Source organism: Ceratotherium simum, chromosome 9 (genome assembly GCF_057802395.1).
Source record: "Ceratotherium simum simum isolate JZ-2026a chromosome 9, ASM5780239v1, whole genome shotgun sequence".
Lineage (NCBI taxonomy): Eukaryota > Metazoa > Chordata > Mammalia > Perissodactyla > Rhinocerotidae > Ceratotherium > Ceratotherium simum.
This window is the reverse complement of record NC_141908.1, coordinates 40,173,428-40,637,617: the sequence shown is the minus strand read 5'-3', so window position 1 is coordinate 40,637,617 and position 464,190 is coordinate 40,173,428. Positions and strand designations below refer to the sequence as shown.

The 464,190-nt window shown below is 35.2% G+C and overlaps 2 protein-coding genes and 1 non-coding gene across 22 annotated transcripts; 1 reads left to right on the top strand and 2 right to left on the bottom strand.

Annotated features, from left to right (window-relative positions):
- Positions 1–2,556: 2,556 nt before the first annotated feature.
- Positions 2,557–57,540, bottom strand: MARCHF7 (membrane associated ring-CH-type finger 7). 7 transcript variants are annotated; one of them, XR_015553203.1, is made up of 10 exons: positions 57,398–57,540; positions 40,411–40,575; positions 25,709–25,904; positions 23,538–23,690; positions 20,598–21,699; positions 17,747–17,916; positions 11,513–11,645; positions 8,066–8,179; positions 6,428–6,476; positions 2,557–3,905 (listed from the first exon to the last, which is right to left on the bottom strand). XR_015553203.1 is itself a non-coding variant. In XM_087435278.1 (10 exons), the coding sequence occupies exons 2-10, from the start codon at positions 40,561–40,563 to the stop codon at positions 3,847–3,849; spliced, it is 2,106 nt and encodes a 701-aa protein (XP_087291404.1). In that variant the 5' UTR covers positions 40,564–40,575; positions 57,398–57,539; the 3' UTR covers positions 2,557–3,846. The 7 variants fall into 7 exon arrangements, 5 of the variants coding, with proteins under 5 accessions (XP_087291404.1, XP_004428338.1, XP_087291405.1 ...); XM_087435278.1 differs by having other exon boundaries at positions 11,536–11,645; positions 57,398–57,539; XM_004428281.3 differs by having other exon boundaries at positions 11,536–11,645; positions 57,401–57,539.
- A 136-nt stretch (positions 57,541–57,676) lies between these two features.
- On the top strand, positions 57,677–442,452 carry BAZ2B (bromodomain adjacent to zinc finger domain 2B). Of its 14 annotated transcripts, XM_087435263.1 has the most exons (42): positions 57,677–57,750; positions 59,127–59,331; positions 151,363–151,724; positions 189,955–190,024; positions 194,477–194,601; positions 230,690–230,732; positions 307,371–307,517; positions 325,768–325,956; positions 331,102–331,269; positions 332,210–332,403; positions 338,638–338,835; positions 339,409–339,804; positions 344,567–345,173; positions 346,841–347,134; positions 348,303–348,363; positions 349,150–349,258; positions 349,527–349,628; positions 360,351–360,561; positions 365,825–365,917; positions 366,033–366,094; positions 370,082–370,147; positions 372,107–372,172; positions 373,594–373,638; positions 373,881–373,907; positions 375,159–375,224; positions 386,879–387,019; positions 389,636–389,890; positions 390,846–391,060; positions 391,929–392,003; positions 392,825–393,068; positions 399,762–399,824; positions 400,796–400,940; positions 421,195–421,850; positions 422,305–422,578; positions 422,754–422,909; positions 423,291–423,451; positions 427,744–428,054; positions 428,439–428,574; positions 432,071–432,217; positions 437,756–438,021; positions 438,287–438,430; positions 441,000–442,452. In XM_087435263.1, exons 7-42 carry the CDS (start codon positions 307,373–307,375, stop codon positions 441,151–441,153), a joined length of 6,642 nt encoding a protein of 2,213 aa, XP_087291389.1. In that variant the 5' UTR covers positions 57,677–57,750; positions 59,127–59,331; positions 151,363–151,724; positions 189,955–190,024; positions 194,477–194,601; positions 230,690–230,732; positions 307,371–307,372; the 3' UTR covers positions 441,154–442,452. The 14 variants fall into 14 exon arrangements, with proteins under 14 accessions (XP_087291389.1, XP_087291390.1, XP_087291400.1 ...); XM_087435264.1 differs by lacking the exon at positions 194,477–194,601 and having other exon boundaries at positions 331,108–331,269; XM_087435274.1 differs by lacking the exon at positions 194,477–194,601 and having other exon boundaries at positions 421,732–421,850.
- Positions 67,312–67,418, bottom strand: LOC147916277 (U6 spliceosomal RNA). The gene has a single exon (XR_015553280.1). It is a non-coding gene; the product is annotated as a U6 spliceosomal RNA (small nuclear RNA).
- Positions 442,453–464,190: the final 21,738 nt, after the last annotated feature.

The following is a 464,190-nucleotide window of genomic DNA, read 5'->3' as shown; positions in this document are numbered from 1 at the left end:
CCTGCTTTATCTTCCCTCCCACAGATGAACCACCGTGGTTTATAGCTGAGTTAAAAAAAAAAAAAAAAAGATTCTACCACTATAGTTTTAGCCATCACTACTAGGTCTTGAGCAATTTCTAGGTCTTGCTCCTTTGTCAATAGGGGGAATACACCCGACTTTTAAATTGATCCTATACATTTAGATAGCACTCATGCTGGTTACTCTGGCAGAGCAATATTATTTTTAATATTAATTAAATTAGAGGTAACATTTAATATTACCTCTAATATGATCTTCCTTTATGATTTAAATGTAGAAAATTTTACAGATATTAACACTCCATATTCCACATAATTTTACAATTTCATTATTTTTAGAACACCATTTTGGACCACAAACAGTATTTAGCACTGATCACAAATGGTTAGAATTTTAGTAAGGTTTTATAAAATTTCTGAAACAAAAAAAAATTACAGTTGTACAAGGAAGGCTGGCAATGAGGGAAGAAACACTTGTTATCACAGTGCCCCTGTAAGGACTTTTCTCCTACCACCACACCTGTTCCGTATCTCATGTTCCCCAAGCATTGATGAATTTTATCATTCAATGACATGAAAACTGTAAGCAAAAACTGCAGAAAAACACTATGTACTACTGTAGTGATGATGCTCAAAGTTTTCAGTACATGTATTGTACATTTTAAGACAAAGGTGAAAATAATCATTTTGGGGGTAAAAAATGAAAACGGAAGAAAGCTCAAACAAGTGTGATTTTCTTTAGCATCCTTTACAGCTTAAAGACAATATTAGAAAAGATAAAGAACATACAGGCTTCATATAAAATTGTATTTACTACATTTAGAAACTTGAAAGCTCAAGGAAAGTAATCTCTCTCCCTAACCCACATCCCATCAATTATCTTGCGGGGAATAATTTACTTATGAGGAGATACACTATCTCTCAAGTTGGACCAATGGCAATAAAGTCCTAGCTTGTACCATCTGTTTCCATTGGCCACTATAAATCAAAAACATCCTCATCACAATTAATAGCACTATTGTTAATGGGACATGAGTAACTACAAAGCGATGACAGAAGACTCTACAGTGTGGCTAATGTGGTACTAAAAGAGCAAATGTTACACTAGATGTATTACACAAAACAATTATGCTCTGTAAGAGCTTTAAATTTCTGAGATTTTGTGTTGTGACTGACATGTCTTTACTGATAGGCTATTAATAGTGATAATAGTGAACGTTAAACTGCAATTCCTTCCTGCTTTTTCTATTCAAATTCTACCAGGCCTTTAAGAACTAAGACTAATCTTATCTCTTCATTAAAACTTTCTCTAATTGTCAGAAATCTCTACAATGTCCAATACAGTAGCCACTAGCCACAGGTGACTATTTAAATAAGTTAAAATTAAATATAATTTCAAGTTCAGTTCTTCAATTGCACTAGCTGTATTTCAAATGCTCAAATCACATGTGGTGAGTATCTACCATATTGGGCAACACAAATTATAGAACATTTTCATTATCATAGAAAGTTTTATTGGACAGTGCTGCTCAACAATTTCTCCTTCAACTCAACTCCCATGCAACTAATTTTCTTCTGTTCATTTTGATAACTTCTACCTAATGACACCTCTTCCAAAACAGCCATTTTAAACTGATTTAATTTCATTTTTCAAACAAGTCCTTAGAGGCCTCTGGTAATGAAGTGTTAAATTTAATATTTTTTATATATCCAAACATCGATAACAGGCCTTGTATCTATTCGGTGGTCAACAAATAACTGGATTATTCAAGTCTGTATTTATTTTTAGTATTAATAATAACGTAAGCATGCTTGTTTACATTCAGAATGTATAAATTGCTTTTTTCAACATCTCGGGTCTAGCTAATAATGACAATATAATTCTTATGTTTGGCAGATATCTAGAGAGAATAACATTACTTTTAACTACTTTTCTTGGGAATTTTTTGTAGTGAGTGGTGTATGGTCTCTTTATTTTTGTTCAGAGTTTAAAAGTGATAACCAATGAAACATTTTTCTTATTCCCTCTGATTCCTCTAATTCACATTTATAGGAGATCAGAAGCTAATACAATACCGAAATACTAAGTGGTAGTAAGGAACTACAAGAATACATAAAGCTCAAGCCATTGTCTGTGTATCTCTGTCATAGCATTAAATATAACAAAACTATAAATAAATTGTATGCACGTCAATGGAATGTTTTCTACCAATTACATTTTTTACATAAAAAACTTTGTGGGTTAAGCAGAAGACACAATTTTCATACTGAGTTCTATTAAAAGTATAAATGGTTGAAATTCAAAGCATCCTTAAGGGCCCACAGAATTACTGATACTAGCATCCTTAAATTTTTTATTTTTGCTTTAAGTAAGGCAATTCAAAGATAACAGGCAAAAGTTGAGCAAATGTTTCAGAAACATTTATATTTTTGTATGAAATGGGATATGAAATTTTAATAAAATTCTTGGCTATAGCCAAACCTTATAAGGTTTGAAATCTTTGAGCACCAGTTTAAAAGGAAACATTTCAAACTATAAAGGTAAATCAATCAGTATGCACTTTATTTCAAGCCAAGGTTTTACATTAAGACCAACAAACTAAGTGTGGGCAAACTGCTGATTTCACATTTGAGCAATTACACGGTTTCTATTTAGGTTCTGAAAAAATAGTTTGTTGCCATTACATAAAACTTTTTTAACCTGAAACCACCTGGAGGTATTTTAAAGTGTATCCTAAGGGTGTTGACAGAGGAAATGTACAGTGCTATGGAAATATACACAACTCATGACCACAGTGTAGATCTATTCATGGTGAATAGGTAATGTTCATCTGTTCTCCAAAGGTAGTGAAAAATATTAAGTCATCAAATAAATGCTCAGAATTACCAACAAACAGTTAAAAACGACCAGGATCCAAACAGGTTATTTATATCATATTTATCTATAAAGAAGTGACAAGACTAAAAAACACATTGAAAACCAGTGTTTTAAACTTTGAATGTGGGATTTAAAAATATTCCGTTAACTTGAGATTGCAATAATTTTTTTTTAACCAAATAGCTATTGACTAGCAATTCTGATATAATTTATAGCCGCAATATTCCTAAAAGGAATATCTACATACTATGGCCTATCAAATATAATCTGCATTTTGCAAATCAATATAAAACTTCATCCATCATTTATACATTTTATACTTATATACTTTTTTTAAAATTAGATTTTTATTGCTAAGTGAATTTAGAATTCAAATTAAATTTGGAAACCTAATATAATGCTCTTCATAACTTTCTCTCCATCCTTTTTATTTTTTTAAACACTGGAAGCAAATGATTATGAAAATGAGACTGCAACTTAAGGCATTTTAAAAGGAAAAATAATTAGGTGCCATTTGGCATTTTATTTCAAAAGCATATTTTGTCCCACTTTTTTCACTAGCAAGAGACTAAAACACAAACTTTTCCCATAAAAGTAGTCCATATGACTACAGTAATCAGAACACAAAAAAGGGTTTGTCGGCATTGCTTAGATATTTAAAACAAGGGTAACACTTTCCCATTCACCTAAAAGAAAAATACTTTTGATTACCAGTTTATAAACATCAGATTCACTGGCCATGTTAAAAGGTCCAGCAGTAGGATGTTAATTCAGCAACACTTGAGAATGAATATATATATATATACCTGAATACATGTGTATATATATATTCATTTTATACATGTATAGTCAATGTATTCAATAGGCATTCCCTCAAAATTAATTCATACTTAATTGCCAGTTTTAATAAACACTTGTTCACAGATCATCCATTTGTCTTATACGAAGTTAGGCAATATCAAATGTTCTGTTATGGTCTCCATCTTCTTCGGAATCATCCTCTGAAGCTGTTGGAAAAAAACAGGATGATCAAGAATGATTTTAAGGGGGAGGAGAATGGAAGTGTAAATATGAAGCCAGAACAGCAATGACTTGTAAAATAAAAATCCCAATTTAGTATACTGTTTGGTCAAAATGGTAAGTTATCATGACAGGGTTAGGGTGGTTTGACTGTGGGTGATGCCCATCCACAACGTCCCCACCCTCACATCTTTTTGTTGTTAGTTTTTATAAAAATGAAAATGCTTAAAAATGTGTTCAACAACGTCTTCTAAGAAGTTTCTGAGATCAATTTGTGTTTATAGTAGCTAATGATATATATACACTAGCTACTACAGAAAAAGTGAACTTAAGTGCTCTCACGCACCCGAGTAGAATCTGGCTTATTACTGCTGCATATGTTTGATGCATCCAATGAGAATGAAAAAAAATGTACATAGAATAATAGGTTATGGGTGTTCTTGCAATTTACATCAAAGCTATGTCTATACAATGCCAAGAAAAAGCTCTATTTAGTCAAAAAAGCTTTATACAGACACAGCCTAAGTTAAAATAATTGGGCTTAGTAAAAACACTTTTTTTATTCCTATGCCTCCACATTGTCAAAAATTTACCACTTTTGCAATATTTCTGACCTCAATTCATTTTAGAGTCATTAGTGGCTCACGAGTTTAATATAAAATATCCTGGAATGTCTTTAGAAAGGACATAATAAATAAAACTATGTATTCTGTTAACTGTTCTGCATGTGAAGGAAAATGGAAGTTCATTAAAATAAACATCTATCCAGCATCTCCCCTATTATCAAGGGCAGAAAGGTTAAATGTATATTCTTCTTGTATTAATATTGGAAAACTGAAGAGCATCAAGCAAACAGAATCAATGAGAAAATTATTCTACACATTATAGATGAAACTTGAGTCTCCATATTTCAGTATGTTTATCTTGCAGAAATCTTAAATCCATTTTAAATAAATGATATCAAGCATATACTTAGCTCATGAATGGGTAAATCCTACAGTTAAGTTTTATGCTATATCATGGAGAAATATCAAACTAAAAATAAAATAGCTTTTCAGAGAATTCATCATGTTTTTCTATTTGATTAACTCCACGAGAAGAAAATTCTGTCAGAACCAATTTTCGGAATATATTAATACTCTGGTACTTAGGAGTTAACTTGTAGCACCCACAACATCTTTCACTCGCAGTTGAGTTTGGGTATATTTGTCCTCCGTCTTTTTCCATCTCTCTCACGTGTTGCAAGTTTAGAAAACTTAAATTCTACATAAGAACGTTAGTTTTTAAAAAACAAGCAATCTGGGGAAAATGTACACTGAAACAAATTATCATCATCACATCTGACAAAGCATAAATTATAATTTACAAAAAAAAAGGAGGTCTTTGTAGACCACTGAGTCCTTTATATACCATTTTCACACATACTAAAATTGTGAAAATGCATTATGTGGTTGTACCTCTAATCCTTTTAAAACTTAAAAATAGTACAGGCTTAATGACAAAAATCCATGTCTTAGAATATTCAAGGAATTAAAAGGTTCTTATGAGGACTAAGTCCTTCTCAAACCTTACTTCAAAGGATGCTGAGCTATCGCTACAGGCACAAATGTTATGCACACTACAGATAACACTCCGAGTATTTTGAAGATGAGTATAAAGGTAATCAATTGGAGAATACATATTTAAAAACACTTTAAAGAGTGTACTGGAATCTGATCATGGGGAGCCAGTTGCTTTGGGAGAAAAAGTACAATAGGTAGGGTAATCTTGGATTCCTAAGAACTCTTTCAGAGCCACCAATATCTGAGCCCACCTGGTATGAAACAACCCGGAGGTTGGAGGACTTTGAGACGAGGCTAAGCTGTGCAGATGCCTGTAAAGATTTGCGCATTAAGTGCCTTCACATAAGAGCCCAGGCAGAAGTCCTAATGATGGAACGCAATCTTAAGAGACTGGAGCTGCTGGCAGAGCTGGCTGCCTATTAAAGGTCCATGAGGACCCGAACAAGGAGCAAAAAAACACCAAAAAACAAAAAAACTATGGCTTCTGTTATGGACTCAGAATTAGGACTCTCATCCCTATTTTCCTAGCCCTATATATAAACTAAGGGAAAACCTTTTATGATCCAACAAAGCTGAATAACAAGCAAAATTTCATACACACAAAAAATTTAACATATTAAGAAGTGTGGTTTGATTAGTAGTTAAATGTCTTCTTTTTGATTGAGTGTTAAAATTAAAGTGATCAAAAATAAATTTTTATTTAAAATAAAAATACTGGTGATTAAAATTACATCCTTAGGTATCTTAATATAATTTTTAAAAAATATGCTTTCAAAAAACTAATGTCAGTTGTCCAACTCGTTTTTCCCAAATCGATTATTTTGGTATTATTAAACCTATAAATGAAGCTCTAATTTGGTAGAAAAAGTATATACTTAGGTTTTGCTCTGTGGGTTTAATTTGCAAAAGTAAATTTAACAAGTCTGGGGAGGGGAAATGCCACCTACTTTCGAGATCTTCCATATGTGCCTGAAGAGTTCTTGCAAGGTTAATAAACTAGAAACAATGCAGAAAGAAATACAGTAGTTTAAATGTTGCAAATGGATCTAAAGAGAGAATCAGTATAGGAGAGTCATTTCTACTTAAAAAGTCAAACACCATTTTAAGCCTTTAAATAGGGGTCTTTCTCCCCCACATCAAAAATTACAAGCTTAAGGATATTATCTTTTAAATGTCTTACATAATCATTACTAGTCATATAGAATTCATGTACAATCAGGTAGAAAATGAGAGCAGATACAATAAAATAATTTTATCCAATGGTATTCTGTCTTCTTGCATAAATATAACACTTGAAAAAATTATGGAGAAAAAAAATAAACATCTTTGCAACTTGGACCCAAATGAATTCAATTCTAGTGGTCAATTTAAAAAATAAAATAAAAACAAGAATCAATATTTTCCTGCCTAAATTTGGTATCTGTAGAAGTATTACATTTAATTCTGTACTTTTACAAAAAAATCATAAAAATGACTTCCACTTTAATATTAACTTGTCTATACCTTTTACAAAGGCAGGAATTCAAAACATATTATTATATGCTTTATATGGTTTATTCATGCTGGAGAGATACATCACCTTTTTAGAAATCATTTTATAGCATTAACTAAATTTAGGTACTACGATTTCTAAAGTATTTAGAAGTCAAGAGACCTTTGCTCAAATTCTGAATGCTCTTGATAGTTCGTTCTCTTTTCTCTCAATGATATAATCGGTCAATTGGCTCCAAGGAATAATAGCCACATGATTACAGAAAAATGTTTTACCAATTTAGAAGTAGTATTACATACACTGAATTGGTGATCTGATAATTTTCAAAATAAAAGAGAAACATTACACCTCACCATAAACGCCACTAAATTTTTATCACCGAAGTGAACATTTACATAAAAAATAGTTTGAAAGGATATGTTTATGAACACATTTCAAGATATGAAGTGTTCAGAATGCCACAGTAATGAAATGTAGACCGTAGCCCCTGCTACACAAAATAGGCAAGGCAGCAAAGTATAAATTTCCTCTGGTACACTGAGGCAAACAGTATCATTTACTTATAAATACAACAAACAGCTAGCCTAAGTGTTAAGATAATCGTGTACAGAGTATACACCAAATAGCCCATATCTTAAGTAGTTTATACTATGAACACTTAAAAATTATTACCTGGTAATCATTTTACAGGACAGTAACAAATAAACTGAAGTTAATTTCCTAAACTCTTTTGGTTTTTGGAGTTCAATTTCAGGTTTGTAAGTTATAATACGGAGTAGTTTTTTTAATTAAGGAAAGCATTTTATCTTTGTGTTTCTAGTTCTGTCCCTGTTTTTCAATGAAATATATTCCAATTACCTTCAAGAGCTAGAAAATTACTTCTTTAAAATAGCTTTATGAGAAAATTAGGCTGCTTGATATAGAAGTAAGGAAGACAGTAATTTCTATTAAATCTATAATACCTTTATTTTTAAGAAACATTGTAATATAAGAACTCCCCAAAGGAAATAGAATGTGAAGATATAATCTGCTTTCCAAAGCAAACATTTGCTGCATCACACCCTCCCTTCTCCCCCACTCCAACATTACTTACTCGGACACGTGTGCTTGGTTCATTTGTATTTCCCATCATATCAGAAAAGCTTTGTTCGCACAAGTGCAATAACACAACTAGGTAGAGACCAGAGCTGATAAACTCATACTCAGCCTTCAATAGAGAAGGAAACAAGAGAAAAAGAAGAATATGGAGAATGAAAAATTAGTAGACTTGAGATTGATATTATACTGATAAACTAGAGGAAATGTATCCATATCCAGTTCCTAGGAAGAGATATGGTGCCATCTACTAAAACAAGATATAAAAGGCCGCCCTTCATATTTCATAAAATTTTACTAATGCCATATATAATGAGTCCAATCAGGTGTGTGAATATCCTCTTATTCTCATTTAGTCTTCCTTTACGTAACAATTTATATAAAAGTGGGACTTTCAAATCATTTGATGGTAGAATGAATGCTCTGGTTCTCTATAAAGCTCATTTTATTACACAAATGGCTATAAATGTTTACTTAAAAAATTACCACTTCATCTACAGCTAAGTAAATATACTATGTAAAATCTATTGTGGTAGGTTGTTTCTTATGTAATCTTATGCAATAAAATTAACTTAAAGGCAACAGTAAATATAAAAATGAACAAATAAAGGTAATAAGAGTAAGTGATCCTCATATCATTCACACAGAAATTTGTAGTGGATAAAAACAGTTCTTTGGGGAGCCAGCCCTGGTGGCCTAGTGGTTAACTTGGGTGCGCTCTGCTTTGGTTCCCGGGCACAGACCTACACCACTTGTGGCCAAGCTGTGGCAGTGACCCACATATAAAACAGAGGAAGACTGGCAACAGATGTTAGCTCAGGGCGAACCTTCCTCAACAAAAACAAAAAACTAAAAACAGTTCTTTGGTTCAAAACCGTTCTGTTGTTTTGAAGCTAAGGATACAAATCATGAATGTAGTGTTATTAAAAATCTAATCTGTCCTGTAATTTTTATACAGCAAACTATCTGTAAGTTGTAACAATTTCAGTAATTAACTCATCTGGAGTTAAGAACTGTACATTCTTAGTACCAACTTCAGCAAGTAACTGATTATCAAATTCTAGAGTATTTAAGAAATTTAAAACTGATTTATTAAAAGTTTCTTTAAATGCTCCACTTAATTACTTTGCTTATTTATAACTTAAAAGGAAATAATATTGGGGCTGGCCTGGTGGTGCAGGCGATTAAGTGCGCGCACTCCACCGTGGCAACCCAGGGTTCGCCAGTTCGGATCCCAGGCGTGCACCAATGCACCGCTTGGCAAGCCATGCTGTGGCGGCGTCCCATATGAAGTGGAGGAAGATGGGCATAGATGTTAGCCCAGGGCCAGTCTTCCTCAGCAAAAAAAGAGGAGGATTGGCAGATGTTAGCACAGGGCTGATCTTCCACACAAAAATAAAAAAATAAAAGGAAATAATACATCTAGAAGATTAAAAAAATTTTTAATGGTTATCACCTTGAAAAAGATGAAGCCACTGGATGAGAAAATGAACTGTATTAAACTAATCATTTAACATGAGGACAGCTGTCAGGCCACTAGAATCCATGATTCACACAAGACAAAGAAGTTAAAGCCAGGAAGCTTAATCAACATTGTCATTGTTTTTACATTGACTCCACCTAATATTTCCTAACACTTCTAAATTATTTAAGATTGTGGGTCATTAAAATTCTTGGAGAATAATAAAAACATTCCTGGTTGAATTGAAAAGCCAAAGAACCTCCTTTAAGAAACATGATGGAACACCTAGAGAAGGAAGAATGGCAGGAGAAAAATCATCCTTTGAAACCTATTCTGATTTTGAGAAGACAAAAAAAAAAAAAACACGACTGCACTATTCTACCTTTCCATACTCTTTCCCCCGTTCTTTAAAAGACCACTGCTCAGCTCTCTAGACAGACACCTTGGGGATTTAAGACAATTCCTTGTTGAAAGTGGCATTCTTTTTGGACAAGTGGCTCATTAGAGAATAAATCAATAATTAGTATTAGAGCAGCATCTGGGCTACATCAACTGCCTCATGTTTCATTCATTAGATCAGTGATTCTTAACCTGGATCTAAATAATTAGCTTCAAGGGATCTCGGAATCCCTTAAATCATATACAGATTTTGTGTCTATGTATATTTTGTAAGGAGTGTCCATAGTTTTAACCAGATTTTCAAAGGGTATCTATTATTCTCACATTTTAAAAGCAAAGAGTGTCCACAAAAGATCATATACTGCATGATTCCATTTATATGAAATATCCAGAAGAGAGAAATTCACTGAGAGAGAACACAGACTAGTGGTTGTCAGGGAATGGAGGAAGGGGGCACTGGGGAACAACTGCTTAATGGGTACAGGATTTTCTTATGGAGAGATGAAAATGTCTTGAAACTAGATAGAGGTGGTGGTTGCATAACACTGCAAATGTACTAATACTGCTAAATTGTTCACTTTAAAATGGGTTTTGTTATGTGAACTTCATCTCAATTAAAAAAAAGGTATATCCATTACCCCTTCATTAAAAAAGTGTTTTTCAAGCATTCATGCATTCTCTCACCATCATATCTCTTTTCATAAGAAATATGCTAAACATACTTAGATAGTACGGCTCTAAAATCATCCTTGTAATCTCCTTTAACATCTTTTTTCCCCCCCAAAATTTTCCTTTAGTAGGGAAAAAAGGGAAAAATATTGAGCTCTTCATTCTAATTACGTATCTCAAAATTTTTTTTTAAATTGAAAGCTTCAAGAAACAATTAGTGATCAAATCAATTATGGGGGGGTAGTTATCAATACACACCAAAAAATCTGAGAAATGAAAATCTTTGGAAAAAAATTACTATGATCAGAGAAATCTTGATGTTATTCACTATATAAATAACCGCTAGACTGTAACGATACAAATATAAAGAAAAGAGAAACAACGTGAACTTGGAGCAAAAGATTTCATAACTTGTTCAACATAAAGTTGGAGGCAGGAATGGGGAGGGTGGAAGGAACTAGGACAGTAGGAAGAACATGGGGTCACACAGGCACATAAAAATGATTCCTAACATAAAAAATACAGAAATAGGATGTAGATTCAGGGCTTAGTGTTTCAAATATGTTCTAGCACTCAGAGGTATTCACAACTGAGACAGCTCTGGGGAGATCAGGTTGGAATGGCTACTCTGGGACTATTTTCCTAAGTCTTTATTATTTTCAGGTTTATTTAGGAAGCATATAACGAATTTTATCTTTCTAAATTTAAAACCTGAGACTTATTTGTTTTTCACTTACAACAAGTTATGGGGAAAATAAAGAAAAAATATAAAATTTTAATAGCTAATGCAATAACAGAATTATTTTAAAACATTATTACCATTATTATTATTATTATTATTTTAATGCAGGTTTTCTGACCATGATTTAATCTTTTCTTCAAGAGTTGTCCTTTAAGCATAGAACAGACACTTACCAAATTAGGCAAAATATACTAACTTGTTCATTTGCATGAGCTCTATGTAGTTCATGAATATCAAAATCCTCCAGGTTAAGCTGCAACTTTTCTTTACAGAGTTCACAGGTGGTTACAGCCTCTAATGAAGAACCTGGTAAAAATGAAATTACAAGTCAAGCTTAGTTTTGCTATGTCTCCACAAAATACTTTTTCGTGTAAGTTTTAAGCTTAGAATATAGAAAATCAAAAGGAAGGAAGGAAGAGATGGAGGGAGTGAGGGAGGAAGGAAGAAGGAAGGGAGATTGCATTACCGCCATTAACCAGTAATGTCTCCTAAAATAGCAATCACTAACACCTAAAAAGTGCCTGTCAGGCCCTACTCTATGGTATTTAAGCCTCCTCCCATTATTTAGGTATCTGCTGTTTTTTACTCCCAGATACTCATACATCCCAGATCATGGGAATGGAATGTCATCTGTATTTCCTACTTCCTCCTTAAGTACCTTGGCAAGATGCCATGAAAACAATTTAATAATATAGTATGTCAAACAACTTGTTACACATACCCAGGCCAGAGAGTATCTTTGCTCTGACAACATACACCTAAGACCTTTTATGGTCTAAGGAACGTGCCTTCCATATAGATGAGGAGGGAAAAAAAGATCCACCTCTGTCCAGATCAAAACAGCTTTTAGCCATAAAATGAATGAACTCCTGATACATGCTACAACATGGATGAACCTTGAAAACATTATGCTAAGTAAAATAAGGCAGATACACAAAGGACAAATATTGTATGATTCCACTTATACGAAATATATAGAACAGGCAGATTCAGAGAGAAAGTAGATCAGAAGTTACTACGGATTGGGGGGAGAACGGAGGGGGTTATGCTTAATGGGTACAGAGTTTCTGTTTGGGGTAATGAAAAAGTTTTGGAAATAGTGGTGATGGTCGCACAACATTCTGAATCTATTTAATGCCACTGAATTGTACACTTAATAATGGTCAAAAGGACAAATTTTACATTCTATATATTTTACTACAATTGACACATAAAACTCCTTCCATGCCATATGCATTCAACATGTGGTTACTCCTAAGCTTCTGGCTCCAATTAAGTAGGTAGTAGTCTCGTCTAATTAAACATATAGCCATTTTTCCCCGTGTTTATTTTTAGATAGGACTTTAAATTGAAAAAATGTCCTAAAAATTAGAGCAAGTCATGTGAGTAACAGGGTAGAGGTTTAGATCTAATTCAACTAATATTTGTTGAGTATCCTCCGCCAAGCAATTATTAGAGGTTCTGGAGATTCAAAAAGAAAAGAGTAAATAGTAAAATAGTAAAAGAGTAATAGTTTTATGAGTCTTTAAGCTCAGAAAACTCTGAGATTTAGTGTTATTTAATAACAACAATTCTTTAAAAAGTAAAATTTAAAGCATTGACTTCAAGACAGCAGTAGTAACTTATATACATTTTCTAGAAAATAGCTTAAAGGAAAGGGAGTGCTATTCTGAGGTTGTACGTTGTCTCAAAATGTGCTGTAGTCAAATTACATAAGATATTCACTATATTTCAAGTATATGAATAAAACCGAGTTGTTTTTTTAGGAGTCTAGCATACACAAAGATGTTGAAATTACAATGTATCTGGAACAGTTTCTTAATTTTAAAACAGTAATATCATACCAATGAACTAAACACAGAATAAGTCTGTATTATGACCTGATGGAAAATATAAAGAAGGTGAAAGAAATCTGGAAGGCTTTCTCTGATTCAGAAGCAGGCAAAGTATGATGATCATGAAAGAAGAAGCTTGGAAATCATTTGGTACAAATTCTTTTACATCTTAGAGCTTCATTTTTCTCTTCTATGGAATAAGTGACTTACACAAGTTGTTCAAAAAGGCCATACACAGCTAGGAGAAACCATTCTTTAATTCAGGGCTCTTTCCATCACACCCCACCCTCAATTCAGTAGGCCCTGATTGTATTTGCCTAAACTTGGACTAGACTTGTTTTATTCATCTTTGTACATCCTGTAGAGTCTAACGGTCCATACAGAGCAGCTGCTTAATAAATGTTTAAATGAATCTCTACCAGAACGAACCTTCTACCAGAATGGGATCTTTATGTAAGTATGAGAAAGGCTTGTGAAAATTTATCAGGAAGGTACAGTTCTTGAGATCTTTATATTCATTTGACCCTATCTTAAAAAGTACTTACTATAACTGTATAAAACCCATTCAATTGAGTACTTACCATATACTCAGTACTGTGAGAAACTATTTATAAATATCATCTCATCTGACCTTCACAACAACCCTATGAGGTAAGTATTACTCAATTTTACTCATGATGGAACTGAGGCCCAAACCCAGACCTACTTAAGAATGCTCAGGAGTGGATATGAGGCATCCATATTTTAAAAACTCCAATGGGTAATTCTGATTAGCAGCCAGGGTTGAGAGCCAATGTTAAGAAACTTACTCAAGATCCTGTAAGCTAGTTAAGTGTTGGAGCCATTATTCCATTCTAGGCTTGTCTAACTCCAAAGAGCCAATGTTCTTAAACAATACATTGTATTATTTGCTTTTCTGCCTCCACGACACTAACAATCCAATCCAATCGCAAATATATCAGAAGGTGAGTCAAGTTGTTTTTCATTTTGGTAACAGCTAACATTTCTGGGCCCTTACTAAGTGTCAAGAACCATGCCGAGTTCATTTAACCTTAATAGCACCCCAGGGCAGAGACTAATAAAAACTATAGGGCTGTCACAATACTATATAGCCAAGAAGAGACTGCTACAGGCGAGACGGCCCATCCCACAGCTTTGGGATCAGGCTAGCCTAGAAGAGATAACTCCCTACCTCCAGGAGGCCTTTGCTCCTAGCTGCAGAAAAAGTTTCCCAGTAGCCTCATAATCTCCAGCTTGAACAGGTTACGAATTCCTTCAACAGATTATTAAAATTAAAATTAATGCCATCATATCTCACAACCTTTTTGCCAATGTCACCAAGCTATCATTATTAGACCTTCAATCTCACACAATTATGTACACTTATTAATCTGACCTAATTTCCCGTCTTTCTCACCCTACTAGTCATTTCACTTTGTCCTCTGGTACTCATGGTCTAACGTAAGTAAAGTCCTCTCCTTACCAATCTCTTTTCTCAAAGATCTCTCCAACTTTATGCCTGAACCACAGTGCCCTCCAGACTGATATGTACTCTTCTCCAGCTATTTTTTCCCATAACCCCTTGTACCTCAGGACAAAGAAGTGGGAATAGATGCCCCCTCATACCTACTGCTGTTTTGAAACTCCAAGTCCCTCCTTGTTCATTAATGACTTTAGCACCTGGCTCTCTATCATCGTTACCAACTTATTTCTTAGCTATTTCAACATTCACATAGACTACTCACTTCTGATTCTGACTTCCTCAACATCCTTGCTTTCAACATTACCCTTCCCCACCTCAGCCACCCACTCTATGGTCATACCCTTGACTTTGTCATCACAGTTTACTGCACTACCCCTAAATCTATACTTTAAGCATCCCTCCTCCTGTGTACCTACCATTTCCCATCATTCTAGCTCATCTACTCTGGGAAAACACTGACCGTACCACTTCCTGCTGTCCTTACTCCCCTCCTGATTTTGTTTAATTTCCATGATCATCAAAATTATATCCTTACAAATATACCCTTAACTCCCTTCATCATATTAGCCTGGCAAAGGTTCCAACTCCACTGAACTCAAATCCATGTCTGTATTCAAGCACGTGAAAACTGCTTCCAAAATGTACACGTATCTCACTTTTAAATCACAGATTTAAAGCCACAGATTTTTATGGATACTAATAATGCCTGAAAACATCTTAGAATGTTTATTTTCCCCACACATCAAAATCTCTTAACCTGTCCCCTAATCAGCTAAACACCTATGCTCCCTTCACTAACCAAACAGAAGCAATTATATAGGAATTCAAGGATCTTCTCACCAAAGCAACAACTATCAACATCCATATCTATACTAGCCTTCTAGAGATGAAGTACCCTTTTTCCTATTAAAGGCTAACTATTCAACTTGTGCTCTGGCTCCCAGTCTTTCCCTGTCCGGACTTTGCATAATTTTTTTTCTTTCCATCGTACCTTCTGCTAAAATAAAAACATGCCCTCAAATCTCCTACCTCAAAATAAAACAAAACAAAAAGGCATTCCATGACCCCATATAACTCTCTAATGCGTACCCTGTATCTCCAATCTCCTTGAGAGTAAAGCTTATTGAAACAGGGTTTCCCCTGTCTTACTTCATTTCTCTCCTCAGTCCAATCTTTTTTTCTTTGAGCAAGATTGCCCCTGTGCTAACATCTGTTGCCAATCTTCCTCTTTTTCTTTTTTCTCCTCAAAACCCCAGTACATAGTTGTACATCATAAGTGTAGAGTTGCAGCTCTTCTATGTGGGACGCCGCCTCAGCATGGCTTGATGAGCAGTGAGTAGGTCCGCGCCCAGGATCTGAACCAGCGAACTCTGGGCTGTCAAAGCAGAACACTCGAACTTAACCGCTACACCACCAGGCCGGCCCCTCCTCAGTCCAATGTAATCATGCTTATGACCCCACCACTCCACAGAGACTGAAGTCACCAAAGACACCCATGCTACCAAATCCAACTGTCATTTCTTTGTTCTTATCTCTTTGTTCTGACCTCTCTGCAGTACTTGACAGGGTTCATCACACCTCCTTAAAACATTTCCTCCTTCTAGCTTGCACAACACTACATTTTCTGAGTTTTCTTCCTACCAGACTGAGGCTGTTCTTCAAATCTTCTTCTCTGCTCCCACTAAACATTTTGGTGCCCCAGCGCTGCACCCTGGGCTCATTTCTTTGACATCTACTGTTGCTCTAGTGACTTTATTTACTCCCAAAGCTTAAAATATTATTTATGTGTTCATGATTCCCCAAACTGTAACTTTTCAGTGCTAATAACTCCTGAAACACCAGGCTTGTCTAGCTAACTGCCTACCTGATATTTGCATATGGTTACCTAATAAGCAATTCATATATACTATTTCCAAAACAGAACTCTTGATTTCCCATCCCAAACTTATTCCATTCCCAGGCTTCTTTATTTCAGTAAATGGCCCCACCATTTACTTAGTCGCTCAAGGCAAAAATACAAGCTTCCGTACTTGTTCTTTTTCCTTCACTCTACCACACCCAATCCATTGGCAAGTCTTATAGAACCTACCTCCAAAACATACCAGAATCTATCCATTTCTACCGCCACCATCACCACCTCTTGTAAGATATATTCCTGGCTGGTCACCACAATAGATTCCTGGTGGAATCCCTATACTACTATTGTTCCCCTAAAATCTATTCTCCACAGAGCAGCCAAAATACAAATAAGATCCTTCACTCCCCTGCCCTTCACTGGCTTCCCATCACACTTAGATAAAAATCTAAGCTTCAGACATTAGCTTTAAAAGTCTTGAATGAGCTAGCCTGGACTAATCTCCCTTAACTCAACTGTATTACCCTTTTCCTTGCCCACTAATTATATACTCCAGCCACACTGGGCTTCACTCAGTTCTTCAAACACACCTAAGTCATTCCCACCTTAAAGTCTTTGCACTAGTTGTTCCCTCTGCTGCAACGTTCTTGCCCTCATTCTGGAATTCGTGCAGTTTAAATGTCCTCACTTCAACAAGGCATTCGTTTAACACCCAATACCACCACCACAAGAGCAAGTGCCTTGTCTGTCTTGTTTACCACTCTATATCCCACATCTAGAACTGTGCCTGGCTCCAAAACAGGCACTCAATAAACAATGAGTCCCTAAAGTAATTACTGTATAACAGCATTAGACCCACAACAGTATTAGAGACAATAAATCTTCTTCAAGGACACATAGCTGGTAAATGGTACCTATATTTCTTTGACTCAAAAGGAACTTACATGAAATGAGGGTCACCAACAATAACAAATTACAGTTGGATTATTTACATGTATGAAGAAGTAAACAGTTTGTTGGGTAAATAAAACATAAGGAACACTACTATAAATTAAATTTATAAAGCAAGACTAATGCTCTTTAATGCTTTTGCCTCAAAAAATGATTAAGACACTTTCGATAAGAGGATAAACTTGGCAGTCAATTATAATCACATTTGTTAACTACAATGCATACATAAATGCCTCTCTTGGAAAAATTGTGAAAACAAAATACACAAAAGGGTAAACCTTACCAGAGTTAATTTTGGCCTGTAACCACTTTTTCATACACTCTTGGTGGACATACTGCAAACTTCCTGTGCACTTGCATGGCTCTATCAGCAAGTTAGATGATGATGCAGCTGCCATCTGACAAATTCTACATAAGTCACCTTCTTCTTCTTCAGAGTCCTCTAAAAGGAGGCTGGAAAAAAGGCACATTTCCTAAACATAGCTATCATAACTCATCTTGGTTAATTATTTCCAGTCACATATAATCCCAATCAATATCTTTTGTTATTTCTACTTACACTCTCTCTGGGTAGAAAAAAAGCAAATAACAATAATAAACAGTGACCACCATGAAAAACCATTTCAATGAGAATGAAAATGATGATAAGTATTTTAAAAGTAAATGAAATAGGCTTTCCTATTACTTATCTTCAAATGATTTAAGTAATTCTGTCTTTGGTATCACAGTTTAAGTTCCATATTTTTCACAATCACTTTACAAGTATCCCCAAGAGATTTTAATTTCTGTAGGATCACAGAGTACTTCAATTTCAGCAGTACAAAGATAATGTACTTATATACTCATTGCTTTTGTCCTCCACCTCCCCAAAAACTTTTAAGACAACTTCAATGAATTGAACATTGACTTGTGATTTTTCATTTACATGTTATCAGAACCATGTTTAAATCGACAAACTTTTTGTATTAAATCACAGTAAAAAACAAAAAAATAGATTTTTAAATTCTCCATTTCCCCTACCCCCAGCAATGTCAATTTTTTAAATGACATAACTGTATGACATAATTTAAATGACATAATTTCTAAAATTAAACCATCCAGATTTCTACAAGGGTAGCTTTTTGAAGTGTGGAGCAGTTTCCATTAACCTATATCTTCTATTTAACAGGCTAACATGTACTGCTTAATTTAAGTGCAGAATCATAGCTATATAATAAGCAAAGTAATTTTTTTGTTAAAATCCCTATTGCCTTAGTCCACTGCTGCCAGAAAAGAGCTACTCAGTAAACTGATGATACTGAATGCTAATCTGTTACTGAAATACAATCTGGATTATAATGGGTTCCTAAATGAACGTAGGAAAACATATGTGGAAAGAAGAAACTTTCATGCCCTGGCTTAACCAGAGATATGACCTCACGCATAAACATTTATATTTTACCTTCAGATTTAACTTTCATTGGTTCATAGTTTCAATTATTTTTTACTTGGAAGATTCAATTTTTTTACACCCATTAATTTAATTGTAGAGTGTCTTAAAATCCTCATGTATAAGCAAAAGACACAATAAAGGAATACACACACACACATAAACTCTATGGCAAAACAATCAACAAATGCTGCTTTTTAAACTATCTAACCAGAGAGGGTGGTGCTGCCTTAATTTGTTTCTCTATGGAAATCACTAAACTAATGCTTTACCCTCTACTTAAAGTACTGCACTCAAATTAACCTAACTTTGAGCACAAGAAATATAATAGTTACTACATTCCTCAGCAGACAGCTTGCAATCAGAGGGAGTGGCTATAATAACATTCAAGCTAACACTACCAGGGCAGAGTAAATCTTTCTCCAAGGAAGGAAAAATAGCAAATTTTAAAAGCAGGAAGAGAAAAATCACATGGTACAATTTGTCCCATATAAGGAAAAATGAGAATATAGTAGCCCAATGCCCAACATCTCAGAAAGTGTGTGAAGCTCCCTTAATCCCCAAAGAGTTAGATTTGAATGTATTTCTTCTTAAAGTAAAAGAAAAAAAAATCTAAAATGATAGTAATAACTATGCTTCCCAACAATCCCATTACACTAGGCCTTCATACTAGGCCTTCATGAACAAGAAAAAACAAAAAAACCAAAACACCTCACAACCTTAGCTTCACATAAATCTTTTCTTCCTACAAGTACATTTTATATGTACTAGCCTATCCAATTTTATCATAAAAGTTATTTTAACAGATGAAAAAACTAAGCAACTACAGCAAGATGACAAAATTAATAATCAAGCTGGGACTAAAATCTCTGATCTTTCATCTTTTCATTCTTACCAGAGATTTTTAAGCAATCTTCAACTCTACAAAAGAATTTATTTGTTTAAAAAGATTCTAAGCCCTTAATTTAAACTGGTATTTCTATCAAATATTCACAATATATAAAGAATATTCAGTATACACTTGGATTTCAAAAACAAACTAAAAACATTTGTGCAAACGATTTTACTTCAATTCAAAAAAGATTTGAGGGCTGGCCCCGTGGCTTAGCAGTTAAGTGCGCGCACTCCGCTGATGGCGGCCCGGGTTCGGATCCCGGGTGTGCACCAACGCATCGCTTCTCCGGCTATGCTGAGGCCACATCTCACATACAGCAACTAGAAGGATGTGAAACTATGATGTACAACTACCTACTGGGGCTTTGGGGGAAAATAAATAAAAATTATAATTAAAAAAAAAAAAAAAGATTTGAAGTGAGAAATACAAATAAATGATCTTAGTAAAGGCTAAAACAGATTATCTTGATAATCCATGACCACTTGGGCCCTCTTACCAAGCCCATCTAGCACTAGTCTACCAAGGAATAGGATAAGAGATTAAGATTTTTGTCTTTGTGTGTATCTGAATCCAAAGGTGGTTAAAAATAATCTTAGATTATTTCTTATTGTAATCTACACCCCCCAGTGCCTACCTCCATTATTAATTCTCATCCATTTTACCTGGGTGAGATACTAACATCTTACTGGATGTAAATTTTAAGGGAAGAAATTTCAGATATCAATGTTATGAGAAGCCATTTTAGAAATAAAGAGTTCTTTCTCTAATCTGCTCTTGTTTTATGGGCTTAAGACAAGTATTCAAATTTACCTCTCTTTTATTTTCTGCAGTCTTTCTGGGTCTCTTGAAGGTGCACTTTTAGTTTTATCACTTTTTCCATTAGATGAACTCCAACCTGAAGGAATAATATCTACAGTGATCATGACATTGTCGGTCAAATTATTTCCAAGCGCTGGGGGGACTGCAAATCGGAATAAGGAACCAGGAAGAATCCCCGTTATTCCTGTATTTCTTCCACTGTGAGTCGAATCTGATATGGAGCCACCTGTAGCAGCACTGCTAGATGCTGCAGATGCTTGTGGTCTGTTGGCAGCAGCCCCAACTGGATCACTCTGTGCTTCAAGGTGAACCACTTCATTTGATTCTCTTCTAAAAATATGAGATCTAGATGGTATATCAGAGGTAGGTATCCTTGAAGATTCATCTCGTCCCTCTCGCCTCCTTCTAGAGAACAAGGGTGTGCATCTATTTCTAAGTGAAGAAGATAACCATGGTCCTGTATTTCTACCTTCAGATTCTTGATTAAAATTTTCTGAATCTGGCTCAGAGCTATGATTTTGGCTAAGAGATGACAAACCCCATCTTCGCCTAAGAAATCGAAATCCCTGAGAAGCTTCAGATGCCCTATTATCAGAAACGTTAGAAGTTGAGGCTGCATTACTACGAGACTGTGAAGCTGTCAAGATTCTTGGAGAAATGTAAGGATTTTCAGAACTTGATCTTGTATTCAAGGAATCCTGGCTAGATCTTCGTGAAAAAAAAGTAGATGACATACTAGAAGCTATACGCGACAGCAATCTTCTAGTTGTACGTCTACCTTCATTGTCAGAAGATTCTTGAAATGATCTTTGAGATGAACCAGCCCTATCTGAACTGCTTATGGTTGAGGTTTCATCTCTATTTGGAATATAAGAAAATCCAGGCTGCATCCTGCTTTGGGGAGATTCCAATTCTCGTGGAGAAAAATTTGATCTTAAACAATTTCTACTAGAGTCCCTAGAACATGGCATAGTCTGATGTTCAGAAGGCATTTGGTGGTTTGTGGATGATGTATTCAATTGTAAAGTGCTCACTGAGTTTTCTTTTGGTCTTGCTCCCTGCGAATATGAAGAAGGAACTCTGTCTTGAACATCTGTTTTTTGAAAGAAAGGAAAGATAAGCAATTACATGAAATAATTTTAGTATTATTAAAACTAATTACTGCCAAAATGAAACACTGGATTCAAAGTGAATACTGCTATATTATAACTACACAGCTTAACTATTATTACAGAAAAAACAGAGATGTATTTCTCCTTCTATACCTTTGGTAAAATCCAGCACTGCCGTACAAAGTCAACATTACAAATTCAAAAGAAAGAAATGTATCATTGCTTATGAGAGGCAAACATCAATCTACCAACTTACTGAAGGTAAAACAGTTGAATTTATTTACCAGAAATTGATATGACAGAAGAATATCCAATATCTAAACAAATACGGAATTTTAAATGGGCCAAATAATTCAATGTAAATGACTCTTATAAATAAAAGCAAAATAATCCTAGAGAGTCAGTGTTTTGGAAACTTTTCCTACTCTGCAATAAGTACAAAAGTTATTTCATATAAATATTATCACCCTTTTAATTTTATGGCAAACTTTGCTAACAGCTAAAAATTTCTTCAATCTTTTACTTATTTATTTATTTTTGGTGAGGAAGATTGGCCCTGAGCTAACATCCATTACCAACCCTCCTCTTTTTTGCAGAGGAAGATTAGCCCTGAGCCAAGATCTGTGCCCATCTTCCTCTATTTTGTATATGGGACGCCACCACAGCATGGCTTGATGAGTAGTGCGTAGGCCCGCACCCCGGATCCGAACCTGTGAACCCTGGGCTGCCGAGGCAAAGTGTGTGAACTTAACCACTACACCACCGGGCCAGACCTGCTTTTATCTTTTCTTTCAAGTTAACAGCAGTGATTCTTATCCCTGGTTATTCATCAAATATACCTTTGCTTTTTAATACTGGCTGAGAGCTATGAGTCAGAATAGAACCCTGGCATTTGCCATTTTAAAAGTACACCACTGGTAGTTCTAATCTTCAAATGGGATGAGAAATACTATAGCATTCCTTTATAAAGAATACTCATCCATACGACTAATTTAAGAGCTAGATTACTACTGTGATAATACATGGCTTCATGAAAGGATAAACTTTTAGGGACCAAATTTATTCTATTCTGTACTTTTATACCTCCAAAATGAGAAGCTATTGATACTGTCCTCTGCCCAAAGCCAAGCAAATAAACACATATTTTCATTTGTCTTAAATAAAGCAAAGGCTTGCCCCAATAAGATTATTTAAAATAACCTAAACCTTTAAAAATAAATGTATTTTCTTCTATGTAAATGAAACTCCACTTTTGTCTGCTATATTTGTCAACTTCAATTAGCACTTTTTGTCTTCAGCTACTTAGTATTATTATTTTATGGTATTTATTTTTGAAAAGCTTAAGCTTATGTACCCTGACAGAAACAGTGTGGGTCTTTATTTCAAGTGAATGAAAATAAAGGCACATTCATGCTAAAATAAAGTAATTCTAAATTATGTCTTAAAATGGTGACTTCAAGCTTTAGCTAGTTCAGAATTTAACTGTAAGTAGTTACTTATTATACTATACAAGGCAAATTATACTGGAGTATACAAGAATCATTCAGTATACTTGATGACATATACATTCTTAAAAGGAAAAATCCAAGTAAAAAAATTATAGGCAGACAGAATCTGGATACTCGTGTATATCTATTTAAAACTGTTTACATTCTTTAAAGCAAAACAACTAATAAGGTACCAGGAAACATATTAAACTATTCTGAAATCTTCATAAGATGCACTTTATTCCTTTGTACTTTGATTTTAATGATATACATAAAGAGGAAAAGGTAACATTATTACATAAGTTACACATAACAATATAGTTTATACATACATGATGAAGTTGTGAAATCACCACTTCCGTGACTATAGTCCATAAGATTACTAATGGAGGAATCTGTTCTCCTCTCTCTCATTAAGTCAGTTCCAAATGATCCAAGTACCACTGATGAAGATCTGGGAACCTGACTATGCCTCCAAGAAGAATCTTAAAATAATTGAAGAAGTATTACTTTAGAGAAAGCTTTCAAGGTTTCTGATGATAATAAATCTTCAGTATTACACAGAGAAGTTACTGTTACATAGTAAAATCAGAAGCAAAACACAGCAAAACAAAATTATTCACTCATCACTTATAAAATTATTTCCTACTTAAACACATTCTTCTCTAACACTAAAATCTACCCCCATCCATGATGTCAATGGCTCAGTCGCTTTCTAGAACATCTGACCATACAATGTAAACATGATGTAAAATGATTACAGAACAAAAATGCAAAGCTTGCCAAAGATGCAGAATTTCATGAAAAGTTGATGAAAGTGATATTGGAGCAGAGTCAAAATGAAAACTAAAGCCACCTTGAAATGGAAGATGTATTGTAGGTTATAATCCTATTTTATGAAATATTATCATTGCTACCACACTTGTGTCATTCTTATTCTAAAATTAATGTATTGCTGCAATTATAACCTAAATCATGATTTCATTTAAGTCTCAAAACTTCTTCCCCCTCACTGTTTTTACCTTGAAATTTTGGCTCTTCCTCTCCTACTCCCAATAGCTTTAATAATTTCTCTTCACTAAAGGAAATGTGCCAGGGAATTTAATGCTATGCCTTCACACAGCAGAAGAGAACAAAAATATTTCTGCACAATGGTGTCTGTCTACAAAGTTAAGGTCAGTCTGCTCTTATCCATCACATTACTCTTAATATCCTTCACATGGGCAGTCTTTCCCATGGCAGTCCTGCTTATCAAAATAGAAAAGAATCGCTGACACTAATTCAACTACTAATACATATGCATTTCAAGAATTTTATCTCCAACTGTGTCATCACAAGTTCTGTCACACCTTAAAACTATTTCAGGCACCTGCTAGTGTTTCATCTGAAGAGGAGTATAAGTGAGAAGGGAGCCTCCTCCCTCTCAATAAAAGATCTTTTCAATTTGTCCAACGACTGTGTCTCTGAGTACAAAATCCTAAGCATGGAGCTTTATGTATAAAGCCATCTAAACCTGAGAGTGGTTAAGTGACTTGGTCCAATGTCCCATAGCTAGTTAGAGGGCTAGAATCATGTCTTTCTAATTCCTTGTATAGAACTTTTACTAGAATACCACCAACGACTTTTTGTTTAACTAAAGAATTGACATTTTCTGAAAATAAATATCATATACCACAATATTTATCATTTACAAAAAATACGTTTAGAAAATATTTTTAACATATCAGTAAATTTGGCTTTCGTAGTAACAATTAAAAAATTTACCTCCCTGCAGCATTATTCACCATAGCCAAGAAGTGGAAGCAACCTAAGTGTCCCTCGATTGACGACTGGATCAAGAAAATGTGGGATATATATACAATGGAATACTACTCAGCCATAAAAAAAGGACAAAATCGTCCCATTTGCAACAACATGGATGGGCCTGGAGGGTATTATGTTAAGTGAAGTAAGCCAGAAGGAGAAAGACAAACACCGTATGATCTCACTCATATGTGGAATATAAACCAACACATGGACAGAGAAAACTGTACTGTGGTCACCAGGGGCAATGGGGGTGGGGGTGGGCACAAGGGGTGAAGGGAGTCATATGTATGGTGATGGACAAACAAAAATGTACAACCCAAAATTTCACAATGTTAAAAACTATCAAAACATCAATAAAAAATAAATAAATAAATAAAAATTAAAAAAAATTTACCTCCCATAATAACTAGCAGAATACATGTCACTTTTACCAATTTGATTACCTTACTTATCAGCTATTCCAATTAATTAAAATCTGCTAATACACTGTGTAGGACACGTGTACCAAATTTAGAACAAAAGTCCAAAATGAAGAGTTAATTCAGTTCTAGCTAACTTAAGGTAAGATTTTGGGAACTCTACTGCATTCCTGACTCACTGTCTTACATGCGCTCTACTTGCTTAATACACTATGTCTTGGGAAAAGGGCTTTAGTCCAATACATATATAACGACTCTCATACAAATTTAACTCTTACCTGATACTGCATTTAAACCATGTCCAACATTTCTCCCAGCTGAGGTAGGTGTACAGTTTGTACAGGAAAGTTTAGGCCTTTTTGAATCATGATCCCGTTGCTGGTTTTGCGACCTTGAGTGTGCTCCCTGAGTTATCTCAGATTCACTATACCATGTTGACTGAAATGGTGATGCAGATGCTGATGCTGATGTACACTGTAAGTTAAAAAAAATTTTTTAAAGGAACAAAAAAATGCTTGCATTCAGTATTAAATTTAATCTACAACGCTCTAATAAATTCCCAAGGACCATTCATTCCTCACAAGCACAAATTTTTCTACCATGGAGGTTTTTCGTAGTCTTCGTTCCCTTCTACCCACTTGTCCTTTTATACTGTAATTGCACGTTCCTGGGTACTCAATCTGATTTAGATTAAGTCTTCTATATAACTGTGTATAAAGACGAGGTTAGGAAATACTGAAGATCAAAAACTTTACAATCATTTTGTTTTCCTGGTATAATATTTCACCCTTCTGAGGAATCTGTTTCCCCTTTTTAGAGATGGACAGAATACCAACAAAGGCACAAATATATAAACTGATTGTAAATACTCTTCTATGAAAATGAGATTTTTAAAGTAATAAAAAATTTATCCTGGATGCTAGCCCATTCTCAGGAATACAGTCATATAATATTATAAATGATATGTTTTAAAAAATTCTAGTTTCTGGAATCTCCTCATCAGTGAAGAAACAGCTAAAACAAGCACATATTTTAAAACTGTTAGCTCAAGGTTTTCTTTTGGGGGGGGGAGATTTGCCCTTAGCTAACATCTGTTGCCAATCTTCTTCCTTTTTTCCTTTTTTCTCCCCAAAGCCCCAGTGGATAGCTGTACGTCATAGTTGTGCATCCTTCTAGCTGCTCTATGTGGGACACTGCCTTAGCATGGCTTGATAAGCCGTGCGTAGGTCTGCGCCCACGATCTGAACTGGTGAACCCCAGTTCAGAAGCCACAGAAGCAGGGCGTGTGAACTTAACCGCCAGAACACCAGGCAGACTCCATGATTTTCTGTTTTAACATATAAATGTATATACACAAAAGTCACTCACAATGTACAAGCTACTTTACTTCTCCCTAACTCTAATTGGTTAGGCAGTTTATTCAATATAATGCATAAAAATAAAACTCTCTTTAAAAATACAGGTTTAAATAATAAGTACATAATATTTCAACCACAATTATTGAAATTGTCCTTTTATTTTACAATAATTTTTCGTTCACTGCAAAATTCTTACCTGGAGACAGACAGACAGACACACAGACACAGAAACAGACTAATAAGACAGATTTGGCATATAATCTCTGAATTGCTTAGAGACACTTAAGACTAAAATAAAAGTTAATTTCTAGGGAATAAAAGAAAAAACCATTTTAAAACCATTTTAACATGTAAACATGTGGTAAATAGTTCATTTTGTTAAAGAATATTAAAATGGAACAAAGTTCTTTTAAGTGTTATATTTGACAAAAGAATGTTAAAAATGGAATATATCATGGGCCATAAATTCAGTCTACATTAATCTAATATTCACATGATAAACATAAAGCCCAAATAATGTGCTCCATCAAAGACTTCTAAAGTATAGATAACAAACAAGATAAATAAATAATTAAAATAAACATAAGTTACTATAACAGGAAGTTATGTTGCAAGTTTTACAGAAAAGGAAAAGCCTAACTACATCTAAAGAAAGCAGGGGAGGATTCATAGAAGGTGACAGAGTTCATTGGGCAGGCAAATGAGAAAGCAGATTACAGATAGACAACACTCTACCATGGGAATTCTTCTAAGGCATTACTTACTAGATCTTCTAGTATGCTTTTATTATGAGAAGCATACAGCATCATTCAGGGATCCATATTAGTTCATGGTAGTTCTACAGAATAAACTTTGCACATAATGGAAAAGACGACGCAAAGCTGAAAAGTAGGAATGGGCTAGATCAAGATTTCATACATCCCTTGCCCAGAAAGTATTTTGCTAACAGAACGTGGCACTCTTCAGCTTAGCATAAACTTGGTCTCACAAGCCTTCTGCACCAAGTACTCCACAGAGCCCCAATCAATGAACCGGAATAGTACAAGAAATGAAATTCATTAGATATTTCCATACCAAATCATTTTGTGTGTCATTATCAGGGTACTAGGAACTTTATCCTACAGGTCAGTGGCTCTACGACCTTTGGACTTCAGAGACCAAAATAAAAAATGTTTTAATTGAAAACTTAGAAAGAATTGCCCCTTTTGACAAGTAAGGAAATCTAAAATAGTAAATACCATCTAATCTTGTCCCCAACTTTTTAAAAAGGGCATTTTTATATGCTCCCAAAATACGAAGAAAGCAAGAGAATAAAACAGAATTTTTAATTGAATAAATTTTACTTATACAAAATCCAAAACTTCTCCTTATTTTGCTCATTTTGACTAGACGAACGGTAACTGAACAGCACTTCTGCGACTGTGACTTTGGGAACTCCTGAAGGAGGAAATACCATCAGATCAACAACTACTTAGAAAGATCCTTAAGAGCATTGTGGAAGATGAAAAGGATGAAATGGAGAGAAAGCAGAAAAATCAACTAGGAAGTCATTGGGATAGCAAGAAATAAGTCCTTGCGATAAAAGTAATGGGAACAGAGAGCAATTATCAAGAATAAAAATTCATCAAATTTAGAGATAATGTGAGAAATGAACATAAAAAGTCTACAGTCACTCCACAGTTTTCAGGTATTGGCTATTCATGTAAAGACACACTCACTGTTCAAGAAATAATTTTTATAACTTACAACTCTAAGAAGTAGCCTATGCAGCCTATATGTCATCCTAGAGACAAAAGTGTTTGTTAATATCAGCATATGGAAAGGAGAAATAAAGTTCTGACCAGTTGTTGGCTGGCTTAAATTCAAAATCAAACCTTTATTTGGTTCCTATCAACGCAATTTTGTCCATTGTTCAAATATCCTCCTCAGTCTGAAGCAACTATGTTTTCCCCCTCTGAATTCTTTTAACAGTTAAATAAAGTATGGGATTCATTTACCAATAAACTATCTTATCTCTTCTGCTGTCTAGAACTACTGGTGGGCCAAGTGAGGTAATGAGTCTGTCTCCAAAGTACACTGCATTGTGGATAATGGATGCTTAAAAAATAAGTTTTGGGGTTGTTTCCATTTTTGGCTATTATGAAAAATGCTGCTATGAACATTCGTGTTCAAGCTTTGTGTAGACATATGCTTCTAATTTTCTTGGATGTAACTGATGGGTCATATAGTAAAACTAGAAGTTTAACTTTTGGAAGAATTACTCAACTGTTTTCCAAAGTGGCTGTACCACTTTACAATTCCACGAGCAATGTATGAGGGTTCCAATTTCTCCACAACCTGGCCAACTCTTGTTTTGTCTGTTTTTTTTTTATTTTAGCCATTCCAGTGGGTATGAAGCGGTATCTCATTGTAGTGCAGATTTGCATTTCCATAATGGCTGACGACGTTGAGCATCTTTTCATGTGTTTATTGGCCATTTGTGTATCTTTGGACAAAGGTCTATTAAGGTCCTTTGCCCATTTTAAATTGGGTTGTCTTTTTATCGTTAAGATATAAGAGTTCTTTATATAGTCTGGATACAAGTCCCTTGCCAGATATACGATTTACAAATATTTTCTTCCATTCTGTAACTTGTCTGTTCACTCTCTTCATGGTGTTCTTTGACACATTAAAGCATTTAAATTTGATAAGTCCAATTAATCTTTTTGCATCTGGCACCTCCAGGCTATAAACATTCATATGAAACTAAGAAGCGGATAGAGTGTTATTAAATTTCCATTCGAGTTTCATGGAGTTCTCTTTCATTTTTACTAAATTTCCAGTCTCTACACAGAATAGGTAATAGATTTGGCTCCTGAAGTAAACATTTTTTATAAGTTACTTTCAACTCAAAAGGCCATCTATGATAAAAAAACAGTAAATTGTATGGTATGTAAAATATAACTCAATAAAAGGGGGGAGCTATCTAGCCCAAACAAAGTAGCAGAAATACTACACTGTATATCTGAGAAATCATATATGAAACAGAAAACTTAATGGTTACAGATGTTATATGCACAATGGAGGGAAAGAAATTTTCCAACTTTCTATAATTAGCAGGCATCCAATTTTTTATTTATTTATGTATTTATTTATTTCTATCTATCTGTCTGTCTTCATAATACTTATTTAAGTTGCCCTTCCAACAAGAGGTTTACTGGAAAGATGGTCAATGAAGTCATTATTCATTTACTATTAGTATTATATAAATCAATATTTGCATTCAGATAATTATTTCTTAAAAATTTTTTAAAAATTCCAACATAAATGCCCTTAAAACTGTACAGTAAAAAAGAATCTTAATGAGAAAATATTTGCAAATCATATATCTAATTAGGAACTTGTATCTAGAATATATAAAAACCTCTTACAATCATAAATTGAATAAACAATTAATAAAACAGAAAACACCAGGCCGGCCCACGTGGGTTCACTGGTGAATGGTACCAAACATTAAAGAAAGAAACTACACCAATTCTCTACAATCTCTTTCAGAAGACAGAAGCAGAGGAAATACTTCCTAACTCATTCCATGAGGCCAGCATTACCCTAATACCAAAACCAGACAAACATATAACAAGAAAATTACAGACAATATCTCTCATGAACATAGATGATGCAAAAATCCTCAACAAAATATTACCAAATTGAAGCCAAGAAAGTATAAAAAAAATTACACACCACGACTAAGGGGAATTTATCATAGATATGTAAGAATGGTTCAACATTCGAAAAATCAACTAATGTAACTAAGCACATCAACAGGCTAAAGAAACAAAATCACATGTTCATATCAATAGATGAAGAAAAAGCAATTGATAAAATTCAACACCCCTTTATTATAAAAACTCTCAGCAAACTAGAAATAAGGGTAACTTCTTCAACTTGATAAAGAATAGCTACAAAAAACATACAGCTAACATTATACTCATAAGAGAAACTCAAAGCTTTTGTACTAAGATCAGGTACAAGGCAAGGATGTCCCAACTATCTTTCATTTTCTTTTTTTTCCTTCATCTCATTCTTCGTTTTCTTTTTTTTCTCCTTTCTTTTTTATAAATTGAGATATAATTGACATATAACATTATATTAGCTTCAGGTGTAGAACACAATGATTCGACATAGGTATGTACTGTGAAATGAACACCACAGTAATTCTAGTTAACATCCACAACCACACAGTTAGATAATTTTTTTTGCACGTGATGAGAACTTTTAAGATCTACTCTTAGCAACTTTCAAATATACAATACAGTATTATTAACTATAGCAACCATGCTGTACATCTCCATGACTTATTTATTTTATAACTAGAAGTTTGTACCTTTTGAACAACTTCACTCATTTTGCTTCACCCCCTTCCCTGCCTCTGGCAACCGCCAATCTCTTTTCTGTATTTACGAATTCTGTTTTGTTTTTTTTTAATTTCACATATAAGTGAGATTACACAGTATTTGTTTTTCTCCTTAGCATGATGTCCTCAAGGTCCATCCATGTTGTTGCACAAGTTATGTTGTTGCACAAGTTAGGATTTCTTTCTTTTTTGTGATCAAATTATATTCCATTGTGTATATATCTTTTCAAAGTAAGTGTTTTCGCTGCCTTTGAATAAACAATCAGAAGCGAAACTGCTAGATCACATGGTAGTTATATTTTTGATATTTTGAGGAGCAGCCATACTGTTTTCCATAGTGGTTGCACCAATTCACATTTTCACCAACAGCGCACAAGGGTTCTCTTTTCTCCACATCCTCACCAACACTTGTTATTTCTTATCTTTTTGATAAAAGCCATTCTAAAAGGTGTGAAGTGGTATCTTCCTGTTTTGATTTCCATTTTCCTGATGATTGGTGACACTGAACACCTTTTCACATGCCTGTTGGCCATCTGTATGTCTACTTTGGAAAAATGCCTACTCAGATCCTCTGCCCATTTTTTAATCAGATTGTTTAGTTTTTTGCTATTGAGTTGTATGAGTTCTTTATATTTGGATATTAACCCCTATCAGATAATGATTTGCAAATAGTTTCTCCCACTCAAAAGGCTGCCTTTTCATTTTGTTGATGGTTTCCTTTGCTGTGCAGAAGCTTTTTAGTTTGATGTAGTCCCATTTGTTTATTTTTGTTGTTGCCTTTGTTTTTGGTGTCAAATCCAAAAAATCATCACCAAGACCAAGGAGTTTTATGGTTTCAGGTCTTCTGTTCAAATCTCTAATCCATTTTTAGTTAATTTTTGTGTATGGTGTACGTTAGTAATCCAGTTTCATTCTTTTGCACATAGCTGTTCACTTTTCCCAACACCATTTATTGAAGCAACTGTCCTTTCCTCATTGTACGCTCTTGGCTCCTTTGTCATAAATTAATTGACCATATATAGTTTGGGTTTGTTTCTTGACTTTCTATTCTGTTTCACTGATCTATGTGTCTGTTTTATGCCAATACAATAATGTTTTGAATACTACAGCTTTGTAATATAGTTTGAAACCAGAAAGTGTGTCCAGCTTTGTTGTTCTTGCTTAAGATTGCTTTGTCTATTCTGGGTCTTTTGTGGTTTCATACAAATCTTAAGACTGCTTGTTCTATTTCTGTGAAAAACGCCACTGGCATTTTGATAGGGATTATACTGAATCTGTAGATTGACTTGGGTACTATGGACATTTTAACAAAAGTAGTTCTTCCAACCCATGATCATGGAATATCTTTCCATTTATTTGTGGCTTCTTCAATTTCTTTCATGAATGTCTTATAGTTTTTGTGTACTGATCATTCATTTCCTTAGTTAAATTTATTCCTAGGTATTTTATTCTTTTTGATGCAACTGTAAATGGGATTTTCTTAATTTCTCTGATAGTTCATTATTAGTGTATAGAAACACAACTAAATTTGTATCCTGGAAGTATACTGAATTCATTTATTAGTTCTAATAGTTTTCTGGTGGAATCTTTAGGGTTTTTTTATATATAATATCATGTCATCTACAAATAGACACAGTTTTACTTCTTCCTTTCTGATTTGGATAACTTCTACTTCTCTTTCTTGCCTAACTCCTCTGGGTAGAGCTTCCAATACTATGTTGAATAAAAGTAGTGAGAGTGGGCATCTTTGTCTCTTGTCTTGTTCCTGATCTTAGAGGAAAAGCTTTCAGCTTTTCACCGTTGAGTATGTTAGCTGTGAGGCTTGTCATATATGGCCTTTATTATGTTGAGGTACATTCCCTTTATACCCATTTTGTTGAGAGTATTAATCATAAATAGATGTTTTGAATTTTGTCAAATGCTTTTTCTGCATCTATTGAGCTGATCATATGATTTTTATCCTTCATTTTGTTAATGTGATGTATCACACTGATTGATGTGTGGATGGTGAAGCATCCTTGCATTCCAAGGATAAATCCCACTTGACCACGGTGCATGATCCTTACGATAAACTGTTGAATTTGGTTTGCTAACATTATGTTGAAGATTTCTGCATCTATCTTCATCAGGCATACTCGTCTGTAATTTTCTTTTCCTGTAGTGTCCTTGTCTAGTATTGGTATCAAGGTAATGTGGGCCTTGTAAAATGAGTTTGGGAGTGTTACTCCCTCTTTTATTTTTTGGAAGAGTTTGAGAAGGACTGGTATTAATTCTTCCTTAAATGTTTGGTAGAATTTATGAGTGAAGTGATCTGGTCCTGGACTGTTTTTTGTTGGGAGGTTTCTGATTACTGATTCAATCTCTTTACTTGTTATTGGTCTGTTCAGATTTTCTATTCATGATTCAGTCTTGGTAAGCTGTCTGTTTCTAGCAATTTATCCATTTCTTATAGGCTGTCCAGTTTTCTGGTATATAACTGTTCATAGTAGTCCCTTATGATCCTTTGTACTTCTGTGGTATCATTTATAGTATCTTCTCTTTCATTTCTAATTTTTTTTATTTGAGGGAGGGAGAAGGCCAAAGGGATAAAAGAGCACATATGGACAGTTTCAGATGGCAATTAGACTTTGGGTGGTGAACATGATGTAGTCTTCACAGAAATCAAAATATGACATACACCTGAAATTTATATAATGTTACAAACCAAGATTACCTCGATAAAAACAAAATAAAAAAATAAGTATGAACATAAAAAAAATCAGCTCTTAGTTTCACTTATCTTTTCTATTGTCTTTTCAGTCTCATTTATTTATGTTCTGATCTTTGTTATTTCTTTCCTTCTACTAACTCTGCGCTTACTTTGTTCTTGTTTTCACCACTCCTTTCCAACACTGTACTGGAAGTTCTAGCTAATGCGGTAAGACAAAAAAAGAAAAAGCATACAGATTGGGAAGAAGGACATATAACTGTATTCACAAATGATATAATCGTCCATGTAGAAAATCTGAAAAGAACTGACAAAAAAAGTTCCTGGAACTAACAAATGATTATAGTAAGGTTGCAGGATACAAGGTTAGTATAGCAAAGTCAATTGCTTTCCTATATACCAGCAACAAAAAAGTGGAATTTGAAATTAAGAACTCAAACTCAATAATAAAATGACAACTCAATTTAAAAATGAGCAAAGGACCTGAAGAGACATTTCTCCAAAGATATAAAAATAGCCAATTAGCACAAGAAAAGATGCTTATTACCATGAGTCATTAAAGAAATCCAAATCAAAAGTACAATGAGATACTACTTAACACCCACAATAGGATGGCTAGAATCAAAATGCAAGATAAGTGTAGGCAAGGATGTGGAAAGATCAGAACCTTCACACATAACTGCTGGTGGGAATATAAAATAGTTCAGCCAGTTTGGAAAACAGTCTGGCAGCTCTTCAAATAACTAAACATAAAGTTACTATATGACTCAGTAATTCTACTCTTAGGTGTATACCTAAGACAACTGAAAACATAAGTCCACACAGGAACTTGCACATGAATGTTTATAGCAGCATTATTCATAATAGCCAAAAGGTGGAAACAACCCAAATGTCCATCAGTGGATAAATGGATAAACAAATGTGGCATATCCATACAATGGAATATTATTCATCCATAAAAAGGAATGAAGCACTGATACATGCACAGCATAGATGAACCTTAAAAACACGCTAAGTGAAAGAAGCTAGTCACAAAAGACCACACAGTATGTTTCCACTCATGTATATAAAAGTCCAAAATAGGGAACTTTATAAAGACAGAAAGTAAATTAGTGCTTGCTTAGTACTGGGGGAGAGGCAGGGAAGGTAGTGTAGTGACAGCTAAAGGATCTGGGGTTTTTTCCTGAGGAGATGAAAAGATTCTAAAATTGACTGTGGTGATGGTTTGCACAACTCTGAATATACAAAAACCACTGTGCACTTTAAATGGGTGAGTCACATGGTACATGACTTACATTTCAATAAAGCTATTCTTAAAAAAAGAACCTTAATGACTGCTGCAAACACAAGCAATGTTATCCACCAGACAATGCTTAATCATGGGAAATCACATAATGCACTGTAATGCAAACAAGTCCACAATGAAACGCTCTTCCTTGGCTCATTTCCATGAATCACTGCCTTGACTATGGTACTGATAATTCCTGCTCTGAAAATTTTCCAGACCAAAATTACCTTAGCCATAAGCAACAACTTAGAACTCTAACCTCTTCTTTTTTAAAATTATTCATGTGCTGTAGAGTATCCATCTCCACACTAATGTGAAGTCTTACAATTTTAGTTTCTATTCAGAATGAGTAGTCTTCTCAATTTTCATAAAAAAGACATTAGCTGATCTTAAGAATTTATGGATTTATTCATGCCCAATTTTATGACAAATCCAGGTTAAGAAACCTTATATTTATACAAGATGAAAGGAGTTAGAGTTCATTTATCCCTCAAAACACCCTGGGTTTACTACCTTGATCAAGACAGACTACCAAAAACTTAACATTTAGATCACTCTATTGGCCTTCCACAGAACTGTTTTGACAGACCTGTACATTGGCATCGTGTCCACTGAGGTTTACCAAAGAACGGTTTCCCAAAACTAGGTATATACTCATGGTATGACTACACCACTGAAGACAGTGTCCACTATACCATTCTGTGCTCCCTTTCAGACCAAACTGCCAAGCATTGCAACCTTTTCCTTATGAACAAAACAACTTATAGAGCTGGATGTGTTTCTCTGTGATCTTCCTGACACCCAAAACAAGAGTCCAAGTTTAACTTTAAAACACTGCAGGGCTGGGGCCGGCCCCGTGGCTTAGCGGTTAAGTGCGCACGCTCCGCTACTCGCGGCCCAGGTTCGGATCCCGGACGTGCACCTACACACCGCTTCTCCAGCCATGCTGAGGCTGCATCCCACATACAGCAACTAGAAGGATGTGCAACTATGACATACAACTATCTACTGGGGCTTTGTGGGGCAAAAAAAAGAGGAGAATTGGCAATAGATGTTAGCTCAGAGCCGGTCTTCCTCAGCAAAAAGAGGAGGATTAGCATGGATGTTAGTTCAGGGCTGATCTTCCTCACAAAAAAAACAAAAACACAAACAAAAAAAAAACACTGCAGGGCTGGGGCCGGCCCAGTGGTGCAAGCGGTTAAGTGCGCGCACTCTGCTGCAGTGGCCCAGGGTTCACCGGTTTGGATCCCAGGCGCGCACCAACGCACCGCTTGGCAAGCCATGCTGTGGCGGTGTCCCATATAAAGTGGAGGAAGATAGACATGGATGTTAGACCAGGGCCAGTCTTCCTCAGCAAAAAGAAGAGGTTGGCAGATGTTAGCTCAGGGCCGATCTTCCTCACAAAATAAATAAATAAATAAATAAAACACTGTAGGGCTTATAAATGCCTATCAATGTTACAACCTTGACCCACTCTCAGTATTTTATCTGTACTTTTCCTGATTCCTTTTTAAAACTATTTTCCTTTACTTGTCCTATTGTGTATATATGTATGTATGTATGTACTTCCTTGGAAGCTACTCTTGCAGTAGATAAGCAAAAAAATAAAGTTAATGACCACTGGTTCTTTTAATTCTTGAGAACACATACTATACAAAATATGCAGTGGTACTGAGCTCTGTAAGAGGTGATCTACAAACTAGAGAAAGATGTAAATAACTGTAAAAAGCACCTAGAACCTCATAAAACACCTATTTTATTATTTCATATTAAAAGTAATCAATCTCTCAACAAAGCAAAAGGAGAAAGTACAGTGGGATTAGTGGTTGCTTAAATTATATTACAGAAAAATACAGAAAAGTGACATAAACTACACAGTCACATAATATTACCCAAGTTTTACTTTTAACAATATGAATTACAAGAATTAAATTTTCTTTTAAAAAATATCTGAAATTCTACTTACTGTTATCAAAGAGATAAAATGACCATAGTTTTCAACCATGCAAATTGTAAAAATTTAAAGGCGTAACAGAAACATCAGTAAGGTTAAGAACAGAGACAGCCCAGCTTACAAATGGCTGAGAACCAAAAGATATTTAGAAAATCAATTGTTCAAAACTTAGAACCTACATTTTCCCAAAGAAACAATGCTATCCAGAAGTCTTAAGATACTTAAGCTTGGGTACATTAAACACTAATCATGTGACTGCGGGGAACCACTTATCTTTCCAGATTTCAGATCCTTATCTATGAAATGACACAAGTATTTGTCCTATTTAACTAACATTAAAAGTGAAAAATGTTTTATAAAATATCAAGCACTGTATAAAAATAAGGCATTTCTATCTTATTTAATCCATAACATAACTGAAATTGATCTACTATGCCCCAGACCTGACCCTCTTTTCTGAAGCTTCAGCTTCACTAAGTGTCTGAGGTAAGAAGGGAAGTGATCTGTTGTAGATAATTGGGAGTGAGAAAGCATCAGCAATCTAAAAAAATGTTCTCTTTGATATTTAAAGGTCTCTTTCACTCATTAACTGTATATTTTGCTGAGTAATCTTAAGAATATTAAATAAAACTAAATACGCAATATGTAATTTAAATATTCTGATAACCTGTTATACTATACCATAAGGATATTACCTACTTAAACCAATGTAAAGCCAGGAAATGATGACAACAGTAGCAATAACATCATAATTATAAGTGGTAACATTTGAACTCTCCAGGCATTGTTGTTCTAAGTGCTTTACATGTATTATTTCTTTCCATTAATCTCAACAATAACTGTATGAGAAAACTACTATCACCATTTTACAAAAAAGGAAACAGAAGAGTAAAATACCTAGTTCAAGAACACAGGAATTTCAGTTTCTTTCTTTTTTTTTTCATAATATTTATTTATTTATTTATGCCCCCCCTCCCCCCCGCCCGCCCAAAGCCCCAGCAGATAGCTGTACGCCATAGCTGCACATCCTTCTAGTTGCTGGACGTGAGACGCGGCCTCAGCATGGCCAGAGAAGCGGTGCGTCGGTGCGCGCCCGGGATCCGAACCTGGGCCGCCAGTAGCGGAGTGCGTGCACTCAACCGCCAAGCCACGGGGCCGGCCCGGAATTTCAGTTTCTAAATCAAAACTAAAAAGCAAAGCAGGCTAGGAATAGTTGGTTTAAGATTGGAAATATTTCTATAATTGATTTTAAAAAAAGACTGGAAGCCATTTAAAGCAACTCAAAAACATTAAGGAAAATCCCCAAATTTACAAAACTGATTAATCTTATTAAGAATCAATAAAAGACTTAAGTGGTTTTTTATGCTTGCATTTGTTCTTCCACGATAAAAAATTAGAGTTTTGGAATAATCTATGACATTAAGAACAAGCTGGAAGGAATAGTCTGAAAATAGTTATATTTTAAAGTGAATGCCAATAAATTTTCTAAATATAGTCAAGACTTTAGCACCAAAAATATTATTATAATGATTACTATAACAATTATAATAAAAATAAATGCAGCAGCTAACATTTATGTAGTGTTTATCATGTGGCAGCACTATTCTCATTCAATGTATTAATTGATTTAACTCTAACAACCCAATCAACTAATGATATGGAAAATAAGAAAGATGTTCAAGTAACGTTCCCAGGTTCACATAGCTGGCAAGTAGTGGAACAGGGCTCCAACCCAGGCAGTATATGTATCTGGTTTTAGAGTCTGTGTTCCTCACTAATAAGCTATATGAAAAATTAGGCAAAACCAGTAGGCAAAATTTTGTAAAGATAATATAGGAAAAAAACCAATTAGGTGCTTTTAATAAGTCACAATCATTTAACCCACAACATTTCTAGAGAATGCAAAATACGCGATTCTGTACCTTTGGTAAGCATACTCTTGTCTAGCAACAGAATAAAAAAGTACATTATCAATCAACATTTAAAATGAGACCAAGTAAACAGTTCATATAAAGCCAAGAAGTGGGCAGCAGATATGGGTATTTTAGATAAATTATTTTTTTAATTTCAGTCTTGGAATATTTTATAAAATGTTTATTACTGTACATAAATATTTTTAAATGAGACTTTGTCATATAGTATATCACATGATATATAAATATGTAAATACATAAGACTTAAACAGAAATTTTCACTCAAGGACTGAAGTTACCTAAACATCAGACTTCAGCAAATCCCACGTGCTTTAATTAGCTGTTCAGCCAAGAATACAATAAACTTAAGCAAGATAAATTGCATTAAACCTACAAATCATGCCGTCTGAGATTTATACTGTTTTATACTACAACTACTATGTTATAACACTAACAATCCATTTTACAAACCAAAGCACTGTCAGTTCTAAGGAAAATTAGCTACATAAGAGTAGCTCATGTACTCCAAAATTCATTCACCAAAATAAAACCCCAGAATTCATCTAAAAGATTGTTAGTGATGTATCTTCACAAAATGACAGCCTGTCAATTTAATAATCACCAACCATTAAAAGCAAAATATTTGGGGGGGGGGGGGGCGGTGGCCCCGTTGCCTAGCGGTTAAGTTCGGCATGCTCTGCTTTGGCAGCCTGGGTTTGGTTCCTGGGCGCAGACTTAGACCACTCATCGGCCGCCATGTTGTGGCAGCAACCCACATACAAAACAGAGGAAGACTGGCACAGATTTGAGCTCAGGGAGAAATCTTCCTCAAGCAAAAAGAGGAAGATTGGCAACAGCTGTCAGCTTCGGCAAAATCTTCCTCAGGAGGAAGAAAAAAAAGAGAAAAATATTAGGAAGTCATATTCTCAAAGAAAAACACTTAATCATTATTCTAGCACTGCTTTGTGTACATGGAGAGAAAACTCAGATGAACAAGCATAATGTTCAAGAAAAAGGGTGCAGTTTTCGTTCTTTTGATGGTCATTCACATTGACTATTTAGTCAAATTCATACTTAAATCAATACTTAAAATTTTAAATAAAAAGGTTTCCAAGTCTTTGGAAAGTCTAATGATTTTATATATCAGCACAATCCCTTATTCATAATTCTAAGATCCAAAAGGTTCAAAAAACATTAAGTTTTTGCTACTTGGTGTGAACATCAATTCATTTTGCTGCAGATAATGTGTTTTGATTGCAGGATGCCTCAGATCCAGCTGAGGGTGTTATAAACACACTCTATTACCTTTCTAAAATCCATAAAACATGTGGGCCCAAGGATTTTGAAAAAAGACATTAAGATGTTACCTGATATTCAGAATCCAGTCTAAACGAAGAGTCTCTTGAGTGATAGGTATCATTTAAACTACCTCCTCTGCTTCCAGACATCATCCTAGCACTTAAAGAGCTAGAGGGCTGAACAGAAATTCTTCTTGGAATCCTTGAAGGTTTAGATTCCATTCTTAAGGTTTCCTGTGAAATACAAATTTTGATTAATTGCCTTTGGGAAAACATGTAAACTTTCAACTCTTAATCCCCCTTAATCATCAGCTCGAATAAATAATTAAACATGCAAATTAACTATATCTGGTATGGTAAAATGTGAGACTATCACCAGCCTCTTCTACAAGGCAGAGGTCTGAGGTTCATCAAAGGTTCCCTACTGTCCACAGCATGAAGCAAATATGATAAAAGTGGGATGAGGAACTGAGATTTGTTGTTTCCAAAGCCTGGGCTCTTTTCCTTACTCAATTTTGTCTCTATATAAAATCCCACATGAATTTGTCCTTGATGCTCTTGCTATTCTTATCTATTATTAGATAGATATTCAATACTCATACCATGTGCATTAGCTATACTGTACTATTTGCACACCCCTTAAAACAGTATGTTTTCACGGCCCTTCTATGTGGGCCAAGCATTTTTCTTTGTGTGCTTCCACTTTGTACATACTTTTAAGACATCATATGATATGCTGTAATTTGTTTTCCTATCTAGCCTTCTCAAAAGTGAGAATAATTTCTAAGTTTTTTTCCACTAAACATTCCTCAACCCACACCAAGAGTCACCATTAGCTACACCCTATTTTTAACTATAAATATAAATGGAATCATAAAATACTCTTTTATGTCTAGTTTCATTTGCTCAACATTATACTTGTGAGATTCATTCATGCTGTTGCATACAGTTGTAGTTAAGTTCCCTCTAAATGGTTTATATAGTATTCCATTGTATCAATACACACAGTTTATTTGCCCATTCTCTTATGGATGGTCACTAGATTGTTTCCAGTTTTAGGCTATTAAAACAGTACTGCTATAAAGACATTACTTTTATAAATTGGAAAAAAAAAAAAACTTAAAATTTTCTGAGGAAAGAATTTACAATGAGGCCTCTAGATAACTGAGATGCTACCAGTCTTGAGAGCAGAAAGAAGAGAAGGGCAAAACAAAGTAGCAAATAAAAAGAAATCAAAATAATCTCTTCAACTTCTCCCAGTAACCCACTTTCAAGGTCTAAAATTATTCCCTTATTGTGCTGGTAGTAGACTGAAATTAAGGTAAGTACTAACAAATGCACTTTGCTGATCTCATATGCAGCTTGGATAAGGTATATCTGGCTTTATGAACACTTTCAAATTTAAGCATTTAAGTTAAAAATATCTAATTCATTTTCAGCATGTAACCTCATTTACTTCTCAACTAAATTTTGGATCAATCACATCTTTCTACCTTAAAAGTTACTACAAAAGAATATTTGTCTTAAAAACACGGTATCAGGCAATGACAGAAAAGAGGATGAAGAGAACAAAAAACATCAACAAAACATATGGTCTATATTGCAGTAGGAGATCTATAACAAACATACAAAAGATATAACACCAGCCCAACAGCAATTAAAATTATTCAACTAAGAATATGTAGCTAATGAGAAACCATAGTAAAAGTCATACAGAGATATGATTAAATCAAAGAAAGCTTATCAAAAAAGGCCATGAAATAACAGTTCTGAACTTCCAGTTAAACAAGACAGGTTATTCTTATGCATCTATTTTGGCCCATCTTTCCAAAACCCCTATAAAATGACAGTAAATGAATCCAAAACCTTTAACCATGCAAAGAACAGGAAAGGGAACCATAGAAGGAAAGAGATTTCAATTTATATTTGGAAAATCCAAAGGAGGAGGAGAGGTAGAGTAATTTAGCAGAGAGGATGAAGCTACACACCAAGTACTCTGAAAGAGGTAGAAGTGGAAGCAAGTATTTGGCCTTAGCACCCTAGAAAGAATCAAGACCCAGAGATGCAAGGTACCATAAAAAGGGATGATGACTGAGATTGAAAAGCAAGTTGCTGAATTAAAATCTGTAGTTTTAGTAGTAAAACCCCAAATTCTTCCTCTAGCTCCACTCTTCCAAAAATAAGAAATTTATTCTCCAGAGAATAAGGTTCTCACAGGCAACTTTCCCCCTGTCTTTGCAGGGTAAACATCAGGAATAACAGAGAAATCTATGTACTCAATGTTGAGACCCAAGGACTCTTTCCTGATCCTGTTTCTACAAAACTGTCAGGAGATGAAGGGATTTTACTCTTGGATCACCAAACAAAATACCAGAGATAAGATTTCTGGATACAGACATTTGGAATGCTCCCAATTACAAAGCTAGCTTGCCACCTGACCATCCTACCCCATAGCAAAGTCCACTAGTCACCAAGAATTTCTAATTAGCATTTTTTTTCTTTGCTGAGGAAGATTTGCCCTGAGCCAAAATCTGTTGCCAATATTCCTCTATTTTCTATGTGAGCCACCATCAGGGCACGGCCACTGACAGATGAGTGGTTGTAGGTCCATGCCCAGGAACCGAACCTGGGCCACGAAGTGGAGTGCGCCGAACTTAACCAGTGGGCAACCAGGGCTGGGCCAAGAGATTCTAATTAGCTTTTTTTGCACTTCTTTATGATAGACAAACATCAAGGATCACTTGGAAACCAAGGAAGGGCTCCAATATGAAAGAAAGACCAAAGTAAACAACAAAAAAAGGAACGTGGAGAAAATTTGGGGAAAGGAGCTAATTACTATCCTCTAAGGGATCAAAAGACATTCATTCAGAAACTAAGAACAGGATGCTTGAGAAAGCAATCAGAGTACAATAAAGAGCTTGTGGAAATTCAAAATGTGATACACTTTAAAAATGTGATACATTGAAATAAATTCAACATAAGGACTGGGAGTAAACTGAGGAAACCTCCCAGAAGTAGAAAATGTAACTGGAAAATAGGAGAACTGTCCATGGGAGTTATCACTTGACTATAACTATGGTTACAGAAAGAGAGAAGGAAGAAAATAGAGGAGAGAAAATTACCAAAGAAATAAAAGAAACTTTCTAGAATTGAAAGACATAAATCTCCACATTGAAAGGGTTTAAGAGTATTTAGCAGGATCAAAGAAAAAAGATGAACACTAATCACAATTTATCATCTTGAAATTTCAGAACGCCAGAAATAAAGGGAAGATCCTATGAGTTACAAGAGTGGAAAAGTGAGTCACATACAAAAGAAAAGTAATCAGAATGGCTTCTTAATTACAACTTTAAAAATTCTTAAGACGATGAAGCAATGCCTATAGTTCTGAGAAAACTGGTTAGCCTTGAATTCCAATCTAACAACTGAGGTAGAGAATAGGACACATTTTTAGACATGCAAGATCTTAAAAAAACAAGCAAAAACCCCCACAAAAACCAGAGGAAGCCAAACAAAGAGCATGTCCTAGGAAAACAGGAGTGTAAAGAATGAAAGAACCAGACACAGAATCCAGGAAAGAATTACAAAGGTATGTAGAAAGCACGGGGAGCAAATGATCCAGACCAGAGAAGGATCACAGATGATGGAAGCAAAGTTCTAAGAAAAAAAATAGAATCATATGGAAACTATTTTGGCACGTGGCAGAGATGATGATACAATTGAGAAAAAATGTTGAGTACACAGAACAAATAGCAATTTAATAAATTAATTTTCTAATTTGGGAAAATAGAGCTGTTCAAGGACATATTGCTATGCTTGGGTGACCTTTAATATTTACATAGTTATAATAACATAAACACTACTGAATCAATAATTTTGTTGCAAACATGCTGGGGGATAGAGGTGGGTAGGGGAAGTAAGGACAATGGTGAATAAGGAAAACACATATATAATATTGAAAAATCACAAAGTAACAGTATAAACACATCACTTAGAAATATGAAGGTAAATCCTAGAACAGCTAAAAAGTTGAGGGTCACCGCCTTTAGAAAGTGGGACTGGGAATGAGGTAAAGGGTGGGGCAAATGACTTCTGTTTTCCTTTTAAGTAGGATGACCATATTTCCTGGTTTGCCTAGAACAGTCCCAGTTTATGGCCAGAGAAGTCCTAATTTGTACTCATTATCCCAGCACAATTATTAATAGTGCTTGCGTTGTCTCTTAAAAGTGGCCTGGTTTGAATGATAAAAGCATACCGTTACCTAACATAAATCTTTTCTACTTTCAGCTTTTTATAAACTATATACATACGTCCATACAAAATTTATTAAAAAGAGATGAATTACGAATGGGACATTTAAAGAAGGCATATATTAGTAGAAAGAATATTAATGTTTAAACACTGACATGCAAAAGCCCATAAATGATTTAACAAGTAGCATATTTGCTATTTTATCAAGAAGGCTATGAAAATACTAAACAGGGACTGTATTTATGATCTGAGGGTTTTAAACAGGAAGACTTGTTAAGAGATACAAGCCAATGGATGGTTCTTTAACAACAATAATGCTTCTTAATCATACCTCTCGTAGTTTACTTTGACTATATTTAAACCCAATTGTTACTTGCAGACTTAACTGCAGAATGAAACTAACCCAGTAGGAAACCTGCTCAAAATAAACCTCTTGGGAAAAGGCAAAGAGGTGGAGTCCTCTGAGAGAGATAATTTATACTGTATGAAACTATTTTTGGCAACTCCTCTACATAAACTGATTGAATTTTGACAATGTAGGTGTTACCAGAAAACTTATATAATTTGGTTGCATAAGTTGTAGGTCAAAAGCACAAAAAAGAGGAAAAAAATAAAATAAAATGTGCAGTCCTTGAAAAAGTTCTACTAGACCACTTACAAGGTACTATAAGGCATCTTTTCAAGTTCATTCATTCATTTAACAAATAATTTTTTAGATGCTTAGTATGTGCTAGGCCAATTAATATTAAACAAGGGGATGAGGTGACCGGACAACATTGAACGTACTAAGATAGTGACTACAAAGAAGTTGTAGTCTAGTAGAAAACAAACTACACAAATAACCATATAAGTTAAAGTTAAAATTGCTATAAAGGAAAAGGTATAAGCAAGAATAAGACTAGCAGAAAAAAGGTATTTGAAGCCTAATGGTCTTAACCAAGACTTAAAAGAGTACAGCACAAAAAAAGTTCGTATGCACAGTCTTTCCTCAATGGTCAATATAACAGTCTCCTGGTTTCCTTCTGTCACTATATAGTGTTTCTTTAAGTCTAAATTTCTTCAGATTTGATTCCAGAGTTGGACAGTCGAGCTCTCTTTCTGTTTGGTGATAAGATAAAAACCTATCACCAGGGCTGGTTTCATAGGTGTGTGACCTATGCAGACGCACAGGGCCTTGCATTTGATTAAAAGCTCTGCTGCTGACGTCTCGAAACTATTCATAATTTCATCTTTGAACGTGCATTTTATAAGTGAAGTCAGATAGGACAGCGGAGCTTGAGCAGAAGAGATATGTGCCTGTCTGCCATGCCTTACCACTCAATCTGCATACAGTACTCATCATTGCTATGAAGCTTCCATAACACTTAATTTGTACTCTCTTTGAGCCCCACTCAAGTTCTAGGCATCATGGGTCCACTGGAATTGCGTGCTCATGTTCCTTATCAACACATCTATGACTGAGTAAACTGACGCACTGACAGCTGCAAGAAGCCACATTTTCCATTCTCCAGAACCTGTTTCAAATTCAGAAAGAAGGTAATGAGCCACAAAACCACAAAAATCTTAGGATCAATATTTGAGGAACTTTCCAACTTCTGAAATAAGGTCTCTTGGGTAAAGATTCTCTGGAGCTGATATTGAACTGCTAGTTTACCTAATTAGTCATACTTTTACTATGTTAAATGTGCCCTCACCTTGAGGCATTTTAATAGTGACTGACATAAGCAACAGGAGTGGAAAACCAACTCCACAATTTATGTAGTCTGTCCACCTCATAAACCTGTGGTTTGTTAGCTACTAAAAAAATTGACTATTTTTTTTGTAGGTAATTTCATTCCACCGGGCTTCCCAGGAAACAGAGCTCATTAAGGCAAGTTCATGTTTTTGGTGGCCTGTTGAACACTATAAAGGATCTGTAGACCAAAAAAGTTTTTCCTACATATAAACAACACAATTCAAGTCTATTCTGTAGAAATAATCTTACCTTAAACTTTAAGTATAAGTAAAAAGCCAAAGGAATTCTAAGTCATTACCTGACATGCAAAATTCTGTAATTAATTCTGTGCCTCATGTTATCTGCAAGTTACCAAGATCTCAGTCATATGTTAAATGCAACTGAAAAACTACCTCGCAACTTATACTAGAATACAGACAAATTTAAATTGAATTTTACAATGTTTTCCAGCAAGACTTTACTTGGATATAAGGCCTACTCTGGGTAAACCAACAAAGTTTGTCTCTAATAATACCATGCTGAGCTCTGTCTAAAGGGAACTCATCATTAATTCACACATTTCTTCTTTTATTTTTCATTCTACTAGTGATGGCACTATTTCCCAATCAAACTTTCAATTATTTCCTACTACCTTAAAAAGGAAGTCTAAATTCTTTGGCCTAGCATCCAGAACTCTAACCTACCTTTTTCACTTAATTTCTAACTATGTACCACTTTAAAAAAAAAAAATCCCAGTTCCAATTCAACTTTTAGAAGTTAGTTACTCTTTCCCCACCCCCGTCAAAATAAAATAAAATAAAATAAAATAAAATAAAATAAAATAAAATAAAATAAAATAAAATAAAATAAAATGTTAGTTACTGAGTACCTTCAATATACCAGTTAGGGTGCTAAACTCTAGCAATATAATAATAAAACCTATTTCCTGAACCCATGTTTTGGGGTGGGAGAGGGAATGAAATAATAAATATAATACTATATAATAGCAGATATTATTACACAAAATGCTGTGGGAGAGAATATTCAGTTCTTGATGGCACATTATTCAGACCAATCCTTCCCCCAAAACAATGAAAAATGTTAGATAAAATACAGAGAACACCCTCTTAATGAAGAGTTGATAGGGTAATAAGGAATTACTAGGTCAATAATGAAGGGAAAATGGGAATCCAAGAGATATGAAAGTACAAAAGTCACTTGTGCCCTGAAGGCATCTGTAAATTACAGAAAAATTTCAATTTTGATTTTGCCAGTCTCACTGAAGGAAATCAAAGCCCGGAACATGCACAACGTGAGGAATCTAACAGGCCACCTCATCACAATCAGCTGGACTCCAAAGGGCCACAAGGACAAGATAAGAGTTAAAACAGAAGTAAACCAGTTCTTGTGCATATTTGCAGCTAAGGTTGATGTTGCCTGGCTGATAATTATAAGCTCAAATACTGAATTTGGTTTAAGATGGTCCCAATCTAGTCAGCCACCAAGAACCTGGCAGAAGCAAAGACAAATCTTGCTGAAGGAATGTGCCTTCATGCTAGGCTTCAGATAACTTCTACAAACAATATTTCAAGTATAATAAGCAGGCGATAGCTAAGCATACAACGAAACAAGGCACCACAAACAAGGTCCTTGAGACACAAAAGATGAGAAAAAATAGACTAGCAAAAATGTCAAATCAAGTATTTCACGTAGATTATATAAAATAACTATGTTTAAAATGTTCAAATAAAGAGAAGCTTGAAAAATATGTGCAGGGAAGAGGATACTGCAAAAAGTAAAGCCCTTGAAAAAAGGACGAAACAGAAAAATACAATATAATTAAATGTAAATGACAGCATGAGAATGACACATCCAAAATGCAGGACATTCTGTAAGATAATTGGCCTGGACACTTCAAAAAGTCAATGTTACAAAGAAAAAAACATGGAAGTACTATTCTAGTTCTAGTTTGAGACTAAACAAACAAAATCAAATGCAATCCATGAAACTTGGTTGAATCCTGATTAAAAAAAACAGAAAGTTTGACTATGAACTGAATTTGAGTAGTGTCACGATGTCTAGAACTTAGTTTTAAATTGCTCTGAAATAAGAATACATATTTAAAAAACAAATATATGTAAGGACACATACAACCTATATAGATATAAAGCAAATAGGGCAAATTATTAACCATTGAATATACGTGAGGTTTTATGGATATTAATCTTACTGTTCTTCCAACTTTTCTCTGCTTCAATATTTTCAAGCAAAATAAATCAAACAAAATTGGGAGCAATTGTTCCATCTCTGCTTAGTATATAGAAAGCCACAAGAGAACATCATTCCTACTCTAACATAACAAGAGTAAGCCAGATAATCTAAAAATCACTTTTCTTGAGTCCATCAGAGCTCAGGTTGCAAGGTAACCAGATGAACTGAACTGCAAAGAATGGCAAGCCCCCTTCACAAGGACAGATGGGACAAAGGTGGCCACCATAAAACCTGATAAGAAGAAACAGCCAAAATGCATCAAATTCATAAAGGCCAAATATTTGCTAGTGTGACAGTTGAGAAACTTTGGGAGCCCCAACACAGGGTGAGTCTTTTCCATAGGCCCCCACTGAGTGCTCATAAGAAAAAATGGGGGCAGATAGGAGATTTGAAAGAATCTCTCTCTCTGTAGTACGAACATGCAAGGCCTAACTATGTTTAAGAGAAGAGGAAAACCTGAAGCAGCTCATCCATGCTCCAGACCCTGCATGAGTATAAGGTGGGATCAGCTGTTCATAGGAAATCCACTTTCGGCAAGGACTCTCCACTAATACAAGGCAGAGGACTGCAGCCTTTGGAGAAGGGCTATGAAACTTGCCTGCCCAAGATCCTCCACCAATACAAGTCAGAGATCAGCTGCCAGCGGGGGGTGGCGGGGGGGGGTGTCTGCCTGCACTCTAGACTCTAGGAAACTGGGAGAAGGGCAGAAATCTTGGGACAGCCCCACCTCTGATGATTAGGCACACAGAGCCTGCCTAAGACTGGAGAAGGATGCATAGAACTAAGAACACCTTCCCCCCACGTCTACTACTGAGGGGGCTACAACAGGCTGAGAGAGACCCCTCTGTGGTGAAGATGTGCAGGGCCTTGAGGATTTGAGGCTGGTGAAAGAATACCAAAAGAAATCCTCTGGCACTCCAGGCCTCACGCTAAGCACCACGTAGTGGCAGTCCACTATTGGAATACTTTGAAGGTAAATAAAGCAACAATAAAGCTCAAACCCAGCTCAAATACAGACTAAACCAACTCAACCCACCATACTAAGAGTCTGACAGAAGTGGAGTATGTCCATATCCAGGTATAAACATTATTTATCTCAGTCTCTACTGTTATTTTATTTACAATCTTTGGTGTTCAATCAAAAATTACAAGATAAAAATACAAGGGAAAAAAAAAAATCAACCCATTGCCAAGAGATAAAAGAGTCAACAGAACCAGATGAAGAGATGGCCCCAACGTCAGCAAACTGGAAAACTGATGCATTTAACAGTATACTAGGCAAAATTGAAAAACTAGGGAACTGGGAAACAGGCCAGATGAAAATCACCCAGAATGAAGCACAGAAAACCAGACGATGGTCAATACAGAAGAGAGGATTTAAGAGAGACCGAGGGAAGAGTAAGAAAACTTAACTGGAGTTGTAGAAGGAAAGAACTAGGACAGAGAAAAGATTTGAAGAGATAATTGGCTGAAAATTTTTCAAAATACATGAAGTATCAGAGTCAAGAAGCCCAAAAATTTCCAACTAAAATAACTGGCAATTATACTAATTGCTAGATTAGATACTCATACCAGACTGATGAAAATCATTATACTTAAAAAAAAAAAAATCTGAAAATGCTATGGGAACATCAAATTGGGAGCCAAAAGTTCCAACAAAATGAGAAACACTTCGGAGGAGGTAACATTTGACTTGACCTTTGAAGAATAAAAATAGGAAAAGAGGAAGGCATAAAGATGCTAGAGCATGTTGAAGAAGAACTGGAAAATAGGAAATAATGTGAGTGTGAAGGGTGAAATGGAAGGCGTGGAAGGGTCAAGAGGAAAAGAAAGGACTCTGAAGGAAATAAATACGTAAAGCAGATTATACCCAGATTGTAAAGGCAATCTTGTGTCCTCCACTTAGGAGTCTGTACTTTATTTAATAAGGCAACAGTTTTTAAGCTTTATACTACCAATAATTTGTACATTATTTTTCTCCCTCAAGACCCCAGAAATTATGTTCCTGAAAACAGTTGGAGGGCCAGCCCCGTGGCTTAGCAGTTAAGTGCGTGTGCTCCGCTGCTGGCGGCCCGGGGTTCGGATCCCGGGCGAGCACCCATGCGCCACTTGTCCGGCCGTGCTGGGGCCGCGTCCCACATGCAGCAACTGGAGGGATATGCAGCTATGACATGCGACTGTCTACTGGGGCTTTGGGGGAAAAAAATAAAAATAAATTTGAAAACAGTTGGAGCTTTCAAAGATGAAACACTTAGCAGTCCAACAAAACTTTATCTAAGGGGCCGGCCCCGTGGCGTAGCGGTTAAGTGCACGCGCTTCGCTGCTGGCGGCCCAGGTTCGGATCCCAGGTGCACACTGAGGCACCGCTTGTCAGGCCATGCTGTGGCGGCATCCCATATAAAGTGGAGGAAGATAGGCACAGATGTTACCCCAGGGCCAGTCTTCCTCAGCAAAGAGAGGAGGATTGGCATGGATGTTAGCTCAGGGCTGATCTTCCTCACAAAAAACAAAAGAACAAAAAAAAACCTTTATCTAGTTTTACCTCGCCTTAATAATAGATTCATATACAGCTTCCTCCATTTCCTACAATACTCCAAGTCAATAATTAATTTTACTACCTTCGTGGAACCACAGGGAACAAACTACTGCTATAGACTCAGGCTTAGGAGCTACTAGAGATTTTGAAACAGCATCAGCTAAAAACAAACAAAAAAACCCTCAAACTAAATCAGTATTAAGGACAAGTTATTAGGAAGCAACATCCTGGTTCCAAGACAAATTAGTGAGAGCCCAAAGTAAATGAATAGAAGGTAGATTCAATACATCTCAAGTAGAAAAGAACTTACCTACTATTTGAAGAGTGGTGACGAGGGAGGGATTATTCAAAGGATTAAGTTCTGACGAAGAACAAACATTTTTCTTTTTTTGCAGCGAGTCGGGAATGGAAGACAAAGAAGCACACCAAGATGAGTTGGTTTTAAAGAATGAGTAGTCTGAGTGCCCAGAAGAGATCTAGAAGCTTGCTGGAAACAGTTTTGAAAACACAGAACTCTCTGGGCTGATAGATTGTCAATCACTCACACTGATCTACTTAACTTTTTCCCATACAAATGCTACCTCTTTGCCTTCTGCTTGTACTGTACCTTCTATCTGGTCAGCCTTAGTGCCCCCCTTCCACTGTTGATGTCTAATTAGTAGAATTTGGGGCACTATGAAAAAGTAAACTGAAAAACTTCAGGCAATATAAGAAAATGCTTGGAGCAAAGGAGTTCTACCTAGTACCTTCTTTAAGAGTAAAGCTTTCTCTGAGCACTACCACAAGTTGCCTGCCAAGTAGGGCTTGGATTTTTGGTTTACCAAATTTTGAAAGCTGTTTATTCTTAAGATCAGAGAAATAGTAGTGTAATGCTCAAAAGTTTTTCACTGATTCTGCTTATGAAGGTCTCTCAAATAACATGTATCCTCTCCCATCACTCTGAAGGTCACTGTGTCCCATTATAACAGTCTTGTTCACGATCTGTCAAGAGTCACATAGTAGTCATAAACCAAATCACCAAACAAAAAGGCTTCATCCGTATTAACAAATAGTACAGCCCACACCTAAGACTTTTTGTTTACCTGAAATATATTCATTAATAAAGGTAATTCTTCCAAAACAGGAAACTAAGGTTAGGCAAGATAAATTAAGCATTGCCCAGTTTTTAGCATGAGCCAATTTCTAACTATCTGTAAAAATATGATAGTTAAGAGTGCAAGCTTTGAAGCCTGTCCCTTACTTGGTGTGACTAGGCTTAATCTCCCTAATGCTTAATTTCTTCACTTATAAAATGGGGATAATAATAGTACCAAGTATACCGTGAGCACTGCTGGCGCATAGTATGTATTCAGCAAATACTAGCTATTATTAAGCAATACCATCAGTCTTAAAAAATTTTGATACGAACAGCTTAGTAGACATTCTTTTAGCTTTTTCATTATTTGAAATTTGTCTTTAACATATAGTAAAAAGACTTTTTAAAGTCATTCATATTTACGTAAGGAGAAGAACTGCTGCAGGGTAAAGAAACTTATATACCTTACTTATATAACTCTGTACATAAAAAATTGGAAAAAATAGCCATTATTAACATTTTACTATATCTCTAGGTGAGTTTTGTTCTCTTTATACTTAACTTTCCAAAATTTCTTTAATGTACTTGGTCTTTGATAATTAAGGGAAACACTTATTTGCAAATAAAAAGACAAGTTTTTTATAACTCATATTACGATAAAATTTATAAATAACTCCTAAGAATAATTCCCTTTCTAAATTGCAGTACTGCTGGTTTACACTCCTTAGTATCTACATACCACACAGGAAGTAGTAAATATTAAACAATTACTGCTATTCTAGTAAATACTAAGTGGAAAATAAGGTTAAAATCACTTCACAGAATAGAGTTTAGATTACCTGAGTATGCCTTAAAAAATTTTTTTACAATGAAAAATTTCAAAGGTACTCAAAAGTAGAGACAATAATGAACCCCTATGTACCAAGCAATAGTCTCCAACAATTATCAACGTTTGACCTATCTTGCTGTCTATTTTACCACCCTCTATCTGAAAGCAAATCCCAATCATGACATCTTTAAGGATGCCTCTTCTGATAATGTTCTAAGCAACCTGTGGTAAATGACCAAATATGGCTACGAATCCTTCCCATTCAAGTATGCACACCCCTCTGCATTGTGATGTTGCTGGTCTGCACAAAAGAGGTGGAATCTTATTTTCCTGTCCCTTCACTGTGGGCTAGCCTTCTGAGACTTACTCTGACTAAGAGAATGCAGTGTAACTGACATTATATGATTTGCAAGGCTGTAAGAAGTCTTACTGCTTCCACTTTCACTTTCTTGGAATGCTGTCTTGAGACCCCCATGTCATAAAGACCACATGGAGCAAAGCCTCAACGTTAACCAACACCAACTGCCAGACATGTGAGTGTTGTCACCTTGGACCTTTCAGCCTGAGAAACCCTCCAGCTGAAGGCTGGTACATGAGTGAACCCAGGCAAAACCAGCAGACTGTCCAACAGGCACACAGAACTGTAAAAAATTAGTAAACAGTTTTAATCCACTAGGTTTTGAGGTGGTTTGCAATGCAGCCATAGAGTAGAGCTTCATAACCTATCCTTTTACTTTCCTACAATTATTATGTACCCAGTTTCTATGAAAAATCTGATTCTATTTGAGAGTCTGACTTAGAATTTGTCTTATATATTCAGGGTAGCTGCAGTTACTGAATTAACAAAAGCACATTACCATCCAATAAATTCATGGCATGAAGGCCAGAGATATCACACAAAATACCAATGTATTTCGATAGCCAAGAGTTTTCCAGAAATACAAACATAGGTACAATTCCATTATTTACCTCTACTTGGTTTATCTTTTTGTTTAAAAAATCTGCTTCTGGGGGAAAATTTTTTTTTTTCTTAATGGGAAATCCTAGTGTTTTAATGATCCTAGTGAATATGGAGACATAGAAACTAAAGGTAGTCACATGAGAAAAGTACTGTAAAAGCACAGAACTTTTTGGGTCTTTTAAAAAGAAAAAGTCTCTTGATTTTTAGCTGACAAATATTTAAGAAACAAAGATATACTCAAGTCTTAAAAAATAATAACTAGAAAAAAGTTTAACATCTCCATGAGAAAATAGGGCTATGATACTAAGTCTACACTAGAGTACTTTATAAAATAATCTTCTCCTTTGAAGTTTATCTAATCTGTGTCAAGTTTCAATCTTCATTAAGTGGAAATCATTTTCAAGTTTTCTTCCGGAAAGTGAGAAACACGTTACAGTAAGTGCAAGGATCATAATGGAAAGACAAGAACTAGCATTTAAGGTTCAAAATTTGCCCTCTTTTAAAGCTGCTGACAAAAGCGGGTGTAGAGCGGTAGGTGCTTTTAAAACCAGGTGTTCAACTTATCTAGTCTAACCAGTAGAGCCACAGAGAAACAGATTTGAGAGCAAGAAAAACCAGCTTTGACCACGAGTTCAGACCAGAGCAGAAAAGTTAAAAATTAAGATCAATGAAAATTAAACCCCAGCCAACTCTCAAATTATGTCATCCCCCTCTTTTGGGTTCATGTTATGATTAGCAACTTCATCAAAGATAGAATTTTTGTAAAATAATGGTTTGTGAGAAGATACATTGTTTTGCTGTAATAGAATTTTGCCTTAATGAATTCAAGTAGATCTCAGTAGGAATTCAAAATCTTACTTTAAATAGTAATCATCCTAATATGCTAAGTTGTTCATTCAGTTATTTAACAGCTGAAAGGTTCATTAGTTCTTAAGTTTAACTTGTTGGTTAAAAATGAGGTTTGATGCAAGCCTGTACATTTCACTAATGCATTTCCCACTGTTCTTTACTGGCATTTAACTATCCATAGTAACATAAGGATGTATCAGCAAAGATAATCTAAAAATCATTTTTATTTGACGGAACACAATAACTATCCATTCCCGACAGCACAGAGCACTAACTTTCTAAAAAAACAGTACAAAAGGTCTTTCATGTCATGCTGTAACCTTCCATTCAATTGTTTCAGCTATGGGGAACAAACTGTCCATTCCTAAAACCAACCATGATACCGTGACTTTGCAGTTTCCTTATGAAACTCCTAGTCATCCTTCACTTCTCAGTTCAAGCAATACTTCCTATAAAAACTTCCCTCAAGATTAAACAGCCCTCCTCTGTGCTTCCACAGTACTACTATACATTTACACTAAAGTAACAGCTGTAGTTATTTACATTAGTCTTATAGCTAAATTGTGAGTTGTAGAGGGCAGGTGCTGTGTCAAGCATTCTTGTAATGTGAAACCCTAATCTAGTAGCCAGAATACAACAAATAAAAATTATCAAATAATGTAAAATATTTTTGTAATGTAAAATGCTTTACATTATTTGATGATTTTGCACTATTAAAATTATTTTCCTAAAATACTAAAATGCGGGCAACTCTTGAACATATACCAGATGAAGAGTCGTGTGAAGTAGATATATGGAGCTGATTAAAAATTGGAGAGCCAAGGACGACTTTTAATGTCCAAGCTGATTATCTGACATCTTCACATAGAATATATGTGCTTGTTTGTATACAGGCATCTTTGTGCTTTATCTGGGGAAAATAAGCTCTCTTGCCAATATGGTAGAAAGAGAAATCACTTATACTTAAATAAGTAGGAATTTTTAATCATTCTTATTCAAGACATCTGACCCAGCATGCAACTTTGGAAAAAACCCAAGACTATGCATACTGACCATACTGACATCTGTGGTATAATTTTGGACAAAAAAAGAGTTGTAAAAAGTTCTTATCTAAAAACATTTGTAGCTTAGAACTTATATTAACATTATTATGCATGAGAAGCAGCACTGTGGGGGATATATTACAGGCTGATTAAATTTTAAGGTTATTCTGATCACAATGCCTAAATATAAATAACTGGATTTTATGTATCAATTCCAATTGTTTAATATCCATTAAAAATTCACTCTGCAAGTATTATGTCCCCCAGCGTGTTACTGCTACACACTACCTCACCTAATTTAATCCTCACCTCAACTCTAGGAATTAACTACTACATTTCTAAGGAAATCTAAAGAGGTTAAATAATTACGGCAAAATCAAGACTTAAACCCAGATCTTCTGACTTTAATCCTCATACACCACTGCTGTTTCATAAAATGCTGTAGAGCTGTAAACAAAATACTGACCCCATCCCTGTAACAAAATTTTTACCCACGAAAGAAATCTAGTTATACTACACGCCTGCCTTAACAGTATATCGTTCGATTTTTAAATCGAAATTTCATCTTTAACCTTACCTCTTAGTTCTAGACAGAAACGGAGAGATATGAGTAATAAAAAGAGAAGATTTAAAACAATGAAAATAGAAAAACCCCTAAAAAGTCCTAAAAATCGAAAAGAAAATCTTACTAAATTCAATTTCAGTTGGCACATTTACTCTTAATAGTGCCAAACAACACCAGTCGTGAAGAATTTATGACCAAGACAGAGATTTTCCCCATATACTAATATTTACATCTGTACGTAAGAAAAAAGTATTAATCGCAGGATTTTTCTGTGTACTTGTACACGTTCATCTTCACTACGCAGTTTCATCAAAATGAGGGAATATGCTACTACTGGTGCCTTCCATATTTTTACTTCTTATGCCAACACGTCCGTTTTTTTACACATATCACCACCGATTTCAATTTGAAGAACACATAATTTACTTCAATTCAAGAGGACTCCGAAGTATCACGATATTCAAGAACTGGAACGATCAACAAGCCAATCTTCGCCCCATCGAAGAGGCTGCCAAAGCCCCTTCGAGTCGAGGCTGGGTTGGCGGAGCCCTAGCCCTCCCTGCCTTCAACACCGCGCTCTCTAAATACCACGCTCGTGACACTCGAGGCCCGCAGGGCTCCGGAGGAACCTCCTTAACCCCGGTCGAAGAGGAGGAGGACAGAGACCAAATCAGGGCTCAAGCCCCTTGCCCTCGCCCACCACACGTCCATAAGGACACGCAATCTGCCCCCTCCACCCATCACAAACTCCACCACGGGACGAAAGGCCACCGGCAGAGCGGGCCTGCGCCCAGCTCCCCTTCGAAACCGTGGTCCCGGATCAAGTTCCTCCACCCCACCTTGAGAGGAAGGAGGCGGCCTCCGCGTCCCCAGGCCGGCACTTCGTCTCCTCCCCTCCCCCACCCGCGGCCTTCACTAGAACCACCTCCCCGAGAGGCAGAAACCCGATCTCCGCAGCTTACTACCGCCGCTCCCGAGATGGCATCGAACAGGGCGCGTCCCGCTCGCAGCGACCACACCGCCGGGCACCTCCTCGGAGTTCTAGGCCTCTAACTGAGGCAGAGCAGGCGGCAGGAAAGCACAATGGCGCCCGGCCCTCTCCCGTATCCGGCGCAGAACAAGCCGCCAACGTTAAATGCCCCTCCCTTCTCCTCCTCCCCCTACTTCGCGGACTCCGCCGGCTTCTCGCGAGAGTGGCGGCGCTGCGGGGATCCCGAGAGCTGCGGGCGGGCTCGACGTACCCCACCGCCTGGTGGTGCTCTGACTGCGGCAACCGTTGAAGGGCTGCCCCCGGGGAGGCAGCGAGGCGCCACCGGTAAGCGGCTGCGGCTGGTCGGCCGGCGGGCTGGCGGCTGGGCCGGCGAGTGTGCGGGCGCCGGGAACGGGGCGCTGGAGGCCCGGCCCTGGTTGGCCGCCGTCGCCTGACTGGCGAGGGGCTCTGAGCCAGCCCTGCCGCTCCCCGGCACCCGAGTCCCCGCCACCTGCTCTTGCCCCCTCCGGCAAGCCTGCAGGGCCCACTGCCCGAAATACTGCCCGGCTCTTTTTTTCTGTTCTTTTTTTGCCCTTGGTAAGTGGCGCAGTGAATGTTTATTGACTTGAATCAAGCACTGCCTGCCCGCCCTATTTGATGTCTGCAGAGCCCTCCCCTTGAAGGCTAGGAGCCAATTTGTCCGGGACCATTCGTTGCTTGTGGTAATTCAGTCATGGTGGTGGTGTACTTTTACAGTCATGTCTTTTATAATCTTGATACTAATCTTTGACAGTGTAGCTACAGATTTTGCAGTAAAAATTCATCCATTTAGAAAGAGGGACGAAAATGGTCTGGTGAAAATTAGACGAAACTTCCAAAAAAGTGTAAATGTGATAGACTAAGATGTAAATGAGTACTAATAAATAAAAGGCAGTAGGTTAGAGAAAAACGCCACAATTTATGTGGATTTAGGTGATATGTGGATTTTGAGTAATATATCAGACATAAAAGTTCTTTACCGGTGAAGATAAGTTATTGAAACTTGGAGGCATACTGATGGCACTTGATTTTTAAAGTGACCTATTTTATTAGGTTGTTTCAAGCAATTTATTGGCTCCAAATAATTCTAATAAATGAAGTATAAGGTTTATATGTATTTCTTTGTCATTTCATTTGAAGGGAATGTACTTTCACTATCATCCTCATTTCGCTCTGTCTTGGATACTAACAGACTGTCCGTGCTTCATTATTGTAAATTGTAAAACATTATAGGTTTTTAAGGATTTAAAGTTTGATTATTATTATTTAAAGTTTAACTTTTTAGGATATGAGTTGAAGATTAAGCATCTAGTATGGGATAAAGTGAACACAGATTACTTTTGAGGAAATTAATTTGTCCTTTTTATAAAAATAATTTTTTTCCAGCCTGTTTGAGTATACCTGTAGCATTATCGTTATGGATATACACATTCTGAAGCACCAGACTACATGAGTTCAAATCCCAGCCCTGCTTCTTACTACATTTCTGGTCTTGAGCAATTCCTTAATCTTGTTAAACCTAGGTTTCCTGTAAAATGGGGTTAATAACAATACCTATACCCCATAGTGTTGTGGAAGGGATTAAAGGAGATAATACATTAGTTCCTGAAATGTAGTAAGCATTCCATAATTGTTAGCTATTACATTCTATGTCTAAACCACCACTAATATTGCCTTTCTAGGACTTCATATTACATAGATCCCCTAAACATCTTCTTCTGAAGTATATTCTATGCTAAGAGGAATGACTACACCATTTTCCTGAGCTATGGCAGTCAGACCTGGTAGTGATAACTTCTCTACAGAACCCCCAAACCTGGCAAGGGTGGTTGGGATTTTGGCAGATTACGACTTCATCCTCACCCAGCACTGATCACATCATCAGAGGTGAGTGTGGCACCAATTTCCTATACTAAACAAACCTTCCAGACTCTAGTTTCTTATTGATGCTAGTGAAAATGTAAAGACCACTGATAAGTATGTTTTTCTTTTTTAAGAATGGTTAGTTGTTGTTTTTTAATGTACTTTCTCTGATTTGAGTTTCCAGGTAATTAACTATCAATAAATAATTATTGAGATTTTCCTATGTTAAAGACTATTTGTTAGGAATTGTAGGTACAAATAGGTACAATAGCAACTGTATTTTCTGAACTAAAAATCAGGACAAAATCATTTGACAGGCAAAGTATTTGAAATTGGAACTGTTCTGACCAATCTAGGTTCCATGATTGCCTTTTTTGCAGAGTTCCCTCACTTGACCTTCCTTTGCTGAACTTTTTATCTTTATGACCAACTGTGACACACCTTTGGTATCTAAATATCTTAGTTCACCACTTGCCCACACCACTCACATTAGTTTCCATTTTTGAACTTGACTTCTTCTGTAAATTAGGGTCTTACTTACTATTATTATAATTTGTCTGTCATTTAACCCTGGTCATAACAGCCCTTTACTCTTATGCTTAAGTATTTCTCCAACTACTTGATAGCTTAGAATTCTCTGTCAGATATTGAATTTTAAAGTTTCTGTTTTCCCCGCTTTTTATCATCCCACAACCTAACCTTCTAAGAAGCTTCTTGATGGCAAGGGCAATCTTACAGATATTCTGCACTTTGCATAAATGGTGTGATCTTGAAAAAGTGTGGTTATGTTTGCTTTTTCTAAATCAAATCATTTTCAAAAGTAGGTTATTTCTTAAACTTTTGAGGAACAGGTGGTAATACCTGGGATGAAATAAGAGTGCTTATAGGGAGGTCCCTGAGTTGAAAACAAAGGATACCAATTTCTTCTCAAGTGGGACTCTTTCCTGAGAAAAAAGAACAAAGCTGGAGGCATCAGTATCCCTGATTTCAAAATATACTACAAAGCTATAGTAATCAAAACAGCATGGTACTGGGACAAAAACAGACACATGGATCAATGGAACAGAATTGAGAGCCTAGCAATAAACCCACACATCTTTGGACAGCTAATTTTCAACAAGGGATCCAAGAATAGGATCCAAGGGGATCCAAAGGGATCCAAGAAAGGACAGTCTCTTCAATAAATGATGTGGGCAAAACTGGACAGCCACATGCAAAAGAATGAAAGTAGACCATTATCTTACACCATACACAAAAGTTAACTCAAAATGGATTAAAGACTTGAAGGTAAGACCTGAAACCATAAAACTCTTAGAAGAAAACATAGGCAATACGCTCTTTGACATCAGTCTTAGCAGCATATTTTCAAATACCGTGTCTGACCAGGCAAGGGAAACAATCGAAAAAATAAACAAGTGGGACTCATCAAACTAAAAAGCTTCTGCACAGCAAAGGAAACCATCAACAAAACGAAAAGACAACCTAACAATTTGGAGAAGATATTTGCCAACCATATTTCTGATAAGGGATTAATATCCAAAATATATAAAGAACTCATACATCTCAACAACAAACAGACAACCCAATTAAAAAATGGGCAAAAGATCTGAACAGACATTTTTCCAAAGAAGATATACAGTTGGCCGATAGGCACATGAAAAGATGTTCAACATCACTAACTATTAGGGAGATGCAAATCAAAACTACAGTGAAGTATCCCCTCATGCCTGTCAGAATGGCTATAATTAACAAGACAAGAAATAACAAGTGTTGAAGAAGATGTGGAGCAAAGGCAACCCTTATACACTGCTGGTGGGAATGCAAACTGGTGCTGCCACTGTGGAAAACCATATGGAGATTTCTCAAAAAATTAAAAATAGAAATGCCACATGACCCAGCTATACCAATACTGGGTATTTATCCAAAGAGCTTGAAATTGATAATTCAAAAAGATATATGCACCCCTATGTTCATTGGGGCATTATTCACAATAGCCAAGACTTGGAAACAACCTAAGTGCCCATCAAGGGATGAATGGATAAAGAAGATGTGGTGTATATACACAACGGAATACTACTCAGCCATAAGAAAAGATGAAATAAATCTTGCCATTTGAGACAACATGGATGGACCTTGAGGGTATTATGCTAAGCGAAATAAGGCAGAGGGAGAAAGTCAAATACCGTATGATCTCACTCATAAATAGAATAGAAAAACTACAACAAGAACAACCAACAAACACATAGATACAGAGATTAGATTGGTGGTTACCAGAGGGGAAAGGGGGAGGGAGGACAAAAGGGATGACTAGGCACATGTGTATGGTGATGGATGTTAATTAGTCTTTGAGTGTAATCTACACAGAAATCAAAATATAATGTTGTACACCTGAAATTTATATAAACCAATGTTACCTCAATTTAAAAAAAGGGAATCTTATTAATCCCTGAGCAGGGAACCTCGTGGCATCAACCAACTTGAGGATCTACTATTTAAAGTTATAGGTAACTTTAAATATATAATATTTATTATTATTTAATTATAGTCTATAGATTGAGGACTCTTCTTTCTAAGGAATATACTCCTTAGAGGTCCTTTGCTTTAAATCTTTGATATAAAGAATTCTTTTCATGCTAAAAATAATAAACCCTGATTTTGTGAATTTCAGTTTTCCTCTCATCAAGTTTCATTGGAAGGTGCCACATTTAATAAATGAATATCCAAGACATTCTGTTGGTTAACTTCTGCTGGATTAGCAGCAATAATTTTCAGTCCTCAAAGCCAGTAGTTAAAAGGATATGAAAACAAAAAGAATACCATCTTGAAACCCTCCCTGAGAAACCCTTTCTTACACTTAAGCTTATGGTCTAGATATCACTGGTTCTAGGAAGATCATTGCCCCTCATATAGCTGCTCCAGAATATCTGGCCTGGTTAGGAACAATTCCCAATTTGGGCGACCATTGGAATCCATATGTGAAGCACCTTTCACACTGCCTGCAACATAGAGAGTTTTTAATAAAAGCACTTATCTTTTATTCTTGGTAATGCTAGGGGTTGGAAAACTATGGTACACAAGCCTAATCTGGCCCACTACCTGTTACTATAAATGGTTTTTTTGGAACACAGCCAGGCCTATTAATTTATGTATTGTCTATGTATTGGTCAGGGTTCTCCAGAGAAACAGAAGCAATAGTATACAATACTTATCTATCTGTCTGTCTATTTGTCTATCCATCTCTCTATCTGTCAAGAGAAATTGGCTCATGCAGTTGTGGGGGCTGTCAAGTTTGAAATTTGTAGGGCAGGCTGGAAGGCTGGAAACTCAGCCAGGTGTTGATGCTGCAGTCTTGAGACAGAATTTCTTCTTCTTCAGAAAAGCTGTTTTTGGGGCCAGCCCCGCAGCTTAGCGGTTAAGTGCACACACTCCGCTACTGGCGGCCCGGGTTGGGATCCCAGTCGTGCACCGACGCACCACTTCTCCGGCCATGCTGAGGCCGTGTCCCACATACAGCAACTAGAAGGATGTACAACTATGACATACAACTATCTACTGGGGCTTTGGGGAGAAAAAGGGAAAAAAAAGGAGGAGGATTGGCAATAGATGTTAGCTCAGGGCCAGTCTTCCTCAGCAAAAAGAAGAGGATTAGCATGGATGTTAGCTCAGGGCTGATCTTCCTCACACACAAAAACATAATAATAAATAATAAGCTGTTTTTGCTCTCGATGCTGATTGGATGAGGCCCATCACATTATCAAGAATAATCTCCTTTACTTAAAGTTAACACATTGTATATGTTAACCACATTTACAAAATATCTTCACTGCAATGCCTAAATTAGTGTTTGATTAAATAACTGTATACTCTAGCCTCGCCAAGTTAACACATAAAATTAACCATCACAGTCTGTGACTGTTCTCACCCTACAACAGCAGAGTTGAGTAGTTGCGACAGAGACAATATAGCTAATAAAGCCTAGAATATTTACTATTTGGTTCTTTACAGAAAGTTTGCTGACTCCTGGAGTAAACTGTAAAACCAGTTTGAACTGACCCGTGTTCCCTTAGTATAGTCATGCTAAACAAGCACACACAGTTTCAGAATGGAAGTAATAGAGGTCTGTGCTCTGCCTCCATGGCCACTTCAGACTACATTTTATGAGACTGCAAGCAGGAGAGCATCCAAGTACTGATATAAATTCCTTGGGTATTCCTTCAGGAAGTTTGGTTGCAACCCTCTTTTTATCTTAATTTTTTTTTCATGTCCACATATGCATACAATTTTATAACAATGTCTGTATGTGATTATATCATACATATTAGCAATTTTAGTGTAGGCCTTTTCTTTTGCTTTTCTCCCTTTTCTTTTGCTTTTTTCCCCTTTTTCTTTTCTTTTTTCTCCCTTTTCCTTTTTAATTTTGCTTTCCTACTTCTATCTACTACTCCACAAATATCCTTGCAAAATTAGCAAGTATCCTGCATTTTTTCCTGCATGGTCGTACAGTGTTAAAAGAATAGTTATATGTAACACACACACACAGAAATACTCATATACAGAGTTTTTTTTACCATTTATTTGATAAAACAGTATCAAATTTCAACATGCATTTTCATCATACTTTTTTCAATCAAAAGTACCTCTTCTCTAAATCACAATTTATTTTGATTGTTTATCCTTTCTTGTCAATTTGAAATAGATATTACCACTCTATCCTGTCTTCAGTGTTTTTCAACTCTGTCGTCTGTCTGTTCACTTGCCATTTAGTGTCTTCTGCAATAGATACATTCATATAGTAAAATATATCTGTGATTTCTTTTATAATTTTTGGGTTTCTAGCTTAGCTTAAAAAGTTTTACCTATCCCTGGATTGTATCATGTCATAGCCTAGATTTTCTAGATTATGTTTAATTAAACTCAAATTAATTTTTGTATATGGAGTAAGATACTAGGATCCAATTTCATTTTCTGCTCAATGGATGGCCAGTTGTGCCAGTAGCATTTCTTAAATAATCTGTTTTTTGTGATTAGAAAGTCTACCTTTGTCATACATTGAATTTTCAGATTTATACTGGATTTATTTCTGGACTTTCTATTTCGAAAACTAAGCTATTCAGAACTGTAAACTATTCAGGAAACTAAATATTGTTTAGCTCCCTTTTGAATCTTTTTCATGTATTAATACTGTTCTGCATTTCTGTCACCTACCTATTCAATTTTAAGGAATGGTAACTCTATTTCCTCCAGAATCACCCAATACACTTAACTGGCTTTGCATTATACAGTGCATATTTTTGTTTTTGTTTTGTTTTGTTTACATTTTTGTTTGTTTATTGTGGTAACATTGATTTATAACATTGTGTAAATTTCAGGTGTACATCATTATACTTCTATTTCTGCATGGATTACATCATGTTCTCATGTTCACCACCCAAATACTAATTACAATCCATCACCACACATATGTGCCTAATTATCCCTTTCGCCCTCCTCCCTCCCCCCTTCCCCTTTACAGTGCATGTTACACTACCAGACTGCCTAGGAATTATCTTAATTTCTTTTTTCCATTATTCTTGTTTTCTTTTTTCAGAAGTTTGCTAAAGCTATCGAATATACTTCAGTTATGTAAAAACACTTCATCAATACTTTTCTACATCATAAGAATTAAAAAAAAAAACTATACACGCATAATACTTAGTTTCTTTCTTTCTTTTTTATTGAGGTAATAACATTGGTTTATAACATTATATAAATTTCAGGTGTACATCATTATATTTAAGTTTCTGTGTAAACTACATAATGTTCACTACTTAGTTTGTTAAGTAACCCTGTCACTGTCTCAGAGTCCAGTCTAAGTTTTTCACCATTAGCCACTCTTGACAGCCAGTCAGCCATTTGTACTATGGACAATATAGAGGAAATCCTACATTTTTCTCTATTTTGTCATCAGAAATGGTATGAGAATGGTGCCATGCTTTAAATATTTAACTTATATTTAATGTTTGTAATTCTTAGCTTTAGCACAGCATATAAATATGTTCGTGGTGGTTGTTGATTTTGTAGTCATGGTTTGAGTATTGTCCTCTTTAAACCTAAGAACTCTGTACTTTTAAAAATTGTATTTTAATTTACTTTTTAGAAGATATTAATTTAGTACTTTTTTAATTTGTTTGCATACGGTTAATTTTGCCTAAATTTGTGGGAAGGCTTTTCTCAGGAAAGTCATTATTTTGTTGTTTTCAAGTCCATTTATTGAGTTTTTTTTTTTTTTTTTAGGGCTCAGATTTCTTTTTTTCAATTATTTTATTGAAATCAAATTGGCTTACAACATTGTGTAAATTTCAGGTATACATCACTATATTTCAGTTTCTGTGTAGACTGCGTGTTCATCACCAACAGTCCAGTTTTTATCCGTTATCATACATATGTGCCCCTTTGCCCCTTTCACCCTCCTCCCATTCCCTTCTCCTTTGGTAACCACCAATCTGATCTCCTCATCTACGTGTTTGTTTGTTTATCTTCTACATATGTGTGAAGTCATATGGAATTTGTCTTTCTCTGTCTGACTTATTTCACTTAGCATAATACCCTCAAGGTCCACTCATGTTGTTGCAAATGGGACGATTTTGACTTTTGTATGGCAGAGTAGTATTCCATTGTATATATATACCACATTTTCTTTATCCATTCAGGGGTTGATGGGCGCTTGAGTTGCTTCCACGTCTTGGCTATTGTGAATAATGCTGCGATGAACATAGGGGTGCATATATCTTTTTGAATTATCAATTTCAAGCTCTTTGGATAAATACCCAGTAGTGGTATAGCTGGGTCATGTGGCATTTCTATTTTTAATTTTTTGAGAAATCTCCATATAGTTTGCCATAGTGGCAGCACCTGTTTGCATTCCCACCAGCAGTGTATGAAGGTTCCCTTTGCTCCACATCTTCTTCAACACTTGTTATTTCTTGTCTTGTTAATTATAGCCATTCTGACAGGCATGAGGTGATATCTTCATTGTAGTTTTGATTTGCATTTCCCTAATAAGTTAGTGATGTTGATCACCTTTTGATGTGCCTATTGGCCATCTGTATATCTTCTTTGGAAAAACGTCTGTTCAGATCCTCTGCCCATTTGTCGATCAAGTTGTTCCTTTTTTTGTTGTTGAGTTGTACTAGTTATTTATATATTTTGGAAATTAACCCCTTGTCGGATGTATGATTTGCAAATATCTTCTCCCGGTTGGTGGGTTGTCTTTTTGTTTTGTTGATAGTTTCCTTTGCCATGCAGAAGCTTTTTAGTCTGATGTTGTCCCATTTGTTTATTTTTTCTATTGTTTCCCTTGCCTGAGTAGACATGGTATTCTAGAAGATACTGCTAAGACCAATATCAAAGAGTGTACTGCCTTCTTTTTCTTCTAAGAGTTTTATGGTTTCAGGTCTACATTCAAGTCTTTAACCCATTTTGAGTTAATTTTTGTGTACGGTGTAAGATAATGGTCTACTTTCATTCTTTTGTATGTGGCTGTCCAGTTTTCCCAGCACCATTTATTGAAGAGACTTTCCTTTCTCCATTGTGTGTTCTTGGCTCCTTTGTCAAAGATTAGCTGTCCATAGATGTGTAGTTTTATTTCTGGGCTTTCAATTCTGTTGCATTGATCTGTGTGTCTTTTTGTGCCAGTACTATGCTGTTTTGATTTAGCTTTGTAATATATTTTGAATTCAGGGAGTGTAATACCTCCAACTTTGTTCTTTTTTCTCAGGATTGTTTTGGCTATTCAGGGTCTTTTGTTGTTCCTTGTACATTTTAGGATTCTTTGTTCTATTTCCTAAGAGTGTCATTGGGATTCCGATTGGGATTGCATTGAATCTGTAAATTGCTTTCGGTAATATGGACATTTTAACTATGTTTACTCTTCCAGTCCATGAGCATGGACTATCTTTCCATTCGTTTATGTCTTCTTCGATTTCTTTTAATAATGTCTTATAGTTTTTGGTATATAGGTCTTTTAAAAATATGGAACACTTCACGAATTTGCATGTCATCCTTGTGCAGGGGCCATGCTAATCTTCTCTGTATTGTTGCAATTTTAGTATATGTCCTGCCGAAGCAAGCACTATTAAGTATTTTTTAATCTTATGAACTTTATCTCAAATGGTTACTTGAATTGAAAGTTTTGAACATCTGTTTGCATATTAGGATCCTAGCATGTGAATGAAATATGAAATATAGTTTTAATGAATATTTGGTTTTCTTTTATGTCTTTTAGCAGTTTTATAAGTATATTGATATGACTGTTTTATGTTAGACTTTACTTCTTTAGGTTAATAACCAAATGTTTTCCCGATACATCAATTTTGCTACTAGTCATTGTAATACAAGTTGCTAGAGTACTTCTGTAATACAATTATTTTTGTGAAGTTATATATCAGGATTTTGTTAAGTTGTATATAAGGATTTTAATAGGCCTTATTAATAATTTTTAATCTGAATAAAAATACATTAAATTATAGCATTGAAAATTAATTGGGTAGATGAAAATTTTTATCTAAAAAGTTTGGGTAAAGACTTTAAAGTTATATGTTAATAATTCTTCTTGATAATGTCCAGAAATAAAAACTGTTTGTATTTAGTCTTACCTATGCATGGAAGAAAGCCACATAGAAACTATTAGTGTTTATTCTCTTTGTTGAAAAAAAAATGTATAGAAAAACTAAAAACAACTACAACACTTTGCCTCTAAACAACTGAAATGAGAGAAAGGCAGTTCCTAGACATTGAACAGAAGTTTTTATGCCCTCTTTAGAAGACTGCTCCTTTTTTGCTAACAGAACAAATGTAGAATTTAAGCTTTGTTTACAGCAAAATTGGCGATAGACTATCTTTGCAATATGCCTAACTTATTTTATGCAGGAAAAGAATGGAATAGAAAAGAAATGAATGGAAAAGAAGCGAACAAAAATTACTGTTATTTATTTTTTTTTTTTGCTGAGGAAGATTCGCCCTGAGCTAGTGTCTATTGCCAATCTCCCTCCTTTTTTTTGCTTGAGGAAGATTCGCCCTGAGCTAACATCTGTGCCAGTCTTCCTCTATTTTGAGTGTGGGTCACCACCTCAGCATGGCTGATGAGTGTGTAGCTCCGCACCCAGGATCCAAACCTGCAAACCCCGGGTTGCCAAAGCAAAGCGCACTGAACTTAACCACTGTGCCACGGGGTCGGCCCCAGCAAAAATTATTAATATAAGGTAGATGAAAAAAAGAAAAATGCTTTTAAGAAGAATAGAATGTAAAGTAGATTTTTAAAATACGGATACAACTATGAAAAATAACATTGTAATTTTTAAAGTAGTAGTTAAAAGAACATTTCCATTTTATCCTGAAGTTTTATTTTTATTTTTTTATTTTTTTTTAATTATTTATTTATGTTTTCGCCCAAAGCCCGAGTAGATAGTTGTATGTCATAGCTGCACATCCTTCTAGTTGCTGTATGTGGGACGCAGCCTCAGCATGGCCAGAGAAGCGGTGCGTCGGTGCGCGCCTGGGATCCAAACCCGGGCCGCCAGCAGCGGAGCACGCGCACTTAACCACTAAGCCATGGGGCAGGCCCTATCCTGAATTTTTAAAAAAATATTTTGAATTTAGCATCCTGTCAGTTTATACAGATGAATGAGTAAATTACCTTTATTTATGAAAAAACAAATGATACACGTCCTCAGTCCTTAAGAATGGGACCATACATTCCTGTTAAAAATCAAGTAATAGTGGTTCCAGTTTCTGGTTCCACATGTAAGGACCTTGGGTGTCCCAGCTTTATCCTAACAACAAGTAAAAAGCTGAATAGCCTGAAAAATCAACAACTCTTCCTGGATCCATAAGAGGTGGGATTGCACAAGTCAAACCACTACCCCCAAGATTGGAGAGACAGATGGGCAAATACAGTCAGTTGCGGCTTACAGGAGCAGAGACTCAGGAGTAGAAACTGCCACAGGAACTAGTGCATGGGTAGGAAAACCTGAACTTTAATTGATGAATGTCTGGAGGCTCAATGTGGACAACTCTGAGAGTTAAAAACTCTAGGGAGACCTAGTCATAGAGAGGCCCCCACAATATTGTGAGATTCACCTCCAGGAACTTGAGCAGATTTCCACAGTAAATATCAGAGAAAAATCCCCTCAGACTTCTGGCAAGAGATCGGGGGTGGGGGAGAACCATTTTGAAATATACCAGAGTACTTGTTCTTAGCAAAGCCTGCCCTTGGGAGAAACTAGTTAACTAGAGCCTAACTGACTTGAGGAAGAGACCCAACTCCAGCCAGCGCTAGCCATCCTGTCCCACCTAAGGGGGTATAAAAAAACTGAGAAACTCTTGTGAAGTTCACAATCCAGAGGCATCAGCTCACTAAAAGACTGAGACCTAATCATAGGACTGTAGAATGCTTCCATTTCCCCCACACCTCACTGCTACACTACTAAAGGCCTATTTATAGCACTTGCTTTTACTCAGTATATTGTTCTGGCTATCAAGAAAAAAGTACAAGCCTACCAAAATGCAAAAAGCACAATTTGAAGAGATAGAGCAAGCATCAGAACTAGACATGGCAGATGTTGGAATTATCTGAACAGGAATTTAAAACAACAATAATTAATATACCAAGAGCTCTAATGGATAAAGTAGACAGCATGCAAAAACAGCTGGGCAACATAAGCATGGAGATGGAAATCCTAAGCAAGAACCAAAAAGAAATGCTACAGATAAAAAATACTGTAACAGAGGGCCGGCCCCCTGGCTTAGCGGTTAAGTGCGTGAGATCTGCTACTGGCGGCCTGGGTTTGGATCCCAGGCGCGCACCAATGCACCACTTCTCTGGCCATGCTGAGGCCGCATCCCACATACAGCAACTAGAAGGATGTGCAACTATGACATACAACTATCCGCTGGGGCTTCGGGGGGAAAAAAAAAGGAGGAGGATTGGCAATAGATGTTAGCTCAGGGCTGATCTTCCTCACCAAAAAAAAAAAATACTGTAACAGAAATGAAGAATGACTTTGATGGGCTTATTAGTAGACTGGTCATGGCTGAGGAGAGAATCTCTAAGCTATAGGATATATCAATAGAACTCTTGAAAACCAAAACTCAAAGAGAACAAAGACTAAAAAACAAAAACAGAACCAAATTTCCAAGGACTTTGGGACAACTAGAAAAGGAGAAGAAAGAAAGGAACAGAAGAAATATTTGAAACAATAATGACTGAGAATTTCCCCCGAATTAATTTCAGACACCAATCCACAGATCCAGGAACCTCAGAGAACACCAAGCAGGTTAAAAGCCCGAAAAACTACACCTTGGCTTATCACTTCCAAATTACAAAAAAATCAAAGATAAAGAAAAAATCCTGAAAGAAGCCAGAGTTAAAAAACACTTTACATATAGAGGAACAAAGATAAGAATTACATCCAACTTCTCCTCAGAAACCATGGAAGCAAGAAGAAAGTGGACTGAAATATTTAAAGTGTTGAGAGAAAAAACTCACCAACTTAAAATTCTGTATCATATGAAATGATAAACTAAAGGGGAAATTAATATAAAAAAATTGAGGGAATTTGTTGCCAATAGACCTGCCTTGCAAAAAATGTTAAAAGAAGTTCTTTATAGAGAAGGAAAATTGTAGACTTCAGAAACTCAGATCTGTAGGAAAAAAAGCATCAAACAAGGAAAAAGTGAAGGTAAAATAAGAATGATTACTTATTCTTAATTGGTCTAACACATAGCAGCTTGTTCAAAATAATAGTACCAACAATATATTCAATTATGTATACTTACGTATGTCTTATGTATGTGTGTATATATATATGCTTATCTATGCTTATATGTAACTAAAAGGAATAAAATCAATGACACAAGGGACGGGAGGAAGGAATTACGATTATTTTGTTATTATGAGATATACTGCCTGTGAAGTAGTGTGGTGTTATTTGAAAGTGGATTTGGATTAGTTGTAAATGTATATTGAAAACTCCAGGGCAACCAGTGAAAAAAGCAAAAAAGAACTTAAATGATATACTAAGAAACGGGAGAAAATAGAATCACATGAAATGCTTAATTAAAACCACAAGAATGTAGAAAAAGAGCGGAAGACCAAAATAGGAACAATGAACAACATCAACAAATAGAAAACAGTAATGAATGTGGTAGATATTAATACAGCTATATCAATAACCACTTTGAATGTCAGTGGTCTAAATGCACCAATTAAAAGATGGAGATCGTCAGGTGGATGAAAAAACAAGACCAAACTATCTGTTGTCTATAAAAACCTGCTTTAAATATAAAGAAACATACAGATTAAAAGTAAATGGATGGAGAAAAATATACCATGCTAACACTAATCAAAAGAAAGCAGGAGTTAGCTATTTTAATTTCAGACAAAGCAGACTTCAAAGTAAGGAAATTTATCAGGGTTAAAGAAGAGGATTACATAATGATAAAGGGGTCAATTCTCCAAGAAGATATAACATTCTTAATGTGTATGCATCTAACAACAAAGCATCAAACTACATGTGGCAAAAACTGTTAGAACTGCAAGGAGAAATAGATGAATTTACTATCAAAGTTGAAGACTTCCACACTCCTCTCTCAAAAATGAACAGATCAGATCCAGCAGGCAGAAAATCAGTAAGGATATATTTGAACTCAACAATTCCTTCAATCAACTGGGTATAATTGATATACATGTATAGACTGCTTCATCCAAAATAGCAGAATTCACATTTTTCTCAAGCTCACATGGAACATTCACCAAGATAAACCACATTCTGGAACATATAACACACCTTACCAAATTTAAAAGAATACAAATCATACAGTGTCTGCTCTCAGACTATAATGGAATTAAACTAGGAATCAATCACAGAACAATAGTTAGAAAATCCCAAAATCCATGGAGATTAAACAACGCACTTCTACATAACATGGGTCGAAGAAGAAATCTCGAGAAATTTAAAAATATTTTGAACTTAATGAAAAAGAAGACACAGCTTAATCAAAATTTGTGAGATGCAGTGAAAGCTGTGCTTAGAGGGAAATTTATAGCATTGAATGCATATATTAGAAAAGAAGAAAGATCCGAAATCAATAAATTTCTACCTTAGGAAACTAGAAAAAGAAGAACAAATGAAATCTAAAGTAAGCTAAAGAAAGGAAATAAGAAGAATTAAAACAGAAATCAATGAAATTGAAACCAGGAAATCAATAGAGAAAATCAATGAAACCAAAAGCTGGTCCTTTGAAAAGTTGAATAAAATTGATGTCTCTAGCCAGGATAACTAAGAAAAAAGAGAGGCCACAAATTACTAACATTAGAAATCAAAGAGAGGACATCACTACAGAGTCCATTAAAATTGAGAGGATAGTAAAGGAATTCTGTGAATAACTCTATGCCCATAAATTTGATTACCTAGATGAAATGGACCAATTCCTTTAAAGACACTCAGTCTTTCAAAACTCACAAAGAAATAGATCATCTGAATAGGCCTATATCTATTAAAGAAATTGAATCGATAATTCATAACCTTCCAGAAAGCACCAGGCAGACATGGGTTCACTGGTGAATTCTACATTTAAGGAAGAAATTATACCAATTCTCTACAATCTCTTTCAGAGGATAGAAGCAGAGGCAATACTTCTTAACTCACTCTCACCACTATACACCTATAAGAATGGGCAAAATCTGGAACACTGACAAACCAAATCCTGGCGAGGATGTGGAGCCACAGGAACTCTCATACAATGCTGGTGGGAATACAAAGTAGTAAAGCCACATCGGAAGACAGTTTCTTACAAAACAAAAATGATTTCTTAGAAAATGAAACGTACTCTCACCATACAACCCAGCAATCTCATTATTTGGTATTTACCTAGAGGAGTTCATAACTTATGTCCATACAGATACCTGCACATGAATCTTTATAGCAGCCTTATTCATAATTGCCAAATCTTGGAAGCAACCAAGATGTCCTTTAGTAGGTGAATGGATAAGTATGCTGTGGTACATCCAGGCAATGGAATATTATTCAGTCCTAAAAAGAAATGAGCTATCAAGCCTTGAAAAGACATGGAAGAAACTTAAATGCATATTGCTAAGTGAAAGAAGCCAATCTGAAAGGCTACATATTTTATTATTCTAGGTATATGATGTTCTAGAAAAGGCCAAACTATGGAGACAATAAAAGATTAGTTGTTGCCAGGGTAGGAGTTGGGAGAGATGAATAGGCATAGCACAGAGGATTTTTAGGGCAGTGGAAATATTCTGTATGATATTATGATGAATATATGTCATATACTTTTGTCCAAACCCATAGAGTGTACAACACCAAGAGTGAACCCTACAGTAAACAGTAGACTTTAGGTGATAATAATTTGTCAATATAGGTTCATCTGTGGTAAAAAAATATATATATATACCAGTCTGGTGAATGATGTTGATAATGGGGGAAGCTATACATGTGTGGTGGCGGGGGGAAATGTTTGTACTGTCCTCTCAATTTCAATTCTAATACCTCTTAAAATTTAAAAAATCAAGAAGTATATTAGAATAACCATCATTATTACTAACAAAAAATTATTACTTAGAGAAAGAAAAACTAGCAGATTCTATGTTTGTATCTATAACTGAATGTACTCTGTTTTAATATATGCACTGTAAAATGTATATATAAATTTTGTTTTGTAATACATGTGTTTTTTGCTTGGTGGCGGGTTATTCTAACATTGTTCACATTTAGGTTTGATTTATAGAAAACTTTATAATATTCTTCTTTATTGCCATTGATTAGAAGTATTTTTTATTTTGTAGTTTCTATTAAAAACCAAGCATTCTTCTGTTTAGCACATCAAAACGAAGTTTTTTGGGGTTTTTTTTGTTGCTGAGGAAGATTTGCCCTGAGCTAATGTCTACAATCTTCCTGTATTTTGTATGTGGCTCGCCACCACAGCATGGCCGCTGCCGAGTGGTGTAGGTCCGTGCCCAGGAACCGAACGTGGGCCGCCAAAGCAAAGTGCACCGAACTTAACCACTAGGCCCTGGAGCTAGCCCCAACGTTTTGTATTTTAATCAAAGTTTGTTTGCCAGTTAAATTTGCTCTAACATTATTCATGATTAGTAGATCACATGTTTAATTTAACCATGATATCTACATAACACCTATATACCTATATATAGGTAATATAAATTCTGCTTGAACATCTTTTTCTAGACTACACTTCTTTACAAGACTGAGAAATTTTTCATCCTGTCCATTAGTGTTATAGACTGAATGTTTGTGTCCCTCCCACCAAAATTCATATGTTGAAACCCTAATTCCCAATGTGATGATACTAGGAGATGAGACTTTGGGAGATAGTTAGGTTTAGATAATGTCATGATAGTGGGACTTTCATAATGGGAGAGTGCACTTATAAGAAGAGGAAGAGGGAAAGAGCCATGTGAGCATACAGTCGAAGGCAGCAGTCTACAAACCAGGAAGTGGAACCTCACCAGACACCAAATTTGTGGGCACCTTGATCTTGGCCTTCTCAGCCTCCACAACCGTGAGAAATATCTGTTGTTTAAGCCATCCAGTCTGTGGTATTTTTGTTATAGCAGGTTGAGCTAACTAAATAAAATAGTATAAAATAAATAGTAATGAATAATAGTAATAGTAAATAATATAAAAAGATTCTGTTAAATGGAATTTACAATTCGTAGAATTGACTCTCTTGTAATTATTTTGTAAATTGCAAGTCTGATACTAGGAAAGCAAGTACAGGTAATATCTTTGATTTGCCAGACTTTATTACTTAAATAATTAGTGTTTGGGGTAGAAATTGCCATCTACAAGTAAATTTTTGGGTTTAATAGCAAGTAAAATAAAAAATGATTCAAATATTTATTATATATTCTAAATATTTGAATAGCAACTCATTAAGTTATGGCATCTTCCTATAATTTAAAAGGAAGAAGATGACATTCAAAATTTTGATAGGGGCCAGCCCCGTGGCTTGGCGGTTAAGTGCGCGTGCTCCGCTACTGGCGGCTTGGGTTCGGATCCCGGGCACGTACTGACACACTGCTTCCCGGCCAAGCTGGGGCCACGTCCCACATACAGCAACTAGAGGGATGTGCAACTATAACATAGAATTGTCTACTGGGGCTTTGGGGAAAAAAAGGAGGAGAATTGGCAATAGATGTTAGCTCAGAGCCGGTCTTCCTCAGCAAAAAGAGGAGGATTAGCACAGATGTTAGCTCAGGGCTGATCTCCCTCACCAAAAAAAAAGAAAAGAAAAGAAAATTTTGATAGATACCTGTTTTGAAAAAGGCATTTAAATGGTTAAGTTGAAAATATAGTTCATAGTCTAAGTTTCTTAAAAATAGCCATTATGATAAATTAATTTTTTTGACATGAGCTCTTGCTTCTTTTCCTTTCTTCTTGAGAAAGCTGTACAGTATATTTTACATCTCATATTTAAATATAAAACATAGAATTTTCAGAATATATGCATAAAACTTTCTATAGATCATACACATTATCCTAGGTGTTAAAGATATGAGATAGAAATATAGTATTACTGCCAAATTCTCAAAGCTTTTTAAAAGAACATTTATTGAAAAGGAGAACAGTTGGCTGTCTAGGATTACTTATGTTTGTGATTTACTTAAAATAAATTTACAGATACATAAAGTATAATAAATTTAATAGAAATTTATTATTTTAAGGCAGTTGGTAACACACAAAGTTTGAAAACTTTATGCCCCTATCCTTTGTTGTATTATGTGGTTTCATAATTTAACACACATATTCAGTATGTTTTTGTTGACATTTTAAAAATATCTTAAAATATTTTCCTGCTTTAAAAACTTAAAAAATTTTATTAGGATAACTTTATTAAGTGATTTATACTAGTAATGGGAGATAGTATTGCTAACTCATGTGTTTCAGACTCAAGAGAAAATTTGAAGGTGGTCACATTTTCATTACTTGACCTCTTTAATTTTTAAACAATTTCTAAGGATCCTTACATGTTTGACTTTTTCTACCAGTAAAGAGTTTGCATTGGAATGCCATATGAGTAAAAGTTCCAGGACTGCTGACTCCTATAGTTGAGATGAGTAGCTAAAATCAATACATAGGGTTCTAGGAATTCCAGGTTGATAGAATGCATTGTAACATAGGATGAATAAAATCCACTGTAGGCTTTATGGGTGTGGCATTACCACTGGACCCAGAAGTAGGGGTGAGAGTCAAAAAGGTAGAAAGAAATGAGAAGCAGCATTCAGGCTGACTAATTAGTTAAAGGATGGAAGTAAAATATTATAGGACATTTTTCCACTGAAATTTATTGTAAGCTCCATGAAGAATAGAATTTGAAAATTTAGAGTTTGTTTCTAACTGTGCTTCTTGCTTTTTGGGGTTTTTTTTTTGCTGAGGAAGATTCACCCTGAGTTAGGATCTGTTGCCAATCTTCCTCATTTTATTTACTTGTTTTTTTTTTTTTGCTTAAGGAAGATTAGCCCTTGCTAACATCAGTGCTGATCTTCCTCTGTTTTCTATGTGGGTCGCTGCCTCAGCATGATTGATGAGTGGTGTAGGTCTGTGCCCAGGATCTGAACCCGTGAACTTGGGCCACTGAAGTGGAGCGCACTGAACTTAACCACTATGCCATGCGGCTGGCCCCTTGTGACTTTTTAATAATAGTGCTTGGGCCAACTTAAATATTGATTTAATCTATACAACCCAAAAATCTCTAGTGAAAGGGCATGCACAGTTTTACAAGGGATACTTGAGACTGTTCCTCAGTTGTATGTCATCATCCCCTCTAAGGGTACAGAGTATGTCTAACTCCATCCTATATTCCTTGCTCTGTCACCACATGCTACTTCTAATATCTGGGATAACCAGAGGACAGCCCTTGCAAGCTATAGGCACTCAGTAAATATTAAACAAATGAGCAAACAAGGAGGTTTTTGGGTTTTGTTTTTTGCAAGTTGCTTAATGTAGTTAAATGGTAATTATCTGGTAGTAGTGCATATGCGCTAAACATGTTTTGGACAGATAGAGTAAATGTTGTCTTATTGCTGAGAAATCTTAAGTTCAAGATATTATTTAATTATGTAAGAAGTGTTTATAGTCTTTAGAAATTTTTAAATTATCATCAGTGCTTTTGGATACAATTGTAAAATGAATAGACAGATTTTAGCTCCCAAAAACTGTTAAGAAAGCAAGCGTTGATTCAGGGTAGTATTAAAAGTCAACTTACCATTATATAGAAATATGATAGGAACGACTAAACGTTTTTATTACATGAAGTAGTAGTAGCTCCTGTTAAAGTATTTTTATATTAAGGAGAAAAAGTAGACTTTTTGCAATACTATATAATATATAGAATTTGATAGAAAGGGCTAATCATTCTTATGTATATGATATAGCAGTACCTTTTAGTAAAATATTTTTATATTGAGAAGATTAGGGGCCGGCCCCATGGCTTAGCGGTTGGGTGCGCACGCTCCGCTGCTGGCGGCCCGGGTTTGGATCCCAGGCATGCACCGACGCACCGCTTCTCCGGCTATGCTGAGGCCACGTCCCACATACGGCAACTAGAAGGATGTGCAGCTATGACATACAACTATCTACTGGGGCTTTGGGGGAAAAATAAATAAATAAATAAAAATTAAAAAAAAAAAAAAAAAGATTAGATTTTTGGAGATACTCTTAGCTTTATAAGATACCACCGTGAGTGCTCTGGCATTGGTGGTTAGCATAGTAATATGTACTAGGCAAAATTACAATTATTGGTAATTTGCATTGAGTATTTTCATTCTAATATTTTAAAGTATTTTACAAACACTAATTAAACCCTTCAAGACCTCTCTTATAATAGGTATTATCAAATTAATTACATATTTCATATAAAAAACAAAAGCTGAGAGACACAAAGTTATTGACTTAAGATCACACTGTATTTAACTGATGGAAACTGAGTAGTTCCAAATTCTCAGTAATCAATTCTAACTCCTATATAAAATAAAATTAGTGCAATAACATGTTATTGCTGTTATTATAGCTCCAAGAATAAAAATACTTTCACAAAAATTTAAAGATATATCTTTAGTAAAATGAATATTCCAAGTTAATCTATGCTAAGTATAAACATATTTTATAAGATATTTGTATTTAAGGAGATAATTTCATTTGATATTTTATTTTATTTTATTTTTTTATTTATTTTTTTTTATTGATGTTTTAATGGTTTCTAACATTGTGAAATTTTGGGTTGTACATTTTTGTTTGTCCATCACCATATATATGAATCCCTTCACCCCTTGTGCCCACCCCCCCACCCCCACTGCCCCTGGTAACCACAGTCCAGTTTTCTCTGTCCATGTGTTGGTTTATATTCCACATATGAGTGAGATCATACAGTGTTTGTCTTTCTCTTTCTGGCTTATTTCACTTAACATAATACGCTCCAGGCCCATCCATGTCGTTGCAAATGGGATGATTTTGTCTTTTTTTATGGCTGAGTAGTATTCCATTGTATATATATACCACATTTTCTTAATCCAATCGTCAGTCGAGGGACACTTAGGTTGCTTCCACTTCTTGGCTATGGTGAATAATGCTGCAATGAACATAGGGGTGCATAAGCCTCTTTGGATTGTTGATTTCAGGTGCGTTGGATAGATTCCCAGTAGTGGGATGCTGGATCATAGGGCATCTCTATTTTTAATTCTTTGAGGAATCTCCATACCGTTTTCCATAGAGGCTGCACCAATTTGCATTCCCACCAGCTGTGTATGAGGGTTCCTGTTTCTCAACATCCTCTCCAACATCTGTTGTTTTTTGTCTTGGTGATTATAGCCATTCTAACAGGCGTGAGGTGGTATCTTAGTGTTGTTTTGATTTGCATTTCCCTGATGATTAGTGATGTTGAGCATCTTTTCATGTGCCTATTGGCCATCTGTATATCTTCCTTGGAGAAGTGTCTGTTCATTTCCTCTGCCCATTTTTTGATCGGGTTGTTTGTTTTTTTGCTGTTCAATTGTGTGAGTTCTTTATATATTATGGAGATCAACCCCTTGTCAGATGTATGTTTTGCAAATATTCTCTCCCAGCTGGTTGGTTGTCTGTTCATCTTGATTCTGGTTTCATTTGTCTTATAAAAGCTCTTTAATCTGGTAAAGTCCCACTTGTTTATTTTTACTTTAGTTTCCCTAGTCTGGGTAGGCATGTCATCGAAAAGATTCCTTTAAAACCAATGTCAAATAGTGTGTTGCCTATATTTTCTTCTATGAGTTTTATAGTTTCAGGTCTCACCTTCAGGTTTTTGATCCATTTTGAGTTAATTTTTGTGAATGGGGATAGCACATGGTCCACTTTCATTCTTTTGCATGTGGCTGTCCAGTTTTCCCAACACCGTTTATTGAAGAGACTTTCCTTTCTCCATTGCATGTTCTTAGCACCTTTGTCGAAAATTAGCTGTCCGTATATGTGTGGTTTTATTTCTGGACTTTCAGTTCTGTTCCATTGATCTGTGTGTCTGTTTTTGTACCAGTACCATGCTGTTTTGATTACTATTGCTTTGTAGTATGTTTTGAAGTCAGGGATTGTGATGCCTCCTGCTTTGTTCTTTTTCTTTAGGATTTCTTTAGCTATTCGGGGTCTTTTGTTGCCCCATATAAATTTTAGTATTCTTTTTTCTATTTCTGTGAAGAATGTCATTGGGATTCTGATTGGGATTGCATTGAATCTGTAGATTGCTTTAGGTAATATAGACATTTTAACTATGTTTATTCTTCCAATCCACGTGCATGGGATATCTTTCCATTTCTTTATGTCATCATGGATTTCTTTCAATAATGTCTTGTAGTTCTCATTGTATAGGTCCTTCACCTCCTTGGTAAGATTTATTCCTACGTATTTTATTCTTTTTGTTGCAATTGTAAATGGTATTATCTTTTTGAGCTCTCTTTCTGTTAGTTCATTATTAGCATATAGAAATGCAACTGATTTTTGTAGATTGCAACTTTGTACCCTGCAACTTTGCTGTAGTTGTTGATTGTTTCTAATAGTTTTCCAACAGATTCTTTAGGGTTTTCTATATGTACAATCATGTCATCTGCAAATAGTGAGAGTTTCACTTCTTCGTTCCCTATTTGGATTCCTTTTATTCCTTTTTCTTGCCTAATTGCTCTGGCCAAAACCTCCAGTACTATGTTGAACAGGAGTGGTGAGAGTGGGCAGCCCTGCCTCGTTCCTGTTCTTAGAGGAATGGCTTTCAGTCTTTCCCCGTTGAGTATGATGTTGGCTGTGGGTTTGTCATATATGGCCTTTAAGTTTTTCATGGTCATTAAGTTTTTCATGGTCATTAAGTTTTTCAAATGGGCTCTGTTTTGGTAAGCAAAACTCAAGAAAACCCAAATACTCTGTCATATAGACAGTATGATAAATTTTGCATATAAGATTTGTATTTGGTATTTTAGTTAATTTTTTTCTTCTATTATTGTCATCACTGATTAGATACCACATGATCTATGAATTGTTTGAATGTCATGGTAGGAGTACAGTATCTTTAATAAGAATTCACCTTGCATTATAATGACCACTGAGTCAGTGAAAATTGGCTAGTTGCAATATTGTCCTCAAGCAGTATTACCATTGCAATACTGGAGTAGAGATACCTCAGATCATTAAGAATTCAACACTTCTTCGTCTAGAAAAGACAAACAAAATATTTACCAAAACATTAAAAGATTGACTGGGTAACTGAAGTATTGGCAAATGCATGAATCTGAACCTCCTCACATATCCTCCAAAAAACAATAAAGAAGAACAAATAAAACTACACATAACCCATGTCTTAACATAACTAGAATACAAAGAAAGTTCAAACTTCAGATTATCTGTAAGTAGAAAAATGAATACCAAATCCTCACAAGCCATCATTCACACCCCTGTGCAAACGTTGGTGGAGAGCAAGGGTGGTCTGGGAAAAATTGCACAGGACAAGAGGGGAACTCGTGATAGGCTTAAGATCAATCTAAAATCACTTCCAGGAAAAGAAATTCCTCCCTAAATACTGAAAAAGTGTACTGATAGATCAGAACAAACTACAGGAAAAGGACTTACAGAGAGGCAGTTTTGGAAAGGCAACTCTTTTGGAGAGAAGAGGGCCAAAAGGAAGGGACAAATGCCCTTTGGAAACCAAACAGTTAAAAAAAAAAAAAATCAAGAGAGCAAAACTTAGGATCCTGCAAGACAGAAAAATATTAAAAAATAGAAGGGCAAATCCCTCACACTGTCCTGTCCCCAAATCCAATCAGTAAAGAAACTATACTTTACTAAAAGCAGAAGACACAGGGCTGGGCCCGTGGCTTAGCGGTTAAGTGTGCACGCTCCGCTGCTGGCGGCCCGGGTTAGTGATCCTGTACGCGCACTGACGCACTGCTTCTCTGGCCATGCTGAGGCTGCGTCCCACATACAGCAACTAGAAGGATGTGCAACTATGACATACAACTATCTACTGGGGCTTTGGGGGAAAAAAATAAATAAATAAAATTATGAAAAAAAAGCAGAAGACGTTCTTGAACTAGAAATCTTGTCAACTGCCCCAGAGAGCTAGTCCTATTCACAGAAATGCAGAAGTGACAGAAACTTGATCTATCAAAAATAATTTAAAAAGAAAATAGAAAATGAGGACAAAAAGAGTTTAGTTGATGAAAATGTCTGTTCCCTCCTTGCCCCCCAAAAACAGGCATAAAGATAGACATATAGATGCATGGAATGCAATCGAAAGTCCAGAAATAAACACTTTCCTTTATGGTCAGTTTTTTTCCACCAAGGGTGCCAAGACAATTCAATGGGGAAAGAAGTCTATCTTCAACAAATGGTGTTGGGACAAATGGATATCAACATATAGAGAATGAAGTTGGACCCCTGTCTCATACCATGCATGAAAAATAACTCAAGATACATCAAAGATCTAAATACAAAAACTAAAGCTATGAAATTCTCAGAAGGAAACAGGTATAAATCTTCCTGACCTTGGATTTAGCAGTGGGTTTTTTAGATATGACACCTTCAAGCATAAGCAACTAAAGAAAAAGTAGATAAATTGGACATCATCAAAATTAAAAATTTTTGTGCTTCAAATGACACTATCAATATAGTGAAAAAATAACCTACAGGAGAAAAAGCCTGTAAATCATATACTGACAAGGGATTTGTTTCCAGAATATATAAAAAACTTTTATGACTCAAGAATAAAAAGATAACCTAATTTTAAAATGGGCAAGTGATTTAAATAGACATTTCTCCAAAGAGGACATAAAAATTACCAATAAACACATTAAAAGATGCTCAATGTCATGGTCATTAGGGAAATGCAAATCAAAATCACAATGAGATACTACTTCACCCACAATAGGATGGGTAGATCAAAAGACAGACAATAATAGGTGTTGGTGAGGATGTTGAAAATTAGAACCCTCATACATTACTGGTGGGAATCTAAAATGGTATAGCTGCTTTGGAAAACAGTTTGACAGTTCCTCAAAAAGTTAAATATAGTTACCATATGACTCAGTAATTTCATTTCTAGGTATATACCAAAAAGAATTGTAAACACATGTCACACAAAAACCTACACATGAATGTTCATAGCCACATTATTCATGATAGCCAAAATACGGAAACAACCTAAATGTCTATCAATGGATGAATGATTAAATAAAATGTACCATATCCATACAATGGAATATTACTCAGCCATAAAAAGTAATGAAATTCAAGAGTGACGTCCACATCATGGAAGAGTGTGTTGTTCCCTTTGTCTCCCCTAAGTTACAACTAAATGGACATTCATTAACCAGAAGAGGATTCCCTGCACAGCACAACAGGATATCTGAGAGATCCACACAGCTATGCATCTGAAGGTGGGTTGACTGGATCTCCAGGAGGCAGTGGAACTAGGTGAGTGCACCCGTCCCCCTCCCTGGCAGCAGCAGTCAGATAGCAGCTGGCATGACTATAACAGGAGGTGGGGGCAGCCTGGCACATGCGAATGCTTTCAGAGTTGTAGCCCGGCCCACAGGAGCACCCACTGTGCCATGCAGCCCCGCCGTGGGAACACCCCCCACCAAGTGGCATGGCTCAGCCCCTGTGAAGGAGCCCCCATCAAGCACAGCAGTTCAGCTGTGCTGCTCACGAGCACAGAGAAGAAAGAAAGCGCCCCTCCCCTTACTCCTAGGCACAGCAACTCAGCAGTCCCCTGCCAAGTGCAGTGGTCCTGCACCCAGAGCAACACACTGGTAGAGCACAGAGGCTCCGCTTGCAGGTGCCTGCGTGACCTGCCAAGCAGCTGCTGCAGCCTGCACACAAACACAGAGCAGCTCTACCAGCACAACTTACAGTAGATGGAGTGGGATCAGAAAACACAGCTCCTGCCCCACCCCACCCCCAGCAGTGGCAGGTGGAATCTGTATCCTGATTCTACCACAAAGGATCACTTCATCATACACTAGGAAGAGCAACATTAACACTTCAGGGCAGAAGGAAAATGAAAAGTCTCCAAAAACCAATCCTGAACTCACAGAAATTTACAATCTAAATGACAGAGAATTCAAAATAGTTTTTATAAAGAAACTCAGCGAGTTAGAAGGAAACTCAGAAAGACAGTTCAGTGAGCTCAGGAATAAAATTAATCAGCAGAAGGAATACTTCACCAAAGAGATTGAAACTCAAAAAAACAAAAACCAGAAATTATGGATATAAAGAACACAATTAAGGTGATAAAAAATGATCTAGAATCCATAAAAAATAGAGCTGATATTGTAGAGGACAGAATTAGGGATTTAAAGAGAGACATATAGAAATGCTTCAGGCGGAGGAGGAGAGAGAAGTAAGATTTTTAAAGAATGAAGGAATTCTTCAAGAGATATCTGACTCAATTAGGAAAAGCAACATAAGGATTGTAGTTATTCCAGAGAGAGAAGAGAGGGAGAAAGGAGCAGAGAGCTGCTTCAAAGAAATAATAGCTGAGAACTTCCCAAACCTGGGGAAGACACTGGACATACAAGTACATGAAGCCAATAAAACTCCTAATTACATCATTGCAAAAAGACCTTCTCAAAGGCATATAATGTTGAACTGGCAAAAGTCAATGACAAAGAAAAAGTACTAAGGGCAGCAAAGCAGAAGAAATAACCTATAAAGAATCACTATCACACTTTCAGTGGATTTCTCAGCAGAAACCTTACAGGCTAGGAGAGAACGGAATGACATATTCAAAATACTGAAAAACAAAAACTTTCAGCCAAGAATACTCTATGCAGCCAAAGTATCCTTCAGATACAATGGAGAAATTAAAGCTTTCCTGGATAAACAAAAGCTGAGAGAGTTCATTGCCACTAGGCCTGCCTTGCAAGAAACGTTGAAAGGAGCCCTCCCATCTGATAATAAAAAGCAAAGATTTACAAAACCTTGAACAAAGAGATAAATAGACAGATAGAATCAGAAAATTGCAGCTCTATATCAGAGTAGGTTAGTAAACAGTTATAACATAAAAGAAAAAGGGAAGGAAAGCATCAAAAAGAACTATAAACTTCTATCTGCCCACAAACTCACAACACAGAAGAAAAGAATTTGTGACAGCAGTAACTCGGAAGGGGAGGGGGTTGGAACCTGCTTAGGCTAATGGAGATAAGATGCTATCAGAAAATGGACTATCTCATCTATGAGGTCTTTATACAAACCTCGTGGTAATCACTAAACAAAAAGTCAGAACAGAGCCACAAATCAAAAATAAAGAGAAAACCATCGCAGTAAACTACCAAACTGAAATGGCAGTCAGAAATAAGAGGGAAACGAAACAATGGAAATATAGCACAACCAGAAAACAAGAGATAAAATGGCAGTATGAAGCCCTCGTATATCAATAATCACTCTAAATGTAAATGGATTGAATTCTCCAATCAAAATACACAGAATGGCTGGATGGATTACAACACAACACCCAATAATATACTGCCTCCAGGAAACACATCTTGGCTCTAATGACAAACATAGGCTCAGAGTGAAGGAATGGAAGATGATACTCCAAGCAAATGGCGAGAAAAAGAAAGCAGGTGTTGCCATACTTCTATCAAACAAAGCAGCCTTCAAGATAAAAAAAGACAATGAGAGACAAAGAGGGGCAGTATATAATGCTAAAAGGGACATTCTACTAAGAGGACATAACACTTATGAATATATATGCTCCTAACACAGGTGCATCAAAGTATATAAAGCAACTATTAACAGACCTAAAGGGAGAAATTGACAGCAACACAATAATAGTAGGGGACCTCAACACCCCACATACATCAATGGATAGATCATCCAAACAGAAAATCAACAAGGAAATAATGGCCTTAAATGAAATACTAGACCAGATGGACTTAATAGATACATAGAGAACATTCCAACCAGAAACAGCAGAATACACATTCTTCTCAAGTGCACATGGAACATTCTCAAAGATAGACCATATGTTGGGAAACAAAGCACGCCTCAGTAGATTTAAGAAAATTGAAGTCATATCAAGCTGCTTTTCCAACCACGATGCTATGAAACTAGAAATCAACTACAAAAAAAAAGGCTGGGAAAGTCACAAATATATGGACACTAAACATCATGCTACTAAATAACCATTGGATCAATGAAGAAATCAAAGGAGAAATCAAAAAATATATGGAGACAAATGAAAATGAAAACACAACATACTAACTCTTATGGGATGAAGCAAAAGCAGTGCTAAGAGGGAAATTTATAGCAATACAGGCCTACCTCAACAAAGAAGAAAAAACTCAAATAAGTAATCTTAAACTACACCTAACAGAACTAGAAAAAGAAGAACAAACAAAGCCCAAAGTCAGCGGAGGGAGGGAAATAAAATTAGAGCAGAAGTAAATGAAATAGAGGCTAAAAAACAATAGAAAGGATCAATGGAACTAAAAGCTGGTTCTTTGAGAAGATAAAATTGGCAAACCCTTAGCCAGACTCACTAAGAAGAAAAGAGAGAAGGCTCAAATGAATAAAATTAGAAATGAAAGAGGAGAAATTACAACAGATACCACAGAAATACAGAGGATTATGAGAATACTATGAAAAACTATATGCCAACAAATTGGATAATGTAGAAGTAATGGATAAATTCTTAGACTCATACAACCTCCCAAAACTGAATCAAGAAGAAATAGAGAATCTGAATAGACCCGTCACAAAGAGATTGAAACAGGAATAAAAAACCTTCCAAAAAACAAATGTCCAGGACCAGATGGCTTCTCTGGAGAATTCTACCAAACATTCAAAGAAGACTTAATACCTGTCCTCCTCAAACTATTCCCCAAAATTGAAGAAGATGGAGTGCTTCCTAACTCATTCTATGAGGCCAGCATTGGCCTGATACTAAAGCCAGACAAGGACAACACAAAGAAGGAAAATTACAGGCCAATATCAGTGATGAAAATCCTCAACAAAATATTGGTGAATTGAATACAGAAATACATTAATAGGATCATACACCATGATCAAGTGGGATTTATACCAGGGAGGCAGGGATGGTTCACCATCTGCAGATCAATTGATGTGATACACCATATTAACAAAATGAGAAATAAAAATCACCTGGTCATCTCTATAGATGCAGAGAAAGCATTTGACAAGATCCAACAGCCATTTATGATAACAACTTGCAATAAAATGAGTATAGAAGGAAAGTACTCAATACAATAAAGGCCATATATGACAAACCCACATCCAACATCAGACTTAACAGTGAAAAACTGAAAGCCATTCCTCTGAGAACAGGAACAAGACAAGGGTGCCCACTCTCGCCAATCCTATTCAACAGAGTAGTGGAAGTTTTGGCCAGAGCAATTAGGCAAGACAAAGAAATAACTGTATCCAAATTGGAAAGGAAGAAGTATAGCTCTCGCTGTTTGCAGATGACATGATTCTATATATATAAAATCCTAAAGAATCCACCAGAAAGCTATTAGAAATAATCAACAACTACAGCAAAAGTTGCAAGGTACAAAATCAACTTACAAAAGTCAGTTGCGTTTCTATACACTAATAACGAACTAGCAGAAAGAGGACTTAAGAATACAGTCCCATTTACAATTGCAACAAAAAGAATAAAATATTTGGGAATAAATTTAACCAAGGAGGTGGAAGACCTATGCTCTGAAAACTGTAAGACATTATTGGAAACAATAGAAGAAGACGCAAAGAAATGGAAAGATATTCCATGCTCATGGATTGGAAGAATAAACATAGTTAAAATGTCTGTATTACCAAAAGCAATCTACAGATTCAATGCAATCCCAGTCAGAATCCCAATGACATTCTTCATGGAAATAGAACAAAGAATCCTAAAATTTATATGGAACAACAAGACATCTTGCATCCTAACAGGATACACTGAGAAGAACAACATCACTTTTGTGTTATTCCTGCAAAATTTTATTCCATTTTTCTATTTTATTCTATATTGTTATAAAGGACGTTAGTAGGACAATTGGCAAAACGTGAAGGTCTATAGATTGGATAATACTGTATTAATGGTAATTTCTTTATTTTTATTAATGTACTTTTTAAGGAAAAACACTGACATATTTAGGAGTGAAGGGGAATGATATCTGTAGCTTGTTATCAAATTCAGAAAAAAATCTGTAGAGGGAGGAAAAAAGAGACTGATAAAGCAAATGTGGTAAAATGTTGTTTGGGGAATCTGAATGAAGTGTATATGGAAATTTTTTCTACTTTCAAAAAAAATAAACTTTTATTTTGGAATAATTTAAGATTTACAGAAAAGTTGAAAGGATAGTATACCCCTCTTTCAATTTCACTTTCCTCTGATGTCATTTTAAATTATTGTGGTACAGTTTTCAAAACTAAGAAACCAATATGGTATATTACTGTTAACTAAACCCCAGACTTTATTCAGATTTCATCCATCTTCCATGAATGTTCTTCTAAATTCCAGATTTTAATCACATTTCACTCATTTTTCCTTTAATGTCCTTTTTCTGCTCCAAGATCCAGTCCAGGGTACCACATTGCTTTTATTTGTCATATCTCTCCAATCTCCTCTGGGCTGTGAGAGTTCCTCAGTCTTTCCTTATTTTTCATGACTTTGACAGTTTTGAGGAGTAGGGTGAGATATTTCTAGGATGTCTCTCAATTTTGGTTTGTCTTATGTATTTCTCATGATCAGATTGGGGCTATACGTTTTTAGAAAGAATACTACAGAGGTGAAGTACCCTTCTCATCACATCATATCGGAGTTGATGTTATCATCAGGGTATCTCTGGTGATGTAAACCTTCATGTCTTGGTTAAGGTAGTATCTGCCAGGATTCTCCTCTGTAAAGTTCCAATTTTTCCCACTCTATTTGGAAGGGAGTCACTAAATCTGCCCACACTCAAAGACGGTGCAGGGGGACAGGTTAAAATTTACCTCCTTGGGGCTGGCCCTGTGCCTAGTGGTTAAGTTCGGTGTGCTCCGCTTTGGTGGCCTGGGTTCGGGTCCTGGGTGCAAACCTATATCACTCGTTGGCAGCCATGCTGTGGTGGCTACCCACATGAAAAATAGAGGAAGACTGGCACAGATGTTAGCTCAGGGCAAATCTTCCTCAGCAAAAAAAATATATATATGTATTACCTCCTGGACAGGATAGTTTCTCCACATATTATTTGGATTTCTCTGTAAGGAATATTTGACTCTTCTGCCCTATTAATTTATTTATCATTTAGTTATATTTGTATGGACTTATGTATATTTATTCTAGTCTTTGGGTTATAATCCAATACATTATTTTGTCACTCAGAGTTCCAGCTTTGACCATTGGGAGTTCTGGTAGACTCCTATGGCCCTTTGACATGTCCCCATCCTTTTGGTTTGTGAGCATTTTCTTGCTTTCTGGTACTACAAAATGCTTCTCCCCTGTCTTGTATTTTCCCTGTCCCACCCCTACAGTCAGCTATTTCTCCAGAGCCTTTGTTCCTTTTATTAGAGAACCATATTTAGAAACCAAGATCTTGGCACTGCATGGTTTGTAGTACTTTGCAACTTTTCTGTAAGACTGAAATCATTTCAAAACAAAAAGTAAAAAAAAAATTAAATGCTAGCAGTTGTAAGATGTGTATCCTATTTGTTTGTCTTAAATGTTCTATGTTGTTAAACTATTATGTCGGTTACCAATGTTACATTTTAAAATTCATAGATGCATATACTTTCTAAATAAAAATTTTATTTATATTTTACTTAGTATCTGGAAATTATTGATAAATTATATTACAACCTCAGTGGAATGTTTTTGTATATTTTATTTGCACTTTTATTTTTTTTTAAAGATTTTATTTATTTATTTTCTTTCCCCCCAAAGCCCCAGTAGATAGTTGTATGTCATAGCTGCACATCCTTCTAGTTGCTGTATGTGGGATGCGGCCTCAGCATGGCCGGAGAAGCGGTGCGTCGGTGCGTGCCCGGGATCCGAACCCGGGCTGCCAGCAGCGGGGTGCGCACACTTAACTGCTAAGCCATGGGGCTGGCCCTGCACTTTTAAATAGAATGGAAACACTTTGTCATATTTCCCTCTTCTTGTGAAAAGCATAGAAGTCTATGATTAAATTCATAAAACTTTATATGACAAAACTAATAAGTAAGCAGTCTGCTTCAACATGCATACATAAAAGGGCATAGTGGGGGCATAAAGGAAGGAGATCCTTTGAAGCTATGATATCTCCACCCTCAAATTCCACTTTAGTGAATAAGCATGATGTGGACAGCTTGGCCTGTTTGACAGGAAATTCTGTACGTGAAAATCTAGCATTTTTTAGGGAAGGTTTTAAAAATACCTCTTTGTTCTATGACATATAAGAAGGTTACTACTATACCAGGTGATTCTATTCTATATCTTAGAAATTCATTTAAGAAAATAAATTGTTTCTTTCAGAATATGAGTAAAGAAACTACAAATGAGGATATAGCTATGTTTTAACTCTTAGTGACACTAAGAGTATATTAAATAATGTAAAAAGGAATATGAATAAAGACAGTTACAATGTAACAAAGATACAATTTGTATGGTCTAATCCCATTTTTTTATAAAAAGGATGTATATACGTGTTTATACATGCATAGAAATTTTCTAGATCATTGTCAGTCTGCAGGTTGATACCAATTGGTGTGTCATAAAATCAGTTTAGTAAGTCACAACCAGCATTTTTTCAAGTTATATAAAACAGAACAGAAAATATCAGTGTTTAGCACATAATAAGTATAATTACTAGTACTAAAACATTTATTTCAGGTGTTTATGTGTGTGAGCAAGTGATTTCTGAGTTGCGATGTAAAATACTTTTCGTATTTTGAGTCTGGGTTCAAAAAAGTATTTGAAAAATATGGTTCTAGAATTGTAGACAAAAGACAATAGTGGACTTCTGGGGAGTAGGAGAGGGATTTTTGCAGGAGACGGGTTTTGTGAGAAAAGGTTTGGAAACTTTAACTTCTTTATACTCTTTTTGCACAAACAGTACAGAGAAATAAGGTAACAAAAGCGTGCCAAAAGGTGATCATAAGTTGATCATCTTCCAAACGGTGTTAGTATAGTTCTTTCAGATCTTCTCTACCATGATGTCTCTGTCTCTTCATATCTCTGTGGAAGCCTCTGGAGCCTAACATCAACTCCCTTCCTTTCACCTTGCTACTTAAACCTTATTCCTCAGAGCTGGCTTAATGTGGTACTAGGGGTCCTATGTAATATGGCCTATGGTGCTGTGTAATATGTAATGTAATATTAATATGTATTAATTTTCTAGCATCCTCTTTCCTACCATAAAATCTGACTTCTGAAATATTTCTGGTCCCAATTTTTTTTTTTTTTGTGTGAGGGAGATCAGCCCTGAGCTAACATCCACGCCAATCCTCCTCTTTTTGCTGAGGAAGACTGGCCCTGGGCTAACATCCGTGCCCATCTTCCTCCACTTTATATGGGATGCCGCCACAGCATGGCTTGACAAGTGGTGCCTCAGTGCGCGCCCAGGATTCAAACCCAGGCTGCCAGGAGCGGAGCACACGCACTTAACCACTATGCCACAGGGCCGGCCCCCTCTGGTCCCAATATTTTATATAACAAGTTGTAGATATTTTGCTATTGTTGGTGAAATATCTGCTATCAGTCTTAATTTTCTTTCTTTTAGGTAATCTGTTTATTCTTTCTGATAGATTTAAGATTTTCTCTTTATCCTTAATATCCCACATTGTCATCATAATGTGTCTGGGTGTGACTCTATTTATTCTGCTTGTGCATTATCAATCTGTGGGTTTAAATATCTCCTCAGGGCCGGCCCTGTGGCTTGGTGGTTAAGTGCGCGCGCTGCGATGCTGGCGGCCCGGGTTCGGATCCCGGGTGCGCATCAAGGCACCACTTCTCCGTTCATCCTGAGGCCGAGTCCCACATACAGCAACTAGAAGGATGTGCAGCTACGACACACAACTATCCACTGGGGCTTTGGGGGGAAAAAATAAAATAAATAAAAAAAAAATTAAAAAATAAAATAAATAAATAAATAAATAAATAAATAAATAAATAAATATCTCCTCAATTCTGGAAAATTTTCAGCTATTTATTCAGTATTCCTCCATTATTCTCTATGTAATTTCTAGAATTATTATTAGATATACGTTGGAGCCTTTAGAACTATCTATTCTGTCTTTTAAATGCATTTTCCTATTTTTATTTCTATATCTTTCTCTATTGATAATTCATTCTATCATTGTAGTCAACAGTGTTGTCCAACCAAAAACTGTTTCCTCCACTTTTTCTTTACCAACACTTTTTCTTTGTTTAAGTAGTGGGTAACTGTGTGCTTCAGAAAAGACATAAGAGGTACAAACACATTGGAACATGGTTTGGCAGTTTCTTAGAACATTGAACATGTGATTACCATGCAACCCAGCAATCCTATTTCTAGGTATTTACCCAAGAGAAATAAAAACTATGTTCACACAAAAAACTGCACATCAGTGTTCATAGCAGCTTTATTCATGCTTGTCAAAAACTGGAAACAGCACAAATATCCTTCATCTTGTGAATGAAAAGACGAAGTGTGGTACATCCACGCAGTGGAATACTTCTCAGCAATACAAAGGAATGAGCTACTGATAAATGCAGTAACATGCATGAATCTCATATGCATTATGCTAAGTGAAAGAAGGCAGACTCCAAAGGCTACATACTGTAATAATTGCATTTATATGACGTTCTGGCAAAGGTAAAACTATAGGGACAGAACTAACAGAGCAGTGGTTGCCAGCAGCTTGGTGACAGAGGAGTTGACTTCTGTGGTAGGCTGAATAATGGCCCCCCAGAGATATCCACATCCTAATTTCTAGAACTTAAAAATGTTACCTTATATGGCAAAAGGGACTTGCAGATGTAATTAAGTTAAAGATCTTGAGATGGGGCAATTATCCTGGATTATCTGGGTGATACCTGAGATCAGGAGTTCTTACAAGAAGCAGGCAAGCGGGTTAATAGGAGAGAGAGTGGTAATGGGAAAACAAAGCAGAGATTGGAGTAATTTGGCCAGGAACCAAGGAGTACTGGCAGCCTCTAGAAGCTGGAAGAAGCAAGAAACAGATTCTTCCTCAAAGCGGATTCTTCAGAAGGAACTAGGCCTGTCAACAGCTTGATTTTAGCCCTATATGACTAATTTCAAGCTTCTGACCTGTAGAACTGTAAATTTGTGTTTTTAAGGCACCGAGTTACCATATCTTGGCTATCGTGAATAATGCTGCAGTGAACATGGGGTGCAGATATCTCTTCGAGATCCTGAGATCATTTCCTTTGGATACATACCCAGAAATGGGATCGCTGGATCATATGGTAGTTCTATTTTTAATTTTTTGGAGGAACTTCCATACTGATTTTTTATGGTAGCTGTACCAATTTATATTCCCACCAACAGTGCACAAAGGTTCCCTTTTCTCTGCACAATGAGTTAGTCTAGCTAAAGGTTTGTCAATTTTATTTCTCTTTTCAAAGAATCACCTCTTCGTTTCATTGATCTTTTCCATTTTTTTTTTTTTTTGGTCTCTATTTCATTAATTTTTGCTCTGATCTTTGTTATTTTCTTCCTTCTGCTAACTTTTGGTTCAGTTTGTTCTTTTTCTAGTTCCTTGAGTTATAACGTGAAGTTGTTTTTTTGAGATCTTTCTTGTTTCTTAATGTAGGCATTTATCGCTGTAAACTTCCCTCTTACAACTGCTTTTGCAGCATCCCATAGGTTTTGATATGTTGTGCTTCCATTTCATTTGTGTCAGGATATTTCTTGATTGCTCTTTTGATTTGTTCTTTGACTCATTGGTTGTTCAGGAGGATGTTGTTTAATCTCCACATATTTATGAATTTTGCAGCTTTCCTCCTGTTATTTATTTCTAGTTTCATACCATTGTAGTCAGAAAAGATATTTAGTATGATTTCAATTTTAAATTTGCTAAGACTTTTTTGTGACTCATCATATAATGTATCCTGGAAAATGTTCCTTGTGCACTTGAAAAAATATGTATTCTGCTGCTATTGGATGGAATTTTCTGTATGTCTTTTAGTTCCATTTGGTCTGAAATATAGTTCAAGTCTAGCATTTCCTTGTTGGTTTTCTGTCTGGATCATCTATCTATTGTTGAAAATGGGGTATTGAAGTCCCCTACTATTATTGTATTATCTATTTCTCCCTCCAAATCTGTTAGTATTTGCTTAATATATTTAGGTGCTCCAATGTCGAGTACGTATATATTTATGATAATTATATCTTCTTGATGAATAGACCCCTTCATCATTATTAGAATGACCATCTTTGTCTCCTGTTACCATTTTCAGCTTAAAGTCTATTTTGTCTGATATAAGTATAGCTACCTTTGCTCTCTTTTGATTTCCACTTGCATGGAATATCTTTGGCAATCCCTTCACTTTGAGCCTATGTGTGTCCTTAAAGCTGAAGTGAGTCTCTTGTAGGCAGCATATAGTTGGCTCTTGTTTATTTTATCCATCCATCCACTCTATGCCTTTTGATCAAGAGGATCTATTTACATTTACATCAATCTGTTTACATTTAGAGTAATTATTGATAGGTGAGAACTTACTAATGCCATCTTATTAATTGTTTACTGGCTGTTTTGTAGTTTCATTGTTCCTTTTTTCCTTTCTTGCTCCCTCTTATGTGGATTGATGATTTTCTGTATTGGTTTGCTTTGACTTCCTTCTCTTTATCTTTTTTTTGATGAAGAAGATTAGCCCTGAGCTAACATCTGTTGCTAATCCTCCTCTTTTTGCTGAGGAAGCTTGGTCCTGGGCTAACATCTGTGCCCATCTTCCTCTGCTTTTTATATGTGGGACGCCTGCCACAGCATGGCTTGATAAGCAGTGCATAGGTCCACGCCTGGGATCCGAACCAGCGAACCCTGGGCCGCTAAAGTGGAGCATGTGAACTTAACCACTATGCCACTGGGCCAACCCCTCTTTATCTTTTTATGTGGCAACTGTAGGTCTTTGCTTTGTGGTTACCATGAGGCTAACATAAGACATCTTATATAATAGAATATTTTACACTGATAATTTAACTACAATCACATACAAAAACTCTATTCTTTTACTCTCTTTTATGTTTTGATGTCACTATTTACATCTGTTTGCATTGTATATTCCTTAAATTATTGAGGCTATAGCTGCTTTTAATACTTTTGTCTTTTAACCTTTATGCTAGAGTTAAGTAGTTAACACATCCCCATATTACAGTATTAGGATATTCTGAGTCTGGCTATATGCTTACCTTTACCAGTGTGTTATATATGTTCATATGTTTTCATATTACTAAATTAGCATCCTTTTGTTTCAGGTTGAAGAACTCCTTTCAGCATTTCTTGTAAGGCAGGTTTAGTGGTAATGAATTCCCTCAACTTTTGTTTACTAGGGAAAGTCTTTATTTCACCTTCAATTCTGAAGGACAGGTTTACTGGGTAAAGTATTCTTGGTTGGCAGTTTCTTTCTTTTAGCACTTTGAATATATCATCCCATTTTCTTCTGGCTTGCAAAGTCTCTGCTGAGAAATCCATTGATAGCTTTATGGTGGTTCCCTTGTATGAGAGCATTTTTTTTTCTCTTACTGCTTTTAAAATTCTCTCTTTGTCTTTAGCTTTAGACAGTTTTATTATCATGTGTCTTGGAGAAGATCATTTTGGATTGAAATTTTGAGGTTAGCATCATGAACTTTGATATCTAAATCTCTCTCCAGATTTGGGAAGTTCTCATCCAATATTTCTTTAAATAAGCTTTCAACTCCTTTCTCCCTGTCTTCCTCTTCTAGAACTGCAGTGATTGTACATTATTTCACTTGATGGTGTCCCAGAAGTACCATAGGCTTTCTTTATTCATTTTCGTTTTTTTTCTTTTTGTTCCTTTCATTAGATAATCTCAATTAATCTGTCTTCTAGCTCACTGGTTCTCTCTTCTGCTTGTTCAAATCTACTCTTGAATCTCTCCAATTCTTCAGTTCATTGTATTTTTCGGTTCCAAATTTTCTCTTTGGTTCTTTTTATGTTTTCTATCTGTTTGTTGAACTTCTCATTTTGTTTTTGTATTGTTTTCCTGATATTGTGAAGTTGTTTATCTGTGTTCTCTTACAGCTCTCTGAGCGTCCGTAGAACAATTGTTTTGACTTCCTTGTTGGGCAATTCCTGGATCTCCATTTCTTTAGGTCCAGTTACTGAAGGTTTGCTGTATGCCTTTGGTGTAGACATGTTTCCTTGATTCTTCATGATCCCTGTAGCCTTGCATAGGTACCTGTACATTTGAAGAAGCAGTCACTTCTTCCAGACTTTATGGACTTACTTCATTCGGTAAGGGAAGCCTTTCCCCTATGGATGGAGGGCATGCTGGATTATATTGTGACCTTGGGTCTAGTGGTGTAGGCCACAAAGTGTGGGGGCACATGGCAGAACTGGGTCCAGGGAAGGCATGATGTCTCTGGCTCAGCCCGCTCAGTCTATAGCATCGACAACTATGTGGTCCTTGTTGAGTACTGCAGGGCGTCTGCTATGGCTGCAAGGGCTTTTGGCATCCTCAGCGCCACTTCCAGGCCCAGCAGCTAGGGACCAGGGCAGGCAGCAGTGGGGGCTAGAGCCAGTTGTGTGCGTATACTTGGCTGCAAGGGTCAGCTGCAGGTGCATATGTGGTGGCAGGGCCCAGTTGCAGACAGACGTATAGTAATGAGAGCCAGGGCACGTGGCAGGAGTTGGGGCCATTTATGGGCTTACTGGCAGCTGCAGAGGCCCTGACCGTTAGTGTGCTCTCTTGTGGCTGCCCACTCTTTCCCTGGGCATGCATACTGCAGTAGAGGCCAGTGATGGGGGTCAGGCTGGGGACTTGCAAGTACACAGCGAGATAGGTTAGCTATAGGTGAGTACCATGGTGCCAGCTAGTGACAGGAGGCAGGACCTCATCTGGGCCTGCAAATAGCTACAGGGCCCAGGCTGTCTGCCTGCTCACTTGTGGATGCACACGCTCCCCATGGGTGTGTGTGCTGCAGTAGAAGCTGATGACTGGTATCAGGCCAGTGGCGTGCAGGTGCACAGCTGAAGGGGCTAGCCCTGAGCAAGGCAGTGAGGGTCAGCCAGATGGCTCTAGGATGATGTCTTGCACTTACAGCTGCAGAGGTCCAAGCTGATTACCAGGCTCTGGCGATGACATGCAGGGACTCAGGCAGCTAGTGTCTTACACTTGTGCAGCTAAAGTGGGCTGCTGTTAGCAAATGCTAATTCCTATGGGGCAAAATTTGCCAGGGGGTCCTCAGAGGCTGTGCTGGCCATTGGCTTTGTCAGTGGCAAAATCTGCTGAGTTTGTCTGCAGAGCAAGTCTCTGTGAACCTAGATCACTCCTACTGTGTGTCTGCTAGTAATAATAGCCTCTGCTTTTCTTTCTCGCACCTAGCTGCCTCCATATGTCTCAGCTTTGCTGGTCTGGGTGGGCTGAAACTGAGACCAGTACCTTCACACAGTGCCCCAGGAGGCTGGAAAAGCTAGTCACACACCCTCCTCTTCTTTTCCTAGTGAGAGGAACTCTTTCTATCTGGGAAGTTGCTTCTTGGTGCTGAACCATGGCAACTTGGGGGATGGAATGATGCAGGCAAAACGAAGTTGTCTTCCTTCTCTTCTTGTGCAATTAGTTTGTTCTGCTGTGTTGCTAAAACTTCCTAAGTGGACTCTAGAGGTCTCCCAGAGCTGTTTTTGTTCATGGATAGCTGTCCAATCCTTGGTCTTTCTTGGGGCATAGGGAAGCTGGGTTCTCCTACATTGCCATTTTTTCTACAACCTCTCCTTAAAATTTTATCTGCCATTTTCACGTGTTTGAAATACAGAGAGGGAGTCCAAGTATGTAGTTATACTATTAGAATCTAACACTGATGTCTACTAAATACCTAAAAGCACAGAGTTATTATGAAATAAGTGCCAGACACAAAACTGGAAGAATTAGCCTAGTACAATGGGTGACAAATAAGATTTTAACAATTTCTCAACAGACTGTAACCTCTCCTGCTTTCTTCTTCCTCTAATTCCTCTTTTTCCTCTTCTTCCTTCTCCTCCATTTTCCAAGATTAGGCTTTTTTCCCCTGTATACTTTGGATTTTGTTCTGATAGTAATGGCTGCCCAGAACTACCCCATCAGTCTTTCTTTTGCTCGGTCTTGTGAAAAATCACACGTTTGTAAGGTAATAGGCCTAGGATTAAGAATGCTCTTGTTGTTGTCAGTGCTGTGTAGTCCATTCTCACTCCTAGCAACCCTTTGTACTTCAGAGCAGAACCCTGCCCGGTCTTTTTGTGCCGTCCTCTCGCCTTCCAGCGCTAGATCAGACAATGCTCCAATGCTATTCATGGAGTTTTCATAGGCAATATTTTCGGAAAGGGGTAGCCAGATCCTTCTTCCTAGCCTGTCTTAGTCTGGAAGCTCCACTGAAATCTGTTCACCATGGATGACCCTGGAAACACTGGTGGCATAGCTTTCAGCATCACAGCAACACGCAGCCACCACAGTATAACAACCAACAGATGAGTTGTGTGATTCCCTGACCAGGAAATGAACCTGGGCCATGGCGGTAAGAGCGCTGAATCTTAACCACTAGACCACCAAGGCTGGCTTAAGAATGCTACAGAACATTATTTTTTTCTTAAAGCTAAAATAATTTTATAGAGATTGCAGTTTGTTGAGAATAATTTCCCCTAAACAAGTGATGGAAAATTTGTTGCAACTGGAGTCCCAACTCTGATATGTAGTAGTGGCAGCCTAGAGCTGTGCATTGAGCATTCTGAGGCCACATCAAGGCTCTGTAGGAAAGTGTGCTTTGATTGATTATTGATGTATGCCATAAGCAGAGGAAGAGGGAATTGTGGCCCAGTTGTTTGCCATTCCCTTTCTAGGTTTTTCAATAAATTATGATATATGCCCATCTTTAAAGGAAGTTTGATTATTTAATCTTTCTATTTCACTTTTCCCATATGTAAGTAGAAATAATTGTCTTCTTAATGCTAATTCCTGAATAGTGATGAAGTAATTTAGGCATTGAAAGTATTTATTTAAATTCTTACCCTGATGGAAGTCACATTTTTGTGTCACATTCTGCATAAATATCAGACTTAAGAAAGTCTGCTAATAGTAAATCACCTACATTTAAAAATTAGAAGAGAGCCCAGACATAAATGTTTATGAACTTTCTATTCACAACCACCTCAAACTGGAAACAATGCAAATGTTCTTCAATGGCTGAATGTGTAAACAAACTGTGGTACTACCCTTTGTACTATACTATAGTATACTATACTATACACTATCCCATGTAATCAGTATAATATACTACAGAATACTATTCAACAATAAAAAAGAATGAAGTATTGATACATGAAGCAACTTGAATGAATCTCGAATGCAACATGCTGAAATTAAGAAGCCATTTTCAAGAGGTTACATTCTGTATGATTCCATTTATAAACTATTCTTGAAAAGGCAAACCTATATTATAGAAAATGGATCAGTGGTTGCCAGGGGCTAGGGATTTGGGAATGTGTGACTACTGAGGTATAGAACATGGGACTGGCGGGGGCGAGGGGGGGCTGCTGGTAGGTGGTGATTGTAGTGTTCTGTATTCAGATCGTGGTGGTAGTAACATGAATCTGTTCATGTGTTAAAATTCATAGAACTATCTACTCCCTGAAAGAGTCAACTTTATATTATAATTTAAACAAATTTTGGAAAAGAATGTAGAATAGGACTTTGAGTTAGCTTCAGGTTGTTAAGTGTGCTATGATGTGAAGTAAAAGGAAAATTCTGAGGTTTAAAATAAAAGATCTAAGAAATTACATATACAAAAAAAACCCAGTATGCAGTAATTTGGCAGTTGGGGTTAATATTTAGTGTCTCATGGACTTGATATGTATTTTGTAATAGAAAGGGTATAAAACATCTGAATTATTGACACCACTCTATCACCATCTGGTTGAATAAATTTGAGCTTTAATTGCTCAGATTATCAGGTTCTTTTTCTTTAAAATGAATAATTTGGATGCTATGCTTTTCAAACTGAAATACTCTTTTTTTTTTTTTTTTTTTTTAAGGTTTTATTTATTCAGTTTTTTCCCCCCAAAGCCCCAGTAGATAGTTGTATGTCATAGGTTCACATCCTTCTAGTTGCTGTACGTGGGACTCGGCGTCACGTTGGACGGAGAAGTGGTGCCTCGGGGCGCTCCCGGGATCCGAACCCGGGCCGCCAGCATCAGAGCGCGCGCACTTAACCGCTAAGCCACGGAGCCGGCCCTCAAACTGAAATACTCTTATTAAGCATTTATTCCAGAATATGTGTTTGCCTTAATATATAGCATTGAGTAAAACAGATGTTCTGGGGAGGAGGGTGAAAGGGATAATTCGGCACATGTGTGTGGTGATGGGTTGTAATTAGTATTTTGGTGGTGAACATGATGTAGTCCATGCAGAAATAGAAGTACAATGATGTACACCTGAAATTTTTACAATGTTATAAACCAATGTTACTGCAATAAACAAAAAATTAAAAAAAAAAAAACAGATGTTCTGGGAAAGTGCTTCATGTTTTTTTCTGGCAGCTTCACATAGTTCCTGACATAACATTACATCCCCTAGTTGGAATAGCATGAGACTAGATAATCTAATCTCTCTCCTAGCTGTAAAGTTTTGGTTTGTTTTAATTTTTGTCAGATAACTTTTTTGAGTTTAATTTTTTAAGTATTAATCTTTTAATACTATGGACAACAAGAATTTAAGACCACTAGGTGGAGATGTAAACAATACAGCATTTGTTGTTTCTCTTGTGATCAGAAGTAACTTGATACAGCCTTAAGCATAATTCCCTGAAAAGAGGGGAGAAAACAAAGAACAAATCCATGAAAGTACTTATTTTTATCTTTGTAACTGTTGTGGTAATTGGATTTGGGAAAAATTAAGTTCCTGAATTAAAAATAAAGTCATCTGTGCTCAAATAGCATATTGTGAAACCACAATTTCTTTGAATGACTCTCCATCGTCACAATATGTGATATTCGTTGTTTTATAGGTTTATTTTGTCCTGCTACCTGTTTAATGATAGATATCAAATCAGAAATAAAATTTAACAATTCAGATACATTGCAATTTCTTCTTCTGGGTTTTTCCATCCTCTTTTTTTTTTTTTTTTTTTTTTGGGTGAGGAAGAGTGGCCTTGAGCTAACATCTGTTGCCAGTCTTCCTCTTTTTGCTTGAGGAAGATTGTATCTGAGCTAACATCTGTGCCAGTTGTCCATTATTTTGTATGTGGGATGCCACCACAGCATGGCTTGATGAGCGGTGTGTAGGTCTGCACCCAGGATCCAAACCCGCAAACCCCGGGGCACTGAAACAGAGCTCATGAACTTAACTGCTACGCCACCGGGCTGGCCCCTCCATCCTCTTTTTGATACTAAAAAAAGAGTGAATGATCATTTGTCTCTTTTTAAAGTTATGTTTAAAAATTATGTTAATTTCATGGCTTATTAGTAATTTTTAGCATATAATTAGCAAAAACATAGCTACACAAAACAGTAAGAATATCTGTAAAGAATTGCTTTATAAAAAAATATCATTGTGCCGTGTTACCAACAGTCTTTTAAAGAGTACTTAGAAAAAAATATCATGGAAGGACAAGGGTTTTTTTTTTTCTTATCTCTAAAATGAGGGGAGCTGTATATACTCAGGAGTTAAATTTTTTTTATTTCTTGAGAGTTTCCTATCTCATACTGTATGTTTTTATAACTTTTCAGGCAAATGCACATCGTTATTGATTATATGAGCTTCAGTATCTATCTATCATATGACTATTAAAGATTCCCTTTCAGCACAGTACAAGACTTCTATTCAATAAGGGCTGACACCTTTTTTCTTTCAGGAATCTGCCTTAGGTTTTTATTTGTTCAGTGCTTCGTCCTCATTATTTGACTCAGCTAAAATTTAAAGGTTTTAGCATATTTATTATAATTAAAATGATTTATCCAATAGGAAAAAACCATGCCAATTTATCAATACTTGTGATGAATTACAGATTATTACATATTCTTAGGTAAAATCTAGCTCAGAAATGGAGGTCTGAGACTATGATATATTTAATATTTAGATCTTAGTTAAGTAAATGTAACAATTTTCAAGGGAGTAACCCTTGTCAGTGAATGACCACTTTTTAAGACTGTGGTTAAAATATATATAACATAAAATTCACCATTTAAAAAAATTGTGGTAACATACACATAAATTTTACCATTTTTACCACTTTTAAGTGTACAGTTCAGTGGTATTAATTATGTTGTACAACCTTCCGCTGTTTCTGAAACTTTTTCATCACCACAAGCACAAACTCTGTAACCGTCAAGCAATAACTCCCCATTCCCCTCAGCCACTGGAAACCTCTAATCTGCTTTCTGTCTCTTTGAATTTGCCTTTAATGCTTGATTTGAATATGATTGTATATTTAAAATTTTTCCATCTGAATGAAAAATATTTAATACGGTAAAGGTCTGCTATTGTCATTTAGAAGAAATAAAATATAACACTGAACAGTACTGTGTACATATGAACAGACACACAAATAGCTATGAAGCATCACAAAGAAATAGAACACTAGAATCAGTAAGTTTACTAAATATCTTATTCATTCTTAGGGTTTCCGAGTATTATCAGGAAGAAGAGAGCTTACAATTCTTTTATATTATAACATGCTTTATCTTACAACAAAAATTAGGGAACATATATATCTACCTACCTGTGTACATACATAATTAAGGTCCCCATTTTATTCGTACCAACATAACAAATGTAATAAAATAGTATAACATAGAAAAACATAAATAGAGGTATATGAATTAGAAGGAAAAAGGATTTTAAATGTCTTTCATTTTAAAGGTTGTTCTGTTTGTTTAACTGTTTCAGTCATATACAAGACACATTAGTGAAGAAATATCAACAGAAGCACAAAACAAATGGTATAAAAAATATTTTACTGATCTTAAGAAACTGCCTCTCGGATAAAACTATTTTTAAAGAAAGGGCTTGCACTGTAAGCCAAACAAAGCCACTGGAGTCTTTCTGAGCAAGAGTAAGTAGAGAATTTTAAAGGCTGATGTCAACTATTAACTGTCCACACCTAGAATTTTCTGAAGAGGAAATTTTGACATGATTCATAATTTAATAAAAGGCTTCAGATTTTGGTGTTGCTAAATAGGAAGATACATAGTAAATCTACAAGTGAACAGAATCCTTGTAGAATTTTCTGTACTAAAATTAATAGTTTGATTCATATCATAAGTGGGTATGTTGAACAACACTGGTAGATAAGAAATAATTGAAGCCTTTCACTTAGAAAAGCTAAGATTTTGTTATATTCTCTAGTAAGTTGATATACTGGAAATAAAAAATTGCAGTGGATTATAATCAAATCAGTTGGGGAAATCTGGAGAAATCGATTTTCTGTACAGTATTTTAGATAAAATTATACCTTAATTGCCCCAGGAAAATAATTCCTTGAGTTGTTTTTACTGTCTCTTGTGATGGCCTTTCTTGGGTTTCATAATTCTATAACTGGAAAGATTTTTCCTTCATAATGTTTTACTTATGTTGCGATCACATTCTTTACCTTGAACTTACTGTCTCATATCCTATCTTGAGTAGAAATGGAGAATAGTTCACTAATGCATGCTAATATTTCCTGTCTCTGATTGAGGAATCAGAGGGATTTTAGAGTTGTTTGGCTCATTCAACATCCATTAAATTACATTCTATTGTGCCTTCTTGAACTTGAAGAGACTTCAGAGAAAATTGCATTTCTCCGAATCCCTTGCTGCTAGGGTACTGGATACACATTACGTCCCTCCAGTAAGATGTATTCCTGCAAAATTTGGAAGGAAGACATGAAGTGAAGGCTACCTTTCTGCTCCTCTTGGCTGTTCCTGCTAGACAGCAGGTTCAAGAAAATGTTCAGTGATTTTATTCTGGGAGTCATTTTTAAAGAGTCTTATTAGAACCTGTTCCTTTAGCCCTTCCTCCAATTTTGTATTCATCTAATTCTCTGTGTTCAATGTCTTTGTTAATAGGGAAACAATAGCTTTGCCACTAAATCCAGAAAAGATAAGGATGCCTGATATTGCCATGGAAGTTTTAAATAAGACAAAGAATTTACAGGCATAAAAATTGGAAAGGAAGAGATAAACCATTTCTGTTTGCAAGATGTATAATTTGATCCAAATATCCCCAAAAGATTTAATGGAAAAACTAGTAAAACAATAAGAGAATTTAAATAGCAGCTTATAAACTCAACGTAAAGATGTTGTCACCTTCACATAGACACAGAAATAAGCAGTTAGAAGATGTAATAAAAGACTGAATTTTCAATAGCAAAACAAAAATAATGCAAAACGAAAAAGGATCTTAATAAGGCATAAACTTAATACCAAATGCCTAAACCATATGAGAAAAAATATAACCTCCTCAGAAAGATCCCAAAGAAGACATGAACCAATAGAAAGGCATATTATGTTTTTGGATATAAAACTCAACATCATCAAAAGGTCAATTCTTCTTATGTTAATTTATAAATTGAAATTTAAACCTCAATACAAATAACATTTGGGTTTTTTGTTTGTTAGCTAGAAAAGTAGATTATAAAATTTATTAGGAAGAACAAAAAAGCAAGAATAACCATGAAAATCCTGAAAAAGAAGAGCAATAAGGGGAGGCTAGCTTTACTAGATATTAAAACATATACTACAGCTACTATAATTGAAACAGTGGTGCCAGCCCACTGAAATACAATAGAAAATCCATAATTATACCCAAACATATTTGTAAAAACAAGATTTAAAATCAGTGAGGAAAAGAAGGACTTTTAAACAAGAACTGTTGGGATAAACTAGATAGACATAGGAAAAGCGAAATGTTTCTTATACCGTATACCAGAGTAAATTCCAAATTGAGGGCCGGCTCCGTGGCTTGGCGGTTAAGTGCGCGCGCTCTGATGCTGGCGGCCCGGGTTCGGATCCCGGGAGCGCCCCGGGGCACCACTTCTCCGTCCAACGTGAGGCCGAGTCCCACGTACAGCAACTAGAAGGATGTGAACCTATGACATACAACTATCTACTGGGGCTTTGGAGGGAAAAAACTGAATAAATAAAATCTTTAAAAAAAAAAAAAAAAATTCCAAATTGAACTGTGAAAAATAGAAATGTACAAAATGAAACCATATAGGTACTAGAAGAAAATATGGATGAATTCCTTTATTACCTAGGAGTGGGTAAAACTTTTCTAACCTGATAATAAAATAAACTATTTATAAAACTGACTATAAAAAAACAAAAACAATTAACTTTATTTTTCAAAAAATAAATTTTTATTTATTTTTTGTATGTAAGGAAGATTAGACCTGAGCTAACATCTGTGCCCATCTTCCTCTGTTTTGTACGTGGGTCACCGCCACAGCATGGCTTGATGAGCAGCGTGTAGGTCTGCGCCCAGGATGTGAACCCGCAAAGAACCTAGGCTGGCAAAGCGAAGTGCGTGCACTTAACCACTATGCCACCAGGCTGGCCCCCAAAAATAAATTTTTTAAAAAATAAGTTCAACTTTCAAACTTACAGAAGAATTTTCTCTTCTATATCTTTCACCTTAATTCATAACTGTTAGAATTTTCCACATTTGTTTTCTCTCTCTTTCTATACATATAACACATTAATATTATTACTGTTATTGTTATTATTGATTTTGCTGAACTGTTCAAGAATAGTTGCAGGCATCATGACCCCTTACCTTTACTTCAATGTGTATCTGGTAAAAACAAGGATATTCTCTTATATTACTACAGTGTAATTATGAATGTCAGGAAATTCACCATTGACATAATACTGCTATCTAATAATATGCAGTCCTCTTTCAATATTTGTCACTTTTGTCTGAATTGTTCTTTATAACAGTTATTTTTCTCCTGTATCATTACACATTCCATTAATTGTCATATCTTGTTAGCCTTTTAAAATCTGGAGTACTTCCTTAGACTTTCTTTGTCTTTTATGAGAGTGACCTTTTTTACGTGTATAGTCCAATTGTTTTAAATTTCTTTAAAATTGGATGTCTTGTCTTCTCATTAAATTCAGATTGTGCATTTTTTCGTAGCTTAATTGAAATAAATATATTTCACATACCATAAAATTGACCCACTTATCATGTACAGTTTAGTTGTTTTTAGAGTTGTACAACTGTAACTACTGTCTACTTTTAGAACATTTTCAAACTCACAAATAATGTTAGCTGTCATTCCCAATTCCTACTCGTCTCCCCATCCCCACCATCCCACCACTAGGCCACCACTAATTTATTTCTATCTCTATGAATTTGCATATTCTTGTTATTGCATATAAATGGAATCATAAATATGTGGGGTTTTTTAAATTTGTTTCTTTCACTTAATATTTTCAAGATTCATCTTTGTTAAAGCATGTATTGGTATGTCGTTCTTTTTTGTTACCAAATAATATCCCATTGTACAGATATACCACATTTTTTATTTATCAGTTCATCAGTTGATGGGCATTTAGGTTGTTTCCACTTCTTGGCTATTGTGCATAGTGTTTCTGAGAACATTGATGCACAAGATTTTGTGTGAGCATATGTTTTTAATCCTCCTGGGTATATACTCAGGAGTGGAATTTCTGGGTCACTTGGTAACTATGTTTAGCATTTTGGCGAATTGCCAAACTGTTTTCCAAAGCAGCTGAACCATTTTGCCTTCCCACTGGCAATATATGAGGCTTCCAATTTCTGTACATATTCACTACCACTTGTTGTTGTCTGTTGTTTTTATTTAGCCATTTTAGTGGGTGTGAAGTGTTTTCTTATTGGTTCTGATTTGCATTTCCCTAATAATGAATGATACTGAGCATCTTTTCATGTGCTTATTGGCCATTTGCATATCTTCTTTGGAAAAATGTCTACTAGATCCTTTTCCCATTTTTAATTTTCTTTTTTGGAGTGGTAAGTTCTTTATATATTCTGGATAAAAGTCTATTGTTAGATGGATAATTTGCAAATGTTTTATCCCATTCTGTCAGTTGTTTTTTCACTTTCTTATTTGTATCCTTTGAAGCATAAATGTTTTTAATTTTAATGAAGTCTGATTCATCTATTATTTTCTTTAGTTGCTTGTGCTTTTTTGATGTTATATCTAAGAAATCATTGCTTAACCCAAGGTCATGAATATTTACTCCTATGTTTTCTTCTAGGAGTTTTATAGTTTTAGCTATTATATTCAGGTCAGTGATCCATTTTGAGTTTATTTTTGTATATGGTGTGAGGTACAGTCCAACTAATTCATTTGCGTGTAGATATCTAGTTTTCTCAGCACCATTTATTAAAAAATGCTCTTTTTTCCCCACTGAATTCTCTTCATACTCTTGTCGAAAATCAATTTACCATAGATCTAAGGGTTTATTTTTGCACTCTCATTTCTATTCCATTGATCTATACGTCTGTCCTTGTGGCAGTATCACATTGTCTTGATTACTCTTGCTTTGTAGTAAGTTTTGAAACTGGGAAATGTGAGTCCTCCAACCTGTTCTTTCTTTACTAGATTGTTTTGGTTTCCTGGGTCCCTTGTATTTCCATATGACTACTAGGATCAGCTTGTCAATTTCTGGGGAAAAAGCAGCTTGGATTTGGATGGGGATTGTGTAAAATCTCTTCTTCAATTAGGGAATTAAACCATTTTAACAAGGTTAAGTATGTCAATCCATAAACATGGGATGTCTTTCCATTTATTTACATCTTCTTTAATTTTTTTAAGCAATGTTTTGTAGTTTCAAGTGAATGTCTTGCACTTTTGTTAAATTTTTTTCTAGATGTCTCATTTTTTGAGCACTTCTTTCCTTTCTGTTACAAGATATTCTATGCCTGTCTTGTACATTTCCTGCCCCAGCCTTAGAATGAGCCATTTCTCCAAGGAGCCCTGGTTCTTTTTAATGGGTAATGGTATTTAGAAAACATTATCTGGGTGCTCAGTGTGTTCTAAAATACTCATTTTAGAGAGGAAACTAAGGCCCTCTGAGTTTAAATATCTTGTTTGTTGGCCTTCTACAAATAGTATTGACCACTAAAATGAGCCAGAATTCTCTAGAGAATACTGTTTTCATGTTTGCAGAAAATAAGACTGGTCTGTAATGTATTATGTTTGTGAGAAAGCAAGAATAGTTTCCAAGATGTCTGGAAGTACTGACAAAGATGCCAGCTTCAAAGACCTTTTATTGGCTGAGCCAGCCTGGTGGCATAGGGGTTAAATTTGGCATGCTCCACTTCGGCAGCCCAGGTTTGCAGGTTCCGATCCCGGGCACAGACCTACACCACTCATCAAGCCATGCTGTGGTGGTGACCCACGTACAAAATAGAGGAAGATTGGCACAGATGTTAGCTGAAGGCCAATCTTCCTCACCGGAAAAAAAGACCTTTTATTGGCTAAATTTTGATAATTCAAACTTGAAAAAGAAGACCATGATTATAACAACTGGAACCAGTCAAATCTGTAAAAAGCCTTAAGTCTATGATGATGCTCAAAAGGAATAAATTGTGCTTAGTAAAATCATACTTCTGTCAATATACGGGGATCCACGATCCCCAATTACAAAAAATACAAAAGTATATACCTCATGGTTACTGCCAAATGATAACTCATCAAGGATCAAGGAGTGGACTGTGGAGAAATGGGTTTGTGATTGTTGTCCTCATACTGCGTTTAATGTAAGAACTTCCATAATAGAAGTATGGTTGCAGGTATATTGAGGGGAATATCAAGAAAGTCTGGGGCCTAGTTCTGGACTAATGGTCAGGGAAGCTTAGGATTTGACCTATAACTCACCTGCCTCCCAGTAAACTCCCAAAAATATTCTAGGTGTATGTTGTGTACATATACCAGGTTACCTAGTAAACATTACCCAGAATCTCAAGCAATGGGAGGAGTCAGAAAGCTGTAACACTCCCATTCCTCCTAAAGAATAAAGTAGGTGCTGTTATCCCTGGAAAGATCTTCATTCTGTTTGGTTAGTATCACTGGCAACTGTGTATTTCCACAAGGATTCCAGCAACCCAGGATGCTGTACAAGATATAGTGTTGTCCAATTTATATCTTTCCTATTTTAATGAAAACCATATATTTCTATATTTTTGTATTTATCTTTCCCAATTGAGAGATTTACAGGAAAGAAAAAGAAGACAGTATTTGACAGTTGTTCAAGATTGTTTATATAGAGTATATATAGTTTGGAACTAGTGATTAGAAAGTTACAATTTATTTATCTGGTAGGATAGTATAAATTAGTTAAATTGTAATCCTTAAGTATATTAACAGTTGCTATAGCATTTCTTCTTCAACATTTTTGAAGTGTGTACCATAAATCCTGATTTTTCAATTGATTATGAGCAGTCATATTTTTAATCAAAATTACTATTACTATTTTCTTCCCTCTAGAAAACTATTCTTATATACAAAAGTTTAGAATGTTTATTTGTATGGAAAATGAAATAGTAATTAATGTTGACTATAACATGATAACAATATATTGAAAAAAGAAAAAAAAGAGGTAAAGGTTCCTGGGATAAAAATGAGGTGAATAATTTTTAGGTCACTGTGAAGTCTGACAGCATGGGTATTCCTTGGGCAGCTCCCAAGAGTACCATTCTAAGAGCAGTTGAATAATATTATATACTATTAGAATTAGTAGTTTCGTAAAGGAATTTATTGGTATGATTACAAACTATATATCCATTAGAAGTGACCATTAGCAGGGAAAATACATGCTGAAAGGCAATTAGTATAAGCATCTGCAGGCTTTGATGTTGGTGACATAAATATATCAGATTATTTACTAAAAATATGTGAACACTTTGTTTCTACTCGTTTGACCAATACCCTGATTATCTGTAAGCAGAAAGAACTCATGTTCACTGATTGAGCAGGCCTCTGATGACTTAAGCAGAACTGAAAAATTTGCTCTTTTGTCCAGTTGGTGAAATCACTCCTTAAATTATAACTATCTTATCTGATCTGTTCTCTCCTTTTTAAAATTAGAACTTTTATGTCTTAATATAAAGGATGTTGTATTATTCACTTTAAAAAGGATTTGACGTAGCACCTTTTAGGAGTTAAGTTTTTGATGGCTTGTGTAGTAACTAAGTATTTTCTGTCTTAATGTGTATCTCTTCTTCATGCATTTTTTATTTGGAATTCCTTTGGGAGAATTAAAGTAATTACCAAAGGCCTCTGATGGCTCAGTTGAATTAGAAAACATCAACTTGTAAATAAGCAGTTCTGAAGATTCCAATATTGACAGTTTATGACTGAAGAAAGTAGATAGTAAGGGAGGGCCAGATTTAGAGGACCAATATATTGGGTATAACAGAAAATCAAGGGATGAGGCATGTTGAGGTGCAGTTTACAACCATGAGGGCTATTCTAGGAAAACTATGTCTCGACACATTACAATATGAAATCCTAAGATAAAGAGCAATTCTTGAAAGCAAACAGAGAAAAGTGATGTTTTACATACAAAAAAACAGTGATTCAAGCGCCAACAAATTTTTCATCAGAAATCATAGCAACCAGAAGACTTTAAAGCTGAAATAATAAATCAGTCAGCCCAAAATTCTGTATCCAGTGAAAATATTCTTCATGAATGATGGCAAAATTAAGACAATTTTTTTTTTTCAGTGAGCAATATTGTCCCTGAGCTAACATCTGCCAATCCTCCTCTTTTTTTTGCTGAGGAAGACTGGCCCTGGGCTAACCTCCATGCCCATCTTCCTCCACTTTATATGGGATGCCGCCACAGCACAGCTTGCCAAGCAGTGCATTGGTGTGCGCCCAGGATCCAAACCGGCGAACCCCAGGCCGCCACAGCAGAGCGTGCGCACTTAACTGCTTGCGCCACCAGGCCAGCCCCAAAATTAAGACAATTCTATAAATGGAAAACTAAGAGAAATTTGTCTCCAGGAGACCTGTACTACAAGAAATGGTAATTGAAGTTCTTCAAAGGGAAAAGGAATGATATTAACAGAAAACTTGGATCTTCAGGAGCAAATGAAGAGCATCAGAAATGGTAAATAACTGGCTAAAAATAAAACTATTTTTATCCTAAGTTCATCAAAAGAACTTATGGATGTTTAAAGAAAAATTATTACATTGTCTTTTCGGATTTTCAATGTATGCAGATGTAATATATAAATGTATAATAAAATAAATATATAAAGCTACTAGAAAATATATAAAACTAACAAATTATAGTGTGTGTGTGGGAGGTCATTAAAGAGACCTATATGGTTGCGAGGTGTCTATATTTTACATGAAAAGGTATAGTATTCTGGTTGAATTCTGAAAGACTAGAGATGTATATTGTGTTTCTTACATAAATCACTAAAAAAAATACAAAGAGTTATAGCTGAAGAGCCAATAGAAATGTTTAAATGGAATGCGAAAATGTATTTAAATTATATTTTAAAAAGATAAGAAAGAAGGAACAGCAGCAACACTACAGCAAAGGGGACAAAAACAAAAATAATTAAATGGTTGGATGAAATCTGATGATAATAAGAATTACATTAAATATTAAAGGTCTAAACACTGCAATGAAAAGGGAGAGACTGTCCGTGTGGATAAAAAAGGAAGACCAAATTTTATTCTGCCTACAAGAGATACACTTTAGGTATAAAGACACACAGATATGTTGAAAGTAAATGAATGGACAAAACTATACCAGGCAAACAATAAGCATAAAAAGCAAGGAATAGCTATATTAATATCAGATAAAATAGCTTTCAAGATAGAGGGTATTATCAGAGATAAAGAAGGATATTTCATAATGATGAAAGGACATTTCAGGAAGACATAATTATAAACGTCTATGTAGTTAATGGAATCTTAAAAATACATGAAGCAAAAATTGAGAGAATTCAAGGAAGAAATAGATATTTCTACAATGATAGTAGGAAATTTTAACATTCCCTCCTCAGTAATTAGTAGAACTAGAAAAAAATCAGAAAGATATAGAAGATTTGAACAACACTGTGAATTGCCTTGATCTAATGAATATTTTTAGAACACTAGACCCCAAACTGCCAAACACATTCTTTTCATGTACACATGGTGTGCTCCCAAGTATAGATCATGTATACTTGGAAAATAAAACAAATTAACAAATTTAAAAGGAATGAAATTATACAGAATATGTTCTCTTAATCCAACAGAATTAAAAGTCAATAACAATAAGATAGGAAAATACCAAATATTTTGAAATTTAACAACACACTCTTAAATAAATCAAAGAGCAAAAAAGAAATTGCGAGGGAAATTAGAAAATGCTTTGAAGCGAATGACAGTGAAAATACAGCATATCAAAATTTGGGGGAAGCAGATAAAGCAATATATATAGGGCAACATGGATTTAATCACTTTAAGAAGAAAGTAAGAGGGGCTGGCCCCGTGGCTTGGCGGTTAAGTGCGCACGCTCCACTGCTGGCGGGCCGGGTTTGGATCCCGAGCGCGCACCGACGCACCGCTTCTCCAGCCATGCTGAGGCCGCATCCCACATACAGCAACTAGAAGGATGTGCAGCTGTGACATGCAGCTATCTACTGGGGCTTTGGGGGGAAAGAAAGAAAGACATAAAATTATAAAAAAAAAAAAAGAAAGAAAGCTCTAAAATCAGTGACCTAGGGTTCCACATTAAGAAGCTAGAAAAAGAAAAATAAACCCTAATTAATTAGGGTTAGGAAAGAATAAAGGTAAAAACAGAAATCAACAACACAAACACATCACAAAAAAGAAAAAAAAACACAAAGAAAATTCACAAAAACAAAAGATGGGTGAATTCCTTTAGAAAACAACTTAGCAAAATTGACACAAGAAAAATAGAAAATCTCAGAAATCTTAATGCCAAAGATTTGCAACCTTTTCAGAAAATAAAGGAAGCGCGAACACTACACAACACAATTTATGAGTTGAGCATAGCCATAATACCAAAACCTCACAAATCCATTATAAAAAAAGACAGTTACACTCTGGTATGCTTCATGAACATAAATATAAAAATACTTTATTAGCATATTGAATTAAACAGTATATAAAAGAATAATATATCATAAGCAAAGAGGATTTAGTCCAGGAATACAAGGCTGGATCAACATTCAAAACTGTATCAATTTTTATTTATTATATTAACAAAATAATGGAAAAAAACCATGATCATTTCAAAATGTGAAGAAAAAGCAATTAACAAAATTCAACACACATTCGTGATAAAGACTCAGCAAACTAGGAATAATAGGGAACTTCTCAATTTGATAAAGAGTTTCTACTGGAAACTCTCTATTAACATCATACTTAGTGGTGAAAGACTTAATATTTTACCTCAAAGTTTAGAAACCTAGAAAGAATGCCCACTTTTACCACTTATATTTAACATTCTACTAAATGCCCTAGGCATTGCATTAAGGCAAAATAAGAATAATAGCAGTAATGTGCATAAATTTCATTAAGAAAGAAATAAAACTGTCCCTTTTTTCAGTAATAAGATTCTTTATCTAGAAAATCTAAGGAGTCTGCAAAACAGCTACTAGAACAAATGAGTGAATTGAACAATGTTACAGGATACAGAGTTAAGGTACAAAATCCAGTTGTAGTTTTATATACTAGCAACAACAATTAGAAAATTTTTTTTTAATTCCATTTACAATCACACCAAACAAAACTTAGGACTAAATATAACAAAAAACATCCGCAACTTCTACCCTGAAAACTATAAAACATTGATGACAAAATTTAAAGATCAACTAAATTGATAGAGATACCATGTTTATGGATTAGAAATTTCAAGATTATTCAGCTGTTACTTCTAAACAAATTGATCAATATATCCAACACAATTGAAATCAAAACTCCAATCAACTATTTTGTCAAACATGACAAGCTGATTTGTAAAATTTATATGGAAATGCAAAAGAAACAAGAGTAGGCAAAGCAATTTTTTAAAATTTATTTTATTTTCATTTAAAAATTTTTTTTATTTATATTTTTTATTGAGGTAACATTGGCTTATAACATTATGTAAATTTCAGGTGTACAGGTATATTTTGATTTCTGTGTAGGCTACATCATGTTCACTACCCAAAGTCTCATTACCATCCATCACTGTACACATATGCCCTTGTACTCCTTTTGCCCTTCCCCCTCCCCCTTTCCTCTTTGGTAACCACCAATCTATTCTCTATATCTATGTAATTGTTTGTTGTTGTTGTTGATTTATCTTCCAGATATGAATGAAATCATGTGGTATTTCGCTTTCTCCATCTGACTTATTTCACTAGCATAATACCCTTAAGGTCCATTTATGTTGTCGAAAATGCCACGATTTCATCTTTTTTTCTGGCTGAGAAGTATTCCATTGTGTGTATATATATATTTGTGTGTGTGTGTGTGTGAGGAAGATCAGCCCTGAGCTAACATCCCTGCTAATCCTCCTCTTTTTGCTGAGGAAGACCGGCTCTGAGCTAACATCTATTGCCAATCCTCCTCCTTTTTTTCCCTTTTTCTCCCAAAGCCCCAGTAGATAGTTGTATGTCATAGTTGCACATGCTTCTAGTTGCTGTATGTGGGACGCGGCCTCAGCATGGCCAGAGAAGCGGTGCATCAGTGCGTGCCCAGGATCCAAACCCGGGCCGCCAGCAGCGGAACACGCGCACTTAACCACTAAGCCAGGGGGCCGGCCCTCCATTGTATATATATAAAGCACGTCTTCTTTGTCTACTCACCCCTTGATGGGCACTTAGGTTGCTTCCAAGTCTTTGCTATTGTGAATAATGCTGCATTGAACACAGGGGTGCTATATCTTTTTGAATTAGTGTTTTTGTGTTCTTGAATAAATACCCAGAAGTAGAATAGCTGGATCATATGGTAGTTCTATTTTTAGCCTTTTGAGGAATCTTCATACTGTTTTCTGTAGTGGCTGCAGCAATTTACATTCCCCCCAGCAGTGTATGAGGATTCGGTTTTCTCCACATCCTCTCCAACACTTGTTATTTCTTGTTTTTTTAATAATAGCCATTCTGATGGATGGGAGGTGATATCTCATTGTAGTTTTGATTGATTTGCATTTCCCTAAATAATTAGTGATGTTGAATATCTTTTCATGTGCCTGTTGGCCATCTATATATCTTCTTTGGAAAAATGTCTGTTCAGATCCTCTGCCCATTTTTTAATTGGGTTGTTTGTTTTTTTGTTGTTGAGTTGTGTGAGTTCTTTATATATTTTGGATATTATCCTCTTATCAGATATGTGATTTGCAGGTATCTTCTTCCAATTGTTGGGTTGTCTTTTCATTTTGTTGATGGTTTCCTTTCCCCGTGTAGAAGCTTATTAGTTGGATAAGTCTCATTTGTTTATTTTTTCTTTTGTTTTCCTTGCCTGGGGAGACATGATATTCAAAAAGATGCTGCTAAGATCAATGTCAAAGAGCGTACTGCCTATGTTTTATTCTAGGAGTTTTATGGCTTCAGGTCTTACATTCAAATCTTTAATCCATTTTGAGTTGATTTTTGTGTATGGTGTAAGATAATGGTCTACTGTCATTTTTTTGCATGTGGCTGTCCAATTTTCCCAGCACCATTTATTGAAGAGAGTTACCTTTCTCCATTGTATGTTCTTGGCTCCTTTGTTGAAAATAGCTGTCCATAGATGTATGGGTGCAATTTTTAAAATGATAAACAAGGTAGGAGGACCTACCCTAAATGATTTCAAGACTTAGAATAAAGTTACTGTAATCAAGACCCCTCGTTATTGGTGAAATGAAAGGCCTAAGGATCAGCGGAACTGAACTGAATCTTAAACTCACAGAAACATAATCAGCTAATTTTCATTGAGTACCAGGGTAATTCAGTGAGGGAATGGAGAAACTTTTCCATAAATGATGTTGATATAACTGGCTTTCCATTTGGAACAAAATTATTATGTCCAACTTCACATCATGAAGAAAAGTTAACTCAAAATGAACCATAAACTTAAATGTAAACCTAACACTTTAAATTTGGGGAGACAAACGTAGGAGAAAAATCTTGGCTTTCTTGGGGTCGGAAAATGATTCTTAGTTAGGACTCAAAAAGCATGAACTATAAGAGAAAATATAATGAATTGTTTTTTTTTAAATCAAAATTTAAGATTTTGCTCTTTGAAAACACCCTTAGGAAAATGAAAAGGTAGTGTATGTATGGGGGAAAAATATTTGCAAACTTCTTTCAAAGGACTTGTTTCCAGGTTATTAAAAAAAACTCTTACAGCTCATTAAGAAGAACACAAATGACCGAATTTAAAAATGGGCAAAAGTTTTGCACAGGCACATCAGAAAAAAGATATAGGAATAGGTAAATAAGCACATGGAAATATGCTCAACATCACTAGGCGACAGGGAAATGCAAATTAAAATCAAAATATGACCTCTTTCATACTCATTAATATTGTTTTTTTTTTTTTAATTTTTATTTATTTATTTTTCCCCCAAAGCCCCAGTAGATAGTTGTATGTCATAGCTGCACATCCTTCTAGTTGCTGTATGTGGGATGCGGCCTCAGCATGGCCAGAGAAGCGGTGCGTCGGTGCGCACCCGGGATCCGAACCCGGGCTGCCAGCATCGGAGCGCACGCACTTAACCGCTAAGCCACAGGGCCGGCCCACATTAATATTGTTAAAATTAAAGATGTCAATACTAAATGTTAGGATTTGCAGCAACTAGAACTGTCAAATACTGCTGGTGGATATGTAACATGCTACAGCCACTTTGGAAAATGGTTTGACAGTTTCGGAAAGCAACAAAAGAAAAAAAAGATAAATTGGACTTCATCAGTACTAAAAACTTTTATAATTCAAGGGACGCTATCAAGAAGGTGAAAAGACAACCAATAGAATGGGAGAAAATATTTTCAGATCAAATATCTGATAAGGGACTTGAATCTCGAATATATAATCCCCTCTTTACAAGTCAATAATAAGACAAAAAAAAAACCAATTGAAAAATGGGCACCACACACAAAAATCAAGTCAAAATGGATTAAAGATTTGAATGTAAGACCTGAAACCATAAAACTCCTAGAAGTAAACATAGATAGTACACTCTTTGACATTGTATCTTTTTTAATATTATCTCTCCCCAGGCCAGGGAAACAAAAGAAAAAATAAACAAATGGGACTACATCAAACTAAAATGCTTCTGCACAGCAAAGGAAACAATCAACAAAATGAAAAGACAACCCACCAACTGGAATGAAGTATTTTCAAATCATGTATCTGATAAGGGGTTAATATCCAAAATATATAAAGAACTCATACAACTCAACAACAAAAAAACAAACAACCCAATTAAAAAATGGGCAGAGGGTCTGAACAGACATTTTTCCAAAGAAGATATATAGATGGCCAACTGGCACATGAAAAGATGTTCAGCATCACTAATTATTAGGGAAATGCAAATCAAAACTATAATGAGATATCACCTCACACCCATCAGAATGGCTATTATTAAAAAGTCAAGAAATGTGTTGGAGAGGATGTGGAGAAAAGGGAACCCTCATACACTGCTGGTGGCAATGCAGACTGGTGCAGCCACTATGGAAAACAGTATGAAGATTTCTCAAAAAGTTAAAAATAGAAATATTATTATCCAGCTATTTTACTTTTGGGTATTTATCCAAGAACATGAAAACACTAATTCAAAGAAATCTATGCACCCCTGTGTTCATTGCAGCGTTATTCACAATAGCCAAGACTTGGAAGCAACGTTAAGTGCCCATCAATAGATGAATGGATAAAGAAGATGTGGTGTGTGTGTTTATATACACACACACACACGCACATATATATATGTATGTGTACACACACAATGGAATACTACTCAGCCTGCGCACTGATGCACTGCTTCTCTGGCCATGCTGAGGCAGCGTCCCACCTACAGCAACTAGAAGGATGTGCAACTATGACATACAACTATCTACTGGGGCTTTGGGAGAAAAAGGGAAAAAAAGGAGGAGGATTGGCAATAGATATTAGCTCAGGGCCGGTCTTCCTCAGCAAAAAGAGGAGGATTGGCATGGATGTTAGCTCAGGGCTGATCTTCATCACGCAAAAAAAATTTTTAAAAAAGTAAGAAACAAGCCCTGCTAACAATGTGGAGAAATTGGACCCTGTCATATGTACTTTGCTGTTGGACATATGAAATGGTTCAACAACTATGGAAAACAGTTTGGTAGTTCCTGAAAAAGTTAAACATAAAATTACTATATGACCCAACAATTCCACTCCTAGGTATATACCCTAAAAAACTGAAAACAGATACTCAAACAAATACTTGTACATGAATGTTTATAGCAGCACTATTAACAATAGCCAAAATGTGGAAACAACCTAAATGTATATTAACAGATGAATGGATATACAAATCGGGGTATATCCATTAAATGGAATATTATTCAGCCAATAAAAGAGGAATGAAGTAGGGATACATGCTACAATGCAGATGAGCCTCAGTAACATTATGCTAAGTGAAAGATGCCAAACACAAATGGCCTTATAGTATATGATTCCGTTTATATGGAATATCCAGAATGTGTAAATCCAGAGACAGAAAGCAGATTGGTGGTTGCCGCTGGTTGGGAGAAGGAGGGAATAAGGAATAGTTAGTATGGGGTTTTATTTTGGAGTGATGAAAATATTTTCAATTAGATAATGTGGTGATTGCACAATATTCTAAATGTATTATGTGCCACTGAATTATTTCCTTTAAATTAGTTAATTTGGGCCGGCCCTGTGGCTTGGTGGTTAAGTGTGCGTGCTGCGATACTGGTGGCCCGGGTTCGGATCCCGGGTGCGCATCGAGGCACCACTTCTCCGTTCATCCTGAGGCTGAGTCCCGCATACAGCAACTAGAAGGATGTGCAGCTACGACACGCAACTATCCACTGGGGCTTTGGGGGGAAAAATAAAATAAATAAAATCTTTAAAAAAATAAAAAATAAAAAATAAATTAGTTAATTTTATGTTCCGTGAATTCCTACAATAACACACACACATTGAGATACCTCCAGATACCAATTAGAATGGATAACATTAAAAAGCCTGAGCATACCAAGCTTTGACATGGTGGTGGAGGATTTTAAATACTCATTCACTGCTGGTACACATGTAAAATTGTAAAACCACTTAGGAAATCAGTTTGACCATTGATTAAAAAGTTAAACATACAACTACCATGTGATTTAGCCACTCCATTTGCCCAAGAAAAAAGAGCATATGTCCACATAAACTCTTGTACTGGAGTGTTCATAGCAGCTTTATTTGTAATACCTCCAAATTGGAAGCATCTGAAATGTCCACCAACACATTAGTGGATAAAAAATTGTGATATATCCATAAAATTAAATACTCTTCAGCAATATAGAAGGTTGAACTATCAACACACACATGACAATATGAATGAAGCTCAAAATAATTTTGTCGATTGAAGGAAGCCAGGCCAAAAAAAACAAAAAAATGAATACATACCACATGATTTCCTCTATATGCAACTCTAAGAAATAAAAAAAAAAAAATCTATAGTGACAGTAGATCATTGGTTGGGGACATAAGGAGGGAGAAAGAATTACCAAGGAGGTGAGGAAACTTTATGAGGTGATGTATATATTCACTAACTTGATTGTGGTGATGGTTTCACAAGTGTATTCATATGTCAAAACCTATCAAATGGTACACTTTAGATATGAAGTTTATTAGATGTCAATTATATCTCAGTAATGCTGTTTAAAAAATATCAAATATTGGCAAGGATATAGAGAAATTGGAATCCTTCTACACTGCTGGTGGGAATGAAAAATGGTGCAACCACTTTGGAAAATGGTTTGGCACTTCCTCAAAAGGTTAAACATAGGTCAGTCAATTCTACACCCAAGTGTATGCTCATGAGAAATGAAAACATATACGCACAGAAGATATTTCAAATAAATGTTCATAGCAGCATTATTTGTAATAGCCAAAAGGTGGAAACAAACCAAATTCTATCACCTAACTAATGGATAAACAAAGTGGTAAATCCACACAACGGATATTGTTCAGTTGCAAAAAGGAATGAAGTACTCATACGTGCTTTAACATGGTTGACCCTTGAAAACATTATGCTAAGTAAAATAAGTCCAAACACAAAAGAACAAATATTGTATGATTCCACTTATATGTGGTACCTAGAATATGCAAATTCCCAGAGACAGAAAGCAAATAGAGGTTATGTGGGGTGGGTGGGGAGGAGAGAATGGGGAGTTTTTTTTTTTTAATATATATAATATATATATATATTTTTTTTTTTGAGGAAGATTGGCCCTGAGCTAACATCTGTTGCCAGTCTTCCTTTTTTTCTTTTTTCTCACCAAAGCCTCAGTACATAGTTTTATATTCTAGATGTAGGTCCTTCTGGTTCTTCTATGTGGGACACTGCCTCAGCATGACTTGATGAGTGGTGTGTAGGTCTGCACCCAGGATCTGAACCAGCGAACCCCAGGCCTCCGAAGCGGAACAGGAGAACTTAACTGCTATACCACCACGCTGGCCCAAGGAGTTATTTTTTAATGGCTACAGAGTTTCTGTTTGGGATAATGAAAAAGTTATGGAAAAAAGTGGTGATGATTGCGCAGTATTGTGAATGTGCTTACTGCCAGTGAATTGTATACTTAAAAATGATTAAACTGGAGCCGGCCAAGTGGTGTAGTGGTTGAGTTCACGTGCTCTGCTTTGGCGGCCCGGGGTTCACAGTTTCGGATCCTGGGTGCAGACCTACGCACTGCTTATCAAACCATGCTGAGGTAGGTGTCCCACATATAAAATAGAGGAAGGTGGGCACAGATGTTAGCTCAGGGCCAATCTTCCTCAGGAAAAAGATTAGGATTGGCAATGGATGTCAGCTCAAGGCTAATCTTCCTCACCAAAAAAAAAAAAAAAAAGATTGATGAATTTATGTTATATTTATTTTACCACAATAAAAAAAGTTATGTTTATTTTACCACATGAAACTATTATAGCCTAATGAATAGGGGACTTTCAGTTATAGCAATTAAAAGTAATTGGTGATTCTTCACAAAAGAATAAGTATAAAAGTGGAACAATTATAGATGTTCTCACCACAATCAATCAATATATGTCAATTATACCTCAATAAAGCTGATTTTTTTTTTTAAAGTGGAAAAATCAGTCAAAAATTTATTTCAGAGCACTGGAAATCAACTAAAAGCAGACAACACATTGAGAAATGTTCATTCCTGAAAATCTAATGCAGTTTCTGGTGATAATAGTGGGAGGCTGTGCCTTCTTATCTGGAGCTGTTTCTACATTCCCCAACATGGTAGACAAAAATGGTAGTTTTGCCAGCTTTTGATTGACCATGGAAACTACCACGGTTGATGTCAGCGTAGTACTCAATTAGAGATGAAGAGTGAAAACCCATGTCTTTGCCAGCTGAAATTGCCAAATAAGGTTGGAAATGATGATGGAACACCTCTATTTTGCTATCCAGAAGTTGCAGTTCTCGTTGGAGTGAGAGGAGGTGGACCAGCCAGAAATTTGATGGACTCTCCTGGAAATGAGAAAGGTATATAGGGGCTCAGGTAAGCTCCCTACATATCTCTGGCTAACTAGGAAACTATACAAATGCAAGGCATCCCAAGGAGCACCTAGTGGAAAATGAAAATGAAAAGATAAAGGAAACTAGAGAGCTGGCTCAAACTTTGAAATCAGTGTTCTGCAACCCACATGCAGATTAATTGGCAAAGGGTAAAAGCCTTATCTGGTCAAGTTATTTGGGCACAACCTCTGGCCAAAACTTTGGCTGACCACTAGGTTATGCTGAAACAGAGGCAACTTCTAGGAAGCCAGATTACAAAATAATAATAGGAATTTAAAAACTGAGCAGAGACATTCAAGAAAGAAATTACACTCATTCTCTACCATCTCTTCCAGAAAATAGAAGCAGAGGTAATACTTCCTGACTCATTCTGTGAGGCCAGCATTGCCCTAATACCAAAACCAAACAAACTACAAGCAAGGAAAACTGCAGATTACTGTCTCACAGGAACATACGTGCAAAAATCCTCAACAATGTATTTGCAAATTGAATCCAACAATGTATAAAAAGAATTATACACCATGACCAAGTGGGATTTATTCCAGGTATGTAAGGTTAGATCAACATTTGAAAATCAGCTAATGTAGTCCAGTACATCAACAGACTGTACAAGAAAGGTCATGTGATCATATCAATAGACTCAGAAGAGGAATTTGAGACAATGTCACACCCATTCATGATAAAGACTCATCAAACTGAGATTAGAAGGGAACTTTCTCAACATCTGTTAAAAAAAACCTACAGCTAACATCATACTCTATAGTGAGAAACTAGCAGTATTCTCACTAAAATCAAGAACAAGGTAAGTACGTCCACTCTCACCACACTCATTCGTCATCATAGTGGAGGTCCTAGCTGATATACTAAGACAAGAAAAGGAAATTAAATGTATACAAACTAGGAAGGAACAAATAAAATTGTTTTTGGTCTCAGATCCAAAAAATCTACCAAAAAACTCCTGGAACTAATAACCAAGTTATAACAGGGTTGCAGGATATAAGCTTAATATACAAAAGCCAATTACCTTCTTTTACTAACAATGAATACCTGGAATTTGAAATTAAAAACACAATACCTCTTACATTACCACCAAAAAAAATGAAATACTTAGATACAACTATAGCAAAATATGTGCAAGATCTGTATGAGGAAAATGATAAAACTCTTATAAAAAAATCAAAGATCTAAGTAAATTGAGAGATAGTCCATGTACATGGATATGAAGACTCAATATTGTCAAGATATTAGTTCTTCCTAACTTGATCTATAGATTCAGCACTGTCCCAATCAAAAATCCTAGCCAGTTATTTTGTAGATATTGAGAAACTGATTCTGAAGTTGATGTGGAAAGGCAAATGACTCAGAATAGCCAATAGAATATTGAAAAACAAAAAAGTCAGACGACTGACACTCCCCCACTTCAAGATTTACTATAAAGCTACAAATCAAAACAGTGTAGTATTGGTGAGAGAATAGCCAAATTGATAAAAATTTGAATAGAGGACCCAGAAATAGTCCTACACAAATGTAGTTAACTGATCTTTGAAAAAGGAGCAAAGCCAATACAATGGAGAAAGGATAGTCTTTTCAACAAATGGTGCTGGAACAACCGGACATTCACATGTAAAAAATGGAATCTAGATACAGACCTTCCAACTTGCACAAAAATGAACTAAAAATAGATCATAAACCTATGTATAAAATTCAAAACTGTAAAACTATAAGAAGATAATGTAGGAGAAATTCTGGGTCAAAGTGGGTTTGTGGTGAAGTTTTAGATACAATACCAAACGCATGATCCAGGAAAGAAAAAGTGGATGATGGACATCATTAAAATTAAAATCTTCTCTGAAAAAGACACTATTAAGAGAATGAAAAGACAAGCCACAGATTGGGAGAAGATACTTATAAAACATATCTGGTATTCAAAGTTACAAAGAACTCTTTAAAACAACAATAAGAAAACTAACAACCCTATTAAAAAATGGGCAAAAGATCTGAACAGAAACCTCACCAAAGAAGATACATAGATGTCAAATAAGCATATGAAAATATGCTCAACATCATATGTCATTAGGAAATTGCAAATTAAAACAATGAAATACCACAACACACCTGTTATAGAATGGCCAAAATCCAAAACTGACAACATAAGATGCTGACAAAGATGTGGAGCAAGAGAAACTCTCGTTCATTGCTGTTTGGGAGTACAAAATGGTACAGCCACTTTGGAAGACAGTGTGGCAGTTTCTTACAAAACTAAACATACTCTTACTGTATAAATCAGCATTCCCACTCCTTGATATTTACTCAAATTAGTGAAAAACTTATGTCCACATCAAAACCTGTGATCAAACATTTATAGCAGCTTTATTCATAATTGCCAAATTCATAATTGCCAAAACTTGGAACCAACCAAGATGTCTTTCAGTAGGTGAATGGAGAAACAAAATGTGGTACATTCATACAATGGAATATTACTCAATACTAAAAACAAGTGAGTTATCAAGCCATTAAAATGAGTTATCAAGCCACAAAAACAGCAAATATCGAATCATTATGTTGTACCCCTGAAACTGATATAATGTTGTATGTCAATTATACCTCAATAAAAACAAACAAAAAAGATATGGATGAAACTGAAACACATTGCTAAGTGAAAGAAACCAATCTGAAAATGCTACATACTGTAAAATTCCATCTATATGACATTCTGGAAAAGGCAAAACTATGGAGATAGTAAAAAATCAGTTTCTGCCAGGGGTTTGGGATGAGAAGGGAGGGATGAATAGGTGGAGCACAGGGACTTTTAGGGAAGTGAAATTATTCTATATGATACTTAATAGTGGATACATGTCATTATACATTTGTCAAAACCCATAGAATGAACAAGAGAACTGTGAAACTTAATGTAATCTGTGACCTTAGTTAATAATAATGTATCAATATGACTCATGAATTTTAACAAATGTATCATAGTGATTCAAGACATTAATAATAGGGGACATTACGGGCCGGACCCGTGGCTTAGCGGTTTAAGTGCGTGCGCTCCGCTACTGGCAGCCCGGGTTCGGATTTGGCGCGTACCGACGCATCGCTTCTCCCGCCATGCTGAGGCCGAGTCCCACATACAGCAACTAGAAGGATGTGCAACTATGACATACAACTATCTACTGGGGCTTTGGGGAAGAAAAAAAAAGGAGGAGGATTGGCAATAGATGTTAGCTCAGAGCCGGTCTTCCTCAGCAAAAAGAGGAGGATTAGCACGGATGTTAGCTCAGGGCTGATCTCCCTCACAAAAAGAAAAGAAGAAGAAGAAGAAGAAAAAAATAATAATAATAGGGGAAATTAGAGAGGGTGTTTGAGGAAGTATTCGGGAACTCTCTACTTTCCTTATTTTTCTTTAAAACTGCTCCAAAAAACGTATATTAATTTTTTAATATTTTGAGCAGAGACATCAGTGGTACACACTGCTGCATAGACAGATTCTGCAGTTTAAGTGCAGGCAAGTTACTAAAACAAAACTTTCAGGAAAATAAAGCAGAATCCAGAGTTGGTATATGCTCTCTAAAATGTTTTCAAAACTACTAGACTTGTAAAGAAACAAGCAAGAGTTACACATACCAGGAAATAATGCAATCAATAGAAACTGACTCGGAATGGGCCAAAATGTTAGATTTAGCAGACAGAAGATCTCAAAGCAACTGTTAGAAATATGTTTTTAATTTTTTAAAAACTTATATTTCAAAAACGAATGGAAAACCTAATAGTAATAACTCAACAAAATGGGAATCTAAATAAAGAAATACAATCTTTAGAAAAAGAACCAAATACAAATTCTAAAGCTTAAAAGTACCATAACTGAAATGAAAAACTTATTAGATGGGCTCAGCAGCTAATAGAAAGAATCAGTGACCTTGAAGATCATTAGAAATTACCCAGTGCAAGGAATAGAGAGACAAAGATTGAAGAAAAATGAACAGAATCTCAGAGAACTGTAGAACAGTGTGAAGTATCCCAACATACATGTAATGGAGATCCTAGAATGAGAGGGGAGGCAGGAAAAATAATTGAAGAAATAATTAATAAAGACCTCTCAATTTTGGTAAGTACTTTAACCTACAGATTGAAGAAGCTCAACAAACCCCAAGTGTGAAAAAGACAAGGGAGCACATACCTGGATACACTATAGCAAAACTGTTGAAGGCCAAAAACAAAAAGACACTCTTTCTTTTTTTTTTGCTGAGGAAGATTTGCCCTGAGCTAACATCTGTTGCCAATCTTCTTCTTTTTTGCCTAGGAAGATTTGTGCTGAGATAACATCCATTGCCAATCTTCCTCTATTTTGTATGTAAGCCACCACCACAGCATGGCCACTGACGAGTGGTGTAGGTCTGTGCCTGGGAACTGAACCCAGGCTGTGGAAGCAGGGCACGCTGAACTTAACCACTAGGCCACCCCAAAAAGAAACTCTTGAAAGAAGCAAGAGAAAAACAACTCACCATGAATAAGAGAGCGACAACAGTGGAAGGCCCAATGGCGTAGCGGTTAAGTGCATGCACTCTGCTGCGGCAGCCCGGGGTTCAGATCCTGGGCACGCACCGATGCACAGCTTGTCAAGCCATGCTGTGGCTGCATCCCATATAAAGTGGAGGAAGATGGGCATGGATGTTAGTCCAGGGCCAGTCTTCCTCAGCAAAAAGAGGAGGATTGGCAGATGTTAGCTCAGGGCTGATCTTCCTCACAAAAAAAAAAAAAAAAAAAGTGAGCAGCAATATTAATAGCTAACTTCTCTCGTCAGAAACAATGATATCAAGAAGACAATGTAATGACATATTCAAAGTCCTGGGGGTGAGATTGGGGAGAAACTGACAACTATACAATTTTATATGCAGTAAAATTATCCTTTAGAAGTGAAAGGGAAATAAAGGCATTCCTAAGAAAACAAAAAACTAAGATTTTGTTGCTAGTGAACCTGCACTGTGAGCATTACTTAATGAAGTTCTTCAGGCTGAAGGAAATGGTAGTTAACAGTAACTCAGATCCAAGTGTATGAATGAAGAGTGCTAGAAATGGCATGTACGTGGGTAAATATAAAAGACTGTATAATTTTTTTTTGTTTTCTTAATTTCATTAAAAAACATAAAACTGTTCAAAGCAATCATTATAGTATTTTATTGTTGAATGTATAACATATATTAAGTACAGTCATCTGTCACTTAACGACAGGGATACATTCTGAGAAGTGCATCATTAGGTGATTTCATCGTGTGAACATCGTAGAGTGTACCAAGGAGAACAAAATTTGCCATCCGAAGATGTGTCTCTTTAACATGAGGATTATTTTAGGCTGATTTTTTTGTGTGAGTGTGAGGAAGATTAGCCCTGAGCTAACATCTGTTGCCAATCATCCTCTTTTTGCTGAGGAAGATTGGCTGTGGGCTAATATCCGTGCCCATCTTCCTCTACTTTATATGTGGGATGCCTGCCACAGCATGGCTTGATAAGCGATGCCAAACCTGGGAACCCCGGGCCAGCGAAGTGGAGCACGCAAACTTAACCACTACACCACCAGGCCAGCCCTCGGCTGATTATTTTTAAGAAACAAAAGACTCAGTTTTTCTTATCTCCCCTTTAACTGCCTAAATGAATTCAGATTAAAAAAATCTGTCTCAGGAAGCGAGCTATCACCTTAGCATAACATGGACTAGGTGGTAGACAGGGAGGGACCTAAAAAAGCGTGTTTGTCGGGCTCCCCTCTGTGTTCTTCTGTTTCCGTGTGGCCAAACACTTGTTTTCCAAATGTTTGCTCCTTTTCACCTACCTTTGAATTGCCTTCCTTCCCCTTGAAGTCCTCGACTCTCCCCATCCCCAACATCTTCTTTTGTCTTTAGCTGAGGATGGTATTTAAGGCGAGGGCTTCAGCCATTTCGGCAACTTACTTGGTTTTCCTGGGTTTCTCCCATGTATACATGTTATTAAATTTTTTTTGTTTTTCTCCTGTTAATCTGTCTCATGTCAGTTTAATTCTTAGACCAGCCAGAAGAACCTAGAAGGGTAGAAGAAAATTTCTTCCTCCTCTACAGTACTTACACAAACCTAGATGGTATAGCCTAGTACACACCTGGGCTATATGGTATTAATCTTATGGGACCACCGTCATATAGCGGTCTGTCATTGACCAAAATGTCATTATGTACTACGTGACTGTAATATAATTGACATTAATAGTACTAGTAGGGTGGTGGAAATGGAACATATAAGAGCCAGTTTGCTGTAATAGAATTGTCAGTATTTATCTGAAATAGATTGTTGTAAAATTTTCTAACCTCTAAAGCAATGACGAAAAAGAAACTTAAAGAAAAACTCATATTTAGTCAAAAAAGGAATTAAAAGCTTATATTAAAAACATACTTATTTAACATAAAAGACCATAAAGGAGTAACAGAAGACCAAGAAGTACATATAGAAAACAAATATCAAGATTGAAAATAAAATCCAACCATATCAATAATTACAAAAATTGTGAATGGACTTCAATCAAATGGCAGAGATTCAAACTTCTTTTCTTTTTTTTCTATAGAACAGTATTCTGATTGTCTTCCATTTGTTCTTCCAAGTCCACTCTTCTCCTTAGTCTACTTTGCTTTTTACCCTAGGAAGCTGATTTGTATGGATTATATGGGTCTACATACCCTCTGGCACCTGGTCAGTTTCTACCAATGAGGAGCCCTTCAAGAATATCAGAGGAAGGAAGGAGTATGTGGACAAGGTGTTTATTTGGCTGGGTCCCTCCCTATGAGGGCACTTCAGGCTGTCTATGTTTCTACACTGAAGATGGCCTTTTCTATACTATGCCCTCCTTCTAATTATAATAACTAACCCCTCTACTCAAACCTATGGGTATAGGGACAGTAAAAGTTCTACTGCTGTTAGCCCTGGGTTATTGCACTGTTTCTTGTGGTTCCCCTTCACCCTTACTTTTCTAAATAATACCTTTGTACGTTAACCTTTCTTGAATTATTCCAACTTGAGTGTGCCAGCTGTGTCCTGAGGGAACCCTGGCTGATCTATATAGCTATGATTTTTTAGGTAGGACATTTGTTCTCTTTCGTCCATATCAGTCATCTTCTCCTTTAAGGATTTTTCAATATTCTTTATGTTTTTCCTCATTCTGAAAAATATTCAAAACTCTATCTTTCACATCTTTATTCAGTTTTAGTCTGCCTATAATGCATATTTTAATTATTTTATTTGTTATTTTGCATTAGGTAATTCCTTATATTGACTAATTTCTTTTGAATCCATGTTGTCTTTTTATTTTAATTTCTTTGTGTCTCTTGTTGCATCTTCTTTGAGGTAACCAAGTAGATGAAAACTAAATATTTATATTTTGTTTGGAGGAAACAATTTACAGAATGTATGCTATTTTACATGTCTTTTACTTTTGTTGCAGTGTCTTTTCAAATCAATACCCCCTTTCTTTTTTCTTTCTTTCTTTTTGCCTACATACTCATTTAAGTCCATCTGGCATTTTTTTCAATAGACAGCATTGAAGAAGGACCCCTTGGCATCCTCACTTTAAAACAACTGTTGGCAAGTTGCTGTCTAAGAATTAACTTTTTTTTTTTTTTTTCATGAGGAAGATCAGCCCTGAGCTAACATCCATGCTAATCCTCCTCTTTTTGCTGAGGAAGACTGGCTCTGAGCTAACATCTATTGCCAATCATCCTCCTTTTTTTTCCCCAAAGCCCCAGTAGATAGTTGTATGTCATAGTTGCACATCCTTCTAGTTGCTGTATGTGGGACGCGGCCTCAGTATGGCCGGAGAAGCGGTGCCTCGGTGCGTGCCCGGGATCCTAACCCAGGCCGCCAGTAGCAGACCGCGCACACTTAACCGCTAAGCCACGGGGCCGGCCCTAAGAATTAACTTTGAAAACAAGTTTCTACCTCAGAATGCAATACCTACTGACATTTATTTTTTATGGATCTGTTGACCTGTCTTATCTTTTTTTGTCTTGGGTTTTCTGTCTAAATTAGTGTCAGATCTCAGTTTACAATGCTTTGAATGTATGTGCCATATTCAAGTCTATGTTTCTATCTTTTTTCCACTCCCAGTATGCATAATTTTGCATGTTACCACCCTTTGCCCTTGCTTCTTTATGTATTTCATGCTGGTAATTATAGACTCTAAAGATATTATGGAGAAAAGAAGCTAAGGTGGAACCTTTGGTGGGCTTCTGATTCTGGCTGCCTCTGTATATTATTCTGTGCAATTGGGAAATGCCTATGTTTTTATTAATCAATACATTACATGTAGTGGGAGTTGAGTTCTTCTACCTACGTTAGTCTGTGCTATTCTTATTCATGTAATGTACTTCTGATTTCATTCTCATTGTTATAACAGTGAAAATTCCACTAAAGTTTTGGCTTTTATTGCATAAATTTCTTGTACTGTTTTTTAGGTTAACTCCCAAGTCTAGCTTTTTTTGTATTCCACTGACTCTGAAACAATTTTAGATGTGAAAGAATTTATTAAAGATTATCTAGTAGAATTTCCTATTTGATGATGATATGGTCCAGAGGTTAAATTAGGATTCCCCTAGGAACAAACATATTTAAAAGATACAGGCAGGTTTTCTGATTACCAGTCCATTGCCCTTGCCATTATTTCATGCTACTTCTTTTATTCTTTGAGCTTATTTGTAAATGAACTCCATCAGGAGGAACACTAGTGTAGTGGTCAACATATCTAGATTTTAGTAACAGATGTGTCACTAATTAGCTGAATGATTTTGGAAGTCATTGAACTTTATTTGTAATTACAGCATAGATCATATAAGCCAGCTGATCCAGGTTTTCTTTAAGATCTCCTTCAGTTTTAAAATTCAATTCCATTCCAAGTAGTTTTGATTTATAAGATGCCAAGCCAAGACTACCATAAGTTTTAGTGAAAGGTACTAGGTGACACAAGCTTGTAAGCTAAGATTCTTTCCAACTCTTTTATATGTTCTTTTAAAGGAATTATAGAGGGCCGGCCCCGTGGCTTATTGGTTAAGCGCTAGCACTCTGATGCTGGCAGCCCGGGTTTGGATCACGGGCGTGCACCGATGCACTGCTTCTCCAGCCATGCTGAGGCCGTGTCCCACATACAGGAACTAGAAGGATGTGCAGCTATGACATACAACTATCTACTGGGGCTTTGGGGGAAAAATAAATAAGTAAATAAAATTAAAGGAATTACAGAATATCTGGCTCAACTCTGCACAGATGAGGTTATGTACACATTTGAATAAATTAAAAAATTGTCTAATAGGAGAAATCTTACATAAATGACATTTTTTAGAAAAACACTCATGTCAAGTGCTTACTGGGTATTTGTCAGTTAAAATTCTTGTGGAATGTTTCATAAAGAGGTAGTATGAAAGGTTAGCCACAAATGACATCTTGCATGCCCAACATCGTTAATCATGGGAAAATGCAAATCAAAACCACAATGAGATACCACTTTACACCCTTTACATCCACTAGGAATGGCTACAATCAGGAAGAAAAAGAACAGCAAGTGATGGTGAGGATGTGGAGAAATTGTAACTGTCATACAGTGCTGGTGAGAAAGTAAAATTGTACAGCCACTTTGGATAACAGTTTGGCAGTTCCTCAAAAATTTAAACATAGCATATGACTCAGCAATTTCAATCCTAGGTATATACTCAAGAGAACTGAAAATATATATTCAAACAAAAACCTGTACACGAATGTTCATAGCAGTGTTATTTATAATAGCCAAAAGGTATAGCCACCCAAATGTCCATTAACAGACAAATGGAAAAATAAAATGTGGTATATCCATACAATGAAATATTATTTGGCAATAAAACAGAATGAATGAAGTATTGATACATGCTACAATATGGATGAACCTTAAAAACATTATGCTATGTGAAAAAAGTCATACACGGAAGACCACATATTGTGTGGTTCCACTTATTTTATGTAATGTCCAAAATAAGCAAATTCAAAGAGAAAGAAAGTTTATTAGGGGTTTCCAGGAACTGGGGAAGAGAGGAATTGGTAGTGACTCCTGATGGGTATGGGGCATCTTTTTAGGGTGATGAAAATGTGGAATTAGACAGTAGTGATCATTTCAAAAACTTGTGAATATACTAAAAAACACTGAATTGCACACTTTAAAAGGGTGAATTTTATGGTAAGTGAATTATATTTCAATAGTAAAAAACATCTAAAAAATGACATCTTCCTAGCAACCCTGTCATACCTGATCCCACAAGTGTAATTGTAAAAACAACAATAAATGAAAACCTACACTACTGCCAAAAATTAAGATTCTCAATAGAGTGATTATGAGAATGTACAAGGTGTGTTCACCAACTCTAAAGGGAGAGCTTAAATGGGAAAAAAAAGACTCACATGCTTCTCTTAATAAAATAAAAACAGTTCTAGTCACTGGAAAAAAAAGTAGAACTGTTTTTCTCTGCTATTAGTTCCCCTGATTGAAATGAGATTTGTATTAATCAGAAGGCTATCCAACCATTCCTTTTTAAGATAGCCATACTACTGCGCTAGCACTTTCCCATTTTTTTCTATATTCACAGTGTAGGTGAATAAGTGCATTGCATTCTTGGATATGTAGTTCTCCACAGAGATGAGGAGAGGAAGTACCTTCATAGCATTATGTGCTGGGGATTATAATGACTATGATTTTTAACAGGAATGTTTTAACAATTACATTCAAAATAAATTAATTTGGACTTCTGTTGCTGAACAAGATGGAGTAACTGGACAAGATTTATCCTCCTACCTGAAATAAATGGAAAAAAAAAAAGAATAATGAAACAAATGGTTTTCAAGACATTGGACAGCAGGTAACAAAAGACATTGTTCCCTAAGAGACAGGAATCAAACAAGGTAACCTACTATTGTCTCAGCTTACTGCATTGAGAGACTTTCCAGGTCTTGTCACAGGACAGGAAAATGGATGTAGAGCTCAGAGACTCCTTAAGTTGAGGAGACATTGCTGAGAGTCTGTGATGACAAAGGTCACTAGAATTTATAGAGTAAAGTACTGGAGTGGAAAGAGCTACTACAAAAACTCTGCAGAGGATCCCCTCAAGTTTTCGGCAGAGTACTGATCAGTATATTCATATGAAGAAACTACCTGAGGCTGGAGAAAGAACCATTGAAAAGTGTTAGAAGAGGAAAGAGTGTACAGAGTTCTCACAGGGATAGGAATAGTGCCTATTTCCACCTGCCAAACTAGAAAATAGAAAACCTCACAATTCATAGGGCAGTGGGTACAGTACTTGAAAACAACTTGTTTTAGGAGTGTGAAATACTTAGCCTTAGATTTAAATGCTGCTGTGTTCTTGCCTAACAAATTTTAAAAGCAAGACCTGAAAGGATCAAATTGTTTCCAAGTAACTTAACTACATGTCAGAAAAAAAGCTGAAGAATGGGCCGGCCCCGTGGCTTAGCGGTTAAGTGCGCGCGCTCCGCTACTGGCGGCCCGGGTTCGGATCCCGGGCGGGCACCGACACGCTGCTTGTCCGGCCATGTTGAGGCCGCGTCCCACATACAGCAACTAGAAGGATGTGCAGCTATGACATACAACTATCTACTGGGGCTTTGGGGTAAAAATAAATAAATAAAAATTAAAAAAAATAAAAGAAAAAATTTATTAAAAAAAAAAAAAGAAAAAAAAAGCTGACGAATATTTATGGGAATACAAACATGTCCAGCACCTAACAAAGTAAAATTCACAATTTCTTTTTTTTTTTTTTTTGTGAGGAAGATCAGCCCTGAGCTAACATCTGCCAGTCCTCCTCTTTTTTTGCTGAGGAAGACCAGCCCTGAGCTAACATCCGTGCCCATCTTCCTCCACTTTGTATGGGACGCTGCCACAGCATGGCTTGACAAGCGGTGTGTCGGTGCGCACTCAGGATCCGAACTGCAAACCCCGGGCCACTGCAGCGGAGCACGTGCACTTAACCGCTTGCGCCACAGGGCAGGCCCCAGTAAAATTCACAATTTCTGATACCGAATAGAAAATTACTAGGCATGCAAAGAAGCAAGAAAATATGACTAATAATGAGGAAATATATCAGTTAATTACAACTAATTCATAATTAAATGGTAGAATTAGATAAGGATATCAAAAGTTATTATAAATGTATTGCATTTGTAAAACAAAGCTAGAGGAAATATTGAACATGAAAATGAAAAATCTTCCATAAAAAAATGGAAGATATAGAAAAGACCCAAAATGAACTTCTAGTGCTGATACCTATCATATCTGAGATGAAAACACACTAGATGGGATTAATACCAGATTATATGTTGCAGAAGAAAAGATTAATGAACATAAAGACTCAACATTAGAAACTATTAAAAATAAATTACAAAGGGGAAAGTGAATTTTTAAAAAATGCGTAGAACATCATTGAGCTGTGGGACAATTTCAGGTAGCCTAATGTATTTGTAACTGGACTTCTCTAAAGAGAAAGATGGCAGAAAAAAATATTTGAAGAAATAATGGCTCAAATTTTTCTGAATTTGATGAAAGCTATAATCTCAAAGATTCCAGAAGCTCAAAGAAACCCAAAACCAAGAAACGTGAAGAAAACTACATCAAGATAGGTCATCATGAAATTGTTCAAAACCAGTGATAAAGAGAAAATCTTGAAACTAGTTTGAGGAAAAGAGACACATGATCTACAGAGCAACAAATATACGAATTTTAGCAGATTTATCATCAGAAACAATGTAAGCAAGAAGATGGTAGACCAACATCATTAAAATACTTAAATAGGGGCCAGCCTGGTGGCCTAGTGGTTAAGTTCACATGCTCTGCTTTGGCGGCCCTGGGTTCGCAGGTTCGGATCCAGGGCATGGACCTGCGCACTGCTTATCAAGCCATGCTGTGGCAGGTGTCCCATGTATAAAGTAGAAGAAGATGGGCACAGATGTTAGCCCAGGGCCAATCTTCCTCAGCAAAAAAAAAAAAAAAAAGAAAAAAGGATTGGCAACAGATGTTAGCTCAGGGCTAATCTTCCTCACCAAAAAAAAAAAAAAAACCTTAAATAAAACAGGTATTAAAATTCTATACCTAGCCAGAATCTTTCAAACATGAAAGTGATGTGATGTCTTTTCTTGACAAACCAAAACAAAGAAAAGTGATTATTTGATAAAGGTACAAAGTCAATTTAATGGAGAAAGGATAGTCTTTTCAATAGATAGAGCTGGAAAAATTGGATATCTATATGCCAAAAATGGATTTTCATCCCTACTTTGCATGATACATAAAAACTAACTCAAGATGGATCATAGACCTAAATGTAAAACCTCAAACTATAAAACTTCTAGAAGAAAATATAAGAGGAGAAAATCTTCGTGATTTTATACAAAGATTTCTAAAAGCTGGATCTATAAAAGTAAAAATTAATACATCACTTTTCATCAAGATGAAAAATAAACTCTGCTCTTCAAAATATACTCTTAAGGAAATGAAAAGACATGGGGGGTCGGCCCCGTGGCTTAGCGGTTAAGTGCACGCACTCCGCTGCTGGCGGCCCGGGTTCGGATCCTGGGCGCACACCGACGCACCACTTCTCCGGCCATGCTGAGGCCGCGTCCCACATATAGCAACTAGAAGGTTGTGCAGCTATGACATACAACTATCTGCTGGGGCTTTGGGGGGGAAAAATAAATAAATAAAATCTTTAAAAAAAAAAAAAAATGAAAAGACAAACCACAGTTTGGGATATATGGGGATATATTGGGATAAAATATTTGCAAGTTATATCTCTGATAAAAGACTTGTATCCACAATGTATAAAGAACTCTCCCAAACTCAGGAACGAGAAAACTTACAACCCAATAAAAAAAATGGGCAAACGATTTGAATAGATACTTCACCAAAGATAACATAAGGATGGCATATAAGCATATGAAAAAATACTCAACACTATTAGTCATTAGGGAAATGCAAATTAACACACAAGCAGATACACTGCTGTTAGAATGACTAAAATTAAAAAGACCACCCCAAGTTTTGGCTAGAATGTAGAATATCTGGAGTGCTCATTCACTGCTGGTGGGAATGTAAAATGGTATAGCCACTTTAGAAAACAGTTTAGCAGTTTCTTAAAAAGTTAACTACATACCTACCATATGATCCAGCCATTCCACTCCTTGGTGAACTCAAAAAGAGTGGTAACACATCTGCATAAAATGTTGTACATGAATGTTCATAGCAGCATTATTTGTAATAGCCAAAAGGTGGCTATTACAATTCAAACATCAATCAACTGATGAATAGATAAATACAACCTGGTATCCATATGATGGAATACAACTTAGCAATAAAAGTGAATGAATAATTGATACATGTAACAAAATGGATGAATCTCAAAGTAAGTATACTAAATGCAAGAAGCTGGACAAAAAAAAATACATACCATATGATTCCCTTTATATAAAATTCTAGAAAATGCAAACTAATCCATTGTGATTGAAAGCAAATCACTGGTTGCCTGGGATCAGAGATTTCTGTAACGTGGAAGAGTGTGAGGGAGGTATGATAAAGGAGCATGAGGAAATTTTGGGGGGTAATGGATATATTCATAATCTTGATTATATTGATAATTTCACAGGTATATACATATGACAAAAATGATCTAATTGTAAACTTTAAATATATACAATTTATTGTATGCAGATTATAAGAATTCCTCACTTTGCGCAGTTGCAATATGCACAAATTTCAGTCAGCATGTTCAATTAAATCGCACCTATCTGCTAAAAACATGGTTCAAATTTAATTTGCCACAGAATATTCATTGTAAATAATTGCATGAATTACAAACTTTGCTGGTAGTCCTTCAGTCCACAAATCTCTTAAATAAATAACGGATGCACATTTTGATCAGTGACTAGTCACGTTACTTTTTCAAAGTCTGTTGATGATTTTTCACTGCACATCTGATTTTCAGTTCCTATACAGACAGCAAAGTATGTAGTTGTGTTGCCTTTTTGCCTCCAAGTGATCAATCCACACCACATTTTACCAAAATGGATAGTCAAAAGAGGGAATTGGCTGTTAAGGTTAATTGTATGTGTCAACTTGACAGGAACATGGTATGCCCAGATATTTGGTCAAACATTATTCCAGATTTATCTGTGAGAGTGTTTTTGGAAGAGATTAACATCTGAATCAGTAGACTGAATAAAGCAGATTGTCTCCCTAATGTTTGTGGTCCTCATCCAACCAATGAAGGCCTGAATGGAACAAAAAGGCTCACCATCCATTGAGTAAGAGGGAATTCCTCCTGCCTAACTGATGAGCTAGGACATAAATCTTTTCTGCCTTTGGCTCTTCTTGAGTCTCTATCTTGCCAGCTTTTGGACTGAAACTTACACCATTGACTCTCCTGGTTCTTAGGCCTTGGGACTCAGTCTGGAACTACACCATCAGCTCTTCTGGGTCTCGGGCTTGCTGACTGCAGATCATGGGACTGGACTTCTCAGCCTCCGTAATCATATAAATCAATTCCTTATAATACATCTCTTTATATATATATATACATATACATACATATATAATGTCCTGTTCTATTTCTCTGGAGATCCCTGGCTAATATAGATTTTGGTACTAAGAAGTGGAGTGCTGCTGTATCAAACACCTAAAAATGTGGAATTGGCTTTAGAACTGAGTAATGTGTAGAGGCTAGAAAAGTTTTGAGGTACATGCTAGAAATATGGACGTTAAAGGCAATTCTGGTGAGAGCTCAGGAAGAAAAAAGAAGAGCTGAGGAAAAAGCTTCCATCTTCTTAGAGAATACATAAATAATCATGTACAGAATGTTGGTAGAAATATGGGCATTAAAGGCCATTCTGGTGAGCTGTCTGATGGAAATGAGGAACAGGTTATTGGAAACTGGAGGAAAGGTAATCTTTGTTAAAAACTGTCAGACAACTTGGCTGAATTGTGTTCTTGGTTTTGTGGAAGATAGAACTGGTGAGTGATGAAATTTGATATTTAGCAGAGGAGATTTCTAAGCAAAATGTTAAAGGTGTGGCTTCAGTCCTCCTTATTGCTCATAGTAAAATGTGAGAGGAGAGAGAAGAATTGAAGACGTAATTATTAAGCAAAAAGTAACCAGAATATGGAGATCTGGAAAATTTTCAGCCTACTTATATTGCAAAAACTGTAAAGCTTATTCTGAAGAGAACACTAAGGATGTGGCTGAACAACCATTTGATAAAGAGGTCATGGGTGCAACTCATGGATTTAATCAGCCATTTCAGCAGAAGCCAGGAATAGAGATGGGATTATACCGGCAGAGACCCTGTCAGTTTGAACTAAAGGGGACAGAGAAAGCAGGACAGAATGAAGGATGGCTGTAGGACTTTTTGGATTCTATAGGACAGGACCAAGGACCTATTCAGCTACAGACATGCACTATTCTTAAAGAAAAGTGAGAGGGCCACAAGGGCAGCACTGCCCTGTGGAGCTATACGAAATACACTGCCATCCCAGTGGGCCTGAAAGGTGGGATATTGAGCCAAAGAGAATTATTCTCAAGCCTTAAGATCTAATGGAATTTGCCTTGCTATGTTTTGGCCTTGCTTGGAACTCATCACCTCTTCTCTCTTTCCTTTTTCTCCCTTGTGGAATGGGAATGTCTGTCTTATGCCTGTCCCACCATTGTATTTTGAAAGCACATAACTTGTCTGGTTTCACAGGTTTACAGCTGGAGAGGAATTTTCTCTTATCTCAAATCTCACCCATATCTGATTTAGATGATATTTAGATGAGACTTTGGACTTTAGACTTTTAGTTGATGCTGGAATGAGTTAAGACTTTTGGGGCTGTTGGGATGGAATGAATGTATTTTGCATGTGAGAAGGACATGAATACTGGGGTGCCAGGGGTAGTACCTTATGGACTGAATGTTTGTGTCCCCCAAGATTCATACATTGAAACCCTAACCCCCAAAATGACTGTATTTGGAGATGGAGCCTCTAAGTAATTAAGCTTGAATGAGGTCATAAGGGTGGGCCATGATCCAATAGGATGTGTCCTTATAAGAAGAGACACCAGAGAGCTCATGCTCTCTCTCTCCACCATGTGAAGACACAGCAAGATGGCAGCCACCTACAAGCCAAGAGAAGAGAACTCAGAATAAAGCGACCTTGTCAGCATCTTGATCTTGGGGTTTCCAGCCTCCAGAATTGTGAGAAGTAAATTTCTGTTGTTTAAGCCACCAAGTCTAGGGTGTTTTTTATTGCTGAGCAGACTAACACTGACAAAGATGAAAGTGCAGCAAAAAACTAAAACGGGATAATACTGTTAGTGAAATTCAAATCTATCTGAAATGGAGTTGTAGATGAGGTACTTGACCATAGGAATGTTGACACTGCTGTCATTCAAAAGACGGTAGATATTGTCAGAGGAATTTAGTGAAGAAAGTGGTTGTGACGAAAAGGATTAAGATGTCCCAGAGGAAGTCATTCAGTAAAACAATTCCCAAAATAACTCTTGGCAATATTTCATGATATTGAAAGAGCCAAGGATAAAATGTTGGATCCAATATCATCTTATCAGTGAGGCCCTTTTTCACTATTCCTAGAACTTCTTGTACACCTTGCCTTCACGATTTTTCTCCATAATACTTATGACAATCATATATAACAGAAATCTTCAAACTATGGCCAGTGGGCTAAATCTTACCTACCACCTGTTTTTGTACATAAAGTTTTCTTGGAACACAGCTATGCCCACTTTTTCACATGTTGCCTATGGCTATTTCTTCACTACAATGGCAGAGTTGAGTAATTGCAACAAAAACCCACAAAGCCTAAAACGTTTACTATTTGGCCCTTTACAGAAAAGGTTTGCTGACCCTGATATACACTATGTATTTGCTTGTGTGTTTATTGCCTGTCTTTCCCCACAAGAAATAAGCCCTTTGAGGGCAGGTTGTTTTTTTCATTGCTGCTTCCCTAGCAGGTAGAATAGTACCTGGCACATAATAGGTGTTCAGTAAGTATTTCTGGAACAAATGACTGAATGAAAGAAAATACATGATACGGTAAAGTAATTAAAGGATATATTAAAGGATTTTAGGCTTTAGAGACAAAAATTCTTCTAGATTTATAAGCTTTGTTATTATGTGTCATTATTATCAAAAAAATAATATGCTTTCAATTAAGCATATTTTCAATTAAGAAAAAAAATTCCTGTTTAAAGATGGTAAAAAGAAGCTATAGGAATTTCCCTCCTCTGATACCTAACAATATGAGCTACAATTTTAAAAAAGTGGTAAGAACAGCAGAACCAGAAGAAACAAAAGAAGACATTCACAGTAGTAACCAGAAATGAGAAACAGGATACAGACTCATGTCATACATTTCAAAAGATGATAGCCAAGGAAAGAAACAGCAGATTTGCTGAAGCATAATATGGCATCCAGCCCCACATCTACTCCCCAAAAGCTTATCTTAATCTCAAGATTAATAATGATCTTGAGATTCATCATTAATACACCTAAAATAGTAGAGGAATAGATGTATAGTGTCTCCTTACATTTTTCTTTTTCCTGCTGTGTGAAAGTAGAAACAGCTGCTGGGAAGAGATGACTGAAAGGTGAAAATGAAGGATTAGGAATGATTTCCTGGCAGAAGCAGAGGCATCAGGACTCCTGAATTGAGGTGATGATCTAAATCTCAAGGGCCATCTCCCTATGGGAATAAAATATGTGCCCTCCCCCAAGCAGTTAGGGTGAACCTCCAAGAAAATCTCAAAGAACTGAACCCAGTTCCTCCAACAAAAGCCATACATCAAAGCTGCCACAAAAGCTCCAGCTGAATTGTCTCCCTCTCTTCTTATACTTGAGCCATACTAAGTAGCTCACAGTTCATAAATTTCTTCTTTGCCATTTTTAAAGATCTAGCTTATATTACCTTGTTTCCAGGTGATTTCTGCCATTTGTTTTGCTTCTCAGAAGGTAATTTCTCTTTCTTTTCGATTGCCTCTCTTCAGTGAAGAAAGAGAGAGAGAGAGAGAGAAAGGTTATAAAAAGTAATTCGAGTTAATATGGGCTAGGGATATTTTAAAGTCATTGACCCTCTTTTAAACAAAACCTGATGACATTTTTGGTACTTAAAAGGCAGCCCTGGTGGTCTAGTGGTTAAGATTCATGCCCTCATCACTGTGGCCCAGGTTTGTTTCCTGTTGGGGAACCGCACTACCCGTCTGTTTGTTGTCATACTGTGGTGGCTGCATGTTGCTGTGATGCTGAAAGCTATGCCACCAGTATTGCAAATACCAGCAGGGTCACCCATGGTAGACAGGTTTCAGCGGAGCTTCCAGACTAAGACAGACTAGGAAGAAGACGCTGGCCACCCACTTCGAAAAAATTGGCCATGAAAACTCTATGAATAGCAGCGGAACATTGTCTGATACAGCGCTGGAAGGTGAGAGGATGGAGCAAAAAGACAGGGCAGGGTTCTGTTCTGCTGTACACAGGGTCACTAGGAGTTGGAATCTACCTGACGGCACTAACAACAAATTCTGGTAAAACAGTAAAAGCTTCCCAGAATAAGCACAAAGTAATGCTTTCCAGTAGTTTTTGTCTCTAAAGGTGGATAAGACACTAACACAGGAAGTATTAATTCAGTGTTGCACTCAGAGCAAAAAGACACAGTTGCCAAACTTATTAAACCAATAGCAAAATAATAAATATTATGTCTGGCTAGAAGTCAAAATCAACAATTGGCATAATTTCTTTAATGTGATGCTTTTGGACATTATAATATCAATGATATACAATATGAAAGCACAGTTACTCTAACATGTGCATGCTAATAGATACCTTGGCTTTACAGTTGGATGAAACCTTCCATGTGAAGAGTATGAATGAACTTTTTACCTATGTGCAGTTCATTTATGAGAGAGATGCTTGACAACTTCTTGGTTTTTTTTTTTGAGTCACTGAAAATCAATGCTAAAGGGGAAAACATTTGAAAAATTTGGTTTGTGATTATTTTGTAAGCCAAAAAATATTCTGGAAAAGGTGTGTTGGAATCAATATTAACACAGAACAAGCTATAGGACAAGGAACAACATCACTACGTGAGTTAAAGAGTTGACACTCGAATATTATTTCTCACACTGCATTATTCCCAGAGCACAATTGTGTGTAAACAATATGAACTCTGATCTTGATTCAGTTTTTAAAGTAAGTATCAAAAATTGTGCTTATGATTGAATTTTGGTCCTTAAGTGTGTATATTTCAGACTGCTGTGAAAATAAATGAGTAGTGAATATAAATCTCTGGTTTTCCAATTTGAAACATGCAGGCTGTCAAGAGGGAAGGTAGTCATATGAATTTTTGAAATCAGATATGAGATAAAAATATTTCTTCATGAACCTATAAAAGACCATTTCTGTGATTTCAGAGGACTTGCCCAAATGGCATGTGTCAGCACCTTGAATAGCTTGAAACTATCCTTCAGGGCTAAATTATTACAAAGTTTAATGCTGAAGATAATAAATCAGGACAAACTATAATGCAAAGACGACTTAATCGCTATGAGATGGACTTTGGATTAGGATAGGCATCCTCCTTCCCCCATCTCCACTCAGAAAAAGTAATCATTGCTTCTGATGAGCACTCATTTTGCTTTGAATACCTCTGTTAGAGTACTTATCACATTGTATAAGATATTTTGGGGTGTTAACACTTCTCAGTTGGACTGTGCACTCCTCAAGGGCTAGCAATTGTACTCCTCCCCAACAAAGGTATGCTGGTAAATCTTTAAAAATGACTTTCTAGGAATAAAAATGTGTGTGTGTGTGTATACACACACACACACATATACAGACATGCAATGTATATATATATACAGTATTTTTTATTATTTGTAAATTGTATATATATACACAATTATGTTTTATTGTTTCTAAATTGTATATATACTATATGTAGTATATAAATTGTGTATATGTATATGTATATACATACATGTGTATATACATGTATATATGTATGTAAATTATATATAAATTATATATATACTGATAAAATATATAATTCTGTATTGTAAAATCCATATAGCCAATTGATTCTCACAGAATGCTTTAGTTGATTTTTACCAAACTCTTGTGTCTGTAGCCCTGTCTGTAGCCAACCTATAGTTGCAATTGTTGAAGAATGTAGTTCTGACATAAATAATGGTCATTGATATTTTTGTTTAAGTAAATGAGTAAGATGAAAATGAAACGACTTCACCTTTTCATCAATGATTCAAGCAACTTCTTGCTAACTTGTTAGTAGTTTTCAAATATTGGAAGATTATTATTTCCCCATTTTTCATGCTATTTCAATGTAACACGTTGTTTAATTTGCATTAACATTTTTTGCATCACTTTCTTAAGCCTTTTAAAGTATCAACAAAACTTTAAGTTATGCCCGGATTTGTAGTGTTTGCCAATTTCCATGGTGTAAACATCCTCACCATGGTCAATTTCAAGCCACCAACATGACATCACTGAACACAAAGTTGGGAAGAGATGGGCAGTAGCAGACCACTGTATAGTTTATTTGGCCATACTACAATGGACATAAATAACCAGAGGCACATAGATGACAGTAAAGCATAGTAAAATACGAATTGATCAGTTTTGAGTGTTTGTTTGTTTTTAATATAATTTAAGTTTGAAAACATTTTTGGTAATAACTGAGTTTAACAAACAACTTGCAAAATTCCTGAAAATTTAACATTTGACTGTCATGAGCTGGTATGAGTTGGATTCAGCACATTGCTGCCCCTGGAGTGGTGTTGTGCATACTCTACACATCCTAATATGATGTAATTCAATCAACTTAATTATATTCATCATTATGCCCTTGGCTTTCATGGAGGACTGCTATGGGAAAGACCATACAAATGATGTCTATACATTTGCTATAAAATTACTTCAAAAACTTTGATATGTTACTCCAATGTTTTAAGTTTGTCTTGATGAATTGGTAAATTTCTTATTTACCAGATAAAGAGAATGGTATTATATTCCCTCTTTGTTTTTGTCTGCCTTGAATATATATACACACACACACACATATATGTATACACATAAACACACATACATATATATAAACACAATTTCAAATTAAGTTCCCTAAGGTATATTTGATAGGAAATGTTGAATAAATTCTTAATTTGTTTCCTTTATTTACCTTGTCCTTTATTAGTTTTCAAAATAATGAGTTGGTTCCCTAGCATCCTTCAAAGGTGAACAATGAGGTTTTTTAAAGTATCATTATGAACTCATATATTAAAATATATTTGTCATGTCTCAATCCATTGTAGTTACTCTTAACAAAATTCAGATTGTCTCATTTTGGGCCAGTGGGGGCCACCTCAAGTTTCCCTCTTCAAACTGGCTCTCAAATCCTTTTGACATGACCCCAATAAGCTTTGATAGTTTTCATGCTTAATGGTATGATAGGGTATGCTAGGCTTATCTTGGACATTTCCTATCCCAAACCTGGAATCAGTCTTTGCTTCAAGGAATTCTTTTTAAGGACAAATGGTGTTTAGACACTATAATCTGTGTACATGGGTGTGTGCTTGTTGCTACTGCAACAGCCCCTGTTTTTAGGCATTTATAGTGGGCAAACTAAGAAATGTGTATTTTTAAATATAAAATATGTAATGAGTTCATTCTAATACATCCAGTTCAAATTTAGGATCGGATATATTTTTTGTGTGTGACGAAGATTGGCCCTGAGCTAACATCTGTTGCCAATCTTCCTCTTTTTTCTTTTTTCTCCCCAAAGCCTCAGTACATAGTTGTGTATCATAGTTGTAGATTTGTAGCTCTTCTGTGTGGGATGCCGCCTCAGCATGGCTTGATGAGCGATGAGTAGGTCCATGCCCAGGATCTGAATCCGCGAACCACGGGCCCCTGAAGCAGAGCGTGTGAATTTAACCCCAACACTACCAGGCTGGCCCCAGGATCAGAGTTTTTATGTAAATCATTGATTTTACATCTGCTTCTTTTTTGTCTCACATGAAAAATTAATTTCAAAAAATACCAACTTAATTACCCATTTGCTTTTTCTCAGGCTATACATGCAACAATATTACAATAACACCACTAATAATACCCCCAAAATATGTTTAGAGATAACAATTTAAGTTCCTGTTTTGTCATTTCTGCTTTAAAGTTCTTTTTTTTAGTTTATATCCTATAATGGATATATTGTGAAATTATTGTGTTTGCATGTGGTTTTTTAAAAATTATTTAAATTATTTAAAAATTTTTGTGTTTAAAGTCACTTGGAATATTCTTCTCTGTATGGTTATGCCAGCAACTCTATATACAATTTATTCATTTATTTCATTTAGCTGTCATTTTGATGGGACTGCTTTTTAGTTATGAAAATTATTTTATATGGTTCCAAAATCACATCTACAAAAAAGTTTTATGAGAAACCTTCCTACTATTCTATCTTTACTACCCTCCTCCCTTCCTCCTTGTAGCTAATCATGTTTTTTAAGGTTTCAACTTTTCCTTTCATTTAAAAAATTAAGTAAATATATAGATGAATGGTAGCTTACTATACATTTTTTTTCCACTTTACTTTTTTTACTTAACAATATATACTGGAGTTGACTGTGAAATACTTCATACTGCATATATTCTTCATTCCTTTTTAATAATTGCATAGTACTCCACTGTGTGCATATACCATAATAATTTAGCCATTTCCCTATGATGGACATTTGGGTCACTTCCAGACTTTGCTGTAACAGACAGTGCTTTAGTGAATAACTTCTGATACACCTATTTTATATTTTTGTCAGTGTTGGTCAGATTCTTGGAAGTGGGATTTGCTAGTCAAAAAATAAATGCATAAACAACTTTGCTAGATACTGTCAAATTCTCTCTTGTTGAGGTTTTTCCAGTTTTCACTCCAACAAGCAATATTTAAGAGTGTCCCTTTTCTCCACAAGAGCCTCACTAACAGGCTGTGTTGTGAAACTTTTGGATTTGTGTCAATTTGTTGTGAGGGAAATAGTATCTCAGTGATTCTTAATTTGCATTTCTCTTATGAGCAAGGTTGAGAATGTTTTCTATTTAAGGGGCATTTGCATTTCTTTTTCTGTAAAATGTCTGTTCATATCTTTCGCCATTTTTCTATCATGGTTTTGGTCTTTTATTTTTAGATATTCTTTATATATAGGGTTATTAAACTCTCATATAAGTTACAAATATTTTTTCACGGTTTCTCATTTGTCTGTATCCTTTGCTTGTGATATTTTTTCTTTTCTTTTTTTGCCATACAAAAAAGCTTTTTATTTTTATGTATTGAGATTTAGCAATATTTCACTTTATAGCATCTAGTTTTGACTCTTGCTAGGAACATTTTCCCTACTATTCAGTTATAGAGGAATTGACCCATAATTTCTCCTAGTACTTGTGTAGTTCAAATTTTTATATTTAAATGTGATATTTTTGAAATTTATTCTTTGAACAGATCCAAATTCATCTTTTTCCTTATGACTACCCAGTTATCTAAACACCACTTATTAAAAAGTCCATCTCTTCCTCACTGCTTTGAAATACAGCTTTTATGTATGTTCAATTTCCATATGCAGTTGGGTCAATTGCTCAATTTTCTACTGTGTTCTATTGGCCTTTTTTTCATGTGCCAATGCCAACTGTTAAATTGTAAAGGCTTTATAGCATGTTTTAATATCTGATATGACAACCTCCCCCCATTACCAATGCTCTTCTTTTTCAGAGTTTCCTGGGCTTGTTTTTTTTCTTTTTTAATTCCAAATGAATTTTATAATCAACTTGTGCTTATAACAGTGTTCTTAATCAGGAGTGTTTATCAGAAACACCTTCAGAGTTTTAAAAAAAAGAAAAGAAATACTTGGCCCCTTCCTAGTACGGGCCCCTACCCTGACCTAGTGAATCTCTGGATATTGGGCCTGGGTATGTGGATTTTGAAAAAGTTCTGCAGTTGATTCTGATAATCCCATTAAAAAGAAATGACCTATAAAGCATAAATTCAAGTTCTAATTCCAGACTACCTTATGATTTGTTTTCCCTTATGTATTCTGGACTTGACTTAGTGACTTCAGCATTTACTCAGTTCCCTAAGCTAGAAATCTTTCTAGTCTTTCTTAAGTGCTTCCTCTTTCTTAACTCTCCCTGTCTTCAGTTAGTCAACAATTTCACATTTTACCTCAAAAATATCTGGCTTTAAACCTCCAATGCCACTGTCTTTTACCATCTTTCTCATGGACTGTTAAGCAATCTTTTCACCCTATAATCTATCATCTGTACTGCCTACACAGTTATTGTTCCCTAAACACAAGGTCGATATGTCACTCCTTTGCTAACCTTTGTTGGCTCTCAGGATAAATTCAGCCACCTTACCATGGTACATTAGGCCTTTCACTCTCAGGTGCCAGCCTTCTGTATCCCTGTTATTCCACACCTCACATCGAATATTCTTGTTAAATTGAATTTCTCACTAGTGGAAGGACACTAGACCTCGTAGCTCTTTGTATTAAAACTTCTGGTTTCTTTCCCTTAGAATCCACCCTCCCTTCTTTGCCTGGTAAGCTCTCAGTATTTGTGATGCGGTTCAAATGGCATTTCTTCGATAAAGCTTTTTTTAGACTCCCAGTCAGAATTAGTTGCCTCAGCCTCTTTATTCTTGCAAAACTTTATTATTTGTATCTTTATATTATGATTTATGTGAGTCTCTAATCTCCCAGGAATTTCACACTTTCAACATCAACGAGAATGTAAGCTTTTCATGTTTTGCAGCCTCTAGCAGAGTGCATACATAGCATATAGCAAGCACTCAAATGTTTGTTCAATGAATGAAAACAAATAAAGCTTCATTAGTCTGTACCGACTGAAACAGAAACAAGATATGACAGTGGGCAGCTTGTTCTACTATTGAGATCTCTCGTTCGTTTGGGTTTTTGTAGTGAGCCTTCATAGACTTTATTCTCTGTATATGGCAATTCCTTACTCTTTGAAGATCCATGTACAGTACCTATATGTAGTAGTAAATTAGATATCTATCCATCTGTATATCTACCTATTTAAGAAGTTCTATCTTGGTCCTAAAAATAGATGCTGCTTTACAGAAGAAAGTGCAACAATTTAGTCTACAGTGGTGGCATAATTAGTCTATGGGATAGGTATATATCATATATAGAATTTCAGAAATATTTATCAGTAATATTGGAAAAGATCTGTTTGATCATTAAATTCTTTTACAGTTATGTACACGATTAGGTACTAATTTAGATGATAATCTTAGGTATAAGACTAAGTGCAATGGGAGCCAAATTATTTTCTAACTATAGTAATTATTTTCTTTTTTCCCCCCTCATCTCTATGACTATGTTGTAATCTCTGAAATGATCAAATGTGATAACATGAAAAAAAGAAAAGAATAATATTAAATAATTTAAGCACAGCTGCTTAGTAAGAGGGTATCAAATACTGGAGTAATGCAGTTTTAAATTTCTAGTGTTACCGTTATTTTTAAAAATCAGTTTTAAAAGTATAGATTAAATTGGATAATTAATATATTTGAATTACCAAATAACACCAAATTATTTTAAAAACATTAATGTAAAAATTGAGGCTTTTATGTTTCATTGAAATATAGAAATTCATCTTATGAATTTTAGATATCAATGTGAGTTTTTCATTAATCTTTTAATTATTGATTTCCATTTAACTGCATTTCATCTTTGAGAATGTTGCAAAAATATTTTCCAAACTTTATAAAGAGCTCTTGATGATAATAAAAATATAGTTTTTAAATACTATAAAGACACTAAAATCAAGCTCTTTTAACCACTTTCATCCTTTATTCCAACTGTTTGATGACACTGTCTTATTATTTCAACATTCAACCAAGGAAAAGACAACTTTGTATTGTATGCGGCTTCAACTTGAAATTATATATAAATACTCTTTAAAAAATGTTTGAACTTTGGCTCTAAAATCACCCAGGGGAATGATAGGAATTTTTAATATGAGTTTTTATATAAGTTAATCACTTTCATTACATATGTACCATTTTTTCTGTTGATTAGGCATATATCCAAAATTTAAATTAAGTGAACTTTATTATGTCAAAGATTTTTCCCACAAGTTTCTTCTCTAAAAACTAGGCAATGCAAATTACATATCCTTATGAAACCTATTGTTTGGAAAACCAATGTGCCATCCTCAAACCCAATATTATTTCAAAATATTATTGGAACGAAAAATTGAACCATGCTTTGCAGTGTATTGTTTAAAGTAGTTAAGTAAGAGATGTATTCTTAGTTATCTAAGTTATTTAAGTGTGCCATTTAACTTTATTTCAAGAGAAATGTTTTAAGAGAATTCTTTATGAAAATTGAGACTTGAATCTAGCCCTTTTTTTACCTTTTCAAAATTGAATATTTTCAACAGTAATGCTAGTGACTACACAAAGTGTCAGAAATGGATTGTTGAAATATTAATAATACTTTATTTATATGTAGAAATAGTGAATTGCCTTTACTTCCAAATGTTTTAAAATATTGTTTATTTGAATAATGAACACTATTATATAAAATGCATGAATTTTTTTGCATTTTGCAACTTTGTTACTTTGGATGGAATATCTAAAGGCTAGCATTTACACTTATATTTTAATCTATATTTTTCTTCTGGAACATTATTAGTAAATTTTGAGATTGTGGAACTGTTGACCCAGTCATACATGTACAGAGCTTGGCCTCTGAGTTAATTAAATATGAGTTAATAATATATTATAAGGAAATTATTGTCCTTATTACAGTTATTAGGTAGTTACTCAAATTATAGCTTCAAAGGAATGCAGAGCATGGAAAACTCAGGATTAAATTATGCATTTGAACCTTAGGCCAGCTTTTACTGTAGAGACAGTTTTCTGCTGAGAGAAATTGTATGTCATTGAAATTAAATGCTTTTCTGGGGATGGAAGGTTCCAGTTTTTAATGAAATTACTGAGTGTGGTGTAGTGAAATGATTAAAATCTGTATTCCGGGAATGTGGCAGGGAAAAAAAATCAATAAGTGCTAGCACAGCTTTGCTGCTCAACGTGAATCCTGAGAATGAAATAAACTACTACAAAAATAATAATTAAAAACATATCAGCACATTAATTTATTTAGCATCAGTCTTCTGAGACATCATCTTCACTAATTTTTAGCATACATTTTACTATGTAATGAGCAGCCTTCTTTTCAGATATCCCTATTAGACAGGCAGTATTTCTGCCCTTCCCCCAGTGCTCCTGCATTGCAATCATTGTACTTGCACTTATTATGTTACAAATGACCGAGGTAAGGCTGACATTCTCAGTGCATGCAAAAAGACCTAGTCTGCCAAGCTTTTTTTTTTCCCTAATGAAGCAGCTTTGTGAAATCTCCCCATGTGTTAATACTAATGAAGATCCTCCAGCACAATTAAAATCACAGCCAGTGGCTGAAGAGGAAACATAAAACAATAGCATCTTTTAAGATACATTTATCCACATATGTATGTACAAAATACACATATATGGTCAAATGATTCTTCTATAGCTTGCTTTTCACTTGCTCTTCATCCTGAAAATTAAATTATGCAATTTTTAATTATATGAACTTTGAGACTTTAATATGTTCTGGGGGAAAAACACTACCTGAATGAAAAATTTCTTTGAATTATATGTTTTGGCGTAATCAAGTGTTACTAAGCTAAGGCTTTTTTCTTTTTTAATCATTTTTAGGAAGCTATGGGGTGGTGTGTGGGAGGAGGTAATAGGGTGTACTTTACCTCTAGTTTAACTTTGTTTCAGGATCTTGGAATTGGGGGTGAAATGGGTAAAAAACAGAAAGTTGGAAGAGATTCTAGAGGTAGACAGCATACCTCGTGTGTAGTTTAAAGATGGAGCAATGGGCTACCACTCTTAACGTGATTTTTTTTAAAAAAGTGTTCGATTCCACACTTAGCTATCCTCCCTTTTTCTCTGACCTTTCAGAAACGGGGGGGAAAAAGCTATTGATATTAGCTTTTACAATTTTAACTTATAACTTTAAAACGATTTACTATTTAAACGTGTTTTATTTAAATTTTAACTCAGTGCATAAACATTACGGCCAGCTTAACATGTCCGTGTTAGGGCAGTAGCTTTTTATCCCGGGACCATCTTGCGTCCTGCTTTTTATTTTATTTTGAGTTCCAAACATCCACGAATTCTTGGCTTATTAATTTAGTTGGCTTGCCGACTTCAAATGAGTTCTAAATTTACGGACAAAAAAGTTTAGGTGGAAATGGTTAATCTATGCTCCCTATTCTCCAGTTTGTTTTTTAAAAATTACGTTTTCAATCCTATTTTTTGTCCTTTCTACTTTTACAAGCAAAACAAAACATTTAAGTTTCTTAACTTTTTCCTGGGACAAGGAACGGTGCAAACTCAAAGCTACGGTCTTCTTGGAAGGAAGAAGCAACCCCCTCCCTCCCTTGGCTCCTTTAGGAGCTGATAGGTCATTTATTATTGGAACTGAAATGGTATAAACAATTCTCTCTCTTTTTCCCCTTGTTAACAGCAACTTTCATTGTTAGAGAGAGGAGAGAGAGAGAAGCCTTGTTGGTTGACGTCACTTGGTTCATGAAGCCTTCGCCTAGAAGTGAAGCTGCTGAACAAACCTTGAGAAGAATCATCTCCTGCTTCAATCTGCTGCTGGATAGGAACTAATCAGAGAGCGAGAGGCGGAAGACGGAGACGGAGGGAGGCAAGGGCTTTCCCGATCACAAATCTCACCTCCGCTCCAACTCTCTTTATACTTTTCTTGCAAAAATAATAATAGAAATAAGGAGGTGGTGGGGTTTCCAAAAACAAAAATCGTAACCTTCAACCATCTGGGGAAGGCAAAAATCCCATCCACCGCAACTCAGTTCGAAAGTAAAGGTGAGTTTAAAAATCCTCGGGTGTGAGGGGTGCGGGTGAAGATAAAAATCCAAATGTTATAAAGCCGGTCGAAACAGAAAAGAAGAGACTACGCTCCTGCGAGCGGGTAGGATTCCGGAGTTGCTTATCTCGAGGCGCTCGCCCTGCCCGCCCTGCTCGCCCTGCCGCGGCTGTTTACTCTCGCCGGTCGGTGTGTCTCTTTGTTGTGCTGGCTGGAAGGCTGGGGTGGTGGTCGGGGTCCCGAGTGGAGTTTGGGGAAGGAGGACGCGGAGATGCGCGGTCCTGGGTGGGAGTTGGGGGGTGCGGTCTCAGGAGAATGTAAACTTTATTCCTAGCTGCTAGTGCGGGACTTCGGTCCAGCAGGGCCGGGGGCCGTGGTCCCCGGCGCGGGCGGACGCTGCCGCCGCGAGTCCGCCTCCTTTTGTGACGGCCGCCCTGCTCGGCCGCCCAGGCTTCGCGTCTCCTTCTTCCTCCCTTCGGCTTCCAGCGCTTAGGTCGCCGCCAACAGTTTTGCTTCATAAAAAACAACCTCTGGCACTGTTGCGATCGCCGTTTCTACCCGGGAATATCCGCTGCTGCCCCCCTCCCCGCCCGGGTAGTTTCAAGATAACCCCCCCACCCCCCGTCCTCCTCCGGCTGCCCTTTTTTGCCTCCGCCCCCTCTTCCCTCTAGGACTGATTAGCTGCGCCTGCCACCCCCACCCCCCAATTCAGGCCTCTTTTGCTCTCTCCCGGTGTAGTTTGGATCTCTAGAGTTTACAGAAAATGAACGGGGGGTGGGGGGTGAGGGTGCGTGGGAGTGGGGGCAGGTGGGACTGGGAAAAGATCTGGATACCTGGGAAGATCTATGTCTGTGCACAGAAGGTTAGAGGAGCATAGCTTTTTCGACAGTAATGTCTGTCTCCTAGCAGTTCTTCCCCGGGAACAACCGCCAGCTCTCAACTCTTCTTTGCTCTTTTAATCTTGTCGCTCCCCCTCCCCCCTTTCCCTTTCGCCGCTCCCTTCCCCTCAAAGTAGTTCCACGAACCCCAGAATTGGGACTTGGAAAAGGAAGGAAGTGTTTGGAGTCAGAGCTGGCCCTGCTGTTTGGGAGATTTTCTCTTCTTTTCTCTCCCTCTGTATTTATCTTTTGTGTGTTGCTTCCTTATAAAGAGAGAAGCAGCTGCAGTCCTTGGCCGAGTTGTTGAAATTTATCCCTTTGTGTATATTACAATATCCTCCATTTTTTTCCCCTGCCCTCTAAACAACAAGCGTTTCGCCATCTTGGGCAAATTTTATTCCCAAGTCTCTCTTTTTTATTTTTGAGGAAGGGAAAGAAGCCTTAGAAAGGTAAAAAGTGTGTCTGGATAAGACTCAAAGTTTAGGGAATGTTCAGGGGGCCCAGTGACATCATGTAAACTTTATCGAGAAATTTTCCTGAAAGTAAATTTTTCGCTTAATTTTTTGTGTTTTAAAGCACCGTGTAATTTACAGATTAATGATAAATTGTGCTGCTTATTTTTGTGTTCTGCTGTCAAAATGAACCCTCAGCGTCTCCACATTTTATGTTTTGGTAACAGGTGGAAAATTGTGTGCAAAAAATGGTATAAACTTTTATAGTGTCATTTGGTATTCACTTATCTTTTGTCTACGTGTTTTTTATTATTTAAAGGTTTCAGATGTTATTTTTAATCGGCATATTCCCTTTTTGATTTACTCCACTGTCTGCTGTGGCTTGTTATTTAATCAGTGTGGTTAATATTTACGTATACTTATCTTAGATTACATAGGTCCCCCTTTGTAATTAAATGTTCTATTTTTTATCTATTTCTTTAAATTTTGAGAAGATATAATTATTGAAAATTCCTGGAGATACTGGATACTTTCAAAATTTAGTAGCAGATATTAAGTCAAATGATTGGCAAAAATGTAGTTAGTATTTAAAAGGCAGAATTGATTTTAAAATATATTTTATAACCTCTAGCTGTAAGCTCTTTGTCAGCCATTATGAAAAGATAAACAATAAAAACTAGTGGTGTTGTAATTTGCTTGTCTAAAATAGTTTTTCACTTCACAAAAGTTCAGTTGGTCACATGACCAAACTTAATGATACACTGACTAGTATATAAATAAGAGGCACTGTAAATTGAATGGGAAAGTGGAATTCTGTCTCCTGTAGTAATTTTCAGTCAGCATATTTACCTCTCTTCTAACAAGGACATAAAACTGTCTGTATTTAATTTGCATTCTCTTTGTCTTCTGGGTTGGGGAAAAACACTCACTACTGTTAACTCGAAAAAAACTAACAGAAACAATTCTGAATACACTGAAAAGGTTTGTGTAACATAAAAACTTAGGTTGTTATGTGGTATGTTTTTATCTCTGTAGCAGTCTTCTTGGGTGTTATCTGCTATGCTATTTAGGTTTTGCTTTATGTAAACGCTATATAGAAAGCTTGACTGAATTGAATGTCTGCCATTTATGTGAATTGTAGGTAGGTGAAAAATGTTTAAATAGTTAAAAGCACATAGAACAGATGGTTCTAAATTATACATGCAACAAAGGACTAGAAGATTTGGCATATTATAAATGGCAAGCAACAGAGGATAAGCAGTTTAAGAGAATGGTAAAGTACATGTGATGTCTCACACCTATTGTAAACACTGTACATATTGTTACTGTACTGCATAATCAATAATGTAGACAACATTGAGGCCCTTGTAAGTTTCAGATAGAAAAAAGTAAGATTTTACAAATGTTTGAAATGATGATTGAATGTAAAATTATTTTAAGCCTATGATGACCAATAAGAGTCTTTTTTTTTTTTTTAGGATTTTTTTAGGAAATCAAAATGTATGCTTTAAAAATAGGATATTATTTATGAGAACTTAAAATTGTTGTATTCATATACTGGTTTGGAGACAAGTAGGAGTAGGTACATATTTTAAAATCCAGAGAATAGTACCTTTACTGTTCTCATGTGTTAAACTAGTACTGATCTGTAGCAGCATTACTTTTTCAAACACTACTAAAAATATTTTTAGACTATTCAGTCTTGGAAATGCATTTATTAGAATACTGTTGGCATAGTTTACTACATACTTATTAAATGAAGGAAGGGTATATTTTAGCGTTAATTTTTGAGTTTTGTACACAATGTTCCAATAATGGTTTTCCTTGGTGAATATAGTTTACTCTCTGTTTTAAAAATGTAAAGATTTTATGTAGTTTTAACCTTTCTAGAAGAATCTGAGTAATTATATTTAGCATTTTCAAAAGATTGGGAATAACTTAAAGTATTCAACTTGGCAGAAATTTGTTTTTATTTTTATAAACCATTTATTTAAAATGCATTGTAACACTGTAATGGAAACCTTGGAATTTTAATTCTGTTGCCCTTTCTCCCATTTCTTTGTTTGCATGTTTATTATAGAACTGCAGTGTAAAGGAGCAGATGTTTTGCCAAACATCCTGATGTGTTGCTTTTTCTTATGGGAGTGCATAACTGTTCCTTCTGATGCATCAACTTGACAGCTGGTTGATTTCATGGAGCTGCTAAGAAGCCATTAGTGGTGTCATTGAATTGAAACAGAACAGTCACTCCCAGCTTGAACTGCAATTGTTAATGTCTTTGTTGCTACTTTTGTGTTACTATACAAGATGTAGGATATCACAGTTGCATGCAAGTTCATGTTTTCTGTCTTATCTCCTTGAATTAGTGAGAGTATGTGTTAGAACTTGATTACTTTTAGGGTTAAAGATTTCTTAAAGAGATTTTAAGTTGTAGTTTCTGAGTTTTTGACCTAGTCCTACCAAAAGTACCGAAGGAAGAAATGATTTAACAAACAAAGTAATGTGGTGGTTCTGACCCCTAGATGAAATTATATCATCAAGGTTTAATGGTTTTTAATACGTATACTTGATATCCTGAAGGATTAATTAAATTACCTAGCTAGGTATTTTAAGAGGTTTCTGATTATATAAAATTAAATATTTCTTACCTTGGGGCTTAAAAATATTGTGCTTTATTTAATAAATGTTGACTCATTTGATTAAATATTTCTTTAAATTTTTGTTGCAGAAGATAATCAGAAGAGAAAAGAATTATTGAGGAAATGGGCAGTTTTGTGTTTAATTTTTTTAATAAAGAGGTGAAGATATTATTAATTGATTAGTAGTCATTTAATGATTTTAAAAATTGAAATTATATTTTTATTGTACTAATAACTTTTATTGATAGTTCCTACTATCAAACTGTAGTACTAAAGTGGTGTCAGATCATTCCATTGGTGCCTAAGTGCTTTGTATTTAATTTGCTTTTTTTTTTTTTTTTGGTGGGAGAGGAGATAGGAAGGAGGAAAGAGGAAGAATAAAGAGTGATAATCCCAACAGAGAAAAACACATTGAAAAAAACTTGTGTAAAAAACTTTAGGATAAGTTTAAGGGTATAATGTAGCTTATCACCATGTTAAGAGATCTTTTCCAGTCCCAATATTTATTGATTTTTGATTTTTAAATCTTTAAGTACATTAAGCATTTAAACAATTTTTCAGAGCATAAAATTTATAATATTTAAAATAAAATAGTTTGCCTTTAAAAAATACTCAAAATGTGAAGTTGATGATTAGAATATATAATTTGCTGAGTTAAATCCCACAAAAAGGGCTTCTTATACAACATAAACAAATTTTAAACACTTATAATACACTGCTGAGTGATTTCAGAATAATGATTTCCTAAGTTATAAGTTTATAGAGATGCTTTCTTTTTAAGTAGATCACACATTATTACTGAGATTAAAGCTAAGATTTATATCCAGGTAATATCCTTTCTCAACCCTTTTTATAAAATAGCCATACAGTTCCTTAAAAAGAAAGTCATTCTTTTACCTTAGCCTATGATTCAATTTTTAAGAAATATATTTACTCGTAACATATTTGTGTCAAGGCAGATACTCCTATAAACTAAATTTTGGTAAATTGAGTTGTATATCAAATGTAAACGGTTTTTTTCTTAAAAGAGTCTCAATGCTTTGCTCATTTTTAGAGATAATATAGTCTTAATTGTAGTGCAAATAAGCATCCCATAATTTAAGTAAAAATCATTCCACATTGGGTTTCTTAAAGGAAGGCGATTCAAAACAGAAGAGGCATAAAAAGTTTAAACTTTCATTCATAAAGTTTTCTGTTGACCATATTAATTTTGAAATTATGGGCAATAAATATAATTTAATTAATTTATAATTACATATGGAGTTATAAAATATTGGCAACATCTTTGCTGAAAGAAAAATAAAATGAATTCACATTACTTTAAAATCTATTTTAGATGCTGTGTGATTTGTGGTAAGTCATAATGCAGTTTGAGATGTAAAATATTTAGTAGTTCTGATATTTGTAAGTAAAACATTGAATTTTTTGAGTGAATAGGCTTTTATAAGAATATAAGGTGAAAATAGTTTTTATCTCACATATTTAAAAATTTTCTGTATAAGATAGGATGTTTTCAATTTGTTTTTAAAGATAAAATTAATACTTTTGAAAGAGTTGTTTTTATAATTTAAAATTTGGCTTGTACTTTGGTTTTTTAGTGCCTTTCATTCAAATAAAAAGTGTTAGAATAATAATGACTGTAATATATAGATAAGAATCTTTACTAATTTTGTGGGTGCATGTGTATGTAAGGAAAGAGGAGCATTTGGTTTGAAGATAATTATTGCATTGGTACTTCAGCTATGTGTAGACATAATTGTGTGTTTTTCCTGTTTTTTCATCTTAACACTTTTCCACAAGCATGCACTCATTAATCAAAGACGGTGCACTCCTGCTGAGGGCAGAGAGGTTCATCAAATTGGCAGTCAGTTTGGTGTAAAGAACAGTGTACTGAAGCTCTTAACTCGCTGGGACATAAATAAATCTAAGGTCTTTGTATGCAAACCCTGGAGGTTAATACTGTATAATTCAATGTCCTGTCTTTGTTTTTATGATTGATGTTTTTAAATGTTTCAGGCTTGATGCAAGTCTTCTAGTAGGTCAGGTCTGACAATCTGATTGGCTGAAGTAAGAAAGCATTAGGTTGTCAGAAGGACTTTGAGTATGCTGCAGAGATTTTGATTTTTTTTTCTTACGAGATCATTGTCATATTGCCTGAGCTGTTATAGAATGTACCGATGATTGACATCCCTCGCTGTGATAATGGACCCAGTGCATGAAATGCCAATAGTTTGGTCCTATTTGTTCAGAAGCTTACTGCTATTTGTATCCTTAACAGAGCTAACATGTAGAACAAGCAAAACTACTGGGATTTCTCTGTAGAAATAGTGCTGGGATTTGGCTTTAACATGAATTGGTTGCATATTCATAATTTAAGAACAGCTGGTTACAGCAAGCACATAGTCATTTGCAAGCTATTATAAAACATTCCACTCACACATGGAGCCTGTGCTTGGTGGATTTTTTTTTTTTTTTTTATTGATCTACCTGCATTTAAAATCTGGTCACTGGCTGCTACAGAGGCTCTTCGTTTTAGCTGTGTTTGCAACATGGAACAGCTTCAATTTTAAATATTTAATTTAAACTAAATGCTGAATAAAATGAAGAAGCTTTGAAGGAACAAAGTGTAAAAGGTCAATAATGTATTGCCTATCATATATCTCATCTTGGCCCACAACAAATGAGCCTAAATTATGTAACCATTATAATTTTGGGAAAATATATTTTATGATTTTGTTCATGGATAAATAACTGAATTATCTTTGATTTGAAAATACTGTTAATTATATTTTGCTAGTTATGTATAGTTTTAAGAAACAGCATAAGCAATAGGTTGTGATTAATTAGCCTGTAAAATAGTTTCATCTGATAGAAAAGTGACAGTACTTTTAGCTTGTGAGTAGTGTAAGGCAAGGTAGAAAGGAAAATCAATAAGATATTATAATTGGATTAGAATAACGCTAATCCTAAAACTATAAAGCTACTCTGATTTTTTAGAAGGAATCTAATGAGGAGTCTCTTCTGGTTTTGGGGTCACTTCTGGCATATTAATCACAGTGGTGCTCTTACAGTATTTAACTGATATGTGTAGGCTAGTCCAGCTATTAATAGTTTCCTGCATGTTGTGCTGCATAGTAGTGACTGAAAGGAGAGGAGAAAACCTCTATATCCCAAGCTTTCATTGAGAAGAGTGGGAGGAGAAAATGTTAAATGTGATTTCAGATATCCCTGTGGGAATCGCAGGGAGCTCTGCCTTGATTTGTGTATGCTAAAATAAGTGGATACCTGAGTGATTTACAATGATGGTGATTATACTGAGCTTTCCACACAACATAGTGTTAGGTTCACATGTGCATGCATGTGTTTGTCCCCACAGTAGATGATGAAATAGCTTTCAGCACTTCAAGGTTGAGTAACAGTCTTAAGAGTGCATTTGACTCTTTCTTGGCTTCACAAATGGCTGGATATGTTGGTAATATAACAGAATATATGGCCAAATTTAATCTAGCTGATAGTAGGCTGTACTTTTTTCTAAATAATAAATTCAAAGGTTATTAAAGGACAATGTGTTACATTTTAGTTTTGAGTTGCATAGGATAATAACTTTATATATACAGTTAACTTGCCATTATTTGAGGTTACATCAGTCATTTTGTGAATAATTCTGTGCCCTTTTTTTTCTCTCCTTTTCGACTATTGTCCTTTCAGTTACTTCCCTGCTCTTTAGCGTCTTCTCACAGAATAAGCTGAGGAAATAAAAGGAAGTAAAATTCAGATAAATCTAACTTCTCTTCTTCCCTTGTTTCTTGATAGATCAGGTAGAGGGAAGTCCTTAGATTTTCACCAAAATGAAGATTTGGGATTTTGTTTGTCTACCTTTTCTGGTTCTCATTATAACAGATAATTATATTTAGATAAAAAGAAAAATGAGATAATGGACTCAATTTTTAAAATGTTAGTAAACCAACAAAACAGTAGAAAATTTAGCCATTCCTTGAAAAATGAATTGACTCAATAATGACAACCACAGGAGAATCACAGGTATTTGATACACTTTTCTTGTTCTAGTGCTAATAATAAGAGGGAAAGGGGGCAGCTACCTTCACTCATTAAGTTTATATTGAATGCTATCTTCAAGCATATTCTTGGAGAGCTATGGATAAGAGTTTGTGAAAGCTCAGAATAGGCGAGAGATGACTTCTGGTTGGAATCATTAGAAAAGGCTCTTTGGGCCGGCCCTGTGGCTTGGTGGTTAAGTGTGCGCGCTGCGATGCTGGTGGCCCGGGTTCGGATCCCGGGTGCGCATCGAGGCACCACTTCTCCGTTCATCCTGAGGCCGAGTCCCACATACAGCAACTACAAGGATGTGCAGCTACGACATACAACTATCCGCTGGGGCTTTGGGGGGAAAAAATAAAATAAATAAAATCTTTAAAAAAAAAAAAAAGAAAAGGCTCTTTGGTTTAGTTAGCATTGAAGTAGACCAAGCAGAAGGAGTAAACCGAATATTCGGAAATCAGGAAGAAAGGATCCAACAAAAGGAGGACAGCATGAGCCCCATATAGAACAAATAAAGCTATTGGGCATCTGGAGTGGTTCTGCAACCTTTTTGAGGTCACCCCAACCCACACCTCTTCTCCCAGAAGGAAAAGAAAATGTTACAGTATCCTTCTTTTCCTCCACTACTTTTGAAATTGACTGCTTGGCTTTCTCTGGAGAAGGTGGGTTAATCAGTTTCAAATCATCCATTTGAATGATAGGCTTTTTGTTTGTGGAGGCCAGGTTAAAACGGACAAAACTGCTCTTTCTTTTTTTTTTTGTGAGATCAGCCCTGTGCTAACATCTGCCCATCATCCTCTTTTTTTTTTTTTCCTTGCTGAGGAAGACTGGCCCTGGGCTAACATCCGTGCCCATCTTTCTCCACTTTATATGGGATGCCGCCACAGCATGGCCTGCCAAGCAGTGCCTCGGTGCGCACCCGGGATCCAAACCGCTGAACCCCGGGCCACCGCAGCAGAGCACGCGCACTTAACCGCTTGCGCCACCTGGCTGGCCCCATAAAAACTGCTCTTTCTGGTCAGAGTTATTCAAATATTGTGTTTCGTGTGACATTACCCAGAACCACTCCCCTCTCCTTCATTCTTTTCCTATGCTTTTATAAGTAGTTTTTCTTAAAACCTAATGCATGGTCATGCCTGCTAAGAACATTGAGCAGAGAGGACATCACCTCTGTTTCCCTTTTCTTGATTTGGTGGTGAAGAACTAGCTTTCCAAGGGGATTTGATGACTGTGACTCAAAAAACATTTACTTCTTTTAGTTCCTTTCGATGAATGAAGAAGACAGACAGACTGAGTGGACTGCTGATAATAGGAATATCCATAAGGACAAAAAGGAACAAAATTCATGCCCCCTACTTTTAATTGCGTCAGTACTGAATTTCACTAATAATAGAAATCCCATTAAAAACAGTATGAAAAGGAAAGATTCAAAACAATTCAAACACAAATGTATAGGAAGGTCTTAATTTTCAGTGGTTCGACTTTTCCTAACTTCATTATTGCTGCACTAAAATAATGAAATTTATTTCATTTTCCTTATTTGCAATATTGTGATGAACATTTACTTGCAGGCGACGTGTCAAAAGAAAACCTTAAAACTTTTACGTAATCATTTATCTTATACAATGATGAGTTTTGAGGTAAATGAAAGATGGAAATAGAAAGCTAGCTAGTGTTTCAGTTTAGAGATGAGGCACACTTGTTATCTTTTCTGGTTTCTATGATGCCATGGTTATTGAAACATACTTCTGCACTTCCTTGGGAAAAGGATTATTGTTAACATAAACCATTATGGTGACATAAGAAGCAGCAAAGCCCATCTTGAACGTCTGAAGAAATCAAGGAGCAGCCTGTAAGTCACAGGATGATGTTTTTCTCCATTTATGGGTTGTTACTATAGCATACTGAAAGAAATAGGGTCTGCAAGGCAACAGTGACTGACAGAGGTTGTGGGTCAAATCTCTTTATTTTAAAAGATCGGTTACTGCAGAGCTAAAGGAAGTGTTAGGGAGTGGGCAGTAACAAGAACAAAAAGGAGACAAATAGTTTTAAAGAAGGCTTTTAGAATGGGGTTAAGAGGAGTAGACCATTGTTATGTAATTGAGTCCTCTTGGAAAGTATCAAGATTTTCTCCATCGTAGTCTAAGTATCTTAGCATTAAATTCTTGTGCATTGCTGTTAATATTTTCAGCAGCTTGTTGAGAAAATAACTCTTATCTATATTCATACTTTGGGGATTTGAAGTAGGAAATCAAAGGGTTAGGGAAGGGCTGTGTAAACAGTAAATAGTTGGTCCAGGAAGAGAACATGAGATAACTCTGGCCAGTTAGGTAAAAGCTCTCTTTCCCCTTCCCTCTCCAGAAAGTCTTCATAGGTGTACTTGCCAAAACCCATAAAAGAGAAGATTTGGTTTAAAGAATGTGTAAATGCTTTTGTACTATGTGTGAAATGGGAAGGTAGGAAAGAGGCATGCTCAGGGAAAGAAAAAAAAGCTAAATAGAATGTAGAATGTGACCAGAATTTCCCTGTTTTTGTTTTTGTTGTTTGTTTTTTAATGAAGTGTTCTATGACATAGCACCTTGAATTTGACCTTTTTCATTTTAATGTGAGACTTCTTTTATGAAATAGATCATTTTTTGCAATTTTTTGCAAATATTTTATTCTTAGTAGGTAGCTTTTGATGTTGCAGCTAAAGTCCAGAGGTGCCAACTAAGTTAATTACATGTACCTGGGTAAAAATGCATGTTTGTTTTGTATTTGTAATCTCGGTATTTCACAAGTGAGCTAAAAATAATCCTGTAGTTACCCATGGAAACAAATAAAAATCACTGATTAGTTTCTCATGTTTGGTACTATTGTGATGTGCTAATAGCCCCATATTAGGCAGTAGTGATTAGTTAAATAAATTGATCATTAAATTGAGAACAAGAATCAGGTCAGCGTCTATTTCTTAATAACTAGAAACAATTCAAGGTGCCCAGAAATAAAATGCATGGCTCATAATATGCTCAAGTAGTTAATAATTTACTTAGAGAGAAATGATGTGCATAGAATGAAGTTTCATATTCTGTGATTTTAACTTATGGAAATCCAGTTATTTATGTTAGGAAAACAATTGGGGGTGGGAAAGGAAAAACAATTTCAATAGCCATCATTCGCCCGGTAAACTTACGCTCTAGGCAGGATACAGGAGTCAGGTGCTCTCTGTTCCTGGGTAGTTCTCACAGTGTGAGTGTCTTATACTAATTGTGGCTCTTATGTCTTAATATAAATATTTTCTGTCTATCATAGCTCCTAAATGCAGGCCAGCTATGGTATCTGGAGCTCAACTACATAAATGACATCTGTTTTAATACTGGCCGTGAAACTGGCTGTGTTGGACTTACTGTATATCCGTATATATCCGTCTCCAGTGTGATCCATGTTAAAGATAATATTTACCGTATTTTAATACAGGCTACTTACTAGAACCTACCCACACTTCCCCCATCTCCCAATAAAATGAATCTCTACTGTGTATGAAGGTAGCGTAGTTCAGGATAGTTTACATGCTTACGTACTGCTATTGATATCCCCAAGTGTAAAAAAAAAAAAAAATGGTTTGGAATTAAAAGGGTTCAAGGAGATGGTAAAACTTTTATTGGGCTTTGAAGGAAGTAGTAGATATTTTAGCTTAGAACAGCAACCTGAACAAAGGAGAGGATGGAGGAAACCTAGCTAACTACAATTTGTTTGAAAAGAGTAGGAGATACATTTACAAAAGGGAATTTGGGTTAGCTGATAGATTTTTAAGCAGAGGTGTGACATGATTAAAAAGTTGTTTTAGAAAGATAGATTTGGAAGCAATCTGTTAAATGTTTAGAAAAAAAGAGGCTATTAAAAGAAAGACTAGTGATTTATTGCAGAAATTCCAGTGTCAGTGGGTAATGACTAGACTAATAGCAATGTGAATGGGCAGAAGGATAAATATGAGATACATAATAATTTAAAGGAATGGGGTTGAGCTAGTTTGGGGAGGTAGGAGATTGTACTACTTTACATTCAAATCTGTTTCATGTGACTGTAACAATCATTTGATGTAGTTGAATACATTCCCTCCTTTTCAGATGATGAAAAGGAGAACTAGAGAGATTGGCTGTGGCTTACCACTTGCTGGTGATTAGATATTCTTTCTAATACATCACACAGTCTCCTGATGAGTTTAGCTTAAGACAAACTCCCAGTTTAGCTTAAGACAAACTTCTTTAAAAAGAAAGTCTTTTTAAAACTGTTTATGTACTTTCTTTCTGGTATATCACATTATATATAGATGAATAATCACATCCAGTTAGCATAATATTTTTCATTTGTGTTTGTGTTTATTGCTCCATATGTGTTTATATCACCGCCAAATATCAGTTTCTGAAAACCATTGGGGGATAGGAGGCAACATGTTCGAAACATGTTAGACATGCCATACTCATTACAGATCCCTGAGTATAGACTTACGTGACTCCATAATTTTGCATATGATGTTCCCTGTATGCAATTCTTATTTCCTCTCTTTTTGCTTATTAAAATCTGCTTATTTTCTAATACCCTTCCGAAGAGTTACTTTTGTGAAAACTTTCCAACCCTCTACCCCCCACAGGGTTATCTGATTCTTCTCTTGTGCTCCGATAGAGTGCTAATGATGGAGTGCATGGTTGTGCATATAGATAGATTGATTGATGCCTTCCTTCCTACCTTTATAAATAGTGCTCCAATGAACATTTTTATGCATAATGCTTTCATTTGTTGTTGATTAACATGATTTCATAGGATAAATTCCCAGAAATGCAATTAGTGGGTCAAGGGCTAGGAACACTTTAAGGCTCTTAATAAATTTATTGTGAACTTGGCTTTTGAAAGGATTGTATGAGTTTATATCTCACTAGCAGTATGTTACTGTACCTGTTTTGCCACACTTTCATTAGGTTGGGTATATTGATCACTTTTAGCCCCTATGAATTCCATTGCAAAAAATTATACCTTATTTAATCTGCATTTCTGTGACTAATTAGAGTGAGCGTTTTTCAGTATCTTAACCTGTTGTATTTCTCTTTTGTGAGTTGTCTTTGATATTTGCTTGTTATTGCACTGAGCTCTTAGTATATTTATTATCAGCTATTTATAAATTCTAAGTATTAATGATATTGTGCTTTTTTATATTTACTATAATTATTTAGCTTTTTCATATTGTTTATAGAAATGTTTGTCAATTTTTTAGGTTTTTAAAATATTTTCTTTCCATTTTTTAGCTTAAAAAATGCCCTCCACCAGAGTTTTTATAGTCACTTCTCATATTTTAATTTTATTTTTTGACATATAATTCTTCTGCATTCCTTTTTTGCTAGTAAAACTGTCCTTTAATGCCCATGTTAAGGTTCAGCTTTCCATCAACACTTGTCATCTATACCACATTTCACTGTATACTCTAAAATCTCTATATAAGGAATGTTCAACTAGATAACTAAAGGTTAAGTTTTTAAAGCGTTGTCAATTTTTGTTGTTGTTTTGTTTCTACCTCTTGTAATAGGACTCTGTAAAAAATATTAATTTTATTGGATAATACTGAGCATACTAAAACTAAATTTTCCTTAATAAGGTAGGGTTATCATCCTGGTAAATAATTCTGTTACTTATTAGATGCCTGAATTAAGACTATTTGAGAATAACTTGGATCTTTAAAAAATAAATTCTCATCTTATATTCATGCCATTTGCTTGTTAATAATAAAAGTAAATTGTATATGCAGTTCTACAACTTGCCAGTTATTCCTTCTTAAAGTAGATCATTGTCATTTGATTTTTCTTAATATTCATTTTGTTATTTTCTAACATTTTTTAAATTGAGGTATAAGTGACATATAACATTATATTAGTTTAGAAAAGTATTAAGATAAAATTTTCAAATGTCCAAAATTCTATTATTTGCATTTTTAGTTTATTTTATGTTGAAGTTTATTTAATGAAATGAAAGTGTTCATAGATGAAACAGCAAGCTAGTCTCATGAACCTACCCTCCAAAAAGTGAAAATGAGGGGAGTGGGCATGGAGTGAAATACTTTCATGATATCAAGTAAGAAAGAACCAAAAAACCCATTGTATTCAGCGACAAGGACATTGGTAACCTTGGCAGTAAAAGTTTGTGGTTTGGACTACTGCTAAAGAAATGGAAACATGGAGTTTACAACAAAAGACCCCGAATAAGTAAAGGAATCCTGAGAAAAAAGAACAAAGCTGGAGGTATCACACTCCCTGATTTCAAAATATACTACAAAGCTATAGTAACCAAAACAGCATGGTACTGGCACAAAAATAGACACACAGATCAATGGAATAGAATCGAAAGCCCACAAATAAACCCACACATCTATGGACAGCTAATCTTTGACAAAGGAGCCAAGAACATACAATGGAGAAAAGAAAGTCTCTTCAGCAAATGGTGTTGGGAAAACTGGACAGCCACATGCAAAAAAATGAAAGTAGACCCTTACCTTACACCATACACAAAAATTAACTCCAAGTGGATTAAAGACTTGAATGTAAGACCTGAAACTATGAAACTTCTAGAAGAAAACATAGGCAGTACGCTCTTCGACATCGGTCTTAGCAACATATTTTTAAGCACCATGTCTGACCGGGCAAGAGAAACAATAGAAAAAATAAACAAATGGGACTACATCAAACTAAAAAGCTTCTGCACAGCAAAGGAAACCATCAACACAACGAAAAGACAACCTAACAATTGGGAGAAGATATTTGCAAACCATACATCTGATAAGGGCTTAATCTCCAAAATATACAAAGAACTGATGCATCTCAACAACAAAAAACTAACAACTCAATTAAAAAATGGGCAAAGGACCTGAACAGACATTTCTCCAAAGAAGATATACAGATGGCCAACAGACACATGAAAAGATGTTCAAAATCATTAACTATCAGGGAAATGCAAATCAAAACTACAATGAGATATCACCTCACGCCCGTCAGAATGGCTATAATTAACGAGACAGGAAACAACATGTGTTGGAGAGGATGTGGAGAGAAGGGAAATCTCATACACTGCTGGTGGGAGTGCAAACTGGTGCAGCCACTATGGAAAACAGTATGGAGATTCCTCAAAAAATCAAGGATAGAGCTACCATATAATCCAGCTATTCCACTGCTGGGTATTTATCCAAAGAACTTGAAAACACCAATGCATAAAGATACGTGCACCCCTGTGTTCATTGCAGCGTTATTCACAGTAGCCAAGACTTGGAAGCAACCTAAGTGCCCATCAAGGGACGAATGGATAAAGAAGCTGTGGTATATATACACAATGGAATACTACTCAGCCATAAGAAACGATGAAATCCGGCCATTTGTGACAACATGGATGGACATTGAGGGTATTATGCAAAGTGAAATAAGTCAGAGGCAGAAGGTCAAATACCGTATGATTTCCTTCATTAAGTAGTAGAAGACAATAAACAAACACATAGAGGAAAAAAAAAAAGAAAGAAACATGGAGTTTAGATATTTTTTTTTCCCCTAGGGGAAAGGAAAAGAAATTGAGAAGTTTCTAGGAAAGAAATGTGGACCTGAAGATGACTTTCTTAATGATGAGAATGAAGATAAAGTGGCAGAGGATATAATTCAGAATTTCTTTGAGAAATGACAAGAAACAGGTTCTAGACCCATGTTAGACTGATTGACTAACCAAAAGAAGGGTTAGCTCTGTAATTAGAGGGAATGAAAAAATGTGGGTGTGCATAGCAGTGAGATTGGAGCTTTGGTGGAAAGAAATTTCAGAGAGTTCAAGTTCCAAATATCAGATATTCTTCAACCAGAAATGCCTCTTTCTTGTTTTTTTTTTTTTTTTGGTGTGGAATATTAGCCCTGAGCTAACATCCATCGCCAATCCTCCTCCTTTTGCTGGGGAAGATTGGCCCTGGGCTAACACTCATGTCCATCTTCCTCTAGTTTATATGTGGGATGCCTGCCACAGCATGTCTTGATAAGCAGTGCATAGATCCACGTCAGGAATCCAAACCTGTGAACCCTGGGCCGCCGAAGCAGAGCACTCAAACTTAACCACTAAGCCACTGGGCTGGCCCCTCTTTGCTGTTTTTTAATAAAATAAAGTTTTAATTTGCAATCTTTTTTCTATGTAAGTATGTGTATGTATATTTTCTACAAAATAGCGATTATATATGTAGTTTTGCATTCTGCTTTTTTCACTTTATTAGTTCATTTTTGGATTATATCATGAGCATTTTCTCATGTCATTAAATATTTTAAAACAGCATATCATAATTTATTCAACTACCCAAGTTCAGGACGTTTAAATTGTTTTTGATGAACATATATTATATAATGGTGTAGGGGAGAAAGAACTATTCCTCTACCCTCTAGGTTCTTCTGGCTGGTCTAAGAATTAAATTGACATGAGACAGAATAATAGGAGAAAAAACAAAGTTTAATAACATGTATACATGGGAGAAACCCAGGAAAACAGAGTAACTCAAACAGACTAACTCACCAAAATGGATGAAAACTTCACCTGAAATACCATCTTCACATAAAGACAAAGGAGGATGTTGGTTGTAGTGGTTTAGGACTTCAAAAGGGAGGAAGGCAATTCACATGGAGATGGAAAAGCAAATGTTTGGTAAACAGATGGTTATCGTGCCTTGCAAAGACAATGATAGGCAGAGAGGACTTTGATCAAATGGACCTTGCTAGGTTCCTCCATGTCTATCACACCTTGTTTATAGTATACTATAGTTATCTTGTGGTATTAGCTCCTGAATTCTCTTACTGTTTCTAATAATTTTTCAGTTGGTTCTCTATGCTTTTCCAGATATATAATCATCTTACGCAAATACAGATAATTTTGCTGCCTTGCTTCTAATATTTGTAACTTTATTCTTCTGTGTAAAGAATAAAAGAAAGTTGCTTAGTACCTGCAGAGCAACGTTAACATTGAGCATCTTTATATTTTTCCTGACTTTGGTAATGCTTCATCATTGTCTATGATATTGGCTTTTGGTTTGTTATATGTATTTTTTAAAATCATGTTCAGCAAGCAGTCATCTATTTCTATTTTATTAAGACTTTTAAAATATTCAGAAGGGAAGTTGAATTTCATTTAAATGCATAGGCAACTTGGTATTTCTTGATGGCCTTCTCCATTTACCTTGTTTAAGTTTGCTTTTTTTTTTATAATTTGTACTAGAGGTTTAGATGTCTATGGTTTTTAATGTTTGGGGTAAACAACAAGGTAAGCTGATCAACAGGATATATAGTTCAGATATGTTTTCTCTTAGAACTTTTTTTCTGAATCTCGTGAGATCTGTGCTGTGGATGCACCTGTGATCCTACATTTGAGGGTCAGCCTTTGATTTTAGCGGTTCCCTTGCTTCAGGGAGAGCCTGGCACACCTGCTGATGGGAGGTATGAGAGAACGACCACTCTGTAATACTGTGGATTATGAGTTTTGTATGGTGAGTCAGCACTTAACTTATGTCTGCTTAGTCATGTTTGATCATCACCTGCAAAGCTGGTTCTTTTTCAGCCCTAATGACAGGTTAAGGAGAATTAAAATGATGAGGCAAAAACGTAGCCTTTGATGTCTTTCTGCTATATGAACATGGATCCCAAGCTCTGTGATCCCCACTTCTCTTATAGGCCTTCCGTGTCCCTAACTTCAATATGGGTTGGGACATTTCAGAATATTCTCACGTATTTCCTAAAATCTGTACCTTGTACTTTTGGGGAATTTGTGTATAGAATCAGAGTCTTGTTATAATATTGATATTTTCCCTGGCTTCTTTGATGATGGCATTTCCCTCACTAGTTTTGGTCCTTTTTGTTAGATTTTGGAGAGGCATTATGTGAATGGATGCTATCTTATTCAGATTTTTAATGCTCTTTTCATATATTCGAAGAATGCTCCTCAGAAGAAGTTGTATCATTTTATACTCCTACCCCTAGGCTTTGAGAATATTTGTTTTTTTTCATTGTATTCTTTATGGGAATAATTTCATTTTAATTTGTATATTCTGATATTTATTTATTTATTTTCCCCCCAAAGCCCCAGTAGATAGTTGTATGTCATAGCTGCATATCCTTCTAGTTGCTGTATGTGGGACGCGGCCTCAGCATGGCCGGAGAAGTGGTGCGTTGGTGCACGCCCGGGATCCGAACCCGGGCCGCCAGCAGCGGAGCGCGCGCACCCAACCACTAAGCCACGGGGCCGGCCCTGTATATTCTTAATTGTTACAGATAATCATACGTTTCTAAGTTTATTGAAGAATTGTATTTGTGTTTCAGTTGTTTAGAAGGAATGATGTTGGTAAGATTTTTGGAGGGATGTGATCATAATAATCTTAAAGATTTTTTTTGAGCCCCTCAAAAAAGGCTCATTATGAGGTATGGCTGATTATTTTCATAGGTGCAGTAAGAGTGTTAACCATATAGGCCTCCTTGAGTTTGCTTTTGTATATCTAGAGCCTATACGCTATGGTACAACTATAAGGCTACAAAATTAACTTTGACTGTAACTTCATAAGGAGTCCTAGCTGGGGCATTTAAAAGCCATTGTTGGGGGCCGGCCCCGTGGCGTAGCGGTTAAGTGCGCGTGCTCCGCTGCTGGCGGCCCAGGTTGGGATCCCAGGCGCGCACAGACGTACCACCTGTCAGGCCATGCTGTGGTGGCGTCCCATATAAAGTGGAGGAAGGTGGGCACGGATGTTAGCCCAGGGCCAGTCTTCCTCAGCAAAAAAAGAGGATAGGCATGGATGTTAGCTCAGGGCTGATATTCCTCACAAAATTAAAGTAAAAGCCACTCTTATTTGCTTTCCTCAGGCTAGAACACTGCCAGATTTCACCTACAGTAGTACACTTAAATATCCCTCAAATTTCTTAAGGTTTCTGGCCTGTCAAGAATTGACCTTCCTTATCACCTGTAAGGCTGAGCCCTTGTAAGCCAGGGACCAGGCTAGTTTTCCTAGAGAGGGCTGTGTAGGCATTGGATCCATAAGTGAAGTCAACCTTAGTTCCTTACAAGTAGCTTGTCATACCTGTTTGAATGAGCACTGCTCTCAAATAGACACTCCAGGTAAAACTCTGGTTGCTTAATAGGTTTGTCCAATTATATCCTGATAAAAAGGAAGACAGATTCGTATTGAATCTGTGCAGATATCTCTGTTGCCATGAAAAGGAGTCTGAATAGTTTCTGAATTCTGAGGGTTAGTGAGAATCAGATAGTAATTTTAAATGTTTCATTTTGGTTTACAAAAGCAGAGTTTACTAAATTGTTGTGGTTATAGATAACCTAAGAAGAAAGAAAATGGAACGTTAAGACAATATCAACAAAATTCCAATCAGATAAACTTTGTATTGTCAGTTCATTTAGTACTCAGGAATTTTTGTTGTTTCTCTAGAGCTTGGGTTAGCCGTCTCCTGTTATGCAGGTATCTGCTTCTAGACTAAAAAGTGTCCTGGAAATCTTGACTCAGTCCAAAGATGGCCTGAAAGTTGTTTGAGAGATGTCACCATAGAAGCCCATACCAATATTCTATTCTTTGAAGTGTTAATAGTTTGAAGTACCTGGTATAATCCTTTCCACAGGCTCTTAAACTCTTTTGTTGAGGACAGGAACTCTGGCCTATAGCTTGTGGCAGAACTTTCAAAAAAACATCAGAGTAAAACAAAAGCTATCTGTGGAAAACAGAAACTTGATGGCTGTGTTAATTTGTTACTCTAATTTATAATATCAGGATGGAGGAGTATAAAATTCTCTATTACAGTAGTGCATAACTATTTCATAAAAGGTTTTTTTTTTGTTTTGTGAGGAAGATTGTCTGTGAGCTAACATCCTTGCCAATCTTCCTCTATTTTTTTTTGTCTGTGGGACACTGGCATAGCATGGCTTGATGAGTGGTGTGTAGGTCTGCATCCAGGATCCAGACCTGCAAACTCTGGGCTGCCAAAGTGGAGTGCATGAACCTAACCACTAGGCCACCAGGCCTGCCCCTTCATAAAAGTTCCCCTGAGGATGAAAATATAATGGACAGTGAGAGCATTGACGCATCTCCAGGGACTTCTCACAAAACTAAATTTCTAAAATAATTTATATTAATAACATTTTACCTGTACAGACTTAACCTAGGAAAGGATAAGTGTCTTTCTTGATTTGACTTTTCCCATACAACTCTTAAAATAGTAACGTATCAAACCTAATTCTTTCTAGCAGCTCTTTTTTTATAAGGTGAAGTAACAAATCTTTTTGGGTTTTTTGAGGCACACTAGGAAATCTCAAAGATAGTTTTACTGTAAAATATTGTAAAATGTTTTATATTTTCTCTACTTAGGAAATGATTAGAAGAATGCAAAATCAAAAGTTGTTAGATTTAGGGCTTGATTAAAATAGAATCATGAGTGCCTGAGAAGCAATACTTGGTTGCCTATTTAATCAAAGTAACAATAAAAATAAACATAGAAGACAATACTTTTACTAATTCATAAGTGAGGAGGAACTTTTATTCTTTTTTTGTTTTTTTTGAGGAAGGTTAGCCCTGAGCTAACATCTGTTGCCAATCCTCCTCTTTTTGCTGAGAAAGATGGGCCCTGGGCTAGCATCCATGCCCATCCTCCTGTACTTTATATTGGTGCCACTACAGCGTGGCTCAACAAGCGGTACGTCGGTCCGTGCCAGGGATCCAAACCCGCGAACCCTGGGCTGCTGAAGCAGAGCGTGTGAATTTAACCGCTATGCCACTGGGCCAGCCCCAGGAACTTTTATTCTTTGTCTCTTTTCTTTTCTTTAGATAATCAAGGACATAAAGCACATAAATTTATTCTGGTAGGACACAGCATTTCTGCTATTTAGGTGCATTACACAGAAGGTATAGAATAGTCTTTCATACTGAAGATGAAGGTATTAATCAGTACCCCAAGGAAGCAAGCCCATCAACATTGAATGAAATTTACTAAAATTTAAAACATTTCATAGCTTCTTTTCAGAATGACTATTATAAATCAAGACAAATAAAATTCATTTTCAAAGTTAGGTCCTTTTTTATCATCTTTAATCTTCTGGAACAAATGGACACTTTACTTGAAGTCAGTGGTTCTCTCTAAGGGGATCTGTGAGGTCAAAACTGTCTTTTTTGGTGGTTGTTGTTGTTGTGTGGAAGATCATCCCTGAGCTAACATCCAATGCCAATCCTCCCCTTTTTGCCGAGGAAGATTGGCCCTGGGCTAACATCCGTCCCCATCTTCCTCTGCTTTATATGGGACACCACCACAGCATGGCCTGATGAATGTTGTGCTGGTGCGCGCCCAGGATCCGAACCCGGGAACCGTGGCCCACAGAAGCAGAGCGTTCGTACTTAACCACTGCGCCACTGGGCAGGACCCAGATCAAAAGTATCTACGTAACAGTACTGAGATGTTATTTGTGTTAATATGCAATGCATTCATCATTACTGTCTTCAAATGCATCAATAAATAATTATTTAAAATAATTTCTCAGTTGTAATTTTCAATATGGTAAACATCAATAGCTATAATCCACATAAAGTAAAAGCTCTTTCGAGTCCTAAATAGGTTCTAAGAGTAGAAAGGGGTCAAGAGACCAAAAGACCTGAGAATCCCTCCTTTAGGACCAAACTCTTTTTTTTTTAAAAAAATAAATGCAGGGGCCGGCCGGGTGGCGCAAGATGTTAAGTGCGTGCGCTCTGCTGCGGCAGCCCGGCATTCACTGGTGCGGATGCCGGTTCGGATCCCGGGCACGCCCTGTCGCACCACTTGTCAAGCCATGCTGTGGCGGTGTCCCATATAAAGTGGAGGAAGATAGGCACGGCTGTTAGCCCAGGGCCAGTCTTCCTCAGCAAAAAAAAAGGAGGATTGGCAGATGTTAGCTCAGGGCTGATCTTTCTCACATAAATAAATAAATAAATAAATAATAAATATGCTTATACCCACTTGCACTTCTCTGTCACTATTGCTCCTAGTTTAGTCTCAACTACTCATATTTATTGTAACTTTTAGCCAAACTAATTTCTGTTTCACAGGGAAAAGTTAGGGGTGGATAATTGAGAACTATCTGCCGTACAACAGCATTTTAGCAGACTGGCAGAGCACACATAATACAACTTTTTACAGCCACACATATCCCTTTTACACCTTAAAGTGGCAAAAATAAACACTTTCATTAACATGACCCAGAACTATATCTTGTCAATATTAAAATAAGAAGCAAAAATATATAAGCTTAAAACTATGCTTAGTAATCAATATTTCAGTACTTTATCTTACTTGGAAATTATCTAGGTACCTAATAATCATCATTTAATTAACTTAATATCAGTCCAAGGTTTTAGGTTACCTAAAGATCTTGAATCTTATCTCCAAGCACTCGTGCTACAAAGAACATAGTTACTGTTGAAGTAAAAATTTGCCAGAATAATGATTCAATTTTGTTGAACAGAGGAATTTATAGTTTTCATAATTGTAAACATTGTATGAGATTAATGTTAGCTTGTTGATTAAAGCCACAACTTTTTCTATTCAAATTTATTAAATTAGTCTAATTTACCAAAGATTTGCCTTAATTATGCAACTTTGGGTTCTTAAAAGGTGCTGACTTCGTTTTTGTAAGTATTTTTTTTCTAATGCACATTTAAAATATTACAAGTACAATGTCTTTATTCTCTGGGAATTTTAGTTTAAAGACAGTGAAAGTCTTGGAAATAGATAGTGGTGATGGTTGCACAACATTGTGAATATACTTAATACCATTGAAATGTACATTTAAAAATAGTTAAAATGATAAATGTTATATATATGTGTTACCACACAAAAAAAAAGACAGTGAAAGGTACAGATAACTTGGTAAGATGTCTTAGATAGGACATCAGTAATCTTTTTTTGGCTGTGTTAAAGTCTTCCACAGTTTTTCTTAGGAACATTCATTTAAAAGAGTAACATTTGGATGCATAGAACTAAATAGGAGTACATTTCCGATTTTCTGTAGATACAGATAAGAGGCAAAATTTGGTCCAAGTTTACGTTTGGTGTGGAAAATAGTGGTATATAGGGTCAAAATGTAGATTTTGGACATACTCTTTGTTTTCTGATGTTTACAAATTTTGGACATAGTCTTTGTTTTCTGATGTTTACAATTTAGCATATCATATATTTTATAAATGAACATTTATTTTCTCTTTGTTATTTCAGTTGTCACATGGAGATGGGGTTTTAAATTTTTCTATTTCCTTTAGCAGTAGAGCAAGCCCATTTGGTATGAGTTTTGGCCAAACTGCATTGCATCTTAATGTCTTACTTTGTCATTTACTTATTAAGTATTTGCTCTAGACAAGGAACTTGTAGAGTTGAGGTGAGAGGAAATAAAAAGCTCAGTAAGATACTTTATTGATTATATTATCTAATTCTGTTTAGCAAAAAACTATTAAAACAAAAAATATTATTTCTGTTTCTGTGATGGGAACCTGGGGTTGACTTGAGTGGTTTTAGCTCAGGGTCTCTCATGAGGTGGCTATCAAGCTTCCAGTTGGGACAGCAGTCATCTCAATGCTCAACTGGGGCTGTAGGATCTGCTGCCAAGTTCACATGGTTATTGGTAGGCATCAGTTCCTTGTTGGCTGTTGGCAGGAGGCCTCAGTTCTTTGTCTCATGGTCATTTCTTTAGTGCTGCTTCTGACATGGCAGCTTGCTTCCCCCGGAGTGAGTGATGAGAGAGAGAGGGAGAGAGAGGCAGAGACATAGACTCTTTGGAGTGACAGTGTTGTGGGAGAGGAAGAAGAAAATTTTGAACATAAAGCAACTTGGAAAAGAATAAACAGTTTAAAGGATCTAATAAAGTCATGATTTTGGATATTCACAAACTTAAGATGACCCCAGAAATACTTAGAAAATCTACTGAAGAAATTTCCACTCTGACACGTTAATGTATTTCATTGGTATAAGATGTAAATATATGTGAAAAGTTCATATCAGTATTAAGAGAAGGTTTATTTTCATTCTTAAAGGTAGCTGCTTTGCTTGAATTAAAAGGTCATATTAGAATCAGCTCTTTCAAAGAAAATCAAAGTCTAAAATGAAGTCCCAATTAGGATCACAAAATATGCTATCGTATTTAAAAGACTTAATTCTAGTACTGTGAATTGTACACTAGAAAGTAAATCTGGACACTTGGTGATTTTAGGTTTTTGTTTTGTTTTTTGGCCACTCAGTAGAAGTAGAATCAAATTTTTAGAAAAGTTATAAGTAAAATGTAATTACTTTTCCATGAAAAACATCAAGGAAGAAATACTGGGATGGCAGGCTCCTGCCTTTTGAGTGTCTTTAAGATTGTATGAACTATGATTCTCTTTTTCTTTTTTTCATTTTACATTATTTTCTTAAAGTTAAATTACTGTATATGCCATTCAATACTTGACTCTCCCCACTTAACTGTTAGCTTAAAGTATTTGCTTCTGCTTCCTGATTCTACCTTTGTTACCATAGAAACAGAAGTGGACTAGGGAACTGGCAAGACAGCCAGCAACTGAAATTAATGAGCATTCTTACTCTTCACCTGTAGTTGTTGTGTCCCATTACAACTTCTGTTTTAATAGAAATAAGCAAGCAGTGTAAGGGCTGTTGACTAGGAGGGAAAAAAAATGCCTGGACCTTAACTCTCATTTGCTTCAAACTTGTTCATTTGCCCAGAAAGCTACTAGGAAAGAGCTTTTCTAATAGCTTGGAAAAGAGCTTTTCATTCTTGTGAATGGTTAGACTACTATCCCTTCCATACTGTTATACTTTTAAATGTTTATAATCTGCTATTCATTTGCAGGTATTATAGAATAATACATGTTTTCTAGGGAATAAGATTTTGTGTGTGTGTGTGAGGAAGATCGGCCCTGAGCTAACATCTGCCAATCCTCCTCTTTTTGCTGAGGAAGACTGGCCCTGGGCTAACATCCATGCCCATCTTCCTCTACTTTATGTGGAACACTGCCATAGCATGGCTTGCTAAGCGGTGCGTTGGTGCGTGCCCGGGATCCAAACCTGTGAACCCCGCCGCAGCGGAGCGTGTGCACTTAACTGCTTGCACTACTGGGCCAGCCCCTGGAATAAGATTTTATATTATTTGATGTAAGCCTACTGTTGTCAAAATGTTTTTGTATATGTTAAGTAAAGCCTGAAAAATAGATATAGATCTTAAACTCTGAGAAGGCGTTAAAAATACTATTAAATGTTATCAGACTCTTGTTTATCATGTCAAGAAATAAATGTTTTAAAATAATTACATTTTAAAATGTAAAATGTTATTTTTTAAGGCTAGTTAGAAGCTTTTTTAGAGTGCTTCTTTGCATTTTTTATTTTCCTCTTGAAATGTAGATAAATCGGATCAAGTCCACATCATGAATAAATGAACTATTAGAGATTGCTAGAAGTTTGCTCCCTTCAATCTTTTTCCCCTTTTTTGCGATTAAGAAATAGCACACTTTTTGGAGTTTTTTGCTTTAGAAACCTAAATTAAAGCTTCTTTCCTCTGGTTGTTGCCTGTAAAATCTTTAAGTCCTAAATTGTATTCCCTAAGAAGCAGTGTTTTTGAAGAACTTTTACTGGGTTTTCCTTTGAGTACGTGATTAATAATAGTTGCTTCTTGCTGGATGTCTTTCTTTTAGTATTGTCTTTAAATTTGGTTCACTCTAAGGTTTGGGAAATTCTTATTAGACTACATCATTTTTTAGGCTCCAGTCTTATATAATAATGGTTTTTGAACCATTTTGATTGTGCTTCCCTATCAGTAAAAATATTTTGGAGCATAGATCACCAACATATATTAGTTTATGAATTATATAAATTTATTAATATTCTAATATATAGAATATACTAATAAATATAAATGAAAATAAGAATAGCTAAAGATAACATAAATAGGAGGGGGCTGGTCCCATGGCCTAGTGGTTAAGTTTGGCGCACTCCACATCAGTGACCCGGGTTCAGTTCCCGGGCACGGACGTATACCATTTGTCGGTGGCCATGCTGTGGCGGTGACCCATGTACAAAATAGAGGAAGATTGGCATAGATGTTAGCTCAGGGCGAATCTTCCTCAGCAAAAAAGAAAAAGAAGATAATATAAATAGTATCTTAAAATATTCTGTTAATGTTGAAGGCTTTATATTATTAGCTAATTTCTCAAAGTGCATTGGACACTTAGGGTGTTGGTTGTTAACAAGAGTAGATATCCATATTTCAAATAATTTATTGGTAAATTCATAAATTATTTTTGGCTGAGATTATCCTTGTTTTTTCCTCGTGAGGTGGCTGATAACTAGGAGCAGAAGCATTAGCTTTGGCATTTTCATGTTGTTTCTTGGGATTATTCTATTACTAGTATTATGTTCTGTCACAGTCTGTTCAGGCTGCTATAACAATACCATAGACTGGGGTAGCTTATAAACAATAGAAATTTATTTGTCACTGTTCTGGAGGATGGGAAGTCCAAGATGAAAGTGCTGGCTGTTTCCAAGTCTGGTGAGAGCCTACTTCCTGGTTCATAGACCATAGCCATCTTTTTGCTGTGTCCTCACATGGTGGAGGGAGCAAGGTAGCTCCCTGGGGGCCTCTGTTTTTTGTTGTTGTTTGTTGTAGTTGTTGAGGAAGATTGGCCCTGAGCTAACATCTGTTGCCAATCTTCCTCTTTTTGCTTGAGGAAGATTCACCCTGAGCTAACATCTGTGCCATTCTTCCTCTATGTTGTACATGGATCGCCATCACAGCATGGCTGACCAGTGGTGTAGGTCTCTGCCTGGGATCCAAACCTGAGAACCTGGGCCGTAGAAGCGGAGCATGCTGAACTTAACCTCTACATCATGGGGCCAGCTCTGGGGCCTCTTTTATATGGGCATTAATCTCATTCATAAGGGCTCTGCCTTCATGACCTAATCACCTCCCAAAGGCCCTCCCTCCTAATGCTATAACATCGGGGGTTAGGATTTCAACGTAAATTTTGGGGAGACACAAACATTCAGACCATAGCATATTCAATTCATGATTTTTTTTGAAGGACTCTTTGTAAGCCCCTTTTATTTTGTCAAAGTTGGTTTAAAATAGTTCATATAATTTGTAAATCCAGTTTACCATAGACATATATATTGTGATTCTGGACTATACGCTCACCAAATGAGTAAGGATACCACTGTGAGCTCTTCTACAGTGTGGAATTCACGCTCTTCCTGCAGGATAGCTTGGGTACCATATGTGATGCGTAATTTCCTAACGTTCAACCCCATGGGTGGCATCAGTCTCAACCCACATAGTAAATATTAGTGTTAGTAGTTAGCAAAATTTTTTTTCCCCAATAAAAATTGGACTCTATGATTTCTTCCTACATTTAAATAGATTATTTAGTGTTTTTTGCTTATGTATATCTCCTTAACGTAGACTGGCTAAATATATTAAATCTATACCTCATATTTGAAGAAATAATTTCATATTAATTTTTAATTTTATGTATATTTTCATTTTTGGTTTTAAAGATGCATAGCAACTATTCTCTTTGGAGTAGATGATTTATTTGCAAATAAAGTTGAACCAAGTCCCAAAACTAAGCAAGAGCTCTCATCTCAGGGGAGAATTATTCACCTAGGGGGCATTTTCAAATATGTAGCATGTTGTGATTTATCACAGTGACTGAAGGGAACTAAGGACACTGAGAGAGTAGAGCCAGCAATGCTAACCATCTATAAGATTTGAAGTAGCCTCACCCCAGTGAAGAATTATCCTGTCCAAGATATTAGTAGCACCTGTGAAACACTGGGCTAAAATCATATTTTGGAGTTATTGTTTGTTAACATGACTCACAATTAATTCATAGATATAGGTAGTATTTTTATACTGTGGATTTAAATTAAAGTTCATTTAAATATGTTTATATAATGGCAAGATATGGCTGTAAAAGATATTTTCCTTTCATTGGCAAATTTTTTGCCCATGCTATACTGAATATAATTCATTGCAGCATTGAGCAACTACTACTGGTAATTCATTTGGCTAGGTGCTAAGACTATAAAGATGAATAACAATTATTTTTCTCCTTGTTCACAGGTTAGTAGGGGGAAACAGTCATGTAAATAGTTACAATTGAGTATGATAAGTACATCAGAAGAAATCAATTTAATGTAAAGAGGTAGCTGTGAGGAAGGTAACTCTGAGAGGGGTAAGGTTTTAGCGAGCAAGTCACCATATTGTTCAACTCTTTGAGGGTAAGGAGTGCATCTTTTTATCTAAAAGTATATATTTATAACACATAGCCCTAGACCTTAAACTTGGTAATAGAGTCATAGTAAATAAATATTAGTGTTTAAACAAGTTGATATCTTAGCAAATTTTTGAAGAATGAATTAAAGTATTTCCAGGTGGGCGAAGCGGGAAAGGACAGGCAGGCTTAAAGTGCTCAGGTATTATAGGAAGTGCTAGCAAATATTGTTGGAAGATGAAGCTTAAACAAGCAGTGAAGAAACTTGCAGGTGATGGGACATCATTAAACTTGTGGGGTTTTTTCATTAAGTTTTTAGAAAGGGAGGAGAGACATAACATTTAGTCAGATTTGGATTTTAGAAAGGAATCTCTGTTAGCTTTATAGAAGATGTAGTTGAGGGAGAAGAGAGAGATGTTATCATTTCTTAGTAGTGAACTTCACACATTTAAGATTTTGTAGGATCAAAATGTTAACCAAAAATCTAAATTCAAGCTTTTATACATTAATTTATATTATTTAGTTTTAGAGTTTATATTATGCCAGTCTAAGTATATTTTATATTGAATAATTTTAATTTTTCAATACATTTTTGTTATTCTTTATGGTATCTGATTAAGTTTTTTAATATTCAGAATGACTAATTCATTCATACCGGCGGTGCTTGGATATAGAACAGAGAGAATGATTAGTGATCTTGGTTAATTTTTTTTTTTAGGTAAGAAGTTTATAAGCCTAAAGTTAATAAACTGGTTTAACTGAAAATTAGTTAACACTCTTAGGGTAGATTGATAACAAGCTTAGTAGTAAATGGCAAGAAAAATTCTGAGTTGTGTGTAGTATTAGGTGATTCAGTTACTTCAACTCAGCACATTTGTGTATAGCCTAGCACCTTCCACACAAAAAAACAAAATAAAACTATTTGGGTCACAAAATGAAAGCAGATATTTTCAAGGGTTAAGTAATAGCTTCTAGTCTTGAGATCCTCTCAGATCCTTTTTTGCTGTGCCAGATGTAAACTTTTTTTTTTCTTTTTTTGTGAGGAAGATCAGCCCTGAGGTAACATCCATGCCAATCCTCCTCTTTTTGCTGAGGAAGACTGGCCCTGGGCTAACATCTGTGCCCATCTTTCTCCACTTTATGTGGGATGCCACCACAGCATGGCCTGACAAGCAGTGCATCGGTGCGCACCCGGGATCCGAACCTGGGCTGCCCACAGCAGAGCCTGGGCTGCCAACAGCAGAGCGCATGCACTTAATCGCTATGCCTCGGGGCGGCCCCTAAACTTCTAATCATAATACAATTACCACAAACTCTAGATCATCAAAAAATTAACAATTAAATGGTAGTGGGTTTTTAGGTTTAATGTGATATTTTAATGGTAAGGCTGGAATTGTGAAAAAAATAATTATATTATTGTAAAAACAATAATCTGCCTGTTTACCACATATAAAATGGACTTATTAATACATTTAAATTCTAAGTGTTAAATCTGCCTTACTCATATTTAAAAAGTTTCTGGGGCCGGTCCAGTGGCACAAGTGGTTAAGCGTGTGCGCTCTGCTCTGGCGGTCCAGGGTTCACCAGTTCGGATCCCAGGCATGCACCGACGCACCGCTAGGCAAACCATGCTGTGGAGATGTCCCATATAAAGTAGAGGAAGATGGGCATGGATGTTAGCCCAGGGCCAGTCTTCCTCAGCAAAAAGAGGAGGATTGGCAGATGTTAGCTCAGGGCCGATCTTCCTCAATCAATCAATCAGTATTTCTGAGTGAGTAATGTAAAGGTGACTTTTACTAAAAATATGGAATAAGTAGACATGTAAAGGAAAAAGCAATTTATTTAGGCCAATAATGTTGAAGAGATTGGTAAGCATTCAGGTAGCAAGCAGGTCACAGCTGACAAACATTATCATGAGAGAGAGAACTGGAAAACGTGCGAGTAGTCTGGTGCTGCCATTTAGCATAGGGGCAAAGTCCTAATCATTTAATGAGGGAATCACTGTATTAGAGCTATAAAACTAATACATAGCAAATATCTAGTTGATTTTGTTAGATGATTCTGAGTATCGGAAAAAAGACTCTTATTTAAGGAGGAAGGGAAAGTGTGTTAACCATTTTGTTTAGAATATTTCTAGTATGGATACTTAAAATTTTAAAAATGGCTTCTAACTGTTACTTGCAGAATTTACAGGAACAAAAACTTAATATCCAATGCAACTGGAGCTGATAGCTATTCATTTAATCAAAAAGATCAAAATGGGAAATCACAAATCAAGATACGTATACATATAAAGGTAAACATTTAATAACTTAAAACTTTCACACTCATTTGTGATATTTTTTTTTGATCTGTTTGTGGGGGGCCAGTCAGTACTTTTTCTTTGAGGATGGATTCCCTAATTGGAAATCATTGTCTTTCTTGAAGACACACCTCCAAACTAGAAGTTTCATATCAGATTCTTTAAAGTGGAACAAGAACTTAGACACTTAGAAACCTTTCTGGGTGCAGAGTCCCTGTACATTTTTATGACGTTTTCTGCCAATATTTTATACTTGTCTTATCTACATCTAATTTAACAGTAACTTAAAAAACACACCCACTTTTATCAAGTTTTTCAGAAACATTTAATTTTCGGGGAAATAACCTTTCCTTTGGTACTCATTTCATTGTTTTGTGTTATAATTAACTAAATTTTATAAATAACAATATCAAATATTACTAGCCTTAATAGGTTTGAGAACAAACAAGACTTCTTAGACATGCAAATCACATAGTGGGAACAAAAGTATGACGGCCAACTGGAAAGAGAAAGAAATAATTAAGATTTTTGCCTTTGCAAAACTTCTTTGTTCCATGTATCTGGTATTGCCGACACCCATCATCAAGTCAAATCATCTTTGAAAGGTATCTCAAAGCAATTGGCCCTGAAGTAGCTCTGAGAGGTCAGCTCTGGTACGCTTACCTTCCCACTTTCCCATACACCAGCTTGGAATTTTATTTGATGGATATGATCCCTTCTCTTTTCCTGTAGTTCCTTTATATTACTAACATATGCTCCTCCTGCATCATCATTTTTCCCTTTCTTGGATTTTTACCATCAACATACTAGGGAAACAAAACTCCTCTATTGACCTTTTCATTCCCCTCACTACTGCCTTAATTCTCTGCTTTTCACTCAGGAGAATTGTATTTGCTACTTGTAATGTTCTCCTACTATTCTTTCTTGATCTGACTTCAGTAATGCTTTTGCTTCAACTCCACTGAAACTGTTCTTGTCAGTGTTCCTGGTGACCTTTGTGACCTCAATCAGTTCTCAGTTCTCATGTTTCTTGACAATACTTGCAGCATTTGACACAGTTTATCACTCAATCTTCCTTGAAACATTCTTTTTCCTTTGGCTTCCAGAATTTCATATTTTGTTTTTCCTACTAGTTTTCTCTTTTCACCTTCTTTGCTGGTTTTTCTTCATGTCTCCACCCTTGCCCCAGGCCTCGGTCCTTGTACAACTTCTGTTCTTCCGTGGTGAAATAATTCAGTCCCCTGGATTTAGATAGCATCTAAATGCTAATGACTCCCAAATTTACTTATTCTTTTTTTTAAGGGGATTTTTTTTGGGGGGGGATAGGAGGAGGAAGATTGGCCCTGAGCTAACATCTGTTGCCCATCTTCCTCTTTTTTTGTTTTGCTTGAGGAAGATTGTCCCTGAGCCAGCATCTGTGCCAGTCTTCCTCTACTTTGTATGTGGGTCACCACCACAGCATCGCTTGATGAGTGGTGTAGGTCCGCACCCGGGATCTGAACCCGTGAACCCTGAGCTGCAGAAGTGGAGTGCACGAACTTAACCACTGTGCCACTGGGCCAGCCCCTTCAGGGGATTTTTTAAATTAAGATATAATTGACATATAACATTATATTAGTTTGAGATGTACGACATAATGATTCAATATTTTTATATATTGTGAAATGATCACAATAAATCTAGTTAATGTCCATTAGCACACACAGTTGCAAATTTTTTTTTCTTGTGATGAGAACTTTTAAGATTTACTCCTTTACCAACTTTCAAATACAAAATACAGTATTATTAACTGTAGCCACCATGTTGTACGTTACATCTCATGACTTTTTTATTTTATAACTGGAAGTTTGTACCTTTTGATCCCCTTCACCCTCTTCACCTAATCCCCATCCCCAGCCTCTGTCAACCACCAATCTCTTCTTTGTGTGTAGGAACTCTTTTTTTTTTTTTTAAGAGTTCACATATAAGTGAGATCCTATGGTATTTGTCTTTTTCTGACTTATTTTAGTTAGCATAATGCCCTCGAAGTTCGTCCATGTTGTTGCAAATGGCAAAATTTCCTTCATTTTTATGGCTGAGTAATATTCCATTTTATATTTTTATATATATATATATATAAACACCACAATTTCTTTATCCATTCATCCATTGATGGACACTTAGGTTCCTTCCAGGTCTTGGCTATTGTAAATAATGCTGCAGTGAACATGGGGGTGCATGTATCTTTTTGAGTTAGTGTTTTTGGTTTTTTTTTTGGATAAATACCCAGAAGTAGAATTGCTGGATCATGTGGTAGTTCTGGTTTTAATTTTTTGAGGAACATCCATACTGTTTTCCATAGTGGCCGCACCAATTTGCATTGCCACCAGCAGTGCACATGGGTTCCCCCTTCCCCACTTCCTTGTCAACACTTGGTATTCTTTGTCTTTTTGATGATAGCCATTCTAACACATGTGAGGTGATATCTCATTGTGGTTTTGATTTGCATTTCCCTAATGATTAGTGATGTTGAGCACCTATTCATGTACCTGTTGGTCATCTGTATGTCTTCTTGGAAAAAATGTCTATTCACATCCTCTGCCCATTTTTTATTCAGATTGTTTGTTTTTTTGCTATTGAGTTATATGAGTTTTATGTGTTTTGGATATTAACCTCTTATCAGATACAAGATTTGAAAATATTTTTTCCCATTCAGTAGGTTGCCTTTCCATTTTTTTTGATGGTTTCCTTTGCTATGTGGAAGCTTTTTAGTTTGATATGGTCTCACTTGTTTCTTTTTGCTTCTGTTGCCTTTACTTTTGGTGTCAAATCCAAAAAATCATTGCTAAGACTGATGTTAAGGAGATTACTGGCTATGTTTTCTTCTAGGAGTTTTATGGTTTTAGTTCTTACATTCAAGTCTTTAATCCATTTTGAGTTAATTTTTTATTTATGGTGTAAGATAGTGGTCCAGTTCACTCTTTTGGGTGTGACTGTCCAGTTTTCCCAATACCGTTTATTGAAGAAACTGTCATTTCCCAATTGTAGATTCTTGGCTCCTTCATTGTAAATTAATTGAACATAATACATGGGTTTATTTCTTGGCTCTCTATTCTGTTCCACTGATCTATGTGTCTATTTTTATGCCAATACTATATTGTTTTGATTACTATAGCTTTTAATATAGTTTGAAATCAGGAAGCATGATGCCTCCAGCTTTGTTCTTCTTTCTCAAGATTGCTTTGATTATTCTGTGTTTTTTGTAGTTCCATAAAAATTTTAGGATTGTTTGTTCTATTTCTCTAAGAATTTTGATAGGGATTCCAGTGATAAATTGGACTTTATTAAAATTTAAAACTCCTGCTCTGGGAAAGGCAATGTCAAGAGAATGAGAAGACAGCAACAGGTTGGGAGAAAATATTGGCAAAAGACACATCTGATAAAGGACTGTTATCCAAAATAAACAAAGAACTCTTAGATAAGAAAAAAACAATAACCTAATTAAACAGTGGCCAAAGATCTTAACAGACAGCTTACCAAAGAAATCCTGATGGCAAATAAACATATGAAAAGATGCTCCTCATCATATGTCATCAGAGAAATGCAAATTAAAATGACAGTGAGATACCGCTATACACCTATTGGACTGTCCAAAATGTGGAACACTGACAACACCAAATGCTGGTAAGGATGTGGACCAACAGGAACTCTCATTCATTGCTGATTGGAATGCAAAATGGTACAGCCACTTTGGAAGAGTTTTGCAGTTTCTTACAAAACTAACCATATTCTTACCATATGATCCAGCAATGCACTCCTTGGTATTTACTCAAATTAGTTGAAAACTTATGTCCTCTTGAAAACCTGCAGTTTCATTCTTGATTGCCAAAACCTGGAAGCAGCCAAGATGTCCTTTAGTAGGTGAATGGATAAATAAACTATGATACATCCAAACAATGCAATATTATTCAGTGCTGCAAAGAAATGAGCTACCAAGCCAGGAAAAGACATAGAGAAACCTTAAATCCCTATTACTAAGTGAAAGAAACCAATCTGAAAAGGCTATAGACTGTGTAATTCCAACTATATAACATTGGGCAAATGTTATATAAGGCAAAACTGGGGACAATAAAAAGATTAATGTTTGCCAGAAGTTAGGAGGGAGAGAGGGATGAATAGGGAGCACAGAGGATTTTTAGGGTAGTGAAACTACTTTGTATGATGCTATAATGGTAGATACATGTCATTATACATCTGTCCAAACCCATAGAATGTGCAACACCAAGTGTGAACCCTAATGCAAACTACCGACTTTGGGTGATAATGATGTATCAGTGTAGGTTCATCAGTTATAACAAATGTACCACTCTCTAGTGGAGGAGGAGGTTGATAGTGGGTATGCATGTGTAGACGCAGGGGGTATATGGGAAATCTACCTTCCTGTCAATTTTGCTGTGAACCTAAAACTGTTCTAAAAAAACAAAGTCTATAAAGCCAATCAACCAACTCAGCCACCCTTGTGACTTAGAGTCCTTGCAGTGACCTACAAGGCCCTTCATAGTCTTCCTTACAGCCCCGTACCTCCCTCACATCATTTCTTACTACATTTCCTCTGGGCCAGCTACGCTAGCCTCTTTGCTGTTTCTTTTATACATATCAGACATACTCTTGCCTGAAGACATTTGCATTTGCTATTCCTTCAAATAACCTTATGGCTTGTTCTCACCTCTTTCAAACCATTGCTCAAAAGTATCCTTCCACGTGACTCCGTTGGTACGGTTAATACCGTAACCAAAATTGCATACCCTCCACCCTGTACTCCCTATGCCTTTTCCCATGGCAGTTATGGCCTTCAAATATTTTTATTGCAGTTCTCTTCCCAGAAGAAGGCAAGAATTATGTTTTGTTTTTCTTTACCAGTGAATAGCATCTAGATAGCACCTGGCACATAGTAGGCACTGGATACATTTTTTTGTGGAATAAATGCATCTCACTGTATTATAATTGATTTACTTGTCTTTGTATGACTTGACTCTAAGCTTCTTGATAGGCAAGAGTTGCAGCTTCTTAGAGTCTGTTTCCTCAGTGTTTAGCACACATGGTTGCATTACATTTGTTTGACTTATGAAAGAATATACTTCTCATTTTACACAGGTATAATCAAAACATAATTACACATTGGAATTTTTTCACTTATGTTTATAATTTTTTTTTGGTTGCTATGTATTCTACATAATTATACACATTATTTTGTTAACTCAAAATTCTTATGAAACCATGTAGGCAGTTCATAAAATGGATAATGTTGAAAAATTCTCTTGGGTTGGTGTTTATTCATTTACTTAACTATCGATTATTATGAGCATTTAAGTTTTTTCCAACTTGTATTTTGCCAGGTAAGGTCTCAATGAATATCTTAGGAAGCCTTTAATTCAATAATCTGGAGATATATCCTCTTAACAAAAAATGAATGAAATTTCACAATTATGAAAGAGCCAGTATATTTCTGTTGGTGAAATGATTCACTTTAAATAGTGTGAACTGCCCTAGTGCATATTTTTTCTTGCTATTTGTTTTATTACAGAAAGATATATTTTTATTGGGAAAACTCAAATCTATTGATTTATAACGTAAATGTATCCCACTTGGCCCTGACAATTGCAATTTTCAGAATCACTCTTTAAAAGTTTGAACTGTATCCTTTCAAACCTTTTTTTATGCAAGTGACTACATGTGTGTGTGTATATATATATATGACTACATATATATAAATACACGCAAAAACTAAAATTAAATAAAATCCAGTTAATATATGTATTATTCTGTTAGTTTATCTTTTCTACCTTGTGTCACAGAAATCTACCATGTCAGCATATAAAATGTCTTCTTTGTAAAGATTACACAGTGATGTGTAATTTTTTAATCATTACTTTATTGACAGACATTTAGTTTGTCTCTATTTATGGGAAACAGTGGGTTATACAAAATTAAATATTTTCTGCAGTACAGTACATTATGATTCTCCAAAGAGGGTAAATGGTGTGCAGAATTTCCTGAACTTATTTCACCAACAGAACCTTTATTTTCATGGAGCATGTAATTCTTTCAAAGAGCATATCATATCACTAATACTCCATTAAGTGTATTTGGAGCTCTAGTCAATCTTCTTATTTTACTTATAAGGAAATTGAGACTGAGTTAATGGAAAATTGGAACCATACCCTCAGTTTCTTGACTCTTATTCCATGTTGCTCCTGTTCCTTTGAATTTAATCTTCATTTAGTACTTTTTCCTGAATTCAAATTGGAAAGTTAAGCACTAGAATTTTTTTATAAGGGACAAATTAGTTTTTGTGTGTTGATACTACAAAAAGTTAACATATGTCTCTAGGTTTTTCTTTATGTCAGCATGCGATATCTTGGTAGGTAATTAGAGACAAGTGAAAACAAGTTAGGTTTCAATCAGTTGGATATAGCTTCCCTTAAATCACTTAAGTCTTCTGACATAAATGAGCTAGTTCTTTTCTCATGTTGAATAATTCTTTCAATTACTTCAAGAGTGTAAGAGTCACTTGAAAAGCAGTATTAAGTTTGTATGTGCCTAGTAAAATTCTTAGCTATTTCTTTTGCCTCTCTTTTTCTCGTTCAGGTTTCTAGTTTTATTTCTTGTAGTGTATAGGAGGACTCTAGTCAATCTAGATTAATTCTAGATGTGTTTTAAAATAGAGATACTGTTGAATCTTGTCGCCGTAATTGGTTTCGCTTTTGCCTTTCCCTGACCTGTCAGGTGCCTCTAATCTTAGGGTACGTTCAAAGTCTGTATTCCCTCCTTCACGTAATGTTTGCTTGGACTGGTGGTTTTGGGCAGTGAAAGCAGTCATTGGAGGAGGAATTGGTATTCCTCTTTTAGTTCTATACTTGTTTTTAAAATTCAATTTATTTAAAGAAATGAAAATAGTTTTTTTCTGATTGTAAAGATAATGCGTAGTCTATGTTTGAGTAACGCAGAAAGAGTTTATATAAGAAAGTTAAATCACTCAAAATCCTACAGTCTGGAGGTAACCACTTTAACACTGTAGTGACATTGAACTTTTTTGTCTGTAAATATATGCACACACATTTATAAATACAAGGTCATACTCTGTTGGCTTGTAATTTGCCTTTTTTTTTTTTTTTTGTGAGGAAGATCAGCTCTGAGCTAACATGCATGCCAATCCTCCTCTTTTTGCTGAGGAAGACTGGCCCTGGGCTAACATCCGTGCCCATCTTCCTCTACTTTATATGGGACACCGCCACAGCATGGCCTGACAAGCGGTGCATCGGTGGGCGCCCAGGATCTGAACCCGGGCTGCCAGCAGCGTAGCACGTTCACTTAACCACTATGCCATGCAGCCAGCCCCTGTAATTTGCCTTTTTAGTCAATAAAGGATGTTGTGGAGCACTTTTCTTCTGATGAATATAGAGACTGTAAATCACTTCTTAATGACTGCAAAGTCATTTTATAGATATATCATAACTTAATACCCATTAATAGACATTTAGATGACTTCAAAGTTTTCCAAATTATGAATAGTTCTATCTTGAACATTTTTTGTAGATGTAACTTTATACCCTTGTGATTATTTCTACAGGATAATTCCTAAAAGAGAAATTGCTGGATCAAAATTTTGGTATTTGTTACCAAACTGCTTTCCAGACAAGGTAACAATTTATATTGCCTCTAAAATTATATGTAAATGCACTTGCTGCCATACCTTAGTCAATTTGGGGTACCTTGTTGTTTTTTTTAAACCTTTGATAATCTGATGGGTGTATAATGATGGCTCAAGATTGTTCAAATTTGCTTGTCTTTGATTATTAGTGAGATTTAATATATTTTCACATAATGGTCACTTTTGTTTTTTCTGTAAATGATCTGTTAACATCTTTTGCTCGTATTGGTATTCCACTATTAGGACTTTGTATATATTCATTTTATCCTCACAAGAATCCTATGAGATAAGTTCTATATTTTCCATTTTACAGTTGAGAAAACTGAGATGTGGTTAAGTAACTTGCCCAAGATTTCACAGCTAATTTATGGTAAATCCAAGATTAAATTCAGATTTCCTGTAATGACTCTCAGTAAGGCCAGCCAGATTTAGTTGAACTTCTGAATATATGTCATGAGTGTAATTTAATTTCTGACTTGGTAATATTTTCAAGCTGTTTGTTTTTCAGGAATTTAGTGAGTTTCTAAATCTTAAAGGAAAAATGTATTTTACTAGTGTTTGTGAGTATTGGTCCTGGCATTTTAGGCTATTATTTGTAGATTTCAGCTTAATGTCCTCCTAACTTCATGTAGTCTAAAAGTAGTTTCTATGAATGAGGGAAGACGTGGGGATTCTTCCCTTAGATCTGGATGTATTTTTGGAGCTTTTGTATCCCGTCATATTAAAATTTTTATCTTTTGAAATTTTGATATTCTTAAGTGCACACTAGTATCACTGTTAGGGTTTCATAATCATGTTAATGAAATACATATAAAATTACACTTTTTGGAGATTTGGGCCTGCTGTCCCAATTTCTAGTCTGTCAACATTGTTTTGACTCTTAGAATTTTAGAAGTGGGAGATCTAGAGTATGCATTTCTTGTTATATGTGTAGGAACCTTAGACACAGAGAGGTTTATAAATTAATTAGTGGCAAATGCTATGGTTCAACCCTAAACAGCAATTTTACTTATCTCATTTGGGGTATTGGGTGTTTGCCTGTTTTTGGGTTTGCTTGTTAAGTGATCTCAACTTAATGAATTCCTCTATCTATTCACCTTTATATGGTTATGCATCTCTTAATGACTGGGATACATTCTAATCGTCATTAGGCAATTTCGTTGTTGTATGAACATCGTAGAGTGTACTGAAGGGAAACAAAATTTGCCACCCCAAAATGTGTCTTTTTAACATAAGGATTATTTTAGGCTGATTATTTTTAAGAAACAAAACACTGAGCAAGTTTTTCTTCTTACCTCTCTCTTAACTGCCTAAAAGAATTCAGATAAAAAACCTGTCTCAGGAAGGGAGCTATCACCTTAGCATACCATGGACTAGGTGGTAGATAGGAAAGAACCTATAAAATCCTGTTTGTTGGGCTTTTCTCTGTTCTTCTGTTTCTGTGTGGCCAGACGTTTGTTTATCAGATGTTTGCTCCTGTTCATCTACCTGTGAATTGCTTTTCTTCCCTTTGAAGTCCCTGACCCTCCCTACTCCCAACATCTTCTTTTGTCTTTAGCTGAGGATTGTATTTAAGGTGAGGGCTTTGGCCATTTTGGCGAGTTACTTGGTTTTCCTGGGTTTCTCCCACGTAAACATGTTATTAAACTTTTGTTTATTTTTCTCCTGTTAATCTGTCTCATGTCAAATTAATTCTTAGACCAGCCAGAAGAACCTAGAAGGGTATAAGAAAATGTCTTCCTTTCCTACACTACTTAGACAAACCTAGATAGTATACCTTCTACACACCTAGGCTTATGGTACTCATCTTATGGGACCATTGTTGTATATGCAGTCCATAGTTGACTGAAAAGTTATTATGTGGTGCATGACTATATCCTTAATGTATAACTCTGTGTCTAGAATATGGAAAGCACTTGGTAAATGCCTGTTGAATTGAATTTACTTGCATTCTTTTCCATTTTTATTTTATTCTCTCTTCTTGAACATTTAAAATATTTTTTCTACCATATTTTCTTTATATGGTTATATGGTGATCAGTCTTTTCATTTCACAGCTAATAAGTAGTTGTATAGTGAACAATGACATAGGTATTCTTCCTGAGTCCAGTGTCCTTCTGGAATTTTATGCTGAATTTATACATGCAGGTGAAATGAAAAGTTAAATAGTATTGCATCAAATCATAAACATGTAGATTTTTAGAATCTGAACTAAAATGCTATTGAGTTCAGTGCTTTCATGTACTATACAGAACAGAAATGATAAAATGGTAAAAATGTGTCCATTTGTTAAGATTAGTTTGGCAATAACTATATAGCTTTACAGCTGAATGAAATCTCTGAGAACTCTATTGGTTCAAGCAGGCTTCAAGAAGGAAGGCGGTTCATAATTTCTGGAAATATGGTACACTTGTTCATAACTTTTTCATAAAGGTCAATGCTTTGGTTCAGGTACTTTATACAGTGATAGTCTAGAGTAAAATGTAATGAAGTCAAGTCAGATGACTCTATGTAGTGTTTACTTATTCTCAAGTTTCAAGAGTAGATGGGTGACAGAGTCTCTAAACACATTCCAGTGATCATTCACTGCTGGTTAGTTGTTTAATTTTATTGCCTAGTCATGCGTACAATTAATGGATTCTTAAGAATAAACAAAATACTGAAATATAGCCAATCATGGAAGTTGATTATCCTTGTGCAGACTGTCCTGAAATAGAAAGTAGTAGCTATAGGAAACCCTTTCATTCATTCAGAGGAAAGCAGCCATTCCTTGCTTAGTTCATTTGATTTCACTCTCTGAACTTTTTCTTTAATTTTGTTTTAGAAGAGGTTCAGATTTATCACAGTGATTTAGAGTGTCTGTAACTAAGTTCAAAGTTGTAGGTGGTCAGCTGAGTGCCTAGGCTGTATGAAAGATAGTGTGCTTAAGAGGCTTGAGAAACAGACATGAATAACTCTATGCTTGATACCAAGGACCAAGGACCATATAACATGATGGGAGCTTGTAGAAATATGAATAACACATTATGTATGTATATAAATATAAATAATAACCATAGATATCTATAAACAGATATACAAAGTATTGTAGGACCACAGAGAAAGAAGTAGTTAATTTTGACTGAGGCAGATGGATGGGAAAGATGTGTAGACTTAGACTATGTGGTCTTTGATGATAGCCCTGCTGAATCTTGAAAGCCTGTTGAAGGTTATAGTAATAGTTTGATAGATTTGAGGGAGTTTGGGGATGGAGATGAAAGTAACCTTGAAAATGATTGTTACTACTGCACTTTGCTGAAATCTGCCTTTTACTCTCATCACTTGAGTGAAACTTCTCAAGGAAGGTCCCTAACAATTACCCATTGCTAAATTCTATGTGGGCATTTTTAAATTCTCATGCATGACTTCTCTGTAGAAATTGATATATTGACATCTCCTTCCCTTTGTATTTCTGTTTATAACTGAAAATGGCTCTTTTTTTCTGTATTTAAGAGTATGCTATGTTCTTTGTTTAAAAAAAAATTCAAGTAATACAGAAATCTCACCATCCAGAGATAATTACTAAATATTTTGTTGTGAATTATTTTACTTTTTCTTTTACCACTATGCACATATATATCCTACTATGCATTCTATTTTGTGAACCTGTTTTTCACTCAACTACATGTTGTGAATATTTTTCTGTATCATAACATATCAAACTACATCATTTTTAATGGCAGCAGAATGTTCTGTTTTGTGGATATACTCTAATTTGTTTAACCAATCTCTTATTTCAGGAAATGTAAGTTTCTAGTTTTTCATTGTTATAGATATTGCTATGAGAAGTGTATGTGTGTGTGTGTCTGATTATTTTCTTAGGATGAAGTGGAGTTATTGGATCAATGAGTATGTGCATTAAATTTTATCTATTTTGGTAGATTTCCCTGTAGAAAAGTTGTACTAATTTATATTTCCATTAACTGTAAGACTGTTCACCTTTTCCCACACTTTTAATCCTTCTGATCTAATAAAGAAAAGATTATAACTTATTTGGGTCTGTATTTATTAGAATATTAGAGGTAAATAAATCATAGTGTCAGTTTTCTTTGGTATTTATGTTTTCTTTGGAATTGCCTGCTCATGTATTTTGTCCACTTTTCTTTTGGATGCATGTCTTTTATTTATTTATAAGAATGAAATTTTTGCCACATATGTTGGAAATATATTTTTCACAATTTTTTGTTTACATTTTAACTTTGTATAAATAACTTTGTATAAATTTAAGTGTATACATTTTCCATGTGAAAGATTTTCATTTTATAAGTGCTAAGATCTATCTTTCTTTTCCTCTATGATTTATAGCTTTGATGTTAGAATATAGGGTAACCTGCTATAACAAAAGAAACCAAAACTGCAGTGGCTTAAATAAGATAAAACTTTATCTCTCTTTCACATAACAGTCCAGAGGGGAGTAGTCCAGGATTGGCTTTGTCATCCCTACCATGTGAATTTCATCTGAGAGTCCACGGTGGCTATGCTAGTTGTTACTTTCTCCCAGCAGCAGGAGAGGAGAAAGAAATAGAAGGTAGGCCTGTTTTAAGAATATAACCTAGAAGTTGCACAAATCACTTCATTCATATCAGGTTGTCCAGAACTTAGTCACAAGGCCACAAGAAAGCATTGGGAAATGAAATTAACAGCTGACGGGTTAACATTTGGATTTTTGTATGGTGCTGTGGGGGATAGAGTTCTATTACCAAGCTAAAGAGGAGAATGGATATTGATGGGGTAAAGAGTAGTCTCTGACACAGCTGCCACGTCTAGAAGGTCATTCTCTGTGCTAAGGTGATATTTCTGCTGATAATTTAAAATGGTTTTGTTTTAGTCTGATTTGGAAATCTGGAATTGTGAGTTATGGATCCAATTTAATTTTTATCCCAAATTCCCGCCAATTGTCTCAGTAGTATTTATTGAATAATTATTCATTTTTTCACTAATTTGAAATACCATTTTTTAAATATGTACTAAATGAATTCACAGGATTATTTTTGCACTGTTTCAGTTGTTTCTTTCATCTTCTTATTTCTTCCTCAGTACCTCACTTTTAATTGCTAGCTGCATAAGTTTTAATATTTCTTAGGGCAGACGTCTCATCTTTGTTCATTTATTTCAGAATTCTTCTGTTGGTTATTTTTTTCTGGTATATTTTGACCATTTTTGTCAAGTGCCAGGAACTTGGTGTCATCTGGGAAGATTGTTGTCTATCTCTCCTATAGTGTTTCTCCTTATATATTGCCAACCTGAGAGATTCTCCCTCCAAACCACGCCCCATGATCAGAGCAAACCCTAACCACTCTTTGGAATCTGGGTCAAAGGTAAAGGCTGAGGAGTGGCTATGTTCATTCTCTTCCAGCTGTGCTTCTACACAGTGAATACTTTTGATCAATGGCAAGGGTAGGCATATCCCAGTGTAGTGAACCAATCTTTCCGTGGCTCTCTTCTGTCTTCATTTCTTGTTCCTAACACATTTGATCCTTCATTTTCTTGGTTCTGGGTTATAATTACAATGATTCAGGCTAAAAACTTCTCAATGAGGAGCTAATCTTAAAAGATTTCAGAACTGATGCATATTATAACATTATTTACTGTTTGCTCTCCTGTTGGTTCTCCCATACCTGCCCCAAACAAAAAGCTTTTGAAATCACCATCTGATTCCGCATTTTTGGTGTAGTAGAAATTTTGGAAGTAGAACATGTTTGCTTATTGCAGAGCAGCACAAAATGAAGTGCTGAGGTGCCTATCGTTCTATGAGGTATCCAGCAGATATTATAGAGATAATTTTGATGATTTAGATCCAGTAGGATAGTCACACAGTGCTGCTTTGGTTCTGTATAACCACTTTTTATATTTCCCTTCACCATCTCCTATCATAGGACCAAGAGAAGTCCTTCCAGGTGTTTAGGTTTGGGACACATTGGCGTTTAAGTCCTCTGTGGTCTGTCACTTTACTGTCTGTATGATTTTGGTAAATCATTTAATCTTTCTCTAAGCTTCCATTTCCTTTTCTGCGATGATACTTGCTCTATGTAGCTCACTGATATATTAAGAAGTAATATGAAAATATGTGTAAATTCTTTTCATAAATTGTAAAATTCCATACAGGTAGGAACACATTTGACCTAGGATGCTATAAAGCAATTACAGGAGACAGTCTTGGAATTCTTTCAGAAGATTCTTTACTACCTGCAGCTTTTCTGTAATTAAATGAGGGCATTAAGCCCTTCCGTGAATATAAAGTCTCATTCACCGTCTTAGAAAGTATATTATATTGTTTATATATTGTTTATGGGTCAAATGGATATATAAGACAAAAACCTTATCTAATGGTTATATAAGACAAAAACCAAGGATGGTATATAATGTGAGAAAGCAACACTCCTGTAGCAGTCTAAGTATGGTATCTGCTTAAGTACATTAATATTATAAGAATGAATTGTCTAAATGTATAACTTCTAATTTACTAAGGCTCAGATTTTGTAGAAACAATATAGAAGCAGTTGGAAAAAAGGATTCCAAGCAACCATGCTCATATGTCAACCATATTACTATGCTTCCTTCTCATCATTATTAACTGAGACTAAACTAATGATAATAAATAAGATAAAAGTTGTAAGTTGAAGGGAAAAGTAAGATTAAAAAACAATGAAAGGGCCAGGGCCGGCCCTGTGGCTTGGTGGTTAAGTGCGTGCGCTGCGATGCTGGTGGCCCGGGTTCGGATCCCGGGTGCGCATCGAGGCACCACTTCTCCATTCATCCTGAGGCCGAGTCCAACATACAGCAACTAGAAGGATGTGCAGCTACGACATACAACTATCCACTGGGGCTTTGGGGGGAAAAAATAAAATAAATAAAATCTTTAAAAAAAAAAAAAAAAAAAACAATGAAAGGGCCAGCCCACTAGCATAGTGGGTAAGTTCGCATGCTCCACTTTGGTGGCCTGTGCTTCGCAGGATCCTGAGCGTGGACCTACACACAGTTTATCAAGCCATTAAGACAAAATAGAGGAAGATGGGCATGGATGTTAGCTCAGGGCGAATCTTCCTCAGCAAAAAGAGGAGGATTGGCAACGGATGTTAGCTCATGGCCAATCTTCCTCACCAAAAATACATAAATAAATAATGAAAGGAAAAAATTAAAAGTCTACTGAAAAATTAAAACAAAGCAGCAAGGGAAAAAATAAACCAAAAGTAAGATAAAATAATTTTAAAAGGATAGAATAAAAGTAAAATAATGTACCGAATCTCATAAATATCAGACATAGAAGTTGATGTTTTATTCATTCTGCCATTATTGAATTATGTTTGTGAATCACCACACTGACTGAGTCAACAGAAAACCCGTTCATTTTGACCCATAAAATGTTAATCAGTGAGAACTAAATTCAATGATGCAGAAAACATTTTCAGCATTTATAACATTACAAACAAACATTGCTAGAGGTAATTTCCCACAAGTACTGAATTTTAATCAAAATTACTGACCAAGATACAGAATGTCCTGACGTGACTAACCCCATTATATTTATCTAGTTTCGTGAAAGGCACTGATCTGACGTTGTTCACAATTTAGGTGTGATAAGCTTGATAGTACTTTGAAATTACATGTACTTTTTGTATTTTTTTAAAAATTACTTTTGTAAGAGCTATATGTTAATAATTGTATTCTTTAGTGTTGTGAATTAGAATTCTATACATAGCTTCTACCTAATTAAGCACAATTTTTAACTTTATTTGTATATAATTTCAAACTTCAGAAAACTTGGAAGAATAAGAAAAGTGTAGAACACCCATATAGCCTCTATTGGTTTTTCCAAATTAACCTTTTTTTTTTCGTTCTGAATCATTTGAGAGTAATGGCCCTTTATCCCTAAATGCTTCAGTGTGTATTTCTTAAGAATAAAGTACAGTTATCATCTTCAGAAGAATTTAAAGTTTTACAAAACTCCAATCCCCTGTGCATATTTCAGTTTTTATTAGTTAACCAATTATCGTCCTTTATGTTTCTTCTTCCATTCAATACAGGATCCAGTCTAGGATCAAGTTTTGCTTAATTGTCATTTCTCTTTGGTGTCCTTTAATCTGTAACTCCTACTACAGCTTTTCTTTATCGTTTTTAACATTGATGTTTTTGAAGAAAATATTCCCCTCCTCACTTACTTTTTAATTGAATGCTCCTAATTTGGGGTTGTCTGATAATTCCTCATGGTTATATTCAGGTTACACATTCCAGGCCGGAATACTACAGAATACTTGCATTGTAAGTGACCACTTTTATGTTCCATTCATTGCAATTAACTCATTGAACTTTCTTTCTGCTTTGCCCTTTTACTCACTAGTTGTACTGCATACAATCAGGATGTTATTAAAGGGTGTTCTTAAAAGAATATATGGTGTTATGGGGATGGATGGTGGTGATGGCTGCACGACAATGTGAATGTATTTAATACCACTGAACTGTACACTTAAAAATGGTTAAATGGCAAATTTTATGTTACGTTTATTTTAACACAATGAAAAAAGAAAAAAAAGAACATATGGTAGACCTAGGTTTTATATTTCTTGTGAACTCAGTCAGAGACTAGTTGCCCAGAATATAGTCCTGTACATATAATGCATCTTTAAAAAATAGTTAGTAGTTATTTGATAATTATTAACATCAATATTTTAATTAGTAGATAATATAGTACATAAATTTTATTCTATATTGACTTGCTTCTCCTATGATGATATACTATTACTTTTGTTTACTTCTCACCTACCACCTTGATTGCAATTTGGAGTTTTAGTCATCAGCATTCTTAAAATATTTTAATATTTCCTCCTGTTTCAGGACAAAAATCAGAAAAATAAAAGACATTTGTTTAACAAATTGCTATACTTTTAAAAAAAGTTGTTATGCTTTTAATGTTCCTGTCTTATCAAAATGCATGTGTAATATAATAACCTCAAATAGTTAATAATTTACCTTTTATCTTGACCTTTATTATATAGATATGTAGAATTTTCTTTTCTATAATGATTGCTCCTTTATTGTGGTATTAACACAGTAGAATTGGTCACATAGTCTCTAAATATAAGAAATCCAAACTAGATTATTTTTATTATCATATTTATAAAAGATAATTTGCTTTCTGTTCCCATTACTCTACTGAAATAGTCCTTTGTGCGTCATGAGTTATATTCTCTTTTTAAAATCCAGTGACCGTCTCTCAGTCCTCATCATCTCATTACCGTATTAGCAATGAATGTTGAAGGTTTTCTGAATCATAATTAGTCTATGAAGTGTGATCATTCCCACATAAATATTGTATATATTTTTTATTATATTTTAAAGAGCTATCTGTTGGCTCTCTACCATCAAGGGAATTTTAGATCAAAATGGTTTGCTTACTGCCTGAGATATTAGGGGAATAGGATAAAGAGTAGAGTTCCTGAGGATAGGTGACCCCTCTAAATAACTTCCTAAATCTTAAACTAAAAGAGCTAATGAGTCTGTCCTACAATGGTTGCTTTGGCTCTACAACCTTTGCAGAGATTTTGAGACTATGTCTGTGCTAGGGGCTAGATTCATTTCATTCACTCAACAAATAATTATTTATTGAACAGCTATTATAGATTAGGTACTGGGAAAACCGAGACACAAAGCACATTCCCTGCCCTCAAAAGTAGAGAATAATTAACAATACCCACTTGAAAGATCAGGTGATTACTGTAAAGCTTAGACTCTGAAGATCAGAGATATGAGGTGTAGGTTCTAGTTCTGTTAAGCGTAGGGCCATTATAAAAGGTGAGTTTTTGTTTTTTATTAAATTCTAATCATTTTCAGTACAGCCTGAAGTTATACAGTAATTTCAAAGTTTAGAATTTGGAACACCTAAGAGGGTTTCCGTAGATCTCCTTTAAATTGTGTCAGTTGGGCCGGCCCCGTGGCTTAGCCGCTCTGCTGCTAGCGGCCCGGGTTCGGATCCCAGGTGTGCACCAACACACTGCTTCTCCAGCCATGCTGAGGCCGCGTCCCACATACAGCAACTAGAAGGATGTGCAGCTATGACATACAACTATCTACTGGGGCTTTGGGGGGAAAATAAATAAAAATAAAATCTTAAAAATAAAAAATAAATAAATTGTGTCAGTTAGTTAATAAAATCCAAGCATTTTCCATTCAAATATTGGTGTTCAGAATCCACTGCATTTTACTTATTGTATCCTTGAAAAGAGATGTGTCATCTAGAATAGAGGTAACTTTAAAAGTTGGTAAGAGAAATAAAATAGTTTTTTGTATAAATTTATATTGTGGTTTCAGAGATTTGTCTTTGATTATTATACAATTGACTAACTTCATTGTCTAGGGCAGAGAAATTCAAGTAGAATGTTTTGTAAATAAAACATTATTAAATGTATCAAGGAAACATCTGTCTAAAATAGGACTGTTTTGAATCTTTCTATAAATTGCGTCTATGCTGTCCAATTACTATATTTTTACTGGCAATTATATCATTCATTTCTAGTAAACTGAGTTTAGTACATTTCCACAGTCAAGGTTCCAAGTCATTTTCACTTTTCTCAAGCCCCTAACCTCTCCACATGTTTTTTAAAACTTAAAAAAATTTTAAAACATTACAAACATAGAGCATAAAATAATACAGGGGCTGGCCTGATGGTGTGGTGGTTGAGTTCGCTCGCTTCGCTTCAGCGGCCCAGGGTTCGCAGGTTCAGATCCTGGGCACGGACCTACGCACTGCTCATCAAGCCGTGCTGTGGTGGCATCCCATATAAAGTAAAGGAAGATGGGCACAGATGTTATCCCAGGGCCAATCTTCCTCAGCCAAAAGGGGGGAGGATTGGCAACGGATGTGAGCTCAGGGCTAATCTTCCTCACACACACAAAAATAATAATAATACAACGAAAATGCGTTGTTATACCTACCATCTTCCTTTAATAAATGTTAACCTTTTGCCACATATGCTTTAACTTATTATTTTAAATAGATAAAAGCAGATACACTTGAAACCTCATATATAACCTAGCAATCCCATGCTCTCTCTTCTCTCTCTCCACAGAAGAGAGATATATGTTGATCACTCCTATGAAAGTGCTTGTACATTTTTGTACTACACATGTATATGCTATGCAGTATTATTTGGCATATTTTAAAACCTTATAAAGTTAATTATACGGCAAAATAAAAAAGAAAACTTTATATAGCATTATACTATATGTATCATTCTCCAACCTGCTTTTTTTCACTAATCTTTGTTTTTCAGCTTAATTTATGTTTATTCGATTATCATAAGTCATTCATCTTAATTGCTAAACAGTGTTTCATTGTATGAATATAATGCAATTAATCTATTATCCTAATAATGGATATGTAGGATGTTTATAATTTTTCACTATAAGTGTCACAGGAACATTCTTGTACTTGTCTTCTTATGCATAGCTGTGGAAATTACTGAAGGGTATGTATTTAGAACTGTATTTGCACCTTGAAATGATTAGCTGTTGACAAATTGCTCTCTGATGGTTGTACAGTTAACATTCCACATGTCTGTGTTGTGACTTAGGACAGCTCTGACCTCATGGCTGCTGGTGGACCGCACCCACCCATCCCTCAGGGTGTCCCTTTCACTACTCCCAGGTGACCTCCAAGCCTTTTATGTCTGCATATCTGGGGCGCAAGGTCTGGGGGCTGCTCTCTCCACCATAGTTCCCTGGCTTTTCTGGACAACATCATTGTGCAGGGGGGCAGTTGCCATGACAAAATGCATGCAGGTTTCCATTTCTTTTGCTTCTGAATGAATTTGATATTATCAGACTTAAAATTTTTACCAATCTGACTGTTTTTTTTTTTTGGTGGGGAGCTAACATCCATTACCAATCCTTCTCTTTTTGCTGAGGAGGATTGGCCCTGGGCTAACATCCGTGCCCATCTTCCTCTACTTTATATGTGGGATGCCTGCCACAGCATGGCTTGATAAGCGGTGTTTAGGTCCACTCCCGGGATCCAAACCCATGAACCCTTGGCCGCCGAAGCACAGAACGCGAACTTAACCACTACGCCACTGGGCTGACCCTTGACTGGTTTTTAAGTGATAGCTAATTGCTATTTTTATTTCTCCAGTTGTCTGGTTGAACATCTTTCATATGTTTACTAAGTTTCATGTCATATGTCATCCAAGTTTCTTCTTTGTGGATCGCCTGTTCATTTTCTTGTTCAAAATTAGGTTGTCTATTTTTTTTTTTTTTTAGGATTTATTTTTTTTAATTTTTTAAATTTTTTTAAATTTTTTGTTTATTGCAGTAACATTGGTTTATAGCATTGTATAAATTTCGGGTGTATGTCATTATACTTCTATTTCTGCATAGATTACATCATGTTCACCACCCAAATACTAATTACAACCCATCACCACACACATGTGCCGAATTATCCCTTTTGACCTCCTCCCTCCCCCTTTCCCCTCTGGTAACCCCCATAGGTTGTCTATTTCTTATTCTACATATATTCTAGACAGTTACAGGCATTGGGGATGTCTTTTCTCAGTCAATGCCTTGTCTTTTCATTTTGATTAAAGTGCCTTTGTTGTATCGAAGTTTAAAATTGCTAATTTAGTCAAAGTTAGCTTTTTACTTCATGATTATGCTTTTTTTTTTTCTTTTTTAAAAGTCTTTCCCTATTGTTCCCTTGTTCCAGTGATTAACCCAAAACTTAGTGGCTTAAAACAACAATTATTGTCTCATGGTTTCTGTGTGTTAGGAATTCAGACAGGCTGTAGGAGGGTTGCCTTGTCTCTGCTCCACATGCTTCAGATGGAGCAACCTGAAGTCTGGGGTGGCTTGATGGCTGTGGGCTAGAACAATCTGGAGATATTTTTGCTCATATCTTGTGGTTGGTGCTGGTTGTTGACTGGGACTTCAGCTGGACTGCCAGCTGAAAATCCTACACACTTACCTTATTTCATTGAGTAGGAACTACAGGACAATATTAAATAGAAGTTATAACAACAAACATTTAGTGTTTTTTTTGACCCTATTGGGAATGCTTCATTTTAATTATTATTTGTCACTATTAATATGTTGCCATGTTAAAGAAATTTTTTTACTGTTCCACTAAACTGGATAAGAAGTTTTTTGTTTTGTTGTTGTTTTTGTTTGTTTTCCAGAGCTGCAGCTGACCTGCTGCTGGCTACATCAAATACAAGAGGGAGGTAAACCTCTTGTCTTTTTTTTTATCCCCTCCCCAAAGCCCCACTACATAGTTATATATTCTAGTTGTAAGTCCTTCTAGTTCTTCTATGTGAGCCGCTGCCACAGCATGGCTACTGACAGATGAGTCACTGGTGTGGTTCTGCACCTGGGAACCCAACCTGGTCCACTGAAGTGGAGGGCGCTGAACTTTAACCACTAGGCCATCAGGGCTGGCTCTGGATTGATTATTTTAATTTCAGACAAAGTGATAATTTCATATCAAAGCAAAGAATGTTTTCAGAGGTGACAGAAATTAATGATAAGAGGTTGCTCTCATCAAGAATTATGAAGATATAACCATCCTAAAATCACATGCACCTAAAATGTAACAAAATAAAATGAACAACTTTATCTCAATAAATTTGAAATCTTTTTTTTTTTAATTTTATTTTATTTTGTCCCCCAAAGCCCCAGTAGATAGTCGTATGCCATAGATGCACATCCTTCTAGTTGCTGTACGTGGGACGCAGCCTCAGCATGGCCGGAGAAGCAGTGCGTCAGTGCGCGCCCGGGATCCAAACCCGGTCCGCCAGCAGCGGAGCGCGCACACTTAACCGCTAAGCCACGAGGCCGGCCCCATAAATTTGAAATCTTACATAAAATGGATTATTTCCTAGAAAAACGTGAAGTAGCAAAATTGTTTCAGGATTTTTAAAAACATGAGTAAATGAATAATTAAGAAATAAACAGGGGCCAGCCCTGTTGCCTAGTGCTTAAGTTCAGTACACTCCACTTCGGCAGCCCAGGTTTGGTTCCCGGGCATGGACTGACACCACTTGTCAGCGGCCATGCTGTGGTGGCAACCCACATACAAAATAGAGGAAGATTGGCACAGATGTTAGCTCAGGGTGAATCTTCCTCAGCAAAAAAAATAAATAAAATAAAAATAAGTAAAAGTTAATTAAAAAAATAAACAGTATCAACAATTAAAGTTACTCTCCCCTAAAATAAGAAAAAATAAACTAATCTTTAAGCAACTTTAAAGCTATTACTTCACTGTGTTTTGGCTTCTGTTGCTGCTGAGGAGTAGTCTGTCATTAGGTTAATTCTTATTCTTTATGAGGTAATCTGTCTTTTTCTCTTTGACATCTTGTCTGATTTCCTATTTAGCCTAATGTTCTGCAGTTTCATCTTGATGTGTCTAGATGTAAATATATTTTTATTTATCCTTCTTGGGACACAAAATGTACTTTCAATCTGAGAAATGTATTTCTTCCTCGGTTCTAGCAAATACTCAGTTGTTAACTCTTGAAATGTTGCTTCCTTATCATTTCCTCCATTTCTTTCTTATTGCCCTTCTATTAGTTATACGTTGGAGCCTCTCAGTATCTCCTACGTGTCTCAACACTTTTTTTAAAAACAAGATTATTGAGAGATAATTCATATATCATAAAATTCACCCTTTTAGATAAATATACAATTCAGTGGTTTTTAATATATTCACAGAGTTGTGTAACCATCACCACTGTGTAATTTTAGAACATTTTCATCACCCCATGAAGAAATTGCATATAAACCAGAAGTCACTCCCTATCTACTACTCCCCCAGGCACTAGTGACTACTTTCTACTTTCTATCTCTATCAGTTTCCCTTTTCTGGACATTTCATATAAATGGAACCATACAATATGTGGTTTTTGTGAATGGCTTCTTTCATGTAACATAATGTTTTCTAGGTTCATTCATGTTGTAGCATGTATCAGTATTTCCAGTATTACGACTCAGTATTCCGTCATACTCGAATCAGTATTATGAATATATGATTCGTAATTGTGTATTACGAATAATGTCATTGTAGGGATATACCACATATTGTTTATCCATTTATCAGTGATGGACATTTGAATAGTTATGAATATTGAACAATTGTGAATAATGCTGCTGTGAACACTCATGTACAAAACCTACATACAGATGTAGCTCTTTTTTTTTTTTTTTGGTGAGGAAGATTGGCCATGAGCTAAAATCCATTGCCAGTCTTCCTCTTTTTGCTGAGGAAGATTGGCTCTGAGCTAACGTCTGTGCCCATCTTCCTCTATTTTGTATGTGGGATGCCGCCACAGCTTGGCTTGATGAGTGGTGCGTATGTCCACGCCCAGGATCCGAACATGCGAACCCCTGGCCGCTGAAGTGGAGCATGTGAACTTAACCACTATGCCACTGGGTCTGCCCCTACATGTAGATTTTTGTGTGGACATAAGTTTTCAGTTTTTTCGGGTATGTACCTAGGAATGAAATTGCTGGCTGACATGGTAACTCTATGTTTAACTTATTGAAGAACTGCCAAATATTTTCCAAAGTGGCTGCAATATTTTGTAATTCTACCAGCAGTGTTTGAAGGTTCTAGTTTTTCCACATCTTTACCATAACTTATTTTCTTTTTCATTTTAGCCATTTTAGTGGGTGTGAAGTAGTTTCTCATTGTGGTTTTGATTTTGCATTTCCCTGATGGCTAATCATGTTGAGCGTCTTTTCATGTGCCTGTTGGTCATTTGTATATCTTCTTTGGATAAATGTCTGTTCAAATCCTTTGCCAATTTTTAAATTGTGTTATTTGTTTTCCATTATTGAGTTTTAAGAGTTTTTAATATATATTTTGGATACAGTTCCATTATTAGATATATGATTTGCAAGTATTTTCTCCCATTCTGTTGGTTGTCTTTTCACTTTCTTGTTAGTGTCTTTTGAAGCACAAAAGTTTTACGTTTAGATAAAGTTCAATTTATCTATTTTTCCTTTGATTGCTTGTGCTTTTTCCTTTGATTGCTTTTGCTTTTGATGTCATATATAAGAAATCATTACCTAATCCAATGTCAAGAAGCTTTGTATCTATATTTTCTTTTAAAAGTTTTATGTTTTTAGCTCTTATATTTGGGTTGTTGATCCATTTTGAGTTAATTTTTGTGGGTAGTGTGATGTAAGGGTCCAACTTCATTCTTTTGCATGTGGATATCCAGTTGTCCCAGGGCTTTTTGTTGAAAAGACATTCTTTACCCATTGAATTGTTTTGACACTCTTGTCAAATATCAGTTGACCATAAAAGTAAAGGGTTATTTTTGTTTTGTTTTTGCAGGAGAAGATTCGCTCTAAGCTAACATCTGTTGCCTATCTTCCTCCTTTTTTCTTCCTTTTTCTCTCCCAAAGCCCCAGTATATAGTTGTGTATAGTTATAAGTTCTTCTGGTTCTTCTTTGTGACCTGCTGCCACAGCGTGGCTACTGACAGATGAGTGGTGTGGTTCTGCACCCAGGAACCGACCCTGGGCCGCCGAAGCGGAGCATGCCGAACTTTAACTGCTAGGCCATCAGGGCTGGCTCAAAGTAAAGGATTATTTCTTGATTCTCAATTCCTTTTCACTGATATAAATATCCAGCATTAAGCCAGTACCACAGCTTTATAAGCTAAAGGAAGACTTTAGTAAGTTTTGAAAGCAAGAATTATAAGCCCTCCAACTTTGTTTTTCTTTTTCCAGATTATTTTGGCAATTCTGGATCCCTTATTGCCAGATTTCTTGCAACAAGTTCTCCTTTCATGTCTTACCTCTGTGCGGTCTTGTTAACCTTTCATGATTTTTTCATCTGAAATTACTTTCTTAATGATCACTCAAAATATTTTTTGGCCAAATTCAGTATTCCCCTCTCCCATCCTATACTCCTTTGTTTTTCAGTTTTCTAGTAAGATTTTTCCCCTCTTCTCTTCCAATCTCCAGTCTTTTTTCTGACATTTTTTCCTCACCGTATTTCTTTTTCTCTTCCAGCTAGTTAGTGAGTACCCATCATATCCTAAGCACTCTGTTAATCCCTGGAAAAGAAAAGTCTAATTAAACACAAGCCTTATTCTCAAGTTGCTCATGATAAATAACTCAGGAGACAGGTAAGTCAGTCCATGGTAAATTTTCTGTCTTTCGTAGAGGAGATCAGGTTTTTGTTTTTGATTTCGATTTTAATAATACACTTTGGTTTAAGTTTTGGTAAACTTGAAGATAATACTGAGTTTAAAAGAGAGAGCTTATAAATAATTATAATATGTAAAAGCAAGCATTGTCTATCTAAAAAAGGAATAGCAAGAAAGGAAAAACAAACTCTAAAAAGTGACATAAGAATAACTATACATATTAATAAATAAAATAAATATAGTTTACTTCTTTTTTTATTCACTTTTCTCTCATTTATTCATTTTTCCAAAATAAATGTACTGAGTATTATTTTTTTTTCCTCCAAACAACAAATTTTCCAATTCTCCAACACCAACTGGGTCTTGAACAATTTAATTCAATTCTGACTCTTAACTATTCAGAGTAACTGCAGACCCCACAGGTTAAGGCTTCTGTCTCACAAGATTGCCCCCACTTCCGACACCAGCTGCAAATGGGGTCGCTGGGCTACCCACACTTCTTTCTGCCCAACTACTAATCACGGGTTCCCATGACCCCTCCTTAGAACTCAAGAGAACTCAAGAAAGTATTATACTTTCTATTGTAGTTTATTATAAAGGATACAGATGAACAGCCAGACGAAGAGTTGCATAGGGTAAGGTGCATAAGGGTCCTGAACCCAGGAGCCTCTGTCCTCACGGAGTCAGTGTACATCACCCTCCCAGCATGTGGATTTGCTCACTAACTTCGAAGCTCCCTGAACCCCTATCATTTAGGGATTTTTATGGAGGTTTCATTAGGTAGGGATGATTGATTAAATCATTGGCCATTGGTGACTGAACTCAATCTCAAACTCCTCTCCTGTCTTCAGAGGTCGGGGAGCCGAGTGGAGCTGAAAGTTCTAACCCTCTAATTGAGTGGTTGGTTTTTCTGGTGACCAGCCCCCATCCTGAAGCTATGTACCCACCCTTTCCCCTCGAGTCATCTCACCAACATACAAAGACAGTAAATTTAACTTCCAGAGCTTTTTGGAGCTCTGTGACAGGAACCAATGACAAAGACTAAATATTTATTTTTTATTATACCACAAGCATCTCTATATATTAGACATAACCATTGCTTTTATGGAACTTGGAGTTTAGTGAAAGGAAACAAATTAATACAAAGAAAATTCTAGCAATATGAGGTAAGTTATTCAGTTATAGATACACGCACAGCATCTTATGGGATATTAAGATTACCTCACTTACCCAGGCTGTAAGGAGTACTGATAGTTGGAGTTGGAGGGCAGGTGGCAGAGGTTAGAAAAGAGTTTCTGAAGGAAGTTACTTTTCGCCTGACAAAAAGAAAGAAGACAGAGAGAGAAAGGGTAAGAAATGTCCTGGGGCTATAAATGACAGGAAAAGGTCATTTAAAGTGGGGTCACTCTCCTCTCAGGGTGATATATAGGGGAGAATCTCAAATTGAGTATTACTCTACTTTTTTATCTCCTGCCCTTTTCTCTAGTACAGTGAAATCCCATTAAAAATAGGAGAATGAAATTGTCCATTTTCTGAAGTGAAATTGATGTCTAAGTAAGAATATTTTAAGTTTTAAATTTTAAACCAAAGAGCAGAATCTTTATTCTCCACATACTTGTGTTGTGCCTCAGAGGAAGATGAGGCACAGACAAGCTACACAGCTTAGTTCAACAGATGTGTATTGAAAACCTACTGCGTATCAGACACTGCACAAGGCTTGTTATTTTCTCATGGAACAATTTTTGTATCTTAATGTTATTGACCTAGCTTCTTTGGATTAAGGTAGACAACAAAAAAATTTTATCTCCCAGATGAATTAATTGTTGGAAATGATGAAATTTTTATTTATATACATTTTTGAAATATGGTGCCAATAAAGCAATTAGAAAAGCAATTAGAAAAGCAAATTCATTTTTTAATTTTGAATCAAAAAATACAGATTTACCATTAGAAATTTCATTAGCTTTTGTTATATAGTTTTGTTTTTAAAAATCCTAAATCTACCAACTTTAAAAAAAGCAAACATATTTGTATTTTTTTATATTATTTCTGCTTCATATTAGAAAACTTGCTGATGAAGTGGATAATTGCAGAAGTTTGCATTAAATCTGTTTCTGTATTTTTATTGAAATTTTGCCTATTTTGTTGAGGTATATGATAGGAAAAGGAAGAACAGTCTGCACATTTTGCACTATGTTGGTTATTCTTTGGATTGCTCCAAAAACAATCATTATTTCATCCTGAATAGCTCACTTCACAATTTTTTTAGAAACTGAAGGCAACTATTCTCTCTGAAATATTCCAACTTTTATGCTTATTTAGTTCACTAGCAGTTTGAGAACAAGAATCTATTTTTCACTTAAATCATCTTTTTAATTGTTTTGAGAACAAGGCTGGGTGGCATTAATATGTAATTCTTATGATCATTGATAATATCACAAATATAGGTTGGGCCCAGCCCCATTGGCCTGGTGGTTAAGTGCAGTGCGCTCTGCTTTGGCAGCCCGGGTTCAGTTCCCAGACATGGACCTACACTACTCATCTGTTGGTGGCCGTGCTGTGGTGGTGGCTCAAATACAAAAAGAGGAAGATTGGCAGCAGATGTTAGCTCAGGGCAAATCTTCCTCAGCAAAAACAACCAAAAAAATGCCAAACAACAAAAAAATAAATATGTGTTGAAATTATAATTCAAGACATAATTCGTTGTGTAATACATGGCACACAGTAATTGTTACTTGGTAAATGCTGCCTGTGCATCACTAGGTAGAACAGAGACCATGTCAAGTAACGTTAGGGGTTAAGTCATGGAAAACCTAATATAAGGAAAAAATAGTAAATGATGTAATAAAACTCATTTACTTTGGTGGTAGTGAATTAAAATTATATTTAATAAAACTTAGACATTTGAGTGATTAAACTTAGAAACTTTTCATGATCTTGGCTTCCTCTCCCAACAAATTCAGTATTATCTTTGTTTCAAATTCCGGCGGTTAAGAATCACAACTGGGCAACTCAGAAGTATTCTTTTCACCATCTTTTTTTACCATGAGTTCCTGCTCCTGATTCAATCTGGTTAACTAGCTTGGTGATCAAGATCTCTTATTCCGAGAACTTTAATGAAAAATGTTGCCAGTTCAGACCAGTAATCCTGATACTGGCATATCCTTGGCTGCTGTTGAAAGAATCAAACTAGCATTGCCTTTAAAGCTCCAAATGAGAGAGTTTTTAATTTTTTTTTTAAGTTTGTCTGCATGAAAAATCAGTGAAGAACTGAGTGTGTGTGCAAAATCAGTGAAGAACTGAGTGTGCAAATATGATTTACTTTCTCAAGCTGTAATCTATTTATTTTGTTAGTTTCTTTTGAAACGCTACAAGCTATTTTAATATCTACCTTTTTTCTCATTATTTGACAATTGCCAGTTTTTGTTGAATGTTAAAACAATATGCCTCTTATGGATACAAGCTGTTCATTAATTAGGAAATACATCTGATGGTGAGGATAAAGAGAATTCACAGGCAGTGTGAGGATTTAGTGTTGATCTTAGTGTTATACAACAGATCCTTATCATATAGAGGGGTGTTTTCTGCCTCCAGGTAGTTTTGATCTGCCATCTTCATTTGCCCAAATTATAATCTTTTATTTTATCACTCTTAATCTGAAAACTATTAACAGATGACAATCTTTAAAAATTAGTTGTGAACAAAACATGGCAATAAACACATGAAAAGGTGCTCAACATCATTAGCCATCAGGAAATGCAAATCAAAACCACAATGAGATAATACTTTATATCTACTAGGATGACTATTAAAAAAATGGAAAATAACAAGTGTTGGCGAGGATGTCAAAAATTGGAAATCTCATATACTTCTTGTGGGAATGTAAAATGGTACAGCTGTTTTGGAAAGCAGTTTGGCAGTTAATAAGTTAAACATAGAGTTACCATATGACCCCAAACTTCCATTCCTAAGTATATATCTAAGAGAAGTGAAAATTTATGTCCATAAAAAAATTTGTATGTGAGTGTTCATAGTGTTATTCATAATAACCAAAAGGTGGAAAACAACTGAAATGTCTATTAACTGATGCATTGATAAATAAAATGTGCATAAAATTGAATATTATTCAGCAAAAAAAAAAAAAAAGAATGAAGTACTGATATATGCTACAATAGGGGTGAGCCTTGAAAACATTATAAGTGAAAGAAGCCACACACAAAAGGTCACATATTATATGATTCCATTTATATGAAGTGTCCAGAATAGGCAAATTCATAGAGACAGAAAGTAGATTAGTGGTTACCAGGGGCTGGAAGGGAGAATAAGGGGAATGGGTAATGACTGCTTAATTGGTATGGTGTTTCTTTTTGGGGTGATGAAAATGTTCTGGAATTAAATAGTGGCGAGGGTTGCACAACATTGTGAATATACTAAAACCTCTTTAAAAATGGTGGATTTGATGTTATGTGAATTTTATCTCAATTTAAAAAATTTGTTGTGATTTCTAAAATTATAATATTCTGGAGGATTACCTCAAACATGTAGAATACTGTTCTGGATATTTCATATCTTATCCTTGAATTAAAGTTATGTGCAACATACTTGAACCATATTGTTTTAGCTGCTGAAGTGCTCTCAATTACTGTGTGACAAGAGATTTTCACATATTGAGGTATATGGGGTAACTATTCGGGTTCAAAACTGATTGAACTAAAAAGCCTGACTTATGGCTTATCAGACATACGTTGTACATCTCCTTTAACCATTAAAGTAAAGAATGCGCTCTCTTAAGGTAAGAATATATGCTTTCCCTCCTACGCCCTATTGGTAACACCTATATTAGTCCCTTTCCCGACATCAGGATCATGTTGACCTGCTAATTTGCAACTGAATACCTCTTTGAAACTTTGATGAATATGTATCCTGGACATGTTTAACATGTATTCTGTTTTCTAACAAGATATAAGACTGTACTGAAAATCATGCTTCTCCTGAAGACTTTCTTACTTTCTGGAAAAGGCCTTCCCAGGTTATAATCCTTACTCTGGCTCAAGTAAAACTCACCTTATTTCTCTTATCTATAGAATGGTCATTGATTATTTTGTGTTGGCATAAGCCATTGACCAGTCTCTGAGGGATGTTAAAGAAATAGTCCTTCAAAACTCATTATTTTGTTTATCGCTGGAATATTTGTGACAACTCAATAGAATGGCTTTCCCCAGTTCTCAGTAACAAAAAGAGCTGTGTTTCCTTCAAGAAAATGATTCATTTTCATCTATGAATACTGTGAATAATATAAACAAACAAAAGCTGCATACGACAGTCATTTCTTCTTTGCATTGGTTATCAGGAGACTAAAAGCCATATATTTGGTCCCCTAGTAAAAAAGAGTGCAGGGCCTTGTGGCATGCCTTTTTGAAACTAACCTTATTCTTGGCCTGATCTTATTTTTCTCATTCTCAATTTTTTATTTTTAGTTCGTATATTATGTACCTTAGTATATTACCTCATGTCTTATTTTAGAACAGGACAGAGTATAAAAATACATAAGAGATAAAGGACCTTATAATTTGAGGGAAAAAAGCTTAAAATGCAAATGTGTTTGAGTAACTTATCTAAATTAATTTGCACTAATATGTAATTAGTCAGTTGTCTTTATAACTTGCAAATTCTTTACAGCTATTTAATTCTTTTTTTTTTATATAATTTTATTTATTTTTCCCCAAAGCCCCAGTAGACAGTTGCATGTCACAGCTGCACATCCCTCTAGTTGCTGTATGTGGGACGCAGCCTCAGCATGGCCGGAGAAGCGGCAAGTCGGTGCGCGCCCGGGACCCCTAACCCGGGCCGCCAGCAGCGGAGCGCGCGCACTTAACCGCTAAGCCACGGGGCTGGCCCCTACAGCTATTTAATTCTTAACCTTTTTAAGGAGGCAAGGGAACATGGTGGGAAGTAATTAATAAGGAAAGAGAAAGGAACTCTTGAAATCATGAAGATTTATATAAATTATTACTATGTGAGTTGCTTTCTGTTTTGAGTAGAGTGAAGAATTGTAGAACAGAGGGGTGCTGGAAATCCAAAAGTGGAAATGGGTCAATACAGAAGAGGGAAAAGGTAAAGTACAGTGGAGATGTTTTTTAAAATTGCTGGCTTTACTCTTTGTCTAATGTTGATCCTATTTAAGCCCCACTGTGCATAATCAAATAAAAACTGTGTATGGCATTATTTTTACACTGTGCAGCTGCGTGTGTATAGCTTAGAAGGACATTGCTGTCACATCATAAAATATGTCAACATTGCTTTGCATAGTATTTTTAGCATGGCAGCCTCTATTATAAAATAATATTGTTTCTAAAGGATTTTTGATTTAATTATATGTGGTATTTTCCCTCATGATTTTCAATATATTTTCCACATAATAACATGTCGTATTTATTATCTTCGCATTTCTAGCAGCAAGGACAGATTTATGCATTTATTAGATGCTTAGTAATCATTGATTTTCCTTCCATAATTTTTCCCATCATCATTTTTTTCCTTCTCTAGATCATCTGATCAGCATGTAAACATGCTGCACTATTTCCCCATGTTAATACCAAAACCTTTCAAGATGCCACATCCCCCTCCAGCTACAGTACCAGTTCTCTACAATCCTTTACAGCAAAACCCCTTCAAATTGTTGTCCATATATGCTGCTTCTACATCCTCATCTCATTTTCTCTGCTTTACTTATCCTTTTCATGCTTTGTCTTCACCACTCCACTGACAACATTCTTGGGCACCAGTGAAATTTATCCTTCTAAATTCAGTGGTCATTTCTCAGCCCTCAGGTTAAGTGTTGTCCCAGCCACATTTGTCAGAGTTGATCGTGTCATCTTTCCTGACACTCTTCACTTGGGTACTTATCTTTGCCAAAACCAAATTCTTGATTCCTTATTACTATCACTACCATCGCCACCAAACCTATTCCTTTTTTTTTTTTATGAGGAAGATTAGCCCTGAGCTAACATCCATTGCCAATCCTCCTCTTTTTTGCTGAGGAAGATTGGCCCTGGGCTAACATCCGTGCCCATCTTCCTCTACTTTATATGGGATGCCACCACAGCATGGCTTGACAAGCAGTGCGTAGGTCTGCACCCGGGATCCGAACTTGCGAACCCTGAGCCGCTTAAGCAGAGCACGTGAACTTAACTGCTATGCCACCGGGCCAGCCCCATCAAACCTATCCTACTCCAGTGCTTTGTATCTCAATGTTTAGCAGCATTATTCACCCTATTGATCTGATCGAAACCTTGCCTTGGAGTCATCCTTCTCTATGATGCTTTTTCTCTTATTTACTCCATCAGCAACAAATATCCAACCACTTCTTTTTTTTTTTTTTTTTAAAGATTTTATTTATTCATTTTTTTCCCCCCAAAGCCCCAGCAGATAGTTGTATGTCATAGGTTCACATCCTTCTAGTTGCTGTACGTGGGACTCGGCCTCGCGCTGGACGGAGAAGTGGTGCCTTGGGGCGCGCCCGGGATCCGAACCCAGGCCGCCAGCATCAGAGCGCGCGCACTTAACCGCTAAGCCACAGAGCCGGCCCTCCAACCACTTCTTACCACCAACGTGGCTACCATGATAGTCACCTCATTTCCACCTGAATTACTAGTTTTTCTCTAAACTGGTCTCTGTGTTTTGATTCTTCTCTTCCTCTCCTTCCTTGAGATTATTCTGTATACAGTGACTAGTGTCTTTTTTTTTTTTTTTGATGAGGAAGATTAGCCCTGAGCTAACATACATTGCCCATCCTCCTCTTTTTACTGGGGAAGATTGGCCTTGGGCTAACATCCGTGCCCATCTTCCTCTAGTTTATATATGGGGTGGCCCTGAAGCATGGCTTGATGAGCGGTGCGTAGGACTGCACACAGGATCCATACCCATGAACCCCAGGCCGCAGAAGCAGAGTGTGTGAACTTAACCACTACGCCACTGGACCAGCCCCAAGAGTGCCTTTTTTTTAATCAGATCACATCAGGCCCTTAGTGAAAGCATCCCACATGGCTTTCGACACACCTGGAATAACATCCAAACTATTACTGTTTCTTCTTAGGCCCTCCATGATCTGTGCCTAGCTCTCCTACCACTGTCTTCTAACTAACTGTGAACCAGCCCTGCACCTTCTGTCATTTTTTGAAAACTCTAAGCCTTTCCACCTGTGGCACTTGCTATTCTCTCTACCTGAAGTGTTCCTTCTTACTTCATTCTAGTCTCAGGGCAGTTATCTTCTCAGAGAGGCCGTCCTTGCCATCACTCCATCTCCTTACCCTTCATTGTAATACTTATCACTATGAGAAAGGGTAAAACTTTTGTACTTTTTGTTGTTTTGTAGGCCTCCACTATTTCTGCATAAGTTCTGTGAAGACAGAGACTTTGTCTTTTTCACTGCCATATTTCCAGGTCTAGCACAGTGCCTGCCACATAGAAAACACTTGGTAAATAAAGTAGTTACTGAATGAATGAACAAATGAATTGCTTGATTTAATTAATATTTTAATGAGTGAATTAGTGAATGAAAAATTTAAGATTGGTCTATGATTTATATTCTGATTTTCACATTGGTTAAATTTTTTTTATTTTTGTAGTAAAATATACATAACATTAAAGTTAACATTTTAACCATTTATAAGTATGCAGTTCAGTGGCGTTAAGTACATTCACATTGTTTTGCAACCATCACCACCATCCATCTCCAGAACTTTTTTCGTCTTCCAAAATTGAACTCTGTACCTGTTAAACATTAACTCCCCATTCTCCCCTCCCCTAGCCCCTAGCAATCACCATTCTACTTTCTGTCTTATGAATTTGATTACTTGAGGTACCTCATATAAGTACTTCATATCATAATATGCTCTTGTGACTGGCTGTCTTAAGTCCATTTGGGCTGCTATAACAAAATGCTGTAGACTGGGTGGTTTATAAATGACAGAAATTTATTTCTCACAGTTCTGGAGGCTGGGAAGTCTAATATCAAGGTCTTGACAGATTTCCTGTGTGTGGTTAGGGCCCACTTCCTGGTTCATAGATGGCCATCTTTTTGCTATAACCTCACATGGTGGAAGGGGCAAGGAAGTTCTCTGGGGTCTCTTTTATAAGGGCACTAATCCTGTTCAGGAGGGCTCTGCCCTCATGACCTAATCGCCCCCGGAGTCCCTACCTCCAAATATCATCACATTGGGGATTAGATTTCAACATGTGAATTAAGGGGCGGGGGGCACAAACATTCAGTGTCTAGAACTGGTTTATTTCCCTTACCACAGTGTCTTTATGATTCATCCATGTTGTTGCTGTTAAATGTTTTTACGTGGCATGTTTTTCATCAAGTACATAGCAATTAATTGTATCTATGCCTTATACCTTTCTTTCATCTATGTACCTCAAAATATTTTATGAGTATAATTAACTAGATTTCACAACATCCCTGTGAAGTAGATAATTATGGTATGGAAAACTGAAGTACTAAGAGATTGCCTAAGGTACGTAATGAATATATGGCAAAATTCTGAATGGGGACCAGGGTTATGTAGTCCCTTGTTGAAAGCATTAGACCAGATTTCTTGTTTATGATGAAACCATTCTAAGAGTTCTTAGAAAAACAAAATAAATACATATTTAATATCCCTATATATTCATAACAAAGTTCTTTTAATAGAAAAGAGTAAAATATATGTTATCTGAAACCTAGTATTTGTTTATTAGTGATGGCAACTTTAGTTAGAGGCTCTAACTAAATATTTTTTTGACTATATTGTTAGATTGCTTAATTGCCTTAATTGGATCTTTGAAAGTTTGCATTGGATTAGTTTCATTTCAGTCTTTTAGCTATGGTACATGAAACCTGTAAAAAACTATGAACATGTGTTTATCTTGATTGCTAGCTTGTTCAAATGAGATGGGTTTTTTTAATGGCAGTCTTATAAGTGACACATTATCTATCGATTTGGCATTTGTTGACAGGACTCAAATGGACTCTAATTTTGATAAAAAACTAAAATTTCCCCATAATTTATATTCACATAATGTGTTTTAACTTAGTTAATAATAATTCCTAAAGGCTTTACCTCTCTATGTTGCTACAATTTGAGTTGAAGTTTCTAAAGAACTTATACGTAGAGAAACAAAAGTTCAGCTAAAACAACATGTAATTTTTCTCAAATGAAGTTCTTCATTATATTACTTCACCCAAGTGATTAGTTCATTTTTGGATTGTGTATATATTGGCCTCAAGAATGTTTCAACACCTGTTGGCAGTGCTACCACCTTCTTCCTCTGCTGGATGCCCATTTATGGCTCTAAAGCAGAAACTTATGACCGAGTGAGTAAAGATTTTGAGAAGCGCAAATTAGTGTTGAAAGAATAGGGTGGTAAAGTTTCGAAAAACATGCAGCTTATGTATACTTTAAGTTTAAAAAAAATTCACTAGGTCTAATAGCCAGTTGTGCTTTGTTTTCACAGTTTTTATTATCAGCAAAATTATGAAGTTACCATCTGGGCTCTAACTAAACTTCATGTAATAAGGCTTATATTGTCTAAAAATTTTGTGCTTTAACCTATGGGAATTGTAACTCTTCTAGAGAACTTTCAGTCACATAGAACAATAAACACAAGTTTTGCAAATGAAGACTATGATACATTTTGAGGGAATGACAGTTTTTTGTAGTAAGGTTAGTGAAATTATTCATACATTTTAGTAATTTATGAAATGTAAATTTATTTTATAAGAAATGTGAAATCATTGACGATACAAGAAGTGCTTTCTTTTTTTGGTGAGGAAGATTGTCCCTGAGCTAACATCTGTGCCAATCTTCCTCTATTTTATATGTGGGATGCCACCACAGCATGGCCTGATGAGCTGTGTGTAGGTCTGCGCCCAGGATCCGAACCCGCAAACCCGGGGCCACTGAAGTGGAGTGCACGAACTTAACTACCATGCCACCGGGACGGCCCCAAAGAAGTGCTTTTTAATGCTATCTGTTTATATTTGGTTTTACCTGAAGTTGTACTACTGAAGACAGTAGTAGTTTGGCGAGGTGACAAAAAGTTAGAATCCTTAAAGTGACTATTTAGTCTCTTTAAGGTTTTAAAGAGATTGTACATCCTTTTTTGTTTTTGCTTTTGGTTTTGTTTAGTACTTAAGGCATCTGTCTTAAAGGAAAACTCACTTCACTTTGTTTTAGGTTGTAATATGACAAAGTTAGGGGCTTTAAAATGAGAAACCGTCATGTGCTTTATTCCTAGACTTCTTTTGGGAAGCTATGGAGTCACCACTTTCTAACTTTCTGAGTATCTCTGGTGTAGCTAATGAGCTTCTGATTATTTCTAACACCAGGTATTGAATTAATCAAAGCAGATATTGAATTAGAGTCTAGTTATGCTACCAGAAAGCCAAATAGTACCAGTTTAGAGAACCTTGGCATTGATGATCTTGCTTTTGTTGATCAAAAAATGACAGTCAAAATAAAAATTGATGGCTTTGAATTAATCTGAGAACTCTGTTTCTTCCAGTTCTGCAAGTATATGAGCCCTTTATTTCAGGGAGTTAGTCGGTAGTCAGTTTTCAGGGTAAGAGGCTCTATCTTTTTTATTAGTTTCGGTGTATTTTAGCATGGATTAATGTGCACTGGCAGGAATCATTGGAACTACTGCCTTCACAGCCTCTGTGAACATTAAGGAAAAAAGCACATCTGATATTTTACTACTTACCCTGCTTAGACCTACAGTTGAAACTGAGGACAAGAAGCATTCAGTGAGTATGATGCACCAAAAATACTGCTTGGAATTGGAACCCATATCTATTCAAGCTGCCTATTTTCCTTCCTTTCTCTACCTTGGATGTCTTTCCCTATGAACTCAGGAAAACTGTTAGCCTGGATACCAAGTCAGTGTTTGTACAAGTCAGGAAATGATTTCTATCTCTTTAAAGCTTTGTTGCATGTAGATTAAGTATCTAAATTGATTGGTGCCTTTCTAACTTGAGAAAATTGCTTAACAAAACTTCTATTAATGTTATATAATGTCTTCTATTTATATACCCACTTTAGACTGAGATGGCAGGCTTCTTTTACATATACCATATTACAAGCTTAGTTAAAACTCCTGTCTTGCTATTAAAGCTTGCTCATTTATTTTCCTTAAAATGTAATAAGAAAAGGAAAATAATTGATAGCAAAAGAGATTCCCAAGGATCAGGATTATTAAAATTGTTAATAAAATAAATTTCTTTTTTTCCCTATATCTTGTTGAGTTTTTCCTCATAACAGTACATAAGTAAATGATGTAAACCACTTCTATCCAGCTGAATAAAGTAAAGCAAATTGAAACTTTTAAATACCAGGCAATAGTGATGCAACTTGAAGAAGTTTAAAATGCAGTTCTCTAAAACCCAAGACTATTTCCTCTTGTAACCACTATGATACAATAGGGGTTCTATGGTAAAATAAACCTTTTTTCCCACCAAACTTTAACTTGAAAGTTATTTAAACGTAAAATAATTTTTTATTTTACCAAATATGGAGCGGTTTTCCTGAAATGAACATATCTTACCCAACACATTTGAGTTTTTTTTCCAATTCTAAAAAATAAAATAAATTTTCAAATATTTAGGAGGATCATTTACAGTTCAATCCTGGTATAGTTTCAGAAATGCCTAGTTGTGCTGTCCCGTGTGTTAGCCACTAGCTACATGTGGGTATTTAAATTTAAATTAAAAATAATTTAGATTAATTAATACTTAGAAGTCTGTTCCTTAGTCACACTAACCATGTTATACAAGTGCTCAATAGCCACATTTGGCTATGGGCTAGGTATTGGACAGCATAGATAGTAAACATTTCCATCATTGTAGAAAGTTTCATTGCACAGCACTGGATAGAGTATTCTAATAGTGGTAGATCACATTTTCACCAGTTTCCCCAGTATATAGTTTCCTACTATTTACAAATATCCTCCTTCCCTTCCAAAAAAGTGGGCTTATCAAAGTCTGTGATTTTTTTCCCCCTTCTGAATAATTTCCCCAAGTAATAAAAAAATAAATAAATAAATAATGGTCAGGATTTGAAATAGCTAGATGATGGTAGAAGCGTGTTTAGATTTTTATGAAGTTTTTATTAAACCTTAAGAATATATGCCTTTAGAGTCTTATAAAGTTTTTATTAAACCTTAAAAATATGTGTAGTTGTGGTTAAAAAGAGAATGATACAGAGTTTTCATGTCTGCAATCCAAAATTGCAATACTGAAACAAGCTACAAGTAGCATATGATTTATGACTCTTCTTCATATGTAAATTTTAGAAATAATTTGTAATTGTATAACCACACCTTGAAAAGAGCATAGAACACAGAAAAAACATTAAACTGATATATAAATGAATGATAAAATATTTTAGTGACTATATACTTCAAATGAATTTTAGAGTTCATCAGCATATATTTCCATGTTCAGATTGAGTGAGGTGAGAAAAAGCAGATAGATATTCTATTTATTTGTTTCTTTGAATCTTTTCAATAAGCCAGGTAGGAATAAATATCCTTAATTTGTATATATTGAAACTTATGTGATGTTGTCAAATGAAGGTTAAGACTTGAGTATGCTAAAACTGATTATGTAAGGAAAGACTTTTTCCATGTGGGGGCAGAGGAAGAGGAAAAATAAAGATAGTTACATGCTAATTACTGGAAAAATACTCATATAATTGTATGTCATGACTTTAGGTTCTTTTCCCACAGTTTAACATTGGTAGGTGTTTTCTGAGTGTAAATATAGTTGAGATTTTCTCTGTGCGTATTTACTGAATTGGTGACGTGTAGATAAATAGCACATAACCAATATATTAGTTGAATTATGTTTCATAAAATGTAATATTACTTTTTATATGTGCAATTTGAATATATTTCCTAGTTTCAAAATGATTTTAAAGAATTACCTTTTCCTTGTAAAAGCCACTTAGGATTTTTATGAGAAGCTTTAAGATTTGTCTGGCTTTAACCTCTAGTGTCATTTTAATTTCATTTATTTTTTTTTCCTCATGCATTTGCAAGTACCCTGTAAGCCATGTGTAAAAACTGCTACCGTGATGAAGGAATGCCTTTAATAGTTTCTTATACTATAAGCTTTAGGGTTTTAAATAAAGTATGCATTTTTGACTATAGATTTAGTCTTAATTATCTTGTATTTTTTCCCAAAAAATCAAAAATAAAATGGAACATTTACATACTTTTATCTTTTTATTCAGTTACAAATATTGTTTGAATGTAGCATTAAAGATTTTTTAGTACCTTTTTGAATTACAGAGTTTTATATAAAGGATAATTGCTTCTTTCACCACATTTTTTATATTGACATTTTACTGTCAGAAGACTGTTTTTATATTGATTAAAGTTATGAGCATATCACTAAGAAGTAGTTCCTTGAAGGCAGGTCTTGGGTAGGGAGAGTAATGTGTTTCATCTATATAGCCTTCTTCTGATCTGATTGGATATGCTGGGGGCATGGGTAGTTTAGAGAGAATAAGTTTCCAGTCTTATCTTCTCTGACCCCTCTGTGCATCATTTAAAGCTGACACGTTCTCTTCCTTAGAAATCTTTCCTCTTTTGCCTTCAATCAGTGCATTTTCCATGTCTCTATTTCTTGGACTTAGACAAAACAAAACAAAACACCATGCAATGCCACTTCTCTTGCTTCTCCTTATTTATAGGTATCCCCCGAATTCTGCTGGATGCTCTGTTCTTTCTCTATATTCATTCTCTTGGTGAACTCATCCACATTCTTGACTTGAATTGTACTTTTTTAGATGACTGATTTTCAAATATTAGATTATTCTACATCGCAATTTCTACCTGTTGTTGGGAAGCATCGCCATTTGAATAGCCTGTGGTAATACTGGACTGACTGACTGTCCAAAATAAAAGTCACTCCATCCCACCATTGCAGGTTTCTTTCCTTGTGTCCATGGTGAGTGAGAACTTTTGAGATAATCTTTCATTCTCTGCTACCCTTGTTCTTATACTTTTTTTATAGGTCATTTTTTAATTTTTTCTTCTCTATATTTTATTTTATTTTTTTCCTGTTTTAAAATTAAGGTAGGGCCGGCCCTGTGGCTTGGTGGTTAAGTGCGCGCACTGCAATGCTGGTGGCCCGGGTTCGGATCCCGGGTGCGCATAGAGGCACCACTTCTCCGTCCATCCTGAGGCCGAGTCCCACATGCAGCAACTAGAAGGATGTGCAGCTATGACATGCAGCTATCTACTGGGGCTTTGGGGGGAAAAAATTAAATAAATAAAATCTTTAAAATTAAGGTAACATTGGTTTATAACATTATATAAATTTCAGGTATACTTATTATATTTCGACTTCTGTATAGACTACATCATGTTCACCACCAAAAGTCTAGTTGTCATCTGTAACCAAACACATGTGCCCCTTTACCCCTTTTACCCTTCCCCTATCCCCTTCCCCTCTGATAACCAATAATCTGTTCTCTGTGTTTATCTTCCCTATATGAGTGAAATTATATGATATTTGTCTCTCTCCATCTGACTCATTTCACTTAGCATAATACTCTCAAGAACCATCCAATTTGTAACAAATGGCTAGGTTTTATCTTTTCTTTATGAATCAGTAGTATTTCATTGTAAATGTATAAAATATCTTCTTTATGCATTCATCCGTTGATGGGCACTTAGTTTGCTTCCAAGTCTTGACTATTGTGAATAATGCTGCATTGAACATAGGGGTGCATATATCTTTTCAAATTAGTGTTTTCGTGTTCTTTGGATAAACATCCAGAAGTGGAATAGCTAGATCATAGGGTATTTCTATTTTTAATTTCTTGAGGAATCTCCATGTTGTTTTCCATAGTGGCTGCACCAAGTTACATTCCCACCAGCAGTGTCTGAGGATTGCCTTTTCTCAATATCCTCTCCAACACTTATTTCTTGTCTTTTTAATAATAGCCATTCTGACGGGCATGAAGTGATAGCTCACTGTAGTTTTGATTTGCTTTTCCCTAATAATTAGTGATGTTAAACATCTTTTCATCTGCCTGTTGCCCATCTGTGTATCTTCTTTGGAAAAATGTCTATTCAGATCCTCTGCCTATTTTTGGATTGGGTTGTTTGTCTTACTGTTGTTGAGTTGTATGAGTTCTTTATATATTTTGGAATGGAACCCCTTCTTGGATATATGATTGGTAAATATTTTCTCACATTTGGTGGGTTGTCTTTTCGTTTTGTTCATGATTTCCTTTGCCTTGTAGAAGTTTTTAATCTGATGTAGTCCCATTTGTTTATTTTATCTTTTGTTTCCCTTGCCTGAGTAGATAGGGTATTCAAAAAGATACTGCTAAGACCGATGTCAAAGAGTGTACTGCCTATGTTTTCTTTTAGTAGTTTTATGGTTTGAGGTCTTACATTCAAGTCTTTAATCCACTTTGAGTTAGTTTTTGTGTATGGTATAAGATAATGGTCTACTTTCATTCTTTGGCATGTGGCTGTCCAGTTTTCCCAACACCATTTATTGAAGAGACTTTCCTTTCTCCATTGTGTGTTCTTGGCTCCTTTGTCAAAGATTAGCTGTCCATAGATGTGTGGTTTTATTTCTGGGCTCTCAATTCTGTTCCATTGATCTGCGTGTCTGTTCTTCTGCCAATACCATGCTGTTTTGATTACTATAGCTTTGTAGTATATTTTGAAGTCAGGGATTGTGATGCCTCCAGCGTTGTTCTTTTTTCCCAGGATTACTTTGGCTATTCAGAGTTTTTTGTTGTTCCGTATAAATTTTAGGATTCTTTGTTCTATTTCTGTGAAGAATGTCATTAGGATTCTAATTGAGATTGCATTGAATCGGTAGATTGCTTTTAGTAATACGGATATTTAACTTTTTCCATGTTTAATGGAAATGTTTATTCTTCCAATCCATGAGCATGGAATATCTTTCCATTTCTTTATATCATTTTCAATTTCTTTCAATAATGTGTTATAGTTTTCAGTGTATAGGTCTTTCACTTCCTTCGTTAAATTTATTCCTAGATATTTTATTCTTTTTGTTATGATTGTAAGTGGGATTGTATTCTTAACTTCTCTTTCTGCTAGTTCGTTATTAGTGTATAGAAATGCAACTGAGTTTTGTAAGTTGATTTTGTACCCTGCAACTTTGCTGTAGTTGTTGATTACGTCTAATGCTTTCTGGTGGATTCTTTAGGGTTTTCTATATATAGAATCATTTCATCCGCAAACAGCAAGAGTTGTACTTCTTCCTTTCCAGTTTGGATACCTTTATTTCTTTTTCTTGCCTAATTGCTCTGGCCAAAACCTCCACTACTATGTTGAGTAGGAGTGACAAGAGTGGGCACCCTTGTCTTGCTCCCGTTCTCAGAGGGCTGGTTTTCAGTTTTTCACCGTTGAGTATGATGTTGGCTGTGGATTTGTCATTTGTGGACTGTATTATGTTGAGGTACTTTTCTTCTATACCCACTTTATTGAGATTTTTTATCATAAATGGATTTTAGATCTTGTCTAATGCTTTCTCTGCATCTATTGAGATAATCATGTGATTTTTATTCCTCATTTTGTTACTGTGGTTTAGCACATTGATTGATTTGTGGATGTTGAACCATCCCTGCATCCCTGGTATAAATCCCACTTGATCATGATGTATGATGCTTTTAATGTATTGCTGTATTCTATTTGCTAATATTTTGTGGAGGATTTTTGCATCTATGTTCATCAGTGACATTGGCCTGTAATTTTCCTTTTTCGTGTTGTCCTTGTCTAGTTTTAGTATCAGGGTAATGTTGGCCTCATAGAATGAATTAGGAAGCATTCCATCTTTTTCCATTTTTTGGAATAGTTAAGAAGGATAAGTATTCAACCTTTGAATGTTTGCTAGAATTCTCCAGAGAAGCCACATGGTCCTGGACTTTTGTTTTTTGGGAGGCTTTTGATTACTGTTTCAATCTCTTTACTTGTGATTGGTCTATTACTATTTTCTGTTTCCTCTTGCTTCAGTTTTGGGAGGTTGTATGAGTCTAGGAATTTATCCATTTCTTCTAAGTTATCCAATTTGTTGGCATATAGCTTTTCATAGTATTCTCTTATAATCCTTTGTATTTCTGTGGTATCCATTGTAATTTCTCCTCTTTCATTTCTAATTTTACTTATTTGAGCCTTCTCTCTTTTTTTCTTAGTGAGTCTGGCTAAGGGTTTGTCAATTTTGTTTATTTTCTCAAAGAAACAGCTCTTAGTTTCATTGATGTTTTCTGTTGTCTTTTGAGTCTCTGTAGCATTTATTTTCACTCTGATTTTTATTATTTTCTTCCTTCTACTGACTTTGGACTTCATTTGTTGTTTTTTTACTTCTTTTAGATGTAGTATTAGATTCTTTATTTGAGATTTTTCTTGTTTTTGAGGTAGGCCTGTATTGCTATAAACTTCTCCCTTAGTGCCACTTTTTGCTACATCCCATTGATTTTGGATTGTTGTATTTTCATTTTCATTTGTCTCCAAGTATTTTTGATTTCTCCTTTGGTTTTTTCACTGATCCAGTAGTTATTCAGTAGTATGTTGTTTAGTCTCCAAAGATTTCTGACTTTTCCAGCTTTCCTATTGCAATTGATTTCTATTTTTACACCTTTGTAGTTTGAGCAGATGCTTGATATGATTTCAGTTTTCTTAAATGTATTGATACTTGTTTTGTTTCCCAACATATGGTCTATCTTTGAGAATGTTCCAGGTGCACTTAAGAAGAAAGTGTATTCTTCTGTTTTAGAATAGAAGGTTCTACATATATCTCTTAAGTCCACGTGGTGTACTATTTCATTTAGTGCCAATGTTTCCTTATTGGCTTTCTGTTTGGATGATCTATCCATTGATGTAAGTGGGATATTTAAGTTCCCTCCTATTATTGTGTTGCTGTCAATTTCTCTTTTTCGGTGTGTTAATAGTTGCTTTATTTACTGTGGTGCTCCTATGTTAGGTGCATATATGTTAAGAAATGTTACATCTTTTTGGTGGATTGTCCCCTTTGTCATTCTATAATGTCCATATTTGTCTCTTCTTTTCTTCTTTGGCATGAAGTCTATTTTGTCTGATATAAGTATGGCTATACCTGCTTTTCTTTTGATTGCCATTTGCTGGGAGTATCATCTTCCATTCCTTCACTTTGAGCCCATGTTTGTTTTTAGAGCTGAGATGGATCTCCTGGAGGTAGCATATTGTTGGGTCTTGTTTTTTAATTCATCCAGCCACTCTGTTTCTTTTGATTGGTGAATTCATTCCATTTACATTTAGGGTGATTTTTTATGTATGAGGGCTTAATACTGCCATTTTAACTTTTCTTTTCTTGTTGCTCTATATTTCCATTGTTTCTTTTTCCTTATGTTTCTGTCTGCTCTTTCACTCTGGTGGTTTTCTAAGACATGTTTTTCAGTTTCCTCTTTTTCATGTTTTGTGACTCTGCTCTGATTTTTTGTTTTGTGGTTGCCATGAGGTTTGTATAAAAGATCTCATAGATGAGATAATCCTTTTTCTGTTGATAGCATCTTATCTCCATTTGCCTGTGCAGGTTGTGTCTTTTTCCTCTTCCCCTTCTGTGTTTTTTTTGTCACAAATTATCCCTTTTTGTATTGTGAGTTTGTTACCAAATTGAAATGGTTATAGTTATTTTTAATGCTTTCTTTCCCTTTAGCTTTTATAATAGTTTACTAACCTATTCTGATATAGAGTTGCCATTTTCTGATTCTATCTGTCCATTTATCGCCTTGCTTAAAGCTTTGTATACCTTTGCCTTTTTGTTTCAGGTAGGAGAGCTCTTTTCAACATTTCTTGTAAGGCAGGTCTAGTGGCAATGACCTCCCTTAGCTTTTGTTTGTCTGGGAAAGCCTTTATTTCTCCTTCATATTTGAAAGTTAACTTTGCTAGATAGGGTATTCTTGGCTGACAGTTTTTATCTTTCGATATTTTGAATATACCATTCCACTGTCTCTTGGCCTGTGGAGTTCTGCTGAGAAATCCTCTGATAGCCTAATGGAGGTACCTTTATAGGTTACTCATTTTTTTTGTCTCTGGCTGCTCTTAATATTCTTTCTTTGTTGTTGACTTTTGACAGTTTTAATATAATGTGCCTTGGAGAAGGTCTTTTTGCTTTGAGATAATTACATGTTCTATTAGATTACTGTGCTTATAAATCTAGTTCTTTTCCTAGGTTGGAGAAGTTCTTAGCTATTATCTCTTTAAAGCAGCTCTCTGCTCCCTTCTCCCTCTCTTCTCCTTCTGGGATACCCATTATCTTTATGTTGCTTTTCCTAATTGAGTCAGATATTTCTTGTAGAATTTCTCCATTTTTAAAAAATCTTAGTTTTTTGTTCTTTTCCACCTGAATCATTTCTAGATTTCTGTCTTAGAGCTCACTAATTCTCTTTTCCATATTGTCTGCTCTATTTCCAATGCTTTCTACTTTATTCTTTATTTCACTTATTGAGTTCTTCAGCTCCAGAATTTCTGTTTGTTCTTTTTTTTAAGAGTTTCAATTTCTTTGGTGAAGTACTCCTTCTTTTCATTAATTTTATTCCTGAGCTCGTTGATCTGTCTTCTGAGTTTTCTTGTAACTCATTGAGTGTTTTCAGGACAGCTATTTTGAATCCTCTGCCAGTTACACCACAATCTTCTGTGACTTCATGTTTGGTTTCTGGAAAATTCTCATTTTCTTTTTGTGATACCATGTTACTGTAGTTTTTTAGGGTGCTCAACGAGTTGTTCCTCTTCAGGCACATTTGTGGTAGTAAACACTTTTCTTACTTAGGTAAGGTTTTGTTTATTTTGATTCTGAGCCACTTCTGATTGTATTTGAGAGCCTGCACTTTCTACCCTCCACTGCCTCTGCCAGAGATGTTCTCAGTGCCCTTGTTCTGCTGCTTATGCCTTTGAGGTGGCTGATTCCTTGCTGCTTATGTATGGCTGTAGTTGTGGGTGTTGCCACTGGGGTCATTGGGCTGGCAAGCACCTCTGCTGCTTCAGGTCGCATGGGTTGCAGGTTCCCCCTCTGCACTGGGGAAGGGGGAAAATGGGGTCGCAGCTGGGATCATAATCACCTCTGCCATGTCTGGGTTTCTTGGGTCTATAGGTGCTGCTGCCATGGGTTGGGGGTGGTGCTGAAGTTGTAGGTGCCACTGCAGCTGAGGGGTACTGGCATTGTGGGCTCTGCTGTGGCTGTTACTTGGCCTCTCCATCGCCTCAGTTGCTGCTGCAACATGTGCCACCTGCACTGCTGCTTCTGGCTTTTCTGGGGGTGCTGGCAATGCTGCAGAGGACACTGGGCTCTTGGGCATCACTGCTGCTGCTGGCGGGCTGGGGTCGCGGGCAGCACCGCCACTGCCCGGGGGGTGGGTACCTGGGTTACGGGCACTGCTTGGGTTCCTGAAGCCTCTGGTCTTGATCGCTGGCATGGCTCCTGGAACCTCTGGTCACAGGCACTGCCACCGCTGCCGGGGGCCCAGGGTCTTGTATGCAGACCCTGCTGCTGGAAGGAGCAGTGTTGCAGGTGCCATTGCTGGGGGATAGGGAGGGCACTGGGTCGCAGTTACCACTGGGGCTCCTGGAGCCTCTGATCTTGGGTCCCTCAGCAGTTCCTGAGCCTCAGGTTGAGGGTACCACCAGCCACTGCTGGGGGAGGGTATGGGGCTGAGTTGCAAGTGCCGCCGTGGTTCCTGGAGCCTCTGGTGTCAGGCGCCAGTGGGATTCCTGGAACCTCAGGTCACAGGCACCACTGCCCAGTGCCACGGGTACAGGGTTTTAGATGCAGTCCTTCCTGCTGGCAGGGCTGGGGTCAATGGCACTGCCACCAGGGGAGGTGGAGGGAGCTGGGTCTCAGGTACCATTTTGGCTCCTGGAGCCTCTGGTTGTGTGGGCACTGCAGCAGGTTCTGGTGTCTCTGAGAGTGCGGGCTGTTTGGGCCTCCATTCGCGGGAGTTACTGCAGTTCTTGGGGCCCCTGGGTCAGGTGGCCACAGTTCCTTGAACCTCTGGTCTTGGGAGCTGCGACCGCTGCTTGCCGGGTTCCACCACCTCCACGAGGTCCAGCCCACTCACCTTCAAATGTATAGATGTATGGATCTCTCAGATGTTCTGGTGTGCTATGTAGAGAATCCTTTGTTGGTCTAGGGATATCTTACTAGTTGTAACTTAGAGGGGAGAGATGACGGGAACAACTCACTCTACCATGATGGTGACGTCACCATCCTCCTTGTTCCTATACTTAATTTAGCATGAAGTCTTCTTGTTTCTCCATTTAAGATGTATCTTGGGTTTTGCATTCCCTCTGCATTTCTTCGTCTTTAATATCCAGACTGTCATTATCTCATACCTGTATTTTACTGCACCCACTTTCACACCACCTTCTGCCTTGCTTTTTTTTTTTTTGAGCTTCGCAAACTCTCTCTGCACTGACTTTTTAAAAATGTTTACCAAGTTGTTATGGTATATATTCCTTAAATAGTTGCTAATTATAAGAATTTTTATTTATACTTCCTTCTGGGCGTAGTGCTAAAGGCAGTAGGAACTTATTTTTAGTAAGTAATTGTTTCTTCATTTATTCAGCAGCTATTTACTGAGTAGTTACTGGGTACTATTCTAATGCTCCAGTGATCTTCTCTCATGGAGCTTGCAGCTAAAAACAGTCTCTGATGGTAAAGGAAGGCTTCTCTGAGGAGGTGGCATTTGTTTTGAGACCTGAATGAAGTGAGTGTGCCAATCCTATAAAGATATGAAGAGCAGTTGCTCCAGGCTGAGAGAGCAGCAAGTGTCAAGGCCCTGAAGAGGGACAAGTTTGGTAGGGAATATCAAAAATGTCTTTGTGACGACAACATAGTACAGAGTGGCAGGAGATGTAGTCAAGGGACCAGGTGACAGAGGGCCTAATAGGCCGTGGTAAATACTGTAGATCTTATTCTAAGTGATGGGAAAGCCATTGGACAGTTTGAGTAGGGTAGTGATGTGAGCTAATATTTGCCATTGAGTTAAGAATAGCAGTAGATGGTAATATAGGAGAGTAACATCTTGCACTAGTGAGGTAACAATCAGTAATAAGTGTTTTTGAATTAAGGACAGAATGAGGAAGAATAGTTGGCAGGATGGATTGAATGGAAAGTGTGAGATAAAAAAGGAACCAATATGTTATATCATATTAACCCTGGGGTGTTGCTGTTTATAAGCAAAACATAATCTATCATATTATAATGAATAATGACCTATAGATAAAAACTGTAGGTGTTTTATGCTTATTTGTGTCATGCCAATTGTACTTTTCCTGACAACTTTAGATTAATTTAAGTATGACCTATGGCATCAAGAAAGACAAAAACTCTAAGCAAAATTTTTAGTTCCTGAAATTACTTACTCAACTATGATTCAGCTGAATGCTATTTCTGTTTTCTTATTGCAGATTTCTCAACAGTGATGTCACAAGATTGACCACATTGATCACAGTAAGACCAAAATGATAATTAAACTTTTAAGGATGTTTCGTTTTCTCTGAGAATGAGAATAGAAAATATTTATATTAGAAAATATTTATAATTCTAAGTTATTATTCTTTCTTTCAACAGCTAATTGAATGTTTACATTTTCAGTGAAACACATTTCACACTTATAGTTAATTATTTAAATACTTTTAAAATAATGCTTTAAATGATTTGAAAACATTTAAAATGAAAATTACTTTTAATTTATAACTGAAATTATATGCCTAATTATATTAACATATTTCAGTGGGAATTATAATGTGAACATCATCTTCTTTTAGTTTTTGTTTTTACTAAAAAATGGCAAAATATTTAAGGTGACTCTACATTAGGAAAAATTACAAAAATAAAATTACTTGAGACTGTAATCACTTATTAAGGAAAGACTGTGAAAACAGCTTTGAAAGGATTCTTAAGCTTCTTGCTTAAATTTTTCATTGATCTTTAAATGATTTATAAAGAGTCTTCCAAATATGGAGAGTTGTTGTAAAAGGATAGTTCTCGTAAGTAACTGATACTTTTCCTCTTTAATTTTATTTAAAGTGTTAATTTCTACTGTGTATAAGGAAATATGTTACTTAAAAACTTTATCCAAGGCCTTAAGTCACATTATTATGAAATTTTAACTAGTAAAATCTGAATTACAATAATGAGATTTTATAGTGTTTTTGAACAATCCTTCTTTAATAACAGAAAAATTAAAGTAAATTATTTACTTGGTGAATCCGTTTTAATTGTTAATTGTTAATCCTATTTTAATTGTTCATTAAGTATAGAAGCAGTAATTATCAGAAATGTAAATCCGTGTATAGATAATCTTTGTGTTTATGTTTTAACATTTTTGGGGGGAAACTGATTCATTTGTTAAATTTAACATTTTTCAGAGGCCAGAGAGAACTTTTATTGTATTTATAAAGGCTTTATTGTCATCATTGAGTCTACAGATGTTTATGGCATGTTCATTCATTTCCCTAGGGGAACATTTTAGCTATCTCTGATTTGTAGCTCTTTGCCTGTTTGTTTTTTCTTAATCAGAAGTTTATTGCCCTAACTGAATGGTTTACAACAAAATATTGACATATCTCTATAGTACTCTATTTAGCATCTAGTGCTTAGCACTGGATGAAAAAGGTGTTTTGTTTTGGTTTTAATTTAAAAATACTGACTCTCACAGTACATTTTTAGGGTAATATTAAGAGAGTATTTAATTGCAACTGTTCTACATTCAAGAATTTCAGAAAGAGAGGTGTTATTCAACATTGTCAGATGTTAAATAAGTTAAAGACTAAAAAGTATTTATTTGGGAGATTCATAAGTAACTGATAATAGAAACACTTAATTTGTAATAATGTCAGGTTGTGAGGCTTTCTCCAGCCCCTTGAGTAAAGAAGAGAGGATAGATTTCAGTACTGATTCAGGTTGAGGGTGCTGTTGAGATAGTAGTTCAAGTGTTAACCATGGGATTGGAATAAAGTGAGGCCAGGGAAGGGCTGATATATTCAGAGAAAACAGAGAGGTTAAGGGACTAATCAGAGGTAGACAAGCTGGTGAAATGAGATGATAAAGTAAGAGCTAAAAAAGTAGGATGTTGTGATTAGAGAGGGGAATATTATAGATTGTTTCAGAGCTAAAACTGTAGTGAGTATTTATATATTATATAATATACACCTCATTTTTTTTCCTCAGAAATTTTCACAACTGAGAAGAATTTCTCTTTTTTTCCCCCTATGTTACAATCCACAAAAATGTCAAAATCTTCTAACTGATCTCACTTCTTCTTGGCCATCATCCGTTCCATAGGAGCTTATATATATTTCTCAGTTTAATCTTATTAAAGCATTGCTCTGATTCTCTTATTTCTCTACTTGAAGATGTTTAGTGACTTCTCATTTCTTACAAGATCAAATCCAGACTAAGTTGGTATTCAAGATGCCTCCTCAGTTTGGCTCTAACATATTTCCCAGCCAAATATCCTATTATTCAAGAAGAAGAACCCTACACTCTACTCAAAGTGGACTATATACTCCACCTTGAATATACATTTTGGCTCCATACTTATATTGATGTCATTCCCTTTCCCTAGAATAGTCTTTTTCCTTTTTAGGCTTTTCTTTTATTTCTTCTGATGAAATCAAACCTCCCCTCTAATGCCCTGTCCACATGGAATCATCTCTCTGAGGCCTTCCCTAATCATCCTAATTGAAAGTGATTCTCTTTCCCTAATGGTTTGGTAAATCTGAATTTTTATTATTTCTATGTTACTGATAACATATATTTCCTTATTTTTTGCATATTTTAATATATATTTTTCAACTGTACTCAGCACATGTTTGCTAGTAATCATACATAACCCAGAGAGAGCTAAATTAATTAGTATCTTCTGTTTTCTTATACTAAAATTAAAATAAGGATATTGATACATGAATATCCAAAATTGAACCATAGGAAGCAGGGTGGATAGGAAAGAGCATAGGTTTTAGAACCAGAGAAAATTCAAGTACTGATGCACTGTATACTAGGTATGTGACCTTCAAAAGTTAGCCTCTTTGTGCCTCCATGTCTTCACCTGTAAAATGATGTATTGTATATATTTAAAAGGATTGTTAGGGGGCTGACCCAGTGGCGTAGTGGTTAAGTTCGTGTGCTCTGCTTCGGCAGCCCAGGGTTTGTGGGTTCGGATCCCAGGCGCGGACCTATACCCTGCTTATCTAGCCATGCTGTGGCACGTGTCCCACATATAAAGTAGAGGAAGATGGGCATGGATGTTAGCCCAGGGCCAGTCTTCCTCAGCAAAAAGAGGAAGATTGGCAACAGATGTTAGCTCAGGGCTAATCTTCCTCACCAAAAAAAAAGAGAGATTGTTAGAAGATTTAAATGTAACGTTAGTTACCTTTCTTCCCTCTTTCTTGTTTAACTGTATGGCTTGCACCTTTATAGGTACACGAAGGGGCATGAAATCAGCTGTTAAGATCAGGGATATATCCCAAACATCCAAATTTACCTTACTTGTGCATTGTGACCCTTTCATCTTTGAGTTGTAATAGATGGATTTCTACTTTCTATGTTACATATGTTAATGATAACTTTATTGACTTATATAAGTTCCAGCAAGGAGGCTGATTCGATCTGTTACTTTTATTTGGGGAAAGGAGGTGAGACCTCACTAGAATATCAACATCTTAAAAGCCAGAATGAACATTAGAACAGTGTAGGTTGTGCTACATTCCCCTTAAATAACAGATAAGAAAACCAAGGTCCAGAGAGTTGAAAGGGAGGTAGTATGCATAATGGTTAAGAACATGAACGGGGGCAGAAAAACCTGTGTTTAAGTTTGTGCTCTGATATTATATAGCTGTTGTGATCTTAGTCAATTATATAGTCTAAGATCCAGTTTTTTCCTCTCTAAAGTAGAGATAATATTTATGTCTCAGGAGTGGTGTGAATATTAAATGAAGCGCAGCACAGAAGCTGATACATACTAATTCTTTTGGCCCCTCATCATAGTTATCATCATCATCTGTAAAGTTACTTGCCCAAAGTCACTAGTGTGAGGTCTTGGCTGATTTTCCTTTATCCTGTTATAATCTTTACCATTCTATTCTGTGATAACCTCTTACTTGATTAAAAATCTCTAAACAGCATTAATAGGAACTATAATAAAATAACTCATAAATTTTTTTTCTTCTCAAATTTCCCCCAATTCTCTCTATTCTGAGAGTATTCATGCAATTTCACTTACATGCAGTTTTGTGTATATGTAATTTCATTAATACAATAGCTGTATCTTATTTTTAAATATTCTTATTTAATATTTTACTACATATTTCATAATCTTTTACAAAGCAACTTTTAAAATAATTCAAGTGGCTTTTTATGTTTTTATTAAAATTCCTGTTCTCCCCCTTGGTAATTTTATTATATTACTTTAATTTTATAGTGATTAATCTCTCTCAATAGAAATATTTAGCTTAAAAATTGAAATTTAGAAGGAATTACTATATAATTTTACAACGTACACACTATTAGAAATATTGGTTGTTAGATAGTAAATTTCAAATGTCAGTTAGGTACCTACCACAGATAAGATATAACTAAGTGTGGCAATTACTGATAGTTATCACCTAATATTAATTTTCCCCCTCTACTAATTTTTTTCCCCAGCATATTACTTGTTATTATTGTTAGTGCCAGTGAGTCAATTCTGACTCCTAGCGACCCTGTGTGCAGCAGAGCGGAAACCTTGCCTGATATTTTTGCGCCATCTCTCTCTCACCTTCTGGTGCTATATCAGACAACGCTCTGCTGCTATTCACAGGATTTTCATGGCCAATTTTTACGGAAGTGGGTGGCCATGTCCTTCTTCCTAATCTGTCTTAGTCTGGAAGCTCTGGAAGCGTATCACTACCTGAAATAAGAATATTGTTCCCCAACCTCTTTTGCAGCTAGATGTAGTCATGTGACTAAGTTTTGGCTAGTGATACAGAAGCATAAGTACTGTGTGCAACTTGCAGAAAGTATCCTTAAAGGAAGAGGTGCACTACTTCTTTTTTCCCCCTTCTTCCTTGCTGGCTGAAATGTGGAGGTGATCATTGGACAATGAGTGGAAACCACAAACAAAGAATGGACAAAGCAGTAAGATAGAAAGTCCTTAATAAATTTAGGATGTCACCCTGCCGGCACTGGCCTGTCTACATTTGGACTTTAATATGACAGAGATAAACTTCTATCTTTGTAAGCCACTGAGTTGTCACTTATGGTCAACACTAGTCCTGTTACACCAAGATAATTTGACAAAGAAATTTATGCCATTGTTAAAATGGCTTTGATTTATTTACATTTCATTTATTTTTCTTGAACTCTGCTGTCACTTTTGGTGGCTTGAATTTTAGGAGAATAGAAAAGGGAGTGATTCATTCTGTCAAGGAGAGGATACGAGGGAAAGCTTTACGGAAAAGGAAGGCATCTAGGCCAGATTTTTGAAGTATGAATTAGAAGAGAATCCAGAAAGAGGAAATACGCATGTAGATTGGAAAGAACGTAGGTTCATGGGCATGCAAATATTTTAGTCCAATATTGTTGAAATGTAAAATTTGAGGAAGTAAATGAGCCTAAAGGTCAGATCTTGTAGGAATTTACAAACCAAGAAGTTTGGTGAGTGCTAGGTACCTCGTGAAGGATCTTTTAATATTAATCATGTTAATATCTTTTATGATTTTTCCATTAAATATTTTAAAAATAAATATATTTTTTATACAAGTGTTTGAGGAAGGAAGAACAAAACTAATATGCACTGCTGTTTAAGATGCTAGGTGCTTTCTATATGAGCCTTTAACAATTTTAGAAGACATGTTATTATATTTTACAGATGACTAAACTGAGACACAGAAAGGTCAAGTGTCTTTCCCAGTGTGTTCTATTGGTAAAGTCATTATTTAGAAAGTACAAAAAATCACCCATTACCAGAGCAAGTTTGTTTTGTATTATCTGACTTTCGTTTTTCTACTTTTCTAGTACCAAAAGTAGAGTTATAATCAAATTTAAAATATCTTGGGTAAAATACAATAACAATGATCAAGCCAGAAGTAAAAGTCTATATAGGAATTTCCATATTTTATGCCAACTAATACATCTAAAGTATTAAATTAAAAACATCTAATATAGTAAAATTATAAACTGTCTTAAACATTTTGTTTTCTAGAGTCTGAATTATGAACAGTATCTTCCAAATTAGTTTGTAACATTCATTTAAATTACTTCACACAGATCAAATTTCCATTGCTATTCCTAAGTGTATATTTGGATAAAAGAAACCTCCATTCACCCCTACTATATCTCCCCCAAAAGTTGCACTGTTTTAACATTAATGGAACTAAAAGCATGCATGGTGTTCTCCATATGAGTGACTGCAGATATAAATGATACCATGCTGCAGAGATCCAGTTGAGCTTCTTTGAACAAATGAAAGTGTGCAGTGGTATACACCCATTTGGTTTAAGGATTAATTCTTATCTGAAAATTCTGATGAGCTACTATTTAATAAATATGTCTAAAAAAGTAAAAAGACATTAATCTTAATGTAGTCTAGACATAATTATAGAAGCAGGAGAGAATATAAAAGAAAAACTAGTCTGCTTTGGTTTGGTGTTTTTTTATAGTATTCAGCAGAGAATCTAGCACATAGACTAGGTAAATATTTCTGAATTAAAGTGACTTGAAGTTTAATCTGGTTAGTACACCATTCTCTTCCTCTCACACTTTCTAGAACACCAATGCACACTTCTGCTGTGAGATGTACATTTACAGAAATATTAGTCAAAGAGTAGATAAAACATAAGTATTGTCTGCCAAAACTGTTTTAGAAAAGAGAAGAAGGGGGTTACAGACTGCGTTATGGGATTATGATATTTGACTCTTTCATTATTTTCCTATAAATACACAAAGGAAAAACTGGAGGAGAAAAGATTTTGATAAGAATGGAAAAATTCTTATTGTATAGTATCAAAAGGGTACCTAAGTTAGCATGTTATAGACATTTAAAAATGTCTAATACAAATATTCCTGATGCTGTCCTTATGTGAATGCATTTTTTGAATGCATTTTAAAAACGTTACATCAGTAGGTACGTTTCCATCATAATATAAGATAGTACTTGTAAACTTTTCCACATGCAAATTATGCCATGTATTTTGTGAATAGCACAGCTAATGCTTGCAATTTTATTCTCTGATTTTCTTTCCTCTCAGAAAAAAATCCTCAACTTTTGTTCACAGAATTCATGATTTTTGTCTCTTCATTGCTCTTACCACTCAATATTCGTGTGTGTCTTTTTTTACTCCAGTTGTTTCGTATTTTCAGTGTCAACCTTATGGAAAGGAAATTTTAGAAAACTTACACACTTGGCACTAAACTTAAATGTGACAGCTCCCCTCAGGTATTACCTCCTCCATAAAAACCTCTAGATCCCATTGCAGTTGGAATTAATCTCCCCATCATTTCTGCCTTTCCTAGTATTTGTTATTTCTATCATAGCATTGTTCTTCAACACAGGAATCCCTGGACCTGAGTATGTAGATGTATTCTGTGGGGGGACAGAGAGAGTTTGCTACAAGAATTTACAAATTTCAATGTTAATATAGGCATATTCTTGGATCATCTAGGATGCTTACCTTATAATTGATTACTGCCATGTACTTTCAGGGCTATGATTGTGTTTAATTATGTCAGTCTAACCAAAAAGAACAAAAATAGATTTGATGTGTACAAATGGTTCATTTGTACCAAGTGAAGGCCACATGACATCAAGGTGAGCTAAATTAAAGCTTTGTAGTAGTTTGAGTAGAAAGAAGTGGTGGAAATATTAAATCATTCAGGGAACACTAGACTGTAAGATAGGCATGCCAAACTCAAATGTAACTGGAAAGGAAAGGTCTTGAAGTAGCAGTTGGTCCCATATTCATGTTGAGTACAATGTTTCATTTTAGCAAAAATATGATAACAATTTGAAATCTGTTAGTTTTATAGCTTTTATGTGCATACTTTGTAAATTTGTTTTGGTACTGTTTGAATAAGATCTGGAAGTAAGAAGAATAGTTTATCCTTATCCATAGTTGTACTTTTCTATGTATTTCAGTTATATAAAAATTTAATTAAGTCAACACGTGTCCCCAAGACATTTTTTCTCTCTTCGTAAAGGTCTATACATAACTTAAGTTTCAGAAACATTCTTTTTTTTTTGCTGAGGAATATCCTGAGCTAACATCTATGCCCGTCTTCCTTTATTTTTTATGGGGGTGGCCGCTACAGCATGGCTGCTGATGAGTGGTGTAAGTCCACGCGCAGGAACTGAACCTGGGCCACTGAAGTGGAGTGCGCTGAACTTAACCATTAGGCCACGGGGCCAGCCCCCACAGAAACATTCTTATAGAGTGCTTATATACCTTATGAGATGAGTTGTGTGTTCAGCTATTTCACCCATTGGGTTGTAAAGTCCTTACAATCTAGTAAAGACATAGATTATGTTTTTGTTTTGTTTTGTTTTGTTTTGTTTTGTGAGGAAGATCAGCCCTGAGCTAACATCCATGCCAATCCTCCTCTTTTTGCTGAGGAAGACTGGCCCTGGGCTAACATCCGTGCCCATCTTCCTCCACTTTATATGGGACGCCGCTACAGCATGGCCTGACAAGCAGTGCGTCAGTGCGCGCCAGGGATCTGAACCCAGGTCGCCAGCAGCGGAGCGCGCGCCCTTAACTGCTACGCCATGGGGCCGGCCCCAAGGCATAGATTATGTTTTATTCATTCTTGCTGTCACCTTAGAGTCTGTTACAATTCCTTGTACCCAGTAGTGGGTGCAGCAGATGTTTATGCAATAAATGGGCCTATGCTGTGTGCCTCTTAATGTGTTGATAATCTGTCAGGTTGAACTAGAATGGATAAATATATAGAAAACATATAGGGAGTATATATTTTAACAATTTGAAATTCATACAAGTTAACAATTTCTCTTTTTAACTTAAATGTCTCTTAGGATTTTGATCACTTACAGTGTTGTATAAATTACTTTAATTTGATAATCAAAGGATCTGTAGGATGGCAGTAGGAGAGTGAAAGATTTCATGGCAGACTAGAACTGAATGTGAAGATGTAACCAGAGTGCTTCAGGATACAAGGCAGTGCATTGTTGCAAAAATGTAGTTTTATATAGTTAGGGCAGCTTGGAAGCATTAGTTTCCCAGGGAAGAGGAGACACAAGAGAAGGGAATGAAAAGGGATATGGGAAGGTACTAAAGACACTATCCTCCACCTTTGGGGCATTGCCTGAAACCACAGTGCCTAGGCAATGTTTCCTTTAGCTTAGATGGAAGTAAAAGTGGAATAAATTAAAATTCTCTAGAATAATATGGCAAGTTCATTTTCTACTTTTCCAATTCCGTTATGGTAGATTTTTGTATGATGTTGCCACAGCATAGAGTTCAGTTGTCTTGCTAACTTCTTCAGTGTCTTCCTATTTCCTACTTAAATTGAATTACCTATTCCTAAATTTCAAAGCCATTTAAAGTTAGCCTTGTCCTATCTACATAACTTCATTTTTCTCTACTTTCCAACACACAGATTGTTTTCTAGTTAGAATACTCCTATAGCCCAACATATAGTGATGATTTTGTCTTTGTGTCTTTTCCCATACATCAGTTCCTTTTCTTGAAGTGCTGTTACCTCTCTTTATCCAATGTCAATTCATTCTTCAAGTGGTCTTGTAGTCTTTTGTGACAACTGTGATCTTCACTGAGCTCCCTTTCCTCTCAACATTTGATCTTTATTTCCTGCCCATAGACCTCTCTTTTAAATTTTAGAACACCTATTTCCAGCTGTGTGTGTGACATTGGTACCTGGCTATCCAACAGGCACTAAATTCAACATGTCTAAACTTGAATTTATTCTCTTCTAATTTCCCAGAAACCTTATATATTCCCTCTATTGGTCAGTGATGTCAATATCTACTCAGCCACCTAAGCTAGAAATTTTAGTTATCTTCAACTGCCTCTTCAAAAACTCCCATCTGATCTGACATCAAATCCCACTGATTCTCTACATGCAATGTAATAATAGAAGCTAATGTTTATGGAGTGCTTGCTGTGTGCCAGGTACTGATCTAAGCATTTGACCTGTAGTAACTCATCTAATCTTCCTAATGATTTATTTATAATTCCTGTTTTACATAAGACACATCACTACCATGAAGCTGTCCATCCAAATTTTAAAAAAAAAAGAAAAGAAAAACTTGAGTATGATTGAGCCTAATTTACAAGAAAGAGTAAGGACAGAGGGACATATTAAATCACGCTAGGGGGATAAAATCAGGAAAGTCCCGACTAGGAAACTCTAAAAGACAACAGACCTGTTTTCTTCAACTAAACGTATTAATGGAAAAAAAGACTGGCATGGGGATGTGGTGGAAGCAGTTACAGATTAAAAGAAAGTTGAGAGACATAACAGCCAATTGTAATGTATGGATCATATTTGAGTCCAGTTTCAAACAAACAATTTAAAAATATTATGTGACAAAGAAATGTGTACACTGATTGGATATTTAATATTAAGGAATTATTGTTAGAAATTATCTTAGGTATGATAGTAGTGTTGGGCTGTTAATGAAGCACAAGTCTGTACCATAGGAGCATAAGAATCTTTGTCAGAGGCTGAGCTTGAGAAAAAAAAAAAGTGCATTCACCAATCACTTTTTTAACTTGGTACCTCTGATAAAATAGGATTTGCTAAAGGGGGTGACAAAACATTTAACCCAATACCATTATTACCCATAAAATATAATTTTGTGACTTTACTCATCTAATATTCTCTTACAAAAATATTCACTATTTTGTCATACTTTCTCAATATTCAGTGTTTGTTTCACTGAAATATGGGAAATTCAAAGGACTAAGAACCAATATTTCTAGAATATCTATAAAATGATGATGATGATAGTCAACATTCAAGAGCTTAATTATGTACCAGAAACCCTTGTATGAGTTTATTGTTTTAACTTATTTCAGCCTCCTAACTTCATGAGGGAGGTATAGGTAGTATCCTCATTTTATAGTTGGGAAAACTGAGCTATACGGAGGTTAAGCAATTTGCCCAGTGTCACATGGTTATTAATCAGTGAAGTTCAGAGTTCAAACCCAGGGAGTTTGACATGGAGCCTTTGTCTTTACTATGCTATATTACTTCTCTTTTTGCCATGGTACTATGTGCTATTAATATTTGTCTTGTTTATTTCATTTATCTGGGAATGTGTTAATTTCTCCTTCATTTTCAAGGTATAGTTTTGCCAGATATAGAATCCTTGATTGTCAGTTGTTTTTCTTTTAGCACTTTAAATATGTCATCCCACTACCTTCTGGCCTCCATGCTTTCTGATGAGAAATTGGCTGTTAATTTTATTGAGGATTCCTTGTATGTGATGGGTTGCTTCCCTCTTGCTAATTTCAAGATTCTGTCTTTGTCTTCGTCTTTCAGCAGTTTGACTATAATATTGTCGGTGTGATTCTCTTTGAGTTTATCCTGCTTGGGATATATTAAGCTTGTTAGATGAGTAGATTCATGTTTTTCCCCAAATTTGGGAAGTTCTCAGCCATTATTTCTTCAAATATTGTTTCTGCCCCTTTCTGTCTTCTCCTTTTGAGACACCCATAATGCATATAGTGGTACTTTTAATGGTATCCCACAGATTCCATAGGCTCTGTTCACTTTTCTTCATTCTTTTTTCTTTCTGCCACTCCGACTATATAATCTCAATTGACCTATCTTCAAGTTTGTTGGCTCTTTCTCCTGCCTGCTCATATTTGCTGTTGAACCCCTCTAGTGACTTTTTCATTACAGTTATTGTACTTTTTAGCTATTTAGTTCTGTTTTATAATTTCTCTCTCTTTATTGATATTCTCGTTTTCTTTATATATTGTTTTCCTGGTTTCCTTTTGTTCTTTGTCCATGGTTTGCTTTAGCTCTTTGAGCATATTTAAGATAGGGCATTTGTTGCTAGTAGACCTGCCCTACAAGAAAATGATAAAGGGAGTTCTTCAGGCTGAAAAGAAAGGACACTAGACAGTAACTAAAAGCCATATAAAGAAATAAAGAACTCTGATAAAGGTAACCACATAGGTAAATAGGTAAGGCACATAGAACTTTGAAGGAAGGAATAGAAGGCCACTGTAGCTAGAGTACAGAGGGCAAGGATTGTGGTTGAGATTAACAACTGGTAGAATAAGATAAGGATTTTTTTTTCCTTTACCTTAAGAATAATGATAAATATTTGAAGTATAAATTGAAGTTTAAATTGCCAACAACCCAATTTTAATTGAGGCTTACAGAAGTTAAGTAACTCGCCTAAGGTCATACAATGATTAAGTGGTAGAAGGAGGATCATATTCCTAGAATGTCTTGATCTAACATCTTGACTACTCCATTTCTTATAAATACAAATTTAATAAATGTTTAAGAAATTAGAAGCTTGAAATTTCTGTGACCTGAAATTGTTCATTACTTTATCATTTCAGCAGATGATAACTAAGTGCCTACTATATTTGAGGGATGTAATTTTACCCTCTCTAAATGAAGTTCTGGCTATATTAATTTTGTTACCCTTGCTTGTGACCTGTTGCTTCAGGTGAACAGGAGAACCCACAGTGTTCAACAGTGACCATTAGAAAAAACATATATTTGATCTGTTCTTATGATTTCTTCCACCTTTCAATTCTTGCTCTCTAGGGGAGAATTAACAATGAAGGCTAATTACATGCCAGACAGTTTCTAAGTATCATTTTATCTTAGACTTATTGATATTAAGTAACTGCTCCAAGCTGACATAATTACTAATGGTCTTAGCTGAGATTCTAATTCATATTTCTCTAACTAAAGACAATGATGTTTCTACTATAATGTACTCAAAAAATATAAAACTAATTTGTGTTCAAGAGACCTTAGTATGTATATTTAGAAATAGAGTGTATAATGCTCAATAAATATTTGCTAGCTTATTGAATTGTAGAAGCAGGATTATGGGAGAAAAGAATTCTAGAATCAGCCAGTGTGTTTCCTGAGGTAATTTTCTGAGACTCATTTTTCAAACACGTGTATATTGCCAATCTCTTTTTTATTTAATTATCTTTATTTTTGTATACCTCAGTTATAGTATTTATAACCTAGTAAGGAAGAGACATAGTGTATGCTGTCAGTTGGAAAGTTGCTTATTCTCAAAGACTCTGCCTGACAAAATATTTCCTAGGTAGGAATTGTGAGCCATTCATTCTGTCAATCAGTATGTTATGTGCTTCACATTCAGTCAGTCACTCATTCGTTCATTCATCCATTCAACAAACATTTATGGAGCACTGACTTATATGTTTTCACTTTCTAGCTATTGGGGACACTGTGGTCAATAAGGCAAAGCTCCTTCTGTCGTTAAGTTTACTTTCTAGTAGGAGAGCAGAAGTAAAGAAGTAAATAAAATATTTTCAAATAGTGATAAGAGCTCCATAGGAGGGAGAACATATGGGGGGTGGGGGGAGCAGAATAGAATTGAGGGCAATATATATATAAAAGTCAGGCAAGGCCTCTGTGAGGAGCCAGCACTTGTGTTGAGAAATGAATTACCAGGAGCCAGCCATGTGCGGATCTGAGGAAGTAGGAATCACAGTGCCAGTGAGGCTAGAACACTGTGAGCCTGGGGGAACAGAGGTAGGTAGATGTCATCAAAAATAGTTAGAAACTTCTTTCTTTTTTTTTTTTTAATAAGTTTATTTATTTATTTATTTTTTCCCCCAAAGCGTCAGAAGATAGTTGTGTGTCATAGCTGCACATCCCTCTAGTTGCTGCATGTGGGACGTGGCCTCAGCGTGGCCAGAGAAGCGGCGCGTCGGTGCACGCCTGGGATCCGAACCCGGGCTGCCAGCAGCGGAGCGCGCGCACTTAACCGCTAAGCCACGGGGCGGGCCCAGAAACTTATTTCTAATATGAAGAGAAGCCACGGGAAGTTTGGTTTTTGGTTGATTTTATTTTCCCTCATTTCATGTTTAATTTTAAAATGTTCCACATTTCACTTTTCTCCTACTAGAGGCTTTTAAGGAGGAAGCCATGTCTAGTACATTGGTGGTATTAAAGCATTATTATAAATTCTGTATGCCTTGTGTGAATTTATATTTTTGGAGGCATTCTACTGTCTTGTTCCTAAATTATATATCACTGCTTATAGTTAAAAAGGTTCCATCTTCTTAAAGAGAAATTTGTGGACATGCGTTATTCCTTGATTCAATAAACATTATGTTGTGCCTTTTGAATTACTTAGTAAATTTATAAAGATGGAAAATATACTGTTTTTCTTCTCTTCTTAGGAGCTTACAGTCTAGTGGAGAAACAGATACATAAATCAGTCATTAGTGATGTGGTAGATGCCACAATAGAGGTATATGTACAGTGTTTTTGAATATAGAAAGGATGGTGTGATCCCTGAGGGTGAGAAAGGCCTCATCAAAAATACTCATTCTATAAAGATTTTCCAACCTGCTTTTTGAAGCATACTAGGGGCTGGGTATGACTAGTTGAACAGGGATGCTTATGCTGCAAAAAAAATCTTTAGAAAGAGTTTATGATTTCCAGCTATATAGCAAAACAAATAAGTGGTATCTGACTTAGTATACATGAGAAAGTCGAATTTCTCTTCTAAGTGGAGGATGAAAAAGCATTATAGTGCTCTTTGTTACTGCTGCTCTTTTCCCCTTCAGTTTTCTCTCACCCTTTATCCTCCATTTTTGTAAGTGTTCATGAGGTGGAAAGAAGATAAACTGTTAAAAGTTCTGAAGGAAGGCTTCATGGCAGATTTGGGGGGGGTGGGTTGAGGAGGAGATGTGATTATAAAAAGGGAATTGATTTATTTCTGAGCTGGTGATAGCATCTTCTGATGGTCCTCAAATGGGAGCTTGGATCTTTCCCCCACTCAAAATCTCAGATAGATATATAATGCTTCCTACCATGATATTAAGCAGGCAGTCTCACAAAATACATGCCAGAGTGATATGAGATTAATGTCAGTACAACTGGAATGGGCAACATGCCCGTAGTGAAAATTATGTGCTTTGTAAGTCTTGGTCAACAATCAGAAGGAAGGTTCTTAGAAAATTAAATTGTATGAAACTAGGCAGATACCTAAAAAGAAAGTACAAACTTAACAAACAAATGCAGAGTACCCCCATGCCAGGATATGACGTGAGGAGAAATGAAACCAGCACAATGTAATTTAGGGCACAAATATGCTCAGAGAATTGAAGGAAGTAAAGGAGAAGGGATTATTTCTTCCTTAGCAGTGAATTTAAGTACTGAATCAAAAAAGACAGTGTGGTGTTGTATAGAGTGAATATAAAAAGAAAAGATAAAAGAAAAATAGCAGCAGAATTTCAAGTAAGGATAGCAAGCTTTTTACATAATAAAAATTGACCTTTAAAGTTAATTGCGCCAAAGTATTTACCCCTGAGACCAGCAACTTCCTATAGGTGATTTTTAACATGGAAAAAACCACATGAGACTGAGGAAAAGGACAATAGGTTTCTGGTAAAGAGATAGTAGCTTGAACATATATACTTACTTCAGCTAACTGCTGAAGCCTCACTAATTTGATAGAAAAATGCATTTTTTTAAAGGCATAAACAAATAAATAGGAGAAGAATGAAGAGCAAAAAAATTCTGGAAGCTGGAGAGCAGACAGATGAGTAGTAACTGATTTAGCACATTGAGAGAACTGAATAATCAGCTGACATTGAGGAAAGCTGAGAAGAAACGCAGTTTATATCTTTGAAACCCTCCAGGACGCAGAAATGATCAGTTCCAGGTAACTCTGGAAGGGGCCGCAGTGGCAGAGGCGGAGAGTGATGGGTACAGGTGAAGCTCTAAATACAAAGACTGTATGAAAATATGAAATGTTTATTAAACATTCATTAAACAAAAATAGTCTGTTTAAGCAGTTATATTCCTCAGGTCTCCTTTACTTAACACGGTTGAGTGCCTCCTTCACCCATTAGAAGACTGGAGGTTTATCCTCTGGAATGGATAAAACTGAGAGTCTCTGGACTTAGGTAAATGAAACACCTCTATGGGTGGGGTTATCATAGGAAAATCGGGATCGAGTGAAAGCTTATTAAATACTGAGTACTGTGATCCTCCAGTTACCTTTGCTCACTTGTCTCATAGAGAAAAGACCTAATGATTAAAACATCAAAGGAGTTCCCCAGTAAAATGGCTTAGCCAGATCACCTTACACAGTGAAATCCACAGTTGACAAGCCCCTCACAAGTTCACAAAGTTTCCAATTAGAATTTTTTGTGTTTTGGTTTTTTTTTTTTTTTTTTTTTTTTTGGTGAGGAAGATTGGCCTAGGCTAACATCCGTTGCCAATCTTCCTCTTTTTGCTTGAGGAAGATTGTCCTTGAGCTAACATCCATGCCATGCTTCCTCTATTTTGTATTCAGGACACCGGCACAGCATGGCTAGATGAGTGGTGTGTAGGTCTGTGCCCGGGGTCTGAACCTGCGAACCCCAGGCCACTGAAGCAGAGCATGAAAACTTAACCACTATGACACTGGGCCAGCCTCCCAATTAGGATTTTAATGTTCCATTCTATAATATGAGTGGATGGGCAAGGGTCATCAGACGTTTGAGGAAAGCCTGTATTAGAAACGAGAGAGTTTTGAAATTGGGAAGTGTGAGTCCTCCAACTTTGTTCTTCTTTTTCAATATTATTTTGGTTATTTGGGACCACTTGCAATTCCATATAAATTTGAGGATTAGCTTTTTTATTTCTGTACAAAGAAAAAAAAAAGGCTGTTGGCGTTCTGATAGGGATTGCATTGAATCTGTAGACCCTCTTGGGAAATACTGCCATCTAAAAAATATCAAGTCTTATATAATCCATGAGCACTGGGTATCTTTCCATTTTTTCATGTCATCTTTAATTTTTTTTTAGCACTGTTTTGTAGTTTTCAGTGTACAGGTCTTCCACCTTTTTGGTTAAGTTTATTCCTAGGTGTTTAATTCTTTTGGATGCTATTGTAAATAGAATTGTTTTCTTAATTTCCTTTTTGGATTGTTCATTGTTGATGTACAGAAATATAGCTGATTGTGTGTGTGTGTGTGTGTGTGTTGATCTTGTACTCTGCAACTTAGTAAATTTTTAAATTAGTGCTAGTTGTTTTTTTTGGATCTTTGAGATTTTCTATCTTTGGGATCTTGTCATCTGCAAATAGAGATAGTTTTACTTCTTCCTTTCCAATTTGGATGTCTTTTATTTCTTCTTCTTGACTAGTTGCTCTAGCTAGAACTTCCAGTGGTAAAAGTGGACATTCTTATCTTCTTCCTGATCTTAGGGGGGAAGCTTTTGGTCTGTCACCATTTAGTGTGGTGTTAGCTGTGGGTTTTTCAGAATGCCCTTTTCATGTTGAGGAAGTTCCCGCATATTCCTAATTTTCTGAGTGTTATTTTTTATCATGAAAGAGTGATGGATTTTGTCAAATGTTTTTTCTATGTCAATTGAGATACTCACGTAACTTTTTTCCCCCTTCATCCTACTAATATGTGTTACACTGATTGATTTCCTTATATTGAACCATCTATTTATTCTTAAAACTTATTTGCCGTCTCCAGTAAGCCTTTTCTTACCCTCTCAAATTGAGTAAAAAAATCAGTTCTTCCATTGTGCTGCTCTCTAGGGTGGAGAACCTTGACTATACTTTTATTGTTTCATTTAGTTGCTGTTCATACTTTATTTGCTTACATTATTTTAAAGATTTTTAAAATTTCTTAAACCTTTTTTTTGTGTGTGTGTGAGGAAGACTAGCCCTGATCTAACATCCAATGCTAAATCTTCTCTTTTTGCTGAGGAAAACTGGCACTGGGCTAACATCCGTGCCCATCTTCATGTACTTTATATGGGATGCCGCCACAGCATGGCTTGACAAGCGATGCATCAGTGCGCGCCCAGGATCCGAACCTGCGAACCCCGGGCCACCGAAGTGGAGCATGAGCACTTTGTTGCGCCACCGGGCCGGCCCTTTAAACCTTTTTTCTAATGTATAGTCTTGTGAATCTCTTTAGGAAATATAATCTCTAATCAGTTTTTACATAACATGTAATAAGCTGATTTTCAGTAAGAATTTTCTATATTGATCAGTACATTAATAAATACAATATCCTGATTTGAATTTAATCTTTGATAATTTTTTAATATATAAAGATAATTTTTTTTTCAATTTTGCAAGAGACACAATTTTATTTTTAGTTGTGTAAAACATACTTTATCAACTTTTGGCATCTTTATCAATAGTCAGGCATCTGCATAAGCACTTAAAGGCCTCTTTTTTTTATTGTGGTAAAATGCATAACAAAATTTACCCTCTTAACCATTTCTAATTGTACATTTCAGTAGTGTTAAGTACATTCTAATTGTACATTTCAGTAGTGTTAAGTTGTGCAACCAATCTCCAGAACTTTTTCATTTTGCAGAAGTGAAACTATTTTATACCCATTAAAGAACTTTCCATTTTCCCCTCCCTCCAGCCCCTGAGAACCACCGTTCTCCTTGCCGTATCTATGAATTTGACTACTCTAAATACCTCATATAAGTAGGATCATACAATATTTTTCTTTTTGTAATTGGCTTATTTCACTTAGTATAAAGTCTCAAGGTTCATCCATGTTATACCATGTGTAAGAATTTCCTTCCTTTTTAAGGTTGAATAATATTACATTATATGTATATATTACATTTTCTTTGTCCATTCATTCTCCAGTGGACACTAAAGTTGCTTCCACCTCTTCACTATTGTGATATCAACATTTTTAAATATTTTAATTTTGTTTATTAAGCGTAGATTTAAATTGTACTGTATCACAACATTTAAAATAGTTTAAAATTGCTTTCATTTGCTAATGTTTGAAGTTCTTACAGTGTCAACTTAATAAATACACTGGTTTACTTTTATAATTTTTGTCCTAATACAGAAAAGAGTTAATTGCATCTAGTTTGATTTCTCATATAAAAAGAATTATCATTACAGTTTCTCTTTTTTACATTGGTTTTTGAAATAATAAGGACATCTTGATGTGCTATATACGAACTTTGATGAGATGAATGCAACTGAGGGATTTGGTGAAGATATTGAGGTCAATTTGCTGAATTATCATTTTATGTCCTCGTTGGCTTTCATTTCCCCATCAGTGCATCTCATGCTTCTATTCTTTTTTGTTTTGGAGTAGAGGAAGGTTGGCCCTGGGCTAACATCCATCCCCATCTTCCTCTACTTTATATGGCACGACGCCACAGCGTGGCTTGCCAAGCGGTGCGTCGGTGTGCACCTGGGATCCGAACCTGCGAACCCTGGGCCGCCGAAGTGGAGCGCGCCACTTAACCGCTGCGCCACCGGCGGCCACTCATGCTTCTATTCTTTAACAAATTTAAAAATATAAAAAACTGTCAAAGCCATCATGGCAACTATGTCCGTTCAGCTGTGTAATATACGGATTGAGTGTCATGAGCACTCTCATCCAATTGCCACTCACTACCACACATGATATACATTTAAGGTTCTCAGCCTATTCGTTTTTTGCTTACTGAGAAATGTTATTTTATTTATTATTAAATATATATATTTAAACACACTATTACCTCATTTAAAAATACAAACACTTGGAAACAGTTTATGAAACTCCTTGAGAAGTTTCAACTTACAGTGTTCAGTTGTAAGCTCTTTGTGGACAAAACTGTCTTATTCACATGTGTCTGTTCACAGTATTGGAACTTAAGCCCTCAAACTTGTTTCCAGTAAGTATTTGTTGGATTGAGTAGGTTTTAAATGTGTATGTGTACTTTTTTCCTTATGTGTTCAACAAATCTGTATATAATTTTACCCATATTGTCATCCAGTTACTTTCTATTAATTGCTCTTTTCTAAGGCGCCATTTAAAGAGGGATTAATATATGAGGCCTTGGGGACCAAACCAATTATAAAATCATTATAGGAGCAATAACTCATTTATCTCTTTGCCATACATATATGGTCAGCATTGGCTAAAGATCTGCTGGACAATTGTAGTACCTACAGACTACTTCTTAATGTGGATTTCACTTGGAGAGGTGAAAAAGGCATTGATTTTATTTCAGTTAAATGTTAATAATGAATAGAGAATATTCATATCTTTGAAGTGAGCTGGGTTCATTATTATCTGAACTTGTACTTGCATTTTCATAGGTAACACTCTAATGATTTCTAATCCATTTTCTTTGTCTTATTTTAAGTATTGTATTATGATCATTTTTGCATACTGAATATTGGACTTATTAGGAAAAATAGAGAAAGTTTATTATTCTCATCATACTCGTCACATAAAATAAAGATATATTTTAATAAGAAAGAAGTCATCTTTCTCAGAGATCAAAGTCCACAAGTGCATAGAAATATTTTTCCCAAAGAATCAAAATTTACCACATTGTAATGTGTGTAGCACCTGCCAATTTAATTATTTCTTTTAGTTGAGTATAATGTTAAAATTAAGCACTGAGAAAGTAAGAATAATAACCTTTGATATACTGTTTTAATTATTTATTATAAGCATACTTATTGGAAGAAGTAAGACAAGTTACTAGAAGTTAACTTTCCTCTTTTGTATGTTTGTTAAATTTAACTACTTTCCTGAAAATAATTAAAGTTGTTACTTAATTTTAAAATTATTTTTGGAATATAAATTATTTCAGAATATGATTGAAATTGTAATTTAATGTTCAGAAAAAAATTTTATTTGTTTGACATCTCCCTCTAGAAATATAAATTCTCCATATATTTTGAATCATGACATTGGAATAAGTATGAGGGTTTTTCTTGAAATTATGAGTGCTGTGCAAAAATAACTATGAAATATGAATAAAATTTTAATTCGATTATGGCCTCTCTTGTTAAAGGAAACACTCGAAGAATATTTTCGTCTTTAACCAAAGTTCACATCCATTACGTTTTTCAGATTACAATTCAGGATTCATCTCCTCTTTGAAATGATGTTATGTAATGATTTCTCTAGTATATGGGTTAGTCTGCATTAAAAGGCAATTTTTTGTTATTTCACATACATTGATTTTATCTCACCAATAAAGTTATGATATGCTTAAACATGGAAACTGTAACCTCTTGGATTTCCCCTAGTTCCTAGTAAAAGGTATTTAATGAATTAGCTGATGACTAATGCAGGATCAGAAATGCAGGCTTAATTCTGAAATTGTTTCTGCTTTAGTTTTTTGGCAGTTGTGTTTTTGGTTGTACCTGGTAGGTGAAAATAATCATTCTTATTATATTTGGATGAAGTACTTTGTATTTGTCAACTTTATATATGCACAAAAAATGTTAAATCTTCAGTCGTCAGGATTAAGACTATTTCAAAAAACTGCCTGCCTCTACAACTTTGTTTGTTCAGAAATTAAGAGTATACATAAAACTGAAGAAAGTCTTAAAGTCATATTAAGTCCAGTACTCTCATTTTAGAAAACCAAAGCTTAGAGTGATTGGCTGTATGTTACACAGCCAGTTTATGGCAAGGACTCTAGCATCAGTGTCTAATTCCTAATTCAGTTTTCTTTTTCTGAAAATTAGGTGACTTTATTTCTTTTTAATGTATTTTTTTCATCTTATTTTAGAAAGAGGATTGCATTTCAGGCCTATTTCCGTTAATAGTATCACTATTTTCCACATCAGTATATGAACCCTGGTGTCATTTTGGATTACTCTCCTTCCTCTGGCTCTAGATAATCAAAACTTAAAAGTGCCGATGATCAAGCTTCAGTTTCTTTTGCATCCTTTGTTTTCCTTTCATTCCCACCACCTCTCTATTGAGGTCGCGTTTAGATTGCTTATATTAGTTTACTTACTAGTTTCTCTGTCTTCAGTGCCATGTCTCCTCTCCTTATTCATTGAGGATAACATTGCCGTATTAACATATTTGGAATCATGATTTTTTTCCCCCCACACCTTTGTTTATGCTATTGCTTTTATTGGGAAGGTTCTTTTTCTACCTCTGCATAGATATTCAAATGCTGCACAACCTTCAAGACCCAACTCAAATCTCATTTCCTTCCCAGTACTGGCCACATCTTCCTAAAGGGAGTGCCACTTGAAAATGTAGGGTCAGTAAGTGTCTGTAATCATTTGACATCTAGGCTCATGGTATCCTATTATCATAGAGTGCTAGAGCAGGAAAAGACTTTAGATATCACTTATTCTAGTCACCTCACTTCACAGTTGAGTAAGTGGTTTCGCTAGACTTAAATGACTAACGTAAGTATTTGGAGGGTTCAGAGCAGAGATGTACTTAGACTTAAATCTCCTGATGTGTAATCCAGAATTCCTTCTTCTGTAACATACTTCTGCTCACTGTAAAGTGCCTTGTCTTTTTAGATGCTTTTTCATAAGTGCATTTATTATTTCCTCTTCTTGAGGCCAAGAATCTTGTTTTAAACTTTTTTGTACTCCCCTTAATGTTTTATACAGATAGGCCTTAATTCATTCTTTATTTATTTTGTAGAGAATTGCTTTCAGATAAAAGTAATATTTTAAATAAGGTTACTATTTCCATTTTTATAAATATTAATGATCTAGGATTATATGGCTTTTATTTAAAAGGGATGAAAGAAGACTTTTTAATAGTTCTTGGTAGTTTGCATTTATTTCTAAGATTTTACTAAACAAAAATAATAGGAAATAACAAAATATAATGGAAAAATTTGCTGTCTCTCTTATTGCTAGGTAAAAGGGTTTCGTTTGTTTACAATGTTAAGAACACTGACTTGACTACAAACCTAGAAATTTTATCAACTTTTCTACATTACTCTAATCTTTTCCATTTCTAAGGAAATAAAATATTTCTATGAAATAATTTTGTAGCAGATTGTATTAAGTGGAAATATGATATAGTTCTGTTGTCTTAGTTATTAAGCCATTATTGAAAACTACTTAGTATAGTCTTTTTAGGTTTTAAAGTTTTGTGAATATATCTGACTTAAAGCATGTAAGTAAAGCAACAAGAATTATAGCAAATATATATACTTTAGAATTCTCTCGCAACTCAGCATGAACAAAAATGGTACATTAGAGGACAGTTTAAATACCTCTCAAGTGAATAAAGCGTGGGCTTCATGCTTATGGTTGGGGATATGTGTATCATCTGCTTTAGGTGTGCTACAGAGGTGATGTCAAGGTGAAGGCAGGCTTGCAGAATGGTGGGAAAGCATTGATATTCTAACTCGGAGGCTGTAAAGGGCTCGGTGGCAGATGGAGTCTTTGTCAAGGAAGAGAAATGGCAGCTTTGGAGCATCATAGATGTTTTGCTAGCAGCTCAGCACACAGGCTGTGACCTTCTCGTATTCAGGAGTCTTTCTTATGCTCTGATGAATTGTCCTCAGCTTTTATTCACCTAAGGTAGATAAACAGTACTTATCATATTTCAGTACAAATTGAGGTGTTTCATTATAGAGAAACATAAACATGTTTTATTCTCTAGTTTTTAAAGAAGTAAGCTTTTACGGGAACATGCATTTCTTAGTATCACAAATATTTCTCAGTTAGTTTGCAAGGGTAAAAACAATAGTTTAATTGAAAAATGTTTTTTTAGAATCACAGAAGTATTAAAGCTAGAAAGTATGTTAAAAATCCTAGACAAACCCTCTTATTTTACAGATGAAGAGACCGAGTCTCAGAGACTGTGATTTAACCAATGTCAGTAAATAAGTTTATGAAAAACATTAGGTGACTTTTAGATGATTACTTATTATAAATATAAAAATCTTCAATTATGAAGGTAAAAGAAATTACTCTTTTTGAATAAAACTTAGAATACCACACAGAGTACACCTACTTATTCATGACAGCTGCATAATGAGAGCACATAGTTTTAGAGACTTTTATTTACTATTCAATTGCACATATTTTTATTGGAAAGAATTCAAGTTTTTCATTTTAGTCTGTCATCACCAGACTGCTGTATAAAAAAATTTTTGTTGAATGGAGAGTTTATACCTGGGTTATAAAGTTATATATGCACGAGCTATGTTCTTATTCTTTAATAAGAACATGTTTAAACAATATTTTGCTTAAATCAGAAGCAGTTCAAATATATTGAATACATATTTGAGTTATGTTGACTTGAGTACTTTTAAAAGTCTTTTCTTTTAGAAATATTGCATTTCATATTAAAATATTTAACGGTTTTGTAGATTTTTGTACTGAGATGTTTTGAAAAATAGTTGCATGTGTCAGTGAGAATTTCTTCCAGTTTTTAGAGGAATATATGTCCCCATGAGAGTACATTATCATGTGGGGTATGTTCAATTGGACAGCTGACCTATATTGAAGAGTAATAAGTCATGGCTAAAATTAAAAGTAGAAGCATTACACACCTAAAACCTACTAAAGCATTTGACAATTGCTAGAGTTATAGAAAGGAATCACTGTACATCACAGAAGAAAATGACTCTTTGCTCTAGGGGGTCAAGGTTGCTGCATTCAGTGCTTCAGGTTGTAGTCTTTTGCAAGCTAGTCTCTAAAGAAGTGCAGTTAAAAAGAAATTTAACAGCAATTATACAAAATGATCTGTGTATTTTCTAAAGATAAAATTATACAACAGTTTTTTTTTCTTTTTTTATTGATGTCATAATAGTTTATAACATTGTGAGATTCCAGTTGTACATTATCATTTGTCAGTCACCATATAAATGCACCCCTTCACCCCTTGTGCCCACCCCCCAACCACCTTCCTCCGGTAACCACCAAACTGTTCTCTCTGTCTGTGTGTTCGTTTATATTCCACATATGAGAGAGGTCATACAGTGTTTGTCTTTCTCTCTCTGGCTTATTTCACTTGACATAATACCCTCCAAGTCCATCCATGTTGTTGCAAATGGGACGATTTTGTCTTTTTTTATGGCTGAGTAGTATTCCATTGTATATGTATACCACATCTTCTTTATCCAATCATTATACAACAGTTTTATAATTGTTTTTGATTAGGAGAAAAATTTGAAAGATTAGAGTTGAAAGCTTCCAAAATCCTGAAGTAAGTCTTGTTTTTATTTGTTTTATGGATAAAACTGGTCAGACATTTTAGATAGAATGTGGGCATGAAAAATATTAACTGTAACATCATAAAGGAGAATACTTTGATTGTTTCTATCAATGGGTATGTTGATATGTAGCTATTTCACCTATTATCTCCTTTAATATGAAGTAAATACACTCAGAGTTTAAAATGATGATTACTAAAGTATTCAACAACTAATTATTGAGTGCCTGGTACATAGTAGGGCTAAGGATAAGGCAGTGAACAAAACAGACTCTGCATTCATGGGGCTTATAGTCTGTGAGCGAGAGAGATAATAGTTAATAAATTAATATTTACTATATTAGTTGGCAACCAACATTATGAAGAAATATAAAGGAAATTAAGGGTCATGAGTGCTAGAGTTGTGGAGTTAGTATTTGTTATAGAGTGGTCAACGAAGGCCTTTCTAAGATAACAGTGTAACAGACATCTTAAGAAAATGGGGGAGTGAGTCACGTAATATGTATTTGGGTGAGGTTATTCTAAAAAAAAGTAAACGCCAAGACATTGTATTGTGATTGGGAGATTATGCTTGGCATATTCCGAGAACAATAAGGAAACCAGCATGGCTGGAGTGATGTGAGTGATGAAGGAGAGTAATAAATGAAGCCAGAGAGATTTCATATAAACTACATTGAAGATTTAAGTCTTTCTTTGTTTTTTTTTGTTGTTGTTGTTGAGGAAGATTGACCCTGAGCTATCATCTGTGCCAGTCTCCCTCTATTTTATATGTAGGACCCCGCCGCAGCATGTCTTGATGAGCAATGTGTACTTCCGTGACCAGGATCCAAACCCGTGAACCTGAACCGCGGCCTGCTGAAGCAGAGCACGTGAACTTAACCACTACGCCACCAGGCCGGCCCCACTGCCTTTTTTTTTTTTAAGAGAAGATTGAAAAAAAATATGCTGTAAGCTCAACCAAAGCCCATAATGTTGCTAAACCAGCAGTTCCCCAAGTAGTTTCGGTAGAGCACTGATTATATGAAGTATTGCATGAAAAAAGAGGTTCCGTGGTCAAATAAGTTTGGAAAACATAGGGTTAATGTCAAAGTTAAGTAGGTTTTGTTTTGTTTAACAACTGTTTCTTTGCACCTTTTAATGTGCTAATGTGTTTTGGGAATCTCCAATTTATTTGACCCTTCCTTCAAAGGGCATCTTATGGGACTAGTGTTTTTTGTGCTTCCGTAAATGCTGTATTATACTATAACCCTGCAGGTTAACTATAGGTTAATAAAGGGATTTTCCACAATTTCTGCTTGATAACTTCTCTCCTCTCCTTAAGCCAGCACCTCTGCCTGCCTGCTTTTTCAGTAAAGACTATATTTCTTTTTTAAAAAATCTTTCTCAAATCCATCCTTTCTTCTCTGTTCAGGATGCCTAAATCTTTATGTAGTTTTGCATCATGCCTCACCAAGGCTGTCACAGTGGCCTCCTAACTTTTGGCTCTGCCTCTAGTCTTGCTGTGTCCAAATTCATCATCCTCTCAGTGATGATTTAATTGACATAACAAATCTATCTAGGTAATTCACCTACTTAAAATCCTTTACCAGCTACCCATCACTACAGAATGAAATTTAATCTCATTTGCAGGGCATATGAAGGCTTCCTCAATCTATCTTCTGCCTACACCTAAAATTTTGCCTACATCTTCCATACTTACTTCTCTCCAACTTTGAAACCATTTATATTTCCTTAAAGCAGGCAGTGGGTGCATAGTCCTATTGCCTTTGTTCAGTGCTGTTGTCTCTTCCTGACACAGTCTTTCCCCTGTGAGTAGACAATTTCTTCATTTTAAAAGTTTAGAACAGATGTAATCTTCTCCAAGAACACTCTCAAGCTCTTCCTAAGTCAGGTGCACTGATGTATAATTCTGTCAAAGCACTTAAAACAATGAAATAAAAATATGCATTTGTGTTTTCTCCACTCCCTATATCCTAAACCTTGTAACTATCTTAAGTATTTCATACTTTAAGGAGTACCCAGTAAATGTTGAAATTAACTCTACTAAGTAGTTGAAGACCTTCTGATAAACTGATCTATCAATTTACCCTTTTACCAGTTCAAAATCTATTTGGATTATAGATTTAAATGTGAAACGTAAAACTGTAAAACTTTTAGAATAAAACATAAGGGAAAATCTGTGGCACTTAACTTGTTCTTATGCATGACACAAAAAGCACTAGCCATAAAAGAAAAAAATCAGTAAATTGGACTATACAAAGTAAAACCTTTTACTTTGTGCAAGACCCTGTTAAGATGATAAAAATACAAGCTACATACTAGGAAAAAATATTTGAAAACTATATATCTGACAAAGGATTCATATCTAGGATACATGAAACTCTCAAAAGTCAAAAAAAACTGTTTTACCTTGCATCCCCATGTTCACTGCAGCATTACTTATGATAACCAAGACATGGAAACAACCTAAGTGTCCATCTATGAATGAATGGGTAAAGAAAATATGGTATATACATACAGTGGAATACTATTCAGCCATAAAAAGGGAGGGAATCTTGCCATTTGTGACAACGTGGATGGACTTTGAGGGCATTATGCTAAGTGCAATAAGTCAGACAGAGAAAAACAAATACCATAAGATCTCACTTATATATGGCATCTTTAAAAAAAATAAAAATAAAAAACAAAACTCATAGATACAGAGAACAGATTGGTAGTTGCCAGGGGTGGGGGGTGGGCGAAATAGGTGAAGGTGGTCAAAAGGTACAAACTCCCAGTTATGAAATAAGTCCTGGTAAAAACAAACAAACAAAAAACTGTTTCCCTTCCTCACTGAACCTAAGACTTTATCCATGCTTTTTGATTTTTATCCTCTTCTGTGTCCTCCAGAGACTTGTTTTTATTGATCATTTACAAGACAAATCCTTCTCCTTTCTTGACTGTTTTATTTAGGATTTTTCTATCTTAAATAAAAAGGTAAAGAGAAGTAAACAAACAAAACCTTTACTTACTTCAAGTGATCATGTTTGTATATTAAAGATATATATCCATGTTAATATGTGTAGCTCTAGTTCATTCATTTTTAACTGCTGTACACTATTTCACTGTATAAGCACATCATAATCTTTCATTTATTTTCCAGTATTTAACTATATAAATAGTGCTATAATTTACATTTTTGTATATGACTCCTTATGCACATGTATGAGAACTTTTTTGGGTTATGAATCTAGAAGTGGAATTGCTGTGATATACACTACATACAGCTTTGATTTTACTATGTGTTGCTTAATTTCTTTCTACAGTGGTTATACCAGTTTATACCACCAGTGCATAAGAGATTTCCTGCTCTACATTTTTGCCAAGCTTTGGGATTTCCTTAATTTTTGCCTTTCCACTCCCTCTATATAGAACCTGCTATTAAGTCCAGTAGATTTTACTTCTACAGTATGATTTTTTTATTTGTTGCTCTACTTTGACCATCCAAGAAGTAAAAAGAAAAATGTTTTTGATTCATCTTATCTTTCATATTCATAGTCATCTCTGTATTTCTGACTCTATTGCCACAACCTTAGTTCAGACCCTTAGCTCTTGCCTAAACTATTACAATAGACCAAATATTGCACTATCCCTATTGGAAATCTCTTCCTGCTCTAATCCATCCTACTTAAAACTGCTAGATCAATATTTCTATGCAAGAAGTTTACCATTATTTGCAGCGTTAAATTTAAACACAATGTGGTATTCAAGGTTGTCTCCAGTAAGGTCCTAAACAACCTTTTCAGCCATATCTCCCAGTATTTTCTACATATGCTCTATATACTAGCCAAACTAGACTACGTTCATTTACTTATTAATTTATTAAACAGTAGATGTTTAATGCTCTTATTATGCTCTACAGGTATATTAACACTTGAGTTTTATACGTGTACTGCTATAAAATGAGCAACTCATGATTCTTGTTATTGGGGAGTTTGCAAGCTACTTCAAGCTAGTCTTTTGAATATACCCAATGCTAGCCTCTGATCCTCAGCATATGTTTTCCCTCCACTTGTGATGCCTTTTTTCCTAGTTCCTCCACCCAGCGATCTTTGCCTTTCAAAATACTACACACTTTTCAAGGCCTACTTCAAATGTTACCTTTCCATGAAGCCTTTTCTGACATCCTTAGTTAATTTTGCTCCCATAATACTATATTTACATTGCTTTCATGGCACTTACTGTGTTCCACGTATTTGTCTTATCCTTCCAAGGTGATAAGTAGAGTACTTTGTCCATTCATCTCTGTTGCCCTTGTAGCGCTTAACATAATGTCTTGTATGTGGTAGATATATCAATAACTAAAATAATTTAATTGAAGATAACATACTAATTAAATCCAACTTCACCAATTAGACGAATTTGGGGAAAGATCAATTTGAATTAGAAAAAAATGCTTAATTATTTAATTTTATCTAGTGTTCTTACTTTAAAATGCTGTAGAAGAAATTAAACTAAACTGGGTTTCTATATAGTGGTCTTTAGGACTTGCTTTGATGAATAATAAACTTTATTTGTAATTAGTAATTTATTTGTAATTGTTCAGTTTGTTTTTAGACTCTTAAGTAGTTCCCTTAAGTGAGAGTCTTTCAAACTATACTCTGAGAAATCATGAGTTGGTTCTGTTGAGATGCCTTGACTACTGCTAGGTAACTCCCTGCCCCAAAGAGCAGCCTTTCATTTATTTTTTACCATACTGGGCTTCTTCACAAGATTTTATTAAGAAAGGACTCCTCTGTTGAAATAATTTAAAATAATTGCTAAGACAGTATAAATACTTCAATTTCATCTGTTTATTTAATATTTTCCAAGACCTTACAAAAATGATATTATCCCTGCCCTCTTATTCCTTCTCTTACCACAAATTTCAAATCAGCAGTCCATATGAATAGGGGGCTTCGGATAATTAAGCAAATGGTAGGTAATGTGCTTTGAGTACAACAAATAAATTGTTTATTCTTTGAATAGTCTGTATTTTAATATGGATTTTTGAGGAATTGTTAAAATATCAGAAGTTACTGGATTGGTATACAAATTGTTAGGTAGACTGAAGAATTTTCTAGATCATGGCTTTTTGTGTGTGTGTGTGTGAGGAAATCAACCCTGTGCTAACATCTGCCAATCCTCCTCTTTTTTTTGCTGAGGAAGACTGGCCCTGGGCTAACATCCATGCCCATCTTCCTCCACTTTATATGGGATGCTGCCACAGCGTGGCTTGACAAGCGGTGCGTCGGTGCGCGCCCGGGGTCCAAACCGGCGAACCTTGGGCCACTGCAGCAGAACGAGCGCCCTTAACCGCTTGCGCCACCAGGCAGGCCCCTAGATCATGGCTTCTTAAATTTTAATGTGCATAAGATTCTGATTCATTAGGTCTGGGCTAGGGCTTGAGGTTCTTCATTTCTATTAATTTCAATGTTGCTGGTCTGTGGACCACACTTTGAGTAGCGAGAAGCTAGATGACCTTCCAAAACCTGTCACCACGTTTTAGGATTACCACCTTTACCCTGGGCGCTAGTGAAAGTAGGTTTTAAGTATTGCCATAGACGTTTGATTAAACTTTCTGTTTATCTACAGTCTGATTTATACTTTGCCATTTTAATAGAAATTTCTATTTTTTAGGGAAATACTTTGTATAATGATTGCTCTGTGATTTTGTGGTTCTTTGCTTAAAATCATCCTTCAAGATTTTAAAAATAGCCTCAAGATCTATTAGCCTGTCAGTGGCAACTTTCAGAGAGTTTAAGTTTAATGAGGAATAATCTATTCAGTTTACTTTTCCAACAGTTTACTGACTTTTGTTATTTTGCAGGATATTGTTTGAGGTTAGACATTAAGGTATTATAAAAATAGGAAACTTAGTTTTGTTTGGCTAAGGCAGTTTTAGTTGGTATAAGCACTGCTTTTTTTTAAAAAAGCTGTTATTATCATCAAGAATTAGTAGCAATTATATACCACAGCAGGTTAGGCTGTTCATTTTATCGGTAGCCACGTGAATTGAAAACCTAATTTGTGTAAACAGACAACCAATAGGACAGACAGTCATTGAGTTAAATAGCTTATACTCAAAAAGATATAAATCAATTGTGAGAAACATTAATGCTTTTCTTTAAAATATATAATATCAAATACTTTCATAGTCTTTGGGCTTTTATAGAAAATTATAGTAACTAAATCATAAATTTAAATCATAAATCTTTAAGAAAATTCTAAGAATTACTTATTTTTGATAAATGAAAATTGGTAATAAACTTTGTAGACCAGAACAGTAGAGCATTTTGGGGGAAAAATTACGATTTTTATCTAAAAACATTAACATAATTTTCATGTTGATAGTTACTATATCAGCCCTACATTATTTCTTTTAATAATTATCAGTAGTAGAAATTGCTGGAGGAATTATATTATTACAAAAAGTGACTTTAATATATATTATTATTTTCGTATTTCTTATTAAGTAAGCACTAATATTGTTATAAAAGTTTTCCTGTGGAATTTATGTCAAATGTTGATAAAAGTTTTTTTCAGACCTGATCCAACAATTTTGTAGAGATAAACCTCCTTTGTTTCTTCTGGTAGCAGCCACTGATTTTTTTTTCCAAAGGTACATTAATAGTGCTGATAGAAGCAGAAGAGTTGGAATTTACATTAAAAATAAATGTGATGAATAAAAAGTAGTACACTTTTTTGCTTTACCAAAGTTCCAAAATCCAAAGGACAAAAATACCGACAAGGTCAAGACAAAGTGAAAGAAAGAACAAACGATGCAAAAAGAAAATGACACTGAGGTCTTGGTTTAATACATGTGTATTCCAGGTTGATGGCTGATTTCATTAGCAAATCTCATTGTTATGCAATGTCTGTTCTTCTGCAGCAAAATGAATATTGTATTCTCACAGGCTCTGTGTGTATCTATTATGTTGCATTAAATGAAAATATATATATTTGTAGCTTTGTTTGGTTACTCTTTCAAGTTTGTCTTTTAGGAAAAGAGAAAATTGAATTACATTCTTTCTTTTGTTGTTAAATTTGTTCAAAAGCTTTTCAATTTATATTATAGATATGTTTCCTACTTTTGTTCTCTGAAGTAAACAATTATAAGGTGGTTAATAAGGTAACCATTGTAATTATCCTATAACTTTTTAAATGAATAGAATATAATCTTGATTGATTTAAGCCGATAATTAATATGAGCTTCTTAAGCATTTGCTTTCTAACATATTTTTAAATGTTAGGAATGGTTTTTCTTATTGCAAGAAAAATCTTAAGCAAGTGTACATATACCAAATGTAAATACTTCTGCCTTTTGCAATAGCAAAAATTGTATGTTGAGATTAGTATACTTAGATTTGAATTTTCATAAAATAGGAAATTCAGAAATAAATTTCAGTAGCTACACATTGCAAGAGTTCATTTAATAAGAGAAGAGGCTGCATGACTCTTTGGCTTATGTATATGAGTTCAAATATGGATCAAACTGTATTGGACACAATTGTCATTTAATTTTAGTCATTTTGAGGTCTGACAATAATTTACGATATCTTTTTGGTTTTTGTAGTGTTCTCAAAAGTTGTCCTCACAACTAAAATTCTTTTGACAAGCTTTGAAATTAGAAAAGTCCAAGGTTTGATTTCATAGAGGCTGATTGTATACCATTTAGAACTCACCTCCATGGTAAAAATTGGCCTTCTGGCTCACTTGATGCAATCCTAATAATCCTAATAAATATCTTGGTTATGTTGGACAAACATGAGCTGTCATAAAGATGTACAGCAATTTATTAATGCATCACATTAAGTTAATTTGTACTTAGAGTGTTTGCATTTTATTATTCACGGTGGGTAATATAAAACAGGGAATTTCAAAATCTTAGCAAAGTAGATCCCCAAAATAACTAGAGAGTAATATAGAGAGAAATCATATAGAGAAAGAAGGTTTTAAGGGCCCAAATAGTCAGGCTCCGAGAGAGGAGCATCCTGAAAGTAAGATCTCAGCTGATAAGGAGGTGGGGAAGCAGTGGGAAACAACAGAAACATGATGTGGGACATAGGAGAACATAAACTTGGCATCTTTGGGAGACAAAGAGAACAACCCAACTATATTGGAAGATATGATTAGCTACTACTATTTACCTCACATGGAAACCAGATTGTAGCATTGTTAAATTTTAGTAGTATTCAGTCCAGTTATATGGTATATTGAAATACTACCATTGTGGACCTTGTTTTTTCTTGTATAATAAAATGGGAGATAGGAAATTCCCTTTATATTAATTTACTCTCTTTTTTCCCCACCATAACATAAGAAGTAAATGCTGTAAAGATATGCAAAGAGTCATGCTCTGAAATGAATCTAAATTGGTGCTGACTGAATCGGAAGATAGGAATCTAGAAATTCTAGGTCATATTTCTCTACCGTAGTTAGAAATACCAAAGTGAGGAGGAATAGAAATCATCATAGATTGGGCTCCCAGGCTGTTGAATTGAGCTGGATCATAGAAGGTTACCAACGAAGAAGAGAGGAACTATTTTAAGTTAAAAAAAGAGGTCCCTTTTAAGTGTCTGGACCTACCTACCAGTGTCTTCTCCTTCATCTGATCTGGAACCACAGTTACTGCTTGCATGCCCATTTTACTTATCAAGCAGAACCAGAATTTAGAAAATGAAATGTGAATTTGGAATATGAAAATTGATGGTGAATTTAATGAAAGATCCTAGGGATTGTTAGTGTTGTTTAAAGACCCAGATTAAATAAATTGCAGATTAGCGGTTAAGTGCACGTGCTCCGCTGCTGGTGGCCCTGGTTCGGATCCCGGGCGCGCACCGACGCACCGCTTCTCTGGCCATGCTGAGGCCGCGTCCCACATACAGCAACTAGAAGGATGTGCATCTATGACATACGACTATCTACTGGGGCTTTGGGGGGAAAAAAAATTAAAAAAAAAAAAATTAAATTTAAATAAATTGCAGAAGCCTTCCTGGCAAGATGGCTTATTTTCTGGGTAACCTTTCATTATGTTATGACAGCGGCTTCTGCTGAGGAAATGTTCAAAAAAATTTTGGTACGAAATTTATTTCATTTCTGTAAAGATGCTGTTGAGAAAATTATTGTATTGTCCAGTGTTGCATTATTGAAAAGTATAGAAGAAATTTCTCTCAATTCTGAGAACTAGGAAAAGCGTTGGTGCTTGTTTGTAAAATACACTTGATAGAAAATGAGAACTTTGTAATTTGATCTTGTTTCCCACTTTACTTTGATTGCTAGGGAACTCAGAGCTGAACCACTCACATCTTAGAATTGTGCAAGGCCTTATGATAGGCGTTTCTGTGTTGCAACCTTACCTTGTGTTTCATCTTTCTTGCTTCCTCTTATTTTCCCTTTATTCATATTAATTTATATTTTGAAAGCATTCTGCTCTCCGACTCATATTTCTGTAAGTCACCTTAAATTATTTTGGAATGAGATGGGATATAAATAACTACATAAAGCTTATTTATCGCCAGCAGAAAACAAGCAAATAGAAGCAGGAGCCTTTTTTCCTCCTTGTGTCCCCTTCTGTACCTCCCCTCTTCATTTTGCAGGAATCCTTCAGTCATGGAGGACTAATCTCCTCTGTGTTTCTTAGACTTGCCAGGGGCAGGGGAATCCTTTCTGAAGCTTTTTGCCTGTACAGAGCTACCAGGTAGAGTGCCCGACTGAGAGAAGAAGTAGGGCTGAAATATACCCTAAAGGAGGAAAAGATGCCTGTTTCTCATATGTTTGCATTCCAGGTACCTATAGGGTATTTGAATTATTTAATTTGACCAAGAAATGGAGCTGAAACTGTTAACTCTTTAGTCATAGTTTTCTGAAAATTTGCTGTCTGTTTCGTGTGTTATCCTAGTAAAGGTGGTGGGTAATTAGTGATTTGTGTTAATGTTGTACAATATTGAATACATACTCCTTTCAAATGACACAGATAAAGTGTTTGTAATAAGACCTGTTCTGAGATTCTGTACTCTTGGCACAGTCTTATCTACTTGGGTGTTCTTTTTGTTGTTATTGATTTTTTTGTCACTTTGTTTTCTATTTCAGTACATTAGAATTTTATTTTGCAAACAGAGTAAATATAAACCTGATTTAAGTAATATAATTTAGTGCTTTGATATATTATTGTAAAAGGGCCGTTAAGAGCTCTTTGCATATAAAATTAAAGTATGCTATGTTCATAATATTAGGACATAGATGCATAGCCTTAGTATTTGGTAGAATTTTTAAGATAAATGCAATTCTGTAGGTTAAAAAAATCTCCTAAATATTTTTAAAGTAGTGAATTAGTTTATCATTTTGACAGAGTATGTGTTTGTTTTATACCCTTAATTTAAATCAGCCTCATTTAACTATACTAGAAATGTCAGAGAATGAAAAAACAGCAATTTGGGGCAAAAAAACTAAGGACAAGAAAACTTAGTTTTCAAGCTAATATTTTTTTAAATGCTCACAGGTAAATATTTTAAGTTTTGTTTTCTTTTTGAAATATGAATTTAAACTGATGCGAGGAACAGCTTCAAGTTCTGTAAACTTTTTGATTTATTCACATAATGGAGATTTTTTTCCCCAAACATTGCCACGTAGATTATAAAGTAGTGTTATTTTGCAGGAGCTTGTCCTAGTGAAAATAGGCTTATGCTTTGACTAAAAATTTAATTTTGGTCTTTAATGGTAACTCAGAAACTGGCTTTTGTCTACTTTCTTGAAATAATTGAAATTTAAAGACTTTTCCTTGTATTTATCAGGTTTTTGAACAGTTATTCTTAGGGTTTTTTTTTTTTTAAACCTTGTTAGCATTGCCTTGTTTTTACAATTTACTTGCCAGAAGTAATTTTTAAAACCTGCTTAAACAGATTCGTTTTTCAAGCATTCCTTATTATAAACTGTGTGCCTATGCATGTCAGGAATAAACCCTCCTTAAAAAAGGAAGAAAGACAGAACTCTTTATTGTCTGTTTTGACGTTAATAAAATTAAGAACGAATACTTGAGATATCAACCTTACCTGGCTTAGTTTTGTCACGTGAGCATTCACGTTTGCTGGGGATCTAAGCGCTCCACCTGCCTCTCAGTTTGTTTACCAGGAAATCAAGATGTGTAAACTGCAGGAAGTACTATTTGACCCTCTCCGACAGTATCTCATTACAATAATTGCTAATCTCTGAATAAGACAGCCATGTTTTGTGAGTAACAGAGAGAGAGGTTGTGTTAGGTAGATTTTAGGTGTTTCAACAAATAGAGCATTGTAAATGCTTACTTGGATTATGTTTTCATGATAGCTTTTGAAAAAAGACATATGGTGACCTTCAGGGTCAGCAAAGCTAGGACACAGTAGTAGGTATTCTTTCATGCCTTTTAACTGAAAAATATCACGGCTTGTTGTTTTGGAGTGCTGTCACTGCTCTGAATCGAAAGGATAATGGCTACTTCCTGATTAAACCCACTCTCCACAGTAAGCTGTTAATGTTATACTGTATGTCTTTTTCTCCTGTAAATGCAATAATAATTAGTGTTTTGTTTACTTTTTTATCATTGTCTTTTCGTAGATACATCTGTTCTAAATATATTCTGAAGTTGAAGTTTACAATTAGAGTAGAAACTACTGTTTTAAGTTTGGAGGATTTTTTTTTAATGAAAAAGTATTTCTGTTTGGTATCAAATCCAACCATCTTATGTACTTATTGTAGATTTTGGTTAAAGAAATTCGCTTTTTAAAACAACATTGAAATGGTAAATTATATTAAGCTGTCACTTTCTTGGCACTCTAAGTAAAATTTAAAAAATAATTTACGTAGTAAATCAGATTAATTTTCTCAGGGACTATTTGGATAAACTAATTTTATTTTTATTTAATAAATTTCAAAAATCTATTACATATAGTGTCATAATTGTTGATAATTGTTTTAATTATTAAATTAAATTATTGTTCTTAAACTAGTTAAGAGATCCCTGTGATGTAAAAACAATATTAAGCACTCAGAATATAAGAAGGGAATAATGAGCTTCTTAGTTTTAATCCTAAAGCTGGCAGTCACTCCATCTGTGGTCTTGGGACAATCATTTAAACTGCTTACCTCAGTTTTCTTGTCTGCTGTCCGTATGAGTGCTAAGTAAACTGTGTGTGTTTGTTTATTTCTTTATGGTAGTACAAACTATGAAGAAAATGAGTTTTCACAAGTATTTTATAAAATGGAGAACTGACTCTAAAGACAGAATAGGAAAACATTTAGGAGTCACTGTAGATGAGGAAATAATTGAACAATTATTTCTATTATAAAGTAATAGAAAATCAGGTTTAAAATAAACACTATGTAATTGGCCTTGTAATCTGAAGAGAACTGTTAGTTTTGCTCAGTCCTTAATGTAACATTATCAAAGGATTATACATATTGTTGGATACATGACTAAAATGAGAAGCTTGGAATGACTTAATAAAGAGTCACAAATATACTTAAATTATTTAACTTTTTCTCAAAAGTTTTTCCTGGAAATGAGATTATTCAGAGTAGAAGAACGAAAGTGTGTATATATTATAGGCCTATAAGTATAGTTCATCTAAATAGCAAGATGTTTAATTTTTAAACTCTAGTACTAGGTATCCTGGTTATATAAAAGAAAACATATTATGAAATTAGTAAACATTGAAGACAGTTACTGAAGATGGTTATAGAACCTAAGATCCAGAGATATTTAAAAATATTCTGGGATAATGTAAATAGAACCCCACTTTTATTGAGAGAACCTAAGGTACCTTCTTTTGCAAAATGCTTAGCGCAGTTATTTTAGGTAACTCAGTTACTTTTAATATAAATTATTAGTGCATTCCAAGGAGATTCTATAGATTATATTTAGTTAATATTCTAGCTGAGTCAAGTTATTCAAGTAGGACGCATAGTAGTGCCTCTACCTAATTTGTAATAACAAATAATAGATGTCATTTATTGAATGCTTAATATGTGCAAACCACTGGACTAATTCTGTTGTAGGAGAGGCAAACTTTTACCTTTACCCTCTTAGAGTTCTTTTTGGCTGGGCCTGAGAATTAAATTGACATAAGACAGATCAATAGGAGAAGAGCATACAAATTTATTTAATACAAGTTTTACGTGACACAGGATTCTGCATAAGGAACAAAGACGAAAGAAGTGGCAAAACCTACTTGTTTTATATTAAGTTGAACAAAGAGAGACAATTGTGCAAAAGTGACCAAACTATGTGGGGAGGCTAAAGGAACATAAGAATTATTTTTACAAGGTCTGTTTGTGTAGAATTCTCTGGGTCTCAGCTTCTCATCGTTGATGATAAGAATGTTATCTTTGGGCCAGACCGGTGGCACAAGCGGTTAAGTGTGCGCGCTCCACTGCGGCGGCCCGGGGTTCACAGGTTTGGACCCCAGGCACGCACTGACGCACTGCTTGTCATGCCATGCTGTGGCCGAGTCCCATATAAAGTAGAGGAAGATGGGCACAGAAGTTAGCTCAGGGCCAATCTTCCTTGGCAAAAAAGAGGAGGATCAGCATCGGAAGTTAGCTCAGGGCTGATCTCCCTCACAAAAAAAAAAAAAAAAAAAAAAAAGAATGTTTCTTTCTTTCTGGTATAGGGAGGACATCTTTCATATAAGAATTTCATTTACTGCTTTTAAGAAAAGGAGGGAAGGTCAGAGTGTTTTTCTTGTGTTTGCTGTTTCTCAAGTGCCTTTAACTCAAAATAGTCAATATGCCAGAGCAGTATTTTGGAGTGGCATGTTCTGAACTCGTTCACTATCGTCTCGTTTTATATTCATGATAATCACGTGAGGTGCGGGTACCGTCATTATTCCCATCTTGCTGGTAAGGAAGTTGTTGTATGTAGAGAACTGATTTCATCAATTTTCTTTAGCTGTTAAGTGCCAGAGCCAGACCAAAAACGCTAACAGAATCCAGAACTCAGTGTCTTACCTTTCAGCATTGTGTTTATATTTTGGAGATAATAAAGGTGCTTACACCTTTGATTTAAATGGTTTTATATTTTTCATCAGTTTATCAAATATTATGGAGTCCTTACTAAGTGTCAGGCACTGTAAGGATGTACTGGCAATAATGATGGAAAACAAAATCCTTTGTTTCAAGAAACTTACAGTTTGGTGGAAGAGACAGAAAATTAACAGGCTATTACAGTACAGTGTTATAACTGATATAATAGGGGTAAGCTGAGGATGCTAAAGGAGAGATAAATAAGTATCTAATGTATTCTTTTATTTACATAGTTAATTTGCATTTTTGGGCGCTATTCCAGGTATGTAGGATATATCAGTAAGTGAAACTTTCGAAGGTCTCTGCTCTTGTGGAACATATACTGGGGGTGGAGATAAACACAAGCATAATAAATAAGTAAAGTATATAGCATGTTAGAGGGTGACAAGTGTTATGGAGGAAAGAAAAAGTAGAACAGGATAAAAAGGCTGTGGTGGTGATGGGTTGCAGAGGCTGGGGAAGGATTTACAGAGAAGGTGATATTTGAGCAAAGACCAAGGAAGTTAGCTATGTGAGTATCTTTGGGAAGAGCCTTCCAGGCAGAGGGCTTGAGACAGGAGCATACCTGATATGTTCAGAGTAATGAACAGAGGCCAGTGTGATTGGAAGAGAGTGAGGGAGAAGAGAGAGTAGGAGGAAGTATTGACAGAGATAATGGGTGGGAGGGTCAGATCACTGTAGAGACTGAGAAGCCATTGCAGGGCTCTCAGTATATCTGTTTCATATAGATATATATATATTTTTTTTGGTGAAGAAGATGAGCCCTGAGTTAATATCTGTTGCCAATCCTCCTCTTTTTGCTGAGGAAAATTGGCCCTGTGCTAACATCCATGCCCATTTTCCTCTACTTTATATGTGGAACGCCTGCCACAGCATGGCTTGATAAGCAGTGCATAGGTCCACGCCCGGGATCCGAACCTGTGAACCCCAGGCTGCCAAAGCAGAGCACGCAAACTTAACCACTATGCCACTAGGCCAGCCTGTCTCATATTTTTAAAGGATCGCTCCAGTTGCTATGTTGGGAATAGACCTTCCCAACAGGCATTGATCACTCGTTAGAAGGCTCTTAGAGTAATCTAAATGATTGAAGGTAGTGGCTGGGATAAGGGTGGTAGCAGTCAAATTCTGAGTGTTTTTAAGGTACAACCAAAAAGTTTTTCTGGTGGATTAGATGTGGGATATGAGAACAAGAGAAGACGACTCCAAGGTTTTTGGCTGAGCAACTGGAAGGACGGTGTTGCCATCAACTGTGAGATGGGGAAGGTTTTCAGATGGAGCAGGTTTGGGAAAGGGATGGGGAATCAGGAATTTGGTTTTGGATGTGGTAGATTTTTAGGTATCTAGTAAATATGCAAGTGGAGATTCTGGGAAGGCTTTCCAGAGGAGATACCATCTAAATTGAGGCTGAAGAATGAATTGGACTTACTCAGTCAAAGAGGTGGTTTATCATGAGATTTATGAGCATACTTTATATACTTAAATGAATCTTGGCATTTTCTGCTTTACATATGTACGAACTACAGGGTAACACCTAAACATCTAAAAAGTAATAACATTTAAAAAGTAATAAAATTGTTTATCTCAAAGAACAAATTATTCTGGGTACTTAAGTTTTCAGAGTATTTCAGTGACTACTCTATTCATGAGCTGTACTGGGTGCTTTTACATATGTTGATTCTCACCATAGTGCCATAAGGTAAATATTATTCCCATTTTACATTTGGAAAAACTGAGTCTGAGGGAGATTAAAATTGCCTAAGGTCATTGATATATTAGGTAAGTCATCTGGATTCAAATCTAGGTCTTCAGATTCTATTGTCCATGCTCCTTATTTTAAAAATGTATATTTTCAACTTTGTAAATTTTTTAAACTTTTATTTAAGGTCTCAAGGAGTTGTCTTTTTGTACGTTAGTTATTCTATATTGTAACATAGTGATACATTGGGACATAAGGTTTGTAGATTTTTGATCATGGAGTCAAGCCATTTGTTGTTCTTTTTTGAATTCCTACACAGCTTTCAGTAGTCATCTATTACACTCCTTCCACTCCTAGCCCCCATTCCCATGTGTAGTGCTTAATACATGCTTAGAAAATTTCATCTGCTATCATCATCATCTTTATCCCTCTTTCTAATATGCTGTGAATTTGGGAATCACAACCCAAGCTTGTTGGAATCATGTGTAAATTATAAAACCTCAGAGATTAAGGGCATGAGGACTTTCTAATTAATGAAGAATGAGTTTTAACTCATATATTTTGTCTGATGAAAACCATTTTTTGTTTCCTTCTCCTCATTGGCTGTTTTCTGGAAGTGAATTTGATAAATAGCTGTGTTTCTGACTGGAAAAGCAATATTCTCTGAGATGCCAGTGGGTGTTTTCACTGTAAAAGTGAACATAATTCATTCTACCTCTGTGGGGAATAGAAATATAGTTCTCCATTGAAATAGATTTACTTTTGAGGTAATGATGCTGTATTTTAAAAACTTAAACCTTTTGCCTTTAGATCAAAATATGTTATTTCTTAATTTATTAAATTTCATTTGAGTTAATACTGTCTACATTTATGATATGTTTTTTAAAGACACACTTAAGAGCATGTAATTGTTGCAATCTGCAGGAAAGAAACATTTTAGCAAAAACATTTTACACATTTTTTAAAGTACCAATTAAAAAAACACAAATCTTGCTGTGGATTAAAATAGCCTATAAGCCTAAACCTAAAAGGTCATTTTAAGCCTGTACTAAGGACATAGGTAGGAAATTTACTTAGCCTTTATGTTTCTGTTTTATAAATATATGACTTTATTTCAAGTGTGCTGTTTTATACATTTTTCAAATTTTTATGATTTTTTTTCAAAGGAACACAAAGTATATATATATATTCATCCTTCCTATTTCTTTCTCTAAAGTCTTCCTTTTCTTTCATTATTGTACCCCAAATACTTTTATATAATTTATTTTAAGATCACTGTAATTACTAAGTGAGTTTTTTAAGTAAATAAAAATTTTGGTTGGCCCCGAAACACCCTTTTTTATTGTAACTAAATTATCTGTGTAATTTCATATTTTAGTTAATTCTGTTCAGGATTAGAAGTATATATCTTGAATATTTCTACTTATGCATAAAAAATATTAGTATATATGTTAAATATTTGTGTATTCCTCACCTATTTTGTTTTTTTATTAGTGTCTTCTCTTTAATTCAATTGGGAAAAAAGAAAAATGGTCGATCATAAAATTTTCTGGTGAAAGCATCCTGTTATTGCCTATTTTTAATAATTGTACTGAACTAAATCTGTTACCTCCTTGATTAATTGGAGTGCCCAGGGAATGAGTATTCTGGTTATTTTTTCCCAGAATGCTTTCTCTTAACATTTGTTATTAAAATTTTTACTTAACGTATTTGTGGAAATGTAAAATTGATTTTTTTTTATAATTTGAAGATGGTAGAGGGCTACTGGGTCCTGATTTGACAATTTGAACTACTACTAATCTTGTTTGGTAAGCAGGGTACAAACAAATATTAAATATGAGTCTTGATTTTATAATTTGAGTAACCTAGTTTTTTAAATAAAGCATAAACAAATATTAAATGTGTAACAGTAATTAAAAACACTAGAGAAGTCAAAAGGAAGATAAGATTAATTGCTAAGTGATATAAACAAGTAAAACATTTTGAGTTGACAATAAGAGAAGGCTCACTTCCCTGGAATGACCAGGGAAGCCTCCTTTAAGGAAAAGGAACCTGAACTTCAAGCATTGAAGGACTTCAAACATTAATTTTTATATGTCTTTATTGAGATGTAATTCATACACCATACAGTTCACTCATTTAAAGTGTACAATCCAGTGGTTTTTGGTGTATTACGTTAAGTTTTTTAAATTTTGGAAAATTATATAACATAAAAGTTGCCATTTTAAGTGTACAGTTCATTGGCATTACATTTGTAATGTTGTACAATCATAACCACTGTCTATTTCCAAAACTTTTTCATCACCCCAAACAGAAACTGTAACTATTAAGCATTAACTCTCCCTTCCCTTCCCCCTCCAAGCCCCTGGTTAACTGGAATCTACTTTCTGTCCCCATGAATTTCCTATTCTAGATATTTCCTGTTAAGTGGGATCATATATTTGTCCTTTTGTGTCAGGTTTATTTCACTTAGTACAATGTTTTCAAGGTTCATTCATGTTATAGCGTATATCAGAATTCCATTGCTCTTTAGGGCTCAGTAATATCCCATCATATACATATAAAACAAATATGGCATATACATGTGTGGGTGTATATATCACATTTATTTATCCATTCATCTATTGATGGAAATTTAGATAATACAAATATCTGTTCAAGTCTCTGATTTCAATTCTTTTGGGTATGTATGTATCTTGGAGTGGAATTGCTAGGTAATGTGGTAATTTTATGTTTAGCTTTGAGGAACTATCAAACTGTTTTCCACAGCGACTACATTCAAGCTTTGGTTTTTAGTCTATTACACTACAAATATATAGTATATAAAAGATTAGACTGAATTAGTACTGGCTTCAGCACATACCACCATATACTTTTTTTTTTTTTTTTTTAATTTTTTGTTTATTGCGGTAACGTTGGTTTATAACATTGTAATCCATATACTTTCTTAAAAGGAAAAAAAGAAAGAAACAGAAAGCCATGTGTTATACATGAGAACATGTGTATGTATAAAGAGCCACCTCTTAAAGTGAATTTTAACAAAATAATAGAGTCTTCTGGTTGTGTGTAATCCCAATTTTGCTTTAATATTTTTTAGAACATAGTCATCAAATTTCTGTTTCTCAATACATAGGAATCTATTATAAAAGAATAGGTAAGGATGTTTTCACAAGTAATTAGTGTAACTTAGTGTATTTCTGCCCAATTTTAAGATATTTATTTTTTAGTTGCCTTTTTTGCATTATAAAGTAAAATCACTCTTAATTATATCTAATTCGAAAACATTCCCAATATAATATTTTTAGTCATTTTAGATTAATTTATTTACTTCATATATGTTAGCATTTTATATTTTATAAGTCTGAAAGAAAAGCGTAGGGGCATTTCACTTGACATTTTTAAGATGACTCCTAAAAGTGTGAATTCTGGAAGTCAATGTGAGTTAAGAGAACAGTGTTAATCTATCTTTTCATAGATCAGTGAGGGACTTCTAAGCCAAAAAGCAGGCTTATTTCATTGGCTTGATAAGATCATATGACCCAGGAAATAGTAATATTGGAATAGGGAAACTTTTTGACCTAATTACAAATTTCCCTAGGAGGGGTATATAATATCACAAGGGCACAAACAATAATGAATTACACTTGTGGATTCAATATAGAAATAGTAATAACAGATATAATGGGTTGTTCTGATAAGAATATTGTTTAGGACATCATAGAAGTAATTTCGGGAAATAAAAGGAAGATTAATCAGAAGCTTCCTTTAAATATCTCATCAAAGGATGTATATGAAAATATTTGCATAAGAAGTTTGATAGAGAACAATTTTGAGAAAATTAACACAGGATAGCTCATGGAATCGTTTTCTTTTTCTTAGTTTAAACCTCTGAGGCAAGTTCCCTTAATATTGATTTGAGCCTAGTGAGTCTTTCCACACCCAAGTAGGAACTGAGAATGAGGTTATGGGATGTCTAAGTCATCAACAAAGGTTAGACTTGGGGAAAACTTTTGGGAAATAAGTTTCCACTTGGTTAAAACCAAAAAAACAATAGTCTATTGAGCACAGAATTGTGGTAGACTTAAATATATTGAATAACCTACTGAAAAATTAAATAATTAGATAAAATATTTTAAATGTTTTTCTTGTAGCATTTCTGACCTGGTAAGAAAGTAAAGAATTTAAACAGATCAAAAACTAAGTGAAATGGAAAATTTAAAGAGGGAGATTAGAAGACAATATTGTTAAAATGGCCATAGTACTCAGAGTGGTCTATAGATTGAGTGCAATCCCTATCAAAATCCCAATGATATTTTTTACAGTAAAAGAGAAAACAATTCTAAAATTCATATGGAACCACAAAAGATTACAAATAGCCAAATCAGTCTTTAGAAAGAACAAAACTGAAGCATCACACTTCCTGATTTCAAAATACATTACAAAGCTACAGTAATCAAAACAGTATAGTACTGACATAAAGACAGACATACAGACTAATGGAACAGAATAGAGAGCCTAGAAATAAATCCACACTTACACTGTCAACTGACCTTCAAAAAGGGTGCCAAGAATATACAATAAGGAAAGCCTGGTCTGTTCAACAAATGTTGTTGGGAAAACCACATATCCACATGCAAAAGAATGAAATTGGACCTTTATCCTAAACCATTCACTAAAATCAACTCAAAATGGATTAAAGACTTAAATGTAAGACCTGAAACTATAAAACTCCTAGAAGAAAACTTAGGGGAAAAGCTTCACAACATCGATCTTGGCAATGATATCATGGATATGACACCAAAGCATAGGCAACGAAAATAAAAATAAATGAGCAAGGCTACATCAAACTAGAAAGCTTCTGTACAGCAAAGGAAACAATCAAGAGAGTGAAAAAACAACCTATGAAATGAGAGAAAATATTTGCAAACCACATAGCTGATAAAGGATTAATCTCCAAAATATATAAGGAATGCTTACAATTCAATAGTAAAAAAACTAATAACCTGGTTAAAAAATGGGCTAAGGTGGTGGTGCAAGTGGTTAAGTGTGCGCGCTCCGCTGCAGCGGCCCGGGGTTTGCTGGTTCGGATCCTGGGCGTGCACCGACGCACCGCTTGTCAAGCCATGCTGTGGTGGCGTCCCATATAACGTGGAGGAAGATGGGCACGGATGTTAGCCCAGGGCCAGTCTTCCTTAGCAAAAAGAGGAGGATTGGCAGATGTTAGCTCAGGGCTGATCTTCCTCACGAAAAAAAAAAGGGCTAAGGGCTTGAACAGACATTACTCCAAAGAAGACATAAAACACCCAACAGGTATATGAAAAAATGCTCAATATCACTAATCATCAGAGAAATGAAAATCAAATCCACAATGAGATGTCAGCTCACACCTTTCAGGATGGCTATTATCAAAAAACATAACCTTGTTGTGACGTGATGTTATGTTATGTTATGCTATGCTATGTTAACATAACAACATGAACCTTAAGGACATTACACTAAGTGAAATAAGCCAGTCACAGAAAGACAAATACTGCATGATTGCACCTATATATGATACCGAAAATAGTCAAAGTTATAGAATCAAAGAGTGGAATGGTGGTTACCAGGGACTTGGGGGAGGGAGAAATGGGGAGTTACTAATCAATGGGCAGAAAGTTTCAGTAAAGCAAGATGAGTAAGCTCTAGAGATCTGCTGTACAGTATTGTACCTATAGTAAACAATAATGTATTGTACACTTAAAAATTTGTTAAGAAGGTAGATTTCATACATGTTCTTACAATGATAAAATAAATTCTTTTAAAAAAGAAAATTTGAAGAGAATAAAAAAATACCAAAATCATCTTTCATTTCAAGGTAACTGCTGAACCCTGGATTGGAGTATTTATTTATTTAGGCTGTGTAATAGTCCATAGTGCAGATCAAATATATCTTGCATTTATTTCCATTTCAAAATATCTCTACTTCCATTTAGAAACAATATGATGACCTTTGAACCTCACTTTTTCAACCTTTTAAGTTCCTTCTTTTTAAAAGTATTTGTACCTTTAGTAGAACTCTTATCTACTTTATCCCTTCTCATTTTTCTTCTTCTAATTATTCCTTTATCATTCAATTCAGGAGATTGCTTGTCACATGGTAGAAAGCATCAAATGAACCCTAGATCTAATCTAACCCTAGATTCCCAGTATCTCAGTGCACTGACTGAAAAACACATCTAATTTTCCAAAATCAAATTAATCCCTGATACACAAACAGACACACATTCAAATAGACTTAATGCCTTAGAACTTTCTGAAACTGGTATATGTGAAATTCAAATGAAAGTTTTTTAGAGATACCACTGCTTTTTTCTACGAAGAATACCTTTCCAAGTCTTAGTTTTCACCTAATACCTGGAATTAATATTATTTCTAGATATAATTTCATCATTTGTCTGCTTAATTACTTTGTTGCCATTTCATGAGAGATTCTATTCAAGAGCCTAATGCTTCTACACTTTTTACATATAAAAAAGCAAAATCAAAAACTGTCTATATAGGCTTAGAGGTTAATATTCCAATCTGAAGAATCCTCCCCTTTACTGGTTGATGTAATGTTTCCATTCACTTTGAAAGGTTTTCCAGGTCCACTAAGAAGGTAGGGTTAGAGTTAGTGTCTCTGACTTATTCTCCAAGTCTACCACATCTCTCAGTCATTCCAGGATGCTGCCCTAGACCTTGTTGCCAATAACCCTATTGGATGATGGAGTGGTGTTCAAGGTATGTTTGTGGCCTAGGCCTACTATCCAAGCCCTGGCCTTTTCCAGTATAACACCAAATGTGGATGAACTCAACAGCTGGGGAGTGTCTTTGTTTGCCTGTTGCTCTTCCCAGGTCTTTTTTTAATCTTTTTTCTTTCTTCCAAGATTGTCCAGAATTCTTTTTACCTCCTTACTCTCATGTAGTGATTTGAAGCCTGAATTTCGTTACTGATTCAGCTGTTGATTTGTTGCTTAATGAATTTTTTCTAGAGTTCTTAGCAGATTCCTCCAGGTTTTGGACTTCTCTTCAGTATATCAGGCTTCATTTTAGAAGGAATCCTCATTTTTTTATCTTCAGGAACACTGGGATCTCTCTTGCTGTCATCCAGCTTTTCTTTGATTGGCCATCTAGCTTCTTTCAGAAGGCCCTCTTTCCGTGTTATTCCAAACTTTATTTAGGGGCCCCATGAATCTATAATTTTCATTACCGTAGTTTAGATACCTTATTAGGTGTACCACTACGTCTCTGTTGGCTTATTCTTCAAAGTATTATACCTGATAATGAACAGGGGGCTTGTATGTGAGTGATGGATTATTTATCAGTCCTACTAATAGTGCCAATTTTTGGACTCTTATCTCTTTGGATATTTTATCTTAGTTGTTAGATTCTTGCACTTACCACATTCTTTCCCTTTCCTTTTTCTCGTCCTCCTCACGCCTTAGGATACAACTTACTGAGGATGGAAATGGACTCAGTACTCTTAATTATTCATCTCTGACCCCAAAAGAAAAGTTTTCAGTATGTCAAAAATTGGGAAGAGGAAAATAAGACATTGAGGGTAATGATGTTTCCCTTGCTGACCCTGTGTTATAATAGATAAACAGTTTCTGAAAGGCAGACCCTCTTTTCTAAGCTGTAACCTTAGTATTAATAGTATCCTTCCTGAAGGTTTGGGGTGTTTCCTAAACCAGCCCTGTCTGGTTCTTTGTGGAATTACTACCCAAGCACCAGGAGATGTTCCTCCATCTAATAAGCAGCTATATAGAAGTATATATCATCCTTCTCTGGAAGCTTTTCTAAAATCTTTATTGCCTAAGAAGCGTTGGTTTGTTCTAATCTCTTTATATCATTAATCATTCCTTAGACACGATATTGAAACTGAACTTTGTGGATACTCAGTTATCCAGGTGTAATATGGCATATTACAACTCAAATATGAATCGCTGGGATCATAGGTTCCATTGCTAGGTCCAGTTCCCCTCCCATCATCCTGGCTCCCTCTGTGTGTGGGTGAGGTGGAGCATCAAGAAGTGATAGACCATGGTAAGGGTTACATGGTAAGGGATTCGTGGGTGGCTGGAGAGCCTTACCCAGGTAGTCACATGGCCTTGTAGAAACTGTTTTGGAGGAGTGGCAGTCCTGTTTTCCCTACTTCCTTTCAATATGCCTATTGTATAAACCTTGGTTTAAATACTCTGCTTATAGCAGACTTACCAGCCAGCCCTTATAAGAGTTCTTGGGGAAGAGGCAGAAGAATCTTGGAAAGGAGAGATACTTAGATCAGATTTCTGTCCTTGTTATGTCCTTGTTATGACAAGAGGATGACTGGGAGTTCTCACACCTGCCCTTGTTACCAACCACCCTGAATGTTCACCTAGACAAAGGGTAGACAGTCTATAATATACAGTTAGCCTATGCATGTGTACTTATTCAGAGCCTTCATTTACAGCAAAGCCAATTATTTTCAAGTTTTTGGTTGTCGATTCTAGTTTATAGAATCTCTCTTTACACTTATCTGTTGTTACTTGCATGAATTTTTCTCTGTCTTTTTATTTTCCTACCTGGCTTTTGGACCTTAAGATGATGATTAATTCTATTTTTCTTCCCTTCCTCTCATAGGATCTTCTCAACCAGGCTGTCTGTGTATTTTTCTTACTCTTCTTATACTCATCTTAATCCTTCCCCCACCCCATTTTAGTAGATCTTTTTCTTTTTTTCTCTTTTTTTTCCTTCATTTTAGCCAGTCTTATAGCGTTCTTAATATTATATATCAGGTTAACAATGCAGTGAACACTAGTTGATGATTATTCTAATTTGAACCTCAAAATTGATATGTAGCAAGGTTAACTGAAGCTTTTTACAACACTATGGCAGTGGTTCTCAACTCTAGGTGCCCATTAAAATCTCCTAGAGAGCTTTCCAAAACTATTAATGCATATCTCCCACCCCCAGAGATTCTGATATAATTGATCTGGAGTTGGGCCTTGGCATGGGTGTAAATATTTTTAAGATCCCTCGTGTGTTTCTAATATACAGGCAGAGTTGAGAATCATTGCATTAAAGGAAGTCTAGGCTAAAACTCTTTTATATAGTAAAGAATTCATTTAATAGTAACTATTTGAAAACCTAGTAGGTGAAGGCACTGTGCTGGAATTCTCTTCTACTGTGAAATAAATCATACAATTCTTTGTTTCACTAGATTCCAAATTAAGATTTTTATTTGTCAAATTTTCTCTAAGTTGGTGAGTTCCTCCATTTGTAGTGGGCTTATTACTTTTATCTGAGGATATTATGTAAGTCATTTTCATAATGTTACTCCTGTCCATCAAGATTTAAAATAAATTGATTGCAATTATATAATAAACATGTAGCTTTGTAAATCAAATTCCATTTACTAAGGCAGATTTTGATACATAATTGCTCTCTGCACCTTTCTTTAAAATATAACCCATATATACAGATGGAACAGCAGAACCAAATAAATTCATGTGAAACTTTGTTAGTTAGAGGAATGTTCTGGATCTGTGCTTTTATATATTTGTGTATAGTATTTCATATCTATATAAAAATTATTTCTGTGTATAAGCTGATTGGAATCTCATTTATCTGTCTTCTGTGGGACTCTACTATGTCTTGAGAGATGTTCAATATGAGACTCAAAAACCAGGTATGACTCAGCTGACCCCAGGGTATTGCTGTGTTTTAAGTAAAATAAAATTAGCTAGCACAAGTGAACTAGTAAACCCTAACTGCTTACCTGTAATGAATTTGAAAAGTTTGGTATAAATATGGAAAAGAGTTTATTGGCACAAATAGATCACTTAGATGGCAAGTTAAATTTTTTAGGTTTCTACAGTTTATTAAAATTAGGAGAAGAGGCCTAAGTGCCAACAGAAGAATCTGTACTGTGTGCTTTACAAGTAAGATTTATTGAATGATAGGATAAATGTATAATCAAGAGTGATACTGTTTCTTTAATTATCAAGTTTATAGTATATTTAGAAAAAGTTAAAGCAAAGTGTAGACATTGTTTTATTTTATTCAATTTACTTCACTAATTTGTGAAAGCTTTTTGAAGAGATTTTCTGATTTGCTTTCTTAGGTTAATGACTTTTTGGAATTAAAGAGTCCTCAACTTGTCAATCCTCTTGGATGTCTGTTCATTTATTCATTCAACAAATATTCATTGAATACATTCTATGTGCCGGGACTGTTTTAGGTGTCTGAAGATACTATAGTAAACAAAATAGATATATTAGCCAACAGCCTTGTAGGGGAATCAGACAATAAATAAGAAAAATAAATAAAATATATAGTATTTTAGATGGTAATAAGTGCTAAGGAGAGATGGTGTTGGTGATGTGGTGATGATTTTTAAAAAATGTGTTCAGGAAAGGCCTCATGGAGAAGGCAATGTAATAGGACATTTGAACATTCTGAACTAAACTTGCAGGAAAAGGTTTTAAAAAAGCATTACTGATATATTTTTAAAAGTAGAGTCCCAAGCATATGGGCAAACTATAGTTGAGAGATATTAAATTGCCCAGTGTCAGATGCTATTAATTAGTACCATAGTTAGAAATGGAATCTAGGCCTCCTTATTCTCAGTGCTCTTTTTCTTCCTTGTTATTTTGCTCTTTTATTTGGAGATATGAAGATGAGATATACTTAGTTATTATGTGTGTTCTTCTTACACCTTTCTTCTATTTATTTAGAGGATTTATAATCACCTAAAAGAAATTCAGTTTTTAGATGGATAAGAAAACATAAGCAGTAATAAAATTTGTTGCTTTTAAGTACAAAATTATAGAAGACCAAAAAGAATCATATTGAATTAAGTTGATATTCAAATTTACAACAGACTGGGGACTGCTTCAACATAAGGATGAAGTAACTTTTTAATGCTGTTATGATAGTGGCATTGGGTTAACTGATAAAAGACTTCGAATGCAGGATAAAGACTACTTTGTGCTAACTTTAACAAGGATATAAGGGATGTCCAAAGCAGCCAGAAACATTGGAGTTAGTGTAGGCTATCAAAATAGTTATCAAAGGAAGCCAAGGTCTTACACAAACAGTAAATGGAACCATCAAATCAAAAAAATGACAAGTTGATAAGAGTGACAGAACCAGAGTCGAATCAAGTAGAAACAAGACAGTGGGTTCAAAATTAGGTTCATGATTGACAAGTTTTTGCCCCACTGTTCCTCTTGTCAGTCCTTAATATTTGTTGTTGAGTTTGGAGTGAGAGATGAAAGGAAACGTGTAGGCCTTGCTGGCTAACATTTGTCTACTTCAGAAACTGAAAATTGATGAGCATTTTTTTTTAGTTATTGACAAATGTATTTATGAAAGCTTAAAGTTAGTCCTACATTTAAAAAATTTATAAGAAATAGGGAAAGATTTTTCTCAATTCTAAGTTTCTTTCTCACTTTTTAAAACTGACTGACAATTGGTGATAGATATTAACTCAGAATTCCTCATCTGTAAAATTGAAATAATAACAGCAGATCTACCTACTTCAAGATTTGTTCTTAGAGTAAAGTGGAATATATGTACATACTTTGTTTTGCATATTATCAAGTTCCATAAAAATTTCAATGATTATCATGCATTTTCATTCAAAGCTTTTTATTAAGATTTTATATTCTAGGTTATAAGGCTCTAAATATGATAAGCGATAGTCCCTGCTTCTCAAGGATCTCACAGTGCAGTAGGAAGCCAGATATCAAAACAGAAAATTGTTATAGATTACAGTGTTATAAGTGCTTTAATTAAGGAAAATACGAGAGTGACAAGAAAAGAGTACCTAAGACTTCCTCAGTGAGTCAGAATGGTTCCCCAGAGTAGATAATGAGAAGAGACCTAGAATATGTAAAGGAGTTTGGCAGGGAATAAGGGACGGACATTTGAGGGAGAGTGAACATCATGTACCAAATACATGGAATGGATGCAGGGGAGACCATAGTATATTTGGGAAATGGCAAGACGTTGGGTCACTTAGTGTATTAGTAGAAAGTGAAACCGAAGAAGAAGTCAGAGGCCTCATTCTTTTTTTTTTTTTCTTTTTGTGATGAAGATTAGCCCTGAGCTAATATCTGTTGCCAGTCCTCCTCTTTTTGCTGAGGAAGATTGGCCCTGTGCTAACATCCGTGCCCATCTTCCTCTACTTTATATGTGGGACGCCTGCCACTGCAAGGCTTGATAAGCAGTGCGTAGGTCCGCACCCAGGATCCAGACCTGTGAACTCTGGGCTGCAGAGCAGAGCGCCTGAACTTAACCACTACGCCACCGGGCAGGCCCAGAGGCTTCATTAGGAAGAGCTTTTAATGCCAAGCAGAGGATCTGGGATTTTACCATACATGTGATGTAGAGATAGTGAAAGATTTTAAGTAGGGGAGTCACAGGATCAGATTTTGTATTAAAAGGATTACTATTTTAAAAAATAGGATTACTGTGGCTGTGTGGAGGAAGACTGAGAAAAGAGAAGCAGGGAGACCTCTTAGAAGGCTACTGCAGTGTTTCCAGTAAGAACTGATTTAGGATTGTACTAAAATGATGGTATGAATAGAGAGAAGGTATTTAGGAAGCAGAATCAGCAGAAGACAGTGAATAGTTTATGTGGTTTAGAATCTCAGGCTTATTTATTTCTATTAAATCCCTCCCTTATAAAAATCTAGCTAGTCATGTGACTAGTGGAATGTTGTGGAACAAGTCTGGTAAGTACTTAGGAACTTATAATGTTGGATGAACTTCTTAGTTCCCAAAGTTTAATATAGCTTTAGCAAGATAAAAAAATATATATACATATATTTTAATATATATGTTTATACATATATATATATATAAACATATAGAGTTGTAAAATTAACTAAATGGGTGAGTGCCTGAGAGTTTGATAAATGACATGTTAAAGTTCATACTAGGGACATTCTACATTCAGTCTTGGATATAGAGGCTGAAATTGAGAATACTGACTTTAAAATTTGAATAGAGAATGCATTAAGTGAAATAACATTTTATCAACATGAAATCCAAATATTCTTTTTTTTTAATAACAGCCTTGTGGAGATATAATTCTCATACCATACAATTCACCCATTTAAAGTATACAGTTTAGTTTTTAGTGTATTCACAGAGTTGTGCAAGCGTTATCACAATCAACTAAAACATTTTTATCATCTCATAGAGAAACCCAGTACCCATTAGTAGTCACTCCCGATTTTTCCCCAAACTTCCACAGCCCAGGGCAACCACTAATCTGCTTTCTGTCTCTATAGATTTGCCTTTTCTGGACATTTCATATAAATGGAATCATGCAATATGTGGTCGTTTGTGACTGGCTTCTTTCACTTAGCATAATGTTTTCCAGGTTCTTTTGTATTGTAGCGTGTGTTAATACTTCATTCCCTTTTATTGCCAAATAATATTTCCTTGTATGGATATACCATATTTTATTTATTTGTTTATTAGTTGATAGTCATTTGGATTATTTCCACATTCGTGTACAAGTTTTTGTGTGAACATATGTTTTCATTTCTCTTGGGTATATACTTCAGAAAAGAATTGCTAGGTAACTGTTTAGCCTTTTGAGGAACCTAAATATTCTTAACTTTTGAACATTTGAAGTGGAATATTTAGATGAGCATTGCAAGTACAGACAGTTTTGTAGTAACAATAGGTATATATGGTTCTATCATTAGACTACATTTATTTTAGTAATCAGTAAGCTGTTTGTAAAGGATACTTAAAAATTTTTTTCATCATTTCAGTGCTCATTTTTACAATGATTTTATTATTGAGTTGGTACTTTGTTTTACTTCGCAGAAATACTCAAAAAATTTGGCTCCTGATTATATCCTTTATAACACTGTATTTAACTGTTAAATGATGTTTTCATGACTTTAATGCAGGTCATGTTAAGACACGTTTGGGATGTATATTTAGGGCCTCGTCTTATGAAAGTAGGCAGCTAAATTCTATGTGAGCAGTGTTTTGGAGGGTCTTGAATCTTCCTAATACAGACTAGGAGTATTATGTTAATATTTGGGCCTGTCAGTACAGTAAAACATGGGCAAATTATATGCAATTCAGAAAATAATGAAAAATAAGAGGAAAATGGAAGAGATATTGGAAAGAATAAGTTAGTACATGATTTGACTAAATTTTATAGTTAAGAGAATGATGGAGGGAATTATCAACTATTTGTGAATTTTTGGAAAATATCAGTGTCATAAAGGAGAAAACTTGGTCCCTAAATTACTGAAAAAAGGAGTTGTATAGTCTGAATAAAATTAATTTTTTGAATAGTGAAAGTTATGAAATTATGTATTAACTTCTCAGGAAAAAGCACTTCTACTATTTTGGTTATCTAAAAACTAAACTGAAAATGTCACTGTTATCTAAAAACAAAACTTTAACTTATACTATTATCTACATCTAAAGTAATGATAACACTCTTTTGAGGGGCAGGCCGACAGGATAGCCTAATGTACGTCTTGAACATCTATTCGGGTTTACCTGTGAAAGAAATCTGCTTGAAACTGAAAATGCTCTTGACATTTTTAACTTATTTTTGCTCACATTGGACTTATAAAAGAAATAGTATTGACTTTTATGAGCTGTTTTCCCACTCTTTAAACTATATTTAGTTTGAAGAAAGTAAAGATATTTTCTTCTGAATTCTGGCCAAACACGTAAGAACAAAATACCTAGCAGGAAGTATGCTAGGCTCTCTCTTTGCAATAGTTCTTTGAAGTAGATGTAATTAATCCCATTTTACTGATTCAGAAACTAAGACTCAACAGACATACTGGCTATGTGTTGAATAATACAGTGAATTCATAAAACAAATACAGAGCAGTAAAAAGTCAGTGTAATTAGCAGCTTTCTGGGTTGAAGCTCAAGTGTTCTAGTTCAAAGATGGGAAGTTGTGGCCTAGGATTAGTCAGACACAGCTTTATGGATAAAGTGACTCTTGGGCCTATATTTGAAGGAATATAGTACTTGAATTGTTGGAAGAGGAAAACAGACTATGTCTCAGTGGCATAAATAGCATGAGCAAAGATGAGAAAAGACAAGACTAAACATAACATTTGTTAGGAAATTTTCTGCCAGTCTCTTTCAGTTGCAGGTAACAGTAACCCACTAAAACTCAATTAAAAAGGATAGGTATTTGGAAGGCCTCAGAGAAGTCTCAGCGAATATAGGAAAATCAAAAAAGCAGGTCTAAGGAAAAGAACCTGAGACCTGACCGTATTCTCATCTTCTCTCTCTCAGGATCACTCAGCTTCTCTGTATGTCTGCTCTTCCAACATTTTTTCCAATCCACTTTTCTGTAGCTTATATATTCTTAGGCCCACGGCTTTTATGATCTCCCACTCAGCAACAACTTCTCCTGTTTCTATTAGTTAAAATGTCTATATCAGAGAGAATCTGATTAGATCATAGCATCTTTTAGAGGCAGCTAGCACGTCATAGATTTTTAACCAGCCATTGTCTCCTTGGGTCACATCTGGTTCAGACAGCTTTGATCACGGCAGTGGCGTCATATGACCCACTGTTGAGGGTCAAGGATTACCTCAATAGCAAGAAGTCCTATCTGGTAAATTAGACTGGTAAAATAGAGGAACCATGAGTGAAGGATAGGGAAAGCACAATGGAGTGTGGTCCAGACCTTCCTTATTCCTGGATGGGGATAAAGGGTGGAATTTTACTTTCATGAAAACTGTTATTTAAAAATTACTTCAAATCAAAGATCTTTTTTATTCCTGGTAGTCTAGTCTATCAGTGATGCTGTATCTCTCCAAAATTTTTCTCTCCCTCCCTCCTTCCCTTCCTCCCTCCCTCCTTCACTCCCTTCCCACCCGCCTCGCTCGTTCTCTACCCCTTTCATCCCCCTAGCTCCTCTTTCCCTCTGTCTTCCCTCATCTAGTCCTAAAGATGAGGAGAGATTGGACAAAAGTCTTGAGTTATCTGAGGTTAAGAGAAAATAACAATAACAAGATATGCCCAACGCATGTTCAAGACTTAGCCATTATATGTGGTATGTGAGGAAGTGGATTAAAAGGTTTTTTTCTCCTGTATTTTTAAAATATTTTCTGAATTTTATAAAGTGAGCACATACATTTCTATTTACCAGGAAAATCAAAATATTTTGTGGTAATTTAGATTTGGGTTAAATTATGTGGAGAATAGTATGAAATGAAAAAAATTGAGAGAAAATTAAAAAATGAAAATTATCGGAGATGAACTTTTATAAGGCAAAGACTGTGACTGTCATTTTTATATTCTAATAACTGTCATTATGTAATTTTGCAGATGATCAATAATAGTTGTTAAATGAATTTATTGATAGATTAGCTATTTCAGTACAAGAGGCAGAGAGAATAAATCCTTCATCTCTAATAATTTTTCCTTGAAATTTTAGCAGAATTCTCAAATTTCTCATTGTCTTTAACTTCAGTAGTATTAATTTTTAAAAAGTATTTCGTCTTTGGTTAAAATTTATATATAGTTTTGAACACTCATCTCTGTTTCTCCTACGTTATTGCAATATGAAATACCAGTATGTGGTCTTTATAAATATTAAAATTTACAAGTGTAGGGGCCAGCCTGGTGGCATAGTGGTTAAGTTGCACGCTCCACTTCAGCAGCTCAGGGTTCGGATCCCGGGTGTGGACCTACGCACCTCTCATCAAGCCATGCTGTGGAAGGCATCCCACATATAAAGTAGAGGAAGATGAGCACTGATGTTAGCCCAGGGCCAATCTTCCTCAGCAAAAAGAGGAGGACTGGCAACAGTTAGCTTCAGGGCTAATCTTCCTTACCAAAAAAAAAAAACCAAAAAAATTACAAGTGTAGATGAATCATAAATATAATCATTAGAGAATAATTAAAATTATATAATGTCCTGTATATTATAAAATAATTAAAAATCTGTACTTAGAATTAGATTCTAAGATGGCAATTTATTTTCAGAAGCATTTTTACTTTTTCTTACTAAATGTTTTCATGTTATTCTGAGTATGAGAAAATGTATTACTATTAATATAGATATTCCTAATCATTAACAAAATAAAGAATAAATGTAATATCTTCCCATTGCATATCTAACTTATTTTCCTACTTCTCTGTTTGCTCATCTACATATATTTCCTGAATATATATCCATATATTTCCACCTCAATTCCTGAATCTATACATCTTCCAATACCTGGTATCACAGTGACTTCACTTAGCTCAATATCTTGCAAGCAAGAATCTGTTTAACTCAGCTTTGGTCAGGTTTCCACTGTTACTCCAACCTACTAGACTATAAACTCTTGAGGTAGACTACTTACCTAATTGACTTATCGTTATATCCCAAACGTCTAGCATGCTTCATGGTTTAATAAGTGCTTCCTGAAAGGTTGAACATATCATGTTTCCATAAATGGTTAAACTTTATATAGTTTGTGTCACTTATAGGTGAAACTTTCATCTAGGTGAAAGAATTTTGGTGTCACTTTCATCTAGGTGAAAGAATTTTGATCTATTCTTAATTAGCTCAGTATGTAGTATAGAAGACTCTAGCATTTAGGTGGCATCCCAGGCGCCCAGCTAATATAATGTCCCATATTTCTTTGCCATATACTGGAAAGTTAAGAGTACAGGTCCTAGAGGAATTCTAAGAATTTTGTACAGCCACTCTCACTTTAATGGACTGTGTACAAAAAGCATAGATTCTTCTAGTGTAGTAGTATACACTCACACACACATACATACATACATATATAGTAATATATATATAGTAGTAATCATTCTAGTATAGCAGCTAGTATGATTAGGGATTATAAAATCCTCTGTGCTTCTCTATAAAAACTGGGAAGCCAAATAGATCAGTGTTTTTCAAGCTTCTCTGACAATGACCCAGAATATTTCATTTTTTATGACGCTACTATATGGATTTCATGACCCTCTAATGGGATATGACCCACAGTTTAAAAAATATTGTTGCAACTTGGACTAAAGAATTCAGTAAATAGAAATGAATTAAAATTTTAGGGTTGCTAGCCAGTGTTTCCTATGTATTATTTATCTTTGCTTATCTCACTGGAGTAGTGGGTTCTTATGGAATTCTGATGTAAGTTCTAGTATAAAAGAGCAGTAAGATACCAAGGCTTTAGCGTCTTTTTCTATTCTTGAAAGATCCTGTCTGTACAAAGATTGTCATCAGCATCAGTGGAGGGGCAAGGGGAAACCCATGCAAAGAAGTTCTGTATCTGGTCCTGTTCTGCGAAGCCACCTTTTTTTCCTGTTAAATTCTGTCTCTTTAATTAAATACATTGAGAATTTATAGCAGGTATATGTATATGGCCTCTTCTGCTGATAGTTACTAGACCTACAATGTTGCAAATAGAACAAAACTCTTGTGATTTGTGCTAGGGATAGTTGGATGGAAATATTTAAGAAGTAATGCAAGATATAACAAGAGAATTATTTGAGGTTACCTTCTAAGTGAATAGTTCAAGCTTTTAAGTGAATTGTTTTTTTAAATAGCTAAAAGCCACCTTAAATAATCTCCAAGTAATTTTAATGTTATTCTCAATATTTTGGTAATGGTAAACATACTCTGTGAAGAAACCATGATAGCATGATAATACTTTCAGTTTCTTCATGGAGGTAACTGCTGACCTAGATAACTTCTTGCACATCAACCATCCTCAAGAAAACTTTAATAAGGTAGTATCTGCCCTAAAGCTGCCAACTCATGCTTTAACAGTTTTAACAGCTCTAGTTACTCAATATGAAGCAAGCTACCTCACTAAGCAAGAAGATTTCAGTGTCAGAGGGAAGAGTATCATTTAGACCAGCACTGTACAAGAGAATTCTCTGTAATGATAATGTGATCACTGTTCAGCTCTTAAAATATGGCTAGCGTGACTTTTAAATTTTATTTAGTTTTAATTAATTTAAATTTAATTATCTGCATGTGGCTGCTTAATAATGGCTACCCTATCGGACTGTGCAGATTTAGACATTGCTTTTTGGTACGTTTGTCTTTGGTTCATCAAAATTGCTTGCTGTCTAGTTAGTACTGTCCTTAAAAATTGGAATGAAATGTAATGAAAGGACCTGATTTTTTATCTAGTTGAAGATATAACCACACAGAGAAGAACTATTTAAAGTGACTTTTAAATATTGTAATTTGAGTATATGTCCCCACATTCTGAGGACCAAAAGAACTGTGTTTTTACTAACCGTATTCTTGTGTTCGTGTTAGCGTTGGTATTGTTATTCTGAGGCTGTTGATTGTGTATTGTGTCATAAACCAAATGAGAATTCTCTGTTAAGTGCTGAAAGTTTCAAGAACTGAGATTTTTGGTTCTTGTGCCAAAAATTTTCAGTAAGTTAAAAGCAAGAACTGCAGATGTAAATATTGATAAGGTACAGTAAAAATCCTATAGTTCTGAGTTTAAGTTGAAAGTGTTGACATGACCTTTGTCATTAAAGAATAAAATACAATTATTTTTTAATAAATTATTTTCTTTGAATGTAAAATCTAAAATGTGACCACTTCCTATTTTTCTTTTGGGGGAACATTGCAGTAAGATAGAATTAAGACTATTTAGTTGAATTATTTTCACCGTTCTAAACAAGTTACGCTTTGGTTAATAAAGAAACATTTTTTTAATAAACATGAATGGCCTTTATTTTAATGTCAGTGTTTTTTCTTTGGTTATAATAGTAGGAATATTGAGATATTTTAGTACCATTTAAACTCAAAACTTTCCCATTGTTTCCAGGACCACCTATGATTTCTGTGCTAGAGTCTTAAAATGTCATTTTAATATTTCTTGTGATCATTTTAAAACAGATTTGACAGAATACTGGCTCTAATACCAGGATTTTACAGTTTAATAGTTACAGCATTGCTATTTTTCTTGCCACATTTTTTCTTTTTGAATATGATGCATTAATTTAAGGCACATAAATAATGAATACTTGTTTTCATTTATTCAACAAATATATAATAAGCAGGTGTTTTGGGCATAATATTCTACTAAAGCTCTGTGGGAAATGTAAGATACTACAAACATGATTTCTACACCCATAAGCCAGCAGATTGTTAGACAAATTTATGTAATTTCATAATTGTAATACAGGATAACATATGATAAGTACAGTAAAAGAGGCAGTGATAAATGCTTTTCAAAGATGATAAATTTTAGAGCTTTGACTTCTCAAAATTGTTAAGTCACAATACTAAGAGTTTGTATCAATGGCTTCCAGCTTGGGTAATCAGGTAAGCCTTCATGGAGTGTCATTTTCACCTGGGGCTTGAAGAACAGAGAGAATTTGATATGTGGATATTGAGCAAGGGGTGAAAAACATTGTAGGGAAGAGAGCACAACTGGAACTAAGACAAGGATTTGGGAAAGTGTGGTGCAAGAATCAGGTGATGATGACAGCTGAGTTTGATTGAAGGATACTGAGAGGGAAAGTTTTGAGATGTGAGAAAGTCCTAAGGTCAGCCTAAGGAGTTTGAGTTAAATTTTGTTGTTAATGTGGGGAAGGGTGGGAGAGTAAGTATGTGCCATCACAATGATTTTTTTCAAAGGATTTGTTTGTAGGGAGAGAAGGGACAATTAAATGACAGTTCAAGTAAGAGAAAAATGAAAGAATTAGGATGGTGATTGTGGCTATATCTAGCAACAGATGGCTATAATAGATATTAGAGATTTTTTACTTCTGTTATGGTGTATGAGAAGTCTTAAAGTAGTATGGTTGCTGAAAACTTAAATTTAATTTCAGAGCTTTAAAATGCTATACATTTTAACAGAAGATAGTCAATAGTCACCAATTACAGAGTTAATTTTCTCCCAACCACTAGTATGATTATATACTTGCTTTCTAGTAGATAGGGACATGTTAAACTAGCAATCATTAGTTTTAGAAATCATTAAACATCAGGAATACACATGATTACTTACATTTGGAATGTTTGAAATCACCTTTTAAACCTGTCTATATAGGGGCTGGCCCGTGGCCTAGTGGTTAAGTTTAGAGCACTCCGCTTCGGCGGCCCGGGTTCAGTTCCTGGGCGTGGACCTATACCGCTCGTCGGTGGCCGTGCTGTGGCGGCGACCCAAATACAAAATAGAGGAAGATTGGCACAGATGGGGCCGGCCCCGTGGCCTAGTGGTTAAATGCGTGAGCTCCGCTGCTGGCGGCCCGGGTTCGGGTCCTGGGCGCGCACCGACGCACCGCTTGTCTGGCCATGCTGAGGCCACGTCCCACATACAGCAACTAGAAGGATGTGCAACTAACATACAACTATCTACTGGGGCTTTGGGGGAAAAATAAATAAATAAATAAAATTAAAAAAAAAAAAAAAAAAAAGATTGGCACAGATGTTAACTCAGGGTGAATCTTCCTTGAGCCAAAAGAGGAAGATTGGCAACAGATGTTAGCTCAGGGCAGATCTTCCTGAACAAAAACAAAACAACAACAAAAAAACCCTGTCACTATATAGGTTCTATTATAAGCAATTTGGTTAAATTTTGTATTTTTTCAGCCTAGTTATTGATATCACTAGCCAACTAAAGGAGGAGAAGACGTGGTATTTGAGTGTTGGTAGGACTAGGCTGAATTTTTGTGAGCCTGTTTTTAAAATTATTTTTAAGGTTAATATGACTCAGACATATTACACAGATGTAATTTGTATAAATTTAATAGTAACCATAAAATAAATTCCCGGAAACTTGTGTTTTTTTACAGAACATTATAGCAAGTCCTGGAAAAGTTAATTTTTGAAAAGTTTTCATGCATTCTGAGCAAGGGCAATAATGTCAGAAAGCATATTATAGGTGCGTTTTGTTCCCAATCTTGCTTTCATCTATGAGACCTCTGAGAAAGTGGAATCCGTCCAGGGATGCATGCTGGAGCTCCAGAGGTTGGCAGTGGGCTAGTCAAAGTACTATTTAGTGTGTGTTAAATACGATTTTCTTCACGTGTCTCCTATAGCCTGTGTGATAAGGATTGTCAGTATCACCTTTAAATTCTTCAAAGTGTATTTCTGATCTTATCAGTCTTGTAGGAATTAACATGAAATAAGACTATAATACTAAGATTTGGTTTAGTTTAGATAGGTCACACCTCTACTAATAAATCCAAGAGATTGGGCAGATTCTATTACTATTTTGGACTTATACAGTATAAAATTTTGTATAAAATAATTGAACCATTTTCTAAGGCTTGGATTGGAAAGTGTAACAAGGGGAGATTTGACTAACATATTTTATCTGTATTTTATGTCTGATTTGATCCAGATGTTCTCAGCTAAGGATTCTTAATTATAAATAAATTTAATATTCACAAAAGAATTAAAGCATGGATTTTGCTGTATTCTTTTGGATCCTACCATTTATAAAATTTTGTCATAAATTTGGGAAAAAAATAATTAACAAGATAGTAAAATAGTAGTCATCTACCTTAGAAGCAAGATGTATCTTTCTAAGAAGTCATAGTTTTTGACATTGACTTAAAGGAAGGAAAGAAGGAATCGGAGAGAAACAATACGATATAATTCCAAGTCGCAGCTTACTTTCAGGTAAACTTTCAGGTAAATCGTTCTTCTGGTTCTTTCCCAAGAGGAAATTCTTAAAATTTGAATTCATTTGGTAAGTGGTATACTTAGTTGAACTAGTGTCCCCTTTTGTCTCAAACTTAATTTCTCTTTGAATTTATCCAATTTGGGATTTGCTCAGCCTCTTGAATCTATAGTTATGTCTTTCACCAAAAGTGGGAAATTTTCAAGTATTATTTCTTCAAATAACTTTTTAGCATCACACCCTTTATCCTATCTTTATTTGACTCCAGTGATGTGAATGTTAGACCTTTTGTTGTCCCACACATCCCTGAGGCTTTCTTAATTGTTTTTAATGGTTTTTCTTTCTGTTGTTCAGATTGGATAATTTCTACTGATCTGTCTTCAAGTTCATTGACTCTTTTCTATATCATCCCCATTCTACTATTGTGTTCGTCCAGTGAGTTTTTTATTTTGGTTATTACATTTTTCAATTCTAAAATTTCCATTGATTCTTCTTTATATCTTCTATTTCATTGTTGAGACTTTCTATTTTTCCATTTGTTTCAAGTGTGTTCATTATAATTTGTTCAATAATCAGCAACCCATTTATGCTATATTATTAAGAAATAAGCATCAAGAAATAAGCATCTGTCCATGGTTTAGTAAGCTATCCATTCATTATTAGTGGAAAAATATAGCTGAGAGGAAATTGGCTTTATTACTTGATCTAGAATCTTGCCCTCTGGTTAGCAAACAATTAGCTACTCTAAGCCAATAACATTAATACAGTAGTTTCCAAATTACTTATGATTTTTTATTGAAAAATTATGTTTTGTATGTTCTTTATTATTTTGTGGCTCTTGGTTAATGATAACTGGAAATGTAGCTCCAGAGTTTGTGACTAATTTATTTCTTTTGAACCATCCAGGACAAATGATGGTGAGTCATTTTCCTAAAGTATTCTCAAGGACAGATTTTATATCTGTAAAACAGCTCATTATGTTCTTGATTAAGAATTTTTCTTGTGCCAGATTTAAATTTTGAGATTATTTCTTTTCCTTTGAAAAAATGAGTGTTTAATTGTTATATAGTAACTTTTAATATAGAGAATTGGAAGAGATTGAAAAGTATTAAAAGAAGCAAAAGTCACTCATAATTCCACCATTCTAACATAACCATTGTTGACATTTTGGTGTATTTCTTTTCATTCTTTTTTTTTTTTCTTTATAATATTCATATGTCTATATCTTTTTTTTTAACAAAATTAGATCATACTGTGTTTATGTTAAATGTGTTACCTTTTTCACTTAACATTATACCATGAATGTTTTCCTGTGTTTAATGTTAGAAAATAAGATTTTTAATGATTATACATTATCCACTTTAGTAAATATTTCAGTTTATTTTTCTCTATTTGTTGGACTATAGAAATTCTTCCCAGATTTTGACAGGGCATCAACGCTTTTAGTTTTTTATGTTGTTAAGTTTCCTTTTGTGAGTCTTTAAAGATATTTTAGAGGGAAGTAAGAAAAGACTTAATCTGAGACTGCCTTTTAGACGTTTTTTTTTAAACCAGAAGTTCCTAAGACCACAATTCTCATTCTTCAGTCTTATTTTTGGCCTGAAAATTTTCATTTTCTTTTATAAAACTTATTCTGTCACATTTTAATTGTTCACAATGCCTGATCTGCTTCTTCCCTTATTTCTTAAATTTAAGTGTTTAAAAATAGTGTCCACACCTTCACATGTTCTAATATTGTTATAACTAATATAGATTATAATAAAATGTCTTAGAAGGTGTTGGAACGGGGAAAATCCCTTTTCTTCTCTTCTTGCTTTCTTATGGCTGGACTAATAGTAAAAATGACACAAGACCAGATTAACAGGAGGAAAACCCAGTTAACTATGTACATTTTGGAGACCATAAATAAATGATGCTCAGAGAGTGAACAAAGCAGGCAGTATATGTATCTTTTCCACAAAGAAACAATAAAAGTATGAAGAATTAAAGAAACTTAGGTTTGGGGTACGTAATTAGTGAGGAATTTAAGTAGAGTTTAGGCTTGAGGTAGTAAATTAGCAAGGTTTGTTTATGCAGGCTTCTGGGCCATGAATTCCCCAGCTCTGGTGATAAGAATGCAGGGAGAGCACCTTCCACATGGGAGATTTACTTCCTGCTTTCAGGGGCACAGAGACAGGAGGGTCAGAATGCCCTTTTTGCTTCTCAAGTAACTTTAATTCAAAATAATCAAGATGCTCTTGTGGGATCTTTTGGGGTGGCCTGCCATGGGCCCCAACAAAGGAAAGAGTGAGGCCAGACTTTTATCTCTGACACTTAACACCTTTTGGCCACGGCAAGTTATTAATCTTTCTGTCTGTGTTTCCTCATCTGAAAATTATTATTATTATTATTATTGATGATGATAATAATACTCTTGGAGTTTACTTGGTATGATTAAAATAACGAAGTGAAAATACTTAGCATAGTGCCTGATATAAACAGTAGGCTCTCAATAAGTAGTGTGGTGATGGTGGAGTTATAATGGGGGTTATAAGCAGTAATAATACTGTCAATAATAGTAGTACTATATTTGATACATAATCTCATTTTTTTTCTATAATGATGTTAAATTTTAGGTTAACTCACTTCTAGCCTGACCACTTGATGTAGCGTGACTCCTTTACTCATTTTTTTAAACTCTATTTCTTTTTAGTGGTTCTTCCAATCTTGTAGTTGTGGTGTATTTGGTCCTGTATACAACTTTGAACATATTCCTTTTGAATTGTCATGTGTTTCAATATGTCTAGTTCATTATCAGTTTTATTTTGCCTACCATAGAATTAAACAATTTCACTAAAATTGTTTCACTGAAAATTTGGTGACTGTATTTTTAATTCCTTCCAGATTATTCAATATATAAACAAAAATTCAAGGGTAATTAATAGTATCAGCATTTAAATATCTCCTTCACCCTAACCCTCAAACTAGTTTTTCACTTAACTAGTTCTTTTAGAGCTTATTGATAAGAATGTAAAGGAAAACAATCATAGTTGTGACTATGGAAAATGTCTCTAATTCCCGCTTATGTTTTGTATTCAGCTCATTGAGCCAAAAATATTGAGCACATACTATGTATGAGGCTAAAGAGGTAAAAAGAGCAACTTTGTGGAGCCTATCAGTGATTTTATAGTTTATCTTAAATATAACTGCAACATTATTGAAAAGTTTAAGCAAGGAAGTGACATTATCTAATTTATATTTTTAACAAAGATTACTTTGTGAAGAATGGATTTTAGCAGGGAGGGTGGGGATACTAGGGCAAGTTTGTAAACAAGATCAGCTAGGAATGGTTCCAGTAACCTAAACTATAGAGCCGGGATTGGCAAACTTTTTCTTAAAGAATCAGGTAGTAAATATTTTAGGCAGGCCTTATGGTCTCTATTGCAACTACTCAACTCTGCTATTATAGTGCAAAATGAGCCACAGACAATACAGAAACAAATAACACTTTATTTACAAAAAATAGGCACCCTGCCCACAGGCCATAGTTTGTTGACCCTTTGCTCTAGAGGAAAAGTATTAGTGACATGGATTAGGGTGGACCTATGGACATGGAAAAAAGTGGATCGATTTAAGATTACAGTAGAAGCAAAATTGAGACAACTTGGTAATGGATTGGATGTGGTGGGTCAGGAGGATAGACATGCTCGTGTTCATCCCCCACTAGGGGACATCAAGTACATGCCTTACATCTAGGGTTTAGTTTTACAACTTGCCTCCCGGATTAAAGATACCTAAATTTTTCCATCTGATTTGTGTTTGCATTCCCTGAGTCAGATTGCTGCCAACTTTTGCAAATAATTCTCTTTATCTCCTGGTTGATTTCTCTGTTTTTTTCATAGTCTTCCTTTCTGGCTGGGCCACAGAGTCATTTGATTAGATTTTGTTTAACTTTCATGCCCTGTTTTGGTGGTGGGATCCCAGCACTAAAGTCATGCGAATGATGTGTTATAGAAATAAATTTAGAGGGCCAGACTAGAGTGAGTAAAATTGTGAAAGGTGGGTAGAAAAGTGGAAACCATATGTGTAGACTATTTCATTTTAAGAATTGTAGTTGAAAATGAGAGTAGAAAAAATCAGGTAGCAAGATGGGGATGAGTGGTCAAAGGAGAGTTTTTCGTTGATTTTAGGGCTGGAGGATAACTGAGAGGAATCCAGTAAGAGTGGAGATGCAGAAAAGGAAGGAAATGACCAATGCTATAAAGTCCCTGACAAGTTGTGGAAAGGTAATAATACATTTAAGAGAATGAAGCAAGGCCACCTCCTCCATTTTAACAGGAAGGAAGGGGAGGATGAGTACAATGTCATTAGGTTTTAGATTTTCTAAGAGGAAGAAAATTGTTTTTCTACAGTGTTGTAAATTCAACATTTAGTTCCCTCTAACCCCCAACTGGCAGGTTCCTAATTATTAATGTCAATAGAGCCAAGCATTCTGTTCTACAATTACCTTATTTTGTTCTTATTCTTTTCGATTTCCTCTTTAAAACAAATGAAGAGAGAAAAGAAGAGAGAACTAAGTATGCAGGGGGAGATTGAAAAGGAGATAGTAGATAGATAATTAGATACATCACTTAAAACCTCCCCAACTAGGTGATTGACTCAGCCTGCCAGGGTCAGGGTATGTGGGGTGCAGAATTAGGAGGATGTCCTCCATGAGAAAATGAGATCTAATTTGAGGATGTATTGTGCAATGGCTTGAAATTAGGAATTGAAGACGAGGGAAGAGTGAAAGGGCCTCTTTTTTACTTGAAGCTGAGGACTCAGATTTTGAAGTCACAGTAAATAGGACTGCACAGATGGCCATGTTATTAAGAAGTGGTGTGAGACATATATCCTTTAGACCAGTGGTTTGCAAACTTTTTTTAAAAGCAGTGGGACCCTTTCTTCAAACAGAATCTCACATGGAATCCCAACATACAAAATAGATAAAAGAGGACCTTTGATGGAAGCAGGTGGCATGTGGGCTAGAGCCATAGCCTCTACCTCTTCCCCTCTTTGCCATCTTTCAAGGTACTTTAAAGATACCCTAAGACTCTGCAGAACATTTTGAAAGGTAATTTCTAGCAATAATAAACCTTTAGAAATCTTCCCTTTTTTGTTATTTTAACTGTTATTAATACTAGCACGTGATAAATCATTCAGGTGATAGAAAAAGATATATAGTGAAAAATAATTCTACCATCCTAGATTTCAATTCCCCGGTCCCTTTAGCCAGAAGTAAACACAATTACCAGTTTCTTATATATTTTTCCAGAAATATTCTGAGCATACAGGCATAAGAATATACCTTTTCTTTATTGCACATGAGATCTTGCTATTTCTATTCCTCCCTACATTACTCTTTTCATTAACCAATTATCTAGTACAGATTTATGTCATTCTTTTATAACAGCTGCATAGTATTCTATTAAAGGAATATACCATAATTTAATAATTCCTTACTGATGGAATTTTTTGTTTTTAAAAGTCTTTTGCAACTAATATGTTGTAATCAATATCCTTTACAAGTATCTTTACCCATATGTATGAATATATTTCTTAGATAAATTGAAAACTTTTGAACAGGAGAGTGATAATATTAGAAAGGCAAACTTAATATTAGGGTGATTGGGACAAAAATATTTTTGCATAGCGTTCACAAACTCTTACCCTTATTTTGTTCTTGAAGTGTGTTGTTTCTCTGTTAGGTTAGCTCTGCTTCTTCCCATTGAAAGGGAGTTTTTATTCGAGTTCACGAGACATGTAATACTTGGCATCCTTCTTTCCTTGGCTTCTGAGTGTATGTGGATATCTTACATAGAATGACATGACTTCTGTTTGTTACTCTGCTTTATTTTCTCAATCTGTTGTGCATTGACCTCAGTTACTATCCGGAAATGTCTTAGAAATTCCAGTTAATTTTAATTGTGTTTCTCAGTTAAACAAAGCTTTAGGTCTTTTTGCTTGTTCTTTGGGACCCCTTGCATTTGTAGATGAAAGGATCAATTAACCAGAGATTGTCTCTCTTTTTATCCTTCTAACCTGTGTATCCTTGATCGCAATTTCTAAGTCTAGTCAATGTTTCAATTCATAGACTCTACCTATGGTTTAGTTGATCCATACATGTTAAATCTTGCTCAAATCTTCCTTTAATATTCTTTTATATCTTTTTCTCATGTCTTAGGGTAACCTCTTCCTCACAGATATCTCATTACAAAGGAATACTTAAATCCTTTGGATGGAAAAGAATACTCCCCGAATAGATTATTTACTGAGCAATATGAAAATCAGTGCTTGGATAATTTTCTCATCATCAGGTCTCTTGAGGTATAAATAAGGCAAGTAAATCTTTACAAGATTTAACAGAATGCTATAATTTAGCATGATATACATTTGGAGATAGAACTAAGGCCCATGGAAGGGAGGATAAGGAAAAAGTGAAATTAAATTGTTAAATATTTTAATGCAATGTGGAGGTTTTTGTTTTTTTTATTTTTTTTACCATCAAGTTGATAAAACTCTGATAGGGACTTGAGGGCTAGTTTAATTCAATCATCATTTTTCAGATAAGGAGAAAAAGTATTTAGGGTTGTCTGAGACTTACTCCAGGTCACAGGCTGCCACACAGAGCACCTGATCGCCAGCCCACTCTTGTTTTGGGATGTGATTGTTTGACTGTTTACAGTGGTAGTGAAAATGTGTGAAGCGCCAAAGGAAATTGATCCATTTTATGTATTCAAGTTTTAAACCACAATATACTATACTTAATGACTTGAAGTAACTATTTCTGAAAATGTAGAGAAATAAAAATTTTGTAAATAGAATCATTGTCCTTCAAACATATTATATTCAGAGAATAATTTTGTCTGCTATCTAATAAGGTATTTCTGCCTCATATCCTATCTCTCAAAAATCCCTTAACAGAAAAATTTTTGTTTGTTGCTTGGTTTTTGTTTTTGTTTTGTTTTGTTTTTGGTACTTATATCTTGAAGTATTATTTGTCCACATGTTCAGTTGCCTGGAAGTTATCTAAAAAAATAGTTATATAAAAACCTTTGTCAGAACTTTTAGAAAATAATAGACCTGCTAAACCAAAAGAAGCAGCATAGTGACTGTCTCCTGATATTCTTCCTAATTATAGTATTTCACTTGAGGTTACATTGTAAGGAAAAGCAACGGTTCACCAAATCTACTTTTGTGCTTTGAACTCCCACAGAAAACTTTTGGTATTGTTAGCAAAGATAAAGACACTCTTTAAGAAAACTCCTTCCAGGAGAAATATCTAAATAAAAATATCTGTTTTTATGTCTACTTTCTGAATCTTTAGTCTATTCTATAGCTACTTTTGATACTAAACGAGTCATGCAACTGAAACACAGGGCAGCTGATCATGTTTACAGTTCTTAGCCAACATGTCTTGCCCTTCCCTATTTGCACCTGTTGAGGTTTATACCTAGCAGCTGTGAGAGTTCATAAACTCCATAATTACACAAAAAGGAACATTTGATATGCATGAATTTGAACAGTATTATCATTAACAACTGATCACTGAATCTTTTTGAAGTATATAAAATCATCATGCAGGGAAGAAGTTGGTTGTGGTAATTCTGATTTTTATCTATTCTCAGAATTGTTATAGGTAAATATCGTAATAAAATACAATAACTTCATGTTACCCAGTATGCATAAGCATTGTGATATGTCTTAATTGCATATCATACATTATTGATTTTAAGCAATTAGGACAAAACATAAAATAATAAATTCTACAGGTCACTAAAGATAGATTGAATATAATTTTATCATTGATTGCAGTGGCAGTAAATCAGCTTGAATCATCTTATTATAGTAGTTATATAGAATTATTACTTAACAAAGTTTTGGTTAATTGCATTCCAAGTAATACAGTTTTTGATACTTCAGATCAGGATCTCCCAACCTTAGCACTACTACCATTTTGGGTCAGGTAATTCCCTGTGTGGGGATGTCCTGTGCGTTGTAGGGTGCTTTAGCAGCATCCCTGGACTCTGTCTATGCAATGCCCCTAGCATCCTCTCAGTTGTGACAGTCAAAAATGTCTCCAGACATTGCCAAATGTTTGCTAGTGGATGAGGGGGTATTACAAAGTCATCCCTGGTTGAGAACTACTAGTTTGGATCCAACTACTAGTTGGATCATGGGAAAGATCTATAATGAGTCAAATCATTTATAATCCCTTCATCATCTTCTGCACATTTTTCTCCTGTTGTTCATATCAACAAATTTACTTTTTACTGTAGTGTTGTATCTTAATTTTCAGTTGTAGTCATCTTTACCCCACCCAGTTAACTTTGTAAATAAAGAATTCCTAAGTTATACGTTAGAAACTATACTCTCACAAATGGCCTTAAGCTAAAAGACGGTAGCTACTAATTGATATTCTTCCATAGGTGAGTGTGTTGTGGATGGGAGAGTGAGGTGATTATAATCTGTTTGTCTTGACCTTGTGGTATCTGGGCTGTTTTTGGCCACAAAGAATCAGTTGGTTGGTGATGATTTGGAACCTGAGATGAAGACAGTATTCTTAACACACAGGGTCAGAATGAGAGGCTGTTATAGGAATGTGAGTGTCAGATCTGCCTGCTCTGGCCAGAAATTTGGTAACAGAAATTTGGTAATAGATGATTCTTGGGTACCTGATCTGTTCTTATTTTAATGAATACATTTTTCTTAAATGATCTGAATAAGTGAGTTTCTATCAATTTTTATGTAGTATGCTTGAATACTGAATAACTCATGTGATCATAATGATATTTTTTCAACTAAAAATTAATGTATTTTTCATCTATATTTGTGTTCCAGCTTATTTTGAAAGTTTTAAGGTAAAACACCTTACTGTTGCTATTTATGTAATTGTGAGGCATTTATTTTTAATTCTTAACACAAAATCTATCTGGCTAAAAAATGTAATACTATGCCAAGCTTATATATAACCTATAAATAGATATGACTCTGAAATATTTACTAGAAATGAATAATCTAAAAATACCTTAAGCTTTCTTTTATTGCCACACATACACATGGGTAATTATATACACAGATGTTCATTCATTTATTAAAAACAATAGCTGACAATTATTGAATGCTAGGTACTCAGCACTTTACATGCATTATCTCATTTAATCCTCCCAACTACATCTTCGTATTACTCCTGGAAATTAAAAGTTCACTGAAGTTACAAAATTTATACAAGGTCACAGCTAATAAACTCCAGACATAGTTTTTGAACCAAGATAGCATTTGTTATTAAATGTGTTGCTGACACAGTGTAATCTGAATCTTGATTTCTTCAAAGTTTGTGCCAAACTTTGTGTTTTTTGTTTTTCTTCTTATTTTAAAGTAATTTTAGACTTAAAAAACAGTTACAAAAACAAATACAGAGTTCACATATTTTTTTTTACCCAACTTCCCCTAATTTTAGCAATTTGTATAACCATAGTACAATTATCAAAATTAGAAAATTAACATTGGTACAGTACTGTTCACTAAACTACAGACCTTATTAAATTACAGACCTTTTAAACTAAACCTAGAGACTATTAACTAAACTACAGAATTGCACCAGTTTTTCCATCAATGTCCTTTTTCTGTTCCAAAATCCAACCTAGCATCCCACATCACATTTGGTTGTTGTAGCTCCTTAGTCTCCAACCTATGGCAGTTCCTCAGTCTTTTCTTTTCTTTCATGACCGTAACCCTTGATGAATATTAGTCAATTATTTTGTATATGGTCTCTCAATTTGGGTTTGTCTGATGTTTTCTCATAATTCAACTGAAGTTATGTGTTATTGAGAAGAATATCACAGAGGTGATATGCCCTTCTAAGGGCATCAGAGGATACGTGATAGTGATGTGTTTTATTACAGGTGATATAGTTTTTCCACTGTGAAGTTACTCTTTTGCCCTTTTTAATTAGTACATATTTTGGAGGAGATACTTTGAAACTATGCAGATATCTTCTCTTCAAACCTTCATCTACTGCTTTAGCATTCCTTGGTGCACATGTATTTTAAACCTTCTTTGAATAGTTCTTACAATATAGCGATCCAATGATTTTTTGTGGATTTTTCACAGTTGGAAAGGCATTACCTTCTTACCTTCAAGTTGATGGCTAGGATTCCTACCAGAGCTATGCTTGTGCTTCAGCAGGGGTCAATAGTAAATGATATCTTAATTCAATAATATTTAGCTTAAAAAGAAAATTTTGAAAAGCCAATCCTTCTTAACTGAAGCATGAAATAATATCCATTCTAGAGTGGATTTGTTAAAATTTCTTTGTAATGAGAAGAAGGATATGTATAAATGAACATGGAGTAGTTGACCAAATTTGGGTTTACTAGTGCTAAGAAATACCTATTAAAACATGGAAAAAAATTTTTTTAACTCAGGGCCAGTGTAAGAGAAGCATACTTTACATACAAGGAGAATGCTCAGCCACCTAAGAGATCATACTGGCTAAAAAATATATGTGTAAGGGGCTGACCCGGTGGTACAAGCGGTTAAGTGCACGCACTCTGCTGCGGTGGTCCAGGGTTTACCGGTTCGGATCCCAGGCGTGCACCAACGCACTGCTTGTAGAGCCATGCTGTGGCGGCGTCCCTTATAAAGTAGAGGAAGATGGGCACGGATGTTAGCTCAGGGCCAGTCTTCCTCAGCAAAAAAACAGGAGGATTGGCATCAGATGTTAGCTCAGTGCTGATCTTCCTCACACACACACAAAAATAGATATATATCTAAGATTAAAATAGTTAAAATAAAATAATACAGGAATAATGTATATAGTAGACTTCTAAGGAAAATAGCTGCATAAGCATATTTTTTAAAAAGTTAAACCCCTTCACGCTTAAATGAACAAAAAGAACCAAGAATAAAAGAGAAAACTGCACTTTTACTGAAGCTAAAAATGGCCCCTGACCTCATGCTACTAGCTCTAGTTCTACTCTTTCTTATTGCCAGGTTTAAATTTTATTTTATTTTTAAACAATGATATAATAAAGAATTTACTGGTACTTTATTTCTACAGAATAGATTCTCAAAAGTAGATTGCAAGATCCAAGTATATGTATATTTTTAATTTTAATAAATATTTCCAGGAAAAATAATCTCCATTGAGCAATATGTAAAGACTGCTCATTTTGCCTTCTAGATTTTCCTTACTTTAGTCTTGAATCAAGTTATATCAACAGAAAGAAATAAACCTAGAGTTTATAACTTACTATCCTATAAAAGAGTAATGACTATTATTTATTGAGCTCTTATATGCCAGATACTCAGCTAAAGTGCTTATCTATATTATGTCACCAAATTATTTTTGCTGTGGAGTACAAAAGCAAATTCTTCAAAAAACCTACCATTATTTAAAAAAATAATAATATATTTATTTCTGTTTTTAATTTTTCTTTTTGTGAGGAGGACTAGCCCTGAGCTAACATCCGATGCCAACCCTCCCCTTTTTTTCTTGAGGAAGAGTGGCCCTGAGCTAATATCCGTGCCCATCTTCCTCTACTTTATATGGGACGCCGCCACAGCACGGCTTACCAAGTGGTACGTCGGTGCGCGCCCAGGATCCGAACCTGCGAACCCCAGGCCGCCGCAGCAGAGCATGCGCACTTAACCGCTTGCGCCACCAGGCCGGTCCCCCAAAAATAATAATATATTTAAATAGTACATTTTAGAATTCTTTCAGACAATGAGGTTACCAGCTATAAATTTTAAAAAATAGCCTCTTTCTGTAAACTCAGTCTAGGTAAAGAATACACATTTTTTGTGTTTAGTGAAATGAGACTTGATGGTGAAAATAGTTTGTAGAGAAAGATGTCATCCATGGGCCTTGCCATCAGACAGCCACATGTCTCAAAACTCATTAGTGACTGTTTGATGACCCAAAACCTGCCCTTTAAGCATTAGTTCCAGGTAGCCATCAGTACCAACTATGCTTTTCCATGATAAGTGCTGATAAAGAGAAAGGAAAGTTCAGTAAGAATATGGACACACTCATTATAGCAGTACCGTCATCTATAGAAGTAATTGACAGCAATACCAGAATATAAAGAGAAGTTTTTAAATTGTATGTGATTAGAAAACTCATTGAAATGGTCTTACTAATGATGCTATGTGTCAACTTGAGATTACCTTTACCATATGTATCTATTTTATGAGAAAAATCATCTATATACGATACAGATTCAATCAACATTTAAACATTAACCTTGCATTATTTTAATTGGTCAATATTTTTGAATGAGATCAAACTGTTTTTCTTAGAAAATATATAGTAATTATATGAATTGGCCATACAATTCCATACAGAAATATTTTTATGGTTAGATTATTTAAATGGTGAAAGTTTACTTGTGGTTGATCATAAGTTCATTTATAGATGAGCAGCATCTTTTTGTGTTTCATCCTATAAATTGTGTACTCCTTAAAGCAACTGTTAATTTCACGATTTCCTTGCTTAATTGTGGGATCAGTAGATGCAGGTAGTATTAAAATGACCAACCTCTTCTAGATTAAAAACTATTTTTTATTGAGATATAATTGACATACAACATTAGTTTCAGGTGTACAACATGATTCAATATTTGTGTATATTGCAAAAAGATTACCACAATCACCACACATAGTTACAAATTTTTTTTCTTGTGATAAGAACTTTTAAGGTCTACTCTCTTAGCAACTTTAAATTATACAGTACGTACAGTATTATCAACAATAGTCACCATGCTGTACATTAAATCCCATGACTTATTTATTTTGTAACTGGAAGTTTGTACCTTTTGACCCCCTTCACCCATTTCTATTCTAGATTTTTAATAGCAATATAAAGTATTACAATAAGACCAATGTAAGATTGTACCCAAAATAGTTAAGCAAATTAATAAAGATGCTTAGAAGTGGTTCAGTCATTATAAATAGGTCATACTAAGGCCATTTTGAGACCACAGTTTAAACGTGACTATAGTAAAAACTCTAAAATATATTTGTCTTTTTTGGGGAGCTCACTGTATTGGAGATTAATTACCAGGTCAGATTCTTGGATGCTTAAGACCTACAAGCATATTGCTATCTAGATTTAGAAGACAGGAGTATAGGCCATTCAAATGTGGTGGTATTTTCTTGATTCATTAAGATAATATGGGTATTATGTTGTAAGTGAATAGATGATGAGTTGATTTAGAAAGAATAAGAGATTAATATGTTAATTTTCCTAAGGTTGTGGCAACACACATATGTGTGTAGTTACTATATTCAAACCACTATTAATTTTTATTTTGATATAAGGAAACACTGCAAGTCTATTACAAGAGGATTTGGTATACTTAACATTAAACTTATTTCATAAATTGGTATAATATATTTTTATTCTATATTTTATCTTTCTAAAGAGCATATATTTCTAAACTTATTTCATATTTTTAAAAAGAATGCCTAAAAGTTTGACTTATTTTAAATATGTTTAATTCTTATGAATAATCTCGCTATCTAAGATAAAACTGAGAATTAACATTTTTCTCCCTCTCAGATATGGAGTCTGGAGAACGATTACCATCCTCAACAGCCTCCTCTACTACACCAACTTCATCATCTGTACCTTCTGTGGCTTCATCAGTTTCAAAAGGCGGCCTTTCCACTGGAGCTGCTTCTCTTAGCTCTACAATCAACCCATGTGGTGAATACCCTTTATTAACTCAATTTTAGAATGCTGGCTTTTTCCTAATTTGCATTCATCGTGTTTTATTGAATTCTGAATAAAATATTCTCATTACCTCCACTGACCTGTTGAACAATGTCTAAGTTAAACATCTAGTCTCTGCCTTTTCTGGATTTTATCAGTACACTAGAGTAACACTGGCTATTCCATGCTTCTCATGCTTACTAGACGCTCATCTTAATGTCTTAATTTGATCATTTTAATTAATGAATTAATGCATGCAAAATCTTTTAAAACAATAGGCCCATGAGGGGTGAAGAAATACAAAGGAGTTCTTGGTGGTAAGATTAGGTACCAATGCTATGGACCCTTTGCCCTAAATTTTCTTCCAGTATTTGAAATGACCTTCATCAAACTCCAACTACCCCAGGTCACAGATGTATACTAAGGAAGATCGTTTACTTGATGGAAAATATTTTAAAAGTTTAGAGCACGAAAAGTTTCTCTTAAACATGAACAAAGTTTATATTGCTAAAAAGAGAGCTTTATTTCAAAAGTGAAAATACCCTCAATTTTGATTAATTATGTAGAAGGTATTTTTAATTACCTCCCAAAATCTCTCTTTGCCCAAACACAGGTTTGGTAGAATACATTCTTTTTACATCATTCGTTTATCATTAGGAAGCTTTTTAACCTTAAATATTTTTAATTTATAGATTATTTCATATGGTTATAAGCAGTAGACCTAAATGATATTTCACTTTTTCAAAATTAGATTTGTGATTTTGGGTACATGAAATGCATAAATATGGAATGTTTGCTAACAAAATACCCTAGAAAATTGTCAAATATATATTTGTTCAGTTATTTTAATTTTTTCTAATCAGTGCAATGATAGGAAGGATGTCATTTTGTCACTGATTTATCAGAACAATTTTCTAAAATTTTCTTAGTGATTACAAAATAACTAAAATAATATAGCATTACATTTTTCAAAAAATAAATAAAATCCCTGTTCTCCTGCACTGTTTACAATCTTGGTTAAGTCATTTAACAACTTCATCTGCATTTCTCTTATATATAAAATGATGGCTATGTATAAAATAATGAATGCCTTTGATGATATACTGTGTTCAAAAGTAGTGATGCCACAATTGGCATTTTACCTTAAGTTACTTTGTCTAAATGATCGCACACAGTTGTACTTATGTAATTTTTTCCTGGTTTTATAACTTCTTCTTTCCTTTGTTGTCAACTCCTTTCAGTGTATTCTTCCAATCTGCCATCTTACTTTGTATTTACTTCTGAATCAGTCTTTAAAATATATAGTGTTTCTAGAGAAATGTCGTTTTTTTATGTTGAAGATTTCAGTAGTATCCCTGAGTACAAAGCCTAAAGTTTTCTAGACACTTTCCTGTCACCTATTTCTCACTTAGTTTTCTGAATTTGTATCATGTGAATTGCTTACAATTCTGATTAGTCACATTTTGGGCACTACTTTTTTTAGTGGGAGTTGCAGAAGGGGTGAGGTACGCTGAGTTGCTGAATAACATCAGAAATTTCCTTGTCCAGAAAGGAATTCATTTTTATTAAAACTACAAATTAAAAAGGTTTTAGAGTTTTTATGTTGATGCTTACATTGAATAAAAGTATAGTTTATTTCTATATTTATTCAGAAATATATCACTTATTAACACATTATACTTTAGTACCCACAGCATGAGTTTTTTCACTTTCTAAGAAAATGATTTTTTGTTTTTAACTTTCACAGTGTTGTAGTTTATGTTTAAAATAAAGCCTTGTATTAACTCCAAGACATAAGTTACTTAAGAGAATGCTCAGTTGTCCTGCATAACTCAGTTGATCATATTTTCTTGTTTTCTCTTGTTTAATTGTTTTTGGTCTATTCATTGTCTGATAATTCTCTCCATTTTAAAATAAAATCATAGAGTGATAATGGGCCTGGCCTCTTTATCTTAAACAATTTGAATCTCCTCAATTTTTTTGATGTACAGAGATAACAAAACAGAATTTTCATCTTTAAAATGTCAAAACCTCAACAGTTCTTTAATAGTGCCTTTCAGGACATTCTGCTGTTTTATATAGTTATTTTAATTGGCCTTTCTCTGTCATCTTCATTAATTTCGTATGTCTATGGGAATTTCTCTGAGTTACAAAGGATGTAATTCAAACCTGCTCTCAAACTTTGAATGATCAACTAATTTCTTTTGAATTAACACTTTGCCAGAGTCTGGGATTATACCTGCCTACAAGTTAGCCTGTTACTATTATGGATGCTGGCAGAAGACATGAGACTCTTGAGTCAGAGATTTTACTTATGGCACAGCAAGTAGCATGAGCATCATGCTGGCATTGGCTTCCCATGTCTCCCAAGTCCCACAGGGGTGACACGGAGGGGGCTGGGTTGGATCTTATACATGCAGTGGGTTTGGGTCACAGCTGAGGAATACTGAGCTTGGGGAATCCACTGCTTTTACAGTAAATGAAAGCAAACCCACTCTTTGTCTGGAAGGAGATGTTACCTCGTCCTTCAAAGTTGCTCACTGTAAATGCAATCCTGAGAAATGGCCTGGTTAAACAGTAGTCAGTGCATTGTGTTGCATACCAAGCAATAACATGCAGGGACCTTGGAGGATTGCCTCTCATAATATACCTTTAATTTTATTATAGTAACTTAGGTAGAAAATAACACTGCAGTAAAGATTGATTAATCTAAGGCTGTCTGCAGATATGGGTTTTGTTCCTCTTATCAGAAGAGTAATATTTCTTTTCCCTTTAAGGTATGATTTTTTAAAAATAACTTACCTACTTTAAAAACAATTTGGGGCAGCTTTCAATAAATATGTTGGCACAATAATCAAAACAACTAAAATATCAAAAGATAGGCTTTAAAAAGTAAAAAGGTGGGGCCGGCCCAGTGGCGCAGGCGGTTAAGTGCGCACGTTCCGCTGCGGTGGCCCGGGGTTCGCCGGTTCGGATCCCAGGCGCACACCGACGCACCGCTTGTTAGGCCATGCTGTGGCGGCGTCCCATATAAAGTAGAGGAAGATGGGCATGGATGTTAGCCCAGGGCCAGTCTTCCTCAGCAAAAAAGAGGAGGATTGGCATTGGATGTTAGCTCAGGGCTGGTCCTCCTCACAAAAAAAAAAAAAAAAAAAAAGTAAAAAGGTGTTAGCTGAAGAAAACCACTGATGCTGAACAAAAAGCTAGTGAACTAGCTTCTGAGAATATAAGGAAAACATAATGGTTTACAAGGCTCCCATACTAGTGCTAGTATGTGTATCAGTTCCTCAGAAAAAAAATAAACATTTTTCTAGCCGTGAGTGATGTGGGAAATATGTTACCAGAACCTTTGTGTAAAACGCCAAATGATGTACAATATCCTGTATACCAGTTTCACAGATACTCAGACTGTTCCACATATTGGCTCTGAGTGAAAGCTGAGAGAACAGTATTTAAGCATAGTTCCACAATTAAACTTAACAGAATGGATTTGAGATTTGTGGTCATTTGACCTAATACAAAGATGGGACTTTGAGAAATTTCGATGATAGTTAAGCTGTGCCAGGGACCAGTGGGTTTCAATCCATTTTTGAGGTAGAACCCTTCATACATAGCTTATAAAAATTCTGAATATGTAAAACAGATAAACTGTTTAAAACTTCTCTAGTTAAAACTGGAGAATGCCTGCGTTTCTTATAAAAATGAAGGAGACTAATTTACATAGGTATCTTAATTGCAGGCCACCTATCTCTACAGAAGGGTGCCAAATCATGGTATATTGAGGAAATTACAAGTTGATCAATAAGGTCTCAACTTAGGCTATATGTCAGTTACAACAATGATTTACTGTGAATAGGGAAAAATGGCAAATAAACACATCAGCCCATAGATAGGCAGTCCTGGGGTGAGTCATGCCATCATAGGCCTGGTCTCCTAATTTTATATTCTGTCTTCTGAACTATGGTACTTTCACGTTCACGTGTGTATCTCATGGCTGTAAGAGGGCTGATCACCTACAGCGCTGTTTTCCAGGAAGGAAGAAGGGGATGGCGGGAGTTGCATGCCAGCTTACTTTGACCTCTTTTAAAGAGCTTTCTCAGAAACCCCACCTAGAGATTTCACTTTACATCTCTTTGATCCGAACTGTGTGATTGGTAATCTCAGCTTCAAGGAAGCCGAGGAAAAATAATTTTTAGCTGAGCAGATTGCTGTCCTGAAGAAAAGAGAAGTTATTAGTAAGGAAGAAAGAGAGAATGGATAGGCAGTATTTGCTGTGGCTAAGTAGAACAGAGGGGCAGGACGTCAAGCTGGAGAGTAGGCTAAGATCAGATCATTTAGAACTTTGTGTGCGATGCTTAGGAGTTTAGGCAGAATAATGTATTGAGTAAAAGCAAAGACTTTGCAATTGAAAGGCCCTGAAATTGAATTTTGGCTTGTCTACTTATTAGCTATGTGGATTTGGATAAATTACTTACCCCTTTCTGAGCTTTGGTTGCCTCATCTATAAAATAGATTTAACAACACCCATTTTGCAGCATTATAAGGCTAAATGAGATAATGCCTGACATATAGTAGATGCCTAGTAAATTGTAACCATTATTTTTGTTCATTCTTCATCCAAGTGGAAGGGTTTTACATGATCACAAAACTTTGAAAACGGTAGCTGTAGCATTACGTAGAGCATCAGTTTGCAATGGGGATGGGACTAGAGGCAAAGAAGACCTTTAGGAGATACTTATATTTATCTGGGTGAGAAATGATGAGGGCCCAAATTAAGGAGTTATTGGAGATGCAGAAAGAAACAAGGTTCCAGAGATATTAAGAGTATAGATTCTTATGGGATATAATAACTGAATTTGGGCAAGATGATGTTTAGAAAGAGAAGCCCTGACATGACTTGGATAACTGGGTGAAGAGTGATGTAATGAGAAATGTGGAGGAGGAATAAGTTTTAATAGGTAAAAGACTCAGTTATCTTTTGGCATGTTGCATTCGAATGGAATATATGTTCATGTATATATCCACATTGTTGTTGGTGGATGTCTGCCAGTTACAAACAATGTTATGACCATCATTATACATGAATCCTAATGCAAATAAGCACACATTTCTGAAGACGTCTTCGACTTTACCAGTAGTACCAATTTATTTTCCCACCAGCTATGTAGTAGAATTCCTGATGCTTATCATCCATGATAACACTTGTCATTGTCAGACTTTTTGATTTTTGTTAATGATGAATATGAAGTAGTGTTTTATTGAGGTGCCTTTTATAAATTTTTAGCTTTTTGGATTTCCTCTTTTTTGAAGTGATTACTTAGGGCTTTGGCGCATATAACTATTGGGTTCTGTATCTGTTTCATATAGATGTATGAGTTCTTTCCATATTTTGGTTGCTGATCCTTTTTTCAGTTACCATTTGTGGGAGATGTCTTTTCCCAGTCTATGGTGTGTCTTTTTTTTTCTACATTGTCTTTTAATGAATAGAACTTTCAATTTTAGTGTAGTCAGATTTATCAATATTTTTATTTATGGTTATGCTTTTTGTCTTGTTTAGGAAGTCCTCTTTTACCTCCAAGGTAATACATATATTTTTTAAGATATCAGTTACCTGTCATTTAGTATTATTTTGAAAAGTACATCGTTATCAGATATCAGGCCAGTTGTGACAGACTAAACTGGATTTCTGGTTTTGGAACTATCACCAATTGGGGGTTGTTGGTTGATGTATCAGTCAGTTCAGCTAGAGATAACTTAAACCACTAAAGCTGAGTTTTTTGTTGCTTTTTTTTTTTTTGCTGAGGAAGATTTGCCCTGAGTTAACATCTGTTGCCAATCTTCCTCTTTTTGCTTGAGGAAGATTCACCCAAAGCTAACATCTATGCCAGTCTTCCTCTATTTTGTGTGTGGGTCGCCACCACAGCATGGCCGCTGCTGACTGGTGTAGGTCTGCACCCGGCAACTGAACCCAGGCCGCCAAAGCGGAGTGCGCCAAACTTAACCACTAGGCCACGGGGCTGGCTGCACTAAGGCTGTTTTAAGCAGAAAGAGATTTAATACAGGGAATTAGGTACTTATAAAATTATTGAGGAGCTGGCCCATAGCCCCCATGAATGATTTCAGAGCATTTCTGTTGAATTGGCCTCTTTAAGGAAACTGCGTCTGGTTCAATCAGGACACCACTGTTCCAACTGATGGCTCCATGGATCATATCACTTCAGCTGCAATCCAGTGATCAAGAGCCACTGACATAACTGGCTTCGGGGCTATTCTGTGCTGCCTGCTAGATCTGCACCAGCAAAAAGGATACCTCATGTGCTGCCAATCTGCTAGCTTATCTCAGCTTTTAAGTCTTTCCAAATATATCTGATTGGCAGAATCTAAATTATATCTAGAATTCTGGCTGCAAGAGAGACTAGTAAATGTAGTTTTTAGCTGCCCAGCTTCTGCATCACAGAAAGGTATGCTAAAAGGAGGTTGGAACAAATGTTAAATGAGCCAATTATCTACTCATTTGAGCTCATCTGGTAATAGCCCCCCTGCCGTATCTCTCCACCTGTGTATCATAGTAAACTTCTGATACGTATATATGAGCTTTATTCCAATTTCAACAGTTCTTTTCTTTGGAAAAAAATAGTATTTCATCAGTGCATCTAATAGCTCATATATACTTACTACAATCCTTTGGTATACTGTTCTATGTAACAATATAAATTAAACCAAATAGAATAAATGCTTAACTCAAAATGATAGGGCTCTTAACTGTCACAGACAATAGCAAATATCTCTTGTTTCCTCTTTAAAGATTAAAAAAGACTTTTCAAGGACTTCATTCCTTCTATACAGTATCATTAATTTTTATCTATTTACTGGATCATATCCATCAGTATAAAACATGCTCTTAGTATCTCCTATCCTAAAAAAGCAATACATACCCAACACCCATCTTTCACTGTAAATACTCTTCTGGCTATTGCCCTATTTTCTGCCTTGCTTTAACAGCCAAACTTCTGAAAGTATTTGGCTGCGTATCCTTTCCCTTGTCTTTCATGTATATCTCAAACCGACCAATGTCACTTTCCTATCCTCATCTCACTCAACCTTTCAGCGGAATTGGCACAGTTGACCACTCCCTCCTTCTTGAAAACTTGTTTTTTGGGAAGAGTTTGTATCGAATTGCTGTTATTCCCTAAGTGTTTGATAGAATCCTTCAGTGAAGTCATCTGGGCTTGGAAGGTTTGTTTTTCTTTTAATTGTCATTGGAAGATATTAAACCATGAATTCAACTTTTTAAGTATAGATATAAAACTATTCAGGTTATCTTTTTCTTCTTGAGTGAGCTTTGGAAGTTGATGTCTTTTGACGAATTTGTCCATTTCTTCTAAGTCATTGAATTTATGGGCACAACATTGTTCCAAATAGTACCTTATCCTTTGAATGTCTATGGGATTTGTAGTGATGTCTTCTCTTTCATTGTTGATATTTAATAATTTGTGCCTTTTCTCTTTTTTCTTTGTGACTAGAGGTTTATCAATTTTATTCATTTTTTTTTAAAAAAACTATCTTTTAGGGCTGGCCCCGTGGCTTGGTGGTTAGGTGCGCGTGCTCCGCTGCTGGCGGCCCGGGTTCGGGGCCCGGGTTCGGATCCCGGGCGCGCACCGACGCACCATTTCTCCGGCCATGCTGAGGCCGCGTCCCACATGCAGTGGCTGGAAGGATGTGCAGCTATGGCATGCAGCTATCTGCTGGGGCTTTGGGGTAAAAAATAAATAAATAAATAAAATTATAAGAGTTGTTTAAAAAAAATAAAAAAAAACTAGCTTTTGGTTTCATTGATTTTTCTCAGATTTCTGTTTTCTTTTTCATTGATTTCTGTCCTTTTTTCCTTCTGTTTTTCCTTGAGTGTAATTTCCTCTTCTTTTTGCCTGATTTCTTAAAGGGAAAGCTTAGACCATTTATTTAAGACCTTTCTCCTTTTCTCATATATGCATTTAATGCTATAAATTTCCCTTTTAAGTAGTGCTATAGCGGTATCCCACAAATTTTGATATATTTTCATTTCATTATCATTCTAGTAAAAAATATTTTCCGTTTTCCTTTGTGAATTCTTTGACCAATGAGTTATTTAGAAGTCAGTAATTTAATATTGAGATTTTTTATTGATGTCTATTTTAGTTTCATTGTGGTCAAAAACATACTGATGATAATCTGTGCTCTGTTTTTTGACTTCCTGCTGTTGCTTTTTTAGACTGGCCCCCTGTGGGTCTCCTCTGTGCCTGTGAAAATTGTTGGGTCAGCCAAGTGCTTAGGGCAGAGATCAGTCGCTATTCTCTCTGCGGTTTCCTTCCTTCTAACATTACCCTCTAATTTCCAGCTGCCCTGCCAGCTTTGGATTCTGTACTCTGAAACTTCAGGCTTTCTGCTGTCTAAGCCAATCATGGTGAAGGAATGCACTCAATTAAGACATAGATCAAACTCAAGAGATCTGCTATGTGTAGCTCTGTCTTTCAAGAGTAGATTTCTCTACATTCTCTGCTAGCTATTTTGCGGTGCCTCTGGAGTCCTTCCCCATTCACGCACAGGGTTCTTGTAGCTTGGCATTTGAATAATTTAAGCTCTGAATTTGGGTCTCATTTTTCCTGTGGTTTGCTCACTGCCAGGATTTCCCCTTTAAATTTCCTGACGTTTTCTCAGTCCTGGATTCTGACCTCTGGCACCTTAAGTTGATAAGCTTGCTGTTTTTTCTTCCACTGTTTTCTGTATTTATAGCTGTGAGGTTTAGGCAGCATTATCAGACCAGAAACCACAAAGTCACACTTCTTAACCCCTTCTTGTTACCATTTTTCTAGATTAAACTCTCCCCTGGCTTTTCTCTGCTTTTAGATGCTTTCTAGTATCTTTAGCTTTGTTGTTGTTGTTTTAAATCCAGTTTTTATAGTTACTTTATGTGGATGATTCATGCAACCACTTTACTACTACTACACCATTACCTGAAGTTGTTCCCCCTAAAACAAATCACTTTCTTTTTAAAAAATTTTTGCCTAAGACTCCAGGGGTTACATGTGATCCAGTCTAGTGAATCCTAACATCCTATTTCCCAGACAATAGTGATTGGTTAAGGAATGGGCACATGATGCAAGTCAGACAAATCAAAGACAAAGAGATTCCATTCTGGGATTTTTATTGGAACTGGTGAGAAAGGATACCCTTTTGTCCCACAAACTTGGGAGGAAGTCCCATCTGAGGAAGCAGAGCCAAGAGAGGAAAGAGAAATTAAGTCCTGGTAAACTTTCAGTCAATCTTCTTTATCTAAAGTGAGCCTTTTCCAAAAGCTTTTGCATTATGTGAGTCAATACATTCAGCTTTTCACTTAGCCATTTTGAGTTGGGTGTTTTGTACTTTTCACCCAACTGATATACACCCTCCATGATCTAGTCTCTGCCTACTTCAACTTTTTCTGGTACTGTTCTCACTCTGGCCCATTATCTTGCAACCTCCCTGACCTTTCACTTCTTCAGATACAAAACATTCTTTCCCAACTCAGGATCTCAAATATGCTCTCCCTCTGTCTGAAAGATCTTCATGAAGCTGATTCTTTCTCATGCTTTGTCTCAGGTTAAATGTCCTGAGACATTAGTTAAAGAAGCTTTCCCCTCAAATGTCTAGATAATTGCTCCACTATTATCTGTTTTTGCACCTAATAATTTCCTCCATGGTACTCTTCACAATTTATCATTTTACATTTGGTGGTGTTTACTTTTTTTTCTCTTCTTCTATATTTAAAGGGCAGGGACCATATCTGTCTGGCACAAAATATATGGTCAAGTAACAATCGTTGAAGAAAGGAAGGGAAGGAGAAATGAACTTGCAGGACCAGGACTTGAAAATTAGATGATAAATGAACTCTAATAAGTTTTCTGGGCTGTGCTATGCTTTGCTCTGATAATACCAAATGACTATGCAGATTTTAGTCGGGAATGGGCATTAAAATCCACAGGGTAAGGAGTCTTAAAAAATCAGTTGACCTTACTGAAGAAGCAATGAATACATAAAACCCTCAAAGTTCAAAGTTATTATTTAATTAGAGCTTTTTATTTAAAAGATAACCGGGGCTCAAGTTTACAGTCTGTAGAGAATCATCAAGAGAATGAGATCAGGCCTGTTTTTGAGGGTTTGGGGGATAAAGCCAAAGTTTCATTTCAGTTTCTTTGAGTATTTATGTTATAGTATGAACTATTATAACGTTATTTTCCTTTTTAGTTGAGTTGCCTGTATTGTAGATACCTATAAATCATAAATAAAGGGCCTCAAATGTTCAACTCACTAGCTTTCTTTCCCCCCAAGTGGGTTTATTTAATGAGGGGTTTGATCAGAAGGCCCCAAATATTTTTGGAATATTATTTTACCTAACTTTTATGAGTAGAACTTTATAGTTTTAATTTAGAATTTTAGCAGTAAATTACTAAAGAAAGGTACTGCCTTCAAATCAATTCAGTACTCTTAAAAATAAACCCAGTGTTATGGATTAAATTGTGTCTTCCCCCCAAAAAAGATATGGTAGTGTCCTAACCCCTAGTACTTCGGAATGTGACCTATTTGGAGATAGGGTCCTTACAGAGGTAATCAAGTTAAAATGAGGTTATTAGGGTAGGATCTAAACAAATATGACTGGTATCCTTATAAAAGGGGGAAATTTGGGCACAGAGACATGCACAGAGAGAAGCCCATGTGAAGACATTGGAAGGATGACTGAGGTTACCAAAAGCTAGGAGAGAAACATGGAACAGATCCTTCTTTAGTGCCTTCAGAGGGAGCATGGCCCTGCCAACACCTTGATTTCAGACTTCTAGCCTCCAGAACTGTGAGACAATAAATTTCTGTTGTTCTAAGCTACCTAGTTTGTAGCACTTTGTTATGGCAGCCGGATTTTAGAATTAGAGTTTTTTATAGTTATCTTTTTCTACTTCATTATTGAAATAAAATACAGCTATATTTGAATATAGAAGTATATATAAAATATTGTGTATTTTTAGCATCTTAATCTATGAACTTTAAATCCTTTCATTAATCTAACAAAAATGCTTATTACAAAAGAGGAACTGCTCGTTTCTTTTAAGAAGTCTTTTGCCTGAGCATTGATACATCATTTGCTAAACTGAATCGAATGCTTATTCACCATGTTCAATGTTATAGTGGCAGCTTTTGTTCCCAAGGTTACCTAGGCTTTTAATGACTTGTTTTTCATAAAAAGACTATTTAAAAGGAAAATAGTAACTTTACATAGAATCTTGGCAGATACCAACTTAACCAAGTGGTCAAAGTTAATATCGCCAGTACCACATAGGAACATCATGGACCCCAGATATGTTGCACTGAGAAGGGCACATTGGGTACCCTTCCCAATAACGCATACCCTCTTCTAATCATGAGAAAGCGTCAGAGAAACCCACATTGAGAGACATGTGTGAGATCTACAAAATACCTAACCAGTACCCTTCAATGTATCAAGGTCATGAAAGATAAGACAGAGGAATTGTCATAAATTAGAGAAAATTAAGGAGGCACAGCAACTAAATGTAATGTGGGATCCTGGATTGGATCTTGGGACAAAAAAATGGCATTAGTGGAACAAGATGAGATCTGAATGAATTCTTTATTTTAGTTAATGGAGATTAATTTCTTGATTTTGAAAATTGTTTTTTGTCACATGAGATGTTAACATATGAGGTATGGGACATATGAGGAGGTTGGGACTCTACCATTTTTGCAACTCTTGTGAGTCTAAAGTAATTTCAAATAAGTACTTAAAAATAATAAAGACTTTCTTTCCATACCATGCATATTTTTAAATGTTTGTAAAGGTTAACTGGCTGGAAGTTAACCTTTGAGAATACAGGAATAAGAATACAGGAATGAGAGGAAGATTATTTGGGGGGAAATGTTTTGTCACCATTACCTATAGAATTTTTTCTGTTGGATTTGTTCTTTAATCAAAGTTCAAGTTAATAGAATTTGTGCATTTTGAGTTTCAGAATATTTAAACATTAATATATTTAAGAATTTTAATATGTGAGCTAGTAATTTGAGTATTTCCTTGATTTACAGTAATTTTGATGATGTTTCACTTTGATTATCACACTCAGTTATTACTAGTGTTAAAGTACTTATATGGCCTTTAGTTGAATGTGCTACCATTTTTGATGATTAGCCATACTTTGCAGGTTGTATATTAGAGGCTGATTTTGCAGTGCTGTAAAATTATGCTTACAAATGTAAAGAACTAGAGACAAGAGTTTAAAGACATGTTGCAACAACTGTGTGTAGCAATAAAGGATTAAAGATGTTTTTAGCACACAAAGAGCAGCGTATGTGGAGTTCTATCACAGTAAGCAGTCCCTTTGATTTTTTAAAAGATTTACTCCTTATAATTATTTTGTTTTAATTTGCTATCTGGACTTTTCCTGATTGATAGGAGATTTTGTTCACTGGTAGTTTAGGTTTGAGGCATTAGTACAGTATTTATACTATTTTGTTCTTGTGGGGGGAAAAACCCTTATTGTGTTGTGCCATGAAGTTCATTAATATTAAAAAAGACACTTACAGTTACCATGCCTTGTTACTGAGACACTGGCATTTTCTGTAACTGCTTTTAATCACTTATAAGTAGATAGGCTAGTAGAATTTGAAAAGCTCTGCTAAAACGTATTCCGTTTATTATAATGTAAGTTGAGAATTTAGGCATTACAGATGTGTATTAATTTTTATTATGCAAAATATGCACATTGTTACCTGTTAAAATAAAAACTAAAGTTGCATTCATAATATTGAAACTATGTTTGAATGTTAATATCTGTTAAAAAGAATAATTGTGATCTAAAAGTGTTTTCATTTTATAATTTATCAGTTTGCAAATGTTCTTTTTTTTGAGCAAAATTTAGGAGTTTTTAATCATAATCTTTGGTTTTTATTTGGGAACATGTTCTGACATTAGGTATGTTAATGTAGAAAAAAGTTACTTCTCCAAAAGTGAAGCATTCTAATACCCAAATAATTTTATTTTGTAAGGTTAATAGAGCATGTTTGACTTGTGTTGTATTTTGTTTCATGTAAGAAGATATCATCCTGCTTTTTTATTAATAGAGAATATGCTTTGTTTTAAAAGTAGTTATAGCATTCCCTAAGCCATCACTAGTCTGTGATCAAAAATCACCTTGTGAACGTAGCTTGAAATTTCAAGACAGTTGGAGAAGGCTAATGCCATTGTCCTGGCAATGGAACCCAGGGTGTAATCTAAACAGCACCCCCTGCTGTATAAGAAGATTAAAGCCACAACAGAGATGTTATTAAATCAGCTTCTAATTACCCAAAGAGCTTTTAGTAACATTGTGAATGCCTTTTATAAATGGAGCAGAAAAAAAAGTGAGATATATTTTCAATCATTTAAAGAATGACTCCTGGTTGTTATAGCCTCTTAAAAGAAGAGAGAAACAAAGAATTGAAAACTATCATTTTAGAGTTGTTCACATAGGTATTAGGAAGTGTTGTCCCTGCAACTGATAAGAGTTTGCTTTATGCAATATTTTGTAGAGAGTAAAAATGATTAAGAAATGGCTCTTTCTTCATAACCTTATACCCTACTAATGGTATGATAAAAGACAGATTGTGAATAATCATGAATGTTCAAAGGAGGCCCAAAACGTATCTCTCTGGGAGATATGTTTTTGAGATGGTTAGGAAAGGATAGATAGGATTATAAAAGGCAAAAGAAGTAAAACAGCATGTTATATAAGCATGGGAGGTCTGAAGTAGAAGAAATAATGTGACCGAAATTATAATTGTGGGAAACATTTGTTAAGTACCTATAGTGTTTCAGATTATGCCAGGGATTGGGGATACTGAGATGAATGAGATTCAGTTTTTGCTCTCAAGGAGCTAAAATCCTAGTTCAGAATTCATTTGCATAGAAGTGATAGTTAAAACAGTAGAAGCACATGAAATAACTGAGGAAAAAAGCATAAAGAGAAAAAAAGAGATAGCTAGACAAAATCTTTAGGAATGCTTACATTTAGAAAAGAAAATAAAATCGAATAAAATAGACAATAGTATTTTTTTTTAATTTTTTTCTTGTAATGAGAACTTTTTTTTTGAGGAAGATTGGCCCTGAGCTAACATCTGGTACCAATCTTCCTCCTTTCTTCCTTTTCTCTCCCCAAAGCCCCAGTAGATAATTGTATGTCATGGTTGTATATATTTCTAGTTCTCTACGTGGGACACCACCTCAGCATGGCTTGATGAGCAGTGCGTAGGTCCGTGCCCAGGATCCAAACCAGCGAACCCTGGGCCGCCAAAGCAGAATGAGCCAACTTAACCGCTACCCCACTGTGCCAGCCCGAGTAGACAGTAGTGTTATTGAAAGATATACTTAAGAAGAGGATCAAGATAATTCCATGACTTGGAGTTTAAGGGTGAACATGGGTTTTAATAAGGAGGAGGCAATCAGCAATGCCAGATTTATAAGGGGTGGTTAAGAATGAGAAGCAAAAATTAATGGGATCTAGTGATTAGGAAAAGTTGAGTAACTTTACAGACAAAATGGAAGAGAGGCTTGGGGCTTGGCATAAATATTAAAGATTCTGTGAAGTGGGAAGGAAGTAGATGTACAGGTATAAGACTTTTCTTCCAAGGTTAACACAGGAGAGATGATGATAGGATTGAGAGGGAAGGGGAGTCATAGACGATTGGGAGAGACCAGAGGTCATGCTGAGAAATAAGGAAATGGAAATGTGGAAATTGCATTAGAGTGCAATTTAAGAGTTTAAGATCTTGGAGGTGGTAACATTTTGTGTGATCAAATCCAACATGTACCTAAATGGAATCAAGGAGGAATAAAGGGCCAAGTGGTAATTAAAAAAAAAGTCAGGACCATGGGTTGGTGAAGTAAGGCAAAAAGAAACTAGGAAGCATATTTGCAAGTTTAAATGAAGATTCAAGACAACTTCCTGTTCTGATTGAACACCTTCAGAATCAGTCACATGAATGTGCCTCTTCTGCTCTTAATGAGTAGTGAATTGATTCATTCAACAGATATTTATCGTATATCTACTATGTGCGAGACACTGTTTTAGGTATTTGGGATCTATTACTGTGTCCTGTATGTGACAGTACAAGTTTCTAATACTGAAATATTAACTAACTTGTTTTACACATTGCGGTGTAAAAAATAGTCTTACACTATTTAAATTATGTTCCAATCATGAGTTCCTCGAGGTCAGGGATTATTATGCCTTGTTTATCCTTATATGCCAATTACTCAACATAGTACTTGATACTTAAAAGGTATGTTCATGAAATGTCTGAATTGCTGCAACTGTTGAATAAAGAACATAATAATTCTGGAAGATTTTTACATGGAATTGGTATCTGTGTTTTTTAAAAGGTGGTAGATAATACTAAAGTTATATATAGTGTTACAGAGCCTTTTAATAAGGAAGATATAATCTTTTCTATATCACTGACTTCTATATTCTTGCTATAAAGGCAAAATACAGTAAAAATTATGAAATGTATTATGAAATTATTTCCCTTCTGCGGTACAACTTTATCCATATGTAGCAGGGAAATTCTCTAATGTGTATTTTTGATAATGCATTGTATCACTGTAATCTTTATAACGTGGTCCTAGTCTTCTTTACTAAATACAAAAGTGAGTCTTTTCTCACCAACAAAGAAGAGGCCCTGTAGATTCCATTGTCACGTGTATGCCTTCTATGCTTTGATTATCTTCACCAAGAATTTTATAAGAAAGAATAAGAAAATAGAGTAAAGTAGGTCTTTGTAATGTTGCCAGGCATAGATGTAAATCTGTGTACAGGACTATACTTTTTTTTTTTCCATTTGAATCTATGGTGAATAAAGCTCATATTTTGTTGACATTTTCTACTCAGTTCCTTCTAGATATCACTGTTTTTAAAGAATTTAAAAAAAGACCTTTTTTGTTATCAAATTGTGTGTGATCGGTTCTTAATTATTGCTGCAAGAATGACAACTTCATTTAGGTATTGCTAAAGTTTTCTGTTCATGAGACTCCAAGGTTTAGCTTATTTACTTCTTCACAATAATAAAATTAGTGTTTTAACTATGCATCTAAGAATGCTGCTTACCACCAATTCATTAGCTGTTATAGAAGTATTTCTATCAGTTTCTGATCCTTTATAATTTCCATTTGTTCTGAATTTTTATATTTTGTATAGCTTTGAGTTTTACCTCACAAATTTTTTTGTATTAAATCACTGCTACATATATGTAGTTGACATATAATTTAAGAATTATTATTTTGTAAAATATAAATGACAAATTATTCTAAAATCCCCAAACTAGAATGTTCAGTTCAACTTGCTCATCAAGAAAACTGATGTAGAAGGAAATGTAACTTCTACATTTAGTAGTATGTTTATAAATAAAACATTTAGTAGTATGTTTATAAATAAAACATTTGATTAAGGACATCTGATTCAGGAAGTCTGATTGGTGAGAGCCAGGGATTTTATATGCAATCAAATGTAAAGATAAATACTGACTCTTAACGTTACAGGCTCATTTTTTAGAATAACTATCTGGGTTTTTGAGAATTTGCCAAAAAAAAAATTACACAGTCATTCTGGTGGCCTATCACTAGTCTTAAAAATAGTGATAGTTGTTACCTTTCTTCTGGTAGCATGCCCTATTTTGTGTTGATGCAGCTTCAGTGCTAATGCATTCTAGAACTTTGATAACGCAAAAGTACCAAATTCACAAATTTTCTGTTTAGGCTTTGATGAACAAAAACAGACTGACTGACTTAGAAAAGATACCCATGGTTGTGTACTTCTCCTCCTCCCTCACGGTTTCTTTGTGAGCCTCCCTTGTAAAGACACGTTGAGGGTCTTCCCTGTGAGATCTAGTTATTGCTTTGTTATAGTGGGACCTCGACCCTCAACCAGAACTTTTTACTATATGGGCTGATATAAGATATACTCGATGCAATTTATTTAAATCTTACTACTTCATTGAAAAGTATAGTGTTATTTCAGTAAAGAATATAGGGTTTATATTAGTCTCTGAGGGTACACTCTGACCTTTCTGATGACTTCTTGGTTTTCAGGGAGTAAAAAAGCAAAAAGGAGAGATTTCATTGATAACTGATAACACAAAGTATACTTATTTTTAATGTATTTTTTCATTTGCTTCAAACATATTGTGTTAAAACTAATTAAATTGCAATGCACAGTCAGGTCTGATATATAAGGAAGCCTTATTCTTATTTTAACAGAGCACAATACCTTTCACACAGTAACTTCTTAATATAGCTTGGAGTGTGGGGTTTGATATTCTGTTTTCATAGTATCAAGCCAGGGAAACTTAATTATTTCCTGGAAGTAAAAGGAAGATTTCCAAGTGTTAGCAAATTTTCTGCCAAATCCCTAAAAAGTATGAAAAATAAGTCATGTTTTTGATTGTATAACACTCCAGCCTGGGGTTATGACATTTAGTACCAGGTTTTCTTTAGAGTAAAAGTGGAGATTGAAAAGTCACACATTTGGATTGAATGTGATCTATCACAGAGTTAAAAAATGATTTTTATATTGATAACCACCCTTGGATGCATTTAGAAATATCTTAGTAAATTTATTCATTAAATCTTTATGTTGTCTTATACATTGCTTTGTTAGGCTAGAATATAATCCGTTTTTGGTATCAACTCTCCTCACCTAAGAGGTATTGGATAGAGAACATAGCTTCAATTCTGGCACGTGGAAACTGGGAACTCTTTGCCTAGAGTGCATGATAATTTGAGTAATGACTTGGTGACACATTCTGGACTTATTTAATTGGTTCTTCAACCTTGTTTTAATAGGACGTTTTTATTTTGATACTATATTAATGTACATGTATTAAGAGAAAGTTTACCTAACTTCTGTAGGTCAAACTTTTATAATAGTGAAAATTATTTGCTTAAAAACATCATTTCTCAAATTCAAAGTAAATAAGGCTATACCATTCATTTAATTATTTTTAGAATGCTTTCATATTTCTAGAAACATCTTATTCTCTAGGCTTTGAATAGCAAAAATGCAAAAGACAAACTGTAATATAAAAATTTGATAAGAAATTATTATAAATTTTAACTTTGACTATGAACGCTGAAATCAGATAAATCTCATCTGTTTTTATAGTACAACTTTAAGTGTGTTTTTTTCCCTCCCAGGACATTTATTCAGAGCAGCTGGGGATCAACCGTTTAACCTGTCCACAGTGTCGAGTGCCTTCCCAATGGTCAGCCACCCAGTCTTTGGTCTACATTCAGCCAGCTCAGGGCATTCAGAATTTGGTGGTTTGGGGACACTTGGTACACCCACAGCCTTAGCCGCACATCCCCAACTAGCATCTTTTCCAGGTAAACATCTATTACAAACAGTGTTCAGGGAAAGGAGAAAAGCTTGAAAATGTTCAGGCAGTAATTTGTTTATTAAATTGAACAAAAAGAATAGTCTAATGCCTGGTATATTAAAACTCTTGTGCAAGAATTGGCTCAGTAGTATTTATCATGGGCAAAAAAATAAAACATACTGTGTGTGCTAGGTGGCAATGCAATTAATTAGATATTCAAGTGTTTAGCTAGAGAAATAGACATCTGCCAGAAGAATGAATGATTAGGCCAAGTTTTTCTCATGCTTTTTGTTAAAGTATAACTGGCAGAAAAGTGTACATATTTTAAATGTAGAGCTTGATGAATTTTTCTCAGCTTTATTTGACCCTTTAAAAACATTTAACTTACAATGGAAAACTAAAGTCCACTTCTTGTAATGAATATCTCTATTCTTTTATTTTGAGTTCTCACTGCTTTGTACTTTATAAGGAAGATGAACTTGGCTCTTAAATTTCTATATTTTTCCATATTTGATCAAAACAACTATAGATTTACACCACTTACATGGTAGGAAGACCAGAATTATCCCAAATTCTATAGATTATGAGAATTCAGGAGTTCAGTAAGACACTAATTAAAGCTTAATTCAGGCAAACATGCTATAATTTGTCTTGTTATACTATTTTGAAAGTCTAAACTTTAATGCGTTTCCCGTGATTAATTTTACTTTAATAAACTTTAGTAAGGGATGCATAGTTTAGTGTTATGTAAAATAGTTTAAAAATTAGAGCATAAATCTAGAGGCAAATAGACCTGAATTTAAATCTGGCTTTTCCGTGTTTTAGCTGTATGACCTTGAACAAGTAATCCAACCTCTCAGCCTCAGTTTTCTCATCTGAAAAAATGAGGATAATAATAGTACCGGCCTCTTAGGGTTCTTGTGAACATTAAAGGAAATAAGCTGTGTTCAGTGCTGAATGCAGTGCTTGGCACACATAATTAGTACATAGTTGATAACTATCATTATTATTTTCTCTTGCCCACTTTAATGGGTAATAAATTGTCAAGTGCTTCTTTAAAAGGAAACAACTATCTCGTTTGAACTATATATATAGAATGGAAAGATGGTTAAATGTATATTTCAAAGACTATTTCTTGAGTCATGTTATTCCTTTAATTCAGTTATCTGGGAGAGAGGGGATGGTGGGGAGAGATAATGTGACTAGAAAGTTAAAATAAAGTCTTAAACTAAGTCTTAACACTTATTTTAAAAATACTCTTAGGAATTTATTTCAGTCCGTTTCTAGCATGGTTGCTTAGCAAGATGAGCATTCAATAGATATTTGCAGGAACATAAGATTACTGAATAAAAATCAAAATGGGTAATAGTAATATAGTTAGTTCCTGGTATCTTAATTTTTTTTAATTGTTTTATCATAGTTTATTATAGTATTGCTTTTCAGCATTTCTAAACCACAATGTAATTACAATATTATTAAAATCAAATACCTTCTGCTCTGGAATGATGGTTAACAAGTGTAAAGAATTACTTGCCTGGATTTCAATAATGTTGATACTTTATAGAAAGTATAAACAGTATAGAAAAAAATTTAATAACTTCCCTAGCCTGTATAAACTATTCACTCATTCATTTATATTACAAAGTTCTTTGAGCATCTAGTATGTTCTGTACACTAGGCCAGGCATTGAGGAATACACTAACATAGTACATGTTATGTTACTTATAGTTCTTAGGAGATGGATAAACAGACCATTGCAAGACAGAACCTTGTAATATAAGCATACTTTTTTGCCAAATGAACAGAAGCTATGCCTAGTTTTAGAGGACTAACTTGTTTAAATTGTAGATTTGGTATAATAACTTAAATTTTCTGTAATTGGCTTTATTCCAAGGGGTAAGCAAAATGCCAAATTTTTTGAAATCACTTAATCAATAAGTGAAGACACACAAGGAAGAAATTACTAGGAATTTTTTTTATTTTTTGTGAGGAAGATCGGCCCTGAGCTAACGTCTGCCAATCCTCCTCTTTTTTTTCGCTGAGGAAGACTGGCCCTGGGCTAACATCCATGCCTGTCTTCCTCCACTTTATATGGGACGCCGCCACAGCATGGCTTGATAAGCAGTGCATCAGTGTGCGCCCAAGATCCGAACCAGCGAACCCTGGGCCACCGCAGCGGAGCACGTGCACTTAACTGCTTGCGCCACCTGGCTGGCCCCTACTATGAATTTTAAATGAGGAATTTTTTTAAAATTTTATCCACTTCTAAATTATTCTGCATTTCATGTGATTAAATCAGCAGATGCAAAATTATTTCATGGATAATAGTATAGTAAATTTATTTTCATTTATATTGAAATAGTGCTTCATGGTAATTTCTTTTAAAATATTTACAACTTGCAATCATTATATTTTTATATTATATTGCTATGAATTTTTTTGTAAAGTATCTGGCTCTATCTAGTATGAAAAATTTTAAAATTCTGCTATATCTTCTAGGTTCAAATTGAGATTCAATATATCATCTGAAATATTAGAATCTTTCAGTTGATTATGATTAATATCGCTACTATGCTATTACCTCCTTTGAATACATTTAGAAATTCATCATGTGCTGGTTTATGTAATTCTTATTTTGTGTATTTCATTTTATCAACAAGCTAGTTTGTGCGTGACTAAATTTTTTTATTTTCTTAAATTTGGAAGATAAATAAGCTCGTCACTTAAAAATTATATTATTTCCTATGAAATATTAGACATTTGTAAAGTTTGTAGTCAGAAGCTCTACCATTTTCATCTTTTTTTTTTTTTTTTTTGTGAGGAGATCAGCCCTGTGCTAACATCCGCCAATCCTCCTCTTTTTTTTGCTGAGGAAGACGGCCCTGGGCTAACATCTGTGCCCATCTTCCTCCACTTTATATGGGACGCCGCCACAGCATGGCTTGCCAAGCAGTGCGTTTGTGCGCGCCCGGGATCCGAACCAGCGAACCCCATGCCGCCGCAGCGGAGCGTGCGCACTTAACCGCTTGCGCCACCGGGCCGGCCCCTACCATTTTCATCTTTTTATTTGATTAATCTTATTTACTTGTTTTTTTACTTGTGGTGTCACCTTATTTATACACATTTTTCCAATTGTTTTTTCCTAGTCCCTATTGTGTGCTTATTTACCATTGACGTTCTAAAGAACATTTTTATGTTTTTCCTGAGTTTGATTACATCTGAAATATTTGAGTATTATTACATTTTGATTACCTTACCCGATTTGTTGGTTGTTTACAAAGTCTATATATTCAACTGTAATGCTTTAATTATAGACTCTGTATTCAATAATATAAATATCTTTGGGAAACCTCAGTCCCTTTTTAGCAGCTATGTGGAACCTAGTTTTCAAACCTATAAATAACAATAGATTCCAACTGTGCTGATATAAGCCCAAAATACACAGTTTTTCTTCCTATCTGAATACACTTCTTTCATCTAAACGGTGGATAAATGATTAATGCTTTTGTATGGTTATTCTTGGTTCAGTTCCCATCATTCAGGCACTGCTGAATATACATTGGTGTCATTTCACTAGCAGTGCCTTCCTGCAGAGCAGAAGAATAGCTTTTGCAGTTTTCTGCTTATACTGTTTTTTTAGACCTTTCAGAATGGCAGCTACCATGGACATTTCACTTTTTTTTTTTAAAACCAGATTTCGCCGTTATATAATGAAGGTGCACATCACTTTACATCCTGTTTTTGATGAAGAGAGATTCCTAGAAAAGCTTTAAAGATCATATAATACAATACATTAACAATATTGAATTTTTCCAATACTATATTAGTTTTTTCCCTCTAATTTTCTTGTGGCTATTACAATCAATGAAAAATATACGGTATCTCTTGGAAGATTAGCCTGAAAGGTAATAACTGATTTGGTAATCTAGCAAGTTAGTCAGTTGGAAAAGATTGTTTCTGAGATTTTAGACGGGGCAATACAAGACTTTCCTTTGGATTATTTTCAAATCTCTTCTTTTTATCTTCACCATTCCTTGAAAAATGTATTCTATAAAATTTGGCTTCTCTTCTAGAAATTTTGACTAAGAGCCACTGTTTGAATATCAAAATTAGATATTCAAATACCATTTAGTCATTTTAGGTTGGTAAAACCAATCGTTGTTATCTTTAATTTATGAGAGAAATTATAAACAAAATTCAAGCTTTCTTCATTACCTTTGAGGGGATAAACTTTATAAATCTTTTATATTTTAATGTGACTTACTTGTTTTGGAAACCTCCTTTGAACACTTTTCATTTCTTAGACCAAGAAAAAAGGCTTACAGATTTTGTTCTCTTTATGTTTTAATTTGAATATAGAATGTTTTCTTTCATAAATACATTTGAAATTTTCAGTCATTATATTTTTATGTTATATTGCTGTGAATTTTTTTGTGAAGTATCTGGCTCTATCTAGTATGAAAAATTTTAAAATTCTGCTATATCATCTAGGTTAAAATTGAGACTCAGTATATCATCTGAAATATTAGATTATATTTATATATTATTTATAATATTTCTAATATTTAGGTATTAGATCTAAATATTTTTAATATTTCGAATATTAGAAATCTAGTCTAAAAGTATACTGGATTACAGTAGTCTTTGTATTATTATTTAAACCACTTGATTTATCAGAGCCAGATTTATATTGCATGTAATTTGAGGAAATTCTCAACATAGGATGTAGATGGTAACCTTAAATTCTAAGGTTTTAAAATAGATTGGTATAGTCTTAAGTATTTTGTTTCTTCACTAATTTAGAAAAATTATGGTATAAGTCATCAAAGAGTCAAATAGTTCTTTAATATCCTAAGTTTTTAATTTTATTTTTAAAACCATGGGCCACATTTGTTTTTTATAAACTTGAACTCAGAACCTGTGAAGTGAAGATCCTTGGATACTGTCTTAATGAGAGGCATGATGAGTGTATAACTTCTAATCAGCTGTATTATAATTAGAAAGATGATCAGAACTATGTGTAATTCAGCAATTCTGTTCCAAGATGAGACTTAAAATTTATTTTTAGGAATAAAGTATAAAAAGCATTGTTACATTAACTAGAAAGTTAATTCAGGTCTTTTTGCTTGTTTGTCTGGTGTTTGGTTTTGAGGTGCAGAATGGTGGCGAACAGCAGATGTTCATACTCGTACAGGGGCAACCTTGTTTCCGCCATTACTGGGAATTCCACCACTGTTTGCTCCTCCAGCCCAGAATCATGATTCTTCTTCATTCCATTCAAGGACTTCAGGAAAAAGTAATCGAAATGGTCCTGACAAAGGTATCCATATTAACTTAAGTGCTGCAAACCCTCCATTCCAATACCTATTTTCAGTAGTTTCAAGTTTAATAATATTTATAGGGCATTGTGCTAGACACTTTCACATTGTCTTGTTTAATCCTTGTAATAACTCTTTGAGATTGGAAGTATTCTCATTTTGCAGCCAAGGTTAAATAAGTTATTCAAGGAAATACTACTTATTTGTCGATGTGGCACAGTCAGGATTTGAACCCAGGTCTTCTAACTCCCAACTCTACTGCTTTTTCCTCTGTATCCCATTACCTCCTTTATATAACCCAATGTAATATATTACTTCTTCTGTAATTAAGCATTAAATTCATTAAAACTAATATCCTAATACTCCTTTTTTATCATTAATATTTCTGAAGTTCATAACTATTGTTAGAATATCGTTTGCAAATTATAATAGTATTTTAGATGGTTTATTATCTTTCTTTTCACTTGAGTAGGTGTTTTGGGGAGTTTGCTCTGAAAGGGGAAATATTTGTGTTTAATGATCTTTCTAAACATTTTTTTAGTTGAGTGAAATTCACATTAACGTAAAATTAACCACTTTAAAGTGAACAATTCACTGGCATTGAATGCATTCACAATGTTGTGCAAGCACCACCTCTATCTAGTTTCAGAACATTTTCATCACCCCAAAAGGAAACCCCAGACCTGTTAAACAGTTTCTCCCTATTCTTCCCTACCCCGGTCCCTGGCAACTACTAGCTTGCACTCTGTCTCTATAGATTTACCTATTGTGAATATCTCGTATAGATGGAATCATATAATATGTAACCTTTTGTGTCTGGCTTCTTTCACTTAGTACAATGTTTTCAAGAGTCATCCACATGGTAGCATATATTATTACTTCATTCCTTTTTATGGCTGAATAATATTCTATTGTATAAACATGCTTATTTTTATTTTCAAGGTGTAAATGGGTCAATAAATGGAAACAGTACATCATCTGTATCTGGTATCAACACATCTGTACTATCCACTACTACTTCAAGTTCCGTGGGACAAACTAAAACTATAAGCTCAGGTGGAGGGAATCGAAAATGTAATCAGGAACAAAACAAAAACCAGCCTTTGGATGCTAGAGCTGACAAAATCAAAGATAAGGTAAGTTATTCTTTGAAGAACAAATATATATCAGATCTGTGCATAAGCATTCTAAAGGTCAAACCACCTGAATCTATGGAATAATTTCTTATGAATTATCAACTCCTGTTTTTTCAGATCTTTATTTCTATGGTGTGGTACTAATATTAGGTATCTTAAAAAATAAAATTGTCAGCATCAGTATAAATAATACAAATAGTAATAATAGTTAAGATTTACTGAGAACTTAATACATTGCAGCTCTGCTCTCATTGCTTTGCATGTAACATCTATTTCAATCTTCCCCAGTGAGGTAGGTACTATTATTATAAATGGGGAAACAGAACCCCAAAATAATTGGCCAGTAAGTGGCTAGAATTTAAAATCAGGCAGGTTGATTCCAGAGACCATGCTTTAGGAAAACAAAAACAAAAAACCTTTTATTATGGAAAATTTCAAATATACAAAGTAGACAGAATAGCATAATAATACTGTGCACCCATTATTCAGTTTCAACAGTTATCAACTCATGGCCAACTTTTATTTCGTTGTATCCCCAACTGTGCAGGTTATCACTTCAATGCCTCTCAGCTCTAAATTCACCCTTTTCTCCTTTGCCAGTTGGCACAGTATTAGACCTTTAAATAGAGGGTCCTACAGAAACACTGGAAGTGGAAGGGGCTTCTGTTCCTGGTTCTACTGTTTTCTTTTTGCTCTTATACTGTGGCTGCCAGTGGATGGCATCCTCGCCAGCTGGCAGCTTCTCTGTTGGTTGTAGTCTACACCGTCTAGTGAGTTTCACTGGCATCCCAACAGGCAGCTTATTAGCAAGTTTTGCTGGGATGCCAGTAGGTAACTTTCTAGCTAATTTTACAGGCATCCCAGCTAGCAGGTTCCCAGCAAGTTTTTCTGGCACTGCAGCAGGCAATGTTTCCTGAGTGCCAGCCTTGACCTAATGCCTCAATGAGCTTCTCTGCCATCCAGTGGGCAATAGCCACATCATCTCCAGCAAAGTCCAAAGCTCAGCCTTGGAGGAGAGAGGCTCACTTCCAAGTTTATCTTTATTTTAGTACACAACCTCAGCCCTACAGTAAGTGGCTATTCCCTACATCTGCTATTCCAGTATTGTTTAGAGGTCTCTTTATTCCTTTAAGTAGTTCATTATTCTGTTACTAATTAATAACTCTTCTATAAAATTTTCCTGTTCAAATTGCTAATGTGGTTTCTGCTTCCTGACTAGACCTTGTCTGTTATAGAAGGGTTATCAGGGGTCACTGTGAGCCTTTGGATTTCCTCTTCCACATCATGCCAGGGAAGCTGTGACATTTCAACTCATTTAATGTAGGCCATCACCAAGCCTAGGTTTCTTTTATCCAACCAAGTAAGCTGAGATACCTCCAGCTACATGAACTAACACATTATATCCAGAATTTCTAGTAGGTGCACCCATATCAGTGAATTTGGCCTGCTTCCATTTGTAATTTCCTCTTGAGTGAAAGGTCTTGGTTTATCCTGAGTTTAAAGCCTTACCATCAACTGCAAACATTTTGGAAACAAAGATAATAACCACAGCAGTGTTTTCTCATCTACATTTTATAAAAACTATTTTCAGGGCTTGGTTTTCTGGGGGAAAAGAATCAAAAGTCACATCACTTTCTCCATTATCTCGGCTGTAATATCAATGGGACTGGGAAGCTTCTGACACCATAGCAAGAAGAGCAAGATATGGGTAGCCACTAACTGCAGATAGCATTGATATGAACTTTAAATCTGAACAGTGTGCCTCCCAGGCTCCAATTTTTAATCCTAAGGAATTATCAAATTTTACTTTGTCCTTTTTCAAGACAGCATCAAGTTCCACATATTTTCAGGGATCAACTGAACAAATAAAGATTTTTTTCCTTTTGCCCAGCATATTTCGTAGAAATACTTCCTCTAGATCTTTCAGTTCTCTTCTTAACAGAAGATAAATGTTTTCTAGAATACAGCAAGACATATGACAATCTAGGGGAAGGTCATCTGGTGAGGCCAAGAAGCCTAGTGGTACCCGTCACAAAAGCTCAACAGGATGTACTTAGGCCCCAAGGCAAACATTTCTTTTCCTCTTCAAGCCATCCCACTGAGCACTCGAGCAAATGTGATAAAAGACTCTTGGTTGTCTCCCTCCAGGTTTCAGAGTCATACTCTCCACCTGTTGCTCCTCAGCTGCTCTTCACCCTTCTCCCTTATGGTTTGTTTCAAGGGCATTCCCATTAGTGGGAGTTCCAAAGGCCTATCCCCGCGCTGCTGCCAGCTTCTCCGCATGCCAGACGCTGACTGAAACACCACCTCATTCCTTACTCCTATAGTATTTTGAAGCAAATACCAGACATTATATCACTGGATATATTTCTATATGTATTTCCAAAACTTAAATGTCCACGGTTTTAAACCTTACACTATCCTACCTCTTAGAAGTATCCTTCTCTTTAGAAGTAGTGCTAAAATCTAGTAAAATCTAAAATCTCCAGTGCCTCCACAATCTACAAGGCATTAAGCAAGACTTTGGAGGCATTGATATGAAACAGACCCTGCCCTTAGATCTAATAAGGAATCTACATTGACATTCCTAAGCTAAAGCAGTACTGTTAAAGTAAAAAGTATTTCCAGTAGCAGGTACTAAAAACTTACAGAGGCGCCTCTTTAATGAGACAAAAGATAGATTCTGAGTTACCATAGTGGTGTCTATAGACATCTACATAGAAATAACACTAGAGAGAGACTGGCTATCAAAATAAAGGATACTAGAACTTAAGATTTCAGAAGACGGGCACCTTTGGGTAATACGTGGTCTGCAGGGATTTGTGGTAGTAGGTTGTTCAAGTAAAATGGACATGAAGAGCATTGGAACTAAAGAAGAAAACCCTATTCTTTTTACCCAGTGTTTTTCAGTTTTAAAAGCTTTTTAAAAATTTCTTCATCAGCACTTTTCGTGTGTAGTTTGAAAACATGTTCTTTAGCCAATTTTGATAATCCCTCCTTGCGGGGCAGGATTACTTATCTCAATAATGCTCATTGAAAATCATTAAGTCCAATTCCCACATATAGTCTGCATGTATATTTAGAATAAATATAGATATTTTAAATTGGACAATGTCAGTCACAGACTAAAACACACATACAGCCTATTGAGAAAAAAATGAAACAATTCAAGTTGAATAAAGATCCGCTCCTGTTGCCATACAAGTTATTGTTACCACAGCAGCCAAAACAGTCTTTTTAAAACATAAGTGATTTTTTATGGCTTTAAAATATCATATGTTTCCATTCCCTCCAGTCGTTTCCTATCCCATTCAGAATACAGTGCTTGCCCTGTCTCATCTGACCCCTGCCAGTCCTTATTTCCTACGGCTGTCTCCCCGATTCCCTGCTGTAGCTGGACTAGGTGGCTTCTTTGTTCTTTGAACAGGTCAGACTCGTTTCCAGCTCATGGCTTTTGCCTTTGCTGTTTCCCTGTCTTGAGAGGCTCTTCTCTTCTCTTTATGTGACTGGCTCTTGCTTTCCATTTAGGTCTCAGCTCAGAAAGGTCTTACCTGATAACTGCATCCAAGTCTTCACCCCACCCTACCCCTGCACACACTATCTATCCAATTATCCTGTTGTAGTTATAATATTGATCGCTAAAAACAGTTATTTATATTGTTTGTTGATTCTCCTCTCATGTTCCCACCAGGACAGAATTGTTGTCGGTTTGTCACGCCCTTGTAACCCCAGAGACTAGAGCAACCATGCCAGGTTCATAATAGCCTTGAACTTGTATTTGTTTTGTGATTGAAAGAAATAAGCATACAGTGAAATGAAAGTTCATGGCGAGGGTTCTGAAAAGCTTTCCCAGATTGGATGGAGGGGGAATTAATAAGCTCTTGTTTGATCATTTTTTGACAAACCTAAGACGACTCATTTTTAAAATGTTTAAATGACAGAAAAGAGACATACTACCTAATTGTGTGTGAATACAAAAGAACTATACACACACACTAATAAGGACTAAGGAGATGAAATTGGTGATATCAAAACTCATTTTTCTCTAATTTCTGGACTTGTCTACTCATGTCTACTTTTTTTTTTCAGTGAGGGAGATTGGCCCTGAGCTAACATCTGTGCCACTCTTTCCTCTATTTTGTATGGGGGTTGCCTCCACAGCATGGCTTAATGAGTGGTGTAGGTCCGCGCCCAGGATCCTAACCCACAAAGCCTGGGCCACTGAAGCAGAGTGTGTGAACTTAACCACTACACCACAGGGCCAGCCCAACTTTTGTTTTTTTAACAGGGGCTAAATTTGTTACCTTATAAAAGCACAGGCTGTTTGCACACTGTCAGAGTATGCTCTGCAAAGACGACCTGCTTCAGAATCACGTGAAGTGGTTGTTAATGCAGATGCCTGGGACCCAGGCATCTGCTGGTTGCTCTAAGTTCTGCAAGTGAACATTATACCCTAAAGCTTTAGACTCTGCACCTCTAGACCCACTCTTGAGTGTAGGCCTCGTTTGTCATGTCATCTTTAAATTAAAAACTACACAGATTATTTGGGTGTTGAAATAATACCCAATAATCCAATAATAATCCAATAATAATAAATTTAGTTTATTTTTCTCTGCTAAATCACTGTAGCTCCCTCATTTCTTTCTTTTCTTAGCCCCTCATAAAACCAAAAGTGGTAACTTCAGTTTAGATTCCTTATGATTTTCATGGTCTTGCTGTACTGTACGTGTACCAAAATCACAACAGATTTTGGTTGCAAAGGAGGAGCTGTTTCTCTGCCAAATAAATGGCAGGCTTGATGTTACTATTGTTTCCCTTTAATCTCTACTTTAGTCTGTCTCCTCCTGTGATTCCCACACTATTCCAATTCAGTTTCTCATTGCTCTGCTTTACTGTGAGGAAAGGAGATAGCTCAGGGAATGATGGTAACTATTAGTCAGTTTATTGAAGGGTGTGTCTCTGGAGGAAGCATTACAGTTGCTAGTTTGGAGCAGTTAACACAGACTACCATTGCAAGCAGACTATAACAGCAGAAGTGACTCTCCTCGCTTATGTGCATTTTATTTGATTTAAATCAAATTTCAGAAGGCACAAAGGAAAGAGTGTAGATTTACAACCTAGAACTATGGCTTCAACTTGGCTTCCTGTTGTAGAGGTGTATTGTTGTCTTTCATTCCCCATACCCAATAGTCATGAAAGGCTGTATTTCCATTGAGACTATGACTTTTGTAATTCATTGCTTTTATAATTTATTGCTGCTTTTTCTATATTTTGTTCTTTGTTTTATCTATCAGCAAATGCTATTGAAATATTCCTAAGTAATTTTGGGTCGTACTCAATGTTGTTGCTCTCTCATTTCAACATTTCTCCTTTTCAGTCTTCCTATTGGCAGAGTTTTAACTTGAACATTGTTATGTAGTTATTTAGTTTTAATTCATCTCATGATTTTTCCTCCCTTTATCCACTACTATTGCCTGTTCTTTAAACATAAAACTTTCCTTTCATGTGACCTAATGTCCCTTTCTACCAGCTTTGGATTTTTTTTTCCTATAGAGTCTTAAATGTTCCAGACATGAATCTCTCTATCATATTTTTCTCTCTTTTCTGATGTGAAATATAAAAAATTAAATCTAACTAAAGCAGCCCCTAAGTCTTTTGCTACCTATTTTATCTTCTCTACAGCACTTATTACTGTATAAAATTATTTGCTTTTATATCAGTCATCTGTCTACTCTAACACCATACCCATTAAGTAAGTTTCAGGAAGGCAAAGGCTCTGTCTTAGACATCATTGTAGTCCAGCACATAGAAAGGTGTGTTTGGCATGTAATGTGTAAATATTTGGCTAGTGACACTATCTGCATAAAGAAAGCTAAATATAGAACTTGAATATATGTCACACTTATTGGAGTTATTTTGTAAATTGCTCTTTTTAATTTGTTGTACGTTTTGAAGCATGGCAGTCATATGAGTGGATCTACATATATAGTATATTGATGTTTCCAATATTCTGTACATGACAGAGCTTGTACTTTTTATTGGAGAATTCCTGTCAGAGAAGTTAATTTGATCAGTTTGTTGGATAATTACCCTTACAACATGTGACTTTTCCTTTTTCCTAAAATGACATTTTGAGATTGAATATATCATTTGAAAATTAAAAGAGCATACCCTTTACTGATACTTGAATTTTTCCAAAAATAAAGTCTTGCTAAAAATCTTGTCTTTATCCAGAAACCAAGGAAGAAAGCTATGGAAAGTTCTAGCAACAGTGATAGTGATTCGGGCACATCATCAGACACCTCAAGTGAGGGCATTAGTAGTAGTGATTCAGATGATCTAGAGGAAGATGAAGAAGATCAAAGTATTGAAGAAAGTGAAGATGATGATTCTGATTCAGAGAGTGAAGCACAACATAAAAGTAACAACCAGGTATAAATAATTTCATTGGCAGTTATCTACACATTATTTATATTTAGGAATTAATTGGTTTATCTTGACTCTCAAAGTCTATAAAGTTTAAAGTTAATCATTGCCTTTTGTTCTTACTACTTTTTTTTTTTTTTTGGTGAGGAAGATTGGCCCTGAGCTAACATCTGTTGCCAGTTCTCTTTTTTGCTTGAGGAAGATTGTCGCTGAGCTGACATGTTTGCTAATCTTCCTCTGTTTATATATGGGATGCCCCCATAGCATGGCTTGATGAGTGGTGCGTAGGTCCGCACCCAGGATCTGAACCCACGAACCCCAGGCCACCAAAGCGGAGCACATGAACTTAACCACTATGCCACTGGGCAGGCCCCTAGTTGTTAACTTTTGTGCAAGAAAGAATAGGAGATGGAGAAACATTTTTAAAGGGACATTTGGTATATTATTAGTGAGCTTTATATATCTATCATAAATCATAGGAACACTTTTTAAAGCATCCCTTTTTCCTCCTAGTTTTACTGCTTAATGTTCTGTGTTTTAATAGATGTTGAGAAGTTGCCTTTTAATTTTTATTTACAGGTGCTATTACATGGTATTTCAGACCCAAAAGCAGATGGACAGAAAGTAACTGAAAAAGCCCAGGAAAAAAGAGTACACCAGCCATTACCTCTTGTGTCTGAATCCCAGACTCACTCATCATTCCAGTCCCAGCAGAAGCAGCCTCAGGTTTTGTCACAGCAGCTTCCATTTATTTTCCAAAGCTCTCAGGCAAAGGAGGAATCTGTGAACAAACACACAAGTGTAATACAGTCTACGGGATTGGTGTCCAATGTGAAACCTTTATCTTTGATAAATCAAGCCAAAAAGGAAACTTACATGAAACTCATAGTTCCTTCTCCTGATGTACTTAAAGCAGGGAATAAAAATACCTCTGAAGAATCTAGTCTTTTGACCAGTGAATTGCGATCCAAACGGGTGAGTTAAAAATTATTTATGGAAGAATTTTCTTAGTAGGAAAAAAGCTTTTATGTAGTCTTACAATATACAAGTTTAAATTTTACTCTTATGTTTATACTTTCTTAGTCACCAGGAATAGAATATGCACATCAGAAAACTAAATTTCTCTGATTTTATATTTACATATTCATCTGTTTAATATATTTTTGGCAACATAATCATGTCATTTTCCCCCAGGTTTAATGATTTAGCAGTGAGAGGAGAAATATATTTGAATAAGACATACTTCGCAATTACTTTTGTTTAAAGTCAATGTCCTTTTTTTCTAACATCAATATATTTTTTTAAAGAAATGAACTCGAGTAATTTACCTCTATAATCCTATGATTTATCAATTTTAAGTATAAAAATCCTTTATAAAGAATCATTTTCTTTTGCCATTCTTAATGAATTATATGAAATACAAAATATTTTGAGTAACTTTTACTTATACAAACACCAGAACCACTCATCATAGAATTTTTTTATCTTTATTTTCTTGCTGTTGATTTTATATTACTATATAGTTTACATTCATATGTCCAGTGGAATTCTAGTAATTAAATTACCAATGCTTTTTATTCTAGAACCAGCCTAGAGGAGAGAAAAAATATTATATTTGAACACAGTATCCCATCTTCTGGTTACAAAAATTATCGTCAGGTGTCCTAATCATTAGATAACACTTGTAGAGCACTTATTGCTTGCCAGCCACTGTTTTAAGTGCTGAACGTGCATTTACTCCTTGGATTCTAACATCTATAAGTGCTACTTATATTATTATACCCATTTATAGATGATCAATTTGAGATTCGTAGAACTTAAATAAGTCTCCCAAGATCACACTGCTAGTTAGTGATGGAGCTAGGATTCAAACCTAGGCAGTGTGGTGCTAGAGTCCTTGTTCTAAAACACTATGATATGCTGCCTTTCTTTCTTAAAAAAGTCACAGGTGTTCTTGTCCATTGACTCTTATTTTACTGTGAAGAATTTAAGAACAGGGTCAAGGAAAAATTACTTCAACAAATCAGGCTTTTTTGAGAATTTAAATGAGTAGTTCTCAAGCCTACGTATACATTAGAATCACCTGGGAAACTTTAAAAAACAAATACCACTTTAGAACAATTAAATCAGGATCTCTTGTGTTGGGACTAAGGTATTACATGTCTAAAAAGCTTCCCAGTTGATTCAAATGTGCAACCAGATTTGAGAACCACTGATCTAAATGAAATGGCCAATGGTATCATAATATCATGCATGTGATAACTTGTAATGCACTGCTCAATCATAAGAAAGTATTATTAGTGGCATCACATTATTGACTCTCCATGAGTAAATTAAAAATTACATTTGGGTTATTTTAATTTTTCATTAATGTATATTCCACTTTAAGATAAATGAATTTACAGAGCCACCTCGAGTTATTGGCATTATGAAAGGTTTCTTAATTTTTTCAGTTTCTTAAATGTTTCTTATTTAAACAATTTTGTATGACTGCCTATTAGAAAGTCATTTATTAAACACTTGCTTAATAAATGTAGCCAAGGTAGGCTTTCTACGCAAATGATCTTATGTAATCCTTACAAAATTGTGTGAGGTAAAGAAACTAAGGCTCAGAGAGGTTAAATCACTTGCAAACATCACATAACAAGTTTAGAGTAGAAGGATTTTAAACCAAAGTCATTCTGATTTCAAAGCCCATGATTAAGATGAAATAATTTGGTATTTCTGAAATGATAATGGTAGTTAATGGTAAATATTTTGTGTGAATGGACATTCACATTAAGCTCAACTCTAAATGACTTTATCTACTTTTTATTGGTACTTAGTATTGAGTTAAAGGGTATCTATAAATAACTTCTCTTACATCAGTTCTCTTTATGACAGTCTAACATAGAATTTTGCTTTATTTCTTTTTTTTATGGTTTTTAAATTTTTTTATTGTAGACATGTAAATGGTTTTATTATTTTTTTTTAGTTTTTTGTTTATTGCAGTAACGTTGGTTTATAACATCGTATAAATTTCAGGTGTACATCATTATACTTCTATTTCTGCATAGATTACATCATGTTCACCACCCAAATACTAATTACAACCCATCACCACACACATGTGCCAAATTATCCCTTTCGCCCTCCTCCCTCTCCACTTCCCCTCTGGTAACCACCAATCCAATCTCTGTCTCTATGTGTTTGTTTATTGTTGTTATTATCTACTACTTAATGAAGGAAATCATATGGTATTTGACCTTCTCCCTCTGACTTATTTCACTTTGCATAATACCCTCAATGTCCATCCATGTTGTCACAAATGGCTGGATTTCATCGTTTATTATGGCTGAGTAGTATTCCATTGTGTATATATACCACATCTTATTTCTTATGATAGTCTCAGATGTTTCATGCTACCTGCTATGTATCTGTCCCCCTCACTAGTTTATGATTTTCTTGAGTGTTATTTAATCACTGCGTCCTTCCATACCCTTACACTGTAGACTTTTAATTCAAATCAGTATACATGAATTGGATATATAGACTAGGAGTGAATTTTCCTTATCGAGTTTGAGGATTTTTTTGTGGTCTACAGAGACTCAGATAGGGGCTGGGGGAACAAGAGCTTGGAGGTAGGACAAAGCTTCGAACCTGTCTCTCTCCATACTCCTGTTATCCAAGTGGTTATCTTAAAGCAGCAAGACAATTGCTACTATACAAGTCTCAATTTTCTCCCCTTTTACTTCTTATGTACCACCCCTAATATCAAAAAGGACAATGTGTTTGCTGTAAAAGAGTAACTGATACTAGTCTTGGGATAAACTACAATGATCTTTGATTATTTTTGAAAACCTTCAGGTGTCAATATATGGGAATTGATTCTTCAGAATTATAGAGTGAGGAGCAATTTCAGATTTTAAAATATAAAACTAAAGAGAAAGTTTTTATTTTCCTGGCTATTTTGATCCTATGTATTTAGAAGGAAAATTTACTACCTATTAAAAAAGAGTACAAAATGATTATGTGACATAATTTTGTACTAAGAAATGAAAACACACTAACTTCTGCTGAAAATTTAAATCAGTATTTATGAAGTAAGAAGTATATGTACATTATATATATACTTATACAATATGTAATATGTAATATTTATATAGTATATAAATATTAAGTATATTAAAGTATTTTATGTAAGAATTTTGCTATAAAATTCTTTTTAAAACGTAAAGGCAATTATTTAGCATAATTTCCATATTTTATTCACTGAACACATACTAGTTAAGCACTTTCTCTTTGTGAGGCATTGCCTTAGGTACAAATATTATATGACCGTCTTTATAAAGAATTAACTTAATTTTCTAAACTAATACAGTGAAGATGTTAAATAAGATAAAGAGGTTTATATAGGAATTGCTTATTGCTTGTTAGTAGCGGTGCTTTAAAATAGATAATGTCATTCTATATCACGTTCCATCTGCATTTGTACTTGTGAAATACCTACTACAAATCTTTGCTGACTTGAGTGTTAAGAGCCTGGATCCGATGCTAACAGCACTGCTGATTTTAATTTCAAGGCAACCATTTTCATTACAGAATTTTACCTTCTGAAATTCAACTCTATTTCTCTTAACTTAAAATATTTTAATCATTCTACTTCAGCTTATTTTTATATATTATTATAATTATATAAATTTAATAAAATCCACATGATTTTATTCTTTTCAAGAAGATTCTGATAGCCAAATAATTTTTTGTTTCTTATTTACAGATGTAAATTTTATGGCTTAATGGTTTACAAATTAATTTTTCCCAAGAAAAGCATAATTTTTCTAAACTGTTTTATTATACTCTTTCCATTGCTAATGTACGGAAGGCACTCTAAAGTAGACCCACAGAATGTTGAGCCAGCATTCCCACCAGCTTCGTAGCATGTATACCACAGGTAGTACAGGGTCGAATATAAGGAGATAAAGGAGCTCAAAGGATAGAGGCAATGAGAGCTTTTGGTTAGGACAAACATGGAAAGCTTCTTGGGTTGGATTTTGAAGAATGAACAGGATTTTACCACCTGGAAATTTATAAGAGAAGGATGTTTCGTGCAGAGAAAATGATCATAACAAAATGTGGAGGTGGTGAAAGTATGATATGCACAGGGCATGGCAAATAGACCAGTTCGACTAGAAAGGTATGTTAGTGCCTACTTGAAAAGTAATTTGAATATCAAAATTAAGTATTTAGACTTTATGAAGTTGGCAATAATGGAGGAGGCTCTAAAGCTTTTGATCAAAGAGCTAATAATAAAATAAGTTTTACATTAAGATAAAATTGGCATTGGTGTATAGCATATATTGGGAGTTGAGTGGCAAGAAATGATGGTATGGCTTAAATTGGAGCAGTACTTCAATGAAAGAATTCAAGAGACACAGTCATATGGCTGACTTGGAAAAAAGAAAAGTGAAGGATGTTTTTAGGGTTTCAGGTTCAGATTATTGAGAAAATGGGAGCAATAGTAATGAGAGGGGGACAGTCAAGAAACATATATTTTGAAGGAGAAAGACTAATTGAATTTTAAACCTCTAGCCAATGTTCAGCAACCAACTAGTCATCACTGCCACTACTTTTATAGCACTTGTATATCTTGATTTAAATTTGTATATGAGCAGCTGTTGTCAGATACTGAAGGCAAGTAAAAGTAATCTTTGTTCTTATGGTACATTGTTGTTTTGTTTTTTAACTTATGTTTCAACAGGAACAATATAAACAGACATTCCCAGCACAGTTAAAGAAACAGGAGTCATCTAAGAGCCTGAAGAAGGTTATTGCAGCTTTGTCAAATCCAAAAGCAACCTCTAGTTCACCAGCACATCCAAAACAAACATTAGAAAACAACCACCCTAATCCATTCTTGACAAATGCACTTTTAGGTAATCATCAACCAAATGGAGTTATTCAAACTGTCATTCAAGAAGCTCCTCTAGCACTTACTACCAAAACTAAAATGCAGAGTAAGATTAATGAAAACATTGCTACTGCAAGTAGCACCCCTTTTTCCTCACCTGTAAATTTGAGTACAAGTGGGAGAAGAACCCCTGGCAATCAGACAACTGTAATGCCCTCTGCCTCTCCCACACTACATAGTCAAGGGAAGGAAAAAGCAGTTAGCAATAATGTCAACACAGTAAAAACACAGCATCACTCTCATCCTCCAAAATCTTTAGTGGAGCAGTTTAGGGGAACAGATTCAGACATTCCCAGTAGTAAAGATTCTGAAGATTCAAATGAAGATGAAGAGGAAGAAGATGAGGAAGAAGATGAGGAAGATGATGAAGATGATGAATCTGATGATAGCCAATCAGGTTATTTTCTATTTTAAGATTTAAATTATTTCTGTAAATGCTTTGTGCACCAAAATATTCTAAAGAGGTTCCTAATTCACAGACTTATAATCATTGTTATTCACTATGTGTCACACAGCTTTGTGCCTTTCTATAATGTGTTAGTAAAATATAAGAGTAAATGAAATTGGAAATACTAAGTTAAATTCTCAGCTTTGTTAATTCACTTAACATTAAACAAATAATAACTTTAAAGTGAATGTAAATAATGCATGAATTAAGAAATAATTTCACAAACTTGCTTAATTTTCGTTTAGGACCATTTCATTCAGGACCACTCATTTGTCCTTTTTTCATCTCTTCTGCTACTTGTTAAAATGTGTCACTAGATGTCTTGAACAAAGGTAAAATTGTAGTCACAGTCATTCAGAAAGTACCAAAAACCTAAATCCCTATGAATGTTCATTAGCAACACAGAATTTATTTAATAACATAATAGAGTACTCTCTGATTTTATTTTGATTCACTTTCTAGTTTGGGTTTTTTTTTTTTGTTTTTTTTTTTACCTTCTTTTTGTTTTATTCCTCTAAACTCTCCTTGTTCCACAGAAGATTGAAAACATAAACTATAAGATAGCTTAAATTTTAAATACAAAGATGAAATACATATTATAAAAGTTCTTGGATTTGTTACCGGTCAGCAACAAATCCACCTGTAAATTTTCTAGCTGCCAATAGGAATAGGAAAATACAGTCAATTACACAATTTAAAGTGTCTAGAATGTTAAAAACAACTTACTTGCAACTTTTCTTGATAATATTTTTTTCCTGGGGCTCTCATAAACACAACTTTGCATGGTAGATAATGAATATCAATATTAATAACTTTCAAAGACAAATTTTGATAATGAGCATCAATGTAGGCAGATAATACTACACAAAACATCATTCCACAAAAGCTATTGTTCTAGGATCCCTTAAGACAGTCCAAGTATCAGTCCTATGTTTATCAAATTTAATCCAGGAATAGATTTTACATATCTGTAAGAATGGATGCGTTTATGGGACTACAGTACTAGAACAAACTTAAATTATTAAATCTTTAAATTATCCCACACAATGATATCTGAAATCCTAGTCTTTTGTGAAGACTCAGAAGCTTGATGAAGTCTTGCACCTAAATAGAATTAACTACAACTAAAAAAGCCAAGAATCTCCCCCAGCAAATTGTTTTATTTTACCTCAAAGCCCAGATGAAACGATAGTGGTAGTTCCAGGCTTCTCTTTCTCATACTGAACCTAGTAGACTTCTTAAGCTATTGGAATCTATTAATTTAAATAATCAATTCTATTCCCTCTATACTTTAGCTTCTCCATTAAATTAAAAGTGATTTTGAAGCCGCTAAGCCGAACTCATGTGAATAGTGTCATGTGAGAAGAACTGTTTTATGATTAAAGTTTTGAGTAAAACAGATACTTTTATTGAAGAATTTTGAGTATTTATAGCCTGCATACATTGTACTCAAATAGCTTGCAAGGTAGTAATTTTTACATTTAATCTTCAGGAAAATTGCTCATTTGAGTTCTTAATCACAGATGCTGATTCCTGAACTCTTCCCTTTAGATACAAACTGCAAACTGTTGGTAATTATCTAGTTATAATATACAAATGCTTCTTTTACTTCCCAGAATCAGATAGTAATTCAGAATCAGATACAGAAGGATCAGAAGATGATGATGATGATGATAAAGACCAAGATGAATCAGATAGTGATACTGAAGGAGAGAAAACTTCAATGAAACTGAATAAAACAACTTCCTCTGTCAAAAGCCCTTCCATCAGTCTCACAGCTCACTCAACACCTCGTAACCTCCACATAGCAAAAGCCCCAGGCTCTGCTCCTGCTGCCTTATGTTCTGAATCCCAGTCACCTGCTTTTCTTGGCACACCTTCTTCCACACTTACTTCAAGTCCAAACTCTGGTACCTACACTTTATTTTTATTATTATAAAGTAGAAGTCAAACCCTAGCAAGAATTCTTATTTATACAGTGTTCCAGGGATGATCTCAGTAGAATCAAGCGTTACAGCTAGATTTTAGGTTGACTAAGAAAGGTCAGTATGTATTTTCAAAGGATGTGACCCATTACCATTTTTATTCTCTGTGCTTCCTATTTAAGAACCTGATTGATGACAGCTCTTGATTTTGAATACTTTCCTGCTTTTGTGTTCAGTTTATGCTTCTAGAATTTAGAATTTGATTGACAGAGTTTTTTGTACTTTATAAAAATGAGCTCACTTGGGTACTTAAGATGCAGTTGCATATCTGCCTAACATTTAGCCAGTGTCATTTGTATTAGTGAGTAGCATTATTATTCCATTAACATGTTTGACCTTATATAAACTTCTAGAGGTCTTCATTAAAAGTTTTTACATTAATATTCCAAAACTACTCTCTATTCTCATTTCAATAGCTAAGAAAATATAGAGGTATACAGAAAAGATTATGTTGTTTTACTTATTTCACTCTTTTCTTGGAAATTTCTAGTTTTGCTTTCATTTGCCACAAACCAGTATGATATTCTACTAATTTTAAGATGCATGTATTTGTGAAACTTGGTCATTGTCTATGAAAGATTTTACATATAATCATAACTGAATTCCTTTGTACTTTAGGTTAATTAAAAGACCTAGTGGTGTTTTTGACTCTGGATTTATATGAACAAAGAAGTTATATTATTTTTAAATGAGCCACCTGTTAAAATTTTTTAGCATCTTAAAACTCATATTTTCAAAGAAAACAACTCTACATGGCTTTCTGAAACCTCTATCAACTAATACCCTCCTACTTCTTTAGCTATTTCTTCAATACAAAATGAGAGGAAAGCTATATATTTTGGTCTTGCATTGTATTTTCTTTAGAGATAAAAACTAGTTATTCTGTCATGCAGACCAAAGAAAAAAGAAAAAAAAACTCTCTATACAATGTGTTTTGTTGAAAACCATCTAAAAATAATGTAAAAGTTGCAGAAATACACTAAATAATCCAAGTCATTAAGATATATTATTTAAAGAAAAGTTTCAAAACTATCAAAAACTTGTCATCTATATAAACTAATCTTTTATGTTAACTGCTTGAATTTTCTTGAAGGCAGTTCCAAAAGAAGAAGAGTAACAGATGAACGTGAACTGCGTATTCCTTTGGAATATGGGTATGCAAAATAAGATTTCTCTTTTTGCTTTCCCCCATGTATTATGCATGTTTGATTTCTCATTTTCTACTATTAATAAAAGAAGTGAATATACTGCATAATATTGATTAGAGCAGAAGAGCTAGAGCAAAGGGCAAAGAAGTCGATATATTAGAAAACTGAAATGAAGGCTAACCACTGTGTTAAGATGTGGCAGAGCTGGGATGGGATCGCACAGCCAGGTGGGAATATGACTGAGAAAGAAGTAAGAGTAAATCATTTGGCAAAGGGCAGGGACACGTTAAGAGTGCTAGAGGTTTTTGTGAAAATAGAATTAACGGACAATGAAAGCCACTGTGGACAAAAGTGAGAGACTTGAGCAGAGTTTGGCTAAAGTGGTTTAATTAAAACTGAAAAGTTTCACACTGGAGGTACGTGATCCTCGAAGAACGGAGAGCCAGATTTACTTTACTCTTCTTACTTAACGCTTTTCAGATGTAAAAACTCAGTACACATTGACACATTACTGAGTATGTCCAAATATTCCAATACCAGTTATGATTTCTAAAAAATTCAATGAAGTTTAATGTGTGTAAATTGCGTCTTTGATTAGTTTTTAGTTGAATTACTTAGCTAAAAAGCTAAATAACTTTAATAGTAAATGTATTTCAGTTGTATGATTAGGGGTTTATATTTGTTTTCTTTGTATTTTTCATGTTTTCTAAAGAGCATGTGTTCGTAAAAACAAATTTTTTTAAGCTTTCTTAAAATTAAGTATGTTATAACCCTCATTTCTGTTACGTGTAGCTGGCAGAGAGAGACAAGAATAAGAAACTTTGGAGGGCGCCTTCAAGGAGAAGTAGCGTATTATGCTCCATGTGGAAAGAAACTTAGGCAGTACCCTGAAGTAATAAAGGTACATACTTTTCACCAAATAACATACATTTGGTGCCTATTAAGCATGCTTATGGAAAAAAAAAAGTGCACTCCTTTCTCAGATAAAGTTCCTTGATACAAAATATTCTCTTGTATGGGACTAATGCACTTAACCTAAATTGATCTCCTATAAATCCATAGCCCCTTGATAGAATATGCAGAAACATTAGTGTCCTGAAGATAGCTATACATCAAAGCTGGGTTGTAATTATTAAAACCTGAAGTGGAAAAATATGTGATTTTTTCAGTATCTCAGCAGAAATGGAATAATGGATATCTCAAGGGACAATTTCAGCTTCAGTGCAAAAATAAGAGTGGGTGACTTCTATGAAGCCAGAGATGGACCGCAGGTATCCACCTTTTAAAAAGTATAGTCTTTGAACCAAAAAGTAGTACCATAACCTAAATGAAGTAAATTTCACTACACTCTGGAGCATTGCCTTTTGTTAGTTAATTCGTATAGCTATACATATAACTTTGTGGTAAACACTCCAAGGCCTCAATTTACTGTGTTTCAGTAACAAGAAGCTTTGACATAGTAGATGTCTTTTTCAAATTTTTTAAGTAAATTTTTTCCTGTTTATTAATTCTGTCAATAATTTTACAGTTTATATAAGTATTAAAATATCTGCATGTTCATGTGAAATATAGGAACACATTAGTTCCCTGAAAGGTAAACAGTTTTTTAAAAATTAGTTTGGATAGGAAAAATACGTTGTTATAAATCAGTCCAAAAGAGGATAAATATGCCTTAGTTTTTTGGAAGGACCTTGTCCATTTGATTATTCCATGCTACATGATCCATTTTCACAAGTTGGTAATTTGGGGGCTGAGGGGTGGGTTGCCTTAATATTAGATGAGTGAAATTTCTGCTTTTTGCAGAAATTGAATTTTTACATTAATTACACACATTTCTGAAAATATCACTACAGCTCCCTTTGAGCTTGAGTGTTGAGTACACAAGTTCACTAATCAGCACAGAGAACCCACTGCGGAGACCTTGTTTCCTATGTTTCCTTTCAAGTTTTGCCTTTGTTCCTTACTTGGATTCAGCTGCATATGCTTATTATTCCTTTTAACTTTATCAGCTTCATTGAAACAGGTCCTAATTAAGGAGTGAGGAGACCTAGATTCTTGTTAATCCATGAAATAGTTTTGTGATTTCAAACAACAACAAAATAATGCCCCCCTTTTCCTGAAATTTTTTATTTGCAAAATAGAGACAATAACAATTTTACTTCTACCTCATAAGATTATGGTGAGGTCAAAATGAGATCATATGCATGAAAATGTTTCAAAAGGTTAAAATGCTCAGTCAACTGAAGTTGATATTTTCCTTCTTGATTGAAACTGTCTCGCTTTTGGCCATTATAATGCACAGAAAGAAATTTTTTCTGGCAATTAATATTTTCTATTGTGAATAGGCAAGCTTTTCCATCCTATCTTACCCTCTAATTTTATAGTTATAGAAATAGAAAAGGCCTTCCTAATTCTGCAAGAGGTTTATTTTGAAAGCTCAAAGATTAAGGAATTTTCTAAGATCACACAGCCTCAACCAGGAGAGACATAACTAGAACTCGAGATTTCCGACAGTGTTCCTTTGCATTCATTGTAGAACCTATTTTCCATTGTCGTCCATGACTTTTTTTTTTTTTTATTTTATTTATTTATTTTTTCCCCCAAAGCCCCAGTAGATAGTTGTATGTCATAGCTGCACATCCTTCTAGTTGCTGCATGTGGGACGCGGCCTCAGCATGGCCGGAGAAGCGGTGCGTCAGTGCGCGCTCGGGATCCGAATCCGGGCCGCCAGCAGCGGAGCGCGCGCACTTAACCGCTAAGCCACGGGGCCGGCCCCTGTGACTTTTTAAGGAACAAGTTATATCCAGATCCACTTATTTCTTTACTGGTAATTCTAAAATGCCAAAATACATTTATCTGAGGTTTAACTTCTTCATGGAAATATATTCTAGACTTTTCTATTTTTCTTTTTATTTTTTAAACTTAAAAAAATGTTTATCTTAGACTAAATCTGTTACCAAACAGATTCTCAGAATTCTAGTGAACCACAGTGTTATTTTACATGCTCTATACACAGTGGATCAGTTTTTTAGTCACAAAGCATATTAGAAGGCAATAATAATTTCATTTAAAAATCCTTCTCATTTTTTAATCTTTTGGTTCTTGTTATCAAATCTTTACTTGTCATATATATGCCAAAGATATCTTTATGTTTTTAAGTTCAATAGATTTTTGTCCTGAGAGGAAAGCTAATTGCTGTTCAGTACATAAAGGGTTTTTTATTTTGTATCAATGATAATTAGACAATCTATAAAGCTTCATTAGGCAGAGTAGAATGTTCTTTGACATCCATTCACTTTTTATTAAACATAATCAGTGTTTTCCAAATGCATATTGTCTGGTTGAGAGATAAATTCCAATCAAGGAAATATGATGAATTACTAAATCCAGAATATGTTAAGCTGCCAACATTTCAGCAGACTGCTAAGGGAAAAGATTAGCAATTTTGAGAGCACTTCTTTCAGTTAAAAATAAATCAGTACATTGAATTCATTTCAGAATGCTTTTAGAGAACAACAATTAAAGGTAAGTAATCCAAAGAAAATGTTTAGTTAATTAATTAGAGATGCATATAGTTGTAGAAAATTATATAATAATTTTCTATGAAAATGAACAAAGATTATATATTTTTGTTGAGTAACTATGATGTGTAATAATTTTGATTGGCCTAAATTTTGTAGAAGATGTGAAATATAGTTTGAGACAAAGACACTGTTACCATGCAGTGAGGATCTGTATGTGTTTACAATATGTCTGTCTTTATACAAATTATATAAATGGTATGATGGCTATACATATATTGAAAAACAAAACTATGCATCATGAAAGACTGAAAGGAAATGTGCAGAATTTTATTGATGAATGTAATGGTTGGTGGTACAATGGATTGTTTTCTTCTATGTTCTTGCATGTTTCATATTTTCTAAAATTTGCTTGTATTATATATATATAATGTGAAAAAGTTTCCTATTCAAAAAAATAAGTACTTTTACCCCTTGTAATTCAATAAAGCTAAGCATTCAGTTTTCCAAATGCATGGAGATTGTACATAATGATTTTAAATGTTACTGCTACGGTTTTCCCAGCTTCATTTATCTGTTTTGGGAGTTTGATAGCAAGTGAAAAGCTGTATTTGCAGATTCATTAGTATTCTTAATCATTCTTCTAATAAAACATTTGCATTGGAAAATATATTTTCTCGATCATATTTTTATTTTTTCTCTTAAAACTTATCAAAAAAAACCTCCAATATTAGTTCTGTAAGTTCTAATTTTGTTCAAGGCACTTCAAAAATTCCAGCAGTGGTATTCCAAAGCTCTGTATTTTACAAGTGAAATTTAGGAGATGATAATTTCTGCTAGAAGATAATATCTGCAGTAGAGAACCATGGTTATTTTGTATAAGTTAATCATTTTTGACTCAAGATATTTCTGAGCTTAAGATAATGATTGTACATATATTTATTAACAGCAAGCACTTGTTGAAAATATTGACTAACTGTGTATAGTACAGTAAGATGAAAGCTATGAGAGCTCATATTTATTGAAATTTAAGTATATTTATCACTAACTAAAAGACAACAATCTAATGATTACCTTTAAAAAAGAGAGCAAGAGAAGCCCTAAGTTAAGTAAATAGATAAAATGGCACACAAGAAATGAGGAGGGAAAAACCTTTAAATCTGTTCATTATCAGTTTCATATATTTCAATCTACAAATGTGCTAAGAGATTTATAGAATCAGCTACTTGTCAGTATCTACTGATACTTAGATATTAAACACTTCTTACCAGCTTCTGTAAAAACCATGATTTTAGTGATGATAGACTTAGTGGAACAAAATGAACTGTAACGCTCTTTGTAAGTTTGTGCTATACTGGCTGGCTACCTTCTAATGAAATTCTGTTAACTATTTTAGCCAGTGAAACCCCTTGGAAAAGGGTGTAAGGTAAATAGATTTCTTGCAGACTTCTGCTCTATTACATTATAAACAACTTGTTGAACCTAATGTTTATCATTGTTTTCATTTTATTTTGTTTTTGAGTGTTAGGATAATAGAAAGTAAGGTTGAGCTAGACAGATTTTGGTAAATATAAAACAGTTATTTTTATTTACCTCAATATACTTAGGTAAAAGGTAAAAGGTATTTACATTTTTATACAAATATATGAAGGCATCAAAATAATTTGTTAATGACAAAGATTATTTTGAAATATATGATAATCTACTTTGAAAAGCATTTTTGTGAGTTGTAGAGAACAAAACATTTAAGCATAAGTATGACAATTAAGTTTATTTTTTTCAACTAGGAAGTTCACAGAGTAGAATAATGAATATCTACAGTATTCACGCCAAAAAAGCAAAGAAAATGAAAGATGCAAAGAAGGAACAAGTTAAAAGTGACTTAGAAAATGTTGCTTTCTCTATTTGAGATGTGTTTTTGTTTTAAGATATTTCTTTTAAATAGCATAAGGCCATAAGAAAAGAAAAATATCTATAGTTCTTACTGAAAAAAGCCTTTTTTCTTAGTCATTTAATCAATAAATATTTGTGGCAAATACTTAATATGCCGGGCTTTTTTTTTCCCCAAATAAATTTTCCCTAAAGGCGTTTTCTATAAGGAAAATTGTGAACATATTTCACTATAGAAATGAACTTGAAAGCCTGGCTTTGAGGAAAAACTAGTGTTCATAAAGAAACTGAAGAGTACAAAAGAATAGAAGTTATGATCACTGGCTTGGAGAAGCTTATTGTCTGGGGAAGATAAAACACTAAGCACAATGCTGTCCAGCTAAAACCAGGGTTTTGTTAATAAGGAATAAGCGGTGGGGTGGACTTCACAACAAAGCAGGCAGCGCAGTCTCTGGCAAGATTGTATTGCTGGTAATTATTTCAAATAAGTAAAGAACAAAAGATTGGGAGTCAACAACCAGGGTTCTAATTCAACTCTGCTGTTAACTGTCACACCTAATGCAACATAGCTGTGGGCACATAAGGACATTGAGAACATGAAAGATCAGTACCAGAAATCTAAAAGTCTGGAAACCTATGTCACTAATCGACCAGGTAGGATTTCTGATGGCTAGGCAAGGGCCTGTACTAGGAGGCCAACTGTATGAATCCAAGTGAGGAGATAAGGAGGTATTTAAAAGTGATGACTCTTAGAGGGTAACCTACAGTGAGTAACTGGAAAGCATAGTTCACATTGTAGAAACAGTTGTATCAAACTACATCTTTCTCAATTGTTGTTAATAGATGACACCCCTCTCCCGGCATAGAATAACTGTTCTTACTCTTTCACATCTTTAAAGTGCTATTCAGTATATGATATTAATAAACTATGATTAGATTAAGACTCCCTAATGCTGATAAGTTTATGGTCTATAAAGCTCTGGCACTACAAATAGACATAATACTAAACTGAAATAGGTATAAGGCAATAGAACAAAATTTGATGTTAACTCATGATGTTAACTTTGTTTTTCATACAATATGAAATGTCGAGTTTTGTCAAAAATATTTGATGCCCTTGCTTTGCTTGTGCCCTAAGATTTTTCTTAGACTCCTAGCAGGGTAGTTCAGCATCCCATTTTACTTTGAAAAACTGAAGCCTACTTTTCTCAGCCTTAATTCCCTCATCTGTAATGTGAAGTATACATATTATAGAAGGTCTTTAAGATCAATTGCCTATTAGGTAGGACATTCTAAAAGTTTTTTTATAAACTAATTATTAGGAAGTAAAGGATTCTGAAAGTACACTTTTTTTTTTTTTTTTGAGGAAGATCAGCCTAGAGCTAACATCCATGCCAATCCTCCTCTTTTTTTTTGCTGAGGAAGACCGGCTCTGAGCTAACGAGCTAACATCTATTGCCAATCCTCCTCCTTTTTTTCCCCAAGGCCCCAGTAGGTAGTTGCACGTCATAGTTGCACATCCTTCTAGTTGCTGTATGTGGGACATGGCCTCAGCATGGCCAGACAAGCGGTGAGTCGGTGCGCGCCCGGGATCCGAACCCCAGGCCGCCAGTAGCGGAGCGCGCACACTTAACCGCTAAGCCACAGGGCTGGCCTGAAAGTACGCTTTCAAAGAGATAGGTATTGAGAAAAATTAGCTTTCTTTACTTGAGCCATGGTTAAATTTATTGAAAATTATTTAGCCAAAAGTCCATTTGTAAGTGATCAATTCACTGAATGACTAATAGACCTAAAATTGTCAGACCAAATAACCTTAATCCAGATTTAAAACACTCACCACAGCTATTTTACTACCAGAGGCAAGGACTGGGATAGATACAGGTGCCAATCCAGAAAAATATGAGTAGATTAAGGTTCATCCATTCACTTATATAATACTGAGCATTCGAGAAGTACTAGGCATCTCAAATGTTAATGTGGGAAATTGATATTTAGTGGCCTGTGACTGCAAATCCATGGTGAAATTGCTGCAGCAAAGTCTTAGTGATACTAAAACTTAGGGGAAAAAAATCCTCAGTAACTCAGCAAATAGATCATTCAGTGAATTGGCTGTTGGTGGACTGGTTTACTTCATTTGCTTAGATAGTACTTTCCCCCCCAAATAAATCAGCCTCCAAGTATATAAAATCAAACAAAATGGGAGCAACAAAAGAAAAATAAAGACAAGCTAGAATATGAAATTGAAGCAGGAATGAGATTTGAGAATGCATCCCATGAAGACCTCAACATGTTACTGGTAAACTACAAATTGACTATAGCTTTTGGTGAATGTGGGAAACCCAGTTAATTACACAATTCAGTGTCTCTAAGATAAGGTGAAAACAGACCATTGCTCATGAGATGTTCAGCTCCAATGATACATTGGAGTATCATTTATGAAGAATAATAGGTATGTTGAAATAGGAAGTCATATTTAAATTAAATTTCATAATATCTTTTTTGAATTTCTGGATACAGAAAACATTTAAAAGTTTCTTTGAAATGTTGTCTTTAAAGCTCTGTTTAGTTTTTAAAGCATAAAATACTTGAGAGCAGTAAATTTATTTGCCCGTTTTCTCAAGTACTTCTACATCCCGTATCTTGACTTTGTTGAGGAAGAAAACCTCACTACCATTTCCCTTTTCCATATTGCTTAGAGATTACTCCAAACCTTAATCACCTTTCTGGTCTCCATTCAGGCTTCTCTCCTTCACATCTAGGTAGTCCTCTCTCCAGAAAATACCGATGTATTCATCTTCCTTTCCAGCTCTAATTTTCAAGCTCTAATCCAGACCATTATTTTTTTTTAAGTGGACAATTGAGACAACTTCCGTCCCAACCTCTGAAATCTTTTTCAAATTCATTACTACTCAGGGTGTGGTCCTTGAATCACCTACGTTAGAATAGCCTGAGCCTGAGGTCCTAGTTAAAAATGTTGGTCCTTTTGGGGAGAGGAATCTATCTAACTTACCTTTAAAAGAATGTTATGCCCTGTACAGAGTAGGTGCCTCAACAAATGTTTAAGTAGTGGAAACTATTCTGTAATACTACAGTTTTACAGAGATCTTTTATAAAGCACTGCAGTGTACAGTATAAAGTGTACTTATTTACTTATTTACCTTAATTATTTTGTTCAGTCTTCTGAAATAAAACATAAATCCTTTTTTTTTCTTCTCTCTCTTTGTAGTGTTTATCAAAGTGAATGTGTTATTGCTAAGAATTTAAATTAGTAACTCGAAAGTGAAATTATAGTGGTATAATAGACTTAATTTGTCACCATCTCCATCGTGTTGATCATTTATTTTCTTTTTATTCATATCTTTTAAATCTTAGTCAAGACAGATTATTTTCAGGAAACATTTATGATCTTAGACTTAGGAATGAAGGAGAAAGAATTAATAAACTAACTCTATTTTGATGCATAACTTCTGATTGACAAAAAAGCTTATATCATATGAATCAAGTAATGTAAATTGTGTTTGCTTTTCCTGAGGGAAGGCTCATTGAGAAAAATACTTCTTTTTGCCTTACCTACAATTATTTTAGCCACTCAGTGAATTAAAGCCGTAACATAAGCTTCAGATTTTCCTAACAATCCATTTCTCATTTTGTAAAATCCAGGAGTCAGAAGACATTACATGTAGCCTCCAATATATGCAATTCTCTTAGAAAGTACTTACTTTATAAATGCCAAGGGCAAAAATGTAAATGATAATGATAATATTTGGTAAGTTTTGGGCACCAACATATTCCATTCCTTTTTTGGCACAGGTATATTTTCCTGGCATAAAAACATAACTATGTAAAAATTATAACTGGATAAAAAAAGATACATTGATCAAGCTCTTTAAATCTTGGCTAAAAGTTGATTTTATTATTAATAAGATACTTGAAAAACTGAAGGCGGATTCCTTTACAGACTCTTTTATTGGTCTGTCTCTTCTGCAAGGGTCACAAATGTCACTTTTATACTTTTCAATTTACGTGATACATGTTGCCTTGGTGCCCAAGAGCATAATAGAAAAATGAAAACCTAAACTAATCAAAAGCTTCCCATACTGGTAAACATAAAATTCTTTTGATGGCTTCCTTCATAGTGGTTTATGGCCTGAAAATGCACTTAGTACAACTGTTGTTCCTATTGACTTCATTTGAAATCTCAGCAAAAAAAATTCTTATTTTCCTCAGAATTAATTTTTAAAATGGGAATTACTGAAAAGAATTAGATATTATTTTTAACATATAGATATATGGACTATATGCACTAATTTTTTTCTGACACAATCCTGCCTTGATATAATCTTGGCTGTGCTCTCATGGCTGAATATTGTGATCAGTTACTTATCAAGTATAAGAACATCTTTGTAACATCAGTTACATCCAGTGGTTAAGAACACAGGTTTTAGATGAGGCAGTCCTGGGTTCAAATCACAGTTCTGTTCCTTATTGCCTCCGTACCTCAGGAACTATTTAACCTCACTTGGCCTGAATTCCCTCAGTGGTAATGTAGGGACAATAAAACCCACCATATTAGATAGAACCGTTATGAAGAGTAAAGTATATAATGTATTTATAATCCTTGGAACGAAGCACAGTGCTTGGAATATGGAATGTAGCTATCATCCATTATGGGTACAGAAGTAGTATTTGTGTTTTTAGTACCCATTGAATGAGATAATCCCAGACTCCTTTCCCCAGGTTAGGAATCATAGCATAAAATATAACTTAAGAACTTTTGATTGTTTTTGGTTGCAGAATTGCCCACAGTGGTTCAAGCTAAATTCCTAGTTAGAGGGGCCGGCCCCGTGGCGTAGCGGTTAAGTGTGCGCCTTCCACTGCTGGCGTCCCGGGTTCGGATCCCGGGTGCGCACCGATGCACCGCTTGTCAGGCCACGCTGTGGCGGCGTCCCATATAAAGTGGAGGAAGATGGGCACGGATGTTAGCCCAGGGCCGGTCTTCCTCAGCAAAAAACGAGGAGGATTAGCATGGATGTTAGCTCAGGGCTGATCTTCCTCACAAAAAATAAATAAATAAATAAAAATAAATAAATTCCTAGTTAGAGATTTTTTTAAGAAAAAAACACATTAAAATTTTTTTCTTAACCTTCACACTAAAGGAATTATCTCTTTAATAAAGAAGAAATAATAAAACAGTTATCTTAGAAAGATTATTTGAAAAGGATGCCTTTCCTATATCTGAACATATTACTTTGGACTATAAGTAAAGTAATATGACAGTGTGTTTATTTTGATTGACATATGGAGGATAATGAACACCAGACTCAGATTGTATCTATGCACTGAACAGGATTATTCCTATAATACACTAGCATTATGCTGGTGTATGTATTTCCATTAGGAGACTTACACTGAGAAATCTCAAATATATACAAAAGTAGACAGAATAATATACACCATGTACTATCATCAGCTTTAGAAATTATCACGTAGCCAGTATTGTTTTACATATACTCCCATCTACTTCTCCTCTTCCGTAATTTGTTGAAGCAAATCTTATATATCTTATTTCATCTGTAAATGTTTCAATTTGTATCTCTAAAAGATAAGGACTCTTGTTTTCTACAAGAGTACCACACTACCAGTGTCATACTCTAAAAAGATAATTTCCTGATATCATCAAATATCAGTCATTATTCACATTTTCAATTGTTCGGACATTGTCATAATTTTCTGAACAGTTTGTCTATTTGAATCAATATCTAGATAAGGTCCACACATTGGAATTGTTTGATACATCTTTTAAGCCTCCTTTATTCTTCCTACAGTTTTTTAACTTCTTGAAATTTATTTGTTGAAGGAACTGGGTAATTTGTAGAATTTCCTACAGACTAGATTTTGCTGTGTTATTTAACATACACTTCTCACCCTATTTTTCCTGTGCAGTTATAGTAATTAAGTCTAGAGGCTTAATCAAATCCAGGTTTGATTTGGGGGGAAGAGGCAAGACTAATTTATAGGTGATGAAATGAACCTCCATCAGGAGGCTAACATCTGTCTGGTTGGCTCTCTTTCTGGTGATTGGCGACCATTCAAGTTCAATGCTTAGATCCATTAATTCATCAGGTATTGCAAAATGCTGATATTCTAACTCTTACCTTCCTTCTTGATTTATTAGCTGTAATATTTCTATAAAGAGAAACATTCATCTATTATTTGGATAGCTTAATGTTTGATTGAACTGATAACCCATAGAAGTGTCATCACACAACTAATACTTTCAAATATCTGCCAATTTTATCGTCGCTATAGTTCAGACATGGTGATTAAGATATATATCTCTATTTATATGTTTATAGATACAGATATAAAATTCTCTATGTATAAGTAAGAATACTAGAGATATGCAAAAGGCTATGAACAATTGTAAATACAAATTTAATTTAAAAAATAAAATTCTTCAAGTTTGTACCAGCTTTATAAATTTCAAAATATCTGTGAATTTACCTAGAATTTTCTGACATATCGATCACTTGTTTTTATTTTGTTTGTAATATATTATTTCCATAAAATGTTAATTAAAAGGGAATGCAGTGGTGTCTTTTGAAAGAAGAGGATGTCATTCCCCGTATCAGGGCAATGGAAGGTCGTAGAGGAAGACCACCAAATCCAGAGAGACAGCGAGCAAGAGAGGAATCCAGGATGAGACGTCGGAAGGGTCGACCTCCAAATATTGGCAGTGCTGAATTTCTAGATAACACAGATGCCAAATTGCTAAGAAAACTGCAAGCTCAAGGTGAGAAACATAATGTATCTGACACTGTAATAACCATACTAAAAAATATAAGTATTTCTTATGTTTTTGACTTATGAATGACGCTGCTCTCAATTTCTAAAAAGTAGATATTTGTGTTAGGATAAAAATGAGAAAATAAGGAGTCCCACTGGTAACTGGAGTTCTTTGATTAGGTAAGCTCCTCTCAAGAGCCGTGCTCATAAACACATCATACCCTGTGTGTTTAGAATTACCAAGGTGGGTGATAAGCTTTTAAGGCTTGCTCAGAAAGGGAATCAACCAGCACTTGGCACGTGCCTTAAGGTTGTGCCAACCCTCTGGAAATTCTCATTTTAACAGCTCCCGATTCCTTGAGGTGGTACAAGGGAAAAACTCCAAAATATGTGGATCTGTGGAGTAAATTTTCAGAGAACTCCAATTACTGGTAAGTAACCCCAGTCTTTTAGTTTGGGTTCTTCTGAAATCTGGATATATTACATATATTTTCAAAATGCCAAACTACTAGATTTAAATAGAAAAGCATTTATTTTAAGATCACCAGAAAGCATCACTTATCAAGCACAAAGTGTTCATAATAACCTCAAATGTATTTCTGAATCAGAATTATACATAAATTATCAATATGAAGTTCCCATGCTATGTCTGCCACAGAGAAAGCTGACTAAGATAAAATAGTTCTGCTGTGAGTTTGAATTGCTAGTTACAAATGTGAAGCCTTTAAGGCTATCTGGATACATATCAATATTTGTGTTGGTGTATTATATTCACAAGCATATATAAAAACATATATATCAATGTAAAATAAAGGTTTAATAGTAGAAATTGACTTAAAAGACTAGCAGAATTTACTTCCTCTCATGAGTTTTAGTCTGGAGGAAAAGCCTGACTTATTTCTGTTTATTGTAAACACCGTCATAAAAATAACTTCTTTGTAGCTGCTTTGTTTATATTATAAAACAAATATCCATGACAAAAGCTCATAGAACAGCATGCCTTAAAATAAAAGACTCTCATGAGTAAAATCATTAACAGTTTTTTTAATCTATCCAGAAATGTGTACACACACACACACTCACTCATATATATAAAATATGTATGAACATATGCATATATAATATGTTGTAGTATATATATTTTTATCTTTTTTGAGTTCTAAAATAAATGCACTTACAGTATACATACTATTCAGCTTTTTTTCCATTTAATTTATCTTGAACATCTTTCTGTATCAGCACTTAAAAATCAACCTTATTTTTTTAATGGCTGAATAATAAGTGATGCCATGTATGGCTCTACCATACTTCATTCAATCAGTCTCTTTTTGATGACGGTTTAAGCTATTTCCTGATCTTTGCTATACAAATAATGCTAAAATAAATACACATTACACATATCTTTACATCCTTCTCCAGGTATGGCTATCTATAGTATAAAATCCTAGACATAGAATCTCAGAATCTCTGAATCAAAGAGTATGTGCCTTTTTGATTTTGGTAGATAGCAGGAAAATATTGTCTCCAAATAGGTTGTCCCAATTCATACTTCCACTAGTGGCATGTAAGTTAACTGCCTGGCATATAACTTAATGTCATATAAGTTTTTCTCTGCCTTAGTATGTTAGTTAAATATTTTTTACGTTATTTTATTTGGTTTCTATTAACACTTGCATCTCTCCTGAATAGTTACTAGTGAAGACTAAAAAAAAAAAAAGTTAATGTATTAACAGAAATAGCCATACATGATGAGTTTTTAAAATTAGAATTGTCAGTAAACCACTGACTTTGCTGAAGAATGTATAATAGTGGTGAGTGTGCATTGTTTGCATAAAATAAGAAAGCTTGAAACTAACTGATACCCAAAGCATGGGCTCTTCATGCATGTTTTGCATATCTAGTACAAATATCATTAATACTTAGTATCCAAAATAGCAACTTTATATTTGCAAAATTAATTAAATTTTATTTTAACAAAATAGAAGTTAATTATTTACCTTTTACCCAATGTTTTTTCTCCCCCTAGATTTTAAATTGGTTTGTATTCTATAACGTAGTTCTCCCTTGTTATGTTGCATTTTGCAAATTCTGTTACGTTAGACCTTATTGTGTACATATGTTCTTTATCAACATGTGTATAAATATTAAATATTTAATAGTAAGTAAATAATTATCAATATTTACAAGTATTTGTGGTGTAATATGCATGTTTTTTCTTGGAAAGAAAAGAAAGTAGGAATGAATCACTTTATCACCCCTTTTACTTCTAAAAGGCTTCTACATTAACAGTTTGAGGGGGTTATCTGAGGGGATTCTAGAAGTTTCTGTTATATATTATCCTGCTAGGACTCAACTAGACTGAAAAACTGGACTTAATTTGAAGAAATGTTCAAAACAGTAAAATAAATGCGAACTTTGAATGTACATCCAAGCATTGTGAAGTAAGAGTTCTCTAATTTCTCAGAGAATACAGATAAGGAACTGAAAAGGTTTGAATATGAAAAAGGCTTTCAAACTATATAAGTAAACCTGCCTGTTAATTGGCCAATACCATTAATATCTCAGATTTTCTAAGATAGCAAGCAGCACCTGTCCATTTCACATATCATAGAATCTGAGATGCCATAGTCTATATAATGCATTGTTATTTTAAGATGTACCACTAAGAAAGAAGAGTGCTGCCAATTGTCAGACACATTCTGATTTTAGACATTTAAAAATGCATCTTAGAGTCAAAGAAATGTGGTATATCCAAATTATCCCTAATTCTATGTGAAAATAAACTTTATTTCAAAAACAATCTTATCTTCAAAATTTAAGCAAATAATTTCTTAAACCGTAAAGAATATTTTTCAAATTAATATTTCAAAAGTTAGTTATAACAGATAATATTTTCAGCAACCATAAACAAAATAAATGAGAAGATATTGGGAGCAATTTATTTCTCAGAGCCTGAGTGAATTTTTGAGGTCTCTGACCCATTCTCCTTCCTCCATAGTGTCCCCAATTCTTTAACATTTTTTTCACATCTTCTTCTCCAACTGATCATAATATAAAATTAAAGCTATATATATTTTTAATGATTACTCAAAATGGTATCTTCCTTGCTAAAGTGAAAAGATATGAGTTGAAGTTTTTAATGTTTGTCTGTCCTAAGGGTTTAAAAATTAAAATTACTGTCTACTTGTGTGGGGCTTAAAGTTGACTGATACATTCATACACAAATATGCACCTATATATTATAGAATTTCCATATCATAAGCCAAACTTCTATTAGAGAGCATCAATTCAGGTTGCAACAAAAGATCATACTTATGTCACATTTTCTAGGAAACTTTTTTAACCACTTAACACGTCTTTACATTTTAAGGCAGATTTGGGTCTTTACAGCAGAATTCAGTGAAAGCTTTCAATTCTTAAATGTTAAAAAAATATTTACCTGGTATTATCATAGATGACAACAGTGTCAGAGGTTGCTGTCTCTGCAGGCCAATTTATAGATTTTTATTTCCCAGAGTATTTAGTGAACATATATTTTTATGTGGCTCAGAAATTTTTGATGATGCTTATAACCTCCTAATATTGAAAATTATGGAAAATTGGAGATATTCTGTAGCATCAGCTTCCATTTCATCTTTCATTAACACTTGCAGTTTGCTAGATAAAATTAGACCCTTTTACATCCCCTTCCCTTTTTTTAGGGGTTAATGATAGAAAATCAGCCATAGTAACCAACTTCACCTCACCTGTTACAAGGACCTAGGGTTAAGTTCTTATCTAAAATCTCAAGGTGTTCAAATTTCCTTAAAGATTTTTAGAAATAGTAGCGTATAGACTGTAGAGTCAGAAAGACCTGGGTTTATGTCTTGGCTCTGCTATTTAACCTCTATGAGCCTTGGTTGTTTCATTTGTAAGCTGGGCATAATGTTGCCTATCTCATAAGGTTGTTATGAAGATTAAACAAGATCATGTAAATTTAATACACCAGCATGGTATATATGGTGGAAATTATTAGTAGAGCTCAAGTGGTTCAGGTGTTACCCAATCATATTCATTATTGATGAATGTAACATATAGGTTTCTTAAAACTCTTCCTCTGCTATGAAGTTTAAAAGTGTCTAATGTACAGCGGTATTTTCTAAAATGATTTTATGAGTGATATTATGATACACCACTTTTTATAGTTAGAAGTATTCTGACCAAGTTTTCCAGCAGAAGAAAGCATGACATTACATGCTTTCTGTATCACTTACCTGCTGCCACGATAATGCTGGGAAACAACCAACCACAAAACCTCGGTGGTGTACAACACTAAGCATTGATTGCGTGTGCAGATGGCATCAGCTGGAGGTAAGTTAGGCAGCTCTGCTGATCTTTGCTGGGCCTGTTCACATGTGTGGAGTCAACTGGCTCCATGTGTCCCAACCTCCAGCAGCTTAGCCTGAATGTGTCTTCAGAGTAAAGGGCAAGGCACAAGAGTAAAAGTAGAAAGAGTACAAGTACACTTTCAGACTTCTACTTGCATCACAACTGCTACCATCCTATTGGCAAAAGAAGATCACATGGCTGAACTCAGAATCAGGGGACAAGAAAATATATTCCACCTCTGGATGAGAGGAGCTACAAAGTCACATTACAAATGACATGGATAGAAGGAGGAATGAAAACTTGGGACCGTTAATTATATCAGTCTATCCCCATTTCATACATTTATCCTTAAAAATTATGAGAACTAGGTTGTCCTTAAAACTCATTGACATTCTGTACTCTTTTTATTTAGCAGATTTAGTCTCTTTCCTTCTCAAATGAAAATATCACTGCACTCCGATGCTTCGCCGTATATATAGTTGATTGAAGTACTAAGTTTAGGGGGCTTTGTATTTGTTTTATTTTGGGTTCTTTTTCTTTTTTATATTTTGTTATCTTTAAGACAGAAGCTAAATCACTATTTTTACATATTAACAGCTACTTTCCTACTAAGTGAGGATTGCATGATATGTGAAAAAAATGTGCTTAGATTAGCCTCTGTGCTGAGGATTAAGAGAAGCATCATTTTTGTGTAGTTCTGTATATGGAATCATATTTGATGAAATAGTTTGACAATTTCTAGGGGAAATGAACATGATGTTTTCTGCCACACCATTCTCCTACTTGGTATCTAACCTTAGGCAATTTTCATAAAAATTATATCCTTCATGATGATACTAGTTTTTAAGTTAGCAGTTTTGTAAAGTTGTTAATAATATTCCTTGCATTTTTGTGTTTTTCAGAAATAGCCAGGCAAGCAGCACAAATAAAGCTTTTGAGAAAACTTCAAAAGCAGGAACAGGCTCGGGTTGCCAAAGAAGCTAAAAAACAACAAGGTGGGTGATTTAAATGATAACATAAACTCGCAGAATGAGTATTGGGGAATTCATAAGAGGCCTCTCCTCTTCATTCCTTTTCTGATGATATCTGTGCTTTGGTTTTTCATCATAGCAATAATGGCTGCTGAGGAGAAGCGAAAACAAAAAGAACAGATAAAGATTATGAAACAACAGGTATGTTTATGCGTTGGAACTGATTTTCTTTTCCTTTCTTTTTTTTAATTTAATTATTTTACTGAGGTCATATTGGTTTATAACATGGTGTAATTTCATGTGTACATTATTATATGTCAGTTTCTATATAGACTGCATCGTGCTCACCCCAAACAGTCTAGTTTTTATCCATCACCATACATATGTGGAACTGATTTTTAAAACACTGGTGTTATTTTGGGGATCTATTTGTATATGTATATATGTACATTATTTTCATTTTGATTTCTCAAGTAACCATATCTCACATTCACGTTATGTATCTTATTTAGAAAGTTGTCATCTTCTATTAGTTAAAATTCACCTCATTTTTAAAACAAGTCCACTTCCAAGTTTTTTAAGAAATGATTTCCAAACAGTAAATTTGTGTAAGTACTTTTAAGATCCTGATAGATTTGGAATGTAAGTTGACATCTTGAACAATTTTCAAACCTTTTAGATTAATGTGTCAGTAAATGAAGGATATTGCTTAAATGTTCAGATTTTAGTAAGAAAAGCTTGTTGAACTAAAACATGTAAAATACTAGTAAAAAGTTAAATTCAAGTTATATGGAATAAAGTTTGCCCCTATTGCTTCTGAATGCTTTCAGAGTTACTTGAAAATTACTACCTCAAAAAATGAAGAAAGCTTTATTTCAGCATAACCAGCATTCTATCATATATCTACAATATCCCTCCCCTATATAGTTTTCAAAATTAAGTATAGATAGATGAAGTAATTTTTAAATTCTTGTAGGTAAAGTATCACATGACAAGATATTCAACTTCATTTAAGATGGGAATGTGTGAACTCCTCTCCCATCTCCCATGACATGCAGTCACGTGCTGTATAGCGACATTTGTGTCAATGATGGACTACGTGTGTGACGGTGGTCCCATAAGATTAGTACCATACAGACTAGGTGTGTAGTAGACTCTGCCATCTAGGTTTGTATAAGTACACTCTGTGATATTTGCACAATGATGCATTTCTCAGAATGTATCCCTGTTGTTAAGCAATGTGTGACTGTATTCACATAACCATTAAAGCAGAAAGGAAATGGGAGTAAACTGCTATTCTTTAAAAAATTTTAAACAGCAAATAATTATTTCTGAGTATGAAATATGGTCAAGTGTGTTATTATATAAATAGCTGCTAAATAAGTGGCTTGGGCTACATTTTATGTGCTTATCTCTAAGGTTCCTTCCAGTATTGACTAAAGCAGTATGATTAGAGAGAGTTGATATAGAACTGGGGTTCAGAATTTAGAGTTTGTAATCAGGCAGCCTACAGCTGAATATGGGTTTTGCTACTTAATAATTTAATAATAATCTTAGATGAATTACTTAACCTCTATTTCCTCCATTGTAAAAGAAAATAACTGCATTATCTGAAGATTAAATGAGTTTAAATAAAATGATTAAATTAAATTAAATGATTAGATTAATGGATATAAAGTGCCTGCCACAGTGCCTGGCACAAAGCAAGTGCTCACTTTTTAAAAGATAGATATAAAACACCAACTGTATCCTATACTCTTTTACCATAATTTAATGTAGTCGACTGTAAACTTGAATTTCTTCCTTAGTTTGTTACTTAAGACTGCTAAAGACACTGTAAGGTTGACTGAAAAATATGTAGTCTAATGAATACAATTACTAAAATATTATAAATTTTACTGCTCTTTCATATATGTGTAAAAATAAGTTCATATTTCATTTTAAAGTGAAATACTGTTGTTTGTGTTATATTTTTTTATAGCTTATCCTATTTCCTAATGGCTAGAGACCCATCAAATCCCATCACCACTTTAAATTCAGCTTTGTGATCCTAGAGTCTTGAAGTGGCTACAACCTAAGTCTACATAGTCTTTGCTGCTCATCAGAAAAACCAATGGGGTCCCAATGTTCTAGCAACATTAGTACAAATAAGCCGATCTTAGATATTCATCAAGATATTATCTGAGGCTAGTCTCAGAATACTATCTGACTTACTTCTTATTGCCAACACCGTGAATCAAAGTAAGCATAGATCTACTCACACAGTCAGTAAGTCAGCATTAGATCTAGAATAAAATAGTAGCATGTGCTTCTCATCCTCTGGATTATTTTTTCCACCTAGTAGGCCAAAAGTATCACCAGATAGTCTTCAACGCAATTTTCTGGAAGCTTGTGGAAGCATTATTATGAATAGAAGGAGCAAAGGCATTAGAATCTGACCAGGGCTTTGTATTTAGTATTTGACTTTAGGCAAAATATTTACTCTCTAGGAACTTCAATTTTCTCTCAGGTAAAAAGAAGATAATTTCAACTCCTATGTTCGTTTTTTTTTTTATGATCAATAAAATATTTTATGTCAAGTGCCTAGTTCAGTAGTTGGGTATTCAATATTATACAATGAACCTATATTATAATAATTTATAAATAATGTTTATCTCTGTTAATGCCAGTGACAGCAGTACCAAATCTATGTGCATATATAGAAATCACTTGCACAGTTAAGATAAAGCTCTAGACTGAGTATACTTAAGCCCAAGATTCCATACCTATCTCCGTGTGCAGTAGAAAAGTGAATGACTTTTGCTGATTTGAGAACATACCACCGTATAACCTTAGGATTGACAAAAGCAGAAGAATTAAATCAAGAGTTTGCTTTACTTAGATCTCAAGTTCTAATCTAAATAAGTACTTCAAATATGGATCAAGTACAACCTTCTCCAAGACTCAGAAATGAAACAAAACATACACTTGGGTTTTTATTTTTGGCAAGCAATAATTAATATTCAAGACCAAGATAGGATCACCAACAGTAAAATCATAGCATATGATCAGCTTTCTAAAATCAGAACAGAAGTGCCAGAAATCTCATTATCCTATGGTAGACCTCTATAAGGAATAATAACATCAGTGTGCAAAAAAAGAAATGTTTAAAAACATGTTAAAGTATAGCTTCAAAAGGTATAACTAGCATCTGGAAATTGGAGCAGATATTGTAATGTACAGCAGTATAAAATCTGTTGGCTCAGGAAATCCTAGGACAAATGCAGTTTGTAAGTAGGAAAATTTGGGTGTTTTCTTGAAAACTATGTATTTATTCTCATCAGTGCCAATTTGGGACTTTCAAAGAGGTTTATAAACATGAAATTGTTAACAATGTGCTTATAGCATATGAGATAATTTTTTAAACTCAAAATGTATGTTCTTATCAAAATGTAGATGATCAGTAATTCTAAAACGATAACTAGTACATTAGATTTAGACAATGTGAACACCAATTATGTCATGTGAATCATTCTCTAGAATGTTAAATTGTAATTAGTCCATTTTTAACTAATGTTACAGATTATTTTGCATTGGGTTGATTGTAGTAGTTAAAAGCAATGTCATATCGTATTATTCACCATGTGAAATAAGAAACTATAATATGGAAATTGTTAATAATAATGTTATAATTGTGTGGCACTATAAACTTTTTTTAAGCATTTTAATGTAATCATGACAGTGAAAAGGGGCAAGCACTTCTCCCTGTTTTATACAAGAGTATTTATTGTTTGCTCAAGATCATACAATGAATGACAGTAATTCAGGACTAGCCTTAGGTTTTCTGACTCCTGATATACTATTTTTTCTACTATTCTGTCCCATATTTATTTCCAATTAAGTATTATTTGTAATTGCAAATATTTATAAAGATCCACAGGCTAAATGAGTTCAATCAGCTTGATTTACTTGATTTCTATATACTGACTTAACATTTGTATTTTATAAATTCTTTTGAGCAACTTTATAAAATTATATCAATTTGATATGAATGTATATAATATTAAACTAATAAAATTTTGTATCCTCTATGGTCAACCTTTGGGAATTCTGTACTTATATCTTAAATTATTTGATTCCACTTAAATACTTTTCACCTAGATATTGAGCTTATTTTATTATCTTAAATTATCATAATTTTTCCTACAGGAAAAAATTAAGAGAATACAACAAATCAGAATGGAAAAAGAACTTCGAGCCCAGCAAATTCTAGAGGTAGAATTCTTAAATTTGATATAATTAAAATAATATAGCTATATATTTTAAAAATCTGCAAAAATAAAAATTTTACCTGCATGTTCTCTCACTCATACAAATTAATATGTCCACCAGAAATTCTCTTTGAACATAATGCATTGAGTAAGACCTTATCTGAACCTTATTTAGCAAGCTCCTCTAATCCTCACAGTAAAAACCCAGGAAATAAGTTAGAAGAGAAAAAAGAAAAAGGGAAAACCTCTGAACAGCCAATATAGTTGTCATAAAGTTCATGTGCCAAAACTCGTGTTCTTTACTTTTAGAAAAGTTATTAGGACTTACAGTCAGATATTTGCTTTTAATTTAGAAGTAGAACATTACAAAAGTAAAAGTAAATTTTAAATATAGAAACAGTTTAACCAGCTTGGTTTTCTGGTTTCTAATGTATCCCTCTTCCTCACAAGCTGGTGGAATAGGGCTACAGGACATATATTGGCATCAGCAAAAGTAGTAGCCAAAAGACAGCAAGGGATAATACAGAAAAACTCCAGCCAGCTCATGTAGGAATTCAAAAGCCTGGCAACATTCTATAATCTTTCAGTTGAATAGCAAGCAATTTTCAACACTTAATAGCCAAAAAGCATTACTCTATTGAACTGTGCAGTATAATAACTGATATTCAGAATAATTGCCCCAAGTTATCAAGAAAAAACCAAATTATGCTTAGTATACTGTGTCTAAGCAGGCCTATGTCTCAAAATTATTTCCATTCAAAATTATGAAAACAAACTTTTAATATTTAAAATTATTATAACCTTTCAGCTATTCACTGTTGCTATATAGAACAATTTATTGCCTGAGGGCTCCAGATAGCTGAGGTTTTCTATGTTACAAGTTTTTTCCTTCTAGAAATATATGCATATTCCCTTACCCATTTCAAATTAATTTTATTTTATTTTATTTTATTTATTTTTTTTTTTTTAAAGATTTTATTTATTTTATTTTTTCCCCCCAAAGCCCCAGTAGATAGTTGTATGTCATAGCTGCACATCCTTCTAGTTGCTGTATGTGGGACTCGGCCTCAGGATGGACGGAGAAGTGGTGCCTCGATGCGCACCCGGGATCCAAACCCGGGCCACCAGCATCGCAGCGCGCGCACTTAACCACCAAGCCACAGGGCCGGCCCTCAAATTAATTTTAAAAAAACCCAAATCAAAAATATTCCTATCTTAAAGTAAATTGACAATAACTACTAGATAGTTATGAAACTTCTAGATAGTTAATGACTTTTAAGATTATGAAGCTCAAATTTGATAGCATGATCTTGATATTCAAAATGTGCTTTATCAAAGATTATAAATTTCCATTCTATTTAAAAAAAAAAACAAACCTTGAATTTAACCACAATATACAGCTAGGGAATATCAGACTTAACATTTTATTTAAATCAGCTGAGTAATGGATTTCTTTATCTCAAATTTCAAGTATTAAAAAAGAAATTTCAAGTAGAGTGGACATGTGCATTTTTAAATGTTACTAATTTGTTCTTTAAGTAACTTTTATTTATCAGTTAAAATTTATTCCGTTTTCAAAATTTTTTACAGTGATCATGTTTTGCTTTTAAAAATAAGAGAAAAAGCAATAATGACAAAATCATTTTTTGTGATTATGTTTTAAAGTAAAATAACAAACACTCAATTATTTCAGACTTGTAACAGATTTTGGAGAAAACAAGAAAAGCTGACATACTCATGAATTTAAGAATTTTTTTGTATATCTTAATGCTAACCTATACATCAGAAATGAAATTAGTATGTTAAATATAATGTTAACTGGGGGAAAATCTGTAATTGTCTACATGTGGTTACATATTGTTTTGTACCTTGTGAGGCGTGTAGCTCCATTTTCAAGTCTGAGATTATTTTCAAGTTGTGGTGGTGCTGTTGCATGACTTTGAGACCTGTTTTGCATGCACAGGCTAAAAAGAAAAAGAAGGAAGAAGCAGCAAATGCCAAATTATTGGAGGCCGAGAAACGAATAAAGGTTAGTTTAGATGAGACTCAAAGTTTTTATGTTTCAAAAATAAAAACTATATGGTATTATACCAGTATCAATTATATGATAAAAAATAGCTCTCCTCAAAATGGCTATCTAAAAAAATGTTTAGTACAGATAGAACGTGTATATTGTGTGGTTTTATTGTATATGGTATGTATACATTTTTTTATCTCATTATACAGGTTTTATGCGATGCTTTGAGCTCTTTAAATAGCAGACATGAAATCAAAAATGCAAACTATTGCATGATACCTGTATATGGTGTTGCTGGATAAGAACAGTCTCCCCAAAGCTGTTTTATGTCATTTGTGTTTCCAATTGTGTCCCAAATCTGATTCTCTTCTTAGATTTTAACCTTCTCTTTGTTAATGTCCAGCAACTATTTTAACTATTAAAAAGTAAAAAGCCTACGGAAACAAAAACCTAACTTTATCAATTGTTGTTTACCAGTATTAAAATTAGCCATTGTTAATTACTGTAACTTCAAGTGTTGTTTGGGAGTGTTCCGGTTTTGATTTTCTGGCAGGAAGCATAAGAGAGTAGGACCTCCGCCCAACCCCCGTGCGCACGCACACACACACACACACACACACACACGCGCGCGCACTCATTCTACCCCTTACCTTCCACTTCTTCTGATAATTGATTACTGAAAAAGGGCAGCCAAGTGATCCTACTGGTTCTGGAATCAGCCACCACGACTGTATCCTACAAAAGCCAGGGAACTGTTTGTTACTCTTTCTATATAGACTCTCTTACTTTGTTCTTTAGATTTCTACCCCTTTTCATGACTGCCCTTAATATTAATTTTATCTATGTTTTATCTTTATAAAAATATTTAAATTGGTGACATTCATAGAATTGTTTGCATTAAACCCCAGCCCCTCGGGATGGTGACCTGAATCATAGGTGGACATTAACATCTCAAACTGATCCCATTGTCTGTTGTCACTTTCATTCATATACAGTGTATAGAAATGACATACAGTCTGTTAATTATAGAATATATTTGGAAATTTATATTCAGAGTAGAGAGAGTTCTAATCAGCTAGGTTTGAGCATTGCGCCACAATATATTAAAATAATTTTAAAAATATGTGTGCCAGTTGTAGCCAATATGCTCTGACCATCTAGCTAGTCAGTTCAGTGAATGTGCCATTGAAGTGTGCTTTTAGGTCACTGAATTTTAAGTTTAAATGGTTACTGAGTAAAGATTCTTGCTACTGTCATATAGGTATTAGGTAGAACCATAAGAAATTGCCATTTTACAAGTAAAAAGTGATTAAATATTTGTAATTTTATATGGTTCAGCCTAATGGAAGACTATAGAATCTCAGAAAAGGAACTTTTAATACTTGTAGTATATTCTAAATCTTCTCTAAAAGTATCAGTTTCTTATTTTTAAGGAAAAAGAAATGAGAAGACAACAAGCTGTTCTTCTGAAGCATCAGGTCTGTATACAAATAGTTATACAATTATTGAAATGTACATTTTGTAATTTTCTTAAATCTATGTTGGGGAAATGCTTCAAAATATTTTCTTAAAAATTTCCAATATAATTCCTGCTTAAGTTTTTCCTTCATCTTAGAGTTTATTGCCTTGCTTTGGTATTGGTGTCTTTTGGGGGGTTAAAAATTGGTTTCATGACTCTGTGATTTCTGTTTCATAATGTTGTGCCAACTCTTTCTACCAGGAGTTGGAGAGGCATAGACTAGATATGGTATGGGTATGTTTATTTTTGTACATCTAACACCGCATTGTGATTTGGTTGTGATATGGTTGTCATAGCAATGCATAAAGTGTAGCACTGGCTGCTGTCATATTACATACTGCTGCATGGCTTTACAGCACAGTGCATTGCATACATCTGCTTGTCTGTCTATAAAGAAGTGTGATACGTCTCCAAGATCTTTAATTGAATTGTGCAACCCTTATATAAGGATGCTGTGTAAAAATTCACGTTACTGATGTCACAATGAAAGTTGGATCACTGTACAATTAGATACAATTATGACCCATATTCTCCCATCATTCTAGATGCAAAACTGCCATTGAATGCGATGGGAATTTTGAGTTAGGGTGATGAGAGAATATGAAATATATTCTGGTTTTATAGACAAATTTTAGAAATAATTTTAGAAATATCCCTTTGGGGGGACCACATATATTTAAACAAAAAGAATTGATTAAATATTATAACTATGTGTTTTTTTCATTTTAAAATAAAATGAGATGATCAAAGTAAGCTAGTGCTTACCTTATTTTCATACTGTGCATTTTAGATTTCGCTTATTAGCCCATGGTGCAGCTTTTGTGGCTTTAAATAGAGCATCAAGTGGCAGACATCAGTAAATAGGAATATCGCAATTCAGTGGTGTTGGTATATGAACCACAACTAGTTTAAATTGGTATAAAAGCTTTAAAAAACTTTCTAATTTGTTGGTGGCTTATTGGATTTACAAAATGATAGTGTACTTGAAATAAAAATAACTAATTCTAAAACCATGAAGTAAAAGTGATTATAAATCAATTTCTGCCTGATCTAAAAATTTAAGAACAACACAACCTTTAGTTTAATTGGCTATAGTACATATTTGTGGTTTTTCTAATAGCAGATGTAAGGTAACTGACCTGTTCCAGCCAACCATTATGCTTTTTGTTCTGCCAGCTTTTGAAGGAGCATCACAACTGACCATGAGTAAATCTTGTATGCTTCTGTTTACACTGTCTCCATGTTCATTGCTTTACCTTTTTGCTTTTGATTGTTCTTGTATTTGCTTTCTAAACCTGAACTAAAACATGCACAGACTGGCCATTCTTGTCTTATATTTAGTATTTACCGTGACTTGTCTATAAATGCTAAACATGCTATACTGAGTTTGTTGTTTTGTTTTGTTTTGTTTTGTTTCATTCAAAAATCAAACTATTAACTATGGTTGAGTTATTTTCCTAATTTTATCTGGCCTAATAGGAACGAGAGAGAAGGCGACAACATATGATGCTTATGAAAGCTATAGAAGCTCGTAAAAAAGCAGAAGTAAGTGTATATTTCTAGAAAAATATTACCTTGTCATAAATTAATATTTTTTCTTAGAGCGTTGGCTCTTCTAAATGTAAATTTTTCAGAGTATTGGTTTGTCGTAATTTACTGGCAAACCAAAGGTTAGAGATAGTAAGAACATAAAAGAATGTAGGAAGGATTCTAATGTATGTGTTAATTTTCTTGGCTGAGATTTTAATTATCATTTTTTAATGTAATGAATGGCATTCATTCAGATAAAAGTAGCTATTATTATAACCAGAGTTTGACAAAATTAATGTTAACAGCTTACCTAGACAAGTCCTGTGTGTCCTAATTCAGACACTAGTCAGTCCAGCCATGGACTTCTGCTCTCATAATTATTCTTTAGCATTCTATGTGTAAAATTAGGTCTAAGTACTTTCCTTAAAGTAGACTTTTAACAGATAATTCAAAATAAGACAATTATTGGAATAAGCTTATATGGAATTTAATAGAAATTGGTTAAAGGTTAAAATAAATGTCACAAAGGAATACATTCTGCATTAAAACAGTTGAATAGAGGTATGGCCATTATAACCAGGGCTATGGAGTTTGAGAGACTCATACTCCCATGCTGGCTCTGAACCAACATGCTGTACCTCTTCAGGCTATTTCTTCTCTAAAATTGAGATAATGATACTTACCTCCTAGGATTATAAGATTGTCAAGTATTTAATAAATGAGAATTAATGAAAATGACAGTGTTTAGTCTAGAAGTTGAAAGGCCTGTATTTTAGTATTTTGACCTCAGCTCTGGCTTAAACTACATTATAGATTTCTGATATGTAGAGACAATATGTGTATTGTTTAAGAACCTGAACATTGTAACCAATTTACCTGGATTTGAATTCTGGTTTCAGTACTTTTCAGCTATATGATCTTGGGCAAGTTATTTAACTTCTCTGTGATTCAGTTTTTTCGTCTATAAAATGGAGATGACGCTAATTCCTTTCCCATAGGGTTTGTAGTGATGATTAAATGGGTGTGTATCTGTATGAGTGTATGTGTAGAGTGCTTGGAACAATGCCTGGCACCACATAGTGCTTACACTTGCTTATTACTACATAGGTGTTTGCTCTGTAGAGTGGGCCTAGCAAGATGCATGGCCAGAGTTGGGAACCACTAACATAGATTACCTCTAAAGTCTTTTCAACAGTCACTTTCTGTAACTATCCTAAACTTTGTGGAAGTTTTGCCCTAACATTTTTCCTACTGTCTTTTTTTCCCTAACCTGTTAATTATCCAGGTGCATTGACACCCTCTACACCTAACATAATGATGGAATCTATGTGTGGATTTATAACCATGACAGGCAGGGAAAGAGAGAGGTAACAGATTCCAGGAATTGGCATGGATGCTCTCTCTGTTCCCTTCTCAAAGCAGTATGGTGGTGGAAAGAGTAGGGATGGGGATTAATTAAAATTCTAAAAGCTCAACCTAATTTCCTCCAATCTGGAGAGATGGGAACTGAGAGAATACCTGAGGGAGTAACTCAGGAAAAGACCTGGAAAATCCCTCAAGATATAGATTCTTCCCTACCAAGTATATTTCTTACCAGAAGGACTAAAAAGAACCAGGGCTTGTCATTCTGATTTTTCCTGGCAGGGAGGAATGCTAAAGAAAGGCAGAATAATGAAAATAACCCAAAGCATTATCTCTAGACGTACTAGGATTTAGTAGAAGGGGAGACCCAAGAGAATAGTAAGGATAAGATCATCTGAAGCAGTGAATGCTCAGGTTAAGAGGTACCCAAAAGGCCCAAAAGACATGACCCCTTCTATTGGTTTTCCGTATTTGCCCCTGTGGCCTAGAAGAGCTACTGAGGAGAGGCGGGTAAGATTGAGGTTGAGTGGAAGGTAGCAGCCCAGGATAAATGAAGATAATTAAAATTAAATCTTCTAAGAATCAAGGCCCAAGAGCACCTTTCATGGGAAAAGGATAAACCCTTGACTAGAGTGAATCAGTATAGTGCTTCCAATAAAACTGGAAAAGAGATATGAGAAACCAGGTACAGATCTCCCTCTCCTGGCTACCTTCGTCCTCAGAAAAAAGAAACATGAGTAGCCTATAGAATACTCTCCCTTCAATCTGAAGTACTTCAAAGTATAAAAACAGGTATCAGATAAAGTGAGAAGGAACTAAAGGAAAATTAACCCAGCTGTATTGGAGCAATATAAGTTCTTGATAGGACTGCCCACATCAAGCATAAGTAATTAGAAAAGAAAGGTCAAGGCAACCAAGCCAAAATATTCAACAACAACAACACAAAAAGTAAATATGTACATATATACATAAAGTAATAACTTACAGAACCCGATTTCCCTGCTTTCATTCTTGTTGTTTCTCAGCTCTCCCTATGCAGTCTCCACAGAGCAGCCGAGAAATCTTTCAGAAAGTAAGCCAGATTACATCTTAACACTATCCATTGACTTCTCATTGCAGCTGTAATAAAGTCCAAATTCCTCACCATGACATCAGTCCCACATGCACTGACCTCTGCCTACCACTCCAACTTTACCTCATGCAATTTATTTGTCCTTTATGTACCATATTCCAGTCATTTTTGTCTTTTTATTATTCTTAAACAAAAAGTCTGTACTGTTGCTGTTCTTTCACCAGGTATTCAGGTGGTTCTTACTTGTTGTTCAGTCATAGATCTAATGTTAACTTGTCACAGTGACCTTCCCAGAACGCCTAATTTTGCCTTTTCTTATACCCCACCTCTGCCACTCCATTCCATCATCTTGTTTATTTTATACTTACTTATGGCCTATCTCCTCCCCAAATGTAAGATCTATGAGGACAGGAATCTTGTCTATCTTGTCTACCATTGTATTGCCAGTGCCTTGGTTAGAGTCAAGTATATGGTAGGTGCTTAGAAAATTGGAGTTGAATGAATGAGTGAGTTAAAATGAAAGTGACAGTTAAAGTGCTAAGACAACAAAGAGGATAAAACAAAATCATTGAAGAATGAGTATATCATTACGTTTTCTGGCTTTATAATTATCTTTATATAATAATTATAAAATATTTTTATTTTATTTTACTCTAGGTGGTTTTCTTTTTTTAAAGTTAAACGTTCAAGGAACTATTATTTAAAATAACAATACAATAATATATGTCACAAATAATCCTTTATCAGAATGTTTGAGAGAATCCCATAGGTAAAACTGAGTTCTTAAAATGTTGTTATCCTCTGATAACTGTAGACTTGTGAACAGGACTAGACAATTTTACCAGTTATTCTGATTTTAAATTGTGTTCCTCTGTTGAATGGTGCCTATAGATCTGTGATCAACTAAGCATTTTTTTAATTTCTTAAACTACTATTGTGTACACTGTGTTAAATTAGATACCGTGGGAAAAACAAAAAGAATATTAAAGATGCTGTCTATCAGATCAGAGATAAACCATTAAGAAGTAACTAGGCATGTTTTTTCCAATGATCCAAACTTTCACCAAATCTTTTACATAAACTTACACCTCCGGTGAATATTAACAAAATATTCCTGTATATGCTTGTCCATTTCCTCATTATTACTTAACATGCACAAGATATAATTAGTGTAATGCCAATAATAGGCATATCTTGGCTTTATATTCTGCCTCCTAATACCTCATAATATCCCAATCTGTAATTTTTTTCTGTTATTAACTATTAAAAGAACAAACTTTATTGTAAAATTAAGGCCATTTGATACTTAAGCAGGGCCAACTCAAAATTCTGAATTGGCCTGTGTATGATCCTTGATTCTAAACTTTAATGCCTTTAGGCATTTAATTATTAGATTGTAAAGAAAGAAAAATAGAGAGGATAAAAAAATGCAAATTTTAGGAGTAATGTTAAAGAATTATGAAGTTAAAAAAATAAATTGTGGGGCCAGCCTGGTGGCGCAAGCGGTTAAGTGCACGCGCTCCACTGCGGCGGCCCGGGGTTCACTGGTTCGGATCCTGGGCATGCACTGACACACCACTTGTCAAGCCATGCTGGGGCAGCGTCCCATATAAAGTGGAGGAAGATGGGCACAGATGTTAGCCCAGGGCCAGTGTTCCTCGGCAAAAAAGAGGAAGATTGGCAGATGTTAGCTCAGGGCTGATCTTCCTCACAAAAAATAAATAAATAAATAAATTGCTTTCACCTTCTTAATTAAAAATCTCCTATAACATCTGAAATTATTCCAAGAAACTCCCCATATCCGTCAAAGTAAGAAGGTAACACAAACACCACTTTTATGTTTCTTTGTGTATACTACACTGATCTTACTTTTTGATTTAGTATTAACTCAATGTAAAAAAAATCCCAAATTTATATTGGTTCTCTAATATAGATATCTAATTTCTATAGTTTTTCCTTTGTGTAAATCTGTGATTAGTAAGAATATTCAGACTTATGTAAATTACCTTGTTATTATCATATTAATTTTAAAGGATCATTAGTATATCATCATAGTTCATAAATATTTTCATAACATAATGTAAGAAAGAATAGTCTTTAGCCTCATGAATAAAAAAAGCTTATTTCCTAGTATAATTCAAGTAATAGGAAATACATATGCTTTCATTATTACTAATCACTGGAAACTTAGGTTGGTTTAGGCAATGTGACAAAGTAGCTCAAAATCTCCTGTTTCATTTATAAAAACTTCAAACTATACCAGTCACAAATTTATAATCACTTTACTCATATTAACTGAATAATCAACCATAGTAACCATAACAGAGTCTTTGTATGTCTCTCCCCAAGGATCAGTAAACTACAAAAGGTTGTTAAACATGCATCTGTCACGGAGTGACTGTGTCAGCACTTTGAGAGATAAAACCATAAAATAGTGGAGAGTAGTTTAGGTTTCAGAAGTCATCTAATAAACAATTTGAAAGCAGAAAGAATGCATAACCTCTCTCCCTAATGATTCAAATCATGAGAATATTCTATAATCCTTTTTATACTAATCATTACTTAGTGAAAAATAAAAAGTAGAATTGCACATGTAGACAGTTTTGTTTAAGTAAACCCATTTTTCAGTTGAAGACATAGTAAATATACTTACATGACATACTCGTATATTGTACTTATACCATGTACTTATAATGTACTTTATTTCAATTTTAAAATTAAATTATCTTTAAAAACAATGTAAAATGATTTTATATTAACTATACAATAAAATATTAAACGTCATATAAGTAGATTTTGGAAAGAATTGTTATCAATTTAATTTATATCTATTAAATTTAATTTGTTTTTAATTTAGATATATTAAAATCTCTAATTATCTGACTCGAGAATTATTAACAATTTTGATTTTAATTTCGGAGACATTTGTATAACAGTAGCTATTCTACACAGCATTTAAAGGTACTTAATCTAAAGTGAGTACAGACTTCTGTGCAATACTTAGTGGATTTTAACAAAATGTGATAACTGGGAGGTTTTATTCTTTCTAAATATTTTGTACCTATAAAATATAATTTAATAAAATATAATTTTATTTTATTTATTTATTTTTTTTGGTGAGGAAGATTGGCCCTGAGCTAACATCTGTCAATCCTCCTCTTTTTGCTGAGGAATACTGGCCCTGGGATAACATCCATGCCCATCTTCCTCCACTTTATATGGGACGCCGCCACAGCATGGCTTGACAAGTGGTGCCTGGGTGTGTGCCCGGGATCCAAATTGGCGAAGCCCGGGCCCCTGCAGCGGAGCGCACGCACTTAACTGCTTGCACCACGGGGCCGGCCCCTAAAATATAATTTTAATTAAAATATAAAGTATAGGGAATTTTTCAATCGTGATTCATAATTTTTTCATTTGTTTAAACTTAATTTTTATATCATAAAAATTTCATATTTAATTTTTAAATGTAAAAATAAGCCTTTTTAAAAAAATTACCCCAGTTCTACTCATACTCAATATGTGACCATAAAACAGTATCATTTTTATTCTTTCTATCTGTCTTCTATAAATGGCTTGTATTTTTAATCTTATTTATACTTTTATTCTTCTTGCACCCTGAGGTGAACCTGTGTCTCTTAAATTATATTCGTGTCTCTGAAATTTAAGTACAAGCTGCTGTCAAAAGAAATGTATTCTCCTAATTATGCCCGGAACAAACACCTAAGAGACCCAGTAGAATCGTAAAATGCAAAAAACATAGGCATCTTTGCAACATGGTCTCTTAAAAACGGCCTGTTTTGCAACCTGATAAGCTGTAAAACTTTACAATAACAGGTCATTCTACCACATTCATTGTTTGGTTTTTAAACTTCTATAATTCTAAAATAAAATAAATTCATTTCATACATTTGTTATTGTGCTATAGATTTCTGGAAATACTTCCATTTATGCTTTTGGAGTCCCTAAAATAATCTTTTTTATGTGAGTAAAAAACTGCTTTTTAAATTTTCACCCTATGTATTTTGGGCTATTTAGGATAATCTAACACATTGGCTATCAAAAGATATTTCAACTTTGAAATGAAATGTAAATGACTTTTTTTTTCCCCCCCCAAAGCCCCAGTAGATAGTTGTATGTCATAGCTGCACATCCGTCTAGTTGCTGTATGTGGGACATGGCCTCAGCGTGGTCGGAGAAGCCGTGCCGTTGGTGCACGTCCGGGATCCGAACCCGGGCCGCCAGCAGCGGAGCGTGCGCACTTAACCCCTAAGCCATGGGGCCGGCCCCGTAAATGACTTCTGAACTGAGCTATCAGTAATATTTTAATACAGAAAATTCTGTTACTATAGTAAAGATGATAAAAAGATATTTTATTATAAACAACTTATATTCGAAAAATCCACATTTGTTTCAAGAATTTCTACATCTAGGAAACTGCGGGAGTGGGAGGGGAATGAAGGCCAAAAAAAAAATTGGGAGGAGGCATACTAATTTGCTTGTAATTATTTATAGTCAATATAAAATATAGTCAAGAGCTATATTTTGTAGTCATTTGTAGGCAGTCTAAGTTATTGCCCTGAAATTTAACCAATATTAATGTAAAATATGTTTTAACATTCTTTTCATATTATGATAGGTTTAGTAAGTCTTATCTCTGGTAGGTCAAAGATCTATTGTGAACTGACCTTGCAAAATCAGAAAGTTCCATTGTGAAATACTAATATTTGACATAGCAACAAAATATGATATTGTAGAAATTAGATGTAGGATCAAGCATGGCAACTTAATTTGTCAAGAAAGGGCATAGGTGAAAAGTGAGTAAATATATAGCTTTTTCAAGCAGTATACTAAGTCTAGAAGAGAGAATACTACACACATTTCAACATCTTCAAATTTGGCCTAAAGTAGCAATGCCACTTTACACTCTAGTTTCAGGGAAAATTTTCAGATAAAAGAAGTCTGTTTAGTTTTGATATGGGGGAGGTCTATTTGCAAGCACATCAAATCACAATGTATGCAATTAAAATGGTTAAGAAATTAATAATGTTGGAGTAGATGTGAGAAATATGTTTTAGATATTTTTAATTTCCTAAATATAACCTGAATATTATTAATAAATGTATTGAACTCTACTTTGGGATACAAGGTTTGTGTATAACTGAAAATAGAAGACATCAATTATGTTAGTTCATAGAATGAACTATAAAAAGTGGAGAAAAAATTGGCTATTGAATATGTTTAATGACTAGTACAAATGTTAACCAGTCTATATGTGGCATTTGTAGAATTAGTCATTCAGCTTATTAATAAATGCTTAAATAATTTTTATATGCTAAGGCACACTGAATGTGTCCATTAGTGTTATATAACTATTATATGTCGGAAATAATAACAATTTTTAGACCAGTGGAAGAGGAAGGTTGAACTGATAGAGGCTTGAGAATCAGGGAAAAAGATAAAATTATTAAAAACTTTCTTGAGGTGTCTGGCAAGTTGTACTGCTAAGACAAGTTGTACTGCTGGGAATTGAATAAGTTCATAAAGAAGCAGATAAAAAGTTTGTTCCTCTGACCTCTAGAAGTTCACACTAAAGTGGGAGAGCTCAACTTTAAACAAATAATTATCACACAGCGCAATAAATGCTATAATAAGTTATATGGAAGCTCAAAAAAGAGAAATATTAAAATGCTTGAAGTAGTTGTGGGAAGAATTAAAAACCAGCCTTTATTTCTGTGTAAAGGAGGAGGAGCTATGCATTCCAGGCAGAGGGGATGACATATACAGAGGTACAGTGTTGTAACTAAACGCCTGTGGGGGTGGGGAGGAGGAAGGGGCAAAGAGGGTGTTAGTCAATTTTAACCTTGTGTATACACCTACCTTGGTTTTGTTGCTTCTACTCCTCTTCCTTCCTCCTTCCCCCTCTTCCCCCTCCTCCCTCTCCCTCTCCCCTAACCCCTCCCCCTCCTTCTCCTCCTCCATCATCATCATCATCCAGGCAATCATGCGGTGTTGGTCTTTCTCTGTCTGTCTTATTTCGCTTAACATAATACCCTCCAGGTCCATCCATGTTGTTGCAAATGGGACAATTTTCTTTTTTTATGGCTGAGTAGTATTCCATTGTATATATATACCACATCTTCTTTATCCAATCATCAGTCAAGGGACACTTAGGTTGCTTCCACTTCTTGGCTATAGTGAATAATGCTGCAGTGAACATAGGGGTGCATAAGCCTCTTTGGATTGTTGATTTCAGGTTCTTTGGATAGATACCCAGTAGTGGAATAGCTGGATCATAAGGTATTTCTATTTTTAATTTTTTGAGGAATCTCCATACTGTTTTCCATAGAGGCTGCACCAGTTTGCATTCCCACCAGCAGTGAATGCGGGTTCCCTTTTCTCTACAACCTCTCCAACATTTGTTATTTTTTGTCTTGGTGATGGGTGTAAGGTGATATCTTAGTGTTGTTTTGATTTGCATTTCCCTGATGATTAGTGATGTTGAACATCTTTTCATGTGCCTATTGGCCGTCTATATATCTTCCTTGGAAAAATGTCTGTTCATACCTTCTGCCCATTTTTTGATCGGGTTGTTTGTTTTTTTGTTGTTCAGTTGTATGAGTTCTTTATATATTATGGAGATTAACCCCTTGTCGGATATATGCTTTGCAAATACTTTCTCCCAGCTGGTGGGTTGTCTTTTCATTTTGATTCTGATAACCATGCTTTTTTAATTGGGAAGAAATATTGCATATCACTAGGTAAAAATGATATCCAAGAATATAAGCCATATTTATCTGATGGTGTTAAATGCACTCTAACTCATTGTTTACGTATCATTGAAGTTTGTATGTATCCCTAGGTTACCACCAGTGTGAACTTGGCACAGTGAAAAGCACATTAGTGTCACAAGGGTTCTTTCTCTCTTTTTGAAAAGAAATGGTAACTGTTTTCAGCAGTTTTTAGTGAATAGTACAGTAGTCTCAATTATTATATTTATAACTACTATTTGAACATTATTAAGAATTCTAGGTTAGTTCTATGTAGTAGAAAAATTTACACCAGCTACTTTGAAATCTGTAAGAGATATTTAATATGTTTTTTCTATTGATGATTGTAGTTCATTATTCTGGTGAGTAACCAAAAAGTTGTCTTCTCTTCTTTGAAAAAGTTCTTAGAGCAACATTTCATGTGTTGAAAAATTGAAAATCCAATTATGGAAAATAAATTGTTCTGCCGATGATAATTTTATTTGAAGATTTATACTGCATTGTGGGAATGTTACATGTTAATTGTGTATATTTCATGTCATTAGGCCCTCTGAAACTGCTTTTTTGTTTTTTGGTGGTTTGTTTTTTTTTTTTGGTGAGGAAGGTTGGCCCTGAGGTGACATCTGTTGCCAATCTTCCTCTTTTTTTGCTTGAGGAAGATTGTCCCTGAGCTAACATCTTGCCACTCTTCCTCTATTTTGTATGTGGGACGCCACCACAACATGGCTTAACGAGCAGTGTAGGTCTGCTCCTGGGATCTGAACCTGCGAACCTCGGGCTGCCAAAGCAGAGCACGCAAACTTAACGACTGTGCCACCGGGCCAGCCCCCTGAGACTGCTTTTAATTTCTAATTGATAAGATTAGTTGTAGAACTTCTTTGGTGTCAACAATCTCATAATATAACTTCCTTATTTCCCTCCCAAATGTCTGCATGAATTGGTAACCCAGAAACTTAGAGGCAGTATAAAAATGAGCAGTAGCTTGAGCATATCATGTAAAAAGGCCCTGATGACCTGGCCCTCTGGCTCTGTATCATAATATTCAGCAACTATTCAACCTGCTCCATACACTCCAGTCTTGAACTAATAGCAGTTTCTCAGACACACTGTGCTTTCTCAACTCTCTGCCTAGAATATCCTTGTCCACTCCTCTCTGTCTCTCCCTTGGCATGCCCTCCCACAGCAATCAGTGTGCTGTCTTACCAGTGGTAATTGAAATGGAGATGGTTAGGATATGGGCAAAAATGCTAATATAGTATAGGAAGCCATAAATGCTGTGTTAAAATTATAGGTAAGAGCTATGAGAATTAAGAGAAATTGGTAGTAGGGAGGAGGTGGTAGTGTTTAATTGGGATTTAGATATGCAAGATGGGAGTAATGACCTTCCTGATTGGAGTGCACCAATATAAGGAGGTAAGGAAACGAGATGTTCATCAGGAATAGCAGATAGATTGACTAAATCTACATAGAATATAAAAGTGGGAGATAAGGTTGGAAAAGAAGAGAGTCCTGAATTCAAGTAAGGAGTTGGACTTTACTATGATAAAAATAAAGAAAATTGAAAGATTTTTAATCAAGGAAGAGACATGGTTAGCCTTACAAAAGTAAACCCATCATTAATGTGTCAGATGTGAGAGGTAGTAGGTTAGAATTTCTTGATGATTCTACTGTTATTTCTCCTCTAAATAAGAACTGTATTTGAGGTATGACAAAGTAATGACACTGATATTTTTATAGAAAATAAATAATAATAATATAGAAAAATTAATGACACTGATATTATAGAAAATCTCTTGACTTCTTCCAACAGAATGTCATCCTCTACAACAGGGAGACAGGACAATTATTTCCAAATTGTTGCCCTTAACCAAAATATTTTTTTAATGCTTTTGGAATTGCCTTCAGAACCCATTTTACATTCTCTTAAGTGTTGTTTATAGTGGTAAATAATATTTTTATTTCATCACAGGTGCTATCTTAAGACTAGCTAATTCACTTTGAAAGAACTGCTTTTGCAAATTCAAATATATTGCTTCCACTTTCCTGTTGTAAATTCTCCCTTGCTTCTTGGAGCTGAACAAAAATTTGTGTTAATACTGGTTAACTTTATTTTATAAATATGTAGTCGCCCATGTGCATTTTATATATGTGCTTATATTAATAAGTATTTTATTATCATACCTGGGACAGGATTGAATAATTTTTGACGAATGGAATAATCTGGGTTTAATCTAATATTAATCAATCTATCTATGTCATAAGATTATTTTGAAATTCAAAGAATGAAAACACTGAAAAGCAAAATAAGTCATTGTTTCTATGTAATTCCAAGTCTATTCCTAAACCTCCTAAGAGAATTCTGTTCATAGAAATATTAACACTTCGACCACTTTTTAAATTTTAACTGGAAGTTTTTCAAACACATATAGTGATTAAAGAGAATATGTGGACATCGTTTTCTTTTTAAGGAAAAAGAACGGTTGAAGCAAGAAAAACGTGATGAGAAAAGATTAAATAAAGAGCGTAAACTAGAGCAACGAAGATTAGAATTAGAAATGGCAAAGGAACTAAAGAAGCCTAATGAAGACATGTGCTTAGCAGACCAAAAGGTAATTTGTCGGGTAAACCATTTCATTAATAAATTTAATTTTTCCTGTGTTCTCACCTGATTTTTTTGCCAGAGCTGTCGTTATGAAAGCCTTTCATTTTTATCTAGAGCAGTGGATTTTCAAGTCTTGGTCAGTCTGCCTCTCTTGGATGGCCACCAATGAACCTCTCTAGAGCTCCTGTGCTGATAAAGGCAGTTCTTAATATATGAGTGGAGCACTACAAACCTTTCTAATTTAAGTAGAAATACTTCAGAAATCTACAAAGATGAATTATAGAAGTGGATAGGATTTATGTTGCATTTGGTTCTTCCCAGTCATTCTGGTACAGAAAGACCTAACACCTCCCCACACCCCCACTGATATTTAAATAAATTAGGATTTATAATGTATAACCTCCTTCAATGCTTTAGTAATGGAAGCTAACTTTTATTGAGTATGTTTACTACATGCCAGGCACTATGCCAAGTGCTTTATATGAATTCTCTCATTTAATCCTCACTACAGTCCTGTGGAACTGGTATTTATGCCCATTTACAGATGAGAAAACTGAGACACAGTTTAAGGAACTTGCCCAAAATTACACAGCTAATAAGCGGCAACTTGGATTCAAGCCCCAGTTTGTTAAACTCCAGAGTCCGTACTCTTTATCATCTTGAAAGCCAAAATGTGTATCCAACCTAAGTACCTCATGTGTCTTTTCTCTTCCATCATGCTTCACTGACATGTAATGTTGCTAAAATAATAAAAGTAGAAATTTGGAAAGAGCAAAATAATCTTGGTAACTGGCATGACTTCACATACTTATGAGTAGAAATGAATTGTGTTTGACTATAGTTAAGAAGATAGTATTTCTAGAAAATTATATCAATAATGCATATCATCTCTGTAACACTGTCTCAATAATATATTATTATATTTGGTCAGTAGCATCTATATTTACTTATATGCCATATTCATCTGATATACAAGTAATGATTGCCTCTTGATTTATGTAAGCTCTTTTCTAAAGTGCTTAAAGCAAACTTTTAATACCCTAGTGGGGATTTAATTATAATAATATTCTATTTACTTAGCATAAATGCTTTTAAATAAAAATGAAAGTATATGTACTAGTTTCAGTCAGTTGGATGTTTAAAATTTCCTAAGCACAGAGTAAGTATATAGGTTAGTTAACACATTTAATAAGCTCATAGTGAGCAAATTTTTTTAAATCCTAAGTGAGCTTTATTTTCTTACATCTTTTATTTTCATTTAAATCCATATGCACTTATCAAATATATAAGTCCATTTTAAGCCTTACTTTGGTTAGCTTTGTTATATAAATTTTTAGATCATATGGAAATGTGTTTGTCTGATATGGTTCAGGAAAAAAGAAGACTCAGAATTAAATATTTTCAAATGGAACATAAAAGATTTGAATGGTATCAGCTATTACCCATAGTTCTGTGTTTCCATACAATAGTAGTAGAAAAAGTCCCTGGTTAGTTATTTTAGTAAGTGAAGGGTGAAGGAACATTTTTGAACAAGGACCAATTCAGATAAATAGAAATATTTATGTCAGATTTTTTTCCAATCAAAATTTAAAGTACTATTATTGCATACCATTCATGGACAAAAATGTTTTTAATTTAGGTTACCTAGTTATTTAATTTTTAAATGTCCATGACAGCTGGTACTACAATTTAGTCATTAAAATGTTAATATGTGAGCATATTTGAGAAGTAGCAAAAGAGGCAGCTTACTAATTTTAATACTGAAACTCAATATTACGCTACATACAGGAAACCTAGAGACTGTTAGTTGCAGTATAACTGGGTTCTTGATAGTGTCATGGGTTCTGGTCATGTGGACCTAGTAATTTACCTGCATTCGGTAGCCAAGGATGGTACCACTCTCTCCAACCATACAGCCCACAGATACACACTGATGATTTCTGAGCTACCAAAAAAGTGTGAATTGTAAGTCAGTCTCTATCATTAGAAGAAATCAGTGCACGTACCCTACTAAGTATGTCCACCGTAAGGTACTTTTAAAATGTTTATTTCTTGAGGCCAGTCCTGTGGTGCAAGCGGTTAAGTCCGCGCGCTCCGCTGCAGCGGCCCGGGGTTCGCCCCCCAGATCCCAGGCGCACACCGACGCACCGCTTGTCAAGCCATGCTGTGGCGGTGTCCCATGTAAAGTAGAGGAAGATGGGCATGGATGTTCGCCCAGGGCCAGTATTCCTCAGCAAAAAAAGAGGATTGGCAGATGTTAGCTCAGGGCCAATCTTCCTCACAAAAAAAATAAAATGTTTATTTCTTCGGTTATCTAATTTTTGCTCCAGTTATGTAACCCATGTTTTATCAATATATAAATTAATTAAAATTAGTGTTCCCTTTTGCACAGATCTAAGTTCAGTTTGACTTCAACCAAAATTTATTGACGGTTACTTGTGTTCAAGATCCTATGCTTAGTACCATGAGGTTACAGAAATGCCGCCAGGAAATTTACAATCCAGAGGGAAAACCATTGGTACAATGCAAGAGAAAGAAAGACAGCAACTTATTTTACTTCAGAAGATATAAAATCATGGTATTTTAAATTATTTCTTATTTATTTATTTTATTTTATTTTCAGCCTTTGCCAGAGTTGCCTCGTATTCCAGGACTTGTTCTCTCTGGAAGTACATTTTCAGACTGTCTCATGGTGGTGCAGTTCTTACGAAACTTTGGTAAAGTTTTGGGCTTTGATGTGAATATTGATGTTCCAAACCTGAGTGTTCTTCAAGAGGGATTGCTAAATATAGGGGACAGCATGGGTGAAGTACAAGACTTGCTTGTGAGGCTCCTGTCAGCTGCTGTATGTGATCCAGGTCTAATTACAGGATACAAGGTAAAAAAAACAAAATATAAAATTTTTTTTTAAATTTGTACTATCAGTGCATTGATAGCTGGCTTTAGCATATAGACTGTATAGACTGATCCATTTTTTTCCACATAATGTCTCACAAAGTTAAATGTAAATTTGCTTCAGGTTACGATTGGTACATACCTAGAAAAACCTGGTTCATAAAGCCTAAGGAATGTAGATCATTTCCGAATTACTTTTTCCCTCTAGCTTTCAGCAAAAAACAAGTTGATTTAAGGAAATACTCAAGTGATATTCAGCAAAACAGAGAATTCGTAATTCATAAAGCAATTAGAACTCATGTGCACCTTCTGAGATTATTCTGTGTTCTCTCTGAATCACTGAATAACTGAGGCTAACCAAAGTACCTACAGACCAGCATATTAAGACTGACTAGTGCTCAATGGATACTCAATAATTTCAAATTTATCTTAATTCCAATTAAGGTACACATTTCAGATAATATTATAGAGAGAGAAGCTTCCAGATGCACCTGTTACTTTTTCCTCCATCTCCTTATTCATTCAGTATACAGGCAATAAAACCCATGACACCATAGAGCAGAAGAAACGATAATAGTGTTCTTGAACCTCCCCACTAACACCACCACTACTGATAGAATGTCTAGATAAAGCCTGGGAGAGCTTGGGATAGTTTCTGTAGTCAAAGAAGGTATGATAGACGATTTCTACCCATGAGTTTATATCGTCTTCTCCCCACCTAACTTCTAACCAAGGGTTTGAAGAAGGAATAAAATAAAACAAGTTTGAATACTTGTCTATCATCTGTTGCCTATTTTTATCTCCACTTCATCAAAAATATGAATAAAGCCCTTATCTGTAATACCTAGATCATATACTTACCAATATTTTAAAATCTTATTGTTTTCATGTTATGAATGGTTATGATCAATACTGATAAAAATGCCAAACTTTTATAGGCCAAAACACCTCTTGGAGAACATTTGCTGAACGTTGGTGTGAATAGAGACAATGTTTCCGAGATTTTGCAGATTTTTATGGAAGCCCACTGTGGACAAACTGAGCTTACTGAAAGCCTGAAGACTAAAGCTTTTCAGGCTCACACTCCAGCACAGAAAGCCTCAGTCCTGGCTTTCCTGATCAATGAGTTGGCATGCAGCAAGAGTGTGGTGAGGTACGCAGATGGCCAGACTTTTCTGGTTCTTCTTTTCTGTTTTGAATTTGTCTATCACAAAGTAATACAAATTGCTTATAGAAATTTCAAAGTTACAGACTAGCACAAAGAAAAAATAAATAAATTTATACTTAATCTCACCATTCAGAGATGACTACTAATAATATTTTAATGTGTTTCTTTGCAGTCTACTGAACAGAAAATTTGCATCATACTATATATAGCCTTTGTAACCTGTTTTATTTCATAATTTCGTTAATTATTTACACATGAAATGTAAAAATACTTTTCTTGCTATGGCTCCAGAATTCAGCACTGTTGTAAGAATCCGGAATTTTTTTTCCTTGACATCTTTCAACAATAGATGACTACCTGACTTTCCATAGTAGCCAATGATAGAATTATCAAGCTACTTTTTATTTCATTATATGCTAATACAACAGTAATATTATTAGTTTATTGATGTATTAATTTGTACTTTAATAAAAAGTATTTGATCTCATTTAAAAATTGAAGTTCTCCATTCTAGTATTTCAAGATTTGGTGAACAAATCCATCCACGTTCATCTTGTTCTTGCTATTCATTATTTTACAGATTTTAGTTATGTTATTTTTAGTCCTTTACCTTTCTAGGAAAAGGATCAATCCAAATATTTTAGAGCCATGCACTTATACCATTGCTGGACATTTTATGTTTTCTATACATCTCTTGGCTATGATACTGTATTAATATAATTTTTCATTTGTTTTTGCTTTCATTGGCAATCAACATTTTTACGTACCAAAAAACTGCATCAATTTGCTTACCAAATTAATATATTGCATATTGGATTAATTAATGTCTTCTAATAAATTTTTACATTGGCAGTGAAATAGACAAGAACATTGATTATATGTCAAACTTGAGGAGAGATAAATGGGTGGTAGAAGGTAAACTCCGCAAGTAAGTCCTGTTTTATTAAAATTAATATACTGTTTTGTACAAATTCCACAGTAAAAATATGAATTGCAAAGATAGAATTTAAACTTTATTTTGTCTAAGAATTAGAAAGGGTAAAGCTTAATTAAGATGAGATATGAAATTAATAAAATTTCAGGACCAGAATTTACAATGGACAAAAGATATAATGAGATTCTTTGAGCTCATGTGCTTCAAACTTAGAAGAAAGTCATTTTATCTTTTTTCTTTCAAAGAAGTGAAGCAATCACATTTTCTAAGATTGTTGTTGCTATCAGGTCGCTTTTGTCACAAATGGAATCTGTTTGGAACTACCACTTTTTTTCTTAATTGCTTTCTGATTAAAGTTTGCTTTTACAGACACTCTAACATACCCAGATGTATTCAGCATTAAAACTTAATTAGTTTCTTGCCAGGAAATATAATACTGAAATTATTCAACTTGTATATTAAGAGGATAGTTTCTTTGCAGTAATTTGAATTGAAATTTATTCAATCTGATAGTATGGGATCAGGAATTATCACTTGGCCATTGCTAATCTTTTCAACTTTCTAAGTTTTATTTTTTTTAAATGTGTTCTGATTCCAAAGAGATCTCCACAATAATTCTTGAAAGTTAATATGTTCTGTAATTTTTGGAAACATATTTCTTAAATTTCCTTAATTCTAATTTTTATTGTCATTGATTTATTGCTTCCTGTGAGAGAAATACCATAAGGTATTTTTGCTTAAAATTTACGTTATGCTCTTTAAAAAGTATAGAGAGAAGCCTTTTCTTCCATATCATCATTTTTTCATATTCAAAGGCTCAGAATCATTCATGCTAAGAAAACAGGCAAAAGAGACACTTCAGGTGGCATTGATCTTGGAGAAGAACAGCATCCATTGGGCACACCCACTCCGGGACGCAAGCGAAGAAGGAAGGGAGGAGACAGTGATTATGATGATGATGATGACGATGACAGTGATGACCAAGCTGATGATGATGAGGAGGATGATGAAGATAAAGAAGACAAAAAAGGAAAGAAGACTGATATCTGTGAAGATGAGGTAATCAAATTTAGGTTGACTTTAATACTTACCTAAGACTGGATAACATGTTGAAAAATAACACAGAATTTGGAGTCAAATGGGTTTGCATTTGAATTCCATTTTGACACTTACTTGCCTCAGTTTCTTCATTTGAAAACTGAATATTACAATATTCACCTCGTAAAGTTTTTTGTGATGGTTAGGTAAACCATCTAGGCATGAATCTAGGCATGATTCTAGGCATGAATCGCATGCCTAGACATAGAAGGCACTTACATTAAATAAAAGAAGTTAAGTTGTTCTGATATTATGACTTGAGAGTTCTCCAAAGAACTATGCAAATTCTTAATTTCAAGGGTTCTCTTTCATTCTGTTAACATACTATCTTACATTTGTACAATACTTCATGCCTTAACAATGTTGTCAGGTTTGGTGAAACTGATGTGTTTCTCAAACACCAGTTTATTATGTGCCTAGCTCTAAGCACTTCTGATCAAAGATGGATAAGGCACTGAAAATCCCCTCTCAATTTATAGTCTCACTGAGGAAGATTTGCAATAAGAAAATGTATTGTTAAGTGTTGACCGCTTTTGATAACTGCTATCAAAGCAGTTAACAATGTGCTAGACAAGTACAAAGGAAGGGCATTTAACCTTTCTGAGGAATAAATTCTCACAAAGGCTTTCGGGATCCATTAGCTGAGGCTACAAGCTGGGCTGAATGCTAACCAGGGAAGAATCCATGGAAAAGTGTTCCACAGACGGAGAGAATAGCATGAGCAAGGGAACAGAAGCCTGAAACCACAGTGTGCTTTAAGGGACTTACAGGTGCTTCAGGGTTACTAGAGACCCTTATACGCAACAATGACAGGAAGCCATTGAAGGCTTATAAGTAAGAGAATGACGTGGTCAGACTTGATTTTTAAGTGGCGTACTATGGCAGCTCCATGGAAGATAGGAATAGATTTGGGTAGGGCAAGATCAGAGGTGGGAATATCGGTTAGGAGATATTGTAGTAGTTTAGGTGAGTTGTGAGGGGTCTGAAACTAGACCAGTGGTAGTGGGGATGAAGAAGGAGGAAAGGATTCAATAAATATTTAGGAGGAAGAATGAGTAGTATATGAAGATGGACCATTAGGTTGATGGAGGGGTAGGATTGATTCCCAACTATCTGGCTTGGGAGACTGCATGCCGTTGTTGCCATTAACTGAGATGGTGAAGTAGGAGGAGCAGAGAAAATAGATGATAGGGGAGGAGGGGAGTACAGAACAGATAAATGAGGATAAGAAATGATGGTAGGTTTATTTGGACATGTTGAGTTTGATGTGCCTATGCATAAGTTCATCAGTCAGTTGGATTTAAGAATCTGAAGCCTGAAGAAGAGTTCAGTCTTAAAAATATAGATCTGTAAGTTATTAGCACATAGAAAAAAAAATCACGGGGTGGATAAGTTTGCACAGGGAGATTGGTTCAGTGAATAGAGTAGTGGCCTGAGGTTGAAACCCCAGGGAACATCAGTATTTAAGAAGAGCCCAGGGCCGGCCTTGTGGCCTAGTGGTTAAGTTTGGCGTGCTTCCTTTCAGCAGCCTGGGTTCAGTTCCCGGGTGTGGACCTATACCACTCGTCGGCGGCTATGCTGTGGTGGTGACCCATATACAAAATAGAGGAAGACTGGCAACAGATGTTAGCTCAGGGTGAATCTTCCTCAGCAAAAAAAAAAAAAAAAAAAAAAATCCCAAAGGCTTTTTGTGGAAGAAAGAACAGTCAGAGAGGTCGGAGATTTCAGTGGGTCGTGGATCCCCAAGACCACCTCCAGGATCAGTGATTCCGACTAGGAGGACTCACAGAACTCAGCAGCTACTCATGCTATGGCTATGAATTATTACAGAGAAAGGAAACAAAGGAAAACCAGCAAAGAGACAAGGCACGTGGGCCAAAGTCCAGAGAAAACCAGGCTCAAGCTTCCAAGAGTCTTTTCCCAGTGAACTCACGGAGGATGGGCTTAATTTTCCCAGCAATGAGTTGTGACATGTGTGAAATGTGGTGTACCAGAGAAGCTCATTAGAGACTCGGTGCCGAGTTTTTACGGGGGCTGGTCACATAGGCCTTCTCTGCATAGTGTATGCCAAAATTCCAGACTTCCAGAAGAAAAATAGGTTTTTCTGTATAAACCACATTATTAGCACAGCTTAGGTCCAATGAGCCAATCTTATCAGTTAGGGTGGGGGAACCCTCTAAAATCCAAGTTCCCAGACACCAGCCTAGGGCCAGCCTTGTAAGCAGACTTTTTTTTTTTTTTAATTTTTATTTCCTTTATTGTTATACTGTAAAAAATACAAATGAAGAGTGGGGAAAAAACTTTTAATTTGTGTTTTCCCCATTCCCAGCAGCTCTATCTTCTTTTCCAAATTATAAAAAGTCGCTCTTTTAAATACAAGCTGATCAGGTCGTCCCTGAAACACATTAACTCAAGCTGCTGACCTTGGGAAAGCAAATCAGAGACTACGTGGAGAAAGAATTGTAATCCAGTTCCGCAGCAGAGAGACTTATTTAAGACACAGCCTCACGCTCAGTTACAACCCCAGCCCCGGGGGCCGGCGGGGTCCCTGGGACATGTGACAGCTGCTGTGTAAGAGACACAAGCGGAGAAGGCCTGAAGCAGGCTGGTTTTGAGGAAGGAGGCACAGGACTTCCTTGGCGGTCTCAGCCAAGCTGGCGGACTGTTATCTGCCCACGAGTATGTTTTTGCCGTGTCTAAACAGGGACTGCAAATTGAACATAATCCAAGCAGGTCTAAGCAGACCTTTTAAAGGATGCAGTCAGGCCTGCAATGTTAACTTTTTTCTACACATGTAGTAATAACAAAAATCAAGAAAACTGAACATTTCAAAAAGGAGAGAGTGATAAACAACATTAAGGCAGCAGGAGTTCAGTGTGTTGAGGACTGAAAGTGTTCGTTGGACTTGGCAACATAGAGATCATTGATAATCAATACCAGCTGAGTTTCATTAGAGGAATGAGAGCAGAAGCCAGGCTATGATTTATTGAGAACAATAGAAAGTGAAGATGACTATCTCAAGCATTGTGCCTCAGAAGAAAGTGTAGTTTCTGTAGAGGGACAAAGATCAAGCATTTTTCAGATATGAAAGACTTGAGATGATTTTTGGTTGAAGGGAAAGGGTCAATAAAATGAGAGAGGGAGGTCGAAGTTTAAAGCAATGAAGAGAATAATTACTGGTATAAGTTCCCTAAAGATATTGGAAGGAATTCAATCAAGGAGAAGGGGCTAGCTTTGAAATGTAGGCTAAAGGGAAGAAGGCAAGGTCATAGAGGTGTGTATGTTTGTGCGTGTGTGTGTTTCAGGGAAGCTACCAAAAGCCATGGATATGGACGTTTGTAAAAGGGAGATAAAGGTTAAAGTTCACCTTTTACCAGAAAAGAATGCTAGAAATTGATAGGGCCACAGAATGGCACTCAAAAAACAATATATAGCCAACCGTTACTCCTGGCCTCAATGCCAGGAGTATTTAGCTAAGGAAGTCTAGAAAGAACTCTTTTCCTTTCTTACATCAACTCAGTACTGCTGGAGAAATAAAGAAAGAAGGCTTAGAGGGATGAATTTATTGATGGAATGTATGAAAGTAATATCTAATCAAGACCAATGATAAATAACTAAATCAAATTTTTGACATCTGGAGAGTAATGTAGAGGAACTTATAAGATCATGTGCTATACAATTCTCTTAAGTAAAAAGAGCATAAATGCAAAATGTTTTCATAAATTCCCCCTCAATATTATGTTTTAAATCAGATGATAAAAATCACTAGAATGAGCTTTATTTCTTTTAAGAGTATCAATCTGAAAAGGAGACTACGTTGAGATTCTTTGCAGAAATTATTTCATAATATACTTTTGAAACCACTTGATCATATACCTTCATGCTGTGACAGATAATGTGAAGGGTACGTAATTTGGGTTTCAGAATTATAATTACCTAAACAAAAGATACATTTATAACCAATCTGCTTCTTGGGCAAGTGAAGCTGTTTCCATAGCAGGAATTAAACTTTTTGACCAGTATTAATCACATTTTCGCAGAATTAGCATCCCCTTTTCAGCACTTAATATAAATTGTTTTAAAGTGTTAACTTTCATATATTTGACAAACCTGTATTGGGATTTCAGTGTATTCTACTGGGTAGTTATCCCACTAAATTAGAATTTATTTACAGAAATTATTCGTTTCACCTGGCTTCTTTTTTTTTCACATGGAGAATTAACAAACCATACATTTTTTTCTTTAAGGGAGATAAAGACTATTAAAAATAATTATTGATATTTCTTACCAGATGTGTTCTTTAAACTAGTATTTTATTTTTTATCAGTATTGAATTATATTTAATTAGATTGTAGGGTTTCATTTATCAAAATTCTGGCAAATGTATATCTCGTTATTAATGTGAGAAAGCAGTTTAAAAACTTCTAAAAATAATAAATATTTTAGGACCTAAGAAGCCAAATTAGCATTTCCTTTAAATGATTTGAGAGTTATTCATTATAATGAAGAACTGATAACCACTTATCAATTTCCTAATAAAATAAAATTTTAACTATTTAATGAACCTGTGGTAAAATAGGCACATCATTCCTCCAAAAATAGGTTTGGCCTCCTGATTAAAGTATAGCTAGAATGTCAATAGTTATAGTCCTTAAAGGATTAACTGCAGGGAGCCTTTCCATTGAGACCCATGTGATCCCTTTCAATTAGAAGATACTGCCTTTGACCAAGTCATAGCCCTTTGTCTCAAAGATGATTCCCTCTTCTCCTCACTCTTCATTCCTTCAACACGTGGAGTCTTTCTCTAATACTTAGATTTTTGTTGAAATCCATGTAAGCTTTAACCTCGGAAGTTGGCACCAGAGGAAGAGTCTTCTTAGAATTGGCAGTTAGTTAATTTGACTGATACATAGCTACTTTGATGTCTTATTTCAAATATTTGTTGATTGAATTGTATTTTTACGTAAGCAAATTATCAAACATTTGTTCTGCTGGTCAAAAGATCACTTTAGAATCGTATATATATGTAAATATCTATTTGAGAGTCAAGACTTAAGTGTCATTGAGTCTGTTCTCTTTTAAGGTTTGTTTTAATCCCAAATAGGAATCATGTTACTGTTAGCACAAATAATATACCTAAATGCCTTTGTAACTTGTACCGTAAATTTGGATGAGTGGATAAATTATAGATAATGATAAAACTATTGAGGTTTTCCTTTTTCTTCCTTTTATTAAGGAGATAACCATACTGGTCTAGAAATATCTGTTCATGAGTGGTTGGTTGGTGGCAGTTTGGCTTTTTAAAAATGCTTATAGAAAGTGAACATCATCAACAAGTTCTTATTTTTTTAAACCAGAGATGTACCGCATCTTCTCATTAAAGTACAATTTTCAAAGAAGGAAAGTAACCTTATTTACATATTATGTGCCAGAAACTACTAGTTGCTTTCAGGTCTGTTCTTATTTAGTTCTCACAAAAATCCCATGTTATAGATAATGTTATCACCAATTTACAAATAAGGAAACAGTCTTAGAAGAGTTAAGTAATTTGCCCATATGAAGGAGTGCCGCTGAGATTCAAAGAAGTACATATACCTTCTATTACTTCATGCTTTCCCTCAAAACGTATAATTTGGGGGTAGTTTTCATATATTCATTTTCTAGAATGAAAAATTTCATATAATCACATACGAACTTTCCATTTATGGAGTTAGTACTATATATAGTAGGGATTATTCTTCTTCTAGAAGCTCAATGTGTTAAAAATATAACATCTTCTTTGCTCTGAAAATGGCTCTTACAGTTAATGGTACCAGTATTTTTGCAGTCTCCCAGATTTAAACCCTTAACATCATAATTTACTCCTTCCTTCATCTCTCTCACCCCTCTGCCTCATATCCATGAGTTGCCAGGATTTAACAGTTCTAGCTATGTAATATCTCTTATATCCATTTGCTTTTCTCCATTTCTATTTCTTTTACCCTGTAAGGCCCACATTTTCCTTCCCTCTTGAATCATTGCAGCAGTCTACTAACTAGATTTGCCAATTCTAGTCGTTTCCCTGCTCCAGGCCATCTTACCACTATTGCCATATTAATCTTTGTAAAGCATAGTTCTGATGTTTAACCTCCTTCAAAGAATCATATTATTGTCCATTGCCAAGCATTTACAGTTCTAGACAGTTTAGTCCTAAACTCATCTTTGCCTCATCTCTCACCTTACCTCTTCATGTACCTTTCACGTCAAGATATGTCAAACTCTTTCTGGAATGCCCTGCATTCTTTTCTCTGATCAATTCCTAACCATTCTTCAGTAGCTAATTAGAACACAACTTCTTCCGTATAGCCTCTCTTGGTATAGATTCCCAGTAGAAGTAATCTCATCCTCCCCTGAACTCCATGACTCTTACTCTCTATCTCTCTTGAGGTCCTTATAGCTTCCTACTATTTGGTTGGTTTTTTTTTTTACTGTCATGTTTTATGTGTCTCCCTACCAGATTATTAGCTTATGGAGAGCAAGAACTGAGTCTTTTTCATTTCCATAGTGCCTATCCTAGTACTTTGCGTATAGGAGGCTTTCATTAAATATTTGCTGATTGATTGAATATATAAATCTTAAAAACAGGTAAATGATACTGTATTTTGTTGTATATAGGATGAAGGTGACCAAGCAGCAAGTGTTGAAGAGCTAGAAAAACAGATTGAAAAACTGAGTAAAGTAAGCACTTTTCAGATTACGGTTTACATCTTTTTTGCAGTGTTTTAAAAATCCACCTTGTATGGCATTAGTTTTTCTGGCTGCTAAATAAAAACAAGGTTTTTGTAAGTAATTAAAATGAGGAGCTCTAGAAACATTCTCACAATTAAACCTTAAAAATTTAATGCCAACGTTAAAAGCCAGTCTCTTAAGACATGGTACTAAACTAAATCAGGGCCTATGTTCTTCAGCTCTTCATTTAAATACAAATTATCACTAAATGCATAGTTTTATTTCTTGGAATTAATTACTTTTAAAATTCAGTCGAATTTTATGGTAATTTCAGCATCTTATGTTTTATTTTACATCAGTATATTTGTGGATTTTATTTCATTGGATTTATAAACTGCACATGTTTATGTACTTCTCATTAAAATTGAATTTCAGTAGCATTAGTGAAGTTTTAGATGAACTTTTTGTTAAAATGAGTTTTTTAAAGTATTATGAGATTAATATTATGAGATACCTATATACTATATCAATGTTAGATCCATCACAAATTTATCCCAAAATTCAGTTATATGTTGCCTGGGTTTACAGCATCAGTATAAAAATAGGCAAATACAGGTATGACCAATTGAGTATTGGTCATATGTGAGTATTATTTGTTATATACTATAATAAATAGAATTGAGCCAGTGTGCTTTGGCTCAATAAAATACTTGATCACATTGTTTATTATCAAGTATAAGACATGCTTTACTATAAGATATCTGATAAAATAAAACTTATCTTTTTAATCCATGACAACAAAAATATTCCATTTACTCTCAAAATAATTTCCATCTGAAATTGAAGTCAGGCTTGTTAATATTTAGCTCTTTTGCTATCTTTTCCCAGTAGTAAAATTTTTCTGTTCTAAAGTCACTTATATATTAATTTTTAAAGCACTTAACACCCATAGCTTAATTATATGCATCATTTTTTAACAGCAACAGAGTCAGTACAGAAGGAAGCTCTTTGACGCTTCTCACTCTTTACGTTCGATGATGTTTGGCCAGGATCGTTACAGACGCCGGTACTGGATTCTTCCTCAATGTGGGGGTATTTTTGTAGAAGGCATGGAGAGTGGTGAAGGTAGGAACTATTGATCTATTACAAAGTAATGTAAGAAACCATATTTTTCAAAACCCTGTTACTCCTTCAATATATTTTTGTGCTTCCAGAATCAAATTTGCTTTATGGATAAACATTGTAAAACGTTGCTTCTCATTCCTTTTGAACTCATAATGCCCCCTTCACTGATAAATATTCCTTTTCTGTCCATTTCTTTTCTCTGCGGCCCTTTCTAACATCAAACATAAACTATTCTTTTTCACATAAACTATTCTTTTTCTTATTTAGTGGACAAAATCTTCTGTATTATCCTTTATAACTGCTACTCCATTTCTCTTCCTTCCCATTCTCAAATTTTCAGCATGTGGTTTATTCTTGAACCTTTACAACAAGCATCCATTCTGACAGTATCCCCGGAGGTAACTTGCTTAAATCTAAGATCCTTATCATAATCCTCATTCATCTTGAAATCTCGTTCATGTTTGAAGTTTGTGATCACCTCCTTTTCCGTTAAACTTCTTCCTGTCTTGAGTTTTGTGTTACTACACAATCCTTGATATTCTACCTGTAGACGATTCTTTTGCTGACTCCATTTCTGTAACATTAACTAGCACAGTACATAGTACATTTATTTGCTCAATAAACCATCTTGAGTTGAACTTGTCAGAACTCTATGTCTGGGCATTTCCAAATGTTTAAATTCTGATGGGGCTAAAAGTGTTATGTCAGTGTTTACAGGTTTCAGGGTGTAGCTACTGCCCTGTGGTAGTGCTTGGAGGCAAAATCCTCTTTCAACACATTTTTTTGAATACCTGCTCTGTGCCAGGCATTTCTAGGCAGTGCAGAAGATCAAAGATAGATAAAACGTAATCCATGCCATATAGAAGTGTAACAGTCCAATGGAGAAAGGAGATTGTCTAGAATAGAAATTATATAAAGCAGTTTTTTTAAGCTTTTTGTTTTTAGCAATGGAACCACCCTTTTTTAAAATAAAGATCCCACGTGGCAGGGCACGGGGAAGCCATTAATGAAATAACACATGTAAAGTGCTTAGAATAGTGGCTGGCATCTAAGCATGTTGGCATATAGTAAACAGTGTTGTTATTGTTTTGCATAATAATATATTTCCTGTGGATTCAAATTATATGAAGTAAGTATAAAATCATGTGTTGGGATGATGTGTGAAAGTCATGCTCTGCTTCCCCAGGGCAGGAGTTGCTGATGCAATCAGGGTGGGTACAAGAGGCTTCAGTTTTGTTTTATTTCTTTTTAAAAATTGATGTAGATGGCTCAGCATGTTGATTTAACAGGACAGTGTAGTGGGCTTTTTTTTTAACTGTTTGCTTAAAACATTTAAAAGTAAAAATATTTTTAACAATGAAAAAAATAAATTTAAACATAATAAATATAAATAAGTGGGACTACTTCATACCAAAAAGCTTCTGTACAGCAAAGGAAACCATCAAAAAATGAAAAGGTTGGGGCTGGCCCAGTGGCATAGTGGTTAAGTTTACACGTTCTACTTTGGCAGCCCAGGGTTTGCAGGTTTAGATCCCGAGTGCAGACCTACACACCACTCATCAAGCCATGCTGTGGCGGCATCCCACTTACAAAATAGAGGAGGATTGGCACAGATGTTAGCTCAGTGACAATCTTCCTCAAGTAAAAAGAGGAAGATTGGCAGCAGATGTTAGCTCAAGGCCAATCTTCCTCACCAAAAAAAAAAAAAAAGAAAAGAAAAGGCAACCTACTGAATGGGAGAAAATATTTATAAATCAAAATCTGATAAGGAGCTAATATCTAAAATATATAAAGAACTCATACAGCTCAATAGCAAAAAACTAAACAATCCAATTCAAAAATGGGCAAAGGACCTGAATAGACATTTTTCCAAAGAAGACATGCTGATGGCCAACAGACACATGAAAAGATGCTCAACATCACCAATCATCGGGGAAATGCAAATCAAAACCGCAATGAGATATCACTTCACACCTGTTAGAATAGCTGTTATCAAAAGACAAGAGATGAGCAAGCCCTGATAGCCTAGTGATTAAAGTTCTGCATGCTCCGCTTCCGCAGTCCAGGTTTGGTTTCCACGTGCAGAACCACACCACTCATCTGTCAGTAGCCATGCTGTGGTGGCAGCTCATATAGAAGGACTAGAAGGACTTATGACTAGAATATACAACTATGTACTGGAACTTTAGGGAGGAAAAAAAAAAATACAAGAAATGACAAGTGTGGGTAAGGATGTGGAGAAAAGGGAACCCTTGTGCCCTGTTGGTGGGAATGTAAATTGGTGCAGCCACTATAGAAAACGGTATGGAGGTTCCTCAAAAACTTAAAAAGAAAACTACCATATGATCCAGCAATTCCACTTCTGGGTTTTTATCTGAAGAAAATGAAAACATTAACTGGCAAAGATATATGCACCCCCATGTTCATTGCAGCATTATTTACAACAGCCAAGATACAGAAACAACCTAAGTGTCCATCGATGGATGAATGGATAAAGAAATTGTGTGTGTGTGTGTGTGTGTGTGTGTGTATATATTTATTTATTTATAATGGAATATTTATTCCATATATAATGGAATATTATTCAGCCATAAAAAAGAATGAAATCTTACCATTTGCAACAACATGGGTGGACCTTGAGGGCGTTATGCTAAGTGAAATAAGTCAGACAGGGAAATATCGTATGATTTCTCTTATATGTGGAATCTAAAAAAAAAAACAAAAAACAAGCACATAGGTACAGAGAACAGATTGGTGGTTGCCAGAGGCGGGGGGTGTGGGGGGGGGTGTGGAGAAATGGGTGAAAATTTCTTTTAACTTAAATAGTTTAAAATTTTAAAGTCTTATGCAGAACCCCAATATCTAACAAAAACAGAATTGTTCTGGTTGATGTATTTGGGGAACTCATAGCCTTTCCCGATAGACTTCTATGCTATATACTTGCTTTCCAATCCAGGGATGGCCCCAGAGGCAACTCTAAGAAATATTAGGACTTTGCAAATTAGAGAGTCAAGTCAGAGCCATCAATGATATAAATACAAAGTACCTAAAGGGCTCAAAACGGAAATGTTTTATAGCCTACTTAATATTTTATCATAATTTTTGGCATACATGGCCATCTCTACCACTAGACTGTGAGCTCTTGAGGGCGGAGACTAATTCAGGCAGGGGAACTGGACTAAAATACATAATCTGGGAGTGAGGTACACATTGGATTGGAATAAAAAGGGGTGGAGAAATCAGTGGTGAGACCATTCCAGTAGCCTAGATAAAAAGTGGGGATGCCCTAAACTCAGGTGCAAACAGGGAGACTGGGTAGACAGAGATATCTTGAAGGTGGAATTGCTATAGAAAATTATTGAATATAATGTAAGAAAAGTAGAATCAGAGATAAATTTGATGAATGAATCCTCAGTAGAAAAATTATGAGGCTTTAAGCTGAATCAGAGGAGTCAAGAGGAGGAGCTTGTTTGGAATGAAATTAAAGTGTTAGTACAGAAACCTAAATTAAAATGACAAAATTGTGAGTCACTTGAAGGTGCAGCACCATGGTATAGCTTAAGAGCAAATACAGAAATGTCCAGGCAAGTGGCTTTGCCTTCTCACCTGAGAAGATTTAAAAAAGACTTCACGGGGCTGGCCCTGTGGCTTAGCAGTTGGGTGCTCGGGCTCTGCTGCTGGCAGCCCGGGTTTGGATCCCGGGCGCACACCGATGCACTGCTTCTCCGGCCATGCTGAGGCCGCGTCCCACATACAGCAATTAGAAGGATGTGCAGCTATGACATACAACTATCTACTGGGGCTTTGGGGGGGGGGAAGGAGGAGGATTGGCAGTAGGTGCTCGGAGCCGGTCTTCCTCAGCAAAAAGAGGAGGATTAGCATGGATGTTAGCTCAGGGCTGATCTTCTTCACCAAAAAAAAAAAAAAAAAAAAAAGACTTCACCCCTACCCCAGACCACTTAAATATTCTTCACTTTGATTAAGGGCCACATCATTCTCAGTCATTTGGGCATGTAAACCTGAAGTTATCTAGCATATCAACTTTTCCTTCAAAATGTGTGAAGTCAATCTCTGCAACACTACTGAAATCAATTCTTTATCAATATATACCTGGATTATTACAGCTGTCCTCGACTTCTCTATATACATTCCCTTCCTTCTGTCCCCTATACATTCTGTCATTGTATCACGTCTGTACTCCAAAACCTTGATTGACTCTCTGTTGCCCATAAGATGATGTAATAAATCTGTATGTCACCTGGCATTCAAGGCCCTCTATAAATCTGACCTCAAAATATCTTTATTCTGTTGTCAAATATGAATTTACATAGACCAGTCTACTCACTGTTGCTTAGCACACGTGCGTTCCTCCCTCTGTGTCATGCATACTATGCCTTGCCAAATTCTACTCAATATAATGCTTATTTACCTTTTCTTCAACCATCTAAATTTCACCCATCTTTCTTGACCCAGCTCAAATCTTAGCCCTTTTATAAACTCTTCCCCAGCTTATTTAAGTGAAAGTAATATTTACTATCTGTGAACACCTAGAAAACCAAATAATTACACCATTATCTTGGCACACTGATATACATACTATTTATGTATATTATTTAAATTTTAAAATCCTTGTATGTACAACTTTTTATTCTCCATAGTGTCAAGCATAGTACTTTACACACCATAGGCACAGTGAAAGTACTTTAAGAAAGTAAATAATTTTATTTATAATTAATTAAATGTCTTTATAGAGTTTATAAGAATAGCTTACAGGGGACTTTTTTTTTTTTTTTCGAGGTCATAATAGTCTATAACATTGTGAAGTTTCATTTGTACATTATTATTTGTCAGTCACCATATAAATGACCCCCTTCACCCCTTATGCCCACCCCCAACCCCCTTCCCCGTGGTAACCACCACAACTGTTCTCTCTGTCCATGTGTTAGTTTATCTTCCACATATGAGTGAAATCATATGGTGTTTGTCTTTCTCTGTCTGGCTTATTTCGCTTAACATAATACCCTTAAGGTCCATCCATGTTGTTGTGAATAGGACGATTTTCTTTTTTTATGGCTGAGTAGTATGCCATTGTGTGTGTATGTGTGTGTGTGTATATATATATATCTTCTTTATCCAATCATCAGTTGATGGACACTTGAGTTGCTTCCATGTCTTGTCCATAGTGAATAATGCTACAGTGAACATAGGGGTGCATAAGTCTCTTTGGATTGTTGATTTCAAGTTCTTTGGATAAAAGCCCAGTAGTGGTATAGCTGGGTCATATGGTATTTCAATTTTTAGTTTTTTGAGAAATCTCCATACTGTTTTCCATAATGGCTATACCAGTTTGCATTCCCACCGACAGTGTATAAGGGTCCCTTTTTCTCCACATCCTCTCCAACATTTGTTGTTTTTTGGTCCTGATAATTATAGCCAGTCTAATAGGTATAAGGGGATAACTCATTATAGTTTTGATTTGCGTTTCCCTGATGATTAGTGATGTTGAACATCTTTTCATGTGCCTATTGGCCATCCATATATCTTCTTTGGAAAAGTGTCTATTCATATCCTATGGCCATTTTTTGATCAGGTTGTTTGTTTTTTTGTTGTTGAGTTGTATGAGTTCTTTATATATTTTGGAAATTAACCCCTTGTCTGATATATGATTTGAAAATATTTTCTCCCAGTTGGTGGTTAGTCTTTTCGTTTTGTTCATGGTTTCCTTTGCCTTGCAGAAGCTCTTTAGTCTTATGAAGTCCCCTTTATTTATTTTTTCTTTTGTTTCTCTTGCCTGAGTAGATATAGCAATCGAAAAGATCCTTCTACGACTGTTGTCCAAGAGTGTACTGCCTATATTTTTTTCTAGGAGTTTTATGGTTTCATGTCTTACCTTCAAGTCTTTAATCCATGTTGAGTTAATTTTTGTGTATGGTGAAAGATAATGGTCTACTTTCATTCTTTGGCATGTGGCTGTCCAGTTTTCCCAGCACCATTTATTGAAGAGACATTCCTTTCTCCATTGTATGTTCTTAGCTCCTTTGTCAAAGATTAGCTGTCCATAGATGTGTGGTTTTATTTCTTGGCTCTGAATTCTGTTCCATTGATCCATATATCTGTTTTTCTGCCAGTGCCATGCTGTTTTGATTACTATAGCTTTGTAGTATTTTTTTTAATTTTTATTTATTTATTTTTTTCCCCAAAGCCCCAGTAGATAGTTGTATATCATGGTTGCACATCGTAGTATATTTTGAAGTCAGGGATTATGATGCCTCCAGCCTTGTTCTTTTTTCTCAGGATTGTTTTAGCTATTCAGGGTCTTTTGTTGCCCCATACGAATTTTAGGATTCCTTGTTCTATTTCCATGAAGAATGTCATTGGGATTCTGATTGGGATTGCATTTAATCTGTAGATTGCTTTAAGTAATATGGACATTTTAACTCTCTTTATTCTTCCAATCCATGTGCATGGGGATATCTTTCCTTTTCTTTATGTCATCATTGATTTCTTTCACTAATGTCTTAATAGTTTTCATTGTATAGGTCTTTCACCTCCTTGGTTACATTTATTCCTAGATATTTTATTCTTTTTGTTGCAATTGTAAATGGATTGTATCCTTCAGTTCTCTTTCTGTTATTTGGTTTTCGAGTATAGAAATGTGACTGATTTTTGTAAGTTGATTTTGTACCCTGCAACTTTGCTGTAGTTGTTGATTATTTCTAATAGTTTTCTGATGGATTCTTAAGGGTTTTCTATATATAAAATCATGTCGTGTGCAAACAGCAAGAGTTTCCCTTCTTCATTGCCTATTTGGATTCCTTTTATTCCTTTTTCTTGCCCAATTGCTCTAGCCAAATCCTCCAGTACTGTGTTGAATAAGAGTGGCAAGAGTGGACACCCTTGTCTTGTTCCTGTTCTCGGAGGGATGGCTTTCAGTTTTTCTCCATTGGGTATGATATTGGCTGTGGCTTTGTCATATATGGCTTTTATTATGTCAAGCTACTTTCTTTCTATACCCATTTTATTGAGAGTTTTTATCATAAATGGATGTTGGATCTTGTCAAATGTGTTTTCTGCGTTTATTGAGATGATCATGTGGTTTTTCCTCATTTTGTTAATGTGGTGTATCTCATTGATTGATTTGCGGATGTTGCACCATCCCTGTGTCCCTGGTATAAATCCCATTTGATCGTGGTGTTTGATCTTTTTAATGTATTGTTGTATTCCATTTGCCAATATTTTGTTGAGGGTTTTTGCATCTATGTTCATCAGTGATATTGGCCTGTAATTTTCCTTATTTGTATTGTCCTTGTATGGCTTTGGGATCAGGGTGATGTTGGCCTCGTAGAATGTGTTAGGAAGTGTTCCATCTTCGTCTATTTTTTGGAATAGTTTGAGAAAGTTAGATATTAAATCTTCTTTGAATGTTTGGTAGAATTCTCCAGAGAAACCATCTGGTCCTGGAATTTTTTGGTGGGGGAGGAGGTTTTTTATTACTGTTTCAATCTCTTTACTTGTGATTAGCCTATTCAGATTCTCTATTTCTTCTTGATTCAGTTTTGGGAGGTGGTATGAGTTGAAGAATTTATTCATTTCTTCTAGATTGTCCAATTTGTTGGCATATAGTTTTTCATAGTATTCTCTTATAATCCTTTGTATTTCTATGGTATCCCTTGTAATTTCTCCTCTTTCATTTCTAATTTTTTTATTTGACCCTTCTCTCTTTTTTTCTTTGTGGGTCTGGCTAAGGGTTTGTCAATTTTGTTTATCTTCTCAAAGAACCAGCTCTTTGTTTCATTGATCCTTTCTACTGTTTTTTTGGTTTCAATTTCATTTATTTCTGCTCTAATTTTTATTATTTCCCTCCTTCTGCTGACTTTGGGCTTTGTTTGTTCTTCTTTTTCTAATTCTATTAGGTACAGTTTAAGATTGCTTATTTGGGATTTTTCTTGTTTGTTAAGGTGGGCTTGTATTGCTATGAATTTCCCTCTCGGGACCACTTTTGCTGCATCCCATGTGAGTTGGTATGGTGTATTTTCATTTTCATTTGTCTCCAGATATTTTTTGATTTCTCCTTTAATTTCTTCAATGATCCATTGGTTGTTCAGTAGCATGTTGTTTAGTCTCCACATCTTTGTCACTTTCCCACATTTTTCTTGTAGTTGATTTCTAGCTTCATAGCATTATGGTCTGAAAGGATACTTGATATGATTTCAATCTTCTTAAATTTATACAGGCTTGCCTTGTTTCCTAACATATGGTCTATCCTTGAGAATGTTCCCTGTGCACTTGAGAAGAACATATATTCTGCTATGTTTGGATGGAGTGCTCTATATATATCTATTAAGTCCATCTGGTCTGGTTTTTCGTTTAAGTCCAGTATTTCCTTGTTGACTTTCTGTCTGGATGATCTGTCCATTGATGTAAGTGGAGTATTAAGGTCCCCTACTATTATTGTGTGTTGTTAATATCTCCTTTTAGGTTTGTTAATAGTTGCTTTATATACTTTGGTGCTCCTGTGTTAGGTGCATATATATTTATAAGTGTTATGTCTTCTTGGTGGAGTGTCCCTTTTATGATTATGTATTGCCCCTCTTTGTCTCTCATTACCTGTTTTATCTTGAAGTCTACTTTGTCTGATATAAGTACGGCAGCACCTGCTTTCTTTCGTTGTCCATTAGCTTGGAGTATCTCGTCTTCTATCCCTTCACTCGAGGCCTGTGTTTGTCTTTAGAGCTGCGATGTGTTTCCTGCAGGCAGCATATTGTTGGGTCTTGTTTTTTAATCCATCCCCCACCACTCTGTGTGTGTCTTTTGCTTGGAGAATTCAATCCATTTACATTTAGAGTGATTATTGATATATGAGAGCTTAATGCTGTCATTTTATCACTCATTTTCTGGTTCTTCTGCATTTCCTTTGTTTCTCATCCCTGTGTTTTGGACTACCAATTCAGTTGGATAGTTCTCTATGATGCTTTTCTTAGTTTTCTCTTTATTTATCATTTGTGTCTCTGTTCTGATTATTTGTTTAGTGGTTACCATGAGGTTTGTATAAAAAATCTCATAGATGAGATAGTCCATTTTCTGATAGCCTCTTATTTCCTTAGACTAAGTCGATTAAATCCCTTTCCTCTTCCACAGGGGGCTTTATTTATTTATTTTTTTCTGTTATTATTTTTTTGTGTGTGAGGAAGATCGGCCCTGAGCTGACATCTGCCAATCCTCCTCTTTTTGCTGAGGAAGACTGGCCCTGGGCTAACATCCATGCCCATCTTCCTCCACTTTATATGGGATGCTGCCACAGCATGGCTTGACAAGCAGTGCGTCAGTGCGTGCCCGGGATCTGAACCAGCGAACCCTGGGCCGCCGCAGCGGAGCACACGCACTTAACCGCTTGCGCCACAGGGCCAGCCCCCCCAGGGGACTTTTTAAAAAAATTTTAGGCCTCTCAGATTAAATAACACTGATTGAATTTGTAGCTGTTAGACCTCAGTTTCCATTCAGGTCTTACCACTTAACCTCTCTGGACCCTGATTTCCCTCTCTACAAAAGAACTTTAATAGGCTCTCTATAAATTATTTGGTTGTTATAAGGATCATATCAAATAATGGATCTAAAAGGCTACAAAGCAATATATAAATATTAATTGTACTCTATACTATTATTGGTAGTCCTTTCTCAGTACAGGGGGAAAGTAGGAATGATTTTTCACCTAAGGGTTATTTTCTCATAAAGTTTTTATTACTTCATAGATGAATGTGCATCTGCTATAGTATTCTAAGTGCTATGGAAGTTATACAATAAATAATAGGTGTAGATTCCTTTTCATCTACAGCTAATTAAAATAGAAAAAAAATCATAGTTTTAATCATCAAGTGTTTAATATGCACCTATATTGTTTCTTGTACTAAGTACAGTGGAGATACAAAAGAATCAATTAGCCTGTCTCTATGCACAAAGAGCTCACAGTCTAATTGGAAAGATATAACATATATGAAGACAAAGACCAAGAACATATAAGGGTATAATATAGGCAAGTCCTATATCTGAGAGGCAAGGCTGATAAGGATGAATAAGTACCAACTGGTAGAAACTACCATGAAATAAATGGATAATGAAAGTTAATACAGCATTAACAATATGCATTATTCTATTCCTCTCATTTATCACTTTTTAACAGTTCTCTAAAAGCACAATCTGTTCTTAATAAAGTTAGATTTAAGAACTTATTTAAAAGTTTAAATGCACAAGTTTTTTAAAAATCCCTGTAATATTCTTATCATCAATAATATTACATAGAGACGATATTAGATCTTGGATTATCTCCAGAGAAAAAATATTAATTAAATTCATGTTGTGCAAGATGCAAGGTAACCTGCAGCACGAGCAAAACACACAGTGCAAATTACAACAAAGTTTATCAGTCATGGTAACTCAAGAGCGGAGACAGAACAAAGCACACAGGATCTCCTAAGCCCCCATAGTGGTTCTCCAGGGGTGTGCCAGGTGCAGGCTGGACAAACAGCAAGAGCACTCCAAGAGAGATGCCTGCCTTCATACTACTCTACATTTTTAGGTTAGTTCAAGCAAAGGTAGAAAACCCTTTGTTTCTCTAAGCAACAACGTATATATCAAAGGACCTCTGGACCTGGGAATTGCACTAGGGAGTGTGAATACAAAGGGCCAGGGTCCACGTACTGAGGGCCCCGGGAACAGTGCCAACGTCAGCTACAGGCCATGCTGTCCCTCTGCAAACCAGCTCGGCGACTAAGCTGGTTTGCTAATAAGTCTGAGGGAGGGAAGGAGGAGAGCCCCCATAGCCATCTAGCTAAAACTGAGGGTTTATTCAGCTTCATCCACCCCGTACCCTTGGTAGCTCACTAGATGTAGGCCTTCCCATCTGGAACAGTTACCAGTTGGATTTTAAATGGTGCCTTCTGAAGGAGACATCAGATAGCCAGAGAAATTCCAAAACAAATAATATACCGCAACATTGGGAGACATAGAGCTCCCTTGAGCCATCCCCTGGACTATCTAACAAATAGTCCAAAGCTAAGCATTTATATAATATTTGTTCAGCAATAAGATCCCAAGCCTTCTCAATGACAGTGTCCCTCAGGGGCTGATTGTGGGTCATACCCTCAGCTTCATAGGTGCCTATTCAAGGAAAGAGACCTCGTCCAAACTAATGAAAGCCTGTATCCCAGACACCTGCAGGTAGGCTCTGATGCTGGCACTGGAGACCACAGCTGAGAAAGTCTCCAGTGCCTTTTAGATTTTGAGTTACTATTAGCACCATGCTCTAACCAACTGAGCTAACCATCCAGTTTGAGTCGTTATAAAGGGTCTCGTAGTTCCCCAAGTGTGTAGACGGTGTTATGTCCAAGTAGGAGGCAGGAAGGGCCTGCCTTTCACGTAAGAAAACAAGTTCCATTGGATTACGGAGAGTGTTAACCAGTCTGGTTCAATGCTACATTTTGTATCCACGTGGCATTTGTGCTTCCCCGGGGTTAGCACACTGCCAGTGTGCTGTTAGTTGGATTCAACTGCAGGTCTGAAATGGAAAAAAAGTGCTACTAGGTGCCCCTGATGTGGGAAATGGATCAGTGGGAGCTGAGATGGCAAGAAAAGAGTGTCACTGTGCCCTGAGGAGACAGAGTTTTACACAGTAGAACCAGTAAGGACAGGATTATGGATGGCCAGGGCAGTAAGGAAGGAAGAGTAATTCCCATGGTGTTGTCTGAGGGGTGCCCCTGAAGGTCCCCCACAGTTAAATAGGTTGAGAATAACAAATCCAACATCGTGATAGCTTTGAAGTGAGTGTCATTGCGTGGGATAGCTGCAGAGGGTTATTCAGTACAATTTGTTCATATCTGTAGGAAAGTTGAAGAGAGAATTATTCACGCTTCAACCACCCTCTTACCTTCTGTGATCAGGATATTCATATCCAAGCAAAATCCATCATTATCTTCAGGGGTGAGCCATATGGTCTGTCTTTTTTTTCTGGAACAGTAAGTTCCACATGAGACCAGAAGTTATCATCTTCCCACCAAAGATGTCCTCCAGATGGAATACACTGTATGGGTGTAAGGACTGCAGCAAAATCTCCTGCTTGTAGAGTGAGTGTACAACAAAAATTTAGAACTGTTTGAAGTAAAGAGAAAGCCAAAATTGCCCCTCCTGAGGTTGCAGCTAGCAAATGTCATCTAGAAAGCAGGAGAATGTGGGCATTTGTATCTATCCATTCATCTGTAATATGAACAACACAAACTTCCCAGCCATCTGTTGAAATCATGATAGGTACCAAAAAAGGAGAGGAATATTGAGGTGTAAAAACTCAGCATCCCAGCATGCTAAGTAGATTCTTCCACTCCAGGATGCCAAGGAACTTTACCAAAATGGAGAGACCTTTATGACGTATAAGCAGTGTTCAAAGTATAAACAGTAGAGGGCAGCCGGACCAGACAGTCTTACAGAGGTCATTGTTGAAGGGGTTGGTGCAGCTATCTTTTAGAATGCTATTCCAGCATTCTATACGCCTATAGATAAGAAGGAGCATAGATCAGTCACCCAATATGTTGGCAAGCCCATTGTTGAATGGCAGCAGCTGTGAAAGGAATTCCAATTGTTTGATTGTATCATTTCTGGAAACCCCAATATATAACAAATATGTTTCAGTCCTAATAGTTTGTATATTGTCTGCACATGCAAGAGGCACAGTAATTCCATATCCAGAAAAGGTGTATACCATTCAGTGGCTAGCAGAACTCAGATACCCAAAAGCTGAAAAATGCCATCAGAGTCTCTTTGCCAGAGACTTCAGTCAGAGATGCTTGTAGTACTAGTGTCAAACAGGGTTGTTAAATTGTGAAATGCTGTTGCTCAGTACCCCTACCTGAATCTATTCTTCTTTAAGAAATACAATCTCTTTCTCCTCCAGGTATGCAACACTGTTGTACAACCTTGGGAGGCCTTGTAAATACAGAGGGGTTTTGGCAACACACCTGGCCAACAGTTGTAGAAGCTACCAGTAGAGGTCACAATAAATATGTCCAGCTGATATGTGGACATGCTTGTGCAGAACTTAAGTACCCCAGTATTTCCATGCCAGTATGCAATCTGATAAAGGAACAACTGAAGTTCACGCAAAAGGTCTAAAAGCCTTTGCAGTGATTGTGATTCTGGTCTTTCAGCCATAGGTAACACCGAATCCCAACCCCATCGATAGATACTTGGTCCCTTATTTCTGGCAAGCCCATAAATGTTTGAGGCTCTTCTCCTTACCAGCATAATGAACTGAGGAGTATGGTTAGTAAACCTTTGGAGGGGGACCTGAGGACTCAGCCCAGCCCTAGTCTTCCTTAAGTTTGAAAGAGCCCAGATCAGAGAACAAAGAAGCCTGGCTCCGAGAGTTAAATCAGACTCATAAAGTAGAGCTGATTAAGTAGTGAGTATTCCCACCCATGATCCCATTTCAAAAGATATTATAGGGTGTGTCCCTCCATTCTATTCTCTGAGTCCTTTTCTAAAGAAGCTAGAGGCTGTGAGATCTTACCAGAGAGTTTGAGGGATCTCTGAGGGAGATTCTTCCCCAGTGACCTTTTCCACCTAATCTTCTGGTGACTCCCCGTCTCCTGACAACTCTTCAAGCCTATGAGCTGTGTGATAGTCTGTGTGTCATCTCACAGGTCTCTTCTCCACAGTCTCAGTGAGTCTTTTAAGTTTTCGAATAGGACCACACTCCCTCACTCTAGACTTCTGTTTTATCAGTCCTTCTGTTAATGAGCAATACCACGTTTATTGTTGGGAGGGAGCCTCTACAGAAGTCTAGTCTGTCTATCTTATCCTTCCTTTGTTCCTTTTTTCTTTTTATTTTGTGCAGAAACCTCTGCCACTTATTAGGATCTCTCTTTTCATTTCCTCCCCTCAGATGGGGCTTGTATGACCTAAAAGAACCGTTTCATTTCTAACAATGCCTCCCAGATGAAGGAATAAAGTCAAAGCCATTGTCCACTTAAGTGGACCTGCTCTGATTCAATCATCCAACATTCTCTGCACCAAGAGCATGTTGTCAGGCCTTCCCCTCTCAAGCCCTTGGTTTTCTTATAATCATGCTAACACAGCCAGTGTCTCAGAGCAGCTACATCCTTTGTGGATCTAGTCCAGTTCACATTCCAGAGTCTCCTAGAAGATCACCCCAGCGGGGATATATTTTACCGATGCTACCAACCATCTAGTTTGGAAATGGAGTGGCAATGCCTGTCCTAGCAGTATTAATCAACCCAGACTGCTCATTCTGTAACAGAGACATGTGCTTCCCCCTACTCACCTTCATTTAATACCACTGTGGTCCCTTCATCATGCAAATAAGCAAGCCAAGTCTCTAAGGATCCTTCAAGTTGTTATGGTAGTCGACCTGTTGAGAACCTAGCTCTTACTCTGTATACTGGTGGATTTCTTTCTGCTGGTGTCCTATAGAACAGTCCTCACAATAACTGGCTTCACATCCACAGAGGCCAGTTGCTTCATATGTTATAACAGAGGGATAGTGGGATTTTGCCCCACTTTCCCTTCTAAAGGGGTTGCCATCACCCTTTGTAGTTTACCCTTCCCCTTAGGACTCATGGAAATCTCTAAGCTGGTAAGGTGGAGGCACAGAACTGAATTTCAAGCCACCTTATCACCAGTAGTCACTCTTTAGTGTACCACTTTAGGACTTCTGCCATCCTTGGGCATAGCTACTGAGACCATCCTAACTCCACCAAGTGAATTACCACTGACCCCAAGGAGAAATTCTTCCACCCCTGGTTACTTCCCTTCTAGAAATCTGTGACATCAGGACTTTGTTGGACACCAACTGTTGTACAAGCTACATGGTCACAAAAACCACTAAGGACACATGTAGTGCTAACAGCAGCAAAGTGTATTAGTGAAGACAACTTATAAACAGAGAAGTAACAGTACACAGGATCTCCCAGCTCCCATATTGGTTCCCTAGGACTTGGATGTGTGACTAGAGCACTCCAAGAGATATAACACTATACCCCACACTTTGCTCTGTATTTGTGGGTTAGTGTGAGAAAGGGTAAAAAGCACTTAGTTTCTCTAAGTAACAGAAAACATATCAAGGGACCCTCAGGTCTAGGAACAGTGCTAGGGGGTACGCATACCAAGAGTCCAAGTCTACATACCAAGGACCTGGAGAACAGTGTTGACATAAGCTGGCTAAAGGCTCTGCTGTCCTTCTGTAGGCCCTCAGGAAAGTGGGAAGGAAAAAAGCCGCCATGGCCACTCAGTTAAAGCCAGGGATTTGTTCCCCTTTAATTCATTATCTTTTTTCGTGTGTTTTAACCATTTGGGGTATGTTAGGTTGTAGATAGTTTATTCAGTATTGTAAGGAAAATGAAACAAGTTTATTGTTCATTGTATGTATATACTGTGATATGATTTTTACCCTTCTATTTTGTATTAGGATATGGTTACAGCATTAGGTCTGTAAGTATAAAACATAATTCCTGTCATGGATATGTGGGGGAATCTTACCTGAAGGTTGAGGGTATTATAGTATCAGTCATCTTTTTTAAAATTCCTGCATCAGACTGGGAAGGAACAATCCTAGATGGACAAGATAAGACCTTTCCATCTTATCATGGACATGATAAGAATCTCTTCCTTTAGTCTTCTCCACAGTAATAGCAAGATGTCTCCTGGGAGCTGGGTTGTGGTGGCACTATCGACATGAGGAGAGTGGAGTAGCTATCAAAGTACTCCTGAGGTTATGCTATACTGAATGGGTAAGGGCCTTTGAGCCCTGGGAGGAAGCCACTGAACAGAGACCTGTACTCTAAATGCCAATGTTTTTACATTTCTTGCCTTCTCTATCCGTGTTTCAGTTGGAGTTTAGTAAAATCTATTTGAAAGTTTTAGCCTGCTTCAGCCCAACTAAGGAGAGCCAAAGGAAAAAATTTTCCCTTAAACTGGGAGTGGTGGACCCCTAGGGTCCAGTGACGACTCTTAGGTGAACTGAGAGGGTTCAGAGTGCTTCTCATAAAACTCAGGAAGACACAGTCTCTTTCCAATAGCAAACTTGCTATTATTAAGATTTGTTTTAATTGGGAAATGGTATGTTGTTTGTCATTATGCACTTGCTCTTACTAGCAGGGAAATTAATCAGGTGATCACACCCTCTTTCATCTCCTACTTGTCTCCTCTTCTTTAGTCTGTTTTGAAGATGTTTATTAATACACATGTCAAAGAAGTAAGGGCTGGAAAGAACAGGGGATTGTGTGAAATAGGAGACAGAAAACTATTTAAAATTAAAGAATCTCTTTATACTAGACATCTTATATAGATTTTTAAATTTTTAAAAATAATTTTACATGTTAATTAGAGGTTTAGCTATTTATAATTAAGCAATTTGAATATAAAAGTTAAAGACAACCATGAATAGGCTATTAAAATGTATCATCAGCTCAATCTACTTTATTAGATACAAATGGGAAGTTATCTATGAGTCTCAAATCAGTAAAAATTGGTTATTTGGTTGGTCTATTTGTTTTTGGATATATGACAGTGGTTTTTGAGATAATAGTTCTCAGATTAAATCAAACAATACTAGTACTTGGTTACTAGCCAATAACTTGTATAAAGTTAAGGAAATTTGTGAGCCCAGGTATATGAAGAGAATATTTGTGACTCTTTTCACATGTGCCTAATTGGAGATGATGAAGTAGGGTGGTCTTCTCAGGACAAATGAGCAGAAATGCATAAAGATCATATGAGGCATAAGACTTTTTTCTGATTGCTTTTAAGATTTTCTCTATCATTGATTTTGAGCAATTTGATTATGATATGTCTTGGTATAGTTATCTTCGTGTTTCTTTTGCTTGGAATTTGTTGAGTTTCTTGGCTATTGGTTTATAGTTTTCATCAAATTTGGTCAGCCATTATTTTTTCAAATTTAATGTCCTCGTCTGTTAATTCTACTATCTTGTCAGTTTGGGATCAATTTTCATTGTTTAATTTTTCTAATTAGTGTCATGTTTTTCTGCATCTTTGCATGCTTTCTAATTTTGATTGGATGCCAGACATTGTGAATTTTACAATGTTGAGTACTGGATATTTTTGAATCCTTTGAAATATTTGTAATATTTTTGAGCTTTAATTGAAACACAGTTAAATTACTTGGGAGAAGTTTGATCCTTTCAGGTCTTGCTTTTAAAATTTGTTAGGCAGGACTAGAACAGTGCTTAGTCTAGGTCTAATTATCCCCTAACTACTAAAGCAAGATCCTTCTGAGTACTTTACCTAATGCCTGTGAATCTTGAGGTTTCCCAGTCTGGTTGATAAGAACAGGTACAATTCCCAGCCTGTGGGAGCACCTGGCACTGTCACCTCTAATCCTTTCAGGTAGTTCTTTCCCTCGTCTCAGGTAGATTCCTCACACATATGCACTGATCATTACTCAGCTGCATACTCGAGGGGTCCCTCTGTAGATCTCTGGAGTTCTCTCTCCACGCAGTCTCTCTTCTCTAGTAGTCTTTCCTGAGCACTCTGGCCACTTTGGTCTCCCTTGAACTCTCAGTTCCATCTCCTCATCTCAGGGAGTCTGCCAGACTCCGCCTGGATTCCTCCTCCCTGTGCTGTAGCCTGGACACTACCCCAAGGCAATAAACTGGGGCAGTCATAGGGCTTACCACATTTGTTTTCTGTCTTTGTTACCTGATGTCCAGTTTCTTGCAAACTGTTGTTTCATATATTTTGTCTGCTTTTTAGTTGTTTCATGCAAGAGGGTAAATCTAGTCCCTGTTATTCCATATTGGCCAGAAGCGTAAGTCTGAGGTATAGGATTTTAATTTGGGCTAGAAATTAATTTCAAGAGAACATTTGAGAGCTATTTCAAACATTAACAGAGAATTGGTTAAATAAATTATGATATATCTATATAATAGAAATTATGTAGCTGATTGAAAAAAGTGAAGTACAGTTATATGTTTTGCCATAGAAAGCTGTCAGGTATATAGTGAAAATATTAAATTTACCCTTTTATTTCATCATTCAAGAAATATTTATTGAGGTGCTATTTTATAGCAGCGACCATATTAGGCATTTGGGATCCCATAATAAACAAGATAGACATTGCTCTGCTTTTAAGTAAAGTTTGTTGATTTACATTCTAGTGTGTGGGTGGGGGATGGAATAGAAAATAAACAAATAAACAGGTTATTGTGTATAATGATAAATTCTGCAAAGCAGATATATAAAATGATATTCTAAGGTGAATAGGATGGGGACTCTGCTTTTAGATAATGATCAGAGAACACTTCTGTGAGGAAATGACACTTAATCTGAGACGTGAAGGATAAGGAGCCAGTCAACAAAACAGTGTCCCAGGCAGAGGAAACAGCAAGTGCAAAGGGAAGAACTTAGCATGTTTGAGAAGCTGAAAAAAGGGAGAAAGGAAGAGCAAGGTTAGCAAGGACAAGAGTGGCCAGAGGTTGTAGAGGTTTTCAGGAACCAGATTGTACAGTGTTGTAGGCCTTGCTTAGAAGTTTGGATTTTATTCTAAGTTGCAGAAAAGGGAATATTAGTATCCCATTTATGTGATAATACAAAATGCTAGTTACATATATGCATATAAGATTTCCAGAAGGGGGCCAGCCCCATGGCTTAGTGGTTAAGTGCGCGTGCTCTGCTGCTGGCGGCCCGGGTTGGATCCCGGGCGCGCACTGACGCACCGCTTCTCCGGCCATGCTGAGGCCACGTCCCACATACAGCAACTAGAAGGATGTGCAGCTATGACATGCAACTATTTACTGGGGCTTTGGGGGAAAAAAAAAAGGAGGAGGATTGGCAATAGATGTTAGCTCAGAGCCAGTCTTCCTCAGCAAAAAGAGGAGGATTAGCATGGATGTTAGCTCAGGGCTGAACTTCCTCACAAAAAAAAAAAAAAAAAAAGATTTCCAGAAGGATGTATTGACATGGTTGAGTAATCATCATTACCTCTGAACAGAGGAAATAAGGACGAGGGAGTAGAGCCGAAAGGGTTAACATACCTCTCATTACTGAATATTTTACCTTGAATGTATATTACTTTTCAAATTGAATAAAGTAGTGGATTTATATTTTCATGAGTTCTTATAAATTATTTTTAAAACATTGATCAAAAGTATGAGCCAGAAGTTCACAAAGGAGAAATACCAATAAACCTATGAAAAGATATTCAGCCTTATTAGTGATGAGAAAAAAATAGAATTTAGATTTTCACCTCCTAGATATTGGCAAAGACAAAAAATATTGTTAGTATTCAGTTTTGTTGAAGGTGTAGGCAAACAGATGCTCTTCTGTACTTCTGGTATGAATATGTATTGATCTAGACTTTCTAGAGGGCTGTTTGACAATATATTTCAAAAACTCTGAAAAGTACACATCTTAGGACTCAGTAAGTTTTTTTCTAGAAATTTATCCTAAGGAAGTAAATCATTAAAAAAATTTAAATCTAAAGGTACAGATACAAGATCATCATTTACAGTGTTGTTTATAATAGTGAATAACTGGGCCCCACTAATAGCCATCAGTAGAAGATGGTTATTTAAATTATGATATATTCCACTGAATACTCTATAGCCATTAAAATTTATGGTGTAGGGCCAGCCTTGATGGTCTAGTGGTTAAAGTTCAGTGTGCTCCGCTTCTAAAGCCCAGGTTCAGTTCCTGGGCGTGGAACCACACCACTCGTCTGTCCATGGCCATGCTGTGGCAGTGGCTCACATTGGGAAAAAAAAAGAGGACAATTGGCAACAGATGTTAGCTCAGGGTGAATCTTCTTCAGAAAAAAAAAAAATTTATAGCGTAGTTACATATTTATTGACACATCAGGATGTTTACATAGTATTATTCAGTAAAACATATAGGTTAGAATTTTATGTATATAATAGGATTTCCTTTTTTTAATTTATAAGTTTAAGTGTGTATGCACTGGAAGGATTTTTACAAAAATTGGAATAGTATTTTTTGCTGTATATGAGGACTTTTAATATTTTTTAAATTTTAATTTGTTGCAATGATTAATTACAAAATTATATTTTCCAATGAGCAAAAAAAAGTCTAGTCTATAAAAAAGGAAAAACTGGAGAATATTAAGTGATGTAGAAAAGTTTCTTAAAATATTATGCATATAACTTGATAAATAGTAATAAAATATAGCATTGGTTTGATTGGGAGTCACTGATCTTCATAATACTTTTCAATTTTGTAGGACTAGAAGAAATTGCAAAAGAAAGAGAAAAACTAAAAAAGGCAGAAAGTATCCAGATCAAAGAAGAAATATTTGAGACTTCTGAGGACACTTTAAATTGTTCAAATCCAGATCATTGTGAGCAAAAGGAAGATCCTAAAGAAAAAGATAACACAAATCTATTTCTTCAGAAACCTGGCTCTTTTTCAAAATTAAGCAAGCTTTTAGAAGTAGCTAAGATGCCTCCTGAGTCAGATGTAATGACCCCCAAACCAAATAGTAGTGCAAATGGGTGCACAATGTCTTATCAAAACAGTGGGAAACATTCATTGGGCAGCATTCAGTCAACAGCAACACAAAGCAACATGGAAAAGACAGACTCTAATAATCTGTTCAATACTGGTTCAGGTGGTCCAGGGAAGTTCTACAGTCCCCTCCCCAATGACCAGTTGTTAAAAACGCTGACTGAAAAGAATAGACAGTGGTTTAGCCTTTTGCCAAGAACACCTTGTGATGACACTTCACTTACCCATGCCAATATGTCAACTGCTTCCTTAGTGACTCCTCAGTCCCAGCCACCATCTAAGTCACCTTCGCCTGCCCCAGCTCCTCTTCTTGGATCATCTTCTGCTCAGAATCCTGTTGGCCTAAATCCATTTGCTTTATCACCTCTTCAGGTTAGTACTCTAATTGTAACTCATTTATAGTTGCTTTATTTAATCTTTGGCCCCATGAAGATTTTCACTCAAGGGGAATCAGTTGAATATTTGTATTATCCATGCCACAGTTTGAAAACTGAAAAGTGTCAGAATTGCTGTCACCAAACTTCATCAGCACTACCGACTCCTAGTCTAAGTCTAAGGCAAAGGCTTCTTTAATTATTTTTTAACTTATTACTGTTACAATATATCTAAAACGAAATTACTTTGGGGACGAAATTACTTTGGGGAGCAAATAAGAATATGGAATTTAACATTGTTACTATTGTATTTAGTTTTCCTCTAATCGTGATAAGTGAAAGAATATTTTTTCAGAGTTTTAAAAATAATTTCATATTCTAAACATTTCTCCTAACTTTTTAGATCATTCTACTATTAAAATGTTTTTTTGTTTTGTTTTTGTGTTTTGCAGGTGAAAAGTGGAGTGTCTATGATGGGACTCCAGTTTTGTGGATGGCCCACTGGCGTGCTTACTTCCAATATTCCATTTACGTCACCTTTACCTAGTCTGGGATCAGGGTTGGGATTATCAGAAGGAAATGGTAATTCATTCTTGACTCCCAATGTTGCTTCAAGCAAAAGTGAATCTCCAGTACCACAGAATGAAAAAGTCACTTCAACTCAACCTGCAGCTGTTGAAGTAGCAAAACCAGTAGATTTTCCTAGTCCAAAACCTATTCCCGAAGGTAGGTACATTGAGATGGGTTATAGCCACTTACTTTATTTCATTGTCGTAGTTTCCTATACTATAACTGAATCTTTGATGGTTTTATACACAGTTATAAATCTTTTGATTTGCATTGTGCCATGAATTCATATTCAAAATGTTTGTAAAAGATCTACATATTTGTCTTGACTTAGAAATGCAGTTTGGTTGGTGGAGAATTATTGACCCAGAAGACCTAAAAGCTTTGCTCAAAGTGCTACATCTCAGAGGAATAAGAGAAAAGGCATTACAGAAACAAATTCAGAAACACTTGGATTATATTACTCAAGCCTGCATCAAGAATAAGGATGGTATGTACCTAAAAGAGATTTCTGCTCTCTTGCCTAGTTATGAGAATTAATTCTTTGATCTTAAAACATATTTTAGTATATCTTAAATCTTAATTTATTACTAATAGGCAGTTTTTTTCTGTTTTGCTCAACAAACAGTAACTATTTACATTTCTTAAATTGGTTTTACTTCCTTATAATTTTTTACAACTTGCAGACATATTGTTTTGTTTCTTAAAAAAGAATATTCCTTACTTTTAAGAGTAAGCTGCCTGCATATGCACAAGTGATTTGCGTATGTTAAGTTTCACATATATGTTACCCCTGGAATTTTACTCACTTTCTGGAAGAAATCATTGCAGAATAAAGTGGATTTTAAAATTAATTTCTTTTCAAATGTAGTTGCTGTTATTGAATTAAATGAAAATGAAGAGAACCAGGTAACTCGAGATATTTTGGAGAACTGGTCAGTAGAAGAACAAGCAATGGAAATGGATTTGAGTATTCTTCAACAGGTAGAAGATCTAGAAAGGAGAGTTGCATCAGCAAGTTTGCAAGTGAAGGTAAAATTGACTTGGAATAAAATCTATTTTTAGGGTAATGGAAGGTAACTAATATCTGTTGTATGCCTGATATATGCCAGTTACTGTGCTAAATGTTTTCACTTTATCTCATTTACTTCTCAAAACAATCCTGAATTAATTTCCCCCATCTTACAGGTAAGGAACAAGGCTCAGAGTAAGTAACCTGCCAATGGTCATATAGTAAGTGAGTACATGTGGATTCAAACCAAGTCTGTCTGACTCCAGAGCCCGTGTTCTTTTTACTAAATCTTGCTGTGTCCTTAATAGTATTCGAAAATGTCATTTCTGGTATGCAATTCTTTACCACAAGCAGAATTTCACAGTTTTACCCATGATAAATGTAATACCAGGAACCCCCTTGTATACAAGCCATATTATATGTCAGACTTTCACTCTATGTAATTTTAAATTGGAAAGTATAGATATATCCAAATATACGTTATATTATACACACACCCTACATATATATGTAAAGTTTTAATTAATTTGTTTATCTATTGGGCATTACCATGTCACAAGCAATGATCAGAAATAGCTTCCAGTGGACAGGCAAAAGGAAAGCTTTACCTTTGTGCAAGAATTTTTGGTTTTATAAAGAGGGTGTAAAGGTCTTCTCAATTAATAATATGATGATGTTTCTGAGAATAAATGGATGATGAATGAGAGTGAGACAGACACCTGAAAAGACTTAGAAAGTGTAGTCTCCATGTAATTTGATTTGATATTTCATTTTATTCAGAATGAGAAACTTATGCCATAATACTATCCTATCCAATGATTAAAATTTTGCTTCATAATTACTTTAATGCTGGCATTTGGAAACTTCTGAGGATCTCCAAAAAATGTCACTCTCCAGAGCTAATGAAGTATCCCTTTCTTGCCGCAAACATAATTACCAACTTTGGAAAGCAAAATTTTATCCTTTGCTGAAACTATTCTGCTGGAAAACTATATCTATCCTCCTCCTGGTACTATAATACAATATAAAAATGCCTCATTTATCTAGCATCTTCAACAAATGAACTATTCTACACAAGTTAGTTTTCTGGAGAAATGAAAATTATTCCATTTAGTGCCATAATGTTTTAACATGTTTGTTGGATTGCTTATGTTATGCATTACACTGACTTCTTAAAGTGAGAATAATGAGTTTGATTTAAATTATCCTGGTGACACAGGATCATCAGAATGAAGACCAATTATTAGATAATGATTCCCTCGGTAAATGTGAAGAGGTTTTGCCCCTACATTAAATGATCCTTGTGTGCTTCGCTTTTTAAACTGCTTCATCTGCTTTCTACAGTCTTTGTCCTTTCTCATGGCCAGTTGTTACCACTTGCTGGTTTAAATTTGATTGTTTCTGCTAGCCCTATTCTCCTCCAACTTCCCCCTATCTAACTTGCCAATTCTAATTGGCTATTGGTTGGGAAAGCATATCATCAACCTTTTTAAAATTATGTATAAAGTCAGAGCATGGGCCTGAAACATTTTCCTTGAGACACACTCAGATTTTGGTGCATTGACCTTATCACATTACTGGCTGCTTAGATGTTCTTGGCTATGTTCTCAGAGGCTAAGATAAGTGGAATTTGTTTTTTAAGTGGACCGTTTTAACATCCTGTTAATAAGATATTACTGAATTATCCTGTATTCTTCTAAAAAATGAATTACATTAGTCTAAAAACACAAGTGATAAAAATAACCACAAAACATTATTTTAATGTCTATAGAAGATTTAAAGATTTTGTTTCTTAAAAAGAAAATAAAGTTATGTGTTGAGCCTGGGGAACTAGCCATTGTGAAGACACCTTAAGCAGGTGGCCTGGGACTACTTAAGTGCATTCATTTCTATTTTTAATATTGCTAATAATTTAGAAATTGTTTTTTATATTGTAGAAAAAGCTACAAGCCTCTAGTCCTAGTTCTGTTGTTGAGAGTACACAAAAAGCCTAATCACTCTTTCAGCTCCTCTAAAGACAGTTCCTGTGTCTCTTTTTAAGTTTTCTCTTTTACAAACTAGTTAATTCCTTCAACCATTGATCCTCTGGAATGGTTTCCAGGTCCATAATTGTCTTCTGAATAAACACCAGTGTCAATATTACTCTTAAAATGTTGCACCTGTAGCTGTGCATAGAGATGTCTGAATGTGTACGTGGGACTTTTCCTTTCCTTAATCTGGCACTATACTGCTATTAATGCTGTTTGAATTTGTACCAGCTTTTAGCATCCACATCATACTATTGCTTCACTGAGCATGCACTATAAAAAAATCTCTGGGCCTCTTTCAAAGCGCTTGTGAGTTCTATCACATGTGGTATTTCTGTAATTAGTTGCTTAAACTTCAAAGCTAAAATTTACATTTATCATTCTTCTACTTTCATTAATTTCATTTGATATTTCTCATTTCATGATAATTTCATTTTGATATTTGAAATATTTTCCAAATTTCAGCGTATGAAACTATTTTTATCTTAGTCCTGTCATACAGAATATTGATCTTCCTTCCTAGTTTTAAGTCACCTGAAGATTTAATAGCAGGCAACCAAGTTATGCATAAGTATATTTACAGGACAAGCAAATATAGAGCCTTTGAGCATTGGCACTGAGGACCTTTTCTGAAGTGATAAGCTCTGTTAATCACCATTCTTTGGATACGGTTTTCAACCATCTAGATTTCTCTAACTCTAACCTAGTTTTTGTTTTTATGTCTTATCATTTGCCTTGCAGAAATCAAGATATACTATGTTTACAGGGTTCCCTTGATTTAGCAATTAAGTATCCCTTTTAAGACATAAGAATGAGGTTCATTTGACATAACTGGTACCTAATGCTTATGTATACTATTGTACTTATGTATACTATGTACTTATGTATACTAGTCATAATTCCATCCTTACTTTCTAAATATAAATGTTCTACTGAGTTAAAGAGGAAGAACTGATGCCAGTATATAAGGTAAAATAATTATCCCTAAAGATGTTTAATAAAAGAATATTGTTTTTCATTTAATATGCATTTACTAACCACATCAGACAGTATATACCACAAAATTGGGTAAAATGTGGTTTCTGCCATCAGAAAGCTTGCCATATAATAGGGAGATAAGACATGTGTACATCTCTGCAAAATCTAGTAACTGATCGCAGAGAAGTACAGAGCCATGCATGAACTTAGAAAAAGAATACTATGTCACTCCTGGTGGAGATAATAGGAAAGATCAGGGAAGATTTCATGTAGAAGTCGAGGTGGCACTTGAGAAGGTTAGTAAGCTTTTGTCAGAGAACAGGGAATACCATACTAGGGAGAGTGAACATCATGAGCGGAGCACCAGGATCAGGAAGCTTAGGAGATGTTTGTGGAGTGGCAAGTCTTGGAATTTGACTGCAGTGTAGGAGCATGAATGGGAATGTGAGAGAAAAAGGTAGACTGAGGTACTTGAATGTCATGGTAAAAATTTGGACTTTGTTAAACAGTAGGGAATCTTTGAAGGATTTTGAGCTAGAGGATCAATATAAGCAAGCTGAGTTATAAGATCATTAATTTATTTAATCAACATTTATGTATTGAGTGCCTACTATTTGCCTTCACTGTGTTGGCAGACATGGTCCCTGCCCTCATGGAATTTAGAGGTAGAAAGATGTCAACCAAATAATCACAGTAGTATAAAATTGTAACTATCACAAGGCTATGGAGTATTACATGGTCTAGGAGAGCTATAATAGGGAGATTTACCTCCTAAAGGAGATCAGGGAAGGATTCCCTGAAGAAGTAAATTTTAACATGAGAGCTACAAGATGAGTGGAGTTAACTAGGTGAAGAGGAACAGGGAAAAGCTATACAGACAAACATAATAGCCTATGCAAAGCTCCTGCAGCCAAAGAAAAAATGGTGAGTATGAGGACCTGTACAGAAGAGTGGTGGAAGGAATGAAAATGGAAAGGAGGAGCAAAGTTCAGAGAATACCAAGAGATTTCCATTTAAGTGGTCCCACGAAGTTAATAACCATTTAGTCTTCAGAATACTTTGTTGTTTTTCATTGTACCTTTCATAATATCCAAAGTTATTAAATTTTCTTCCTCAAACTTTTCTTACAACTGTTTCTTTTAATTTTCTGTTCTTGTTTCTACCTAGCATTAGGAAACACAAGGTTAAAACTTTTAGTAAAGATCCTTGAGGTCTGCGGTGTCTGCTGCTGTGTTTTAAGTAAAGGTAATTCACCCATCAGGCATTTTAAGAGGAAACCATAATAACGTTATTCTCTTGATATATAGGGTTGGATGTGTCCAGAGCCTGCATCAGAAAGGGAGGACTTGGTATATTTTGAACATAAGTCATTTTCTAAATTGTGCAAGGAGCATGATGGAGAATTTACTGGCGAAGAAGAAAGCAGTGCACATGCACTAGAACGGAAGAGTGACAACCCCCTAGATATAGCTGTAACCAGGCTGGCTGATTTGGAGCGGAACATTGAAAGAAGGTATCTGAAGAGCCCCTTAAGTACCACCATTCAGATCAAACTGGATAATGTGGGCACAGTTACTGTCCCTGCTCCTGCACCATCCATTAGTGGTGATGGTGACGGGTAGGTTATTGAGATTAACTTGAAAAATTATTGTGCTTCTTTGCTAATTGGAGCCTATTTTCTATTGCCTGTTATCTATGTATCTTCTTGTATGTCTGTGATCCATATGGATCATGCTATTTGCATGGTGCTTTGTAAAAACATTTTTTTTGTTATGTGCGTTGATAATCCTGCAAAGTGATCTTACATTTACCTGGTTGTGACTAAGCTTTGAGGCACGTAGCCAGAGTCTGTGCACTACATCAAATTTAGTTGCTTAAACCTTATACTTATTGGCTGTTACATGTTTTTGTCATTGCTTGGCTTTCAGTGTGATGATTGTTTCACATTCGGTAACCGTAAATGTGGACATGACCTACTTAATTTTTCTATATTTCAATGCAGAATTGAAGAGGATATTGCTCCAGGGCTCAGGGTATGGAGAAGGGCATTATCAGAAGCTCGCAGTGCTGCACAGGTAGCTCTGTGCATTCAGCAGTTACAGAAATCAATAGCATGGGAAAAATCAATTATGAAAGTTGTAAGTGTTTTTATTTAAGAAATACTATAACTAATTTACTTTGTCCTGTTTTTTTCCAACCTCCAGATCTTTCCTAATTGTACATTACTTATTGTCAAAATAATGTATGCTGTACTTGAGAGTTTGCTTAATTCGTAAATGCTGTATAGTTTGATATTTTCCTCCTTCTTTTGAGCTTTTTTAAGGAACCTACCAAATGTTTTATCTTTTATTTTTTAAAATCTTGATTCTCCCTCCTTTGAATATTGTTTATAACTCTGACTAAAGTTGTCTTCTACATTCTGTCAACATAATAGCTGTTAATCTAAATATTTTGAAGGCCCTTTCATTCTTGTCAACATTCCAGTTGCTAACATTACCTGCTAAATACATCCACTGCATTCCTAAAGTGTCTTTATGTTTCTATCAGTTTTCATTTTTTTAATGCTAAGAAATACTTAGATAAGTAAATACAAAATAAACAGAGAACTCTTACTTTGTGCACTGATACCATGTATTTGGCATTGGATGACGTGACATAATTTGACATTAGTTGACATGAAGAGTAGATCTTTTAGTCTTTACTCTAATAATGGAAATTAGTTTTTCACCTTCTTTGTTCAAGTCCAATTAGTTATTTTCATGTAGTGGCCTCTACTTTGTACAAGGTACCAAATGCTATATGTTCAAAATAAAAACTATATTTCATATGTTTTCTAGAAAGATATTTATTTTAAATCATGTATGTATTCCTCTTGACTCTTATGTATCATATATAGAAATATCTATTATATGTAGACTTTTATGAATTACTTTAATATTTGCTTTTGAATTACAGATTAGCTTTAAAATTCAAACATTCGAGATTTGTTTTCATGAATGACTAAAATTCCTTTCCTTAAAACAGTCGTTCCCCAAAGAAAAGAAGTGATCCTTAAATAATTTAGCATTCTTTCCTTCATTTTTCCCTCTATGCTTAGATGACTCAAGGTCACATTCATTCTATACAAATAAATTTGTTTTTTTCTGTGGTTTTCCACTTCTTCCTAAAATATCCATGGAATAATGAATCTGCAGTTTTCACAATATGCTCAAATTTAGGTCTTTCCCAGTCCAGATTAGAATTTACCATAAGTTTTAAGGCATTGCTCAGTTCCTCTGGTAGCATTTTTATCGGATAAAAATAATTTTTCTTGTAAAAATAATTACTAAAACCAGTTTTAAAGCCACCTTGGACAAATATGTTTGGTGAAACCTAGGCTATAATGATCATAAAAGATTGAATTCCTACATCAAAATGAAATTTGTACAGTTATTTTTCTCATCTACACCAAAACAATTGTCATGATGTGGTCAGTTTTGTTATAACCTATACACAGAAGCCCCAATCTTGTACCAAAACCTGCTTTTATATTAGTGTACTTACTTTCTGCACCCTAAAGCTTTATTTCAGTTTTTGCAAATTCATAAACCTTTTCATGTTATTAATATACATTTATCATTATTTAACCCCATCTCATAACCTTTATTTCTTTTTTTAATGTTTAATTATACATTATTTGCTATGAAACTACCTTAAAAAGAAAGCAGAATTTCATATTCAAAGATTAATGAGAACTTGGTAACTTTTAATTAGAAATGTAACAGTGCCTATAATAGTCTTCATAATAAGTCCTAACAAAATGTTAAAGTGCTCAATATCTTTAGAAATACCCTCTTTGCCAGAGACCAAGCTTACCAGGAAAGAAAGAGCTATTATTATTTGCCTCCAGATAATTCTCTGCCCATATTATGCTTTATATTGTTGTTAATGTTAAATAGGCAACATCCACCATTTTTTACTATAGTAGCAAAGGAGTTAAAACCAAATATTAATACATTTGCTCTAACATCTTGTGAGCTATTATTGTGATTTTTCAAAAGTGTTATGAGCTTGATATTTATCACTTTTTCTTAATAAGTATCCAAAAATAATTTTATTTCTAAATAATAAATGTGAGATGTAAGAGACTTTATAGTATTTTTAGTTATCTGTTGTAGAGAACAGTGAGAATTTACTTAATGTTTTTGAATATGGTTTTTAAATTTTGTTGTTATAGAGATTTAAATATAACCTTCCAAATGTTATTTCTTAGTGAGTATTTTTCAATAGAAGTTTTAAAGATTTAACTCAAATTTGGAGAAATAACACCATATTAAGGTATTTAATGATGTGGTATTAGGAAAGGTCAAAAAATAAAGATTTTCTGTTGGAACATTAAACTCTGCTACTTTTGCTCTTAGTACACATGCCAGTTTTACTATTATATGTTATATATATTTGATAGATATTTGTTAAGTTGAATAGTGTGTATCTGCCATTTTGATAAGATTCTTAAGCTATCATTGGTGTACATATTGAGTTATGTAAGACTATTTTAGACTTTCCTAGGTTAAGATTTAATGTTGTATTGATAATTAAACAAATTAAGTTTGAACAGTTAAGCTATTTTGTTTTTAAGAGTCTATAAATACATAACTTTAAATTAGTAGAAATGATTTACAGTTTAAATGTTTTCGTTTTTCTAAATATTGATTGCAGGACATTTTCTACTGTGGCTGGGAATATAAATTAAATAAATATATAATGTTAGTACTTACCATTTTTTAAAGCCATCTTGAAAGTTTTTACTTGTCTAACTTTTCTTCTTTCCCTTTGTGAAACTTGTTATACAGAATATGTATGCATGGGTAAAAATCTTCTCTTTCCAGATTTTAAAGTTCTTAATGGTATTAGAAATTTGTCAACAGAGAAGAAATAATTTTATTTTTAGTTCTATAAAATAAATCATGACCTTTCTTAAATTCTTTGATTTAATTTATTTTATTAATTTTTTTTTCCTCAGAAATTATTTTGTAGGATCCATTTTCTGCTCTTGTGACACATGTATGATTTGGGTTGATTTCCAAAGTTTCCTGGTTTGGACACATTTTTAAATCAATCACAAAAAATAGATGGATAATTTAGTCAAACTATAGGGATATCTTTTTATTATTATGTATAATTCTGTAACTAATACAAGTTTCCTAATTTTGATTTTAAAAATTACTCTAACTCTTACTTATTTCTTTCTCAGGATATCATGAGGATGCTAAGATAAGCAAAAGATGAAATATATTAAAAAATTAAAACACCATGTATTAAAGCTATTCATTGCTTTATGTGCTCTAATGTCATGTTAATTATTTCATATGTTAATGTGTACATGCTTCTGAAGTGTGTGCAGGCATTCAACCTCTAGCTTTGTTCTCTGCAGTGTACCTGAAATGTGCATTTACCCCAATTGAACTGCTCACCCCGTCATGTGGTCCATATCTGTGTAATGAGAGATACATAGATGTGTATGGCTACTGTATATTTGTTAGCAAGCGGAATGTTCATTACTAATATAAATTAGGAATTATGGTGTGTTTAATATCCCAATAACTATTATTCATAGCAGAGTGTTAATTTTAAGTGATTTTTCATATATTATAGTACTGCCAGATCTGTCGAAAGGGAGATAATGAAGAACTGCTCCTCCTTTGTGATGGCTGTGACAAAGGCTGTCATACATACTGCCATAGACCCAAGATTACAACTATACCAGATGGGGACTGGTATTGTCCAGCTTGCATTGCTAAGGTAAGACTGATCTAAAACTAAACCTTTTAATTGCCACATCAAAATGCAGAGTTTTATGGGGATTTTTTAAAAATATAATTTATATACCATAAAATTCACGTTTTTAAAGTGTACAGTTCACTGGGTTTTAATATATTCACAAAGTTGTACAACCATCACCACTATTTAATTCCAGAACATTTTCATGACCCCAGAAAAGTATCCTTGTAACCATTAGTAGTCGCTCCCCATTTCCCTTCTCCCCTCAGCCTTTGGCAACCACTAATCTACTTTCTACCTCTGTGGATTTGCCTATTCTAGTCATTACCTATAAATCAAATCATGCAATATGTGGCCTTTTGTGTCCCACTTCTTTCTCTTAGCACAATATTTTCAGGGTTCATTTGTGTTCTAGCATATATCAATACTTCCTTTTTATAGTCAAATGATATTCCATTGTATGGAAATACCACATTTTGTTTATCCATTCATCAGTTGATAGACATTTGGGTTGTTTCCACATTTTGGCTATTATGAATAATGCTGCTATGAACATTGATACACAAGTTTTTGTATGAATATATGTTTTCACTTCTCTTGAGTGTATACCTAGGAGTAGAATTGCTAGGTCATATGGTAATATGCATATGTATTTTAAGTCACTTTCTAGTCACATTTAAGTTAGAAATGTGACCTCTCATACCAAGTGATTAAAGAGAAGCAATAGGATAAAACAGAAAGAAATGGGTTTTAGAGTTATAAAGTAAGGAGTAAGAAGTGTGAAAAGGTCAGCATGTATTGAGGGCCAGACTCTTTGCTAGGTATTCCCTACTTCACTCTCTTCCATTTTTAGTCTCTTGACCTAATCATTACCAGTAACTACCACCTCTCCATAAACTCAATTCCAAACATCCATCTGTCCATTGCCTCCTTTCTTTCCAGTCCACTCCCTCGAGCACTCCAACTCCAACAATTCTTTGATCTCACCAGGATCTTCATTTCATTTATCTTTAGACCTTTGCACTGTCCCTCTCCCTCTTCATGTTCTCTTTCTTCCTAACCTAGCTATAATGTGTCAGTATCCCATTATCATAATCACTGCATCCACTTTTAGCTCCTTTGCCTCTCTCTCACTTGGTAAAACCATCATTCTGGTTAATCCAACTCTCTGACTTCTCAAGCACCTGTACCTTTGTATCTGAATGTGGCTGGAGAAAACATTCAGCTCTTTAAATTGAAGGTGTTAAGAGGGCCTTTAATGGTGCCTGATGATTTACCTCCAGCTCTGTCTCCTCCATCCTCATTCTCAGCTAATGACTTTACTCCCATTTCACTGTGAAAATGGAGGCCATCAGAAGAAAATATCACAGGAGTTTGCTACCACATCTACCATCCTTCCTGTGTCTGGGCTCACATACTCTACCTTCTCTCCTGTTGCCATGAACTACTAGTGCCTCCAACTAAGCCACTTCCCCCAGTTGTGCCTCAGACCCATCCCCTCTCCTCTCCTTAGAAATATGACTCCACCAATTCTCTCTTCTGCTGCATCATCAATTTCTCCTTCTCCGCTGGGTTCTTCTCATCAGCCTACTGACATGCTACTATTTCTCCCATCTTAAGAGAACTAAATAAAAACCCTCTTCTGGCCTCACTTTTTCCTTGATACACTTCCCCGATTTCTCTCCTTCCCTTTACAGAAAAACTCCTGGAAAGTTTTGTGTTCTTGTTCTCTCTGATTTCTCTCCTCCGGTTCACTCTTGAGCTGACTCCACTCAGATTTTCACGGTCATAATTTCTCCAAAATTGCTCTTATCATGGCCACAAATGACTTGCACGTTGCGCAGTCCAGTGATCAGGGCTTAGGCCTCATCTAACCTATGTTACGTTTGATAGCATGGAACACTCCCTCTTCCTTGAAACTCTGTTTTCACTTGGCTTCTAGGATACCAAACTCACCTGGTTTTCTTCTTGCCTTTGCTCCTTCTCACTCTCCTTTGCTGGTTTTTCTCACCTCCCTGATCTATAAACATTGGAGTGCTTTCTTAGCTTCAGGGTTATCATCTGTAAAATGGGCTAGCATCTGCTTTGTAGGGATTTGTGAAGATCAAATATGGTCATGTGTGTGAAAGTTTTTATAACTTTAAAGTTCCGTGGCATTTTTATATTAATACTTTATTTTATATATATATATATTTTTTTTTTTTTTAATGAGGAAGATCAGCCCTGAACGAACATCCATGCCTATCCTCCTCTTTTTGCTGAGGAAGACTGGCCCTGAGCTAACATCCATGCCCATTTTCCTCCACTTTATGTAGGATGCCGCCACAGCATGGGCTGACAAGCGGTGCATCAGTGAGCACCCAGGATCCGAACCCAGGCCGCCAGCAGCAGAGCGTGCACACTTAACCACTACGCCATGGGGCCGGCCCAATACTTTATTATATTTTAGACTAAGGGTCCCACATGGCATCATATACACTAATAATAGCTTTTATATTTCTCATTACTTGATCATTTTTGTCATATATAGTTAAATGTAGTTCAATAATAATCTTCACTAGTTGTATGTAAATTATCTTTTAGCTTCATAACTGTCAAATTTTAGAAAATTTTCCTAGTACTTTATGAATTACTAACAAATGAGTGTTTTAAGTCTTGGGAGTATCATCTGGCAGGCTAGAGGAGATTTTATTTTCAGTAAATTTGCTGAAATTAGAATTCTGGCTATCTATCATTCAAGGAGTGGACTAGGAGGTATAAGATCTGTGATCTCATCCAAGCCCTTCTCTGTAAATGCAGCTTTCTAAGCCTCTGCTTTTTTTGGTTTTTAAGTGTAGTGAATTAGATGTTATGTTTCTTACAGCAACAGAAAATATCACAAACATTTGATTTTGATATATAAGGATTTTTAAAGTTAAGGTTTCAAAATATCTTTCCAGTTAATTCATAGTTGTTTACAAATATTTATACTATACATCTGGCTCTCAAATGGCTATTTCTGCATAAATTGTTGTGATTAAGTATTTTTCTCTGTATGTGTGTGTACATGCCAATATATATTTACACATACCCTTTATTGTATTTTTATGTATTTACATATATATCTCTCAGAATCACAGAATCAAAAAGACTTGTGTTTGTACATATACATATTTAGAGACATTCACAGACACACACACACAAGAAGTTTCAAACTCCAGTGCCTACGAAAGCCAGGGAAATAACACAAAAGAGTTTGGACTGTGGCAAACAGGAAAGTCATGCCCCATTTAAAAGTGACAGTCAGCACTCAACTCCAGCCAATTGTTGTCGTGTAGACGTGTGGGCCCACTGTTCCAGGATCTACCAATATTTCAAGATTATGGATTTTTATGCATATTGTCCCAAATGTTAAATGTTGGCAACAAATTCCGTATTTTTACAAGCGTTGTATGACCTAAACAACAACACATTTGGTGGGCTGTTTACAGCCTGTGAGCCACCAGGTCACAACTTCTGATATATGAATATACAAACATAGCAGAAATGTGCCCTTGTATGTGTAATCTGATAGGTTCTGCTTAAGACATACTGAAGTTGCTCTTTGAATTGGGTCTCTAACAAGATAGAGAGAAAGGCTGGGCAGAGGGGCATCTCTGTCTAAGAGCTAAGCAGTCAGCTAGCAGAGCAACTGTATAAAAGCTTGCTGTTAAACGTGTGTGGATGTGCACGATGCAAAGAAGTAAGCTGACAAACATCATTTGTTAAAGAAATGGACTTCGTTGTCTCTTTGAAGCTCACAAAAAGCTTTTGATTCTGTGATTTGAATTTCATGTTTTCTTACTGAGTATTAATTTGTTAGAAAATTATCCCAAGTAATATTTTAATTCAAATAGGCACTAGAAATTTTGACCCATTATTCCCGAAATTTTTTTCTTTTTAAGTAACACAATTATTCAATCTAACTTAATTTAATCTTCATTAAATGGACTTTTTCCTCATTATATTAAGCATTTTCTTTTTTTATGGTTTCAGAGTGCTAAAAGCCCAGTATAATATGAAAACTCAAAGTAATCAGATTTTAGTGAATAAAAATTAATAAACTAAATGGAGAAGGGACTTAGTAAAACATTTTAATTATTTCAGTTAGTGACAAGGGATAGGGATTCTTTGATATGGTATGGGGAAAGTGTTAGATTTATGTTTGCCTTATTTTAGTCAATTAAAATATCTCCTTAACTGTACTTTTAACCTGCCAATAGAGAACCAAATAATTTTAATTGCTTGATTAACAGCAATTTTTTAAAAATACTGCTACAAGAGGTCATGAAATCCCCAAAGAAATTGATATGACATACTCCAAAGAAATGTTTCTGGCCAAATTCATTTCAAGAATACAGCCAACTTTAAATTATGGCTAGACTGAATATCTGACTCTGCAGTCTAAGATTTCTTAACAGTCTGAGTAAGAGAGGAAACAATTTTCTAAAAGAGGGTAAACACTATTCTAGAAAATTGAAACAAAAACCATACATTACCAGTGACTTTGCATATCTCTCCTCTATGATCTATTATATTTATTATAACATTTAACTCTCAAAATACAGCCTATTTCCCTATCTCTAAATTGGGAGGAAGGGGGGACTCATTGTTACATCAGTGTGCTGCCTGCAAGTTATGGTTAGGTTGCATAAGGCCACACTGAGGGTTGTTTTTTTCATGTAATTTTAGAGCTGGAATGACCTTACCAATTGTATGGCTTATCTTTCTTATTTTACAGGTAAGAAAACAGGGCCTCACAGATATTTTTGTATAAAGTTCCATAGCTAGTTACTGACAGAGCCATAGGTGGAATTCATATCCTTTAGTTCCAAATATAATCTCATACCATTTCTTTATTTTTTCCTCAAAAACTGACATCTTTTTTTTTTCTCATCCTACATCACTGTTTTGTTCACTCCTGGGAACCACAAGTTTGTGGAACTTTCTTCTTATAGCAAATGCTTTTTTTTCTTTATCCAGAAAAAATATCAATTTCTAGTAGATTTGATCACTTATGAAGGACTTCTTCTCTATTTTATATGAGCTATTTTTTATATTTTGTCCTAGCTATTCTATTTCATAAGCTATTTTTCATGTTTTGGCCTAGGTTTTTAATTATCTCTTCAACTTTTTTATGAATAAGCTTTGTATTTTTTATATTCACCTTTGTTCTTAATTATATTGTGCTCCAAAAGATAATCCTTTGTATCTTTAAAGTCATTCAGTTAGTGACCTCGACTAAAGGAATACTGCTGCTAAGTTCTGTAGTACTAAAGACAAGTTAAATTACAATGAGATCAGCATCTTCCAGTTTTAAGAATTCTTAGGATAGATTTTTTTCATGCTTTATTTGATTTTAGCCTTATATTATGGGAGAACAAATTCATAGGTCTCTTTTGAAAATGATAAAATTATCAATCTTCTAGATCAGAAATAATATTCTTTTTGTTTGACATGTCAGATTTTCATAATTTAAAGTAATAGAAGGTCTATAGACAGTTATTTTCTTATACCTTGTTTACTTTTTTTTAATTAAAGGCAAGTGGTCAAACTCTAAAAATCAAAAAACTTCATGTCAAAGGCAAAAAGACTAATGAATCAAAGAAAGGCAAGAAAGTAACTTTAACTGGGGATACTGAAGATGAAGATTCTGCGTCTACAAGTAGTTCACTAAAAAGAGGAAACAAAGACCTGAAAAAAAGAAAAATGGAGGAAAACGCTTCTATTAACTTGTCGAAACAAGAAAGTTTTACTTCTATTAAGAAACCTAAAAGAGATGACTCCAAGGACCTAGCTCTTTGCAGGTATTATTTCAGTTTTCATGTACTATATATTCATAGCATCTCACTTTATGTGTTTGGAAACTTTCTACCATATTAAAGGTGACTTTTTGATAGTTTGTGTAAATAAGAAAATCTAAAGTCTGTAGTATAAGTAAATGTATTCTTTTATCTTTTTAAATAAATTAATTTACAGTATTTTTACTTGAAAGATTATAAATGCTAAATTTTTAATAAAAATAGATAATTCTAAAGCATAGATATTGATTGCAAACATTATTTTCTTCAGTATGATCCTTACTGAAATGGAAACTCATGAGGATGCATGGCCTTTTCTACTTCCTGTAAACTTGAAACTTGTTCCTGGTTATAAGAAAGTTATTAAGAAGCCAATGGATTTTTCCACAATTAGAGAGAAATTAAGTAGTGGCCAGTAAGTAAATTATTCAGTTAAATATTTATTGAGTGCTTGATATGTGCTGGTACTTTTCTAGTGAGCCAAAAATATGTTAATTAACAGCAAAGACATAGGCCCTACCTTTGGAAAGGGTGTTTGTGTGCGTGCATGCGTGTGTTCGGTTAGAGTAATTTGGCATGGAAGACAAGTAAATTAAAATTATTGAAACAATTAAAAAGCAGTGTGATAAAGATGCTTTTGACATTGGAATGGTACCAAGCCCAGCCTGGGAGGTAAGAAAAAGTGTCAGGGAAGTGCCCCAAAGTAAGTAAGTAACGGGTAAGCTGGACCTTGTATTGTGCGTCAGTGGAACAGTGACACCATCTCATGTGGATTTAACAAAAACTGACTCTGTAATATTTTAAGATTATTACAATGTAGAGATAGAAGATCACTAGAAGTTTTAGATATTAAAAGCTTTATTATGAGTTGTTGGAGTATATTAAAAATGAATTTATTGAATGTGGAAGAAAAGTATTACTTGCTCCTCTCTACCATATTCTCTCTGTGGTTTTATCCGAAGAGTAAAATGATTTCCTGTTAAAGATCACAGTTAATGATCTTTCTTGGACCACTTCAAACTCCTGCCAGAGGGTAGTAGCTATCAGTGGAATTTATTTTGTTCTGGACACTGGCCCATTTTGGAGCCACAAGAATGAAACTGTTCACTTACAGAACTCCCACAAAGACATTCTACATATGAATGGCCAGGATCTGTGGGGCTGTATTCTCTTCTCCATTCTCCCCTGCTCCTTTTGTTCCTATAGCCTGTGCCCATCATTTCAGGCAAAGTCACAGAATATATGGAGCAAGAAGGAACTTTACATTGAAAGAATAACTATAAAATATAGTTGAATTATATCACTATTGTTGTTAATATTATCATTATTATATAGTATATTATTTAGTTCTTCCTGAATATTCTTTTGTTAAAAATTACTGTGCTCCATAATTTACATTATTTAGAAGAGTTGAGTAGAACTTAACTCATAATGATCAGTGTCCCTCTCACATATATCAACTGATTTACTAGATTGACCAAATGACTATTTCTTTGGAGGCTGAAATGTCAGTCTTTTGAAGGATTATGTCTGTTTTGTTTTATTTTTTTTTTAAATTACAGAAGGCCCCATGACGTAGTGGTTAAGTTCAGCACGCTCCTCTGCAGCAGCCCAGGTTCGTGGGTTCGGATCCTGGGCGCAGACCTACACCAGTTGTCAGCCATGCTGTGGCGGCAACCCACATACAAAATAGAGGAAGATTGGCACAGATGTTAGCTCAGGGCTAATCTTCCTCAAACAAAAAAAGAGGATGATTGCCAACAGATGTTAGCCCAGGGCCAGTCTTCCTCAGCAAAAAGAGGAGGATTGGTGACAGATGTTAGCTCAGGGCTGATCTCACAAAAAATAAATAAATAAATAAATAATACAATGGTTAATTTTATGTTATATGAATTTCACCTCAATTAAAAAATAATAATTCTCAGAAGAACGGCAAAATGGATGAGGTTACATAAGGACTGACAACTCTGTGAGCTCACTGCAGATAAAGAAATTTTATTTCTTTTATTCACATATTAGAAAGAGGGAGTGAAAGACTGTACAAGGTATTTCATCAAAAAAATAATTCCACTTTTACCAAATTTCAGAGCTTTAGTGGGTGCTTCTCAGCTATTTCTAATGGGTGAATTATTTCAGCGTCCAGTTTATCATAAGTTAGAATTAATTTAAATTTGAATTTCCAAAAGCCCTCTTTCAAAATGTATTGATTTGGCTTGAGTTGGATTGAAATGAACCACTCCTTTCTTACCAATAAGTTTCGGCAGATTCATTCACTGTTCTCTTCTCTGTTTTCTTACAGAGAAAGAGAACTGGGCTTATCCCACCAAAAAGCACTGAAGCCACAGTGCTTCTTATTGGAAGACAGTTCCTCATCATGTCCTCTCTGGTTCAGAATAGCACATGCTTTTTTTTGCTTGTTTTGGATCATCATACTCCAATGCTTGAGCAAAAGAGTATATTTGGAGAGAGAAGAGGAGAAATGGGAAATAGGGAACACAGAGCAGCATATCCTGGGATGCATGTAAAAGCTACAGGGCAAGTGTAATGTTTATGGTGCATAGGAAGCATTTACTTTATTTCTACTGCAACTAACTATTTTTGAATGTGGATAATAGGGTACTACAAGTGATACAGTCGGTCAGAGGAGTTAATAAACTAGTCAAGTGGGATGAGTCCTATGAGTCAAACAGGAAATTGGATGTAGGGAAATGCTAGTTAGTTGAAGTGTGTCTTGATCTTCAGAGAAATCTGTTTTTTCATTTAACCTGTCTTTAAATCGTGTATGGTTCAGAGCACACACAGTTTTTTAAATGTTCCATTTATAAGAGGCTATATGTTTTATATCAGTTTAAATGCTGTTATCCTAATCTTTTTCTTTTTCCGTTCAGTTTTACTTTTTATTTTACCTTTTATTACCTCTGCAGTTGTTGACAAAACAAAACCACCCTAACAAAACAACCTCTAAATCATGTGTTTTCTTTCAGATATCCGAACCTTGAAACCTTTGCTCTAGATGTCAAGCTTGTTTTTGACAATTGTGAAACATTTAATGAAGATGATTCTGATATAGGCAGAGCTGGCCACAGCATGAGGAAGTATTTTGAAAAAAAGTGGACAGATACTTTCAAAGTGAGCTGAAGTTATAGGAATCTTTTTTTTTTTCCTTTCAAACAAGGACAAAAGAGACCAGCAATGTGAACTGTATTTACATAAATGTGCAAGGCACATACATATTGACTTTTTTTCCTTAAAATAAGTATCACGAAAAAAAGTATCAGAAGAATGATACCATTTTTAAAGGCTTCACTCCTACAACAACCAAGGCCCTTGGTTATTGGTTTGTGTGATTTATCAGCTAATTTAGGTAGAACAGGGAAGCACACCCAAAGAATTTTCAAAGGAAAGGGTGTTATAGTGCAATAGCAATTAAAATATATCAAATCGCACTGAATATTCAACACCAGAGCTCTAACGTGGGAAATGGTTCTCCTTTCCCTCTCAATAAATATCTATTTTTCATTTTTTTACTTTGTAGTTTATTTTTTAGTGAATGTATTTAATTTTATGAATTATTTATGATTAAACCACATCCAGAATCTTCGTTTTCTGTGAAAAGGAAGAACTAGAAAATTGCTTTAAATCTTGAAAATACAACAAGGAATGTTTTAAAATATAAAACAAAGCCAAGTTAAACTGTTTACACTGATGTGCTATAAAAGCACCAAAAATAAACTTTACTGTAGAGTTACAAGTACATTTATATATATATATGTTGCTGCATCACTTGTGTAGTTAAATTGTATTTCAAGACAGTGAAGAAAAATTGACATGTATATACTGTTCATTATTGTTTATATTGTCTTGTTTTAAATATGTATTATGTGTATATATTGTTTGCAGACATTATTGTTTATGCCTTAGAAGGATTGTAGCATTTTATTTTAGTCGGAAGGTAATTATAGTTATACAGCTTGTACAGTAATTATCCTCTACCAACACTGTGGCGTCTCCTTGCTCTTGGTAGTGCCTGCCTTTGAAACAGGGTGTAGGGGATATTAGTTTTCCATTTTTCTATTTTGTTATATAATTTTAAGCCACCAGGGCCTAAATTAAAGTATAATCATTTGTATCCATGTGGAATAAAATTGTGACAATTTCCTACGCACACAGTATTTTTTCATAGAAACATTTCCCTCCCATTTGCCTTGCCTCAGAAATAAATTTAAAAGACATTTGTAACCACTGTGTTTTATCTACTGTGTGTTGTGGTGGCCTGTTGGAGGCAAATAGATCAGAATTTTTTTTGTACCTATGTAAGAGTACTTGAAGTTTTATTTAAAATAAAATGTTGTGGCAAAGGTAGCATTCTTTTTTTTAGGAGTGTTATTTTTCACTACTCTGTGTGGCACGGATACAATAAAAGACTTTTACAAACTAGTTTTTAAGTTTTTCTTAATGAACCTGAAATATATTCTTTTCAAAAGAACAGTTAATTTAATTTTGATTTTTATAGAGTCATAAAGGAGGAGCAGCACAGTGTGGTTCAAAGAACACTGGGCTGGGGGCCGGCCCGGTGGCACAAGCGGTTAAGTGCGCGTGCTCCGCTGCGGCAGCCCGGGGTTCGCCGGTTCGGATCCCGGGCGCACACCGTCGCACCACTTGGCAAGCCATGCTGTGGTGGCATCCCATATAAAGTGGAGGAAGATGGGCACGGATGTTAGCCCAGGGCCAGTCTTCCTCAGCAAAAAAAAGAGGAGGATTGGCAGATGTTAGCACAGGGCTGATCACCTCACAAAAAAAACATAAAAAAAGAACGCTGGGCTGAGGGGAGGGCAGCTTTAAGTCAAGTGATGTGACTTGCATGAGTCTCTGAACCTCTCAGGACTGCATTTTATTGTTTATTTCACATTTTCAATATGAAAAATATTACAGTACATTTTTAAGGTCTTGTTCTGATAGGAGAAATGTCTTCATTGGTAGACATATAACCCAGTTATCAATAAGAAAAATTGATCAATTAGTCTAGTAAGTCATGAGATACAGATTCAAGCATTCATGAAATATGATTTGGTGCCCTGCTGGGCTCTAAGGAATCATTGGTGAACAAGACCAGCGCAGGCCCTGTCTTTTCATGGAACTTATGCCTAGTGGAGACGTGGTCCTTAGATAATTTCCCTAGAAAATGGCTTTTAAGAGTGAAAGGAAAATAGAAAAGTTTTGAAGAAAATATTCTTAACTTTAAAATGCTTTGAAGCTACAGAGTATTTTCCAAAATCCCTAGATTGTGAAGACTTATATGAAAATCAGCTGTTATTGTGTAAATACGTCAGTTTCTGTTAACCAAATATTGCAGCGATCCCTTAAGGGGCTGGTGCTTAATCAAAAATACCACGTGGAGCAGGGAACCAAGGGGGTGCTGTGAACAGTGTGTGGTTTCTGTGTTTACAGAGCTGCCAGATGCTTCATGGGGAGTCTTGTTCGTGGGGTTTTGTTACCTTAGGGATGATACATGCTTATGTTAATTTATATTAGATGCTGTATAAGTGGCTTATACGATAATAACATGTCTGGTGTCTGAGGGGCTCATAAATGAGAAATAAGATACACACAGAAAAGAACAATTTTTCAAGACTGTTAGTTTTCTTTTAAAAATAAAATATCCCTTAAAAAAGGAAAGCTTAGTAAATATTGGCTACTTTGGACTGGTGTCCTCATTATTGTTACTCAGCAGGAGTAGCTATTCAAGAAGTAGTGGGCATGATTCCAAAAGGGCCACAGTTGGTCTAGAAAGGGTTGCTATGCATATGGGGATCATTGGTTATGTGAGTGAGTTTTGCACTCACAGTGCCCTAGGTTGGGTATATCCTCAATAAAACCAGTATCATTGTTCTCTCCTAACTTAAAAAAATTTTCCCAGCCCTCTGCTATCACACAATTATAAGTATACACAACATACTTTCATTAAGATAAATTAGGCTTTAACCTGACCGTCTCTATTTTAGTCCTTATTGCTCTCTAAATTATAATAAACTGGCCTGCCCTCAAGTTTAGATTATCACTCAAGTAGTGACCAAAGATAATCAATCAAACAATCCACTACTATTAAACCCAGAAAATAATCATCAGTTTGAAACATAGTGTAGAGAGTAAGTTAATATTTATTTAGTTGTTAACCATAGTGAATGTTAAGTGAAGATTTGTCTATGGGTATACCTTGAACTCAAAAAAACTAAATTACCATAAATGCAAGGTGATTTCTTTTTCTTCTTTCAACCCAAAAATGAAATTTGTTAAAAGCGCTAATTTTAATTGAAGTTATGAGAGATCTAATCTGTCTTTGGTAACTTAATGCACCCCCTCTGTGCTCCTTCCCTTTTTTATCCCCTCCACCCTTATACATTTTCAAGAAATTTAAAATTTTGTTCTTGAGCCTCTTATTAAAATACATCCTTAACAAGGAAATCTGATATCAATCATTTACTCCTTATTATAAATTTTATTTGTGAGCTACCTCTCTCAAGGTTATTTGCATCTGAAATATCTCCATTTGAGAAATGAAAGAAGTTTGTGTTCTGTTAAAAGAAGTTCATTCCAACAAGGATTTAAGGGAGATATTTTAAGAGAATTGAAATTTTCCCTCCACAGGAATGACTCTCATAAATAGTACAACACAGAGGAAACTAGTAGAACCTTATCAACTAGGAATTTGGCTTCAATAAGATCTCTTAGGCCTGCTTGGGCCACTGTACAACTGTACCTTAAATAAAAAAAAATTTTTTAACTCCACTACATAAAATTGAGATAATTCCTCTCCTCAATTCATGGCACGCTCTTCACATTGTTCTTACAAAGCCCCTCTTTTGTTTCCTTTTCTTAGGACAAAGGTCCTTCAGCTCCTCTTCACTTCCCTTCTCCTCATAAACAACCACTTTTAATATGTCTTTCCAATCAACCTTTTATATATTTATTTAGCAACATGTGTATCTTTAAAAATATATAGTGTGAAAACATATATATGTATAAAAATAGTGGTTTTTAAAGTTGTATCAGTTGCATTATGCTATAAATCTCATTGTTTTTCTATTTCTTTTTTTTAACTTTTTTTTTTCTTTTCTGAGGAAGACTGGCCCTGAGCTAACATCCGTGCCCATCTTCCTCTACTTTATATAGGACGCCACCACAGCATGGCTCAACAAGCAGTGCGTTGGTGCGTGCCTGGGATCCAAACCGGCGAACCCCAGGCCGCTGCAGTGGAGCGCACGCACTTAACCGCTTGCCCCACTGAGCCGGCCCCTATTTCTGTTTCTTTTGTTTTGAAAAAAGAATATGTAAATCCAGTTCATTATTTTTGATTGCTGCAAGGTATTCCATCACAGGCATACACCACATTTTACTTTCAAATTTCTCTAGGAATGAAACGCTAAGTTGCCTGCAACTCCTTCTCACTGCAAATATACTGCAGTGAATGTTCATACATGTCTTCTATGGACCCATGTGTGGAAGCCAGTTTCCTAGATGGCCCCAAATGATCCTCGCCCTGTGGTATTCATGCTCTTGTATAATCCCTTCCCACCTTGTATCACGGTTAGCTTGTGTGACCAACAAAATATGGCAGAGGGATGGTGTGAAAATTCCCAGACTAGGTCATAAGATACATTGCTGCTTCCACCTCACTCTCTTGGATCACTTGCTCTGGGTAAAGCCGACTGCTATGTTGCGAGGACACTATAGCAGCAGCCCTGTGGATCAGCCAATAGCTAGTACCAACTTGAAAGCCATGTGACTGCAGCATCTTAGAAGTGGATCCTTCAGCCCAAGTTAAACATTCAGATGACTGGAGCCCCAGCCAACATCTTGACTGCAACTTCAAGAGATACCTTGAGGGGCCAGCCTGGTGGCACAGTGGTTGAGTTCACACGTTCCGCTTCAGGTGGCCCAGGGTTGGCAGGTTTGGATCCTGGGCACAGACCTGCTCAGCACTCATCAAGCCATGCTGGGGGGGCATCCCACATAGAAGAGCTACAACTCTACAACTGTGATATACACCTGTGTATTGGGGCATTGGGCAGAAAAAAGAAAAAGAAGAAGATTGCCAACAGATGTTAGCGCAGGGCCAATCTTCCTCAAAAAAAAAAAAAAAAAAAGACCTTGAGCCAGGACTACGCAGCTAAGCCACTCCTGAATTCCTGACCACAGAAACTATGAGATAATAAATATTTGTTGTTGTTTTAAGCCACTTAGTTTTGAGTAATTTGTTACACAGCAATAGATAGCTAATAGACTGTGGTAAGAGTTTCTCTAGGATTTACCCATAGGGGAGAATCCTCACGTTGTTAGGTATGTGCACACTTACTTTCCATGCTATTGCCACACTACTCTCCAGATAACTGTGCCAGTTCACACTCCTACCAGCCGTGGAAGAGGATTCTTTTTCCCTAGCTCTCAACCAATGTTCAATATTTGTTTGGATTATTTTTCACTGACAATTTATTACAGATTTTGAATTTGAATGCCACATTTTGAAAGGTATCAAGCAATTTCTCTGATCATATTAGCAGCTTCAACTTTGATTTGCCTTTTTGTAGTTTTTGTTTTATGTAGCTATAGCTAACCCTATTTGCTTTCTAGGGACTATAAAAACTGCCCCAAATTGTATTTTCTGGCATTGATATTCAGGAGATGGAACATTAGCATTTGCTCTCGTTAGTTGGAAAGGCTTACTAAAGGGATAAGCTCAGGTATATGCAGGTGACTAGAAAGTATTGAGAGTTCTTAGGCATTGCTGAGACTAATATAGATTTATGAGTTACTGTAGCAAAAGCAGTGCTTGGAAGTGTGGTAGGAACTGGCTAAATGCAGGGTTAAAGGAAAAGCTAATTTGGATCTTCTGGACCTTCACTGGCAGAGAATTTTGCACCTTCGCATTTAAATCCAGGGAGAGGCAGTGGCAAAATTAATATCTGAGATCTGTTTGTAGTTTCTCTACCCTGACCATACACATGAAGATCATTTGGGTTCTCAGTGGATGATTAAAGAAAAGCATTATGAGGTATACTGTAAGTCATATGTAGTTCATTCTTGAAATTTTTTTTTTAAAAAATCAATTTTTTATTTTTTTATAAAAAAATTTTTTAACTAAGTATCAAGTTGGATTTCTAAGAGTACCCATACTCTCCCTGAACAGACTCCTTACTGTGTCCTTTAATAAAAAATATCCCTAAAAATCATGGTAGTGGAATCAAAGAATGTGGTTGAATGTTGAAGAGGCATTCAGTAGTGAATGACAGAGACCTCAGGCTTATAGCCAGTTGGGAACTGATCTTGGGCTGAGGTGAAAAGAAACCTCGAGGAGTTCATTAGATCACAAAAGCTGGTGAGGCATTTACACGCCACAGGTTTGCACGGAGATAGTGGAAGGCCTTGAGAGACTAGACACTTATTCTAGTGATTCCTCCAATTCTCAATATTTTTGCAACTCCTTTTTCAATACTGCTTTCAGCATTTATGATACACTTTTATGAATATCTCCATTTTTAATTCTTTTGAATATAGAAGTGACTTTTGTTAAACATGGGTAGATTGTATTCAGCCATTAAAAGTTATCATGCAAAGCTATGTTAATATCAGTAAATTAAGTGAAAAAGCAGGTTATAGTCTAGAATATATAGTATTTCTGTTAAAATAGATTTAACGCACTTAGTATGGGGAAAATTCTGCAGGGATATACATATTAAAATGTTAACAGTGCTTTTTTTCTCTGATTGGTAGAATTTGGAAAGACTTTGTCCTCTTCTTTATCTATATATCACATGTCTGCAACAAATGTGCACATTTTTTATTTTAACATTTAAAAAGTCACAAACCAAGTATGGTAAATTTAGCCAGTAGATATAATATAACACCAATATAGTATATTGGTGAATATACTGAATAATGTCATTTAAAGATTAAACATTGAGGCATAACATTATATAATAATTGAGATGTGGTTTACTTTCACATGTATTATCTCACTTAAGTTAAACAGCTTTTTACTATACAGATATTTTCCATGTGGAAGACACTTTAATTGCCTATTCAGTAGCTGTCTTTTGTCCTTCCTTCCTTCCTTCCTTCCATCCACTCTTTGTGGATGTTGGTTGGCCATATGCTTCAGGGGAAAGTGGGCCTTTTTCCAGCCCCAGGAAGGTAAATCTTAATTAGTAAGCCAACCATGGTAATTCCATTCCTCTTGAAAGTGATTGCTCAAAGAACAGGCATGCAATACAGTTCTGGGCATAGACCCATGAGAGAAAGTCTGCTGGGTGACTTCTGGAGAATTGTTAGAGGAGAACTTCTGTCCAAAAGGGACATCTTCTCTTCTTCTCTTGTGGTCTTGAGAGATGATTGTGGGAGCCATCATTCAGCTATGCAGAGACAAACCTGAGAGAAGATAAAGGTAACACTGAGGATGAGGGAGGAGAGGGAGATGGAAAGAACTTCGGTTCTTGATGACATGAGCCATCAAATTAATTAATCTTGGAACTACACTACCTCTGAACATTTTGCTAGGTGAGATAATAAATTTATTTTTGTGTGTAAGCCATTTTGATTTGAATCTTTTGCTTCAAATTAAAACATCTTGATATAGCCAGGGCTGCTGCTTTTCAACTATTCAGGCTACATGATGCACAACTCCAGAGGGCTCCATTCATATAGACCAGGATACAGCCCATTTTACAGATGAGAAAAACAATACCAAAAAGGTCAAGTAATTTGCTCATTGGCTCCAAACTTAGCAAACTTCAGTTAGGACTCAAATGCTTGTCTTTGGCCTTCAAAAACAGAATTCCTCAGAACATGATAAGCCTGATTTTCTTGATTACTTCAAACATTCTTTAAAAGCATTTTTCCACCAAAATGTTCCAAAACTGACTTGAGCATTGGTAGCATTATGGAATAACAACAAGACAGTAATTTTTTTTTATTGAACTATAGTTGACATACAATATTAGTTTCAGATGTACAACATCATGATTTGACATTTATATACACTATGAAATGATCACCACAGCAAGTCTAGTAATCATCTGTCACCATGCAAAGTTGTTATAATATTATTGACTATATTCCCTGTGCTGTACATGACATCCCCATGACTTACTCATTTTATAACTGGAAGTTTGTACTTGAATCCCTTCCACCTATTTCGCCCATCCCCCCGCCCCCTTCCCCTCTGGCAACCACCAGTTTATTCTTTGGATCTATGAGTTTGTTTCTGTTTTGTTTTGCTTTTTAGATTCCACATATAAGTGAAATCATTCTTATTTATATTTCTCCGTCTGACTTATTTCACTTAGCATAATACCCTCTAGGTCCAACCATATTGTTGCAAATGGCAAGATTTCATTCTTATTTATGGCTGAGTAATATTCCATTGTATATATATATCACATCTTCTTTATCCGCTCATCTATTGATGGACACTTGGGTTGCTTCCATATATTGGCTATTGTAAATAACGCCACAGTGAATGTAGGGGTGCATATATCTTTTTGAATTAGTATTCTTATTTTCTTCAGATAAATACCCAGAAGTGGAATTGCTGGATCATATGGCAGTTCTATTTTTAATTTTTTTAGGAACCTCCATACTGTTTTCCATAGTGGCTGCACCAATTTACATTCCTACCAAGAGTGTACAAGGGTTCCCTTTTCTCCACATTCTCACCAAAACTTGTTATTTGTTATCCTTTTGATAATAGCTGTTCTGACAGGGGTGAGGTAATCTCTCATTGTGGTTTTGATTTGCATTTCCCTGATGATTAGTGATGTTGAGCATCTTTTCATGTGTCTGTTGACCATCTGCACATCTTCTTTGGAAAAATGTCGATCAGGTCCTCTACCCATTTTTTAATCAGATTGTTTGGTTGTTTGCTATCGAATTGTATGAGTTCTTTATATATTTGTATATTAACCCTTTATCGAGTATATCATTTGCAAGTATTTTCTCCCATTCAGTGGGTTGCCTTTTCGTTTTGTTGATGGTTTCCTTCGCTGTGCAAAATCTTTTTAGTTTAATGTAGTCACATTTGTTTATTTTTGCTTTTATTGCCTTTGCCTGAGGAGATAGATCCAAAAAACAATATTGCTAAGACCAATGTCAAAGAGCTGACTCCCTATGTTTTATCCTAGGAGTTTTATGGTTTCAGATCTTCCATTTTGAGTTTATTTTTGTATATGGTGTAAGAAAGTGGTCTCGTTTCATTCTTTTTTTGTGTGTGTGTGAGGAAGATCGGCCCTGAGGTAACATCTGCCAATCCTCCTCTTTTTTTGCTGAGGAAGACTGGCCCTGGGCTAACATCCATGCCCATCTTCCTCCACTTTATATGGGACGCCGCCACAGCATGGTTTTGACAAGCAGTGCGTCAGTGCGCACCCAGGATCCAAACCGGCCAACCCCGGGCCACCACAGCGGAATGCGCACTTAACCACTTGCGCCACCGGGCTGGCCCCTAGTTTCATTCTTTTGCATGTAGCTTTCCAGTTTTCCCAGCACCATATATTGAAGAGACTCTCTTTTCCTCATTGTATATTCTTGCCTCTTTTGTTGTAGATTAATTGACTATATAAGTGTGGGTTTATTTCTGGGCTCTCTATTCTGTTCCATTGATCTATGTGTCTCTTTTTGTGCCAGTACCATACAGTTTTAATTACTATAGCTTTGTAGTGTAGTTGAGAATCAGGGAGCGTGATACCTCCAGCTTTGTTCTTCTCTCTCAAGATTGCTTTGGCAGTTCGGAGTCTTTTGTGGTTCCATACAAATTTTGGGATTATATGTTCTAGTTCTGTGAAAAATGCCATTGGTGTTTTGATAGGGATTGCATTGAATCAGTAGATTGTTTTGGGTAGTATGGACATTTTAACAATACTAAGTGTTCCAATCCATGAAGACAGTATGTCTTTCCATTTAGTTGTGTCATCTTCAATTTCTTTCATCAATGTCTTATAGTTTTCAGAGTGTAGGTCTTTGATCTCCTTGGTTAAATTTATTCCTAGGTATTTTATTCTTTTTGATGTAATTATAAATGGAACTGTTTTCTTAATTTCTCTTTCTGATTGTTCATTATTAGTGTATAGAAACACAACAGATTTCTGTATATTGATTTTGTATCCTGCAACTTTCCTGAATTCATTTATTAGTTCTAATATTTTTTTGGTGGAATCTTTAGGGTTTCCTATATATGGTATCATGTCGTCTGCAAATAGGAACAGTTTTACTTCTTCCTTTCCAATTTGGATAACTTTTCTTTCTCTTTCTTGTCTGATTTCTGTGGCTAGGACTTCCAATACTATGTTGAATAAAAGTGGCGAGAGTAAGCAGCCTTGTCTTGTTCCTGATCTTAGAGGAAAGGCTTTCAGCTTTTCACTGTTGAGTATGATGTTAGCTGTGGGTTTGTCATATATAGCCTCTATTATGTTGAGGTATGTTCCCTCTATACCCACATTGATGAGAGTTTTCATCATAAATAGATGTTGAATTTTGTTAAATGCATTTTATGCATCTATTGAGATAATCATATGATTTTTATCCTTCATTTTGCTAATGTGGTGAATCACACTGTTTGATTTGCAGATAGTGAACCATCCTTGCACTGCTGGCATAAATCCCACTTGATCATGGTATACGATCCTTTTAATGTACTTTTGAATTCAGTTTGCTAATATTTTGTTGAGGAGTTTTGCATTCATGTTCATCAGTGATATTGGCCTATAATTTTCTTTTTTTGTAGTGTCTTTGTCTGGTTTTGGTATCAGGTAATGCTGGCCTCATAGCATGAGTTTTGAAGCATCACTTCCTCTTCAACTTTTTGGAATTGTTTGAAAAGGATAGGTATTATCTCTTCTTTAAATATTTGGTAGAATTCTTCTATGAAGCCATCTGTTCCTGCACTTTTGTTTATTCGGAGTTTTTTGGTTACTGATTTAATTTCATTACTAGTAATTGGTTTGTTCATATTTTCTATTTCTTTCTGATTTAGTCTTGGAAGATTGTATGTTTCTAGGAATTTATTCATTTCTTCTAGGTTGTCCAATTTGTTGGTGTATAATTGTAGTAATCTCTTATGATCCTTTGTATTTTGTGGTGTCAGTTGTAACATCACCACTTTCATTTTATTTATTTGAGCCCTCTCTCTTTCTTTCTTGATGACTCTGGCTAAAGATTTATCAATTTTGTTTATCTTTTCAAAGAACCAGCTCTTAGTTTCATTGATCTTTTCTATTGTTTTTTAGTGTCTATTTTATTTATTTCTGCTCTGATCTTTACGATTTCCTTCCTTCTACTAACTTTGGGCTTTGTCTGTTTTTCTAGTTCCTTTAGGTGTGAGGTTGGATTGTTTATCTGAGATTTTTCTAGTTTCATGAAGTAGGCCTTAATCGCTATAAACTTCCCTCTCAGAACTCCTTTTGCTGTGTCCAATAGATTTTGGAACATTGTGTTTCCATTTTCATTTGTCTCAAGTATTTTTTTATTTCCTCTTTGATTTATTCATTGATCTATTGGTTGTTTAGTAGCATGTTGGTTAGCCTCCACATGTTTGCGTTTTTTCCAGTTTTCTTCTTGTAATTGATTTCTAGTTTCAAATTATTGTGGTCAGAAAAGATGCTTGATATAACTTCAATCTTCTTAAATTTATTGAGACTTGTTTTGTGGCCTAATGTGATCTATCCTACAGAAAGTTCCATGTGCTATTGAAAAGAATGTGTATCCTGCTGTTTGGGGATGGAATGTTCTGTATATATCTATTAAGTCCATCTGCCCTAACGTGTTGTTTAAGGCCAATGTTTCCTCGTTGATTTTCTGTCTGAATGATCTATCCATTGATGTAAGTGGGGTATTAAAGTCCCCTACTCTTATTGTTTTACTGTCAATTTCTCCCTTTATGTCTGTTAATATTTGCTTTTTGTATTTAGGTGCTCCTGTGTTGGTTGCGTGTATATTCAAAAGTATCATACCCTTTTTGGATTGACTCCTTTATCATTATGTAATGCCCTTCTTTGTCTCTTGTTACAGTCTTTGTTTTAAAGTTTATTTTCTCTGATATAAGTATTGATACCCCAGCTTTCTTTCTGTTTCCATTTGCACAGAATATCTTTTCCATCCCTTCATTTTTAGTCTGTGTGTCTCTTTAGATCTGAAGTGAGTCTCTTGTAGGCAGCATATATATGGGTCTTGTTTCTTTATCCATTTGTCTTTATCTTTATCTTTATCTTTATCCATCCACCGTACGTCTTTTGATTGGAGCATTTAGTCCATTTACATTTAAGTAATTATTCATAAGTATGTACTTATTGCCATTTTGTTAATTGTTTTCTGTTTTTGTAGTTCTTCTCCATTACTTTCTTCTTCTCTTGCTTTCAACATGCACAGGTTTCCAATTTCTCCACATCCTCACCAACGCTTGTTTTGTTCCTTTGTTTGTTTTGTTTTTTGATAGTAACCATCCTAATAGGTATGTGGTGATATCTCATTGTGGTTTTGATTTGCATTTCCCTAGTGATTAGTGATGTCGAGCGTCTTTTCAAATGTTCTTGTTGGCCATTTGTATATCTTCTTTGGGGAAATGTCTGTTCAAGACCTTGCCCATTTTTAAATCAAATTGTTTTTGTTGTTGTTGTTGAATTATAGGAATTTTTTATATATTCTTAATATTAACCTCATATCAGATATATGATTTACAAATAGTTTCTCCCATTCCGTCAGTTGCCGTTTTGCTCTGTTGATTGTGTCCTTTGATACACAGCAATTTTTAATTCTGATTTAGTCCAATTTATCTATTTTTTCTTTTGTTGTCTATGTTTGTCGTGTCATATCCAAAATATAATTTCAAGTTCAATGTCATAAAGCATTCCCCCTATGTTTTCTTCTAATAATTTTATAGTTTTAGCTCTTACATTTAGGTCTTTGATCCATTTGGAATTAATTTTTGTATATGGTATAAGATAAGGGTCCAAATTCATCCTTTTGCATGTGGATATCTAGTTTTTGCTATAACATTTGTTGAAAGAAATTCCTTTCCCTATTTAACGGTCTCAACAGCCTTGTTGAAAATCATTGACCATATATGTGAGGGTTTATTTTTGGGCTCTTTATTTTTTTCCATTGTTCTCTAAGTCTGTATTTATGCCAGTATCACACTATTTTGATTACTTTAGCTTTGTAATAAGTTTTGAAATCAGTGTAGTCATTCCCCTTTTGTTCACCACCCTGCCATCATAGTCATCCTCTTGAACCCAGATCTGATTCTGTCTGTCCCTTTGCTGAAAATACATTTGTATAGCACTAATTGCTCTTCAGAGCTAGCCTCAGCCTATTTTCTTAGCTTTTCCTCCTACCATAGCTCCATCCTCTCTTCCCTACATTGGCTACTCATCCCACAGAAGCACTCCAGAACACAATATATACTTACCCTCCACCTGCCAAATCCTCTTCATCAGTGCTTTCCTCTACTCTCCTCCCCACCCTCAACTCCCAGGTGACAGTTACTTTTTACTCTGAGAACTTATAGCATTTTGTTACCATCAGAGCCATTATCACATCATCTCATAATAAATTGTATATGTATGCCTGCTTTCACCCAGGAAAAGTTGAGCTTCTTGATGGCCTTTCAAAGAATCATTTCTTTGTGCTTGCCTTGCTCAGAGTTATCACATCTTGTCTATTGCAGTTACACAGAGAAAGTGGTGTTAATATGTATAGGTCACAATGCTAACTACTTCATGTGCAGTATTCTGTTTAATCTTCAGAACAGTCCTGTGAGACATATGACATATGAGGAAACCAAGGCTTATAAATGTTTGGTTATACAGCTAGTTAGGTGCCAGAACTAGGATTCAAATTCACAATCAGCTAGCCCTAAGCCATGCTATTAGCACTAAGCTATGAAGACACTAAAGAGAGCTGGCTGGTTAGTGAAATATAATAGGATCTGAAGACTTAGCTACTTTCATATAGGCCTGGAAATGATTTCATCAAGATCCTCAAAGTCGATCAGACTCAGGGTTGCTGACATGCACCAATCTCACTAAGTAAAGCATAAAACAGAATATCAACTAAATTATAATGGGAGAGATTCCTTTCCAGTGACTAAGGTACCATATTCAGGTTTCCAGTGTCATATCCAGGAGAGACTGAATCACCTGAAAGATGCTTGGTGAGCATAGATTCCACACAATGAGAATGGGATGCATTTGGGATTGTTTTATCCAGGCATTGGTAAGGGCAGGTGAATCATCCCTTCTCCACAACACAGCAAATCACAATGGAGTCTCTATATCTAACAACTTCTTGGGTTCTCTCCTAGACAACACATATTAAACAGCACATTTTGCCCCTCAAGCTCCCCTTTTGCTCTGTTCCATGATGCTTATGCCCAGTTTTTGTTCCTGAGAAACTGAAATAGCTTTCTTGGTTATCACATTTGTAGTTTTGCCTATTTAAAATTATATCTATCTAGCCATCTTGACTGAAATTCTAGACATTTCCAAAGCTCATCATGAGTCCTGTGTTTATCAACATGCTCTTGTTGTATGTTTAGAGATTCTTGTCCATTATGTATAGATTTAGTTGGCTTTCTTACTTCTCCTATCAAAATTCCTGTAAGCAGCTAGAACTCAAATTTCCCCATACCTAAGGGTATTGCAATTATGGGCTCTGTATCTCCCAATCTCACCTGACATAGTTCCTCAAGAGATTATGTCTTACACACTTTTAAACACCCAGTATCTAATATAATGCCTGACATATTAAAGGTACCCAATAAAAATTTGCCAACAAAGCCTTCCAATCGAGGAATATATTCAAAAGAACGAGCCACACCCTCTGAAAGCAGTGGCAAAAGTGGGGTTCTAAATATATTTTAGGCAGCAGCTATGCTGGAATAAATGTTTGATGTTCCAAAGTGATTGCTTTGAAAAGGATAGCTCTTATTGTATGTATATGTTAGACTATGATTCATGAAATAGGCAATGATATTACTTTATAATCATATCTTGAAGCTTAGTAATGTTCTGACAGAATACAGCTGTTTCCTAGGACATGTTGAAGAGGTTCATGTCTATAATAAAGGGCCTAACTAAGAAGTTCCAGGTGACTTCAATAGGTGAAAAAGAATGGATCATCTGATACCAAGTGGAATTTCTTTGTAATTGTCCAAATTGCTCCACTCTGGTCTCTAACTTTGATCTCATTCCCTTTCAAGGAGGACTCTAACTTTGATCTCATTTCCTTTCAAAGGGGAGAACATCTACCATCTGGTATAGTCGTTATGCCATAAAATCAAAGACTTGTAGCTTTCCATCTTCCTGGGCACATGGTGGAACTGTATTTCCTATACCCCTTGTGGTTGACTGGGGCCATTTGACAAGCTAGTTCTGGCTGAAGAGATTTGCATGCAAGTAACATGTGTCTCTTGCTGGCCAAGCATTTCATTTCTCTCTTTTCCCTCTGGCAGGCAACTTAAGGTTCAAAATGACCTATGCTCTGTTAGCCTAGGTCCCTGATTAACTATGATGAACAGAATTCCCTACCAGTTCACAAAGGACATATACCATAAGCAAGAAATAAACCTTGTTTTAAGTCACTGAGATATTAGGGTTCATTGTAATTACACCATATCTTAGGCTATCCTTATACTAACAGACTGGCTATCAAACCATTGGATTAGAAAGGAAAAATGTAGGCCCAGTAGGGCTCAACATTCTAACTCTCTATATCTCATCACTTAAGAAAGGGTCCTAGAAAAGAACTAGAATGCATAATAGAGGAAAGTGTGATAAAAGATTGAGAGGATCTTGGAAAAGCAAGTAGATTGAACTGGAGTACTCTGTCACGGTCAGGAAAGTCTGCTAATATATTTCACCCTAGGTTCAAAGAAGAAACACTGCTTTTGAGAAACATCATGATGAAAAACACAGAGTGACCAAGAAAAATGGAGAGGCTGGAGGGCCTTTTGAACCAATGAAACTTTGGGCTGCTGTGGATTTGTGTGGACAATGCCTTACGCTATTTGGAGACCCAAATTGTGATCCACCAAAAGAAGAGTGATAGATGTAGTAGCTTTTATTAATGCAAAGAATTACTGGGCTTCAGCCAAAGCAGTGCTTAGAGAGATATTTATAGTTGTAAATACCTTTGTGAAAAAAAATAGAAAGATCACAAATCAATAACCTAAATTTCCAATAGAAAAAGAAAGCAAACTAAACCTAAAGTATGTAGATGGAAGGAAATAATGACTAGAGCAGAAATTATGAAAGAGAAAATACAAAAAGAATAGGAAAAATCAATTAAACCAAAAATTGGTTTTTTGAAAAGATCAACAAATTGACAAAGAGAAGACTCAAATTACTAAAGTCAGGAATGAAAGAAGGGACATTGCTACTGATCTTACAGACATAAAAAGGATCATAAGTGAATACTATGAACAAATGAATGCCAACAAATTAGATATCTTGGGTGATAATGGACAAATTCCTAGAAGATACAAACTACTGCAGCTGACTCAAGAAGAAAGAGAAGGTCTAAATAGATCTGTAACAAGCAAAGAAATTGAACTAATAATTTTTTTAAAATCCCGCAAAGAAAAATCCAGGACCAAATAGCTTCACCACTGAATTCTATCAAACATTTAAAGAACAAATACCAATTCTTCACAAACTCTTCCAAAAAATGGAAGAGGAGGGAACACTTACCAAGTCATTTTATGAGGCCAGTATTACCCTAATACCTAAATCAAACAAAGATATCACAAGAAAAAGAAACTAGAGACCAATATCTTTTATGAATATAGATGCAAAAGTCGTCAACAAAATACTAGTAAACTGAATCCAGCAACCTATAAGAAGAGTTATACACTATGACCAAATGAGATTTATCCCAGGAATGCAAGCTTGGTTTAATTTCCAAAAATCAATTAATGTAATATGCTATATCAACAGAATAACAAACAAAAACAATATGATCATCTTAATAGACGCAAAAAAAGCATTTAACAAAATCCAACACCTTTTAATGATAAAACACTCAAAAAGTAGGATAGAAAGAACTTCAATCAGATAAATGACATTGACAAAACACCTACAGATAACATCAAATTTAATGGTGAAAGACTCAGTGCTTCCCCCTTGTATTAGGAATAGACAAAGATGTCCACTCTAACACTTCTAGTCAACATTATACTGAAGGATCTATCCAGGAATTAGGTAAGAAAAAGAAACAAAAGCCATCCAGACTGGAAAGAAAGACATACAACTATTTCTATTCACAGATGACATGACCTTATATATAGAAAATCCTAAGGAATCCACAAAAAAGCTATTATAGCTCAATAAAAAGTTCAGCAAGATTGCAGGGTATAAGATCAATATACTAAAATCAATTGTATTTCTGTATACTAGAAATGAAAAAATCTGAAAATGAAATTAAGAAAACAATTCCATTTATAATAGCATCAAAAGGAATAAAATATAAATTTTAAAAAAAGGAGTACAAACATGTGCCCTAAATACTGTAAAACATTGTGGAAATAAATTAAAGAAAACCTAAATAAATGGAAAGATGTACCAACTTCATGGAATGGAAGATTTAACATTGTTAACATGGCAATAATCCTCAAATTGGTCCGCAGATTCAACACAATGCCTATCAAAATCCCAGACAGCTTTTTGTCAGAAACTGACAAGCTGTCCTTAAAATTTATATGGAAATGCAAGGCCCCTATAATAGCCAAAAAATTTTGAAAAAGAACAAAATAGGAAGACTCACACTTGTCAACTTCAAAATTCACTAAAAGCTGCATTAATCAAGAGAGTGTGGTGCTGGCATAAGGATAGACATATAAATTAATGAAACAGAACTGAGAGTCCAGAAATCAACCCTCATCTTTATGTCCAATTGATTTTGACAAGGATGCCAAGACAATTAAAAGGTAAAATAGTCTTTTCAACAAATGGTGCTGGGATAACTGGATACCCACATGCAAAAGATTAAGTTGGACCTCTCCTTTACACCACATACAAAAATTAACTGAAAATGGATCACAGACCTAAATATAAGCCAAAACTATAAAACTCTTGGAAGAAGGCATAGGAGTAAATCTATGTGACCTTGGGTTAGGCAAAGCCTTCTTTTATACTATACCAAAATCACAAGTGACAAAAGAACAAAATAGACAAATTGGACTTCATCTCAATTAAAACTTTTGTGAGGCAAATGATACCTTCAGGAAAGTGGCAAGACAACAAACAGAACAGGAAAAAATATTTATGAATCATGTATCTCATAAAAGAATCATGTCCAGAATATATAAATAACACTTAGAATTCAATAATAAAAAGATAAATAACCCAATTAAAAAATGGGCAAAGGCTCTGAATAGACATTTCTCCAAAGCAGATATACAAATGACCAATAAGCATAGGGAAAGATGCTCAAAGCAAATGAAAACCACAATGAAATACCACTTCAGAACCACTAGAATGGCTATAATAAAAAAGACAGACAGTAATAAGTGTTGGTGAGGATGTGGAGAAATTGGAACCCTCATACAGCTGCTTTGGAAAAGTTTGGCAGTTCCTCAAGGCATTAAACAGTTAGTTACCATATGACCCAGAAATTCCACTCCTAGGTATATACCCAGTGAATTGAAAACATATGTCCACCCAAATACGAGTACGAAAATGTTCATAGCATTATTCATAATAGCTAAATGGTATAAACACCCAGATTCCATCAACTGATGAATGGATAAATAAAATGTGGTATATTTATATGATGGAATATTCTGTGGCAGTAAAAAGGAATGAAGTACAGATACATGATACTTATTACAACAAAGATGAAGCTTGAGGATATTATGCTAAGTGAAAGAGTGAGTCACAAAAGATTACATCTTGTATGATTCCATTTACATGAAATGGCCAGCATAGGCAAAGCTATAAGGATAGAAAGTAGATTAGTGTTTGCTTAGGGTTGGGGATAGGATTGGAGGGATCGGGTAGTATCTGCTAAAGGGTGTGGAGTTTCTTTTCGTAGTAACGAAAAATGTTCTCAAATTAGATCCTGGTGATAGTTGCACAACTCTGTAAATATACTAAAAAACATTGAATTGTATATTTTAATTGAGTCAATTGTATGGCATGTAAAATATATGTCAAGCTGTTTTTTAAAAAACGACTCACTGGCTCACTGTTGAGTTTCAGGTGATACAATCATTGTTAAGCATGGACACAGATATTGCCTGTTTCCTAAGGGAATATGCCTGAGAAATTAGGAAGGCATAGGAAAGACAAGGCATATTAAAGATGCCCCAGGCAGAACAGAAAGAGTCCAGGCCTGTTACATATTGGTCTGATCGGAGACTATCTCTTGGGTATGATTATTCCAGATAGATAAAGGTGGACGAGATTTGTTTAAACAACAAAAGCTTCTGGCAGTCCTAGAAACATTGATTTCATATCCATCACCATGGAAAACTCCACAAGACAAGTCAGAAAAACAAATGTCTGGGTATTTTTCTTTGACAAGAGAATTTGATTTAACTTAAATTTCTTTAAATTTTCCTAACTTTGGACTTTAATTTTCCAGGAGATTTAATCTCTGTTCCTTAATGTCACCCTGTGAATTTCATAATGAGAAGTAGTTCATATTCACATTTTGGTCATTTTATTGTTGGAATATCTTAATTTAGTCATTTAATCTCATTGCAGAACCTCTCATAAGCAAATCTGGACAACAGGGCCACACATAATTAAAATGGGAACTAGATTAGAGAGTAAATGTTAAGGTTTGAGTACAAAATGGCCTTAGAATCTGTTTAATTAATGTACTGTTCTGGCCCATTGCAGAGCTTTCTGGAGCAAAATCAACATTGACCTCTATTGATTAAAAATGACCCACAAACGAACCTGAGTTGGTATTAGGAGAGAGACTTTATGAAGGTAAGTAGCAAGACAGTCCAGAAACTCTGAATCTCCCCCCATACTCTCAAGGGATGGCCATACTCCTGGCTCAATGCTTTAAGAGCCGGGAGCAAACAGAAGAAAAGGCTGCTGAATATTGAGAGTTAGAAGAGCATTTTGGGGCTGGCCCCATGGCTTAGCGGTTAAGTGCACGCGCTCTGCTACTGGCGGCCCAGATTGGATCCCAGGCACGCACCCACGCACCACTTGTCGGGTCATGCTGAGGCAGCATCCCACATACAGCAACTAGAAGGATGCACGACTATGAAATACAACTATCTACTGGGGCTTTGGGGAGAAAAAAGGAGGAAGATTGGTAATAGATGTTAGCTCAGGGCTGGTCTTCCTCAGCAAAAAGAGGAGGACTGGCATGGATGTTAGCTCAGGGCTGATCTTCCTCACAAAAAAAAAAAAGAAGAAGAAGAAGAGCATTTTACTCCTGGGTTTGTGTTTCCACGTGAAAGGATATCAGTCCACTCTTTCCTCATGCCCCTCTCTCATAGGTGGGTTGAGGATAAGAGACTGGGCCTTTATAGCTCAGTGACCCCTCCACGCTCTTTGGCTCACCTATAGGAGCATGTGCTCTGGTCAACTTGGGCTTTACGATAAGCCTGGCGGCAAGACCTACCAGCGGAAGCCTGTGGTTTTTCCGCACTGCCTGCGACTGGGTGGGCAAATCTACTTAGTTCTGGGATTCAGAATAGGGAGCCCATTTTTCTGTATCCCTCACCTCTCCAGCCTAGACCATTTCAACATTAAAGGGAGTATTTTGATTTCCATTCTTGTCTCTTATGCCTCTCTAAATTGGCGTGGAATTCAGGTGGGAAAACAGGTGCTATTTATTGGCTTCTTCGAACGATAATGAATAAAGCTGGATCACATCAGCTGATAATACTTCCACTGTCAGAGGCAACTTAATAACGGATTCTGTATAGTTCTAGGCATTTATCATATCAACTTTTAAATTTGACTGGTATCTTTCAAGACTATTACAAAGTTCACCTACTCATATTTGGGTAACCGGTACAAACTGCTATTAATGTTTCCTAAAAAGGATCTTTTTAGTATACTAAAAATATAATTATAAAAGTCATCATATACATAAATTGACTGATTATATATTGAATATTTATGTTAAATATTTACTATTAAGCTTCCTTTTTAAATACATTATGTCTGAGGGTACTAGTTGCTATATCGGTTAAATTAAATTGTCTTCTAATCAATAAAGTTTTCTGTGACATCATGACATCTGTTTCATCATGTAAATCTGCCATAGTATCATTTCAAATATCCTGCCTTAAAATAATAATGGTTTCATATTACACTTATTAGCAGTAGAGCTCCCATATTTCAGTGTAGTCTGACTAATAATCTAAACTACTTGGGAAAACTTTTAGGATAAATCCATGGAGTATAAAGGAAGCAATATGAACTTTGATGCTATGAGGATTTATTGTTAAGTCTGGATATTCAATAAAAAATTAAAAACAGAGCCCAATGTGACTCAGGATGAAATATTTAGAACTTACATTTAAAAAAAAAGCCCTTGGAGATCATACAGTGATGAGGAAACTGGAACCCAGAGATTTTAAATGTCTTACAAATAAAAGTTGAAATGGAACAAGAACTCTGGTCTCCTAACTCCTAGTTCTAATGCTCTTTACATTATCTCACAATTGTTGGGGATGACCATTTGTTCCTTCCTTCATTCAACAGGCATTATACCAGGCATAAACAATTAGGTCGTGGTCCCCTCTCTCAATGAACTCATAGGATGTTGGGTGATGCAGGGAGACTAATGCAGAGGTAGTAAAAATCATTGCAATGTTGAGGGTTGCGTATGTTAGAGATACAAAGAAGAAAGTGATACCATATTATGGAGTAAGGGAAGACTCTTTCACAAAAGAGATGACCACTGGTCTCAGTATTGAAAAATGATTTGGATTGCAACAGTTATAAAAGATAGAAAAGTCACTCCAGATAAAGGCACATGTGTTCATGGTGAGTTCAAGAGACTTTGAGAATTTGGTATAGCTAGAACAAACTGTAATAACAAAAGGAGCAGTAGACAAAGCTGAACAGGTATCCAGGGAATAAAACACAGAGAGGTATGTCAGGTTCAGAAAAGAGTTCTGGCTGATGTAAGCGAAAAAAGAAGTCCATGGGAAGGATGCGGTGTAGCTCACAAGATTCACCTGAAGCTGAGAGACAGGCTTAGGGAAAGACAGGAAGAAGGACCGTTCTCTGGGTCTCAATAGCGGGAACTAGAGCAGAGCCTCTTTAAGGCCCTGCCTTAGGAATGACTCAACGTCAATCGCCTACATCCTGTGTAACTCCACTTAAAGACTCAAATTCCTAGAAGAGACTGATTGACTATATGCTTAACCCTGGGAAGTTGTATAGTGGGGACGGGGGTATCAGGAGGGCATTTTTGACAGTTCTACTAGGACCACATGGAAAAGGAGAGGTGCAGTTACCTGAAGGAAGAACTGGATGCTATTACCTGAAGAAAAGGAGAGAATGCTCTGCAGGAGAAAACAGCAGGGATCCATTACAAGGGTTTATACAGAGCTAAAGTGTTTAGAATATAGTCAGTTACCATTTATTGACTTCCTACTTGCACAAAGCAAGTGTTTCCCAAAAGTGCGTCCCATGGAACTCTATTCCTGTGAGATAGTCATGAAAAATAGATCTCAAAATCAAATTAAGTTTGGGAAACACTGCATATAATGTTCCCCCTCTAAGAGAATTATTATGGGCATTAGTAGAATAAAGTCTAAGAAGTTCTTCAGCAAAGAAATCTGTTTAACTGGCCCAAACTTATTTGATTACAAAAATCATTTTAAAAAAAATCAAATATCTATTAACATCCACAAAAGTTATTTGAAACACTTTTGGAAAGTGTTGAATCCTCTCATTTAATTATCATAACAACTCTGCAAGGTGAGTACTTTTATTCTCATTTTACAGATGAGAAACCCAAACTCAAATTTACTAAAACAAATAAACAATAACAAAAAACTTCCCCAAGGGTTCTGGTTTGGATGACTGCATGTTTATGCTAGTACCATTAAAAGAATAAGGAATTCAGTGGGAGAAACTGAAGTAGAAATTTCCTCAAAGTGGTATTATTCTGAACAGAAAATAATCAAATTGCAACCATAACTGCCCCCCC

Excerpts from the sequence above, each read along its gene's own strand:
- MARCHF7 (XM_087435278.1), bottom strand. The coding sequence starts at position 40,563 with ATGGAATCTAAACCTTCAAGGATTCCAAGAAGAATTTCTGTTCAGCCC. Across the intron at positions 25,905-40,410 it reads GACTGGATTCTGAATATCAG|TGTACATCAGCATCAGCATC; the intron begins GTAACATCTTAA and ends TTTAACTTACAG. Across the intron at positions 8,180-11,535 it reads GAGCTCATGCAAATGAACAA|GCTGAGTATGAGTTTATCAG; the intron begins GTTAGTATATTT and ends TCTCTATTGAAG.
- BAZ2B (XM_014785922.2), top strand. The coding sequence starts at position 307,373 with ATGGAGTCTGGAGAACGATTACCATCCTCAACAGCCTCCTCTACTACA. Across the intron at positions 331,270-332,209 it reads TCGAAATGGTCCTGACAAAG|GTGTAAATGGGTCAATAAAT; the intron begins GTATCCATATTA and ends TTTATTTTCAAG. Across the intron at positions 339,805-344,566 it reads GTGAATTGCGATCCAAACGG|GAACAATATAAACAGACATT; the intron begins GTGAGTTAAAAA and ends ATGTTTCAACAG.